Raw genomic sequence first — 576716 nt, 5'->3', positions numbered from 1 at the left:
GTCTAATCAAGGTCTGCAAGATATTAACAGGAAAAGGCAGGGTGAATGATGATTAACTATTTCCACTGTTGGCAATTCTAGTACTAGGTGGTACAATCTGAGCTTGACCATTCAGGACAGATATTGGGAAGAATGTCTATGCACAAAGGATGGCTGATAGTTCGAACTTTCTTCCACATATTGTCATTGATGCTAGATCATTGTTAGTTTTAAATCTGAGAGTGCATTTTTTGGTAAGCAAAGGTATTCAAGGATATAGGCCAAAGGCAGATTTATGGATTAATGCCACAGATCAGCCATGATCTCATTAAATGGTGAACAGGCTGAAGGGGCTGAATGGCCTACTTTTGTACTTGTGTTCCTAGATCCTACTGGCCCCAAATGCAGCCCTATGTCCCAGCCCACCCTCCTGTGCAATCTCCCCACCATATATTTTTCTGGACTAACTTCCTATTTCTAAACTCACTAGCGTGTAGATGAGAATGCAGATACTTTTGCAAGGTTTTTGGTTGCTCATTGGATGTGGGTGCCACTGGCTGAGCAGCATTTATTGCCTCTCCCTAGTTAACATTGGAAATGGTGATTTTTTTTTTTGGCCATCTTGAACAGAGATCCAGGTCGGAGGTGTTCATGTTGGGTGATCCTGACCTATTACAAGAAATCTAGGTACGATCTTTGCAAAGCAATCAGAGATGTCAAGAGACAATACTAGGTTGAGCTAGAGTCCCTGACTAACCACACGAACACACATCCATTGTGGCAAGGCGTATATGACATAACGGGCTACAAAGCTAGGTCAAATAGAATCATTGTCACCAGTGCTTCCCTCCTTGATAAGCTTATTGCTTTCTGTGATCGTTTTGAACAGAAGGTCAGTAAAACTGTGTCACCGGCTCTGACGGCCTTCGATACACCTGTAACCACAGTTACCCCCACAGATGTCAGATTGGCCTTTTTGACAGTGAACCCATGGAAAGCGACTGACCTGAATGGAGTCCCCTGCCTGTGCACTCAGATCCTGCATGGACCAGCTGGCAGGAATATTTGCAGACTCTTTAACATCTCCTTACTCCAATCTGAGGTTCCTACCTGCTTCGAGAAGCTCACTGTCAGCCTGGTGCCGAAGACAAATCGGGCAACAGGCCTTAATGACTACCACCCAATGGCGCCGTCATCCATCATAATGAAATATTTCCAGAAGTTAGAAATGGCACTCATCAACCCCAGCCTCTCAGATTGCCTTGATCCACTGCAATACGCCTACCATCTCAACAGTTCCATGGCAGGCACCATCTGCCTGGCCCTACGGTCATCCCTGGAAAGCCTGGATAACAAGGACAGCCATGTCAGATTCCTACTTTGTGACTTTAGCTCTGCCTTCACCACCATAGTTCCGATCAAACACTCCTCCAGACTCCGAGACCTAGGGCTCTGCTCCCATTCTGCAACTGGATCCTTGACTTCCTGACCTACAGACCTCAATCAATAAGGATAGGCTACAACACCTCCATGATAATCTTCAACACCAGTGCCCCGCAAATCTGCGTACTCAGCCCCGAACTATACTCCTTGTGCACTCATGACTTTGTGGCCAAATTCAGCCCTGACTCCATTTTCAAGTTTGATGATGACACCGTAGTGAATTGGATTCCAGACGATGACGAGACAAAAGTATAGGCAAGAGAGCGATAGCTTAGTGACATGGTGTAAAGACAGCAATCTCTCCCTCAATGTCATCAAAATGAAGGAACTGGCAGTCAACTTGAAGAAGCGAAGTGGAGGATATGCCCCTGTCTGTCTCAATGGTGCTGAGGTAGAGGTGGTCAAGAGCTTCAAGTTCCTAGGAGTATATTAAACTAACAATCTGTCCTGGTGCATCTATGTCGATGCTACGAACAAGAAAGCACACCAATGCTTCTGCTTCCTGAGAAGGCTAAGGAAATTCAGCATGCCCACAATGACACTGAGCTGAGTTTATAGATGCACCATAGAACATATCCTATCTGGGTGCATCACAACTTGGTATGGCAACAAAAAGAGACGTTGCTGGAAGCTCAACAGGTCTGGCAGCATCTGTGAAGAAAAAAGTCCGAGTTAACTAAACCAAAAATGTTAACTGATTTTTTTTTTCTTCAAAGATGCTGCCAGATCTGCTGAGCTTCCAGCAACTTCTGTTTTTATTCCTGATTTACAGCCCCCATAGTTCTTTTGGTTTTTATTTGGTATGGCAACTGCTGTGCCCAAAACTACAAGAAATTAAAGTTCTGAATGCATTCCAGTTTATCATGCAAACCAACCTTCCTACCATTGATTCTGTCTATACTTCTGATTACCTTGGGAAAACAGCCAAAATAATCAAAGACCCCTCCCCTCTCCGTGGTTGTACAGTCTTCTGTTGGGCAGAAGGTAGAGAAGTTTGAAAACGCGTATCAACAGATTGAAGAATAACTCCTTCCTTGCTGTTAACAGACTTTTGCACAGACCTTTTAATGTACTAAAGTTAATCCTTGCACCTTCTCTGTAGCTATAACACTATATTCTGCTTTCTATTCTATGACCCCGTTGTATTTTCAATAAGATATGATTTTCCGGGATAGCGCAAAAACCAATACTTTTCACTATCTCAGTAAATGTGACAATTATTAATCAAATAAATTAACATGAACCAATTTCTTTCTAAGTTCAATTCTGGTCTCCCTGGTAGAAGACAGATGTTGTTATATTTGAAAGGGTTCAGAAAAAAATTACAAGGACGTTGGTGAGTTTGGAGAGTTTGAGCTGTAGGGAGAGGCTGAATAGGCTGGAGTGTTTTTTAATTAAGCCTTGGAGGCTGAGGAATGACCCTTTCGGAGGTTTATAAAATCATGAGGGCCATGGATAGGCTGAATAGCCAGGGTATGAGAGTCTAAAACTAGAGGGCATAGGTTTAAGGTGAGTGGGGAAAGATTTAAAACAGACCTGAGGGGTAACTTTTTCATGCAGAGGATGGTACATGTATGGAATGAGCTGCTAGAGAAGCTGGCGGAGTTGGGTACAATTATAACACATTTAAAAGATATCTGGATGGGTATATGAATAGGAAGGGTTTAAGAGGGATATGGGCCAAATGCTGGCAAATGGGATTAGATCAGTTTAGGGTATCTGATGTCAATGAGTTGTATCAAAGCATCTGTTTCAGTGATGTATAACTCTGTGACTCTATAAATACTTTACTTCTGCATGACTCTTTCTCTTGATGTTATTATGATCTTGTGGTCCCAATTGCTATGGGGTAATTCCCAGTTGATGTTTATGCAGGACAAGTTAGATCCCCAATAGGAACCCAGCTGGATCGATTATGTTTGTGTTGTTATTGTTACTGAGGTGATCTTTTGCTGAAACATAAGCACACAATTTTGTTTCAACAATAAAACACAAGTTTATTTGCATCAGAAATCTCAATCAAGAAAAAAAAGGCACTGTACTGTTAGCAGAGATTTAAAGATTTTTTAAGTGCTTGGCTGAAATAACCCAAACACAGTTTACAAATTGAACCGAAACAACACCTAGATATCAGAGTCAGTACCCTGGTACAGTTTACAACGACTGTTACAATTCTAACAACATCTACTGCGGTATCTTTGGCAAGACCCAGTGCAACTCACTTTTTAAGGGAGAAAGACTTCCTTTTATTAATACTTTGGGTGTAAAGTAATTAAAATTTAAACTCATCTGGCACTATAGATAATGTCGTCTTTATTTTTATTATTATTGTCAATATTAATATTATTCTCCTGATTTAGCTTCCTTCGAGGACTGTATCGTCCATGATGCAGCTTTAATTCCTTTTCTTTTGAAAATAAACTTATAACAGGACTTCTTTTGCACCGATTGTATTCTAGCATTCTGATCTAGGATTAATAATAATTTATGATTACATTTCTTTAGCTCTATTTCTTCCGAATGCCACTTGGCACATGCTTCTCTTGCTCTTGAATGACTTCCCAACAGATGAAAATAAAAGTCTGTGAAGTTGTCCCTCTAAGTACTCTGGTAGTGCTTTAGGAACTCTAATAACTTCCTCTAGCATGAATTGATTTTTTTTGTTTTTACATATAATCTCTTAATTTCATCACATTATGAAGAAATTATTTTTTTTAAGAGAACACTCATGAAGTTGATTTTACCATATTTTGTATCAATTCAAAAGGATCTTTCTACTCTGAGCTTGTCTTTGCTTGGGCAATCGTTACTAAGTTAACATTTCTTGTCTTAAATGACAGAAACATAAATTACAATATATAAATTAATAACTATCTCTGTCACAAAGTATTATAAAGGTTATGACACTGATCAAGGCTAGAGGTCATGACTTCACATATTATTGTGATAAGTTTAAAATTGAATAATTTTATTTTTGGATGGAAAAACTTTGAGAGGACTGTAGTTCTTATTCCCTTTGGAATGATTGAGATTGAGTGGATGACAGGTTGACCAAAGAAGGAAGAGAATGGGAAAGGAGGGTTGTCACGAGGCCATATGCATCCGAAATCAACAAGGAGTAATTCTCTCAACATAGCTAAGAACTGCATATTGAAATCAAACAGAACTAGATCCTCAAACCAGTTTGAGGTTGGTACCTTCTTGTTGTTTTAGAGGTGACTGTTGTCATGATTGACAAGGATATTGCACTGGAAGTCAAACCTCACTATTCCTGAATTCAACACAAACATGGAAAGGTTGAATCAAACTGTTCAATGCTCTTAATTTACTTGATGGAAGTCCAGTTTAAAATAAAATACTCACCAAGTTTCTGTACTTGATAAGAAAATAACATGTTATTGAGAGCAAGTTTGTCATTATTCATTGATAGTTATGAAATATGAGTTGCAGACTTATCAGTCTACAACTTAAACTCTATTCCTTTTAAAAGTCCCCTATTCACAAACAGGCGGATTAATCCAGACAAGCTTGGATATTAAGAGTGGAAAAAGGGAAGCATAGTTTGGTAGCACCAGTGTAGTTCACGGAATTTGATGAATTGCTTTTTTTTCTTTCAATTCCTTCTTATAGTTCTTTACTGTTGACACAAAGTTGTCTGCACACTGCCTTCTTTTGTTCACTAGTTGAGAATTTGTGCATTCTTATTATTTATAGTTTTATTCTTCCTTCAAAAAGAGATTTGCAGAAAAGGGTGCATGGAAGACAGCTGACTGTTACTGCAAACTTTCTAGTACCTCTGTATGAGAGTGTGTGTGTGTGTGTGTGTGTGTGTGAGAGAGAGAGAGACAACGAAACTTTTTTTTCTAATGCTTTCTCTTTGTAGGTTAAGTAGTTCTCTGCTGCACTGGCTCCAACAAGCCATGATTACCAAAGCAGCAGCTATTCAGAACGTTATCATTAGGCTGTTCTATCTTAGTTCAGGACCCATTGGCTAGGTTGTGTCTGCTTCTGCTGTCATTGTTCAAAGAAAACATGACAATGTGTATAACTTTGTGTGCTCCAGTAATCGTGATTTTTAAAACTGCTGCACCTTTTTGCACAGTTGCCTTGGTTTAAAGCCGTGGGTCCCTTTATTTAGTCTGCAGCCTAAACATAAAGGAGATAAAGAAATGTGGTTTTTACACTGTGGCCGTGAATTTTTTTGGTTTTGTTGCCTCCTGAATTCCTCCAGGTTAGACCAGATAGCATCTCTAACATCTTGTGGTTTTCTGACAGCATTACAAATGAGGGAAGTGATAGACTCCCTGCGTGCCAGGATATCCAGAACTAACAAACGTGTGAAAAAATTACTCTACTTCTGCCAATTAGTTAATATTTCTGACTTCTGGTCACTGACCAACCTGCTAAATGAAATTATTTCTCCTACTTGCTTTATCAAAGCTCCTCAATTTTGAATAATAAAATGTGAGGCTAGATGAACACAGCAGGCCTAGCAGCATCTCAGGAGCACAAAAGCTGACGTTTCGGGCCTTGACCCTTCATCAGAGGGCCGAAACGTCAGCTTTTGTGCTCCTGAGATGCTGCTGGGCCTGCTGTGTTCATCCAGCCTCACATTTTATTATCTTGGATTCTCCAGCATCTGCAGTTCCCATTATCACTGATTCAATTTTGAATATATTTGTTTGGTTTCCCCCTTAACCTTAATAGGAAGAATAGACCCCCAGCTTTGGGACTCTCTAATCCTTGGTATTATCCTGGAAGAATTTGTCTGTATGCTGTCCAATGTGCTTGCTGACGTGGTATGCAGATTGTACATAATATTTCAGCTGAAACACGAACAGTTATTTTCAAAGTTTTAACGAGACTTCCTTAACTTGGCATTCTAAGCCAAGTATTCTTTATGCCTGTTCAGTGCTGGTAATGATTTGTGAATATGCTCCCTCAGTACACTATACATTACACCAACTCAAAAAAAAATCCAAGGTCCCTTCATGTTGTTTCTCCCAAAGTGTGTCACAGTGAAATTGCATTTATCATAAATCCATCCTCTTAAAATCTACTGCTATGCTGTTCATGGTTTGCTAATTTGTTGAACTTTATATCACCAACCATCTTTGAAATTCCATTCCCTTTTCTGAAATCCGCGTCAGTCTACGTACAACAGGAATAGCAGCAGCTCTGATAAGGCTGGGGGACTGAGTTGCATACTTTCCTGGAGTCAAGAAAATATATTCACTATTACTGTTGCATTCTATCCCTTAGCTAATTCTGTACTCAAATCGCTCCCATCTCTTTTCTGCCATGTTAATGTTGTGATGTGAGATTTATATCTTTTGTTTTGGAGCTTGCATTTCAAGCTAATGGCATAAGGATGTTGGTCTATTTTTGTGAAGGTCATCCTTTCAGGAACCATGATTTTTAAACCAGTACTTGTCCCAGAGAGCAGGTAACTGCAAGGATCCCTGGAGTGTTAATGAAACTTTGTTTATATAATGGGGGATTTTTAGCAGGAGAGAGAAAACAGCAAACCATTAGCTATAGGGGAGTGTAGGATGACAGTTTTTTTTTAAAGTTTTGCTTTGGAAGCTTTTGGGTTTAGTTCGAAGGAGAAATGACTGTGGTCAGATAGAAGTATATTCTCACATTGTAAAGGTGTTTGTTTCAAACAGTTAAGATGCTCTCTGACAAAGGGTCTAGGCCCGAAACGTCAGCTTTTGTGCTTCTGAGATGCTGCTTGGCCTGCTGTGTTCATCCAGCTCCACACTTTGTTATCTTAGTTAAGAGAAGAAGTTACTTCAGGGAAACAGTTTAGTCAGTGAAACTTCCAGACAGGAGTTTTGTTTGGACTCTGCAGATCATAAAAAGCCTAAGAGAGTCCCATCTGTCAGAGGATTTGGGAGTCCTTGTGCATAGATCATAAAAAGCTAGGCTACAAACTCAGCAGGTAATAGGAACGGGGATGGAATGTAAAAATAGGTAAGTTTTGTTACAATTGTACAAGGTGATAATCAAATCACAGCCAGATTACAGTGAATAGGTTTGTTCCCTTATTGAAGGAAAGAAATACCAGCATAAGAGACAAGCCAGAGAAGGTTTACTAGATTGACTTCGGATATGGAGGGAATTTTCTCAGGAGGAGAGGTTGAGTATGTTGGACTCGTACACACTGGTCTTCAGAAGAATGAGAGGCAACCATATTGAAACATGCAAGATTGACGGGGCTTGACAGGATAGGCGTGGAGAGGTTTTCTATTGTGAAAGAATCTAAGGACGGAGCACATAATCTCACAGGGATTGCCCAGTTGGTACAAGGATAAGGAGGAATTTCTTGCCTTGAAGTTTAATGAATTTGTGGAAATCTTTACTGGAGAGGGTGTAAAGGCTGCATGGTTAAGTATCTTCAAGTTTGAGAGAGATTTTTAGTCACATAAGAATATCGAGGATTATGGGGAAAACAAAAAACCAGATTTCTGGTACCTGCCTTATCCAATTGTGACATCATCTGGAATCATAACACTATTTTTAAGTATGTACTTTGCAGTATTTTCTTTTAGATCTAATAATAGTCCTTATGTGCGCACATGTCTACTGAATAGGTTTTTACATCTTCTGTCTCTGGAACTTTTGTGTAATGGCTTTAAAAACAAAATCCACAGCATATCATATAAGCAAAATCCTATGAAAGTTGGAATTCTGAGATAAAAACTAAATATGCTGGATATACCGACAAGAGTCCTATTAGTCTCAGTATCAATACTTCTTTCTCCACAGATGCTGCCAGACTTGCTGAGCATTTCCTAAACATTCCTGCATAGAGAACTGGTGAACTAAATTATGTGAACTAGAGTGCAGATTTTGTTTTTAAAAATAACTTTAATGTAGATAAGCCAGGTTACTTTCTAAAATGTGGGACTGGTAATATTCTGTTGCAATATTTATTATTTCAGAAACTGTCTTAGGATGGCAGGGACCAAGATCTCGTTCAGCTGAGCAATTGAAGAATGGAAATGTATGCGCTTCACCTTCAGTGCCTTCAAATAATGTGAACATTGTGTGGTCTGCAACGCCTAGTCAGGCCACACAAGGATTTCAGCAGCCCTCTGAGGTATGTGAATTAGGAAATTTACATTTTCAGTCCAAATATTTAACTAAAGATCACCTTACTTTTGGACAATTGAGAGAGTTTATCTTCACAGTTTCTTATTTAGTAACTTAATCTAGATGAAGGATGCACAATAGCATAGAGTTGCTGAACGGCCTGTTCTATGTTGTAACTTTTGCATAACTGAATATTGTCTTTTGCATTGAGATGATGTGGAATAACTTCTTTGAGCAGGCTACTAAAACTAAACTCTGTGCAATTGAATAATAACTGGAACTCGAAGAGTTCATTCATTGTCAGGACAACTCCAAACACTTTAAGAACAGATTTGTGTAAAGGTTATAGTAGCTTAAGGCCCTGTTATGTAAATCTCATTCATATTATTTGTAAAAGGTAATCATGTAAGTTGATCACCAGTAGATTTTTCCAAAGAAATTTGCTGTTATGCCAAATTGGCTCTTTCTGTTGATGCTATCTTGTATGAACATACAAATAAGGAATAATCTTTCATCCTCTTGGTAACCAAGAATCTATCTCTGCCCCAAAAATACTTAAAGATTCTGCATGCACTGTGTTTTGAAGGGAATTCCAAAAATTCATAGCTAAGATATTTTTCTGACCTCTTTCTTAAATGGGTGGCCCCTTATTTTTAAACTATGACCCCTAATTCTAGATTGTTTCCTCTTGTATGCCATTCTTATGACATCAAACTGATCAAGCCCCCTCAGGATTAATTAAGTCACCTCTGATTCTTCTTAACTCCAGAGCATGCATGTCTAGCCTTTTGTCAGATGGCATTCTGCTCAATCCAGGTATTGGTCCAATAAACTTTCTCTCTGAAGTTCTACATTGCTTAACATCCTTCCTTAAGTATGATGAGCAGTACTATATACAGTATTCCAGATGTGGTCCTAACAATTCCCTGTATATCTAAGCATGACCTCCCTACTCTTAGATTCAGTTACCTTCGCAATAAAACAGAACATTGTTAGCTTTCCTGACTACATTGCTGTACCTGCGTTATAACCTTCAGCGGTTCATACATTCGGACACCCAGATTTCTGTGTCTCTAAAGTTGCACAACCTCTCACCACTTGGATAAAGAACTTTTTAAAAAGCACATTACGGCAAAATGAACAACTTCACACTGAATTTTCCCACATCATACTCCTTTTGCCAGATCTTTTCCCACTCAACCTGTCTATATTCCTTTGTAGGCCCTTTGCAGTTTTAATCTGCGATTTGAGAGAGAGAAAGGAGAATCGGAAGTGTGTGTTGCAGTTGAACAAAGGGAACAATGGAGCTATGAGGGAGGAGCTGGCCAAAGTTCAATGGTTCAGTACCCTATCAGGGATGGCAGTGGAACAACAGTGGCAGATATTTCTGGATATAATGCAGAACATGCAGGATCAGTTCATTCCAAAGAGGAAGAAAGATCCTACGGGGAGGCAGGGGTGGCCATGGCTGATGAGGGAAGTTAAAGACTGTATAAAGATAAAAAAGAAGTATAACATAGCAAAGATGAACGGGAAGCCGGTGGACTGGGAAACCTTTAAAGAGCAACAGAGAATAACTAAAAAGACAATACGTGGAGAAAAAATGAGGTACGAAGGCAAACTGGCCAAAAATAGAAAGGAGGATAGTAAAAGCTTTTTTAGGTATGTGAAAAGAAAAAAAAAAATGGTTAAGACTAAAATTGGGCCCTTGAAGACAGAAATGGGTGAATTTATTATGGGGAACAAGGAAATGGCAGAAGAGTTGAATAGGTACTTTGAATCTGTTTTAACTAGGGAAGACACAAGCAGTCTCCCAGATATATAATAGTGGCTGAAGTACCTAGGGTAATGGATGAACTGACGGGAGTTTATATTAGGCAGGAAGTGGTATTGGATAGATTGTTAGGTCTGAAGGCTGATAAGTCCCCGGGACTTGATGGTCTGTATCCCAGGGTACTTAAGGAGGTGGCTCTAGAAATCGTGGACGCATTGCTAATTATTTTCCAATGTTCTATAGATTCAGGATCAGTTCCTGTGGATTGGAGGGTGGCTAATGTTGTCCCACTTTTCAGGAAAGGAGGGAGAGAAAACAGGGAATTATAGACCAGTTAGCCTGACGTCAGTGGTGGGAAAGCTGCTGGAGTCAATTATAAAAGATGAAATTACGAATCATTTGGATAGCAGTAACAGGATGAGTCAGAGTCAGCAAGGATTTATGAAGGGGAAATCGTGCTTGACTAATCTTCTGGAATTTTTTGAGGATGTAACTATGAAGATAGACAAGGGAGAGCCAGTGGATGTAGTGTACCTGGACTTTCAGAAAGCCTTTGATAAAGTCCCACATAGGAGATTCGTGAGCAAAATTAGGGCACATGGTATTGGGGGCAAAATACTGGCTTGGACTGAAAATTGGCTGGCTGACAGGAAGCAAAGAGTAGTGACAAACGGGTCCCTTTCAGAATGGCAGGCGGTGACCAGTGGGGTTCCACAACGTTCGGTGCTGGGAGCGCAGCTATTTACAATATACATTAATGATATAGATGAAGGCATTAAACGCAATATTAGCAAATTTGCTGATGACAAAGTGGGGTGGCAGGGTGAAATGTGAAGAAGATGTTATGAGAATACAGGGTGACTTGGACAGGCTAGGTGAGTGGACGGATGCATGGCAGATGCAGTTTAATGTGGATAAAATTGTGGTTATCCACTTTGGCAAGAACCGGAAGGCAGATTACTATCTGACTGGAGTCAAGTTAGGTAAAGGGGAAGTACAACGAGATCTGGGTGTTCTTGTACATCAGTCAATGAAAGCAAGCATGCAGGTCTCGCAGGCAGTGAAGAAAGCTAATGGCATGCTGGCCTTCATAACAAGAGGAATTGAGTATTGGAGCAAAGAGGTCCTTCTGCAGCTGTACAGGGCGCTGGTGAGACCGCACCTGGAGTATTGTGTGCAGTTTTGGTCTCCAAATTTGAGGAAGGACATTCTTGCTATTAAGGGAATGCAGCGTAGGTTCACGAGGTCAATTCCCGGAATGGTGGGACTATCATATGTTGAAAGATTGGAGCAACTGGGCTTGTATTCACTTGAGTTGAGAAGGATGAGAGGGGATCTGATTGAGATGTACAAGATAATTAAAGGATTGGACACTCTCTGGAGGCATGAAGCATGTTTCCGCTGATGGGTGAGTCCAGAATCAGAGGACACAGTTTAAAAATAAGGGGCAGGCCATTTAGAACAGAGTTGAGGAAAAACCTCTTCACCCAGAGAATGGTGGATATATGGAATGCTCTGCCCCAGAAGGCAGTGGAGGCCAACTCTCTGGATGCTTTCAAGAAAGAGATAGACAGAGGTCTTAAAGATAGTGGAATCAAGGGTTATGGGGATAAGGCAGGAACAGGATACTGATTGTGGATGATCAGCCATGATCATAATGAATGGTGGTGCTGGCTCGAAGGACCGAATGGCCGCCACCTGCACCTATTGTCTATTGTCTTATATCCTTTTCATAACTCACTTCCCTATCTATCTTTGTTTCAATTATAAATTTAACCACCATGCTTTCAGTCTCTTGGGGAAACATTCAGAAGTGGGGTTGAAATCATATTCTGGGACATTAATCTGCTGGCAAGTTTATTGGGTTTCGGAAGGCTCAAAGCCTCTAGGTGGCTATCCCAATGGGTTTCTGCCCACCTCAACCTGTCCTTGTTTGTTAGCGAGTACATCTTGCATTATTGGCCTATTGGTTAGGGCTACAAAATTACTTGGGTATCTTTCGTAAAGGCGTCTTGCTCAACTTAACCTGCCTGCAATGTTATAGTTGGACAAGTGAGGCCAAGACCGGCCTACCTGCCTTACCCCAATCAATGTCCTCATGCGGTCATGTAATGACTATGTAGGAGTTATTTCCTGCCTGGTCACACCATCTGGAAGGCCAAGTAGCAATTGTGGATGCATTGAGTTACTGGCAGATAGATCAGTGTACTGCTACTGGAAGAGTCTATTCTGGTTTTAATTTTCTGGATCCACTTCCAGTCACGGCTGACAATATCTGACTGGATACAGAAAGATCTGGTCCTGGCAAAACTGAAACAGTTGGTGGTGATGGAGGAAACCAAAGGCCTGTTGCAACCAGATTTGAAAGCTTTTTGTACATGGAGAGACTGGATCACAGTAGAGTATGGTATATTATTATGGGGGGCAAGAGTGATTATCCCAAGCAATGTTCACCACCAGATACTAGCTGAACTCCATGAGAGTCATCCAGTGGTTTCCCAAATTAAGTTGCAACGTCTGGTGGCCGACACTGTATGTAGACTTAGGTACATTGGTGGGCCAGTGCCCAGAGTTCCACCAAGGACAAAAATTACCACCAGCAGCTCCCCCACATTAGTGGGAATGACTGGATAAACCCCAAACTCGGTTACACGTTGACTGTGCGGGTCCTTTCATGTCCTCCATGTCATTGGTCATTGTGGACCTCTACTGAATGTGGCTGGACATGCAAAGAGCTCATTTATCAAACACTGGGAGGATGATTGAAAAACTGCAAATATCTTTTGCAATACACAGATTGCTGGTAGTTTTGGTTACAGATAACAGGCCATCATTTGCCATCAGGGAATTTGAGTATTTCCTTAAGTTGAACGATATTCATCATAAGGACAGCTCCATACCATCCGTCGTCAAAATGGGTAGAAAGAATATTCCAAACTTTGAAGGCAGCCTTAAAGAAACAGCTTGCAGCTTCACTAGACACCAGACTGTCCCGGTTCCTGTTTGATTATAGGACCACTCGTCGTGCAACTACGAGGATAACTTCAGCAGAATTATTAATGGGGAGAAGATTCACTGGATTAAATTTGATCTTCCCAGACCTGGAGAGGGCGTGGGGGCTGAAACAGCATCAAGAATGTTAGTGTTCAACACAAGAATCTGATAGGCAAGAGTGGGGGCAAAGTTTGATGTAGGAACCATGGGAATCACACTGCATGGATAAGAGGCATGGTCAACATGAGGTCCAGTCCAATGACATACAAAGTTTGTGTTGATGCAGCAGTCCTGAATGTGCCGAGCTCCTAACAGCTTTTCTGACTGTTCCGGAACCCATGCGTTTTCGCTATCCGTCAATCAAGTCACCTCTGAATCCTGAGATGGACCTGATAGATATTGCTGCCTCAACATTGTCTCTGCCTCAACACCATTGCTGCTTGAAGAAGAGAATGAATTTCTTCTGAGATGCACAAGAGGCGAGTTATTGTGTGTTATATGCTGTCAGTATCAGAGCAGCGTTAGAGGAGTTTGACCATGCCCCAGCTGTAGCTACAAAAGACTTGGAGGGACTGTAACAAGGTCAGATAGGTGGACCTCATAGATTGAGTTCCATGATTGTTTTTGATTTATTGTAGTCACACATACCTTAGTATTGTGAAAAGCTTTGTTTTATTTTCAAGCAGTATTGGCAGATCATAGCAAACAAGGATGTATAGATCATAGGGCGCTTAGACAGAGCGAGACATACAAGGCTGCACAGGAGGTGTGCAAGGCAAGATCAACATTATCTGACGTTAAGTCCATTCAGCAGTCTAATAATGGCAGGGAAGAAGCTGCCCTGTGTGTGTGTGTGTGTGTGTGTGTGTGTGTGTGTGTGTGTGTGTGTGTGTGTGTGTGTGTTCGTTCAAGCTTCTATATTTTCTGCTTGACTGAAGAGGTGGGAGAGTTCTTTGTCGGCAAACTTTCTACAACAATGAGAAGTGTAAATGGAGTTTAAGGACGGAAGGTTGGCTTCTGTGATGTGCACACAACTTTGTGTAGTTTCTTATGTTCCTGTGCAGAGCATTTACTGTCGTAGGTCATAATGTACCTGGATAGAATGCTTTCTACGGGTCACCTGAAAAAGTTGGTGAGGGTCCTTTATGGATGTGCTGAATTTCCTAAGCCACCTGAGGAAGAAGAGGAGCTGTTTGCCTTCTTGACCATTGTGTCTACGTGGGAGGTCCAGGACAGATTGTCAGTTATCATTACTTCTAGAAACTTGACACACTTGACCCTCTCCATTCAGCTTAGTTAATGTAGATGGAGACATATCCTCCTTTCTTGATGTTAGTGATAATTTCTTTTGTTTTGCTGATGTTGAGAGATCAGATTAGATTCCCTACAGTGTGGAAACAGGCCCTTTGGCGCAACAAGTCCACACCGCTCTTGAAGCATCCCACCCAGACCCAGCCCCCTATAACCCACACACCCCTGAACACTATGGGGTTTAGCATGGCCAATCCACCTAGCCTGCACATCTTTGGACTGTGGGAGGAAACCGGAGCACCCGGAGGAAACCCACGCAGACAAGGAGAATGTGCAAACTCCGCACAGACAGTCGCCCAAGGCTGGAATCGAACCCAGGTCCCTGGCGTTGTGAGGCTGCAGTGCTAACCACTGAGCCACCGTGCTGCATGACACCAAAGCCCTGAATCTCCTTGGTCTTCTGAATAATTGTTGCTTGATACCCATTTAATCATGGTGGTAATGTCAGCAAACTTGTAGATGGTGTTCTTTTGGAATTTGGCTATACAGTTGTGGGTGTACAGGGAATACAGTAGCATGCTGAAAACGCATCCTTGTGGGGTGCCAGTGTTAAGGATTATCATGGAGGAGGTGTTGTCTGTCTTCACTGTGGTTTCAGGGGTTAGGAAGCTGAGGATCCAGTTGCGAAGGGCAAAGCTCAGACCTGTGTCTCAGAGTTTTGAGATTGGACCAGATTAACAGATCCAATCAGTGAGAGCCTTGGCTGACAGGACGGCCCTGTCAGACGTCCTGTTCATTCCGAGCTGGCGGTGAGGGAGCTGGATCAGTGCCAATGATTCCCCTTGAGTAAATAAGGGGTGACTTGATGACTGGATACTGGCCTGTCTGGAGTTATTACAGACAGCATGATGATCGAGATGGGATTTGAGAAAATGTTTAGGGCATTCATGTGCTTTCAAGAACCTTTGAAGCGACACCGTGGGTCTCCTATTGTCTTCTGGCTCCAGCTTGTTCGCTCTATAGAATGTCTGTGTGAAATGTGTTCATCTTGCATCCTGCGGGTGTGCCTGAGCCAATGAAGTTATCTTTGTTAGAATACTAGCATACTTTGGAGATTTACCTCGAACATTGGAGCATGAATATTTTTTCCAACTTTTTGATGATTTGAAGGCATTGTAGATATAAAAGATGAAAATTGGCCTTCTTTCTTGCTCGTAAATCATCTCTCTTTCACAACTGTATACCAAGTTGTTGCAGCACTTCACCTGCACTTCAGAATCTAGTCTGCTGCATTCGTCACTCACAATGCGGTCTCCTGTACATTGGGGAAACAAAGCATAGACTTGGCGACCATTTCGCAGAACATCTACATTCTGCTCACAAAAAAGACCCTGAACCACCTGTTGCTTGCCACTTAAATGCACCACCCTGCTCCCTGGCCAACATCTGTCTCTGGCTTGCTGCAGTGTTCCAGTGAAGCCGAATGCAAACTGGAGGAACAACACCTCATTTTTCACTTGGGGACCCTACAGCTCTCCGGACTCAGTATCAAGTTTAATAATTTTAGGCTGTAAACTCTCCCCAGTTCCCTACCCAACGCACCAGGCCTTGTTACCTCTCAGCCTGCCATTACACACCCACTGTTGTTAGTGACTAACAATCCTCATTAACAACTAATTTCCCTCCCAGCCTGAAGGTTAGCAACTCCTTTGTCTGTCCAACTGTCTTTCTCTCTCTTTGGGCCCTATCCTATCGTTTACTTCTTACCCCAACCACCTCCCCATTTTCTGCAGATAAACTGTTGTTTTCCCCGCCACCATCAGCTCTGAGGAAGGGTCACTGGACCTGAAACGTTAACTCTGTTCTTTCCTTCACAGGTGCTGCCAGACCTGCTGGGCTTTTCCAGCAACTTTGTTTTTATTCTTGATTTACAGCGTCTGCAGTTCTTTCAGTTTTTATGTTCTCGGGACTGAGGTTTGAATCTTGCCATGATAGATGGTGAAATTTGAATCCAATAAAAAAAAATCTGGAATTGAGATTCTAATGCTGGCCATGAAACTATTATTGATTGTCAGGAAAAACCTATTTGGTTCATCCAAATGGTGGAAGGAAGTTGCCATCCTAACATGGTGTGGCCAATTATATGACTGGTGTCTGGGTAATAAATGCTGGCCTAGCCAGTGACAACCATATGAATGAATAAAGTGAAATGAAATCTGTTTAGTTTACGTAAATATTCAACTTAGCATTTTAATTTAAATAAGCACAGTTTTGATTTTGAGGGATTGTTTCTGTGAGATTTGCTTAAGCCTCTCTACTGTTGGAAGTAGAATTTAAAAGCTTTAACATTGAACTTAATGATAACGAGCCATATAATAGCAAGTTTAATCTAATTATGCTAATAACAGCCTCATAGAAGGAAATGAACCACTTGATAAATTGGCATCACATTTGCAGGTGGTAAACCACTGTGTTTTATTGGCCATGAAGCAAAGGCTCTTTTAAACAGAAGAGGATAATTTGACTTAAATTGACATTACACTAGTATTTTCATGGTATTTCGAAAGATGTACTGCTAAACTAGAAAACAATAAAAAAAGTGGCATAATTAAAATTATTGCCATGGACGTGTGATTCAGGGGAAAAGAAAACTTGAGTTAAGGTGCAGCAGATCTGAATTATGACAAAATTCTGGAGGAACTCAGCAGGCCTGGAGCTAGAGAAACAGACTTAACATTAATATCCAACGCAACTCTTGTACAGATCTTTCTTAGTTAGCACACACTCCTCCTGAGTCAGAAAGTCAAATTCAATTCCCTGGTGACTCCAGTTGAATTTCTGGTGATTGATAATCCCCAGGATGATAGTGGGGTAAGGGGGTCGGCGGGGGAGGTGTTCAGCGATGCCAACGCCAATGAATGTCAAGGGACTGTGGTTAGATTGTCTCTTAATGGAGATGGCCATTGCTTGGCATTTGTGTAGCACAAATGTTACTTGCCCCTTGTCAGCCCAAGACTGGATATTGTCCAGATCTTGTTGCATTTGAACATGAGCTACCGCAGTATCTGAGGAGTCGTAAATGGTGCTGAACATTGTGCAATCGTTGGTGAACATCTCCATTTTTTACCTTATGATGGAGGGTACGTTATTGATGAAGGAGCTGAAGATGGTCGGGTGCAGGACACTAACTGAGATGAGTAGAAATTTCTTCCGTGTTGAGAGTTTGTGGAATTCCTTGTCAGAGAGGTGTGAGGGCAGAGTCCTTAGTTGTATTTAAGTCTCAAATAAATTCTTAATCAGTAGCGTAATCAAGGCTTGCAGGAAAGTGTGTATGAAGAATATCCGATCAGACATGATCCCATTTGAAGAGTGGAGCAGGCTCAAGAAGCAGAATATCCTACACCTTTCCTTATTTCTTTCGGTGTATGGATGTATTAATTTCAGCATCAAAAGTCAGATTGGGTTATCACCATAGTCCCACATTAACAGCATTTGCTAACTTCTTCCATTGGAGTGTTATTTTTTTGAAATTGATGATGAAGATGTAACAATATCACCCAATAACTCTGATTTCCATGACTTTGTAGTAGGGTGAACAACTTAAAGGTATTGGTCAGAAAATCTGCCTTTTTTGCTGCCGAGATCCTGTGAGCAACTAGCATGGCATCATCAATGTATTAGAGTTTTCTGATCAAGACGTTGTACTTTTATACGGTTGCTTTTACAAGAACAGATTGATGACCTTACTGTCTAACCTGGTACGTAGGTAAAATGTCTAGTTACAGAGAATACGATAGTCTAGAGCATGGAGAAGAAAATACTAGAGTGGGCTCTTGAATACAGCCCTGTTTCATTCTATTATTTACCTTGAAACTGTCCGAGGTGGTGCTGTCAAACAATCTGACCTTTTTTTTACTACTGGCATTGACCTCCAAGGTCTATGTAGGGTAGCAACTTCTGGTAGCAGAACGCATTTATTGGCTTCCCAGTGGTGGCCTCGCAGCTTAGAGGGAACATTGCTGTCAAACTATACAGTACAGTTCATCGTATCATGAAAGGAATGGATGAAACTTAAGGGTCTGTTTTCTCAAGAACCTTGTTGTATCACTGTTGTGTTGAATGCTTTCATGTGAAATACCAAAAACTTGGTTTGTGCTGTTGCCTACACTCCTTTTGTACCTTGCATAGACGCAACCTTGTGCTAATGTGATCTGTATGTTAGTGGAATCTTTTAATTATGACTTTACCAAAGATGTTTCTGTGCTTAAGCAATTTGTCTCGAATTGAAACTTTATTGGGTGCCTCCTGCAGTGCCACAATGATGCCACCCGAAGGTTGCGGAAACAGCAACTCATATTCTGCTTGGGAACCCTGCAGACCAATAGTACACTCTGATGAAGGGTCTTGGCCCGAAACGTCAGCTTTTGTGCTCCTGAGATGCTGCTGGGCCTGCTGCGTTCATCCAGCTTCACACTTTATTATTTATCTATTTATTGGGTGCCTTTCTGCTTACTTGAGAATCAATGGTGCTTTAGAGGTCAGTTGAAATGAGTTTGCTATTGAATTTAATCGGGAAATGCCAGGAAAATATAATGTGCAGACTTAGAGGTATCTGTCATACAAGAATATGTACAGCTGTTCAATGCAGTGATTACATTGTTTATTTCTGCTACTGAGTATTTCACCATCAGTTGATTTCAAAGGGCAAGTTTGATAATGGTTGGACCAAGCGTCCTTTTGTTTCTGTTAGAACAGAGTTTGGATTTCTTAACGTAAGATGATCCAGCCCTTATTTCCCTGATTACCATGACTAATTTCATGTCATGCGATATGCTGGTTTGTAGGGTTTGTTTTGATATCGTGCAGGTGTTGATATTGCCTCAATGACACATTTCATCTCAAAGAGTCATGCAGCATAGAAACAGACATTTTTGGCCCATTAGGTCCGTGCTGGCCAATAAACACCAAATTGCACAATTCTCATTTAACTTCACTTGGTTGATTAATTACTATGCCCTGCACTCTGAAATGCTCATTTCGATGCTTTTTAAACATTGTGAGTGTACCTGCTTCCACCACCCCCTCAGGCAGCATGTTCTATCAACCTCTGGGTGGAAAAAAATTTCTTGGATCTCCACTAAATTACTTGGACCTTACCTTAAAGTTATGCACTCAGATCTTCGACACATCTGCCATGGATAAAAGATTCTCGTGATCTACTCTCTATGCCTTTGATAATTTTCTATACTTCAATTATATACCCCGTCAGTCTCTCCAGTTTCTCCTCGGAACTGAGACTTTTCATTCCAGGCAACATCCTGGTGAATCCCCTCTGCGCCGTCTTCAGTACAGTCATGCTCTTCTGGTATTGTGGTGACCAGGACTACACACTGTGGTCTAACTAATGTTTTATAAAGTTGTAACAAGACTTGCTTGCTCCTGTGTTCTGTGCAGTGGCTAATGAAGGCAGAAATTCTGTATGTTACAATCAGTGAAGCACACCAAACCACCAAAATCTGTCAACTGCAAATTGCCACACCTTCCCAAAAGCCATTTCTTCTTCTTTCAAAGGACGAGGGCACCGCTGGCTAGGCCAACATGTACTGCCCATCCCAGAGGGAAGGTAAGCATCGCAGCTGTTGGTCTGAATCACATGCCATCCTGACTTGTTGTGGACGTCATTTTCCTTCCGTAAGGGACGTTAGTGAACCAGGTGGGTTTTTCCAACAACTGACAATGGTTTCATTGTCGTCATTAGAATTTTAATGCCAGTTTTTGTTTTTGAATTCAAAATTCCACCATGTGCCCTGGCAGGATTTGAACCGGTATCCACAGAATTTTATTTGTGTCTCTGGATGAAGAGTCCAGCCATAATACCACAAGGCCATCTCCTCCCCAATGTTTCTTGATATCTGTAAAACTGTGGCACTGAGGGATATTGGGTGCACCCCTGCAGGAAATCTAGATCCAAATTCCATACAGGACCCCATCACAAAATGCATGTGGCTAGCTAGATGGTATAATACCACAACCCTGGCAATAAGGTAATGTTAAGGTGGTGTGTAAAAGAAAACCCATCAGAGTTTAAATCAACCAACTGAAAGGCAAATTTGGGAAGCTGAACCAGCTTTCATTTGTATTGCATGTCGTGAAAAGTCTGGGCAAATACATTCTAAAAGCTAGAATCCACACATGGTTGATTCCAGTAGTCCAGCATATGTACAGATCTTAGCATTGTCTCAATTCATGAAATTCCTACTACCTCTACTATTGAAGGAATAGACTGCATATGGCACAAATAAATGACTCCATGAACTGCAAGGGTCTTGTTTATTCATTTATGGAACATCAATGTTGCTGGTTGGCCTGTATTTGTTGTCTGTCCCTAGTTGCTCTTGAGGAGGTGGCGGCGAGCTGCCTTCTTGAACCTGCTGCGGTTCATGTGCTATAGGTAGACCCACAATGCCATAGTGAGGGAATTCCATGATTTTGACACAGCTATAGTGAAGAAATAGTGATATATTTCCAAGTCAGTGAGTGCCTTGAAGGTGAACGTGCAGTTTGTGGTGTTCTCATGTATCTGCTGCTCTTGTCCTTCTAGGTGGGAATAGTTGTGTTGGGAAGGTGTTGTCTAAGGATGCTTGATGAATTTCTGCTGCACATCTTGTAGATATTACATATTTTGCTCCTAGGTGTCAGTGATGGAGGGCGTGGATGTACACATGGTGCCACTTGAGCAGGCTGCTTTGTCCTTGATGGTGTCAAGCACCTGGAGTGTTGGAGCTGCACTCATTCCAAGGAAGTGAGGAATGTTTCATTACAAAACTGCCTTATGCCTTGTAGATTGAAGACAGCCTCTGGGAGGTCTGGAGGTGAGATGCTCGGCATTGTATTCCTAGCCTGTGATCTGCTCTGTTTATATGGTGAGTCCACCTCAGTTTCTGGTCAGTGGTAAACCAGGATGTTGGTAATGAGGGACTCGGTGATGGTAGTACCATTGAATTTCAAAGGGTGGTAGTTGTATTGTCTCTTATTGGAGATGACCACTGCCTGGCATTTGTGTGGCTCAAATATTATGTGCCACTTGTCAGCCAAAGTTTGGATATTTGTTCAGATCTTGTTGCATTTGAAAATAGACTGCTTCAGAATGTGAGGAGTTGTAAATGGTGCTGAACATTGTACAATCATCAGTGAACATACCCAATTCTGACCTTTATGATGGAGGGAAGCAGCTGAAGATGGTTGGGCTGAGGATATTACACTGAGGTACTCCTGCAGGGATGTCCTGGAGCTGAGATAACTAACCTCTGACGGCCATCTTCCCATGTGGCAAGTATGAAGCCAACTAGTAGAGAGTTTCCTACTGATTCTGATTCCTAGTGATTTGCTGCAGATCCTTGATACCTCTGTCAAATGTGGCCTTGATGTCAAGGGCTGTCACTCTCAACTGATCTCCAGATTTTAATGCATTTGTTTTTGTGTGAGCCAGGGCTGTATTGAAGTCCAGGGCTGAGTGGCCCTAGCAGTACCCAGATGAGATGAGAGTGAGCAGGTTGTTGCTAAGCAGGTGTTGCTTACTAGCTCTGTTGATGACATCTTCCATCACTCAACTGATAGAGAGTAGACTGAGGGGGCTGTAATTGGCCAGTTGGATTTGTTGCTTTTTGTGTACACGACATACCTGGGCAATTTTTACACATTGGTGAGATGCCTGTTTTGTAATTATACTAGAACAGCGTGGCTAGGGGAGCAGCAAGTTATGGGGTGCAAGTCTAGAGGTCTCTTGCTGGAATATTATCAGGGCCCATGGCCTTTACTTATCCAGTGCCTTCAACTGCTTTTTGATAGCACATGGAATGAATTGATCTGACTGAAGACTTGCATCTCTGCTGGGGACCACTAGAGGAAATAGATGGATTAACCAGTTTGCACTTCTGCCTGAAGCATGCTACTTCAGTCTAACCTTTTTTAGTGATATTTTGGTCTCTTCCATCATTCAGAATCGGGATATTTCTGGTGCTGCTTCCTCCAATGAGTAGTTTAATTGTCCAGCATTATTCAGGACTGCAGAGCTTAGATCCATTTTGTTGGTTATGAGATCGCTTAGCTCTGTTTTTTGTTGCTTATCCTCTTTTGGAATGCAAATATTCCTGTTTGGTAGTTTCACAGTTTTAAAAATTTTATTCATTCATAAATAGCCCAGCATTTATTGCCCATCCCCAGTTGTTGAGACTGCTGTTAATAGTCAACTACATTGCTGTGAGTCTGGAGTCACATGTAGGTCAGACCAGGTAAGAATGGCAGATTTCCTTCGTTAAAGGACATTAGTGAACTGGATGGTGTTGGCTGACAATCAGCAATGGATTCATGGTTATCACCTAGACTTTTTAATACAGATTTTTAAAAAAAATTGAATTCAAATTCCACCATATGTTATAGTGAGATTTGAACCCGGGTCCCCAGGATATTATCTGGGTCTCTGGATTAACAGTCCAGTGATGACACCACTAGGCCGTTGTCTCTCCAGTTGACACTTTATTTTTAGGTGTGCCTGGATCTTCTCCTGGCATGACTTCCTGCGCTGTCCATTGAACCAGGGTTGATCCCCAGGATTGATGGTAATGATTGAGTGTGGGTATGCTGAGGTTGCAGATTGTGCTAGAATACAATTATGCTGCTGTTGATGGCCTACAGTGCCTCATGGATGTCCAGTCTTGAGCAACTAGATCTGTTTGAAGTCTGTCCCATTTAGCACGGTGATAATCCTACACAAAATGATGAAGGGTGTTCTCGATATTAAGACAGGACTTCGTCTCCACAAGGACTGTGCGATGGTTATTCTTCCCAAAACTACCATCTGCAGTAGGCAGATAGGTGAGACTGAGGTCAAGCATGTTTTCCCTCTTATTACTTCCCTCATCACTTGCTACAAACCCGGTCTAGCAGCTGTGTCCTTTAGGATCCGATCAACTTGATCAGTAGTGCTATTGCCGAGCCACTCTTGGTGGTAGGCATAGAAATCCCCCCACCCAGAGCACATTGTGCACCCTTGCCAAGGTCCATGCTTCCCCCAAGTGTTCAACATGGGGGAGTGCTGATTCATCAGCCATGGGAGGTTGGCACATGATAATTAGCAGGACGTTTCCTTGCCCATGTTGAACCTGAAACCATGAGACTTCGCAAGGTACAGAGTCAATTTTGACAACTCCCAGAGTAACTCCCTTCTGACTGTGTGCACTGTGCTGCCAACTCTGCTTACCCTGTCCTGTTGGTGAGGCAGGGCATATCCAAGGATTGTGATGTTAGTGACTGAGACATTTGTTTGTAAGTTATGATTCTGTGAATATGACCACCAGGCTGTTAGTTGACTGTCTGGAGATAGCTGTCCCAATTTTGACACTAGAATCATAGAATCCCTACATTGCAGAGAAAAGGCCATTCAGCCCATTGATTCTATAATGACCTTCTGAAGAACAATTCTCTACCTCTGCAACCCCACATGGTATTTTTACCATGGTCAATTCACCTAAATTGCACATCTTCATTCTGCGGAAGAAACCGGAACACCTGGATGAAACCCACACAGATATGGAGAGAATGTGCAACTCTACACAGGCAGACGCCCAAGGCGAACCAGGGTGCTAGTGCTTTGTGCCATATACCATCCTTGAATGCCATCAGATGTTAGTAAAGAGGACTTTACAGTGTTGGTAGGGCTGTTTCTGCTAGTCTTTTCTGGTGCCTAAACCAGTAGCAGGTAGTCCATCTGATTTCATTTCTTTGAGAGTTCATGAGATGCAAATGAGTGGCCTGCTAGGCCATTTCAGAGAGCATTCATGAGGAACCTTGTTGAATGCCTTGCTTAATTTCAATACAGCCAACTACATTGCTGTGGGTCTGGAATCACATGTAGGCCAGACCAGGTGAGAATGGCAGATTTCTTTCCGTGAAGCTTATTAATGAGCCAGATAGGTTTTTCTTGCAATCAATAATGGTAGATTTTTAATTCCAGGTTCTTTTTATTGATTCGAACTCTTCCATCTGCCATCATGACATTTGAACCCTAGTCCCAAAACATTAGCTGAGTTTTGGGATTAATAGCCTAGTGATAATGCAACTAGGCCGTTACCTCCCGTACGACTTTAAAGTAAAATAAAAGCCAGCCATTAGGATGATTACACACACTGACTAGATTATCCAAATCCCACAAAGACCAAAATATTCCTCTTGGTTTACAAGTTTGGAAGGACCAGCATGAAAAGGATGTACACGTTGAATGGTACGATTCTACAAAATACAGAGGATCAAAGGGACTTTAGCATGAATGCCCATTGGTCCCTGAAAGCAGCAGGATAAGTAAATAGGTGGTGAAGAAGGCAAATGGGATACGTGCAATTATTAGTCAAGACATTGAATAGAAGACTGAGGAGGTTATACTATAACATGAATTAGACCACAGTTGGATCACTGTGTATGGTTCTGAACATCACACTATAAGAAGCCATGATGTGGAGGTTCCAGTGTTGGACTGGAATGGACGAGGTCAGAAGTCAGACAGCACTAGGTTATAGTTCAGTAGGTTTAGTTGAAATCACAAGCTTTTGAAGCATTGCCACTTTGTCAGGGCATGTGAGAGAGAAGCATCCAGGCACATAATTTATAGGCAGAGAGATAAAAAGATCATACAAATGGCACGAGTGGAGTGTCAACAGACTGAATAATAGGTCTCTGCAGGTGATCAAGAGTGTCGGGCAGTGTGAGTTAAGTGTCAGTTGCTGAGTAACAAGCAAGGGGTTGACCTATAATCCGATTAAATGAGGCACAGAGATAATTACAAAACTTTAAAAATGAGTTGTGCTGGCTTCTGAGCAAAGCAGCTGCCAGATAAGTGGTACTACAACTCACACTTTTGTACAACAGGGAGGGTTGAGTGTAGGCAAGCAGTAATAATAGGGGATTCTATAGCCAGGAATACAAAGAGGCACGTTTCTGTGGCTGCAAGCGAGACTCCAAAATGGTGTAATGCCTCCCTGGTGCCAGGGCTGAGGATGCCTCTGAGTGGGCACAGGATGTTCCGAAGGGGTAGAGTGAGTAGCCAAAAGTTGTGGCCCTAACGATGCCCGGAGTTCATCTGTCTTACCTGTTAGGCCTCTTGCATTAAAATAAATGCAGTTTTAATTTATCAATCCTACCTCATTCTCCACTTTGTTCCCACCTGCCCTGTATGTTTAACATTCTCCTTTTCCCAACTGTACCAGTTTCAGACTGATCTCTTTCCTCACTGTCTCCTTGGGACCCTCAGCCCCAACTAATTTAAAATCCTCCTGAGCAGCTCTAGTAAATCTCCCTGGCCGTTTCCAATTCAAGTGAAATCTGTCATCCTTATTCAGGTTACGTATACCCTAGAAGACGATCCAATGATGCAAAAATGTGAATCCTTCTGCCCTGCAGCAGCTCCTCAGCCATTCATTCATCTGGGTCTATCCTCTTAGTCCTACCCTCACTAGCTCATGGCACTTGGAGTAATCCAGGTATTACTACCTTCAAGAACCTACTGCTTAAATTCCTGCCTAATTTTTTGTGCTCTCTCTTCTCAGAATCTAATTCTTTTCTGTTCCAGTGCCATTAATTCCAATGTGTACAACAACCTCCTGCTCTCTCTCCCCTTTGAGAATATTCTGTACCCTGTCCGAGATATTGTTGATCCTTTTTTTAGGGAGGCAACACACCATTCTGATGTCTTGCTGTTAAATTACCACAATATTAGGCAAGAACTGGGGAATGTAGATGAGGCAGGAATTGGCTGCAGCCATTTGAGGGTAAATTCACATCTACGTGGGAGTCTTCAAAAGGCCAGTTGATTAGCGTTCAGGACCAGTGTTCTTGGGAAAACAAAGCATAAGAACGGCAAGGAATTGAGAACCTTGGATTATGTGAAATTGAGAGCTTAGTCAAAAAGGAATATGTGGGATTTAGCAAATTGAAGATAGACAGCCCTCAAAGAATACAAAGACAGCAGGAATGAACTCAAACCAGGAATTAGGAAGTCCAAAAAGGGCTGAGAAATGTCTTTGGCACACAGAATTAGGGAGAATGCCTAAGGTGTTCTGTATATACAAGGAGGGAGAGGGTAGGTCCACTCAAGACCAAGGGAATTTATGCATGGAACTGGAGGAAGTCGTTGTGATCCTTATCAAATACATTGCACTGTTGCTCAAAGAGGAGGAGGACATGGTGGATATTGAGTGTCAAAAAGGGAATTTTTTGATATTGTGGGGCATGAAATATAAAGGAAGAGGAGTTATTGGGTGTTTCAAAAAGTAATTGAGGAAGAGAAGTCTCCAGCACCTGATAAGATCTATCCTAAAATGCTGAGGGAGGCAGGTGAGGAAATTGTGGGGGCTTTGTACAAATCCTTGTATCCTATATAGTCATATGAGGCCCTTGCCTTCATTGCTAAGAACTTTGAGTATAGAAATTGGAACGTCATGTTGAGCTTATACAGAACGTTGATGAGGCCTCTTCTGGACTTGTGTGTGCAGTTCTGCTCACCCTTTTATAGGTAGGACATTATTAAACTGGAGTGGGTTCAGAAAAAAATTTACCTGGGATTCGAGGGTTTGAGTTGTAAGGAGAGGTTGGATAGTCTGGGACTTGTTTAACTGGGGCATAGGAGGTTGAGGGGTGACCTTAGAACATAGAATATTACAGCACAGTACAGGCCCTTCGGCCCTCGATGTTGTGCCGACCTGTCATACCGATCTCAAGCCCGTCTGACCTACGCTATTCCATGTATGTCCATATGCTTATCTAATGACGACTTAAAGTACCTAAAGTTGGCGAATCTACTACCGTTGCAGGCAAAGCGTTCCATTCCCTTACTACTCTGAGTAAAGAAACTACCTCTGACATCTGTCCTATATCTTTCACCCCTCAATTTAAAGCTATGCCTCCTCGTGCTCGCTGTCACCATCCTAGGAAAAAGGCTCTCCCTATCCACCCTATCTAACCCTCTGATTATTTTATATGTTTCAATTAAGTCACCTCTCAACCTTCTTCTCTCTAATGAAAACAGCCTCAAGTTCCTCAGCCTTTCCTCGTAAGACCTTGCCTCCATACCAGACAACATCCTAGTAAATCTCCTCTGCACCCTTTCCAAAGCTTCCACATCCTTCTTATAATGCGGTGACCAGAACTGTACACAATACTCCAAATGCGGCCGCACCAGAGTTTTGTACAGCTTCACCATAACCTCTTGGTTCCGGAACTCGATCCTTCTATTAATAAAAGCTAAAACACTGTATGCCTTCTTAACAGCCCTGTCAACCTGGGTGGCAACTTTCAAGGATCTGTGTACGTGGACACTGAGATCTTTCTGCTCATCTACACTGCTCAGAATCTTACCATTAGCCCAGTACTTTGCCTTCTGGTTACTCCTACCAAAGTGCATCACCTCACACTCGTCTGCATTAAACTCCATTTGCCACCTCTCGGCCCAGCTCTGCAGCTTATCTTTGTCTCTCTGCAACCTACAGCATCCTTCGTCACTGTCCTCAACTCCACCGACCTTAGTGTCGTCTGCAAATTTACTAACCCATCCTTCTACGTCCTCATCCAGGTCATTGATAGAAATGACAAACAGCAGTGGACCCAACACCGACCCTTGCGGTACACCACTAGTAACTGGTCTCCAGGATGAACATTTCCCATCAACTACCACCCTCTGTCTTCTTTCAGCAAGCCAATTTCCGATCCAAACTGCTATATCTCCCACAATTCCATTCCTCCGCATTTTGTACAATAGCCTATTGTGGGGAACCTTATCGAATGCCTTGCTGAAATCCATATACACCACGTCAACCGGTTTACTCTCATCTACCTGTTTGGTCACCTTCTCAAAGAACTCAATAAGGTTTGTGAGGCACGACCTTTCCTTCACAAAACCATGCTGACTATCCCTAATCAATTTATTCTTTTTTAGATGATTATAAATCCTATCCCTTATAACCTTTTCCAACACTTTACCAACAACTGGGGTAAGGCTCAATGGTCTATAATTACCAGGGTTGTCTCTACTCCCCTTCTTGAACAGGGGAACCACATTTGCTATCCTCCAGTCATCTGGCACTATTCCTGTAGACAATGACTATTTAAAGTTCAATGCCAAAGGCTCGGCAATCTCCTCCCTGGCTTCCCAGAGGACCCGAGGATAAATCCCATCCAGCCCAGGGGACTTATTTATCTTCACCCTCTGTAGGATTTCTAATACCTCTTCCTTGTGAAACTCAATCCCACCTTGTCTAGTAGCCTGTATCTCAGTATTCTCCTCGAAAACATTGTCGTTTTCTAGAGCGAATACTGTTGAAAAATATTCATTTAGCGCTTCCCCTATCTCATCTGACTGCACACACAACTTACCACTACTACCCGTGATTGGGCCTAATCTTACTTTCGTCATTCTTTTATTCCTTAAATATCTATAGAAAGCCGTAGGGTTTACCCTGATCCTATCCACCATCAACTTCTCATGTCTCCTCCTGGCTCTTCTGAGCTCTCTCTTTAGGTCTTTCTTGGCTACCTCGTAGCCCTCAAGTGCCCTAACTGAGCCTTCACATCTCATCCTAACATAAGCCGCCTTCTTCCTCTTGACCAGAGATTCCATCTCCTTCGTAAACCACGGCTCCCACACTCTACAGCTTCCTCCCTGCCTGACAGATACATACTCATCTAGGACACACAGGAGCTTTTCCTTGAATAAGCTCCACAAGTTGTGAGAGCATGGAGTGCGTTGCCAGCGGCAGCTGTGGAAGCGGGGTCATTGGGGACATTTGAGAGACTGCTGGACATGCATATGGTCACAGAAATTTGAGGGTGCATACATGAGGATCAATGGTCGGCACAACATCGTGGGCTGAAGGGCCTGTTTCTGTGCTGTACTGTTCTATGTTCTAGTTATGTGAAGAATAAAGGGATGACCAGGGTAGGAATAGGGCCTGTCAAAGACAGAAGTGGGAAGTTGTGTGTGGACCATGTGGAGGTTGGAGAGGTGCTAAACGAATATTTCTCATCTGTTTTCACTCAGGAAAAGGCGAATGTTGTAGAGGAGAAGATTGTGTTACGGGCTACGAGAATTGAAAGGATTGAGGTTAATAAGGAGGAGGTGTTATCAATTCTAGAAGGTGTGAAGGTAGATAAATCCCCTGGGCCGGATGGGATTTTTCCGAGGATTCTCCGGGAAGCTAGGGAGAAGGTGGCGGAGCCTTTGGCCTTGATCTTTGAGTCCTCATTGTCGACAAGTTTAGTACCAGAGGACTGGAAGATTGCAAATATTGTGCCCTTGTTCAAGAAGGGCAGTAGAGATGACTCAGATAATTATAGAACATAGAACATAGAAAAGTACAGCACAGTACAGGCCCTTCGGCCCATGATGTTGTGCCGTGGAATAATCCTAATCCAAAAATAAAATAACCTAACCTACATTCCCCTCAATTCACTGCTGTCCGTGTGCATGTCCAGCAGTCGCTTGAATGTCACTAATGACTCCGCTTCCACGGCTGCTGCTGGCAAACTATTCCATGCGCTTACAACTCTCTGGGTGAAGCACCTCCCTCTGGCGTCTTCTCTAAACCTTCCTCCTAACACCGTAAAACTATGACCTGTCGTGGCAGTCAATCCTGCCCTGGGGAAAAAGTCTCTGGCTATCGACTCTGTCCGTGCCTCTCATTACCTTGTACACCTCGATCAGGTCACCTCTTCCTCATCTAATTATAATTAATGATAATTATGGACCAGCGAGCCTTACGTCTGTTGTAGGAAAAGTTTTGGAAAGGATTATAAGAGATAGGATTTATAATCAACTAGCGAGCAACAATTTGATTGAGATAGTCACCATGGATTCGTCAAGGGCAGACCATGTCTCTCAAATCTCATTGAGTATTTTGAGAAGGTGACCAAGCGTGTGAATGAGGGTAGGGCAGTTGATGTGGTGTACATGGACTTCAGTAAAGCCTTTGATAAGGATCCACATGGTAGGCTGTTGGAGAAAATACGGAGGCATGGGATTGAGGGAGATTTAGCAGTTTGGGTTAGAAACTGGCTTTCTGTAAGAAGGCAACGAGTGGTGGTTGATGGAAAATATTCAGCCTGGAGTCCGGTCACCAGTGGCGTGCCTCAAGGATCTGTTTTGGGACCACTGCTGTTTGTAATTTTTATAAATGACTTGGACACAGGCATAGGTGGATGGGTTAGTAAGTTTTCAGATGACACTAAAGTCAGTGGAGTGGTGGACAGTGTGGATGAATGTTGCAGGTTGCAGGGGGACTTGGATAAACCACAGAATTGTGCTGAAAGGTGGCAAATGGAGTTCAATGCGGATAAGTGTGAGGTGATTCACTTTGAGAAGAATACTAGGAAGGCAGAATACTGGGTCAGTGGAAAGATTCTTTGTAGTGTGGATGTGCAGAGGGACCTTGGTGTCCATGTACATAGATCCCTGAAAGTTGCCACCCAGGTTGATGGTGCTGTTAAGAGGCTTACGGTGTGTTAGGTTTTATTGGTAGAGGGACTGAGTTCCGGAGCTGTGATGTCATGATGCAACTGTACAAAGCGCTAGTGCGGCCTCATTTGGAATATTGTGTGCAGTTCTGGTCGCCCCATTACAGGAAGGATGTGGAAGCATTGGAAAAGGTGCAGAGGAGATTTACCAGGATGTTGCCCGGTCTGGATCGAAGATCTTATGAAGAAAGGTTGAGGGACTTGGGTCTGTTCTCATTGGAGAGAAGAAGGCTAAGAGGGGATTTAATAGACACATACAAAATGATCAGAGGATTAGATAGGGTGGACAGTGAGAGTCTTTTTCCTAGGACGATGACACCAGCTTGTACAAGGGGGCATAGCTACAAATTGAGGGGTGATAGATTTCAGACAGATGTCAGAAGCAGGTTCTTTACTCAGAGTGGTAAGGGCGTAGAACACCCTGCCTGCCAATGTAGTTAAGTCAGCCACATTAGGGGAATTTAAACAGTCCTTGGATAAGCATATGGATAATGATGGGATAGTGTAGCGGGGTGGGTTTAGATTAGTTCACAGGTCGGCGTAACATCGAGGGCCAAAGGGCCTGTTCTGCGCTGTATTGTTCTATGTTCTATTTCTAATGTGCCCATCCCCTGCAGTTTCTTTCCCCATCCTATGCTCCCTAAATCTTTCCTGATCTCATCGTAATTGCCTTTCCCCCAGCTACAACTCTTGCCCAGTGGTATACACCTATCCCTCCCATCACTAAAGTAAACATAACAGAATTGTGATCGCTATCACCAAAGTCCTCACCTACTTCCAAATCTTAACACCTGGCCAGGCTCATTACCAGTACCAAATCTAATGTGGCTTCGCCCCTTGGCCTATCTGCATATTGTGTCAGGAAGCCCTCCTGCACACACTGGACAAAAACTGACCCATGTACAGTACTTGAACTATAGTGTTCCCAGTCAATATTTGGAAAGTTGAAGTCCCCCATGACAACTACCCTGTCTCTCACTCCTATTGAGAATCATCTTTGCTATCCTTACCTCTACATCTCTGGAACTATTCGGAGGCCTATAGAAAACTCCCAACGGGGTGACCTCTCCTTTCCTGTTTCTAACCTCAGCCCATACTACCTCAGTTGACGAGTCCCCAAACATCCTTTCTGCAACTGTAATACTGTCCTTGACCAACAATGCCACACCTCCGCCCCTTTTACCATCTTCTCTGTTCTTACTGAACCATCTAAATCCTGGAACCTGCAACAACCATTCTTGTCCCTGCTCTATCCATGTCTCCGAAATGGCCACAACATCGAAGTCCCAGGTACTAACCCATGCTGAAAGTTCACCCACCTTATTCCAGACGCTCCTGGCATTGAAGTAGACGCACTTCAAACCAACTTCTTGCTTGCTGGTGCCATCTTGCTTCCCTGAAACTTTATTTCGGACCACCCTACTCTCAACCTTTTCGATAGCCGAACTACAATTTTGGTGCCCATCCCCCTGCTGAATTAGTTTAAACCCACCCGACCAGCCTTAGCAAATCCCCCCCACCCCGGATATCGCTACCCTTCTGGTTCAGGTGAAGACCATCTTGCTTGTAGAGATCCCACCCACCCCAGAAAGAACCCCAATTATCCAAGAATGCAAAACCCTCCCTCCTGCACCATCCCGGTAGCCACATGTTCAACTCCTCTCTCTCCCTATTCCTCGCCTCACTAGCACGTGGCACGGGCAACAAACCAGAGACGACAACTCTGTTCGTCCTAGCTCTCGGCTTCCATCCTAGCTCCCTGAATTTCTGCCTTAAATCCCCGTCTTTCTTCCTGCCTATGTCATTGGTGCCAATGCGGACCATGACTTGGGGCTGCTCCCTCTCCCCCTTAAGGATCCCAAAAACACGATCAGAGACATCACGCACCCTGGCACCTGGGAGGCAACACACCAACCATGAGAGTCTCTCGTCCCCACAGAACCTCCTATCTGTCCCCCTAACTATGGAGTACCCAATGACTAATGCTCTGCTCCTTTTCCCCCTTCCCTTCTGAGCAGCAGGGACAGACTCTGTGCCCCACTGCTTTCCCCTGGTAAGTACCCCCCCCCTCCCCCCCCCCCACAACAGTATCCAAAACGGTATACTTATGGTTGAGGGGAATGGCCAAAGGGGATCCCTGCACTGCCTGCCGGTTCCCTTTCCGTCTCCTGACTGTAACCCATCTGCCTTTTTCCTGTGCTTGAGGAGTGACTGCCTCCCTGTAACTCCTCTCCATAACCCCCTCTGCCTCCCGAATGATCCGAAGTTCATCCAGCTCCAGCTCCAGCTCCAGTTCCCTAACGCGGTATTCAAGGAGCTGGAGTTGGGTGCACTTCCCGCAGATGTAGTCAGCAGGGACACTAGTGGTGACCCTTACCTCCCACATTCTGCAGGAGGAACATTCAGCTGACCTGACCTCCGTTCCCATTATTCTAAATTTCCAAGACTTAAAAAATAAAGAATAAAAAATAAACTTGTTACCTTACCAATCAGGCGCACAGAACCTCTTTTTTTGTTTAGAGGAGGAGAATGGGTGGGAGGCACTATCCGGGTAGTGTTTCAGGTTACGCAACCACACAAATATATTACCTCACTCGCTCACCATTTCCGTGTCTGCTCCTGCTCAGCCTACCTCCGCCTATTCACGACTATTAGAGGCTGATAAAATCAGGAGGGGCATAAATGAGGTGAATAGAAAAGGTAGGAAAGTTCAAAACCAGGGTGAGAGGTGCAAAATTTAAAAAGGACATGGGGGTCAACATTTAGCAATCCTCTGCATATCAATGTGTGGAATAAACTGACGCGGGAAGTGGTGGCTGCAGGCTCAGTTACAACATTTTAAAAGACATTTGGATAAATACATGAATAGGAAAGGTTTGGAGGGATATGGGCCAAATGCCAGCAGGTAAGACTAGTTTAGTTTGGGGACGTGGTCAGCCTGGACTAGTTGAACCGAAAGATCTGTTTCTATGCTGTATGACTCTGACTGGAGAATAGTCAATGTTGTTCCTTTGTTTCAGAAGGACTACAGGGATAATCTGGGAAATTACAGGCTAGCGAGCCTTGCATTATTGGAGAAGATTCCAAGGTGCAGGATTTACTCACATTTGCAGAAAAATATGGACTTAATGAGAGGTGGCATGTTTTTGTATGGGGAGGATTGTGTCGCACAAAGTTGATTTGTCATTTCCTCAAAAAATGCAAAGATGATTAAAGGTAGGGTAATAGATGTTTATTTGGACTTTAGTAATGCCTTTGTCAATCATAGGCTGATGTAAAAGGTAAAGTCAGAACAGACCCGTGGCAAGCCGGTAAAATGGATGCAAAACCTGCTTAGTCATAGAAGACAAAGTGGAAGGGTGTTTTTCTGACTGGAGATCTGTGACCAGTGGTGTTCCACAGGGTTCAGTGCTGGGACACCTGTTCTTTTTAATATGTATGAAGATTTGGAGGAGAATTTAGGTGGCCTGATTAATAGCTCGGATGACACAAAAGATTGGAGAAGCTATGGATGGCGAGGATTGCCAGAGGATACAGCAGGATACACGTAGGCTGGAGACTTGGGCGGAAAAATGCCTGATGGTGTTTAATTCCAACAAATATGAGGTGATGTATTTTGGACAATCCAGTGCGGAAGCAAGCATACTGTAAATGATAGAACACTTAGTAGTATCAACATAAAGAGGCATCTAGGCATACAAGTCATAGTTCCCTGAAGGTAGTAACACAAGTGAATTAAGTGGTCAAGAAGGCATATTAGCATGCTTGACCTCATTGACCAGAACATAGGTATAAATATTAGCAAGTCATGTTGCAGTTTTATTGACTTTTACGTTTGGAATATTGTGTACAGTTCTAGTCTCCACACTACGAGACGGATGTAGAGGAGGCTTTGGAGAGGACACCGATGGTTTATCAGGATGTTGCTTGGTTTGGAGGGTATTGGGTATAAGGAGAACTGGGACTAACTTGGTTTGATTTTACTTGAACATAAAAAGATGGTGGCAACCTGACAGAAGTTCACAAAATTTTGAAGCCTGGATAGAATGGATGTTTGGAGTCTTTTTCCAGGGCAGAAATGGTCAGTTATTAGATGACATAATCTTAAGGTAAAAAGGATAAGTATAAAGGAGATAACAAGATGGAGAGCTGGATGAATACAGCAGGCCAGGCAGCATCAGAGGAGCAGGAAAGGTGACATTTCGGGTCTGGACCCTTCTTCAGAAAAAAGTAAATATAAAGGAGTTGAGAGGTACATTTTTTTTACACAGACTATAGTAAGTGCCTGGAATGCTCTGCCAAGGATTTGGTGGAGGCCGATACAATAGCAATGTTTAAGATGCTTCTTGACAGGTCTATGAATAAACAAGAAATAGAGGGATATCAATCTTATGGAGTAAAAGGGTTTTTAGTTTTGAAAGACATTGAGTGTTGGTGAAGTCTTGGTAGGCTGAAGAGCCTGTTCCTGCGCTGTACTGTTCTTTGTTCCTTGTTTAGGTTCATAGAAATTTCCAGATTGGAAGCTCCTACAAAAGTCTCAGGTTATGAGAACCGAAAGGAAGTCCAGTCTTCCAGAGCTGGCGAAAAATATATTGAGGCAGCAAAACTGCCAAGAGTCAGTTGAGTAAGCAATCTTATTTAAGGATATTGTTGAGGAAAGAGTTGAATCATTAGTTTTGCTATTTTCAGCAAAATCTTTCTAAATTTTTGTATTTGGTTATTTTTCTTTGGAAATTTATACAAACATATTACACATATCTGTCAAGCTAGGTTTAGCCTGGGATCTCATTTGTCCAGTATTCCAGTCAGCTGAGATCTGAACAGTATGGATCTTGTCACGGTACATGGTGTCTTGAATGTGGATGAAACAGGGTACCAGGAGGTTGCTTCCTGATATTTCAATGGAATGCCCTAAGATAATGTATAAAATGTAATTTGCAGCAGCAGCAGTCTCTTTCCTTTGTATTCTCTCATCCCATTTTGCAGCACCCTCCAACAGACACAGCCTCACTTCCTCTTTGGGCCCATCAGTCATTTACCTACACACTACTTGTTACACTTCCTGTTACAGTTTGTTTCTATCCTGCATTTGCTGTTGTTTCGGTGAACAGTGATAAGTGAGTGAGAAGATAAGTGGCTGCTGCGCTGGGATGGGAATGAAAAGCAGCTCCTCACTGCTTCTGTGACTTACGCATATGGGGAAGATTTTCCTATGATTGGTCATCTCTGTAAATGAATTTTGCAGGCTGTTTTGGGGAAAATTTACGTGCTGCCCCTATGTATTGCGAACAATTCCACGTTCCATTTTGATTTAAATTTCCTTCATTACTTTTAAATTCTATATACTAGAAATAAATCCCAGTGCTTTTCTGTGAGCATTTCTGCTTGCCAAAGACACTGCTAATGAACTTTTCACCTGTTACTTTAGAAGCTGTGGAACAAAGGAATCTTTGCTAATGTGTGCTTCATTTCTTCAACAAGGATAAGCACGTCGCCTAACATTATTCTGTGTTAAACTGCTTTTGTCACTTGGCTGCTCTGAATATTGTTTTGTTTTTACAATAGTTGAGGAATAACTTGCAAGATTGGTGAAGAATGTTGTAGGTTTAGAGTCAGGGTGATGGATCATGTTCATGTATTTATAGTATAATTAAAGCTTATGAAAGGAAGTATTTCATGTGGATGAATCTTAGCACTTTCAATCTGTCAAGTGTCTGTTTTAAGATAATAAAGTGTGAAGCTGGATGAACACAGCAGGCCAAGCAGCATCTCGGGAGCACAAAAGCTGACGTTTCGGGCCTAGACCCTTCATCAGAGAGCCTCTCTGATGAAGGGTCTAGGCCTGAAATGTCAGCTTTTGTGCTCCTGAGATGCTGCTTGGCCTGCTGTGTTCATCCAACTTCACACTTTATTATCTTGGATTCTCCAGCATCTGCAGTTCCCCTTATCTCTGATACAAGTGTCTTTTAGTTTTACCTTTTATAAACTGTAATTCCTGGTTATTTTCACCAGATGGTGCTGTACAAGAGCTCTTATTTGAACCTTGGAATATTCTTCAAGTTTGACAGCCTTGGAATTCCATGCCAAGTGTGACTTGCTCAAATAGGCAACCATCACACGTCGTAACCCAGTGAGCCCAAAGATGTTTGATGTTCATCCTGTAACAAAGTATTAGAATTGCACATTCTTGCTTTCATGTTTCAATGCTAATAAATGTGCTAAATGAACCTTCTTTGCTTATGTAAGAGGTAATTTATTCTAACCTCAGTGGTATAGGAATTCTATTGAATATTGTTTTGTTTTTACACGTTTTTTTATTTCGTATTTGTGGTTGCTGTCGATTTAATATTTGCTCAAGCTGAATTTTACTTGCTTCATAATCCTTGTTGAATACAGTCTGTGGTTTGTAGTGATATTTTTCAGTTGGTTGCTAATTTAGTAAAGTTGGAGGTTGTGTGAGATGTTTACTGTATCCAAAACAGAAATGATTGATTTATAATTGCTTGCTTAATATTAAATGATTGCACTGCTGCTTACTGAATGTATAGCAGATGAGTATCTTGGGCTGTGATTTACACTTCTAGTAAAGGAAACGCCAATCTCTATAGCAGAAGATTTCTTAACATTGTTTGAGATAGTAGGAACTGCAGATGCTGGAGAATCTGAGATAACAAGGTGTAGAGCTGGATGAACACTGCAGGCCGAGGAGTAGGAAGGCTGATGAAGGGTTTAGGCCCGAAATGTCAGCCTTCCTGCTCCTCTGATGCTGCTTGGCCTGCTGTGTTCATCCAGCTTTCCACCTTGTTATCTCTGATTTCTTAACGTGCCTGGTTTTTATTTATTGACGCAAGACCGATATTGTCAGCAAATTACATTGACCTATTTGCAAAGCTGCCACTCTGTTTTCAAAGCTGTGAATTTCCAATCAAGTACTAGAATTGATGAATAGTTCATTAAATATTTTGATTATTGCTTTCCATGATCTTCAATTTTGAGGTCTTGGGAAGGTGAATTAACTCTCACAACTTACAAATTTTGACATCAATGAATTAAATATTGAGTGTAGTTGCTACTTTGAATTCAATTTTAACCCACTCATGGTGAAAGCATTTTATAGTTTGGATAAATAAGATGGTTAGCTAGTTCTCGTTTTCCATTTCTACCATTGATTTTTCTTCAAATTTCAACCATACATGATGTGGCTTAATTTGGTAGCTCTGAGGGTGGCAAGGGAACAGAATGTATTCTGGGCATGGGGCATTGATGTCCATTGCAAGAGTGACTGGCTAGGACCACCGGGGACACAGCTAGCAGAGTTTAAAAGGGCATACCTGCTAGACTGAGTCTCTGGCAGATGCCAAGGGGATCAACAAGATGGAAAGCCTTACTTGACCGTATCCTCACCGATCTACCAGTTGCAGATGCATCTTTCCATTATAAGTCAGGAATATTTCCAAGTCAGGATGATGGCTGGCATGGAGAGGAGCTTGCAGGCAGTGGTGTTGCCATGTATCTGCTGCATTTGTTCTTCTAGATGGTAGTGGTCGTAAGTTTGAAAGATACTGATGAAGGAGTTTTAATGAATTTCAGCATTGTAAAGACTGTATATTTTTCTTTTTCTGTGTATTTAATTGTGAACTGAAACAGGCAAAGGACTCTTAAAATCCTAAAGATTGTGCAAGGGATTGCTGTACTTTTTAAAGGAAGTTACCAAAATTTATTTGAAGTGATTTTCATACTGCTGTTTTCCTCAACCAGTGGAGGGGCTGGTTGTTGACAGATTGGTGCTACAGGGTATTTACCAAATGAAGTTTGCCCTTAAACAAGCAGCTGTTTGGTTTGAGGGAGTAGTGACCAGTTAATGACAAAAGCCATCAGCCTGCTGACAGCAATGGAATTGGGCTTCTGGGTCACTGAACAGCTTTTGAGTATGAATGATACTGCCAGTGGCCTTTGGCCCTCCAAGAGGGTAAATGTTGTCTCTCTGCAGCAGACTGTACCTGAGACCTGAAAAAAGCCAGTCGTCATCTGCCATTGAAATAAGTCAGACTTCATAATTTCTGGGCCATTATGCTGTGCCTCCTGCAAGGAAGTGTAAAGTACCTGAACAAGAGAGGTTGAAGAACAGGAAGTCCTGAGAAACAAAATGATCGTCTCAGGCTTTTAGGAGTCACAAGGTGAGTTACTTGATGCAGGACTCCAGGCTGCTGTTGTCACCACAATATTTGTATGGCTAGTCCAATTTAGTTTCTGATAAATAGTATTGCCTAGAATGTTGATATTTGGGGATGGGGTTTCTTGACATCAACACCATTGAAAGTCAAGAGATGATGGTTAGATTCCCCTTTTTTGTCAGAGATGATCACTGCTTGACGCTTGTGTGGCCTGAATGTTATTTTGCAATTGTCAGCCCAAACCTTGACATTGTCCAGATCATAGGATCCCCAAAGTGTGGAAGAAGGTCATTCAGCCTATTGAGTCCATACCTATCTCTGAAGAACATCCCACCCCTGTAACCCTGCAATTCCCATGACTAATCCACCTTCCCTGGACCCCTGAACACTATGGCCAATCCACCTTACTTGCACATCTTTGGACTGAGGGAAGAAACTGGAGCACCTGGGTGTGTCCCACGCAGACATGGGCAGAATGTGCAAACTCCACACAGGCAGTTGCCTGAGGATGGAATTGAACCCAGGTCCCTGGTGCTGTGAGGCGGTAGTGCTAACCACTAAGCCACGATACCACCCTGAATCTTGTTGCATTTGGACTGCTTCAGTATCTGAGGTGACCCAAATAGTGCTGAAAGTTGTGCAATCATTAGTAAACATCCCCACTTCTGAATTTTTAAGATGGAGGGATGGTCATTACTGAAGTAGCTGAAGATAGTTGAGATTAAGACACTACGCTGAGGAACTTGGATTCTTGTAGTGTAGTCGTCATGTTGCCACTTCTGGACGATGACGCTTGTTCCAGAAGTGTCCAATAACATGTCTGAACCTGTTCATTTTAAAATATCTACCCTGAGGTACTCTTGCAGTAATGTAGTGGGACTGAGATGATTGACCTCCAACAACCACAACCGTCTTCCTTGTGCTATGTATGACTCCAATAAGCAGAGAGCTTTCCCCTGATCCCGTTGACACCAGCTGTGTTAAGAGTCTTTATATTTAATCAAATTTTACCTTTGTCAAGGGCAATCAGTCTCACCCTCATGTATGAAGGTTAGCTCTCTTGTCCATGTTTGGACTAAGACTCTAATGAGGTCAGGAGTTTAGTGGCTCTGGCAAAACCCAACTGAGCTTCAGTGAACACACTGTTGCTGAGTAAATGTTGCCTGATGGCACTTTCTATGATACGTTCATCACTTTCTGATGATTAAGAATAGTCTGTGGAATTTGTACTTAAGTTGTTTGAATTTGTCCTGCTATGTGCATATGGGGCACGTTGACAATTTTCCACATTGTCAGTGAGATAACTGAGCAGTGGCTGTATTAGAATGACTTGGCTAGGAGCGTGGCTAGTTCTGGAGCATTGATCCGAGTACTATTCCTGAAATGTTGTCAAGACCCATAATCTTTGCTGTATCCAGTGCCATCAACTGTCTCTTCACATCATGGAGTGAATCAAATTGGCTGAAGACTGATATGTGATGCCGAGAACCTCTGCAGGAGGGTTGAGATGAATCATCTGCTTGAAGGATATTCTCAATATGCAAGTAAGATTTTGTTCCCACAAGGTCGGTGAATGGGTCCACAATGCCTACATAGTTCCTGACCTAATTACAGTCTTGGTTAAAACAGGGACAAAAGAGCTAAGGCCCAGGACTGAGGTGAGAGAGATTTTAGGTTATAGTCCAACAGGTTTTTTGAAAATGTGAGCTTTCAGCACCTCAGTCCTCCTTCAGGTGTTAATAAGAGAGGTAGTATCAGACACAGAATTTGTAAGTAAAAGATCGTAGGGTGACACCACTGATCAGGATGTACTGAATGAACACACTTGCAGATCCTCTTGAATACATACATGCACACAGATACTCGCAGTCTCTTGCACGCTCTCTCTCACGCAGTCTCTCTCTTGCAGACGCAGACGCGCATGCACACACACACACACACAGACACACAAACAGACATGTTTGTGTTACACTGATTAGGCCTTTAGTTCTCTCAGGACAGTGACTTCAAAGGAATTTGGGGATTAAAACCTTAAAACTGATTAAAGATTTAACAGCATCCTAGATTGATTTAGTACATCCTGATCAGTAGTGTCACCCTTTGATCTTTTACTTATAAATTCTGTGTCTGATACTAGCTCTGTCACTTTTACATGAAAGGAGACTGAGGCTCTGTGTTTTCAAATAAACCAGTTGGACTGTCACTGAGTGTCGTGTGATTTCTGACTTTGTCCACCCCATTCCAACACCTGCACCACCACATGGTGAGAGAAATTGCCTTTTACAAGGCTGCTTTTGACAGAGTGCAGCATCAAGAGCCTGAGCAAAACCCCATTCACTGGAAGTCAGGGGAAAATTCTGTTGGTTGGAGTTGTGCCTGATAGTTGGAGGTTAATCATCAATGCTCAAGGGCACCACTGCATGTGTACCTTGGGATAGTTCCCCAGACCCGTCATCTTCAGCTGCTTCATCATACAGTTGGAAGTCAGGATGTTTGCTATTGACGTTCGCACAATATTCAGCACCTTTTGCAACTCCTCAGATACTGGTAGAGTGAGGGGGAAAATAGCTGGTATGGCAGTTAAATGGCTCCTGGGTGTCCACCACATTCAAGGCACGAGTCAGGGATACATTAGAATGTTCCCCACTTGGCTGGATAAATACAGCTCCAACAACAGCCAAGAAACTTGATACCATCCAGGATAAAGAAGTCCACTTAATTAGGGCCACAAACATTTACTCTGCACTGCACTACGGAAGTTCACCGAGCTCCTTAGCACGTTCCAAACTTATAATCACTGCCATCTATAAGGGCAAGGGCAGCTAATACATAGAAACGTTACTACCTACAAGTACCTCTGCTAAGCTGCTCATCATTCTGACTTGAAAATATTTTGCTATTCGTTCAGTGTTTTTGGATCAAAATCCTTGAACTGGCTTTCTGAAGACACTGGGTATACCCACACCAAATAGATGGCAACAGTTCAAGACTGCCACTTCTCAAGCAGCTAGGAATAGATGATAAGTGCTGGCTGAGCCAACAATGCTGACATCCCATAAGTGAATTTAAAACAAAAATTGGTGTTGAGTTAACATGCTTCTTGACTTCCTAAAGTCTCTGCACCATCTGCAAAGTATAAGTTTGGACTATGATGAAATACCCTGCATTAAGCTGAATGAGTGCAGCTCCAGCAACAATCAGCCCACTTAACTAGCACCTCATCCATCACCTTTTTGACATTTGCTTCCTCCAATAATGATGCACTGTAGCATTTACGAGAGTTACAAGAGGAGGGGAGGTTAAATGAAAGAAAATTCCTGGTATTCACTTTATAAGTAACTATTTATTTATTTAATCCTAACAGTCAACAAATTAAAAGAGCGACTAACTAACAAACTGAGCAATTCCCCAAGTCCTAACTATTCCCTAACTGAACAAAATTCTACTGGTATGATGTTCTAATAAACAAAGTCCCATTTACATAATCCAAGTAGTAAGAAGAAAAAATAAATTTAAAACTTACATTCTTTGTGGACTTTAGGAAACTGTCTTTCTGAATGCTGTGCCATCTCCACTGTCTCACCAGTCATAAATGCTTTTCATCCACTGATACCACTGTCAGGGATGTTTCCTCTGTAAAGACTCTTTGGTGAGAAGTGCCATGGTACATTTCATGGATAAGGTGGTGCTCTCTTAGAGAGCTTAGTGATTTCTTGTGAGGGTTACGTGTTTGTTTCTCAGATGGCTTTTTGCTCCACCCCACCACCCCACCTTGATTTTCAAAAGCCTTGTTCTTCTATACTTTGGATATCATACCAGTTTTCTTACAATAGCATTGATCCAAGGTTGTCAAATACAGTTGGCTTTGAATCGCTAAACACTTGGTTTAAATTAATTGACTGATTCCAGCTAGTTGCCAAAATATGCCTAAGGTTTCCAATCACACAGCCATTTTACATGTTTCCATTTTAGAACTGGTTATATATCTTCAGTGATATACAGACATTATTTTTTCTGTATGAATCTCTACACTTTAGAAAAGTACTTCATTTCTTAAAAGAACCACGCACTGTTCTCTCTTTTTTAACAAGCAAATTCTGGCTTTCTGGCTTCCTGCTTTCCAATTCATGATGTCTTTACATAACTTTAACACAAGAAACATTGCAGAAATTCATGCAGGCTCCTTTTACAGTGTTTTCCAAATCTGTGATCTCTGCCTTCTAGAAAGACAAAACTAGTAGATGTAAAAGGACGCTACCAACACCTCCAAGTTTCTCTCCCAGCCATATACCATTTCTTGGCTCTTTTGTTTAATTTTAGGTTGCGTATATTGCTATAGAACCCTCTCTCCATCATACTGATTGAAATCTTTGCCACCCTCCCATTTATTCTTTCTCAGAAGATACATGTCCTATCCTGGATGGTGAAGTTTTCACGGTTCATAGTTCCTTCCTGTACCAAAACGGTGTCACGTAAAAACAAATTAGCCTCTCGCACGTTTGTTTTTCAGCCACATGTTATTTCTCCAGATCCATCTTCTCTTATGCCTGTTTGTAGATAGCTCAGATAATAATCCCTCAGCTGCAAGCCACTCATTTTAAAGCTTAACTCCTGATTGTGAAGTCTCTACGAAACATGAGAGTAGGGATACATGTTTTTTTCCCCAACTGGCAGCCAAGGGTCGGTGCTTGGGCCCCAGCTATTCATGATATCTATGAACCACTTGGTTGAGGGAACCAAAACGGAATTTCTTAAAGTTTGCTGACAACACAAAACTGGGTGGGATTGAGAGTTGTAAGGAAGCTTCAAGATGATTTGGGTAACCCGAGTGCGTGAACACATTCATGGCTGATGCTGTGCAGTGTGGCTAAATGTGAAGTTATGCAATTCAGTCTGAAGAACAAAAAGTATTGCAAATCGGTGCTATATTGACAATGTTGATATACGAAGGGATCTGGGTGTTCTTCTACACCTGTCAGTAAAAGGTAAGTGAACAGATGCAGCAAGCAATTCGGAAGGCAAATGGTATGCTTTTACTGCAAGATGATTTGATTTTGGAAGTGGGGATATCTTGGTGCATTACACGAGGTCTCAGTGAGATCAGAACTGGTGAATTGCATGCAGTTTTGGTCTGTCTACCCCAGAAAGCACATATTTGCCTTAGTTAACCTGTGCTGCATTCCCTTTAATTTGATACAGGGGATGATAGGACTATCCTATGAGGAGCGATTGGTTCAGCTGGGCCTGTATTCATTAGGGCTTTCTTGGAGAAAATACTATAGACGTCTCATTCTCTGACCAGCATGCAACATGTAGCGTTGGCATATTTTCAGAAAGCAGATCACCTGCCTGTCCTCTTGAGATCCGAGGAACCTTGGGAATGTTGTCAGGGTGGGGGAGGGGGGAGGACAAATCTTCAATAATTTAAGTATTATAGCTCTAGGTAGCATGTTTATTTGAGAGGATTGAATAATTAAGTGACAGCTGTATTTTCTGAAATGTATTGACATTTTGAATAATTTCAGATAGACAGCAGTATAATTGTTATTTTCATGCAGATCGTTTTCTTGTCTGGAAAACCAGATTGGGATTACAAAGACAAGCAAAGTGACTTTATTGTTGAATAATGATGAAATAAATTACGACTGGGATTTTTGCAAATTCAGTGCCCATATGTGGCAGCACAGGCTATTTAAATTTGTGTTCAGAAGTAACACGTTAAACCTTGCTGTTTGAAAGTCATGCTTGAGAGGAATACAAAATGTCCTGTTTATAATTAAGGCTATAAGTCCTGATGTCATGTGGCTGAGTGAAAAGGATGGTTTCACATTTGATTGATTTCTAATCCACTGGAGTGATGGGTGGGTGTTGTAAGAAAGCCTTCAGACTGAGTAAATGCTGGTTGCTTCATGTGCCTGTTGTCAGCAAGCTCACAACAATATCATCTGCTTTTACATCAATGTCAAACTTTGATGCAAGATCACATTATTTGCAGTCGCACAGAGTGAGTTCATGTTTCATTTCTAAAATATGGCTGATGTGATTTCAAAACACTGAAATTGTGCTGTAGATTCTTACTTAAAAGCTTCTGTTTCTATTAACATTGCTTTGTGTACACAAAGGAAAATCTAGTACATAAAACGAGGGTAGGTGTGTGTATAAAACACTGGTTACATCAAAACTATCAAATGTTAGAAAAAATATTCTATCCTATCAAATCATCTGAATGATTTGTGTTATTTTCATCAGCATCAAAATTCTGAAGTCATAAATCCTGAGGATGAGATAACAGACAGTGAGGATAATATAGAGGAAGACTTGGGAGTCCTGGATGATCAGCGCAGCGTTATCCTACACCTCCTTTCTCAACTGAAACTTGGCATGGATCTTACTAGGGTATGTAATCAAATCAAACACTTAGTTGACTTAATCCAAAGCGTGTCATGTGCAATGAACGTGTTTTGGCTTCTTTGTATAGTGTTACATATTAAGCTAGCTGTTATGAGAAGTAGGAGTAAAACAATGGATGTTGTGGAGCATCTTCTAATCAAGTCTCCTGTGACAAGAATAAAAACCATTACAGAGCAGCTTTAAATGTTTCTCTTTGTTTCACCTAGTATTTACAGCATGAATTCACAGCCCATGTTATGATGAAGCTTCTGTTTCTGGTTCTATCACAGAATGTTTTTACGAATGGCAGTGAGTAGCACTGCTGTGGTGACCTGAACTACTGCTACGGCATATTGTGATTCTGTGTATTAGAATATTCTCATGTGATTCATTACAAACTGATGCTAATTTTAGTAGTTTATCGGTAACATAGTTGTTACAATTTATGGTAAATACTGCCATCTCTGGCAAAGTTAGCTAATTCTGTTTACTACAAATTCATGTTGCCTCAAGGCTTTTGAGGGAAATGAACCGAGATGTATAGGTGTGCTAGAGTTGTGAGCACGTTGATTTTATCTCGTTTTGATACATTTTCTCTTTTAAATTCAAATGATCACTTCACAAAATTAGTACCTCATCTGCAGCTTAGTAAATTTATTGCACTTTAAATGTCAGACTGTAATGTCTTTAATTTTGTTTTGCTTAGTTTGAAATGATCAAAAGATCTAAATCTAGAATAGAAATGTTGTGATGTGTTCCTTCCCACATTTGCTTTGGAGTAGCTTCAACTTTGGTTTGATTGTTGAAAAACATAGTTAGAAAATAGGGAGAGATAATGGGAATTGCAGATGCTGGACAATCCAAGATAATAAAATGTGAGGCTGGATGAACACAGCAGGCCAAGCAGCACCCCATCCCCCCCTCTGATGAAGGGTCTAGGCCCAAAACGTCAGCTCTTGTGCTCCTGAGATGCTGCTTGGCCTGCTGTGTTCATCCAGCCTCACATTTTATTAGCTTAGAAAATGGGGAGATGTTATGAAGATGACTGCACATGTATTTGTAACAGTAGTGTAAATGTTACTGTTTCTTAAATATCAGTAAGTAAGGCAAGTGCTTAAGTATGTGTTTTGCTTTTATTTGGAGTGGATGTTCAAGTATAATTAGCATTAAAGATGACTAACAGGAGCCATTTGTGCTTGCACAGAGGGCCTAGTTGATTTTGGTCTCCTGCACCTGGATGCTCAGTCCTATATGCCCCTACACAAGTACAAATGACCAGCTGTATCATCAAGAATGAGCTAAGATTCTAAGTTAGTGTTCACTATCAAACAAGAAACTTGGCATCTGAATGCCAAATAGATCAGCCTCAAATGTAGATCCAGACGTCATGGTCACCAAATAACATGCCTGCCATCCCCATCTCCAAATGTTTCTGCAAGCTGCGATAATGGAGTTGTCAATTAATCTTAGCAATTGGATTCCAAAATGTAATTTTGAAACAATCCATTTGCATTAGAATTATATAATAATAACTCCTGCGAGGTGCATATTGAACTCAAATTTCACATTCCAGACCAGTTAAAACCTTCGTGTTTCAAATATATGGGCAGCACCATCCTTGTTACAGGCAGCTCCCACTCTGTGACTCAGTCCTGCAGCACACTAATTTTGTATGTGTACTTAACTGCCTATTTTTCTGAAAGGGTGTTTTTTCCCAACCTTTACCCAAAGTTGTTATTAGCACTTTATACATTTCAGTAATATTCAGTCTCATGGATGCAGTTTGCAGAGGTTTGGCGTAATGATGGGGAAGTAATATTGAAAATCGACCAATATCCTTACTTTGAGAATAAGACGGGCCAAATCAAAAGTGCATCCATGTGGAGATGAAAAGTCTGCATCAAAAGGGAAAGAATAAACCAGGGATACTGGCTATAACATTTTGCTAGTTTTACTGTTAAGTTGGCCAGCTGCTTTTCTATGGCCTTGATACTTAAGATTTTTAGAGTTTTACAAGTCAAACAAGACTGTAATACTCACTGTTAAGAATATAGGTAGTTCCGCTATTACGCGTGTTTTGTTAACGCAAATTGACTGTAACACGATTGATGAATACTGGACACTGTTTGGATAACTTAAACTTTCTGCTATACAAGTCTAGCGATTTTTCTGTTGTAATTTCCTATAACATTTTCTATAGTGCAAGGTCACACAAGGACACAATTATCGTGTTATAGGAGAACGAGAATTGTGTTGAATATTATGGTTCCTTTTTGGTAACTAACAACCAATTATATATGTTGCTAAGTGTTGATGAAAGCACTTAGTTTCAGAAATGTTGTGTAAAGATAGCACAAGGCCAGAAAGAAGGTGCTGAGGGCCTTGGAGCACAGCGGATCCAGTCACAAAATTATCTGTCCTCTTAATTTGAAGCAACCCAAGTTTTCTAACTGATTTGAGAGGAGATGACTATAGCACTGAAGGTTTAGCAAAACATTTATAAGCAGGAATTTAGCAAAGTAAGGTTTTGCATCCAAATAATTTTAAGTTATGGTTTGTTTGAGCTTCCTATACACAGCATTAACTTGAGTAAATATGGTTACTGGTGCAATTCGTGTAAACACTGGAAGAAATATTTGAAAATGGCCCCTAAAAACATACCCAAAAGTTTAGTTTAATCCATTTTCTTTGTTTTAAAAGACCTATCTAATCAGTGGACAGAATTTCTACAAATAATCAAAGGGGTTATTTACAAATATCAGCACTATTACTTGTGGTGGACATCACTACTTTCTCAACAGCATCAGTCATGACACCAGGAACTTTCAAATTGTACAAATCAACCAAAACAAGACGAATCTGGTCTGATATCCAGACCAAAGTTTAGACCGTTTTCGAATCGGGTGACCCAAATGTGGATAAATCGTGGCTGCTGAGAATCCTGTCTCACTAGGATTAAGAAACTTACTGATTTCTCTCAGGAAATTGAGTTGTGATGTGGATTAGTTTGTAGTCCTCCTTCCTGTAGTACCTTGGTGTAATTGCCTCTGCTGATAATAAGGTTTCTTGATGAAATGAGGAAGGATTGTTAGTAGTAGTATGGTTTTATTATACCAAGAAACTGCTCATCTTGGTGTAATTTGTAATAGTTTTGAGTGAGCTGTTAGGACAAATACTTGTGGAAGTATTAAAATTCTCAATTAGTTATACAGAAATGGACATTCAAAATTGGGATTTCAAAAGTCTTATTTTCACCTGACAATTTTCTGACAAAATACTGATAGATGTTTAAAAAAAATGTTTGTTGTGTTTTGCTCACTGGTTACAACGGTTTTGCCTTTTTCGTAGTAGAATTATAGAACCTGACACAATGTGCTGAACACCGGTATTAAAAACAGTGCATAATGAAAGATTGATTTTCTGCTTTGACTTGAAATAATAATGAGACAAAAGCTAGACTCATGTTTTTATCAGATTGCTATTGTATTAGGGTCTTTTGTTAATATAAGAGAAAGATCAACGTGTCTGTACAGTACTTCACATGACCTCTGAATGCCCTAAATACTTTACAGTCAGTGAAGCACTTCGAAACATAGTTACTACTGTAACACAGCAAACCTAATTTGCGCACTGCAAAACTTCCACAAATGACAACATGCTGAAGATATTTCATTCAGTTCTTTTGAGTATGAAACAATAAGTTATTCAATTGTTCTTAAAATTTTCAAAGGATGTTGATATTCCTTGTGAACTGATAACAAACCAACTTAGATTGATTGTAGGCTGAACTGGTTTCTAAGGTCTAACTTGATAACTACTTTTGCACAATCTCATTGTAACAGCACAGGTGAAGTATTCTAGAACTCAAAACCTCCTGCACCTTGGCAGAAATTAGGATACAAATTCAGTGCTAAAAAGATGTCTTAGGTCAGTGGTGACAAACAATTTGTGATGTTTGCTATTGGGTTTTTCATGTTCTTATTGAAATTTCTTTCAGTGGTTCTTGGGGGATAAAGTATAAATAATATATTGGAATATTTTACAATGAATCAAGAAATGGTATATGCATTAAAATGAGAGTAGCAAAAGGTAATAAGTGTAAACTGTCCCCTTGATGGCTTTGTATGTGTAGAAGAGGGAAGGGGAAGAGAACATATTCAGAATATGCTCTTAACGATATTCCTTCTAATACAATAAAGAATTCAAAGCATGTCAAGTCTAGTACAGCTGTTCAAAACACATCTTTGCCAAAAAAACCCCATTGTTTACACATGACTTCCTGTTGTAGTAAGGTGTGCAGATTAAGTCACCGCTTTAAATAATAGGGCTTCAGAGATATGCCATTGTTTTTAGGGAAATCTCATAATTGACCACCTTGCAGGCATGTACAAGTTCAGCTACCAAAACCACTGACTGACTGACTGACTGACTGACTGACTCAGATGAACTTTAACATGGAGCTAAAAGATCACTTGACAACCTTTTTATTACAAAGATCACCAAGATTTTGTTACAGAGACTTTCAGCGGCCTGTCTAGCTCTTGCAGTAGGAATTTCCTTTATGCTTTTTCTGTTTCCTTTTATACCCAGGATCAAAATATGTGGAGAAAACCACAGGCATCTTAATGACTCGGTACTTGCCATGGAAAACTTGGTTCCTGGACATCTTATAGGAGCATCATTGAACCCTCATGATTTAAGGCTATGGACGGAAAGACAAATAGGCCTTAGTGCCCCTCAAAGCTTCTTGTTGATGAACTGGCTCTTAAGAAGGATCAGACTAATCAAATGAAATTTATTTTCTTCCAGTGGAAGAGACATTTCAGGAGTCTGTATTTGTGAAAGGCTCTGCAGATTAAAATTCAGTAACAATCAAATCTCTAAAGGAAACTGAATGCAGTTCATCAGTTTTTTTTATATACATATTATACAATATAATAGGTTTGCCATTTTAACCAATGATGCCACAAATCAATGTAAAGACTGAATGTACTAGATGGAAGTTGCCCATTACTCAAAATGGAAATCTGAATCAACCATTCAAAATTTCCATTTTAGAATCTATGAACAATAAGAAATGTGTTTGTTGTTGCAGGTGTGTGGATCTATTTGTGACAAACCCAGATTGAATTTAAAATAGGGAAAACCGTGATGCAATTCATGTTCACATTTTCACTAAGCGTGAACAGAAGAAAGAATATACCACTGAATTTTACTGGCTGGAGTGTAACAATACCGCTTCCCTTATATAGTAAGAGCTGTTTGCTACCTCATTACAAGACAGTGCACTGTTCTTAGTGTCAAACCATTCCCTGGAGAAAACTTAATCTCCAGATTCATAAAGGGTACTTGGTAGGTTAACAATTGAACAGATGTGACTAGAAGAATGTTGATAGTTCACGCTTAAACCATTGCCTGTTCGGTCAATACAGAAAGTGTATGTCTAAATGTTTTGGAAGCTGTTTCTTGGCATTCTGATTTGTATCTAATTGTTCAAGATGCCATGTTTTTCAGTGTATAGTAGCTGTGTTCCAGACTGGTTCCAGCATTTATTTGAATGAAATCTCACCTCCAGTTAATGCATACTGGTCTAAAATATATCCATGTAGAAGTCTAACAAATAGCACTGAATTTACAATTACCTAGTTGCAGACATTCTTTTGTCCAATGTTTTTCATTCTCCATATATAAAATTCCTTACCGTCCAGCTGTTTAATCCTCTTATCTGACTTTGAATCAACGTGGAATTTCATTAATTTTCAATGTATGTCACATTCTCTCATTGTTTCTGTTGCTTGTCTTGTAATTTTCAGTCAGAGGGTCATAAGTGGCTGTGAGCATTGCATTATATAAAACTGATGTGAGAAAGAGCATTTGAACAAGATGACTGTAGGTGGCACAATGTTCATAGAGATTGGTCCCCCCCCCCCCGCGCCAATGATTTTTCCCCACTTAGAGGTTGAAATGCTTCCAGAGAATTAGGGAAAGTGTACCTGTGGAAATTAATCTGTTCTTATCTATAGAATTGAGGGAGTGATTGCCAATTCACTTACTGTCATGTGTTGGACAATCGTGATCATTGGGCTTTATTAGTTTCTCTAAATTTTCTATCCTGTTGGATGGAAGCTGTTAAGCATCTCTGAAATTAGCTTGTAAATAGTTATTGATGGATGAGTGCTTTAAAGCTGCATGTTAAGTTTCAGTGGATGACAGAGAAATAAGTGACATTTCTGATCATCACAAATCATGTACAATATCATAGTGAGAGCACTTTGTACTTTATTATTGATGTGCTACACGTGAACCCAATAAATTTGCCAATGAAGAGATGATGGGTGTAACTGATTCACTGATTAAATACGTTATGATGTAAGGTCCTGCACTTGCATTTTTGGGAATGATCTTGTGGAAATTTTGTATGTAATATTTTAGAATTAATTGTTTCATTAACTTTATGTCAACGTTTTATCTCTGTGTGCTGCCTTGTTTGGAAATTGTTTTGTTAGTATTGTCCATCTCTGGTACAGCACCAAATGTCCATGTTTTTAATGTGCCATACTAAGGACATTGTGATTAACAGTAGTTGCATGACATATTTTTACTTCAGCTGCCAAGTGTGCATCTTTGTAGCCTTTATATTGTAAATGAAAACAATTTCAGAAATGGCATTATAGGATTTAGGGACCCTATTGCGGCACAGAGGTAAGGACCTTAAGTCTTGACTAAGGGGTCTGGGTTCCAATCTCACCTGATCTATAGGTGTGTAATAACATCTCAGAACAGGTTGATTTTCCTTCTTTTAAAAAAGGATTTATAACTCTGATTATATGAACTGGATACATTTTACAGTATAAATATAACACTGTGGCAGCAACATCTTTGTGCTATTTTAAGTGAAATAACTACACAGAGGCTGGTATCCCATCACCAAGTCACCCTTTATTTCCACGTGGAGAGTCCTTGACTCTGATCCAGTTTATTCAGAGCCGGCTCTGAGTGAACAGAACCTCTGATAGTCCTGTTTCTATCTGGCAGCCAGGGCTCCCTGATTGAGGCTGTTAATCCGATCCGATTAGGGAACTCGTAAGCAGCGAAGTCCATCTGGCTGACCTCATTGCAATCACTACAGTCTTCCTCCTTTTGAGTCTGAACACCATAGGCTGGTTCTTGTTTTGCAGCTCCAGCCGAGGCGTTTTAGCACCTGGTCAGGTTCTCCCAACGCTGCCTCTGAGATGGGCAACATGTAACACACAGTTGCTCACCTCTTGCATCTGAAGCATCTCAGAAGAAATTCAGTTCCCTTTTCATGTGGCAAAGGCATTGAGGGGGTGATGTCCACCATTCCATCTTGGATCCCGAGGTATCTTCAGTGCTTGATGGAGAGCAAGAACGTATGGAAGGGCAATCAAGGAACTGGGCATATTTTGTTTCCAGACCATTTGCAAGTTTGCAGATTTCATATGTGCTTGTTCAGGACCATCACGCCTACCCAAACTTTGTACATCTTTAGACCTGATCTCATGTCGACCATGCCTCTTGCCTGAATAGGGTCATTCCAATGGTTCCTGCATCAAGCTTCGACCCTGAAGTAAACTGTGTCTCTCGCTGAGCGGAGCCTGGTGTCTGGCATTGGTATGCTGCTTAAAACCACCACCCAGGTCAGGGAAGATCAGATTTAATTTGGTGCGGACTCTTCTCCCCATTAGCAACTCTGCTGGAGGCTATCTTTCCTGTTGCATGACGGGTGGAACTATAATCAAATAGAAACTGGGACAGAATGGTATCTAGTGAAGCTGTAGGCTGTTTCTTTAAGCCTGCCTTCAAAATTGAGGCATCTCTTTTTGCCAAGCCATTTGATGATTGGTATAGAGCTATCCTTATGTGACGAATACCATATGACTTTAGGAAATACTGAAATTCCCTGCTGGCAAACGATGACCTGTTATCTGTGTATTGCAAAAAAGTGCACACATATGGATATCCACAATGACCAAGAATGTTGATCTCATGAAAGGACCCACGTAATCAACATGAAACCGAGTCTGGGAGGAGCTGCTGGTGGTAATTTAGTCCTTGTTGGCACTCTGGGCGCTGCCACATTGATGCAGCTATGACAGCATCCAGTCCTGGCCACCAGACATAACTTGTTGCCAGCATCTTCATTTTGGAAACCCATGGATGACCCTGGTGAAGTTCAGCCAGTTTCTGGCAGCGATCTTTGCTTGGTACAATCACTCTTGTTCCCCATAATAATATGTCATCTTCTACTATGATCTGGTCCCTCCATGCCCACAAAGGTTTCTGTCCTGGTTGTGATGGCCTTATTGTTTCCTCAATCACCACCAGTTGTTTCAGTTTTGCCAGGACCAGATCTTTGTGTTTGCAATCTGTGACTGAAAGTGTGTCCAGAAAATTTAAAACCATTACGTACTCTTCCAGCGCCACTACCACAAGTGGTGTTATTGGGAGGCAGCTCAATTTATGAGTATATGCCACTTGGTTTCCCGGATGATTTTCTAACTTGTAACAGTAGCCACGTAGTATTAGAACCCACTGTGGAAATCAGCCTGAAGCTATGGGCTCTTTTAAATAGACCTAGCAAGGGAAAGCTTGTCCTCTTTTAAGTAGACCTACTAGGGATTTGTGGTCTGTTATTATTACAAAGTTACATCTGTTCAGGTATTGGTGGAACTCCGACTCCAAATATGACCGCCAAGTCTTGGACGTGTACGCTATTGGGTATTTGTCTCCACTCGGCCACTGTCAGCTAATATTTCCCAGTGCCATACAGGAAGCAATCGCATGTCCATACCAGATCTTCATAGAGGTTTGTAGAATCCCTACAGTGTGGAAACAGGACCTTCGGCCCAAGAAGTCCACACGGAACCTTGGAGCATCCCATCCATATCCATCCCCCTGTAACCCACCTAATCTACACATCCCTGAACACTATGGGCAATTTAACATGGCCAATTTACCTAACCTCCACACTTTTGGACTGTCAGAAAACCGGAGCACCTGGAGGAATAACCGACACGGGGAGGATGTGCAAACATTCACAGTCGCCTCAGCATGGAATCGAATCCAGATTGCTAGTGCTGTGAGGCAGCAGTGCTAACCACTGAGCCACCATGCTGCCCATTTGGGATCAAACTGTGCCAGTACCTTTATGTGATAGTAGCTGTTTCTTCCCTTTCCTGAAACTTACGGCTTAGCTATGCTACCATTTCCAAGGCTGATTTTTTTTTAAAAAAGTGTTGATACAAAGCTGCCAGGATGGAGGCCAGGTTAAAATTCTGTAGTAGTTCACCAGCCCAAGCAAAGGCTTAAGCTCTAGTACAGATGTGGGATATGAGGCACCTTTGAATACCCTCACTTTATCTTCCTCTGGGTGTAATCCTGTTTTGTTAACACTGTAACCCAAGCCAGACACTTGCAGTGCCCCCTGGAATGCATGATTTTCCCTTATAAGGCATATGCCCTGCTGGGGTGAATTGTCTAAGGACTACATCCACGTTTTCTTGAGTGCTGTTTATTGGTTTTCCTTGTCATTAGCATGTTCTGGATAAATGGTGGCCTAGGATGAACCTTATAAAATGTGCCCCGTCATCCAGTGAAAAATTTCACCAGTCAGCGATACCACAAATGGCAGTCTCATATATAGGTACAAATTCTTTAATGTATATTAATTTTAGCCTACTGCTGGGAATCCACATTTAGCTGCAATTGCAAGTACACATGGCTCAAGCCCAGTTTCTTGAAGGACAGCCCCCCTACCAGATCTGCATTTACATCCTCTGAGTGTTCGGGTATTTATCTAGCTATGAAAAACTGTTTATTACTTGTTCGAAATCCCCACGAAAGTGAACTGACCTGTTGGACTTCACAATTGGCACAACAGGTGCTGCCCATTCCACAAACTGGACTGGTTTGATGGTACAGAGATAGTAGGAACCTTTGCTTTTCAGCCTTCTGATTTCTGCTTCTACCGTTGCCTACCAGGCAAACGGTACTGGTCCACCTTACGGAATCGTGGAATTGTTGCCTGGTCAACATGCAAGGTAGCCTTGATTTCCTTTGATAATCGCTAGACCTTCCTGAAAACTCCCTTGGAATTTAATTAGGATTCCACTTAGGCAACTATTTTCTCATTGAAAAATATTGAGCCAACTTAGGTGAATCTTTCTCAACTAATTTGGCCCCACCAAGCTTGGGCCCAAGCCTCTTACAACAATCTGTGATAACTGAACTAGTTGCTTCTCATTATAGACAGGAACCAAAGCTGTGCCCTTAACCTGTAAAGGTTCCCTGATATAGGATCTTAGTCTAGCCAAGTTCTTGCACAAATTCAGGGTTGGAATTCAGAGCAAAGTTTGTTAAAGACTTGTTCTACAATCACTGAAATGACTGTGCTGGTATTAACCTCCATTAAAACTGGGTGACCATTTAACCAAACATGTAATTGGGTTCTGATTTGGATGTTGCCACACAATTTAACTGTTCCAAGCTAGATGTAGCTGGACTTTCTAAGATGTTTTCTCTTGGATACCACCCCATGAGTTCCCTTACTCAAATTAGGTATAGAGGGACTCTCTTTAGCAGTCTTGTGTTTGCATACTAGTGGCAACTACAATGGCTTGCTGGTGAATCCTGAAAAAAAATTAACTTTTGCTGAGGCTTGGCTTTGTTTTGTGTTTTTCTGTTGGCTAATCTAGAGTGCCTCTGTTCAGGATATGGCCTGAGTGAGGCCAATCAATTGCCTTCATTCAAGTGATGTTCTCCAAGCTCAGTTGGACTGATGAAGGTGTCCACTTCCATCAAAATACCCTGCAACATACATGTTCCACTTGCCACATTTTCCAATGATATTGCCAGTTGTGCCTGTTCGTAGTCCAGTTGAACTTTTACCTACGGGGTACTTTTGCATGATTACATCATTAATCCCACTTGTTGCCACTAAAATAACTCGAGGCCGGTATCTTGTCACTTAGTCACACTTTATTTACACGTGGAGAGTCCTTGACACTGATCCAGTTTCCTCAGAGTGAACAGAAACTCTGATACTGTTTTCATTTACATTCGAAACACACCGCCGGATGTCAGATTCAGTAAGTGCGCACACATTCTGCAAACACTGCTATTTATATCTGTCAGCCAGGGCTACCTGATTGGGGGCTTTTAATCTGGTCCAATCAGGGAATTCCTATTTGAGGTCCACCTGGCTGAACTTGGTTACGATCGCTGCAGTAAGTGTGTCATTTCTGATCAGTGAGAATCCTAACTGATTTCCCCTCCCTAATTTGGGCAGATCAACCAATTGTAACTGTCATCACCTGTTGAGATAGCTAATTCCACACAGATCAATAATGCGCTCACAAAATAACTGTAATGTTTTCATGTAATGTCCATGTCAGCTAGTTTTACACAATTAGACTCACAGGTTAGCAATTAGGAACTGCAAACTGCCTGATTTCTGCTGTCTAACCACCACTCGAGGCATTGAGACCTGTCTTGACTTCCTGTTTGAGATCAGCTAACTTAATAAACTGGAGACTGAACTATAATCTATCAAGTCTGTATAGTTCACTACAGAGTTATAAAGGGAACACACTTTTCTTTAAAAACTTCTTACAGTTTTACTGGACAATAGAATTTATTCATCATTGTTCACCCATAACCTTATTAGGTATAGTTTATTCTAGATTTTTTAGAAAAAGTGCCAACTAATAATGATCACACTTTATTTTTGGATGTACATTAAAGCAAAATTGTGCAAGTCTAGATTATGTAGGTTACAAAGTGCTAAACACTTTCCAGATGAGCTATTCTCTTCAGCCTGCAAATTACGTAGGAATACTATTGCAGGTTTTTTAAAAAAGATACCAGAAAACATTTTTCGTATATATAAAGCAGCAGCCTACATTTCATTGCACATACCAAACACAGGAAGTGTCTCTTCTGCTAATTCTTTCCTTTACCTAATTTAATTTCTTTTACTACTTGATCTTTCTATTTACTACAAAAACAAAAGTTACAATTGTTTCTTGGATGGTGGATGCATTTCATTGTCTTTTCTGATTTTTTGATCTGTGTGGCATTAGCTGGTCTCAACAGGCAATGATGGGTGCAGTTGGCTTGAAGTTGGGTCTGTTGTCCTTGGAGATCTGGTAGAAGTTTTAAAAATCATGTGGTTGGATAAGCTGCGTGGGGAGAAACTGTTCCCACTTGTACAACTAAGGTACAGATTTAAAGTGATTTGCCAGAGATGCAAGTCCGATGTAAGAAAATCCTTTTTCACACTGATTCAAATCTGGATTGCACATCCTAGAAATATGTTGGCAGTTTCAATTGAAATATTCAACAGGGCCTTGGCTGATGATTTGAATAGAAACAATGTGCAATGGTATGGGGGAAAAGGCAGGAAGTCATGCAGTAATTTGGAGAGCCCGTGTAGATATAGAAGCACAAGATAGGAGCAGGAAGATGCTAATCAGCCCTTCAGACCTGTTCCACCATTCTTCACGATCATGGCTGATTGCCCAACTCAATAGCCTAACCTCGCTTTCTCCCCATAACCTTTGATCCCATTCGCTCCAAGTGCTGTATCTATCCGCTTCTTGAATGCATTCAATGTTTTGGCATCAATTACTTCCTGTAGTAATGAATTCCACAGGCTCACCACTCTTTAGGTGAAGAAATGTCTCCTCATCTCCATCCTAAATCGTCTACCCCCAATCCTCATACTGTGACCCCCTGGTTCTGGACGCACCCACCATCGGGAACATCCTCCCTGCATCTCCACTGTCCAGTCTTGTCAGAATTTTATAAATCTGAGATTCTACCCCCACCCACCCCTGAACTCCAGCGAAAACAATTCCAACCTGCTTAATCTCTCCTCATACATTACACCTGCCATCCCAGGAATCCGCCTGATAAACCTTTGCATTTCTTCAAGAGCAAGAGCGTCCTTCCTCAGAAATGGAGACTAAAACTGCACTCAATATTTTAGGTGTTACCTCATCAAGGGCCTGTATAACTGCAACACCACATCTTTGGCCCTGGACCGAATGGCTTCATTCTGCATCATAAAGTGTCTTTGATTCTGTCATTCTTCATCTGTATTCAGAATTGCTGTGAATTGCATCAGCTTGGAAGAGGTGCTATAACTCCTGCAATACTACAGAACCATTTCTCAAAGTGCCTTTCAAGATAAAGGAATCACGAGAAGTGTACCTAACAACAGAGTTGCAAGCATTTGTTAAGTATCATATATTAAAATGAGAGAAATCTCACTGAATGGAGAGAAAATGCATGCAGGGAAGAGACAAAGGGCAACATTAAAACAAAGCTTTTCAATGGGAAAGTGTGATGAGTGACCATAATATGTATTTTGTAGTTGTACTAAATGTTCTAGACTTGGAAATTCAGGAATAATTTTCTAAAAGCACTCATGACATCAATTCGATCTTGAAAATTGCGATATTGGTTTGAAAGAGTTGCTGGAACTCAAGAAGAATAGGCAGTTGTAATACCATGTAGGAAAAGGTAAAATAAAATGTTCTAAATAATAAAGTAAATACATCTCGTGTGGAAGAGTCATAAGTATAATGGAAGTATTTTAGCATACAGATGCATGTGTAAAGGTAGATAAGGCTATAAAAAGAATCTTTGATTTTGTATCTAGAAGTATGAAAAAAGTAATGATATTGAACACATTTTTTAATTCAAAGTCAGTTTGAATGTTTTATGCTGTTTTCAACACTCCACTTTAGGAACGTTTTTTTTAAAAAAAACCGAATGTGCAGTTTCGAGTGTTGCTAGAGGTAACGCGTTACAATTGTGGAGTGATTTAGGTAGTGCTTTTTGAACTTGAACTGATTAGATTAAGAGGTGGCCGCATATTTATAGTAGGGTAAACAGTGATTTGTATTGGTCAGTAACAAAACAGAAGGACACAAATTTAAGAAAATCACAAGCAAAACCAAGGTTGGGGTGAATTGTGTGTCACAAATGGTTAAAGCAAATTTTATTAAAAAAATTTCAAAGGAGTGGGTATAGGAAGTAATAGACATGTGGGATTACCCTTGATAACTGTGTTGGCTAATGCCACCACAGGCTTTATAGTCCAAATGGCCTGTTTCTGTGTTAACATTGTCGTTTTAATAATTGTAAAGCATACAATGTATACCAGCAATTATTGAATAATAGTGAATGTTTTCATGTTTCATGACACAAGCTTCTCAAATGTTTGCCCAAATGTTCAATTTGCCAGTGCCCTTTCCACTATAAAACCACTTATTCCATTTAGGTATATTTTCCCATGATTCCTTTATTTAAAATTCAAGTAGCTTATTTTTGGTTTTCCCCAGCATAGCAAATTACTATATTCTTTCGCAAATGAAGTCTTCATAGAGTTGCAAGATTTTGAAACATATGGTGAAATTTAATCTTCTTAATAACTTTTATTTACAGATCTCAAAAACAGTTTTTAATGGTAGCCAAAGGCACACTTTTTCAGTACTTGCACCAGAAATTCCCTTTATTTCACATCTTGATGGATTTAATTTAACTTTAACTCCCAGACTGGAAAATCTGATGAGTTCCTCCTGGAGCAATTGTATACCTTATTTTAAACACACTCTGCTTTGAATGATCTCTTCAGCGTGCACCCAAACTCATCCAGTCTGGGTGGTCATTAACTCCTTACTCAAATAAACTTGTGTTAACAAATCCAACTTACTACTTTGTTTTCTCAGGAGCAATTTTATGCACAATCTTCTGCAGAACATTCCAACAGTGAGGGTAAGACTGCAAAAGTCTTTCTTTTAAGCGATGGGTGTTTCTCTAAGGAACAAAAGACCAAGCCCATAAATTTCTGCTCGAACCATGGCACAATTGTTAACCTTGATAGATTATAAATCCTTCGGTAAACAAAATAAATTTAGCGCTCTCAAACTCCTCTTCCATAGCCTCGTTGATTTTTAGAAGCACTCAAGTCAGTTATTAATTTGTTCAGATGCATAGAAAACCCATATGTTTTTAACACAATTCAAGTGTAACACAAAATTATATCAAAATTATACATCAATCTAAACCACATAATACATCAGTTGCTTTCATCCAGCTCTACACCTTGTTATCCCAGTTCTCCAGCATCTGCAGTTCCTACTATCTCTGATATGCTTTTTTTCTCCTGTTCTGTTACCCTGATGTCCTTTTATGTAAGGTATTATTTGGTCTGGTTAGCATGCAAAACAATGCTTTTCATTGTATCTTGGTACATTGGGGAGGCGATGGCCTAGTGGTATTATCGCTAGACTGTTAATCCCAAAGACCCAGATAATGTTCTGGGAACCTGGGTTTGAATCCTGCCATGGCAAAAGGTGGAATTTGAATTGAATAAATATCTGAAATTAAGAGTCTAATGATGGCCATGAAAACTATTGTCAATTGCTGGAAAAACCCAACTGGCTCACTAATGTCCTTTTTAGGGAAGGAAACTGCCACCCTGACCTGGCCTACATGTGACTCCAGACCCACTGCAATGATAATAGTAAATGTGACAATAATAGTAAATCAAATTCCTGGCTGCAATCTCAAATAAATATGAGCACCATGCAGTGGCCTTTGTTCCTTTTGACAATGCAAATCCTAGGTTCAAAAATATCTTGTCAAGATCATTTGTGACCATGCATGCCATTTAGAATTTCCTACATTTTTAAAATAAGCATATGCCTGTAGCATTGAACGATTTGGAGTTGTATGTAATGCAATATTTTGGATACTGAACATTGTAATAATCATTTGCAGATTGAACTGAACGTAATAAAGCCTGTTTGATTCTCCTTCATTCCTCAAATGACAGGTTGGTTTGTGAAAATTATTTTCAGTTTGGCAAAAAGTGCAACCAGTGATTGTGGACTAGGGAAGAGTTGTTAGTAATCTTTGTTTTCCTTTTGCCATGTTGCACTTAGAGTTTTGGGAGCTGTATTTTTGAATAAAAACATGTCCAACGTGCACTTTATTTCCTTCCTGTTGATGTCTTTGGTTAATGCCTGCTCATTTGACAAGCTGAATACTTACCTGCCATCTACTATTGCATTGCTCAGTGTGCCCGAGACTTGTTTTACAATGTCAATGAAGCTGACATTGAAGATTGTATGATTTGCCCAAGATGGAATAAAGGGGAAAGAAATCCTAACGGAAGATAAGGAAGTCGAACAGGAATTGAAACCTGTAAAGACATGATCTGAAAACAATAAAAACAAATGAAAGAGTTGCTAAAGCAAAACCAACAGCAATGAAACAGAAAATTTGAATGGTTAAAATAAATTTACACTTTCTCACTTTTTTTACTCCTTTTTCACTTTTGTTTTCTCTTCCTAAAGGTGATGCATGCTGCATGAGTAGTGATTATCATTTTGCCTTTAAAGACAAACATTAGATTGCGTTTTAACAAAAACAAAGGTCAACAGGATTATTCATGATATTGTATTGCAATCACTCTTTACTGTAATTCTCTCAATGTTTTTTGTGTTGATGGCTGTTGCTGCTGTTTGTGTACTTTGCGTACTGCTGTGATGGTTGTTTTACTGTCTCCTTAATTCATTTCACTTTCTATGTTTACTCCCATTGCCATCTACCTGGCAGGTTCACCTTGCTTCATGCTTCCATCTTTAGCATCTCCTTTGACTTACATAACTTCACTCTTGTAACATCTTTTAAGCCCAAATCATGTTCCTTACCTTCTCGTTCATTACAGTAGGGAGGTGTATGATAGGTGAGCAGTATTGCATACAGTTTAGTAGTTTGTGTTTAAATTCATAATTTTGGTTGCAATTTACAAATCTGTGTGTTTGATATATTAAATCACACTGATTTGTCACTGCATATAATTTGAACTTAGGTATGTCAATTTTGGGTGGCACGGTGGCTTAGTGGTTAGCACAGCTATCTCACAGCACCAGGGACCCAACTTCAAATCTGCTGTCAGGCGACTGTCTGTGGAATTTTCACATTTTCTCTGTCTCCATGAGTTCCCTGGGTGGTCCGGTTTCCTTTCACAGTCCAAAGATGTGCAGGCTAGATGGATGGGCTGCACTAAATTGCCCATAGTGCCCAGAGATGTGTAGACTAGGTGGGTTAGCTGTGGAAAATGCTGTGTTACATAGAATAGGATAAGCTGGTGGTTCTGGGTGGGATACTCGTTGGAGTGTTAAGGATAGTTCGCATGTGGGACAAACGTCCTGAGGAAGTCATCAATGGTGGCACAGTTACAATGCATGAATACATTAATAGCAAAGGTTTGGAGGGATACTGTCTGGAGGGGGTAGATGGGTCTAATTTAGTTTGAGATTATGTTCGGCATGAACTGGTTAGTCTGAAGGGTCTGTTTTCATGCTGAATGACTCTGGTTAGGAAGCAAGAGATCGTGACCTGTAAGTGCACAGGTCCCCAAAGGTAACAGTGGTTGTAAAAACAGCATTTGAAATGGTCTCCTTTACTGAGAGGTAGAGAATATGAAAGTTGGGATATGATGAAAGTGTAAGACACTGATAAGGCAACAACTGGAATATTGTGCACTGCTTTGGTCACATTACAGGAAGAGCGTAATTACTCCAGAGAGAGCACACAAGATTTATTAAATTGTTCCCAGGGCTGGAAAATTGTAGCTACAAGGAGAGATTGGAGAGGTTGGGTCGTTTTCCGTGGAAGACAGAAGGCTGAGGGGTGACGTGATTGAGGTGTACAAAATTGTAAGGAGTAGAAATAGAGTAGACAGGGGAACCCTTGATGAAGGGTTCAAAAACCAAGCATCATAGATTCAAGCTAAGTTGCAGTAGGTTTATTGGGCAGGAAAACCCTAGTGAACAATACAAAAATGCAACATTGCCTAATACATTTTTGAGCGGTAAAGAAGTAACATGATGTCTGTTTGCTATTTAACTGAATTGGTGTCTGTATTGGAAGAATTTCATACATATGGCCATAAATCAGAAGTTTGCAGACAAAGAAAACACTGCATGTTATTATAATGGAGTTTAAAAATACGAAAAAAACTATAATACACAATTAAAATAGTGTTGATTTATTATCCTCAAGTATAATTTTGAAGATAACAGATTACAAATGACAGCGTTGTTACAGATTTAGAATCTCTTTTGAAGAAATAAAAATAATTGAATCCAATAGGAAACTGAAGAAGAATAATTAAGGCTCCCCGAAAGATTTAATGTCAAGTTGGGTAAAAAGAATGCTAGATTGGATATTTGGAGAAAAAGAACAGATGAAAATTACTTCCAGATTAACCAGTGAAACTGAGCAAGTTGAAACAAGTTGATAGTATTGCATTTAATGGGTCTTTTAGTGGATGATATAAATCACCGAAAAATAAATGAAAGCACATATATTTAATGTTTTCTTTAAAAAATTGATAATGAGTGTAGACTTAATAGAAGAGTTCAGTTTCTAGAAGAATACATGGATAATTTCATTAACAACCTCTACAGATTAGTGGAAAACTATGATTATGCAGCTTTGAAATGTCAATTCATAACAGATTTTTAAAAAGCAGGTGGAAATACTAAAGAGCCATTGCCAGGTTTTTTTGAGTTCAAGGAAGATTTAACCTGTGAATAAGCTTCTCAATCATGCTATTACTAGAAAGCAAGAGTTACAGACATAAAAGCAATGAACCAATTGCAAGATTCAGCAAGAATGACACCACCTATAAAGGTTCCCAAAAGATAAGATACTTCTATGGAAGGATAAATGTGGGCTAACTGCCCTGAGCCCCTCAATGGAATCTTAGGCCATTGGAGGAGACAAAAGCTGGGATGGGGGTGACTTTTTGAATAGTGAGAGCACTTTGTGATTTTGTGTTAATTTCTGGTTTTGTCTGAAGATAGCAAAACACCAATAGCGCAAAGCCTCCCTCCAACCCCCGCACCCCACCAGCAGTGGATCCAGGCCACACAATGTGATTTCCTTCGACCACTTAACCCCAAAAGGAATGACTCTGTTCTTACCTGAGATCTCAATGGAAACAGGCATTGTTGTTTGCTCCTCATAGTTATACTTGGGTTCAGCTAGTTACTGTTGATTTATTGCATGAAATCAAGAGATATAATTATCTTCTTATGCAATACAAGTTCCCCTTCTTATCGAGACTCTCTACCTGTTTATCCCCAATCACTGATTTAATTAGCATCCTTAATTAAAGGGTTAAGTAGATGATTAGATTCATCTTTAAAAAGAAATGGTCACAGTAAGAAGCACCAAGTACAGACCAATAGCCCAATATGATATGATTCAGGCTGACATTTCAGTGGAGTACTGAGGGCATTGCCATTCATCCAGTACAGTGTATGCATTTAGATAGGTTTGAATCTATGGCACTATTTGAAAGAAGATAATTAGAGTTCATCAGGGTCTGGCCAAATATTTTCACTGAACTGACATTACTAATCAGGTCAGGTCAGACCTGAAATGTTAACTCTGTTCCTTTCTTAATAGATATCATGAGACCAATTATTTCCACATTTTCTGTTTTTATCATTGGTCAAGCTCAAGGATTCAGAGTTTTAAAGCCAGCTGTAATAAATAATTAGCTTAAAGATAGAAAATGTCTGAGTTCTGGTAACCTTTTCTTGACCAGGTAACTATGGACATTGGTGTTGAGTTAGTGCTAGGACCACTACTTTTTTTAATGGGCATGTGCAGGGTTATGACTGATAAGGTGGTAAAGAAAAACTGTTTCCATTTGCTGATCGCTTAAGGATTAGGTGACACAAATTTGAGGTTTTCGTCAACAGATGTTGAGGACGAACTTTTATATGCAGTTAGTGGTAATGAGTGACTTGAAATGTGCTGCTGAAAATGCTGGTGGAAGCAAACACTACAAATTATTTCTAAAGAAAATTAGATGGCCATTTGTAAAGCGAATAAACTATAGGGATAGAGTGAGGGAATGGAACACCTCAATTGCTCTAAAGAAAGCCAGCATAGATTTGTTGGGTCAGTAATCACTTCATGGCATAATGAATTTTTGACATTCTACACGTTTGTAGAGATTACCTCAGTTGATAACAGTCTAATATTATGGACCAAACCAAACCCCCTTAAAATATATTCAGAAGGTAGTCTAGACACTAACCTTCTATTGTAAAGGTAAGTATAAGGTGCTGCGTTCCACGTGCAATCTGACTGATCAAACTGGCAGATTTGAAGCAACAGACAGTTTATTCACATACTATAAAAAGAACAAAAACAAAATTGCTGGACAAGCTCAGCAGATCTGGCAACATTCGTGGAGGAGAAAACATAGTTAATGTTTCTGGTCCGGTGATCCTTCCTCAGAGGGGAAGGGACCCATCTGAAGAAGGTTCACCGGACCCGAAACATTAACTCTGTTTTCTCCTTCACAGATGCTGCCAGACCATCTGAGCTTTGCCAGCAACTTTGTTTTTATTCCTGATTTACAGCATCTGCAGTTCTTTTGGTTTCTATAAAAAGACAACACTGGAATAACAACTCTATTGGAAAACATAGTAGAATAATCTATTATTCTGTTATTAAACATAACTGTTCCAAACTAGTAACATGCCTTTTGCCAAGGGTGTGTTTATGGTAAGTTCAGAAAAATAGATTACCTTCACAGGGAATTCTCCAGTCTGCTAGGATTAAAAAAAAAAATCAAGAGAAAATTTGTCTGTGTGTAAGAATTTCAAGAAGTACATGAACACATACTTGCACATATTTAGAGCAGGGAGAGATATACTGCAGCTTCCACCTGCTTTAAGACCTAACAACAACCACTGAAAATGAAAAATTAAACATCTTGGTTCTGTCAGAGTTTTACCCTACCTATTCATTCTGCTATTTTTCCAACTACAAAAAAAACCCCAAAGTCTCGAGCTGTTTACTTTATTGGCTATAAATCGACAGCTGTGCATTTCTGTTTTGAAACCTGTTTTCAAAAAAAGAGAATGAAGTATATCTCTTAAAGCCATAATATGGTCACACCTCCCCCACCTAACAAAAAAAGAACTATTTTTAAAAACCATTAGTCTTATGCTATTAGTACACTACAAAATATATACATTATATTGACTCCAAGCATGCAAACATTCAATATTACAGTCTATTTCAGTTTGTTTTTCGCACAATCGTATGCCTCCATCTTCCTCCTTCAAAATTGCAACAACACAGGCAATTATGTTCTCCCACCCTGCCATATATAATTTTCAGATTGAATGGCTACAATAATAAGCTCTATCTAACAGTCCAGAATTTTTATCCTCAGATTTTTTCCAAAAACTTTAAAGGGTTATGATCCGTATTTACTGTTGTCTGAGACAGATTACTGGCAATATAAATGTTGAAATGTTGTGACACCAACACCAAGGTCAATGTCATCTTTTTTAATTGTGGAATATTTCTGTTGTTGATGATTATTTAATTTTCTGGCAAAATACCGAATAGATCTTTATACCTTCTCATCTTCTTGCAAGAGTATTGCACTGACACACACACCGTTCACATCAATAGCCATTTCGAATGGCTTTGCATGTTTGTGTAGCTAACACTGGCGCCATGGTTAGCACAGCTTTCAGGCTGTCAAATGTCTTCTGACATTCCTCTGTCCACTGAAATTTTCTGCCCTCCTTCAACAAGTCAGTCAGTGGAGCAACCACGTTGGTAAAATTGAGTTCAAACTTCCAATAAGAAACACTCGGACCCAGGAAGCATAGTATTTCCTTCTTCATCAATGATAATGGAAGCCCCCCCAATAATAATTGTTTTCACATGCCGTAGGGCCATCTTTTAATGTCCAATGACATGGTGCAGGGGTGGGACTTGGAGTTTTGCAAACACACTCTTAGCCAGGTTTATCACCAAGTCTGCCTCTTGAAGTTGATCGAACAATTACAATAGATACCACACGTATTCCTTCTGTGTGTGACTAAAAATCACCAGCTCGTTGATGTACAACAGAAAATTGGGTAACCCTGAAATGACTTTATTGATTAGTCTTTGAAATGTGGCTGGCATATTTTTCAAACCAAATGGCATGACTTTAAACTGGTACAGTCCATTTAGTGTTATGAAAGCAGAAATTTCCTTCACTGTTTTGGATAAAAATACCTGCTAATATCCCCTAAGTAAGTCCAACTTTGAAATACAAGTTCTTTGTCCACCTTCTCCATGCAGTTTTCCAGCTATTGAATAGGATATGAATTAGATTTTGTAACTGCATTGACCTGACAATAGTCCATGCATAATCATTGGGTAGCATCTGGTTTTGGTATCAATACTATGGGCGAGCGCCCTTCACTGCAACTCATTTTATATATTGTGTTTGAGCGTGTGTTCAATCTCTTTTTGCATTTATATCAACTTTAGAGGGTTAAGTCGATAAGGATGTTGCTTAATTGGAACAGTATTTCATGTATTTACATCATGTGCAATTAGATTAGTAGTTCCAGCTTATTCCCACATACCGCCCCATTTGATTGTACTAATTCTTCCAGGTCATTTCGATCTTCCTGTGGAAGGTAACCCAGTAAATTATCCCAATTTATAGCAACTTTCTCATTGTTCAGTTAATTTCAAGAATGTCCAATTCAGAATCATCTGAACTTGGTTCTTCACTTTTTGTTGTAACCAGTGACACAATCTCATTTTGCTTTTTTTTTCCCTTCCGAAATACCTTTTAAGCATATTCATACGATGTACTCTGAGATTACTTGCTATCCGGCATTCTTATTAAATAGTTCACCACACCCAATTTACTTTTGATTTGATAAGGCCCACTAAGCCTTGCCTTTAAAGGTTCATCTACCACTGGAAGTAACTAACACTTTATCTCCACTAGCAAAATTGTAACTTTTTGATTTCCTGTCTGCTTCCTGTTTCATTACATGATGTGCTACTTTCAAACGCTGTATAGCCAACTCACTCACTCTATTTAATCTTTCCCTAAAATTTGACACACAGTCCAAATATGTGGTCTTTGATCTCTGACTCACCAATTTCTCCTTAATAATTTCAGTGGATCCCTCACCTCATGGCCAAAAACTAATTCAGATTGACTGAATTTAGTTGGCTCATTAGGTGCATCCTAACTGCAAAAACTACAAGTGGAATTCCTTTATCCCAGCCCTCTGGATAGTCTTGACTGTCAGCCCTCAACATGGTCTTTAAAGTTTGATGACACCATTCTAATGCTTCTTGTGATCCTGTGTGGTATGCAGTGGATATGATTGTTTTACTCCTAAGCTATTGATAATTTCTGTGAATAATATTGATATAAAATTTGACCTTTGACCTGAATGTGTAACAGTGGGTAGTGCATATCTAGTAAAGAATTTGAGTAGCTCTTCTATAATTCTTTTAGCTGTGATGCTAAGTAATGGAATGGCCTCTGGAAATCTAGTAGACATATCCATTCTGGTCAACAAAGACTGTTTCCCACTTTTTGTTTTAGGTAGGGATCCTAAGCAATCATTAAGATCCTTGTAAAAGTTTCCTCAAATGCAGAAATGGGTATAAAGGGTGCTGGTTTTATCACTGCCTGAGGTTTTCCAAATACCTGACATGTATGACGTGTCCAGCAAAATTCATCCTTATGTAGTCAGGTCAATAAAAATGTTTTTGTATTTTGGCTTGAGTTTTCCTTACTTCCAAATGACCACCTAATGGTAATTAGAACAAAGAATAATGTAGCATGGGAACAGACCCTTCAGCCCTCCAAGTCCCTGCCGCCCTTCTATACTAAAACTGTCTTCACTTACAGAATCCATATTGTTGTGTTCCCTCCCTGTTCATGTATTCATCCAAGTACTTGTTGAATGCTGCTATTCATATGGTACCTACAACACTTACTTTCTACAACCCACCAGTAATACAGCTTGATGAACTCCTGTCCATTTTTCATCTGCCTGTGTGTGTTATGGACTCCATTTCTTCATCAAGCTGTCATTTTCAAGATAATAACATTCTAGGACTCGCTTAGATTCTTCTTCTGTATATGATGTTTGATACGGCTGCTTTAATATTTCATCTTTCCATAGAAATTTCTGTGAGCTAAAAATATCTACCTTGTCCTCCCATCCGTTCTCATTTTGTCTCAATCATTTGATCAAGTATAGTCTCAGATAATTGAACTTCAACTTCCTTATCTTTATTCTTTTATTTTTTCCTCCTGCTTCAGTCTATGGCTTTGTGACCTTGTTACCACCCAGTCAGGAAAAATCCCAGCATATACTTCCTGTAACACCTCAGTTGCCTGATATTCCACTGGCTTTTTGACCATGGTTGACATCACTCCCATCTGTGATCCAGCTATGTCATTATCATGGATAAAAAATATATTTCCGGAACTGAGAATTTTTCTATTATTTCCATCACTTTTCACCGGGCTCCCTAGCCTTACTTTGTATAATGGAGTGCTGTTCTTCTCACCATGAATTCCAATGCTCCTACTGAATTACATGTCTCCTTAGCTCTCACCATCAGAGATTAACTTGCTCCCATATCTCTTAGAATCTTAACTTCTTTACCAGCTTCTGCTGGCATATGTGAGTAAACCTTACCCTGACAGGTAAATTCTTTAAAGAGATCTGGAGCTTTCTTTTCAATGAACTGCTGATTAGGTTGTATATTCTGGTGCAGTATTTTAGCCTCTTTTGTTCATTCCTTTATCATTTCAACTAAATTCACTGGCTTATCTTGTTTTTCCAACATCTGTCTTCCCAGTGTTTTTTCTAAACCACCAACACTGAGACTTTATATGGCCTACTTTATTGCAGTGAAAAACAGCTGACCTTTTTTACTTCTCTTTCCCCTTCGTAGGTTTCCCTTTTACCCTGTGGTAAACTGTCTTTACTATCTTCAAAGAGATCTCCTTTTCCCTTACTACCTGAGGATTTCTCTTTCCAATTCCTCACCCCACAATCATCTACTATTTCTACTGCTAATCTTGCAGTCTTTTATCTCTGCTCTTCCACATATGTTCTCACTATTTCAGGAAGTGAATTTTTGGACTCCTTCAAAAGAATCATCTCCCTTAGACGGTCATGTATTTGACATACTTTCAATGCTCTTATCCACCTATCAAAATTACTTTGATCCTTTTAAACTGTACATATGTTTGACTAGGTTCCCTCCTTAGATTCCTGAAATATTGTGTGTAGGATTCTGGTACGAGCTCAAATGCACTTAAGATGGCTTTTGTCAACTCACCAGATACCACCTCTGATAGTAATACAAATACCTCACTAGCTCTATATACCAACTTTGTTTGGATCAACAATATCCACATGGTCACTGGCCATTTTATTTGTCTAGCTACTTTCTCAAAGGAAATGAAAAAGGCTCCTACATCCTCCTCATTGAATTTGGGCAATGTTGGACATATTTAAAGACTAAGCCTTTGGCTACAATGGGATTGCTCTCCATTATTGTCCTCACCACTACTACTATTTTCTACCTAACACACTGCCCTTTTAAGTAGACCTTGAGTTTTTAGTTCCAATATTTAAAGTTCAAAAACTCATTCACGCTCCCTTTCTTCTCTCTCTTTCGGCCTTTCTTCTGCTGGGGCCTTCCTTTCCTTTACTTTTTCCTCTGTTTTCATCACAATTCAAACTTCCATTCCCTTTTCATATTTGAGCCACTTCAATTTTAATTGAATTTTAGCCATTTCCAAACCTTCCGATAGCATTCCTGGCAATTATAAATGCTGTGCGATTGCCACAATTATTTCCCCCTGCCTCACAGACACAGGCAACTCAAACTGCAGCTTGTTTGCTGATTCTGAAAGCTTTGCCTTGCTCACTTTCTGTAAAACGCCCTAAGTGAGTTCTTCCATTGTCAGAAAACTTAGTGACTGAAAGAGCCATTATTATATATTCACTTGGTTTGGCAGCATTTGAAAAGAGAGGAACAGAATTCAAGTTTTAAGTTGATGATGTATATCCAGCATCAATTAAGTTCGCCCTGCATTGAATCATTAGAGCTGCTGCGTATTTCTAGCTGCTTCTGCTTTAATTTCTGATTTCCAGTATTTGTTGTGTTTTTCTTTTGTGTGACTATAAAATTATCTGATTATTATCATATTATTGCTTATTGGACCCTGCTCTTTGTTAATTGGCTGTTGCCCTTCTTACATTCCAAAATGCACTTCAAAAGTGCTCTATTCGCTCTAAAATTCTTTGGGAGGCAGAGGCCATGAAAGATGCTTTATCATTGTAAAGTTTAATTTATTTCTAATGAAATAAAGTACAAAAACAATATATTTAGAAGTAAAAATTAAGCTTTTTCTAAAATTAAATTCAGTATAATATTGTACATTGAGCATTATTTGATGAACTTCTGATTGCCTGGGTCAAAAATCACATAACACCAGGTTATAGTCCAACAGGTTTATTTGAAATCACTAGCCTTTTTAGCTCTGCTCCTTCCTCAGGTGCAGTGTGGTGGAAGAAGAGGTCTACCAGTATATCATGACAGTGGTGGAGAGAGTGAATGTTTGTGGACATCGTGACAGTCAAGTTGATTGCTTTGTCCTGGATGATGTCAAGCTTATTCAGTGTTGTTGGAGCTACACTTAGCCAGACAAGTGGAGAGTATCCCATCACACTCCTTTCTTGTGCTTTGGCTTTGAGAGTCAGGAGATGAGTTACTCACTGCAGGATTTCTAACATCTGATCTACTATTGTAGTCACAGTATTTATGTGGCTACTCCAGTTCAATTTCTGGTCATTGGTAACGCTGGTTGTCGATGGTGGGGATTCTGTGATGGATAATGCCATCTTCTTTTGTGTTGAGTATGATTGCAACCAACGGGGAGCTTTCTCCCTGAGTTCTATTGACTCTAGTTTGCTGGGCTCCTTGATACCATACTTGGTCAAATGCAACTTTGATGTTAAGGATAATTCTCTTATCACCCTTTGGAGGTCAGCTCTTTTGTCCATGTGTGAACCATAACTATAATGAGGCCGTCTGGCCCTGGGAGAGCCCAAACTGACCATCAGTCAGCAGGGACTTAGCACCCTCCTTGAGTTTACTGATTTTTTGCTACAAATGCTGAACTCTTATTCCACCTCCCTTGCGCTTGCTGTAGTTGAATTTGACATAATCCTTATAATCCCATGAATTTGCATTCATTGGAAGTAATTGACTTACATAATGGTTATTAGATTGCTGTAAGGTACTTTACCATGCTGCATAGGCAAAGAATAGTCTTGGTGGTGATAACATAGTGGAGAATTAATTAGGCCATGAAGTAGATTGTTAATTTTTAGGATTGTCAGAAAGAAATGATACAAATCAATGTTTATTCTCCCAACAGCAGCCTGTGTTCTTTCTTAGGCCAGATGATACTGAACTAAACCCAATAGAGTTGCTTCATAACAGTTGGCAACAAAAATACACAAACATAAAAATATTTTTTGGGGAAGGCCCTGGATCACTAAGTTTATATGTGAAAATTTGGTGGAAACATCAAGAATCAAAGTCAGGTCGCAGATAGCGAGGACTGCAGGTCCAGAAGTTAGAGTCGATAAAATGTGGAGCTGGAGGATCATAGCAGATCAGACAGCATCAAAGAAGCGGGAAAATCGATGGTCCTGCTCTTCTGATGCTGTCTGACTAAAGGTAAGGTCGTTGGCAGAAGGAGTAATGACAATGTGAGAAAAATATTCTTTTACACGGTTGGTAGTTAGAATCTAGAATGCACTGCAAGAGAGTTTGATGGGGGCAGATTCAGTTGAGGCACTCAAAAAGAACTTAGTGTTTTTCTGGAAGGGAAGACCATGAATGGTTCTAGTAGAAGTTGAGGGTGTGGTACTATGTGAATTGTTCAGTCAGAAAGCCAGTACAGACTCAATGGATCAGAGGATCTCCTTCTGTGCTGGAACAATTTCTCTGATTCTCTGATGAGTAAATTTATTATATTTTGACCTCTGACATCTTGCACAACAAAGTTGAGTTCTGAGCTGTACAGTAGTAATCTGCAATCACAGAAGCTTAGCATTAATAAAGGAAAATCATGATTACAGACAGTAATACTATTACCAGGTAAAACTGGAAAAATTGCCTCAGAGCTATCTGAATCCTCCAGATTGCATATTATTTTGTACATCACTATGATCCAGATTCTTCTGTTTTCATTTAACCGGTGATATATTCCACACAAGCTTGTTGTGAGCTTCTCAATAGAACTATCTATTGTTTCATTCGCCCTACTTCCAGAATAAATCTGTATTTTATCTACACTTTTAGCATCATTATTTTATAAGCTATATTCAAGATGTCATAAAGGTTTCTCACATTATCTTTTGTGAGCAGTGTAAAAAGAACTAAATTATCTTCTTTATTCATTCTTAAAACAGGTGGTGCTTCCAACATTTATTTTAGAGAAAAGATCATTGCTGGAAATGTATGCAAATTTCATGGCCCATGCAGACATTTTTGTGTCAATCACAGCAGGATTAACACCTGAACAGCGGATTATCAGCTTTGTGGAATATTACCTGACTGCTTTCCATGAGGGCCGAAAGGGAGCAGTTGCAAAGAAACCTTATAATCCAATAATTGGAGAAACTTTTCATTGCTCTTGGGATGTGCCAAAAACTAATGTAAAATCCAGTAGACCCAATGTCATTTCAACATTTGGCAAGGATCAGCCCAAACTCGAGCAAGCATTAGAGTCTAGCAAGGACCCAACAGAATGCTACAAAGTGAGATTTACAGCAGAACAAGTTTCCCATCATCCACCGGTTTCTGGTTTTTACTGTGAATGCGAGGAGAGGAAAATTTGTGTGAATGCACATGTGTGGACCAAGAGCAAGTTTATGGGCATGTCCATAGGGGTCACCATGGTGGGGGAAGGTAAGAACAGTTTGCAAGTTCATAATTTTTAACATTTCAGGGGTGGAATTATTGGACTAAATATGTTCTCAATGTCGGTATTTTGATGCTCTGACTCAAGCTGTCTGCATGAGTATTGGGATAATTGATTTTAGAATATGTACACTTCCCTTTCTGTTTTTATGATGGATTTTGTGATGTCTGGATTTCTATATGGGGGTGATAAATCATTAGCCTATGTAAATCAATTAATTTAATACATACTCCATATGTTTTCCAGCAGCCCAAAAAGGGAAACTGGAGCTGCTGCCTTTTACAACACTGTATGACGGTCCTGAGGAGCAGAGATGTTCCCCATTCTTCAAAGGGGCTGTCATCCTTTCCCTGCCACTCATTTCACTTACTGCTTCCTCCCCAAACCCCAATATCTCACTCCAGCCCTATCCCCTCCTGACTGCTGAGGCATATTTTTCCCACCTGTCTCCAAATTCCATTGTGTCTAATTAATTTTATTGTGTGGATGAATCTCTTTCTACACTTTAGTTGAGAAGAGAAAGTGTGCTTTCTGGCACAGTCGCAGAGTCCAATTTATCTATTAGGTATTTATCCTGCAACCCTCTGCCGCGCTTCTCTGGCTTACGTCAGAGCATTCTGTTGTTGCAGGATCATACAGTTTAGGGAACCAATTTCATCTAATTGTTATTTTACACACCTGACGTGGTGAAGACTTTCTCAGTATTCTCAATGCTAGTCTACTTTTCAATGGTGTAAATTACAACCTCACATGGAAGTCTCAAGCGCGATATGGCAGCATCAAGTTCTGTGAAGAGATGTCTGCTGCTCCGTGCATCACGTGACAAAGTAAACTCAGAACCTTTTTATGTAATTTGATGTATGCTCCTAGATTGATCCAGGTGTTGTACAGGAATTTTGAAAGCAATCTGGAGAGGTTTCTACCTTTTTTAGCATGTTCTAAATATGCCTGGCAACAAGGTTTACCTCAGAACTTTTCTGCCTGTCTGATAAGTTAATTTCTATTGATTAATCTTTGTCATGGTTAACTGCAATTACTGACAATGATTTGCCCTCCTAGTTTGCTGCATAATCTTCTTCAGATCTCGTGCCAGGATTCTGCTGTTACCACTTAAGGTGTGGTTATTTCCTCTATAACACCTGGATAAAAATAGTCCAGTTCAATCAGAGAGAGTTAACTAAAGTCAACCTAAAACTTTAGAAAACACAATGTAGAATAAAATCTATACACAATCACAAGCTAATTGCTAGACATTGAAATCTGATAGCTATTATTTTTGCTAGTGCAAGTAAATCCTTGTCTCTTATCAATAAGTACAATGTCAGTGCATACATTTTGAACAATATTTGGGGTGGCACGGTGGTTAGCACTGCAGCCTCACAGTGCCAGGGACCCGGGTTCAATTCCACCCTCGGATGAGTGCGTGGTGTTTGCACATTCTCTCCATTTCTGCGTGGGTTTCCTCCGGGTGCTCCGGTTTCCTCCCACAGTCTAAAAACGTGCAGGTTAAGTGGATTGGCCATGGAAATTGCCCATAGCATTGAGGATTATAGTTTAGATGTGTTATAGTGAGATGGATCTGGGTGGGTTGCTCTGAAGTTGGTGTGGACTTGTTGGGCTGAACGGCCTGTTTCCAGACTGTAGGGATTGTATGATTCTATAAAATCATATGTACGGCTTATCTGGCATTATTTTAGAGTGTGCTGGCATATATAAAGTAATGAGCTTTTGATACTTTCAATTTTTTTGTTATTGTTAATTTAACTTGTAGATTAGTTCTGGTAGTTTGTTTTTAAGTGTAGAAAAAATATGCCAACATCGACTTCAGAGTACAAATTACTCTCTGTGTTCTTTTTGGGATATTTTTCTCCTGTTGCTTATAGGAGGTCACTGTAGTAATCTTTTGCCACCATTTGTGACAGGAACAATAAAAATCAGAGCTAAAATGCAACATAAACCATGATACTTTCTCCAAGAATGTCTCAATTGACTAAATGTTGACATTGAATAGTAGAGTTGCATTTTCACATTAGTCTTTTTATAAAGATCGGTGGAAAAAATACTTAAACTATGAAATATATCATCAACCATAATAAAATTTTTTACACACTGCAGTTGTGAAGAGTTGCTACACGTTACTTCCAGAAATAAATTAATAATTTGGGCTTGAGCTCAACACACTTTACATTGTCTGAATGCAAATTTTCATTTTTAGTTGATGTTTCCCTACACTTCTTAATAACCTACCAATTGCTATGTATTCCCTTGCTTTGCTAGCCTTCCCAAAATGCATTTTCTCACACTTGCCCAGATTAAATGCCAATTGATGCATCTGTCTACCAGACTATTCCATTGATAGCTTCTTGCAGTCTGCTGCTTTCCCCTTTATTGTCAACCGTATCAGTTTTCTTATTATCTGTGTACTTCTTGATTATCCGCTCAACTTTCAAGTGCAAATTATTGCTATATATATTGGAAAAAGTAAGAAAGCTGGCAATGAGCTATATCAAACCTGTTGGAAACAACCTTCTGGTCACAAAAACATCCTTCAACCATTATCCTTTTCACATCACTCAGCCAGTTTTGGATTTATTCTGCCACTTTTCCTTGGATGTCATGAACTTTTAATAGTTTATCAAAAAGGACCTTTACAACATAACTCACCAAAATCTTACATGGACTACGTCAAATGTGTTACCTCTCTCAACCCTGATTCAAGTCAACTCAGTCAAACTGAAACTTCCCTTAACAAATCTATCCGATCCTGCCACCCATTTGGTTAATCCAGGTTAATGGCTTTCTGATGGATGAGGTGTGTAGTCCATCAGAAAATGTTTTCCAACGATTTGACCACTGCCATGCTTATGTTGACAAGTCTCTAGCGAATAAGTCTATTCCTTTTCCCCTTTTTAAACAAAATGTCAATTATGGCGGGCCATTGGCATCTCACTTGAAATCAGACTGGGTTGAAAATAATGGCCAACACTCGTTTTACTTAAAATCTTGGGAGACATTTGAACTGAATGTGGTAATTTGTCAATCTTAAAAGGTTTGTCTGGAGCTTACATTGGAACCAAACAGTGAGTGTCAAGGCTAGATGAAGGACTATCAGATATGTTTCAAGTAAAAAGTATGACAAGGCTGTGTACAATTGCCAAAATTATTCAAACTGCACACAGGAACAGAATTCAAAACATTAGCTATACTTGCATGGGTAAAAATTGGCACAAGAACGGAGCAAACACGTAGACAGACAACACAGCACTGCATGTAAAATCATAAGAGGCCTTTCAAAGTATCGTAGATTAAGTAAAATCAAGAACCTTAGAATATGTATTGACTTTGAACAGCAAAAAGACAAAAACGTGATAGTTAGAAAGAAGGCATCAGAAGGAAGTATCAGAGATAATGGGAAGTGCAGATGCTGGAGAATCCAAGATAACGAAGTGTGAAGCTGGATGAACACAGCAGGCCAAGCAGCACCTCAGGAGCACATAAGCTGATGTTTCGGGCCTAGACCCTTCATCAGAGAGGGGGATGGGGAGAGGGTTCCGGAATAAGTAGGGAGAGAGGGGGAGGCAGACCGAAGATGGAGAGAAAAGAAGATAGGTGGAGAGGAGAGTATAGGTGGGGAGGTAGGGAGGGGATAGGTTAGTCCAGGGAAGACGGACAGTTCAAGGAGGTGGGATGAGGTTAGTAGGTAGGAAATGGAGGTGCGGCTTGAGGTGGGAGGAAGGGATGGGTGAGAGGAAGAACAGGTTAGGGAGGCGGAGACAGGCTGGGATGGTTTTGGGATGCAGTAGGGGGAGGGGATGAGCTGGGCTGGTGTGTGATGCAATGGGAGGAGGGGTCGAACTGGGTTGGTTTTGGGATGCGGTGGGGGAAGGGGAGATTTTGAGCTTGTGAAGTCCACATTGATACCATTGGGCTGCAGGGTTCCCAAGCGGAATATGAGTTGCTGTTCCTGCAACCTTCAAGTGGCATCATTGTGGCACTGCAGGAGGCCTATGATGGACATGTCGTCTAAAGAATGGGAGGGAGAGTTAAAGTGGTTTGCGACTGGGAGGTGCAGTTGTTTATTGCGAACCGAGCGGAGGTGTTCCGCAAAGCGGTCCCCAAGCCTCTGCTTGGTTTCCCCAATGTAGAGGAAGCCACACTGGGTACAATGGATACAATATACCACATTGGCAGATGTGCAGGTGAACATCTGCTTAATGTGGAAAGTCATCTTGGGGCCTGGGATGGGGGTGAGGGAGGAGGTGTGGGGGCAAGTGTAGCATTTCCTGCGGTTGCAGGGGAAGGTGCCAGGTGTGGTGGGGTTGGAGGGCAGTGTGGAGCGAACAAGGGAGTCACGGAGAGAGTGGTCCCTCCAGAAGGCAGACAAGGGTGGGAATGGAAAAATGTCTTGGGTGGTGGGGTTGGATTGTAGATGGCGGAAGTGTCGGAGGATGATGCGTTGTATCAGGAGGTTGGTGGGGTGGTGTGTGAGAACGAGGGGGATCCTCTTGGGGCGGTTGTGGCAGGGGCGGGGTGTGAGGGATGTGTTGTGGGAAATGCAGGAGACGCAGTCAAAGGCGTTCTCGACCACTGCGGGGGTAAAGTTGCGGTCCTTGAAGAACTGGGACATCTGGGATGTGCAGGAGTGGAATGCCTCATCGTGGGAGCAGATGCGGCAGAGGTGGAGGAATTGGGAATAGGGGATGGAATTTTTGCAGGAGGGTGGGTGGGAGGAGGTGTATTCTAGGTAGCTGTGGGAGTCGGTGGGCTTGAAATGGACATCAGTTACAAGCTGGTTACCCGAGATGGAGACTGAAAGGTCCAGGAAGGTGAGGGATGTGTTGGAGATGGCCCAGGTGAACTTGAGGTTGGGGTGGAAGGTGTTGGTGAAGTGGGTGAACTGTTCGAGCTCCTCTTGGGAGCAAGAGGCAGCGCTGATACAGTCATCAATGTAACGGAGGAAGAGGTGGGGTTTGGGGCCTGTGTAGGTGCGGAAGAGGGACTGTTCCACATTACCTACAAAGAGGCAGGCATAGCTTGGGCCCATGCGGGTACCCGTGGCCACCCCTTTGTCTGTAGGACGTGGGAGGAATCGAAAGAGAAGTTGTTGAGGGTAAGGACGAGTTTGGCTGGGCAGATGAGGGGTGTCGGTGGAGGGGGACTGGTCGGGCCTGCGGGACAGGAAGAATCGGAGGGCCTTTAGGCCATCTGCATGAGGAATACAGGTGTATAGCGACTGGATGTCCATGGTGAAAATGAGGGGTTGGTGTCCAGGGAATTGGAAGTTCTGGAGGAGGTGGAGGGCGTGGGTGGTGTCACGAACGTAGGTAGGAGGTTCCAGGACCAAAGGGGAGAAAATGGAGCCCAGATAGGTGGAGATGAGTTCGATGGGGCAGGAACAGGCTGAGACAATGGGTCGACCAGGGCAGGCAGGTTTGTGGATTTTGGGAAGGAGATAGAAATGGGCCGTGCGGGGTTGGCGAACAATGAGGTTGGAGGCTGTAGGTGGGAGGTCCCCTGAGGTGATGAGGTCATGGATAGTACTGGAGATGATGGTTTGGTGCTCGGGGGTGGGGTCATGATCGAGAGGGCGGTAGGAGGTGGTGTCGGAGAGTTGGCGTTTGGCCTCAGCAATGTAGAGGTCAGTGCGCCATACTACCACTGCGCCACCCTTGTCTGCGGATTTGATGGTGAGGTTGGAGTTGAAGCGGAGGGCAGCCCGTTCTGCAGGGGAGAGGTAGGAGTGGGTGAGAGTGGTGGAGAGGTTGAGGCAGTTAATGTCCCGACGGCAGTTGGAGATGAAGAGGTCGAGGGAGGGTAGGAGGCCTGGGGGTGGTGTCCAGGAGGAGGACTTGTGTTGGAGGCGGGTGAAGGGGTCAGTGGAGGAAGGGTTCGGCTCCCGGTTAAAGAAGTAAGTGTGGAGGCGAAGGCGGCAGAAAAACTGCTCGATGCCCAAAACATGACTGGTATTCGTTGATGTGTGGTTTTAGAGGGACAAAGGTGAGCCCCTTGCTTAGGACTGACTGTTCGTCCTCAGTCTGTGGGAGGTCTGGGGGGATGGTGAAGATTTGGCAGGGCTCAGTGTGGCTGTCTTCTCTGGGGTTGCTGGCTGTGGAGGTTGTGGGCGGAGCGATGAGGTCGTCCGCTGTGGGTGGGGTTCCGTTGGCGTCGGCTGTGGGTGGGGTTCCGTCGGCTGTGGGCGGAGTAGAGTAGGCAGCAGCAGCAGTGGTGAGGGTGATGTGTGTGGTGTTGATTCTGGAAGTGGAGGCGGTGACTGCAGCAGCAGTTGCGTTCGTGGTCCCGGAAGTGGTGTGCTCAGCAGTGGCGGATGTGACGTCGTTGTTGGGATCACCAGCCTCTCCCATTCTTGAGACAACATGTCCATCGTGGGCCTCCTGCAGTGCCACAATGATGCCACTTGAAGGTTGCAGGAACAGCAACTCATATTCCGCTTGGGAACCCTGCAGCCCAATGGTATCAATGTGGACTTCACAAGCTTCAAAATCTCCCCTTCCCCCACCGCATCCCAAAACCAGCCCAGTTCGACCCCCCCCCCCATTGCATCACACACCAGCCCAGCTCGCCCCCTCCCCCCACTGCATCCCAAAACCAGCCCAGCCTGTCTCCGCCTCCCTAACCTGTTCTTCCTCTCACCCATCCCTTCCTCCCACCTTAAGCCGCACCTCCATTTCCTACCTACTAATCTCATCCCACCTCCTTGAACTGTCCGTCTTCCCTGGACTAACCTATCCCCTCCCTACCTCCCCACCTATACTCTCCTCTCCACCTATCTTCTTTTCTCTCCATCTTCGGTCTGCCTCCCCCTCTCTCCCTATTTATTCCGGAACCCTCACCCCAACCCCCTCTCTGATGAAGGGTCTAGGCCCGAAATGTCAGCTTTTGTGCTGCTGAGATGCTGCTTGGCCTGCTGTGTTCATCCAGCTTCACACTTTGTTAAATTAGAAGGAAGTAGATTGCAGGTTGAAATGGGTCATCAGTGCTGATCGTACAATTGTACTATTGATGATATTAGGGCATGGTCAGGAGATGAGAGAAGCTTGTAGGATGGGCAACACTGTAATCATTGGGGAATAGAATTGAAAAGACTTGAATGTCGGCACGGTCTGGGTAATCCAATTGAGCAATAACGCTGTGGAGAACATGTTTCTGGAGTATCTTAGGGATGGTTTTTTAGAAAGCCATGTTGAAGAGCTGACTAGAGGACAAGCTGTTTTGGATTAAATATTATTTAATGCAAAAGCTGATTTAATAATATTATTCTAAAAGAACCTTGAGGGATGAGTGGCAACAACATGTTTGAAAGTAAGGTTATTCAATCTGAAGCAAAGATATTCAATTTGAATAAGGGAAATTATGAAAGTATGAAGCAAAAGTTGATTGGCCTGGATTGGGAAGATGCATTAATAAGCGTAACTTTAGAGAGAGCCATTATGTAACCTATAATATGTAAATATTCGTTCAAGATACAAAACCTCAAAAAAAAAAGTCATCCCTAGCTATCAAAGAAAGGTAAGGACTTGGAAGATTAAAAGGGAAGGTTTATAGATTAACCAAAAAATGATACCAAGTCTGAGGATTTGGGAAGCTTTTAGAATGCAGAAAAAGGGACACCAAAACGCGAAATATAGGCTGAAGAAACTTCTACAGATATGTAGAAAGAAAACATTAGGCTAAGCCAACATCACCCCCGCCCCCCCCCCCCCCCCCCCCCCCGCATCTCTATATTGGTATTCATCTTCCATGATTCCAAAGATTTGTGAAATGATTCATGCACATTGGTGGTCTGCTAATTTCAGTCCACTATTTAAGAAAGGAGCAAATGGAAAAGCAGGGAACTGCAGAGCTCAAATTGGTCCTATTACACATTATTATTCTAATCATTTGCATTTTCTCACTAATATTTCTGATTTCTGTCATCGGAACACTTAAGTGATGATGGGTGTGGAAAACAATTCTACCAACCTGGTGTAGTCATAGATTTCCATTCTGTTGACCTAATGAAACAAGCCAGTTCTACCAACATAGAGCCTGCAGAGATTAACTCTTGTGTTTTGTGTTCTGCCAGTGAGAAGCCAATGAAATCCTACTCCTGTCAGCCTTACATCAGTGATAGGGAAATGCTAGAATGTATCATAAAGGATATGGTAAATGGACACTTGGGTAAAAATGATATGATTGGGCATAGCACATGTCATAGAATGTTAGCCTTTATTGCAAACCGATTTGTGTATAGGAGTAATGTAGCCTTGCTTCAGTCAAATAAGAGCTTGGTTCAACCATCCTGGATAACGTATGCGTTTTGGTCTCCTTATCTCAGGAAATACATTATTGCCAGAGAGGAAGTGCAGTGAAAGTTCACATGAGGCATGCTTTTCCATTTGCTCCGTTTTTACATAGTGGACTGAAATTAGCAAGCTTTTAAAGTGCAGGAATCATTTCACAATCTTTGGAATTATGGAATATGACTACCAATGGTAGGATTGTCATTTGAAGAAAGATTGGGAAAATTAGACTCTGTAATTTCAAAGAACATTTCAATACTTAAAGGGATAGAGAGGACATATGCAGGTGAGATGTTTTGCTGGTTGGGAGTCTAGAACCAGTGCCAGGAGGAACAGACTTAAAAATTAGGGGGATGCCATTTAGGACCAGGGTAAGAAGGTGTTTTTTACTCAGAAGGTTGTGAATCTTTGGAATTCTCTACCCCAGAAGACCATTGAAACTCAGTTTTTGAGAATAATTAAAGTCAGGATTGATAAATTTTTGAGTATCGATGTTATAAAGAGTTATTGGGACATTATGGATAAAAGACATTGAAGTGTTCAATCAATCATGATTATATTACATGGCAGAGCAGGCTGGACGGACTGAATGGCTCACTGCTATTCCTAAATGGACAGCAGCAGAAACAGGAGTCATCCTAGCCGTAGTTGGATGACAGAAGTTACAGATATGCTGCAGTGGATGTGTAGGGATGGCCTAGGACAGACAAATGATATACCATGACAGTAGATCCCCTGGCAGGACTGACTGCAAAAGAAACAGCAGCAGCAGAAGTTCATAAACTCAGCTACAGTTTATAACAGTGATAGAACATAGAACATAGAACATAGAACATAGAACATAGAACATAGAACATAGAACATAGAACATAGAACATAGAACAGTACAGCACAGAACAGGCCCTTCAGCCCACAATGTTGTGCCGACCATTGATCCTCATGTATGCACCCTCAAATTTCTGTGACCATATACATGTCCAGCAGTCTCTTAAATGACCCCAATGACCTTGCTTCCACAACTGCTGCTGGCAACGCATTCCATGCTCCCACAACTCTCTGCGTAAAGAACCTGCCTCTGACATCCCCTCTATACTTTCCTCCAAACAGCTTAAAACTATGACCCCTCGTGCTAGCCATTTCTGCCCTGGGAAATAGTCTCTGGCTATCAACTCTATCTATGCCTCTCATTATCTTGTATACCTCAATTAGGTCCCCTCTCCTCCTCCTTTTCTCCAATGAAAAGAGACCGAGCTCAGTCAACCTCTCTTCATAAGATAAGCCCTCCAGTCCAGGCAGCATCCTGGTAAACCTCCTCTGAACCCTCTCCAAAGCATCCACATCTTTCCTATAATAGGGCGCCCAGAACTGGATGCAGTATTCCAAGTGCGGTCTAACCAAAGTTTTATAGAGCTGCAACAAGATCTCACGACTCTTAAACTCAATCCCCCTGTTAATGAAAGCCAAAACACCATATGCTTTCTTAACAACCCTGTCCACTTGGGTGGCCATTTTAAGGGATCTATGTATCTGCACACCAAGATCCCTCTGTTCCTCCACGCTGCAAAGAATCGTATCCTTAATCCTGTACTCAGCTTTCAAATTCGACCTTCCAAAATGCATCACCTCGCATTTATCCAGGTTGAACTCCATCTGCCACCTCTCAGCCCATCTCTGCATCCTGTCAATGTCCCGCTGCAGCCTACAACAGCCCTCTACACTGTCAACGACACCTCCGACCTTTGTGTCGTCTGCAAACTTGCTGACCCATCCTTCAATTCCCTCGTCCAAGTCATTAATAAAAATTACAAACAGTAGAGGCCCAAGGACAGAGCCGTGTGGAACTCCACTCACCACTGACTTCCAGGCAGAATATTTTCCTTCTACTACCACTCGCTGTCTTCTGTTGGCCAGCCAATTCTGTATCCAAGCAGCTAAGTTCCCCTGTATCCCATTCCTCCTGACCTTCTGAATGAGCCTACCATGGGGAACCTTATCAAATGCCTTACTGAAGTCCATATACACCACATCCACAGCTCGACCCTCATCAACTTTTCTAGTCACATCCTCAAAAAACTCAATAAGGTTTGTAAGGCATGACCTACCCCTCACAAAGCCCTCACAAATGTAATGCAGAGGTGTTATTTTTAAAAGTACAGCCCACATTCAGTAAAGCCTGCATGTTTTTTCAATCTGTATTTTTTGTAAAATATGGAGAAAAAATTGCAATGCAGGTTAATATGGTGCATAAAATGCTTAATCTGTATATCTTGACTCTTCAGTTTTCTTTCTGGAAAATGACTGTCTGTTGTTCACTTGAACAATACGTGCCTGGTAACCAAATTATGTAACATTACCATTTTCATGGTTCCCATCTTTTCCAGGTGTACTTTTCCTTGGTGAGCATGATGAGGAGTATGTTTTTACATTGCCAAGTGCCTATGCACGTTCAATATTGACAGTCCCTTGGGTAGAACTTGGGGGTAAAGTCAGTATTAACTGTGCCAAGTCTGGTTACTCTGCTGCTGTCACATTCCATACAAAGCCTTTCTATGGAGGAAAAGTCCACAGGTAATTTACGAATGCTTAGTACATATGAATAGTAGTGTGAAATCAATGTTTGGCTGAATTAGAAAAACTCTTTGTAAATCACAAATTCTCTTGCCTGTTGCAATCAGTGTAAACCACAAGGGGCAATTGAGCATTTCGGATGATTCAGAATTCCTCATAACACAGTTTCTTCTCCACTTCCAGTAATGTGCAAATTTAGATTTTATAGAGTGGAGTTTGATTTTTGCATAGTGAATCTAAAACAGGTCACCATAAATCTATCGAAGTTGATAAAAAATTAAAATCAAAGAGATGTAAATTAGTCTGCCACGTTGCTTTCGCCATTTTATACCATTTCTTGAAATCTGTCCGATCTGTTTTTAGCCAACTGGCTAAAAAAAATCAGGATGAAGGACTATGTTTTGTTTTGTCAAGCATTTTATGATGCTGGATCACAGTTTCCTGTCTAGTGACTTCCAAAGTCAGCTGAACAGTTTGTGAAACTAAGGTGAAGCAGAAGGGAAGAAGTGACTATGCTGCTCAGGTAAGAAATAAAAAAAAGGTGATGGATCAGGCGAATTAAAATTACTTTGGAATGGGATGCATTGGTTGAAAAAATATAAATACTTTGGCTACTTCAGATTGAGCTTAAATACTTCAATTTTAAAACAAAAATGAACCAAATGCTCCCAACGTTTATTTGCTAATTCCTCCATGAAGGCAGCTGCCCACTCGGTGGTTGCAGCCTAGCAATTACAAACAGTTTTCCAGCTGAGGTTTTAAGAAGTGCCTCATGCAAGTTCTGTAACCACCTTTCTCTTGCCCCTACTAATAAAACCTAGAATACGGAGTTTCTTTAGTCTTGCATGGACGTGGGTGTCCATGGCAAAACCACCATTTTTTTGCCTATCCTTTATTTTCCTTGAACTGATTGGCTGTCCGGGCCATTTCTGGGCAGTTTAAGTCAGCCACATTACAGTGGGTCTAGAGTCACTTGTATCAGAGCAGGTAAGGATGTGCAATTTCCTTTCCCAAAAAAGTGAGGCAGATATTTTTATGACAATCGATGGTGGATTCTAAACTAACCTTCAGATCCAGATTTTATTTTAATTCCATTCAAATTTCACCATCTACCATGCTGGGATATGAGCCCATGTCCCAGATGTTCACTTGGGGCTCTGGATTGCCAGCCCATTGATAATGTTGCTACACCATTGCCTTTCTTGCTGTATTTAATAGCTGCTGTCTCTACCTGTCCTGTTACTTATAATGACTTGAGCCTTTTATATTCCCAGATCTTTTCTCCTGTAGAGCCCAAGGCATAGTTCCCATTATGTTACACTGCCTCACAATGTTCTTTCTACCAAATTGAGGCACATCAGACATGTCTATATTGAACTTCATCTGCCACCCATCTGTCCACTCCGCAAAATTGTCAATACGTTTTTGAAGCTCTACGTCGGCCACCTAATACTATACAATGCTCTAATGATTTGCATTATCCACAAAATTTGAAATGTACTCTGTATATCAAGTGGAGAATCATAGAATCCCTACAGTGCAGAAAGAGTCTGCACCAAGCCTACAAACAGCTTCCCACCCAAATCACTCTCCCTTAACACGACCACATGTAACCCCACATTTACCATTGGCTAATCCACTTAACCTGTACATCTTTGGATTGTGGGAGGAAATCAGAGCAGCCGGCAGAACTCCAGGTCCCTGGCATTGTGTGGCAGTAGTGCTAACCACTGTGCCACCATGTTAGCCTAAAATGTTTAGATTATCAAAATATATTGGGAAAAGCAAGATTCTCGATACCCAGGGGATCTCCACTGCAACCTTTCTTCCAGCACAAATCATGGAATTACAGAAGTGTGAGGACACAAAGAGGCCATTCAGTGCATCAAGTGTATACTAGTCTTTGAATGAGCATTATGATTTAGTGCTAATTTCCTTTTCTCTATATTCTTACACATTGTCTATTTGAATAAAAACAAAGCTGTCTTAAATGCCTTAATTGAACTTGCCTCTCCCTCAGTTTTAGGCACTGTATTCCAGATCCAAACCACTACTTGTGTGAAAGAAAAATTCTTGCCTTGCGTTTGCTTCTTTTGCAAAACGCATTAAATCTGCCTTTCTGTTACCTCTTCAAAACATTCCAATCAGTACCCTTCAGAAATCAGTGCTGGTTCTTCCTAATCAACTTACCTATTTCCATGTGACTTACTAACTCTATCCAGAATAATGGTTAGTGTAATCTGTAACCCTGATTTGGAATGTTTTAATTTCTCCTTTATTCTGACTCCACCTGTTTAATGATTATTTTGTATTTTAGCACTATTTGTGTCTCCCAGTATTTTGTGCACTGTGGTATTCCTGTCTGATTTTCTGCCCTGGTTCCCTTGCACTTAGCTGAAATTTGTCCCAACGGCATTCACCACATGCCATGGGGATAAAATCAGTCAGATGCAACCAGTCATAGAGTCATACAGATCAACCACATAAATAAAGCCCTCCTGCGCCCTCCAAAAACAACGACCTAATTATTCTAATTCCATTTTTCCAGCAATTGGCCCATAGCCTTGTATACCTTAGCATTGCAAGTAAACATCTAAATACTACTAAATTTTATAAGGATTGGTGCATCTACCACACTTACAGGCAGTTTGTTTAGATTCCCACCGCTCTCTGGGTCAAAGATTTTCACTGTACCTCTTCTAATCCTTCTGTCCTTTAAATCTATGCCCTTAGTCATTGATTCTTCCATTAAGGGGAAAGGTTTGTTTCTGTCTACCCAATCGATGTTGCTCATAATTTTATATATCTCAGTTTTGTATCCTCTCAATCACGTCTGCTCTCAGAACAATTCCAGCCCAGTGTGTCTGGCTCTCGCTCACTGGCTCTCTTGCTTGCTCTTGTGCTTCCCATGCTGTGTCCTGCTCCATAACTGAAACTCCAACATAAACTTGGTAGATTACCTCTGCATCGTCTCCAGTGCAATCACATCTGTACTTTAATGAGGATTCCAGAACTGCACACAATACACCAGCTATAGCCTAACTAACATTTTGTATCGCTCCATCATTAATTCTGCTCTTCAACTGTATTTCTTGACTATTTCTAGACATTTAAGTCTAAATCATTTATACAAGCCACAAACAGAGAAGACTGTGTAACAAAATACACATGACACTTGACAATAAATAAACATAGATAAATGTAAGTATATTAAACCACGGAGAAAGACGTGAAGACTTGGGAACTTGGGGAGGTCAGTGGCGACATCTTGGGGATAACCCATATCACAGTGGGGGTGGTGTTGGACAGATTAGAATGTATGAAGGTGAATAAATCTCCTGGTCCTGACCAGATATATCCAAGAATCCTGCAAGAGACTAGAGAAGAAATTGTAGGGGCCCTGGCTGATCTATTTGCATCATGGTTAGCCACAGGTGAGGTCCTGGAAGACTGGAGGGTAGCGAATGTTGTACCCTTATTCAAGAAGGGCTCAAAGAAAGATCTGGGAGCTTTGGACGAGTAAGCCTAACATCTGTGGTGGATAAGTTAGAAGATTCTGAAGGATATGATATACATGCATTTGGAAAGATAGGGATTGATTTGAAATAATCAGCATGGCTTTGTGTGTGGGAGATCATGTCTCACAAATTTGTCAGAGTTCTTTGATGAAGTGACCGGGAAGGTTGATGAGGGCAGGGCGGTAGACCGAATCTGTATGGATTTCACTAAGGCCTTTGATAAAGTTCCACATGGTAGGCTGCTCCGGAAGGTTAGATCGCATGGAATCCAGGGAGAGCTGGCAAATTGGATACACACTTGGCTTGATGGTAGGAAGCAGAGGGTGATGGTAGAGGGATGCTTGTTGAACTGGAGGCCAGTGACTAGTGGTGTGCCTCAGGGGTTGGTGCTGGATCTGTTTCTTTTTATTATCTATATTAATGATTTGGATGAGAATGTACAAGGCATGATTAGTAAGGTTGCAGATGACACTAAAATAGGCAATTATCATGGTCATGGAGGGAGGTTGCCAGAAGTTGCAGCAGGATCTTGATCTGTTGGGGAAAATAGAAATATAGAAGCTAGGAACAGAAAGAGGCCATTCGGCCCCTTGACCCTGCTCTGCCATTTATCATGATCATGGCTGATTGTCCAACTCAATAGCCTAATCCTGCTTTCTCCCCATAACCTTTGATCCCATTCGGCCCAAGTGCTATATCTAGATGACTCTTGAATACATTCATGTTTTGGCTACTTCCTGTGGTAATGAATTCCACAGGCACACCACTCCATCTTAAATTGTCTATCCGGAATCCTCAGACTCTGACCCCTGGCTCTGGACACGCCCACCATCGGATTCAGTCTCCCGGCATCTTTCCTGTCTATTCATGTTAGAATTTCATAAGTCTCTGTGAGATACACCACATTCATCTGAACTCCAGCGAAAACAATCCTAGCCTAGTCAATCTCTCCTCATATGTCAGCCCCACTATCCCTGGAATCAGCCTGGTAAACCTTCGCTACACTCCCTTGAGAACAAGAGCATCCTTCCTCGGAAAAGGAGACCAAAACTGCACACAACATTCCAGGTGTGGCCTCACCAAGGCTCTGTATAACTGTAACAACACATCCTTGCTCCTGTACTCAAAACCTCTTGCAATGAAGGCCAACATACTATTTGCCTTCTAAACCGCCTGCTGTACCTACATGCTTACCTTCAGCGACGGGCACACAAGGATACCTTGGTCCCACTGCACATTCCCCCCCCCTCCCTATTTAGGTACCATTCAGGTAGTAATTTGCTTCCTTGTTCTTGCTTCCAAAGTGAATAACCTCACAGTTATCCAAATTATACTGCAGATGCTGGAGAATCCAAGATAACAAAGTGTGGGGCTGGATGAACACAGCAGGCCAAGCAGCGTTTTAGGAGCACAAAAGCTGACGTTTTGGGCCTAAACCCTTCATCAGACAAGGGGGCTGGGGAGAGGATTCTGAAATAAATAGGGAGAGAAGGGGAGGCGGACTGAAGATGGATAGAGGAGAAGATAGGTGGAGAGGAGAGTATGGGTGGGGAGGTAGGGAGGGTATAGGTCAGTCCGGCGAGGACGGACAGGTGAACGTGGCGGGATGAGGTTAGTAGGTAGGAAATGGAGGTGCGGCTTGAGGTGGGAGGAGGGGATAGGTGAGAGGAAGAACAGGTTAGGGAGGTGGGGACGAGCTGGGCTGGTTTTGGGATGCAGTTGGGGGAGGGGAGATTTTGAAGCTGGTGAAGTCTACATTGATACCATTGGGCTGCAGGGTTCCCAAGCGGAATATGAGTTGCCATTCCTGCACCCTACGGGTGGCATTGTTATGGCACTGCAGGAGGCCCAGGATGGACATGTCATCTAAGGAATGGGAGGGGGAGTTGAAATGGTTCGCGATTGGGAGATGCAGTTGTTTACTGCAAACTGAGCATAGGTGTTCTGCAAAGCGGTCCCCAAGCCTCTGCATGGTTTCCCCAATGTAGAGGAAGCCACACCGTATACATCGGATGCAGTATACCACATGAGCGGATGCGCAGGTGAACATCTGCTTGATGTGGAAAATCATCTTGAGGCCTGGGATGGGGTTGAGGGAGGAGGTGTGGCAGCAGGTGTAGCACTTCCTGCAGTTGCAGGGAAAAGTGCCGGGTGTGGTGGGGTTGGAGGGGAATGTGGAATGGAGTGGTCTCTCCAGAAGGCAGACAAGGGTGGGGTTGGAAAAATGTCTTCAGAGGTGGAGTCGGATTGTAGATGGCGGAAGTGTCGGAGGATGATGCGTTGTATCCGGAAGTTGGTAGGGTGGTATGTGAGGACTAGTGGGATTCTTTTTTGGTGGTTATTGCGGGGGCGGGTTGTGAGGGATGAGGTGTGGGAAATGCGGGAGACACGGTCGAGGGCGTTCTCGACCACTGCAGGGTGTGGGAAGTTGCGGCCCTTGAAGAACGAGGACATCTGGGATGTGCGGGAGTGGAATGCCTCATCCTGGGACCAGATGCGGCGGAGTTGAAGGAATTGGGAATAGGGGATGGAATTTTTGCAGGAAGGTGGGTGTATTCCAGGTAGCTGTGGGAGTCGGTGTGCTTGAAATGGACATTGGTTTGTGGGTGGTTGCCTGAGATGGAGACAGAGGGGGCCAGGAAGGTAAGGGATGTGTTGGAGATGGTCCAGGTGAACTTGAGGTTGGGGTGGAAGGTGTTGGTGAAATGGATGAACTATTCGAGTTCCTCTTGGGAGCATGAGGCGGCGCCAATACCGTCATCAAGCTGTCAACGTCATGCTGAAGGTTCTCTGCATCCTCATCACAGTTCACTCTCCCACCCAACTTGATATCAAATGCAAACATTGAGATGTTACATTTTGTTTCCTCATCCAAATCCAAATCCTTAATGTAGATTGTGAATAGTTGGGGTCCTAGCACAGATCCATGTGGCTCCCCACTATTTACTGCTTGCCAATTTGAAAAGGACCCATTTAATTCCTAGTCTTCGTTTCCTCTCTGCCATCACAATACACTTCCCCCAAACCCATGCGCTTTAATCTTGCACAATAATCTCTTGCGTGGGACTTTGTCAAATGTTTTCTGAAAGTCCAAATGTGTCACATCGACTGGGGAAGTGGGCCGAGAAATGGCAGATGGAGTTTAATGTAGATAAATGGGAGGTGTTGCATTTTGGAAAATCAAATCAAGATAGGAATTTGGTGAATGGTAGGGCCTTAAGTAGTGTAGCAAACAGAGGGATCTTTGAGTTCAGGTACATGGTTCTCTGAAAGGGGAGTCAGAGGTAGACAGGGCAGTGAAAAAAGTCTTGGCACACTGGCCTTCATCAGTTAGAGCATTGACAATACAAGATGGGAAGTACTGTTGCAATTGTACAGAATGTTAGTGAGGCTGCACTTGGAGTATTGTGTTCAGTTTTGGTCACCTTGCTATAGGAAGGATGTTAAAATGGAAAGAGTGCACAAGAAATTTACAAGGATGTTGCCAGGACTTGATGGACTGAGTTATAGGGAGAGGTTGGACAGGCTAGGGCTTTTTTCTTTCGAGTGTAGGAGACTGAGGGAGGATCTTATAGAAGTGTATAAGATTATGAGAGGCATGGATAAGGTGAATGCACTCAAGTCTTTTTCCCAGGGTTGGGGAATCGAGGACTAGAGGGCATCAGTTTAAGGTAAGAGGGGAAAGAATAAATGGGAATCTGAAGGGCAACTTTTTTACACAGAGGGTAGTACACATTTGGAATGAACTGCCAATGGAGATGGTTGAGGCAGGTACGTTAACAACATTCAAAAGCCAGGCCAACGAGCCTGTCTCCTTGCTCCTTGGTTCTCTGTGACTCTAAATAGATAAATATACAAATAAGTTTCTTCCTAGCTCCTTGATTGCATGATCACTTCCCCCTTCATATCTACGTTGTTTAAACAAAATGAACCATGACCTCTGAGATAACAAGGTGTAGAACTGGATGAACACAGCAGGCCAAGCAGCATCAGAGGAGCAGGAAAGCTGACGTTTCGGGCCTAGCCCCTTCTTCATTTTCATTTCTGAAGAAAGGTCTCAGCCCAAAATGTCAGCTTTCCTGCTCCTCTGATGCTGCTTGGCGTGCTGTGTCATCCAGCTCTACACCTTGTTATCTCAGATTCTCCAGATCTGCAGTTCCTACAATCTCTGAACCATGATCTCTGGCTGATCATCCTTCTCCAGAAGAATGTCTTGCATCAGTGAAGCAACATATCATCCAAGAAATGCACCGGGGTGGCACAGCGGCTCAGTGGTTAGCTCAGCTGCCTCACAGCGCCAGGGACCTGGGTTTGATTCCACCCTTGGCTGACTGTCCATGTGGAGTTTGCATATTCTCCCCATGTCTGTGTGAGTTTTTTCCGGGTACTCCGGCTTCATTCTGCAGTACAAAGATCTGCATGTTATGTGGATTGGCCATAGCAAACCAGATGGATTATCTGTGGGAAATGCAGTGTTACGTGGATAGGATAGGGGTCTAGGTCTGGGTGGGATGCTCTTCAGAGGGTCAGTCTGGACTCGATGGGCCAAATGGCCTGATTCCATCCTGCAGGGATTCTCATTCTATGATTCTATCTATGAATACAGAAATGCCTGTCCTTTTCCTTGTCTAATGAATCCCTTTCTTGACTGCTGTTCCACTCTACTTGTTTTCTTCCTATAGCAGTGAGCTACCCTCAGTAATATGGGATTGGCTTTTGTTGCACTCTTGTAAAAATCCATTGTCATCAACAGTATCTGGCACGAAAAGCTGAGAGCCAGAGAAGTTGTTTCAGGAGCCATCTACACTACCTGCCTTGTTCTATTGGACTGCTCAATAGTCACCTATTCTCTATCTCCCTGAATATCTCTGTCTGCAGTGTGACCAGCTCCCTGAGCACACTATCCGCATAGTGTTATGCCTTGCAGATGCACCATAGTGATTCCAGCTCCCCTTGAACCCGAAACACAAGAAGCATCCATGACTCCCTTTGTATCACAGGATGGGTATTCCGTATGGCGAAGTCACCTTGCTATACCGTAAGCTTACTCATGAACTATTTACCACAGGCTGAAGATTAAATCATTTAAATGCCCCTCAGAAGTCTCCCGTCAGGACACTAGAGAGGTGCCTGCGCCCTTCATCTGCACCCTGTCTATGACCCTCAACCCTGTGGAAGTGTGAGCCTAGTTAGCTGAGTCTGCGTCTGGGCAGGATGCTTTCAGCATGTCTTTGTCTTCTGGCCACATACGCCTCTGGAGTCATCTGCCCAAATTTTTAAGGCCACTGGGCTTCACTATAGTGCAGTCCTGCTCCACTCCAGTTACGGCCCCTGTGAGGAGAAGGGTAAATTAAACCTTACCTAGTACATATCGCTTGTGTGATTGTTATTTTAGCTGCATCTACAAGAAAGAAAGTAGACTGGCTTGCCATCCTTCGCGCCAGGTGTTGTTGTAATGGCATCTGAAGGATATTGTAGCACCTATTTTTGTAGCACCTATTCTTTCATAAGACTTTGTCATTATTGAGTGAGGGAGCATCAAATGTTTGGGAAGATTCCCTCAGTTTGGAAAGTTAACTTTTATTAAACATGAGAAAAAGTTTTTTAAAAAAGTGCACCTGTTAACTGCATATACAATTAGGATAAAACAGTGGATGCTTGCCACTGCAGTAGCAGCTCATTTACAATCAGTGAGTGATGAGTTCATTCAACTCAGTTTGATTAAAAGTGCTTGGCAGAGAATCATGTCAATTATGGATTTTAATGGCCAACAATTTTCCATTGCAGTATGTTAAAGACCTTCTGAAGAATGTGCTCACTTTATATTGTTAAATGCTGAAGCTCTCACAGATCTTCAGTGTCCCATCATGTAGCCTCATTGTGACCTCCACTGTCTAGAGCAAAGCATGCAATGACTAAGCAGCGCATTCTGCCAATGCTTCCTGACTGATAACAATCCCCCTAGACTTGACTCTTGGATATTTTGAGACGTGGTCATTTGACCATTCTCCACTTTGACTTCCATGTTAGAAATTTTCACTGTCTAGTTACACCCCATGACCTTAGGAAAGTAGCAACCTGCACATAAATGAGGAAGATTAGGGAATGAGAAGTTAATGCCGCTAAGTAGATGGCTTTCTGCTCATTAATGAGATTCTCATCTAGCTATTGAAATGTGTAGAAAATCAGACTTTCTTAATGTTCATAATCTCAATTCTCTATTCTTGCTGTACTTTCCCAGCAGGTTTATCGCTGACAAGTCATTTAAGGGCTGGGAATATTTAGCTCAAATTTCCAGTTAAAGTGAGAGCAAATTATTGCAGATGCTGGAATTTGTACTGAAAACAAATGCTGGAGATTGTGCCATAAAAATTGGGCTGTTGGCTTGCATTACAAAATTATATGGATGTCTGCTTTTGTGTTTGACCCCTTAGAACACAGAACATAGAACATAGAAACGTACAGCACAGTACAGGCCCTTCAGCCCACGATGTTGTGCCGTGGAATCTTCCTAATCTAAAAATAAAATAACCTAACCTACATTCCCCTCAATTCACTGCTGTCCATGTGCATATCCAGCAGTCGCTTAAATGTCACTAATGACTCCGCTTCCACGACTACCACTGGTAAACTATTCCGTGCGCTCACAACTCTCTGGGTGAAGAACCTCCCTCTGACATCTCCTCTATACCTTCCTCCTAACACCTTAAAACTATGAGCCCTCGTGGCAGTCAATCCTGCCCTGGGGAAAAGTCTCTGGCTATCGACTCTATCCATGCCTCTCATTACCTTGTACACCTCGATCAGGTCACCTCTCTTCCTCCTTCTCTCCAGAGAGAAAAGTCCGAACTCAGTCAGCCTCTCCTCGTAAGACAAGCCCTCCAGTCCAGACAGCATCCTGGTAAACTTCCTTTGCACCCTCTCCAAAGCCTCCACATCTTTCCTATAATAGGGTGACCAGAACTGGACACAATATTCCAAGTATGGTCTCACCAGGGTTTTGTAGAGCTGCAGCATAACCTCGCGGCTCCTAAACTCGATCCCCCTGTTAATGAAAGCTAAAACACCATATGCTTTCTTAACAAGCTTATCCACCTGGGTGGCAACTTTGAGCGTGCTATGCACTTGAACACCAAGATCCCGCTGTTCCTCCACACTGCCGAGAATCCTGCCTTTAATCCTATATTCAACATTTAAGTTCGACCTTCCAAAATGCATCACTTCGCATTTATCCAGGTTGAACTCTATCTGCCATTTCTCAGCCCAGCTCTGCATTCTGTCACTGTCTCGCTGAAGCCTGCAATAGCCCTCGATACTATCAACGGCACCTCCAACCTTTGTGTCATCAGCAAACATACTAACCCACCCCTCGACCTCCTCATCCAAGTTATTTATAAAAACTACAAAGAGCAGAGGCCCAAAAACAGAGCCCTGCGGGACACCATTCAGCACTGACCTCCAGGCAGAATACTTACCATCTACAACCACTCTCTGACTCCTGTCAGCCAACCAATTCTGAATCCAGACAGCCCAATCATCCTGTATCCCATACCTCCTGACTTTATGAATGAGCCTGCCGTGGGGAACCTTATCAAATACCTTGCTGAAGTCCACGTACACCACATCCACTGCTCGACCCTCGTCACGCTGTCTTGTGACTTCCTCAAAGAACTCAATAAGATTTGTAAGGCATAACCTGCCTCTCTCAAAGCCATGCTGACTCCCTTTAATCATGCTATGCTTTTCCCAATAGTCATAAATCCTATCCCTCAGAATTCTTTCCAAAACCTTGCTGACCACAGACGTAAGACTGACTGGTCTGTAATTTCCTGGGATTTCCCTATTCCCTTTCTTGAAAAGAGGAACAACATTTGCCTCCCTGCAATCTTCTGGTACGACTCCCGTGGAGAGTGAGGAAGCAAAGATCTTCGCCAGCGGCTTAGCAACCTCCTTTCTCGCTTCCCAGAGCAACCTAGGATAAATCTGGTCTGGCCCTGGGGACTTATCAATCTTAACGTTTGCCAAAATTTCCAGCACATCATCTTCCTCAATCTTGATCTGTTCAAGCCTGTTTTCCTGCTCCTCAAAGTTCTCATTCACAACCAGGTCCCTTTCCTTAGTGAAAACCGAAGCAAAAAAACTCATTTAGGGCTTCTCCTATCTGCTCAGACACCACACACAAGTTCCGTACGCTATCCCTGATCGGCCCTACCTTCTCCCTGATCATTCTCTTATTCCTCACGTATGAGTAAAATGCCTTGGGTTCTCCCTAATCCTTCCTGCCAAGCCTTCTTCGTTCCCCCTCCTGGCCCTCCTCAGTCCACTTTTGAGCTCCTTCCGAGCAAGCCTGTAATACTCTAAAGCTGTGCTTCAGGATCTAAAATTCAGCATTATGAATCAGCATTTCAGTTGAGGGTTAGTTTATTTCCCAGAGTTCTAACATAGCAGTGGCATTTGGTCTTAAGTGAAGAATGAAGGGGAAAGAATATGTTAGAGTTATGAGAATTTACATAGCGTTTTCAATGTAATGAAGCACCCTAGGGCACAGAATTGGAGCATAATAAAGCAAATTTGACATCTAGCCAAATTATGATATGGCCAATAGCTTGGTGAAAGAGATGTTTTGAGGAGCGTTTTAAATGTTCAGTATAGAAATGAAGCAGAGGCAAAAGAATTCCAGAATATTGAACCTAAATAGTTGAAGGCATTTCGACTCTTGAAGAGGCTGAAGAAGTGGGACTGCATTAGAATCAAGAATTTGCAGAACATATAGTTCCCACAGGATTCTGGGGCTCTTAGAGTTCACAGACGTAGCTGGGAGAAGCTCTGAAGGGTCTAAACACAAGGATGATAAGGATATTTAACTATTTGGTTAAACAGATCTATTTCAGTGTTTTTCTTTCTCAATTGATTCCTATTTTTTGCTTGCAGAGTTACAGCTGAAGTGAAGCATAACCCAACAAACACAATTGTATGCAAGGCACAGGGAGAATGGAATGGAACTCTTGAATTCACATACAGTAATGGAGAAACAAAAGTAATTGATACAACCAAACTGCCAATAATAAGAAAGAAAATACGCCCCATCAAAAAACAAGGGTTGTTCGAATCCAGGTGAGTAGAACCTGAACTTTTATAAATTCACGAATCTCTCGAATCACATTTTGTTTTCAGGTGCCAGGACCTATGGAACAGAAGTTTTGCGTATTTGAACTGCAAATTTTTAGTTTTCAAATTTGAGAACTATCTTTTCTTGGACAGTTATATTTCTTATCAAATCTGTTGTTTATCCCTAAATCCTTTAATCCATAAGTAATTATAAATATTATTTGCTATCTTTTTAAAGATCAGGATGTCAGTATGGGATGTGAAACATTTTCCATTTCACCCATCCAATAGCAACTGTAAGAGCTCCTCAGACTGTTCATATCACAGCCAAATTCATAGCAAAGATTGCTTGATTCTGCTACAACCTGAAAAAAGGTGCCTTCAAGACATAACTTGTTTGGCACTTTATCTCCCATATTGGGATAAATTAATTTGTGTCAGTTTTTTGCAATAGGCCCATGCTGGCCAATTCAAATCATTTCGCATTGAGGATCCTCCTATTGAACAGATGGATAGATACTAGTCCATCAGAATAGTTGTAGTTGAACCTCAAAGTGAAAAATTGTTACAAAAAAGGAAATTGTTGGCTAAATTCAGCAGGTCAGACAGTATTTGTGAAGAGAAAGCAGAGTTAATGTTTCAGGCCCAGTGACCGTCCTTTGAGAAAATTGTTGACTAGTCCTCTGTAATGCCTAATACTTCATTTGAGTTTTCATTAACTTTCAGTGTTGTGCCTGAAGTGGGAAATGTAGTGGTGGTTGACAGTGCAGTTAGTATACAGGGCAGGAATTTTCCTAGAGGCTGCTGAATATTGTGAATGGGCACAAGCTCTCACTGTGTGGTAAACGCTTAGTAACTGATTTTTCCCCAGAGCAGCCAAATAACAGTCAGAGGGTGAGCTTACTGTCCAATTAATGACAATTGTTGGCCTCTCAAAGTGGAGTGCCAATCACATCCTATTCAGCAAAAAAGTAATAGCGGGATGTCTTTGTGAGTAAAATGAATGAGCCCCTTTTCCAACGTTGTTAAAGTAAAATACAGACTCAGAACTGAGCCAACTGGGAGAGTCGAGAGGGGCACTCCATGGGCCCTACTCCACACCGGCAGGCATCAACCTTTAAACCTGCTGAAAGGGCTGGTTTCTTGGTCTGCCAAAAACAGGCAACCTCCAGGCAGTTAACTGTTCCCTGCTGCCTCCCAAAACCTGAAAATAGACTTGGTTTCCAACAATTGAGTGTAAGTAGCAATTCATCTAACTCTGCTTCTGTCCCACTTCTGTTCACAGTTCTGGGGATGTTTACTTCCTTCCTATTTTGTCATAGATGTAATCGGGTACTCTCATGATGCCTTTGTGTTTATAACCTCAAGAGCTAGGGTTACTTTTGCTCAAAAATGCTCATCGTTGTAGATAACAGCCCTGGTAATGATACTGATAAATTACTTTATTTGTTTGTAATGAATCTTGATTTTACAGAAGAAGAATGCTGTTATAGTCATACAGCACAGAAACAGATGCTTCAGGCCAACTCGCCCATTCCAACCAAGTTTCCCAAACTAAACTAGCCCCACTTGCCTGCATTTGGCCCCTATCCCTATAAACCTTTCCTATTCAAGTATGTATCCAAAAGTATTTTAAATTTTGTAACTGTACCTGCATCACTACTTCCTCTGGCAGATCACTTCACACACGAACCATCCACTCTGTGGAAAAAGTTGCCCCTCAGGTCCCTTTTAATTCTTTTTCCATTCCCTCGTCTTGAATTCCCCCACACAAGGAAAAAGACCTTTGCTATTCACCTTAACTATGCCCCTCATGATTTTATAAACCTCTAAAAGGTCACCCCTCAATCTCTCACACTCCAGTGATTAAGTCCCAGTCTATCCAGTCTACCCTTATAAATCAAACCCTCCACTGCTGGCGACACCCTGGTAAATCTTTTCTGAACCTTCTCCGGTTTAATGATATCCTTTCAATAGCAGGGCAACCTGTACACAGTACTCCAAAAATGGCCTCGCCAATGTCCTGCACATCCTCAACATGATATCCCAACTCCTGTACTCAGTAGTCCAAGCAATAATTGGTCTGTCTGCCTGTGATGCAACTTTCAAAGAACTGTGTACCTGAACCTCGAGGTCTCCTTGTTCAACAACACTACCTAGGGACAAACAATTAACTGCATAAGTCCTACCTTTGTTTGTTTTACCAAAATGCAATATCTTGCATTTATCCAAATTAAACTCCATCTTCCACTCCTAAAGACAATGGCCCAACTGATCAAGATCCCTTTGTAATTTTAGATTACCTTCTTTGCCATTCACCATACCACCAATTTTGGTACCATCCACAAACTTTATAACCATGCTTCCTAAATTCCCATCCAAATAGTTTATAAAAATTACAAACAAAAGTGGATCCCTGCGGAACACTGCTGGTCACGGAGCTTCCAGTCTGAAAAACAACCCTCCACCATCACAAGACAATAAAATGTGAGGCTGGATGAACACAGTGGGCCCAGCAGCATCCCAGGAGCACAAAAGCTGACGTTTCGCGCCTAGACCCTTCATCAGAGAGGGGGATGGGGTGAGGGTTCTGGAATAAATAGGGAGAGAGGGGGAGGTGGACTGAAGGTGGAGAGGAGAGTATAGGTGGGGAGGTAGGGAGGGGATAGGTCAGTCCAGGGAAGACGGACAGGTCAAGGAGGTGGGATGAGGTTAGTAGGTAGGAGATGGAGGTGCGGCTTGGGGTGGGAGGAAGGGATGGGTGAGAGGAAGAACAGGTTAGGGATGCAGAGACAGGTTGGACTGGTTTTGGGATGCAGTGGGTGGAGGGGAAGAGCTGGGCTGGTTGTGTGGTGCGGTGGGGGGAGGGCACGAACTGGGCTGGTTTTGGGATGCAGTGGGGGAAGGGGAGATTTTGAAGCTGGTGAAGTCCTCCACCATCACGCCCTGTCTCCTGCCATCAAGCCAATTGGCAATCTCTCCCTGAACCCTATGTGATCTGACTTTACTAATTAGTCTACCAGGCGGAACCTTGTCAAAGGCTTTACTAAAATCCATGTGGACAATGCCTACTGCTCTGCCCTCATCAATCTTTAAAATCTTCATCATCCTTAAAAACTCAATCAAGTTTGTGAGACACTATTTCCCACGCACTAGTTAGTCCATGCCTCTCCAAATGCATGTAAATCTTATCTCTCAGAATCCCCTCCAATAGCTTACCCACCACTGACTTCAGACTTGGCAGTCTGTAGTTCTCAGGCTTCCCCTTACAGCCTTTGTTAAATAAAGGCACAACAGTAGCCACCCTCCAGTCCTCCAGCACCTCACCTGTGGCTGTAGATGATATAAATATCTCTTTTATGGCCCTGCAATTTCTTTCCTAACTTCCCACAAGGTCCTGGGATATGCTTAATTAGGTCCTGGAGATTTAATCACCTTTATGTTTTGTAAGACTTCCAGCACTTCCTCTTTTGTAGTATGGACTGTTTGCAAGACATTGATATTTATTACCCTGAATTTCCTACCCTCCAATTCTTTTTACACATTAAAAGCTGATGCAGAATACTTGTTTAGTATCTCTCCTTTCCTCTCTGATTCCACATATAGATGACCTAGTTGATCTTTAAGGAGCCCATTTCTCTTCCTAGTTGCTGTTCTTTCAGACTGTATTGAATTAATCTATAAAAATTGTGGGCAGTAAATTTGCTGTAGCTATTCTTTGTGTAATAATTTGGAATCTTTTGAAAGGTCCAAATTCCTGATTGAATGTATATATCCCTTTGTAGGTGTCTTTGGGAACAGGTTACCAATGCACTACAAGCTGGAAATATTAGTGCAGCGACTGAGAACAAGCGCATTCTGGAGGAGCGGCAGAGGGCTGAGGAAAGACAACGAGCATCATCAAACACTCTTTGGACGCCAAAGTATTTCCTAAAAGAGGTAATTGTGGCAGTTTAAAAGTCAATAGACAATATATAGTCATTCAATAGCCCTGAATATTCTGCATAACCTCACAATAGATTATATGAATTTCAATATTTGTTTAATAGCTACACTGGTTCTATGCAATGGACCTTCAGCAATTTTGTATGAGTGTATGTTTTCCTATTTGGTTTTGCCATTCTTCTGGCTTTTTGAAATGGGATTTATGGAGGATCTTAAGGGAGCAGAGTGAAGTGGACAGGTCTAGTAAAAGAATTCTGATGCTTGATATCTAAAACACCAGAAAGCACAACTGGTAATGCTGAAGCCAAGGGGTGGGGAATGCAGGAGATGCCAGGTATAGAGAAGTGCTGAACTCTCAGAATGTTGTAAGAGTACAGAGATAGGCAGGAGTGACGCCATTCTGTCATTTTAACATAGTTATGGCTGAATAGCTACTTTTGAGAATGCAACAAAACCTAAACTGATGATGTATTAGTTGTTAGAATAAATTCAAACTAGTTCAGTCGCTTGTTTGTTTGCTATGTTAATAACTTATCATCATCAAGTTTCACATGTTTCATTCCATTCAATTCGATCTTACCATTCTTTTGTCATTGACTGTCAAAAGTTTTTTGAGAAATTGATATGCCTTATACTCACCCAATCTTATCCTTCTAAAGTTATTACATTGACAGACTTCAGAAGGACCACAATAACATTTCGCAGCAAAATTAAAAATGTGAGTGGTGCACTTAACTTATTTCTGCCCACAGTATTTGAAGAACAAATCACTTAACATAAATTCTTTTAAAAATTGCAAATATATGCAGGTTGTGAAGGATTAACTCTTTATGAAATGAAACATTTGACAGTGTTGCTTGCTGGCTAGGCTATAGTATAGTATTTTCATAAAATTAGTATTTCTAAAGTTACTGTGGTCGGTTTGCTCACTGAGCTGGTTCGTTAGTTTGCAGACGTTTCATTACCCTGCTGGGTAACGTCATCAGATGAAGTGTAGCATTTTCCCACTTATTAGTTAAACTGTAGGGTCTGTTGGAATAGATTCACCTCATTTCTGGTTATTCTATGCAGTGGTGAGTATATCGGGTATAATTCTACGTGTTTGTTGATGGCCTTCTTGGTGGAGAACCAGGTGTCTAGAAAGTCCCATGCTTGTCTCTGTTTGGTTTGACCCAGGATCCTGACATTGTCCCAATTGAATTGGTCGTTCTCCTGGTCTTTGTGTATGGAGATGAGTGCGTATTGGTCGTGTCTTTTTATTACTAGTTGGTGTTCATGTATTCTTGTAGCCAGTTTCCTTCCTGTCTGTCCAATGTAATGTTTGTTGCAGCCCTTGCTTGAAATTGTGTATGTTACGTTGGCTCTGTCCATAGTTGGTAAAGGGCCTTGGTTCTTGTTAGCAGTTGACATAGGGTTAATGTAGGCTTGAGTTCTACTTTGATGCTCAGTGGCCAGAATTACAACGAAGACTAAAGAAACTCGTCAACAGCTCAACACACTCAATGCACTCAGCCCAGGACCTCCTCAAAACCCTCAGAAGTAAGTTTAGACAAGGACGAGCCCACATTGTCCTTTGACATTACCGCCCTATTCACATCGATGGACATGCCACTAGCAACACTACTGAAAGAACCAGACCCAACTAACATCATCTTCCACAGTCGACATGCTGACGTTACTGGACCTATACCTCACGATCCATGTTACCTTTAGTTGCCAGATCTACGAACAAATCAACGGGATACCTATGGGGTCACCCATCTCTGGACTAATAGCAGAAGCAGCGATACAGAGACTTGAAAGCTTAGCCTTCCGCAGATCCAACCTAAACCATGGATCCAATATGTGGACAACACTTTCTTCATCACGAAACAGACAAAACTAGAAGAAAAGCACCAACTTATAAACAACATTTTCACTGACGTCTAATTCACCAGAGAAGATAAGAACAAACACTTCCCATTTCTGGACGTAATGGTAGAACACAGGCCCAATGGCGAATTTCTGACTGAAGTATAGAGAAAGATCACACACGTGGATCAAATGCTAAATTTCAACAGTAACCACCCCAACACCCACAAATGGAGGCCCTGGGCATCGGAGCAGCACACAAACCTACATCAGTCCTAAGTCAACTGCTAACAAGAACCAAATACCCCTTACCTACAATGGATAGAACCAATGTAATATACAAGATTCCATGCAAGGACTGCGACAAACCTTAGATTGGACAGACAGGAAGGAAACTGGCTACGAGAATACATGAACACAAACTAGTAACAAAAGGACATGACCAATACTCACTTGTCTCCATTCACACGGATAAGGAGAACCACCAGTTCGATTGGAAAAATTTCTGGATCCCAGGATAAGCAAACCAAAAACAAGCATGGGAATTTCTAGAGGCCTGGTTCTCCATCGAGAAGGCCATGAATAAACACATAGAATTATACCCTATATACACCCCACTACAAAGAAAAATGGAAATGAGGTAGTCACCTCCAATGGACCCCAGAGTTTAAATAACAAGTGAGAAAACACAACATTACTTCCCGATTACTTCTATGGTGGGCACATTATTATAGTGGATTCTGAGACATACTATTTATTTTTATTTGGAAAAGCACAGTTTGATTGCAAATAGCATAGGTTTATGAGGGACAGGTCATGCCTCACAAGCCTTATTAAAGTCTTTGAAGATGTGATAAAACACATTGATGAAGGCAGAGCATTGGAAGTGGTGTATATGGATTTTAGCTAGGCATTTGATAAGGATCCCCATGGTAGGCTCATTCAGAAAGAAAGGAGGCATAGGATTCAGGGAAGTTTGATTGTGTGGGTATAAAACTGACTTTCCAATAGAAGACAGAAGGTGGTAGTAGATGGAAAGTATTCAGCCTGGAGCTCTGTGACCAATGGTGTTCCGCAGTGATCTGTTCTGGGACCTCTGCTCTTTGTGATCTTTATAAATGACTTAGATGAGACAGTGGAAGGGTGGGTTAGTAAGTTTGCCGATGACACAAAGCTTGGTGGAATTGTGGATAGCATGGAGGGCTGTTGTAGGTTGCAGTGGGACATTGACAGGATGCAGAGTTGGGCAACGAAGAGGCAGATGGATTTCAACCCAGAAAAGTGTGAAGTGGTTCATTTTGGAAGGTTGAGTTTGAATGCAGAATTCAGGGCTCATGGCAGGATTCGTGGCAGTGTGGAGGAACAGAGGGATCTTACGGTCCACGTCCGTACATCCCTCAAAGTTGATACCCAAGTTGATAGGGTTGTCAAGAAAGTGTATGGTGTGTTGGCTTTCATTGGCAGGGGAATTGAGTTTAAGAGCCATGAGGTTATGCTGCAGCTCTATTAAATTCTGGTTAGACCACACTTGGAATATTGTGTTCAGTTCTGGTCACTTCATTATAGGATGTGGAAGCTTTAAAGAGGGTGCAGAGGAGATTTACCAGGATGCTGCCTGGACTGGAGTGCAGGCCTTATGAGGGAAGGTTGAGGGAGCTAGAGCCTTTTTCACTGGAGTGAAGAAGGATGAGAACCGATTTGATAGAGGTGTACAAGATGATGAGAGGCATAGATAGAGTGGATAGCCAGAGACTTTTTTCCAGGGTGGAAATGGCTATCATGAGGGGGCATAATTTTAAGGCAATTGGAGGAATGTATAGAGGAGATGTCAGAGGTAGGTTCTTTACATAGAGTGATGGGCGTGCGGAATGCGCTGCCAGCAGTGGTAGTGGAGTCACATACTTCAGAGACTTTTAAGCAACTCTTTGGACAGGCACATGGCTGATGGTACAATGTAGGATATGCAGGGTAGTTTGATATTAGTAGTATAATAGATCGGCACAACATCATGGGCCAAAGAGTCTGTACTGTGCTGTATTGTTCTATGTTCTGTGTTCTTAACAACATTTCCTCAGAGGCTGCACTGGTGATGTTACTCACCAGGGTAATGAAACATCCGCAAACTAATGAACCAGCTCGGTGAGTGAACCAACCACAGCATCTATAATCCGAGCTACAAATCTACTCAAGAACCCTAGATTTCTAAAGTTAGGATGTCCTTGCATTGAGATGACAAGTAATTCCCAGTCCAGTCTCAATATCATTAAGGCACCTGAAGTTCTATGAATGTAAGATATGTTTATTTGGATGAATGGTGGACATTGATATTAAAATTTGTAAAAACAGGCAAATAAATGGTCAACAAAGGCTTATGTAAAACATTTCTATATTTTCCATGGATTGTTCCTTTAGCTCCTTCCACCCTAAAGTTGATAAATAACATTTTTCTTCACATCATTTGTCAACCATTTGTGGAAAACAATATTCTCAATTGCTTTGTTGCACTCATAATAAGCATAATAATCATAATAAACTGATTCAAGTGTATTTTAGCTGTATTCTTGAAACAGTCGGTTGATCAGTGCTCTTTTTGTAAAACATTCCAGAGCTTGTGATTTAGCTAAAGTGCACAGCATCTTTTTAAATGGCCCAGATCTTCTGGCCTGTAGATAGCCAGAGATCAGAAATACTCTGAAAAATACATGTTGGTTCCTGTTGAACATCCGTACACAGTGTATACAGTAACTGACCAGCAAGTTGAAACTTCGGAAGTTTCCTAGTGCCTGGAACCTTCCAACTCGAATTAGAATTGGAGACTTCAGATTCAGGTTCTGATTCACTTACTTCAGTAGTTAGGCAGGAAACGTTAGAGAGAATGCCCAACCTCTAAATGCTGACCTGGACCAAATTCTTTTCAGGACCCAATCCAGCCTTCTCATGCCACTTACTGGACTAAACCTGAACATCTTCCCCACCTGGGACATAGCCTGCCTAAACCTAACACCCAAACCAACTTTCTGCGACCTGACCTGGCCTCCTATCCTTCCCTATTCTCAATGTGATTCGTAATTCATTATATAATCTCTCTTAGCTTGCATGGTTTTAAGTTCACTGACAATTGCAATTTTTTTTGCTGTTGCTTATAAGTGTTGTCTTTCCTCATTTTGCCATTGAATTAACTAACTTTTTGATTCTGTACTAGGGAGATGGTTGGGTGTACCATAGTCCCCTCTGGAAGACACAGTGCTGACAGACTGACAAATCCAGCTTAACCTCTGCCACTACCTCAGATTTCCTCTGATTCGGCTCTTGTCATCTGCAAAAGGTTCTGAGGTGATGTTGATGTGGCAAAAAAAGGTTAAAAAATGACAATGCTGTGTAAAGCAAATGAACTTTTTTTGAACAAGACATATATTGTGTATTAAGTTAAAATAGTTGCAGGTTCACCAAAACAAATTTATTCAGGCACTGACCTGTACACATGTGGCATCTGCATGTGAGAGATTGAAATGTCAATGATGGAGAAATTTTATTTTACTGTTTCAAGATTTTATATTTTTCACTTGCAAAGACTTGTTTTTCACTTATATTAAGAAATGTGCCATTGGTGTAGTTACTTTAGGCTGTATGTGTGAACCAAAAGATATAATTCATTGTCAATGTGTTTTAATGTGATTATTGAGCATGCCATTACACACATTTTAGCATACAGTACTATAATGCACATTGGCCCTTTTTTAAGACTATGATGCACTTCATCATGTGCACTAATAAGTCCATAAAACTGAGTCTCTGTTTAAGTTATCATAAACAAATAGCAGTTTGAAACACGCGCATCTGCTAAGAAACACAGCCAGCCATATCTGGTATTCACAAGGTTGTGAAATGTGGCTGAACTTTATAGTTTCCACAAACTAAGCAGAAGAGGCCATTTAGTTTCCATGTGCAATCAATAAAACTTCTGTAAATTGAAAATAATTTGAAAAAGTTATTTTAATGCTTTTAATACACCTCCTGCTCCCCCTCTTGTTCAGAATAATAGATACAATTAGGAGAGTTGAGCTGGCTAAGGATTTTAAAAGTGCCCTTGTCTCAAACACAATAGTAAACTGTAATGTTACAAATTTTTTTTAATTTATAATTTGAAGCTCATAAGAACTGGCTGACTTAGGTGGATATAAAAATATTCCATGTATATGATAGAGTTCTCTTTTTGTCTTTGCATCTATTTGTGATTCTTTATTCATATATAAATTCATTTTTAGGCACTCTTCCAATTCTGCATACCTCTGCACCAACAAGTTACCTTGATATTACCAAAAGCAATGGCATCTCTTTGGTGTCACTCCTTCCTTGCAATTAATAGAAAGCATACAACTGTATTGTGTATGTCAACACAAATCTGTATCTTGACCTGCATTTAGCTCCATAGCACCCACTTTAAAATATGATGCCTTGAAAACCATCCACTAAAAATGTGGAAGTTTCATTTCAGAACAAGCATTCAGGCATGTTTGACTTTGGACTGTCCACTTGAAACTTGTACTTTTTGAACAGAAGTCATTTTGGATTTCTTAGATGCTGGAAACAATTTCAGTTTGACTTTGAGCTCTAATAGTATTATAATACAATGTGACAGTTAATTCTGGGGGAAAGCAGCATACTAGAAATATCCTTTTACAGAGACAGGGGGCCAAAGTGAATATTGGGATGATGCTGATGTTCATAAGAATAGGCTAATATAATTAATTAAATAAATGTTGCTAGCCATTTCATTGCTGCGCTTCAAAATGCTACAGTGCAGATTTCATAGAGTCATACAGCACGGAAACCGACTCTTCGGTCCAACACGTCCATGCCGATCAGGTATCCCAAACTTACCTAGTCCCATTTACCTGCATTTGTTCCATATCCCTCTAAATTTTCCCTAGCCATGTACCTGTCCAAATGTATTTTAAATGTCATAGATGTACCTGCCTCTACCACTTCCTCTAGCAGCTCATTCTGTACATGCCCTATCCTCTCACCTTAATCCTATGCCTTCTAATTTTGGACTCTCCTACCCTTGGAAAAAGACCTTGGCTATTCACCTTATCTAAGATCAACCAGTCAAATAGTCTGTTCTAAATTTTATGCTCCACGCACAATTCTTCTCATTCTTCCTCATCTAACTCTATAACTGTAGCCCTCTATTCCCTCCTTCATTTCTATTCTTATATTCTTATTCTTGTAAGACTTTTTAAAAAATCTTTCTTCATTTTAAATGTATTCCTTTATTCCGCAGTCTCTGTCTATCAAAGCAAATTCTTTTTGTCAGAAGTCTCTAGGCAAAGAAGTTCTCCTAAACTTCCTATTTGATGTCTTGCTGACTATCTTGTATTGATGGCTTCTATTTTGCTCTTCCACTCAAACAGAAACAATTTCTATGTCTATCCTGTTAAAACTGTTGAACCCTTAAAGATCTCTATCGAGTCACCCTTCAGGCTTTTCTTCTTAAGATTAAACAGTCTCTGATATTTTAATATCATCCTTGTAAATAATTTTTGCCCCCTCTCCAGCACATCTTTATTCTTTTCAGTGTATGGCAACCAGAACTATACAAAGTACTTTAAAACTGATCTAACTGAATTTTGCTACAAGTTTAGCACAACATCTCTATTTTTCAATCCAATTTTCAACTTTTCAATTCTGTTAGATATAAGTAAAGGCAAAGGAGTAAGAAGATGTAATTTTGCTGACTCTGGTTTCTTAAAACTAAACAGGTTGGAGATTACAAAAGTATCCATGTCTCTTCCCATTTATGTATGTGAACTTTAATCATGATTATTTTGAAATTGTCACTTTATATGTAGCATTTATCATTTTTGGATAAAAGTTGTTTTCTTCTGTGGTGTGAATTTTGAAAGGGTGTTTGTAATAGATCGCAACCAAATTAAAATTACAGAAAGTGCAGTTGGCCTCAAAATTCAAATTTTTGTGGAGAACAGAATTAGGCTTGATATGGAGGTGCTGGTGTTGGACTGGTATGCACAAAGTCAGAAGTCACACAACACCAGGTTATAGATTAATAGGTTTATTTGTAATTTCAAATAAACCTGTTGGACTGTAACATGGTGTTGTGTGACTTCAGAATTAGATTTGACTGTGAATACCAGTTCCCATATTTGAAAGACTTTCAGATGGTCATGAATATATTGGAGGGCTGCTGCTTTTTGTAGTACTGCACCATGCCATGTTTCAATAACTCACGGAGGGGGAGGGTTTGTAAAATCGGGTAAAATTATGTAATTATCAACTACTCCATGATTCTTTGTTCTTAAGCGAACGTTCTATGCAACAGTATTGTGAGGAGTTATTTGGCATGAACAGTTCAACATGATGTAATTTTCCAAAACGTAAAGGTGAAGTAATGCCATCTGCTTGGTGCTGATATCATGTACTTGACAGAATCACAGTTCAGAAAATTGTAATTTTGAGTAAAAAGTAGTATATTTGCAATAACTCCCTGTGACAGAGGACCAAAAAAGAATTACAAGTGGTAGCGTGTCACAACAACTGACCTTTGCTTCTTCAAGCAGAAAATCTATTTCAATTTAGTGACTCCTGAAATTGTATGAAAGAAGATATTCAACCATGCTATGCTAATGGGCATGGAGTCTCAATTAAGGATGGGTATATAGAAGCAGTGGATCAGGGTGTATGGAGCAGTGTTGTAGCTCCACCTCTGACTTGCACATCCGTTGTAGCAAAACTCCAGATTGACTTTGCACAATTGAGTAAGGATATGTCTGGCCTCAAGTGTGATGACTTCGAAAGTGAAGTAGTTAGTCAACAAACCAGAGAGGCATAGCAAACTCTTGCTGATAATGTATATTTGATTTATCATGATGATAGCACAGCAGTGTCTAACCTAGCTGATATCCAGATTTGAAGATGAATTGTCATTCTTGAAATCACTTCAACCATACAGCAGTATTGTATTATGGCTTGAAACATTTTTCAGAGACCAAAATGACACTTATTTATAAAAATAGAGGCCTTAAGTGAGAAATATTTTGTGCAATTTAAAGTCAGCAATTAATCATCCTTGTATATTCAACCTATCGTAGTAAATATATATTTACAATCATATGCCCATTCACTCTGCTGATTAAAAATTAACAGATTCTGCGTAATGCTATGCTTGTCTGGTCCCTTCTAGTGTGGAAGTAGGCCATTCAGCCCATAAAGTCCACACCAGCCCTCCAAAGGACATTCCAGACTCACCCTATCCCTGTAGCCATGCATTTCCCCATGGTTAATCGAACTAGCTTGCACATCCTGAAGACAATGGACAATTTAGCATGGCCAGTCCACCTAACCTACACATTTTTGGGACTGTCGGCACAAACCAGAATACCTGGAGGAAACCCATGCAAACACATGGAGAACGTGCAAACTCCACAAAGACAGTTATCAGAGGGTGGAACCCTAACCTGGGACCTTGGTGCTGTGAGGCACAGTGCTAACCATTAAGACACCGTGCTGCCTATATTCTACTTCAGCGTAGAATTGCTACATGGCTCATGTTTGGTATTATCCCTTTGCATGCTAACTGATTTCTAATTGTAAACAATTTTCTTAATCGTGGGAAGGCTATAGGGCGGGTGAAAACAACAGTTCTAAGTATATGTCAAAGGCTAAGTGCTTAACAGGTTTGGCCATAGTCTGAAGGTAGGCCATCTAGCTGCTCGCTCAGCTGAAAATGGATTACCAATTGTGGAGTTGGAGGGGAAAGCAAGGAAATGTTCAGAGTTAGCATATTTTTAACAAAGGAATTAAATTTAATTTGTTAATGCATTTAAAGAAAGATTAAAGGAATAACTAAACCTAATTCATTTACAGTTTTGAAGCAAATGTCTGAGGCTTTGTTTGACCCGTGGGACTTGGCCCTGAAAGTTTCTCATATTGGATTCTGTAGCTTGTGTGTGCTGTTTTTCTCACCAACTCACTTTCATCAATGGTTGCATTACTTTACCTGAGGGTATGGAGTCAAGTAAATTAATCCAGCTCAGTTGCAAAACTGCTTTTTTTTTGATTGATAATTCCACTTGCTGATCTCTAATTAAATGTAAACAAAATGTTAATGTTTATTTGCTGTCTTGCTACCACTGGCATTGTACCATTAATTGTCATGCGGTAGAAACAGCCACAGATTCACTTGAGGTAGGTGCCAGAGAATTATTTTACCCCAGTGCAATTTCTAAATTCTTAGAATTCAGTCAAGATAAGGAAAGCCAATGAACAATGGCTTTCACATCTCAAGCCTCCTCTACAAGATTTGTTCAAAATGTGCAACAGGAAATATTTTTGCATAAAGTAGGACGTTGGAGAGGATTAATTTTTTTACTTTACTTTTTAATTTTCACCCAATCAGTTGCGCCAATTATTCCTCAATATTCATATTCATATGCAACCAAGAACTAGTAACTCACACTGTTTGCACCTGCAACATTTAGACTTAATTGAAAACTTGCTTATTTCACTAATTTACCTGTGAATGGTCTATTCAGCTAATGCTGGAGTACCAGTTCCTGGAGAAGAAACAATCAACTGCTTCTAACTATATCTAACTTTAAACAGGTTCCTAAACAGTGATTAATTACAATGTCAGTCAACCTTTGCTATTCTGTACTTTGGTCTCAAACTTAATGACTATGAGTTTGTGCTGTTCATGTAAAACACTACACAGTTGGAACATTTTTTTCTTCCAAAAAGAAATCAGTGCTGTGTCATGTAACCTCACTACACCATTCACATCAGGAAGCGAAACGGAGGTGAATAGTGTTTGCAATACATTAAGTCAGGTTAAGTAGTAAACTGTGCTGAGTGAAATAAATATGCATAAGCTTTTAGTATTGTATGATACGTCATTTAGAAGAACTATAAACTTTTAATAATGGTTACTTAGTGAACACTAATGAATGGGAAATTTAATAAATTGAATGCAATGTGCAATCGTAAAAATACATCTGGTTATCCCAACCGTAAGTTCACCTGGACCATCTCCTATACCTCTCTCTCCTTCCTGGACACCTCTGTTTCCATCTCTGGCAACCACCTAGAAACAGATATCTATTTCAAGCCTCCCGACTCCCACAACTACCTAGAATACACCTCCTCTCACCCACCTTCCTGCAAAAATGCCATCCCCTATTCCCAATTCCTTTACCTCCACTGCACCTGCTCCCAAGATGAGGCATTCCACTCCTGGACATTCCAGATGTCCTCGTTTTTCAAGGACTACAACTTCCCCTCCACAGTGATCAAAATCACCCTTGACCGCATCTCTCTCATTTCCCACAACTCATCACTCATACCCCTTACCGACAATAACAGCAAAAACAGAATCTCCCTCATCCTCATGCACCACCTCATCAACCTCTGGATCCAACGCATCATCCTCTGACACTTGCGCCACCTGCAATGTGACCCCGCTACCAAGGAGATTTTTCCCTCCTCACTCTTATCTGCCTTCCAGAGGGACCGCTCTCTCCGTGACTCCCTTGTCTGCTCAACACTCCCCACCAGCCCCACCATCCCCGGCACTTTTCCCTGCCACCACAGGAAGTGCTACACCTGCCCCCACACCTCCCTCCTCACCCCCAACCCAGGCCCCAAGCAAACCTACCACATCAAACAGATGTTCACCTTCACATCAGCTAATGTGGTATACTGTATCCACTGTTACCGATGTGGCCTGCTCCACATCGGGGGACCATGCGGAGGCTTGGAGACTGCTTTGTGGAACACCTACGCTCGGTTTGCGACAAACGACTGCACCTCCCAGTTGCGAACCACTTCAGCTCCCCCTCCCACTCCTTGGACGGCATGTCCACCCTGGGCCTCCTGCAGTGCCACGACGATGCCACCCAAAGATTGCAGGAACAGCAACTCATATTCCGCTCGGAAACCCTGCACCCCAGTGGTATCAATGTGACTTCACATGCTTCAAAATCTCCCGTCCCCGACCGCATTCCAAAACCGGCCCAGCTCGTCCCCGCCTCCCTAATGTGTCCTTCCACCTACCCCTCTCCCAACTCAACTCCCACCCCCACCCCACTTCCTACCTACCAGTCTCATCCCCACCTCCTTGACCTATCTGTCTTCCTTTGACTGATCAACCCCCATCCTAACTCCCCACCTTCACTCAGTTTACTGACTCCATCCCGCTTCCTTGACCTGTCCGTCTCCTCTTCACCTGTATGCTCGTTTACCCATCTTCCATCCACCTGCCCGCCTTTCTATTTTTTTCAGTCTCCTCTTTCCCTTCCCCATTTCTGAAGAACGGTTCAGAGCTAAAACGTCAGCTTTCCTGCTCCTCTGATGCTGTTTGGCTCGTTGTGTTCATCCAGCTCTACACCTTGTTATCTCAGATTCTCCAGCATCAGCAGTTCCTACTATGTCTGCTTAATACCCAGCAGATTAGAATGTCTGAATTGGAATTTTAATTTATGATTTAGAACTTCTGGATCTACTTAATTTAGTGTTAATATTTGTGATAGCATTGAAAATTAGATTTCAGGAACTCTGAATGAAAATCAGACAGCAAACTATTGGAACAGGAGAGTCCAAGTGACTGTACCTATAATTTTGAACTATCACAATACTGTAGCAGTAAAAATGTTTTGAAATTTACATATACCTGGCTGATATAAACGATGTTTTCTACCTTTGAAAGTTGCTTAATAGTATGACAGATAGAATGATAGAGTTGTCCATTTTCTTGTAGCGTGCATCAGGGATCACTTTCAGCTAGCCTATCAAATTACTAAAAAGAGTTTGATATATTAAATTTGCAAATCACATAAAAACATTTAGTTGTTTCATGTTCATTTGTTTGAGGAATATTTAGATTTGTGCAAATAATTTGATTCTATTGGCAAACCATCAGGAACCAAACTTTAAGTTTGTCTTAAGGTATCATTTTCTTTCCATTATCTTGTATATGGTAATTTCACGTAATAGTCTTAAAATTATGCTCCTAGTTACATTGCTCATTATATTGGAATTACTTTGAGTTCTCACTTTAGCTCTCGGACAGAAACTGTGTGTTTAGAATTTTCAGCCTAGATGATAATGATCTTTTTCACTCATTTGTATATTTGTCTACATTTTTAGTCTCAATGAGTATTAGCTGAGGGCAAAATAGTGGAGGGTTTAGCATCAAATGTAAGTTTTTTATTTCTCCATGAATGGACATTCAGTAAGCGTGTTGCAACTATGAGAGATTGTATTGCCAAGACAGTGTTACATGGACTTGCTGATGAAGAGTCATCTAGACTCGAAGCATTAGCTCACTGTCTCCCCAAGGATGATGCTTGACCCGCTGTGATCTCTAGCATTTGTTGTTTTCAGTACAGATTCCAGCATCTGCAGTAATTTGCTCCTGCTGATCCCTTTGTGTTTATTTTTTGTTAAAGGATATGAAACAGAAGAATATCTAGGAGTAAAAGGGTAATTAAAATATTACAACTAAACTCGAAGGGTGTTATAATGATAGTTAAGTAAAATAAACATCTTTAATTTTACAAATTAACTGTGCTGTCTTGTTGCAAATCTGTCTTGAGTACACCCACCAACCAAGCAGCAAATTTGTAATATGCTGTATTCAAATTAAACTCTTCTGTGAAAGTTACTTCATTGACCATTGATTGATCTTTTTGTAATTGAACTGTTTTATTAATGAGTGAAACACATGGGAACAGTTTACTGTCCCCTACAATACGACCCTGGATTAATCTAGTAGATTTGAGTTCATCAAAGTATAAAACATAATTCCAATAAGTAGAAACAAGAGTATCATTGTTCTGCCATTCATCAGTTATGTATATTAATTTTGCAATAAATATTGTTTTTTTTCCAAATGAGTACAATACTGGAAGTCTGCTATTTATATTTTAAAGGGGCAGTATGACTTGTTTGTATGTAAATACAAAGCCCTGAGGCATTAACTGTTTGGAAAGCAAAGTCTTAATACAATCTACCATTGATTGAAACCTATTTATTGTACAAGAAACCATGTGAGGTTTGTATTAATGCCTTATTTAATGGAACTTCCAAGCATTTGAACAGTTCAGAAATTCAGTGGCACCTGTTGGAACTTTTCTACATGAAGCGCTGCTATTTCATGAAAGATGGGAACGCAGATATGACTGACTTGACTCTGTCAGTTTAAAAAGTAATTTGTGTGGACATTTCTACAGAATGAGATTAAGTACAGAAATGGAAGTTGAAGTATAAACAGTGTCCTTGACTAAATGTTAAATTGCATAACATTGCATAATTTTTAATCATTTGTTATCAATGTCTGAGCTCATTCTAACATTGTTGCCTGTTTAAATCAATCTTCATGAGCTTTCATTATGGTGTGTTGCAAGTTGTATTGCAAAATGTTTTCTTTCATAGCTAACCAGGCTGATGTTTAGTTTCTATTTTCTAGAATGTTTTAAACACTAACACAATGTTTTTTTCCTTAGCATTTGTAAGTTCATAATTAATTTCACAAAGGCTATTTTTCATGATACCTGTCGAATGGCTTTAACTAAACTAAATTCTTTCGAATGTAGGCATGTAATAAGGTTAACCTGTGCAGCTTCCAATTCCCTAATTACTGTCAACCAAACTAGTAAATGTGCTTTGAACCTATGCAACACTCTTTTTGTTATATAACAAAGTAAATTACAATGGCGTGAAGATGATTTATAATACTGTTTTTGATTTAGTAATAAATATGACTTGGCAGTCACACTTTATCTTTTATTGAGTTTCTGTTGTCATTTATCCAGGTTTTAAATATCTTTCCTCTTGCCCATGGACCAACCTTTACTTAATTTTCTCTCCAGCTCTCCGTGTTTATAAAGATGTCCTACACCTTCCTATAAAAAAAACACAAACAAGAAGGTTTTTTGGGGAGCATAAATGTTCAATTTTCAGACCAGCCAACTCCATGCTTTATGCCATAAAATCTAAGGAAGTGTTTACAATTAAATTTACTGTTCAAATTAACTATTTCATGTATCTCTTGCCAACACACTTGAATAGGAAAATTGATGTTATTGATGCCACTAGAATGTGCGCACACTGCACCGGAATCGATAGTCTACCTATTGCAGAGCTGGGGATATTACATTCATTGTTGCTGACTTCACCCTTGGCTCCCCATTGGCCATGCCACATCCTCATCTATTTATCACAAGTAAATTTCATGAGCTACCCTTTGTTGTTTTGCAGTGATGTAGTGCCGGGGCATGGTATTTGTGTGTGTGTGTGTATGTTTGTGTGTGGTCATTATGCCATCTATTGGTGGTGTTTGCAATAAACACAGCCTTAACAGTAATAAAGTCACCATAGGACTACTGTCATATTCAAGAGAGACAATTGATGGTGGTTTAACCTGAGGGTCACCAGGTTGAGAAGTAGAGTCCTTCATGATAATCTCAACTGGTGCAGGAATTGAACCCACGATATTTATGTCACTGTGTTGCAAACCAGCTATCCAGTCAAATGAGGTAACCTTTAATGTGTAATCAAGTCTAAATTTTAAAATGCCAAACAACAAAATTCTCAATGTCCAAAAGTTTACATTTTAAATCCAGTCATTTGTGCTGTTTCACAAATGTTAATATTGAAATGTCGTTATTATGCACCAGGCTCCATTTAAGGTTCAATAGAGAGAAGTTGCTTAGTACTGTGACAAAATTGTGTTGAGCAATCGTGAATTGGAAGGCAGGAAACTTGAACTTTATTTTGTAACAAATGATAAAGGAAGATAGCGTGTAGTCCCTTTAAGAGATGAAGTACTTTTCAAAGCTTGGAGATTTATACAAGAAAAAAAGTGTCTGCATGAAGCTAAAGATATACAGCCAGTTCTAAAATGGAAACACTTAGCAATCGACTGTGTGATTGAAAAACTTTAGGCTTGTTTTGATGTTTTGGCAATGAGTTGGAATTAGCCAATTAATTTAAACCAAGCACTTAGTGATTGGAAGTCAATTGTATTTGAATTGATGGTTTTGACAACCCGTGACCAATGCTGTTGTAAGAGAATTGTTATGTCATCCAACATATATAAGGGTTTTTGAAAAGCAGGGTGGGGTGGGGAGGAAGCTGTCATCTGAGAAATAAGCACCTACCTCTTGCAAGAAATTGTTAAGCTCGCTAAGAAAGCCGCATCTTATCCGTAAAAGGTACTGCAGCAGTTCTAGCCAAGAGTTTTCACGGAGAAAACATCTCTAACAGCAGGATCAGTGGAAGAAAGGTGTTTATGACTTAAGAGTGGTATAAGAAGCCATTTATAGCTAGAGACACAATGGAGAAGGCAATGCATTCTGGAAGACTCATTCTGTGTGGACTTTGAGAAACTAGGTTTTAACTTATTTTTTCTTACTTCTTGGGTCACATGTGGTACTTGTGTTTATTGGAAAAGCATACCAGTAGAATTTTGTTTGGTTAAGAAATAGGAGTTTGGGGAGTGGAGGGGGGAACAGTTTGTTTTGTTATTAGTTCTACTAATTTGTTCACTGTTGGGATTAAATAAATAATTTGTTAATAGCTGTTTATAAAGTAACAGTTGAATAAATTACCTGAGGTGAGATGAGCTTCTCTGGGTGTTTTGGGTTTAATTAATAGAAGGGGAACTCTACTCCTGCGTCACAGACAGGGGGCTTGTGTTTCAATTTTAATTATCAGGGGGGTTTGTCCTCCCCTTCCTAACATGCACTGGGTCTATGCTTATTTTGATGTGAATTTTGATTACACATTTAGTTTGTATTAGGAGTCTTCTCTGTGAAAATTAATTGTGTTTTTTATATGTTTATTATCTGTCCCTAATTGTCCAGAGAACAGTTAAGGAACAACCACAATACTGTGGGTCTGGAGCCATGTGTAGGAGAGACTATGTAAGGACAGCAGTTTCCTTCCCTAAAGGACATTAGTGAACCAGATGAGGTTTTCCAACAATCAACAAGGGATTTGAGGTCATCAATAGACTCTTAATTCCAGATGTTTTTTGAGTTCAAATTCCATCACCTGCTGTGGCAGGATTCAACCCAGGTTCCCTGAACATTACCTGGATGTCTGGATTAACAGTCCAGTGATAATGCCATTAGGCCATCACCTCTCCATTACGCATTCAAGCCAACTTGATGTCGGATAGCCAAGTGAACAGCATACTAAAAGCAACAAATAAATTGATGTTTATTCTCAGAGCTGTAATCATTTTAGACTGTCTGGATAGAAGTTTTTTTTGGGGGCTGAATGGTATCTCATCCCCTGAATGGCAGGAGGTCCTTGTTACTTCTGTGTAAAGACCTGATGCAGTCGAGTTTTCTTTTGGCCTGCCTGTCCAGAACTGCTAACCAATCTGATGGCTGCCTGCAATACTGTATACAAGTTCTAGGATCCCAAGATATCCCAAATGACAGGTGAGTTAAGGTAGAATGTGAACACTGGAAAGAGAGGGTGGGAGACAAAGGAATGGAGTTTGTTTTCAATATCCAACACTGTACCAAATGCACTACACAGTATCTGATAGTGAGGGGTCCATACCCAGTAGCCTGCTGACAAACCCTACTGATGACTTACCCACCCACCATAACATGGAGAACAGATTGGCAGTGGGTTAGGACATAACTGGAATGGCTTTATTTTACAACCCCCTTACCTTCACCAGCAGGTGTGTGGGGAAGGGGGAATCACAAAATTAATGCCAGATTGTTTGTTTGTATAGTTCCTAAGATTTCACTCCTAGGTTACCTATATCCAGGAGTTTAGTCTTTCTTTGAGAGTCTGGTAAAATATTGGAGGATTTGAAATCCTGTTTAAAGCAGACATTAAAGCTATTGAAATGAAAGATTGTTGATGCTGAGCCAGAACACTGGAAACCAAAAGCAGAATAATTATATACTGCATTCATACAGACTTATGGATTAGACATTGAATCCCTGTAGTGTAGAAGATGTCTGCTGTCCCCTCAAATCTGTACACTATTAACAAGACTATGGATGATCTGACTGAGGCATCAATTCTAAAACCTTTTGACTGTCTTGTCAATTAAGAACCAATTTAACTCAGCCTAAAAGTACTTAATTACCCAACCAGCACTCCCACTGAGGAAGAGAATTCTATACACTAACAACGGTATGAGAGAAAAAAATTCTCCTTATTTCTGTCTTAAATGTGGGATCCTTTAAACTGTGCCATCCACTACTCATCCTTCCCTTAAGCTGAAATGTTCTCTCAGCATCTTGTATTAATTCTCATTCTTCCAAACTACACTGAATACTGACCCAACCTATCCAATGTTTCTTCTTAAGATTTTGTCTCCGCAATCAGCCAATTGGACCTTCTCTGAACTGCTTCTAGTGTAATTGTTGCTTTTAAAGGAGACCAAGGTGTTGGGTCTAGGCCCAAAACGTCAGCTTTTGTGCTCCTGAGATGCTGCTGGGCCTGCTGTGTTCATCCAGCTTCTCATTTTATTATCTTGGATTCTCCAGCATCTGCAGTTCCCATTATCACTGTTGCACACTGTTGCTGTTTTTGTCTCATCACTGTGTAGGACAACTGCAGTAAAATGTTCATAGCAAAACACTTCTTGCAATAGATGGCAACATTCCATTTGTCTTCCTAATCGCTTACTATTTGGAAAAGTGGATTTTAAAGTGGGCAGAACCATGTTTAATTTTTTAAATTTTTATTTGTAGTCACGTATTGTGTATATTAAAAAGAAATGACAGGGTTTCAGTTTCATTGTAGACAGTGTGTCGAGATGTGCATTTTTAATGAATGTTTACAGCCTTGGATCAGAGCTAAACAGCTCAGTGCATTAAAAACAACGATAGAATAGAGCAAATAAAATATTAATCAAACAAAAATAGATCAGCCTTGATTTTATTAACTAGCAGCGTAGTTTTGTGTGGCTGCCTTCTGCTCCCTGTTCAAATGTTCATAAAAAGGTGTTTCACATTGGAAATGGGTGTTCAAACTATAAGAAGTAGTATGAGTGGAGTGTGTTCTGTCAGTACCAATGAGGGAGGAAGAGATGGCTCGTGACACTGAAGAAAATTTCATCAGTTGGTGCTCACAAAAATCAGACTACTTGAGATTCTGATAATTTACTCTTCTGATTAGGGGGTAAATCAATAAAGTAACAGTGACTTTTTATGACTAAAATGTATTTCCAGTCATTAAAGATGTAGGAAGGGAAAACGGAGCATCGAACAACTGGAGAATAAATTAAAAATTAGAAACTGAGAATTTAACTCTCGCATATACATTTGTGGATTATGGGTGTTAGCATTTATTATGTTTATTTATTATGTTAATAATAATAACATAATATAATAACATTTATTATGTTAACCTGTGCCTAGCTGCCCTTGAGACCGGAGTGATGAGCTGTTTTCTAGGATTGCTGCATTCCACATGCTGTGGGCTGACCCACAGAGCCATTAAGGAGGGAATTCTGGGATTTTGATTAAGTCAGGATGGCAAGCTGCTTGGAGGGGAAATGACAGGTGGTGGTGTTCCCACTGTTCTCAGATTAGATATATGAAGGTGCTTAAAGATAATATGAACTGTTATACTATCTTCCAGAAAAATGACTTACAAAAACCAATGCAGACTCCTAAATTGATTTGTACAAATAGGCTAGGAGAAACATCTTTGACTATATGTATCAACATGGGGTATGTGTTTCCCTTAAAACAACATTCTTACAGATACAACCAGACAGTTTAGCCCTAGTGAGGGAAGAAAATCACATTCACAACAGATGATTATAGTACTGAACTGAGTCATAGCAGTAGTCATAGCTAAATCCAGACTCATCACAACGATTGACATATATAATGTGGCTGCACAAACCGCTTCATATCAGATTCCATGATAGGGGAAACTGTATTGGGAAGATTGGCCAACATTGTTCATTACAGAATTTTATTGGTTAATAGAATATTGGCAATTCTGTTGACTGATACCGCTAAAGAAATATCAGCTTTTATAGCCATGGACGGACCTCATCAATGTAAAACCAGAGCATTTGAAAGGTAGTTGGCGTAATTTTCATTCCAATGATTAACCAACAATATCAGTGATCGATGATGCAACCGGAGGGTGTACATTGATTATCTGGTTGCATTCTGCTAAACCCGAGCAAAAAAAAACTTAGAAACATGGAGCAAGAGTAGGCAAATCAGCTCTTTCAGCCTGCTGTGCCATATGATTGTGCATGATCTTCTGTCTAAATGCCAAATTTCTGCTTTCTCCCTATGTCCCTGATGTCTTTTAAATCTAAAAATATATCTCTTTCTTGAATATATTCAGTTACTTGGCCCCCAAGCCTTTTGACAGAGAATTTTCTACCCTATGAGTGAAGACTTTGTTTCCTCCTAATGGTCTCTGGTTCTAAATTCCAAAATCAGGGAAGACATACTCCCTGCATTTAATCTATCCAGCCCTAGTAGAATTTTATACATTTTTAATCTGATCCCCTTTCATCCTTCTAAGTTGTGTGAATACTAGCCCAGTCGAACCAAACGCTCCTCAAAAGTCAGTCCTGCCATCCATGGCATAAGCCTAGTGAATCTATGCTGTGCTCACCGTAAGGTAAGCCTATCCTTTCTTACACAGGGAGTCTAAAACTGCACGCAATATTCCATCTCTGGTTCTACCGAGGCCAAGTATAACTGTAGTAAGACATCTCTACTTCTGAACTCATCCTCTTGCAATGAAAGCTAGTATATCATTTGCCTTTCTAATTGCTTTCTGCATCTGCCTGTCTACATATATTGATAGGTGCACAAGGACGCCCAGATCCCTTTGTACATTCACCATTTTCAATATATCAATGTTTAATGAATACTTTTCCTTTCATCACACCAAAAGGCATAACTTCGCATTTAGCCACAATGGTTTGCATCTGCCATGTGTTTATCCATACACTCAGATTTTCTAAATCACCTTGAAGCCTTGCATTCCCCTCACATCCTCCAACCCATTTTGTGTCAAAAAACTGACTTTGAAATTTTGCATTTGATTCCTCATCCAGGTCATTTGTTTGCATCATCAATAGCAATGTTTTGCCATCTGGAAAGATTCTCCCTATTTGCCAAAGCAGCAAAAGCTGCTATTTTCTATAACGTACATATAGTGCAGGGGCTGCTAACTTAACACCTAAAACATTGGAACAGAAACAAGCCCATAAGATCTGATAATCCTCAATACCACTTTCCTGCCTCTTCCCCATAACCTTTGATTTCCTCCTTTTATACTACATTCCCCTGTAATAAAAATCAACATTTCATTTGCCTTCCCTATTTCTTGCTGAACTTGGATTCTAGCTTTTCGTGATTTATGAACAAGGACTCCTAAATCCTTCTGATCTGTAGCTTTCTGCAATATTTCTCTATTTAAATAATGTTCAGCTCCTCAATTCTTCCTGTCAAAGTGCGTAACTTCAAATTTCCCATGTTATATTCCAAATGCCAATTTTTTGCCGATTTGATTACCCCATCTATGTCTACCCACAGACACTTTGTGTCATCCTAACTGTTTGCCTTCCCACCTGTTTTGTCATCTGCAAACTTTCCTCACCCAAGTCATTAATATTTATACATAGTAAATAATTTTGAGCCCAAACTGATCCTTATGGCATACCACTAGTTTCAGATTGCCATCCTGAAAATATCTTCTATTTACCTTGGACCTTAAAACATTTTATAGAAGTAAGAATGATTAAGCTCCGTTCCTTCAATGTTGTAGTTGTGGTCAGACAGACGCCCCCTGCCATTAGACATTTCAACTTGGAGAAGATTCTGACCTTCAACCATATCTGTGCACCTCATAATTTTATAAACTTCTATCACGTCTCCCCTCAGCCTCCATCACTCAAGAGAAAACAACCTGAGATTTTTCTAGCCTCCCCTTGCAGCTCTTACTTTCTGATCCAGGCAGCATCCTGGTAAGCCTCTGCTGCATCCATCCTGTAATGCGGCGATCAGAATTGAACACAAAAAACTTAAGTGTTGCTGAACCAAAGACTTCTAATGCTGCAACTTGACATCCTAACTCTTGTACTCAGTTCTCTGACAAATAAAGGCAAGTATGCCATATGCCTTCTTTACTACCCTGTCTATTTGCCTGGTCACTTTCAGGGAGCTATGGGCTTGAACCCTAAGAGCTGTCTGTACATCAATGCTGTTCAGGGTCCTGCAGTTAACTGTATACTTTACATTAACGAGGGGTGCACGGTGGCTCAGTGGTTAGCACTGCTGCCTCATAGTGCAAAGGGCCTGAGTTCAATAGCCCCTTGGGCAACTGTCTGTGCGGAGTTTGCACATTCTCCTTGTCTGTGTGGGTTTCCTCTCCCACAGTCCAAAGATGTGCAGGCTAGGTGGATTGGCCATGCTAAACCCAACACCACTTCTTTCTTGATCTCAAAATGTTTTAGCATATTAACATGCTTCACACAAATCTCCTTATCCTCTATATCCTCCTCCTAGTTGAATACCAAAGCAAAGTACTCATTTAGGATCTCACTCACATCCTCTGCGTCTAAGCACTATTTCTCTCCTTTATCCTTGAGTGGTTCCACCATCTCCCTACTCATTCTTTTGTTTTTAATGTATATAATGCCTGGGATTCGCTTTAATCCAACCTGCCCAGGTCATTTTGTGGCCCCTTTCTGCTCTCCTAATTTCCTGCCTGAATATTTTGCTGCTTTCTTTATATTCTAATTTTAGCTGCCTGAACCTTACCTCTGCTTCTTTTCTCCTTCTGACTAAATTCACAAACTCCCTCATTATCCAAGAGCCCCTTACCTTGCCATCCTTGTCCTTCCTCCTTACTGGAATCTGCTGGTCCTGAACTCTGATCAGCAGGTCTTTAAACAACTTCTACATGTCAAACACAAACTAAATTGCTAGAAAACCTGGGCAGAAGGAAAAAACAGAGTTGATGTTTCGGGTCTGGTGACCCTTCCTCAGAACTATTTTTGGTCCTGATTTATAGCATCCGCAGTTCTTTCAGTTTTTATTTCCTACACGTCAAATGTGGACTTACCTGATAACAGTTCCTCCCAATTAACAATCCCTAGCTCCTGCCTAATACTGATGTAACTTGCCCTTCCCCCAACTTACTACCTTCCTGCAAGTTCCTTATTCATAGCTATCTTAAAACTTAAGGAGTCGTGATCATTGTTTCCAAAATGTTCTCCCAAAGAAATGTCAGTCTAATACGGCCCTTCCTCCAGTTAGACCATCCACAAACTTTGGCAAGAAATTCTCATGGATGTACTATCCCGTCTAAGCCTCTTGCTGTGAGGGAGTCCTGGTCAATATTGAAGAAGTCAACATCACCCATTATGACAAGCCTGTTGTTATGGCATTTTTCCATAATCTGCCTACATGTTTGTTCTTCAATATCTATGTGGTCATTAGCTGTCCAACTGCACCCCCCACCCCATATCCACAGTATAGTCCTAGCAGAGTGATTGCACCCATCTTATTTTTGAGCTGTACCCATATTACCTCAGTGGATGAACGATTGACAAACGAGGAGTTCCAAACCTCAGTATACAGAAAAGCAACCCATACAGATCAAATCCTCAACTTCCACAGCAACCACCCAATGTCCACAAGCAAAGCTGCATTAGGAGATTATGTAAACAGGCCAGGACACACTGCAACACTCCAGATTACACCAGGAAGAGGAAGAACACTTATGCAAGATCTTCGCTTTAAATGGATATCCCCACAACTTCATCCACAGATGCCTACAAAACAGACAACCACAGGAGGACAGTACGACCGAACACACTGACCACACTTCCCTACATCAGGAACATATCAGAACTGACAACAAGACTCCTAAGACCACAAGGAATCATGGTGGCCCACAACCACACAGCAACTCTATGACAAACACTTACAAGGATTAATGACCCCATTCCCAAATCATGGAGAACGAATGTGGTTTACAAAATACCATGCAATGACTGCCACAAACATTACATTGGACAGACAGTGAGGAAACTAGCCATCAGAATACACGAACACCAACTAGCAGCAAAACAGCACGATGAACTCTCCCTAATATCTGTATACTCAGACAGTGAAGGCCATCAGTTTAACTGGGACAAAGTATTCATAGTAGCCCAAGCCAAACATAGATACGCACAGGAATTCCTAGAGGCATGGTTCTGCACGCATACTTCGATCAACAAACATATAGAATTGGACCCCATATATAAACCCATACAGATCAAAACCAGAAATGACAGGACCCACCATAACGGATCGGACGGTATAAATTCCAAGTGGAATAGAATAACATCGCTTCACCAGAGGCTGCTCTGATAACATCACCTCCCATGGTGACAAAATGCCTGAACAAAAACAAGCCAGCTTGGTGAGCAAGTCAACAACTTCATCCACAACCTTGGCTACAGACCTTTGTCAAAACTTTAAATCATAGTCCCATGTATTGAGCCAGGCTTTAAGCTCATCTGCCTTACCTATAACACTCTTGCACTGAAATAAACACATTTCCGCCCATTAGTACCATTGTGTTCATTTACTTGTCTCTGCCCGTCCTTCCTTTCGACTTACTGGTTCTTAGACTGGTTCTAGAGATATACAAGATGATCAGAGGATTGGATGGGGTGATTAGTGAGAGCCTTTTTCCTCAGGTAGTGAAGGCTAGCACGAGGGGACATAGCTTTAAATTGAGGGGTGCTCGATATAGGACAGATGTCAGAGGTAGGTAGTTTACTGAGAGAGTAGTAAGGGCTTGGAGTGCCCTGCCTGCAACAGTAGTAGACTCACCAACTTTAAGGGCATTTAAATGGTCATTGGATAAACAGATGGATAATAATGGAATAGTGTAGGTTAGATGGGTTTCAGTTTGGTTTCACAGGTCGGTGCAACATCGAGGGCCGAAGGGCCTGTACTGTGCTGTAATGTTCTATGTTCTATGTTCTACATCTACCTTCCCCTCAATCCTTCCACTTGCTGACTTGCTGCTCTGGTTCCCAGGCCTCTATAACACTATTTAAACCCTCCGAATTTAGCCTTTAAGTTCAAGGGCATTTATTTCCAGAGGGCATGGACATAGATTCTGGGTAATTCAACATGGAAGATGGGAAAATATTATAGTTGTAAAAGCTGTTCCTTCTTTTGAGGGATTTTCAGTGTTGGAGCTGATTTCCACCCATTCTAGGAGCTGCAATTACTGTTTTATAAGCTGTTGCTTAGTTTGGAACTGCAAGGGGGAAACAATCAGTACAAGGCACTTTAAAAAGGAGGAAGAGAGATAAAGGCAGTGACAATATGGGCAGTGATTCAAACTGTAAACTAAACCTGCACAGTTGACCAACACAGTTGCAACCTGCACAGCTGCTGCCTTTGCTGTCTGGTTTCAAATATCTCTGGGCATTGGAGTTGATTCTAAGAAAAATAAATAAAAAGTGCAATTCATAGCGAACCTTGGAAAAACCTGTGTGTGGGAGCTCACAGCAGGGGAGCAAATGTAACCTTACTGTTTTTCTTTTGTAAATCCACAATAGTGAGTAGAGATTTTTATTATATGTTGTTATTGAGATCTATCTCTTGATCAAACTTTAAAAAATATAAAAACACAGGTACTAAGCTAGTCTGGAGCAAAGTTATTAGAGCAGCAAGACTGTGCTATTTTCTGGGTCTGTAGATTGTTAAGGTGCAAAGATGGCCTTTGGTAGAGTGATAATAGAGTTACTAATAACTCGAAGGAAGTGTGTTTCATTGCGAGTCCTATTAGATTGCATGGATCGTTTGGAGCAGCAGAAAGAGGCAATCAGTAACTTACAGGAGCTGGAAGCTATGATGGATGGTAGTTGCAAGGAGGGAGATAAACTGAAGATACAGTCAGTTAACAAAGTGTGCAGCTGGATGAACACAGCAGGCCAAGCAGCATCCCAGGAGCACAAAAGCTGACGTTTCGGGCCTAGACCCTTCATCAGAGAGCACTCTGATGAAGGGTCTAGGCCTGAAACATCAGCTTTTGTGCTCCTGGGATGCTGCTTGGCCTGCTGTGTTCATCCAGCTTCACACTTTGTTAACTTGGATTCTCCAGCATCTGCAGTTCCCATTATTTCTGATACAGTCAGTTAAATGGGTTACCTCCAGGAAAAGTAGGAGAGGGAGGCAGGTCGTGCAGGAGTCTCCTGTGGCCATTCCCATCTCAAACAAATATGCTGTTTTGGGAAATATAGCATTGACAGCTAGGTTTCTGGTACTGAGACTGTGTCTAATGTAGCGAGGGTACACCAGGTTCCAAGCAATCAATTGTAATAGGGGACTTTCGAGTTAGAGGCACAGACAGACGTTTCTGTGGCCAACAGCTAGAAATCAGAATGGTAGATTGCCTCTCTGGAGCCAGGATCAAAGATATCTCAGAGACTGTGCAGTATATTCTCAAAGAGGAGAGAATTTAGGAAGTTAGGCAGTAATCTGAAATGTATGTCCTAGAGGGTAGTAATATTGGGATTACCCCCACTGCCATGAGCTAGTAAGGGCAGGAATAGGAGGATGGAGCAGACGAATGTGTGGTTGAGAAGGTGGTGCAGGGGAGAATGATTCACATTTTTGGATGGTAAGGAAAAGCCAGGGAACTACAGACCGGTGAGACTGACATCGATGGTAGGCAAATTGTTGGAGGGAATCCTGAGGGATAGGATTTACATGTATTTGGAAAGGCAAGGACTGACTAGGGATAGTCAACATGGCTTAGTGAGACATGATTTTCCATGCACTAACTTGATTGAGCTTTTTGAAAATGGAACAAAGAGGATTGATGGGGGCAGAAGAGTGGGCATGATCTATATGAGCTTATCTAAATCAACAAAGCTTTGACAAGCTTCCTCATGGTAAACTGGTCAGCTAGTCTAGGTCATATGGAATACAGGGAGAACTAGCTATTTGGATACAGAACTGGCTTCAAGGTAGAAGATAGATGGTCATGGTAGACGGTTGCTTTTCATGCTGGAGGCCTGTGACCAGCAGTGTGCCACAAGGATCAGTGCTGAGACCACTGCTTTTTGTCATTTACATACATGATTTGGATATTAACATAGGAGGTATGGTCAGAAAGTTTGCAGATGATGCCAAAATTGAACACATAGTGGACAGTGAAGAAGGCTTCCTCAGAGTATAATGGGACCTTGATCAGATGGGTCAATGGGCTGAGGAGCGGAAGGTGAAATTTTACTTAGATAAATATGAGGTGATGTAGTTTGAATCAGGGCAAGGCTTGTACACTTAATGGTAACTTCCTGGGGAGTGTTGCTGAACAAAGAGACCTTGGAGTTCAGGTTCATATTTCCTTGAAAGTGTAGTCGCAGGTAGACAGGATAGTGAAGAAGGCATTTGGTATGCTTGCCTTTTTTGGTCAGTGCGTTGACCATAGGAGTTAGGAGGTCATGCTGCGGCTGTACAGGACTTTGGTTAGGTCACTGTTGGATGTCATTTTCAGTTCTGGTCTCCCGGCTATAGGAAGAATGTTGTGAAACTTGAAAGGGTTCAGAAAAGATTTACCAGGATGTTGCCAGGGTTGGAGGGTTTGAGCTATAGGGAGAGGATGAATAGGCTGGTGCTATTTTCCCTGGACCGTTCAGAGGCTGAGGGATGACCTTGCAGAGGTTTATAAAATCACAAGGAGCATGGTAAGGGTAAATAGACAAAGTCTTTCCCTGCTATGGGGGAAGGGGGGGGGGGTCCAAAACTAGAGGGCATAGGTTTAAGGTGAGAGGGGAAAGATTTTAAAAGGTCCTAAGGGGCAACTTTTTCACGCAGAGGGTGGGCGTGTATGGAATGAACTGCCAGAGAAAATGGTGCAGGCCGGTACAATTACAACATTTAAGGGGCATCTGGATGGACATATGAAGTGTTTAGAGGGATATGGGCCAAATGATGGCAAATGGGATTATATTTATTTAGGATATCTGGCTGGCATGGATGCATTGGACCGAAGGGTCTGTTTCCGTGCTGTATATCTCTGACTCCATGACTGTATGTATGTTCAGGGATCTGCCCAGAGATGGGTGTACCCTCCTTGGCTTGATCTTCCATGGAGATGAGGGTGGCAGGAAGTGTAAAAGTCAAAGATCTGGTTGCCTGTTCAGACTTTTCTGAGAGGGGCCATCAGGTGGAGGGGACTGTTTGCAGTTCTTCCCCAGGCTTGGTGCCTGCAGGCCCTCCCCTAACTCCATGTGAGAAAGGAGATTCTGGAATTAAGTCAAGGTCCCTCATCTCCCTATCACCTTGCTGCTGATGCTGATCATAAGACCATAAGACATAGGAGTGGAAGTAAGGCCATTCGGCCCATCAAGTCCACTCTGCCATTTAAATCATGGCTGATGGGCATTTCAACACCACTTCCCTGCACTCTCCCCGTAACCCTTGATTCCTTCTGAGATCAAGAATTTGTCGATCTCTGCCTTGAAGGCATCCAACGTCCCGGCCTCCACTGCACTCTGCGGCAATGAATTCCACAAACCCACCACTCTCTGGCTGAAGAAATGTCTCCTCATTTCAGTTTTAAATTTACCCCCTCTAATTTTAAGGCTGTGCCCACGGGTCCTAGTCTCCCCGCCTAACGGAAACAACTTCCTAGCGTCCACCCCTTCTAAACCATACATTATCTTGTAAGTTTCTATTAGATCTCCCCTCAACCTTCTAAACTCTAATGAGTACAATCCCAGGATCCTTAGCCATTCATCATACGTTAAACCTACCATTCCACGGATCATCCGTGTGAATCTCCGCAGGACACGCTCCAGGGCTACTATGTCCTTCCTGAGGTGTGGGGCCCAAAAATGGACACAGTATTCTAAATGGGGCCTAACTAGAGCCTTATAAAGCCTCAGAAGCACATCGCTGCTTTTATATTCCAACCCTCTTGAGATAAACGACAACATTACATTTGCTTTCTTAATTACGGACTCTACCTGCAAGTTAACCTTTAGAGAATCCTGGACCAACACTCCCAGATCCCTTTGCACTTCCGATTTGCGAATTTTCTCACCGTTTAGAAAATAGTCCATGCCTGTATTCTTTTTTCCAAAGTGCAAAACCTCACATTGAATTTCATCAGCCATTTCCTGGACCACTCTCCTAAACTGTCTAAATCTTCCTGCAGCTTCCCCACCTCTTCAGTACTACCTGCCTGTCCACCTATCTTCATATCATCGGCAAACTTCGCCAGAATGCCCCCAGTCCCTTCATCCAGATCACTAGTGAACGGTGGCATACAGATGTGTGTATGTCCAGCAGACTCCGAAACTGCTTACTCTGGATGTCCATTGCAGCTCCACTAACACATGCCTGAGATAACAGGGTCTGACTGCATTGCTGCAGTCCCACAGCCTGTGCCAAGTTGCCCATTGTCCCCAGCAAACCTGTCTGGTCTTTAGCTGTCTTTTCAATGACAGCAACCTGTACTGTTTCTTCCTCAACAAGCTGCAGACATGCGCACCAGCAGCTTCTCCCTATTCCAATCTAGACAAAGTACCCACTGAGGCATAGGTATCTGAGCTGATTGGGGTGGGGGGGAGACAGCCTTTGCCATTGTATCCTTAGAAGTACCTGTGGCTTCTTCCTCTGAGATGGTGGTGGGAAATGTAGAGTATTGCCCTTTAACTGCAGATATTGTGGTAATACCACTCACATCTGTATAAAGACTAAAGAGACAATGCCATGAACAAGCAGCAGAGGTTTAGGCCTGGCAACAGTACAAACTGGGGCAATGAGAAATTAGCACAGCAGCCGCAATATCCCTTACTTGGTTACTAAGGCATAGATGTTTCTGCATCTCCACAGGGTGCATCTCAGTGATTGCTGGTGAGATTGGAGATCCCCTCCCTCAGAAGTGAGGAGCATACTGGCAGGCATCCTATTATCTGTCCTGCCATTTTTGGACTCTATATGGGCCCTCTGGTCTTGCAATGCAGGTGAGAGGCATTGAGTCAGTTGAAAAGTGCGTGGCTTAGCTGTAAGTGCCGATGCAGGTGGGGAGAACTGGTGAGGTGTGCCAAATGAACAAGGGTGCAGAGGCCATACATGGTTTTGATGTGGGTGAGACCAAGTGAGGAAAGATGTTGCATGCAATAGCAGAATGAGCCTTGAAGCAGGGTGCTGCGGAAGAGAGAGTACATATACGTGAGGTAGCAGAGATAAAATAGTGGCACTTATCCTGGCAGAGTAAAGAAGGTCATTGACCTTCTTGCAGCATTACTGGGCATTTTTCCAGAATTTGGAAACCAAACTGATCCATGTGGCAACCTCAAACAAGGTTGGACGGTATGGTGTCATGCTGGTCCTGAGGAAGTAGACAGGCCTCTTTTGCATCACTCCATCTACCAGGGCCTCCAGGTTCCTGCCCACAAAACAATGGTACTAGCTTCCCCTTATCTGCCACGTACAACGCAAATGTCATGGCCTGTGCAGAGTAGCTCCAGACTATTGGAACTTAATTGGGTGCATGAAGTGGTGTGAGCACCAAGAATCCAGGGATTTCCTGACAGTGGTGAGTACTTCTGCCTGTGGTAGGTGGAAGAATTGAGCTAGCATCAGATGATCACGATATCATGGGACCTGGTATGTAGATGAGGAGGAATGTTTATGATGATTCCCTCAGAAAACGCACTAGGGCTCAAGGAGTATGGACTATTTGGGCCGATTAACCAGCACCCATACCTCAGATTGAATTTTATGCAACATTCATATTTGATAATTTGGTAAACCTGAGTTTGAAGGACCATAGATAGCCAGAATATTTCATTTTAAGATGTCAATAAAATAATGTTGGAAGCTTTTTCAGTCTTTCTAGTGGTTTTTGATGCAACTGAAACACTTGGGTTATTTCAAAGTCAATTTCATTCTTCAGGGTCTGGAATTACATTTGGGCCAAACAAAAGATCTCCTTCCTGAAAGGACAATTATCGTAAAGTAAAACTAGTGTAGTTGATGAATTGACAATGGTGAACATTAGAATGGGTTTTTAAGTTCAGATTTTTATTGAATTCAAATCTCACAATTTCGCAAGGTGGGGTTCGAACCCATGTATCTCAGAACATTGGTGTGTCTCTGGATTAGTCCAGCGACATATCGTTATGTTTTACCTCTCCTAACGTGCTTCAATTTCCAGCAACAATAGATCACAAATAAACAATGGCTCAACATCTACATTATCTATGTGAACCAGCATTTGGCCATATTTACCTCCTAGATAACAAACCAGAGATCAGTAACTGTAAGAAAATTTGAACACTATCGCTCTTTAATTGCATTTGTTACAATAGCAAAGGTAACGAAAAGAACGTGGCACAAATTGATTTATGTTCTGATCCATGTTTTCAAATTTGTCGAGTTTAGCCCATCCAGTCTCTAATCTCCTCCAGCAATCTGCTGCAACCCTCATTGATTCCCATGTTCCTTTATTCCGCCTTACTTAACCATTGGTGGCTGTATGTGCAACTGTCCAGACTACAAGGTCTCAAAACCTCCTCCCTATACTTTCTTCTCCTTATTCTCTCTTTAACTAAGCTTGTAGTCATTTGTCCTTATATCTCTATGGCGTTAAATTGTTTGATACGCACTACTGTGAAGGATTATAAAAAGCTTTACCATGTTAAAGGCACTTTATAGAAAATGCAGATTATTGTATCAGAATCGCATTGTGGCTCAGTTTATTCGGGTTTGCACAAATGTTCAAACTTAGCCCTTCAAAACATGCTCTTTTTATTCAGAAAAAATAGCTGTGGTGACAGTTTTAAAAACTACAGAGTCATTTATTCTTTCATGCTGATGGGTATTGCCTGTTAATTGTCTCAAAACGTGAGTGGCTTGCTACACCATTGCAGAGGGCATTTATGAATCAACCACATCACAGAGTCTGAATAACCTGAAGGCCTGACAAGGTAAGGATGGCAGAATTCCTTCCCTCCAGGTCAAGATTGATTTTCACAGTAATCTATGCCTGTATCATGGTACCATTATAGAGAATACATTTATATTCTGGATTTAATCAATCCAGCTACCACTGTGACATGTGATTCGAATGGCTGGTTCTCATGGAATTACTAATCCAATGCCACCTCATGACCAACAGACGCACTTATCGTTTTGTACGAAAAAAAACTGACTAATGATCCAGCATAACAAGACAAGTCATTCCAATATTGAGTATTAGGGGAAAGGAGGAACAATTTTAAGGTACAATTTTAAGGTACAATATTGTCACAATTCGGAGTAAATCCTTTTTCAAACTTCGACAAAACACTGATTAACATAGCTATCCATACTTAAAAGAAAAACTCATGTTAAAATTGGAGAAAAGAATTTCAAAAAGACATAAACAAACTTCAATTTAACATTTATTTTGGCTACAGTTGAACAGATCTATACTGAAAACTGTAAGCAATAATGTAAAAATGACTTTTCTGTGCCCAATCCTTCCATCAAGTAATATACGCAGTCATAATTTGTGTTTACTTTGGATCACAGAGACTAGTAGTCACTATAAGTACGAAATAATGCAAAAACAAGGGTAGGAAAAGTAGCCCTCTCACCCCTCAATCAAAAAATTGAAAGAAAAACCACAATCCAGAAGCAGCAATAAGGCATATACTGCACAGTTTAATTTACAAATGTTTCCAAAATACGGTACATAGTATTCTTTAATTTTTTTTTACACCAATAGTTTCTGCAGCAAGTTTTTACTTTGCATTGAAAAGAGCTGCATACATATAAAATTGCAATGTTAATTCTTGCAGAAAGAAAGGGGAACATCAACTAACTTCAAGAGCATGAATCATCTGAGAGTCTTCATTATTCACTGGTCATCTCAGTAAAGGAACTTTTCAAATAGTTGTATCAAGACTGGGATTTATCTACAGGAAGAAAACAATGAAAAAAGGGGGCAATACCAATGAAAAGATTTGTCTACCTCAGATTTTTCAAATAGTGCATTGATTCTTACAGAATTGTTCACAATTTTTTTTTAAAAAAAGAAACTTGCGTAACCAAATTTTTGCAACCCTATGTATGAAATGAGAAGCTTTTACTCATTAAGAAACTTATTGTTCTTTAAAAGGCAAGTATATGGAGAAAGCACAAGTAAGAAATGGGAAGGTACATACTGGAATTAAAATGAACACATCTGTAGCTAGATGAAAATCCTCATATTTTAGATAGCATAAAAGCACATGTGTAACTGCCAACATTCTGCAGACCAAAATGTTGGTCCCCTTGGCTCTCTTATTTGATCATAAATCCCTGACCACCCTAAATCAAACAGAAATCTTCTAACTCTGACTATTTTCAAGTGAAAGGAAATAAAAAAAAAAATCAAGGAAGGAGGATATTGGCAGACCCTCCAGTCGCCTTCCCACATTTTACTCCAACAAACAGTAATAAGTGTGTTAGGAATAGGTTGTGCACATAGAGCTAGAGACAAACCAACCTGTTCAAATTCTGTGCTTTATGCTCAATTTACCTCATCGTTCATTAGCCGCCTGCATCTGAAAATCAACCACATTCCAGCTAAAGTAAACAGTGAATCATTCATTATTGCCACTTTCAAATGATTTGGCAGTACACATGTGCTGGCAATAATAAACAGTAGGGTTCTTTGGTGCAGTTAGCCCACTTTCTTTTTTTAAAAAAAAAATTAAATGAAGGATAATATGTACTAATAAGAATTCTGCTGCTACCCCTGGACAGCAGCTGTCTGCCTTGCCAACACAATCAAATATGGCTCTAAAAACAGGTGTCAATAAACAACCAATAGATTTACGGGGCTCAGACACTGTCTGAATCTCTTGAGCAATGCATGCAACCCTGTGCTGCAGCAGAATCCGACTGTAGGTAAAAGGCAAAGATGGGTTGTCATAAGGACAACTGCATGTTGTCAGGGCTTGCCGATGCTTTAGTTTGTCTTCCTGTTGGTGGATCGCTTGCCTTTCTTCAGCGTCAGTTTGTTCTTCACATACCCACGCTTTCTTTTAGCGGTCTAGGACATAAAGATGGACAGTATTACAAATTTGCAGCTCCAATGTTCTGACACAGTACTGTTGATATTCAACACTAATTAACACGTTCATTGGAAAACGAAGGCCTTCTTTACATCACTTCCGTCAGCAAGAGGATAAGGAAAGGGACAATGGAAGATTTACAGAAGGGTTCGGAATTTCTCCACTACTGGCTAGTTTTTCCCTAAGTGTCAGCAAAATGAACGAATTCATTGCTAAAGCATTTTCTGAAACATTGAAAAGTCAAAGAGACAGAGGTCCTCAACCATTAAAATACGTGGTTATGCTTGGGTACGGTTAACCCTTAGCACAAAAAAAAGTGGATGAAAATTATACGCTCAATGCTTTTAAAAAATTCTGGCTTCCTTTTACTTGACTTGCTCACAAACCAAACAATGGTCAGCCACACTAATTTAGCACAAGGTTGGCAGATCAAAGCAAGCCTTTATTATGTACAGTCTTCTGTCCTTAAGGAGCTACTATCCTACCTTTTTTGATAAATACTTCTGTTTGGGCACTATGTTAGTTACTCTTATTTTATGGTCAAGTTTCTCTCTGTTGTCCAACTTTTTCACTTTGTAAATCCTCACTAGCCAGTGCTCCGAGGTGAAGGCTTCTTCCAAATGTTTGAACTTGATATCTTTGTTTCCAATTTCAGCGTTTCTGGTGCGATCGAATCCTGGTGGTGTTCTGAAATCCAGCTGCAAAATGAGCATTCAAGATTCAAGTCTACTTTCCACATCAGCAAACTGTTTATCAGTTGATAGTTAGAGACAGATTCAATTTGCTCAGACTCAAACTTCTCCACCCTCAAGTATGACCCCATGTCAAATCTTCCCTTATTGTCTGCAATTCTTAAACCAAAGGCTACTCACCTCCTTCCCACCTCTCTCCAGTCTTTTTTCAAGATCCTTCATTCTGATTTCTCTCCTAGTCATAGTACGCTCTGTGGTTGCAATTGTTCTTTCTGACTCTCCATAGTCTTTAAATGGTCAACCGTGTTATGCTCAATTATCACTTTTGATTCAACTCCATTATGCTGTGCTCCTCCTGGGTCCCCCAATACATGTATCAATGTAGCAAGCATGGCTCGTACACTGAATTCACTTCTTGTGCACATAGCAAATCCAACGTAAACCTCGCCCTATATTTGGCCCCTTTCTGATTTTTTTTATTATGAGTACTGGGTCTACATTTATTGCTCTACCCTAACTGACTTTCAGAAGTCAGTGGTGAGCTGCCTTCTTGAACTGCTGCAGTTGATTTCATGTAGATGTAACCCATAATACTGTTAGGGAGGCCGTTTTAATTTATTCACTTACCCATACTGAATCAACAGCAATATATTTCCAAGATAGGATGATGTGTGGCCTGGAGGGGAACTTGCAGATGGTAGTGTTCCCATGTATCTGCTGCTTGTCCTTTGAAACACATGCAGTGAATCAAATCTACTAAAGCCTGGCATCTTTGATTTCTGAGACCTCTTGTGAATGCTTAATTGCATCATCGGCTTGGCACCTCTGGGTGAAGACTTATGAATCAGTTTTTCTTTTACACTCTGTGCTGAGCTCTCCTATCTTTCAGGATGGAGATATTTATGGAGCATCTTCCTCCTCCAGTGAATAGTTCACTTGTCCTCCACAATTCATGACAGGATGTGGCAGGACTGTAGAACTTAGATCTGATTCGTTGGTTACGGAATTTCTTAATACTGCTGCTTACGTGGCTCTGTTTTGTACCTTTACCAGGCTGACACCTCATTATCAAGTATGACTTCCTGCACGCTTCACTGAAACAGGGTTGATCTCAGGCTTGATAGTAATGATAGAAAGGGCAATACTATGAGGTTGTAAATTGTTTTGAGTGGCTGATTTTGCTGTTGCTGATAGCCCAAAACACAGTGAGTTGGCTAGCAGAGTGGTAGTGCCGTACAACACAGCAGATGATTTTCTCAATGTACAGACAGAACTTTGTCTCCAAGAGGACTGTGCTGTCATGAACAGATGTATTTGTGGCAGGCAGATTGATGGAGATGGGGTCAAGTATATTTTTCTCTCTTGCTGGTTCTTTCAGTGCCTACTGCAGACCCAGTCTAGCATTTATGTCCTTTAGAACTTGGTCACTAATGGTGCTGCTGAGCCACTTGTGAGGACTGACACTGAAGTCCCCTACTCAGGGTACGTGCCATCTTCAGTGCTTCCTCCAACATGGAGGAGCACTGACTCATCAGCCAGCAAGGGTGGAGGGGACATGGACCTCAGCAGGTTTCTTTGCCTACATTGGGCTTGATGCCGAGAGACTTCACGAGGTCCAGAGTCATGTTGAGCTCTCCCAGGGCAACTCCAATCTGGTAATGATCAGGACTTTTATACATTTTTGTGGAGAGATAAATACTGGGCATGTCAGCTTGGAAAACATCGCTGCTCTTCTTTCAAAGTGTCAGGGCATCTCGTATATCCATTTAAGAGACCTTGACTTAACAACTCAACCAAGAGATGGCATCCCTGACAATGCAGCACCCTTTCAGTCCAGCACTCGAACATCAGCTATGACTTTGCTGCTCAAGTTCTAGAATTGGGCTTGAAATCAGAACTTTTGACTCAGACTTCAGAGTGTTACCAACTAACACTGAATGATCAACATTACCAAGTTACCAGACTAAATGCCCCATTTTTACTTTAAAAGTGTCATGTCATTTTTTTTGCCAACCTGAACAAGCAAACATTCAGAGCTTCAGTTTCACGCCAGCCTGGATTATATGTTTTAAGTTTCTTTAAGGAGACAACCTTCAAATTGGTGCCTCAGAGGCAAGAGTGCTAACAAGCTGAACGGGCACAAAGTGAGGGAACGGTACATGCCACAGGGAAAGAAATGACTAAAAAGGATCATCGCTAAGAGATTAGCATAAACAGTATTTTTGTGTTGTAGCCATTACACAATTAAAATTTGAATCATCACATCATCTTTTGCAAATATTGGGTGGTACAATACAGTAGACCTTCACTTCAGAGATCACTGTTCAAATCAGCACAGCAGGATTCATGGAAGTCTGCTCCGTTGGCAGACTTATAAAAATTTCTACATGGTATGTGCTTTCATTGACCTAGACTATTTTCTCAATGGCAAAAAGTCAAACAATACAGTTGACAGGCTGGCACAGTGACAGCTATACTGAGGCCACAGGATGGCCAATGAGACCTCTCAAACAATAGGGTATGATCCTTTGAGATAGAAAACAGACATCAATGGGACAAAACAGAAAAACTACATTTTGCAACTCACTGCTCATTATTTGGTTTAAAAGTGTATGATACTGATACTGTCACTTTGAAGCAATGTTCCATGCTTTGGCAACTTTACCTCTCAACTAGAAGGGCACCAGATAATGCATGCAAGACCTCCGAAGAAACAGAGCTGATCCTTACTATTATGAAACTTAGAAAACTTCAGGTCATCAGGTGAGTTTCAGGGGATTAGTTCTTGTATGCCAAGAGGTAAAGAGGGGTCTTTTACACTAGGTAATGGCGAATACATTCAAGAGGATGAATATTTCTCTTAAGTCAATGCAATGTATTAAGATTAATAAGTAATGATAACTAATTATGTACACTAACCTGCATCTCTCCAAATCTGTAGTAAGACATCTTGTACATGAGACAGTTTAGTAAAGTTGGAGAGCCAGCCTTGCTCACAAGGAATTCTCCTTGCGGCGTGAAGTAATCACTTTCCTAGAATTTGCACAAAAAAAAATTTAGTTAGCACAGGCAGTACAAATACAATGTTAAAATCCGTGAATAAACACCTGATAAGTCTATAATAAAAATGCATCAACTTACTCGGATGTCCTTTGGATGCTCGCCTTCTGCTATCCTGACCATCCAAAGGAACTTGTTGATATCATCACCAGAATATCCAATCACACCACCAAAGATGATAAGCACATAGTCCACATCTAGACTTCGCATTATCTGGTAGGCTGCGCTCTCATTTGAAGACATTGCTTTTCCGACCTGAAAGTTACATACAATCAAAATTACAGGACTACCTTGAAAAAACAATGCACAACTAAACATTAAATCAAACAAACCAAAAGGTAAAGGTCCAAATCTTCCAAGGAGCAGCACTCAACAGCTGCTTTAGAAGATGCGGAAAAATTCTCCACCGATGACCTTCCCTGCGGTGTTGGGGCACTCTTTTAGTGTCACAAACTGCTGTATTCCGTTAAGTGTTCATTGATGAACACTGACAAGCATCAATGCATTTAAAAGCTCTGCAGTGTATTAATCAATGGGCAAATGGGCAGCTAGATAGTGGGGGGCAACAGGGGAGTGGTCAGATGAGAGGTTGGTCAGTGGGATCAGTTGGGGGAAGTGTCAAGAGTTGGTGTCGTTGGGGGTGGGTGTGCGATTTGGAGTGAAGGGAGTTGGATGGTAAGCTGTGTTGTTACTCAAACATCAGTTTAGGATTTAATAAACATATTCAGCTTAATTATCTAGATAAAGAGGTGAAAACTCTTAGGTTAAAGTCATGGTTTTTTCAGAGGATCCCAGGGAACAGGAGAATATCTGAGGAGAACTCTGAGGAGAACAGGAGAACTCTTAAGGGATTATCATATCTGGGCTTCAGTAGGTGCCAATAGAGATCGCTGGTCATACGTCTGGTATCCGACTATTTAGGAGACCAAAAGATGTAGACCAACATTTGAATTTTCAGTTTATGTCACTTACATCTCATCTCCACAATGAATGATACTGTTTACTCCACCTCTAGTAATTCTAATCTGCAATTCATTTCTAAGCAATGAGAAAGAGAAGCCCAATGACGCTCTGTCCTGTTTAAGTGACAGCATAAGGAACGGAAGATTGCTATGATGTAGTAAGTGTAACATTATCCACCTTGATAACATTTTTTTTCTCTTTTAAAACATAAGGATCCATGTATTGAATCATAGAAAGTGAACTCATAGATGAAGCATGCATCTTAGTAACTAATTGCTACGTCAGATTTCAACGCAGGACTAACGACTTTGGACTAACAGTGAGAATATCTTCCTTTATGCCAGAAGTTAGTGGGAATAATTTGGCTTCCTTACCCAACAATATGTAACAAAGATTTTATAGATTAATTCCTGGATGGCAGGCCTGTCTGATGCAGAAATGTGAGTAGAAAGGGTCTATATTAACTGCACTTTAATAGAATGAGAGGTGATCCAATTAAAATGTAGGACAAAGCGTGCCTGAAAAGTAAATGCTAAGAGGTTATTTGCACTGCTGAAAGAACCTAGAACTAAAGGTCACGGTCTCAGAATCTTGGGTTCAAGTTGGCCACTTCATTTGGAGGTTTGCAAGTCTTCAGAATGTGGTACTCCTGAGGGCTATGGAAGTTCAATTCTTGAGTTTATTCAAAACTGGAAATCAATAGACACTTGGGATTTAAGGCATAGTAAGATTCCGTGGAAAGGTAGGGTTATAGTAGTTTAACCATGATCTTATCAAATTGTGGAGAATACTGGAGGAGCCAGATAGTCTAATTCTGTTCCTGTTTTCTATTTTATGACATATGAATATAGAAGCATGAAGCGCTCATTTAGCCTATCAAGTTTGCTCTTCAACTCAATCAGATTATGGTCCATCTCATTATGTCCACAACTCTATTTATCTACTCTACTGCATGTTAGTCAAGACCTAGCTACATCTGCTTTAAAGATATTCAATGCTCCTGCCTCCACCTCTTTCTGGTGAGCAGAGATTTACTGACTCAGTAAGCTCAGAAGACTTTTGCTCATCTCCATCATAAATGGGAATCTCCTAGTTCTAATCTCTCCAACAAAAGGACAATCCTTTCAGCATCGAATATGCTATGTATCCTCAATATATTACCTGTTTCAATAAATCACCTTACATGTTTCTACTCTGATGGTACAGACCCAACTTGTTCTACATTTTCTCATAGGATAACCCTTGCATCCCAGTATGAAGTTGCGTGTACGTTCCCCAAACTATTTCAAATGCAATGATGTTCTTTCTTAAATAAAGAAATCAAAGCTGGACTCTAATACTCTACATCTATTAGTCTCGAAAACCTTATACAACGGTAGCAGGACGTTTTTATATTCTATTTTCCATGGAATAAATGACAACATTCCATTTGCCTTCCTAATGATTTGCTGTACCTGCATGCTAACTTTTTACAATGTTTGTACCAAACACGCAGATTCCTTTGTATTGCAGAGTTCTGCAATCTCTTCCCGTTTAAGTGATATGTAACTTCTTTATTCATCTTGCCAAAATGGATAAATTCACAAGTTTCCACACTATATTCCATCCTCCAAAATTTTGCCCATTCATTTAAACCAACTTTGTAGACTGCTATCCCCTTTACAACATAATTTCCTACCTTTGCATCATCTGCAAATTTAGCAACCTTAGAGTTAGTCCTGTCATCCAAGTGATTAAAATTGATTGTAAATAATCAAAGCCTTAAAAGTAAACTCATTGATCTACTAAACACATCATCTGTTCATCTATGCCTTTATATTTCACGCTAACTAATCATTGCTCAATCCACTCAATCAAACTACTCCTTACACCAAACTATCATCTTGTAAGAAAACTGAAACCACAGCTTAATACCAAAGAACAATCTTCAAATTCTGATTAGTCGTGGGGATGGTGCCAGATGAATTGAGGATTCCAATGTTAACACCCCTGTTTGAAAGTGGAGAGAGGATAAAGCTGACAATTACAAGATAGTCAATCTCATAGTGGTGGGGAAATGTTTAGGAATAACATGGGACAGTCATAGGTGGGCTATACATGAAAGCCAGCACAGACTTCTGAAGGCAAAGTTATGATTGACATATGTCATTTAAGTTCTTTGATGAAAGAACAGGGTTAATATTATATGTATGGACTTTTGAAAGGCATTTGATTAATATACATAATAAACTGGTTAGCACAGTTGATGAGAATGGGATGAAAGGGGCAGCAGTTACATGAAACTGGATGAGGAACTAAAGTAGACAGTTATCATATTTGTTTTTCCAGAGGACAAGGAGTCTAACACTAATATTCACCAGCATCAGTAATGGGTCCACTGCTCTTTTCACTTAAGTCTGGGCCTTGGCCATAAATCTAAAAATCTGAAAAGGGCATGAAACTTGGAAATGTAACAAGGAAAACAGTAACAGACTGCACGTTGATAGAGACTGGTGACATAGACAAACAGCAAGGTAGATTTTACACGGTGCTCACCTTTCAATATTTTTCCCCACCTTTAGACTACATTCAGCTTCAAAAAACAGGACAGGTTTTCTAATATTAAAGCAGAAGTGCTGACACCAGGTTGTACATGAGGCACCACAATTTGACGAAGCAGTTATTTCAGATAATTCTCGTTCACCTAACTGCTTAAAGCCTTTACAGTAACACTATCAACACAAAATAAGAACGAAAGCCCCAAGGGCTTGGGAGATGAAACTGTGTCTCTGGTCTGCTTTGCAAAATTGGTTACCAGCTGATTAATAGGAGATATACCTCTATTTTTAAATTGCAACACAGAATCAAACTGTCATGGTTCAGCTTGCTTACCAGTGCAATATGGCTGTTGTTCCATGTATTATTATCTACCAGAGTTGTCCGATTAGCCATTCCAGCAATCTGATAACCATAATCCCACCAAGACATCACTCGAACATGATCGTCTGTATTTTGTCGCAACCAATAGTATGCTTCACGGAAATCATCAAGGATATTACGCGTCCTTTTTTTTAGAAAAAGGGAGTTAAAATGGTTAAAATCAAATTTACTTCATTTTGGTCTTTCATGTGACAAGGACTTCACTGGCAAGGTCAGCATTTGTAGGCCTTCTCTAACTGTCCTGGAGAAAGTGGTGATGAATCATTTTCTTGAACTGCTGCAAGCCATGAGGGACAGGTACACTCTCAGTGCTATTATGAAGATAAGCATTTGTTGCCTGACCCTAGTTGTCAAATAGCAACCTTGATGCTGTTAGACTGAAGTAACAGGTTGGCCAGACCAGGTAAGGATGTCAGATTTCCTAAAGGACATTTACGAACCAGTTTTTTTAAAGGCAATTCACAGTGGTCACATGGTCAGCTTTATTTATTCATTTTAAAAACAAAAATCAAATACAAATTTCACAATCTGAAACAGCAGGATTTGAAATCATATCTGTGGGGTTCTGGATTACTAGTCTATTAAGATAACTACAGTACTGCATCCACCCATTTTTTAGCCCTGTCTTTTCACTGATGTGCTGGACTCCCCCATTGTTGAGGATCAGAATATTCATGGAGCCTCTATGTTGTTGGTTGATTAATTGTCCAATGATATTCATAAATGAGGAGGGGCTGCAGAAATTTAATTTGGTCTGAATTAGATTTGAAGTGTGGATACAGAAAATCTCTCAAAATGGTCAAGGGTGTCAACTATTCAACACCTTGCAGCTTCTTTTTTTACATTACTCTATAGTAAAAAGGGTTTGACTAACAGTTCACTAGAGACCTGAACGATAGAAGATGCATAGTAGAAGACGGATTAGCAAATGTCTTAAATTTCGAAAAATCCCATTTTACATTGGATTGGCTGCAAAACATCAATGTGGATTGTTTGATGATAGGTTGTTGCCCTGGAATGTCAGTTCTTTTTCTCTCCACACAATGCTGCCTAACCAGTTGAGTATTTCCTTCAATATCTGTTTATATCTCAGATTATCTTTTTTAACCACACATTTCATCATTTGTTACTTCATCTTCCTACATGAAGGCTAAAAAGGCATGTTAAAAATAAATTAAAAATTAAAATAAATTGACTTCAGGAAATACCAAAAATCACTTCTGGATCAATTTTAGAACAATTACATGATTATTAATGATTGATTGCTATTAGTCAGCAATTCTGTAATGACCATATCACTTGATTACAAGGATAGTAGAAGGCAAATTAAATGGACTTGATCTTTCTTCATCAAGAAAATCCTGCATCCCAATTTCACTTCGATTGTAAAAACATCAGAACCAACAAAAGTTACTTACAACCTTCTGACCTTTCAAATAAATAGCTTTGGTAAATCATTCCAAGTGGTGCACAAAGTCAAGCTAAAGAAGTGCTTTTCCTATCCTGTTCAGCTTGTACAGTCAAGCAAAGTATTGTTGCTATGCAAATATTATGGCAGATCAAAGATCTGTTTAATAGTTTCAGCTCAATTAATTTGTTCACCGATGCAAGGCAAGACACTGCCAGGATCAAGATCAGGTACAGTACAGGCCACAAGAAGCAAAGATAATCCTCCTCTACTCTATCAATAGCTCACCTACTATAATGTGAATTCATTGTTTTTGAATTTACAACATGACTGATAATAGCAATACTGCAACCTCTTCTCGCTTTCTCAGTCTTGATCTCAATCTTAAAGAGCAGCACTGGTGATAAAGCAACCTCAAAAAAAAAATCAGTCATGGACAACTAAAGGCCAGTAACATTGTCACTGCTAAAGAAACAGGACAATAGTTAAACAGTAGGACTCAGGTTTTCAAAGTCTCTCTACCCAAGGGACTCTTAATATCCTAACCATAGCTGCCCTCACCCTCTAGACACACCATGCCCTTTGTAAATTCATTATCTACATTTGTGACAGTATTTAATCAGCTATTTTTCAGGGTAATAGGTAATAAAACTCACTGTCACTCAAGAAAACTTTTGAATTAGCTTTCTTTCATTTTTGATCAGGTTAATTACGTTTAATTGAAGTGTAACAGCTGTATGTTAAAGAAAGGGGATTTTTTAAAAAGCTAGCCATGACGCCCTCCTCATTTGCTTATACACAACTGTACAAATTGATGTGGGATAGAATGTGGACAACTGAGCTTTGGATCAGCTAAAGTTTATAATGCAGAGAAGTGGAGTCAAATCTTGAGCATTCTAGGGCATACTTAAGAATTTCAGCTGGAATGAGGCAATGTTATATGCAAAAGGTGAGGAGTTTGTTTGGAAAGAGATACAGGGTTGGAAGATTAACTCAGGTCGAATAGAGTAACTGAGGTTGTAGACACACTTATTCAACCAGAGAAAGTGGCCAGGAAGAGAGATGGAATCTTGGCAGTTTTCCAGGACAGAGGAATGTAGGGAGTTTGGTTTTTAAAAAGATTGTGATGGCAGTCATTAGAAAAGGAGTAACAGGAGAGGGAGCCAAGGAATAACAGGAGAAGGAGCCATTTACACCATCAGCTTTCATGAGGGCCAAGCAAGAAAACTGGAAAAAAGTTAGGATAGAAATACTGGTGACACATAGTTGTAATTTCTTTCTGCCAGGAAATATAAATAGGTCACGAAACCAATTACACTGGATATATTAAACAGGTCCAAGCTAATACATGTTAGACATAACTAATTCTTCCTACCTTGACTACCAAAGTTGCAATTGGCCTACTAAACACCTCACATGAGAAGTCAATAAGAATATTGGGAGAGTGATCGCCTGCAGATGTCACAAACACTGATCAAGAGAAATTCAACACCTGGTTCAGTCTCCAATGATATTAAGATATTCAAATTTTGGATTCATACATTTTTGAATGGTAAAGTTCAAAGCCAATTTGAAAAAAATGCCATTTGTCCTCATGCAGAAAGTAACGTAGACTCTACAGTTTCTGCAAGTTTTATGTCATCAAAAAGGAGAAGCAGTATGAATCAATGGGAGATACCCAAACCTTCAGATTTCATATGTCTGAAGTTCTCAGTGGGATATAACCAACTCTAAAAAGGGACAGAGATTGTTTCCAAGTTTTATTTTGAGGAGACTGAATAGTGGTAAATTTATCTACATTAACAATGCCACAAAGAGATTAATTTAAAATTCCAGTCGAAACCCACTTTTGACATATACTTCAGATATCTATTTCACTTTTGAAAATCTAGAAAATAATTGCTTTATAATACAGGACTTAAACACTTCAAAAAGGGAAACTAATTTATACATTATAAGAAGCATGCTCTCATGCTATATAAACTAGCCCCCCTGCTTCTTGTGTCCTGGTCCTGATGAGCACAAGATGAATAAAGTTGACTTCATCTCTTTTCAACATTTTTAAAATGCAGGACAAAAGTTTCAGTGATCATTTCAGGAAATCCAAAAATGGTTCCAAAATAATATGTAAAAGAATATATTTCTCATGGTATAAACTAAATATGATAAATTAAATATTACCATTACACCCTCATTAAAAATGTCACAAGTAAATAATTACAGTAAAGTCACATTATCCTAAGTGACAAAAGATAGATAAGAAGGGGAGACATACCCATCATGGTTGTAAGATGCCAGGACCACACTTGGGCTAGAGTATGCGTTGCTCGTCACCCAGGTGCAGTGTACAGCAAACATCATCAGTAACATTAGCATCAGCATCGTAACAATACTCTTGATATTTGGACCAAGTCCCTCTTCAGTGTTTTCTTGTTCAGACACATGCTTTCTCACCTTGCCAGCCTACGGCAATCAATGAATAATTAGAATAGAGTTTAGACAAACATAGGAGTAAGATACCTTGCACAACATTGCCATATCCCAAGACAAAGGAACTCTCACGTTGGAGTTACCATTTCACCTTGTTGTTTTGGGTACCCAGTGGGAGAAAAAGCCTTAGTCAAGACTTGCACTTTGTACAGTAACTGCTATTTACTAATAGCATTTGAGAGAGGGGACAGATTTTTAAGTGGCCTAACGGGCAACTTTTTCATTCACAGGTTGGTCCATGGACTGAGCTGCCAGAGGAAATGGTGGAGGCTTGTACAATTACAATATTTAAAGGGAATTTGGAAACGTTTGTGAATAGGAAGGATTTAGAGGGATATGCTGGCAAACAGGACTAGTTAGACGAGTTAGACCGAAGGGTCCATTTCCATGCTGCACATCTTTATGACTCTATGATGAAAAAGCCCAGAATACAGATAGAAGAATGGGGGGCCTGAGAGATACTTTGCAGAAGGAAACAACAAACTTGGCAACTGGACTAAGCAGGCTTGAACTTGCAAGACCAAGTAGGTAAGCATATAAATTGTTGAGAAAGCCTCATACAGATCGTAAAAGTGAGACTAAGTTTTAGTGAGTGGAGAAGCCAGCCCAAAAAACAAGCAGAAATAATAAATCCACCAGCCATGCACCAGCAACTTTTGACTCATCTTTTGGTGGAGAAAACTCAACTGGTGTTGGGCTCAAATGTGTCCATGTCCTTTACCTTGTCATAGAGATTTCCAGAATTCCTTTTGTCATCCTCATCACTGCTGTCCTCAACAGGTGGACTTTCCCTCTGTGTGTCATCACCGAGATAGTGTTCAAATACATTGGAGAATGCAATGGCAGACAGCATGCAGACAACTGGGGTGAGAGTCAGCATCAGACGCACCATAACTCCAGCAAAGTAAACAGCACTGATTGCATAAAGGGCAACTGTGGAGAGTATAGTTCAGGTATTAGCTTACATTCTAATTTAGTCTTGTGTAAAGTTATGAAATAAAAACCCCATTTTTCCCCACCAGAGTTTGCGTTCTGAAAACCAACCATCCTGGCAACCAACATGTTCTGTATTTGCAACATTTATTTAAAATATAATAGATGCAATGGTTGGATGCTTTCTGACAAGTTGCAGTGAATATCCATACAGTACCAAGCATACTTCAGCAGTTTACTAAATATACACATTTATATTCAAAGCCTTGGCAATAACATTTTTTAAAACTAATTTTAATAACTCAAAAGTCAAAATAGGATCTATAGAAATGTAATAGATGGTGTTCTTAATTATAGTTCTACAAAAACTAGATTGTGATGTCCACTTCATCTCATTCAATAAATCCATCAGCAGTTTTCATGGTGTTTTTAAAAAAAAACAAACAGCGGGGAATTCTAACAATGCATTTAATTTCATGCCCTTCGCTTCTCCTGCATCTGAAGACAGGAGGAAAGATGTGCTCTGTTCACCAGAAAGCAGTACATCATAACCAAACCTGACAGCATGTACTTCTGATTAGTAAAATACAACATTTTCAGATTTCTAGCTTGCAATAACATTTTCTTGTCATTAGCTGGATGACAAATTTTAATCAAATTGAAGTATTTCAGAAAAATAAATCATTTAAGTCTTCCTTGTTTGTGTACGTACTGGGGCATAACACTGTTCATCAACCAATAATGAGACAGCTCAAATCTGCAATACAGAAATTCAAATTCTCAATTTGCAGGTGCTTGAGCACTTGTATTATTGCAAATTCATTCCATTTTATGGAAAGTGAGTAATAGTTCAGTAATGGAGATGATTACAGCTGGCAATTTAAATTTATATAAATGGTCATGTTGCTCACTAAGCTTTGACGGAGATTTATTTCACCACATGGCCACATATGGATTCACACTGATATTCACGGCTTCACCTTCAAATTAAATTTTAACATTATGTGCCAAAATCCCATTCACACAGAATATTACTAAATTAGACGGCACCATTGTAAAATGTTCAGTTCTCTTTGTGAATCAGTGAAGAAAAAGAAGTTTAAGAATGATAAAATGAGACAAGTGCTCAACATTCTTTTTGCTGACTATTTATATTATCCTATTTTACTACCTGCCCTTTGACTACTCATTACCTGATATCAAGACGATAATCTGCAGTCAAATACACTACCAGCATTGTTCTTGCTCAACTACTTCTAAGTATGGAAGTTGTGCAATGTTTCTTTCACACACAAACCAGCCCTGCAATTAAAAGCCATCTTCCACTGAGCTGTGACTGAATTCAGACTATCAATATAGATATCTGAGCTTGTAATCTTTCTGAATAGTTGCCCAGGCGACTGCCACAATGAGCCTAGTGACTATATAAGAAATAAAGAACATCATGCTGGCTCTCTAATTACTCACGTCCAACACATTAGTAGAAAATTGTATTTCTTACATTAATTCCAGTTGTGGTATCACTGAATAGGCAAATCCCTAATTGTCCCTAAGAGTCAACAATACTGATATGGGTCTGAGTCATACGTAGGACAGACTGGGTAAGGACTGAAGTTTCCTTCCCTAAAGTGCTTTAGCTTTTCCCAACAATTGGTAATGGTTTTGTGGTCATTACTCTTAAATTCATACTTTTTAATGAATTCAAATTCCATTATCTGCCACTGTAGGCTTTGAACCCAATACTTGGGCCCCTGAATTAACAGCCTAGCAATAATACCACTAGCTCATCAACTTTCCTGATGTGAAGCTTCTTTTAATTAAGTCTTTGCTTGCACATTCTCTCAAAACTAAGTATTTTTCACAATTACAATTCTTGAAAACAATTATTTTTAAACTTAATTGTAATTCCACAGTTAGAAAACTTAATTATTTAAAGTGCAAGTTCTACTTTGTAACATTTTCAATACTTCAACATTTAATCTAAAAATGGACAATGTTTCTTACCAAATACTCGTTCATCATTAATGTTTTTGATGCAGAACCACAGGCCGGCTGGGAAAGTACAGACCAGTATGTGAAGGTCAAAAAAGAAGGAAACCCATGTTGTCGGCTGATGTTCGGATACAGAAGCAATGATGGGAATATGAATTTTTGCGTACCTACAGAAAAATAACAAAGGTTAATTTATATATTTTCCATCTTAACAACATAAAAACTTAACAGGATCATAAAAAGTCAATACACACAAACGCAAGCAGGGTACCAATAAGGTGTATTAGTAGTCTAAGTGTCAAAGTGTCCATAAAAGTGTTTGAGTCCACCTGCAAACCACACCAAATACGTCAGCTGGCAGGCTGGGGCAATGTAGGCACAGATTAGTACTGTGTTAGATATTTGTACTCAGCTCCTTTCCTGACCCCTAGTTTCCGCACTTAGGTTGACATAATCTCATTGGCTTCCCAAGCCGAGAAATTTACCAGAGTTGGCAAGAAGATAGATAGCGCAGCAGGTATTGATGCTTCTGTGAAATCGACAGGTTGGAAAGCCACTGAATACTGAAATAATACATTTGTTCCCTTGCTTAGGTGAATGGCTTTTGTTTTCAGACTTGTTCTAAGAATGCACTTCATTGTTTTACAATGGATTTCAATCATTTTTGATGCCATTTCTGCTATCTTGCATTTTACTGTTATATCAGTACTTCTTGTCAGCTTTCAATACAAGATGAGTCAGTTTTTGCAGCTTCACTTTGTACTTCTGAACAGGATCAGGAAAATGGAAACAGCAACATCAACAGCAGCAGTCTTCTCCTCAGCCACAGGACAGAAGAGATGAGGTCCAACTCCAGTTTTAAGGAGGCAATACTTCCAGCACAGGGGTTCCAGAAGAGAATCAGTTCTCAACATGACAGTATGTCAAGAGGCTCAGGCTTCAAAACAGGTCATTGCCAGAATCTGCATCTTCCTACAATAAGATCCCTTTCCCAATGGACTTGGTGGTCATCCATTGACATTGTCATCAAGGTCACCGACTGCCATGAATTTCTTTGCTTTCAGTTCCTTCCATGGATTTGTTGGTGACATTTGCAGGATTTTACCATTTGGTACTGACAAGTGAATTTCCCAGGTGACTGTGCAATGTTCTCCAGATCAATACACACATTCACTTTGCCATTTTAGGGGCTCAATCAGAACTGGAAAATTCTTGGCTCTGCAATCTCAGAATCACAGCAACAAGTTCAGGGAGTCAGTGATTGTACATGAGACAATTGAGATGCCTTCAGATTAACCAGTCAAGAGATTCTGCTTCAACATTCATCTACATGACTATTTGAAGGACTACATGCACCACTGGAAAATATTCCACACACTGCCATGAAGCCTTCATTCAGTACCTGTCACATCTCTCATAGGTCTTTTCACTTTGAGTTAGCAAATGGCTCATTGGAGACAAGGGCTAACCTCTAAATACACGGATCCACTGCAGGGCTTTTTGTGAAGGAAAGGTATATATAGAACCACGTAGGTATGAGAAGTTAATAATTCAGTAAACCACTGGGGGAGGGGTAAGGGGTTACAAAGTGACGAAAATGCAATTTAGTTGCCTGAAAAGAGAAGGGGGACCTTTTAGTATGCATTAACAGCAAAACTGTTCAATAGTGCTGTTTTTATACCTTGCACAACAGAGCATGGCACAGAGGACGGAAGCTGCAGGAAAATAAGGTGAGAGCTGCTTTACATCCTGAAAGATATTGACTTGACCCAAGACTTTAGAGCTTAAGACTAACAGTATTCCAAAAATACTAAAGGGAAATCTAATTGGACCAAAGATTGATAAGTTTCCTAGAATTGATGGATTGCATCCTGGGAAATTAAAACAAAGTAGCTGCAGAAACAACTGGTACTAGTCTTTCAAGAATCTTTAGTCTAGAAAAGTTCCAGATGACTGGAAAACTGTCAACGTAACACACTTATTCAAAAAGAGATACAAGACAGAAAGGTACTGCACACAGCTACTTTATGAGATAAGAAACCATAGTGTTGATGGTAGCATATTAACATAGTCAATCAGTCTGGTCTGATCTAACTAATAGAGAGAATCAGGATTTTGGGAGGTGTTTTTGGGATCGTAACCTGTAATAAGTGGAGTGTGACAGGGATCAATGCTGGGTCCACAATTATTTACAATATATAACCAGTTACTTGGATTACAGAAGTGAATGTACTATTGCCAAGTTTGCAGATGATACAAAAACAGATGGGAGGGCAAGTGTGAGGATGACATAAGGAGGTCTACAGACAGGTTAAGTGAGCGGGAAAAACACTTCGCAGATGGAATATAATAAACAGAAAAAGTCAGGTGATGCACTTAGGCAGGAAGAAGAGGAGTTGAATACAGTTGAAATGAATAAAGATTACAGAAAGCTGCATTGATGCAGCGGTGCTGGTATTGGACTAGGGTGGGACAAGGTCAAAAATTACACAACACCAGGTTATAGTCCAAGAGATCTTCAAATAAATCTGTTGGGCTACAACTTGGTGTCACGTGAAAACTGCAGCACAGAAGAATTCTGGCATTCTCTTACATGAATCTCAAGTTGCTTATGTAAAGATGAAGCGTGAAGGCTTGGTTAAGATGCTTGAGAATTACAAGTTAGTCAGGAAGGCCTAAATAAAGAGAGAGCTAAGAGGAGCTAGGAGGGGACATGAGAAGTCTTTGGCAGGTAGGATCAAGGTAAACCCTAAAGCCTTCTATAGGTATGTCAGGAACAAAAAAAATGACTGGAGTAAGATTTGGGCCAGTCAAGGACAGTAGTGGGAAGTTGAGCGTGGAGTCCGAAGAGATAGGAGAGGCGCTAAATGAATTTTTTTTTTTGTCAGTATTCACACAGGAAAAAGACAATGTTGTCGAGGAGAATACTGAGATACAGGCTATTAGACTAGATGGGATTGAGGTTCACAAGAAGGTGATGTTAGCAATTCTGTAAGGTGTGAAAATAGGTAAGTCCCTTAGGCTGGATGAAATGTATCGTAGGATTCTCTGGGAAGCTAGGGAGGAGATTGCAGAGCCTTTGGCTTTGATCTTTGTGTCGTTATTATGTTCAGGAATAGTGCCAGAAGACTTGAGGATAGCAAATGTTGTCCCCTTGTTCAAGAAGGGGAGGGGGGACAATCCTAGTAATTATAAACCAGTCAGCCTTACTTCGGTTGTGGGTAAAGTGTTGGAAAGGATTATAAGAGATAGAATTTATAATCATCCAGAAAGGAATAATTTGATTAGGGATAGTCAACACAGTTTTGAGAAGGGTAGGTCGTACTCACAAATCTTTGAGTTCTTTGAGAAGGTGAGCAAACAGGTGGATGAGGGTAAAGCGGTTGATGTTGATGTGGTATATATGGATTTTAATAAAGCGTTTGATAAGGTTCCCCGCAGTAGGTTATTGCATAAAATAGAGAGTCACGGGATTAGATTATAATTTTCCAACTATTTTGCTATTGCTTCCTTAATAATTGATTCCAATATTTTTCCATCAATTACGCTAATCCATTTTTTGTCTCCCTCCCATTTTGAATAGGGGTATCATACTGGCAGTTTTCCAATCCTCTGGTAACTCTCTAGAATCCAAGGATTTTTGGAAAATTACAACCAATGCATCCACAATCTCTGTAGCTCCTTCTTAGGATCCTAGGATGCAAGCCATCAGGACCAGGGGACCTATCTGCCTTTGGCCTCCACTGCAACAGACAGATGACAATGACTGAAGAGCCACCCTAGTTCACTGGAATTCTGCATTCTTTTCCTGCAAGAGGAAATAAAGAGAAGCAGGGGTGTGAGAAATGGATTGTGCAGCAAGAATGAAATGACAAATTCTAGACATTGACTGCAAGGAATGGATGTGATATGGCAATAAGATGTCGGTAAGTCATTTGGATGGGGAAGTAAACGGGTGCTAACAGAACAGGTGAGAGCAGTATGACTAGTGTTGCAAGGTCTGTTGGTCTGAGCTCTGTGCAGGTGAATACCAGAGAACTGGCATGTCACTTTTCCTGCCCTTGTCAAGTTACTGACATTCTTGTAGCAACGCATGCTGCTGCAAGGTACCATATTCAAATACTCGCTTTATCTGCTACATTCTCTTTATTTGAGAGGTTGTTTATTCCTTTCCTGCTGTGGGAAATACCATCTGTGGTCCTCACAGTTTGAAGCACAACCCCTACTGAATCATAGAATTTGCTGGTGGCTACCAACCTCATGCTTTCATTCTTCTGGTTGGTGAACCTTCATTTATAATTTCCTGAAACAAAACCATTGAATCCTTTGAGGGTCCCTTTGAATGATTTAATTGACAGGCAAAGTTCATCAACACATCTGCATTCTGACTGGTTGTGAAACCTGAAAACAGGTGTTAACACTGTGGTTGAACAGCTATGGTAAAGACCACTCCAGTGACATTCAAGTTGCTGATTTGCTGACTGCTTCCCTTACTGCAAGCAGACAGTTTCATTAAAATTCTACACAGATTTCCAATCCTGTTGTTAGAGGACAATGAGAAAATGAGAATTCAGTCCTTGTCAGATGGATTTATCAAAGTTTCCTATTAACCACAATAAAACAAATATCAATATTATTTCTAAGTGGTGGCATTGCCAGTTCTTATGCTAAATAAAAGAATAAGTGCATGCCTGCATGCACAACTGGCTAAGTGTCCCACATATAGGGAGGGATGCAGCCCTTAGTGGTTAGTTTAGTTTGTCAACAAAATCCACATAGGAACCATCTGTATTAATATTCCAGGAAGATGAATAGAAGTTAAAAGGTTATTCAGTGGCACTGTAATATTTTACAGTTTTTAAAGAGAAAACATGTATTGCTACAAACTCAACAGCACTGTAAGAATTATCGACCTGTTGTCAGTGGAACACAACTCAAAGGAATCTATCCTTCATGAGATTTTGACTATTTGAGCAATAATGCTAGATTTGTTCAATTAAATCAGCTTTTGCTACTTGCAAATTTCAGTGCAGTAATCATGATAAACACCAAATCTCAATCTCCTGAAGAATCTGACAAAATTTAAAAAAAAACACCAAACTAATTGATATCTTGCATGGCTACTATTGAACTGCAACAGTGTCAGAGGTACATTTGGATACAGATGGGCCAAAATTGAATAGTTTATAAATGAAAACTATTACAATAATCTCTCTCTCAACCCAGCCCATCACATCATCCCCTCAAAGAATGATCACACATACACAGGTCTTGACATCCTTACCCTGTATCCCAGAGTGAATAAAATCTCCCACTCCACGGGGCAATATAGCCTGGAACAAAAGAAGTTGCAACATTTGCAATAATGTTTCCTCATTTGATAAATTATTTTAAATTCAAACTGAAGACATGCGTGTAACCGGACAGGTATAAATTCATTATAAATTTTAAAAGGAGGTATTACCATTACAAAATGAACTTTTAGTTCTGTAACACAACAAATCACCAAGAAAAACTGCAACTCCAACCATTAACCATTATCTAACCAAAGGAATAAAAAAAGGCCGCACAAGGGATTCCCAGCAGTAGGTTTCCACACAAGGAAAAACAAGCATTGAATAATCTAAGGTAATTCTTCATTTACAAAAAATTTACCTGACAGACTCCAGTCCATACCAGGAAAAATTTTCTGATCAAAAACAGAAGTTCCAGGAAAAGGTCAGCAGGTCTGGCAGCATCTGCGAAGGGAAAATCAAAGTTAACGTTTCGGGTCCGGAGACCTTTCCTTAGACCAGACCCAAAATGTTAACTCTGATTTTCTCTTCACAGATGCTGCCAGACCTGCTGAGTTTTTCCAGCTTCTGTTTTTGTTCCTGATTTACAGCATTCACTGTTCTCTTAAATAAAAACCAAAAATTTTTGAACCTACTTCTCGATTCTCAATTTTTTGAAACTGGACGATATTCATCCATGTCTCCACCTCTGCTATTCAACTCTTCATTTTAAATTCTCATGCACAGAAGGAAACATCTCCTGTAATGTTTCGTCAAGAACTTTTAATGTCAGTGCCAACTAAAACTCTGTCATCATGTCTTGTAGTTTCAGTTTCAAGACTCAGTCCAGGGAAACAGGAGAGCTCAAGGCTGATACCTCTGTGTAGTACTAAGGGAGAGTTTGCTGTCTGTCTTTCATGAGACATTAACACAGGCCCCAGCTCAGTTGGATGTAAAAGATTCCAAATGCACTCTGTGGAAGCAGCAGCAGCATCTCTGGTGACCTAGCCGACGTTCATTCCTCATTCAACATAAATGCAAATTATCTGGTCATTACCACATCGCTGTGTGGGGGAAGTTAACTGTTTGTAAGCGGGCTGTCAAATTTCCTATATTAAAACATTACTTCAAGAAGTACTTAATTGGCCTTTAAATGGTCAAGACATTCAGCAGTTGCGACATGCTCCATGGTTCTAGCCAACTTGCTTCAAAAATTAATTGAAGTGGTTTCTTTTCCACAATATCTATACCATCATATTTGTGTACACCTCTCATCAGGCATCCTCTATCTAAGCTTTGCTGCTCCAAGGAAAACAACTTCTTCATTTTCCTATCTTTCATCATAGCTTAGATACCCAATCCAGGCTATATCCCAGTAAACCTCCTCTACACATTCTGTCGTACATCAAGCCTTCCTATAACTATGGTACTAGAGCTACAAACAATACTTCAGTTGTGACCAAACCAGGAATTTATACTGTTCCAGTGTAACATCCCTGTTCTTGTATTCTATGTTTCAGCTGATAAAGTCAAGTATTCCACATGCCATCTCATCAACCTTATTTACCTGCCCTGCTACCTTCAGTAATGTGATAATATCCAGATAAAAGTTTCTTTGGTTCCAAAGCTTTCCAAGGTCCTACCATTCATTGATTAGGAGGACTAACAAGGGAACAGATAAAGTGTATTGCCTCCTATTTTTCCTGACAGAATTACATTTGCCAATGCTCTGCCCAACAGACCTGTCAACATCCCCCTAAAAGGTTTGCTGCTACCCTTCTCCTTATTTACAACCTTAACTTTTGTGTCATCCACAAACTTCTTGACCTTACAAGGTGCACTTCAATCTACATCACAGAAATATTGAATATAGGAGGAGCAGGCCATTTAGCCCTTCAAGCCTGTTCTGCCATTCCATATGATGATACTGATTTATCCAACTTAGTATCCTGTTCCTGCTTTCTCCCTCTATCCTTTGCTTTTTTCAGCCACAAGAAATATATCTGCCTCCTTCTTAAGCGCATTTTCTGAGGCAGATATGTACAAGGCAAATAGCAAGGGCCCTAGAACTAAGTCCTTCGGAACCCAAGTGAAAACAGATTGAGGCATAGGAATGTCTCTCAGTCATCACCCTATTTCCTGCCTTTCAGCCTATTTTGGATCAGTTTTTCATGAAGAAACTTATCAAAAGCCTTGCTAAAATCCATGTAGACCATACCAAATGCATTACCTTCAGCCAGACTTCTGGTCCACAACCTACCCTCTACAAATCCATGCTGACAATACCCAATTAATCCGTATTTCTTCAAGTACCAATATATTTTGTCCCTTTGACTTTTTTCAAATAACCTCTGCACCAAGATTACTGACTAGTCTGTAATTTCCAGTCAATTCCTTCCTCCAATTTTTAATAATGAGGCAATCTAACATCTCTCCAGTTCTCTGGATCCTCAACTGTGGACAGAGGGGATTTGAAAATTACTGCCAGGACCCCCATAAACCCCTGGTCTCTATGAACTATCTGGGATACATCCACTTACTTTTACTGCAACTATTTCTGTTGCAGCACATATCTCTGAAGTCCATGTGCAGTAGTGGCTTCTAGAATCAAAAGTCAATGCACTGGCATGCCACTCGGTATGCGCAGGAACTCCAAGTGGCTGCATATTGCACAGCTTAGAGAAAAAGTTGCCTTTCGGTACGGCCTGCAGATTTAACCACTTTTTAGGCTGCTAAATCCGATAATACTTTCTTCCTCTTTATGTATTAATTTCTTTCAATGTTTCATGCTCAAACACCCTGATATCTATACTCATGTTATTCTTTTCTATTATGAAGACTAATGCAAAATATTCATGGCCTCAGCTCACATCTTCTGTGTCCACACACTGATGGCTTCCATGGTCCCCTATCTTTCCCTAGTTATTTTTAGGGTTTTTAAAATATATAAAAGTTTTGGGGTTTTCCTTTATTCTGCCTGCCAATGCTTCTCCTTTGATTTCTCAATTTCCTTCAAGTTCACCCATGCCCTTTTCATGCTTCCCATAGCATTCTGACATATGAGCCAGAGACATTGATCCAGAGACATTGATCCATGACAGCCAGAGCTCTCTAAACTTTATGGGAACACAGTTGTTCTGTACTCTCACTATTTCCTCTTTAAATGCCTCCCACTGCTCTGACATAATTCTAACTGAAAATAGCTAATCCTAGGCCATTTGGACTAAAAGCATCTTAGTAAAATTAGCCTTTCTCCAGGTTAGAGATAACAAGGTGTACAGCTGGATGAACACAGCAGACCAAGCAACATCAGAGGTGCAGGAAAGCAGGATTTCGGGCCTATATCCTTCTTCAGAAGTGGGGGAGGGGAAGGGGGTTCTGATATAAATAGGGAGAGAGGGGGAGGCAGATAGAAGATGAAAACAGGAGAAGATAGGTGGAGAGGAGTCAGACAGGTCAAAGAGGTGGGGATGGAGCCAGTAAAGGTGAGTGAGTGTAGGTGGGGAGTTAGGGAAGGGATAGGTCAGTTCAGGAAGGATGGACAGGTTAAGGGGGCAGGATAGGCGAATAGGTAGGAGATGGAGGTGGGACTGAGGTGGGAGGAGGCAATAGGTGGAAGGACAGGGTAGGGAGGTGGGAACAAGCTGGGCTGGTTTTGGGATGCAGTATGGAGAGGGGAGACTTTGAAGCTTGTGAAGTCCACATTAATACCATTGGGCTGCAGGGTTCCCAAGCGAAATATGAGGTGCTGCTCCTGCAACCTTCCGGTGGCATCGTTGTGGCACTGCAGGAGGCCTAGGACATGTTGTCTGAGGAATGGGAAGGGGAGCTGAAATGGTTTGTGACTGGGAGGTGAAATTGTTTAGTGTGAACCGAGGGTAGATGTTCTACAAAGGGGTCCCCAAGCCTCTGCCTGGTTTCCCCGATGTAGAGGTGGCTACAACGGGAACAGCGGATACAGTATACCACATTAGCAGGTGTGCAGGTGAACATCTGCTCGATGTGGAAAGTCTTCTTGGGGCCTGGGATGGGGGTGAGGTGCAGGGGCAGGTGTAGCTCTTCCTGCGGTTGCAGTGAAAAGTGCCAGGTGTGGTGGAGCTGGAGGGGAGTGTGGAGCGGACAAGGGAGTCACGGAGATCGTGGTCCCTCTGAAAGGCAGATAAGGGTGGGGAGGGAAAATGTTTTTGGTGGTGGGGTCGGACTGCAGATGGTGGAAGTGTCGGAGGGTGATGCGTCGGATCCAGAGGTTGGTGGGGTGGTACATGAAGACGAGTGGGATCATGTTTTGGTTGTTATTGCGGGGAGGGGGTGTGAGGGATGAGTTGCGGGAAATGCGGGAGACACGGTCAAAGGTGTTCTCGACCACTTTTGGGGTGGGGGGGGGGGGAACGTTGCAATTCTTCAAAAATGAGGACATCTGAGATGTTTGGGACTGGAATGCCTCATCCTGGGAGCAGATGCAGCGGAGGCGAAGGAACTGGGAATGGGAGATGGCATTTTTGCAGGAAGGTGAGTGGGAGGAGGCGTATTCCAGGTAGCTGTGGGAGTCAGTGGGTTTGAAATGGATATTGGTTTCCAGGTGATTGCCAGAGATTGAAACAGAGAGGTCCAGGAAGGAGAGAGAGAAGTATCAGAGATGATCCAGGTGAACTTAAGGCTGGGGTGGAAGGTGTTGGTGAAGTGGATGCACTGTTCAAGCTCCTCGTGGGAGCATGAGGCGGTGCCGATACAGTCATCAACGCAACAGAGGAGGAGGTGGGGTTTAGGGCCAGTGGAGCTACCAAAGAGGGATTGTTCCACGTAACCTACAAAGAGGCAGGCATAGCTTTGTCTATAGGAAGTGGGAGGAATTCAAAGAGAAGTTGTTGAGGGTGAGGATGAGTTTGGCTAAGCGGTGTCAGTGGAGGGGTCTGGTTGGGCCTGCGGGATAGGAAGAAGCAGAGGGCCTTTAGGCCATCTGCATGGGGAGTGCAGGTGTATAGGGACTGGACGTCCATGGTAAAGATGAGGTGTTGGGGACCATGGAGTTGGACGTTTTGGAGGTGCAGGAGTGCGTGAGTGGTGTCACAGATGTAGGTAGGGAGTTCCTGGACCAAGGAGAAAATGGAGTTGAGATAAGTAGAGATAAGTTTGACGGGACTGGAGCAGGCAGAGACAATGGGTTGGCCAGGTCAGTCAGGTTTGTGGATTTTGGGAAGGAGATAGAAGGTAGTGCGGGGTTGGGGAATGATGAGGTTGGAGGGTGTGGGTGGGAGGTTACCTGAGATGAGATTGTGGATGGTTTGGGAGATGATGGCTTGGTGGTCGGGAGTGAGTCATGATCAAGGGGCTGGTAGGAGGTGGTGTCACGGAGTTGGCTCCTGGCCTCAGCGATGTAGAGGTCAGTGCACCATTCTACAAGTATGCCTCCGATTACTTGAGAAAAATAAATTTCTCAAGTATTACACACTCAGGATTTCCTCATAACATCTGTTCTGAGGAAGGGTCACCGGACCCAAAACATTAACACTGTTTTCTCCTTCACAGATGCTGCCAGATACACTGAGCTATTCCAGCAACTTAGTTTTTGTTTCCTCATAACTTACTTGGTCCCCTTCTTCTATCCGGCAGTCATTCATTCCCTCTTCCTGCTCTTCCTTAAACTTAAACTGTGGGGTGATTGCATCTTGGAAAGCACTATCCATGAACTCTCCGCCTCATATATGCCTGTACAGCCGGCAGCTGTCAGTCAAACTCCAAAACCTGGAGCTGTGACTCTAGTCAGAAGCACTTCCTAAACACTTGGTCATCCAAACTGCCAGGAGTATCTCAGATTACGCACTAGTGCAGATATTGGGCCTGATTTTCCTACACAGACCTTACTGAATAGAATATGCTTTTATTTTACCCTCATTTCTACTTAAGTATAGACTAGAAAAATGGCACTTGTTGATATGTTGAGTCCTACTCAGGTCTCCCACCATTTCATACATGTCTCTACAAGGATCCTCACTTTGCCCATTCCTGAGTGATGCCTGTTATCTGTCACAGGGTCCTCACCACCCCCAATGCTTCCTGTTCTCTCAGGTAATGGGAAGTTTTTCTTTGTATACCTGCTCTAAACTGGTCATAATGTCACTTCCCTCCATCAAATTTTCTTTCAATCCCTTTGGCTGCACAGAGAACAATCCCAGTTATTCCAACCTAATCTTGTAAAATCTCATCCCTGGAACCACTCAGGTATCTCTCCTCTCAGCCCCTTAAGAATTTCCACATATTTTCTATGCTGTAATGACCACAGCTGGACACAATATTTTAGTTGAAGGGAAACCAAATTTTCATAATCGGTTCAGCAAAACTTCCCTGCTTTTTTATTCATTATCTCTTTTGAGAAGCCCAAGGACTCATTTGTTTTGCTGACCTTTATGTCCTGCTAAGATCTATGCATATGCACTGAAGTTCCTCGGTTCGTGCAGTCTTTTCACAATTGCATCATAAAGTCCATATTGGCTTTCCCCAAATTCTGCCACATTGTATCTCATCACTTGTCATCTGCTACTGGTCTAGCCTAAATCCCATTGCAGGCAAATCTTTCCTGTGAATATCGTTTGACACTCCAAGGCAGGTATCATTCAACATGTTTTGAAATTGTACTCAACACCCCAAAAATCAAATAATTTATATATGGCAGTGATCCTACCTCTGACTTTCAGAGAACACATTCTCTACCACCATCAAATTCAATTCAAACTGAATCCAATTGCACACAGCCCCTAATATTCAATAAAGAACAATTATGTTATCTAACTTTATATGTCATACCTTATAAATACTTCCTTAAAATTAAGGGAGACAACATCCACTGCATTCCCTTAAAACTGATTAATACTTGATGCTGCTTCAAAACAAAATTAAAGCAGCTTAGTCAAGCACAATCTGCACGTCACAAAACTGTGCTAACTTTTCTTAATTAACTCAAACCTCTCCAAATGCTTCTTTTAGTTCACTGATTAAGCATTCCAAGACCTTGGCCTTCAATTATGTCAGCCGAACTGGTCTGCCATCCGAGACTGTCCTTGCGTTCTGTTTTGAATAAGGGTGCAACACTGGCCATCTCCAATCCTCTGGCAACTCTCATATCTGGGCATGCTCAACAAATTAAAGTAAACCCTTCCTCTCTATCTCCACCCATTTCCATTATCAACCTTGTATGCAACCTTTCTGAATTAGATGACTGATCTAACTTCACCATAGTCAGCTGTCCCACTCCCCACCCCACTTTTAATTTTCACACTTTCCATTATCTCCAATATTTCTGTTTCTACTGACACTGTCAACCTCATGATGCATTCTGGCCTTGCTCAGTATCTCTTAGTGTATATCATTCTCTTTGCCATTAATAGGTCACACTCCACTATTTGGTTCCTGCCTGCTTACAAGTTGGCAGCAGATTTTGGGTCCCTTTTACACATTAAAAGGTCTTTAAAATTTAAGTTACCAGACTGCCTACAACAGCCATGAAACTGGATCTGAAAATTCAGCAAAAGGGACAGAGTTCATTTTGCAAAAAATATTTATTTATAATATCTCACTTTGGACAATGTGGAAGATTCTAATAAATGCAATGACATACCAGAAAATTAAACATGAACTACAATCTGAATTCTTGTCATGAAAATTATGTCTTTCTCTGGTCTGTTTCTGCAATCATAACTTTTTTTGGGGGGGGGGGGAGAGGAGAAACAAGAACGATAAAATGACACTTTGTATGCAGACTCACCAGTGTAAGTTAAATAAATAACACTCAGAAATACAACTCCAGCAGCAAGAGACACCCCCAAGAAAAAGAGTGTCTGGAACTCCTGCTTCGTCAGCCTGTCTCTCAGATACTGTAAGAAGGCATAAGCTTGCATCAGGGCAAATACACCTGAATGCAGAGGAAGAGAAGTTAAAATGATTTGTATTCCTCAATTAACAAGTATACATTATCAAACTTTTAAAAAACAGGTCATTTGTCCAATATTTAGGTTAATCTAATCAAAAATATCCGAGATTTCCCTTTAAAAATTCTTGGCTAGCTGAAGCCACAAAACACTCTTGCAATTCACAAAGTCGTCAGGATACAAAGTTTCAGAGTGGGTACAGGATAATCGCCCCTCATCTTAGACAGTGAAAATTTAAGAGTCACATGGCAATAGAATTCTTTGGCAAAAGTGAGCGTGGAAGAGAGTATAACCGGAGTGGGTAGAGTCTTTGGATTACGTTGGTTGCTTTCTCGATTCAGCGGGAAGTATAGATGAAGTCAATGGATTGGAGACTGGTTTGCGTAAAGGACTGGGCTGCGGTCACAATTCTCCAAAATTTCTTTCGGTTGTGGGAACTGCAGGTGCCAAACCATGCTGTGATACATCCAGGTAGAATGTTTTCTATGGCGCATCTATAAAAATTTTTAAGAGTCTTTATGGACATGCCAAATTTCCTTAGCCCCTTGGAGGAAGTGCTGCTGTGCTTTCTTAATAGTAGTGTCAACATGGGTGGGCCGGATCATGATTGTTGGTGATTGTCGCTACCTGGAACTTGACGCTCTGAACCATCTCCATATCAACACTGCTGGTGCAGACAGGGGCATGCTCTGCACTTCACTTCCTGAAATCAATGACCAGCTCCTTGATTTTGCTTACGCTTCTGGAGAGATTGTTGTCTTAACGATCTGCCTTTGAACACTATCTCCTTTCTTTACTTCGTTTTATTGTTGTTTGAGATTTGACCTACAAGGACGGTGGCATCAACAAGCTTGTAAATTGAGTTGGTGCAAAATTAGGCTAGTCATGTGTATATACGGAGTATAGTAGGGGGCTGAGTGTGCAGCCTTGCGGGGCACTGGTATTGAGGATTATTATGGAGGTGGTGCTGTCGCCTTTCCTTACTGACTGCAGTCTGTTGGTCAGGAAATCGAGAATCCAGTCACTGTTCTCTGCTCTGAGACATAAGGTCCCCAAAGTTTGAAGATGAGTTTGTTTAGAATTGTGTCGAAGGCAGAGCTGTAGTCAACAAGTAGGAGCCTGAAATAGGTATCCTTGTTGTCCAGGTGTTGCAGGGGTGAGTGTCGGGCCAGGGAAATGGTGTCTGCCATGGACCTGTTGAAGCAGTAGGTGAATTCTAAGGGATCGAGGCAACCTGGAAGGCTGGAGTTGATGTGAGCCATATTTAACCTCTTAAAGAACCTCAATGATAGAATGCTGCCCAGTGGCTCTGCTGTCATTGAGGCATGCTGCAAGACTTCTTTTTGGCACTGGGATAATGGTCTTCTTGAAGCAGGTGGGGACTTCAGGTCGTGGTAAGGAGAGGTTGAAGATGTCTGCAAATACACCCAACAGCTGGACTGCAGAGGATGAATGCATGGCTGGAGACTCCAACTAGGCCAGTTACTTTCTGTGGGTTCACTCTTCAGGCTGAACTAACGTTTATTGTGCTGGCCAAGGGTTTAAGTGCATCCAAGGCTGATTGCACAGGTGATATCACCACACTGCCCTTCAGTTCAAGACGAGCATAGAACACTGAGCTAATCAGGTAGGGATGTACTACTGCCCATGATTCTGTTCTACTCTGCTTTGTAGCCCAATGTGTCATGTAAGCCATACCAAGAATGACAGGTGTCCACATGGTTAGTCTGGGTCTCAAGCTTAATTTGGTATTGCCTTATGCCCTCCCTGATAACCTTCCAAAGGCTGTAGCTGGATTTTCTGTATAGGTCATGGCTGCACAACTTGAATGCCTCAGACCTGGACTTCACTAGGGCGGCACTGTGGCTCAGTGGTTAGCACTGCAGCCTCAAGGAGCCAGGGACCCGGGTTCGATTCCAGCGTCTGGTAACTGTCTGTGCGGAGTTTGCACATTCTCCCTGTGTCTGCATGGGTTTCCTCCGGGTGCTCCGGTTTCTTCCCACAGTCCAAAGATGTGCAGGCTAGGTGGATTGGCCATGCTAAATTGCCCATAGTGTTCAGGGGTGTGTGGGTTATAGGAGGGTGGGTCTGGGTGGGATGCTCCAAGGGGTGGTGTGGACTTGTTGGGCCGAAGGACCTGTTTCCACACTGTAGGGAATCTAAGTATGGTGTCAATCTCCCAGCTCATCCATGGCTTCTGGTTAGGGAACGTTTGGATTAACTTCTTTGGCACAGTCAATAATGGGCTTATAAATGAAGTCTGTATTAGTAGTGGCACACTCATTTAGTTTGGTCACTGAATTTTTTGAGGATGTTTGGGCCTCTGGGGGACAGGAGACATGTTGGTGGGATTTTGGTAGCACATTCTTGAAGTTGGCCTGGTTGAAGTCACTGGCTATGATGAGCAAGGCTTCAGGCTTGAAGACAATTTCCAGCGTTGTACACTTTGCTAAGAGCATTCTTCACTTCTGCATGAGGTTGTAGACTGCTCTCAGGATAATGGAGGGGAATTCACACAGCAGGTAGTTTGGACAGAATTACCGTTAAATATTCTAGGTTCAGGGAGCAGTGACATGTCAGGGTTGCCATACCTGGACGCCAGGTGTTGTTGTTTAGGAGACAGACCCCGTGACCCCTTGCATTGCTCGAGGATACCGAGTGGTTCATTTGGTGAGCTGAAAAGCCGTCAGGTTGTAAGGCACAGTCAGATGTAGCAAGGATGAACCAGGTCATTGTGAAATAGAGGACACCGCAGTCCCTCAATTCTCTTTGGAAGATGAGTCCATCTTTAAGTTCATCTATTTTATTCTCAATGGCTTGAACATTTGCCAGGAGTATGCGGCAGTGGCACGGGAGGGGGGCTCGAAACCTGTGAGTTTGAGTCTCATCTGAACTCCAGCTCATCCACGTTTCCAGGTTAATGGCTGATCCCGGATGAGTGAAGTCAGCTTCTCCCAGGGAAGAATCAGTGTGCCTATGGGGTCCTGAGCACCAGTTGTGGCCTTGAACGCTCTGGGGCAACTTGTGGTCTGTCTGGTTGATCTTGGCTATCGGTGAATGAGGTCAGCTACTCCAGAAAGTGAGTGAGTGCATCTGATGGGTCCTGAGCATCAGTCGGATCCTTGAGTGCTCTAGTGGGTCTTACAATTGGTCTGGTTGGGGCACTTCGATGTTGGATCACTGCAGTGTCAGGTTTTGTTCCTGTAGCAGTCAGGGCTCTGTTCTGGGTTTCCCTGAGGTCAGGCTGCCAGGAGGCCTTCAATCTCTCTGAGTTTGCAGTAGGCAACAACATAACAGATGGAGTTCAGTGTAGGCAGTTTTAGTTATTCAGTTTGGTGTAAGAGGAGACAGGCAGAATAATTTTTATAAAGGTGTGGTGGTCAAAAGAGACTCGTGTGTGCTCATACAAGAAACACAATGTCATGAATCTGTAAGATAAGTGGCATGTTGTCTTTATTTGCTGGGGATGCGAGTACAAGAATGAGGAAGTCCTGTTACAGGACATAGTATTAGTCCTTGCTGTATTGAACTAGTTCCAGTTTGCTAACTTAAGAATAGCTACAACAAAATAGTCTTGCACATATCAATTTTCAACTGTACCACTGCAGTCAAACATTACAGGGTTGCGGTGAGACCATACTGGAGTACTGTGCAATTTAGGTTTCTATTTAAAGGAACGATAGACCTGCATTGGAGATAATGCACTGAAAGTTCATTAGATAGGTCCCTTCAATGAGAAGGCTGCCCTATTATGAGAGTTTGAGTAAATTGGACCTAATTCCCCAGAGTTTAGAAGAAAGAAAGAGAGGTGATATGATTGGAGTATAAAATATTGTGAAGGGGCTTGACAGGGTACACACAGGAGGTTTTCTCCACTGGTTGAGAATCTAGAACACAAAGTGTATACAGTCAGAGGAAAAGGGGCAATCATTTTGGACTGCGATAAAAGGAGAATTTTTTCTACTCAAGAAATTATGAATCTTTAGAATTCTCTACCTCTTGTTCAAGCGCACATCTACATTTCTCGGAGTATCAACGCTGCTTATAAAAAAAAATGCTGCTTTTATATTCTTATGATCAAAGTGAATACCCGCACCTCCCCCAGGTGGATTTGGTCAACTACATCGAAGGCTGTAGAAAAGCAAATAAATATGATGTGCGGACAAAAAGTGCTGTTCAGGATCAATTTCAGGTATGACTGTACTGAATGACACAACAGGCTCGACAGTCATATGATTTACTTCTGCTCATGTTTTATGAGCAAGCGTATCTTAAATAATTATCTGTCCTGAAAGAAGTTGGAGACTCTGTTTTAGATTAAAACCTTGTGATCCTTTCAGATCCACTCAAAATCTGACTTGTTGTGCCTATTATGCATCACCAGGGTGAAACACCAAATAGCCAGAGATTACAGCAATACCTAAACAATTTAATATAATTTTCACAGTACAGTACATTAACAGTCTCAAAATCACTTCAGGCTGCCTAGAAGCTGTGTCAGAACTAATGGTGAATTCTTTGCTTAGTTCTGACTCCACCACAAAAGCACATTCATGATGCTAATTTAAAAAAAAGCACGCTTGACATCATGAGACTGGGTATACAATGTTCCTTTCTTATACCAACTGCTTTTCTGAAGAAACACAAATGAATATTGACTACTGGAAGAAACAAATCAAGTGAGCTGGTGAATAATGATTCCTGAATTAATAAAACTTCTAACAGTCATCTATCAGACTTGTACAACTTACACTCAGGATAGCAGAATCCGGAGTTGAAGCCACTCACCTGCTGCTGCCATGTGTTCACTGGTTCGAATTGGTTGAAACCCCACAAACGGTACTTGCATTGATAATATTAAGCCCACGATGTAGAAGGTGCTGTAAGCTGTATTAAAAATAAACTATCATTGCTCTAAATTTAACAAAGCCAAAACATGCTTCCAATCGGATACATTTTATGAACAAGGTTATGTATTCAAATTCCAGAAAATCCTCCAAAATAGTGGCATACACAGACTAGCGTCACTAAAATAAAAGCTGAAATTAAAAAATAAGACATACGTTTAGCTTCTGTAACAAAGAGATTTTTGGAGATGATGGATATGGTGAGAGATATTTTGGAGGAGTTTGAGTGGGGAAAAAATACTTTTGTTTCAAGATTTGTGGAATCTTTCTATGGAAAGTTGTTTTTTTAAGTCAATGAAAAACACATCAGAACTTATTTTTTTCCCCCCCAAGTGCACTTCTGGAAAACCACGTAACTTTAGCTATTGCTCGTACTCACTTCTTCGAAACTACATGCCTTGGTTTCATGGCTGTCTTGTTTGGATGTTGTTTCATTGATTAAAAGGTAATCTCTGCAGAAAGAAGCCTTTTTACCCCCTTTACTTGGTGCAAGTGTGTTTTAGGTTGTTTAGAAGGGGGCATATTTATGTTCTCATATTGCAAACTGTGAAGTTAACTATATTAGCATCTTCATTGAATAGGTTTTATTTTATAATGAAGCAATAATTGTGCTTCTTTAAGGAACCTGGTTCATGGCTATTATCAACTCCAAATCCAACATAGAAATCATATTAGGAACAATTTTAAAATCAAAACATATTGCGGAAAGCAATTTAATTTATGTTGTGATCTGTGGAGTGGTAGAACTAGTGAAAGACTATGTACTCCTACATCGCAGCTGTAGCACTTCCCAGACATATTTTACATGTAAATTTAAAATATCATGGTATCATGTTGTAGGAAACATTTTGTTTTAAACAAGTATGAAGACATATGGTTGTTAGGATTATAACTAGTCTTTCTCAATTTAGCTGCAAATGATTTTTTAAAAATTCAGACAATGACACAAAACACTTTGTACAGAAATTACAGCCATCTTTCTTGTGATAAATAGAAGATATATTGCTATATTTATTCTGGTACCATCCTTCCCATCAGATATTTGAAAGGCAGGAATTCTTGGATGCTATTTCGAACTATTCTTTTTATATAGTTGTGCGGGTGATCCATCTTCATTAAAAGAAAACAGAAGATTGATTCAGTCAGCTGCAAACTGTTTTAAATGTGTTAATGTTGACAGATCAAGGTCAATTAAAAAGCAGAGTCTTTGTTTTTCATGCTGTTGAAATGTTACAGATTTCATTAGCAAATTCAATTTGCGATCAAAGACATCAAACAGAGGCTCGCTTTGGGCTTCTCAGTTGGATGCAGGAAATCATACTGCACTGAAAATGCAGATGAGCCTCTTGACATTCTGATGTTTAAACAAATACCACCAAAATGGTACCCAATGGTTTACTTTACTGCTCTTTGCAGGAACTTTCTGTATATAAAATGCTTTTTGTTGTCAGTCTACAATTGCAGCTGCTCATCAGAGCAACCATATTGGCTATAAAGCAATTTTAACACATCATGAGAGGTGACATCACGGCTCAGTGGTTAGCATTGCTGCCTCACTACATCAGGGACCCTGGTTCGATTCCACCCTTGACTATCTGTGTGGAGTTTGTACATTTTCCCCATGTCTGCATGGGTTTCCTCCAGGTGCTCCAGTATCCACCCACACTTCAATGATTTGCAGGTTGTGTGTTGGCCATGCTAAATTGTCCATGACGTGCAGGCTAAGTGGATTAGCCATGGGAAATTCAGGGCAATGGGGCCGGGTTGGGGGTGCTCTTCAGAAGGTGAACGTGAATTTGAACTTGATCAGCGAAATAGCCTGTTTCCAGATTGTATCATATGATTCTCTGATAAGTACATGAGAGGAAAGATACAAGTACAGCTTAATTCCTTTTTCCATTATTATACTGTGAAATGTCACTATTGTTATTTTAATAAAACAAAAGAACTGCAGACACTTGAGATCTGAAGCAAGTGAAAACAGAAACTGCTGGAGAAACTCAGCAGACTGCCAGCATCTGTGAAGTGAATACACAATTAATGTTTGATGTGGCAAAATATGGGGACATCATGAATTAGTTTAAGTTGCAAGTGCTATTGACATGAGACCATGCTTAAAGGTAATCATATCTGTAGATTTTTTGAATACTATTACAGTAAAATCATGACATGTTGAATTGCATGGTGCCCACCCACAAACTCAAGAAAGCCATAAAAATGGCTTTGCTATCAGATTTTCTGACAAGCAAAAAGTTAGAACACTAATGCAGTTGATGCTGGAAAAAGTCTTTATTTTTGAATTTGCTCAGACTTACAATGTTAGTTAGTTCACTTTGACTGCAAAACTGTGCGCAGAGATTATGCATAAAGTGGGATCAGAACTGTCACACTTCATGTTTCCTGAAATAAAGGAATAGGGAACAATAGAAAAACACTGGCCAATGTATACTGGATAATACTAAGTGCTTCAGGAACATGACATGACATGAAGCAGGTTGGTGATGCTACAAGACAATTTTGCGACAACAAAACTTTAGTTCAAGGAGAAACAAGTGAAATGCCCTGAACATTCTCAAACGTAATCACATTAGATAGAAGCTCTGGAGAATTGGGCTTGTTTTCAAAAAAATTAACACGCTGAAAGATTGCACCAACAGGAGTTCCAGGTTTTGAATCTTTGTTTCATGTGTAATTCACTGCACCTTCCAATAAATTAAGTCTATTTCTAGATCAAACAGGCTCTTATGAGGCCAACTGTGGTCCCCTTCAGGGAAATTAGTTCATTTCCTCTATCTTTAAAAGAAAATAATTCCATTACTTTAGTTTGTACGACAGTTTATTGAAAGCTGGTTGAAGGCCCAGGTCTGAGCCCTGTACCATTTCTGTATTCCAAAGGATTTCCCAGGCCCTTCATAGAACAGACATGGCCAGCTCTGGATTTCATATAATGCAAAAACAAAATGAAAGTGGCTTCGAACAGTACGGATTATCTGACATGCAAAAAAGGATATTAAATTGTTACCACTGTCATTACACAATGAAAGAATGATATACTGCCCCATGGGAGAAAACAAAATACCAATTCCTCCATTCTGATTATTTCTTATTCTACGTTACCTGTGGAGGTAATGCTTGAAAAAGTTAAGTGGAGGAAAATGAAATTGGCAGGCGTCAGGGAGCTAACTATCCACTTTGCAAGCAATAAACCATAGGATTAAAAAGTATAAATGGTTCATGCAGGGAGTGCCCAAAGCATTCCATAAATGTAACAAGACACTCTACAGATGGCAGCATGCAGGTTAAGTGTCATATGCCTTGAGTTCTTAAATTTAGCATTCCTGCAAGAAGCAATCAAACTGTGTGTGGATTAGCTTTAAATATGTTTTAATATTAATATTTTAAGCCAAAATTTTGTATCAGTCTTTAGGATGGAGAACACTATAAACATCGCGAAGATATCACATAAGCAAAATGCTAAAGGAAAAGAAGATCTTGTCACAGCCTCTATCACAAGATAGAATTATTTATCAAATTAATGGGACAGGAGGCAGATGAGTCACCATGATCTGATAGTCGAATCCAAGGGTTTTAAAAGGAAGTGGCTCAGAAATGGTGGAGGCAATTGTTAGAAATGTTCCAGAACACTCAGGGTTCCAACAGATTGCAATCCTGCCAAGAAGGGAGACATAAAGCAGGAAACTATAGGCCAGTCAACCTAACCTCTTTTGGTGGGATAAAGTTAGAGTGCATTATTAATGAAAAAGTAGCAGGAAATTTAGAAAAGCTTAACAATCAAACAATCAACATCACTCTGTGAAAGGTAAATCATATTTGACAAATTTCCGAGAGTTCGAGGGTACAAACAAGCAGAGTTGATAAAGAAGAACTAGCAGATGCAGTGCATATGGGATTAATGGATTTTTTCAGGTCACTAAGTTTCAAATGGTGGACAGTCATATGGCCTTAATTATTTCAATTTACATTGATGATTTAGAGAAGGGACAAAGTGTAATATATGCAAATTTGCTGTTAATACGAAAATAGGTAGGATGGCATCTGTGGTGAGGACAAAGAATCTGCAAGGGGATATACATCAGTTGATCAAGCAAGCAGAAACTTGGCAGATAGAATTTAAGTGTGAGGTCTTGGTTGGAAAAATCAAAAGGCAGACTATTATTTAAATGTCTGAGATTGTCTACCTCAGAAAATTGGGGAGGCTAGATCAAGAAGTATTTAAAGAGGTAGGAGACAGATTTTTGAAATACTGAAATGTCCAGTGGCACTGAGCAGGGGCTGAGTCCTGTGGTAGAATAGCCATGATCTTGTACAATGGAGGTGCATGCTTGAGGGGCAGAATAGCCTACTTTTGCTCCAGTTTCTTGTCATGTTCTTAAGGAACTACTCAAATACTTTCTAATTGTACCAAGGAAGTTCTATGACAAAGAAAATACAGTCATCTGGCTCATCTTTTAACCTCATCAGGCATTGGGCAGAGGATCTTGATGAAAATATGCCAATGTTATATTTTATGTAAAAAAGGTCCTTATTTTAAAAAATTAAAAACAACACAATTAGACCATAGGGCAATAGTTTCAAGGAGATCAAAGGCTGAAATGTTTGTACAAAATGTGGGAAGTTTAGAGCCCCAATGAGCTTCAATCTTTGTTTATTTTAAACAGTCTGCACCAAATGTGGTGCAGTATTATGCCATATGGCACAGGCATTTTATTTGACAAATTTGTTTACACTTCAGTAAGAATATGTATCAGCTCAAAATGAAGTGTGTGTTGTAATTAACTGAAGTGATTCTTAAGTTTGGCTCAAAGCAGATGAGAAAAATAGCAATCATCCATAGAATTCCTACAGTGTGGAAACAGGCCCTTCGGCCCAACAAGTCCACACTGACCCCCCAGAGCATCCCACCCAGACCCATTCGTCAAACGCACCTCATCTAGAACTCCCTGAACAGTATGGGCAATTTAGCACGGCCAATCCACCTAGCCTGCACACCTTTAGACTGTGGGAGGAAACCCACACAGATACAGGGAAAACATGCAAACTCCACACAGACAGTCACCCAAGGGGGAACCAAACCCAGGCCCCTGGCGCCATGAGGCAGCATGCTACCCTCAATTACATGTTAATATCAAGGTAGAGGTCATTTGAAAGAAGTGGCAAGTACAGAAAATTTGTAGTTTCAACTCAGCTTTTATAAAACTCCATTTTCTATTACTATTGCATGGTATCATTTGGCAAAATAATCACTTGCCAAGGAATAAATTACTGGTCTTGTTTGCCAAAGCCGACTTATCATATGAGTTCTTGTTCATTAGATTTGAATCATTTTTGGGAACCCTCGAGGCTTAAATCATGACACAAATCACTTGCCACTGTACTCAAGACATGCATTCTCTGCTCAAACTGCAGATTTATGTCAACCTCTCAATATTTTTGTCTGCAACTCCTGTCTTACTATCCACTGTTGTAATAAGCTGTTTTCACTTAATTCCAGGTTGAAATACTCACTACAGCCAATCTCATATGTAAATATCATTTGAATTGTTATCCAGTTACTTTATTAATTTTACATGGCATTTATTTTTGGACCCACTTTGAACTCATTGCTACATGGGAATTTAAAAATTAATGAAACGTTCCTTTTATAAAAACGTGAGATTTCCTAACTAGTGCACCATCCGAATGTTATGCATGCATACAATGTCAATGTTTGCAATGCCATCTTCAGGCCAATCAGAGTAAAAGCAATTCCTTCCAGAAACAAATGTTAAAATGTCAATTAATGAACTAAATGTTAAAAGTGTTCACTAATGAGTAGACAGTTGGGTTGGAGGCAAATGAGCACAATGTGCCTGTGTTAATTCTGTGTAAAAGCAACTGAACCGGTCACACTCTCCCACCTCTGGAAGCTTTGCAATTATTTTCGCTTTAGATAATTATGCAATACCTTTTTGAAATCTGTGATTGAATCTACTTCCACCATACTGTAAGGCAGTGGATTCGAGATCCTAACTTGTTGCATAGAGCAGGTTTTTTTCATGCTGATTTGATTGTTTTGCCATTGCCTGCTACTTCTATTTATTATGCATCTTAAAATCGGTGGTCAGGTTCTTGCCCTTTTACGAACAGGAGCAGTTTCTCAACATTTACTCTGCCTCATGATTTTGAGTATTTCCATCAAATCTCCTGTCAATCTCTCTTCCAAGGAGAACAGTCTCAGCTAAGCCTAGCCATTTTACTCTTGCAGCTGAAATTCCTCAACCCTGTAATCATTCTTGTAAATCTTTTACGAATTCTCTCAACTTTCTACATCAGTCTTAAAGATACAGTCCAGAACTGGATGCAATGTGAATTGCTGGCTTGGCCTCATCCAGTAAAGGTTCACAAACCACCCATCCTCCTTCCTTCATACTCTATGCCACTATTTATAAAGTTTGGGATCTTGTATGGCTTATAAACCATCTTCTTGTTTGGAAACACAATATCCTAGGGATATTAGTTGGACACGCATATTGTCACTCAGTCTGAAAATTTCCAATGATTATTCAGGAAATAGACTGCTGTGGGGGTACCAGTATTTGACTAGTCTTTGCCAGATTAGATTCCCTACAGTGTGGAAACAGGCCCTTCGGCTCAACAAGTCCACACCGCCCCTTGCAGCATCCCACCCAGACCCATCCCTCTATAACCCACACACACCCCTGAACACTACGGGCAATTTAGCATGGCCACGTTGTTTACTTCACGGAAAAGGAGCCATGTGAGCAAGGGAAATACTACAAATCAAAGCCAAATCATAAAGCCAAAATCGCTGAGATAGAGTGACAATGAAAATTATATATAAAGCATTAGGACAGTTTTTAGTACTGTATGTAACAACATGTTGGCAAAATTAAGCATAAAATATTTATTGAAATGTCAAAATAAATTTTATAAAATGAAAACAGCAGCTATTTCGCCACATGCACAACACTGACCATTTAACCACCCATCTATATATTTGAATGTTTGCTTGTAGCAGAAATCCATGTAATATGCAATCATATCCATCACACATCTGGTATAATTCCATCTAATTAGCTCAACAGCACATTCACATAAAAAGCTATGAAGCATGAATAATGCTAACTAGCTAAGATACTAAATTCAGTAGTAAACAGACCAAGAAGAATCTTCAGAAGTGTCTCTAATAAACAGCACTTAACTGCCATTGCAATGAGGGCGAGTGGTAGGTGGCTTTGAATTTTGTCTGTTAGGGTGTGGGGATTTAGGCAGGTGTGAACGCGCCCATCTTGCAGGACAGAACGGAGCTTCAAGAGACTAGTGTGCACAGCATTGCTGGATCAAGGAAGCAGCCTGTAAGTAATTTCCATCTCTGAACTCACCAGTGTTCCCCTTCCCATCCCTCATGTAGCATCACCAACATCTTGCCGCAAAGTTACCATTATTTTATTTCCTCAGGGTTGGCCACCCTGATTTACTGAGTACCAGAAGGCTTTGTGTCATTGTAAAAGAAATTCTAAACGCTGTAAAAAGATTTGCCTGCATTTTATGATTTGATGAACAATTTCTTCAAGCTTTTGTTTTCTGATGAGAGTTTTTCCTTCAAAACAGCTGTTTGCCAATTTGTCATGAATCTGTAAACAATGCAGTAAAGGGAACTAGCAGGCAGCACTTGGCAATGGTTATTTCCTACTGATACAAGTTTTGCTGGTGTATCTGTCAGAATCTATGTTAAGGCAGATATTGTGTGAGCAACATTGAACAAATTACGTAAGTTAATAAAATTAACACCTAAAGAATTCATGTCAGTTGTAATTTTCAAGAGGTCAATTTCATTTTAGCTTGAAGCGTACAGTTATTTGCTTGGAATGAGACAACACGGCTAGGTATTATACTGCAGTTTCAATGCCCTTGAAAATGCCACAAGAAATCAAGTGTGGCTGTTGAGAATTGGGGAACCGCCTAAACTAGTGATAACTCAGCATTCCATATTTGGTATTTCTTGCATAACATGCTGCCTCATCTAACTGTTACGCTAGTAACTAGCCTTTTGCAAACATAAACACATCTCTATAATGAAAACAGTGAAATAGTCATAAGAATTGTCAAGGTTCTGGCTCACATCAAAGATTTATCAGGCACCATCCTACCCTATTATGAATGTAGTGTACTGGAAATAGAAGGGCTTTTTGGTTCCAGAATGAGTGAAAACTAACATTCCTTTGGCGGTGGGTAAATGGGTCAACAGTCATCTGATTCAGAAGTAGCTGTTCCATGGCTGTTGGCCGAGAGAGGTTAGACAAGTGACTGGCATTGCATTTATGGCCAGCCACCAGAGACCATCACAAAAGGATGCAAGACTAGTGGGAGTGCTCTGGGCCTACTCCTCCATTCTACAGATCAGCTCCAGGAGTGAACAAACATTCTCATCTGTCACGAGTCATATATTTCCTTCCTTTGCCTAATCAAGTAATGTACTACATCAAAACCACTGCTTCTCAATAAACCAGCAGAAAATTACAAAAAATTGTTGGCTGCCTCTATTAGGTAACTGTGATTATGAACAACCTAAAATTAAAATGGCCAACAAAGCATAATTATTAAGTATACAATTCATCTAACAGTCTAAGGCCTAACCAGAGGTATAAGTACACAAAAATGTGTTTTTTGGAACAGAACAATCATGGTGAGTGTACTGACCTATATAGATCCTTCTGCTGAACCTCTGCATCAGTAGCAATACAAACACATGCAGTGGAATAAGGTTGATAATAAACACGTAACCACCCCATGCAGACACCTGAAAATCAATGTGCAAAAATAATTAAACCTAAACTTCAAGTTAGATACAAGTAAAACTACAGTGCATGAAAAAAATTATTCCCATGACCTACAAGACCAGTACTGAAGCTATGAAGATTTCACATTAGATTAACCAAGAATAACATATAGCTGTCCCAGTTCATTTAATTATTTCATCACTGGCTTAGTGCTTGAAGTATTTATCTTGCAGGTTTGGGGAACGAGTTCTGTCATTTCTCAAACTGAGCAGTAGACAGAACTCTGAAGTTCAGCAAAAATTCTTAGATGTGAGTAATAAATGGCTAACTCTCATCCTTCTGTGTCATATCATTTGATGGAATATGTAAATAATACCATTCAAGCTGGACATAAAACGGAGGTCAGTTAGCTTAGTCGATTGAACAGTAGGTTTTGAATGCAGGATGATGCCAACAGGACAGGTTTCTTGCTGGAGTGGCGATGGAGATTTTCATTTCACATTCTAAAATGTGGATGCAATTTAATTTATTAATGCGTTCAGAAAGACTGCCACCACCTCATTAAATGGAGTAGTCTAATGAGTCACTATTCAATGTCCTTCCTTGGTTGTGCTATCTTGAAGGAAGATTGAACAAAAATGAACCTTCTAAATTTTGAAATATATTTACATAACAAGAGACAAATAAAAAGTCAATTATATCAAATTTGCTCTTTCTTGGTTAATATTTATAAAAATTTATAATTGTATGTGTGAACTGTTTTGATTGGTCAGTTTTGGGATGTTTCTGATTTTTTTAAAAATTGGGCAGTGCCTAGTGCACATGCAGTAAATAGAGATTTCAAGCATGTTGCGCACATGCAGCTACCAACAGTTGGTGGTAAAGCAAGATGGGAGCAGTGGTTTTGAGGAGAATGTAAAAAGCTTAAGCCAAGGAGAGACTAACAACAATACCTGAGCTAGAGACCGTATTGGTGAGGGATCAGATTGATGGAAGGAAGGTGATGAAATTATGGATTTTAAGTTGGCAAAATGGAACGGACAGTCCTACCCAGTAGTATAATTCTAACAGACATGCCTCTACATAAAAGAAAAGTCTCAAGGAAGTTGTAAGTATAATGTTACTACCAAACTTGAATCCTAAGCAATGATCGTTAGTTGGAAATCTGTTTTCTTTGATGACAAATGTTGAAATTATTTGATAGATTTCAAGGAAATAGAGCATTAATTTCTCAAATAATACTGAGGTTATCAGATATAAATTTGCCTTTTCAATGCAGAAGAAAATAGTTCCTCATTAGATGTTTAATACGGGTACAAACAATCACAAGATCAGACTCTACACAAAATTGGTATTTATTACCTGTGTTCTATTTTACATGCAGTTTATGTGGCTTTTTGCAGAGCAAACGTTTAAAAGGATAACAAGAAATGTTGAACTTAAAGAAGTACTGTTGCAACAAAGATACAAATCTGACCACAAACTTTTTGTAGGTCTCCACTAGTTGAAACATAGTTTTGGCCTTACTGAGTGCAATCAGTAAACGACACTTGGAAAGGAAAAGATTAAAATCTAAGGAATGCTTACAAAGTATAACATTATTAGGTGCATTCCTTAGTTCTCCATGAGATTTTGTTTAGATATCTATGCGTAATACAGGTAGCTGAGGGAGATATCCAGGTCAATGTGTCCACAGAGAGAAAGGAATGTGTCTTCAGTAATTACCAAAGTTGCTACATTTGCACACAATAATAGTGTATTTTGGGCAAGGGTGTTTATATCTGATTATGAAAATCACCTTTCAGGTCCAATAATTAGGTTTGACTAAGCATACCATAAAATGAAAATACTTAAGGGGCAGGGCACAAACTAGAATGTATTTGGTAAATGCTGGTGAGTCTGGGATTCACAGAAATTCGAAGTACAACAACACAATCAAGTTGCTGCATCACCCCTTGAATCCTTGCAGATTAAACTTTGTTTTTAATAAAGATAAGAAGTGCTCTGGGGAAAGGGAAAAGCAGAATGCAGACTGAATACTAGAAAGATTCATTCACTTAAACAATCAAAGTGTAACATATTGTATTGTTTTTAGCTTTGATAAAATTCTATGGAACTGAACTGAGTTCACTGTGTCTCACCATATAGAAGTAGGACAAGCAGCAACATATTGTCCAGAAAACTGAGCCAGTTTTTACAGATTTGACCTGTTGTGAAAAATGCACAAGATACAATTAAGAACATCAATTTGAAGTTAAATCTATCATAGATCTTCTCCAACACCTGCAATAAAATTGCTCCACTTTTCAATATTAGAAGGCAATACATACTAGATGCATTTTAAATTTGGGTCAAAGCTTGGCTTTGAAGGATTCAAGCATACAAACCCATTTAATCCAGAATTTATACAAAAAAGTTGCATTATTTATATTATTGAGATGTACATCAGTGGATAATGGTCAGATAGTGTCCAGAAAGAAAAAGACTACTACTATTTTTGCTGTTGAATAGTTATCCTGTTATAAGGTTCTGCAATGACATTATCCTTCTATGAAGGATGTTGCACTTCTGTTTGATATGGAGTGGGGGTGGGGCAGGGACCACTGGAGGAGGGAGAGGAGCACAACAATTGCTTCAAAATTACAATGAAAATGTAAGCTTTCATAGCTGAGTACAAAATACGGGTAACAGGATGTTCTGATTCTGCAATGTGAGGTATACAAGGATGGAACATTAAAGTAGCTCATTTTTAATATTAAAATAAGTCACTGTGTAAGCTCACCATGAAATATATTTATTTAATCATCTAAAGGCAGTAGAATCAGATAGGCAGTACAGCGCTAAAACAGGGCATTCACTTGAAAAGAAAAGTTTTCAAGTTGAAGATCAACACTGACTCAACTTCATAAAAAATGCAGGTCCTGTGCAAATGTAGTATTTAGACGTTCTTACATATCAGCTTTTGTCTCAAAGCTAAAAATAACTTTCATATTGGGGGCAACTGCTTGATGATGCCTTGCCCCCCTCTTAAATATTCATGTTCACAACAGACTCCTCTCCTTCAATGTTAAGAATTGAATTTCAGTGCTTCCTCCAAATCATGTCATATGCAAATTGCAAATTAGTTTGACTTTGCAAAAACCCAAATGTAAAACGTCCCGAAGAATATCTTCCTTTAACTAGCCAGTAAGGAGAAAGCATCAGCTGATCCCTGCAATTGATCTGTTTCATGCGCAGTAAAGGCAGATCATATATACAAAGATGATAGGGTGATTGAACAAAGTGAGGAAAACAAAGTTACTCCTGCAAAGAAGGTGCACAAAAAGCAAGATCAACATTAGATTTGAAATTCGAGATCCATTCAGAAGTCTAACAACAGCAGGGAAGAAGTTGCTTTTGAACCCGTGGCCACACATATTTGAGCTTGTGTATCTTATGCCTAAAAGAGGAGATTATAACCGGGGGGGTCTTTGATGATGCTGGCCGGCATTCCGAGGCAGCGAGAAGTGTAGGTGGAGTCAAGGTTGGCTTGCATGATAGGCTGGGCTGTGTTCACAACTCTGTAGTTTCTCAGTCCTGGGAACAGCATTGCCACACCAAGCCATGATGCATTCAGACAGAATGCTGTGATACACCTATAAAAATTGGTGAGAGTCCCTGCATGCCGAATTTCCTTGGACTCCTGAAGATGATAATGAGTTGTTATGCCTTTTTGGCCATCACATCAACTTGCATGGTCCAGGACAGATTGTTGGTGATTGTCACTCCAAAAAACTGGACTCTCAACCATCTCCACCTCAGCTCCATTCATGTAGATAGGGATGTGCCCACCTCCTTGCGTCCTAAAATCAATGATCAGGTCTTCAGTTTTGCTGACACTGATGGAGAAATTGTTATCTTTACACCATCCAAGCACACACACTCTTTCCTGTATTCGGTCTCATCATTGTTTGATATCCGGCCTACATCAGTGGCGTCATCAATGATCTTGTAAATAGAGTTAAATTTGGCCACACAGTCACGAGTGTAAGGGGTATTTTCAATCCCATGCAAGTTATTTTAAAAACAAATCAGGCAAGGCTATCTGAAAAAGTGTAAAGTTTCAACTAATAAAATAGCTAAAAGGTAAGGAAATTGCAAAACATATCAAAGAGATAACAAATTTAATTGTACAAATTTACTTTCTTCAAAAGAGGACAGTAAAACTGCTGTAACAATTATTAATGTGCACATGATGAGGCAAAGTGCTATTTAGAGCACCAAGTTTTGGATTTCCAAGGAAGGACGGAAACTGAGGAGTGATATAATGGCTCAGACAAATCTTCCTCAGAAAACAAAAAGTGAATGTGGTGACAGAACATTAATGACAGCAACAAATAACCTCTCGCCATAAAGTGGCATTAGACATTAAAATCCGAATCACTAGCACTTCTGCCACAGCTCATGGCTCCTATCCACAAACCTGCAAGAATGCTCCTTCAGAGACAGTAGCAACTACAGATGCTGGAGAATCTGGAGATAACAAGGTGTAGAGCTAGATGAACACAGCAGACCAAGCAGCATCAGAGGAGCAGGAAAGCTGGTGTTTCGGGCCTAGATCGTGCTTCAGAAAGGGGGAGGGGAAAAGGGGGAGGCAGATAGAAGATGGATAGAGGTGAAGATAGGTGGAGAGGAGACAGATAGATTAAAGAGGCGTGGATGGAGCTAGTAAAGCTGAGTGTAGGTGGGGAGTTAGGGAGGGGATAGGTCAGTCCAGGGAGGATGGGCAGGTCAAGGGGGTGGGATGCGGCGTGAGGTGGGAGGTGGGAGGAGAGGATAGGTGGGAGAAGGATAGGTTAGGGAGGCAGGGACAAGCTGGGCTGGTTTTGGGATGCAGTAGGGGGAAGGGAGATTTTGAAGCTTGTGAAGTCCACATTGATACCATTGGGCCGCAGGGTTCCCAAGCAGAATATGAGGTGCTGTTCCTGCAACCTTCAGGTGGCATCGTTGTGGCACTGCAGGAGGCCCAGGATGGATATGTTGCCAGAGGAATGGGAGGGAGAGTTAAAAAGGTTCACGACAGGGAGGTGCAGTTGTAGCTTTCATGATAACAAGGATCTGATTTGATATGCGCCATGTTTTATGACTATTGTACCCTTCATGAGGGTTTTTGGCCAGACATCCATAAAATTTCTGTATCAGATACTGCAGCCAAAAGATATGCCCGCATGTCACAACAACGTCAAGTCTAAACAGTATACCTTGAAACACTGTCCTGATAAAGAACTTTTCTAGACTTATCTTCCACCCTCCCACACCCCCACCTCATGGGGATCCTAAAGACCTCTATTAACATGCCCCATTACCCCCACCTCCAAAACACAAAATCAACAGTGAAGCCCTAAGACAGATAGCTCTTACGTATTTGAAAGCCTTCAATTAGGAAGCATCCTCAACGCCTCGAAGTGGAACACAATTCTTTACGGCAACTGTGACATGAAGCTCAAAACAAAATACAACATTCAGACGTAGCTCTCTCCAGCTGTTATCAATCCAGCATTTTTCTTTTGCTTTCTTGCAACAATGAACAGCTCTAAATGCCTGCTAACCAAAACCCCTAGATGCTTTTCCTGCTTAGCTGTATTATCATCTTTCAAAGTGTACACAACATTCTCCCTTCCTCAGATTTAAATGCATGACTTAGCTCTTTTCCTGAATTCCATTTGTACGGACTATCAAGGAAAAATTTTTAGTGATTCCCTGATTTGTCTTTTTGCAATTTACTTAATAACTGACTTCATTCTTGAGGTGCTCCCCACTTCAGAGGGGCAATAATGCAGATGGATGCACAGTACTCAAACAGAAAAAATACCAGAAGTGTAAGTGGACAGTGCAAGACGGGGCCCAACAACTACAGCTCACTAGTGACACAGTTTGAGCATGGAATGTGCAATCAGATAGCAAAAGAAATTAACAAAGCTCGAGGAGGAAAAGGAAATTTGTTCTAACATAACTGATGCAATTGCCATTTCTTTTTTGACATTCCTGAACAACAGCTATAATCCACTTTTAAAAAAAGGAAAATTTGGGAATCTCTCATTTTAAAGAAATACAATTTATACCTTTAACAGATCTACCAATGCAAATTTGTGAATCAATCTGACCGAAATGGCTCTTCCTTGAGCAGAGAGACTCTGGAAGACAAGATGAAATCCTGCATTTACTGATTCAATGAAACAGTCAGCCTATGCAGAACATCAATCACCTAAAGTTGATGCATATTACAGAATGAAGACTGGTCGTGACAGAACAGTCATTAATTTTGTAATGAATGTCAGATGACAACTTAGAAACTGCAGCTCAAATACTCGGTAATTGCTGAAGAATTCCAAGATCAGATATTTGTATTAGTCTTAATCGGATTCCAGAGACGTTTAATTGGGAGTGGCAAATGTTTTGTACAATGTCCACTACAATTAGGTTCTTCACTGGAATACTGCACAAGGCGTATAACACTGGGTGAAGTCCTGCAGGATTCATCATTGGTATTGTTGTTGATGAGTGTTAAGTTGTGACTTGAGAAGCATCCAAATGTTAATAACACTAAACCAATCTCTACATAGTCTACTTTCCTCCCTCCACTTTCTGGCAATACTACCAGTGTAGTTATATAATTTATTATCAGATATTGTTTCATGGTTTATATCCATGAAGTTCACAAGCAATTCATTTTTATTCAACTTTCTGTCTATACCATTGACACAGAAAAACTTCTTGTAGTAGTCTGATACAACAGAGTGGCTTGTTAGGCCATTTCAAAACGGCAGTTCAGAATTAACCAAAATGCTATGAGCCATAAGTAGATCAAACCAGGCAGGAGCGATAGATTTCCTTCCCTGAAGGAAGAGTGATAAATAGTGAGGAGTTTTTTTTTAAAAATTGAGAATTGTGCAAGGATTTTATAGAATTACTGAAGCATTGTGGTGCATAAGTTCATTGCGACTGCTTTGTCTCTCCAAATAAATGTCATGACCTCGTGCCACTTTCTGGCCTATTTCTCATACGCTTGCACGCTGGATAATTTAAATAGAAACAAGGTCCCTTTGAATTCCTCTATGGAACACCACACTTACAGGCAGTGCGTTCCAAACCTAAACAACCATGAAAAGTTTTTTCACACATCACATTTGCTTCTTTGAAAATCACAATACCTACACAAACTCATTCTTGATCTTTTCTCCCCATATACTCTTTCCAGTCTTCACATAATTTTGAAAACTTCTATCAGATCTCCTCTTAGCCTTCTTCTGTCTAAGAACAGTCTTAACATTGCCCATCTAACTCTGTGGGTGAAGTTTCTCAACCCTGGAACCAAATTTGCAAATCTCTTCTGCACTCCAATGCATTCCATTTTCTTGCAATGTGGCTTATCAGAACCTGTATACAATACTACAGCTGAGGTCTAACCAATGTCATACCAGTTCATTATCATGTCCTTATTCTTGCCCTTTATGTCCACATGATGAAAACCTAGGATACTGTATGCTTTATAAACTGTGTCTCTGCCTGTCTTGACACCCTCAATCTGCGCACTTATCTGTATGCAGGTCCCTCTGCTCCTGCACCATCTTTAGAATCACACCCATTTATACAATCTATCCATGGTCTTCTTACCAAACGTATCACCTCTCAATACTTTGACAAATGCAAAAGGGTAGCAGTAAATATTACACAACTTGACTGGCAATACTGTTTATGGGCTCAACATGTTTCACCTTGACAAAATGGGATTTCGTTTAGTTCTTGGATTCTGTTACTGCTGTAATTGCCAGTGATCCTACCTACTATTACTTGACACGAATGACATACTGCTGTCCTCGGAGGGCTGCCTGAAGTGTTAAACTGGTCTTTGAACCCATCTCGTGACAGCATGTTCATTTTGCAAGCCTTCAAAAATCAGGATCTGGTTGCCACTCTGTTTCTTGTGCACAGACTCCTTAGGGTTCACAGGAGGAATGAATAGTCATTAAGATAGTTGTCCAGCAGTACCTCAAATTTGGCACATCTTTTGAAAACTCAAGTAGCCAGATTTTCCACATTCATTCTAAGTTGATTTGTGATCCAAATGGGGTTAGGCGCTTGCAATGATTGTCGAAATGGACAAAAATCTGAAAACTGTTAATACTTGAAATTTAGGGATAACAAAGTGTAGAGATGGATGAACACAGCAGGCCAAGCAGCATCTTAGGAGCACAAAAGCTGACGTTTTGAGCCTAGATGCTTCATCAGAAAAGGGGAAGGGGGAGAAGGTTCTGAAATAAATAGACAGAGAGGGGGAGGCGGATTGAAGATGGACAGAGGAGACGATAGGTGGAGAGGAGACAGACAAGTTAAAGGAGGCAGGGATGGAGGCAGTAAAGGTGAGTGTACGTGGGGAGGTAGGGAGGGGATAGGTTAGTCCGGGGAGGATGGACAGGCCAAGGGGGCAGGATGAAGTTAGTAGGAAGGAAATGGGGGTGCGGCTTGACGTGGGAGGAGGGGATAGGTGAGAGGAAGAACAGGTTAGGAAGGCAGGGACGAGCTGGGCTGGTTTTGGGATGCAGTCGGGGGGGGGGGGGGGGGGGGGCAGATTTTGAAGCTTGTGAAATCCACATTGATACCATTGGGCTGCAGGGTTCCCAAGCAGAATATGAGTTGCTGTTCCTGCAACCTTTGGGAATCATTGTGGCACTGCAGGAGGCCCAGGATGGACATGTTGTCTAAGGAATGGGAGCGGGGAGTTGAAATGGTTCGCGACTAGGAGGTGCAGTTGATTATTGTGAACCGAGTGTAGGTGTTTTGCAAAGCGGTCCCCACGCATTTAGCCAGTTTTGCTGTAGTACTTATTTTCACTCAATGCCGCTTTACCAGGATTGCAATTTAAAAAATTAAATCCTGGGCATTACACTTATGATACAAAAAAAGTGCAGAAGTTTGTTAGCTATTTCTGAAATATATCATTTACATTTAAGTGACAGAGTTCACTTCTCTCAAGAGTGCTTATATCGTCAAGAATCAGAAATGGTCTTAACTACATTCAGCATTTGCAGCTATAAACGTCAAAACCAAAACTTAACTATAAGTGTTTAGAATTAAACAAAATTACTAGAATAGCCTTGACCACCCATTACAGTAACAAAAACTTAATCAAACTGATTTAACGTCATCTTACAAATGTTATAACTTCGGAAGCAATGCCTTTTTCACACTAATTTATAATTTAATTTGGTACCAAGGAACATTTATTCAAACCCGAGTGTCAACATTTCAACAGCTTGTTGAAATTTAAATTCCACTTACCAGCTCCCCAACAGTAACCACCACCCATCTCCCATCCTACAAAACACAGGTATGATTAATTTTCTACGAAAACCATTCTGAATTTCAGTTACATTTATATGGATGACTTACCCACAGGTAGTATGTAAATTGTAATGCAAAAATAGCTATTCCTTCATTATCGAATGAGCCTGCCACTGATCGTGATATATAGCCTGGTACAATAGCGATGAAACAAGCAGCAAGTAGTCCTGCCCCTTGATTCCACAGCTCCTTAGTGAGAAGAAACGTTGATATTGATGTAAGACCACTGAACACTGGAGCAAGAAAGACACAGACATCCCGGATGTGGACTGTTATATGAAGCGTATTCAAAATCCAGTGTATACAGCCTGCTGTAACCATCAAGCCAGGATACACCTGCATGAGAAGAAAAAATAAACGTTAATTACATGGAAATACTTTAACTAAATCTCTCTTACCTATGGATTTGTTTTTACTTTCAAACATTTAAAAGCAAACTATGTAATTTAAAAATATGTTTGACAGCACAGTTCCTAAAGACATTATGAAACTGAATCCGTAACGAGTACACAAACACAATAAAACATCCCAAGATGCTTCACGGGAGCAATCAGACAGAATGACAGTCAAATGAGGTAATCTGACATTTGACCAAAAGCTTGGTCAATGAGTTTGATTGAAGAAATAAATAGGAGGAGGAGAAATAAAAAAGGTCAGAGTGGCGAGGTTTGGCAACAAATTCCAATGCTTCAATAGCTAGTTAAACAATTGGCAATAGCATGGCATAGGAAATTGGATGGAATGAATATATTTGTGGAGTTACTCGAATCAAAGGAAATTTAAAACTACTCACTTTGAAATACTACACAACTTGGGGTATAGCCATTGTTGAAAATGGTACTGACCTCAAATTACAGATCACAATCCACACTAGATCAAAGGTTTTTTGGAGTTGTGAGCATAGAGATTCCTACTTGGGAGCTAAACCTGTGCTCTGTCGCCCTATTCAGCAGCTAGAACTACTTTCATGGGTCAGACAAAAATCTGGAAACAGTAAAATGGGTTCACAGTGGGGAAAAGGTGTGGGAAACACCTGAGTTTTAGTAAGCTTAGCGCACTTCTACACAAAACACTATCTTCTTCCGCCATCTCATGACCTATGACCTTGAAACAGACAGACTGTGGCAAACACTCAACATATGCCTCAAGGAGTAACTTCAAAATTCCATCCACCATTTGAGAAACATTCACAACCAAGTTATTATCCACTTTCTGCATGCTGTTAATTTCCAACACTGCATGCACTAGAAGTACAGCCTCCAGTATGTCAGTCAGATCAAGCTGATAAACCTGTTGTCAGATTTGGAATTAACATAAAAGGAACAGTCTTGCGAATACATGCTAGGCTCCATTTTTGTGTCTTCCAAAGACTTCAAATCTTTTCTGACATACCACTTCCCTTAACAATTTACTCAAACACATTCCTTCTGTAATCACATTTTAGAACACTTAAGTATGTATTTTTAAAAGAAACCGCTGAAAGAAGAAGAATCTTATCAAAACTTTTCATCTTGCACTCAGCAAGACAATCAGAAAGCTTTAAAAAAACTTCAAACAAAAACTAAAATTAAACACGAAGGCTACATAATGGATTTTTAAAATCATTGTTTTAAAAAAAATCCTCATTCTGAACAAAGATAACTGGACTTGAAATGTTCCCTCTTCATAGGTGCTGCTAGGACTGAGTTTCTCCAACACTGTTTTGGTTGGGTTAAAAAATTTACTCTGATTTGCATATTATAATAGTCAACAATAAATATCCGAGGAGGATGTACCAAATTAGGCAGTTCAAACTCTGTTTGAGCAGTAAGCACACCAAACGTTTGAAGTTAAGTTACAAAACTGCAAGAGTTTCTACATGTATTAAACTTGAAAATGCCATTTTGAAAATACTCAAATAGTAGACACACGGATACAAGCATGATGCAAACTGAACACAGCACATGCATCACAGTCACAGGACAAAGGTGACGTTACTATCTTCTGAAGAGATGCAGAGGTTTTTAAACTGAGTCACCGTTGTTATTTTGAGTTGGAATCAGCTGACAATCCACTAGAAAGCAATCATCACTGGACTGTCTGCATTCACTTGTTCAACAGCTAGCAATAGAACAGTAGCAGAGGTCTGAAAGAAGTTGCTTCATAATTTATGTGTTTGATGAATGAAGAAACTACTATTTAAAATTTACTAAAACTCACTTATTATGTTCTTAAAAGTTAGGTTTTCGTTATTGAAGTTGTGTGATTCAGAATGCCATTATGTAAGTGAGGATGCATTCATATGCCCAAGATATACTTTGGTAGCGAGTTTTAGTGACCCATTATCACTAGTATCCTTACATACAGATGAGGAAGGACCCCACTTTGATTGGGGCAACACATCAATCCTAGGACAAGCCAAACAGAGCCACGCACGAGAATTCCTAGCAGCATGGCATTCCAACCAGAACTCCATCAACAAACACACTGGCTCCCAATCAATCTACCAACCTCTGAGAAAAAGAACAGGAAATGACATCACCAACCCAAGGAAACCTAAACACATAAATAGAAAGCGGGACATAACACCAGCGCCTCACTGATGTTACCTAGAACGGTGACGAAACGTCTGAAAACGAACCTTCCAGCTCAGCGAGCAAACTTACATCCATATACTTTGGTGCGCAGTACTCACTCTATATTGAGTGTTCATTGTGTGTGAAGGCACTGTTCAAGATTCAATTAACCACATATATGAAAATACTGATATGTCTGAATGTTGATATGTCTGAATGTACAGCCATAATAGCCAGCAATTACTGCCTTAGTACCAAGATTTACAACAAGCAATATGATAAAAAATGGCCATTCCTTATAACCAATTTCCAATACCAGCTGTTGCTTCTAACACTGGCCTGCATACAACATGTGATTTGATAGCAAATGACAGCCATAAATGCTCAGTACCAAAGAAAATATAGCACAGAAATTGGTCATTGTAGCATGACTGTTCATGTTTCTTTTGATTCTCAACTCACCCTTTCTCTAACTCATCCGTAGAGTCCTGTATTTCCTCTGTCTTCCATGCTTATCCCTAAAATGCATTATAGGCATGCCTCAACTTAAAGTAGTAGCACACTGCTGATCTCTTCCTGACTTAGATTTGTTGAAAAACATCTTATATTAATGGTCTCTGGTTTAATGCTCCCCAAACTCTACTTTTTTTAAGTTTAAAGATCTCCAATAAGTCACCTCACATCCTTCCTCAAACATAAATAACTTATCAAAGCCTCTATCACAAACACAGAAGAAACTCCACAGCCCAGCAGCATCTGCGGAGAGAAACAAAGTGAACACCAAGTGCGATAGGAGTCTTCCTTTGGAAGAAGTCACACTGGACTCAAAATGTTAACTCTTCCATTCCGCAGATCCTGCCAAACCTACTGAGTTTTTTCAGCAGTTTGTGTTTGTTTCAGATTTCCAGAAGCTGCAGTATTCTGCTTTTACTTGCAAGATTCTAATAATGTGGCTACATGAACTGTAAAGGGAGTCTGGCCTAAACAAGGTAGAGTGCATTTTTAAACAGAACTTTATTCATATTTTCAACTGTCTAGGAATATACCTAACTGACTGTTTGTTTTGCTTTTCTAATGGCTTTATTAATTTGCAATATTATTTTGTGATCTGCAGATGTGTACTCCCAAATCCCTTTGTTCATACAGCTCATATATTCCAAATAATGTGACCTTATTTTTCTTACCAAAATGTAATATCTCATTTATCAGCTAATTAAATTAAACTTGCAGAGTAGGGTTACAAATTTAGTTGTTGCATTTTTAAGAGCCTGGTTAGAGAGTTACTACTGGCCTACATCTTCAGATCAAGTTTTAGTATTGTTCTGTGTTAGAACAAAAAAAAGGTAGAACAAGTTTGGATGCTTGAAACAGAAGTCTTTGTACATTTAATAGCACTATGACACTTGGTTTACAGGATTCCCTCAGAATTACACTTGGTCTCAAAAGTAACCTTGTAAAGAAGGTGGCATAACAGTACGTGTGCAATTGAAAAGTACAATGCTGAGACCTCGTGGTTCTTGATATATCCAGACTAGGACTGAAAATTGTTGACTTACTCGGGGGATGAAGGTAAACAAAACTCAAGATTTTCTCCCCCAGTGAAATTCTTCTGTGTGAAATTGCTTAAAACGTTTAAGAAAAAAATACAATGTTTTCACTGGGTAACCATCCAGTCATGACTCCTTTGTTATTTGGTTTCCTCAATTAGTGTTTGTATTGTAAACAGCACAGTTGAAACATTACAATACTTAGAGCTATTCTAAATCCAAGTGTCTTTAGGTAACCATGATATACAGTGGGACAACTGAATACCAAACATGATATTTTTAGTCTCATAAGATCAATGACCTCTGGAATCGCTTTCAGGTCAGTGTGACGAATTCCCTTGTTTGGCAAGTGCTCTTCCAGGAGACACCCATTGTTGATTTTAACTGCACCTAATGACGCTATAACACTCAAAGAGCACTTACTGCACATGTTCAGGAGGAGCTAGTACTGGCTAAACAGAAACTTCTAATTCCTGACCCAGGGATTCTTACGGCAGTGATAACGTTTCTACCTCTGGGCCAGGAGGCATGGTGTAAAGTTCCACCTGGTCTAGAGGTGTGGGGGAACATTGCATTTCACTAATCAGCCTATTCAAAATGCTTAGTTGTTGGGCCCTTGTGGTACAGTGATGGTATTCCTAATTCTGAACCAGGAGGGCCAGTCCTACCTGCTCCAGAGATGTGTTGTAACATCTCTAATATCTGACTCTGCTTTGATGAGATCACTGCCTCCAATGTACATGTGCAAATCAACTTTGCAATTGGTGTCAGGAGAGTCAGTGGGCTTTGAAAGGAATGAGACTGGCTCATGATTTTAGCTTGAAGAAAACAGACAGTTAAGGAATTTCTGGTGAAACAATTTATTTTAAGAAAGTTTAAATTCTTTGAACAAGAACAATCTGTTAAGTTCATGATTAAAACTTCATTAATGGAATGTGGGCACCAGCTAGATGGACCAGCATTTATTACTCATCCCTAGTTCCCTTTCTGAACTTTGCGGTCCATTTAGTATGTGTAACCTTAACAATACTGTTAGAAAGAGTTCCAGGAATTTGACCCAGCAACACTAAAGGAACAAATGGCTTGAAAGCAATTATAGGTGATGGTGCTCCTATGTATCTGCTTTTCTTGTTCTTCCAAATGGTACTGGGTTTGGTAGGTGCTGTCTTGGGAGACTTAGCAGTTACAGCAGTATGCTGAAAATCACTACATGCAAACAGTGCAAGATAGCAGTTTAAAAATATAATTTGAAGCCAGACAATCTCAACTAGGTCTTTAATCAGGAGCCTTTGCCTCCACCTAAAGTTTAGAAATTTCAAACTTAAAAAAAGGTAGAGTTACCTCCAGCATTTTTTTTTAAATTGTCAATTTCTGGAAGCCATTTACAAACCTAAATAGATGCTCAATCTTTGCATACCAGTTTAAAAAAATGCTGCACTGCACCATAGACTAAAATCTCAGCAGCAAGCAGACATTCCCACTTAGATCTGTTTCTACTTCACAGGAAATCAGATTGACAGATTTTGACATTTAGCTGAACTTTCAAATTAAGTTATGTACTTTGCATTATTTTCACACTGATAATAAGACAGAATTGCAACTGAGCTGCATAACCCCATATGGCAAACATGTCTTTTCTTCTAATTAGCAGAGGATGAAGACAAGTCTTAGAAAAAAGCAATATTGTTTGATGTCTGTGGTTTGGTATGTTATTATTCTAGTTTTATTCTATTAGTTTTCTAATTATATTGTGTTCTTGCTGCATATATGATTATTTCCTCTACTAGATACCGATAAACTTCAATCTTTTCTTTCTGAAATGGTGATCAATTTCCTACCTAATTTCTCCAAATTCACTTCCTGTATTTTCAGGCTGCCTGTTCACTTCCTCGTCCTTATTCGAATAAGCTTCCCCTTTTTATAAAAAGGCTGCATTCACTTTTTAAACATCAGTAGGTTACTTACAATTACCTGTTATAAGAACTTGTTTCCTGACTTGTGTTTAACTATTATATTCAATTCTGTTCAATCAGCCGTCCGAAATTCCACATGTTCATTCTCTGGCCTAGCATACTTTATTCAATACTAGACAAGGAGCTAAACCTGATCTTTTCTTGGGAAATAAGGCAGGGCAAGTGACTGACATGTCAGTGGGGGAGTACTGTAGGATCAGTGATCATAATTCTATTAGTTTTAAAATAGTTATGAAAAAAAGAAACAACTGATCTGAAAGTTAAAGGTTAAATTGGAGTTAGGCCAATTTTGACATTATTAGGCAAGAATCTTCAAAAGTTGATTGAGAGAGGCTATTTGCAGGTAAAGAAAAGGAAGGAAAGAAAGAGAGAGGCCTTCAAATAGGAGATAACAAGAGTCCATAGGCAGAATGTTCCTCTTAGGTGTGAACGGCAAGGCCAATAAGTGTAGGGAATGTTGGACGACAACAGAAATTGAGACTATGGTCAATAAAAAGGAGGCATATGGCAGGTAGACATAGCAGGGATCAAGTGAATCCCAGGAGTAAAAGTGCAGTAGGAGGATACTTTAGTGGGAAATCAGGAAGGCAATAAAGGGGACATGAGATTTTTTGGCACATAGAGTTAAAGAGAATTCAAAGAGATTCTACAAATACATTACAGGGAAAAAGTAACTAGGGAAAGAATAAGGGCCCTTAAAGATCAACAAGGCATCACAGATGGACAAGATACTAAACAAGTATTTTCCTTCAAGATTTACCGTGGTGAAGGATACAGAAGCTGGAGAACTTGGGGGGAGAAAAATGAGAGCTTGAAATGTGGCCATATTACAGAACAGGTGATGCTGGAGGTCTTAAAATGCATAAAAGGTAGATATTTCCCCAGGACCTAATCAGGCGCAACTTGACGTCAGTGATGGCTAAGTTGTTGGAATTCTGCGGGACAGGATTTACATAAATTTGGAAAGGTAAGGACTGATTAGGGAGAGTCAACATGGCTTTGTGTAGGGGAAATCATGTCTCTCTAACTTGACTGTTTTTTTTGGAGATGTGACAAAAGAAAATTGATGAAGGCAGAATGGTAAATGTTGTCTATGTACTTCAACAAAGCATTCAACAATGACAGACTGGTTAGCAAGGTTAGATCATGAGGAATCCAGGGGGAGGTAGCCAATAGGATACAAAATTGCCTTGAAGGTAGTGGGCAGTGGGTTGTTTCTCGGACTAGAGGCCTGCGACCAGTGATATGTTGCAAGGATTTTGGTACTGAGCCCACGGTCTTTCATCATTTTTATAAATGATTCAGATGGGAATATAACAGGCATGGTTAGTAAGTTTACAGATGGCAAGCAAAATTAGTGGTGTAGTAGACGGTGAAAGTTATCGCAGAGTATAACAAGACCTTGATCAGATGGGTCCATTGGCCGAGGAGTGGCAAATGTGAGATGTTGCATTTTGTAAGGCAAACCAGGGCAGGATTTATACAGTTAATGGTATGGCCCTGGGGAGAGTTGCTGAACACAAATGGACCAAAATTAGAGGTTATAGGTTTAAGAGGAAGTGGTGGAAGCAGGTACAATTATAACATTTAAAAGGCACTTGGATGGGTACATGAATAGGAAGGGTTGAGGGATATGCACCTAATGCTGACAAATGGGATTAGATCAGTTTTAAACATCTGTTTGGCATGAGCATTTTGGACCGAAGGATCTGTTTCTATGCTGCATGACTCTTTGACGTGAAAAGTTCCTTCTTGCAATATGGGCATTGCTGACAAGGTTGACATCTTTTGTCACCATAACTGCTCTCTAAGTCCAGCAGTGAAGAGTCAAGCACGATCACATGCTTCTGATTACATCAGCCAAACTAGTCAAGATCATATTTCATTCTGTAAAAAGGTACAGGCAAAATAAAACTACTTTGTGGCCTCTCCTATAGAAACCAGCATGTTTTATCCCTCAGATTTTTTTTAGGCTAAATTCAGTCTTGGTCACCTTGCAATTGAAAATCAGAAGCTCTGAATCACCAGTCCAATGTGAAGGGCTTTGACATTATGTATTGATTATTCAATGGAGATGCAGACTGACTGCATAAGAAAACCTATTATTTCACACAAATCAAGAATGATTATTTTTCAAGTGGTCACAAACCAGAAGTGACAGGAAACCACAAAACTCCTTTGCCTAAATAGACAGATAAGATGTGTATTTCACAACTTTCTTCCTTGAAGTTTCTGAACAACTTAAAACTATGTGCTATGAGAAAAATAAAAATAGTTTAAGAGGCGAGTTGTCTGGGTAGACATGACAAATTAAATTTCACATAAAAGCAACACTGTTGTTCCTACTTGCCCACAGCCCCGCTATTTCCTTTATCTCAGATTCTACTTTGAAAGACAACTGAAGTCTCCATCTGCCAACCACTCAATTATGTATTGTGAACAGTTTGCTTCAGAATAAAACATTTTCCCTTATGTTGCCACTAATTGCCCACAGCGCACATGGGCCAAATTGCCCAGTGTCCAGGGATGTGTAGGGTAGGCGGGTTAGCCATGGGAATGCAGGGTTACAGGGATTGGATAGAGGGGGATGTGCCTGACTGGGATGCTTTTCGGAGTTTCGGTGTAAACTCGATGGGTCGAATGGTCTACTTCCACATTGTAGGGATTTCAGTGATTCTTTCGCCATTCATCTTTTATTAGTATTCTGTAGTTGCAACCCTGCCGCAACAGATACTGAATTTCCAGCCCCTGGAAGTACTGTTGCAAAAAAAACTTCTTCCACACATTCTCTAACACCTTCACTTCCTCATGAAGGAAGTATCAGTTGAGGCCCAGTGTTTAGTAAAAGTTCAATATTTGTATTTGATGCCTCTATTTATAAAAGGTCAGGATCCATTTCACCATGCCTTATTATTATTTTCTCAATCTGCCATGCCACATTCCATAACTTATCCAGCGTGCATATTAGATCAATGTTCCTGTACCCTTTTTTGATTATACATTTTAGATCATAATATCTTTGCTCATTCTTCCTAACAAAATATATCCCTTTCCAAGTCAGCTTCATCTGCTAATTGTCTGTCCATTCCACCAGCCTATGCGCAAATCCTCGGGATGTTTATCCTTGCTCTCCACACAGCTAATAATTCCAAGTTGTCCCATCTGAAAATTTTAAAAATGTGCCCTCTGCAAAGCCTATGGTTAATAGTATATACATCATGAAAAGCAGCAGTCCAGGTATCATTCCCTACGGAACCCTGCAATACCTGGGACAGATAGGAATGTGGTGTTAAGTACACAATCAGGTCCGTCATGATTTTATTAAGCAACAGACCCAATGGGCTGAATGTCCTACTCCTGCATCTTGTTTAAAATCATATGTTTGCTATGTTTAGCCAACTCTATCAATTTTCCTACCGTACCTTCTATTCCAAGAGCGTAAACTGGAATAACAAAGGGAATTATTTTGATTAATATGGTTGAAAGTGTTGCACTTCCAAAAAGGCTTTTGACAAAGTCCACCACTTTGAACCATATTAAAATAATTCCCTTTGTTATTCCATCAAAAAATCAAATTAAACATGATTTTCCCTTTCATTTATACTGGCCTTCCTTCATTAATCCACACTTGTTCAATACACTGGAGTTTTGTCCCAGATTTTTCTAAAAGCTTTTTCAGAGGTTAAACTAGCTGCCCTGTAGTTACTAGGTTTATCACATTGTTCTCTGAACAAGGTTGCAATGACTACAATTCTCCAGTCTTTTGTACCCACTCCTGCACCCAAGAATAGATGATCATGACCAATGTATCTGCAATTTTGTCTCCTAAAAACTGTAAATGCGTGCAAAACCATCCCAGTGACTTGGTAGTAAACTTAAGCAGAGCTAAGCAAGTCCTTCCTATACTTCCCCTTCATTAATTTTTAGCCCACTGAACTACCTCTTCACTCACTAGCTTCAGCAATATCTTCCTTGGTAAAAATTAAACACAATTGTATGCATGCAGTTTCTCAGCCATGTCTTCGCCTTCACAGATAGATATCCTTTTTGGATCCTAGATCAGCCTATCCCCCCAGGAGGTAATTATTTTCCACAAGTTTCACTTTCATTTTCCTACTTTTCAGCCTGGTTCTTACTTTATTACCTGCCATTTGTAATCCTTATTTGTTTCATACTACTTTCTCACTCTTCCTCCACCAGCCAAGAAGCTCCAGCCTGACCCTTCCCACTTTATAAGAATGTACACTCACCCTCTACTTAAACCACCTCCTCTTTAAAGGAAGCCCATTGTTCCATTACAGCTTTGCCTGCCAATCTTTGATTTCTATTTATCAGAGTCAACTCTGTTCTCAGCTCACTGAAAGTGACCCTGCTCCAATTATCTGTCCTTACAATTTAGCCAGTGAAGAAACCAATGGGCATAAAACTTTACTTGTATATCTCAGTCTTTAACAGCCATGTAAATATTTTTAGGGGGTAGTTATTATTAGAAATCTGGCAGCAAATTCATGGAGCAAATCTTACAAATTGCAACAAGATAACGATCAGTGAATTTGTTTTTATTGATTTTAGTTGCAATATAACTTTTAGTCATGACAAAGAGGAGAACTCACATGCTCATCTTTGCATTGTGCAGCAATCTTTTTACTTTTGTCCAAGTGGACAGATGGAGCCTTGATTTAACATCTCATCTGAAAGACAGCACTTCAGGCATTTCAGCACTATAGTGGATTGTCAGCTTACATTAAGTGCTCAAGTCTCGAGTGGGGGGCTTGAACACAATCTAGACTTAGAGGTAACTAGTAGCATTGAGCCACAGGCAACATAGCTCTGCAGCTCCGTTTCTAGGCAGGGTAAGTATCATGGTACTTCAATGATAATGGGAACTGCAGATGCTGGAAATTCCAAGATAATAAAATGTGAGGCTGGATGAACACAGCAGGCCAAGCAGCATCTCAGGAGCACAAAAGCTGACGTTTCGGGCCTAGACCCTTCATCAGAGACGGGGATGGGGGGAGGGAACTGGAATAAATAGGGAGAGAGGGGGAGGCAGACCGAAGATGGAGAGTAAAGAAGATAGGTGGAGAGGGTGTAGGTGGGGAGGTAGGGAGGGGATAGGTCAGTCCAGGGAAGACGGACAGGTCAAGGAGGTGAGATGAGGTTAGTAGGTAGCTGGGGGCAAGGAGGTGGGATGAGGTTAGTAGGTAGCTACCTACTAACCTCATCCCACCTCCTTGACCTGTCCGTCTTCCCTGGACTGACCTATCCCCTCCCTACCTCCCCACCTACACCCTCTCCACCTATCTTCTTTACTCTCCATCTTCGGTCCGCCTCCCCCTCTCTCCCTATTTATTCCAGTTCCCTCCCCCCATCCCCCTCTCTGATGAAGGGTCTAGGCCCGAAACGTCAGCTTTTGTGCTCCTGAGATGCTGCTTGGCCTGCTGTGTTCATCCAGCCACACATTTTATTATCATGGTACTTCAATGCTCAGTTTAGAATGGGAAATCATTAAAAATAGTTCCTCCATACATGACAAATAGTGACAATGTTTTTACATGAGTACATCTCCCGTGGGACTTTCAATCACAAACAAACCATGCAACCTATAGTCCAATTTTAACAAGGTGTGTGATAATTTTTGTTTCTTCACCTAATAGAGTAAATCAGTTTCATGTGAGCAAAACCTGAGTAAACAAGAACAGGAAATGACATCCAAGCACACGGTAGGAGGTTGATAGAGTGGATATGGATAACCGGGGTTTTAAGTAATGAGAAGGCAAGAACATGGGTCTATGTTATTCAATGCTCCCCATGTAGCAGCCTAAGCTTTTCTTTCCCCTGTATTGGTAATACAACTAAAGTTGTCTTCACCTCATAACTTGACTGCTATTCTCCAAGTGTTTCTCCTTCTTGGCTAAGATTGTATCTTCCACTGTGGTTGGTCAGTTATCTTACATGATTATCCTTCTAAAATGTAAAGTCTTTGTAGCCTAAACGAGCATTTTTAAGCAACATACACAATGCTAATTCAATATGGTACAATTGAATCTATGGTAGATTGAATTTACAAATGGTAAAATTTCACTCACAGAATTATCAAAAAGTCATTCTATAGATGTATAACATCTGCAGTGATCATTTAATAATAAACAATTTAGCAGCAAAGCAACTTATTTATTGAAATATGCCCTACTCTGACCAGTGTTTTTCGACTAAAATAGCATATTTACCAACTCACTCCAAAGACAAACTTTTTCAGAAGTTTATACTGTTGTGCAATAGCTATAAATGCCAGTACAGCCTAACATTTGGATGAGACTGCTTTATTAACAAAAGTAAAATGGTAAACAAAGACAAAATTGAAATACGGATGTTTTACTGATTATCAACAGGGAATGGGTTTGGAGTTGGAAATCTGTTTTCAATTTTTAATCAGTTCATATAGACTAAATCTGGGCCATTTAATTACATATTATTGCAGAGTCCTGGGTGCAAAATGGAGCTTTATTCCACAAATACCAATAGTAGCCTGACTTTTCCCTCTAAAATTCCATCTGCTTCTGGATCTAGTTCTCTAAAATTATTGTGAGCAAATAGTGAACACAGTGCCAAACCCTCTAGAAGCTGTGAATAAGCAACTTAAACATTCTTAAAGCTCAATGGAATATAAAAACATAACAGAAGTAAAACACAAAAAAAAATTGAAGGCCAGAGAAAGCAGGTAGGAAGTAGTGAAATCACGTGGGAAGGAACGAAAGAAAGCAGAAGTGTGAAGAAAACATGGACACATTGGAAAATTTTGTCAATTGATTTGACATACAATCAACAAGATGATTTAAATCACAGTCTTGGTTGCCTTCAATGCTTCCCTCCGATTCTCAGTGCTGTTTGCCAGGTAAGGATGTAGTGTCTTATCTCGTCCCACCCTTGTCCCTTCTTCTGGAGTCTCTCTCCGTGTACTGTATCCAAGCGTCAACTACTGTCGCTGTCCATGTGCATGGACTGGCTGTGCTCTGATCTTCAACCAAAACCTGTGCGAACAGAGACCCCGATTCTGATTCACTCTGACTGGACTGCACCCCTCGATTAACTATGCATCGTATGCACTTGCCCGAACTAAGAGCTTGATGGGTTTATTCTTGTATCATTCTATTTCTCCACATATTAATTGATTACATTTTGGCAGACCTAAATCAAACATTTGAGAACACCAGAGGTAGAACAAAGCATCACAGAGCTGAGGGAGCTTTCAAAATATGGCCTGTATTACCGAAACTCCCTCCCTAACAGCATAGCAGGTCAACTTAAAGCACGTGGACTGCGATGGTTCAGGGCAGCAATTCATTACCACCTTCAAGGACAGCGTAGGCTTGGTAATAAGTGGTAGCAAAGCCAACAATATCTGCATCCCATGAGTGAATAAGATAAAAAGGATTGCTGCAATAAATTCTACCAAATTTTCTCAAGAATTTTGTGAAGCCAAAGTTCTCAAACACGAAAATGAAAACCCTAAATGTTATTCCACTGTCAACTGTTACTGTCTTGAAATGCCATGTTTGGCAGCAAATAACTTTCACGGAAAACAACAAATTTAAAATACAACACATTTATTTTTGGGCTGTCTTCTTTCCTCCCCATGTTTTATTTAGTGTTAAGTCAAACAACATCTAAAATTTTATTTTGGCAATAGCCAAATGAAGAAGTGGAAGCAGAATCAGTGATGTCCACAATAGGTTAATGAAAAAAATTCACTCAGAATCTTTGCTATTATCTAATCCACCATCTTACTGAGATAACACAGCAATAAGAACACACTACAGTGTAGCACAAGGGAAAATCAACAGACGACCTTTTCAGTTGATGCTCTTCCTTGCATTCTTTACATAGGGGTTAGAAGCACAGCTTTCACTCCATTAGGACCTCCATTTACTACCAGAGGTTTTGTCTGTTATTGCAAAACTAACATTAAAAAAACCTTCCCATTCTACTTTTCTATCTTTGTTCAGATTTTATAAATAACTGTAACAAATACTAACAAAATTTCATAGTGGTAAAAATTTTAACATTGGAGTTTCTGTTGTTGGGTTCAATGTCATTTGCGCTCTTTCGCTAATCAAATTAGTTGCTTGACCTGCATTCTCTACTTGTAATTTTGGTTTCTAATAGTTCAGAAACTTGGAAAATATTGAGTTAGTCTTATTACTACATGAAATGAATCAAAATACTCCAACTTGGAAAAAATTCTTACGGATATACTTAGAACAGGACTTAGAAAAAAATTTAACATGATTGCTAAAAATGAAAGAAAAATCAACTCAACTCCTCAATCACTATTGCTTCTGAAACCGAACGCCTTAAGATTTGAGTTTTCACATCTTCACTAATTGTTCCTAACCGGTCATTTGATAAAAACATCCCTGCTGTTAGGCTGCCAGTGCATTCTTCACGTTGACCACCTCCCATCTGTCTCAGTACCACAGTGGCTGATGCGCCTCAAAATCATTAACTTTTGGCCTCTGGTCTTGATACCCACTGTGTCTGGCCTATAACTGCTGCTAAGATACTCTTCACTGAAAACTTGTTAAATACCATCAGAAATTCATTTAAATATGTTGATAAAAAATACCTCAAAGCACATCTTCAGCTGCTACATCCCTTTTACAAATCATTTTTAAATGTTTGCATTCTTACCGTTCCTCCGACAATTCTTCCCAGAGGATACCACGCTCGTTCATCAAACCAGTTTAGAAAATCATAGAACCCATGGGATGCTAGATAATGTGTAGAGCGGTAGTTAAACCTGTAAAACATAGAAAGCCCAAAGTTAATAAATGATTATTTATATGAATTAATGATTCAACAATTCCCCATCATGAGTCCATGCCACAGCTCTGAAATGCATAAACTAAGCTGGGGAATGCAAGCAGATGCAACTCCAAATCCTGCAAATACCTAGGTTAGTGGTGAAGATTCTGTATGATTGCCAATGACACTACAGCACAAAAACTTCTCTATATCTATATTAAATCACATCGAATGCTCTAAGCATGATTCAACCTTCAAATCATGGTATGTGGCATTAACAATGAAATTAAATAAAACATGGTTTTTCTACAGCTAAACCCTTGTGTATCAAGTAATGTTGTCACTATTAAAAACTTATTTTCCCCATTTCACCCACACACAGCTTAAATCCCAACTTCATATCTCTGAAATTCTCTGGAATTAACAGTTGGTCAACATGAAATAGCGTCATACGCGAAATTTTTGAATACAGAAAAGGTCACTCCTCCCAACTATAGTACCAATTCTCCATCTATGTCAAAAAGTCATATTAATCAAAGTGATCAGAAAACTTGGATGAGGGCAGAACAAGATGACCTATGCTGTGGAAGGCATAAATATGAAACTTGAGTGATCAAACATTAAATTTTTATATATCCCATCTCTATACGTGCTACAAATTGTGCCAACGTAGCACCAATTAGAGATGAAAATGCAAATATCTAAACACAGTAAAACAGGTGCAGTTGACATCGACAGAGACCAGGTGTTATCGAATCTCACACAAACAGACTTCTGCTCCACTTAGAGGTTGTAATTAAACTGATGCATTTTCATACTAACTTGTTTTTCTAGTAGCAGGCATAGTTGCTAAGTTACTAATGGTCCTTCCCTTGCACATTTGTGCACTCTCGAGATTGAGTGGCAAAACAGGGAGCTTCAATCAGATGGAGCCCAAACTATCAGAAGGATAAACATTCCAATTTTGACAGTCCTTACTCGCAACCAAACGGGATGGTGAGGGGAACATAGAACATTACAGCACAGTACAGGCCCTTCGGCCCTCGATATTGTGCTGACCTGCCATACCAATCTGAAGCCCATCTAACTTACACTATTCTATGTACGTCCATATGCTTGCCCAATGATGACTTAAATGTACTTAAAGTTGGTGAATCTACTACCATTGCAGGCAAAGCGTTCCATACCCTTACTATGCTGAGTAAAGAAACTACCTCTGACATCTGTCCTATATCTTTCACCCCTCAATTTAAAGCTACGCCCCCTCATGCTCGCCGTCACCATCCTAGGAAAAAGGCTCTCCCTATCTAACCCTCTGATTATCTTATATGTCTCAATTAAGTCACCTCTCAACCTCGTTCTCTCTAACAAAAACAGCCTCAAGTCCCTCAGCCTTTCCTCTTAAGACCTTCCTTCCATACCAGGCAACATCCTAGTAAATCTCCTCTGCACCCTTTCCAAAGCTTCCACATACTTCTTATAATGCGGTGACCAGAACTGTACGCAATACTCCAAGTCCACACATGGACTTTTGAAAGTAACCAAATGTAGTTTCATGTATGTACTTTTTCAGGAATATGCATGCTTAGCATGCACAATAGTTTCAGGATGCATTAACTAAATGACAAAAACAAAGTATGTGCTACAAATAAGGCTGAATTAGGTCACTTGAATGCCAATTCTTAAAGTGAATTCTTAATCAGATACAACACTGCATTTAATGCTACTCAGCTACAAAGGAACTTGCTGTAATTGTGACAATGTTCACGAAAACGGTCAAGATCAATTGCAGAAACCACAGAAAGGATTCATGCTGTCTGCCAATAGGGACAGCACTGCAACAGTTCTCAACTGCCTCCTCCAAACTGTTGACGAATTCCTCCTAGAATCACAACATGGCTCCATCTATCAAGGAGAATAATGGACATGATCTCAAAAAAAGTCCAGTAAAAAACTACAGAGAGCAATAACCTCTATTACGTGGCTTTCTTTGACCTCACAAAGGCGTCTGACTCTTGCAACTAAGAAGGATTCTGCAGCCTCCTCACAAATACAGTTGCTTGCAGAAATTTATCACTATCCTCTACCTGCTTTGTTACAACATGCAAGCCACAGCTCTCGTTAAAAGGTCCACCATGGCCCTGTTACTAAAAGAAATTATGCACCTGAAACAACGTTTTTCTCCATCTTCCTCTGATGCAAGATTTCACCTCATATCCATGAAACTTCCTAATGGACTGGGGTGAAGTTTTCAAAAACAAACAGCAAGAACCTACTTAACCTATGTCATCCCCAGTTAGGACACAGGGTGAGGTGAATTGCTGTTGTAGAGCTGCAGATTATGCACGTGCATGTTGAGTAGCCTCTTTTGAAACCACTGTTGATTCATTCAGTGGGGGGGAGGGAGGAGTGCAGTGGACTATAGGCTATATGTTTGGAAAACAAAGTTCTGCACACGCCCGTTTCTTTTAAAATTGACACATGGGATGTGGGTGTCGTTGGCTGGGCCAGCATTAATTGCTAGCTGTTCCGGATGGTTGCGAGCTGCCTATTTGAACTGCTGCAATCCATTGGTGTAGGTACACCCACAATATTGTTATCCTGGAGGGCATTCCAGGATTTTAAACCGCAACACTGAAGGAATGGTAATATATTTCTAAGTCTGTGGCAGCCTGTTCTAAGATGGTGAGTGGCTTGGACGGAACTTGCAGGTGGTGATGTTCCCATGTGTTTGCTACCCTTGTCCTTCTAAGATGGTTGTGGTCATGGGTTTGGAAGGTGTGCCTTAATGAATTTCTGCAGTACATCTTGCTGATGGTACACACTTCTGCTACTAAATGTTGGTAGTGTAAGGAGTAGATTTTTTTTGTGGATGCGGTGCCAATCCAGTGTGCTGCTTTGTCCTGGATGGAGCAGTGCACTCATCCAGGTAAATCAGGTACAGTGTTACTTGCTAGCTGTGATCTGAACTCCTAGCTTCTGATCCTGTCTTGTAACAGCAGTATTTACGTGGCTATTCCAGTACTGTTTCTTTTTGATGGTAACCCTAAAAATTTTGATAGCTGGGGATATTCCCAATGAATTGGGATTATCCCCAGGCCTATGGCATACTTGTTTTTGTTGGAAGGGGCACTGATTTATAAGGACAGGCAAGCTATGCTGCAGCTTTATAGAACTTTAATTAGACCACACTTGGAATATTGCGTACAGGTCACCATACTACCAGAAAGATGTGGATGCCTGGAGAGGGTACAGAAAAGGTTTATTAGGATGTTGCCTGGTAGGGGGGATTTTGGCTTTGAAGTAACATTGAATGGACTGGGTTTCGTTTTCATTGGAACAGAGGACACTGAGGAGCCACCTAAGATAAGATACTGGAAGATTGCTCCCACTGATGAGGAATCTAAACATTGCCTTCGAAGCGCCAGCGCAGACTATAACTGCGTGATAAAAACAGCACTTGATCCCAAAGACTTGAAAGACCCAGCACCAAATACCTCAAACCCTTAAGAGATTTCATTTATGATGCCTCCACAAAACTGTGAAAATCCAATGGGAGGATAGATATTTCAATGCCTGTAACACCTCTCAGGCCAACATCTCCAGTATCGAGGCACTGGTTGTGATCAATCAGGATGGGCCACGTTTGAAAAAGGCTCTCAAAGCAAGCTTTGGTCATTGCAAGCAGTTATCAGGAGAGCCGATGAAATGCTTCAAGACATCCTTAAGCCCTTCTTGAAAGAATGTAGCATCTGCATCAACTTGTGGGAATCTCCTTCCCAAGATGGAGAAGCATCAACAGTACAAGCTACTTTGGACATCTCTGACTGGCCCTGGAAACATCTACCATCCTTACCCAATTTGGCCTAGATACACTGCAATGTATGTTTGACTTTTAACTAACCTCTGAAATGTCTCAGCAAGTTATTCAGTCAGGGGCAATCTGTGATGAACAACAAATGCTGACCTTGCCAGCAGAGCCTATATTCCATGAAAGAAAAAAAATAAGTTAAAACAGCCAACTTCCTTGAAATCTGTCCATTTATTCCTTGATGGTCAGATGCAAACCTACCTTTTCAACTAAGGAGAAAAGTAGCTCCCTATTAGACATTTCATATGATATGACTAGAAACAAAAAGGTTCAGATGTCGAGTAATATTAGAATATCTTGCTGCTGTGTAAAACTAATTCTGTATCAGATTATTATAAGTGCAAAAACACATTCCTGGAAGCTTACTGTATTATATTTCATAATGGCGTACAGCATATTGAGTTATTTTTAACATTAAAGGTGTCATACAACTAAATTTTAGGTTGCATACTTGTAGTAACGATTATTTCCGTGATTGTCAATTTGGGCTTCATAGTGAGATTAGTTATTTTCCATTTTTATGTAAAGTGGTTAATCCTACTTTTTTAAACCCTTTTGTTGGTGACTTTGCAGTTACCTGAAAAATACCTGTGTCAATCTGGTATTAGTAATTCAATGCAGATTTTAAAACTAATGCCATTGGTATAGACAACACCAACCAGAGACTAGCCTGAACAATATGCAGAATGCAAAAATAACAAACGCGGCTTGGCTATATTTGCAGAATTGATATTCAAAGAAAACCAAACTTGCAAAACATTTCTGCAAAAATACTAAATCAATGTATGGTAAAGTTTAAAATGCCAGGTCTGGACCAGTCCTCCAAACAGCAACCCACCAGATTCCTGTAACCCCATGGCTATTCCACCTAGCCTGCACATTACTGGACATGAGAGCAATTTAGCAATGCCAATTCACCTAAGCTAAGCAACTGTAGACCGTGGGGGGGAAAAAAACCAGTGCACCTTGAGGAAACCCACACAAACATTGGGAGAATGTAAAAAACACCACGCAGACAGTCACCCCAGGCTGGAATCAAACCCAGGTCCCTGAAACTGGTAGCAGCGCTAACCATTGAGTGTTGCTGAGGTGAACATAAAACTTCCACTTACATTAATTAGTAGAGTTGTCCCGGTTTCTTGTGCAATACGTAACAACAAGTCAACATGACAAAACAAGAATCCGTGAATTATAGCATTACTACTTAAAGAAGTTTGGTGAGAGGAAATTCAGGCCTACATTTCCTCTCTAACAGCTGTGGCTATACTTCAAAGTGCATTTGCTTCCGAATATTTTTGGATATCCAATGGTCATGAAAGGCACAGTAATAACTCAAGTCTTCCTATTCCTTTACTTGGTGCTCATGCTTACCACTGTTAATGGCTGTTTTCCTTTGCCATTCTTCTGTTTTACAAAATGTGGCCTTCACTCTATTTTCTTCAATCATGTCCTAATTTCTAATCTCCTTCCTCTCTCAATGCATCCTCACCTCCTAGCCACGTTTCCCACTATTCAGAAACTCCATATGCAATTATTTTTAGTTTAACTTAGATCCTGCACAAGAGCCTGATCAAAGTCATAAATAACTGATTTCAGTGCAATATGTCTTATCACCTTCTCCATCTTGCTTAGTCAAGTAATGATAATCCATATTCTTGCCGTTACTGTAACTCCATAAGAATCTTCTTCCAAAGCAGCTATCTAGCAATAAAGCTTCATGGCCCAGCCGTAACACCTGAAATCCCATGGATCCTCCATCCCTTCTCTGATTTACCCTGAAATGACAATTGTTGGTGTAGGGTAAAGTTCAATTTGTATGCTGTCAATACTTACCTCAAATTCTCTCCTTCCCTCAACTCTGTCACATGTAACTAGTTATATGCCTTCCTAACTAAGTTTTCAAAACGACTTTCAACAAAAGATAATGGCAAAGGAAGTTCAAATACCACATACCAGCCAGTCTTTATTTCCTATTTAAGCCAAATAAAGTCAAGCATAAGGCCTGGCTGATCGTGCTTATGCTAAAGTGGTTATCTCTGGATGGCAATTTTTGAAAACTTTCTTTCCCATTACCTAAAATCCATAACTTACAACTTCACTCCTTCCTATCATGTTGAATACCAAACCCAAATCAACACTTGTACTGATTTCCCACCTCTCTCCCATTACACTATTTAAAATCCACAAACTCATCAGCAACTTTCCATTTGGTTCAACTCTGCCCATGCTTTTTTTTTGGGGGTGGGGAGGGGGGGCATGGGTGATGGCCTAGTGGTATTATTGCTGGACTGTTAACTCAAAAGACCCAGGCAATGTTCTGGGGACTTGGGTTCAAATCTCACTTTGATAGTTGGTGGAATTTGAATTCAATTAATATCTGGAATTAAGAATCTAATAATGACTGTGAATGCATTGTCAATTGTGAAGAAAATGCCATCTGGTTTAGTAATGTTCTTTAGGGAAGGAAACTACCATCATTAACTGGTCTGGCCTACATGTGACTCCAGGCCCACAATGTGGTTAACTCCTAACTGCCAACTCCTAGTGACCTAGCCAGAGATGTCCTTAATCCATGAACGAATAAAAGGGAAGAAAAAACTCTCCACCAGAACAACAGCCCTTTGCACTACTATAGAGAGAGCTTGAATCCTGATACCAGAGTTCCAGTATTGTGTATTGCAAACCGTGTATCTCATTTCCTTCCTCTTTCAAAATCCTTCTTTAAAACTATTTTTGTTTTAAAATTAAATTTTTTGGCTTTCCCCCCCCCCACCCACAACTATGGCTTGGTATCCTTTTTTCATATAAAGGTATCTTGGAAACTTTTGCGATGATTTAGAATACATCAATCATTTGATAAGAGTGCTGCAAACAAATTCTGCATGAAATTTCAAAAGAGAACTGAACATGCATTTTATAGAAAATTACACAATTTGAAAGGCTTTGAAAAGCAAAATAGGAAGCATAAATAAATGAATTATATCAAAACAGCCAAAGGGGCAAAGGGCTAAGCTGGTTCCTTTCTGCTTGAGATTCTTTGGTTCTATTAATATTTTGGCAATCCAGATACAATAAAACAAATATTGGATAAAGGATGAAAGAAAACTTTATTAAATCAGCCTCATGCAATTTCAATTTTGCAAGACTTTATGCAATTTAAAATAATCAGGAAACGTCAAATCAGACATTACTATGACACCAGAAACAAGAACTTTAAACTCAGTGCCTAATCTTCTACTGTAACAACATGCTAACCAACATATACAAGACAATTAAGTACAACTGGTTCAACCATTTTTAGGTGCCTGAAAGAGACAATTAGTTAATAAATTGTTCAAAGTTCTAGCAAAAACACTGGAACATCTTGAAGCAAAGTCTGCAGTGCTAATAATTTTTTAAAAATACTTCAAAGTTTATGAAATGTGAACCATATCAATTATTTAGGAAGGAGTTTAACCCTTCACTTTGGACTCAAGGGTATTAACAATAAAAATGCTGTTAGCTATAATGTAGGTCATGAAAAGATGTTAAAATGAAAACAATGCACCTTATTTTCTAAAATGCTTGCTGAGAAACCAAATGCTTGTATGGCAGAATCCAAAATAACAGCACTGGTAATATTTAAGTAATATTCCAAAAAACTATCAATTTTGTATAAGGCACTACAATAAGAAGCACATTAAACATGGATTCTCAATACTGGCAGAAGATGGTAGCTGCTTAACAAGAGCTCTTTATAAAATTACAACCTCGAAGACTACAAATTGCCCCTTAACTTCCAATTTACATAGCACCAACGTTCCACATGATGAAAAAGGGAATAGGAAGGGATAAAGTGGAAACTTGACAGGAAGGAAAACCCAAGAGATGAATGCATGCAACCAGGATTAAGAAAAAACATCTGCACGTGAGAACGTACGAGGAAGAAAAAAGAGAAAGCAGACATGTACAAAGACAAAAAAATCTGGAGGCTCACTGATAATGTTACCTAGAATGGTGACGAAACATCTGAAAATGAACCTTCCAGCTCAGCGAGCAAACTCACATCCAGAACCTGAGCAAACTCACATCCAGAACCTCAACCTGAGCTACAAATCTTTTCAAAACTCGCCAAGACAAAAAAAAGTTAAGGGTTGTGGGGGGGGGGGGGGGGGGGGAGAGGAGGTGGAAGAGTTAGATGGAAAGAGAGAGAAGGGACAGACACACACACACAAACAAACAAAAAGACTACACACCAGATCCAGAACACCAGATCTCTCAAGCAAAAAGAGTACTGAGTGTATAACTCCAGCATGCTGTGTTAACGCAACATAATTACAATTCCAAACGCCTGCCCCAATGCTTTTCCTTTCTTGATGCTCTAGCCACAAAGCTTAAAGAAAATAAATTTTTCATTAGGAGCTTCAAACCAATCTAGATCCAAAAATCTGCTCAGAAAACTGTGCTTGCATCCTGACAGCTGTGACAAATTTTACTGCAGCAACTGAGATAATCCACAACACAGTACATAATTTTGTTCTATCATAGAATTCCTATGGTACGGAAGCAGGCCATTCAGTTGATCGAGTCCTCATTGACTGTCTGACAAGCATCCCACAGAGAAACTCCCTCCCACCCCCCCCACCCCAAACCACTCTATTTCTGTAATCCTGTACTTCCCATGACTAATCCATATACCCTGCACATCCCCTGGACATTTTGGGCAATCTACCTAACCTGAACATCTTTGGACTGTGGGAGGAAACCAGAGCACCTGGAGGAAACCCATACAGACACAAACAGAATGTGCAAACTCCACAAAGATAGTCAGCCAAGGCTGGAATCAAACCCAGGAAACTAGCGCTGTGAGGCAGCAGTGCTAACCACTGAGCCACCATGGCTCTCCTCCTGATGACAATGAAGCCTAAAATTAAAATCACAAGATTCAGATCAGCGAAAAGTAAGAGTCTTCCCTGCCACACTCTCTGTAACAAGCTTCACTGAAGTCCATTTTGAGCCACTGGGACTCAAATATTTCCACCCAACAGAGCAACAAGCATCAATTTTGAACATCACTTCCCTCACAATGGATGTCAGTTTGTGCGAACTTTAACATCCAGTGTTATTAGTAAGGCACCTAAGTGAAGACACCTATTGTCCCACATTCATTAAAACTGGAAGTGGGCAGGTTTGACAATTTTAATATTCTATCTGACCCCAAACCTATTCAGGGAATAGTATGTCCAATTCTGTTTATCTCACTGTAGAAAGGATATGAAACACTAAAGAGAGTTTAGAAAAAGTTTAAAAGAATGGCTCCAGGAGAAGAGGGATTTTAGTTATGAGACTAGATTGTAGAAGCTGAGGTTGTTTCCTTACAGAAAAAGGGAAAGGTGAAAGTAAATCTTCCACAAATTTTCAAATCCATGGAGGCATCCAATTGTGGATACAGTGAAATTGTTTCCATTGGCATAAGAGTCTAGAGGAGGAAAATTCAAATTTTAAAAGGTGACTGTCAAAAGATACAATGGTAATTTTTCTTGTTACATGGTGAGTGGCTTAGATCTGAAAAACAGTGCCTGACAGATTTTGCCTGTGCTGGAATGTACCTATTCTTTACCTGAAGCATAACCTCCTTAAACATTAGTATTCAGTTACAGATTTTGCCACCAGTACCATTTGTCCCTGGTTACATCCTTCTCATTCTACTTCATCCTCCTTCTAATTTAGTTGTTCTGCTTTAAACTGCTCCTCGTTTGTTTGCATTTCTAATCAAAACTTTTTGATAATAACAATCACCCTTGCTCCAGTGTTCTTCACACCAGGTTTTTTTTGTCATGTTGCTTCCACCAGTTATCTTAAATCTTCCTGCCTGGTTTACAATTCTTCTGCCAATGAAAACAATCAAAACAATTTTGCATTATTGCAATAAAATTTGGGATGTGTGTCTCATGCTGAGATACAGAGTAATTTCAGAATTGGTGCTGGAACTAAAAAGAATGAAAAAGGAGAGGAAGGTATAGTGATATCAAAAAATGCTTTGGCCTGAAGTCATATAGCTTCCCTGTAATGACTGCGACTTTATTCTACTGTCTAAATCCAAACTCCTACATTCTTTATTAAAGAATTTGTGATAGCCTAGTGAAAGACAACTATAATATGGTGCTTAATTATTTTATTAAATATCTAGTATGCAGTGTTAACAGAAAAGCCATGTTCAGCTGGATTTCTTTACCCTGTCACTTCCCATTCTTTCCATTACAAACCTTAGCTCAAAATTCATGTTTTACTTATGTGCAATGCATGGAACCAAGGTTACTCCTATTACAGCAAACATGCGCAGTGACTGATTGGGTTAAAAATCATTTTCCGTTCTAAGTCAATGCTTTGTTGTGCAAAATGAATTAGTCATATTACTGTTCTTAATATTCTAAACCAAATTTAAATGAAAACAAAAACAAAAACCGCCCAATACTAAAGCAGCCACTACCCAGTGAGGACAGATGTTTTACTAGATCCTTTCTGGATGACACAACACAAGTACAGCGCCACACGTTTGCTGTTTTCACACAAGGTACATCTTGCCATCTCATTTAAAAACAACTGCAGCAGAAAAGTGGAAACTCACCTTATGATTTCCTGATCTTAAGTGCATTGTAAACATTTAAAAATAATCACTATGTTACTTAATATTAACATAACTAGCTGCACAAAACGCAATGTTAACTAGGGTGAAGGATGGTTATTTTAATTTTAAAAGCTACTAAGAGGCATGTTACCTACTGCAAGAGAGAATATGTGCAAAAACTGACTGTTTCCTCATGACATAATATATACCCAGAGTAGAGAATTCAAAATGGAAATTAAAGTCTTGGCTGTCATTTGAAAACAAAACCAAATGTTTACTTAAATTTCCTCACTTAGCTCATTACAGCATTGCTCCAAACCTAGGAAAAAAACTGAATTCCAGAGATGAATTGAGAGGAATTTCTCTTGGCATTAAAGTCCTCTGAACTGGTCTGAGCCTGTATAAAACGAAAGATGCTGAAGGGCCAATCATCTCAGTCCCAGGATGGCTCAGAAGCTCCCTAGCACCAGGCTAACATTTCCTTTAAGCAGCACACATGCAGAAATATACCCTAGCAGAAAATCAGGATGCACACAACTAGGATTCCCTTCAGGAAGTATGCACCTAGCAATCTTAAGAGGGACTATGCAACAAATGAGCCGTGCGCAAAGGAAAATGAGAGGGAACATTGTGTTAGACCATTAGCTGAAGTACTAAAGAACAGTCAGTGCTCTGCATCAAAAGCAGAAAATCCAAGAACAACTCAATCCTTTAATTGAACATTTTGTCACAGTTAAGTCTATAAACTAAAGCAACAAGTGCCGAAAACCTCATGGCAAAGGTAAAAGGATTAAATGAGAAGCATACCCGAATGGAATAACTGGTTGTTGTGAAACTCTAACAGAATATCCATTTGGGCTTTTACCATAACCAACAGTTTTAGTAATACTAACAGTGTGGACCTCAAGTGGAATAAGAGTATAAACATGTAACAGCAGAAAAGATCCCATTAGGAAATCAAGTGACAGTCATTCAGAAAACTTGCTACTGAATTATCATGAAAGATATTTACTAAAAATTTGATGAAACATTGCTAAACAATTGTGTTGATCTGATGAATAAAAATATTCTTGAATTTATGTTAATGAGGTTGCTCAAACAACACAATTAGCAAATTGGCAATATATGAGTCAATAGCTTAACATTAATCAGATAGTCATAAGTTTAAATTCAAAAAGTAAATAAAAAGGTTTTAATAGACATTAAAGAAAAAAATTACATGTTAAATCAAGGCAGAAACTGAGCAACAATCTTATCGAAATTCATTTTTCCTGACCAGAAATGTCTGAGACTCAGATACTACAGAGATGCAGCAGTTTTTATTTTGATCACTCTGCTTTACATTCAGATGATTTTCCGTTGAATTTGCACATCAATATACTTGGCATAAACATCTAAAATAATAAATAACTGATAGAAAATGCTGACTGTAACTAAGCCTGTTGAATTCCTTTAAAATTTTCCATGAAACTAATCTCAAGGAGTCTAACCATTAGCAATCAGACATATTGAAACCAGGTTAAAATTTCCCAACTATTTTGCCTTTTTTCAAATAAATGCAAGTCAAAGCTTGTGGTATTGCTTAACTGGAGTGAGCAAATGTAATCTAGTTTCCTTTACAAGGCTTCACTGGAATAAAAACTGAAGAACTGGGGGATCAGGACTGAGGAACAAAGTATAGTTAGTGACAAGTTGCTTCATTATAAATGTGAACTAAAAAAAAAGATAGAAAAGGCTTGTTGACAAGGCTTCAGATTTATCATTTATTATAGGGAAGATTGTGCTGATATCAATGGCATATTTCGTTTCAACTGACATGGAACTGCTCGAGTCCAACATAGAAGAATCAATAAAAGATGGACAATAAAGAAAGAGAGAGAGTGTGTTTCTTACCATGAGAACCATGACAACGAACTGGCAGTTCAACCTTACATGCTAAATCTTCCCAACAATGCTGTCTCCTGGCAATACAGGTAAAACCTGAATTTGTTAACTCCAGAAGGTCATGAAGTATTTTCTTTTAACATTTCAGAATGGTACCACTCATTGTTTAAAACAGTTAATTATTCCTTATAACTGGGAAAGTATCTTCTTCTGCCAGGAAATTGTCAGGTTCCTTTTGACTTCCCTGTATTCAGCATGGTCCAAATTTTCTGATCAGCTTTACAACAAACTGACGCTGATTACAGGAACATAAAAAGGTTGAGAGGCAACCTTACAGAAGTTTATAAAATAATGAAGGGTACAGGTTGAGTTACTGGTAGGCATCTTTTCCCTAGAATGGAGGATTTCAAGACCAGGGGCATATTAAGGTGAAAGGAAAGACATTAAAACAGACATAGGGGGTAAATTCGTCTTTGTTTTACACAGAGGGTGGCTCACACGTGGAATGAACTTCCTAAAGAACTGATGGATGTAGATACAGTAACAAAATTTAAAAAGACATCTGGATAAGTACATGAATAGGAAAGGTTTGGAGGAATATGGGCCCACAGCAGGCAGGTGGGCTGGTTTAGTTTGGGATTATGTTTGGCACAGGCTTGTTGGATCAAAGGGTTTGTCCCATGCTGTATGACTGTAACACTCAAAAAGATTTGTGTAAAGGCAAACTCCAAGTCTTCACTGAAAGCAATACCCAAGGTACTGCAACTACGGTTATGTGAAATCAGTTCTGTTAGTCAGAATACTGCATCAACATACAAAGTAATGGTCTTCCTGAGCTCATCTTTTCATAACAATCAAGGCACATAATTTCAAAGAAAAGAGAGAAAACATTTTAGGACATTCTGAAAGCCTCACTGCAAAGGGGTCAAACTGACATTGGTATATGGGGGGAAACTTTCAACAAAACGTGTTGGAGAACCAAACAGCTGTTGCATCAGGCCTGGTCTGTTAAGTCTTCAAACAGAAGACAAATTACAAAACACAGCAGTCAGAATCTCGTTTTGAAGGAGTAGTGATGACATTAAATCTAGCTTGATGTGCAACAATACTCCATGTCACTACTGTTGTTTTAATTTGTTTTCCTCATGATGAACATCTTTGCTAGAGAGTTTATCATTTTCATTGCTGGTCTTGTTTGCACCAGTTCGTTAAAATTGCAGTTGGAACAATAACTAAGCCTTCTGTAAAAACTATCAGGTTTCTGCTCAAAGAGTAAGATATAGCAGTAACCCAATCGTCAGGAAGTGATGATTCCAATCTTACTTTCCCTAATGCGGTAAAACTGGTGAAAAAGGAAAATGACCAGAACAACATTAGTAAAATCTAAACACATGTACATGTACTTCAACCATGCATTGCTTTTAAAATAGTCAAACAGCATCTCCTGCCTTTAAAATGATTAACATTTTACAATTAATTAGTCAAATTGTTAAGAAAGACACTTGGTCAACAGTGAAACTATTATTTTCAGAAGGTTTGAACTGCAATCCAATTTGCTCAGAAAAATGACTGCACACAATTTTCTTTTTGTAGAATGAGGAGGGAGTTGCAAAAGAGAATGACAAAACAAAAATCAGCTCGCACAAATGGAACTCCAAAATATTTAATTGTGATCCTGAGGTGGGTCAAGATACTATATAAATGCTAATGTTATAAAAAATTGCAAAATGAAGTTAGCTTCCCCATCACCTGATTAATGGAAAGAAAAAATATTAAATCAGTGTACAGAAGTATTTGTTACCTGGCAGAGAACATGAAGCCTAGAAAATAAATATCTAGTCAATGATGCGTACCATGATCAGGAAACCATCCTGACCAATTTCACACTGGCAAACACAAGATACTTATTATTTCTACTGCAAGCATATGTATTTGTTACAATGATTGATCAATAAGTTGCACACACACATATGGCACAAAGTAGATTTGCACCATAGATCTCTTTTGTATAAAGAGTGTACATAGTAATTGTCTGCTTAACTAAATGTATTAAAAACTCCATTAAATTAAAATGTTGAACTATCAAACAACAAATACACATTTGATCACACTATTTAGTTCTGCATATTTCTGTATGATAGCTTTTTCTTAAAAAAAGCGACAGTAACAGGATCCAAAATAAAACAATTTTGAACTCCACGTATTATATGAGATGTTCCTTATGCAAGAATTGAACCACACACTTTCTATAGGGCAAGAGAGAGCCATTACTGTTTAGTTCACAGTGACAGAGGAAATCTCTTTTTGAGTTTTGAAATATGATCCTTTTGTGCAAGTCTACCATTGTAGCAGCACTGGTTCTAGATTCTAAACTGGAAACCAACTGGGCTAGTACTGGCCAAACCATTATCTTAAAGGGTGTCCACTGAGGGATGGCTAAATTGATACGCAAACTAAAGTGGAACATAAATATTACTACATACAAGTTCCATTAAAAAGACAATCCAAGTACATATAAATGGAAAAATGAATGTATGTTAGACAATTTTACACAGTAAATCTTCCACGTTAAGTGGGTTAAGATCAACCCTTTAGTTACAACAGTTGAATAGTGGATGAGCAATTTTTAAGTTTCAGTGGGACAAATCAATAATACATATTCAGCATTTATTTGAAAGTATACCTATAATGAGCTCTACACAAAATTTTACTGGTAAGGCAAAACACCTTAACCGAAAAGAAAGACTTCAAACAAATAAAGTGGAATGAATAATTTAAAACGCAAGTACGAACTGTATTTCTTAAAAGAATGATTTACCTGACAATTTTATGAAGTGTGAAAATTACGAGAAACAAGTGACAAGGAGTCCTAAGGCACAATTCAGTGAAAGAACTGCAATGGCATTACCAGGAAAAAAAAGCCAGTGTGTTAATAGCACCAGAAAAGAGACTGATTTATGGTTGGTCTAAGTATTCTTTTTCATAAGCGTCCTATTTACTTACACTCATGCTACATGATATTCATCTGGCCACCTTTCAATATCCCTATATTCTTCCGCATCAAAGGTTTAGTTACTTGCTACATCACTGCAGTAGTTCACCAAGCATGCACAATTCTGCAGTAGAAAATTCTTAAGATTCTCGCTGGGGGAGGGGGGTGCCAAACCTCAGGTTAATTTTTCCAAAAGCACAGGTTCAAACACCACATGGAAGATGGCCCTACACCCAATATCTGAGCAACACAAGTCAACTAGGGGCCCCACAGACAAATCACAACCAAGAAATGACGTCCTGCGGCTTCACACTTGAAAGCAGTCATCAACATTTTGGGTGTTCCAAGTTCTGGAGACTTACTTGCAGTGTGACCAGCAGTGGAGTGGCAGCATTAACTACAAAGTGAAGCAATAGTGATGAGCATGAACCTGGATCATCTAAAAGAAGTTGTAAAATGAAGTTCTGTTCATAATCGTTAAAGGTAAGTCCATTTGGATTATTATGTTACCAAAGTATATCAATAAGTTTAAAAAAAAAGGGGTATTTAGAATGACACCAAACCAGATGCACAGTAAATTCAAGGATACTTTTCCCTTGAACAACTTGCTTTGGACAAAAAGTCAACACGCTAAAGCCTGTTTTCAAACCTCAATAGTTTTTTCCCTAAACCCTCAACAAAAGGCAAGGTCTTCATGAAGCATCACTTCACATTTGAACATCAGATATCACACACAGATGGCGGAGTAATTAAAAGAAGCAATGACTGTAGACGCTGACTCTTTAGCAGCAAACTAAAGCATGTGACCTGCTGTGTCCACAGTAGCAAGACAGGTGCAATCATTCTGCAGACAATTTTCAGAAACTATTACAGCACCTGAGGGACTGTGAATGCTTCTCACTACAGTATGATGAAACCATTCACATGACTGATGCAGTCAGCTTACTGGTTATGTCCTTCAAAACCATACATGTATAAACAATGTTCTCACCCCATTGCCCTTTAAAGACAGAGCAAAGATGAAGATGTCTACAAATTCAGAAGTACATGTGAGAAAAGCATTCCAATCAAGAAACTGGTTTTCATCACAACAGATAGTGTACCAGCCAGAGTCAGACAGCATAGAAACTGACCCTTTGATCCAATCTGTCTGTGCCAATTAGACATACCAATCTGACCTAGTTTCCGAGGAAGGTCACCAGACCCGAAAAGTTAACTGTTTTCTCCTCCAGAGATGCTGCCAGACCTGCTGAGCTTTTCCAGCAACTTTGTTTGTGTTCCCGATTTACAGCATCTGCAATTCTTTTGGTTTTTATTACGTGCAGCCCTCGGTTTCTTGGTTTGGCAACATTCCCCAGGGCACTAACATTAACTGTATAAGTTCTGCCATCGTTTGCTTACTAAAATGCAACACCTCACATTTATCTAAATTAAACTCCATCTACCACTCCTCAGCCCTTTGGCCCATCTGATCAAGGTCATATTGTACTCAGATTATCTTTTTCATTGTCCACTACACCATCTATTTTGGTTTCATCTGTAAACCTACAAACCATGCCTCCTATATTAACATCCAATTCACTTACATAAATTGACAAAAAAACAGCACTAATCCTTGTGGCACACCAGTGGTTACAGGCCTACTGTCCAAAAAGCAACCCTCTACACCATCCCCTGTCCCCTACTTTCAAGCCAATTTTGTATTCAATTGGCTAACTCCCCCTGAATCCAATGTGATCTAGCCTGGCAGAACCTTGTTGAACACTTTGCTGAAACGCTACAGACAATACTTACCACTCTACCTGCAATCTTGTCACCTCTTCCAAAAAAGACTTAATTGAGGTAGCGGTTAGCACTGCTACTCATAGCACCAGGAACAGGGTTTGATTCCAACCCTGAACAATTGTCTGTGTGGAGCTTGTACATTCTCCCGATGTCTCAGTGGGTTTCCTCCATGTGCTCCAGTTTCCTCCCATGGTCTAAAGATATGCAAGTTAGATGGATTGGCCATGCTAAATTGCTCATAGTGTTCCAGGATGTCTAGGTTAGGTGTATTATCCACAGGAAAGGCAGGGTTACCGGGATAGGGTAAGGAATGGGACTGGGTGGGATGCTCTTTGGCGCATCGGAGTGGACTTGTTGGGGCGAATAGCCTGTTTTCACGTTGAGGGGATTCTATGATAAGATTTCCAATGCACAAAGGTTATGTTGACCATCCATAATCAGCTCTCGCCTTTCCTAATGCATGTACATCCTGTCCCTCAAAATCCCCTCCAATAACTTGCCCACCACTGATGTAAAGCTCAATCGGTCTACAGTTCCCTCGTTAATATAATGACACCACATTAATCGAACGTCAGGTCTTCGTGCACCTCACCCGTGGCAGTCGACAACACAACTATCTCCACAAAAACCCAGCAAATCTCTTCCCTACCACCTCCTCTTCTGTAACATAACTTTCCGTAACATCACTACTTATTTCCCCAAGTACCCTAGCTTCCATGTCCTTCTCCACAGTAAATACTGATGCGAAATATTCATTTAATATCTCACCCATCTCCTATCCTTCCACATGTAGACCAGTCATACTTGGCACAAATGCAGGAAATTTTTGCTTACTGCAGATATTTTCCTGATTTTCCTTTTTTTGTCAATTACCACTGTATAATTCATCAGAAAGCATTAGTGAATAGAGTTATAGATTTTTGCCATGTACTAATAGCTGTCATAAAGTGCAAACGCTGTCTGAGTAATGGCCTTTCAGAATTGCTTGTTAAAATCCTGACTTGACAATCTCAATGTTGTCTATGGTGAAATAATCCTCCATGCTTATGGGAGATGAGCAAGCTGGGAGAAAGTCCTGCACAAGATTTTTAGGCCTGATGATGGAAATCACCACTTTTCCTAAAGAAAGGAATTAAATATGCAGTAAACTGTCAGACAACATACAGTTACTAAACTTCAAGGTCCTTTCAGAATAACACAAAAGCTGAAAGAGCCAACATGTCAGAAAAGCTGATTACTTTGTATCTGTTTTCACTGAGGATACCAGGAATCTCTCAGAATTGGAGATCCAAGTGAATGAGGAACTGGAGGAAATTAGAATTGGTAAGAAAATTGTACTGGAAAAATTCAAGGGACTGAAAGTTGATAAATCCCCAGGATCTGATGGCCTATATCTCAGAGTTGAAGGATGTTGGTATACAGATAGTCAATATATTGACTCTCTTTCAAAATTGTATAGATTCTAGAATGAGTGCTGTGAACTAGAAGGTCGCAAACGTCGCCTATTAGAACCATAGGAGCAACTCAGCCCATCAAGTCTGCTCCAGCTGTCAATGGGATCACGGCTAATTTGATCGTCCTCAACTCCATATTCCTGTCTTTTCTCCACAACTCTGGATTACCTTACCTGATGAAAAATCTGTTCATCTCAGACTTGAATATATTTAACAACCCAGCCTCTACTATTCTCTGTGGTGAGTAATTCCACAGATTTACTATCCTCAGAAGCAATGGAGTTGATAGAGATAATTACTATGCAAAATGATATTGAGCCAAAAGTCAAATGAAGGCATGGCGAATTTTAGGGACTCAAACACAGAAAAGTACCTATTTTATCATCCTGTGCACTTTAAAGAGAAAGCTTACTTTGACTCTATGCAATTCAGGAAAGCATAGCTTCAAAAGGTAAAATTAGGAAATCCAAGAATTGCATCTATTTCTCAGATACCCATTTGATGAATGGTATATTTGTAGCAGCCTCAATCTTTGATTTGATTTATTATTGTTACATGTAATTAGGTACAGTGACAAGTTATGTTTGGCATGCAGTACAGGCAGATCATACTACACAAAAATCATAGGATGATAGAACAGAGCAAGGAATACAAAGTTACAGCTATAAGGATAGTGAATAAAAAGCAAAATCAACACTAGATTCAAAATCTGAGCAGTCCATTCAGAAGACTAACAACAGCAGGGAAGACGCTGCTCTTGAACGTATTGGTATGCATGCTTCAGTTTATCTTCTGTCTGATGGTAGAGGTTTAAAGAGATTATAACCAGGTTGGGAGGGGTCTGATGTTGGTTGCCTTTCTGGGGCAACAAGAAATGTAAATTGAATCAACGGATGGATGGTTGGCTTGCATGATGGACTGGGATGTGTTCATAACTCTTTGCAGTTTCTTGTCGTCCTGGGCAGAGCAGCTGCTGTACCAAGCCATGATGCATTCAGATAGAATACTTTCTATAATGCATCTATAGAAATTGGTGCAGGTCCTTATGGACACACCAAATTTTCTTAGCATCCTAGAGGAAGGTGACACATTGTTATGCTTCTTGACCGTCACATCAACGTGGGTAGTGCAGGACAGATTAGTGGTGATCGTGACTCCTAGGAACGTGATGCTGCCAATCATTTCTACCTCAGGTCCACTGATGCAGATAGGGGAATGCCCTCATCCTTCCTGTCTGAAGTCAATGGTCGGCTGTTTAGTTTTGCTGATGTTAAGGTAGAGATTGTTATCTTTGCACCAGGCCACCAATCACACTCTCTCTCTCTTTCCTGTTTTCTGTGTTGTCATTGTTTGATATCTGGCCTACGTAGGTGGTGTTGTCAGTGAACATATAACTAGAGTTTGAATGAAATTTGGCCACACAGTCATGAGTGTACAGGGAGTTCAGTAAGGGGCTGAGAACAGCCGTGCGGGGCACAGTGTCGAGGACGAGGTACAGACGGAATATAATGTGAGAAAATGTGAAGTTGTTCACTTTGGCAGGAATTGAAAAAAATCAGTATTACTTAAAGGAAGAGCAACTTCAGAATTCCAAGGTGCAAAGGAATCTATGTGGGTAGTGCATGAATCTCAAAGACACATAATGTCATTAGGAAAGCTAACTTTTGAGAGGCAAATTGACAAGGATATTGTCTCAGTCATACAGGGCACTGGTGAGACCACTTGAATACAGTGTACAATTCTGGTCTCTTTAAATAAAGATGTAAGTGAGTTGGAGTAAGTTCAGGTGTGGTTTATAGATTGATACTTGGAACAAGCGGGTCATCTTAAAAAAGACTGAATAATCTGGGCTGCTTTCCCACTGGAGTTGAGAAGAGTGATAAAGGATTTGATTGAAGGTCATAACATGTGAAAAGGATGTTTACTTATGTGGCGGGGTCAGAACTGAGGACACAAAATTAGGGTTCACCCTTTTAGGACTGAGATGAGGGAGTCTCCTTAGAACCCTTGCGCCATCACCAACCCAGCCCAACCAAACCCCGACATTTTAACTCTCAGAAGACAGTGGAGACAGAGCTATTGAATATGCTTAACAGGTGAATGGATTTGTTAGGCAAGAGAATCAAACACTTAAGCATTAACATTACGGGCACAAGGAATTCAGAAAAGTCTGAATATAAACAAATTAGCTATGAACAATTTGCATGGTGCAGCAGGCTTGAAGACTGAGTGACCTACTTCTGCTCCTAATTCATACGGCTGCATATAAGAGGAAGACCTTCTGTTCTGAGATTGTACCCATCTTCTAGATTTAAAAGACATTCCACCCAGCACCTAGACAGTCAAGTTCTTTAAGAATTCATGCTAGTATATTTCCCCGAATCCCACATAATAGATTTTGGGTAACAGTCTCTTCCGTGGTCCCCCTGCAAATCAAAATTCACTACTTTCGCTGGTTACTCCATTATATATCCTACTCGTTACAATCCCAAACACAAAGGAACAGAGTTGTCAAGTACAATTAATTTCCTTTCATAAATCCTCTTGGCTTCTGCCCAACTATAAGACCGAATTCCGAAAGCAAGTTGTTGTTACATTTTAAAAATACACTCTAGACATTTACCTCCTACTAATGTCAGGGTCAGTCACCTCATTTCATTTTTCTCTTGGAATCCGTCCTTTTTTGTCGTTAATAGCAGGGTTACACTTGCTACCCTTCTGATCCACAAGAAAGGTACTGGAATCTAGGGAATTCTGATCAAAACTGATGCATCTATCTGTAGTCTTCTCAATATAAGCCTTACAGTATAGATTATCAGGTCCAAGGGTAGTGTCTGTTTTTAATCTGATTAGTAAAGCAAAAATGCTGGAGAAATAAAGTTTCTTCTCAGTTCCTCATTCTTGTTGGACCCTTGGTCTCCTACTTACTATTCATACGTTTTTTACTGCATCTATCATCCTAGAAGATGATAAAGTATTGTTTAATATCTGTTAGTTCCTTATTCCCAATAATAATTTGGAATGTTTCTGCCTGTGGATTCATTTTGACTCAACTCTTCTTTTGTACCTAGAAGCTTTTACAAACATTTTACACATTAACCTTTGCTGAATTCTAAAATCCTCACAATCCTTGGGTTTATTTATGTTTGACATTACAACCCCTTACTTTAAGTTAATTATCTTGAACTACCAATCAGACATTGTTGGACCACTTTTTTCGAAGGGTATTCAGTTGTTAACTGAACTATACTTGTTGCAAATTACGGACAATTCCTTTTCTGATCTTTCGGTCTCATGAACAATTACAGAATCCTCACAGTGTGAAAACAGGCCATTCGGCCCAACAAGTCCACACTGCCCCTCCGAAGAGCATCCCACCCAGAGCCTTTCCCTAAGGCAAACCCACTCAAACTAAACACCCCCTGGCATTATGGGAAATTTAACATCACCAATCCACCTACCCTGCACATCTTTGGACTGTGGGTGGAAACCCAAGCAGACACAGAAAACATGCAAACTTCACACAGACAGTCGCCTGAGGCTGAAATCGAACCTGGGTCATTGGCCCTGCGAGGCAGCAGTGCTAACCATTGAGCCACCATGCCGCGCCTTGCTGTAATTTTTATTTCTATTGTAACTGTCAAAGGTGTAACATATGTTTCAAACTTTGTTGGCCATTTTATCAAAAAACATTAGAACCAGTGATCATTTAGAATCCTGTATTCACCTTTTATGGGTCCACATGGGGTTAAAAAAACACAACAGGAGAACGTGCATAGTAATAATGACCTTCTTATCAGGTCATTGTGTTCCGATAAAAATCTGATCTGTAGTCCCCATTATGTAGCATTCATGCTTATAATATTGATACACGTTTGGATGCATCCTTTGGATTTCAGTGTGAAGCATTAATCAATCCTCAGGATAGTACAGAATTATCAAACACTGATGTACTTTATCCCCCCAACCACAAGCTCTACTGGTCATCAGTATTTGGCTTTTTGGATGTTTCAAATTACAGCAAGTTATATGGACAGCACCAGAACACACACAATGGACCAATTTCTTTCTCAAATGTTAAACTTCCAAGTATACAACTGGAAAATAATTTACTGTCAACGATACAAAAAATATGAATAGCAAACCTCACGACAATTTTGAAGTCAGGAAGACAATAAATATTAACTTATCATTAATGGTTTTACAAGTTAGATATGATCCAACCAACTACAAAATCAATCTTAATCTGTTTTTTCAAATTTAAAATCAAATTTACCAAAGATCTCTTAAATATGTTTAACAGAATTGAAACAACAAATGACCTTTAATATTTCACAAGCAGTTTTCCTTAAAAATTAACCGACCTGCAAATTATTTCAAACGATCCACAAGCAGGGACAGGGATAATGCTCTTTCTCTTTTAAATCTACATAACTAGGTAATCAAGACCCATTTCACTAAAAAAAGAACATTGTAGAAGTTCAACAGTTAAAACTGCCATTTTTCACTAGAATTTTCTCTCCAGTTTGGTGTATAGTCAATGTTCGTCAAACATCTGCCTGAACATAGCTGAAATATGCTCATCTAATTAGAAAGCTTGAGTGAAAATTTTATCACATCAGTTAGTGCATTAGAACTACCCACAACATGGTTTCACAACTGGAGGCTTGTATTAAATAGAGTTAAAAATCCAGCCCAATCCTTTCCAGATACTGCTTGCCTCTCTACACTATTTTCTTCTTTGATCAAACAATAACAAAACTTGCTTATAATTTCCTGAACTCCTCTCTATTTTCCTACTTCTCAGCTCAACATTTTGTTCTTTGTCTAATTTTGTCTACGTTCCCAATCAGGCCCACGGCTTCATTACCTGATTTATTCCCATTTTCATTCATTCACTTAGAGACTTTCCTGGTTCTTTGTCTCAGGGGCACTCCAAGCTCCTAGTCTCCTTTTCACAGCTTTACCCTATGTATGCTGTTCCTTGAAGCCTCCTGCTCTGTCCATGCGTAAACCCCTGTTCCAGCATTTCATCATAATCTAACCTTCTGGTCTCACCCTCTTACTCTCCTCAAGTACCATTTTTGTATGCTTTCTGTGCCCATAACGTATCTCTGACAACTCTCCTGTTCCCATTTATCTGCCAAAAAGGCCTCTTTTACATCCCCAGCTCTGCATATCTCTGTTCCCTTGTTACCATACTGCCCAAACCTTCTGTGCTGCTTTCAGCTCCTGGAAATCTCCATCATCTGGTCTTCACGGTCCCTCCATCCTGTCTGCACTCTTCACATTGCACAACACAAGCTTCACAAGTCCTTGGAATCCTAGGATTCCCAAAATCCTTACAAAAGCCACTTATCTTCATTTCTCCACTCCTCATTCACGTGCTGTAAAATCACCCAATGCTTCACCCTCCTCCTAAATCCCATGTCCCCAGTTAACTCTCTAGATTTCCACATTTCATCCTTCTCACTAGCTCTGAATGCCCCCAGAATCTAGATTTCCCTTTGCTCCAATTGACTGTTCTGAACACTCGATAGCCCTCACCTTCTCCAGAACTCTAATATCCTCCTCTGTAGCCAACTTCAGATATTTTAATTCTACTTTCTGAACAATCAAAAATCAGCTTCTCTTTCTCTCTCCTCACCTCGGCCAAAAACTTAGCTCCTCAAATATTCAGCAATATCCCCTCATGTTCCCCTTGCCCATCCCAAAATCCTACACTCCTGTCTCACTTTTATTTTCCCATTGCCCAATCTCTGACCTCCAGATCATCCTCCCTTGCACTTAGCTTTCTAATCTTCAAGTCACTCTCTGCTGCTCCCTAAGCTCTCATCTCTCCAAGACCCTCTTGCACACCAAGTCCAACCACCTCTTTCCTAGTCCACCCCCAACTCCTGCCACCTTGATGTCTGCATGCACTGCGCTCCCTCATCCATGCCAGCTCCCATCATCTCAGTGCATTTCCTTCTGCTCTCATTCAACACTCCCACTTTCCAAGTCCTCTAATCCCCAACTTTCTCAACCTCCATATCAGTCCACCCTCACCGCCCGTGCTCTCTCTACCCACCCAGATGATCCTGCCTTCTCTTACCCTCGCACATCACATTCACCCACGAACTTCCCCCCCTGCCTCCCGCTCCCCTGCTCCCCCACCCACCCCAAAACTCCCCTTTTCCTCCAAGTACTCCCCCCTCCAGCAGGTCCTCCCACACCCATGTCCCATTTCTCCCTGCCACATCCCTCCTTTTCCCCTCCACGTACAGCGTTCCCCCTTTTCCCTCCACCTTCATCCCTCTGCTTCCTTTTCTCTCTTCCCACGTCACGTTCCATACCCCCACCCCCCGGCAGCCCAAAATCCCTCTGTCCACACACACACACACACACACCCTCGGGCTTTACACTAAAGCTCTGCGGCAGCACACGCGTGTTACTCACCACGGATCAAACTCATGAATGATGCTCTCAAAACGAATGACGGCGAATAATCTGGAGCTGAATCCAGCCAACCAGGCCAGGAAGAGGACAGTGAAGGACAGGAGAGATTGCCAGCCGGCTGGGTGAGACACCAGGCTCCTCACCTCCACAGCAGAACGCTCCGCCATTTTACAACAGTTGGACGGAAGAAGCGGGGGGGGGGGGGGGGGGGAGGGCTGAGGAAAAACTAAACCGCGTCGGGGCTTTGAAAATATTTTGTGGGTATTACTGCAAATAGTAACTGGTGAACGGGGGCGGGGGGGGGAGAAGGGGTTAGGACCGGGCCAAGGATTGGGGAAGGGGGAAGGGGTTGAAAGCTCCGGGTCTCAGTCCCGCATTAACATCACTCACACTGCAGCGGCGCTCGGTCTGGGGCCGCTTGTGTCTGACCAATCTCCTTCCCCCCCCCACCTTCTCCACCGGTCAGGTAGGAACCGATCGGTTCTCAGGGAACCAACGGCAAATTATGGAGTGGGGGAAGACAAAAAACGGTGGCAACCACGCCGAGCGGAAAAGGCGGAACACAATTGAAAGAAACCTCCGGCGGATCCCATCAACTTCCTCTCCTCTGGGCGGCGGTTGGCTGGTCGCAAAGTGGCGACCAATCCGAGGGAGGCTTGCGCCGTCGTTCTGGGGAGAGGGTGGGCGAACACGCCGGTGGAGCCTTTGATCCAATCAGCGGAGGCGTATCGGCGACGGCGTGGAGACTGGTGATTGGAGCTGGCGATGGGGGAGGTTAATCTTTGACGAGGGTTGTGGAGGCTGGTGAGCTGGATCGGTCGAGGTAAAGCAGTGTGTGGATATTGCGTGCGTCAGATAGTGGGGTGGTTTCTGTCGTTCGCCCACTGGTTGCCCAGGCTGGTAAACATCAGAGCAGCCCGCCCCCAATCCTTTCACTTTTAACCAACTAGATGGTGGTTTTCGATGTAAATGATCATTGGTAATAGCAGTTGTCTGTTCACCATCACCACCCCGCACCCCCAAGAATTTATATAAGCTTCTAATTTGATCTACATTTGGAGATAGAGATAAGGGGAACTGCAGATGCTGGAGAATCCGACATAATAAAGTGTGAAGCTGGATGAACACAGCAGGCCAAGCAGCATCTCAGGAGCACAAAAGCTGACGTTTCAGAAGGGTCTAGGCCCGAAACGTCAGCTTTTGCGCTCCTGAGATGCTGCTTGGCCTGCTGTGTTCATCCAGCTTCACACTTTATTATCTTACATTTGGAGAGAGTTCAGTTTTGGGTTAAATAACGCAACGTATTATAAACTGGGCTATTTCAATTTCGGATAAAATGTCTTCAGGTTTTTGATTGAGTTTCTTTCCTTTAGATTACTAACATCCCCTCGTCGACAATTTTTAGTCACTTTGGCATTCTAAGTTTCTTCCTGTTTAATTCTTAAGCGTCACCCCCTTTTCTGCCATTGTTCTTTTTATTTCTGGCTATCGTGCTTGTATCTCTGTTTCTGGCATATTTTTGCTCAAACCTCTTTATTATAGATGTCTTCAATTATAATGCATCTCTGGAGCAGATGAAACTTGAATTTAGGTTATACCAAATCAGGACTCATGCTACCTTCTATAAAAAATATGAAAATAAATTACTCAGAAGACTACAGCCCGTCCCCAAGGCGGCTTGTTATACTTTGGGATGTTCTCCCCCCAAAATGTAAACCTGTTATATCCAATGTAACCTGTAGGATTGATTTTATCACCTCAAATAAAGTTATACCATCTCCTAGCACAGAAGTGCTGGTCCTGTTTGGCAGCATAAACAATTTAAATCTTTCATTGAAACAGAAGTCAACCTGGCTCTTTTATAAGTCCAGAGATGGGTCAGTTAATATTTATCTAATAGACGCCACCTCTGATCTTGTTGAATATACTTTTCAAGTGTAATGATCTTAAGCTTGTCTCATTTCCATTTATATTAGATACATATCAGTTTCTTAAATTTTTTTTCTTAAATGTTTTTATTTATCTTAATTAAGTACTTTCTCAAACTAAAAGTTCTAATCTAATTTGAGACATTTTAGCAGTAGATACAATTGAATGGCTCGTTGAACAATTTCAGAGAGCAGTTTAGAATCAAATCATAGCGGTCTTGCTGGGTAAGGATGGTATTTTTTCTTCAAAGGGCATTAGTGATCTAGATGGGTTTTTACAACAATGGTTTTACAGCCATCATTAGATTTCTAATTCAAGATTTTTATTGAATTCAAACACTACCATCATCCATACTGGGCTTAGGATCTGGGTCCCTAAAGCACTAACTAGGTCATCACCTGCCTTTAAATGCAGCAACAACTGGATAATATCCAGACCATCACCATTATTCAGTAGCAACAGTGTGTACCATTTGCAGGATGCACTGAAGAAATTCACCAAGACTCCTGACATGACACCTTCCAAACCAACAACCACTACCATCTAGAGGTCAAGCGCAGCTGATACGTGGGAACACCACCACCAGAATTTTCTACTCCAAAGCACGCAGCATCTTGACTTAGAAGTGGAAAGCTGCTTCTTCAGCATTGCTAAATCAAAATCTTTGAATACCTTTCGAAATTGCATGTGGGTACACATACGCGAAATGGACTGCAGCAATTGAAGAAGGCCTCATTATTGCCTATATAAGGCAATTAGATGACCAATAAATGCTGGCCCAGTCAATAATATCCACATCCAATGGATTTTTTTTACAAGTTACAAATATGCCTTCAATGATGCAATACAGTATGGAGAATGTTGCATTTTTAGAATTGTTGTGAGCCTGAGGTCTTTGCTTCTGTAGATAGATATTATAATGCTCCTTATGCTGTGCTGAAGAGCAGTGTCTTAACCAGCATTGCTTTTCTCATAGCTACTCAGTTGTGATGTCATCTTTCCACAACAACATGATGGGTCACGCCAACAATGATGGTAAAATTTATACCCTTTTAAGGTCCACTTTGAGCCAAATATTCTGACCACAGACACACTTGAGTATTTCCTCTTGACTACTATATGCCTGCAGCTCATCTATGGAAGGTGCCTACTAACATATCAGATCTGGCAGATAACCATTTAGGATTGTATGCCTGAGATGTGAGATACAAAGATACTAAGACTTCAACTGAGAGTTGCTTTATGCTGTTAATGCCACACTAGCATTTCATTTTGAGAGAAAAACTTCCAACAGCAAATAGATTTGCTCACACTTGTAAAGAGCTTTGTTTGCCCATCAGAACTGGGGAGATAAATATCTCAGTCCAGGATGTTGACACATCACAATGTGTTAGCATTCACATTGGAGCTTGTTGGTAGCTTCACTTATCCAGTCTCCACAATCATTTGTCGCTCTGCACCTTGTTATCTCAGATTACCTGATCATTTATTTTGTGTTTCCCAAATCTTACTATGTGCAAATGTTCTCCACATTTATCTACCTAAGAATTGGTAATTCATGAGTAATGCAAATTTGATTCAGTATCCTGAGAGAAGATATAGTTCAAGTTCTTTTTCTCACTGAATCTAATTTATATCCTGCTCTCTGATTTGTGTCTCAGTCACTTCATTTTTGTGTTCTACCATGTTCATTTTCTGATTTATTGAAATTTTGTCTTAATTTACCTTTTTTTCATGCTCCAGGTACATAGAAAGTTGATAGACTACATTCAGGGGTGAGAAGTGGATACAAAGGTTATGTGTTTGGGAGAGTGATTACATGCCCTGCTGAAACACGACAGAGATGAGAGCAGTGGATTTGGGCCATGAAGGGAACAAATTAGATTAGATGTGATTCAAGGCAGCTGAGACCTGAACTTACAGCTGTGGATTTATTAATAAATAAGATTGATTCTGTACGTTTTACTGTTGCACATATTAATACACATTGCTAATGATCTCAGCTTTAAATAGAATCAAGCTGTACTTGAGCAGCTGTGTAAAAATTTGATGATCTAGTCATCATGAGATTTTGAAAAAAAAAAATTCCTGTTATGCACCATACTTCAGTTGATGCATTGCGATCAGCTTGGCTGTCTTTGGTTTGCAATGTCTTGGATCTCCAGCCTGTGCCTTGTACCTATGTTGTTTTTTAACATTTGGCACCAGCAGTGGCAACATTTGCTGCTCCTCATGGACTGAAAGAGTGAATGACGCTAAGCATATATGATAGAAATGAAGTTATGAAAAGAAAGCTGTGTGTTCATTGAGTGTGCAATACCAACCCTTCGATATATTTCTTTCCCGCATCATAGTTAATTTCCATTGGTTTGACAAGCTATAATGATCAAATGTTATATGTATGTTGATGGTGGGACGAAGAACTCAAAATTGCGAATATAAGAATGAAGAAATTGTGGTTATATAACACCTTTCACAATCTTGCGATGTTTCAGATCAAGTAGCAGTCAGTGAAGTACTTTTGAAATCAGATACTGTTGTATGAGTTGGTAAATATGATACCCAACAAGGTAAATGACCAGATACTATGTTGTTAATGGTACTGGCTTAGAGTCAAATGTTGAACTGGACCCTGACTAAACTACCTACTCATTGTTGAATAATACCGTGAGATCTTTTATCTTCTTTGGAGAAAATAGGCTTTCGGGTTAAAGTCCTTTGTTTGAAAGATAGATCCTGAACAATATATACCTTTTTGAGTGGCTCTAACTTGGCTCATTCAGTGAGAACATTGTTGACAGCCAAGGCTGACACAGAAGGCTATTGTCCAAATGTCATTTTCTCATTGAAGGTTCCCAAAGGCCTCATAGGAAGCCACCAAAATACAAATATAGATTAAGTGAATGAGCAAGTATGTACAAATTGAGTACAATGTGGGAAAATGTCAAGTTGACAATTTTGGAACAAAAATATTAAAATGATGAGAGATTGCAGAGTTCTGAGATGCACAGGGATCTGGATTGCCTGGTGCATATTACTATGCATGTACTGGAACCAAGTGGGAAAGTTAATAGAATGTTATTGCTTATCATGAAGGGCCATTCATCCCAGAGTAGGGAGATTATACTTCACTTATGCAAGACACTAGTGAGGTGAGACTATATGTGGTGTGTTGTGCATAGTATTGGTCACCTTACTCAAAAAAGAGAGATGCAGATGCATCGGAAGCAGTTCAGAGAAGGTTTCAGACTAATACTTGGAATGAGTAAATTACGTTGAGGGAAATTGAACAAGATAGGCTGTATCCACTGGTCTTTTGAAGAGAAAGAGGTAACTTGATTAAACAAGGAAGATCCTAAGGGGTCTTGACAGTGTGAAAATGGAGAAGATTTTATTTCTGAGCATCATGAGTCTTTGAAACATTCTTTCTGAAAAATAGGAGTCTTTTTGAATATTTTCAAGGCTGAGGTAGATAGATTCTTGTTAAGAAAGAGGGTTAGAGGTTATTAGAAGTGGGAAGGAATGTAAATTTGAAGTTACAATAAGATCAGGCATGATTTTATTAAATGGTGAGACAGGCTGATTGGGCTGAATGCTGTATCCCTACTCCTTACTTACATGCATTCCTAAGATGGGGCACAAGACCAGTGTAGTGCAGGATAATATTGAAAGCTGGGTTACGCTGATCTTGACAGTTGATACATGACTCACAGTCTCTAATAATAATTGGAAAACATTGTTATTAACAAAAGAGCAGGTTTTTTAAAAAAGAAATGAACAGTTTTTAACTTCTATGAGCAAAGTCAGGAGCATGTAATGTGGACAGTGCAAATTTTTAAGGGGAATCCTAGAAAGTGGAAACTTCATTATAGACTGGGCGTACAGTGACATCCTTACTGAATTACAACTGTTCAAACATTCTGTAGTTATTTTACAGATCTAGTGTGGACAATCCGGAGATAAAGTACTGTAAAAGTCTGGTTTGCTATTTGGCAAGGAGGGACTTTAATTCATCTGTGGATTAGTTAATTCACTAAAGCTCAAGAGGAAATTTAGAATGTCATGGAAGACTAGCTGAAGGTTGGAATAAACTTCAGCATTAATGGACTCCATCTCGTGTCATATAGACTGCAACACCAAGAGTGTATTACTAATTTGTTGAAAGATGCTGCAGCAAAGGCATGTGTGACTTTCCTGTCAGAGAGGCTCATTGGTGTAGCAGTGATAACTAAATCAGTTGAAATCTTTAGAAAAGGACATGCCATTGATAAATTGTTTGAGGATGGTTGAGAATGAGAAGCCATAATGACGGATGAATAACAATCACATGTTTTCAGTGCAGTCTAAATTATGCGATGATCAGCAAAGTACACTAAACTAACAAAGTGTGTAACAGCAGTGGTTTGATGCAGCTTGATATCTCAAAGCATTTGGCATCAAGGGCATTGGGCTAGTACGTACAGGAAATCTGGTTCCAAAGGCCAGATCAGACCCCTGAACTAAACACAGGGTGATTAATAAGTGCATCATCAGAACACTGGCAGCGAGGAAGCTGAAGGAGATTCACAAATCTAAATACATCAATTAGTTCAGAGTCAGAGAGAAAAGACAGATTTCAGATGATGACCAAATTAAGCTTTTTTTTAACATCACACACCATGTCATTGAGATAAGGCGAGCTGAAGTTTTTACTATTATTTATACAATGTGTTCTAAAAGGTCAAGACATCATTCACTAAAAGCTAAAATCGCCACAGGAACTAGCACCAGCGTATTACCACTACTCATCCTGAAAGACATATTGTTCAGCAAGTGGTGCTTCATGGACAGTTTCATTGATATTAACGGAAAGAATCACACTGCAGTGCTCAACTTAGTTTCCTGAAATTTTCTACCTAGCAAATGCCAATGGTGTAGTAGTGGCAGGACTACCAGTATGCACTGGTTTCAGCATAGTCAAAAATCATTGATATTGAATCCATATCCACTGTGGTGAACAAACTGCACGTAATATAATGATTTTGAAATGAAATATAAGCCAGACCAAAATCATTACATCTGACATACTGATCAGTTTACCCAGCTAACAGAAAGGCTAAGCAATTGTTTTTGATTTACATTCTGCTTGGGACCACAAATTTGAAGATGTTCTGAGCGTTAATCTGTTAGACTTTGGGCAGAACCAGTGTGAACATTTACAATCAGCAAATGCCAAAGATAAGCAACTGCAAAAGTTGCAAAATATCCTGACAGTATACAAGAAGAACTTGAGAAGATCCATCCATTTTGGCCATACAGAGATGAACTTGGTTTATCACAACAAGTCACTGTCAAGGACAAACAAGTCCTAATACCAAAAGCATTAGAACAAGATATCATATTATGGATCAAAGCAAACCCCCTCAAAATATATTAAGATAATAATCATGATGCTAACTTGTTCTTATTTTAAAGTCAAATGCCAGGAGTTGCGTTCAAGATGCATTTTGATGGAGTCAAACACTCCTTATTCATAAGCTATAGCTAAATACAACAAAAGAAAGAAGAAATTTGAATAACTTAATTCCATTCAAAAACTTTGTAGTATAATTTATTATTTAACTATTAAACAGTAACTGCCCTAATATAGTAATGTCCCATAAACATACTCTTGGCAAAGGCAAATTCAGTAAAATGTCTCACATGCAATTTTAGCAGGAGGAAGAGAACCCCCCCCCCTTCTTAGCTGCAATAGAGAGGTGGGGGAATAAAATAGATTCAAGATCCTGGCTCTGGAGGAGTTTGACTGCACCCATTCAGGCTGCTTCTATTGTTCCAACATTAAAAATTAACTCCAAGGCCTCACAAGCTGTTTACTTCATTGGATTCAAATAGACAGCTTTTCACCTCTGTCTTTCAACCTTTTGGAATAAAAAAAGGACAAAATACATTTCTTGAAGCCATAGTGTCATCACGATGATATGTGCATTACACTGGGGATAAATAGGTATTGAAGGCACAAGATGGCTAGCATGTGAATGTGTGTGTACTGGACAGAGATTAATCAGAATAATTAAGACTTGTGATTGCTAAATGTAACAATTCCAGCATCAGAGGGAATCTCTACATTTACACAATGTTCTACCAATGTCTTAGTTGAAAGTAACAATAAATGTATTCACAGTGCATGGGGAAGATACATTCTTAGAACGGATTACTTCCCTAAATTTCCCTTTGTTTGATAGCAATAGGAGTGTGATCATTGCTGACATGATGAGAGCTACTTTCAGTGTCTGACTGCAGACCACAGTACACTGGTAAACTTTCAAGATTGTACCAAATGGGAAGTAACCAATATAGAATCCCTACTGTATGGAAGCAGGACGTTTGGCCCATTAAGTCCACATCGAGCTTCCAAAGAGCACCCCACCCAGACCTACCCCACGTACTTTATCCCTGTATTTTCCACAGCAAAAATCACCTAACCCACAGATTGGGATATTTTAGCGTGACCAATCCACCTATCCTGCACATCTTTGGAATGCGGGAGGAAACTGGAGCACCCAGAGAAAACCCGTACAGACATGGAGAATGTGCAAACTCCACACAGACAATTGCCTAGGGATGGAATTGAATCTGGGCCCCTGTTGCTGTAAGGTAGCAATGCTAACTGCTGAGCCACCATGCTGCCCTTGTTTATATGGTCTAGCAGAACCGAGTGTAGGCATTATCAAATAAATTATCTTGAAGTGTTTAGCAACAAAGCAAAATGGTTGTATCGCATTGCATGCAATACCACTGGAGAAGGTGTTATCATTACCAGCACAACTTGTGCTTTGAAGACAATTATGAATGTTCTTGCCCAGTAACCAATTTTCTAACCATTCTGAGACCCAGGACATTCTTCAAAGACAGAAAGAGAAAATAAGAGAATGCAAGCGATACATGACAGGCAAATAGAAAAAGAACTACCAAAACTCTGCAATGAGCAGTAAATAGGAAGTGAAATGTTTAGATACCAGCAAAAGATGTCAAGAACACCCAACCAGTCCAGATGATCATGATGCTACATTGTGAAGGAAAAGAGGCCCGATGAAACAAATGTACACCACACCATCATACACAAACAAAGTGAGGAAGAATATTCTGACCAAAATTGCATTACAAAGTTTTTTTTTCTTACATGACTTTCTCTTAGCCAGAACCTAAAATTGTGAGCCCTAAGTCAATATGCAATCAAAAAATAGACTAGTTTTCATTTTTCCTGTAGTTTCTTAACGTGTCGTAATCTTTGCAGATAGCAAAAACCTGAAGATGCTGGAGTCAGAGTCAATACTGTGTGGAGCTGGAGGAACACAGCAAGTCAGGCAGCATCAGAGGAGCAGGAAAGTTGAGTTTTTGGGCCAAGACCCTGAATCATGACTAGGGATGGGCATGGAAGCTGGGAAATAACTAGAGGGAGGAGGGGTGCATCTGGTGGAAGGTAGGGTGGGATGGTGATTTTAGCATGTGGTCAAAGAGCTTCAGGTGGAGGAGATTACCAGTGGGTTATGGTGGGAGAGAGATCCACTGACATCTTTCTGGAGGGAGGAGGACGACTTCAAAGTGGGCATCCTTAGAAGAGACTGCACGGTAGGGCTTTCAGTCTCATCATAATCTTGGTCATCTCTACAAATCTCTCCTTTAATCTGCTTTGCTGGAAGGAGAACAATACTAGCTTTTCCAAACCACCTTTGTAGCTAAAATTCTCCATTCACAGAACTGTTCCAGTAAATCTCTGCACTCTTTGAAGAACCCTTTCTGAAGTTTGCATCCATGAACTGGACACAGTACTCTAAGTTACAGAGTCATACAGCATGGAAACAGACCCTTCTGTCCAACTCATTCATGCCAAGCAGACATCCTAATCTGATTTAGCACCATTTGCCAGCATTTGACCCACATCCCTTTAAACACTTCTTATCCTATACCCATCCAGATACCTTTCAAATGTTGTAATTGTATCCATCTTCATTTCTAGCAGCTCATTCCATACATACACCACACTCTGCATGAAAAAGTTACCCTCAGGACTTCTTTTAAATCTTTCCTGTCCCCACCTTAAACTTATGCCTTCTAGTTTTGGACTTCCCCATCCTAGGAAAAAGACCTTGGTTATTCACCCTATCCATGCCCCTCATGATTTTATAAGCCTCTATAAGGTCACCCCTCAGTCTCTGGCACTTCAGGGCAAAAGGTCCCAGCCTATTTAGCCTCTCCCTAGAACTCAAGCCCTCCAGTCCTGGCAAAGTCCTTATAAAATCTTTTCTGCACCCTCTTGAGTTTAATAACTTACCTACAGAAGTTCTTTGAGAAGGTGATCAGACAGGTAGATGAGGGTAAAGCGGCTGATGTGGTGTACATGGATTTCAGTAAAGCGATTGATAACGAGTTTTGAGAAGATTTGTAGCTCAGGTTGAGGTTCTTGATGTGAGTTTGCTCGCTGAGCTGGAAGGTCAGTTTTCAGACGTTTCATCACCTTTTTATTTGAAAAAATATACTTTATTCATAAGATGTACAAAAAAAACATATTTATACACCTACCCAGTCATGCAAGCCACTCTGGGTTACCCAGGGGGTACGTACACCAACTAAAGGGAAACAAAAAAGAAGAAAAACAAAGCAAAGAAAATACCCTGGCAGTCGTCACCCCGCACAGTCCCCGTTGGCCCCCTGACCAGTTGGGGAAGGCACCAGCTAGGCCCAGTTACCAGATAGGGCCCTTTTTTCCATTCTGGACGAGGGGTTTCATACGGTGGTCTTTCCCCACCGCGCCTTGGCGGCGGCTGCCCCAAGCGTTAGCACGTCCCTCAGCACATAGTCCTGGACCTTGGAGTGCGCCAGTCTGCAACACTCGATCGGGGTCAGTTCTTTCAGCTGGCAGACCAGCAAGTTGTGGGCAGACCAAAGAGCGTCTTTCACCGCATTGATGGTCCTCCAGGCGCAGTTGATGTTGGTCTCGATGTGGGTCCCGGGAAATAGCACGGAGTCCCGCGTCACGGAGCTGCTCGGGATGAACCTCGACAAATACCACTGCATCCCCTTCCAGACCTCCTGCGCATAGGCACACTCCAGAAGGAGGTGATCAACAGTCTCGTCCCCTCCGCAGCCGCCTCGAGGGCAGCGTGCGGTGGTGCAGAGATTCCGGGCATGCATAAAGGATCTCACTGGCAGAGCCCCTCTCACCGCCAGCCAAGCAATATCCTTGTGCTTGTTTGAAAGTTCTGGCGATGAGGCATTCTGCCAAACGACTTTGGCAGTCTACGTGGGGAACCACACGACGGGATCCACCCTCCTTTTCCTGAAGGGTCTCGAGGATACTACGTGCTGACCACTGCCTGACGGCCTTGTGGTCAAAGGTGTTTCCTTTCAAAAATTTCTCCACGAAGGACAGGTGGTACCGGACGGTCCAACTACTTGAAGCGTTCCGTGGCAACGAGGCCAGGCCCATCCTTTGCAACACCGGGGACAGGTAGAACCTCAGTAAGTAGTGACACTTGGTGTTTGCGTACTAAGGATCTACGCACAGCTTGATGCAGCCGCACACAAAGGTAGCCATCAGGGCGAGGGTGGCGTTCGGTACGCCCTTTCCCCCATTTTCCAGGTCTTTGTACATGGTGTCCCTGTGGACCCGGTCCATCCTCGACCCCCAAATGAAGTGGAAGATGGCCCGGGTGACCGCTGTGGCGCAGGCCCAGGGAATAGGCCAGGCCCGCGCCACATACAACAGTACCGAAAGCCCCTCGCACCTGACAACCAGGTTCTTACCCGCGATGGAGAGGGACCGGAGCGTCCACCTGCCCAGTGTCTGCTTCAGTTTGGTGATACGGTCCTCCCAAGTCTTAGTGCACACCCCAGCTCCACCGAACCAAACACCCAGCACCTTCAGGTAGTCTGTACTGACGGCGAAGGGGATGAAGGAGCGGTCGTCCCAGTTCCCGAAGAACATGACCTCGCTCTTACCCCTATTGACTTTGGCACCCAAGGCCAGTTCAAACTGGCCGCAGATGTCCAACAGCCTACTCACCGACCGACGATCGGTACAGAAGACGGCGATGTTGTCCATGTACAGGGAGGTCTTGACCTGAAGGCCTCTGCTGCCTGGGATAGTCACGCCCTTCAGGCTCACGTCCTTCCTGATGGATGCGGCGAAGGGCTCCACACATCACACAAACAAGGCAGGAGAGAGCGCGCATCCCTGCCTGACTCCAGATCTGACGGGAAAACTGTCCGATTCCCACCCGTTGATCGAGACTGCGCTAACAATGTTGGTGTAGAGCAGCCGGATCCAATTGCGGATGCCCTCCCCGAACCCCAATTTGGAGAGGACGTCCCTCATGTAAGCATGAGAGACCCTGTCGAAGGCCTTCTCCTGGTCCAGGCTGACGAGGCACGCGTTCACCCACCTGTCCTGCACATAGGCGATTGTATCCCTGATGAGTGCGAGGCTCTCAGCGATCTTCCTGCCCGGCACAGCACAGGTTTGGTCAGGGTGAATCACCGACTCCAGGACAGACCTGACCCGGTTGGCTATGACCTTGGCCAGGATTTTGTAGTCCACATTAAATAGTGAAATGGGACGCCAATTCTTAATTTCTTCCCTCTCCCCCTTCCTCTTGTAAATGATGCCCTTCCTCATGGACTTGCACATTTCCCCTGCCCGAAGCGCACTATCGTACACCTCCAGCAGGTCCTGGCCGACCAGGTCCCACAGAGCGGAATACAGCTCGACCGGTAAGCCATCGCTCCCGGGAGTCTTATTCCTCTCCAAGGACTTGAGGGGTCTGGTCAGCTCATCCAGGGATATCGGCCGGTCCAGCCACTCCCTCGTGCCATCGTCTAAGACCTCTGTGATAGACGACGGAACAACTCGGAGGCCGTGCTGTCTGTGGGCTTCGTGTCGTACAGTCCGGCATAGAAAAATCTGCTGATCCTCAAAATGTCGGGCCGAGACGATGTCACCGAGCTGTCGTCCTCTTTCAGCCGGCTAAGCACAGAGTTCTCTTTGTGCACCTTCTGAAAGAAGAAATGCGAGCACGTCTCATCTTGCTCCACGGAGTGGACCCTAGACCGGAAGATTATCCTGGAGGCCTCCGCGGCGAAGAGCGAGGCTTGCTGGCCCCTCACCTCACGGAGGTCCTCCGTGACATCGACTCCCATCAACTGCAGAAGGAGCAGGTTCTGCACCCTTTTCTGGAGTTGTGACAGCTTTCCCCACCTCTCTCTCGCCTTCCGAACACCCTTGAGGACAAAGAACCTCTTGAAGTTCTCCTTCACCGTCTCTCACCAGTTGCCCGGAGACTCAAAGAGGGGTTTCATGGTTCTCCAACCGGCGTACTCCCTCTTAAGCTCCTCGACGTTCTCTGGGGTCAACAGAGTCGTGTTGAGCTTCCACGTCCCCTTGCCGGCCGGCTGGTCATCCTGTAAGTGACAGTCGGCCAGCAGGAGGCAGTGGTCAGAGAAGAACACCGGCTCGACGCCAGTGGACCTGACCGAGAGCGCCCGTGACACAAACAAGAAGTCTATCCTTGAGCGAATAGACCCGTCTGGCCGCGACCAGGTGTACCTCCGCTGCACTCCATCTGCAGGGGTGCTGAAGACGTCGAGCAGCTTGGTGTCCTTCACCGTGCCCATCAGGAATCTGGACGTGACGTCCAGTTGACTCCCCCCACCCGCTGTCCCCACGCCGGATCGTCCATCTGCATCGATGATGCAGTTGAAGTCTCTGCCTAGGATGACCGGCCTGGACGTAGCCAGCAGGGGTGGAAGCTGCTGCAGGACGGCCAACCGCTCACTCCGTACCGCTGGGGCATACACGTTGATCAGCCTCAGGGGAGCGTTCCTGTAGGTGACGTCAGCCACTAGGAGGCAGCCCCCCACCACCTCCTGAACTTAAGAGATGGTGAAGTTGCGCCCCCACAGCAGAATAGCCAGGCCCGAGGACCGACAGTCGTCACCCCCCGACCAGATTGAAGGCCCACAGATCCAGGCGCCGGACCATTTCCCATACCGGCTGAGGTGCGGTATCCCACACTCCTGCAGAAACAGGAGGTCCGCCTTGACGGTGGTCAGGTAGGCCAACGTGGACTCACATCTCATGGTGGACTTGACGCTGTGCACATTAATGCTCGCAACTCGTACCCCCATTGTGGGCAGTGACCGCAGTACCCTCCCCAAGTCCAAGGTCCAGCCCCTCCATCTGTCCCTTCATGCCCATTGCCTGGGCTAACTGCTGGACGCTCTCCAGGCTCAGGAAACCATCCGTGCTGCCTTCCGGGTGGTATCCCCCTGTCGGGAGTATGGAGGCAGGAGAGTCCGGCTCTGGGTCAGGCTGGGGATGCACTGTTTCCTCCTTCCCGCCAGGAAGTTCCGGGGGGCCCTCCAGGGCCACAGCGGCATGTGACTGGGTGTCGGAGGGAGCCTCAGGATGCCTCCCGTCACCTGGAAGCGTGGTGCTGCTTTCCTTCTCCCTTGAGATCTTTAGTTTCTGCTTTGGGCGGGCCCCTTCCGAATCTCCCTCGTCAGAGGAGCTCTTATAGCCCCCCTGTAGCTGCCTCTTCCCGCCTGATGGTTGCGGTTCCTGGGCCCGCCGACGCGCCTTCCTCCTCACTTTCCGGTGTCCACTCCCCTGGGTCGCCTGTCACCACCTACATCGACTCCGGGTTGTCGGGGGTGAGCGGAGCCTGGAGGGGCACTTTGCTGGCCTTGGGCCCATCCTGCAGGGCTGGGCCCTCCTGCATGACCTGGCCCTCCTGCACATTAGTGGGGTCCTTGCGGGGCCCTGGTGCCTTCCTCTCCTCCTGGGGGGCTGGCCCCGCATTGCCCCTGCTGGCGACCTGGGTGTGGGTGGTCCCCCGCTGCGGGCATGCCCTATAGAGTTGGCTCGCTTCCCCGCAAATGTTGCAGCTTTTATCTTGTGGGCAATCCTTTGCAAGGTATCCCTCCTCCCTGCAGTTCCTGCAGATGGTGGCTTTGCAGTCGGCCACCATGTGACCTGACCTACCACAGGCATGGCAGACTTTAGGTTGCCCTGCATAGGTCAGGTAGCCCTTGCTCCCGCCGATCGCGAAGCTGGACGGTGGGTGTACAACGTTCCCGTCCGCGCCCATCCTCAGCGTCACCTTGACCTGCCTCTTACTGGTCCAGATGCCAAAGGGGTCCATGATGTTGGTTAGGTCCCCTTCCACCTTCACGTACCTTCCAACGAAGGTCAGGACATCAACTGCTGGCACATGCGGGTTGTACATGTGTACAGTCACCATACGGCTCCTCTGCGCTGGCATCACAAACAGCGGGACAGCGGTCAATACAGAGAGGGGGCCCTCACCTCCTTTCTCCTTGAAAACCTCCAGGAAGTGCTCGCAAAGCTTGGCACTCCTGAAGGTAACATCGTAAAAACCTCCTCCGGGGAATCCTGCAGGCAGTAAATGTCCACAGCAGCGAACCACAACAGTCCAACAGGACCCTCTTCACAAAGAAGGTGCGGTCCACAGGTGCACCTTCATCCACCTTCTTCATGGAAACACAGATGGTGTTCCGGACCCCCTGACCTGGGGCACGAGCACTTGCCGCAGCCATCGTTGCAGGTTGGCCGCTCCCCTGAACCAGCGTTAGGCCGAAGCCAGCATTAAGATCCACCTCCAACACAGCGCTCTCCTCCTCTCGGTCCACAAAAGAGTGGGTCTTTATTTTGTTCCGGATGTAAGCTGGTTCACTGAGCTGGAAGATTTGTTCCCAGATGTTTCATCACCATTCTAGGTAACATCAACAGTGAGCCTCTGATGAAGTGCTGGTGTTATGTCCCGCTTTCTATTTATCTGTTTAGGTTGCCTTGGGTTGGTGATGTCATTTCCTGCATTGGTGATATCATTTCCTGTTCTTTTTCTCAGAGGATGGTAGATTGGCTCCAACTCAATGTGTTTGTTGATGGAGTTCCGGTTGGAATGCCATGCTTCTAGGAATTCTCGTGCGTGTCTCTGTTTGGCTTGTCCTAGGATGGATGTGTTGTCCCAATCAAAGTGGTGTCCTTCCTCATCTGTATGTAAGGATACTAGTGATAGTGGGTCGTGTCGTTTTGTGGCTAGTTGATGTTCATGTATCCTGGTGGCTACCTTTCTGCCTGTTTGTCCAATGTAGTGTTTGTCACAGTTCTTGCAAGAACTGTGACAAATAGAAAGCGGGACATAACACCAGCGCTTCATCGGAGGCTCACTGATGATGTTACCTAGAATGGTGATGAAACGTCTGAAAACTAACCTTCCAGCTCAGCGAGCAAACTCACATCCAGCGTTTGATAAGATTCCCCATGGTAGGCTATTGCAGAAAATACGGAGGATTGGAATTGAGGGTGATTTAGTGGTTTGGAGCAGAAATTTGCTAGCTGTAAGAAGACAGAGGGTGGTGGTTGATGGGAAATGTTCATCCTGGAGTTCGGTTACTCATGGTGTACAGCAAGGATCTGTTTTGGGGCCACTGCTGTTTGTCATTTTTATAAATGACCTGGATGAGGGCGTAGAAGGATGGGTTAGTAAATTTGCAGATGACACTAAAGTGGATGCAGTTGTGGATAGTGTGGAAGGATGTTGTAGGTTACAGAGGGACATAGATAATCTGCAGAACTGGGCTGAGAGGTGGCAAAAGGAGATTAATGCGCAAAAGTGTGGGTTCTTTACTTTGGAAGGAGTGACAGGAATACAGAGTATTGGGCTAATGGCAAGATTCTTGGTAGTGTGGATGAGCAGAGAGAGCTCAATGTCCATGTGCATAGATCCCTGAAAGTTGCCACCCAGATTGATAGGGTTGTTAAGAAGGCGTAAGGTGTGTTAGGTTTTATTGTTGGAGGGATTGAGTTTCGGAGCCATGAGGTCATGTTGCAGCTGTACAAAACTCTGGTGTGGCTGCACTTGGAGTATTGCGTACAGTTCTGGTCACCGCATTATAGGAAGGATGTGGAAACATTGGAAAGGGTGCAGAGGAGATTTACCAGGATGTTGCCTGGTATGGAGGGAAGGTCTTATGAGGAAAGGCGGAGAGACTTGAGGCTATTTTCGTTAGAGAGAAGAAGGTTAAGAGGTGACTTAATAGAGACATACAAGTTGATCAAAGGTTAGAGAGGGTGGAAAGCGAAAGCCCTTTTCCTTGGATGGTGATGGCTAGCACGAGGGGACATAGCTTTAAATTGAAAGGTGATAGATATAGGACAGATGTCAGAGGTAGGCTGTTTACTCAGAGAGTAGTAAGGGCGTGGAATGCCCTGCCTGCAACAGTAGTAGACTCGCCAAGTTTAAGGGCATTTAAATAGTCATTGGATAAATATATGGATGATAATGGAATAGTGTAGGTTAGATGGGCTTCAGATTGGTTTCACAGGTCGGCGCAGCATCGAGGGCCGTAGGGCTTGCACTGTGCTGTAATGTTCTATGTTCTGTGTTCTAGGTGACTAGAATAGTATGCAGTACTCTAAAAGTGGCCTTGCCAGTGTCCTGTATATCCACAACATGATGTCCCAACTCGTAAACTCAATGTGCTGAGCAACGCTAAACTCCTCCTTCACCACTCTGTCTACCTGCGTCTCCATGTTCAAGGAATTATGAACCTGCACTGCTAGAGCCCTTTGTTCAGCTGCACTTTCCAATCCTCTCCCATTAACTATATAAATCCTACTCTGATTTGCCTTACTAAAATGCAACACCTCACATTTATTTAAATTAAAGTTCATCTGCCACTTGGCCCATTGACCTAGTTGTATTGCAACATTTGCATGACAGTCTATGTTAATAGTTCATTAGCAATATGAAGCATGTATTAAAAAGAAACAATCAAGTATAGGCTTTCTCTATTAAAATATTGTGTTGTTAGGCACAATTGCAGCAAGATCGCAGCCACAACAAAGATTAGTTTGGTCAGTCAACCATAAATTTATCCTTGTCTATACGATTTACCTAGTTACTCAGTATATGCTTGCTGAGTCATTTCTCAGGTCAGTCATTTCAATTTTCATTTTTTTTCCAAGATGATCTTGGGTAGAAATTTACCATTTTTAGCTAGAATGTTTGGTTCATGCTATTCATGGAGCCTGTGCAGAGGATCCCAACTGCCATAGCTTGAAAGGGCTTTACTTATCCAGTCTTTCTCTCTTCACCTTAGTTATGTGACATGCTCTTTGACAAGCAGCTCATGGAATTGTGGATCAGGAGAATTGGAAGTACTCACCACTGCCAGAACCTTGACATGCTGCCATATTTAAAGCCCAGCTGCACAGAACTGCAGACACAGCAGTGTAAGAACAGGATTATTACTTGGAGCCTAGAAAGCCAATCTTGTGCCTTGGCTTGCAGTAAGGAATCTAGAGGTGCAGGAGGACAGGATGGTGCAGGGAAGCACTGCCCTCTATCCAACTGTCATACTCAGGCAGCCTCAAGACATTTCTTTCTGTGTCCAGATGGCTGTCTGTTTCAGTGATGTGTCCCGGGTTAAAAAGTAATACACAGCTGTGCAAGAAGAGGACGAGTGATCTTTGGTATTATGCAAGACTACGTGTCACTGTTTTTTCTGCTACTTCTCACTTACAGGACCATCACTCAGTCTAACTCAGTAAATTGCACATCACGCTAAGGGTCATGAACTGCAACAATCACTACTTTGGCATTAGGTCTACTCAATGTCTATTAGCCATTTACTCCTCCTAAATTACTAGCATTTTCTGATCACTCATGGAGATACATCACCACCTCTCCTGCTCCCGTATTGCTACTAATTGCTTTTCCTTTCACTTCCATCTTACTCAGTCCCTCCCATTTTCTCTTTGCTGGAAAACATTGATACAAAACCAGTTTAGTGGCCCAGGACCAACCTTTGAGATTTGGGGGATTTGGTGTACATTAGGCTCCTTGTTCCTTACAAAGAATATATACTTGATTGGCTGGGAGAGAGCACAACCATTTGTGGGGATGGGGTGACCTCACAGCTAACCAATCCAGTAAGTTTTGTTAAGCTGTCCTGTGGCATTCTCCCATTTTCTTTACAGTTAGAGCTGTAGTAGTGTCTTTTAATTTTTTTCTGATTTTTTAACTGAACTGAAATGAGACCAAAGAAAATTGTTTAAAATCCTTGGGTGGCTGGTCTAGCGAAGAAAGGCTGAGAAGCAATGTTCTTTTCTGCAAAAGAACCATCTCCAAAGATCCTGCAAACTGGGACAACTCAACTGTTTTCCCAGTTTGTTCTCCATCCATAACACTTTACATTTTTTGAAACAATTGAACGCATCATCCAATATGAGAGAACAGCTCATAGACACAGAAAATGTAGTGTGAAAAGGACTTCTATGTGTTAAAGTAGTTTTCTGAGAAGGTAAAACAGCAGTAGACTTTGTAGAACAGTGTGGAGCTGGAGGAACACAACAGGCCAGGCAGCACCAGAGGAGCAGGAAAGTTGACGTTTTGGGTCAGGACCCTTGACACCAAACGTCAACTTTCCTGCTCCTCTGGTGCTGCCTGGTCTGCTGTGTTATTCCAGCTTCACACTGTGTTATCTCTGACTCCAGCATTTGCAGTTCTTACTGTCTCTGAGTGCACTTTTTATCGTTGTTTATTGGGAAATGCTGCAGTCAGTCCACATGTAGGTAATATTACACATAGAATTGATTAAGTTTTAGAAAAGGAAACACTTCCTTTTCCTGGTAAACGTTAGTCGTAAATTGGTAAACTGGTTATCAGTCTTAGTTACATGGACATCAATTCAAGATTTGTGCCTGAGCTACATGTCAGTTGGGTTAGCGATAAGATAGTTAGATTGTTCAATGTATGACTGAAAGTGATGTAAAAGGTAAGGGCTGCTGGCATCTGTACAGGAGAAAGACGGAGCAACTTGTTTGGTACTTGATCCACTTAAACTGGACAGTGATTCATTTTCTGGCAAATCAAATTACTAAGTTAGTAGACCAGACTTAAAACTAATAAGTTAGGGATGGGAACTCACAAAAGGCTACTGTCAAGAGCAGTAGGGGAAATGTTGAAGGTGTAGATCTGAGGATTGTTTGAAAGTGACAGGGCAATGTGGCTAAGATTACATCAGGGATATTTAGAAGACTTCAGGAGTAATTAGACAAAAGACAGAATTAAAGGATTGACTGCAGCATTTTCCAATAAATAACTATAAATACATGGAGTGTTTGCAACAGATTAGTTGAGTTAATAGCACAAGTTGAAGTTAATCCATTGTTGCAATGGAAGTATGAATGCACAGTGGCCAGAAAATATTTCAAAACATTTTTATCGTAAATTTCAGAAGTGTCAGAACCACATACTAGGTGTGTCTTGAGTTGTCCATCCACTCAGAATTTGTACAGATTTCTTTTAGGTTGAATGATCCAATTTACAAATAGCCAGCAGGACATCTTTATTCTTTAGACGTGATAAAAAGGTTAGTTTACCACACAACTGTTGCTGAAAGTTATTTAAGTACAATGTGACAAGGCAATTAGCATGGAAATTATTTTTCTGAGGTGAAAGGGTTCAAAACTTGAGGTTTTGATGTTACAGAGAGTTGTAGGCTTCCAAAATAATTCCCAAGGTTTTGTATGTAGCAATATAATCTTCATATTTTGACAGAAAAAATGGCAGGGGAAAGCTTGGAACTCTAGGCCAATTAGTGTAATACAGCAAACATTTTAATAACTGGTACTTAAATGACCAGTAGTGTGTTGGTTGATCAAATATTCCAATTGATCAACAGATTCACATATCAATGTAAAAACACACACTAAATAATAGAAAGGTATTACACACTGTTATACTTTATTTACAGCATAAATCACTTAAATAATAATGCAACTTTGCCTTAAATAAAACATACCGTCAGAGAGCTTTCTCACTGACACCCCAGAACTGTCTACTTGGATTTGGTGGAGATCACAATAATACAGTACATTTATGGTATTTGAGGTGATTAATTATTGCTAGTTTGTCCAGAGTGCCACCTCATAAGGTGTTGGTTAAAACAAAGTTTGCTGTGTCAATAATGGGCAAAATGATTAATCATATGATTTTTGTCAACACATTTATGAAAGAGAAATTGTGTTTGACAAATTTGTTGGGTCTTTGGATGACATTTGTCATAAAATAGATTAAGGGTGTAATGTATTTGGATTTTCAAAATGCACTCAATAAAGGTCCCACATGAAGGTTATTACACAAGATTAGGACAGGTAAAATTATTGGTGATATACTAGCATAGATTCAGATTCAATTAATGAAAAGAAAACAACGTAGGAATAAATGGGGTAACACAGTGTGAAGCTGGAGGAACACAGAAAACCAGGCAGCATCAGAGGAGCAGGAAAGTTGACATTTCGGGTCAGGACCCTTTGTCAGATACCCTGATCCAAAACGTCAACTTTCCCGCTCCTCTGATGCTGCCTGGCCTGCTGTATTCCTCCAACTCCACACTGTTATCTCTGACTCCGGCATCTGCAGTTCTTGTTATCTCATAGAATAAATGGGACATCTTTGGATGGTTTGTAACAAGCAGGGCACCAAAGCAATCTATTCAACCTTTAGTTACTTACAGTTTATTCTATTGACTTAGATGGAGTGCCCTCATCTAACTGACTTATTATGTGGAAAATTAAGCAGTGGGGAGGTTATGTTGAGGAATATAAAAAGGTGGTGAGAGGCAAGACAAGATGGAATACTTCATGGTAATGTGTGAAGCTCTCCATTCTTGAGGGGAAAAAAAACTAAGAATATTTTAAAATAGGTTCATATTAAGCAGAGGCCAGGTGTGTTTTACATATAAATCACAGAAAATAGGTAAACAATTACAGATGAAAATTCTAGGATACTTCTGTTACAAAGGAACTGGAGTATAATAGTAAACAAGTTGTGCTGTAATTATATAGGTCCTTGTGAGATTTCAAGAAATTTCTAACACAGGGTCACAATCTCAGAAAAAGAAATTGGTTGTTTAGAAGTGAGATGAGACATTTCTTTACTTAAACAGTTGTGAATCTTTGAAAATTGTCTACTGAAGACAGCTGGAGATAGACAGGGTATATGCAGTTGAGGCAGAAGAACAACCAGGAAAAAAAGAGTATTATGAACAGTTGCTTTTAGCTTATTACAGATGATGCAGGCTTAAGGGCTCCTGAAGTCACAACATGTGGCAGACTTCATTGGAACACAGACACAGAAAGGCATGGTAATAACTTTTACAAAGCAATGATGGGATAGGTATGCATATCTAAACCAAAAAGAAAATGATGTAATTCTGTAAATCTAATGCACAAAAGGAAAAGACTCAAAAACACTCAAAAAGCAAAGTACTGCAGATGCTGGAAATCAGATATAAAAACAAATTGCTGGAGAAGGTCAGCAGGTCTGGGAGGATCTTTTGAGAGAGAGACAGTTAATATTTTGAGTCTGGTATGATTTTACTTGTGTTCCAAAGAAGCATTAAATCAGGCACAAAATTGTTTTTCTGTCACTTTCTTTCCATCATTGGAAACACTCACCTGGTTAGGCAGCATCAGTCAATAGGGAAATTGTTAATATTTCAAGTTGATGATCTGTCTTTGGAACTACAAGTTAGAGATTTAACAGTTTACGCTAGCATGCCACACAACAGGCTTGTCAGCAAAGTACATGAATTAATGGACGTTGGTGGTATGGATTCAAAGTTGGCTGGATGACAGGAAACAGTTTTGTTTTAGACTTGAAGAATATATGCAATGGCGCTCCCAAGGGTCAGCTCTGGGATCAGTGCTTTTCTTGATGTATATTAAAGATTTGGATTTGGGTGTGCAAGGCACGATATCTAAACTTGCAGGTGACACAAATCTTTGGAATATAGTTGACAGTAAGGAGGATAGTGAAAGACTTCAAGCAGGCACAGGTTGGTGGAATGGTTGGACACATGGCAGATGAATTTCACCACAAACCACCAATGTGAAGTGACACATATTCATAGGAAGAACAAAGATGAGCAATACAAACTAAAGGTTGTAGGAACAGAGATCTGGGATCTACATGTATGTTATTGAAAGTGGCAGGACAGATTGAGAAAGTGGTTACAAAGCTATACAGGATCGTGAACTTTATATGTAGAAGCATAGAGCATAATGACAAAGAAGCGCTTCTGAAACTTTGTAAAAATTTTCTTGGTTTCAGCTGGAGTGTTGTATCCAATTCTGGGCGTTCCAAGTCAGGAAATATGTGAAGCCTTTAAACAAGATGCAGGCAATGTGCTTTATACTTTAGGTTGCTGTTTGTGAGTTAATGAATGTGCAGTGTTTAATGTTATTGAAGGAGTTTTGTAAATGTTTTGGAATTATGTGAATAGTGCCTATAATAAATGCATTACTTTGAGTTTGTTGAAAAGCTTGGTGAAAGTCTGTTTTGTTCTAGTTCATTGTAATGAAAAATGAACAGATCATTTTTGATGATTGAATAAGACATTTGCACATTTGAATTGGATTAATTTTCAATGCACTCCACCTACAAGAGTCGTAGTGCTTAGAAAAAGAACATAAATAACAGAGGACAGAGCTGTATGCAGCAGCAAGTGGAAGTTTGGAGGGCTCTCAATTAAATATGAACCAAAGCTCAGAGGAGTGTGCAAGGTGCCTACGTTACACCCAAAAGTTGGTAACTGAATTAAGTCATCTCCTAAGATCTAGACTGCAGAAGCATGCCGAGACAAGAGTGGTACTGTCAACAGCTATCAGGATCATTTCTATCCCAGTAACCATAGCAGGCAATATTAATGACACCTCAGTTTTCCATCTATCAAAGAAGTGATAGATACCCTGTGCAGAGGAGAAGGGACTTACCAGTGTCGACTGACCAGAGAGGAAGAGGAGGAGGATAGAGCCTTTGATTTTACAGGCTAGTGGTATTCCCAATGGTGCAATCAACTGCAAACACATGGCTCTGCGGCTCCACATTACAACGAAAATGTTCTGTAACCACTGGTTACCAGCCTCACATAATGGAGTGGTTTGTAAAAATAACCAGAAGATCTTCATGGTCAGTGCACAATATTCTGGTAGCAGCCATGATGAGTTAACGCTACATCATTCAGCCATACCATTATCATTGACTCACCATATAAAAACAGAGACAGGCTGCTGCGTGGTGAGGAATGTGGTTTGTATACCTGGATTCCTTCTTCCAGGGAAGCAAGGGTGAGGGAAGTGGTGTTGAAAAAAGGGACCATAGTCACACTATCTGCAGTTTGCAATTTATATCAGTGACAAGGTAAAGCTGAGATAGGAATGTAAGCTGGGGTATAGGCAGGAATATATTGCTGTACCGAATATTATCGGCAATGCGATGCAGTAACCTAAGTGACAACCAGCCTCTTGATATGGAGCAGAGACCTCGAGGAATTTAGACATGCCTTTCTATTCTGTGCTGTTCCCTGCATTTGTGAGCCACCTTGTACAACAAGAGTGAAGAATAATATCAGTGAATGTATTTAGATAATGTTCATGAGTAATTGTGGATATATAGAAGCAAAAAGAGGTACTTTTGCAGTACACTGGCAGTATTGTTGATTGTGTGAAGGTGAGGTGGAAGCAGATTTTCTCAATATTAGGCATGAGCTTAGTTTGCAGATGCTGGTGGTTGAGATGCATTGTGCAATGTGAAGGGTGGCTTGTGGGATAGGGATATATCCTTTTTAAGATGCATTTATTTATCCCGACTTCCTATACACCAGATGAACTTTATCAGCCACAGCAGCTAAGGTAAGAGAGGAAAATAGTGATATGGAAAATGAGACTCAGAGAACAGCAGGAAAGGGTGAGAGAAAAGAAACCTAGGAATACACCAACAAGACTATATGTTGTAAACATGATAAACACAAAACTGTATTTGAATATGCATAGCATTTATAACAAAGAACATAAATTGATAACACACATTAAAAGTAAATAAATATTATCTATTACTTGTTACAGAAACAGGGCTGCTGGATGACAAGGATTGCATTCTGAATATTGGGGGGTGTATGAATTTTGTGTAGAATGGGAAGCCAGGTAAAGGTGACAAGGTAGCACTGTTAATCAAGAATGGTATTTGTCCAATATTTAGAGATGACCTTTGTTTAGGAGTTGAGGAATAAAAGGGAAAATGAGTCACTAGTGGGAGTGGCCGACAAGCCTTAGCAGGAACCACAATGTAAGACAAAATATACAAGAAGAAATAGAGTGCTTGTGATGAAGGGTTGACAGTAATCATGAGTGACTTTATATATAATGTAGAAAAAAAAGGTTGAGAATAGCACCTAAAATAGGAGATCATAGAATGCTTTCAAGATAGTTGTTAGAACAGTGCATTTTGAAAGTGTCCAAAGAGCAAGTTATACTACACTTGATATTGTGTATCTTGACAGGAATGATTAATGACCTCCATTTTAAGACACCCCTGGGTACCAGCAACCACAATATTATTGAATTTTACATTTAGTTTGAAAGGAAAATGATTGGGCCTAAGATCAGTATTTTAAAGCAAAGTAGGACAAATATATAGGCATAAGAGCTGAGCTAGATGAGGTGAACCAGTATACTAGGCTTGATAGATCAGTAGTGACACAGTGACATTTATTTAGGGGGCTGTTTCAGAATGCTAAGTCTTTCTAAATCTGCTAAGTCTATAGTATTTCTTACTATAAAATAAAATTCTAAAGCAAGAATGACCATCCATAGTTAACTATAGATTTAGGGAAATATAAAACTTGAGAAAAATCATTACTGTGCAAGGATATGTGGCTGGTTAGATGATTGATTATAATATAAAGAATAACAGAGAATGACCAAAATCAATCTGGAGGAAACATTTAGACTATGAAGGAAAGTGAGCAAGGAATGCAAAAAATTATAGAAAGGTTTCTACTGGTATTTGAATAAGGAAAAGAGTAAATAAAGTGAGTGTTGATCCTCTAAAGAATGAAATGGGAGTTAAAAGGAGATACAAAATATTCGTGGATGAAATGAGCAAATACTTTCCTTTTATCTCCAATAGAGAGGATACAAATAACATTCCAGTAACTGTTTTAAATCAGGAAGTGGAAGGATGTGGGAACTTAGTGAAATTACAATCCTAAGGGAAATGGTACTTAGCAAACTGATGGAGTTGTGGGCTGACAAAACCCAAATGGGTTTCAGTCGTACAATCTTAAATGAAGTTGCTAGTGAATTAATAGATTCACTATTTATTTGCCATGCCTTGACTCTCTTCATCTAAGCTAGTGACATAAATTTTAAATTTTAAAATGTTGGCACCCCAACTGTGACCCTTTTGGGACTTTCCTCATCACACCCTGTCAATCAGAAAAAGATCCATTTACCTATCCTCTATATTTAGTCAGTCAATTTTCTAGTCATGTCAATATATTACCTCACAAACCAAGAGTTTTTTGCTTTCTAGAAATTAAAATACATCACTTCTACAAGGTTTCCCTTTATCCACAATACATGCTATTCCTTTAAAGGACTCCAAGTAATTGATTAAACATGGTTTCCCTTTGACAAAAATAGACTAATTCTTCCTCATTACCTTGAGGTTTTCTAACTGCCTAACTATAATCACAGTAATGATCAATTCTAACACTTTTCCCACAACATATGTCAAATTAGTCAAGTATACTTTCCTGTTTTGTACTTTTCTTCTTGAATAGAATAGTTATATTTGCTACTTTTCAGTTCAATGGAACCTTTCCCAAATCTAGTACATTTTGGAAATTGAACGCCAGTATAAAATTTCATAGAATCCCTTCAGTGTGGAAACAGGCCCTTTGATCTAACAAGTCCCCACTGACCCTCAGAGCATCCCACCCAGACCCATCCCTACAACCTACCTAATCTACACATCCCTGCACACCATAGGAAATTAACATGACCAATCGACCTAACTTGCATATCTTTGGACTGTGAGAGGAAGCCTGAACACCTGGAGGAAACCTAAGCAGATGCTGTGGAGTCTGCACAGTCACCTTGAGGTGAAATTGAACCTGGGTCCCTGGTGCTGTGAGGCAGCATTGCTAACCACTGAGCCACTGTGCCAGCCCATATTCTTTATCACAAGACATAACCCTCTCAAGACATGAATGAGGTGAACTTTGTTCTTCCAGAATATTGTGCAATTTTAGAACACTCAGCCTGCAAAGGCAGTGGAGGTGGGACTTTTGAACATTTGTAAGACAGTGGGGCTTAGTTTTTTGCTAGGTAGGGAAAGAAAAGAATTAAGGCACGTGGGCTTGTGTTTTGAATTCCAGATTCCTATCAGTCAGGATCTTATTGAATGGCAGACCAGTCTCATGGGGTGGAATGTTCTGCTAAAATAAAATATATGCAGATATTGGAGAGCTGAGACACAAACAGAGCTGTTAGAGAAACTCAGCAGGCCTGGCAGCATCTGTAGAGAGAAAAACACATCAATGTTTCAAGTCCAGTCATCCTTAGTCAGAACTGAAAGCAGCTGGGAAATGGTAGTATTCATGCTTAATGACTGGTGGGAGTGGGAGGTCTCAGATAAATGGATGGAAGTGAAACCCAGAGAGAGAAGGTAAAAAAAGGAAGCGGACAAAGGGATTGCTGATAGTAAGCCAGGGAAGAATAAATGCTGGATGGGTGATAAGGGAACTTTGAATAGTTAAAAACAGATAGACTGTGCTGGGAACAATTGTACAGAACAGGAGCAGGGGTGTGGGGGTAGGTAAAGATCATGGAGGAACGTGTTCATGCTCTGAAATTATTAAATTCCATGTTCAGTCCTGAGGACTGTAAGATGCGAAGATGGAAGGTAAGATGTTCCTTTATCTTGCATTGAGCTTTGCTGGAGCACTTAGCAAATGTAAGACACAAATGTTGGCATGAGAGCACAGTGTTGAAGTGGTAGGCAACTGGAAGTTCGGCGTCATTTTTACAGATAGAGAAAAAACAAAACTATCTCTAACAACTTGTCTCAAACATGTCTCTCCTCTTTCTCATGTTTTGTACATTCTGGTGTCGTCAGATCAGGCTGTGGAAAGTGACCTCCATTGTCATAGGGCCTCATTCCTTTTTGAGGCTGCCTCCTGGCCCCGCACTGGGAAAATGTGGCAAATTCTTTCTCCCACCATACTAAGGTTTCTACCTCTGCTCACACAATTTCTGGGAGCCTTCTCTCTGGCTTCATTTTGCTGTTCTTTATCTTCAACCTAATCTTATGTGTCAACGTGAAAACATGTACTTGCACATTTTTGTTTAAAAACCTAATAATCATTGTCTGTGTCTGATGTATTTTGTCATGTTTACAATAAGAGCAAAGCTGTTTGGACTGAGGTTTTTCTATGTTGACAGATAGGACGTATTTTATCGATCACAGAAACAATGTAATGAATTGCTTTTTGTTCGCAGTCTTCTGGGAAATAATATCTAGCCTATTAACATCTTACTCATGTTTTGTCCTCCTGCTTTTAATTTAAAAAGAAACACTTATGCTGTGATTACATTGGAGGGGGTACAGAGAAGATTCACCATAATGTTGTTTAGCTATGAAGAAATGCTGGATAAGTTGGGGTTCTTTGGAACAGAGAAGGTGGGGGCAGGCTGACCTGAAAGAGGCATATAAGATTATGGGGGGCATGGACAGGGCTAGCAGAAAGCAGCTGTTCCCCAAAGGGTCAATAACAGGGGATCATAAATTTAAGGTGAAAGACAGGAGATTTGGAGAGGATTTGAGGAAAGTAAAATCACCCTGAAGGTGGTGGTGGTGGCGGGGGTCTGGGGGAGGGGTTTCTGGAATGCACTGCCTGGGAGGGCAATTGAAGCAAGTAATCTCACGGCCTTTAAAATGCACTTGGATGAGCACCTGAAGTGTCATAACATTCAAGGCTGTGGACTTAGAGCTGAAAAGTAGGACGAGTGTAGATTTGGCAGTACAGTCTTTATGGGGTGATAGGTCTTTTCTGCACTGTATGATTCTATTTCTCTTCAAAAGCTATCATTTGGGTGTAACTTTACCAAATCATTTGTGGAGAAATGGTGGAAAGCCATGAAATATGACAACTGTATAGAAGAATGCTTGAAGTATGGCTTTCAAATTTAGCATGTTATGTGAAAAAGCTTTCTCATCATCTGAGATAGCAGGAACTGCAGATGCTGGAGAATCTGAGATAACAAGGTGTAGAGCTGGATGAACACAGCAGGCCAAGCAGCATCAGAGGAGCAGGAAGGCTGCCGTTTCAAGCCTAGACCCTTACCCGAAATGTCAGCCTTCCAGCTCCTCCTGATGCTGCTTGTCCTCCTGTGTTCATCCAGCTCTACACGTTGTTATCTCAGTTTCTCATCATCTGCACCTGTTTTAGGAATAAAATGGTTAGACAGAATTTTATTTAATACTTCTAAATGAATTCTTACAAATTTTGTAGATACTTAACGAGGGCGTATTTCATTCCTTGCTGGAGAGCATTTCCATGGTTATTGGTTATTCCACTATGCTATTCCTCATGTTCATATGTAATCCTCATCAGTGGCAGTAAACAAATGAACCATTCAAGTTTCAATCTATATACAGAAATAAATGAGTGATAAATAGCATACATTAAAAAATTAGACACATTTCTATAAACACCTTTAACTTTCAGACGCTTATTACGTATCATTGTGTGTGTATGTACATGTGCATTTTTCATAGCATTACCATTTATCTCTGGTCATTAAAGGTTTCCAAGGTTAAGGGTGGTTAATCTTGAACCAAATCTAATCAGTAATTCACCTGAGGCATAACAAAGATTTAAGATTTACCTATGACTTTGTTACCTCCTGTTTTTGACTATTCCAAAGATTAACTGGTCAATCTCCATCAACCATGCCTCATTAACTTGAGTTTATTAAAAATTCTGCTGCTCGTAGCCTAACTTGCGCCAATCCCACTGAGTTGGCAACCCTCTATTCACCATCCTATAGTGACTCCCAGGGATAGTAATACGTCAGATTTGAAATTCCCATCTTTGTTTTCAAACTCCTGCATGGCCTCATCCCCCTATCTCTGTATTCTTCTCTGAAGCTGCAAACCTTTGTGATCTCTGCACTACGATTTGAGACAGGAAGGCGTTCTGTTAGTTCAGTTGGCTAACAGCTGTTTTGTTATGCAGAGTGATGCCAATAGCACAGATTCCATTCCTGCACTTGCGAGGGTCAGCATGAAGGTTCTGTCTTATTAACTGCTTTCCCTCGTCGGAAATGTGGTGACCTTAGGTTAATCTCGCCACCAGTCATCTCTGTCTAATGAGAATGGAGCCCTTTAGTGATTATATCTTTTAAAAGACAACCCAATTTTATCAGCCCCAAAAATCTCATTTCTGTGAACAAACAGTGTTTCACTCAACCTTTTTTTTCAGCCAAAACTTATGACACTGAAATTAGCTTCAATTTTTCACTCCACTAATAAATGTCTTACTTATAACTGGCTGCAAAGGACCAAACTGGCAGTACAGGATGCGCTGCAAAGGTGTGTGTATGTTTAGGGTATGCACATGCCCACAGCAAAGGTGGTGACCACTTGTGATGGTGACTCACTTTTGTACTCCATATGCAAGTTAACTGTTAGGTTCTTTTAGGGCAGTAGTAGTGGCCAGGGTTCAAATCCACATGCTCCAAGAATTTGTAATAATAGCAATAAAAACAGTTCAGTTAAGTCAACCTGTGTTTTTGGAGAGATTGTTTGAGGTGTCAACAAATTATACACAACTATTTATGCTACCTACTTTAAATCATTACTGTACCTGCAGTTATGGAATTCCCTCTTTAGATCTCTTTGTCTTACGACCTCTCTCTCCTCCTCTGAGAAACTTCTTAAAACAGTACTTTGAATTATTTTCTAATATGACTCTACTTGACACTTGAAAATTAATGTAACCCCAGACGCCGACAGCAGTATAATAACATTCAGTATATAACTGTTAAAGTTAACAAATAAATATTAAAGCTTAACATCTAAATAGAAAAACCTGTGGTAAATATCCCATGCGCTCATGGCCAGTTGCTGTTGGTTGCCCTCTCTACATCTGTCTCTGCTGTCACTCCAGGAAGCTATGGTGGAAAACCCCTGGTTTATACATAGAAACAATTGCATTTTAGCATGCCTGCTCAGAGCCACATAAACCAAAGTATTCAGCATTGGGAGTTCAATTTGAGATTGATCACTTTCCGCTGCCGGGACAATATGAGGGGCGGCAAAGCAACATGATTAAATTTCTTATTACCGATTGGGTTTCCCATAAACTACTGCCTTAAATTCTACTTCAATGATTAAGCTTTTAGTCAATTGTCTGATTACCTCCATACGTGGCTTGGTATCAAATTTTGTTTGATAATACTCCTGTGAAAATCTTTATGACATTTTATTATATTAAAGATGCAATGGAAATGCAAGCTTTTGTTTTTATTCAAAGAACAAAGAATAAAGAAAATTACAGCACAGGAACAGGCCCTTCGGCCCTCCAAGCCTGTGCCGATCGAGATCCTCTGTCTAACCTGTTGTCTATTTTCTAAGGGTCTGTGCCCATTTGCTCCCTGCCCATCCATGTACCTGTCCAAATATATCTTAAAAGACGCTAACGTGTCTGTGTCTACCACCTCTGCTGGCAACACGTTCCAGGCACCCACTACCCTCTGTGTAAAGAACTTTCCACGCACATTCATTGTTCATTTCTGCTTCAAACAAAGAATATGTTAGCATTAACCATATTTGAAATCCCATTACCTCTTCTGACATGTTTCTTTTCATTCCAAGCATTTGTTTTGTAGTTGCAGCTAGACTTCAGTTTCCATAAGCATTCTTCTTATAACCATGTGGGCTGCTATTTAACAATCGACCTGTAAATGTGTATTGTTCCATGGGATGCCAACCATGTTAATCTGTCACTTCAACAGACAGAAAAATAATGTTATCTAGCTGACTTGTGCAAGCTGAAAATGTTAGCTTGGATTTATTTACAGTTTTAGGAGCAGACAATCTCAAAAGCACAGTACTTGAAAACAACAAAACACACCATTACTGCAACAAGTTGTAAGATTTTTGGTGATTCCTGAAAATAATCAGTAATAGATGAAACCAGATCTGGTTTGCCCAGCACCTGTTCTTTTACATAGAACTATGGACTAATGCAAGGTATGATTTATATGTGGAGTTTCTTTCAGACCTCAGCTATTTCCTTCAAGGATGTAAAGTCCATGTAGACAACATCCACTGCCTTACTCTCATGAATCATTTTTATCACTTTCTCAAAACAAACCAAGCTGTGAGACAAGACCTCCACTGTATAAAGCCATGCTGACTATCCCTAATAAATCCATTCTTCTTTAAATGCAAATAAATCCTGTAAGGCTCACTGGTATATAATTTCTTGGATTATGCCTGTAGCCCTTCTTGAACAAAAGAAAAACACTGGCTATTCTCAAGTCTTCTGAGACCTCTCATGTGGCTAAAGAGGATACCAAGATCTTGGTCAAGGTAATATCCTCCTTCAATATCATGGGATAGTTCCCATGAGACCCTGGGGACTTATCTACCTTAATGTTTTTCAAGATACCCAACAGTACGTCCTCGTTCTTAATATTGATGTACCCTACAGTATCAACATACCCTTTCTAAACAGTATATCTGTTAAAGAAGGGAATGACCACAGGATTCTCTTGCACTACCTGCACACCCTTCCTAGACTTCATAATGGTCACCCAACTCTTTTGTCTCTGTGGTCCTTATTAGTGGTGTGATCAACTCGCTAAATGTGCTAACCATGATGTGCTCAACCTCATGGATGTTCCGTGGTGAGATCATTCACAGCTACAGTCCCTCCATGACGCAAATCAGGAGCTGCAGCTGAACACACTTCCCACATTTGAGGATTAGATAGGGTGGACAGTGAGAGTCTTTTTCCTAGGATGATGATGTCGGCTTGTACAAGGGGGCATGGCTGCAAATTGAGCGTTGATAGATTTAAGACAGATGTCAAAGGCAGGTTCTCTACTCAGAGAGTGGTAAGGGCGTGGAATGCCCTGCCTGCCAATGTAGTTAACTCAGCCACATTAGGGGCATTTAAACAGCCCTTGGATAAGCATATGGATGATGGTGGGATAGTGTAGTGGGATGTGCTTAGATTAGTTTACAGGTCGGTGCAACATTGAGGGCTGAAGGGCCTGTTCTGCGCATGTAATGTTCCGTATATAGTCACCATGGAGACTGGACATGTCCCTGATTTCCCACATATTGCGGAAGGAGCATTCCACGGGTCTGAGTGCTGCCATGTTGAAGCTTATCAACTGGAGACAATAAAATTACACAACTTTATTCACACTACTCACCAAAATCAAATTTCTCACTCTTGTTCTTTATTTTTAGAAAACTACCATGACAAAATTATGTACTTTTATAAAACTGAAAGAACTGCAGATGCTGTAAAACAGAAACAAAAAACAGAAGTTGCTAGAAAAGCTCAGCAGGTCTGGCAGCATCTATGAAGAGAAATCAGAGTTAATGTTTTGGGTCCAGTGACCCTTTCTCAGAACTTAGTTTTTGTTAAATACTTTATACTCTGTTTCCCTCTGGATATGACTCAGTAAGTTAGTTCCTGAGCAGCTGAGGCTACGTCACTTTTTGAGTCGTGACATCACCACTGGAACTCTGCTTCTAGACTCAGCTCGTGCCGCTTCTGCTCTGACTGATGCTGAAGATATTTATCTGCTAACTCCTGTTAATGTCCACCCCTTGGTTCACTTGGCTGTGCTGTGCTCCTGCAGCTGCTCTGACTGACCCCATTCTTCAAGTATTTATCTGGTAGTTCCTGCTGCTGTTCACTCTGAAATTCACTCTTTCTCAATGTGGAAGTGTCAAATATCAGCAGGCATAGGTTGAAGATGAGAGTGGGAACTGTGCAAGGAAACGGTTAGTCCTCAGTAAAGGAGTCACCTTTATCCCCCTCCACCCGAACATCAACGAATACTGCTTATGCCTGGATGTTGAATAGTTTTTTCCGTTGCCTCCCCTCTGCGCTTTCTTCTTTAATCACGAGTCTAATCCTCTGTCTCCTGACCCCTTCTCCTGCCTCCAACACACTGCATCCTCCCGGATACCACCCCAAGGCGGCCTATCCTCCCTCGACTGCTTCATCTCCAACTGATGTCAAGACATCATTGCCTCAACCTCTCCACCCCTCTCACCCACTCCGACCTCTCCCCACAGAATGTGCAACCCTCCGCTCCAACCCCAACCTCGCTATAAAACCCGTGGACAAGGGAGGCACAGTTGTAGTATGGCGCACTGACTTCTATATTGCTGAGGCCTGGTGCCAGCTCTCTGACGCCTCCCGCTACCAGCCCCTTGATCTTGACCCCACCCCCGACCATCAAAACATCATCTCCCAGACCATCCACAACCTCATCACCTTGGTTGAACTCCCACCTACAGCCTCTAACCTCATCGTTCCCCAACCCTGCACCACCCATTTCTATCTCCTTCCCAAAATCCACAAACCTCACTGCCCTGGTTGACCCATTGTCTCTGCCTGCTCCTGCCCCACCAAACTTATCTCCACTTATCTCGACTCCATTTTCACCCCCCTGGTCCAGGAACCCCCCACCTACTTATGTGGCACCACCCATGCCCTCCACTTCCTCCAAAACTTCTGATACCCTGGTCCTCAATATCTCATCTTCAACATGGACGTCCAGTCCCTACCCACTTCACTAACAGCTTCCACCCTAACCTTAAGTTGACCTGGACCATCTCTCATACCTATCTCCTTCCTGGACCTCTTGGTTTCCATCTCTGGCAACCACCTGGAAGCCAATATCAATTTCAAGCCTACCGACTCCAATAGCTACCTAGAATACACCTCCTCTCACCCACTTTCCTGGAAGAATGTCATCCTCTATTCCCAATTCCTTCGCCTATGTCGCATTTGCTCCCAAAATGAGGCATTCCATTCCTGGACATTCCAGATGCCCTTGTTTTTCAAGGACTGCAATTTCCCCTCCACAGTGGTGGAAAACACCCTCAACCGCATCTCTTGAGTTTCCATAACTCATCCCTCACAGCCCGTCCCCACAATAAAGACAGAACCCCCCTTGTCCCTAAGTACCACGCACAACGTCTGGATTCAATGCATCATCTTCCGCCACCTGCAATCTGACCCCACTGCCAAGGACATTTTTCCCTCCACACCCTTATCTGCCTTCCAGAGGGATCAGTCTGTGACTTCCTTGTCTGATCCACACTCCCCACTAGACCCACCACCTCTGGCACTTTTCCCTGCAACCACAGGAAGTGCTATACCTGCCCCAACACCTCCCCACTCATTCCCACCCCAGGCCCCAAGAAAACCTTCCACATTAAACAGATGCACATCTGCTAATGTGGTATACTGTATCCATTGTTCCCGATGTGGCTACCTCTACTTTGGAGAAACCAAGTGGAGGCTCGGAGATCGCTTTGTGGAACACCAATGCTTGGTTCATGGCAAACGACCGCACCTTTCAATTGCGAACCTCTTCAACTCCTCCTCCCTCTCCTCGGACAGCATATCCACCCTGGGCCTCCTCAGGAGTAGCACCTCATAGTTCACTTGGGAACCCTGCAGCCTAATGGTATCAATGTGGACTTCACAAGCTCAAACTCTTCCGACCCACAACCTCATCCCAAAACCAGCCCAGCTCATCCCTACCTCCTTGACCTATCTGTCTTTTCTCCCACTATCCACTCCTCCCACCTCACTGGCCAACCCCCATCCACCTTCTACCTACCAGCCTCAACCCCGCCTCCTTGACCTGCCTGCCTTTCCTTGACTGATCAACCCCCAATCCAACTCCCCACCTACTCTCACCTTTACTGGCTCCATCTGCACCTCCTTTACCTGTCCGCCTCTCTCCACCTATCTGCTCCTTTATCCACCTTCCATCATTGTCTCCCCACCCCACTCTATTTATTTCAGAGTCTCCTTCCTATCCCCCATTTCTGAAGAAGGATCCAGACCCAAAACGTCAGCTTTCCTGCTCCTTTGATACTGCTTGGCCTGCCTTGTTCATCCAGCTCCACACCTTGTTATCTCAGATTCTCCAGCATCGACAGTTCCTGCTATCTGACTGTGCAAGGAAAGTTTTTTTTCCACACAGAGTGTTGTAGATGCCTGGAACATGGTGCAAAGGGAAATAGTGTAAGTAGATTTGATGGCAAAATTTAACATGACACATGACCAGGCAAAGAATAGTTCAAGGCCATGTGCAAGCAGATAGGAATAGTTTAAAATAGCATCATTGTTGACACAGGCATGCTGTACTGAGGGGCCTGTTCCTGTGCTGTACTATTCTATCATGTTAATAAACTGAATTTAACAGACCCTAAATTCTGTGAGTTGAGGTGTTATAAGTTGGCAAGTCATTGCTTTCTTCATGTATTTCTCCTTGTTGAGTTTTATCCAAATACTGAATTACCTTAGAGGTTCAGACAGAATAAAATCATTCACATTATTTCCTGTAAATCTGCATAAATTAACATTTCAAAAGTTTTTTTCTAGCCAAAGAAAGCTTGAATATATTGCTCCTAAATATCACTTTCATTGTTCTCTCTCAGATGAACTATTTGTGAAATTTCTGTTCCTTGAGTAACAAGGGAGAATAGATCAGTCAAGCAGCACCACAGAGAGTCGGGCCATCTCAGGGCTAACTACAAAACTGGATTATTAAATTTAGGTGCACGGCTTGGTGCTCTGATGCATCTTTGCAAAGGAGTTTCTAATGGGGCCAATTTACTTGAAAATCGGTTCAATAAAATATATATTGAGTTTCAAGGCAGGCTGAAGTACTGCACAGTGTCAGTCATTTCAGAATGCCGAATTACATGATTAATCTAATCTAATCCACCTTCAAGTGTGTCATTGGTAATGTGGTTCTCCTGTTCTGCTTGTAGGACTCCAACTAACAAAATCTATTGTCATGGTTGTGGTACAATGAGATTCATGTAAGTTATGATGATGTAATTGATGACAGGATTCGTCAATCAGACCGTCCTAGTCCACAATAATCCTGTGAAGAGATATTACACTACATAGTTTTAGATACCACTCTAGAGTTTGATAACCTGCCATGTATTGACCTAAGCAAAGAAATATTACAATACATAAGGATGCTGAATTTAATATTGAGGAATGGAGCAAGCAGCCTCAGTGATCATAGGCTGAAATGTTTTTTGATAGAGGATCAAGAGTCCCATCACGGCCCATGTCAACTTCTCACGTGTAACTATATAGCGGAAGTGGCAGAAATTCTTGCTGCTGCCAGGATTTTGCAGTGTCCATGCTGACTCCACAGTACTTCACACATTGCAAGTCAGCAACTGAGTTTTATACTCAGCTGCTGCATCTTGCAATCAAGTAAAAAGAGAAGCATTTCTCTGACAGACATCTAGAGGTCCTGGTGAACTGGGTGATCACCAGAAGGAGATAGTTCGTTCCTGCAGACTGCTTTAGAAGGCCATGCCATCAGACCCAGCCAACCTAGATGGAGATAGCTGGGTCAGTGCCGTCACCATGATGAAAATAAATGTCCAGTAATGCCTAGAAGAATGTTAATGATTTGCCTTGCTCTATAGGTTAGATGCCATGGTTTCTCTTTGCTACTTCACACTTGCAGACCACGAGCTACACACTCTACCTATGCCATTGCAGACACCTCTCACTAAGACTCATTGACTACAACTATCTCCTTGACTATTCTGAAGAGTGACTACCACATCTGTGAAATGCAAGCCTGAGAAACTGGCAGTGTTTAGGTTATGGCTGAAGATATAATAAAGGGCAATGAAAGCAACTGAGGCTGGCAACACATAATTTAGTTCTGAAGAGCCTATAAAGTGAAAAGCAATGTTGTCAGACAGGACTCTGAGTCAGCACAACGTGAATAAAAAGCATTAAGAAAACAAGTTAAGCATAAAAGGAATTTTATTTAGTTGCACAAGATGCATGTATGCCCCTGCGATCAAAGCAACCTCACAGAAGCACATAGGCTTAATTATCCATCAGCTCCAAAGTAAAATTCTTAAGGGCTGAAGTAGTGTGTGACCTGTTCCAAAAGAGGCTATGATGATGTGGTGAGGATGGTCGTATGGTAGTGCACTATTGGTAAAGGACCCTGGATGCAGGGAAAGGGTAGTGAGTGTGCAGTTAGATCAAAATCCACAGAAGCAAACAGTGAGGTTTGACATTAAGTAACTATTCTGATTTTCAAGCCAGGAATTGGCTCCATCTAGTTTCTTGGGAAGGGAGGAGAGAATGGGAGCTGTGTAGAAATGAGACGTGGTTAGCAAATAATGAGCTGTAAATGAAAGGCAATAATGTCACCTGCAAGATTCAGAACTTGCTGCTGAAATCTTAAAGGGAAGTTGGAATTTTCTTTGTTGATGTTGAGAATCTGACCTTTTTATTCTCACCATTTTTACCCCAACTGTCTCACCATTGCTCATGCCAATCAAAGTTTAGGAGTATCCTGCGCAGTATATGACAGAGGCCCACAGTCTGAAATATTCTAGACCAGTATTTCTGTGTGCAAGTAGCAGTATAAGTTTAAAACACAGCATAAATCAATGGCATGTTACACTAACCTACCTTCTGCCATCCCTACAGACTCATTGTAGCCTCTTTACAACCATTTTACAACATCTGGCATCCAAATACACTTAGGTCAACCACACTTCCTGCTGCTCTACAGTTTGATATCAAGAAGAGATCTTTGCATCTTTTTAACTTGATCAAATGGCCTAACTAATGACACTGTCTTTTCTAGTTGTCATTTTTTAAAGAGTTAATTTTTTCTACTTTTAAACAACCTCTGCCTTAGAGCTTGCATGTGGAATTTTAAATATTTTTTATTATAGAATTCCTACAGAATCCCTTTGGCCCAACAAATCCACACTATCCCTCAGAGGATCCCTCCCAGATCCATCCCTCGTAACCCACCTAATCTATACACCCCTGAACACTGTGGGCAATTTAGCATGGTCAATCCACCTAGCCTGCACATCTTTTGAACTGTGGGCAGAGACCGGAGCAGCGGGAGAAAACCCGTGCAGATGTGGGAGAATGTGCAAACTCCACACAGACAATCACCCGAAGATGGAATTTAACATGGGTCCCTGGTGTAATGAGCCACCACGCTGCCCGCTATAAGATATAAAGTAATGTAAAATAGAATATAAAGCTACAATGCATGTCAGCTTGGTCACTAGAATGACAGAACAGTCAGGCCTACACCAAACAGCCTGTATTATGCATTCCTTATTGGATCCTCATGAGGATGAAGATCTTTAGTGCAGGAGGTTTAGCTGGATGTAGTTCATCCTTATGTAGGCCAAGTAAGATGTAATTTATATTGTCTATCATTTAAACGCTGCAGGCTGAATCCTCAATGGCTTTTTTGGTTGATCATTTTATTTTATATACTTTTACTTTTGTGTTTTCCAATTTTTCACAGAGGCAATTCTTTGGGAAATAGTCAAATGACCCTTTTTTGGTCATGTTTACTTAGGTGAGCATTGGGAATAACATAACATCCGTATCTTCATGCAAATCGTTCTTCCTTTATTTTTATTCTCTTTTCCTTAAATAGAAGGAGTTTACAATATGGATTTCCATTTGTGAAACTCCCTCCAGCTAGAAGCTGTGTAGCTTATACTACATTTGCTGTCATCACAAATCATTAGGGTGTTAGAATTTCAAACTTCATCTTTGACAGTATATAGTAGGTCACAAAAATATTCTGTTTGGATAGATTTCCATTCTTATAACAAACTGGCAGGGATTTCTTGATTTTGCAACCAAACAAAAAAAAATTAGATACAACACTGCTGTGGTTACAGTGCATGAATTTGCAGGTTAAAGTTCTATTGTTCAAATCTCACCATAGAAAATTATTGAAATTGAATATATACACCAACCAGACTAGGAACTATATTGCCATTTCCTTCACTGTTTCCTTTCCTGTTGGGTGAAAAACATACTTCCTAATAGCACTATAGGTATCGTATACATTCACGTACAATTTATGTTTCTAAGATTGAATTTTTAGTCGAGAACTGGACTTCAATTTTTACTTGGTTAAAATCCACCATCCCTTATCACCTTACTATTGTAGATATAACCTGTTGAAGACCATTCCCAATAACCCAGTGCATAAAAACAGCACAAAAGCAACAGAATGTTTGCACACAGACATAAGGAACTGAACCACCACTTTCAATTGTGTGCCTTTCTATGATTCTACTATATTGTCATAGAGTCATATAGCATAGAAACAGGCCCTTTGGCCCACCATATCTATGCTGACAAATAAACACCAAACTACACTAATCCTATCTACCAGCACTTGAAACATAGCCTACTGTGCCCTGGCATTTTAAGTGCTTGTCCAGATGCTTCTAAGTGTGGTGAGAACACCTACCACCATCTCCCACCTCTACCATCCTCTTAGGCAGTGCATTCCATATTTCCACCACTCTCTGGATGGAACAAATTTTCCTTAAATCCCCTCTAAACTTACGCCTCTCCTTAAATTTATGCCATCTGGACTTAGCTAAGTCTGCCGTGAGGAAAAGATTCTCATCATCCACCCTCTCTATGCCTCTCATAATTTTGCATATCTCCTCTGTAGATCCCCCTCAGTCTCCTATGTTCCAAGGAAAACGATCATAGCTGATCCTGTCTCTTCTTGCAACAGACTCTCCGTCCCAGGTAACATCATTGTGAATGTCCTCTGCATCCTCCCCAGTGCAATCACATCCTTCCAATAGTATGGCAACCAGAACTGCACAAAGTATTCCATTATGGCCAACCAATGTTTTACATAGTTGCAACCAGTGTTCCATGCTCCAATATTCAACATCTTGATTAATTAAAACAAATAATACGTATGCCTTCTCCTGTGCTGACACCTTCAGGGATCTATAAATTTGTACAGCATGGCTCCTTTGCTCCCCAGTACTTCCTAGGGACTTACTATTCATTTTGTAAATCTTTTCCTTACTGGGCCTCCCAAAATGCAAAGACTCATATTTATCAGGATTAAATTTTGTCTGCCATTGCTTGCTCAATTTACCAATTGATCAATATCAGACTGTAGCCTGAGACCATCCCCCTCACTATCAGCAATGCCATCAATTTTCACACCAACTGCAAAATTACTAATTGTACCTTCTACATTCACATCAAAGTCCCTAATATGCATAACAGGCAGTGAGAGTTCCAGCACCAATCCTGTGGTACACCAGTGGTGACAGGTTCCCAATCACAAAAATATCCTTCCACTATCTGAAAAAGGGTCCCAACCCGAAACGTCAAACTTTCCTGCTCCTCTGATGCTGCTTGGCCTGCTGTGTTTATCCAGCTTCACACCGTGTTATCTTCCACTATCACTGTATACCTCCTATGTGCAGGCCAATTTTGGGTCCAGTTTGCCAATTTATTTTGGACCCCATGGGCTTTTACCTTCTGGACTCGCCTTCCATGTGGGAGCTTGTCAAAGTCCTGACTGAAGTCCACATGAACCACATCAACTGCATTACCCTCAATATATTCTTTTCAAAGATCTCAATTAAATTAGTCACGCAGAACCTCCCTCCAACAAATCCATGCTGACTATCCTGAGGAATCTATGCCTTTCCTAGTGTTGATTAATCCTGGTATAATTGTATTTGAGTTAAATCTTACAATTAAAGTGAAATTGAACATTCTAAATCTTACAGCAATTTTAATCTAGGTGGCGACAGAGTGGTAAATGAAGAGACTTCAGATGTTTTGGTGAAAAGTTGGGGGGTTGTGGTTGACAGTTATAAGAGATTGACCACAACTTAATTCACTGTAAACCTACACCACAGCAGCTCATGAGATGGTGAGCCATCATGTTGTCAAGGGTAGTTAGGAATGGACAATAAACAGTGTCAGAGTGATGTTCACATTCCATTTGGAATTTTTTAAGAAATGTGAAAAGTAATGTAAAAAGTACCTGTGAGATGAATGGGAAAGTGCAGAAAGAAAGTGAAATCAAAAGGGAACTTTTTCCAAGTTCTATAAAACTAAAAGGGGGCATAAGTGAAGTAACTATGAAATGTTTATTGTATGGTGCTCGAGACATCAAAAAGGCAACTCTAATAGAAAACCAGTGTATGTTAATCAATGAGCTCAAAGATAGAGTAATTGTTTTGGAGATCAGAGTACAACTTGTAAAGGTTATACATGAGGGATTTTTGACAGCAGTTGGATACTATTTAGTCAAGTATGCCCAGTTAGCATTAAACCTTAAGATTGTATATTGCTATAGGGGAGGCGATGGCCTAGTGGTATTTTTGCTGGACTATTCATCCAGAGACCCAGGTAACACTCTGGGACTGGTTCAAATCCCACTGTGGCAGATGGTGGAATTTGAATTCAATAAATATCTGGAATTAAGAATCTAATGATGACTATCAATCCATTGTGGATTGTTGGAAAAACCCATTTTTTTTTCAATAATGTCCTTTAAGGAAGGAAACTGCCATCCGTACCTGGTGTGGCCCACATGTGCCTCCAGAACCACGTCAATGTGGTTGACTCTTAACTGGTCCCTGGGAAATTAGCAGTGGACATTAAATGCTGTCTCGCCAGTGATGCCCTCATCCTGTGAATGAATAAAAGAGAAAAAAAGCTACAATCCCCAATCACAAGTAACTTTGGAGCTCTGTAGAAATAAGTGTTGAAAAGAGTGAAAGTATGGATTGAGGTTAGCAAAAGAAACATGAATGGCAGTAAGGCTGCTGAAAATTTTTTTTAGAGTGCAGATACTAGGCACTGACTATTATTAATGAAGAAACCAAGTTTTGGACACCACACAAGGATGAGAGAGTCCTTGAGAGAGTGCAGATCGTTGGTTCCAAGGATGTGGGCATTTAGCTATGGGGCTATATTAGAGAAGCTGTGGTGGTCTCCTTGGATTAAAGGAGATTTAGGAAAAATCAGATAGAGTTGTACACTTATGATTGGTTTAGATAAAGTACTCAAAGAAAAATGTAGATAAGGTAGACATAGAAAATCAATCAGTTTGGTGGGTAGGGGAAATGGAGGTGAACAAGTTTGAAAGAAAATTAGATCCATAAGGGAAATAAACCTGCAGGGCTGTAAGGATGAGGAATGAGACGGACTGGAATGTTCTAATAAAAAGCTACCATGAATTAGATAGGCTGTATGACTTCCTTCTGTGTTGTGATATCTCTAAGGAAAGCAGTTAGAATGCTTGAGAAGCCAGCTTTGACTGAAGCGTCAGCTTTCCTGCTCCTAAGATGCTGATTGGCCTGCTGTGTTCATCCAGCTCCACACCTTGTTATCTCGGATTCTCCAGTATCAGCAGTTCCTATTATCTCTGATACAATTGTAACCCCACTGTGAAGCCTCTCCTAAGGATGCCTAACCTGAAGAAGTTACCCTCCTCCCTTCGGACCAACCTCAGGGAATCTCTCTCCTACTGCAACTCCCTTATATCCATCTTTGATCCGCCGCCCCCTCTCTCCCTATTTATTTCAGAACCCTCTTCCCCTCCCCCATTTCTGATGAAGGGTCTAGGCCTGAAACGTCAGCTTTCCTGTTCCTAAGATGCTGCTTGGCCTGCTGTGTTCTTCATCCAGCTCCACACCTTGTTATCTCTTGACTCAGACTCAGTTTGCATCTCCAATATTGTAGACATCAGAGATTTTATGCATGCATGTTACAAGAGTTATTTATCTATAGTTTAATAAGCTACAGTTCAGCATTACAGAACTACCACTACAAAAGCAAAATAGTACAGATACTAGAAATCTGCAATAAAACCAGAACACTCTGGAAGTACTTAAAGTACTTTGCTGGTCACAGAGCATGTGTGAAGAGATAAGCAAAATTAATCTTTTAGGGATAATGGGAACTGCAGATGCTGGAGAATCCGAGACAACAAAGCTGGATGAACACAGCAGGCCAAGCAGCATCTCAGGAGCACAAAAGCTGATGTTTCAGGCTTTTGTGGTCCTAAGATGCTGCTTGGCCTGCTGTGTTCATCTAGCTCCACACTTTATTAATGCTTTAGGGAAATATCCTTTCACCCAACTTCATTGATACTACTAATGAAAAGTTTTTAAACAAGTGTAGAGCCAGAGAAATTAAAAAAAAAACAAAATGGAAAGACCTCTCAGGGCAGGACTAATTAAATGACAAGTTAAACAAAATGAAGTTACATTGAAAGCCTTGAGCATGCATAATCATGAGATTTTGGTTGCTTTTGTAAAGTTAAAATCAAGTCTAATAACTGTATCTTTCTCCATTTATTGTGTTTAATCTACTGAATGTTTATAGAAGTTTTTGCATTAGAATCATGATTGCTAAGCTGCTTCTTGACCCCAGCCCATAAGGTTAACCATGAGAAGCATTTGCTGATGTACTCATAAATAGCCCAGAAATGTACACAGAATTGAAACATTAGCACCCCCTGGAGGACCACAAACTTCTACATGCTCCAAAGCATGTCTTGAACCCCTATTTCCACATGAGCTAACTTTTTTCTTGGCTCAACCTGTAAAGATACTGTTTTATTGGCCCCAACTCTGCTATATCCGCATCATGCCTAGCTAATGTAGTATCAGAGATAATGGGAACTGCAGATGCTGGAGATTCCAAGATAATAAAATGTGAGGCTGGATGAACACAGCAGGCCAAGCAGCATCTCAGGAGCACAAAAGCTGACGTTTCGGGCCTAGACCCTTCATCAGAGAGGGGGATGGGGGGAGGGAACTGGAATAAATAGGGAGAGAGGGGGAGGCGGACCGAAGATGGAGAGTAAAGAAGATAGGTGGAGAGGGTGTAGGTGGGGAGGTAGGGAGGGGATAGGTCAGTCCAGGGAAGACGGACAGGTCAAGGAGGTGGGATGAGGTTAGTAGGTAGCTGGGGGTGCGGCTTGGGGTGGGAGGAAGGGATGGGTGAGAGGAAGAACCGGTTAGGGAGGCAGAGACAGGTTGGACTGGTTTTGGGATGCAGTGGGTGGGGGGGGAAGAGCTGGGCTGGTTGTGTGGTGCAGTGGGGGGAGGGGATGAACTGGGCTAATGTAGTAGTTCAGTGGAACTCTACAGCTTACTTTGTACTTTCCTCAGTAGTCTTACTAGATCTTCCCATTTTCCTTTCTGTAAATGAGAACAGAGTGGTTGTGTGTTAGCTGGTTGATTTGTAGGAGCTTTGCGGTGAGAACTGTTTGTCTCTCCTTATACGTGCCTCATTCTTAATATCTCTGCCACCTTCCACTACACTTGCCACCAGACATAATTGTTCTTCTCTTCCCTATGACGATACCTTTTCAGCATGTTTATGTGACATAATGACGTATGACAAGAAACTGGATCACTTAAGACTATATTCACGACAGTTTAGAAGAATTAGAGGGGATAAAGTTCTAATAGGACTACATTGGGTAAATAAAAGATACATTTTCCTGAAGCCCAGGGGCTCCAGAATCAGGGATTACAGTCTTAAGGGTAATGAGTAGATTATTTAGGACTGAGATGAGGAAAAGTTTCTTCACCAAGAGAGTTGTGAACTTGTGGAATTCTTTTTCACAGGAGTTGGTTAAGGCCAAAATGTTGAATATTTTCAAGAAGAAATTAAATATAAATCAAAGGTTATGGAGAGAAAGGGGGAGCAGGCTACTGAGTTGGATGAACAGTCATGATCATATTACAGTCTTAAGGGTAATGAATAGATGATTTAGGACTGTTTTTGGCAAATAATTGGCTTTCTAGCACACAAAGGATGAGGCAGTATGGAGAGGGGGTTGGAACACTTCTAACAGCATCAGCATTGAGCGCTTTCAATATAGATATACAAAATTTAAAGTGGACAGAGATTTTTGCATTCAAAAATAATATGGATATACTTTTCATTCAATGGGTGTTAGCAAAAGTGGATGTGTAGCTAACGAACACTGATGATAGATGGCATATTAGAAATACCTTTCAGTTGATGATGTGTATTATACTGGTTGTCAGAATGCTTTAAATGTACTATGATTATATAAATATCTGTCAGAAGTTAATTCTCTTTATTGAAAACAACATATGTTTAATGGATTTTAATAAAGCTCATACCCTCTGAATAAAAAAAACAACAAAAGAAGTAACCATGTAATCTATTTTCATGGTAGTGATGCTCCTGCTGCTTGTTGCTACATCTGCAAGGTGATCTGCTTTCACAGAATGCTACTCTTGTCCTGCGTTATCCTTACAAATGTATTTTAGCCCATCTGCAACCGCCCTGACATCTGTTATTCAACTAATCCTAGATTGATTTCTTTCCTGATGCTCCATTTCACCCACTGGAAGAGAGGCAATATTAACTGAAAACTAAATAATGGTTGGGATAAGGGATCTTCTTTGAATACTATTCAATTTTAGTAATGCCTTATCTGAAAGAAAGAACTTCCAAAACGGATTGCACTATTAATTTGGATTATATGATCAAGTTCCTGAAGTAGGGCATTTATCTTCAATCCTCGGACTCAGAGGCAATTGCAGTACCTAAACGAGTGGAAAGAAATATTCTGATAGTAGTGTTCGAGTATAAAAATTAAAGCAGTTTAAACGTACAGATTCCAAGTGTCTTTCAATTTTGCCAGAATATTTGTCATTTTATTACTGTTACTACTTCCTGGAATTAGTTTCCAGCAGCAACTGGAATGAAAATCACTCAATAAAGTACTCTATCCTAATATTTAACATATTCATATACCCTTTTAGCCATGTACGCAGTATGACACAAGGACAGGGCAGAGGTTTTGTACTTTACATGACCTCATTTGCTTCAAACCTCTCTACTCCGTACTTAAAGATTTGTCAGCAGCGCAGTGGAATATTCACAACCCATCTTGATGGGTGCAGCTGCAATAAGGCCATGCAGCTTGATATTATTCATAATCAAGAATCTGTTTGATCTGTACACTTGTCACTTAACTCAATATCCCCTGAACCATAAATATACCATTATTTATAGTATAATTTTAAGGATGAAATGCAATAACTCCAATGTTATTTCAACAGCACTTTCATTTCCTACAACCTGTATTGCCAAGAAAGAGAAAAATATAAATTTTGCGGGGATGTCTTGTTGATAGTATGCTGATTTGTACATGTAATTTGTTCACTGTTGCCGGGAGGAGTATACAGTAATTTACTACTTAACAGCATTGTAGTAGTGCTATCACTACAATAAGGAGGCTCATCATCACTTTAGGAAAATTTTGGAGGGAAATGGTGGTTCAGTGATACTTGCTTGCAGGAGGCACAAGGTGACTGGTTCACACTTATAAAGTATTTGCCTCAATGGTTAAAATTCACAGCTTGCAGCAACTATGAGGAGAAATAAAGTGGCTTTCATCAGGTTTAAGGTATTCTTACTTAAGAGAAAAGGACAGGTCCTTTCTTTCCTGGGGTCTGAGGGTTTCTAACAAAACATTAACAGCCTCAAGCTGTTCAGCTACCTGAGAGTTGATTGCATATTTGTTGGCAGGCAGAAGTTGTTGTCATCAACAACTCATAGACCAATCATCACTCCATAGACCAATCTGTTAATTGTTGTGAGCCAAATCCTATTTTGTATACACCTTGGCACCAGTGCATCTGTAGTAATTTCCCACCCCTCTTGAACAAGCAGCAGTGTAAAAATAGCACTAGCAATGACTGCTAGGTTACTTGTCGTTGGAAAGTGCAGAAATCCTTTCAACAATCCTTGGTTTATAAAAACATCTTTTTTTATTTCTGTCTCTAGTCAAAAATACAGTAAAAGAAAAGGACAGTATTTACACAGATCACAGATAAAACAGTATGTGAGAGGCAAGCAATTGGACTGACTCTCATCTTGGAGCTATAAGTGATTTTCATAGCCAAACTCAGGAAGGAAGAATCCAAAAGATCAATTCTTTGATTAGGGATAGTCAACATGGTTTTGTGAAGGGTAGGTCATGCCTCACAAACCTTACTGAGTTCTTTGAGAAGGTGACCAAACAGGTGGATGAGGGTAAAGTGTTTGATGTGGTGTATATGGATTTCAGTAAAGCATTTGATAAAGCTCCCCATGGTAGGCTATCGCAGAAAACACGGATGCATGGGATTGAGGGTGATTTAGCAACTTGGATCAGAAATTGGCTAGCTGTAAGAAAACAGAGGGTGGTGGTTGATGGGAAATGTTCATCCTGGAGTTCAGTTACTCGTGGTGTACCGCAAGGATCTGTTTTGGGGCCACTGCTGTTTGTCATTTTTATAAATGACCTGGATGAGGGCGTAGAAGGATGGGTTAGTAAATTTGCAGATGACACTAAAGTGAGTGGAGTTGTGGACAGTGCGGAAGTATGTTGCAGGTTACAGAGGGACATAGATAATCTGCAGAGCTGGGCTGAGAGGTGGTAAATGGAGTTTAATGCAGAAAAGTGTGGGTTATTCACTTTGGAAGGAGAAACAGGAATGCAGAGTATTGGGCTATTGGTAAGATTCATGGTCGTGTGGATGAGCAGAGAGATCTCAGTGTCCATGTGCATAGATCCCTGAAAGTTGCCACCCAGGTTGATAGGGTTGTTAAGAAGGCATGTAAGGTGTGTTAGGTTTTATTGTTGGAGGGATTGAGTTTCGGAGCCATGAGGTCATGTTGCAGCTGTCCAAAACTCTGCTGTGGCTGCACTTGTAGTAATGCATACAGTTCTGGTCACTGCATTATAGTAAGGATGTGGAAGCATTGGAAAGGGTGCAGAGGAGATTTACCAGGATGTTGCCTGTTATGGAGGGAAGGTCTTATGAGGAAAGGCTGAGGGACTTGAGGCTGTTTTTTCGTTAGAGAGAAGAAGGTTAAGAGATGACTTAATAGAGACATACAAGGTGATCAGAGGATTAGATAGGGTGGACAGCGAGAGCCCTTTTCCTTGGATGGTGATGGCTAACACGAGGGGACATAGCTTTAAATTGAAGGGTGATAGATATAGGACAGATGTCAGAGGTAGATTCTTTACTCAGAGAGTAGTAAGGGCGTGGAATGCCCTGCCTGCAACAGTAGTAGACTCACCAACTTTAAGGGCATTTAAATGGTCATTGGATAAACATATGGATGATAATGGAATAGTGTAGGTTAGATGGGCTTCAGATTGGTTTCACAGGCCAGCACAACATCAAGGGCCGAAGGGCCTGTACTGCACTGTAACGTTCTATGTGCTATGCCCTAAGTGCCCAGTATGAGTTTACTGTACTGAGTTTCTAGTATCTGTATGAATACCATAGTGTAGGGGTTTTGTGGATGTCTACCATGTATGCTCTATTAGAAAGTTTAGTAATTTAGGCCTAAGCAAGGAAAATAACCAATTACAATAGCCCTGTTACAACACCCAATTAATATGATCTAGCAATGTCAATACATTATCTATGCTTAATTGAAATAAATAATGGCTTCCTCTCCTTTTATTCATTCATTACTGCCCCCAGCACCTATTCTGAAATTGATTCCTTTTCTTAAGAGATTGAACACATCTCTTTTGTTTGCTCTGATGCCAAATTGTTTAGATTATACCTCTGTCCTAGATCAATGGGATCAATGTGATTGGCAAAGGAAATGAAAGCAGCATAAGAAAACTGTGTTAGGCAGCATGTAGTTCAAATCTGGAATGCAATGCCTGAAAAGGTTCTGGCAGACTCAACTGGATCTTTCAAAAGAGAATTGGATAAACATCTGAAAATATTAAATCTGCAGGACCACAGGAAATAGGCAGGGAATTGGATCTTTCTTTGTTAGAAGTCTTGATGGGCTGAATGTCTTCTCGTTGAGCTGTAACTGTTTTATGATTGTATGATGATCTGTCAGCAACTGAGCCTTGCATCACGGCCAAACTGATGACTTAATGGATCCAGCGGAGAAAACAGTGAAATATTTCCTTTCAATTAAGCCTGGAAACCTTGTAAGTAAATTTATGGGGAACATTTAAAGAAGTGTGTGCAAAGTAGTGAACATTGGTAATGGCTTAAAGAAATAAAACTGAGAAAATGGGATTGAGATTTATAAGAACACACACAAAATACAGAAGGATAAAAGTTTTTTTAATAACCAAATACCAAATCACCCACATTAATTTTTATTTTAATTAATTTTATTAATAAACTACAAGCACTGCCCATCAGGGCAAGTGAATTTTCTTTTTCTTTTGTATAACGACTGCCAAATCTCATGTTTCTCAATCTAAATTAACACATTACAGGCTTTGCCAGCAGGGGCACTGCAACAGTCACAAAATAAGAGGATGGTTATTTAACTTGTTAAAAACTAAACCACCACCGGATTATCCATGTCACTCGTTAAATTGATTAATTACAAGCACTGCCCACTAGGGGCAAGTGGATAGTTATTCGCTTACACCCTTAAACACCAGCAGCTGTTTAATGTTTTTCTCCAGTTAAAGCTTAACATGTCCAGTTAACTGTAATCCACTGTACAGTAGAATAACAGTATGCAGGTGCAAGGTGAGAAATCCTTGGAACACCAGATATATGTCACTGATTGAACATTGAGTTCATTAGTCTTTGAATCTAATGAGTTAAATTTTCCTGAGAGAAGCTCCCAATAATGGATTCATATATCAAGTGATAGTTTGTAAATCCCAATGGATAACTGACATGTTAAATCATGCATACTAAAATTACAATATACTGGAAATGGGATGAAATTCAGCTGGTGGAACATTTCCTGTTGAAAGGACACTTACTCTGAATAGTACTGTACTGTATACTAAAGGTTATTAAATTCATTATTACTGTTATTAGTGAATCACAAAAATTTATAGCATGGCAGGAGGATATTTGGCTCATCGTGGCCATGCTGACCAGCAAATAACCATTCAGCCTAATCCAACTTCCTCACTTTTGATCTAAAGCCTGGCAGTTTATGGCACTTGAAGTGCACTTCCAAGCACTTTTCTAATATGAGGGTTTGTTCCTTAAACATCCTTTCAGACAGAGAGTTCCAAATCCTTGCCACCTTCTTGGTGAATATGTGTCCTTTCAGCTGTTACCTATGTCTAGCTGGTACTCTAAACTTCAACTAGCAAATAGTGCACAGTGACCCCGAAACATGAGTAAATTAGGAGACTATTTGACATTATGCAGGGGAATCATTTTACACCTGCCCTTTCCTCAGTTTTATTCTGAAACCCACAGTGATAGGTGTTGGCTGGTCTGTGCTTCCCAACTTGCAGAAAATTAATACTGAACAAAATTATAGGTTTTGATAAAACAGATAGATGTAACACATCTCATTGTCTGGGGAAGGACAGATTAAATCGCTTCTTGTTAAGATGGCCAATTTAGACAACGTGAAATCCTTCTACATTTGTGCATTCTCTAAACATGTAACTTGCTCAGACAGAAAGTATAGACACTTCCATTATGTAGCACATAATCACATCATGTGGGCATCCTAAAATCCACTGAATTACTTTTGAAATATGATCAATGTTACATAGGTCAAGGATGGAAAAACATTGTTTGCCTTCAGATAATATTAAGGATCTTCTGAAGTGTGGCTGAAATCCATGATCTGCATAAGCAGAAGCAAGAATACTGCGAATGAAGCCAAACGGACTGGTATCGTCCTCACAGTTTGTTGCACTTCCAAATTTGATGTTATCAAAGAATTGTGAAATTTTGCTTTGAAGCCTCCAAGTTGTTTATATATATTATATAGTGCATTGCTCTGCATCCTTGGGGAACACCATATCTGCCATCTCTCAGTTTGAAAACTAATCATTTACCTAGCTGACATTATCTGATGAGGATTCTGAGTAGGCTTGACAAAGTAGATGCTGAGATGACTTCCTCCTTTGTGGGGGTATCTCGAACTAGGGGGCAGAATTTCAAAATAAGGAGCTTTCCATTTAAGATTGGGCTGAGGAAATAATTCTTCCCTACCCCAGACTGCAAAGGCTTATTGAATGTATGCAAGGCCAAATTAGTTTTGAGAAATTGAAAACTTCAGAACTTTAATAACTGTTCACAGATTGAAAGAATCAGCAATACTGTGCCTGGAATAAGCTACTAAGGGTTGGGTACGAACTTTTACAGGAATTGAAAGCATTTAGCCGTATTTGGGAGAAGGCGGAGTCAATGCTACATAAATAAAACTGTTTTAACAACTATTTGATAGATGGCTGCCTTATGCCACCAGGACAAATAACTGCACTGCAGAAGAATTTAAGAAGTTAATTGCAGGTAAGCTGTGTCTTCAAACAGACAGTCAAAGTCAAATGTAACAAGGAACCGGGAAGTTAGTTTTGATAAGAAGGCAAGGTGCAGATTTGATACATCCAGATGAATAGTCAATATTATGAATGAAAGAATCTAAAGGATCATCAACAATGCCACACCATAATCATGAAGGATGAAAAAATGAATAAAGTTCAACTCCAGGATTCTCATGAGCAGAATTCTAGACAACAACACTGCACAATGATGGCACCCTTGACATCTGGAGACAGACACCATAAGTTGGAGTCAGACCTAAGTTCCTCCATTCTTCAGGTAATAGGCAAGTTGAGTTGTGAGGCTTACTTGAGTAGTCTTATTTTAGTTGCTAAATTCAATATAGTTTAAATAATTGCTTCAGTATTTGATTATCTTTAAGATTTCTTAATAAGTGGCTGAATTAAAGGTAGCTTGTGGTAATTTACCCACGACAGATTCTTGATTTGCATGGCAGTCAAGGGTTATGAGGTAGGTTGGGGTACTGGTGGGAATGAAGCAGAAAAATGGAGTTAAAAGCAAAATCAGATTAGCCATCGTCTTACTGAATGGAGGAGCAGGTTTGAGAGGCCAAATAAACCTACTCCTGATCCTACTTCTTATGTCCTTGTGATATTCAGTTTTGTCATGTAGTTTTTGATACAGTACTTTGAAAAACACTTCTTTGGACAGCACCTACATTCCCTTCAACAACATATGCCATTAAAACATTCAATTAGATTAGTAAAGCACCATTCCCTTTTTATAAGCTCTTATTAGGTTTCTTAATTAATTCAAAGCTTTCAAATGTCTGTTGGTTCTATTCTCTTCATATTATTTCTAAAACTTTAAACATGCTTAATGTTAAACGAGCTTTCCTGTACTTACTAAGAATGTCCTTACACCCTGTTTTTTGAATAATATTGTCACATTTATAGTCTGCCAAACTCAGGCAAACAACTCTATCAAAGCAAGTTTGGAAGATTATGGCAAGCCCTTTTGCAATCTCCAACAAAATCTCACGGTCATCATACTTCATAAAATGCGATGCTGATTGTACTAAAATGCTTATTTCAGTGAGGTAAGCACTTTGGAACACCAAGATCTCACAGTCAAAAACCTTCTTAAAATCTGATGCTGATTGTACGAAAAAGTTTATTTCAGTGAGATAAGCACATTGAAAGATCAAATTCTCTCAGTCAATAAACTGCTTAAAATCTGATACTGATTGTACTCAAATGCTCATTTCAGTGAGATAAGCACATTGTAATGTCAAATCCAGGAGTGTTGTTACGTGAACATTGATACAGTGCAGGGAGAAGTTCAGTGATGTCAAGTGAGTCATCAATATCAAAAATTCATCTTTGCCATATCCCACCAACTGAACTACCAACCTCTTCCACTGTTCAACTCGTCCGCATCACTCCGCAACAATCATTGTCAATCAGCATTCAACACTCATATTCATATAATTTACCTTGCCCTCATAGGTACATCCAACAGCTCACACATCCGGAAGCTGTACAATAACACAGCCGCATTCCCTGAGCATATTGAACAACATTTATCTCTTGCAGGAAAATAGCTTATAACAAAAGGTAGCATTTTTTAACCAGAATCAATCGAAGGCACCATGGGAAATAATATTGCTGCAGTTATCACAAATGGCAAAGTTGAAACAATGGTTGATGAGGCTATTGACATACTTATTATCTCATTTTACCTCTTTCTCATTTAAAAGCTGAATTGACTGTGCTGTTACAAAGTACTTCACTACCACAGCCCTGTCCTTTTTCTGTTCTCATTTCAGATATCCATGAACTGGAGTTTATGCTGGTAATTTAAGATGTGACAGAAGATAATGATGGTGAAGTGATCTGGTTATTTACCTATTCGGTGATAACAAGTGCTGTTCCCTCATAATGGCAAGATTGCATAACATGCTACTACAAACTCTGACACCCACTTTGTCGACAACTGTAGGAATTCTCAACAGCTATCCAAGTAGCCAAAATATTGCTTGTGAAACTCAGTGGTTGATGATAATGTTCACTGGGGCAGCATAGTACAATTGTATGCTTTCTCTGTATATTTGCCTGGATTCCAAATGCAGCCATGAGCTATAACATGTGGATAGCATCATGTAGTCACTTTGACTTGCCATGGATATTCAAGTACACGTAACAGAGAAAACTGCATGCATTGATGAATTGTGAGCTGCAAGATCTGCTTATTGTTGCATAGCAGCTGCGTGCTGAGGAAGTTGAATGCCATTCAGTTCAGGTGAATGTCAAAGTTGAAATGAGCCACACCCAAGCAAACAATACAGTCAATGGCACCTTGTACTGTGCCTGTGATCTAAGCAAATCTCTCTCCAGAGAAACTCTGAGATAAAGCTGTCTCTGTGCGGAAAGCTTCAGTGGTTGCCATTATGGACTGTAACTTTGGAATGATATCCCTAGCAGCAGCCTGGAAGGAGTCAGATGCAAAAAACTTTAAGATCCATTGCCATCTTCCCAGATTTGATTTGCTTCAAAGTTTCAAATGCTGGCCACAGCAATTGACAGCTTTTAGTCACAGTCTCCATAATAAGTCGAAGACACCCCATGTTCAAGTAATAACGTTGCTCCTCAAAGACCCTTTGCAGGCATGGCATCATGTTGAGATCTCTTCCCTCTTTCTTCCTTTTTTAGCAACTTATCTTGTTGATCATTGCTTCGTTTAATCATCATCCTAATCATATTCAATTTTCAGAGGGATTCTTTTATTTCAACCATGTCTGAAAGCAGCTGGTTCTGGCTCAAGTCTTGAAAACACCAGAAATGTACATGATCAGAAGGAAGAACACACCCTTTAGACTATCACAATTTTAGTTAAGTACAAGAACACTCTAAAATTGCATCAAATTACATCAACACGAGAAGAAACAATCTTGCAATAATCTGTAAGTATTTCATCACCTGTTTAAGTAACTTTGGTGAGCAGGATGTCTTTCATGCTACTTAACTTGGTGTTTGGATGCGTAAGTGAAAGTGCATTTCCCCATCTCAGAATCAAATACGAAGTTCTTCATTATCTCAAAGTCCTGTAATTTCATCATAAATCGTTGAATCCCTTCAGTGTGAAAACAGGCCCTTCAGCCCACTAAGTCCACACGGATTCTAAGAGCATCCCACCCAGATCCATCCCCCGTAACCCACCTAATCTACACATCCCTGAACACGATGGGCAATTTAGTATGGCCAATCCATCTAACCTGCATATAAGAACATAAGAACTAGGAGCAAGAGTAGGCCATCTGGCCCCTCGAGCCTGCCCTGCCATTCAATGAGATCATGGCTGATCTTTTTGAGCCACAGCTCCACTTACCCGCTCGCTCACCATAACACTTAATTCCTTTACTGTTCAAAAATTTATCTAGCCTTGCCTTAAAAAACATTTACGAGGTAGCTGCAACTGCTTCACTGGGCAGGGAATTCCACAGATTCACAACCTTTTGGGTTAAGAAGTTCCTCCTGACCTCAGTCCTACATCTGCTTCCCTTTATTTTGAGGCTATGCTTCCCTGTCCTAGTTTCACCTGCTAGTGGAAACAACCTCCCTGTGTCCACCTTGTATATTCCCTTCATAATCTTATATGTTTCTATAAGATCTCCCCTCATTCTTCTAAATTCCAACGAGTATAATACTAACCTTGGACATCTTTGGATTGTGGGAGGAAACTGGAGCACCCGGAGGAAACCCACGCAGTCATGGGGAGAACGTGCAAACTCCACACAGGCAGTCGCCTGAGGGTGGAATCAAACCTAGCTTCCTCGCACTATGAGGCAACCATGCTAACCACTGAGCCAGCCAGGAGTCAACCCTAGAATCTTCTGATTTCCTATCACTGTCAGATATTCCGTTTTTCTCTGTAATGCTCAATGTCATGTCACTTAGCCAGCATACGTGAACTTACTCTCTTCTTTTCCCATTCTTTTCAGCATTTATAGGGTTCAACATTTGTCCTTCACCTAAAGGGAAAGAAACCTCTCACCTACATCAACCCTGTTCTTATACATCCCACAAAATTTTAGTGAGTGTGTGAACAGTATTTTCAACTCATTTCAAAAAGTGTATTATTTAGGAGGAAAAGGGGGCTTTGTTCTGATGGTTCGCCAAGCTTTTAACCACTAGGAATTTCCTCCTGTCATATTTAGGTCTGTGTAGATTAATTGATAGGAAGTAATTATTGTGATTAATCAAGATTTCTATAATCATTATATCATGTGACTTATCAGGAAAGAAGAAGAAACGGTTAGATGGACCATGGTCTTTTTTCATTGAAATAAGAATGTGAGAACAGCTTCAAAGTCAAAAATGACACTGCACACAGAAGGTCACCTGTTGAGCTTTTTTTAATCAGTGAGTGCAATTTAGAAAATAACAAACATACGTGAGCTGTTTTCTCCACTTTAGAAATGCCTGAAGTTTCTACATAATTTAGTAGGAAATTTATTGATAATGTAGAGGATCTAAACATTTATTAAACTATCCACTCAAGGATTAAACTTTAATAAATTAATGATGATGCAGGTGGAAGTGATGAGTGTTTCCACCTTCTGTGGTGATGGCATGCTGCCATATGAAGACAGTCTGACATTATATGAAATAAGGAGTTCAAGGACTAACATTTCTCAATTAACTTCAGTGAAAAGACATTGTTCTCCTTTAAGAGTCACAAGCATTACTCAGTTTACACCTGCAGATCAGTGATCTGTGTCCTTTGTCCATGATTATGTATAACTGTTCCGTGTGATGCAGAACATAAGATTACTTGCTATTTGAATTTTTGTTTGTGCTATCTTCATAGACAAATTCATTGTTTCAAATATTACTAGGATGAGTAACTGCAATAAGATGCAGTTCATTTTCCGTTTCTCATCTTATGTATCATTCAAATCTGTCCTCGACTAACATCTCTGATTCAACAATACAACATGAGTCTATGAGTCAGAAAATTACGGATTCAAGTTTGACTTCAGAAATTTGAGCAAACCTTCTAACTCTAAATAAATGTTATTCTGTTGGAGGTGTCATTTTTTTGTGGGAGTTGTTAAATCATAGCCATCTTTGGTGATATCCAAAATTCCAAGGAAGAACAGGTTGGTGTTTGAGGTACTTCTGGCATTTGAGTCAATAATTATCCCCCCCGAACGACATCACTAAAAAGTATTGCATGCTATGAAGACCCTTAGGGTTGCAAATAATAAGGACAATACACAAGCATATGTGATGTAACACATGCTATAAACATCCACTGAAAGCATCCTTTGCACTGAAAGTGCAAGTCAATTATCACAATCACTGGCAACTGATAACACTATATTATGTTAGAACCCTCGCTGATCTTTTAATATTTTTATTTTTATTCTTTTATCAATTTTGGTTTGGAGATGAAGATGCCAGGCAGGTGAATTTTGTGAAACAGCTTGTGGTAAGAGGGAATGAACAGATTAAACAAGCTATGTTTGTTAGAAAGGCCAGGGCTGGAGGTTAGTTATAAACTGAGTCTCAATCAAATGGGTTCCGACAGATACAACAACCCTGGGTATAGCATTGTGTTTAAACAGATAGCAAATTGGGGCTACTAAAACAAAGTAGCTGGAAAAGCTCAGCAGGTCTGGCAGCATCTGTGGAGGAGAAGACAAAGTTAATGTTTCGGGTCAGGTGACCCTTCCTCAGAACCAGAGAGTAGAAAGCTGAATTAGAAGTATTAAAACCTTTACCCGAATGAACAGGGAAATAATGGTTCCAGAAAAACAACCAGGCAGTCCACATCTATGCCTGTGAAACCATGCATCGTGAAAGGCATTTAAGTAATCTGGCCAGTTTTGTCATTTTCATTTATTTTTCCCTTGTGTCTGCCTCTGTTTTTTGAGTGAATGGGGGCTGAGAGCTAATGTTTTGTGTTTAAAGCATAGACATTAATGAGTATATCTTGTTTAATTTCTTTTCTCTGCTAAAGTTATTGTGTATTTAATAAATATGGAAGTGTTTTGTTTGAGATACAAAACAGTGTCTGGAATTAATTATCCACAAAGTTTGGGACTGGTTACTCAGAAAGTCTAGCTAGGAACTACTGGAGCAACTATTGGGGTTTATTGATGTTTTAATTTTACTGTATTGTGAATCATGTATTGTGAAAGGTAGAAAGCTTGATACAGTTTAGCTGTCTATCTCTGTGTTGTAACAACTGTCACTTTACAGGTCAATGATCCAGCTGTGACCTTTTTAAAAATTTGCAAAGCCAAATGCAGATTAAGCAGCAGAAAGGACGTCTTTGATCGTCTCTATTTGATTTCTCACACATTTCTTAATCTTTTCCCTTCCTTCTGGACAGTTCCACCTGACCTTATATCCCACCAGCCTATTTATTAAACTGATCATCCTCTGCTATTTCCACCAACACCATTGCGGTGCCACCAGCAAACACACCTCCCTTTCAGTATTATATAGGGACTATTCCATTTCCTCTCTACTCTTCAATCACCTCAATATTCCCTCCACTTCTAGCATCAACTTGATATGTACAGGTAGGTGATGCAGCACCTGTTTTCTCTTATTTCCTACCTCTCCACTCCAGGTCCCTAAATTAACCTGTCAGGTGAAGCAGCAATGTTCACATCCTTCTTTCAATTAAATTTATTATATTCACTGTTCATGATGTAGTCTCCTACATACTGCAATCACTTTGCAGAAATCTTCTGTAAATTTTTGAAGTCTTAGCTCATACATTTCCATTGCATCTGCACACGGCCAGAACATTACCCAGACAGTTACTACCATACTACAGCATTCGGATCTTAAACCCAGTTTTAAATTGAATAACTGACACAATGTTAGTTAAGATAGCATCCGTCACAACTCATTGGGGCGGTGTGCTGAAACCAAGACCCACTAATCTCATCACAAAAGATAAAGATTTTAAAATAAATATGCAACATTCCCCAATTTATCCGATTTCAAACCCAGCTTGATAGAAAGTTTGGTGCAGGCTTTTATAATTAACAAGGACCGCAATTTACCACAAGTAATCAAACTCTAGCTATAGGTATGCAGGTATAAACCATTAGCATATGACACTACGAATGAAAACTTTAATCTGTCTGTAAACCTCCCCTTATATTCGCAGACAGATGGGCATACAGACAGAGTCAACAGAATCAATACATTTATACAGCACAGAAAAGGCACCGACAATAACTACAACTACTCTAATTCCAACTTCCTGCACTTGTCCCATTTCCTTGAATGTAATGATATTTCAAGGGCTTGTCCGAATAATTTTTAAAGGTTGTAACGTTACCAGCTTCCACTACTTTCCCAGGCATGCATTCCAGATTTCCACCACCCACTGAGTGAAAAAGTTTTTTTCACAAACCCCCTCTGAATCTTCTGCCCCTTACCTTAAAATATTCACCCTTGTGATTGAGCCTTCAACCGAGGGGAACAGCTGCTCCATATTCACTCTGTCCATACCCCTCATAATCTTATACACCTCCATCATGTCCCTTATCAGCTTTCCATGCCCTGACGACAATAGTGCAAGCCTATCTAGTCTCTCCTTATAGGTCAATTGCTCCATCCCAGGTAACACTCTGGTAAACTTCCCGTGTACTATGTAAAGTGCTATCACATCCTTCATGTAGTGAGGTGACCAGCACTCCAGCTGTGGCCAAACCAATGCTCTGTGAAATTCCAACATTACTTCATTGCTGTTATATTCTGTGCCATGACTGATGAAAGCAAGTGTGTCAGCCGCCTTCTTAACTGTCCTATTTATGTGCTGTGCTGACTTCAGGGATCTGTGAATAATTCCCCTAAGAATGCTTTGATGCTCTGAGCTACTCGGTGTCCTGCCATTCATTAAATACTCTGTCATCTTGGTTCTGCTTTCAAAGTGCATCACCTCACACTTATCAGGGTTAAATACTGTCTGCCACAGCTCTGCCCATCTGACCAACACATCCATATCTTCCTGTAACCTACCACTATCTTCTTCACTCTTAACCACTCTACCAATCTTGTCACCTGCAAACATTACCCGTACAATTTTGTTTATTTCATTTATGTATTTATTGAACAGTAAGGGTCCTTGTGGTACACTGTTGGTTATCAGCCTTCAGTTGATCAAAACCGCCTTTTACCACTAACCTTTGTATCCTATTACTAAGCCAGTTTCTGATCCATCTTGCCAAGTCTCCCTCAATTCCATGTGCTTTAACCTTCTCAGTCAGTCTCTCATGTTGGACCTTGTCAAAAGCTTTGCTAAAATCCATTTCAACTACGTCAACTGAACTTCTCTATTCTACACAATTAATGCCATTTTCAAAAAATTCTAACAAATTCATTAGGTGTGACCTCCCTCTGACAAAGCCATGTTGACAATTCCTAATTAATTCATGCATTTCCAACTGGAAATTAATTCTCTCCATCAGAATTTTCTCCGATACTTTCCCTACCACTGACGTGAGACTCACCAGTCTATAATTTCCTGGCTCATCTCTACCACCTTTTTTGAAAAGGAGAAACCACATTAGCCATTCTCCAGTTCTCCGGAGCCTCCCCTGTGGCCAGAGAGGAATTAAAGCATTTGTTTCAGAGCCCCTGCAATTTCCTGCCTCACCTCCCACAGGAGCCTGGGATGTAATTCATTTTATCCAGGGGATTCGTCTACTTTTAAGCCCATCAGATCCTCTAATACCTCCATATTTGATGGACAATATGAAGACACACCCTTTAGTCAAACTCGTCCATGCCAAGCAGATACCTTAAATAAATCTATTTCCATTTGCCAGCATTTGGCCCTCTAAGCCCTTCTTGTTCATATACCATCCAGATGCCTTTTAAATGTTATAACTGTACCAGCATCTATCACTTTCTCTGGCGGCTCATTCCTCTGTGTGAAAAAGTTGCCCCTTAGGTCCCTTTTATATCTTTCCACTCTCACCTTAAACCAATGCCCTCTAGTTTTGGACTCCCCAAATCCAGAGAAAAGACCTTGAGTATTTACTCTATCCATGTCCCTCATGATTTTATAAACCTCTACAAGATCACCTGTGAGCCTCCAATGCTCCAGGAAAAGTAACTCCAGCTTATTTAGCATCTCCTCACAGCTCAAACCCTCCAACCCTGGCAACATCCTTGTCAATCTTTTCTGAACCCTTTCAAGTTTCAAAACATCCTTCTTGTAGCAGGGAGAACAGAATTGCATGCAGTATTCTAAAAGTGGCCTTACCAATGTCCTGTACGGCTGCAACATGACATCGCAACTCCTACACACAATGCACTCACCAATAAAGCACGCATACCAAATGCCTTCTTCACTACCCTATTGACCTGGGACTCCACTTTCAATGATTTGTGAACCTGCACTCCAAGGACTCATTGTTCAGCAACACTGCCCAGGACCTTACTATTATGTGTGTAAGTCCTGCCCTGATTTTCCTTTCCAAAATGCAGCACCTCACATTTATCTAAATTAAACTCTCTCCGCCACTCCTTGGCTCATTGATCCATTTGACCAAGATCCCGTTGTACTTTGAAGTAACCTACTTGACTGTCCACTACACCTCCTATCTTGTCATCTGCAAACTGACTAACCATACCTCCTATGTTCACATCCAGATCATTTATATAAATGATGAAAATCAGTGGATCCAGCACTGATCCTTCTGGCACTGCTGGTCACAGGTCTTTAGTCTGAAAAGCAATCCTCCACCACCATCATTGTCTCCTACCTTTGAGTCAGATCTGTAATCAAATGGCTAGTTTTCCCTGTATTCCATGTGATCTAACCTTAGTAATCAGTCTACCACAAGGAACCTTATTGAATGCCTTATTGAAGTCCATATAGATCAGATTTACCGCTCTGCCCTCATCAATTCGCTTGTTACTTCTTCAAAAAACTGAATTAAGTTGAGACATGATTTCCCATGCACAAAGCCATGTTGACCATTCCTAATCAATCCTTGCCTTTCTAAATGCACGTAAATCCTGTCCATAAGGATTCCCTCTAACAACTTGCCCACCACCAATGTCAGGCTCACCAGCCTACAGTTCCCTGGCTTTTCCTTACCATCTTTTTTAAATAGTGGCATCATGTTAGTCAACCTCCTGTCTTCTGGCACCTCATCTTTGGCTATCAATGATACAGATATCTCACCAAGAGGCCCTACAATCACTTTCCTAGTTTCCCATAGAGTTCTAGGACATACCTGATCAGTTCCTGGGGATTTATCCACCTTTATGTGTTTTAAGCACAGTTAATCTCAAAAGATTCTTTCTTCGTTATATGTTCGAGAATGAGTCGCCCCTTGACTGGTGGGATGGCAACATTTTGTGTCTGGATCAGTTGGTCACTGCCTAGCTTCTTTTTGCACATACTTGACATATTTGGTTTCCCTTGATCTTCTTGCTGTTTCTTGGAACCCCTCGAAAACCTTCTGCTATATCAAGGATGTTGAATTCACAACATGTATGCAGGATCAAAGGTGAGAAATATTGATTGCGAATCATATGTACAATTGAAAATTTCTTACGCTTCTTGTGTTGCAGAGTTCTCTGTAGAATACCTTTAGTCTTGAGAGTTAAACCACATGAGCCATGTAACTTCAGCTCTGTAGCTTGTAACCTTTTTGTTTTTTAAGCCATTGTATTCAATCTGATAAGACTGAGATAGTTGCTTCTGTATCAAGCTTAAAATTAATGAGACATTTGTTGACAGAAACAAGTTCTGTGAGAACTTGTCAAGTTATTTGGAGCCCCAGTTTCTCCTAGGAAAGTACCAGATATCTTTTCTAATTTGTAAACTTCCCTTTTTAATTCATTCAGAAGATGTGGCCATTCGTGGCTTTTTGTCCACTCCTAAATGCCCTTGAGAAGGTACTGGAGAGCTGACTCCATGACCTGTTGCCACCCATGTGGTATGGATACACTAACAATGCTGTTGGGGGAGGAATGTAGGATTTTGTCCCAATTCAGGATGTCGTGTTGCTTGGAGGTGAAACATAGAAGGTAGGAGCAGAAGGATGCCATTTGGCTTTTCGACCCTGCTCCACCATTCATCACAATCATGGCTGATTGTCCAACTCAGTAGCCTAAACCTAATCTCCCTATAACCTTTGATCACATTCACCCAAAGTGCCATACCTAGCTGCCTCTTGAATACATTCAAAGTTTTTGCATCAACTACTTCTTGTCGTAATAAATTCAACAGGTTTGCCACTTTTTAGGTGAAGAAATGTCTCCTCATCTCCGTCCTAAATGGTCTACCCCAAATCCTCAGACAGTGGCACCTGGTTCTGGATACACCCACCATCAAGAATATCCCCCTTGCCTCCACCCTGTCTAGTCCCGTTAGAATTTCATAAGTCTCTATGAGATCCTTCCTCATTTGTCTGAACTCCAGCAAAAGCAATCCTAAACTAGTTAATCTCTCCTCATACATTCGTCCCACTATCCCCATTATCATCCTGGTAAACCTTCACTGCACTTCCCGAAAGCAAAAGCATTCTTCCTCAGAAAGAAAGCCCAAAACTGCACATAATTTACAGATGATGTTTCCATTGGCACAGCAACAGATCATAACACTGGATTACTCACAGATATATTGAATTTATAATTATAATGTCTATTTTTTTCAAAAGAAAGACATACAAGTCAAAAGATGGCTAGGGATGTAAATTCATTGGTTGTCTAAAATCCCTATATAGATTACACTAAGTTCCAAAAGAAAATAAGCAACATTGCACTTGAAGAGTGTAAAGGGAATTTTAGACATCAACACTTCAAAGGGAGAGATGCCTTTAAACAACTGAATTGTTAATCTCATTTGAGATGTGTACAGACTGTAGCCATGATGATGTAGAAAAAAGGCAGTTTTACTCTTCTAAGCACATACAAGAAAGGGTTTGAGAGATAGATGCAATCTCTGTCTCTGTGCTGGAGGGCTGGCTTTTTTTTCAAGCGCTATTGTGCTAAATTGTGCTGTGAAGGGACACAACTGAAAGCTTCCACTGGGTGCCTCCAAGGGTGCATGTAAACGAAATAAAATCCTGACTATCTATGTTGGAACCACAGGAGATGGACGAGATACTAAATGAATATTTTGCATTAGTATTTACCATGGAGAAGGACATGGAAACTAGGGAACTTAGGGAAATAAATAAAGGCTGGAGGTTGTCTAATGTGGTGCCATTATTTAAACAAGGCGGTAAGGAAAAGCCATGGAACTATAGACCAGTGAGTCTAATGTTAATGGTGAATAAGTTGTTGGGCGGGATCCTGAGGGACAGGATTCACATGCACTTGGAAAGGCAAGTACTGATTAGGGATAGTCAACATAGCTTTGTCTATGAGAAATAATGTCTTACTAACTTGACTGAGTTTTTTGAAGAGGTGATAAAAACAACGAATGTAGGCAGAGTTGTGGACGCTTTTATGGATTTCAGCAAGGCGTTTGACAAGGTTCTGCATAGTAGACTTGGTAGTAAGGCTTGATCTCATGGAACTGAGAGGAAGCTAGCCAATTGGTTTCAAAATTGGGTTGAAGTTAGGAGACAATGGGTGGTTGTAGAGGGCTGTTTTTTGGACTGGAGGCCTATGACCAAAGGAGTGCCACGAGGATCGATGCTGTTTTTCGTAATTGTATATAAATTATTTAGAAGTTACTATTGGAGGCATGGTTAGTAAGTTCGCAGATGTCACCAAAATGGTGGTGTAGTGGATGCTGAAGAAGATTATCTCAGAGTACAACAGGATCTTGGTCAGATGGGCAAACAGGCTGAGGAGTGGAAGACGGAGTTTAGTTTAGATAAATTGAAGTGTTGGCTTTTGGTAAGGGAAACTAGGGCAGGACTTATTCACTTAATTGTAAGACGAGTGTTGCTGACCAAAGAGATCTAAAGGTATAGCTACATACTTCTTGCAAGTAGAGCTGCAGGTAGGCAGACTGGTCGAACAAGCTGTTTGGGACACTTGCTTTCATTGGTTAGTGTATTGAGTTGGGATGTGTTGTGGCTTTACAGGACATTGTTGAGGCCAATTTTAGAACCCTGTGTACAATTCTGGTCACCCCTCTATAGGAAGGATGTTGTTAAACTTGAGAGGGTGAAGAAAAGATTTACAAGGATGTTGCTAAAACTGGGGGCTGAATAGGCTGGGGCTTTTTTCACTAGGCCATTGGAGGCTGAAGCATGACTTTATAGAGGTTTATAAAATTGTGAGCGGCATGGATAGGGTGATTAGCCAAGGCCTTTTCCTAAGGTGGGGGTGTCCAGAATTAGATCACATCGGTTTAGGGTGAGGTGGGAAAGATTTAAAAAGAATCTGAGGGTAACCTTTTCACACGAGGGGTCGTATGTATTTAGAATGAGCTGCCAGAAGAAGTGGTGGAGGTGCATACAATTACAACATATAAAGACATTTGGATGGGGATATGAATAAGGTTTGGAGGGATATGGGCCAAATGCTGGCAAATGGATTTAGGTGAGATTGGGAATGTCTGGTTGGTATCAACAGGTCTGTTTCTGTGCTGCATGACTCTATGACTCTCTCTGCTTACTGAAAACATGTCATTAGCAATGCTACTGTTGAAGAAAACCAGACAAACTTCTTTCTAACTGCAGAATCAAGTACCTCCAACCAAACACACAATTGCTGAAATCAGCACTGTCAAAATCATTGATGACTGTAACATTTCACAAAGCGTTCAGCACAGAAAAGCCAAAAATTGATTTTCTTATTTAAATTTTTTTGCTTTTTAGACTCTTACTTCTAACCTGTGTATATTTGTGCTCCTGAGATGCTGCTTGGCCTGCTGTGTTCATCCAGCCTCACATTTTATTATCTTATATTTGTGATTTAATGCCTTTTGCATTTTAGTAGCTAATAAACTAACTATACCATTAATTCAAGAAATTCTGTTTAAATTTGTACCTTCAAAAACACAAATATGCTTAGGCTGGATAAAATGATCCACAAGGGAAGGGATTAATTTCAAATTAATTTTATCATGCGCAACACAGGTAGGGGTTAAGAGGAGCCAGTTCATCCCTCCTTACCTGGGAGCAAAACAATTTGAGGATATCTCACCTGAAATTCTAACAAATTTCAGACCCATGCTTGACAACTAGCTATTACACCATATATCTGCTTTCCTTGAACTTCTGGGCTGGAGAAATTGTGAGTTTAGGAGATGCTGTCTAAGCTGACTTTATGAGTTGATGTAGATTTGTCGATACCATTGTGCGTCAATGGTGGAGGAAGTGAAGATTGAAGATGTTAGGTGGTTAACAGTCAAGCAGAAATTACTGGAAAAACTCAGCAGATCTGGCAGCATCTTTGGAGAGAAAGCAGAGTTAACATTTCAGGTCCAGTGACACTTCTTCAGAACTGATTGTAGCTAAGAAAAGGTCAAGGGGATGAGGAGTGGGTGGGTGCAGAGTAAACACTGGGTGGAGATGAAGCCCAGAGAGAGGGAACACAGGTTGAGCAAGCAAAGGAATGGCTAAAGGTCAGCCTGAGGGAATCAATAACTGCTAATGGGCAATTTCCACTTGGAGGCTCTGCAGCCTTCAGGTGTCAATGCCAAATTCAATAATTTTGTGTTCTAAGCACCTTCTCCCATATCCTTATCTAGCCCCCACACACCAGGCTTTGTCATCACATCAGCTGAGAGGTGCTTTATAAATAACAACCATGCTATATAATACCTCCCCAATAGATGGCACACCTGTTGTAAGTTTGCTATCAAAGATTTTTTTGTGTAATCTTTTCAGTAAATCATTTGTTTCCACACAAGGAAGATAGTCATCTCACTGAGACTTTCAGATGATTTTTGCTCTCATAGGTTATGCTTAACTATGCTATTCTTTTCACTTGAAATTTTTAGTGAAACTGTTTTGTGACAAATAAGTTGATGTGTTACGAACAGATTTTAATGTATTAAAATTAAAATTGGTAATTTTACTTGTAGACAGTGATTGTGATCCAGCAGCTTGCCCAATTGGATAAATAGCCAATTCATATTGTTAATAAGCTCATTGTTATCTTTTCAAGGATCATTTTCAAATTTTGGAGGGACAGGTTTGCTGTGCAGCATGCAGGTTCTCCAAGGATTGAGATTCATTTGCTTACAGGAGCAACAGCAGGGTCCAGTTATGAATTAGGTGGCCTCATAAAGAGAGATTAGCTCGGTGGTCATTCAGACATTATATATACTGACACCAATGAGCATGCAAATGTTGCAGAGTGAGTGATGCATTAAAAATTGAAGGGGTTGTAATATGCCAGGGATTATTGGTTCCACAAAGAACGGGGAGTGGAGTCCAGAAATTATAGTGAGTGCATTGACTATAAGCAAGAACGTAGAGATAACACTCTCAGTATTGGATAAATTTCTATTTATCTCTCAGAGCTTCAAGACACCCCAAAGCACTTTACAACTAATGAAGTACTTTGAATAATGTTCTGTAGTGTAGGAAATGGCTTTCATGCTTTTCATTTTGCCAGATTAAAAAAGATATAAGAACACAGATCTGTAGCTGCTATTTATGGATGGTGAAATGTCAGACTGGAAATGTGCAGAGAAAATACATGCTACACTCAGACAAGGAATACAAAAGTATCATATTTACTTCTCTATGTATGCCCGCTTAAATGCTGAAATGTATTAATTCACACATTTGTCCTTGTCTGCACAGAATCTGCCCTCAATGCCCAGCTTTCTCCAGCCACTACAATGGAAAGGGTGGGGCCCCTTCTGGACCCAGAAAGCTGGTGCCGTGCCCATGTCGGCCTCCCATTCCCCGACTGTCCATCAGTGCCTGTTCTCCCCTGCTCCCCATTTCACCTATTCCCACTTCCCAGATCTGCTTCCTTGTTAAGATATTAAAGTGCCTGATAAAATGGCCACCGGTGCATGTGCAGATGTGACTATGATGTCTGCTGGTCATGATGTTGTGATTGTGTGCACCAAAATAAACAGAATGGTGTTCAGCATAAACGTTGCTTTTTTTTAACTGATGCTATGTAGACAGCTAATTTAGGTTCACTTGAAGAAATTCTGTCAACAATGGTGACTTTTGGGAGTGCTTATATAATTCCCTAGCCCAAATTTAAAAGAAAACAATAAGTTTATCATTTTAGGCTGTCAATAGCCAGTCATTAAAGAAATTAAAATTTGCAATTCCGGAAGTAAAGATGATAAAAAAAAACAGCAAAGCCATACCATTCTTGGGTGTGAGGGAAATGAGGGATACAATCTAGTTCCTATCCCTTGTCATTTATGTCACTAATTCTGAGTTTATTCCTACTCCACAACCCTCTCTCACACACAGGAAGCATGATTGGGGCATTCCTGAGTAATCCTAGAATTCCCATTTTACTGGGCTGCTGCCTGAAATAGTCATTTTCTGCTTGTGTGTTTTTTGTTTTTTTTTCTTAATCAGGATTTGGTGTGGCCTTATTTTGAACATTTCTGGATTTTTGAACTATGTGCACTCAGCACCAACATCATTACGCCCTGCATCAGTAGAAAATTGATTAAATGCAGTGACCTCTGCAGGATTTTTCAGTTATCATAAACCACTCTTCCTTTTTTTTATTTTGTGTTTTTCCATCCCTAGTGCACAATGACTGCACTTTAGTTGTGCTATCCAGATCAGAAGAACCTTTTAGACTGAATGACAATGTGTGGAGGGAAGAATGAGAGATAACAAGGTGTAGAGCGGGATGAACACAGCAGGCCAAGCAACATCATAGGAGCAGGAAGGCTGACATTTCGGTCCTAGACCCTTCATCTTCTAGGCCTGAAATATCAGCTTTTCTGCTCCTATGATGCCGCTTGGCCTCCTGTGTTCATCTAGCTCTGCACCTTATTATCTCAGATTCTCCAGCATCTGCAGTTCCTATTAGCTCTTGTAGAGGGGAGAATGTTTGGTGGGCATGAGGAAACAGGGGAAACACAAAAGATAGCAAGAGGATCTAAAAGCACTACAGAGTTTTCAGGAAAAGGTGGGAAAAATGAAGTGGAAAGATGCGCAATCTTAAGGAGGAAGCTGGCGTTGTAGAAAACAAAAGAGCATCAAATAACAATAGAGAGAAGGAGAAAATAAGAAAATCGGGTTCCAGGAGAATGTTGGATGTGGGCAGTGATGTACTTTTTTTATTCACTCATGGGATGTGGGCATCACTGGCTGGCCCGCATTTATTGCCTGTCCCAAGTTGTCATTGGGAAGGTAGTAGTGAGCTGCCTTCATGAACTGCTGCAGTCCATGTGCTGTTGGTAGACATGCCATGCCGTTAAGGAGGGAATTCCAGAATATTGACCCTGCAACAGAGAAGGAACAGTGAGATATTTCCAAATCAGGATGATGAGTGGTTTGAAGGGGAAGTTGGTGTTCCCATGTATCTACTGCCCTTGTTCTTCTAGAATGGATTGGTCATGTTTTTGGAAGGTGCTGTATAAACATCTTTGGTAACTTTCTGCAGTTCATCTTCTAGATAGTACACACTGTTGCTATTAATGTTGATGGAGGGAGTGAATGATTGTCGATGTGCCAAGCCAGCAGTCTCCTGGATGGTGTCAAGTGTCTTGAGTATTGCTGGAGCTGCACTCATCTGGGCAAATGGGGAATATTCCATCACACTTCAGGCTTATGACCAATAGATAGTGGACAGGCTTTGAGAAGTCAGGAAGTGATTTATTTACAGCAGAATTCCTAGCCTCTGACCTGCTGTTGTAGTCATTGTATTTATATGGTGAGTCCAGCTGAGTTTCTGCTCAATGATAACTCCAATGGTGTTGACAGTGGGGGATTCAGTGATCATAATGCTGAAGTCATGTCACAGGGCGGTGGTCAGAGCGTCTGTCATTGCTCAGTACCTGGCATTTTTATGGCGCAAATGTTACTTGCCGCATATCACCCCGATCCTGGATGTCCAGATCTTGTTACTGTTGAACATGGGCAGTTTCAGTGTCTGAGGAATCATGAATTTGGAGCTGAACATTGTGCGATTATTGGCGAACATTCCCACATTTGACCTTATGATTGGGGTGGAAGATCATTGATGAAGCAGTTGAAGTTGGTTGGGCTTAGGGCACCACCCTGAAGAACTCTTACAGAGATGTCCTGGAGTCCATCCCTTTTAGCGCAGTGATTGTACTACGGAACACAATGGAGGGTATTCTCAATGTGAAGGCAGGACTTAATCTCCACAAGGACTGTGCTGTGGTCTCTTTTACCGGTAAAGATGAGATCAAGTATGTTTTCTTGCTGGTTCCCTTGCCACGTGCTGCAGACCCAGTCTAGATTAGAATAGATTCCTTACAGTGTGGAAACAGGCCCTTCAGCCCAACAAGTCCACACTGTGCCTTGGAGCATCCCACCCGGAGCCATCCCCCTATAACCCACCCACCCCTGAACACTATGGGCAATTTAGCATGGCCGATCCACCTAGCCTGCACATCTTTGGGCTGTGGGAGGAAACCGGAGCATCCAGAGGAAACCCACGCAGACACGGAGACAATGTGCAAACTCCGCACGGACAGTTACCCGAGGCTGGAATCGAACCCGGCTCCCTGGCTCTGTGAGGTTGCAGTGCTAAACGCCAAGCCACCGTGCCACCCTATCGGTTTTGTCCTTCAGGACCCAACCAGCTAAATCAGTAGTGCTACTGCCAAGTCACTCTTGGTGGTGAACATTGAATTACCACATTCAGAATACATTCAGTGCCTTTGCTGCCATCAATGCTTTCTCCAAACGTGGTTCAACATGGAGTAGTACTGATTCATCCACCGAGAAAGGGTGTTCTCAGCAGGAGGTTTCCTTGCCTGTGTTTGACCTGATTGCCGTGAGACTTCATGAGGTCTGGAGTCAATGTTAAAGACTCCCAGGACAACTTCCACTTGACCAAATACCTTTGATGGAGGGAAGATCATTGTTGAAGCAGGCTAGCCCTATGATGCTACCCTGAGGATCTCCTGTAGAAATGTTTGGAGCAGAGATGACACCCTTCAATAACCATAACCATCTTCCTATGTGACATCTTCCTATGCAACCAGTGGAAAATTATCCTTTTGATTCCCACTCCAGTTTTGCAAGCTACTGCTATTTTTGCTGGATCTGTCCTGCCGGTAGGATAGGACATATCCAGGGATGGTGATGATGGTGTCTGGGACATTGTCTGAAAGCTACGACTCTGTAAATATGACTATGTCAGGCTGTTTCTTGATTAGTCTGTGAGACACCTCTCCTAATTTTGGCACTGGCCTCCAAATGTTAATATGAAGGACTTTGCAAGGCTGTTTTTGCCATTGCTATTTTGGAGGGCAGTTGACAGTCAACCACACTAAGACGGGTCTGGTGTCAGATGTAGGCTAGACCAGATGATGATGACAGATATTAGTGAATCAGATCAGCAGTGGTTTCATAGACATCAGTAGATTTTAAACTCCAACTATTTATTGAATTAAAATTCAACATTTGCTGTGGTGGAATTCAAACCCAGGTTCCCAGAACATTAGTTGAGTTTCTGGATTAATAGTTTAGGTAATATCCCTAGGCCATTGCCTCCCTGGTTGGGATCACTGATGGCTGGCATAACAAGCACCTTAAAGGATTTGAAAGTGAGCATGGGGTTCTTAAAATCAATTATGTTTAGTTTTGATTTCAGGATGGGGCCTCGCTGGCAATTCTGACTTCATTGCCACCTCTAACAAGGAGAAAGTCATAAACTCAGTGCTGGTCAAGTTCCAAATGTAGAGTAGTGAGTTCAGATATTTGCCCTGCGGCAGTAAATCTATTCCACTGTAATAAGAGAACAAATCTGCTTCATCGGTTAATTGGAAGAAGTTTTGAAATATAACTTAAGATTCGTTAAAATGAACCACCCAATGTCAAATGCATTCTTTTTAAATTGCAACTGCATGCTATTTTCACTCTCACATCGCCCAGCCTTGTGGGCACACTAGGATTATCCACAGAAAGCCATTGAGGGCTGAATTATTCTCCTTTAAAGAAGCACATCCATATCTCCTGGTGATTACACAGGAGTGACTCAAATTAATTTTACACAAGACTGGTTTAAAAATAAAATTGATATGAATGTGGATACTGGCAATCTGAAACAAAAACAGGAAGTGATTGAGAAACTCAGCAGATCTGGCTGCATCTGTAGAGAGAAAAACAGAGTTAATGTTTTGAGCCCAGTGACTCAAAACTGATAGAATATTGGAAAATGTGGTATTTATGTGGATCACAAGGTGTAGTGGGTTGGGGGGTGGAGGAAGAGTGAGTGGATAAGTGAAGACAGAGCCTAGACAGAGCGGCAGGAAAAGATGTAAGTCGTCAAAGAGGCTGTTGGTTGTAAGCCAGGGAAGAAGAAAAACCAGACAGGTGATGATGGGAACTATGAGTAAGTAAAAATAGGTTGGCTGTGCTGAAAGAAACCATTTTATGACGAGGCCTTGGTGTGGAGGTGGGTAAAAAGCATGGAAAGAGGTGTTCGGGCTTTAAAATTATTGAACTTGATATTGAGTCCTGATGGCTGCTAGGTACCCAACTGATGATGAGATACTGTTCCACCAGATTGTGCTGAGCCTCGCTGGAGCACTGCAGTAAGCCTGAGACTGAACTGTTTGTCAGAGAACACACTGGTATGTTGAAGTGGCAGACAACTGGGAACTTGGGTGATTTTTACTGGCAGAATACAGATGTCCCATAAAGCAGTCAGACAGTGCGGTGGGGTGGGGTGGGGGTGGTGGTGGTGTGGGGAAGGCAGAAAATGCATTTGCAGAGATGGGGCAAGGATGTTGGTCATGTAATCAAGCAGAAGTCAGAACTGACAGTGTTGATGGCATGCTGTGTTCCCTGCCAATACTTTCCATTCTCTAGATACAGTGCTATTAGAAAATGGCTTAAACGTCGGCTTTAGTTTGTCACATGAACGGACATTGAAGGAACAAATACATGAAGCAGCTCATTGCAAACATTGAATTTTTAATTCGCTGCCCATATGCATGCAGAGAGAAGATGCTTATGCTTCACAGGCTGGTCAAAGGCAATTTGCACCATGCCAATTGTGCTTTCAAACTGAACATTGAACAATGTTGTTGAAGTTAGTGGCAATATTGTAAAAATAAACAACGCTTGCTGAAGGGAAACTGTTATTCATGCAACTTTGTTAAACTCACGTGACTGGTGATGAAGCAATGGCCTGTGGTGAATGCACTGAGAAGTTGAATGGTTGATATGAATGTGGAACAGAACAGATTTTGGAGCATAGTAGGTATGCCCTCTTGATATAATGTGTTGACCACTCAACCCACACTGCACCTTTACCAGTTTGGTGCGCACACTGAGGCTGAAGTTGGAAATGAATGAATAGTGGAGACATGTCCCTCATTATCAGAGTGCAGCAGGCCTCACTCTATGGAGAAATGATCTCAACCGTCTGTAGGGCACATCACCACTGATTCTTCTGAGGTCTAGGAACCACTTTCATTCCTTCTGACCCTAACTGCATTCAGTTAATGGTGGGAGTTTAGTCACTGTAGCTGCCTTAAAATGAAGGTGAAAGCAGGAGCAGGAAATCAGGGGCCAATAATAAGCCAAGGAGCAGCGCAGGTCGCAACGGAATGCAAGGAGCACTCAGCTCAGAACAGAGGTCACAGTGACAGGGACCTCATGATTTGAGAGATCTGCAGGCCATCCAGAGCCTTTCAACTGTGACCATTTCTCAGAGATGAGTGAGGCTCTGTATATTCTTGGATGCTGTGATGGTTGGAATTCCAGATAGTGGAATGGGTCCTGAGGGCTGGGAACTTGGGTAAGAGGGAGGGAAGCCATTCTCTCCCACTGGCCGTGAAGGTGACAGCTGCTCTGAACTTCTGTGCAACTCACTTATTCCAGGGAACAACGGTTGATCTGTGTGGAATCTGTCAGCCATGCATCCACAAATACCCCAGGATAGTGACTGATGCTACTTGTACAAATCATAGGTTCAGGATATTCGTGATGTTCATCACGCAACCCCCTGACTGATGCAGAACACAGAGATAATGCTGCCCACGCCTCAACCAGGGTTGTGGGGGAATAGGGGACTACTGAAAATGTGGTTCTACTGCTCGGACTGGACGGGGGACTGGGTGTCTCCAGTATAATTGAACGGAGTGCATTGCATCATTCTGGCGTGTGAGCTCTGCATAATTGGTACAACAAATGAGGCACTTTGCTGGGTGCTGAGGAACTGGAGGAGCAGGATGGATCGTTTAAGACCATTTAATTTGGTATTTAAAGCATCTGTGTCTAAATGCTAGTGATTAAGAATTTTCAACAGTAAGAACATAAGAAACAGGAACAGGAATAGGCCATCTGGCCCATTAAGCCTGCTCTGCCATTCAATAAGATCATAGCTGACCTTTTTGTGGACTCATCTCTACTTACCTGCCCGGTCACCATAACTCTAACCCCTGTCCTGTTCAAAAACCTAACTACCTTTGCTTTAAAAGCACTTAACAAGTTAGCCTCACCTGCTTCAGTAGGCAGGGACTTCCACAGATTCACAACCCTTTGGGTGAAGAAGGTGCTTCTCAACTCAATATTAAATTTCCTCCCCCTTATTTTGGGAATATGCCTCCTAGGCCTTGTTTCAACTGCTAGTGGAAACAACTTCCCTGCTTCTGTCTTATCTATTCTCTTCAAAATTTTATATGTTTCTATAAAATCCCCTTTCATTCTTCTAAATTCCAATGGGCGTAGTCCCAGGCTACACAATCTGTCATCGTAAGCAAACTCTCTCAATTCCAGAATCAACCTAGTGAACCTCCTTCGCACAATCTATAGAGCTAGTACATCCTTTCTCAAGTAAGGAGACCAAAACTGTGCACGGCACTCCAGGTGTGGCCTCACCGGCACCCTATACAGCTTTAGCATAATGTACCTAATTTCTGTCAGAGAATATTATTGAGTGAAGTAATCCATAGAGGGAGAGAAGAAGTAGAACTTTGAAAACAAATTGAAATGTTGGATGCATATTATCACATCATGTGATATGACACTCAGTAGGCTAACAATCATATAGGGTCTTTGGAATTGTACGTTATTGTACATGGTGACAAGGAGCTGAAGGGGGGTCCATCACCTCAGGAAGAGGGCGTATTCAGCATGAGACAGCAATCACAGAATTGATTAAAGCATCCCACCAGCAGCAATCATAAAGATTAAAGTACAACAAGAAAAAGCAGATTCCATTCAATTAAGTAACCAGTGGACAGTTGAAGCACTCACAATAGACCCCAAGCATCAAATAGCAGTAGTGGTGGCCATTGATTTGGAGGAAATAAACATGGTCCATTTATACAGGGATTCGGACGAGAAAGAAAAAGTAAATGGGAAGAAAAGGGAGTGGTTAAAGATGCTAATGGCATTTGCTGAAGCGAGGAAAGTATGGTGGCACTAGCTGCATTCATATAACCTCAAAATATACCACAGAAATGCCACTGGTTTTGGTAAGGAATGGGAAGATATTTAGCAAAACATGTTAGCAATGCAATGTGCCCAAAGCAGTTGAGGCCAAAAGCTAAATGTTTTCCCTTCAAATGGGAAGGCCAATCACATCAGTTCCAACCAAAGGTGCCAAGGGAGTTTCATAGGAACCCTCCTCCTGAGTTGTTTATTGTTTGGCCATTATTGATCAATTCACAAAGTGAATGGATGCCTGGAATTGGTCTTCTATCAGAGAGTAATGAATGGCTGAAATTCTCTGTCCCATAGAGTTATAGAGCCTAGATCTCTGAAAATGTTTAAAGACAAGTTGCAAGTGTTGGAATGTTTTACATAAAGGTTGGAGGTATCTGTAACCTAGAGGGTTGGTTTTACACTTCACAGTCATTAGCATAGCTCTCCTTTGTGTATGCATGAAAATAAGTGATAGTTTGACCTGATAGACTCATATGGCTGTGCACCACGGCGAGAGACTCTTCATTCCAACTCATCAATGCTGACCAAATATCCTAAATTAATATAGCCCAGCATTTAGCCCATATCCCTCTTAACCCTTCCTATTCACCCCCCAGCCTCTAGCGAAAATAGTCCCAGCCTATTCAACCGCTCCTTTTAGCTCAACCCCCACCCCCCCAACCATGGCAACATCCTTGTGAATCATTTCTAAAACCTTGCAAGTTTTACAACATCTTTCATATGACAGGGAAACCAGAATTGAAGGCACTATTCCAGAAGTGGCATAACCAATGTTCTGTGCAGTCACAACATGACATCCCAACTCCTACATCAATGTGCTGACCAAGGAACAAAGTGTAACCTTCTTCACTATCCTATCTATCCATGACTGCTTTCAAGGGAAAATGAGCCTGTACTTCAATGACTCTTTGTTCAGCAACACACCCCAGGACCTTGCCATTAAGTGTACAAGTGCAGCTCTGATTAGCCTTTCCAAAATGTAGCACTTTGCAATTATCAAGATTAACTCCAGCTGCCACTCCTCAGCCCATTGGCCCATCCTATCAAGGACCTGTTGCACTCTGAGGTAACCTTCTTGGCTATCCACTACACCACCAATTTTGGTGTCAACTGCAAGTCCTGTGTCAAGTTATTAAGTTGCATGACAACACGTGTTTAAAGCAGGTTTATAAGAGCAAGCTGGGAGGGCACTTGTGGACCCCTACCCCTAGATCCAGGACACCCAGATTTATGTCCCACTCTGCCTTCGTGTATGTCATAGCAGGTTCAAGCAGGCTGATTAAAATAACTATACAAAAGAGCTCCCAGTAGTGCTCATAACTCTAATGGTTAACAAAGTTAAGAGAAACCTAAACTGCTGCTCACTCTCACTTGTTTTGCACAACTGCAGTGAATAAAGATTTTATTTTTCTAATTCATTCAGTGTGCGGGTGTCACTGGTCAGGCCAGCATTTATTACTAATTACATGAAGTGTCAAACACATTGTTTTGGGTCTGGAGTCACATGCAGGCCAGACCAGATAAGACTAGTAGTTTCCTTCTTTAAAGTACATTAGTGAACCAGATGGGTTTTCACTGACAATCAACAATGGTTTCATGGTCATCATTAGGCTCCTAATTCCAGATGTCTATTGAATTCAAATTCCACCATCTGCCATCGTGTTGTTCAAACCCACATTCCCAGAACAATACCAGTGTTGCTGGATTAATAGTCTAGCAATAATACCACTAGGCCATCACCGCCCCATGAAGATCTCCACTTCTGTATTATACAGCGACATCATTCTTTTGTACATTGCATGATCTTACACTGCTGATGAATGACAAATGCCTGGTAAACTGATACACAGTTGAGTGCTCACTTTTATTACTGAGTTTTGAGGCATTGGCATCCTGTGGAGCCAGCACGATATCATACAAAGGGTGTCTTTACATGTTTGGAATCTGTACGTAACTGCACTGCTCAAGGTACATCATAAATTAACGTAATTGATGCAATTGTGGATTAGTGTAGATTGGTCAGTGCAGACCTGAGGGACCAAAAGGCCTCTACTGTACTGTATGACTATATGGCACCCTCTAACAAGATTATGGGGGAGGAGAAGAGCCACATTGTTGGGTAGCTCTTTAAAAGTGCACTATTACAGCTGTGCCCTTATAGTTGGTGTCTTTTGAGTTATTACACAGAATTCATAGCAGAAAAATAGGGCCATTCAGCTCAACAGACCTAGCACAGAGTTTATCTTTATCTGCAGCTCCCCCCTACCCCCACATCCAGTCCTAAAGAAGAGTAATACCCAAAATGTTGACTGCTCTTTTCCTCCAGATGCTGCCAGGCCTGCTGTGTTTAGAACAAAGAACAAAGAGCAATACAGCACAGAAGTAGGCCCTTCAGCCCTCCAATCCTGTGCCAACACATTTTGCCCTTCCATATGAAAACTGTCTTCACATAGAGGATCCGTATCCCTCTAGCCCCTTCATGTGATCATCCAAGTGCTTCTTGAATGCTGCATACAGTTGGAATGACAAAACTCCTTGCACATTTTTCATTATCAAAGAGCCAAAATAGGTTTATCAAGATAGGCCCTTATGGATATTTCTAAAACTTTTTTTTGCAAAAAAGGGTGACTTAAAGTTGTGCAGTGTTCTTTGAGCATCTTGCTTGTCTACCTAGCATGGAGTTTGTTGCTCATTATCCTTCACTCACTTCACTCATCTATGAACATATTCCTCAATTTCATTCTCCCCCAAGTACATATCACTCTCTTAGACCACTTTTGACCTGGAAGGCACATGTTTAGATGGAACTGAGAAACAAAAGGATTTCAGAGTACAATAACAACAGTGTCTGAAGGTTGTGCCACAGATTAGGCCATAAAACTGTAACCCAAGTATTAAGCTTTATTTCTAGTGGGACAGAATTGAAAAGTACAGCACTTATGCTGAAATTACCCCACAAAGGCCGGTATCCCATCACCAAGTCACATTTTATTTACATTGCAGGTACGTAACTTTGGCTCAGCTGGTTCAGAGCTGGCTCCTAAGAGTGAACAGAGCCCTGACACTCCAATTTATGTCTGTCAGCCAGGGCTCCCTGATTTGACCAGATTAACAGCTCTAATTCATATTCTATGAAGTCCAGCTGGCTGACCTCATTCTAATCACTACATATAACAAACGAATCAAGCTTTACTTAGACTGCACTTGCATATAAGGACACTGGAGATGATGCAAAGAAGATTTACATGGATGATGCTGGAAATGCGTGGATGAACATCTGAGAAAATAATTGTTAGGCTGGGTCACCAGCTCTTCTGTAGAAAAATGAACATAGAACAGTATAGCACAGTACAAGCCTTTCAGCTCACAATGTGTACTGGCCTATTATCCTACTCTAAGATCAAACTAACCTGCATACCCTTCATTTTACTATCATCCATGTGCCTATCCAAGAGTCGCTTAAATGTCCGTAATGTATCTGACTCTACTACAACTGCTGGCAGTGCATTCCACGCACCAACCACTGTCTGTGTAAAGAACCTACCTCTGACATCTGTCCTATACCTTCCGTCAATCACCTTAAAATTATGCCCCCTTGTGATAGCTATTTCTGCTCTGGGAAAAAGTCTCTGGCTATCCACTCTATCTATGCCTCTCATCATGTACACCTCTATCAAATCACCTCTCACTCTTCTTCACTCCAATGAGAAAATCCCTAGCTCCCTTAACCTCTCCTCATAAGACCTGCCCTCCAGTCCAGGTAGCATCCTGGTAAATCTCCTATGCACCCTCTCTAAAGATTCCACATCTTTCTTATAATGAGGCGGCCAGAACTGAACACAATATTCCACGTGTGGTCTAACCAGGGTTTTATAGAGCTGCAGCTTAACCTCGTGACTTTTAATCTCTGTCCCCCTGCTAATGAAAGCCAACACACCATGCGCCTTCATAACAACCCTATCAAATTTGAGGGATCTATGGACGTGGACCCCGAGATCCCACCGTTCCTCCACACTGCCTAGAATCCTGCCATTAACCATAGAATCATAGAATCTTGACAGTGTGGAAGTAGGCCCTTCAGCCCAACATGTCCACGCCGACTCTCAGAGCATCCCACCCATACTCATTCCCTTATAACGCATCTAATCTACACATCCCTGAGCAGTACGGGCAATTTAGCATGTCCAATCCGCCTAACCTGCTCCTCTTTGGACTGTGGGAGGAAAGTGGAGTACCCGGAGGAAACCCACGCAGACACGGGGAGAATGTGCAAACTCCATACAGACAGTCACCCCAGGGCGGAATTGAACCCGGGTCTCTGGCACCATGAGGCAGCAGTGCTAACCACTGAGCCTCCCAAATATATTCTGCATTCAAATTCAACCTTCCAAAATGAACCACTTCACACTTTTCCCTGTTGAATTCCAAATTCCACTCCTTTACCCAGCTCTGCAACCTGTCACTATCCCGTTGCACACTATCCACAATTCCACCAACCTTTGTGTCATCAGCAAACTTACTAACCCACCCTTCCATTTCCTCATCCAGGTCATTTATAAAGATCACAAAGAGCAGAGGTCCCAGAACAGATCCCTGCAGAACTTCCCTGGTCACCGAGCTCCAGGCTGAATACTTTCCACCTACTACCACATTCAGTCTTCTATTGGACAGCCAATTCTGTATCCGGACAGCAAAATTTCCCTGAATCCCATGCCTCCTTACTTTCTGAATGAGCCTACCATGGGGAACCTTATCAAATGCCTTGCTAAAATCCATGTACACCACAGCCGCTGCTCTGCCTTCATTGGTTTGTTTTGTCACATCCTCAAAGAATTCAATAAAGCTTGTGAGGCATGACCCACCCCTCACAAAGTCATGCTGACTATCTGTAATCAAACTATGCTTTTCCAAATAATCATAAATATTGTCTCTCAGAATCTTCTCCAATAATTTGCCACCACAGAAGTAAGACTGACTAGTCTATAATTCCCGGGGTTATCCCTATTCCCTTTCTTGAACAAGGGAATAACATTTTTCACCCTCCAATCATCTGGTACTACTCTAGTGGACAGTAAGGATGCAAAGATCATTGCCAAAGGTGCAGCAATCTCTTCCTTCATGTCCCATTCCAACCTTGGGTATATCCCATCTGGCCCAGGGGACTTATCTACCCTCATGTTTTTCAAAATTTTTAGCACATCCTCCTTCCTACATGAATCTGTTTGAGCATAGCAGCTTGTTTCATGCTGTGCTCACAACCGACAAGTCCCTCTCCCTAGTGAATACTGAAGCAAAGTATTCATTACGGACATCCACTACCTCCTCCAGCTCCAGGACAAGGTCCCTCCACTATCCCTGATCAGCCCTACCCTCAGTCTGACTGTGCTCTTGTTCCTCATAGAAGTATAGAATGCCTTGGGATTTTCCTTAATCCTGCCCACTAAAGATTTTTCATGCCCCCTTCTAGCTCTCCTAAATCCATTCTTCAGTTCCTTCCTGACTACCTTGTAACCCTCTAGAGTCCTGTCTGATCCTTGCTTCCTCAACCTTGAGCAAGCTTCCTTCTTCCTCTTGACTAGATGTTTCACATGTCTTGTAATTCCAAGGTTGCTTCACCTTACCATCCCTTCCTCGCCTCAGTGGGACCATTCTATCCAGCACTTACAGCAAGTACTCCCTAAACAACCTCCACACTTCTGTCGTGCATTTTCCTGAGAACATCTGATCCCAAATGGTGCTCTGTAGTTCTTGCCTAATAGCATTGTAATTCCTCCTCCCCCAATTAAATACGTTTTCATACCATCTGCACCTCTCCCTCTCCGTGACTATAGTAAAGTCAGGGAGTTGTGATTGCTACCACCGAAACGTTCTCCCACCGAAAGATCTGACACCTGCCCTGGTTCTTTGCCAAGCACCAAATCCAATATGGCCTCCCCTCTAGTCGGTTTATCTACATATTGTGTCAGGAATCCTTCCTGGACACATCTGGCAAAATGTGCTCCATCCAAACTGTTTGCATTTAGGACGTTCCAGTCTATATTAGGGAAGTTGAAGTCACCCATGACAACAACCCCATTACTTCTGCACCTTTCCAAAATCTGCCTCCCAATTTGTTCCTCAGTGTCTCAGTTGCTATTGGGGTGTTTATAGAAAGCTCCCAATAAAGTGACTGCTCCTTTCCTGTTTCTGACTTCCACCCATACTAACTCAATAGACAAACTCTCCTTGGTGACCTCCCTTTCTGCAGCTGTGATACTATTCCTGATTAGCAATGCCACTCCCTCACCTCTTTTAACCCCCTGCCTATTTCTTTCGAAACATCTAAACCCGGAACATTCAGCAATCATTCCTGTCCGTGATATCCAAGACTCTGTAATGGCCACAACATCGTAGCTCCAAATACTGACCCATGCTGTAAGTTCATCACCCTTTTTCCTGACACTTCTTGTGTTAAAATCGGCACACTTCAACCCGTCACACTGACTGCAACTTGCCCTGTCAGCTGTCTATCTTTCCCCACAGACTCCCTGCATGTTGTAGCTGCCTGTACATCAGCTACCCCATCCTCAGATTCGTAGCTCTGGTTCTCAATGCCCTGCCAAACTAGTATAAATGCTCCCAAAGAGCTCTAGCAAACCTCCCACCCAGGATATTAGTGCCCCTCCAGTTCAGGTGCAACCCATCCTTCTTGTACAGGTCCCACCATCCCATGTATGCTGAGGCATGGTCTAATTGTGGGTTTTAAAATCCTGATATACTTTGATAGAGTGCAGACACAGATAATTGTTCTCTTCTGGAGAAGAACATAACCAGAAATCAGCAATTTAAGATAGTCATGAAGAACTCCGATATGGAATTGGAAAGAAAACTCTTTACCCAAAGTGTGGTAGGAATTTAGAACTTACTCTCACAGGGAATAGTTGAATCAAATAGTTTTCTGAGCATTTGAGGAGAAGCTACACAAGCCTATAATGGAGGCCTGCAAAGGCAAGCAGTAGAGGGTAATAAAGATACATTTAGATGAGTAAAGGTGGGGGGAAGCATGAACGACCATAAACACTGATATGGACCAGTTAGGTGAAATGGCCTGTTTGGAACCATAAATCATAATGTAGTCTTATGAAAGAGTCCTGTACTTTAGCTGTCTGCCATTCATGACTAGAAATACGAGGGATGCCTCAATATTCAGTTGATCTGCATCTATAAGAGCAGAATGCACTTTTTCCTGACAGTGTCCACAATTCATTTAGTCTGTGGCCTCACTTGAAAAAGATGCTAGCTTGTCTAATGGAAATGGTAGGCATACCCTGAAGACCTCGTGCACTAACTACAGTCAAGAGCCGAGGGAATGTATAATGTGAGTTGTGAGAGTAGTGTTGTTTCTAAGGCAGTAAATCCATTTGAGATGTCAGCTGAAACTGGGTACTGCGTTCCAAAAGTTAGAATACACTATACAGTCAAACTTCACTGTTTAAGCTTTACAAAACCAAAATTATATTGGGGCAAAATAAAACAGTACGGTCTGGTTGAAAATTTAACAGGAAAATTGTGGTTCCAACAAACAGTACAATCCCTCGGGACATATGGTCCCTAGTCTATGCTGCATCAAAGAAGGCAGAAGCTAGTGGTGAATGGTTGCTTGTCAGAATGGAGGAAAGTCTACAGTAATGTTCTCTGGAAGTTGGGTTAGAATTACTGTTTTTTTTAACATTAATAAATTGAACTGAGGGATGTACAGTATTATTTCCAAAGCTTTCAGATAATATACAATGTGGAAATATAGAAAACAATGTAGACAAGCGGATATTTCTTATTATTCCTACTACAGTTCCCAAACTTTTGATTGTTTTAATCCAAATATTATTCTGTACATATTAATCCAAAAGGGGAACATCACATACAGTCAAGCAATTGGAAAAACCCCAGCATGAGCCCTTGTTTTGCAGACAGCAAAAGGGAACATAAACGAAGCCTATAAAGGTTGACTGACATTTACCTCCACGATGCAGGTCAAATTCCAAAATGATGACCAACAACCAATCCATATTGTCCACTGTTGATAGCTCTCACTGATTGGAAGCAGGAGTCACTGAGGTGCTGTTTGGCTTGTACCATCCAGCGCAGCAGATCTCTGTCATGCACAAGGAAAACTTCCTCTTCCCCAACGTCCCTGTTCCCCCAGTTCCTCAGCATCCAGCATGTTGTCTTATTTGCTGTTCTGCTTGTTCAAAGCTCACATGCCAGGATGATGTCGTACACTTTGTCAGACTATACTGGAGGGACACACCTCAGACGAGCCCAAGCAGCAGAGCTACAGTTTCAGCAGCTCCCTATTCCCCCACAACCCTGGCCAAAGCATGGCAGCATAATCTCTGTGTTCTGTGACAGTCCGAGGATTGGGTGGTGGTGTCATGAACCATGTTTGCAGTAACCAGCCTTGTATCCTTGTAAACTGCCCCGGACCCTCAAACACATTGGCACATGAGATTGCTCAAAGATGTAGGCGTTGTGGCAGCTACTCGGCTATTGGGCACGCATTGCCAGGAAGTGGTAACAGTGATCATCAATCACCTGATCAATCACTGTATGGAACCCACTCGTGATGAATTCCACTGTGTTGTGACACGACCCTCAAAATATCACATGTGTACAATGAATGGCACCCTGCATTTGAGGGAAGTCAACTATATACCCAAATCCTACTTCCCAGAGTGCAGTACTGACCTCATCCGGTGTGATTTGCACAGATAGCACGTCATTATCCTGATGCATTTGTGGATGCACAGCTGACTGATTCCACACAGTCACCCCATGTTCAATGGAATGAGTCAGTTGCTAGGAAGTTCAGATCAGCTGAACAGATCCCCACTTCTGCAGCCCTCAGGTCTCACTCCAGTATCCAGATTACTTCCATTTCAGCATCCCAGAACATACAGAGCCTCGGTCTTCTAAAGGAAATGGACTCAGCCGAAAGGATGTCTTGCAGATGTCCCACATTGTGAGGGTCCCTGTGGCTGTGACCTCAGTTCTGAGCTGAGTGCACCTTGTCTTCTGTTGTGACCTGTGCTGCTCCTGGGCTTTCTATCAGCCCTTGGTTCCCCTGCATCTGCTTCATTTTCTTGGTAAGGCAGCAACAGTGACTAAACTCGCACCAGTGACTGTGCACAAGACTCCTGGTGGAAATGATAGGCATTGGCGATCGAAGGAATGAAAGAGGTTCATTGATCTCAGAAGAATCAGTGGTGATGTAGTTTGCAAATGAGGGCTGAGATCATTTCTCCACACAGTGAAGCCTGCTGCACTCTGATAATGAGGGACATGTCTCCAACTTCAGCCTCAGTTTGTGCACCAAATTGGTGAAGGTGCAGTGCCTCCCCCTCTCTCCCTATTTATTTCAGAACCCTCTGCCCAACCCCCTCTCTGAGGAAGGGTCTAGGCCCGAAATGTCACCTTTTGTTCTCCTAAGATGCTGCTTGGCCTGCTGTGTTCATCCAGCTTCACACTTTGTTATCTAGGATTTTAAAGCCCTCTATTTGGTCACAACTCTGTAAAAGAGCTGGAGACCCAGCCGACAATTATTTCCTAACGTGTACGTCCATGCTATTCTGGTTTCATCCTTGTCAATTTTCTTTGCATCATCTCTAGTGTCTCTATATCCTTTTTAATATGGCAACAAGAACTCCATGATGCATTCTAAATGTAGTCCAAGTAAGACTCGATTCATAAAGTGTGAGGCTGGATGAACACAGCAGGCCAAGCAGCATCTCAGGAGCACAAAAGCTGACGTTCCAGGCCTAGAACCTTCATCAGAGATGCTGCTTGGCCTGCTGTGTTCATCCAGCTTCACACTTTATTATCTTGGATTCTCCAGCATCTGCAGTTCCCAAGACTCGATTAAAGTTTAGTTTAACTGCCACAGTCTTCAATTATGTCCCTGTACAAATAAAGCTTAATTTTTGGATTGATTTTTTTATGGGCAAATCTATGGTGCAACTTTCAGTGATTGTTGCATTTGTACTCTAAGATAGTTTAATTTTTCAATGTTACAATAACTAGGTTTCTGTCCTTTCATGTATATAGACACAGTGTACCTATATAGTTATTTTCTGCTAGGTTTCCCACTATTTCCTACATATAGGTTGTGTGTGGTTGTATGGTTGTACTTTTCCACCAGGCTTCCTATTTTTTTTCTCATATATTGTCAGTGTTGGTGTTTTCAGTACTTTTAAACAAGCTTTAGTTTTCTTGTGCTTATACACAATGTTTGTGAAAGTTGGTGTGCACTGGTACTTTTCAGTTAGGTTTAAACTTCTTTTTATTCAGACACTGTATGTGTATGTGTCAGTACATTCCACTAGTTTCCTGTCTTTTCCTATAAATACACACACTATGTGTGTGTGTGCGTGTAGGTCAATACTTTTCCAAATGGCTTCTATATTTTCCTGATTATGGATAATGTATGTGTTTCAGTACATTTCTACTAAGTTTCAATAACTTCCTTGTATACTGACTTGTATACGTCAATACATTTCCACTAGGTTTATAATTTTCTTGTATATAGATACAGTCCGTATGTGTGTGTGTGTGCGTGCGTGCGCACGCACATCAGACTTTTTCCAGTAGGTTTCAATGCTTCTATGTTCTAGTATCATTTCACTGTGCTTCTGCAGTTTCGTGTTTATAATAGATATGTACTTGAGCATATTTTCATTTGTTTCATATTTTCCTGTTTCATATTGATGTGCATCTATATTGATACATGTGCTGGAGAGATATATTGATGCATCTATATTGATACATGTGCTGTAGAATAATGTAATTCAGAAAAAAGTCATTGAACCTAACTTGTCCCCACGAGCCTTCTTTGAAACAGCCGACAAATTAGTCTTCCTTTCCTACCTTTCTAACATTTCTCTATTGCCTTCTCAATTCTCCCTTCGACTATTCATCCAAATTCTTATTGAATCTGCTTCAAACATGCTTTCATAAATGTATTCCAGATCATAACAACTGGCTGGGTATAAAAAGATCACATGCCTCTTAACTGGGGCATCATATCCACAATATAAATGGAATTTCATAAAGATGATGTTGCATAGAAGCTGAAAGGATTAAGAATCCTCAAATCTTATTGGAATATCTGTAAAAAAGGGTCAAGAAGTGGTCATTCAGCTCCTTGTAACTGTTGTTGCTTCGTGTCAAATCTTCCAAATCTTTGCTTCATATCCTGTGGTACAAAAACCTAACAATCACAATCTTACATATATAAATTATTGAATTAATTTGGCACTTTTCCACTAGATTCTATGTTTTTGCATGTAGATATGTCTCAGTACTTTTTTCAGAATTTTAATGTCGAATTGTATAGTTACGATATTTATATGATTTCACGTGTATATTTATTTTAAGAAGACATAAGTATTGCTTGGATAAAGTATATTATGTCCAGACATAGATAGACGTTAATACTGTCTCAGCTTTAATATATATTTGACTCGAGTATGATAACTATGGGTATGTTCCAGGACTGTGCAAGTAGACTCGTTCAGATGAATATTTGTTTTATGTATATGTTTATTTTTAAATATTTCTGTACTAATCTTAGTTCTTTCCCATCAGCTTTTTATATCCATTTGTTTTATATGGTCAGAAGGTACCCAGTACTTTTCCATGGGGTTTATATATACTTATTCATATTTATGTGCAACATATGCGGATCAGTGTCTAGGCATTGGTATTTTTCCATTGGGTTTATATATATATTTACATGTAATGTATACAGGCCTGTGTCTCGCATTCAGTATCTTTCCATTGGGTTTACATTGTGTTGTAGATTCACATGTGCAGCTTTCAGTACTTTTCCACTGAGCTTACAAGCTGCACTTCCCATTCTGACGTCAAGGCTGCTGTCAGCTTCTAGCAGGCGATTGCTTTGTCTCCACGCCCATCTCCTGATGCTTTTCTATCTCATTCCCCTCTCCCGATCAGTTATTTTGTTTTGTAACCGATCAAGTGACACGGACAAGACGGAGACCACAACCCTCCAAAAGCAGCGATGGGAGACGCAAGCCGCAAAGCAGAGACAATGGATATCCTGGGACATACTTGTTCCAATGCGGGTAATGCTCACTTGCGATACTGCAGCCTCTGTGTATGTGTGTGTGTGTTACAGGTGTCAGTGCAACACCATGCAGGTTCAAAGGGACTCCGTTCCTTCCTTTTGCACCGTTTAGGCGTTTTAATGCGCAACGATCCAAGTTGCTGGTTTCTCACTGGCGATGTGCACTAATCCGACATTTGGATGAAACAAAAAGTGAGAGTTCTGACCAGAACCGCTTTTGAATTCATTCCTAATGTGATTTTTCGTCCCGTTAACAAGTTTGAAATCAACCTCAGAAATGAACACAATAATTTTCGCCTTCGCAAAGAACAAGTGATTTTTAAAAAGATGCGTTTGAATTCAGCCGCACGAACTGGTTGGATCGCAGGGTAAGTGATCCATTCAGGTTGACGGGCGGCAGGAGGAGCAGTGTCCAGATTCCTTAAGCTTCAGCGCATCTTCCCCTCTCTGAGCTCGGCTGATGCAGCATTAGAAGGCACTCCGGCCATTTGACCCACTCCCCTGGCTCTGCTTCCCACATTGTGAGCTTTTCCTTACCACTCACGGTGCTCTTTGACACCCACTGCCATTTCAGTGATGAGGGGAGACGGAGTGTGGCAGGGAGTCTATTAACATACCAGAGGGGCCCGGAAACCTTTTCCCTCCACCATGCCCCTGGTTCTCACCTTCAGCCAACTCTCCTCCCCCCTCCAGCTGGTGGAGATCAGCCAAATGGGATAAAATTCCACTGCGACCACCATAGAGCAATTTCGAATGGCCAGAAGGGTCGCTATTTCTATGGAAACCTGAGATGCAATCGGCTGGCAAATTGCTGCATGGAATTATTGTTTTGTTGCTGTGACCTTGCTTCAATCGGATTTATCTCCAAGGCGTCTTCCTTTTTTTCTAATATCCTATTACACTAATCCTGGTCGGGCTTCCTTAAGAGGATATAGCATTTTAATTCCTTTTCGCAAACTCCTTAAAGAGAAACATAAAGAAAATGACCACTATATGTGTGTGTCTGTGTGTGTCTATTGGTTTGCGTTGTTTGGTTTCTCATCTCTAGCTTTACTTCACAGTCCAGATCTGATGTTCTCCCATTTCACAGCAGGAGGCGTTTCTTGCCTGTAAACTCCGCCCCTCATCTCGCACCACCCATCACCAAAATATAACAACTTGACTTTGCAGCTCTATTAGATTTGAGAATATTATTGCGGCAGTATATGAAATTAAATGATACAATGCAGCAAGGTCATTCAGGTGCTTTGAACCGTTAGATCGTCGGAAATTACAGAAAAATAGACGGATCAAGTCAGAACGATTTAGTTTTTGGGATATCCCTGTAGTTGTACGTTATTAACTAATCTTTGCTGCCACTCGTGTTGCAAATGTTGATTGTGCAGAACTGCAATCGGTTTGTAGACTTGTAGCGCGAGGATATGATTCGATTGAATGCTTTTATCGCAAATATTAACATTGTTAGAAGAACGCTATCCTGCTGTTTAAAAGAATCGCCTTCTGTGGAATTCTGAAGAGCAATGTCACAAGCTGACAGCGCAGGAAGGGGATATTCAGTCTGTTGTGCTTGTGTGGGCAAAGTATTTTGAATTCCCGCTCTTTACCCATAGCCCTGCAGTTCTTGTCATTGTCAGGCGGATAGCCAATTACCTCCTGAAAACTGTTAGTGAATCTGCTTCCACCACCTTTTCAAACAAGAATACAACACTAAAAGCAAAGATTCTAAGCTTTTTCACAAGTATCGTCTTATAATTAAAAGGGAACAGTTTGTGTGGGATATTGGGCTTTGAAAAATAGTGTGCTAAGGATAGGAACAGTGGGAACGGTGTCAGTTTGAGGCATTCATTCCGATTAGCCCTTCTTGGAGCCACTGTAACCAATGGTTTGTGCTAATTAATAATATTAGACAAAGGACATCATTTCATTTTAAATATATTTGACAACCCATTTTTGGATTGAGAGAACTGGAGAACAATTCCATTTGTATCACAGTGCCAGTATGCAGAACTGACACATTGCTGTGATGGCAGTCTTACAGCATTAAATGACTCACCTCAGTGATGTCAGACAATGGGTGATTGTTGGTGGATTGACTTGGTGGTAGGTTTTTTTGCTGTTGGTGCTGGGTTTGCTGTTGAATTTCTGCAGTTAGTGTGTTCATCAAGTTTGCATTGTAATGGTTGTTAAATGACAAGCAAAATAAAATGTTGCAAAAGCATATTTAAGTAAAAGATAATAAAATGTGAGGCTGGATGAACACAGCAGGCCAAGCAGCATCTCAGGAGCACAAAAGCTGACGTTTCAGGCCTAGACCCTTCATCAGAGAGGGGGATGGGGAGAGGGAGCTTCCTACAGACTAAGGGGGTGGCCATGGGCACCCGCATGGGCCCCAGCTATGCCTGCCTCTTTGTAGGTTACGTGGAACAGTCCCTCTTCCGCACCTACACAGGCCCCAAACCCCACCTCTTCCTCCAGTACATTGATGACTGTATCGGCGCCGCCTCTTGCTCCCCAGAGGAGCTCGAATAGTTCATCCACTTCACCAACACCTTCCACCCCAACCTTCAGTTCACCTGGGCCATCTCCAGCACATCCCTCACCTTCCTGGACCTCTCAGTCTCCATCTCAGGCAACCAGCTTGTAACTGATGTCCATTTCAAGCCCACCGACTCCCACAGCTACCTAGAATACACCTCCTCCCACCCACCCTCCTGCAAAAATTCCATCCCCTATTCCCAATTCCTCTGCCTCCGCCGCATCTGCTCCCACGATAAGACATTCCACTCCCGCACATCCCAGATGTCCAAGTTCTTTAAGGACCGCAACTTTCCCCCCACAGTGATCGAGAACGCCCTTGACCGCGTCTCCCGTATTTCCCACAACACATCCCTCACACCCCGCCCCCGCCACAACCGCCCTAAAAGGATCGCCCTCGTTCTCACACTCCACCCTACCAACCTCCGGATACAACGCATCATCCTCCGACACTTCCGCCATTTACAATCCGACCCCACCACCCAAGGCATTTTTCCATCCCCTCCCCTGTCTGCTTTCCGGAGAGACCACTCTCTCCGTGACTCCCTTGTTAGCTCCACACTGCCCTCCAACCCCACCACACCCGGCACCTTCCCCTGCAACCGCAGGAAATGCTACACTTGTCCCCACACCTCCTCCCTCGCCCCTATCGCAGGCCCAAAGATGACATTCCACATTAAGCAGAGGTTCACCTGCACATCTGCCAATGTGGTATACTGTATCCACTGTACCCGGTGCGGCTTCCTCTACATTGGGGAAACCAAGCGGAGGCTTGGGGACTGCTTTGCAGAACACCTCCGCTCAGTTCGCAACAAACAACTGCACCTCCCAGTCGCAAACCATTTCCACTCCCCCTCCCATTCTCTTGATGACATGTCCATCATGGGCCTCCTGCACTGCCACAATGATGCCACCCGAAGGTTGCAGGAACAGCAGCTCATATTCCGCCTGGGAACCCTGCAGCCATATGGTATCAATGTGGACTTCACCAGTTTCAAAATCTCCCCTTCCCCTACTGCATCCCTAAACCAGCCGAGTTCGTCCCCTCCCCCACTGCACCACACAACCAGCCCAGCTCTTCCCCCCCACCCACTGCATCCCAAAACCAGTCCAACCTGTCTCTGCCTCCCTAACCGGTTCTTCCTCTCACCCATCCCTTCCTCCCACACCAAGCCGCACCCCCAGCTACCTACTAACCTCATCCCACCTCCTTGACCTGTCCGTCTTCCCTGGACTGACCTATCCCCTCCCTACCTCCCCACCTATACTCTCTCCACCTATCTTCTTTACTCTCCATCTTCGGTCCGCCTCCCCCTCTCTCCCTATTTATTCCAGCTCCCTCTCCCCATCCCCCTCTCTGATGAAGGGTCTAGGCCCGAAACGTCAGCTTTTGTGCTCCTGAGATGCTGCTTGGCCTGCTGTGTTCATCCAGCCTCACATTTTATTATCTTGGAATTCTCCAGCATCTGCAGTTCCCATTATCTTTAAGTAAAAGATGTTTACATTTTGGTAAAAATGATAGAATGATATTGAAGTGCCAGGAAAGAACATGAATTAAAGCAAGTGTCTACAAAAAAAGACATTGTAACAAAGGAAGGAAGTATAATGTGAGAAAATATGAAGTTGTTCATTTTGAAAGGAAGAACAAGAGAACAGAGTATTATCTAAATGGAAATAAATTGTATAAAACCGCAACACAAAGGGATTTGAGAATACCTGTGCATGAAACACAGCAAATGCAGAGGTGTGGCAGGTGGTCAGGAAAGCTAATGGAATGTTGGCTGTTAGTTTAGTTGAACTACAAGAGTAGTGAAATCTTACTGCAACTGTGCAAGATGCTGGTGAGACCATATTGGAAAACTGTGAATTCTAGTTCCCTTATTTAAGGAAAGATATTACTTCATTGGAGGCAATTCAGAGAACGCTGACTAAGATGATCCCTGATTTGGAAAGATCGTGTTTTGAGCACCACACTGTAGGGATTCCACCTATCTATCAAAGGCTAAACTGATTGGGATTCTATTCATTGGAACTAGAAGAATGAGAAGTTATCTCATTGAAACATATAGCATTCTTAAGGGGCTTGACAAGGTAAATACTGAGAGGATGTTCCCATTCATGAGAGAGTGCAGGACCAGAAGGCATTGTCTCAGAATAAAGGGGAGCCAAATTAAGACTGAGATGAGGATAACATTCTTCTGTCAGAGCATTCAGAGCCTTTGGAACTCCTTGTCATAGAGAGCTCTGGAGGCAGAGTTGTTGTATACATTTAAGGCTGATATAGATTTTTGGTCTGTCGGGCAATCAAGGATTACAGGGAATGTGCTGGAAATTGGCAATAAGGAATGTGTTGGATCAGTCATGAATGGTGATGGAGATTTGAGGGGCAGAATGCCAACTCCTGTTCCATATGGTGTTGTAGTCTTAACAGACTGATGTCCTTGTTGAACACGTCAACCTCTGCAACTATCCCCTGACTTCTCAATTACCGCTTGATTTCCCGGCTATCCACTGAACCCCCTGATCAGACCCAACTAACTTCCAATACCCGATCCCAACTACCCTGAACTCCTTGACTATCCCCCACCATTTGAATATTTCCTGCACCTTTCACCACCAGACCAAATACAAACAACCCTCACCATCTGACTACCCTATGACTCTCAACATTCTGAATGGCCCCAGACCTTATTATCCTGAACGTCTGATTATTCCCTGATATCCAACTACATCCCTGAACCTCAATTGCCTCCCACAACATTCCTGATTACAGGCCTGACCCCTGAATTCCCCTTGATATGTGGATTACCCTGACCCATGGATTACTCTGACCCCTGAATAACATCTGACACCTTGACTACCCTTGGCTTCTGTCTACCAAAAAACATCCCCACCCAACTATTCATTCACCTCCTTTGAACCTCCTGACTATCTAATCCTGACCAGCGTTGACTACTACCATACCACCTGACTACCCTCCTTTCAATCACTTGACTACCTACCATTGCCCAAATACCAACCTGACCTGACTACACTTCACTACCAGGCTAAAACTCCCACCTCAACAAGAGCTCATCCCAGACCTATCAAATCATCCCCAAGACCCCTAGTTGCAATCCAATGCGACCTGACCAAACACGCAATCTCTCACCTGCTTAGACAATTTAACACTCTTATCTATTGCGGATCTTTCACAAAATGAGGCTTCATCTTCACTTCCTCCAGGAATGTCTGACAAATCCTCTGCCACCATCCCCCAACCTGTAATTTTATTATGAGGAATTTATTAACCAGTAATCTGTCATAGACTCATGGAGTCATACAACATGGAAACAGACCCTTGGGTTCAGCCAGTCCATGCCAAACATAATCCCAAACTAAACTAGTCCCACATGCCTACTCCTGTTCCATATCCCTTCAAACCTTTCCTATTCATGCACCCTCTCTCATTCCTTGTCACCTTTCCTGACCCTTGCTTACTTTTATGGCTACTGCCCCATCAAGTTCTTTTTTGACCATTTCTTATACGAAAGGCCTGTCTTCAGTCCTGATTAATTTAAGTTGTTCTTCTTGATTCACTCCAACACTCCCACATTTTACTGCCCCCCCCGAAGAGCTTCGAAAATCTTTCGGTTCCCAGTCTTTCTAAAACCTCTCCAGTCTCTTTGGACTGTCCATATCTGTTTGGGTGAGATTGGGATTTTACCTGTTATTACAATGCCCCTGAAAAGTTTGTGCAAGTTAACTTGGCACCTCTGTACTCTTCTTCTTGTGCTTTTCCATCAGCATGTTGGAATGTAACTTATTTTCAGAATGAAAATCTTTTATTTCATTAACAAGCAAGGTTTACAAGCACTTGGTGTTTCAGACAATGTTGGTTTTCACTCTGGCTGTTTCTAAGAGTGTTTACCATTCCTTCTTCCACATGATAGCTATCCTGGTCACAGTCATGTCCGAACAGACACTAACTTCAAACATTGGTTTTGCAGCTTAAGTATCTGAGCAATTTCAAAACCAGCAATTCTCCTATACATGTCTTGTCTCCCAACACGAGAAGTTCTTGAGTGGTTTCCCATTTGACTTACATCTGGATTCTATCTTTTTACAATTCTGGAAGGTGTTACTTTCTCTGCCTGGCTTTCCCTTTCTCTTTAGCATGCCTTGGAAAATTTATTTCATTCAGATCTCTGTCTCATCTGTGAGTATCCTGGCCCCAGCTTCTCTGAATCCATGGGTCTTTGTGTTAACTTACAGTCATCAGCCAGAATGGCTGCCTATCCAGCCCCTAGCAAGAACTGCAGATGCTAGACTCATAGTCAATATGGTACTTTGATCTGAAATATTGACTATCCTGCTCCTCTGATGCTGCCTGACCTCTGTGTTACTCCTGCCACACTCTGTTTGTTTACATATATTGAGTTGGAAATGGTAATGATTTTATGAACTCTTGAAAAGAATTACCTTACAAAGGTTTATGTAGGTGGCTTCGATTTTAAGCGTTCACACCCACTGTCAAAATTGAGCTGCTTAAGCCATTCAGTTACTAGGTATGACCAGTCTAATGACTCCTGCTGAAGGTAACAATGAATAAGTTAGTTTTTGATGAAATCTTTTTGAAGTTGGTTACCATGGTGATTAGTTATTGAACAAAATCTTGTGGGTTTGCCTGTGTTTTTTGACATAAGAACACAATTTTATTACATAAAAAAAGAAACAAAGCTGTGTATAAAGTTCAGAAATATCTTAATGTAAACTGCAATGCAAAGTTTCAACCTGTTTCCCAACAATAACCTTTTACAAGTATTCAATCCCAGGGAAACAACACTCATATCTCAACTCCTTAATTTCTTTCTTAACTGACTCTTTCCAGTTCTCCTTCTTGGACTATTGAGACTGTTTTATGACTTGTTCCCCATCCTATTAACCGTTGACCTATTTTGTCTGGCTGTTGTAAACTCAGCAGTATAAACATTTCATCAATTAGCCATGTGAACATCCTGCTAAGTACTAAATCGAAACACACAATTTCTTAGAAATTATGTATTTAAGTCACATTTCCAAATGGCTTTCTGACTTCTTAAAAATAGTTGCCTTCACTGAACTAAAACCAAAATTAATCTATCTCTAGTTTAGAAATCCAAATTCTGGACTGATAATACTTTATTACACAATTTTATCACACTGGTCAGGCGATTTCGTGAGGCTAGGTTTTATGTTGTTGAACCTAAGACTACAATTGCTTAGTTGATGCCTTATGTCCTTGACAGTGTCAACATTTGTAGAATCTCAAGTTCTTAGTGCAATGGATGTTGATCTGATTTTCTCACAGGTGCTAGATTGTAGGATGTTGAGAAGGAAATAGGGAGGGACAGAGAATGAATCTTTAAGTCCTTGCTATTATCAATTCATGCTCTTTCTCTCTTCTGGTCTGCCAGGCAGCTACTGTCATATGGCTCATTTGTGCATTCCAAAAATTACATATTTCATTGCTTTTCCGAGTTGTACGTTTGCATGCAGCTTTCATTTCTGATATGTGTGACTTATCATACACGAGTAAATTAAAGCAACAATTGTTAGTTTCTTGACTACTGTCACAGTGGACTGTCTTGCATATCCTTAGATAATATGCCAAGTTCAGTTAAGATGATCTGTTTATTCCCACATTGGTTCCTGAATTTGCCTCAATCTGTGGTTAGGTAATCGCTGTGTCATTTTAGGTCCATATTTCATCCTTTTCAAAATCTTTTTCATCTGTGAAGGTTGTGGATATTAAAACCAGATAATGCAAGTTGAAAATTGATTGCCCATATTCTACCGTTATGGTATCAGTTTACAGCCATATTGAACATTAAAATATCACAAACTGGTATAGAAAACAACAACCGAGCATTATGGAATGCTGGCCTTTACATCAAGGAGAATAGCATACAATAGTGTGAAACACTCATTAGACCATTCCTAGATTGCTGTGAGATGTTCTGGGCACCACATCCTCAGAAGGATATCAGACTTCTTTCAAGAATATTTTCTTGTGATGTATTCATTGTTTTTCTTTTCCTTTATGATTTTATGCCTGTTTTTCAGATCAGTTTGAAAAACTGATTTCTGATTCATTGTTGTAATTAAATGCCTCATTCCTAAAGCATGGCATTACTATGCAATAAGTTATTGGTGCTTTTCAAACAACATTAGTCAATCATTGGACATTGATTAGTGAGTACTAATTTTTAAATCTGCTGCAACAGATGTACAAATCTAGCTTTTCTTTCTTTTAGTGGACAATTAACTGGAGTACCTAATAAAATTTTAATGATTAAATAAAAAAGATAAAACAGGATCAGAAAGATCATTCATTCTTCTGCCTCAGAACATGGATACTTTGAATTATGGGTTGTTCCACACTTAAACTGAATACAATTTTCAACACATTTTTAATGTAACAATTGGGCAAGACATTAGTTACAACAATATCAATAGCAACAGGCAGTAGACGGAAAGTTGGAATACCGATTTGATCCGTCTTGCCTAATGGAATTCCTAATCCTGGCCATGCTCCTTGGGAAGTAGACAGACCATGGAATTTGCTCACTCTCTGTGTAATCTCACTCCTCTAGCAGGGGCCACTGAATAGCGATTAGGAACATGCATCATCCAGGGATGGTGAAGCCAACTGGTAATATCCTCACCTCAAGTTAATGTCACAAAAGCAAATCCACAGAATAAAACTGGGGTGTTTCTGGTCCCTACTTCTATGCCTAATGGTGGATTTCCATACCAAAAAATTAGAAGTTTCCAGACGATACTGTGAGGTTTGTGGCAGTGCTATCATATGGCTTGGATTTCCATGAATTTGCATAATATGATAATAATTGAAACAAATAACTCAATTAAAAAGTAACTCTTCCATAGATGCAAACAAACAAGATGCAATTACTAGCTTTGTGGAAAGAAGATGGAAAATTCTGGAAGTGCATAACGGAGCCAGCAGCTGTAAACAAAGCAAGATTGGTGTAGTATCAAAACTGCATTCAAAATGTTAAACCTACCTCTTCAGTTCAGATGCCTACTGTCCTATTGTGCAATTTCTGTCTTTATAATATGAACTTGTCTTGTTCACTTGGGTTTTTACAGCTGGTTTTGGGTGTAAGATTGCTAGGTATTTCCCAGTCTTCATTGATTTCATCAGCATTTTCTGTTTTAGGTCCAATCCGTATCTTCAGTCCAAATCTACAGATAATCAAATAACCCTGGCCTATTGTAGTGTAATTTCACACTTTGAGAAAATCAACGAGCTAGTTATGCAGCATGTTCTTATTAAGAGGAATATTATGATGAGTCAGTGCAAAAACCAATTCTTTTGTTGGTATCAAAGGTTTTTGTATCGGATTGTGCTGAGCACGATAGTCCAATGACTCAGTGTCATTTGTACAGATCTGCACAATGACTGGTTTCAGTCACTTCCTGTTTCACAGCCATGATGAACTGAAAAGCACTGGAATTGAAATAGTGCTTGTACACTACAGAACCCTACTGAAAAGTCACTTGCACTGTATTAGAGTGAATAGGCAGAATATTCCGAGACCATGAGTAAAAGTTGGTAAAATAGGGTGACATTGGCAAACGTAGGATTCTTGAATTTGAGAATATAGGTATGGTTCTTCAATCAATTTTGAATGGTGAGATGAGAATCTCACTAATGAGTGGCAAGAGATCTATTTGTATCCATTTCTCTACTATTTCTTAGGGTATGTTCATATTTCCATTCATTAACATGTCATTATTACCTAATCTTACCTTGCTGAGGTACAATTTTCCATCCTCCTACTTTCTGGTTAGAAACCAGAAGATGACAATTCCCAGCATGAAACTTGGAGTAGGTATCTGGTGACTCCAGCTTGCTGTTTGCTCCTCTGGACCTCCACCTTGGACAGCAGTCACCAGTATCTTAGATTACCGTCCATGAACAGTGATCACACATACTCCCGGTCCATGGACAATGACTTCCATTGGAGACACATGCCAACCTCAGTTCCCCTTCATGGCTTATCTCTGATCCACTTACAGTCCTGCACTAAACTACTGCATTTTGGATCACAGTGGCACCTTTCATTGGAATGCTGCTACAGAGGGACAGGCACCAAACAGGATGCATCTCAGCCTCCTTGCTTGCTGTTTTGCACTCACTCACTTTGGATGCTCATGGGATCTCTGCCTTGCCTTGCTGCTTTGCGCTTTACTTCCTTAGCCAGATTTTAAATGCTTAAAGTACGTCTGCCTTGCCTTGCTGTTTCGTGCAGACACAAGACATACATATGTTAACAGTCAATGGATTATATTATGTGCTCAAGTTGTACTCCTTAATTACAGTTTGGAGAAACAGTTTGTGAACATTTAGCATGGACTTGTGGACAAAATGATTTTGTTCTGTCACATCTAGTTTCCTATAATGGCTCACTTTAGAATGCTTAATAAACTAAAGGCCTTGTTTATTTATGGACAGCTGTAATGTCCCTTTGTTTTCATGTTGATCTGCCAGTCAGTTAATTCCATTCCCAATTTTGCACTGAAACTCATAATGAATTGTAAAATAATATCTTACATTCAATAGGATGCTCAAAAGAAACTCAAAAGGTTGCTAAGTCAGAACAGAAACCTGTTTTTGACAAGATCTCAATTTCCATACTTTAACAAAGAATGGGGAACTTTCCCTTTAATTTTGTCTTCTTTATTACCATCGGCCCAGATCCCTTAACCCCAAGTCTATATTGCAGACTATGATGTTTGGCAAAATGTAACATTATGCATGTGGCATATCACTGAACAATTGTCCTAGCTGCAAACAATGAGAAGGGAGGACTTTCGACTCCAGTGAAGAGTGTTGTTATGTTCCACCACTGCTGACATCATTTGGCAGCTCACCCACTGAAACCCGGCTCCTGAGCATGACATTGTATTAGGGGCTGTCCTAAATGATTCCAAATGGGACATTTACCCAATTCAGGAGGAAATCACAGCTCCAGAGAGCTGCTGACTGAGCTATTTAGAATACAGCCCTGTGGTCCAATCAACACTGAAATTGAGTAGTAGCCATGTGCTGAGTTGAAACTCATTTCCCTCTGCCATGTATCTAGTGGAGTGCTCACGAGGATACAGGTGGTTTTCAACCTTGGAGAATTTTAAAATGCTCTGGATGAGAAATACCCTGGATAGCTCATCAGAAGAGGAAGATCATCATCATCCAAGGCAGGAGGATGAAGATGAGGCATCATCGCCACACATGTCACATACAGGTGTTCTATTCTGGCAAAGGTTCACCCAATGTGATACATTATACATAAAGCACTGCAATCTGCTCCATCCATCAGCCCAATCCACTGCACAGCCCTCATTTATTAAACACAACTTCTATCACACAGTTGATTATTGCACAATGACTGTTTTGTGGAAGTTCCAAAGTAGAGTCATTAGGGTCTCAAAACATTAAACTCTGTTTTGCCGTCCGCATATGCTGCCAGATATGCAGTCATCATCCAGTTCTGTCTGTTTTCAACAGAATTCATCAAAAAAAATGAAAACACAGACAACTGCACCTCCCAGTGACAAACCATTTCCACTCCCCCTCCCATTCTTTAGACAACATGTCCATCCTGGGCCTCCTGCAGTGTCACAACGATGCCACCCGAAGGTTGCAGGAACAGCAACTCATATTCCGCTTGGGAACTCTGCAGCCCAATGGTATCAATGTGGACTTCACCAGCTTCAAAATCTCCCCTTCTCCCCACTGCATCCCAAAACCAGCCCAGCTTGTCCCTACCTCCCTAACCTGTTCTTCCACTCACCTATCCCCTCCTCCTACCTCAAGCTGCACCCCCATTTCCTACCTACTAATCTCATCCCGCCCCCTTGACTTCTCCGTCCTCCCCGGACTGACCTATCTCCTCCCTACCTACCCATTTATGTTTACCTTTACTGGCTCCATCCCCGCCTCTTTGACTTATCTTCTCCTCTATCCATCTCTGATCTGCCTCCCCCTCTCTCCCTATTTATTTCAGAGCCCCTTTCCCCTCCCTCATTTTTGATGACGGGTCAAGGCCCAAAACGTCAACCTTCCTGCTCCACTGATGCTACTTGGCCTGCTGTGTTCGCCCAGCTCTACACTTTGTTGTCCAGGATGGCAATGATGAGCAAGATGTGGAAGTGTTATTAATCGTTACATTTCATGTTGAATTATTTTAAAAAAGGAATGTTTTGCTAAACACTCATTGTTTCAGTTTGTCACCTATTTTGAAAAGGATTAAGATGTATCTTAATCTTAGTGCACCACAGTCTTTCCAAGGGCTCTCGCTTGTGAATACCTGCGCATCTCTTTTCTTTCTGTTAATGCTATGGAATAAATACCATCTTTTCTGAGCGAATTAGTTGTTTACAATGCTTTGTGCAAGAAAAATTCCATTTCAATTGTACGAAAATAAAGTTTAATTTATCTCTACTTCTATTGCTCAAATCTTTCCTTGTAAATAATTAAAGGCAGAAATCTACAGTGCTTTCTCTGCTTGAGCATTGTCTTAATCTTTCATAGATGTCATCACTGACTGCATTTCTCACCAATTATAGTAAAAGGGGATGATGGTACAGTGGCTCAGTGGTTAGCACTACTGCCTCACAACACCAGGGACCTGGGTTTGATTCCATCCTTGTGGCTGTGTGGAGTTTTCCCATTCTCCCAGTGTCTGTGTGGGTTTCCTCTGGGTGCTCTCCTTACCTCCCGCCGTCCAGTATTTTGGGGTTAGGTGGATTGGCCATGCAAAATTGCCCATAGTGTCTAGGGATGTGTAGGCTGGGTGGATTAACCAAAGGAAATGCGAGGTTACAGGGATGGAATGGGTCTGGGTGTGATGCTCTTTGTGGACATTCAGTGTGGGCTCGATGGGCCAAGTGATCAGCTTCCATACTGTAGAGATTCTATGAATATTTTCTTCCTCTAAAACCTAGGAGTTGCAGCCTTGTATTTTTACTATGTCATTCTTTGTTCTTCTAAAAATATTTCTGCATATTATAGCATTTATCTCAGTGAGGCTCTTCCCCTTCTCCCTAAAGGGTTTGTAGATTTCACTGCTGATTAATTTGTTAATCTATTAAGCGTTATGCTTTGTTAGTATAGGCTTGCTGAATCTCAGTGTATAATTTATGTTGCATGCTCAGCATTTTACCTTGAAAGGTTATCCACTTGTCCTCTATTGAACCTTAGTAGTTGAAAACTACTTTTTAATGAATTTATTGAATCATTCCCTTCTTTCTTTGAAGTTAGTTCTTTTACATGACACGCTGGCTCAAGCCCCGACTTCTCACAATGCCCAATCATGTTTAAGCTAGTGTCTGTCATTCATTCGATAGTGAGTATTCTCCAAGGTCAATGTGATTCACATTTTCTGAGAGTGAAATCCAATTTGGGTGATGGTACACTAATTGTCCATTGAAACCAACGGATGATAGGTAAATCAGGTGAGTGTATAATTGACAGCTAACCTACAACTGTCTTCTTTGTTTCTCTGTGCAAGTTGAATTTTACCATGTTGTTTTGATGTAACAAGCCTTTCCTATGTTCTGTTCTTTGAAAATAATCATTTTTATTGTGAAAACAACCTTTGTTATTTTAACTTATGAATACAAAGCTGGAATATTTGATATTTATAACATTACAATGATTTGCAGGTAGATGGTTTCATTTTTCTGAGAGGGAGGCTGCATTGGGCTGAGCTCTGGGTCTGACTGTATTGAATTTCAAGTGTAGTGGAATCTCATGCCAAGTTGGATTACACAGTGCTTTGTGTTCAGCTAAGCACAGTAATATCAATATCAATGCAGTAGTGGACTAATGACAGCAGTTGCAATCTCTGTTAGCTCAACAGTTACTTAGAAAAATGAAATTGAGGAGCAGGAGTAGGCGCTTGGCCTTTTGAGCCTACTCCACCAATCAGTATGATCATGGTTGATGCTCCATTTTAGTACCATATTCTTGCTTTCTCCCCATTATCTCTTAGTGCTTTTAAAATCTGAAACAAATCTATCTCTTTCTTGAATATGTTTAGTTATTTGGTCTTCTGTCATGGAGAAATTCACATGTTTGTTATCCTTTGAGCGAGGAAATTTGTCTCCATTCCCAGTTCTAAATGGTGTACTCCATAACCTGAGACAGCATCCCCTGAGTCTAGACTCTCTAATCAGGGAAAACATCCTTCGATGCATCTGGTCTGGCCAGATCTGTTACAATTTTATACATTGTAAACAGATCCCTTCTCATCCTTCAGAATTCTAGTGAATGCAAGCCCCCTTCGAACCAATTTCTTCTCATAGGACGCTCCTTCATCCTCAGTACTAGCCTAGTGAAACTCTGCTGCATTCTCCCTATGGAACATATACCCCTTCTCCAGGTGTGTCTCACCAAGGTCCTGTATAACTGCAGTAAGACATCCCTATTCTGAATATCAAATCCTCTTGCAATTAAGGCCAATATACCATTTGTTTCAATTGTCATCAATATAATTAATTGTTCTTATTCACTTAAAACATAATGTGGATTCTGTTCTGGCTTGGAAAGAAGAAGAAGGATAAAAGAATGTTTTAACTTATTATGTTGATGCAACCTGAAATGCATTGCTTGAAGGAGTGACCAAAGATGATTCAGTTGTAACTTACAAAAGGAAAGTGAATGTAGTTATTTTAGAAATATTTTCAAGGGAGTAAAACTAATTTGAACAGCTCTTTTGAAGAACTGACACAGGCATGATGGCTGGAATGGTTTCCTTCAAGGTTGTATCATTTGTTGAAGAGGTCTACTGCGGAAAGACTGCCAACATCATCAAAGACCATTCCCACCCTGGCAAAACTCTCTTCCAACCTCTTCTGTCAGGCAGAAGATACAGAAGCTTAAACACATGTACCAACAGGTTCAAGAACAGCTTCTTTCCTGCTGTTAGACTGCTGAATGGAGCTCTCTAATTTCAAATCTAATGTTATATTTTCGTTGTGCACCTCCTGTGCAGCCATAACCTTGTGTGTCTCACTCTGTCTAAACACCCTATGATCTGTATGATATGATCTGCCTGTACTGCATGCAAAACAAAAATTTTGCTGTACTTATGTACATGTGACAACAATAAATCCAATCAAATCAAATGTGTTCTTCTGTTATCAACTTTATACATTATGATTGCACGTGTTAGATTTTATCACATCTGGTCCATGAGCATGTTTAAAGGATATGTTTTGTACAATGGCTAATACAGAATTAGAGAATATTGGACACACCCAGGCGTCCTAACCCCTCACTCAATCTAATCATCCAATTTCCTGCTGTGTGAATAATGTTCTCTTGGGTGTCATTCTAATTAACATCTTTAGGAGAGGAGAAGAATGGGATGAGTGGGTGTGTACAAAATTGCAGCAAGTATGGCCCTTGAGTATAAATTTTTACATAGCCCTTCAATCATCATTTGTCACCCGTTCTAAGAATGTCATTTGTTTTCAATCTTTGCTGAACAATGTAGAACCAGAATTTGGTGATTTTGCTTTAAAAACAATGAAAATTCTTAAAATCTTCACAGTGAGTAATGGTAAAATTAGTTATCTTGCATGTATAAAATGAGTCATTGATAAACTGAGGCTCACCCTGCCACTCCCTCTTTGTGATATTCTCAAGTTATTAGGCTCAAAATGCCCCCATTTATTGTTTAGGTAAATTTCATCTCCAAAATATCAAAGCCGGAATTAAAAAAATCCTTTTCGGGTCATGGAATTAGGCTGTTCACTGTAAAACTCATTTCATGAAATGAATCTTAATTGTCAGGAATCATTACCGTAAGTAGGCTAAACCTGAATTGAAACTTCAAAGAGCTGGAAGCACATTTAATTCAAGTCATTTCCCAAAATGTGCTTAACTTACATTAGTGTTCAGTTTATGATCTTGCTGTTTTGATGGTTCTAACACCAATGCAATATATCTAATTATGTTAGATACTTAATTGTGTCTGCATTTGTGTAGCTGTCACTTGGCGGCTTTGTGTGGCAGTCTCCCAGCTCTACCTAGCTCGGTCAAACCCAGCAGTCACTCGGCTGCCTGGTGTCGCTGTCTTTCGGCCAGGCACGGCCTCAGCATGGGCCTCTGATCTCAAGGTGCTTCCAGAGAGGTCTCCCAGCTTCAGGAGCCTCAAGGTGAAGCCTGGCATGGTCTAGAGGCCAGATGATGATTGGGACTGGGTTGGAAGCACTGTTATTCTGAATTTCTTATTTTCTAATCATTCTTATAATCTGCAATTATGGACTTTTTAAAACTTTTTCTACTTTTATTTCCACTAAGAATTTGTATTGAAGAATCTGTACCTAGGTACGTTTGTACATAAGCTGGCACGTAAGTGACAACTTGTAAACCTTTCACTATACTCATGTGACTGCATGAGACGGTAAAGCTAATTAAATTCAGTTCACCTCAGTGTTCAAGTATTGTGTGCTTGAAATGAGAACAATTTGTTTTTGTGAGCCCACTGTATGCTTCAGTCGCTCCACAGCTTTATTTCTTTTCTCAACCTGTATTCAAGTTCATGGTTTATGTTGCTACCTGGTAAGATCTCAGCGAGTCTAATTTCTGACTGGACAAAAATTTATCATCTACCATACCCAATGATTCTACCTCTGTTATTTTTCTTAAAATCTTCTTTCTTTAAAGTTATTTTTAATTTGCCTTTTCTCTTGGTTTTACCATTTCTTTTGTATTTGTCTTTCACCCTTATTAATGCAGATGCTGTCATTGCTTCTTGATACCAGTGACCTCACTTGTAAAGCATTCAATAAAAAAATAAGCAAAGCTTCTATTTTGAAATGGATCACTATCTGTTTTTGTATACAAAGCCATGCTAATAATCCTTTTGAAACAAATTATCTAATGCAATGAGGGACAACAAATTACCTCTGATTGAATCCACACTGCTTTACCTGGCTGATCAAGATGAAAAAGAAGGGTATGAAACGTGATGTTTAAACCTCATTGCACAGATGAAGATTTTTATGTGTCACAGGTACATATGAAAATTACATCAATGATTTTTAAAGCTACTTGAGTCACTAGGTTTGTACAATCAATGTAATGGATATTCCAGCTGTCCTTCATTTGAACTCTATTCTCTTTTGCTTAGAGTTGGGTTACACACACACACACACACACACACACACACACACACACACACACACACACACACACATTCAAATCAGTGAATCCCTATAGTGCGGAAGCAAGCCAGTTGGCCCATCGAGTCCACACTGACTCTTCTAAGAGCATCCTCCCAGAGCCACCTCCCTACCTTATCCCTGTAATGCCCATGACTAATCCCCCTAGTCTGCACATCCCTTGATGGTATGGGTAATTTAGCACTTCCAGTCCACCTAACCTGCACATCTTTGGACTCTGGGAGGAAACTGGAGCATGTGGAGGAATCCCATGCAAACATAGGAGCAGACAAACAGAAGCCAGGAAGAACAGAGCAGGGCAGGTAGCATCTGGAGGAAAGGAGCAGTTAATGTTTTGACTGTAACCCTTTTTCGGACACAGGAGAATGTGCAAGCTCTGCACAGACAGTAGCCTGAGGCTGGATTCGATCCTGGGTCCCTGGCACTGTGAGGCAGCAGTGCTAACCACTGAGCCACAAAGCTGCCCCGATCTTATATCAAAATGTGATAGTCATATTATATTTGATATAGATTATATTGAACTAATGTAATATTTCTTATATAATCTTCCGGTGACATTTTTTCTACTTTTGCTCTATTGTTGTAGTGTGATAGATGTTGGGAAAATTTTAGTTGGGAACCAATCAGATTTCAGACTTGTTAGATTGGAATTTAAATTATGTAAGTCTCTACTGGAGTGTAGGATGCTGTGGGAGATATTGGTATGAGGGTGGGAAATCTAAAAAGCATTTCTGCCATATGCTGTGGAATTATTAACTGTACAGCAAGCACATTGAACAATTTTCTACCCAAACCCCACTTTTTAAAAAATAAATTCTTTCTTGATAGATGCATTATCATCACATGCACCCTTTGAGACTGCTTGCAAAACACAGAAACAGAATGTAATACTGTGCCTGAATTAAAGGGCTATGACAAAGTTCTAATTATAAGTGGGATATTGAACAATGTTTTCTGCTGGGAACAGTCTGTTAATTGAAATTCCATCCATTGTGTTTATGTGAGCTCTTCCTAACTAATTCCTTACTAGTTTTCCTCATGTTTAAAACTGTTCCCTTCCACTGTTCATAATAAAATCAACCATGTAAGACACATTTTAGATCTAGTTCTTAGCTCAGATGCATTGTAAGTTCAATTATTTAAACTCATTAAAGTATAAAATTTGTACTTAACATATAAGTTGTAGTCTTGAGTTAAGGATGTGTGTTCATTAATCAGCACTTGGTGAAATTTCTGAGAGGATGGAACAAAAGCCTAATTTTGCCAGAGAGAGAGGCAGGGCAGACTGTCACCTGATTCAGTCCCTCATACCATGTTCATGATTATAATTAACTGTAAAACTGTAGTACAAAAACAAAGTTGCTGGAAAAGCTCTGCAGATCTGGCAGCATCTGTGAAGGAAAAAACAGAGTTAACGTTTTGGATCCAGTGACCCTTCCTCAGAACTCTTCCAGACATGCCACTCGGTTTTTTTCCTTCACAGATGTTGCCAGACCAGCTGAGCTTTTCCAGCAACTTTGTTTTTGTTCCTGATTTACAGCATCTGCAGTTCTTTCGGTTTTTATTTTGTGATTGGAATGAAGATCTTACTGACTTTGCAGTCTTTGATTGGAGTTGTTAACCTGGGCTAATCAGGCAGCCCTGGCTGGTAGATATAAACAGGAGATGCAGAAAGTCTTCTCATTCTAGGTACTGACACTGAGCTGGCTGGTCAGAGCCCATGTTACTGTGAACATGTAAGTAAAGGGTGATTTGGTAATGGGATACTAGCCTTGGAGGTAATTATTTCAAAAGAGTTCCATTGAATTCTTCTATTGATTTACTCTATGTAGCAGATTAGAATCTGGAGGCAGAAAGCAAATCAGAAGGTGGAAAGAGGAAGATGAATAATAAGTCAGAATCATAGCAGTTTCAAAGGAGTAGAAACCAGGAAAGGTGCCCCAGCTTTCATTTTGTCCAATAAGATCATGTGAGAGTAAAACTTTTCTCTCGTCAAAGTGAATTTTTTTGGTATGTCTGTTCTATAGAGTAGCCTTGTAATATTAACTGTACTAGCCAGTTATTCATTGTTCAATTTTGGGGAATGAAATGTAGAACAGGAGGATTCTATTGATAACACTTTTGAATTTTACATTTGAATGATATTCAGGGTGCATGGTCACTTCTATGATTCAATTGTATTGCTGTCTGCTTGGACACCAAAACTATCTTGTTATTTTTCAATGTAGATGAGTTAACCAATGACCACTACCTTAAAAAAGGTGCGATCCTGGTGGATGGTGTGGTCTTGAATGGGCCTCTTTTGGATGCAAAAGCAGGAGAGAAGTTTGTTGAGGAGGCATTCCCAATCATTATGGAAGATGCCATAAAGAAGGCAACTGATGTCAATGAAAAGGTACAAACGCAAAGTAATAATCAGTCATGTGATATATTGAAACACTTTAGCAAATGCAAGTCTTCAGCATTTGAGCTACAATTTTATGGGATTTGTCACAAAGACTGTCATTTTCCATTGATGAAATGTCACTACCCAGGTAGTGATACATGTATGCATTTTAAAAAAAATCTTTAAACCAAATTGAGCTTGAATGAATTTGTTATCCCTTGGATTTCACATCTTGCTCTAGTAATTTTCTATTGTTATTTGCCAGATTTGGTATTCTGTTGTCTCACTCTTGAGATGTGGATGAAAAGAGTTTCTCCACATCTTTCCTTCAATCAATTTTAATCATAGCTTGATGATTTCTTATTGGATTTTATGATAATCAGCTTGTTGCATTGAATATATAAGTGAAAAAGGCACTCAGTGTGTCTCTGCCATTATGTGATAGCGTTATTACTGTAATACAGCTCTTCCTTGAGGCTTTTCCCTGCACTATAACTACAAAGCTTAATAAAAGTGTTTCAATTGTTTCTAACTCAGGAGGCTTTAGGCCATCCACATGCAACAACTTGCTGTGAAAACTCTGTCCTTTCTTTCCACAGCTGTGTCAAATTCTGTTGTAACAGCTGAGATCATCCATAACATTCTGAAATAATCAACAACATTCTAACTAAAACAGCTCACAGAATTCTAAAAACAATCAATTTGCACCAACTACTAATGTTAAACCAACATTCTGAGTTTTGCATTTCCCAGGTCCTCCAACTGTAAAATGAGGAACTCTTGTTATGATCAAAATAATTCTAAAAATGCCTACGTTTTCTTCCTTAACTGTAACTAATAATGCATATATTGTTTAATGAGGATAGCATGACTTTAAAATGGCATATTTCATCAAAGTGCTTTTTGAAAGGAAAGTGATCAGTAATGCTTTAAATTACCAGATTTTCATTTCACAATTAAGCCAGAAGAATTCTCTCAGACTTGTCACTTGACATTTTCCTGTGTTTACATTGTCCCTAATTTTGTATGTACTTTAAGGTGTGTGAATGGCAGCCTCCAGAAGAGCTGATGAAACTTCTTGACCTGGAACTGAGGGACACAGGAGAATCTCATCATCAGCTGCTACAACGCTGTCGGGATGTTATCAAGTATAGTGTGAAAACAGGTAGGATAATACTCAGTGTGGCAACTTCATATTTAAAGCCCCACATTAGGCCAGAGAAATGTATCCTTTCTCAGTATGGATGGAATGAGGTAGATTGTGCCATTTAGTTGAAGGGCTGTCCTTCAGTCAGTCACTGAAGTTGCATTTGGGTTTACAAATCTTCCAGTCTTTTTTCCTGACATGTATTAATCTCCAGGTCCATATAATATAATAATGAGATTTGCGTGGCTGTTTTTACAGCAAGACAATGTTTGACCTAACCTAGTATCAAGAAGCCATATTAAAATTAAAGTCAGTGGGCTCCTGGGGAAAATGCCCCACTGTTTGGAGTAACACTCAGCACAGAGGAAGATACTTGTAGTTGGAGGCTAATGATCATGATCATAGGACATTGCTAAGGTAGTACTCTAGCATAGAGAAGCTTCATTAATAATCTTCCCTCCATCAAAAGATTGCAAGCAGAGACTTTCGCAGACATTTACACTGTGCTCAGCATCATTCACAGTTATTCAAATACAGAAATTAGGCAAGCAAGAAATTGGACAGAATATAAAACAATAACAAAAGGGTTTAGAGGGATATAGGCCAAATGTAGGCAAATGGGACTAGGTTAATTTAGGATATCTGGTTGGCATGAACGAGCTGGAATGAATGTTTTGTTTCTGTACATCTCTATGTCCATATGCAGCAACGTTAGGGCAATATTCAAGCTTGGGCCAATAAGTGCCAGGTAACATTTGCACCATACTAGTGCCAAGCAATGATCATCACGAACAAGAGTGGAGAATCTAACTATTGTCTTCCTATGTCTCTTATTGATGACGAGAAACTTGACTGGACCAGCCATATAAATGCTCTAAATACAACAACTGGTTGGATACAAGGAGTTATGAGGCATGTTAACTCATTTCCTGACTCCCTATAGCCTTTGCACCATTTGGACTGTGATGGAATACTCTCCATCTACCTGAATATGTGCAAGTGCACACTCAAGATGCTTGACATCATCCGGGAAGAGTAGCTGCTTGAATGGTGTTCCAGCCACCACCATAAACATTTACTCCCTCCACCACCGTGCAGTGGCAACAATGCGTACCGTCAACAAAATGCACTGCAGCAACTCCCAAGGCTCCTTTGACAGTACCTTCTAACAGTTAGTGGTTTGAGTCTGGAATGTACTAGCTGGAAGTATGTTGAAGACAGAATTAATTGAGGCATTCAAGAGGGCACTGTTTCTTTTAAAACCATCTTCTAATGTGCAAGGGTATGGGGAAAGGCAAATGGCCCTAAGTCATAATGCTCATTGGAGAACTGGTGCAGTCAATGTGGGCGAAATGGCCTCCTTCTGACCTCCTTCCCTAATTCTATGAAAAATGCGAGTGGAAGATACATGGCAACACCATCACCTTGCAAATCACACCATTCTGACTTGGACTTATATCACTATTCCTTCACTGGGCCAAAAACCAACAACACTTTTCCTGACAGCACAAAATAGACTGCACCAGTTCAAGAAAACAGCTCACGACCAACTTCACAACAAAATCCCCAACTATGCACACATCCCATGAAAAAAAATTGAGAAATGTGGTAGAAAAGTTACAGGGCCATTTTACAAAAGAGTTTATAAAAGTGAATGTAATAATGAATTAATAATAAAGATTTCAGTTAATGTCTGATCAGACTTGGCAAGTCTAGGGTCTTCACAACAGACCATTCAAGCGGGCTTTAGGAATTTTAAAACAAGAAAATGCTTCTTGAAATAGTTCTTGAAATAGACTTGAAAGTCATTGACAAACTAAAATCATCGGTGACATTTCCCTCTGCCGATTGGACCTGTTAATTACTGCATTTCTTATTTATTTACAGAGAAAATTTAGTCTTTGATGCTGAATTAACAGATTACACTGGCATCAATACAGGGAAAGAACAAATCAGCCAGGATGCAGATGGAACAACACCTCATCTTCCGCTTAGGGACTTTACAGCCTCTAGGACTCAGCATTGAGTTCGACAACTTCAGAGTATGACCTTTGCGCTCCATTTTTCTTATATTCCCCAACCTTTGCTGGCCTTGTCTTGTTTGTATCTTGTGGCTATTTCTCTCATTTTCTCTTTTCCACAACTAATGTTTACATCTGTTTTTTAAAAAAGCTCACCACCAACTGTGGATACAGTGAATCAGGAACAAAAGCAGAAGTTGCTGGAGAAGCACAGCAGGTCTGGCAGCATCTGTGAAGAAAAATCAGAGCTAGTGTTTTGGGTCCAGTGACTGCCTTGGCTTTTGCTGTGGGCACTCCCACAATCTGTTCCACTTGTTCCTTCTCCCTCTGTATGACACAAAATCACCATTTTCAGCTCTTTTCAGTTCTGGAGAAGAGTCAGACTGGACCCAAATTGCTAACTATGTTCCCCTCCCCAGAGATACTGCGAGTTCTGCTTGGATTTTCTAGTATTTTGTGTTTCCATGAGGGATAAAATATGATTGTGCCTGGTTATTGAAGGCTTGACACTGTCTTTATCAAAAAAAATGTAATCAATGCTGCTAAAACCTGATTTTAAGAATAGCGCAAACATTTACTGCAGAAAGTACATTCTGGGGATGGAAAACACTTCAACAGTGAAGCTGCAATTTCAGTAATGATCTTCCAGTCTTTCTCCAGCTGCTACTGAGTTGCTTAGTCAGTGTAAATATTACAAGGTTTGTTCAGTTGGGGATTTGGAGGAATTGGTTAAAGACAAGTGACAAAATCCTGAAACACTAATGAGGCCCTAGGTGGCCTAGTAACTGTAACTGGGAAACATCGTCAGATGTTTTGTTCCCAAATGTAGAAAGATTGATTTAAACATTAATTCAGGATTCAAGATTCAAGACAAGCATGAAGCAATTACAGTTTACATTTAGGAAAAGAATCTGAAAATTATTGGAACCACATAGATTAGAGGATATGTGGAACTACTGGAATACAGTAAAACTTTGAGATTGGCATAAGCACACTGTTTTAATGTTAAAACATTTTAATACTGTGCCCTAATAGAAGCTGTTTTGTATTCCTAATGCCCCTTCTGCTGTTTTCACTGGTCAGGGATCATTGACAGTATACTAAGAACAGCTGAAAAGTATAGCCTATCTCAGCATTACCTGTGGTGCAGTGGTGGTGTCCCTACCGCTGGACTGAGAGGCCCAGGTTCAAGTCCCACCTGCTCCAGAAGTGTGTTAATAACTGATTAGAAAACTAGGTTAATTAAAAAAAAATTAATAGTCTCTAAGGGCTCTCTTGTGGCACAGTGGTAATGTCTCTTACCCTTAGAACTGAAGGCTTGGGTTCAAACTCCACCTGCTCCAGAGGGGTGTAATAGCTAACACCTCTGAACAGATTGCTTAGAAAATACCTTAACTGCCTCTAATGGATGACAAAGGGTGGTCAAGGCTGATAGAGTGCAAGACAAGGTACAAGTGGGCACATTGAGTACCTCTCCTCAATGTATAGGGATATCATATTATGTTGCTGCATGCACATTCCCTTAACGAGCAAAAATGTTGGGAGAGTTTCTCTCAATTTGGCAGACATGTTTTCATCACCAGCTGAAAACTGGGAATCTTTGGGTCAGTCTCTTCTATATGTGAATAATCCACCAGAGATGTTGATGAACACAAATCTAATGTAAAAATGAAATTACATAAATGTGCTACACTTCTGTGCCTGACCATTCAAGCAAAGCATCATTGGATCATAGTGCTGCTGAAGGCCATTCAGCCATCTGTACACATTCTGGCTATTATGACAAAGTTTCTCATTGATCACATTTTTCTTTTCTGTCCCTATAGAATTTGAGTTGATGTGTTTTGTGGTCAATATTTTGGCTTTTGTAAACCCTTAAGAGCTAAATTAGTATTGAGATTACAAGTGCAAACAATGAGTAAGTTACTCATTAGGAAACAAAATCTGTTCCTTTTGTACTGACCTGAATTTCAAAAATTATTTTAAATTAGTATTAATATCTAAGTACAAAAACAGAAGTTGCTGGAAAAACTCAACATGTCTGATAGCATCTGTGGAGAGAAATCAGAGTTAACATTTTGGGTCTGGTGACCCTCAGAACTTGACTAGGACATCAATCAGAACAGTGGAAGGAAGACTATGTCATGTAGAAATATAGAAATATATATCATTAATTTTGCAGGAAGGAGGATTATTTGACCCATTATGCATACACCTTGGTTTTTATTTCACATCCAAGTAGGCTTCCTTTCGTGTTCCACATTTCTTAGCCGTTCTTTTTCTTTCAGGAGAATTGGTGATTTCCCCTCCCCGGGGTTACAGAGGAATATAGTTGCAGGCTAGCGGTGATTTTGTTCAACAGATACTACTGTCTTATTATAAGGACAAGTCTGTTTGCATATCTGTGAGAAAACCTTGCTTAACACCAGCTTTATTATACCCTTGGGTACCAGTTCTCCTGCTGAATAAGAAAAAGAAAAATGGGAGCAATGCAGTAGTGTTGCTAGCTCACCGACCTTCGCATCAAAGGCTTTTACTTGTTTCACATACTGAGAGGTTAGAAGAAGGGTAGGAAAATCAGAGGGGTCACCTCACCCCTCTGGGCAGAAGTCATCCTACTGTTTACTTCTGGGATGTAGAGTACAGCAGCCCAAAAGGATTACTCCTATTTTCCTGGTCAGTTTATTTGAAGGCCTGAGGATCCACAGACAAGGGTAAAAATAAAACACCTGACCAAAAGATGATGCCAATGAACTGCGGGCCTTGAAAGCATGTTATGCCATGCTCTTTTGTAGCAATGTTATATAACTGGGTTAGGACCTCAATCAGAACAGTGGACAGAAAACTCTCATGCAGAAATACTGAAATATTTATCACAAAGACATGACAAAAGCTGCAAGGAAGGTGATTTGACCTTTTATGCATGCACCAAAAATAAGCTTAATCCCTCTCCCCAGCTCTTTTTAGCCATTGTAATTATATGGCACATTAAAGGCATATTGGAGTAGTTTGTAAATGTATGAATTTCTATCTGTCTTCCTTCCTTTCGACAGGGAGCTCCACGTCCCCAAGAGCTCTGAGTGAGAGAACTCCCACATGAATCCTTCCTTTTTTATTAAACCCTAGATCTATGTCTCCTGGTTATGAACCCTGGAACCAAATTGAATAGGGCATACCTTTCTACTCTATCTATATACCTTATAATGTTATGCACTTTAACTGGGTCTCCCCTCAGCTTCCTCCATTTCAAAGAAAACAACCCATGCTTATCCAATCTTTGCTCAAGGAACATCTTGGATAAATTTCCTCGGTGCTCGTACCAGTGAAATCCAGTAGTTCCTATAGTATGGTTAACAGAATACACATAGTACTCTACCTGTCGCCTAATCAGTATTTTAACCAATTCCAGCATAATCTCCCAGCTCTCATAGTCAGTGCATCAGCTGATATAGGCAACAGTCCCAGTTTCATATTATTTGTGGGTAATAAATGCTTGTTTTACTATGTGTTGATATTTTGTACATTTACTCCTGTGAATTATTTCCCCAGTTTCCAGAACTGTTATTTTTCCCTAGGCTGCAGTTTGAAAGAACCCAATGTGATAATGAGCAAATAGAGCCATGGAGTAAGAGATGTACAGCACGGAGACTGACCCTTTGGTCCAACTCGTCGAAGCTGACCAGATATCCTAAGTTAATCTAGTCCCATTTGCCAGCATGGGCCCACATCCCTCTAAACTCTTCCTATTCATATACCCATCCAGATGCTTTTTAAAATGTTCTAATTGTACCCGCTTCCACCACTTCCTCTGGCAGATCATTCCATACATGCACCACCCTCTGTGTGGAAACCCCTCTTGGGTCCCTTTTAAATCTTATCCCTCTCACCTTAAACCTATAGAGTCTAGCTTTTGACTCCCTTACACAGGGAAAAGGACTTTGACTAATCAACCTATGCATGCTCTTCATGATTTTATAAACCTCTACAAGGTCATTCCTCAGCTTTCCATGCTCCAGGGAAAATAGCCCCAGCCTATTTAGCCTGTCTGTATAGCTCGAACCCTCCAACCTTGGCAACGTCTTTGTAAATCTTTTAGGCACCTTTTCATGTTTAACCACATTTTTCCGTATCAGGGAAACCAGAATTGCACACAGTATTCCAAAATTGGCCTAACCAATGTCCTGTACAGCTGCAACATGACCTCCCAACTCTTACACTCCATGCACTGACCAATACAGGTAAACACTTTTCCAATTTTGAATTAACAAATTATCTTTAAGTCAATCCAGGCACTTTGTTGGGGCTAACTTGTTCACATTGTCTAGTGAGTTCACTGCAATCCATCCTTTTTTTGCAGTAAAGCCAATGTATGATTGACAGAGGAAAGGAAATGGGACTACCACTTTACACATTACAAACCTCTTTTTCCAGAAAGGTCTATTTGTACAGCCTGTTTGTAAAGTCCATTTAAGAACTCCCAATTGACTTCAGTGCTGTTGAGCAAGCATGAAATCCAATCCACAAAATCCAGCTCTTGTTCAACATCCTTGAACCCTGTCATGAGATGAAGACAGGCTTAGCTGGCACAGTTCTATAGTGAAGTTGCTGGCTAGCACTCGTGGGACTCAACACATCAAGGAAAATGACTTGGGAAAACAATGAAGAGTTACCATCCCATTTATCAGGAGAAGAAGGTAGAAAATTTGAGAATGGGAGGAAAAGCCATGGAAGCACTTGCACCAACAATGCATACTGCTGCTGAGTACAAACACGGAAAGCAAGCAGATTTAGTAGTGCTTTGCAGCAATTACCATCAATAATTCCCACACGCTCATGTACTGTACTCACATTACGCATGAGATGTGACAGCAACATCTGTTGTCCTGGGAACGAGTGGCATTTTATTATCCTCTTACCAATATTTACTGAAGAAATGAAGCGATAAAAATAGACCCAACCTTGCAACCCATCACCATTCATTTACACATCCAAATCCAGTTATACTTAATTTGGTTCTGGCCTTTGTCTGTGCTAATTTAACATATTTGTTTCTACTTACTAAATTTACTTGTTAATTTGAAACCATGCCCCCTAGTTCTCAGAGGTCAGCTTAATCTTTAGTTAAAGTTCTTCAGTCCTGTTAACAGTCACCGATGTTCCTAGACTGAAAAGCCTAAGTCACTTATATCTTTCCTCACAGCACAAGGCAGGATTGAGTATGTGATCATTTAAGAAGACGTTTTGCCACTGCATTCTAAATAATAATCTGGGTTGGGCAATAAATGCTGGTCCTGTCCAACAATGTTCCCACCCCATGAAATTTAAAACAAAACTACTTTTGCACTTTTGATGCAGAATAATAGACTTTTATTAGGTCTGGTTTTATTTTGTTCTGAGTGCATGTTATAATTTTGGGTTCATAAAACAGTGAAACATCACAAATCATATTGTTAGGGAAGGTATTACTGAGTAAAAAGCAAGCTGGAATGAAAACTATCAGTTGTGAATTTCCAACAAAAGTATACATCAAAACAGGGCAATCTGCAATAGGTGCTTATAAAAGGAAAATATAAGAACAGCCAAAATACTTAGAATGTTTTTAAAGCTTTTTGGATATCATCTTAAATGCTCACTGGCTGAAAAACTTAGCTGTGAAAATGACAATTGTGATACTGAAGATGTGAAAAATTACAAACTTTGCAAGAAACTGATCAAACGTATGAGCTATAGAATGCTATTTGTGTAAACTATCCTTAATGTGTTTTATTTTATCAGAGAATTGTACCTCTCTGAGAAGTCTCAGGCTTAAATTTGGACTTTCCCAACAGCTACTCTGAGATAATTGGCAATAAAAACAGATCCTAACACAAACTGTAGACATTTAGATATAAATCTGGATAATTAAATACTTTCAGTAAGCCCACTTGTATGCACAAAATAGTATTGACCGAAGTATCTGAAAATCATTTTTGCAATGTTTTGTGCTTGTAATTTTCTTTAGGAATCCTAAGTGTCTGTGTTCATAATTCAGCTCTTTTTGCCAGTGACAATATTGGAGGCACTGTAATGAAACTAGCTTGCTTTTCTTTCTGTTGTTATGGCACAGTATGCTGTCAAGAGGAAGCAATCTCAAGAGAGCTCAGAGCTGGTTCTTCTTTGCTTTTAAGATACAATGTTGGAATGTCTATATTTAAAGTAACCTGCTCTTCTTCTGACCATCATCAACAGCAAAAAGGGGAAAGAATCATTAAATCCGAACCCATGAACAATATTGTTTGCTTTGTTTTGTTTTTGCAGGCCATCCAAGATTCTATAACCAGCTATATGCTGGGATGGATCATTATTCTCTTGTAGCCCGCTTTGTCACAGAGGCCCTCAATCCAAGCATGTGAGTAGTTTTTGGAATGCTTCTATTGCGTAGTTCTGTTCTTGCACAGTCGATTATCGTGAATATGCTCCTTTTTTACTTAGTTTTCATTTTTCTTTTCTGTTTGGTTTCCCCAAAGTACCCCAGCAAGAACAAGAATGTAGGGCAATTCCTATCTGGTCATCTTCTATTTCCACTTATGTTGACAGCTGGGCTAGTCATATAGTGTTAAGCATTCTATTGAATTATCTTTTCCTTGGTCCAGAGATTGTTTGGACATTCAGATATCTTCTATCAAACATTGTCACAGGTCTAGGGAGTTTTTTTTGCTATTTCTGAGTATTTTTAAGTATATGGATCCACTGGAAACAATATTAACCTACTGTGCAGGGTGAGAAACTGACCACACCCAGTAGGTCACTGGTTTTAAACCCTACCCGATATTCCGTATTGGCTACAATGGGGCGTAAAATTGGTCAGAATGTAGAACCAACATTGCGGCCTGTCCCGTGAATTTCTCAACAAACAGGATAGGTAAAAATTGCACCTATTCCTCATGATTTTTACCCACAACTGAGGTAAAAATGGCATCCAGCAAGTCAAATAGAATGATGGAACAATGTAGGATCTTAAAGAGATGTTGTTAGATGATTGGAGACGGTGCATAAAGTTCCAACATAAAACTCACTATGAGTACAAAATGTAATACTTGTTGATATGTAACAAGTGTAATGCTCAGCCGTTCAGTGCTACCTTTAATACTTCATACTTTTTGCAATCTCAACGTAAGTGTGACAGATGTGTGATTCTTACATAGATGTTTAGAATTCCTGGAGCCAATGTTATAGACTGGTGTGTACACTATATCCTCTGCCTGGATTAGCAAATATATTTTTGTCTGCTGGCTGGAATGCTTCCCAAAATATCAACAGTATTGCAGGGGTTTCCAGTTCCACTTGAATACATTAACTAGCAACTAATAATAGCAAAGTTTGTCCTTGTGCACAGTCAGCATTTCAAATACACTCCTTCATTCAAACCATAGAGCGCTTGTTGAATGATAAACCAGCGGGGAAGACCTTTGGCACGATCTCTTAGGTCATAGAGTCCCTGCAGTGTGAAACAGACCCTTCAGCCCAACAAGTCCACACCAACCCTCACAGCATCCCACCCAGACCCATCCCCCTATAGTCTACACATCCCTGAACACTGTGGGCAATTTAGCATAGCCAATTCACCTAACCTGCACACCTTTGGACTGTGGGGGAAACCGCAGCACCTAGAGGAAACCCACGCAGACACGAGGAGAATGTGAAAACTGCACACAGACACTCGCCCAAGGGTGGAATCGAACCCGGGTTCCTGGCACTGTGAGGCAGCAGTGCTAACCACTGAGCTACAGTGCCATCCCGTAGGTTAGTAAACCTGTGGCTATAGGAGCAAGTCAGAGGCTTGGAATTCAGCAGTGAATAATTTACCCCGAACTCCCCAATGCCTGTCCACCATCTACAAGGCACATGCCAGGAATGTGATGGTGCAATCTCTACTTATCTGGGTGACTGTGGACTCACAACACATGACAAGCTTGACATAATGTATGACAGAGTAGCCCACTTGATTGGTACACCATCCGCCATCTTAAATATTCACTCTTTTCTTTTACAAATGCACAGTTGCAACAGTGGATATTGTCTACAGAACTAATTGCGTCAACTCATCAACCATCCTTTAACTGCAACCTGTAGACTTGCAATTGCTATCATTTAGTAGGATAACGGACAATGGATGCATGGGAACGTTGGCATCTACAAGTTACTCTACAAGTCTCACACCATTCTGACTTGGAGCTATATCATTGTTCCTTCACTGTGTCACTGGGTCAAAATCCTGGAATTCCATTTCTAGCAGCACTGTGGGTGTCCTTACACTCCAAGTAGTTCAAGCAAGTAGCACACAGCCATCTTTCTTGAGAACAAGCAACAATGCTGGCTTAGCCAGCTATGCCCATATCTTGTCAATGAATACGAAAACAGAAATGCTGAGTGTTCAAAGACATAGAAATATAATTTTTGTTCAGGACTAACACATATCTCAAAGGAAATTGAGTTGAAATTTAAGGATGCATGGTTTTAGTGTGAAGTTGTAAAAAAGTATAATGCATCCTGTGTGGCAAAAACATGATTCCCTACCGTACTTCATTAAACATCTTCAGCTATAAGGAGTACCATCCAAGTTTTCCAAGCTGATACCTCTGGTCTAACAATTGTTGCTTAACTTACGCAATGCAGATCACAGAAAGAAGAAGCTTGATCGAAGCTGATTGGTTCTGAACTTCCATTTCCAATGGTTAGCAGTCATTGCAAAAAACATTATCGGCCTTCTATAGGTTTCCCAAATGTCTCAATTGGAGGAAACTCCATGAGTACATCAATATTTATCATTATAGTGATTGTTTTTAAAAGATGGGTACTGTAAACACCTCTCTGATGAAGGGTCTAGGCCCGAAACGTCAGCTTTTGTGCTCCTGAGATGCTGCTTGGCCTGCTGTGTTCATCCAGCCTCACATTTTATTATACTGTAAACATGTGATTGGACTTAACAATATTCTGAACACTTTTCCAATGTCAATGGCATCCAGACAATCAACACTCAGCTACCACCTGACAATCTGGAATGTGAAGTGCTGTGTTATTGTCTGGCAAAGAGTGTATTATCTCCATGAAAAATAACCCTTGGACAATAGAATTGCAAATTACACGCTTTCAAGAAGGTATATTGAGAGGAAAGTTTAGTGATGTGAGCTGAACACAGATAAATGGGAAACGAAAGAACTGCACATGCTGTTAATCGGGAACAAAAACAAAAGTTGCGAGGAAAGCTTAGGAGGTCTGGCAGCATCTTTAAGAAAAAAAATAAGAGTTAATGTTTCAGGTCCAGTGACCCTTCTTCAGAACTGATGTTTGCTGGAAAACTTTGGTTTATATTGCAGAAAATAGCGAGGGGGTGGTGTAGGGCATAAACGATAGGATAAAGGATAGAGCCTGAAAAGAGAGGAGCAGTTGGATCGACAAAGGAGTTGATAATGATCAGGCTGGGAGGGTGAATAGCTGTTAATGGGAATTGTTAGTGACTAACAATAGGTAATGTGCAATGGCAGGCTATGCGATAGTAAGACCTGGTGTTTGGGTTAGGGGGCTAGGACATGGGGGAGTCTTGGCCTGAAAATTATTCAACTCAGCTTATTGAGTCCAAAGGGCTGCAGGGTCCCCAAGCAGAAAATGAGGCTTTGTTCTTCCAGTTGCATTGAACTTCGCTGGAACGCTACAGCAAGCCAGAGACAGAGATGTTGGCCAGGGAGCAGAGTGGTGTGTTAAAATGGCAGGCAACTGAAAGCTCGTGGTTTTGTTTTGTGAGCAGAACATAGATGTTCTGCGAAGCAGTCACCCGGTCTGCACTTTGTTTCCCCAGTGTGGAGGAGACCACATTGTAAGCAGTGAACACAGTAGACTAGATTCTGGGAAGTACAGGTAAAGTGTTGCACCTGGTCTGACCTATCTCCCACACTTCCGCCCTCATCCCCTCTCTTCCCTCCTGCAACAGCGGTAAGGTTCCCCTTGTCCTGCCTTACCATCCCACCAGCATCCATGTCTGGAAGAACATCACATGCCATTTCCTCCACCTCCAGCGAGATGCCACCACCAGACACATATTCCCCTCCCCTCCCTTTTCCACCTTCTGAAGGGACTGTTCCCTCTGGGACACACTGGTCCACTCTTCCTTCACTACCAATACCACCCCACGTAGCACCTTCCCCTGCAATTGGTGAAGGTGCAACACCTGCCCAGTACCTCCTCCCTCCCCAGTATCCAAGGGCTCAAATGTACCTTCCAGGTGAAACAACACTTCACATGCACTTGCCAGAATCTCATCTATTGCATTCGCTGTTCACAACGTGGACTCCTCTACATTAGGGAAATGAAACATAGACTGGGTGACCGTTTTGCAGGACATCCATGTTCTCTGCTCACAAAAAAAATCCTTGAGCTTCCAGTTGCCTGCCATTTTAACACCCTGTTCCCTAGTTAACATGCCTGTCAATGACTTATTGCAGTGTTCCAGCGAAGCTCAGTGCAAGCTAGAAGAACAACACCTTGTTCTCTATTTGGGGGCCCTGCAGCCCTCTGGACTCAATATCAAGTTCAATAATTTTAGAGCCTAAATTCTCCCTTGTGCTAGACCTCTACACCACACAGCAGACCTTGTTGTCAAATAGCCAGCCAATATACTGTACCTATTTTTAGGCACTGACAGTTCCCATTAACAGCTATTTGCCCTCCTAGCCAGATCATTATCAACTCCTTTATCTATCCAACTGCTCTTCTCTCTCTTTGAGCTCTACCCTATAGTTTCCTCCCTATCCCCTCCCCGTCCCTATTTTCTGCAATGTTAACTGATATTTTCCCAGCTACCATCAATTCTAAGGAAGGGTCACTGGACCTGAAACGTTAACTCGGATTTTGTTTTCTTCATAGATGCTGCCAGACCTGCTAAGCTTTGCCAGCAACTTCAGCTTTTGTTGCAGGTAAATGGGACAAGTTCAGTTTAGGTGACCTGGTCAGCATGGATGAGTTGGGCCAAATGGCCTGTTTCCAAGCTATGTGACTCTATTAGTGACCTTCTGCTTTACCATTCAGGTGGGCCATTTACAGTTGGCTGTCTGCAATGCCACCCTTTGTCATGATGGTAAATACTTGTCCTCTTCTGGTAGATTTGGTCACATGACTTCCATAATTTGGAACCCAACTGACATTTCAACTATACAGTTTCAACATAGTTAACAGATCAGCATTGCTCCATTATATATTTGATGACAAAATAAAAGGCCCTGACTCTAAGCTACGAAGAAAAATCCTTTCGCCTGTGAAATAAACAGCCACCAACTTGTATTTGTTCGCTATGCAAGTAAAAACCACTTCTGTCAAAACAGCAGGACAGAAGTGACATTTCAGAAAAGCCTTCTCAGAAGACTTTCAAGGGGAAATTTTAAGAGGACAAATTTCCCACAACTCCTCAACTCCTGGCTAGCAAATGTACTCATGCCCCAGAAGGAATTCCAATTCGCCAGCTACAAGTTTGGACTTTTGAATTCTAACTTGAAAGCAAGGACTGTATTTTATATTTAAGGAATTAATAATTGAATAAATTGTTTATTTGTTTTGGTTCTATAACTTCTTTAAATGGAGATTATAGTGTGCTAATATTGTGAGATTTCCCCCCACATCTAAGAGAGCATGAAATACACAATATTTCCGGTTTAACTTTACTGTAGTTAAGGTCCACCATGTGTCTAGGCTCGTGAGCAGAAAACTCAGGGAAATGTACTCTTCTTAAATGTTCTTAAAAACGGAGCAAGAAAATATATATCAATCTACTCACAGACATTTATGGACAATAGGGGGAGCAATTAACTTTAAAACCTGTAAACTGTAACATCAGGCCATCTGCCAGACATCTGTAAAGGAGGAAGACATCAAATCTAACTCTGCACTAGTGGATGTTTTGTCTTAAATTGAACAGGGCTGGGAAACATTGGGCCTAGAATTTTACGTAACAAGCAAATAATATTATGATCCCTGGAGTTCAATGCAATATGAAAGACAAACTCATTCCCTCTAAAAAGCCATTGGTAAATTTAGTTCAGTGAACAATCACTTTGTTATTGGTTAAGCATAGAACATTACAGCACGGTACAGGCCCTTCAGCCTTCGATGTGGTTGAAGTAAAACTTTATGTAAACATTGTTTTTAGAGCTGGCTTCATCTTATATGACATAAAACCAGAAAGTACTGGAAATAGCAGGTCGGGCAGTATCTGATGGCAGAATCAAACCAGTTATGTTTCAGGTCTGTGACTTTTCATCAGAGCTTAGTTGGGTGAAAAATTCCCACATGGAGATGATTGTAGTCCTGATCGTGGGAACTAATTCTTTTGTAGTATTCTTCTACAGATATATATACATGGATATTAAAAGTCACACTTATTCCATCCTCATATCCATTTTTCACCAGGGTAGTAGCCAGATAAAGACCAGATTTACACTTGCCTGATCTTAATTATCAGTTGTGACAGAAGCTACAGAAATTAGTTGAAGCCAATTCATCTGGATACGGTACAATATGGCAGTTAGTATTGACATTATGTTTATTAATGAGTCAGCGATAGAATCCTATTGCAGGTGGCTTTTTTTCTCTGGCCTTGCTTCTTGCTATTGTACGTGAGTAGTATCCAGTCTGACTCCATTGGGTTTATATTTGCTGATGACATGCTGTCTCACATTGCATTGCACTTGATTGGCGACAAATTGCTGTGACCTATTGTGAAAGATGCTGTGGAAATGAAAGCTTCTCCTTTCTTTTACTGTCCTAGTTTATCTCACTGTTTATTTTCTTCACAATAGCTACACTTATGAGGTTGCACCGGTCTTTGTTCTCATGGAGGAAGTAGTTTTAAAGAAGATGAGGGAGCTTATAGGCTGGACAGAGGGAGATGGTATCTTCAGCCCTGGTAAGAAACAAATCATTCCAGTATTTCAACTTGACTGAAATAAGTACCCTGCCATTAATCTTTCCAAGGCATGTGATCACTGCCTGCTGTGATTATTTTGATTTGCAGCCTCTAAAGTGGATGACAACTTCAGTTGTCCTCTCTGATGAAGGGTCTAGGCCCGAAACGTCAGCTTTTGTGCTCCTGAGATGCTGCTTGGCCTGCTGCGTTCATCCAGCCTCACATTTTATTATCTTGGATTCTCCAGCATCTGCAGTTCCCATTATCTCTGACAACTTCAGTTGTGCTTTTTATTTATTACACATGCATAGAAGGCTGATGTTCAGTTCATTGTGGCTGTGCTGGCTTTTTGCATGAGGTTTTGCGTTGAAATTTCAAGTATTCAAGTTTTGTTTTATTCATTCATGGGAAGAAGGTGTTGTTGGCTAGGCCAGCATTTGTTGGCCATCCCTAAATACCCAGCAGGCAGTCTGAGTCAACCACTGTGGATCTGGAGTCACAAATGGGAAAAACCAGGTAACCATAAGACCATGAGGCCATAAGACATAGGAGTGGAAGTAAGGCCATTCGGCCCATCAAGTCCACTCCGCCATTTAAATCATGGCTGATGGGCATTTCAACTCCACTTCCCTGCACTCTCCCCGATTTGTCGATCTCTGCCTTGAAGGCATCCAACGTCCCGGCCTCCACTGCACTCCGTGGCAATGAATTCCACAAGCCCACCACTCTTTGGCTGAAGATATGTCGTCTCATTTCAATTTTAAATTTATCCCCTCTAATTTTAAGGCTGTGCCCATGGGTCCTAGTCCCCCCGCCTAACGGAAACAACTTCCTAGCGTCCACCCCTTCAAAACCATACGTTATCTTGTAAATTTCTATTAGATCTCCCCTCAACCTTCTAAACTCTAATGAGTACAATCCCAGGATCCTTAGCCGTTCATCATACGTTAAACCTACCATTCCACGGATCATCCGTGTGAATCTCCGCAGGACACGCTCCAGGGCTACTATGTCCTTCCTGAGGTGTGGGGCCCAAAATTGGACACAGTATTCTAAATGGGGCCTAACTAGAGCTTTATAAAGCCTCAGAAGCACATCGCTGCTTTTATATTCCAACCCTCTTGAGATAAACCATAGCAGTTTCCTTCCCTAAAGGTTTTTACAACAATTCACAGTAGTTTTGTGGTCATCATTAGACTTTTATTCCCAAAATTTTTTTAAAAATTCAGATTCCACCATCTGCTGCAGCCGGATTTGAACGCTGGGTTCCCGGATTAATAGTCTAGTGATAGGTTCTTGGCTTGGCTTTTGAGCTGGCTGGTTGTAATTCAGACGTTTTATTACCATGCTAGATAACATCATCAGTGCATCCTCCGATTAAGCAATGTTGTTCTACTCCGCTTAGTATTTATATGATCTGGTCTGTAGAGGTGTTTTGTGTCATTTTCAGTTCTTTTTTACAAGGGTTTGTATTTGGAGTTTAATCCCACATGTTTATCAATTGCATTGTGGGTGGTGAACTAAGCCTCTAGGAATTCCCAAGTGCGTGTGTACGGTTGGCCTGAGCTGCGATGGTCATGTCATTCCAGTTAAATTGAAGGGCTTCGTTGTCCGAATATACTGAAATGAGGGAAAGTTTGTTGTGTTGTTTTGCTGCTAGCTAGTGTTTGTGTATATTGATAGCTAGTTTCTTTCCTGTCTGACTGATGTAGTGTTTTTGGCAGTCCTTGCATGGTATTTTGTGCACAATGTCGGTCCTACATGTCATGGATATGGGGTCTTTGTTCAGAGATAATGGGAACTGCAGATGCTGGAGATTCCAAGATAATAAAATGTGAGGCTGGATGAACACAGCAGGCCAAGCAGCATCTCAGGAGCACAAAAGCTGACGTTTCGGGCCTAGACCCTTCATCAGAGAGGGGGATGGGGGGAGGGAACTGGAATAAATAGGGAGAGAGGGGGAGGCGGACCGAAGATGGAGAGTAAAGAAGATAGGTGGAGAGGGTGTAGGTGGGGAGGTAGGGAGGGGATAGGTCAGTCCAGGGAAGACGGACAGGTCAAGGAGGTGGGATGAGGTTAGTAGGTAGCTGGGGGTGCGGCTTGGGGTGGGAGGAAGGGATGGGTGAGAGGAAGAACCGGTTAGGGAGGCAGAGACAGGTTGGACTGGTTTTGGGATGCAGTGGGTGGGGGGGAAGAGCTGGGCTGGTTGTGTGGTGCAGTGGGGGGAGGGGATGAACTGGGCTGGTTTAGGGATGCAGTGGGGGAAGGGGAGATTTTGAAACTGGTGAAGTCCACATTGATACCATATGGCTGCAGGGTTCCCAGGCGGAATATGAGTTGCTGTTCCTGCAACCTTCGGGTGGCATCATTGTGGCAGTGCAGGAGGCCCATGATGGACATGTCATCAAGAGAATGGGAGGGGGAGTGGAAATGGTTTGCGACTGGGAGGTGCAGTTGTTTGTTGCGAACTGAGCGGAGGTGTTCTGCAAAGCGGTCCCCAAGCCTCCGCTTGGTTTCCCCAATGTAGAGGAAGCCGCACCGGGTACAGTGGATGCAGTATACCACATTGGCAGATGTGCAGGTGAACCTCTGCTTAATGTGGAATGTCATCTTGGGGCCTGGGATGGGGGTGAGGGAGGAGGTGTGGGGACAAGTGTAGCATTTCCTGCGGTTGCAGGGGAAGGTGCCGGGTGTGGTGGGGTTGGAGGGCAGTGTGGAGCGAACAAGGGAGTCACGGAGAGAGTGGTCTCTCCGGAAAGCAGACAGGGGAGGGGATGGAAAAATGTCTTGGGTGGTGGAGTCGGATTGTAAATGGCGGAAGTGTCGGAGGATAATGCGTTGTATCCGGAGGTTGGTAGGGTGGTGTGTGAGAACGAGGGGGATCCTCTTGGGGCGGTTGTGGCGGGGGCGGGGTGTGAGGGATGTGTCGCGGGAAATGCGGGAGACGCGGTCAAGGGCGTTCTCAATCACCGTGGGGGGAAAGTTGCGGTCCTTAAAGAACTTGGACATCTGGGATGTGCGGGAGTGGAATGTCTTATCGTGGGAGCAGATGTGGCGGAGGCAGAGGAATTGGGAATAGGGGATGGAATTTTTGCAGGAGGGTGGGTGGGAGGAGGTGTATTCTAGGTAGCTGTGGGAGTCGGTGGGCTTGAAATGGACATCAGTTCCAAGCTGGTTCACCAACACCTTCCACCCCAACCTTCAGTTCACCTGGGCCATCTCCAGCACATCCCTCACCTTCCTGGACCTCTCAGTCTCCATCTCAGGCAACCAGCTTGGAACTGATGTCCATTTCAAGCCCACCGACTCCCACAGCTACCTAGAATACACCTCCTCCCACCCACCCTCCTGCAAAAATTCCATCCCCTATTCCCAATTCCTCCGCCTCCGCCACATCTGCTCCCACGATAAGACATTCCACTCCCGCACATCCCAGATGTCCAAGTTCTTTAAGGACCGCAACTTTCCCCCCACGGTGATTGAGAACGCCCTTGACCGCGTCTCCCGCATTTCCCGCGACACATCCCTCACACCCCGCCCCCGCCACAACCGCCCCAAGAGGATCCCCCTCGTTCTCACACACCACCCTACCAACCTCCGGATACAACGCATTATCCTCCGACACTTCCGCCATTTACAATCCGACCCCACCACCCAAGACATTTTTCCATCCCCTCCCCTGTCTGCTTTCCGGAGAGACCACTCTCTCCGTGACTCCCTTGTTCGCTCCACACTGCCCTCCAACCCCACCACACCCGGCACCTTCCCCTGCAACCGCAGGAAATGCTACACTTGTCCCCACACCTCCTCCCTCACCCCCATCCCAGGCCCCAAGATGACATTCCACATTAAGCAGAGGTTCACCTGCACATCTGCCAATGTGGTATACTGCATCCACTGTACCCGGTGCGGCTTCCTCTACATTGGGGAAACCAAGCGGAGGCTTGGGGACCGCTTTGCAGAACACCTCCGCTCAGTTCGCAACAAACAACTGCACCTCCCAGTCGCAAACCATTTCCACTCCCCCTCCCATTCTCTTGATGACATGTCCATCATGGGCCTCCTGCACTGCCACAATGATGCCACCCGAAGATTGCAGGAACAGCAACTCATATTCCGCCTGGGAACCCTGCAGCCATATGGTATCAATGTGGACTTCACCAGTTTCAAAATCTCCCCTTCCCCCACTGCATCCCTAAACCAGCCCAGTTCATCCCCTCCCCCCACTGTACCACACAACCAGCCCAGCTCTTCCCCCCCACCCACTGCATCCCAAAACCAGTCCAACCTGTCTCTGCCTCCCTAACCGGTTCTTCCTCTCACCCATCCCTTCCTCCCACCCCAAGCCGCACCCCCAGCTACCTACTAACCTCATCCCACCTCCTTGACCTGTCCGTCTTCCCTGGACTGACCTATCCCCTCCCTACCTCCCCACCTACACCCTCTCCACCTATCTTCTTTACTCTCCATCTTCGGTCCGCCTCCCCCTCTCTCCCTATTTATTCCAGTTCCCTCCCCCCATCCCCCTCTCTGATGAAGGGTCTAGGCCCGAAACGTCAGCTTTTGTGCTCCTGAGATGCTGCTTGGCCTGCTGTGTTCATCCAGCCTCACATTTTATTATCTTGGGGTCTTTGTTCCTTGTTTTATCGTAGTGTGGCTGTGGGTTTGTGTGCTATCCTGATTCGTGGTTTTTGTAGGAGTCTCATTGTCAGTTCCGATACGTTCTTGATGTGTGGTAGTATGGCCAGTGTATTAAGGTGTGTGTGTCCTCCTGGTGCTGTCTATCTAGCACGCATCTGTGGATGAAGTTGTTGGCTATCATTGATAGCGAAGATCTTGTACAGATCTTGTACAGATGCTCTTCCTCCTTCTTGTGAAGTTCTGGTGTGTTACAGTGGGTTGCGGCTGGTTTGAATAGTGTCTCAACAAAGCTTAGTTTGTGGCCATTGGGGTGATTGCAGTGGAAATGGTCAGTAGGGTTGCCTTCCTGCATCTGTGGTTTGGAATTTCCACATTTGTCATTTGTTCTACCCTGACGTCTAGGAACAGAAGGTGATTGTTGTTTTCCTCTTCTCTTCTGAAGGGTTTGAGTGAAGATTTGTAGCTTGAGTTCTGGTTGTCAATGTTGGTAAGTTCACTAAGCTGGGAGGTTCAATCTTGTGAATTTGATCCCGGTGAATATGATGAAGTGGTCACTTCTGTCTCTTCTGACTTAGTACATTTAATGATGACAAATGTGTCATCCACATATCGTAGTCACAGTTCTGGCTGTATGTGGGGGTGGGGGGGTGGGGGGAGGGTTGTGCGTTCCAATCTTTGCTTGACTGCCTCTGCAGTAAGACTTGAAATGGGTGACCCCATAGGTGTGCCACTAATCTGTTTGTATACTTGACCATTAAAGGTAAAGAGTGTGGTTAGGCATAGGTCCAGTAGTCTGCATATATTGTCCTCGCTGATGGAGCTGTCGGTTGGCATTACTGTTTCCCCCAGTAACGTGGCCAGTGTTTCTTTGGCCAGTTACATTACATCAGCCAGACAGGAGGAAACTAACCATCAGGATACATGAATGTCAGCTAGCAGCAAAACAACATGATGAACTTTCCCTCACTTCAATACACTTGGACAATGAAGGCCATCAATTTAATTGGGATGAAGTGACCATCGCAGATCAAGCCAACCATTGACATACACGGGAATTCCTGTCGGCCTGGTTCTCCACCCATAATGCAACCAATAAATGTGTGGAATTAGACCCCATGTACAAACCCTTGTGAAAAAGAACCAGAAATGACACAAAACTCCTCAACAGATTGGATCATACAAATACCAAGCTGAGTAGAACAACATTGCTTCATCGGAGGCTGCACTGATTATGTTACCTAGCATGGTGATGAAACGTCTGAACTATAACCAACCTCATGCACAACCCGAGCTACAAATCTTCGCAGGAACCTGAAGTCTAGTGATAATACTGTCAGGCCATTGTCTCTCCTTGAAGTCAGTGTAAAAGTTCTTGAAACTGTTGAGCAAGTACTTAAGTTGGGAGGCCATAGGAGGGAGGGTTGGAAGGAAAATTTAGCTGAGTAGTTGAGATGGAAATATTGTACCAAATAACAATTTAATTATTTTTAATCAATCTGTTTGGACATGTCATGATGCACCTCTAGGATACGTTGGACTCAAACCCAAGCTGTCTGGTCAGGAGCAAATAATTGCAGATGCTGGAATCTGTACTGAAAACAAAAGTTGTTGGAGCAAGCCCTCTCTCCACGGATGCTGCCTGACTTGCTGTAATCTCCAGCACTTTTGTTTTCTGTCTGGTCAGGATGTAGGGGTCACTACTACTGTACCATATAACCCCTTATTTAGAACATAGTGGTTTGGAGGAGTCCTATCTTATTAGATGTAAAACACGCAGATTTGTAAGTTGAGTATAAAAGTATAAAATTGTAAAGATATTGCTTATTAAGTGAATAGTCAGAATCATGGCAAATTGATTTCAGTGTAGGTAAACATGAAGCCATCCACTTTGGACTTAAATGTGATAGAACAGGGTAATCTCTGAATTATACAATTAGGTATGAATCACAAGAGAGCATGAAGAAAACAAATCTTAGCCAACATTTTGTATCAAATCATCCTCAATTGAAAATGATATCAGGATTTACATCATGTAGAGCTGGATGAACACAGCAGGACAAGCAGCATCAGAGGAGCAGGAAAGCTGACGTTTTGGGTCAAGACCCTTCTCCAGCATTGGCAGTTCCTCCTACCCAGGACTTATATCAGCTGTGAATCTAAAGACAACATCAATGGCAATTAGCCTTAAATTGATCTCAGTTTGTCTATTATCTCCTGATGTATTTGTGGCATTAGAAAACCAGGTTCAAAACTAAATGCTGAATCTGTTTGTCAAGTGCAGCACAGTTGATTAAAATCTTCTTTACCTAAATAACCTTGATCGGCCCATGTATGAGAATTTGTTCCAGAACTTCAAATAGATCACTTTATTGACTGTAATCTAATGAGGAATTTGACTTTATCTTCTGCCATGTTTTCAGTCTGCGTGCTGTTGTGCTGTGGTTAACCATCTTCGTACTCCGAACTATCACTTGGATTTTTGTCTGCAAGTTAGGTGTGCGGGTTCAAGATGATTCTTGGCTCCACGAACTTGACTTTGAGAGATGGCTGTCTGGGCATATGACTTTTGGCTTAAGAATGGTGTGTTAGAAGTCAGGGTGGGCGACCCAGTAAGTAGTGAGGTTGATGCCAGGTATGGGAGGTGACTGGGTGGAAGGCCTGCCTGAAGGCTCCAGCCCTGTCCAAATTTTAGAAAGAATGAAACATAAGACAACAGCCAAACTTCAAAACTACACACTCAACACATGTTAACCATACCAATCCATGCCAACCCGTGCAATTCCATGCCCTATACCTAACACATAACCCTTCATAGCCTCCATGTCAATCTGTGCCTATGTACCCATCCCATACTCTTCATTGCTAACCCATGCACTTGTATTCAAACCACCCCCCCAATTGCACTCATACCCTCCATGCCAATCTATATCCTTGTACTCAACACCATGACCCCTTATAGTTCCTATACCAACAGGGTCAACTTGTTCTGATGCATATCCTCCATCACCCTTTGCCCTCACACTCACCATGCACGTTCATCCAATATCTATCATGGAGCCAATCTGAGATAAAAGAAGGTAAAGCTTTTAGTATCTACTGCGCAGCCCAGTTTTATATATATATTTTTTAAATTGTCATTGACAAAAACCAATTAACTATGTTGAAATCTGTGCAAATACTTTTTTTATTTCTTTATTCTTTAGTGCAATGTGGATGTTGCCAGCAACACCAGCATTTTTGCCTATCCCAATTGCCTTTCAACTGAGTGGCTTGCTAGGCCACCTTAGTGGGTAGGTAAAAAGTACCACAATTCTGTGGGTCTGGAGTCACATTTAGATCCAACCAGGTAAAAATGGCAGATTTTCTTTGGGGCACTTAGATAACTTGACAATTTCCTTGTTCCACAGATCTAATCTGCCTTTTATATATGTGCATGTCCACTCTTAAATTATTAGTGAGAAATTATTAGAGTCCCTAAAGTGCAGAAAGAGGCCATTCAGCCCGTCAAGACTACACCGACCCTCCAAAGAGCATCTCAACCAGACTCATCCTATTCCCTTAACCCCCATGTAGGGTTTTTACCATTGACTAATCCACCAAACCTGCACATTCCTGGACATTACAGAGGACAATTTTTATTTTGGTCAATCCATCTAACCTGCCTATCTTTTGGTGTGGGAGGAAACCCACACATACACAGCAAGAACTGCAAACTCCACTCAAGCCCATGAAGCTGGTATCAAACCCAGGTCCGTGGCACTGATTGGCAGCAGGCTAAGAAGGGAAGGGTATAGTGGGTCAGATCCTTAGAGTGAAGAGTCCGTGTTGGTCCCAGACAAGATAAAGATCCAGAAGTGAGTGTTTAAGCTGAGGACACTGAAGTTCAAGTGAATGGAAATTCCCAGGAAGCAGCTAGTTACAGTATAGCAATTGAATCTCAAGTGATTTAAACCTATTGAGGTGTTAGGTACAGAATTGCTGGTGAGTATTATATGAGTGATAATGGGAACTGCAGATGCTGGAGAATCCAAGATAATAAAATGTGAGGCTGGATGAACACAGCAGGCCAAGCAGCATCTCAGGAGCACAAAAGCTGACGTTTCGGGCCAAGACCCTTCATCAGAGAGGGGGATGGGGTGAGGGTTCTGGAATAAATAGGGAGAGAGGGGGAGGCGGACCGAAGATGGAGAGAAAAGAAGATAGGTGGAGAGAGTATAGGTGGCGAGGTAGGGAGGGGATAGGTCAGTCCAGGGAAGACGGACAGGTCAAGGAGGTGGGATGAGGTTAGTAGGTAGATGGGGGTGCGGCTTGGTGTGGGAGGAAGGGATGGGTGAGAGGAAGAACAGGTTAGGGAGGCAGAGACAGGTTGGACTGGTTTTGGGATGAGCTGGGCTGGTTGTGTGGTGCAGTGGTGGGAGGGGACGAACTGGGCTGGTTTAGGGATGTGGTGGGGGAAGGGGAGATTTTGAAACTGGTGAAGTCCACATTGATACCATATGGCTGCAGGGTTCCCAGGTGGAATATGAGTTGCTGTTCCTGCAACCTTCGGGTGGCATCGTTGTGGCACTGCAGGAGGCCCATGATGGACATGTCAATGTCCTACCTCCCCACCTATACTCTCTCCACCTATCTTCTTTTCTCTCCATCTTCGGTCCGCCTCCCCCTCTCTCCCTATTTATTCCAGAACCCTCACCCCATCCCTCTCTCTGATGAAGGGTCTAGGCCCGAAACGTCAGCTTTTGTGCTCCTGAGATGCTGCTTGGCCTGCTGTGTTCATCCAGCCTCACATTTTATTATCTAGTATTATATGAGTAATGTTTTGGATATTATACCTGAAGTGGTGTTTTGCGAACTGCACTATCAAAGCATTTTTGTTTCTCTTCAATTTATAAAGGAATGTTTTGGCCTTAATGGTATTATATTTTCACTGTGTGAAACAGTGATTGAAGGAGATAGGTCAGTACCATCTTCCTTAGGACAATGGGCAATTAGTGCTGGTTTAGCCATCAACTCTCAATCCCATGAATGAATGAATTGTTTTAAAAAATTCAGTCTGTAGGTAAAGAGTGTCACTTATATATGAAGAGTTGTAACAGTGACGATCAATTGTTAGTTCAGTTGGCTGCACAGCTGGAGTGTATTGCTGAATGATGCCAATGCCTGTACCGGCTGCAATTGTATCCTGTATCTATGTCTTGCCACACAATTTATGTAAAGTTATTTTTACGATATATCATTTTCCAGTCAAATAACGATTTTTCATGATCTTCATCCTAAACAGGAGGCTCAGTTTCTAACATGTATGCTGTAAATCTAGCCCGGTACAAGTGCTGTCCAGAGCTAAAGGAGAATGGGCTTTCAGGTTCGCCCCCTTTGGCAATGTTCACATCTGAGGAGGTAGGTTGTACAGATTAGAATCCATTTAAATTGCTTGTATTAAGAGGCCTGATGGATAATGTTGGCATTAGCATTCTAGGAACATTGGAGTCACTTACTTCTGTTATGAAAAAGAACTACATGGAGAATGAGTTAAGTTGTTTGCCAGGTGGGGTGAGGTGGGGGTTGGGGTGATAGGGGAGGGGGAGCTGGAAACCATGGAGCCATAGAGGTCCACAGCAAAGAAAAGAGCCCTTTGGCACATCAAGTCTGCGCAGTCAAAGGCAGCCACCTAACTATTCTAACCCTGTTTTCTAGCACTTGATGTATAGCCTCGTATGCCATGGCATCATAAGTGTACATCTAAAATGTTATGAGGCCTTCTGTCTCTACCATTCTCACAGGTAGTGAATTTCAGATTATCACTAGAGAATCTTTCCTTACGTCCCCTCTAAACCTTCTGCCACTTACCGTAAATCTATGTCCCATGTTCGTTGAACCCACTGTCAAAGGGAAGTTTATTCCTGTCTACCCTATTTATGTCTCTCGTAATGTTATGCATCTCAATCATGTCCCCCCAGTTGTTTGTCCTTGAAGGAAAACCACCCCAGTCTATCAAATCTCTCTTAACAACTAAAACTCTCCAACTCAGGCAACTTACTGGTAAACCTTCTCTGTGCCCTCTTCAATGCAATCACCTATAATGTGGATTCCAGACCTGCACCCCATATTAACTGTGGCCTAACCAACTTTTTATACAGTTTCAGTATAACCTCCCTGCTCTTAAATTCTATGGCTTGGATTATAAAGGCAAGTATCTTATATGCCTCTTTAACCACTTTAATGACCTGTCCTGCATCCTTAGTGGACGGTTAGAGATGCACATCAGTGTCTCTCTGATCCTCAGGATCCTACCATTCATATCTATTCACTTGCCTTGTTTGTCCTGCCCAAGTGCATCACCTCGCGTTTATCGAGACTGAATTCCATTTTCCATTGATCAGCCTATCTGATAAGCCCAGCTATATCCTCTGCTATGCTAAGTCTATCCTCCTCACTAATTACCAATTTCCATATCATCTGTGAACATACAGATCAATCCTCCCATATGCAAGTCTAAATCACTTACATCACAAACACCAAGGCTCCCTGCAGAACCCTTCTAGACACAGGTTTCCTTATACTCTGCCAATTCTAGATCCAACTTGCCAAATTTTCTTAGTTCCCATTGACTCGTACCTTCAATATCAGTCTTCCATGTAGGATGTTATCAAAAACATTGCTGAAGTCTCAAGTAGACCGTGTAAAGTATATTGCCCTCATCTACAAATGTAGTAATCGCTTTTAAAAATTTGCGCTCTTCTTAATAAAAACACATTGACAATCCCTTCGTCTCCAAATGCAGATTTTTGCACTTGATAGTTTCTGCACCACTGAGGTTAAACTGACTATCCTGTAGTTTCCAGGTTTATCTCTTCTTGGCTGTCCTCCACTCCTCTGGAACCTCACCTTGGCTAGAGAGGAATTGAAAGTTATTGCTAACACTGGTGCTATTTCCTCCCTTGCCTCGCTCAACAGCCTGGGTTGTATTACATGTGGTCATAAATATTTTAGCCCTGCCAGACCGCTCAGAACCTCCTCTCTGTCTATGTCAATTTCTTTAAGTATATTGTCATCTTTCTCCCTATAACAACATTGTCTCGGTTGTCAGTCAACACCAAGACAAAGTATTCATTTAGAACCCTATTTACACCCTTTGGTTCCACACACAAATTACCATTATGATTGTTAATAGGCCCTACTCTTTCCCTAATTATCTGTCCTGTAGGGCCCCCTACATACTGGCTTAAAGAAAACTCTCCTGGATGCACTTTAAGAATTCCGCTTCCTCTAAACCTTTCACACTATGATTAACATTGGGTAAGTTGGAATCCCCTACTGCATTATCTGCTGTTGTATTTCTCCTGGTGCATTTGGGGACCGACATTCCCAGCAGTCTGATTGCTCCATTTTGATCTTCAAGTTCTACCCATATGGCTTCACTTGAGGAGCCTTCTAAGATCTCGTCTCTCCTTTCTGCTGTAATTGATTTCCTGATCAATATCACAACACCCCCTCCTCTATTACCTCTTTCCCTTGTCTCACCTGAAGACCCTATATCCTGGAATATTGAACTGCAATCCCCTCTTAATCAGGTTTCAGTGATAACAATTACAGGATACCCGGATGTTGTAATTTGAACCCTCAACCCATCTATCTTTAGACTTCTTGCGTTAAGATAAGTACCATCCAATGTTGCCAAACATCCTCGTGCTCTCACTGTCCTATACTTGACACCCTCATTGACTCCCTTGTTCTTTTTAAATTTTGGCTGTTCATCTCCCACTGCTGAAACTTCTGTCAACACACTTCCTGCCAATTTAGTTTAAACTGTCCCTGTAACACTAGCAAACCTTCCTGCAATGGTATTGGTCTCTTCTCGCTACAAACTACCACCCCCAAAAACGGTACAATGTCTAAGAAATCTAAAGATCTTCCCTGTGCACCATCTCTCCAGCCATACATTCTTCTGGACTGACCACCTATATCTATGCGGTCCAGCATGTGGCGCCAGAAGTAACCCAGAGATTACTACCTTTTGGGTCCTGCTCCTTAATCTAGTTCCTAGCTCCATAAATTCTCCTTCAGGACCTATACCCTTTTTCTACCAGTGTGATTGGTGCAAATACATACCACAGTCTCTGCCCCCTCTCTGGCCTCTTCCTTCAGAATACCATCCAGCCTTTCCATGGCATTCCTTACTCCACCACCAAGAGATGCAACATGCAATTCTGGAATGTGTTTTGTGGCTTCAGAATTGCTATCTGTACCCCTTACAATTGAACCTCCTACCATTCTTGCCCTGCTGTTCTTCTTCCTCCTCTCTTGTGCAGCAGACAATGCCATGGTGAAGTTAGCTACCATTTCATTCCCCTACACAGTTATTTCCCCCAGCAGTATCCAAAATGGTATTTCTGTTGGAAAGGGGTTGGCCTCAGGGGATAATTTAACTACCTGCCTGGTGATCACCCATGCTCTTGCTGCCTGGTGAGTCTTTACCTGTGGTGTGACCACCTCACTAAATGTGCTGCCCTCGACACTCTCAACATCACGGATGTTTCACAGTGGAATCACGTGCAGCAGTTCCAGCTGTGAAATGCAGTGCGGCAGTAATTGCAGCTAGATACACGGTACTTCATTTGCATGGGCGCACCAGGACGTACTGAAGCTTCCATAATTTCCCACATATTACAGGAGGAACACATCAAGGGTATGAGCTCAGTCTAAACTTCTTTTGAGGCCCTTACATGTGCCCTTTTTAAACAATGTTATTTTTGCTCATGTAAGAATATTAGTGACTTACTTGCTAATGCTAACTCCACTTTCCTAATTTGTATTACTTAGTTATATTGACTCTGACTTTCACATATTCCTGTTGTTTCTTAGTTAATCACCTCTTCCAAAAAAGTACATTTTTTGGAATCATGAGCCAATCGAACCAAGGTGAATCTGAACTAGCAACATTGGAACATTAGGAACAGAAATAGCCTGTTTGGTGTCCCAGCCTGTTTCACCATTTGATTGGATCATGACTAATCCTAAACTCTGTTTATCTGTTTTTAGCTCTATTTTATTTGATACCCTTAACAAAAATCTTATTGATCTCAGTTGAAAACTTCCAAGCACAGGGGAAAAAAGGAGACAGAATCAATATGGAAGTGCTTTTGTGCATGACAACATCACAGGAAATTACTTAGTCTTCTTCATGAATGAACAGGCATATACAAATGCTGAGATAACCTTGCCATTCAGTGAAAGAGTCAGGCACTCGTGTATTAAGAATGCGGGACAAAAGTATATTTTTATTAAGAAACAAATGCAAAGGACTATGGCCCTAGATGTATTTAACTTATAAACAGATAAACTTACAGCCTGGAAGGAGGTCATTCAGCCCATTATGTCTGCATTGGTTCTCTCTAAGAGTTGGCCTCATTCTATTTGCATTTTTATATTCATCTATTTAAATATTTCTTCTATAAATAATTAGCAACTTTTCTTTTAAAATCTATAATGGACTGTGCATCCACCATTATTTCTGGTAACACATTCTATCTCCTAACAGGTCATTGTAAAAGAGAAACAAACTTCCTAATCTGCCCCTCCATCTAAATTTGGGCCCACTCCTTAACCAACTGATGGAAGTAGATTTAGTTCCCAATTTGCCATATGAAAAACTTGATAATTCTGAACATTCATATGGGGCCTTCTGAAAACCTTTGTGATTAAAAGGAAGCTAGATTTTCCAGTCACTTCTCATAAATAAAATCTGCCACTCCTTATATCATCTTAAGTGAATTTCTTCTATACTATTTCCATATCCTTGATGCCACCGAGATTGCAAAGAGGAATTTGGAGGACAAGATTAATCAAGAAGTACTTAAGATTTAATTGCCTGAAGTTTATGGGAGGTTAGGAAGACTGAGGGAGATAAGGAGCTCCACAGTTCTGAGATGGTTGAAAAGAATTTAAGGGAAACAGACTGAGAGCTTTTCCATAACCTAGTTATTATTCTTACCCCTGCATCCAACTTCTACTCCACCTGCTATGCAAAACAAAACCTAGCTTGATTCTTGAACGCATTGTTACTCTATGTACAGTGCCATTCCTGGTTGTGTATTTGTAATTCACAAACCTATTCTTATGGAATCCACAATAAGGAAAAGGGGACATTATAAACTACATATGCTTACACCCACTACATTTTCTTCAGATTGCCAGCATTTTTAAAGAAAATGGTGTGGAAATATTATTTCACTTTTTCAGTTCTGGCTCTTAAAAATTGAACCATGAAGCAATATGATGTAGCCTACGTTGATCAAAATGATTTAAGCTGTCTTTGCTTTTCATAGAGTCACTACTCTGTGAAAAAAGCTGCTGCCTTCCTTGGAATTGGCATTCGAAATGTCTACATGGTGAAAGCTGACAAAAGGTAAGAAAAACTACTGTATGAGTGGAATGGAATGGTTGAGCTAATTACAGTTAATGACGCCTGGCATTCTTGGTCCATCCTTGTCATTAAGGCCAGTAAATGCAAATAGGTTTCCTAGTTAAACATGGTAACTCAGCAATATATTCCATCATATGAAAAATTTTCATCATTTGTTTGCTTCTTGTTTAGAGTTAAAACAGGAATTAGCAGATGGAAGATGACCAAGTTACACTTTTGTTTTGTTTGGGATGTAGATTGACGCAGGATGTTCTATCCTGTTTATTCATATTATTTTTTGTAACAGTTTGATAGAACTGAGTGGCTTGCTAGGCCATTTCAGAGAGCACTTAAGAGTCAAGCACATACCTGTGGGCACAAGTAACATGTAGGATAAACCGAGTAAGGATAGCAGATGTTCTTCATTGAAGAACAACGTTGAATCAGCTGGGCTTTTGCAATAATCTCATTTCATGGCTATCATTATTAATATTAGTTCACTCACCAATGAATGATTTAGTTTGGCAAAACAATAAGGGAATTGTTAATTACCTGTGGCAATCAATGGCGTTGTCATCTCTATCTCTAGATTATCAGTCTGGAAATGTCTCACACAGAAGGGGAAGAAAGCCCCCACTGAAGAGAGCTGGGGACAATAGACCCAAAGACCTTTGACATAGTACAGTTAACATATGCTTTTACCAAAAGAATGAATGTATACTTAGCCCAGGCATAGCCATTTTCAGCTGTCAGCCATGGCTCAGTGGAACCAGTCTTCATTCTGTGTCAGAAGTCAACGTGTTCAAATACCACTCCATCCTGCATAGTCCAATTTGATATTCCCAATGTAATAATGAAAATGCTATGACTTTAACAGAAGGCATGCACTGGTAATCAAGCTCCATGACTGCACAAGTGCAAATGTTTTGTTTAATCACCAAAGTAGCCTGTTTCCCTTTTTTGTCCTTCTATCCATAAAAAACCCAATAGGTAAACTGGTAAATAACTATGTCCCAAGTCCAAGCGCACACATTCGCAAAACAGACAATATAACACTGCTATGAAAAGCTAATGTGGTTTAAATAAAATGAAAAGGAGGAAACAACACAGTGGGCCAAGAGTCCAAGCTCAAAGGATAAAATGGACAAACTTCTCATTGTCCAGCTGATTTTCTGGGTTTCAAATGCTGACAATCTTAGAATCAAAGAAATTTCAAATGTGGAATATCAGTTGGAAATTCTGACATTTGACTTTATCAGGCTATCACAAGATCTCAGCTAAGAGAGAGAAATCTTTGCGGTTGCTTCCTACCTCAGTGCTTTCTGTTGACTTTTCAGAAGGGATGGTATTTGGATGTCTCTCTTCACCTGACCCAATTAGCTATGCTGAAACAACAGCAACTTCAGTGCAGAGGCTGTTACTATGCAGCCTTTAGCATAAGGACCTCCTCAAACAATTTGTCCAGCAATTCAAGCAATAAAGCCAATCTCTTATCTCTGCTAAAAGCTTTGCTTGCCATCTCCCCATAAAGTCATTTGACTAATTGTAGGTGTACACATTTTTTAACTTTTGACTTTTTGGATTTAATAAGTCAGATGGTAAATCTTCTGCAACTCAGAAATGGTGCAAATGGTTCATTCAGTGTTATTTTTAAGGAATATCTATTTCAAACAGATGTTAAACCTGTTTCCTCTTTTATGTGGATATAAATCCTGTCACAGTATCTCAAACAAGGGCTGGTAGTTCCAGGACATTAGCTTTTAAGAAATATCACTAATACAATTGATTCAGTCATCATCTCATTGCTGGTTGTGTTACTTTGCTATGCTCAAATTGGCTGCCACACTCCCTTTTTATTATAACAGAACAAAAGGTTACTGAAGTTACATAATTTAGAACACTTGAAAAGAGATTGTCAATAGTGAACAATTGAGTTGCTGCCTTTGATATTGAGTTCAGCTGCTGTCTTGGTTGCTGACCTAATTATTTTCATGACAGTGTTTTAACGCATTTTGAGTAAAAATGTTGAAACTTATTTTGTTACATGATTGTCATTTGCAAACATTATTGAGCAACTCCTCCCACCCAATCTAAAGAAAAGTCTGAAATTAAGACAACAGATATCGCAATCCTGCTTGCTTGCTTGATTTTCAGCAGCAGTGGACTTTGATCACATGATGATTTATGACGGATTTTGGAATATATTTGACTTTTTTTATATAAGAACAAAAATAAAGTAAATGTCATATGTATTGTAGGTTTGATTATTCTAGTCAATCTAGAAAAATATAAAATAGAATGGTTTAATAGTTGTGTTTAGTCCCTATGGTTTATTATCCTATTCCTACGGCTGCTAGCTATTTTTACATCTATTCAATATTGATGTGCATCAGGTACAAATGATTTCATGTGCACTAAGTTATTTCTGGCGAGACTGTTGTCTGACATAAACAGCAGCTGCAGTGCTCCTTACTGGGCCTTTGTTTATGCCTCTTAGCGCAGGTGTGCAGCTCTTAGAGTCAGTCACATGAGAAATGAAAGCCACTTTTATCTCCATTCTGTATTCAACCACAACCATTTCTGACCAACAATTTGTACAAGTTGAGTGCATTCACAGGTGCATAAAAGCTATAGCTAAGCAAAAAAAAAAGACTTTTCTTAACAGTTGTGGTTGAAATTTTATTTGACCTGTACAAAAAGGTATCAGAAGATGAAAGCAGTCTCCTCCTCCTTTTCAAAACAAATTATCTTCCTGCATTATTGGTCTTTGCCAATTTTAAACACAAAGTACTTGCAAGTAAGCCACCCATGAATTGAAAGAGCAATATATTTTGTAGAAAGAGCTCGGATTGATATTTATTGAGGTTGAATTAAGAGCTCATTTGTATGATAAATAAATCCAACCCCTTAAGGTAACACTGCTGCACAATTAAACCTCTTCTTATCTCCTACATGTTTACAAATAAAAGCAAAATGCACACCCAATCTCCATATTACTTTTCTTCTTCTGTTATGTGGAGAATTTTTTTTTTAATCTTAGTGTTCTAGTACATTTTGTAGCAAAGTGAGGACCTCTTGCTATGTTAACTCATTCAAATTCCAAAACAAAATCAAAACGGCAACAATCAAGTAGAAGTGATTATTTGTACATAAGACTTTTACTTTTACCATTTTCCTAGTTGCTTGGTTTTGTTGCTAGACTTGGAGATAATTTAGAAACCTCTCCGTGTTTTATGTGGCAGAGGCTTCTTAATGGGGATATAGCAGCATAGGAAAATGCCAATATTTTTGTAAAGCAACATCTCATTTTTAATTTGAGAAGAAGTCTTTAGGAGGAGCTGCATATAAGGGTAAATACTTTTTTAGTTGACTTGTACTTAACAAGGAATCCATTCACGTGCATATACTGACTCATATATGCCATGCCTGAGATCAAGAGACTGCTTGTGATCTCTGAACCTTTCTGAAGAATGGTCCAGTCCCGAAATGTCAGCTTTCCTGCTCCTCTGATGCTGCCTGGCCTGCTGTGTTCATCCAGCTCTACACCTTATAATCTCAAACTCCGTGCTAAAATGGGTCACTGCTTCCCACTGTGCCCTGTACACATTTTCTGGTTGGCCCAGTTTCTCTGGTAATGACGATCTATGGTGGTCCATTTTCAGTGAGTGTGACAGCCTATGTTTGGTCCATTTTCACACCTGGCACTCTCTGGAGCTTGAAAGGACTCAGCACCAACTGGTCGACTTCTTAATGAGAGATACTAGGAACTGCAGATGCTGGAGGATCCGAGTTAACAAGTTGTAAAGCTGGATGAACACAGGCGGCCAAGCAGCATCTTAGGAGCAGGAAAGCTGACATTTCGGGATGAAGGGTTTAGGCCCGAAACGTCAGCTTTCCTGCTCCTAAGATGCTGCTTGGCCTGTGAACTTCTTTATGAACCCGTTTGTGCAAACCTGGGGGCTCTGTTCGAGTGTATATGCAGGTGCACTTCCTGTTTTTTTACCAACTAGTGTGTTTAATAACTGGGAGGAGGACTGTGGGGCCATTCTACCCACCTGTCTCTACTTTCACCAACCCCTACACATTCTTTGTTTCAGGGCTCTTGTGGCACAGTGGTAGTGTCCCTTCCTTGGGTTCACATCCCATCTGCTCCAGTGGTGTATCTGAGCAGGTTGATTTGACAATATTGGTTATTCTTTGTTTTTGTTTTTCCAGAGGAAAGGTGATTCCAGAAGAGCTGGAGAAAGAAATCCAAACAGCCAAGAAAGAAGTGAGTTACATAATGATCTAACAGAAATTGAGCCATTGCTTGTAAGCAATATTTCTAAATATTTCTTTTGGAATAGAAGGTTCGAACACCTGGACAATTTAAAGATTATGAAGTAGGGATTCATTATTCCTATATTAGGTCATTGCAGGCATGAAGGAAAATTAAAATAAAATACAGCATTTACATTGTACTAAGGCTGTGGTTTGCATCTAGCTGAAGAAATTCTTTGTATGATCTGTCTCTCCATGACGCATCCTTTCCCCAAGGTCACCCTTTTCCAAGGACAGTCTGTATGACTCCACTGATCATCCTGTTCAGTGTCCTCCTTCTCTGTTGCCAGTTGCTGTTGGATTACTATGAGCTATTTTGATCCCTAATTTAATGAAACATATAATTTAATTGGAGGCAGTTCAGAGAAGGTTCACTAGAATGATCCCTCGTGTGGAAGGATTGTCTTAAGAACAAAAGCTAAACAGGTTGGGACACTACTCACTGGAGTTTAGAAGAATGAAAGGTGGTCTTCAAGAAAAATGGAGAATTCTTAAGAGGTTTGACAGGGTAAGTGCTGTGAGGATGTTTCCTCTCATGGGAGGGCACCAGAGGGCATAGTCTCAGCATAAGAGGACACTGATTTAAGACTGAGATGAGGAGGAATTTCTTCTCTCAGCATTGTGAATCTTTGAACTTCTTGCTACAGAGCTGTGGGGGCAGAGTACTTGTGTATATTTAAGGCTGAGACAGATTCTTGATCGGCAGGGGAATCAAGAGTTATGAGGAAAGGGCAGGAAAGTCGATGCGAGAAATGTTGGATCAGCCATGATCCTGTTGAATGGTGGAGCAGGTTTCGGGAGTGTTGAATGGTCTACTGCAGTTCCTAATCCTTATGGTCTTAGCATGTTATGATGCCAGCACAGTTGTTCCAGCAGCCCTGCTCAGTGCCATTCCCTTACCTTAAGGGGATAAATAGCCTAATCCTGGTCATTTGCACCTATTATGATCATGAAACATCAATGAAAAGGATCAACTGGGATCTTACTCTTTAGGATTGATCAATGCAGAAGAATGAAAAGGGAAAGATTGCAGGCTTTTTGGGAAAGTGCAGGTAAATATTGGACAGGTCTATCAAAGAGCCTAGCATCAGTGAGATGGACCAAATGGCCTCCTCCTGTACTGTAAGCATCTATGATACATCACTCAACTGGAGTTCAATTCACAGATATCTGTTTACTCATATCAATTCCAGTTTTTATCTTTTATTTTCAAATGGTTGAACATTTAAATTCCTACATTTAATGTCCCCCCAAGTCACAGGAATATGACAGGCAATGCTTTTGCCAATCAGTGTCCTCTTGCTAATGAATCAGTACTGTCCCAGTATAAATGTTGGTTTTTCTCTTTAATTGATATTCATATGAACTGTCCTGATAAGTACTAAATATAAAACTTCAACAAAATTTGCCTTTTTTTCCCAGCAATACTCAAATGCTCTACTACCAGATGACTGTAGTTGGTTATATTGTGATTCACCTCAATGCTGTTCCCTTTTTGGGATTGCGCTGCGTGAACAATCATTGCTGCACTTGTCTGTACATGAAGGATCAATGCAGTTCAAATTAAATTCATTATATCAGATGTGTTTCTGAGGCATTTTGAAGAAATTTTGCACCTGAAGTTCTGCAAGCGTTCTCCAATACTTCCCAACATAGTGCTTATGGGGAGCAGTGATATCCCTAGAGAAATAAGGGGCTCTTGTGTAACATGGTAACATTTGATTTTTGCTTGTCTACTTCCAGAGTCATGGTGGTAAAGCAATGGTGAACCTAGATGGAATTTACTGGCCATTCTAAAGCACCATGTAAATGCAAGGCTTTCTTTTTTCTTTGGGTTATCACAGATCACATGTTGAATGAATGTGTTTTTTCTCTTTGCGGTCACTCCACAGGGGGCTTTGCCTTTTATAGTCGTTGCCACCGCAGGAACCACAGTTTTGGGAGCATTTGACCCCCTAAATGAAATTGCAGACATTTGTGAAGCACATGGGGTCTGGTTCCACGTTGATGTGAGTGTCCAGTGCATTTGTACTGACAGTTAGGAGATCGACAAACATATGTATGTTGTTTTTTTTGTAAGGATGATACAGATGTGTCATTTCTCCTTTTGTTACTTGTACGGCTGTTAACATTTCAACTTAAATAACAAGAGGTATTGGGGAAAGAAAGAAGGAGAAGCTTTTTTATGTGAGGTAAATTTCATATGAGAAGGAGCATTGGATTTGTGTAGATGTTATTGGAGTATTTATTTTTTAGTTTGGAAGTATGAAAAAGAAATTAATGTTTTTCAGCCAACTGGAGAGAATAGGCTTTGCGGACCAGCTCTTCCCCAATCTGTGTCTGCCTATGAAATTGGACTTGACCTTATTCAATTCCTACAGAATGAATTTACAAAGAATTGTAATATCAGCTGCTTTCAGCTATGTACATTTTTCTACTGTTTGAAAACCTTACCAGCGTAGAAAATACAAAGTCTTATGGCCCACAAAGTAAACTTGGAAAATCGGTTGCAGAGTCACGGTGGTTGCAGTGAAAATGTCTGGAAAATCCATCGTAAAGGTCACTAGCAACAGATATGTCTTCAAAGTGTTAAAATCTTCAATGATAGACATCTATTTTAGTAGCACTTCAGTTATTAAGAATATAGGAGTTGCTGAGCAGTTTTTAAGATTATAATATATATGTACTCAGAACTCATAGAAATACAGATTTATGGTAGTGAGTGCAAGGTTGTAACTTTTCAATCTGTCTGTACCTTCATTACCATTGACTATGTTATAATGTGCTGTGTATCATTGGTCTTCTCCAGGCATCATGGGGTGGTGGTGCATTGATATCCAGAAAACATCGTTCTCTCCTGAATGGTATCCACAGGTAAATGCAACTTGAACATTCAGGCAGTACTAAAATTTACGCTGAAGCACTCTAATAGATGAGTTGCATGAGTTATTGAAAACTTCAGCTTGTAATGACCCCTTCCTGGTGGAATCCCCCCCCCAACCCCGAAAACCACCTCATCCCCTCTCAGTCTTGAGCATGCATGCACACATCAGTTTCAGCAGTAATTCTATGATGTTAACTACTTTTGAGCTTTTGGAATTGAGGTGACTGAAAATAATAAAATCATTTTGGCCCTCTTTGCCCTGCTAAAACCCAACATGCTTACATGTTGAGCGGCACGGCGGCTCAGTGGTTAGCACTACTGCCTCACAGGGTCAAAGACCTGGGCTTGATTCCACCCTTGGTTGACTGTCTGTTTGGAGTTCGCAAATTCTGCCTATGTCTACATGAAATTCCGCTGCATGCTCTGGTTTCCCTCTACAGTCCCAAAATGTGTAGGTTAGGTGGATTGGCCATGGGAAATGCAGGATTATGAGGGTAGGATAGGGGGTGGGATGCTGCTTGAAGGGTTGATGTGGACTCGATGGGTCTGCCACGCTATAGACATTTGATTCTATTCTACATAAGGTATTGGAAATGCCATGCGCTTTGTATATATACTTACTATGTGTTCAATTTCAATATGTTGCAGAGTATTAGAAATGTTTGAAGATGGATTTTCATAACCTACCTCTGAGTTTGACTTCTTTCTGCTTCACTTCTACATTTGAGATGATTTTGTGTGTGGAATGGGCACGAAGGTGTAGGCTATTGTCAGGAGAATCAAACATTGTTACAGGTCACTGGATCAACTCCAGGGATGAGAGGTTTCCTAAAAGTAGAGAGAGTAGAATGAGCCTACGCTCTCTGAAATTTACCAGAATGCAAGGGGATCTTGTTGAAACATGTTATACTTTGAAGTCTTATTAGGGTACATGCTGAAAGATTGTTCCTACTGGCTGGAGCGTTGAGGAGGAGGGATCTTCCTCTCAAATTAAGTGATTGCCCATTTAAGGGTGAGGCCAGAAGTGGATTGTGAATGTTTAGTGGGATAGTAGGAACTGCCGATGCTGGAGAATCTGAGATGACATGGTGTGAAGCTGGATGAACACAGAAGGGTCTTCAGAAGGGTCCTGAACTGAAATGTCAAACTTTTCTGCTCCTTTGATGCTGCTTGGCCTGCTGTGTTCATCCAGCTTTCCACCATGTTATCTGTGAATGTTTAGTGTTCTTTAACTTAGAGGGGAATGTGCATTCACAGTTTTTGAGGCTATTTAAGATTGAGACCAATTGATTTTTGAACAAGAAAATAATCAAGAAATGAGGGCAGAGCAAGAAAGGAGTTTGATGGAATATCCCCGACAATGTCAGTGAACAGCTAACCAGATTCAAGGATCTAATATTCCTTGACTATTTTTTCTCATGTGCAGGTGAGTTCTTTAAATCCCATGTTGTTGCACACAAAATGCTCACAGCATTACTTAAAGGCCAACTCGTTTGTGATCTGTGTGGGAAACTGCTGGGTGGCTATGAGCTTATTACTGTTTTCCTCATTCATTCAATACACAGAGTGTGGGTGTCATTGGCTGGATCACCATTTATTGTTTATACCCTTTAGAAGGTTTTGGTGAGCTGTCTTCATGAATTGCTGCAGTCCATATATTGTAGATACACCATTAGGGAGGGCCATTGCAGAATTTTAACTTGGTGATACTGAAAGAACAGCAATATATTTCCAAGTCAGGATGGTGAGTGACATGGAGGGGAACTTGCAGCTGGTGATCTTCCCATGTTTCTGCTGCCTTTGCTCTTCTAGGTGGTAGTGGTTGTAGGTTTGGAACGTGCTGTCTGAGGATTGTCTTGATAAATTTCTACAGTACATTTGGAAGTGTCGGTCGTGGAGGGACTGAATTGCACCATATTTGCAAGCATTCAGGCTAACTGCTTTGTCCTGGATAGCATCAATGTTTGAGTGTTGTTGGAGCTGTGCTTGTCTAGGCAAGTGGGGAATATTCCATCACACTCCTGACTTGTGTCTTTGAAATGGTTGACAGGCTTTCAGTAGTCAGGTAGTGAATTACTCTCCACAGGACTCCTAGCCCGTGACCAGCTCTTGTAGCCACAATACACGTGACTAATTCAATTCAGTTTGCAGTTAGTGGTATACCCTAGGATGTTGACTTGGGGGATTCGGTGATGGTGATACCTTTAAATGTTAAGGGGCAATGGTTAGATTTTCCTTTGTTGGAGATGGTCACTGCTGCCACTCGTGTGGTATGAATATTACTTGCCACATGTCAGGCCAAGCCTGGACATTGACCGTTTTGCATCTGAACATGGATACTTCAGTATATGAGTCACTGCAAATGGTGCTGAACACTGTGCAATTTCAGAATTCAGTATCGCCATATGATTTTATGATGGTAGGGAAGATCAGTGATGAAGAACCTGAAGATGGTTGGGCCCAGGACCTGGGCTCTCATGGTATGATGGTAGTGCCCCTACCTCTGAACAAGGAGGCCTGTGTTCAAGTTCTACTTGGTCCAGAAGGTGTGTCATAACATCTCCAAACAGGTTGATTAGAACCTATCTACTCTTGAGGAACTACTGTAGAGATGTCCTGGAACTGAGATGCCTGATCTCCATCCACAACAACTATCTTCTTTGGTATGTCTCCAATCAATGGAGAGTTTTCTTCTGATTCCTATTGACTGTAGTTTTGCTTGAGCTCTTTGATGCCACACTGAGTCAACTTGGTATCAAGAGCAGTCATTTTGACCTCACCTTTGGAATTCAGCTCTTTTGTCTTTTTGGACCAAGGCTACAATGAGGTCAGGAGCCGAGTGGCCCTGGTAGACCCAAACTGGGCGTCAGTGAGCAGGTTAGTGCTAATCTGGTCAAGAGTAGATTGATGGCGTGTTAATTAGTCAAGTTGGATTCGTCTAGTTTTTTGTGTTCAGGATGTACCTGGGCAATTTTACACATTGTCAAGTAGATGCCAATGTCGTAGTTGTACTGAAACAGCTTGGCTGGGGGAGTGGCAAGTTCTAGAACTATTGTTCTTTTAGATTCTCCTAATTTAACCGTCTTCCCTGGCACATCCTTCACTGAAACCTTCTCCCTCTGGTGGAAATCATGAATCTCAAAGGGGATTAAATATTTATCTGAAGAGAAAAAAATTGTCGGTCCAAGGGATAAAAGGCATGGGTGCATGATTGGCTGAATACATCAGTGGTTCAGTGGTTCGGTTCATGGTACTTTCTGTGATTTTACTTTGTGTTCAACCACAGTCTCTGTAGTAGGCCTTAGTGAACTTAAGACCTACTTGTTTATTTCCTCTCATCTCTGCTCATTTCATTGACATACCCTCATGTCTCAATGTTATGTTTCACAGCAACTGTGCCACGTATACATGAATGGTAGCCTGCAGACCTTTTGTGTTATCTACTATTGACAAAACCCTCTTCAAATAAATCTTTTAAATCTTTATTTTCTTCACAGTGTCCTGACAACACTGTTTAATAATGAGGTAGCTCCTCCATCTCTTTACAGTGGTTCTGGCACTCTCTAATCTTGGCAGAGTAAGAGCGATGTTTTGATTGGTTCACTTGTTTGAATGGTTTGCTTAGTTTATGTTTCTCCTTCAGAGCTGATTCGGTGGCCTGGAATCCTCACAAGATGCTGATGGCCGGTATCCAGTGCTGTGCTTTCCTTTTGAAGGACAACACTGTGAGTATTCATTGCCACTTCCAGTCAATCAGACTTTGAGGCTCATAGTAAGGACTTGCAATTCAGTCTAGCCCAAAGGAAATTTTAATAAACTGACACACTCCTCTGCTTGTTGAATCCTTTGGATTAAAGGTTTTGTTTTGCCTAGGACACGTACTGGGATTTGTGACACTGTTCTTATTCAATTTCACATACTTGTGTGGTGACCATTTTAAGCATTTGGTTGCTGGGACCCACAAAATGTCAGCATTCAGGGTATTCCCACTGGAACTAATCAAGTATGCACTGTATACATGAAGCCAGACTACAGAAAACAACATTGATTTGTTGCGCACTGGGCCTGGCCTTGTAACAGCCAGTTCCCTGCAATTCTACATTGGTAGAATCGTCTGTTCATGGTTTAATTCCCAAGTGTGGAGAATATTTACAGACAGATTCTGGAAATTGGACAAGTTACTGATTGCATTTAAACATTCAACAAATCACAGAACCTAATCTGGATCAAAGTCTTGGATTCTCCTGCTTCAACTACTCACTAGTTTTGGAAATCCTGGCACTTTATAACTCCAGATTTGCTGACTGTGCATGCCCATGTCAGCTGCACACAAGTTCCATCAGGCTTCAACAAATCAAAACCATAGAATAGACCTCATGTAAATATAGGTCACCTCTTGTGCAAGAAGGGAAAATATCAAATTCCTGCTCCTGGTTCAGGTTTTCAATACTTCATGCTACAGTTGCAGTGTTGCTTGGTTATTCTGTCCAACTGCACCCCCAGCCCCCCAACTCTGTTCAGAGTCCACTGATACTTAGTGCTTGTGCTTATGCAATGAAGAATAGCTATATAGTATAAAATAAATTTAATAGCAACTTAATACCCTGCCTTACTGACCATATTACTGATGGCTCGCTGCTTATATTACAAAGCCTTGCATTTAGTTGATGTCAATTAAGTTCAACTGGATGGTTGAACTTTTTTTGTAATGAAAGGAAAGATTACATATATAATTCAAAACAGGAAGGTGGACAGAATTAACTCAGAATATATACATATTATCTAGATTTAAATTGTGATGTTATTCCTATAGACATTCACCTTTTTATTTGCTACTAGCTGAATGAAATTTTAATTATTAAACCCAAAGCAAACTTAACTAAGTAGTGAGGAGAATGAATTTAGCTAGGCTTCTTTATCATCTTCTTAAACAATAAGTTGTCATTTTAACAAATCGTTTTAATCACTTTGTTCATCTTCAACCGGTGTCGGCTTTAGATAGCTTGTACAGCCATCTTTGTACAGTGAATGTCATGAATTCAGTAAGAATTACTGAGCCACAGCTGATTACTTATAACAATGGGAAAGAAAGGACTGTTTCTGTCAGGAAGAATAGGAGGAGCTGAACATTATCTAAATGGGGAAAGACTACAGAAGAGGCAGCATGGAAGGATTGGTGGTTCATTGTCCAGGAATCAGAAAAAGCTAGCATCCATGTTCGGTAGGTAACAGGAAAGGCAAATGGAACATTGGCTTTTATTTCAAAGGAAATGGAGTATAAAAATAAAGTTATAAAACTCAATAGACCATAGCTGGAATACTTTGATCAGTTTTATTCATGGAAACATATATTGGCATTGGAAGTGGATCTGAAGATTATCAGATTAACCATGATCTCTTGAGTGATGAAACAGACTTGATGGGCTGAATAACCCACTTTTGCTTCGGTATCTGATTGTCTTATGGTTTTCCATGATCAAGCTTCAATTCGTAGGAATGAAGTGGACAAAAATACCAATGTAACAAGCACCTAATTCATTAAGTAACATTAACTAATTAACGGAAGTGCAATTTATGTACATCAGTTCTATTAAATGAGGCATATTCATCTTGAAAAGCCAGACCAGTTTTCCACTTTCTTAACCCTTTAGCTACCTTAAACAATTATGATACAGAGCTTGAGAGATGTAGAGGGAAGCCCTGCTTATTCTCAGCAACACTTCCTTAACTGCAATCTCAGAGGAACAACCCCAGATGCCCATGTGTAACACAATCATTTCCACACCAGTAATCATCATTCTTTGTTATTTCTTATCATTTGAGAGCAGGTTTATGTTTTGAATTTAACACCAAATAGGATTTTCTACTCATTCTTCTGAAAAGCCTCAGCAGCCACTCAGTCTTTGGTTAGACTGTAGTTTTTGGTGAGTACATTACCTGGAAGTGGTTGTCACTTCACAGAGCTTTCTCACCTTCAAACTTAGGTATTGGAACTAATTTGTGGTCAGTTTCAGTAGCAAGTAAACTCCTCCACCAGTTGAATATTATCATTTACATTTTGTCACAATGCTATAAAGCTTGCACTTTAAGAATTGAATACTACATTTTAAAAGTAATCATCAAGAAACCATCTAAATCAGGACAATGATTCTAAATGGGATGGATGTTGAATTGCTGGAATGGAATAATAGAAGTGTCTGCAGGTGTTATCAACATGTCTTCACTGATTAACCTGTCATTGTAAATAAGAGTAGAGTTAAAAGTTAAGATGCTCGAAGAATAACTCAGCATCACAACACATTTCTGTTGTGTATCACACTTAACCCTAATTGCTAATTTACTAGAACTATTATTCTATAGATTTTCAAGCCACTTGCCCTTGAAAGACAATAAGAGCCAACTCTCTTTGGAAGGATGAAAGGGCTGTCATTATAATTAATTTATATCATCAGTTAGGTTCTTATTCACTGTGAATTGGGTAGTACGGAACCAATACTATTTTCCGTTGAATGGGCTGAGGCATTGCGTTCAAGTTTTCGTTCATTAAGCTGTGGTATCTTTTTAACATTCACCATAATGGAAATTCTGTAGGATTACTGGGAAGAATATCTATCACAGATGGACGTAATTTCTTCCCTGCGATGATAGCCCAAAGAGAGTAACAACTTCACCAATTAATTCAGGCCAAATTGTTATTCATTTCAGCTCCTTTCTGACACCAGAGTAATTTGATAGTTTTTAAAATTGCCCCGGATCCAGTATTATTTAGATTCAGTGTTCTAATTGCCTATTGGTCTCCATGAACTAGCCTGTGCTAATCAACAGAGGACCATAGTGTTATTCTCAAAACTAAAGAATCCAGAAGGGTGCCACAAAAATATTGCTTTGGGATTAAACAAAAATTCAGTCAAATTGCTGTTCACATTTACAGCCAGTTAGTAAATGGTTAGGCTTAGCATGCTGTTTATAATTTAGTCTCATGTCTGCATTACGACCATTCAATAGTATTCTGAAACCTCTTTAAATAGTTGCTTCAGAGCGACAAAACTGCTATGATGAAAATCATGAGTAAATTGGGCACTTCTTGATTTCTTTTTTAAAAGACAGCTTTTGATTTTGAGGACTATCTTTTGGCTTTCAGGCATTTTTTTTGGCATTCTCACCCTGTCCTTTTATTTGGTGATATAGTTAGTTTGTAACTTTATCTTCTGTGGCTCTGTGGAAATTTTTCTTTTAGGGTTTACATCTTTAGAGAGATAAAGTAACACAATTACAAGATACTGTGTATATTTTTAAATCTTGTAACATAGAATGTCTAAATAAGATGTTCTTGTTAATTATTATAAATATGTTTTCTCATACTTAATTTGCAAAATGTAAATTCTAAATAATTACCACAAAGTAACTTATTAGGAATGAGTCTCACATTTTCAGCTCCTTTTAAAAATGAATTACAATCAAATTTCACTCTGTGGCAATGTTTTGATTTTTGCCCCACCCATTTCAAGTTTTTTTTTCCTTTAGTACTTGTGTTTAAAGTGAATGCTGACAAATATGGCAGGATACTGACTTCCAAAACTCCCAAAACCAAAACTCCAGGAACAGGCAAATTTTCTCCAATCTAATACATCTCCTTGCATAATAATCATTTCTTTAATGAGATATAGATTGGAACACCTTACTGCACAAGCACCCAAGTGACATTAAAGGCATGTGCCACTTTTTAGATATGGTTTACTCACTAACTGTACCTTCCATGAGTACAGTGAAAAGTGTACACAGTTGCCATTCTCCAGCACCATCTTGATTACAAACCAGAACTTAATAAAAACGAAGGTAAGAAGATGCCCAGATCTTAGTCTAAAGTCTTATCTATTGTTGAATTATCAACATTCAGTGGGAAGGAATAGCAAAATTGTTCTAACAATGAAAGTATCACTTTCTAAAGCCCTCAACTTGAAATAATTCAAATATATCTGAAACAGAGAACATAGAACTGTACAGCACAGGATTGGGCCCTTCGACCACAATGTTGTGCCTAACATGATGCCAAATTAAACTAATCCCTTCAGTTTGCCTTTGGTCCATATCCGTCCATTGCTTGCATATTCATGTGCTTATCTAAAAAGTGTTCTTAAATGCCCCGAACATATCTTCTGCACCACCAGCCCTTCAGTGCTACCACCCTCTATTAAAAAAAATGCCCCTCACATCTCCTCTGAACTTTCTCCCTCTCACCTTGAACGTATCCTCCTTAGTGTTAGACATTTGAACTTTGAAGGGGAAAGGGATTGACCCTCAACTCTATCTATGTATCTCATAATTTTATGGACTTCTATCAAGTCTCCCTCAGCCTCCACCTCTCCAGAGAAAGCAAGTCGCGATTTTCTAGTCTCTCATTTTGCCTCAAAGCCTCTAATCCAGGCAGCATTCTGGTAAACCTCCTTGTTTGATATTATATACCAAATTTAATATTTCAATGTTATTATGTCTAAACTAGACTCAGAGCCACCAGTAAACACTGACTCAACAATCAACCATTATTCTGATGTAATTCCATGACATTTTGCTGGCAGAATAGCAGATAGATGATCATTAGGCTTGATTCAGCCCAACCTCAATTTGACCAGGTGGTCTTTTGAGGGAATATCCTTTATCTATCCCTTATTTATGCAATAGAGGAAAGCATTTCAAAGCTCAAACAGAGGCAAAGGAGATCTTGGGCATCTCTTCATCCTGACTTTGACTTCTGCAGTTGGAAATTTCACTTGTGCTCTATGTAACTGAACACTTGCAGGTTACAGGACCATCTTGTGAAATTTGGGGAGAAGTTGTGGCAATGGTAAAGATGGGGTATACCTTGGAACATTCATCAAGTCATATTGTCCCACAGATGTCTGGGTTCTCTACATCTTTTGGGGATAGTTAGAAAAGTACCCAATTTTCTCATTGACACCGAGAGAAATTATGGCGACTGTATTTGCAACTTTTAGCTAATAGTCCGTCAGAAGTTTTCACTAAATATCTATACATGGAGCTTGCATAAATTAATATAATACAATACATTAAGTGATGTTATTGAAAAGATCACTCATGATAAATAAATTTGTTTGAAAAATTCTTTCCAGACTTACATGTGTAGTTTGCTTTCATCTATTAGTTTCTTGAGTCCTGCACCGTTTTCTCACATGGTTGATAGATTTTGATTCATCAGAAGACCTGCAGTCTGCATTATTTCAGATTTCTCCTCCATCTTCTCGTGAGCAAGTACCCAGCTGCTATACTATACTTCGCTGTTTGTCATGATGAATCAGAAATTAGACAGATGGGCCAATTTTTTTAGAAAGTGGCAGTTATTATAAAACAGAGGTAGTTCTTTTATATTATAAAAGATTTTAACAGGTTGGTGGTAATCAAAAATAGGAATGTAGTTTTTACCTTTGCATTTTGCAATAGTCATTGAAAGTACAGAAACAGATAAAGGTACGCTGGCTGTCTAAACATTTTAGAAAATTATGACACAGAACCAAATTACCTGTGTCAGTTCTTTGGGGCAGCTAAAAATTAGTCCCTGATCTCATTTACTCTTTTCCCATGAGCCTACAGTCTTTGTCCACTTTGATTATCTATTTGACTGTCCACATTTTGCTGCAAAAAATCTTTTTCTTTATTCATTCATAGTAATAATCGGCTTTTATTATGACAACTCCCATTACAATCAGAGGCTGAATTAAGACAAGTTCTCCAATGACTTTATATAACACGCACAAGAAAATTCATCGGTACGATTGAAGTCAACATCACCATCATTAATTCACCAAGCAGTCTGTTGCTTGAAGTATTCACCAGCACCCTCCATTTGATGTTGAAAACCTTCCAAAAGGTCCTATTTCCAAATGCAGATGTAGTCGTGCTCCACAGCTGGTCAAAACCAACAGTCATCATGAGTGTTTGTAGATCAAGGTATCGCTGTTACTTGAAAACCAGGTTTAATTTGTATGGCTACCCCACCATTTCTCCACCTCTTCACCCTATGTCTGCGCTTGTTGCTGCTGCTACTTCCCCCTGTTCGCATCCTCAGTCCCAGCCTCTCCACCCAAAGCCTGAGCCAGGTCCCGGGCGCAACTTGGGCACTGCAGCCTCTGGCTTCAGATGAATGTCGCTGACTGAGGCCTCCAGCTACTTATTACTAATTCTTGCAATAATCCTTATTGCTATTTTGAAGACAGGATCAAAATTGTTTTCTTTCAACTGGGTTTGGAATCGACATGGTGACAGCAGTGGAACCAGCCTTAATAACTGTTTCGACTTCTCCAATCATAGATTCTTTCTGCTTCTTCATTCATAGACTCTATCTCTTGAGCAACACAATAGCCAGAGAGGGAACTTATGGTTGGAGGGGTTTCGACAATAAGCATGGAAGAGATAGAGTCTGTGATTGCAGGAGCAGTTCTTATCATGCTCACTGTATGGGTGAGTGGTAACTAGAGTGATTTTCTCCCCTCTGTTGCCCAACCATTGATCTTACAAGGGCTTTTGAGAACCTTCCTAAATTTGAGTGAACTGAGAGTTGTTCTAAATAAGAGGAATCTTTGCTTCTGAATGGGACTAGGTGGCGCAGACAGAGTCAAATAGGGACCATGTTTAAGAATACATATTGTTTTCATCAAATTTTGATATATCAAACTGGCTGGTCTCCTATGGTGTTATACATTGGGAATCAATATGAAATTTGGTCTTCATTGTGATACAGGATAGAGAGATGTCCTTCAGTCCTTTATTTAAATTATATTTAGAGTTTTTCATGTACACAATGATATTCAACATTGCCTATATGAGCTTGTTATGCAGTCGGGAACGCTGTACTGGTGGTACAGTGGCACAAAGCTAGATCTTGAAACCTTGACACAGGCATTTACCATTATAAATGTTGACAAAGTAATTTATAATGACACACACATACAAATATATTTCTTCTATTTTGCCATTAACTCTTCTGGTTTATAAAATGATCGATGTTGCCCAGTTACCACTGTCAACAACAGTTAGTGGCCCAGTACAAAGAGGACAAGAGTCATGTGTGAATCAACTAACCGCTAACTTCATTAGTTTAGTTAAAACAGACATACAATTCACACTGTTTGGTTAAGAAAAGGTTAACAGCTGGCTTGCAATTCATACAAGGCCAAAATCCAAGCACGCATCCTCTAAGTGTCCATGACACTCCCGGAACAGTCAACAAAAATAAAGGCTAATACTTGGGAACAGAACCTCATGTTGGCCAGGTGATTTCTCCCAGGTCGTGGGGTTGTCTCCACACTTCCAAGCATGGCGTATTTAAATTTGCGAACGTTGCTGTCTGGCGTTTTCGTTGCTGGCATGCTGAAATCCTTCATTTTTATCCTTTTTCTTCCTGAACTGTAGTCCCTTGTCCTTGTTGGTTCTTAGCTCATCTGACGAGCCGGTGCTTTTCCACTATAAGCTCACTCCAAGGACACCTTTAGGATTACCCCATTACTTTCCTCCAAATAAGGATTTGCACCTTATGTCCTCCCTCGGAACTGACCTGTGGTTGGCGCTCGGATAAGTTCAGTTCACAAGCTTGTTGGCTTCATATATGTGCGGACCCCGGTCACATCTGTTATATCAATGTCTTTATTCTGATGATCTGCTTTGTAATCATCACTTTGAGACCTATCAATCCTGAGAAATAAAGTACTCCTGGTTTCCTTATCTTTTGCCCATTGTTTGCCAAGTAGTGTAACTAAAGCTTCACTTCAGAGTTGAATGCCTACCTTGAGGTTTTCCCCAGTATCCATATCTCTCTGACTGACACGTTCATATGGTTTCAGTAGGTACTCTCTTGGATGAAATTGAAAATGGAATTGCGATTGCTCCATTTAATTTCCCAAAGGAACTTTACACCCAGAACCAGGAAGAATCTTTCATCCTATTGGATTTTATTTGAGCTTTATTTTTATTTAATTCTTTCATGGGATGTGGGCTTCACTGGCAAGGCCAGTATTTGCTTCACATCCCTATTTGCTCTTGGATTGAGTGGCTTGCTAGGCCATTTCAGATGTAGTTGAGAATGAATCAAATTAATGTTGATCTGGAGTCACGTGGGCCAAACCAGGTAAAAATGGCAGATTTCCCTTTGTGAAGAAATTTAACAACAGTTGGTGATTTTGTGGCACCATTACTGAGACTAGCTTTGTGTTGAGAATCAGGAAAGCAACTAAAATCTCTTGCACTAGTGAAAAGATTTGAGTATTTACAAGAGTGTTCAGATTTTCAATAATTACATCAGTATTTCATATATTTATTCATCTCTGACTTCTCCTTTCAGGGCTTAATTGACAGATGCCACTGTGGTCAGGCTGGGTATCTCTTCCAACAGGATAAGTTCTACAACATTGATTATGATAAAGGTGACAAGTCGATCCAGTGCAGCCGGAGGGCTGATGCTTTCAAATTCTGGTTGACATGGAAAGCTGTTGGATCAAGTGGACTGGAGGAGAGAGTCAATCGGGCTTTTGCATCTGCCAGGTAAGACACTAATCAGGAGTAGCTGATTACCTACAAAGTGACGTGTTTGACTGAAAGTGAACAACATTGCTGATTCTGCTAATGCAGGAAGAACACCTGTACATATTTTCCTCTACTCTTTCCTCTATTGGCCCATGGTGTCGGTGGCAGCTTAGTTTAGGTTAGGGTGTAGGGTGTTTTGGGGTGACGGGTACATAAACTGAGTCCAATATAATCTGATTGTGCACTCGTCATTACGCTGAGTGTGTCCATGGAACCTAGTCATAAATAAATTAACTAAAGTTTAGGTTTATTAAAATACCTAAAAATGTTTTCAGTGTCATCTTAGAATTATTCAATGCAGGAGGTCAGTTAGCTCATCATGTCTTTTACTGCTCTTTCAAAGAGCTATATACTTAGTTGAACTTCCCTGATCTTCCTCAATACCTGAAAGTCTGTTACTTTTCAAGTATTTAACCAATTCCCTTTCGAAAGTCATTATTGAATCTTCTACCTCCCTTCATGCAGTTCACTCAAGACAAGGCTTTATAGAAATTCTCAACTAGAATACAGTGGAAATCTAGCGACTGATGACAACCACAAGCCGTTTGTTTTTTTGTCGATCTGTTTAATGGTTAGTTTCTAGGAGTTGGTGTTACATTCAAACCACCAATCTTTTTCTACACATTTCGAAAACCTAACTTATTAAGTGGCTTTCCAATTATAATCGAGAGATGAAGCATTTTTAGGTAAATGTTCCATGTAATTTGCACATTTATTTCGCTTAGAATTTACAATGCACAATAGGCCTAATCTCTCATAACTTCTCGAAAGAAACATTATCGATGAATTGGTGCCTAGGATACTTTGCAATTACAGAGTGATTTGGGTGAATATGTGGATGAGGCAGCTCCGAACCTTTGAAAAGTTGATTTTTCAGAAAAGTAAGTAAATAGTTAATTGCAATCAGAGTAACTTCCAGTAAAAATGAGCTAAACTGTTGGACATGAAACAGTCAACTGATCCTTTCACCCTGTCCCATGTACTTGAGATACCGATGCACCATGATAGAGAGACTTCCTACTCAACTAGAATCTTACAATCTTTTGTGAGAAAATCAGATGAATACCCAAGCCAATTAGATGAACAATATTGCTTATTCCTGAGATAGTAGGAACTGCAGATGCTTGATAATCTGAGATAACAAGGTGTGGAGCTGGATGAACACAGCAGGCCAAGCAGTATCAGAGGAGCAGGAAAGCTGACAATTCGGGCCTAGACCCTTCTTCAGAAAATACATCACTTCATTCAGGATCATGCATCTGTTCTATCTATCACTCTGGTAACTGCTGATGTGAAAAAATTATTCAGTATTTCTACCAACTGTTGTTGCCCGTGGTATAATCCAGTCTATCCCCGATTGGTTGTATTTCCATTACAATTTGACTGATAGTGTTAAATCATGGTTGTGAATCTGATTCAGTGAAAATGACAGTAGGACATACACTTGACAAGTAATAGCTGTGAGCTGTGAAAGAACTTGCAGTTCAGAGACCAACAGGTACAACTCCTTGATTTCATTAGAATTGATAAGGCCTTGAGACCAGTTGAAGGAGCTCATCGTTTGATTTCAAGTGGTGTAAGTAAGGTATCTGTATCACATTGGCATGGGAACGATAGTAACACAGCGGTACCTACTTCACCTTAGAACTGAGGAAAACTGTGGACTCAAACCTCCCCACTGACCTTCAGAATCTCATACACAAAAGGGCGGCATGGTGGCTCAGTGGTTGGCACAGCTGCCTTACAGTATGAGGGACCAGGGTTTGATTTCAGTTTTGGGTGACTGTCTATGTGGAGTTTACACATTCTCCCTGTGTCTATATTGATTTCCTCCGGGTACTCTGGTTTTCTCCCACAGCCCAAAGATGTCTGCGTTAGGTAAATTGGCCACTGTAAATTGCCCTGTAGTGTCTGGGGTGGGAAATGCAGGGTTAGAGAAGGGGGTGAGTCTGGGTGGAATGCTCTTTGGAGGGTTAGTGTGGACTCGATGGGCCGAATGGCCTGCTTCTGCATTGTAAGGATTCTGTGTTCTATGTTTAGTTCATTGTGGTGTTGAGTGAGTGTTGCACTGTTGGAATGCTGTCCTTTGAATAAATTACTGAACTAAGTTACCTGCCCTCTATGGTACATCTAAAAGATTACAATGCTCTATTTCAGAGAAGAAAAGGGAGATCTCCTTGGGGTTTTGTCTTGACCAACACCTAAATAGTCTAAAGAACAGATAATAAATTTGTGCGATCCATGCTGTGCACACATTGTATCTAGAGGACAGCAACTGCTATGTTTGAAAATGAACTTAGTAATGTCCTGAAGCTGTGAATGAGTTATATAACTGTTGTTTCTTTCTATCTTAGTAACAGGCTAGGTTCTGTCACAGCTGGCCGTTGTAATATGTGACAAATAGACGCCTTTCTCCTGGTTCGGACTTGGTTTGGCAGATCATTGCTGCAGTAGTAAATTTCTTACTGCTGTTCTAGTAGCTGCAAGTTTGTTCATGTTGTATCCAGGACAATTTAAAAGGAACCTGCATGACTCTGTTCCACAGAGTCTTGATACAGATGTAAATTATTTGCTTTATTGACTCATAGAATGTGGGTGGCTAGACCAGCATTTAATGTGCATCCCTATTGCCCTGAGAAAGGTGGTAGTGAGGTGCAGCATTGAAGTATTGCAGTCCAATGAACGTAGGGACACAGTGTTGTTAGGATGAAATTTCTAGGATCTTGAACTAGAAATGGTGAAGGAACAGCAATTATAATTCCAATTCAGGATGTGTCTCACCAACTTGGATAAGAGCAGACAGACTGCCTAGACTTCTTGTAAAGTCTTGCCTAGTGAATTCGTTATGATTCATTGATTATTCTAATCACAGGCAGAATTAGATTGTCCTTTTTCAAGCTGACTGCAATGGACCCTTTAAGGCAGTTTCTGAGATGGCAAATTTTTGATGATTATAATTTAACATCCTGCAGCAAAGCAGCATTTGATTCTAATTGCAGGTATTTGGCTGATGAAATTAAGAAGAAGAAAGAATTCCGACTGCTTATGGAGGTAAGCATTTTTTGCAAATCTTCTTCAGTCCCTGTAAGATGATTAGTTTGTCCCTATGTTCATGAAGTAATCCAATTATAAATTCTAACCCCTTCAGCAGAGACAATAACCACAAAACTGATGCTAGGATTACTGAAGAGTTTATTCACTGAGTTTTCTTTTAGCATCGCCAGCTTGAGGGCAAATAGGAGTGGCTAATGACTCCTGACCGTATCAGCCCCACTCATCTCACAAAATAATTGGACAATGTAAATTCTTAGGTAACAATCAGCAAAGGCTGTAACTCATACTCAGAACTGGGTACACAGTTCAGACCATCGAATAGTCTGGGAAGTCCATCTAATTGATTCTTCTTCCTGTTGCCTCTCCACCTGGTAAAACAGGGTGTCATTCTTTGCTGTGCAGATTTTTAAGGTTCTCTTTTCCTGTTTTTGACTCTTCTAAAAGAAACCCCTCTGTCAATTTAATATTTTTGTTGTAGTGTCCAAAGTCATGACCTTAGATTTACACGGTATGTGTAACAGAGTGCACTGTGAGAATCCCTGTGGAGTGTCACCCAGGATTGGAACCATAATCTGACCTACCAGAAATGTATGACAATACTTAGTAGGCCATTCAGCCTACTGAGTCCACACTGACCCTCAGAGCACCCCACCCAGAGCCATGCCCCTACCTTATCCCTGTAACGCTGCATTCCACAAGGCTAACCCATCTAACCTGCACATTCCTGGACACTGAGCAATTTAGCACGGCTTAAGTGGCACTTCTTTGGTATGTAGGAAGAAACCAGAGCATCTAGAGGAAACCCTTGCAGCCAGGAGAATGTGAAAACCTCACACAGACAGTCACCTGAGGGTGGAATCCAACCCAGTTCCTGGCACTGTGAGGCAGCAGCACTAACCACTGAGCCACCGTGCTGCCCTATGATAAATGATAGTGTGATAATATAATATATAAAGAAGGAAAGACATCATTATTGAAACGATAAAAAAGCACTTCATGTATATCAGAAGAAGAAACGCAGCTTCATTATTAACACGAAGGTAAACCCAAACTGAGCTGTCTGTGATAACGTAACTCAGAATTAGTCTGTCCATGACAAGTCTCTAAAATGATAACACAATGTTTGACATATGCATCACCGAAGTCTCCAAATAATTTTATAGCGTTGGACCTCTGGTCGGTCTCTCTGCAGTGGTTAACAGTTCACCACTTAACACAGCAGTGAACATGGGAAGCAATATGCCTTTAAACTAAATTTCTGGTTCCATTCCAGCCTTTCTATGCTTCCATTCTCAAAGCAAATGTCTGAACAAAACATGAACCTTATCTCTCTCAGATGTGGCAAAACCTACATAGTTCACAGAACACAGGCTGGTGCGAATCCTGGTTGATGTCTCTCACACTGTCCATCAATTCAACTCTTTCTCATTGATCACCCATGTAAGGCTATTCATTGTCCCATCGTCTTAATCAAGAGTCATCAAGGTCAATACAGTATGGACACTTGCTCTTTTTAAACAATTGATAAGCAACTTTGGCAAAAGACATCCAAAGAGAAAATGCTCTTCAGTGAGAACAACAGGTGGGGTAGACCTTCCAGGCTACAAGCCCAAAATCTACATTTAGAAATATTGCTATTGCTTATAGATTGTTTTGTTTCTTTAAGTAAAGGTTTCATAGGTTTAAATCAATGTTTATAAAGTAGCTAATCTGTGGAATAAAACAAAGAGCTGTGGATGCTGAAGATCTGAAACAAGAAACAGAACTCAGCTGGCCTGGCAGCATCTGTGGAAAGAAAACAGAGTTAACATTTTGAGTCTGGTGACCCTCTATCAGAGCTGATTGCAGCTAGGAAATTTATGCTGAAGACAAGGTTGGATGGAAATTGGGAGGAGTTAGGGTCCTGCAGTAAAGAGTCCTCTGGGACTCAATATAGAGTTCAATAATATCCCACCAACACCTCAGACCTTCCCCTTACTGAGGACGAATGGTCATTCCTCAGTAAAGGGCTCACCTTTGTCGCCCTCCACCCACACATCAACGAATACAACTCACGCTTGGACGTTGAACAGTTTTTCCGCCGCGTCCGCCTCCGCGCTAACTTCTTTAATCATGAGCCTAACCCTCCCTCTACTGAACCCTTCTCCTGCCTCCAACACACCCCCTCCTCCTGGACACCACCCTAAGGCCTCCTACCCGCCCTTGAACTCTTCATCTCCAACTGCCGTTATGACATCACTCGCCTTAACCTTTCCAACCCTCTAAACGACTCCAACCTCTCCCCCACCAAATGTGCAGCCCTCCGCTCCAATCCCAACCTCACCATAAAACCCACGCACAAGGGAGGCACAGTTGTAGTTTGGCGCACTGACCTCTACATCGCCAAGGCCAGGTGCCAACACTCTGACACCTCCTCCTACTGCCACTTTGATCATGATCCCATCCCCGACCACCAAAGCATCATCTCCCAAACCATCCACAACCTCATCACATCAGGTGATCTTCCACCCACAGCCTCCAAACTCATTGTTCCCCAATCCTGCACTGCCTGCTTCTATCTCCTTCCCAAAATCCACAAACCTGACTGCCCTGGTTGACCCATTGTCTCCACCTGCTCCAGCCCCACTGCACTTATCTCCACCTATTTCGACTCCATTTTCTCCCCCTTGGTCCAGGAAATCCCTACCTACGTCCATGACACCCTCCATGCCCTCCACTCCTCCAGAGCTTCCAGTTCCCCGTTCCCCAACACCTCATTTTCACCATGGGCGTCCAGTCCCTATATACCTGCATTCCCCATGCAGATGGCCTAAAGGCCCTCTGCTTCTTCGTGTCCCGCAGGCCCAACCAGTTCCCCTCCACTGACACCCTCATCCTCTTAGCCAAACTAAGTTTGTTGTCGAGGGTGTCGAGTTTGTCACCCTTGACAACTAAAGCATTTCTGAAGAAGGGTCTAGGCCCGAAATGTCAGCTTTCCTGCTCCTCTGATGCTGCTTGACCTGCTGTGTTCATCCAGCTCTACACCGTGTTATTATAGAGTCCAATAACTTCAGAGCCACATTCCAATCTGATTTTTTTTTACCCACCCCACACTCAGTTGTCTTATGAAATTCCTCTGCCCTGGCTTGTCCACCTTCCACAGGGATCCTTCCTCTGGGACACCCTCGTGCACTGTTCCTTCACGAACCAACCCCCCCAGCCCCACGGTCCCTTCCCCTGCAACTGGCAAAGGTGCAACACCTGCCCATTTACCTCCTCCCTTCCCAGTACCCAAGGGCCCAAACATACCTTCCAGGTGAAGCAACACTACACCTGCATTTCCTAGGATCTAGTCTACTGCATTTGCTGCTCACAATGTGCTTTCCTCTGCATAGGGGAAATGAAACATAGGCTGGGTGACCGCTTTGCAGAACATCTACGTTCTGCTCACAGAAAAGACCCTGAACTACCTGTTACCTGCCACTTTCACACATCACCCTGTTCCCTGGCCAACATCTCTGTCTCTGGCTTGCTGCGGTGTTCCAGCAAAGCTCAACACAAGTTGGAAGAACACCACTTCATTTTCTCATTGTTACCCTGCAGCCCTCTGAACTCAATATCGAGTTCAATAATTTTAGGGCCTAAACTCTCCCATGTCCCAGCCCCCTACCCCACAAACCAGGCCTTGTAATCACATAGCCTGCCATTACACACTACATTGTTGTTAGTCACAAATAGTCCCCATTTACCACTATTCATCCTCCCAGCCTGATCGTTATCAACTCCTTGTCTGCCCAGAGATAATGGGAACTGCAGATGCTGGAGAATCCGAGATAACAAAGTGTGGAGCTGGATGAACGCAGCAGGCCAAGCAGCATCTTAGGAGCCTGAAGCCCGAAACATCAGCTTTCCTGCTCCTGAGATGCTGCTTGGTCTGCTGTGTTCATCCAGCTTCACACTTTGTTATCTCCTTAGTTCGCCCAACTGTTCTTCTCTCCCTTTAGGCTCTATCCTATCATTTACTCGCTACCCCAACCCCGTCCCTATTTTCTTCATATAAACTGACACTTTCTTAGCCACTGTCAGTTCTGAGGAAGGGTCACCGGTCCAAAAATGTTAACTTTGATTTTTTTCTTCACAGATGCTGCCAGACCTGCTGAGCTTTTCCAGCAACTTTGTTTTTGTTCCTGTTATGATATGGGTTGCTTTCAGTACAGCCAACCTATTTTCAACCACTCTCGAGCTTATTATCACATGCTTTCACACATATCACCCATTCTGTACTGTCCTCAGTACTCATTATCACATTTACAGCTTCTCTTCTTGCTGGACTGTTATCCACAATCCCGTCATTTACCCATCCCTTTCTTATCTTTCTCTGGGTTCCATCTCCACCTATCCACTCTCCTTCTTGACCCCTCCTTTCCCTCACCTCATCTTCAACATAAATGCCACTTTTCCACAACCACTGTCTATTCTGATGAAGAGTCAGCAGACTCAAAATGCCAGGTCTGTTTTCTTCCTTTAGATGCTGCTAGACCTGCTGAGTATTGGCAGCAATTTCTGTCACTGTTGGAATTCTGTACATTAAGGTTTACTTACAGATGAAAAATTAAACAGAAATGAGATACATAAAGATAGAATCAATGATTTCTGGTTGTAAGCCTACAATAGAAATAGATCATTCAGCCCACACAGTCCTTGCCTGCATTTATGTGTTATTCTAGCCTCCTTTCATGCTTTCTCATAGTGGTTATTAATTATGCCACACTGCACCAGGACCTGAGTTTGATTCCACCCTCGGGCAACTGTCCGTGTGAAGTTTGCACATTCTCCCCCTGTCTGCATGGGTTTCCTCCCACAGTCTAAAGATGTACAGGTTAGGTGGATTGGCCATGGGAAATTCAGGGTTATAGGGAAAGGGCGGGATGGTGGGTCTGAGTAGGGTGCTCTTCAGAGGGTCAGTGTGGACTCAAAGGGGTGAATGGTCTGCTTCCACAATGTAGGGATTCTATATGCACAAACTTCCCTTGTCTCTTTGTTCATGTGCTTACTCAGTATAGCTGTAGTTAAAGAGAAGCTAATTTTCTCAACTGCCGCTTTTGTCAATACTTCAGAAACTAGGACATAGATGTGATCAACATTGGGAAACGGTCAAATGGGGGTATTAAAAGAACATAGAACGTAGAACAGTACAGCACAGCACAGCACAGTACAGTACAGGCCCTTCAGCCCACGATGTTGTGCCGACCTATTATCCTACTAAATTACGTTAAAGAAAATCGTGTTTTCATTTCAATATTTTTTGTTTATTAGTCACCAAAAAATTAGTTAGGAATAAAAGCTGACTTTCTGGAATAGGAATATCCACCAAAATCTCTAGGAATATGCCCAAACAAAATACCAACACAAGATTAAATGTCTGTAATACAGGATGCCCCATTTTCCTTCCACTGACTGTATAATGGGCAGTGAACCCAATCTTGTCCATTTTGTACTGTTGTCGACCAAAGTTAAAGCAGCCTCTGAAAAGGCCAAAGAAATATCTTTACCCCTTCAACTATTGCAGAAATGCACCTTACTCTGAAATTTCAAAGCTGAATGCCTTTCTTTCAAGAAGGTTCTGAAACCAGAAGTATTATGTGCCCAATTATGACTGGATTTATTGTGACATGAAATAATAATTCTGTACACACCTTCTTGTATTCCTAGCCGGAGTACACAAATGTCTGCTTTTGGTACATACCACCCAGCCTTAGGGATGTGCCCGAAGATCAGGATTTCTGGAAGAAGCTTCACATGGTGAGTACCTATGTACTGAAAGGTGTCTGTAGTACTTAGTGATACTTAAAGCTGATTTTATATATTTTCAAACATATCATCTGAGGTTGCAACACCACTTGAGACTGAATGGTTAAGGAGCTGGTGCTATGAGTGTAATTGATTAGCAGAGCTGATGTTTGGTTCGCTTGGACAAAGAGCAATATGTATTTTAAATCAGATAAGAACCTGATGAATTGACTGCATGTACCATTGTCACAGTGTGATGATAATTGAGAATGTAACTTTCAGTAAAGGGCTGCGTCTTTCCATAGGGAGAATCAGGATAATATACTGGGGCAAGTTTGACATTTGGTCATTGTGTGAATCAGATTAGCTTCCTGCTATACCTGGTTTTGTTTTTCAATTCAATTAATGTGGATGGGAGTCATTGAGGTGTACAGCATAGAAACAGACCCTTCGGTTCAACTCATCCATGCCAACCAGATATTCTAAATGAGTCTAGTCCCATATGCCAGCATTTGGCCCATATCCCGCTTCAACCTTCTCATTCATATACCCATCCTGATGCTTTTTTAAAAGTGAAAATTCAAGATATATGATGTGTACTGAGCCAATATAACCTGCTTTACACAATCACTCAAAATCAGAAGTACCTGTATTCTTTTGAGTGCTTTCTATGATTGATTGATTGTTTGTTTTTCCTCTAATGGGAGTTTAACTACTCAGATGTTCCCAATTTGTTGTCTACTCCCATCACTGTAGCCAGTAGTGATCAAAGATGAAAGCAGCTATACTTGGGTTAATGTTAGCATGCCCCACCTTCCAGGATTGCACTCCAGCCTCGAGGTTATGAGCAATTCTGGTGAAAAAAAATCATAAAATTGTATTACTTTTGTTGTTAATCTTTTGGAACACTTGCTTCTTGAACTATTTGAGACAGTGGAGGGAAAGGTCTGACTGACTGGGTGGAATGGTTGGAGATAGGTTGCCATTAATATAGCCTCCAGCCAGAGCTGATGGTGAGATAAGATGCTGAGTTGGCTACAGCTGCCAATGTAATCAATAAAACAGCATGATGCAGCCAGCCAGCTGGAATTTAACCAGCCTTCCAGTGATGGGCACATGGGTGACCATGCAATGGCATGTGAAGATGGTAGTTGGTGGGCTGGGTAGACAGAGCAGTGGTGTGGAGAGAGAATGGGATGGACTGCTCATCACCTACCTGCCACCATATTAGCAGCATGGAGGATTGATGGTTTTCTGATCCAGAGGCTAATTGAGTCACTGAAGAATATCTTCCCACTTCAGCTGGCATTTTACTAGTGGAGAATAGGTTTTCTGCTCTGCATGGCACCTGCCTGCTACACCCTTAAGGCCTACAGGTAGGCGCAGACTGGGCACTCTCCTAATCTGGTATTCTCTGCAGAGATAATAGGAACTGCAGATGCTGGAGAATCCGAGATAAGAAAGTGTAGAGCTGGATGAACACAGCAGGCCAAGCTCTGTCTGCAGATGGTTCTGTTGGCAGCAATGACTGTGATTCCTGGACTGGAAGGATTGATGCATGAAGAGAGACTGGATGGGTTAGGACTATATTTACTGGAGTTCAGAATAATGAGGGGGGAATCTCATAGAATCCCTACAGTGTGGAAACAGGCCCTTCAGCCCAACAAGTCCATGCCGACCCTCAGGCCATCCTACCCACCTAATCTACACATCCCTGAACATAATGGACAATTTAGCATGGCCAATCCACTTAGCCTCCACATCTTTGGACTGTGAGCGGAAACCAGAGCACCTGGAGGAAATCCACGCACATGTGGGGAGAATGTGCAAACTCCACGCAGACAGTCGCCCGAGAGTGGAATCAAACCCACGTCCCTGGCACTGTGACGCAACAGTGCTAACCACTGAGCCACCGTGCTGTTCTCTTGGAAACCCAGAAAATTCTAACATGACTAGTCAGGAAGAATGTTCCTGATGATGGAGTGAGTTCAGAACCAGGGGTGACAGTCTAAGAATACTTAGATTGAGAGCAGGAGAAACATTTTCACTAAGCTATGGCCTAGTGGGAAATACTCTGCCACAGAAAATGGGAAAAGCCAAAACATTGAATGCTTTCAAGAAGGATTTAGACATAATTCTTAGGGCTAAAGGGCTCAAAGAAAGTAGGAACAGAGTACCAAGTTGGATGATCAGATTTGATCATGTTGAATGATGGAGCAGGCTCAAAGGGCTGAATGGCCTATTGCTTCTCCTATTTTCAATGTTTCTATTCCTATGCAGCTGCTTCACCCCTTCCCCCATGAACAGTCATTCTCCAACTGGCACCCCGTTTCCAATGGCTGCCTGACCTGCCTGGTCACACCAGACCCCAATCTCCGTGTGGTGAAGATGTGGTCCATTGCTGCATCTTCTCAGCTGGGTGCAGGTCCAGCATTGGCCTGTAGTGACAGAGCTAGGACTGCTCAGCTACTGGACCTTAATTGACTGGCAGCTTTTGGAGGTGAGCCCTTCCATTAGAGGGGCATCAGCTAGTTGCTGGATGGGACAGCAATGTACACAAAGGTGTCATAAATGGCTGAGGTGGTTTAACTCACTTCCCCACCCTGCTGACTTTCTATCTGGTGGCGCGAGGCTCAAGTTGCCTTGAAAAAAATTCAAGGCCTGATGTGCACATCCTATGTGGCAGGATTTGTCACTGTCTGTGTCACATGAGCTATTACCCTCACTTTCGTGGATAAAGAAAATTGAGTTAGGGTCCAAGTTGCGAATAAATATATGTAAATGATAAAAACTGTGGACCATGTCGGTACAGAGAGATCTAGGTATCCTGGTGCACGAACCACATGAAGTCAAGCACATTCACCAAGTGATTAGGAAGGCAAATGAAATATTATAGTTTATTGCAAGGAGAATGGAATATTAAATATACAAGTTGGAAAGCTTTCCTGCAGTTGCCTTGGGTATTGTTGAGACCACATTTGGAGTTGTGTACTGTTTTGGCCTCTTTATTTAGAAAACAAAATGCAGAAGTTTGAGAAGCAATTTGGAGAAAGTTCACTCTACATATTCCTGGAATGAAGGGATTACTTTATGAAAAAAGAGTGAACAGTTTGGGAGCCTTTTTCCTTTAAAATTTAGAAGAAAGTGTGACCTCCTTGAAACATATAAGATCTTGAAGGGACTGGATGACATGCAAATCAGGATGATGTTTCTTCTTGTTGAGGATATTAAAATTAGTTGAAATAATTTAAGATTAAGCTGTTTACATTTCATCAGGAGAAATGTTTTACCTGACCAGTTAGTGTGGAACTGCCTTCCCAAGAGGATGGGGAGGCTGGGTCTTTAAAGTTATTCAAGGCTTTGTTAAGATAAGGGAGTCGAGGGTTATGGGATGCAGACAGGAAAGATTTGACACCATCACCAACTTAGCCATGATCTTATAGAAAAGTGGTGTAGCTTGATGGGCCAAATAGCCCACACTTGCTCCTCAGTAGAACACTAGAACATAGAAAAGTACAGCACAGTACAGGCCCTTCGGCCCACGATGTTGTGCCGTGGAATAATCCTAATCCAAAAATAAAATAACCTAACCTACATTCCCCTCAATTCACTGCTGTCCATGTGCATGTCCAGCAGTCGCTTAAATGTCACTAATGACTCCGCTTCCACGACTACCACTGGCAAACTATTCCATGCGCTCACAACTCTCTGGGTGAAGAACCTCCCTCTGACGTCTCCTCTATACCTTCCTCCTATCACCTTAAAACTATGAGCCCTCGTGGCAGTCAATCCTGCCCTGGGGAAAAGACTCTGGCTATTGACTCTATCCATGCCTCTCATTACCTTGTACACCTCGATCAGGTCACCTCTCTTCCTCCTTCTCTCCAGAGAGAAAAGTCCGAGCTCAGTCAACCTCACCTCATAAGACAAGCCCTCCAGTTCAGGCAGCATCCTGGTAAACTTCCTTTGCACCCTCTCCAAAGCCTCCACATCTTTCCTATAATAGGGCGACCAGAACTGGACACAATATTCCAAGTGTGGTCTCACCAGGGTTTTGTAGAGCTGCAGCATAACCTCGCAGCTCTTAAACTCGATCCCCCTGTTAATGAAAGCCAAAGCACCATATGCTTTCTTAACAACCTTATCCACCTGGGTGGCAAATTTGAGGGAGCTATGCACTTGAACACCAAGATCCCGCTGTTCCTCCACACTGCTGAGAATCCTGCCGTTAATCCTATATTCAACATTTAAGTTCGACCTTCCAAAATGCATCACCTCGTATTTATCCAGGTTGAACTCCATCAGCCATTTCTCAGCCCAGCTTTGCATACTGTCAATGTCTCGCTGAAGCCTGCAATAGCCCTCGATACTATCAACGGCACCTCCAACCTTTGTGTCGTCAGCAAACATATTAACCCACCCCCAACCTCCTCATCCAAGTCATTTATAAAAACCTACAAAGAGCAGAGGCCCAAGAACAGAGCCCTGCGGGACATCACTCAGCACTGACCTCCAGGCAGAATACTTACCATCTACAACCACTCTCTGCCTCCTGTCAGCCAACCAATTCTGAATCCAGACGGCCAAATCACCCTGTATCCTATACCTCCTGACTTTATGAATGAGTCTGCCGTGGGGAACCTTATCAAATGCCTTGCTGAAGTCCATGTACACCACATCCACTGTTCGACCCTCGTCAACCTGTCTCGAGACCTCCTCAAAGAACTCAATAAGATTTGTGAGGCATGACCTGCCCTTCACAAAGCCATGCCGGCTCCCTTTAATCACGCTATGTTTTTCCAAATAGTCATAAATTCTATCCCTCAGAATTCCTTCCAAAACCTTGCTGACCACAGACATAAGACTGACTGGTCTGAAATTTCCAGGGATTTCCCTATTCCCTTTCTTGACAAGAGGAACAACAATTGCCTCCCTCCAATCTTCCGGTACGACTCCCGTGGAGAGTGAGGAAGCAAAGATCTTCGCCAGCGGCTTAGTAACCTCCTTTCTCGCTTCCCGGAGCAACCAAGGATAAATCTGGATAATAAAATGTGAGGCTGGATGAACACAGCAGGCCCAGCAGCATCTCATGAGCACAAAAGCTGACGTTTCGGGCCTAGACCCTTCATCCGATGACCCTTCATCAGATGAAGGGTCTAGGCCCAAAACGTCAGCTTTTGTGCTCCTGAGATGCTTGCTGGGCCTGCTGTGTTCATCCAGCCTCACATTTTATTATCTTGGATTCTCCAGCATCTGCAGTTCCCATTATCGAGGATAAATCTGGTCTGGCCCTGGGGACTTATTAATTTTAATGTTCGCTAAAATTTCCAGCACATCAACTTCCTCAATCTCGATCAGTTCAAGCCTGTTTTCCTGCTCCTGAAAGTTCTCATTCACAACAAGGTCCCTTTCCTTAGTGAAGACCAAAGCAAAAAACTCATTTAGGGCTTCCCCTATCTGCTCAGACACCACGCACAAGTTCCCTACGCTATCCCTGATCAGCCCTACCTTCTCCCTGATCATTCTCTTATTCCTCACAGATGAGTAAAATGCCTTCAGGTTCTCCCTAATCCTTCCTGCCAAGCCTTTCTCGTGCCCCCTTCTGGCCTGTCTTCCTAAGTGTCCTAGATAAAATAAATTGAGGCCAGGAAATCCATAGTTCTATTACATTTATAAAGACATGCAGAACTTATAACAAATTCAGTGCTAGGCTTGCTGTGACCTTTACTGCAAGTCTGTTTTAGCGCATGTTGATCTCCCCAGCCTTTTAGCACTTTGCATTTTTATAGATTAGACCCTGGAGAATGACCAATGATCTTTAAATGTCATTTTCAATTTACTTTTCCTCCTGTCATATATTTGAACTAGACCTGATGTCAAGTCCACCTCAACTGATAGAATTAGATCTGCTGGTAGCCATCAGCTTTTGGATCCTCTGATGCTAATATTACTGTAGATGCAGGTTATCGTGACGCACAGTGGTGTCGCTTGATGGAGTACTGTATGTTTGCCTTCAGCTGCACTCCACTAATTGAATTTATGGCACGGTAACTAATGGATTTTTTTAACCAGGTTCAGCAAACCCATATTTAATAAATAGAACTGATGAACTACAGCAAATGAATTGTTCTCCTTTTGTGTTCCTCTGGTTCTCTCATTAACTGCAGAGTAAATGTGTCTTTCCATGATTTACGTGTCATTTTCAGTGTTTACTTCCATCGCTCATTGGCTGTTAACTAACTTTACTTCTGGCTGTCGCTGAAAAGTCCTCTCCTTCTGAAGCATTCAGTTTACCTTGGGTCATTTGGTCACACTTTTGCCAGATTTAGAAGTTTAGGGGCTTAAGGCAGACTCTGACCAAAATGCCCCTTTGGCACAAAATGACCGGTAGTTAGACAACTTGCTATGAAACATTGGCAGTGAGCTGCCAAGCCAAGTGCGAGCCTGCCCACAGCCATAAAGTGCAGCACGCACGCAATTATAGCCCATTGCTGAGAAAAAGTAAATCAATCCTCCTGCGATGGTGGCTTAAGGAAACACAAACAGAAATTGGGAGGCTGATAGGAAGATTGAGAACATCTCAGAATATTTAATAGGATTGGAGAACTTCTCTTATATGTCCTCAGTCACCTTTTTTTTAGCTTTCAGTAGGTTTACAGATGTATAATGAAGATAGCTGCTGTCTTCACCTTCTAAATGAAGATCATATTGATCATCTGGTGCAATCCTGTTTTATGACAGGCAAACCTACACCAGCAGATGGTGCTAATTGACCTCCTTTGGCGCAAAATTGAATGATATTGCCATGCGTAGCTCTTCAGCTTTTCAACAAATGTTTTTGCTAAATTTTGTTGAGACAGAGAGGGCGAGGCAAAAAAAGCCATGATTGTAACATTTGTCACAGCAATGTCAAGCAAGGGAGATGCAGTAACGCTTTTTAAATTTTTGTGTTCCGTAACTACATTACAATTTCTATTACCTACATCTGAAAGCACACCGATTCCATTATTCCACCACCCTATACTCTAACCTATACTGGCACCCAAGTTAGCAGTTTCTGAATTCGAAACTTCTCTTCCTTGGTTTCAGTTCCCTCCTTGGTCTTGCTCCTACCTTTCTCTGCAAACTCCCCCAGTTCCGCAAACCTCCAAGATATTTATTTACACAAGTCTAGGATGGCTCTTCAATGCTTCCCTGACTTTTATCACACTGCTATGAGCTGCTTTCACAGGTGGCTAGGGCTAAGATCTAGAATTACCTTCCCATACCCCTCCATCTTCATATCCCTCTCTACTGCATTTAGACACTCCTTGAAACCTACCTAAATGACCAAGCTATTGATCATCTCCCCACAGATGTGGCTCAGTCTCACATTTTACCTAGAACAGAATCCCTACAGTGTGGAAACGGGCTATTTAGCCCATTGACTCCACATCAACCATCCGAAGAGCATCCCTTCCAGACCCACACCCCTACCCTATCCCTGTAACCTTGCATTTCCCAAGGCTAATCCACCTAGCCTGCACACCATATGTAATTTAGCATGGATAGTCCACCTAATCTGCACATTTCCTGTGGGAGGAAACCAGAGTGCTCGGAGAAAACCCACACTGACGCAGGGAGAATGTGCAAACTCCACACCCTTGACCAAGGGTGGAATCAAGCACTGGTGCTGTGAGGCAGCAGTGCTAACCACTGAGCCACCATGCTGCCCTACTTGATAATATTCTTGTGAAGTGCCTTAGGACTCTCTCTTATGTTGAGGGTGCTGTATAAATGCAAGTTAAATGTTAATGTACGCTGCATTGTTATGTTAAAATATTTGCCAAACACTTTGTGAGTCAGGACACTGCTCCTTTTTAAATTGGAAAAAATATTGATTAGTGGTAATTCATAAATAAATGACTTTAACAATGATTTTTGGAAGAATCAGAGTGGGTCAAGAGTTAGTAGATAGTTGGTTGAATTCAATCAAACATTTTCTTGTAATCCTATATTGCAACGATGACTTTAATGTAAAGAGTAATTTGAGCTGTGAAGTGTGTTGGAAGTGATGAGGAACATAAAAGCAAACTGTAAGAGCTTTTGTAAGCTTGTTAAAAAGATGATTCGCACAGAAAATGCAGGCCCCTTACAGTATGAAACTGGCGAATTGGTAATAGAGAACTATGACTGTATAACAAGGAAATAACACAGCAATTAAACAATTACTTTACTTCTGTAATCACAAAAGAAGACACAAATAATTTTCCAGATATGCTAGGGAAGCAAGGATCTGTTAAGAAGGAGGAATTGAAGGAAATATTATTAGTAAAAAGAGTGCCAAAGAAATTAATGGAGCTGAAAACTGATCCACAGCTTAGTGCACTAAAAGAGCTGGCTGTGGAAATAGTAGACGTGTGGTTCTCATCTTTCAAAATTCAGTAGATTCTCAAGTAGATCTGAAGACGACAAATGTAACACCACTACTTTAAAAAAAAAGTGGGAAGGTAGTAACAGGGAATTACAGACTGATAAACCTAACAGCGGTAGTAGTAAAATGCTGGAGGCTATTATAAAGGATGTGATAACAGAGACATGTTGTGTAATGCCATTGGTATTTTCTAAGTCAACATGGATATATGAAACGGAAATCATGATTGACAAACATTCTGGAGTTTGAGCATTTAACTAGTTGAACAGATTGCAGAAAACCAGTGGGTGTAGTGCATTTGAATTTCCAGAAAGTTTTTTTTTAATTCCAAATAGGAGATTAGTGAACAGTTTAAAAAAATGGAGTTAGTACATTTGCAAGAATTGAGAATTGGAAACAGCAGGAATAAATGATTTGTTTTTGGAGTGAATGTGTTTATGATGGGGCATGCTGAATAAGTGTTTGGTCCCCCAGTATTCGCAATAAAAATCAATGATTTACATGAGGGAATCAAATGTAATGTTTGCAGATGATACAAAACCAAATGGGGTTGTGAGTAGTGAAAAGGATGTAAAAAGGCTTCAGGACAATTTAAACAAGTTGAGTAGGTGGGCATGGCAGATGTAGTATGAACCTGATAAGCATGACAGTGTCCACTAAGGAAGGCAAACCAGATTGGCAGAGCGTTATTTAAATGTGATAGATTAGGAAATATTGATGTACAAAGGGACTTGGGTTTTCTTGAACACTGGTTGCTGAAAGTAAGCATGCAGGTGCAGCAAGCAGTCAGGAAGACAAATGATATGTTGGCTGCCATTGCGAGAGGGTTTGAGCAAGGAGGTAGAAAATCTTGCTGCAGCTTTACAGGGCGTTGGTGAGACCATACCTTAGGTTTTGCATGCTGTTTTGGTATCCTTATCTGACATATACTTTCCATAGAGAGTGGTTTGGAGGTTCACGAGATTGATTCTTGGGCTCGCAGGTTTGTTGTCTGAGGAAAGATTTGGTCAACTGGGCCAATATTCATTGGAGTTCAGAAGAATGAGAGGGGATCTCATTGAACCATAGAAAATTATGTATAGATTCAGGGATGATGTTTCCCCTGGCAAAGGTGTCCAAAACTCAGGAAACGTGATATGCCATTTTGAAATGAGTTGAGAAGAAATTTCTTTACCCAGAGGGTGGTGAACCGGTAGAATACTCTATATAGCTGCAGAGGTCAAGTCACTGAATATATTTGAGAGAGATAGATTACTAGTGGCTAAAGATGACAAGCGAACACATGGCATTGAGATAGAGGATCAGCTGTGATCATGTGGAACGGTAGAGTGGGCTCAATGGGCCAAAGACCCTACTGCTGCTCCTATTATCTGATCCTATTATCAGGTACATCCTGAGCTAGTTTTGGAGCTAAATAAATGGATTACCATAGGAACTGCTGATGCTGGAGAATCTGAGACAACAAGATGTAGAGCTGGCTGAACACAGCAGGCCAAGCAATGTCACAGGGTGGCATGGTGGCTCAGTGGTTAGCACTGCTGCCTCACAGTGCCAGGGACCTGGGTTCGATTCCAGCCTCGGGCAGTTGTCTGTGTGGAATTTGCACATTCTCCCCGTGTCTGCATGGGTTTCCTCCCACAGTCCAAAGATGTTCAGGCTAGGTGGATTGGCCATGCTAAATTGGCTGTAGTGTTCAGGGGCGTGTGGATTATAGGGGGAAGAGTCTGGGTGGGATGCTCCAAGGGTTGGTGTGGACTTGTTGGGCCAAAGGGCTTGTTTCCACACTATAGGGAATCTAATCTAATTTAATCAGTGGAGCAGGAAAGCTGACATTTTGGGTTTAGACATGGCAGTTAATTAGTTCTTTTGCCATTAACTTGGGAAAGTGTAGGAAACTTAGACTTGTGTTTACTGTGCATCCATTCTAGACCTCCTGTCACAAAGTTGATTGGGTAGAATTGGGCAAATGTGGGAAGGGGGAGGGGTTAAACAAATCCTCTGAGAAAGCAAACTCATGCTTTACAATGATTTCCCAAAGTGCTTTTCATCTGTTCCACTGAAATAGGCAAGTGCCAATTTGAGTTAATAACAGTCTTTTCTCATAAAGCTTAATAAGGATTTAGCAATAAAAAAAGGTTACTGAAGGTTCAATGTCCAGTAATTAACTTGAATTTTACAACCCCATACTTAGGACTTGAAAGGCATTTTATATCCTCAGGAATGTGGTGTTTAAGTAAGAGTCAGCAGCAGGACACGGTAAAATATATTTGTGTTAACAAAGTGTGAAGCTGGATGAACACAGCAGGTCAAGCAGCATCTCAGGAGCACAAAAGCTGACGTTTCGGGCCTAGACCCTTCATCAGAGGTGTGTACCCAGTTGCAGGTAGTGTACTGTACTTGCCACATGTATGTATATCTGTAACAGCACACACGAGAAACAGGATTGCACCCTTGGGCGACTGTCTGCGTGGAATTTGCTTATTCTCCCCATGTCTGCCTGGCTTACCTCTGGTTTCCTTGCACAGTCTAAAGATGTGTACGTCTGGGCGGGATGCTTTTTGAGAAGTTGGTGTAGACTTGATGGGCTGAATGGCCAGCTTCCACACTGTTAGGGATTCTATGATTCTGTCATTCTATTGCGAAAAAAATAATTAGGCCTGCAGATATTTTACATCTTTTCTGTCCCTGTAATGAAGAGCATGCCTCTTTTAGAGTTTGAGAGAAAAGACTTAATTTTGGGGGCTGCTTTAAAGTGCATTATTTAAAATGGCAGCAGATTTTGCAGTAAATGCTGATAAATATGAAGAGTCTCTAATTAACAACTGAAAATATAACATTTACTTGAAAAGGCAATTGTTTATTTCTTAACTTTTTTTGAAAATTATCCAGATAGTTAATAGAGTGTGTTCTCAATGGTGTTTCCTGGCCAGAAATAAAGAAATTGTGTTATATGCCACCTTTTATAATCTCAGGACAAATCGTACAGCCAATGGAATACTTTTGAAGCTTTGCTACTATTATAAAATAAGAACTAGGAAGTTGGTTCGTGCCTAGTAAAAAATTATGTTTTGTTAAGTGAATAATTTATTTTTAGGAATTTACAGGCTGGCACTGCTGCCCAGTTCAATTCCAGCTTTGGGTGACTGTCTGTGTAGTTTGCACATTCTTCCTTTGTCTGTGTGGGTTTTCCTCCGGGTGCTCCGGTTTCCTCCCACAGTCCAAAGATGTTCTGATTAAGTAGATTAGCCATGTTAAATTGCCTGTTGTTTCCAGGGATTTGCAGGCAAGGTGGATTAGCCGTAGGAACTGCAGGGTAAAATGGATAGGATAGGGGTGTGGGTCTGGGTGGGATCACTGTGGGCTCAGTGGGCTGAATGGCCTGCCTCCTTACTGTAGGGATTCTATGAATAAAGCTAGGCTATTTAGCTCCTTAAATATATGGTAATATTCAGTGTGTTCATGGCTGAATTTGGCTAATTCTATGTGTCCCATATCCTTTAATGTTTGTTCTTTGAAGGATAAATATTGACAAAGAGTTCAGAAAAATTTCTCCTTTTTAACTTCCTTCACTTAACACCATAGCTTCACCTCAGCGGGTTGATGGTCCCTTTGTTTCATCTAAAACCAGCAGTTCTAGTAGTGTAGCTCTCACCCTGAATACTCAACACTTCAAATTCGGAGGTGCAAATACTCTCAGCTGCACCAAAACTAAAACTGCTTTTATGTATGTATATAGTTAACTCGTGAGAAGGAATCCTGAGATATGGTGCAGTGCCACTTTTCAAAGAAGCTTGACTTTTTCTGTCAGGTAGAAATCCTGAGGTGTATTTGGCCAACAGGAAGAATGCCCTTTATTACTGGGTTAAAATCCTAGAATTCAACGCCCCCCACGCAGCATCAGTGGAGTACCAAATGCACTGCAACAGTTTAAAGAAGGTAGCTCACCATCATCTTCTCAAGGCAAGTAGGGATAAAGGCTGAATGCTGGCCCAGCCAGAGACTCCCACAGTGTGAATAAAGGAGAAGCAGATTGACCACTAATTAGCCCCATTGCTTATCCATTGTTCATTCAGTTTCTTTCCCTATCCGCAAATATCGTAAATGAAGGGGATGTGCTGTCAGTCCCATCATTCAGGAAGTCCCAGGAGCTGCAATGATTGTCATCAATTCTTATTTCCAACAAATTACAGCACCAAACTCAGAATTTAATTACAAAAGACACCCTCAGCAAATTCTGAGCCAACTTTTATTACCTCCTTCTGTTAGTATTTAAAAGCAAATGCATTTATATATCAGCAATGTGTACATTGTATGTACTTTCAAACTTCAAAGACTGACCAAACAAAATACTGCTCAGCAGCAGGAAAACAGCCACAGTTTTTCATTTTAAAAAAAGCGCCAAGGAAGTGCAGATGTTGGAAATCAGAAATAAAAACAGAAATTGCTGGAGAAATTCAGCAGGTTTGGCATCATCTCAGGAGAGAAACCAGAGATAACATTTTGGATCCAGAGATCTCTCTTCAATATTGATTCTACAGGGGCCTCCAGAATGTCCACCACCTTCCTCAACTGAGGATTCCCCACAACTTTGGTTGACAGGGCCTTTAGTTACGTCCAACTCATCTCCTGCACTTTGGCCCTCAAGCTGTTCTCTTCTCTCCGACAATGGCAATAGGATCCCCTAGTCCAGCACAGTTATTCATCAAGTTTATAGTGTCTGACAGATCTATGATACATGCAGATACTTGCATACATATGATAACCGGCACATAGCGCAAACCTTAGCACGTTATTTAGTTGTGGGAACTGTTCCATTCTCCCTTGAGGTTGTTGGCATAGAAACAGCAGAGACATCAGCAGTGCAGATTTTAGCAACTCTCACTTGTATCCAAATTTCTTCACGTGAATGGAATCTGACTTTATTCCACAGAATGTTACACAGCATTCTTAGTTGGTGAACTGTTTTTTTTAAAATGTCTGTTTATTGATATTCATTGTGTACATCTGTTTCAAGGCTTTAAATCAGAAATAACCTTAACTTCCATTTGACAGTTTTATGTTGGTACTATTCACTTCTGGTGGGTCCCCATTATAAGTAATAAGTAACCTCTAGCTATATTATTTGTCATGTAGATTGGAACCTGTTATTAAGACTTAGTATTAGACTTTGCAGACTCTTAATTTGATAGGCCTCAGGCTTTCTCGTGTTTAATCCCAGTACTCTGAATTACTGTCTGCTTCTGTGGAGCTGTGATAGGCCTAGATATTGAGAAATTCATCCATTAACTCTTGACAACATGATTGGCATATAATATTCTTGATGGTCAGGGAAGTTGAGTTAGTTGATACCTGATACACCTGACCCCGGATGTGGGCCCTGATTTTCAATCCTGGGTTGGGTGTGAAGGGTTGGGAGAAATCCCGCCTCCACAAATTTGACCTTTTATGAAAGCTGTGTACATTTCCAACTTTCAGTCGCATGCATGGCAGGATGAATTGTAAGTTGAGCAGGGCAACATTGAAACTACTTAAGAGGGTGCCGTGTGCCTACCGTGGGGCTCCAGTACTGTGTTCAAACTTTAAAACCTCTGATTTATGATTGTACATTTTGACTCTTGCTGAGACATTTTGCCAGGATCTTTCTTTCTTTTTCTACATATTCTAGGACCATATCTGCAGGGGTATCTCACCACCTAAAGCGATTCCCATGGGCTATCCAAAAGAAATGCTCTGAGAACAGGTTTACCCTAATCTCCATATCCCTGTTTCCAGAAACCAGGGCTTCCAAGATCAGATTTGAGTAAAAGCAATTGATCGTTTAAATAGCATGCTGCCTCCAAGAGCCATGTGTACACAAACTATGGACTGTGCCTATGAAAATCAGCGCCAGATCTGGGGCATGGATCTTGCAATTGCTAATGTCTTTTGGCAATTTTGCCAAGGCAGAGATGCTGTTCATTGTGGCGACAACTGGAGCTTCAGTCTCAAAAAGAGAAAATCATGGCTCAAGTTAATTCTGAGAGACATCGTATTTGGGTTAAAAATAAACATAATTTACTGCTATTTAACATACACCTTAACAGAGTCCTATTTACTGGCAAAACATAAATATTATAAAGTCTGTTGGTACACATCAGACCAATACTCGTTTATTAAAACTCAAACTGACCCAGTTTTGAGGAGTCATATTTAAATTTTGTTTTAAGTGAAGAATCCTGGAAGAATTTCTAAACAGAAAAATAAACATTTGTTTCACTGATTTTGTTACCTGACAGCTAAGATATCTTGACCTTAAGGGTAAAGTCCACGAAGCAATTATAGCACCTGCTATTATTATTTAACTCTTTGGGATATTGTAACATTGGTAACTCAAATCAGCCCAGATATGACATTAATACGGTACCAGTGGTGGATGTTATTGCAAGCTTCCGAACATATTCTGGAACTAGTCTAATTCTAGGCTTCATGTTGTATCCTTGTGGAAATCTCAATTTTTGACAGGACTTTAAAAAGCAGTGTGTTAAGACAGTCAAATGCAACATGCGGTGTGTTGACAATACAGTGTCACCTTTTACATGATAAAAGGACCAATTAGTAATTATGCTGAAGTAGTCCAGGGTATTTTATACATGGTGAGTATTTAGTCAGTTTATGAGCTATGCATTGGGAATTCCAAGTTAACTTGGAATGTTGCACATTTGCAGTTTTAAAATATCAGGAATGGATAAAAGTGCAATGCAAATCACTGGAAATGTTTAAGCATATTAAGTTTACTATTACCAAAGCAGTACACTATAAATGGAGAATCCTGCAATTCACTTTCAATCTTGCTTTGTACCATTTCTGTTATAATTCCATTGCACAGTGTTTGCTCAATAATTTCCGTGTACAGCAAATCAAATCCCACCCATGTGCTCTGTTCCAGATGGCCACACTACACACAGTTAATTAGATTCCATCCATTTTCACCTCCTGATATCAAGACCATGTACAGTTAACTAAATTCTACCTATATATTTTGCTGTCCATGTACCTACTGGAGACATCACTGCAGAGTCAATGAGACTATCATTTACACTCAAAGCTGCACAGTGGTGTCATCTAGTTTAAATAACCGATGCAATATTAGTATGCAACATAAATAGCAAGATGTTAATGCTTCACAATGCATGCAAGTAGCTTAGCATATAGCATAAGACTGCAGAACAAATTCTAGATCAGTCATGTGATGGAAAGAAATTGGAGCCTCGATCATCACTGTTACACTCCATGTTATAACATTCTTTTTTTATTCATTCACAGGATGAGGGCATTGCTGGCTAGGCAGCATTTATTGCCCATTCCTATTGCCTAAAGGGTCGTTATGAGTCGACCACATTGCTATGGGTCAGGAGTCACATGTAGGCCAGACAAAGTGAGGATGGCAATTTCTGTCCCTAAAGGATATTAATGAATCAGATGGGTTTTCCCCCCCAAAAAAATTTGGCAGTGGGTTCATTGTCATCATTGGACTCTTAATTCCAGATATTTTATTGAATTCAAATTCCACCATCTGCTGTAGTGGGATTTGAACCCAGGTCCCCAGAACATTATCTGGCTCACTGGATTAACAGTCCAGGATTAATACCACTAGGCCATTGCCAATGCTGTCATGGCAACTCAGATTCTTTGGAAGGCTGGTTGACCGGACACTCAGTAAAAACTGAATGAACTGCAGAGGCTGTAAATCAGGACCAAAAACAAAGTTGCTAGAAAAGTTCAGCAGGTCTGGCAGCATCTCTGAAGGAAAAAAACAGAGTTAGCATTTCAGGTCTGGTGACCCTTCCTCAGAACTGGATCAAATTAGTGCAGGGTTTAAGCTGAGTTCTGGCTGGGTGGATTCAGGAGCGATAGGTTGCCCTCTCTTTGGTGGAGGTTGCAGTGCTGCAAGTTAGACCTGCCTCTGGACAGAGAACTCAAGAAGAAGCATAAGCCCAATATATTACTATTTAAACTTCTAACAGCACAGTAACATTACTTCAGAACCTGAATACTCCTGGGGAAAACAGTATGCTAATCTTTTGATTTGATTCATTTTCCTGTGCTCATTCAGCAATTGTGAAGAAGTGTAACAGCTGGGAAAAAGGTTAGCACAAACTATTGATAGAATTTCTGCTTTGGATAAGCAGCAAATAATCAATAATAAATCTAGTAAGAAAATCAAAGGAAAGTTTTTTTTACCCAGAGAGTGATTAGAGTGTGGAACTCGATGCCAAAAGGACTTGTTGAGGATACATTTCAAGAGAAATTAGATACATGTATGAAGGAGAAAGGAATTGAGGAAATGCTGATAGTATGAGATGAAATAATTTTGGAGAAGACTTCCCTTGAGCATGATAGAGTTGGAATAACTGGCCAATTTTGGTGCTGCAGATTCTATCTAATATGATGGAAAGTCTGTTCCTAATATTTAGTGCATTCCTGTATTTTCACTCAAATCCAAAGGTACAACTTGAGGTTAAAGGTACTTTTTGTATCCCAGGAGTGCCGATCCCTTGTGTTCATATATCTTGAGATTGCTTGGCAAAGAATCCAAAAAGGAAGGGTGGAATGCTTTCTCATTTCCAAAAAAAGGTGAAAAAGTAGAAAGACGTCAAATTTATTTGTCTGCCATACTTATTGAACTTATTTTCTTTTAATGTTGCAGGTTGCACCAGTAATCAAGGAAAGGATGATGAAGAAAGGCAGTATGATGGTGGGTTACCAACCTCATCGTGACAAAGTCAACTTCTTCCGTCAAATCATCATTAGTCCCCTGGTCAGCCGTGAGGATATGGACTTCATTCTCAATGAAATTGACAGCCTGGGGAAGGATTTATAATTTGGATTTAAAGAGTAGATGATAAGCTATGTTTACAGTTACATTATTTTACCTGAAACAATTTGAAGTTATTCAGAGTTTAGCTTAGAAAACTGAGCAAAATTGACTTGTATTCATTTTAGCATGAGCAAGATTAACTTTGTAGTAGATTTCACCCTTCAGTACCTGTAAACTTGCTTGTTTTGCAGAGCAATTGAGGCTTAGTAGAATCTGACAGAAAATGGTTCTGACCTATACTTGTATTCAGTTGTTGTTATTTAATGTTATCATATAAATGTCCATGCAGACACATTGGTGTACATCTTTGGAACCTATATGTGCCTGAATTTCAAAAGAAAATCAGAGTACCCATGAATTTACCGACAATTTACTAAATTCTCTCCTTTTTGTTACTGGAGCCATATGTCCAAAAACAGGAATATTGATTCATGGAAAAAGAATGAGGCCTCAATTACAAAGCTTAATATCAAAATACTTATTCTATTGCCCTATTGACACTTTAATTCTGACCAATAGGTTAAGCTTCAATTTAAAATGGTGCTTACCTTTTGTTTGCTAATCTATATGCCTTTAAAATGAAATTCCCATCCCACCTCTGTGGTTTGGCAATGGAATAAATGTAATTGTGGGCCCAAGAAAGAACAGTCAATTAAGAAACAGTCTTCCCAGTGCTGGAAATTTTCTAGGTGATGGCAGAGTCAGGAGGGTGCTGGTAAGCAGGTCTTAAGGTACTTGGGAGAACCAAACCAAAACATGCTTTACCTTACTTGATGACAAAACCCAGGCCACAAGGCCAAGGGCCATGATGCAGGAGTAGGAAGCTCCAAATCAGCAAAGGATGTCACCAATATTACTGGCATGAGGGAGAAAACAAGCTATTCTTTTTGTTAGAGTATTAGATTATAATTGAGAAAAGTAAATATTGTTGCTGAGTATTGTGTATTGTGTTGTCAGTTACAAGAACAACTATAAGCTTGTCAAATTGTGTTCCTTATTGAAGACTGGGCGACTAGTGTTTGCCAACTGTGCAATACTAAATAGGTGCAGCTTTGTGTAGTAGTCATGACACATGGTATATTGGCACTGCATTGATAGTAACAGTGAGGTGATTGTTACATTAAGCAACAGCCAGGTCACTTCAGTAGTTTCTCAAAATTATTACTGCAGTTTAGTAGATATTTTAGAGAAACAATTTTCCTTGCACTTATACATTTTAGGGAATTGCAAAAATATCTCTTAAAGGGACACTTTCTCAGAGTGTGACTTCAGCCATCTAAATGCCTACTCAAGATTCGAGTATAGTACTTCTGACTGTTGTGAACTGCATGCTTTTACATAGAATTTTTATTTGAAAACTTTCTAAAGTAACTTTTTACTAGAACGATTGCTCCAGATGAACAGCACTGCTATTAGATTATGCTGAGTCTTATTAGTGAAATGCATTGTCTGTAATAAGGTATTATTATATTGTGGTGACCCACATTTGCCATAAAACGAAAGAGCACCTTTTAAAATGGCAATTTTATCAGTGTAATAGTGCTTTTGATTGGCCCATTGGTAGGCAATACACTACTTTGATCTGTTTAGATGATAACAGAGATGTGAGCTTAAAATATTTTGCATTTAATTGTAAAGGTTAGGATAGCGATGGGCAAGGAGAAAACTTAAGAAATGTCCTCAATAATTTTATTCTTAGAGCTGGCTTCTATTTCTGGATGAAGTTTAAAGTTCTTTCCAGGGTGTATTAGAAAAGACAAAATCTTGCATTGAGGTTTTCTTTTTCATTACTTTTTTTAAATGAGGTTTTTGGTTTATTTAAACAGCACTTACTGTTTTTTGTGGAATTTGTTCTATTTATTGCTATGTTTTCTGTGAAGGATTTTTTTTTAAAAAAGAGAGATTTTATGGAGTGTTACATTGTTGACTGAACTGTAGCCTGTATTGGAGGTATGTTTACATGTCAGTGGAAAGGGGAAGGGGAAAAGATTTGTGGCGAGTTACTGACAATGAACAAACAAATATAAAAAAAATTGAAGATGTATTTACTTGCAGTCTGGTAATTTAAGTGACAGTTTACCCATGCATGAAATGTGTGTGTCTATGTCTTTCTATGTATAGTGTATTAAATACACCTCACCATTATTTATGAAATCAGTTCGTGAGAACATTGTTATAAGGCCAATGATTTGTTCTCAGAAGTTATTCAATTTCATGTTTTTATAATGGGCTTTACGTGAAATTTTCAGTGTTCTGTAGAAGTGGAATTATAAGGTTAGAGTGTATATGTGATACTTAAACATATGCATGCGTGCATACACACAGGGTGCAAATGTAAAATTACATTATTGAATATAAATTGTCAGATGGTGTTTAACTATAATGGAAAGACAAAATTCCATTTAAAATGTGAGGGTGGAATCAAAAATGTGATGTTTTTCAGGCTTGTTAACAGGAAAATGGAAGGGAATGAATCACAATGGTGAGGTTTCTCTTATACCTGTAAACTGTTCACTTTGTATAATTTCTTTTACCAAAAATAAAGCAGCTGAACCACTGACAAGTGAAATTTGGAGGCGAAATGCCTATATTGTTTGTCTCTAGAGTTTCAGGCAACTGATACAAGGTTAAATGATTTCAAACTTTTAGTGGAAAAAGGTGCATATCATAAAGTTGGGCCATGGAAATTCACCTCAAATTTAGAGGTTAGTCACTAAATGAGAACTTTCTTTATCTTGCAAATATTCAACAATTCAAGTGTCTTTAACTGAGGGAATATTAGTATTTCTTGAATAGAAAGACAGTTCAAACTTCTAAAGATATCTTAATAAATCTGGTGAGTCAGTCTGTTTCAAATGACACTACTGTATTTATTGGATCCGAAAGGTAACATGACGTAAAGGTACCAGTGCCGGACTGGGGTGGACAAGGTCAGCAGGCACACAACACCACGTTACAGTCAAACAGGTTCATTTGAACTAACAAGCTTTTTGAGTCACTTCACCCAATGAAGAGGCAGCACAACGAAAGCTTGCAATTTCAAATAAACCCATTGGACTATAACCTGGTGTTGTATGACTTTTGACCTTATTGGATCTTGATCATGTCGTCAAAAGTCATCAAATTTCAATTTTCTATTCAGATTTTCTCAAAGTACTAAACCCTATTCCAACTTTCCTATTATATCTCTCTGGACAATAGTAGTTCGAGATGATTTACGCTGAAGACTTTATTCCCTCAAATTCTTTTTAATCATCTCACCAAAAAAAAATCCCAGTTTTAACAGTGACAGGTGTTTTTGTTGGGGAACCTATTGAGATTATAATAGGGCGAGATATTAATATCTGGTCATATATTGATTTTCATGGTCCATTGCTTTTATTCTGACCTCTACCAGCTAATAGTGATACTGTTTTCATCAGGTTATTTTGTTATAATTTATTGATGGGCATGTTGAATTGTTTTTGTTGTTCTGTTGAGGAAATGTAAAACTGACTAGTCAAATGGCACACCAAGATTTATTGGTAATAAAATATCTCCCTGCCTATCCATGTGATGGGGACAGGAGGGAAAATAAAGCCCATTAGTAAACTGCCAGGTAGAATTTGTTTCTTGACTGAACTTACTGATAAATCAAGACATCCAGCAAGAGGACTTCTGTTGATCGTTGTAATAACTTCACAGCTTGACTTTGCCAGATAACTTGTAAAACACAACAATTTAATAAAACTGAAACACTTATTTACAGAACAAATTACACGGTCTTTACATTCCCAGCTCTCCAATTCAACTGTAGGGCAAGTTCCCATGCACCTAGTGCAAATTGCCTCACTCCATTTCCGATTGAACTAGGTCACATGAATCCTTGTCTCTTAATGGGGCCAACGACTACAGCTGCATATGGCTAGAATTTTAAAAGCATGTTCAACAACCATATTCATGATACTAACCCAAACAAAACACAGGAAATCTTCCTCCTTGATGATGGTAAAGGAACATTTAGCAAAGATTGGATTACATCAGAGACCATCCTAAAAATCAAATCTGTGATTGGTCAGCTCCATCTAGGATGATTTTGAATTGTCTTGGTAATTCAAGAGCATTAGACATTAAATTGCTGCAAGAAACATCCCAGCAGAAACATCTAAATTTAAAAATATTGTTTTTAAAATGTTCTTTAAACACTTAGCCATAAAAATATTGAACATAAAAGAAAAGGCTTTTTGAATGAGTCAAAAATGTTTCAATCAGGTCACAGAGAATCTATCCACTTTCTGACTGGATGTGAAGTAAGTGCATTATGAAAGTGGGCAACCAATGGCAGCAATGTCAGAGCAGAACAGTTGGAGGTAGCAGGTCACCTCTTGGTTTGCGTCCAATCACGTTTGCCAATCTTAGATCCTTATCTGGCTTTGCCAATTTGCAATAAATTTCTTGTCCTTCAGTTAAGTGTTGAAATACACCTTTATTGTAACAAACAAAACTGTAAAGTCATTAATTGAGAATAAAACAAATCTGAGATTTGAATTTTACTGAATGAATGAGGTCACCTGATTTCCTTTCTCTAAAACTCCAAGCGTGTATTGTGTAGTTTGCAGCTCTCATACTGGATGTCATTGCAGAAGTTGGCTTTAGACAAACACTCTATCAGAAAGTAAAACAGGTTATTAAGTGATTGACATGTGTGTTATAGTACTATTTAACTCCTCATTACATTGTGAATGATATACGTGTTTATGTCTAATGGGCTGGACTCCACTGAACTACCCTGAATGTCTAAAATGTCTGCCTATATTCAGTGGCGTTTCAGCATTATTTTACAACAAGTGGCATTGTAGGTGTTTTGGACCATTTAACCTAAAGTAGAATAAAAATATCAAAATGTAACCAGTAGGGTTTTTTAAAAATACCTAATTTATAGGGCTGAATGTACTTGAATGAGACTTGAAGTGATAACTTATGTTTCAACATATAAAAGTCAGACTTCTATATTTAATGCAGTGAAATGAAAAAAAGTTCACTTGATAGAACATAGAACAATACAGCGCAGAACAGGCCTTTCGGCCCTCGATGTTGCGCCTACCTGTGAACTAATCTAAGCACATCCCCCTACACTATCCCATCATCATTCATCTGTTTATTCAAGGACTGTTTAAATGACCCTGATGTGGCTGGGTTAACTACATTGGCAGGCAGGGCGTTCCACGCCCTTACCACTCTGAGTAAAGAACCTGCCTCTGACATCTATCTTAAATCTATCATCCCTCACTTTGTAGCTATGCCCCCTTGTACAAGCTGAAGTCATCATCCTCGGAAAAAGGCTGTCACTGTCCACCCTATCTAATCCTCTGATCTTCTGTTTATGCAGCAAAATCATGATATTTTGTTTTATTTGCTATTGGAGAGAGGCTTATTAATTTTGAGTCAGGCAGTAGATCTCCTATAATAGTTCCTCCTTTTGTGTCTGCAGGGGCAGTTCGAGTTCACCCTAAAATGCTGCTGTATCCTCATTCATAGGATAACTCTTGGTGATGTTATCTGCAAACATGGGATCACCTGCCTGGGTATGTCAATGGTATCCAACTTTATCCTTCCTACTAAACTTTGATTCTATTACTAGGTGCTATCATTGTCATATGAGTCATCGAATATTACAGCATGGAAAGAGACCCCTCAGTCCATCATACCTGTGCCAGTCATCAAGCACCTATCTGTTCTAAACTTATTTCTAAGGACTTGGTCCATAGCTCTGTGTGCTATAGTGTTCCAATAATTAATTTCAGTACTTCTTAAATGTTGTAATGATTCCTATCTCTGCCATTCTTTTAGGCACTGGTCTTCAGGTACCTACTATGGTCTGTATGAAAAAAAACTCTCCTTAAATCCCCTCTGAACCTTCTGCCCCCTTACCATAAATCTACAGCCCTGGTCATTGACTTCTCTACTAGGTGGCACTGTTTATTTCTATTGGCCCTATTATGCATCTCAATCTTGTAAGCCTCAATCAGGTGTCCCCTCAGATTTCTTTATTCTAAGAAAAACAGCTCTAGCCTATCTAGTCTTGCTTCAGAGCAGCAACCTGGTGAATATCCTTTCAGTACAGTCACATTCTTCCTTTTGCCTGGCAATCAGATTGGCATACAGTGCTTCAGCTGTGATCCAATACTGCTCTATTGCACTCCAACTCTCACACCAGTTCTTCTGTTCCTTGACTAATAAGGACAGGTATCCCATAAATCATACTAACTATCCTACCTATCTGACTTATTGCCTTCAAGGATCTGTATAACATGTACACCAAGATCTTGCTGATCCCGAATACTACCCAGGATGCTATGATTCTTCATGTACTCTACGTTGTTAGTCCTCTCATGAATGCATCACTTTTTACACTTTTCATTTGATATTGTTCTGCCTATCTGACCAGCCTATCTATATCTCCCTGTTGTCTAAAGCTTTTCTCCTTGCTGTTTATCACATCACCCATTTGGTTGTTATCAGTGAATTTACTGATGAAACCTTCAATAATCATGCCTAAACCATTAAACACTCTACAAACAGTGAGGGACCCAGCACCTACATCTGCAGCATGCTACTGGACACAGATTTCCAGTTGCCAAAACAAACTTCAGCCAATACCCTCTGTTAGCGAGTTTTGAGAAGATTTGTAGCTCAGGTTGAGGTTCTGTATGTGAGTTTGCTCGCTGAGCTGGCAGGTTAATTTTCAGACGTTTCGTCACCATTCTAGGTAACATCATCAGTGAGCCTCCGACGAAGCGCTGGTGTTATGTCCCGCTTTCTATTTATCTGGTTAGGTTTCCTTGGGTTGGTGATGTCATTTCCTGTTCTTTTTCTCAGAGGATGGTAGATTGGCTCCAAATCAATGTGTTTGTTGATGGAGTTCCTGTTGGAATGCCATGCTTCTAGGAATTCTCGTGCATGTCTCTGTTTGGCTTGTCCCAGGATAGCTGTGTTGTCCCAATCAAAGTGGTGTACCGTCTGTCTCCTGCTCCTGCAATTTGCTTTGGAGCAGTTGCCTTCTTGAACAATCTCCCATGCAATACCTAGTCAAAAGCCTTACTGACATCCATGTAGGTCACATCAACTGCATTACCCTCATCCACACACCTCGTCAATTTCACAAAAATAACTCCATCAAATTTAGTTTGAAATGACTTCCACTGCTCCAGCTCCCACTTTTTCTACCAGTGGGTGTTCCTGGTTCACGTTTGTCAGATTTTGTCTTAGTGTACGAAAATGAATACTCCCCAGTTTGGAACCTTTATTTTCAGTCTAATTTTGTTAGATTTTTATGATCGTTATGAAAAAGGACAATGTTATGGTCACTATGACCAAAATGCTCCCCCGCTAACACTTGCATCTCTTGCTCGGCTTTGTGTCCAAAATTAGGCCCAGCACTACCTTCTTATTCAAGATTTTCTATGTATTGGCTTTAAAAAGCTCTCCCTTGCACAATTCAAGAATTCTGCCCCCTCTCAGCCTCTCACACCTTGTCGCAGTTAATATCAGGGAAGTTGAAAGTCCCTATTATTACTCTGGTTTTGTTACACTTCATTGAATTTTGCCTATATCTCTGCTCTCCCCTTCAGCCATTCAGTGATATCCTAGCCTTCCACTGTGCTAGACTCATGTATGTGACCCACTAAAACACCCAAACTGTATCCCTCACTATTGAGCCTCTTACCATTATTGCTCTTGCTCTCCTCCTCCCCACCCTTTTGTATTTGTATGCTGGCTGCGCTCCCCAGAGGAACCATCACACTGTCTTCCAACAAATACAAAATGTTTTTAATGACATGTGCTATAGAGTTTTCCTGACAACCTGCCTGTCTTCCTTCTTCTGACTGGAGGTCACCCGTTCTTTCCCTGATTTCACCTCCTTAAACTGTGGAGTGTCTATAACTAAAAACGTGCTGTTCATACAAGTGTCTGCCATGTGGATGCAAGTTGGTCTCCAGGTTATGATGAGCCAGAATTGCTTGTGACCTAGAAAAGGAAATGATGAGCAGTGTTTTTCACTCCATTGTCAGAAGCTGTAAACTGCGTTCCCAATGCAAAAGAAAATTGAAAAAAAAACAGAAGTTGCTGGAAAAGCTCAGCTGGTCTGGCAGCATCTGTGAAGAAAAATCAAAGTGAATGTTTTGGATTCAGTGACCCTTCCTCAGAACTCTCAAAAATCCCAAAAGCAACCCCTGGTGGTCCATCACCAACCCTGTGTTCTTGTACTTCAGGAATATTACTAAACTCTTGTCCTTACCTCATCTCAATAATTAAAATCCAACCTACGTATTTTATTTCAATCCCGAGCTGTCTGGACTCCTTTATTCCACCTTACTCTCTAAACTCCCAGTCGCCCCGAATGCTATCGTCCACTTCCTACTCCATACAAAGCACCATTTGTCCCTTCCTTGCATCCCCCGATTTCCCAGTTTTTGTTCTTTATTTCAAATTTGTCCTGATTTTGTATGATGCATAAACTCACCTACTGGGTGACAAGTAAATTTATTCACTCTAAAGTAGAGAATAACTGAAATAACTAGTTAGCTAACTGGACTGAACACACGTAAGATACATGATAATAATCAATACTAGTGGTACAGGAGGAGTGTAGCTATTTTCTATTCAATCTGTTTGGAGATGTTATTACACAACTTTGAGTAGATGGGTCTTGATCCTGGGCCTTCTAATTCAGAGGTAGAGACACTACGACTGCTCTCACATCCTACCTAGGAGCAACATATATTGGAGTCCTTTTCTTTGGGTTTCTAGCTGTTTACTCATAAATAAGGACCCAATATACAAATTGGTTCAAAATTATTTTGCCTCATAGTAGTTTAAAGATCATTTGTACTTGCAGCAATCTGAAGCCATTATGGGGATGGGCTTAAAAAATAGATTTCAGTACGGCCAAATGGAACTTAGACATACTTGGACATGAAACACATCTATAATCAATTGGCAAAAGAGGAAAATGAAGGGATTTGAGATCAACATTATTAAATTTCACAAGGTGTAGATTTGATTGAGAATATTAAATAGGGCATATTTATAACATTTGATCACAATTTTGAACAGATTCCATAAAACCTATATCACTGATTGACACAATAATACATTGCATGCAGTATAAGGTGGGCATCCATCAAAAGGATGTCAATGCATTGAAGAAATTTGAGGACAATCCTAAAATCTCAAGTGTCTCCTTACTGCGATGGTTTCTCAAACTTGCACACTGACCTGATAAATCTATGCTGTATGCTTTTTGTGGGTTTAATTTCTTTCTATGGATGAGTGACCAAACTGCACACTGATTACTGTGCCTTAACTATATCAATCTTACAGAAAGTCTATCGTAATTGGTAATGAAAGATGAACCTATCTCTGTCATTGTGAAGGACATGAGATTCTTGGGGTGTTCTCTTCCTTTTTGATATAATGAATATGCTTCCCAAAGGTAAAGCACAGAAAATCCATTCCCACAATAGCTAGTCAAAAATCTACTAATTAGGCTATGCAACTAGGCAGAAATTTACAGAGGTGCGCATGGCTCTCCTCTTCCCTCGAAAGGAGAGTCAGTGAGCAGCCTGATAGACTTAGAACAAGCCTGTTCCAGTAACAGTACATTGTGGATAGGCTAAAATAGTGGGTAGTGGGACTTCCATTCATTACTGAGTTGCCTCTCTTGCTAAAAGCTCACCTGTTGGGGACACAGAATATCCAGCCTATTGTCTCCATTAAGAGCAGGGGCTAAATATCAGCATAGGAATAGCTAGATCAAAAGAGAGACCAAGACTCATCTAATTTATCTTCTTCTGTCACAGTAGTTGCATAATACAATAATACTATTACTTATGGATTTTTATGATTAATCTTCATTTAATGGTCAAATGTGAAAGATCCCAGTGCTCAAGAGCTTTGCAAACCATAAATCCAAAGTCACTGGTTGATTCTAATGATGCTATGATTACCACACCATATCTATACTTATACATATTGCATTCCAATGCTAGATTTAAGAAAATTCATGCAATTGGCATGAATGAATATTAACTACTTCCCCAGTGACAATAAGCATCTTTAGAAAGAATTGAAAAGTACTTGACACAAAAGAGGAATTTAGAACTCTTTATTTATACAATGAGATGCAAATAATGTGTAATAATTTCTTTTTAATATATACAATACTCTCTTTACATTGCAAAGATAATTATTTCTATATGTGTGTGCATTTACACACGTACATATATGATTGGATATTGCTTTAAACAGAGTAATATACATTTGTTAATCATTCAGATAATTTTTAAAAATTTCCCTGCTGTGCACCAATATACATTCATTCCTATTTAATAGTCTGAAGTCCCGAGGCATTGAGTTTGTAACAACTTGTTATACAATGGCTTGTGTGTATTAAAACATCCAAACACCACGTGAGGTTTTATTTGTAAATAAATGCAACAAAATGGGATTTTATTCTAAATAGAATTCCTAGTTAAGAGTTAGCCTATTTCTTTTTTTTTTGGATGGTCTAAGGTTGATGGGACCAAGCTATTTGGTAAAGAGTTTCCTACTAGCCTGTGCACAAGACTGAAGCTCAAACGTGGAAGAATGCCAATGCTGTTAGATTAATGAAGCTGCTTGGTCAAAGTAATTGTCAATGCATGCATTCTGAAATAAAAACAATTAAAATGATTGTGCATATTTGTTTACCCCACCCGTTATGAGGTGATTGGATTGTTAAGGATTAGATTCAAGCAATATTGGTACCAATGGAAACTGATACAGCAACCTATCTGGACAACCTTAGACTTTTAAAAAATTGTACACTATGGTAGATAATGAATGGAGAATGTGCTACAAGCAACAGGTCACCAATGACTTGTCCTGAGATGGCCTGGAAGTCCCTTTATCATTTCAAAATAAAAGCTTTTGAAAGAACCATCAGACACATTAATCCTATGAAAAATATCACCTCACAATTTTAGCATAAATGTCAACGATTTGCATTAAAACAATAATGTAGGCACTTAATATAAGTTGAGCACTCCAGCATTTACAAAAAGATATAAAAATGATTATATATATTGACAATTTCATAAAAAATACATTCAAGCAGCTTATAGTCCTGAACCTTGATTAATCTCCAAGCCCTGCAAAACCAATATATGGGAGCCAGTTTATATAGTCAGTTTTATGTGTGTGCAGCTTAAATTTTGCAATCTCTTAAAAAAAAATCACAGTCTGCCGTGAAGAACTCTCAGTATACTATTTCACTTCCAAGCAATATTTGCATGCTAATAGGATGCACAATTCTCTGCATAATGGGTTAGGCAACCATGTTTCACTAAATATTTTTGGATCCATGGAACAAAGAAGTAGGTATTCTCAGCCCTGCAATCCTGATACGTAATTCTACTTGGCTTGCTTGAATCTTAATTTACCTATCTTCATTCCGTTTTCCTATCATTCAAAAGATGTAAATTTTAATTTTGTTAGCTTTTGAAAAATAAAGACAATTTATGATTTCTACTGCCCTTTGTGCGACAAAGTGCTTCCTGAATGGCTAGTGTCAGAGATAATGGGAACTGTTCATGCTGGAAAAATCCGAGATAACAAAGTGTGGAGCTGGATGAACACAGCAGGCCAAGCAGCATCTTAGGAGCACAAACGCTGACGTTTCGGGCCTAGCCCTTGACTTTTGAGAGGGAATTGGTTAAATACTTGAAAAGTAACAGATTTTCAAGGTATTGAGGAAGATCAGGGAAGTTCAACTAATTATATAGCTCTTTGAAAGAGCAGTAAAAGACATGAGCTAACTGACCTCCTGCATTGAATAATTCTAAGATGATGATGAAAGCATTTTTAGGTATTTTAATAAGCCAATAAGATCTAAATGTTAGCTAATTTATTTATGACTAAGTTCCATGGACACACTCAGTATAATGACATCTGCACAATTAGATTAAATTAGATTATATTAATGGGAACTGCAAATGCTGGAGAAGCTCTCTGATGAAGGGTCTAGGCCCGAAACGTCAGCTTTTGTGCTCCTAAGATGCTGCTTGGCCTGCTGTGTTCATCCAGCTACACACTTTGTTATCCTGAATGGCTAGCACTAATTTTCATCTTGTGCCCACTTGTTTGAGACCCCTAGCCAGAGGAAATAGTTTCTCTCTATCTCTCCACTCAAATCTTTCAATTACTCTAAACGCCTCAAGTTGATTCACAGAATTATCTACATTCGAGTGAATAATCAGACTAGTCTATGTACCCCATCTTCAGAATTTAAACTTTTCAGCATGGGTTTCATTCCTAACCCTAATCTACGATGTAGTATTTGCTACCATTTGGTAAGATCTGAGAATGTCATTCCTATTGCTGATTTGGTGTTAAAAGTATTACAGTGTTTTCCTTTGTGCCTCAACAATGTCTGCAATGTGCCAATTACTGATTGAGGAGAAACTGCAAGAGATAATTATTTTGGGGGGCAGACCAAGCTACTATTGAAGCTATTTGGTTTCAAAAATAAAACCGCCCCATCTTTGGAGAAATCATATCGCTTCCTTGAAACTCATGCATTATTAGTGGAAGCAGCTTACTCATTTCAAACAGCCTTTTGTAATTAGAGTCAGACATCCTCAAAATACCAAACACAAATCAGAACCAATGTTACCATCCTGGTTCTGCATGCTCACCTCACACTTTCACAGATTGATTCCATTGTTTAGTCTGACAGAACTGCTCTAAATGTGAGACTTGGGCCATGCAACAGTTATTTTTATACAAGCTAAAAAAATGTCTGCAGTCTCAAAAAGATTACAATCAATATGACAAATCATGATGCAAACTACATTCTATCATACCATGGATCAGGCCAAACTGACTTTTATACAGATTGGAAAAAAATTTAGATGAACCATTGCACCCTTCAGGCCCTTCTTCAGAAATTCTCATTCCACATCCAAAATGCTACATTGACTACTGTGCTGGGCAGTCAGTAGGGTTCTCACCAGATCAGACCTAAAGACAAAGCCTGTGCATATCAGAATATATGATATTAACACAATTGTTAGCCTTCTTATTTGCACTAGCCCAAAGTTAACTCCTCCCCACCACATCCACAGAAGGGTCTGATGGAGCTCCATGCTCCCAGCAGTAGCCCTGACACCCCAATTAATATTTCACCTGTGAGCCACCCACAAATTTGGGGTGAATTGGGCACTAAAAGGCGAGGCTCTCAGATTGTTTATAAATATGCATCCAAATGTCCTGAAAAATGAAGAAGATGTCATCCTAATTTGGTCTGGTCCCATATATACCTCCCATTACACTAATGAGACTGATGCTTAACTGCCCTCTGAAGTAACACTATTCCATTGAATCAACGTAAACTAGTCAGAGCACTGATGATTTTATTGGGCAGGCTGATGATGATGATGGGTATTTCAGACAAAGTATTAAGCCTAACATTTCCCTCTTGCCAATGATGGCTTCAGACTTAAGATCAGTCGTTCCACTAACTAAATGTGTTAAGATGTGAGAACCACAGATCCCCAAATGCATTTCTGTCATCACTATGATCATGTGAATGATAATTCTCCTGTCCCTTCTGTAAATCAATTATCCCTAGTCCACTATCAGGCCAGCAAATCAACAGAACCCACTTCTTAATCAAAATGAATACATTTGGGTTAACTTCGCACTGGTAACGTTTTACTAACAGTGTCCACTTCAATCAAACACCAGGGATTAATATCCATCTTTGACATGTTGGACCTCGACTAGACTCCTTCATCTTTGATCCCTGCTTAGTGCTGGAACTGTCCAATTTTTGCTTTCACTCTTGAGTAGCCCACAGTGTTTTGTTCTTAATTCACAACGGCAGAAGAATGTTCTTTAGGGCATGCAAGTGAATTTGTTCCTATAGTATACCAAACAAATAAATAAATTAACGAGAAAGCAAATTTGAGGAGTGGGGGGAGAAAAAGGGGCAAATGTTGAATTTCCAAGCGCTTGTCGCTGTATACAATTCCCTAATGTCATGAAAGAGGCACATTTATCCATGTGAATACCATTCTCTGGATATGGAACAGAAACATTGAAAATTCCTCGAGGTATACACTTCTAAGCCAATAAAGTGCAAGGATAAGCAATACATGATGGAATCTTTGGTTTCCTGAGAAGTTGCTGGTCAGAGTTTTGCAATCCTATGACAAAACAAGATACTCCAGCCTTCTTTTCAATTCCTAGAATTTCACACCTTTCATGTCGAATGGTCCACCCTTTGTTAAGTAACATGAGAGTTTCTTTTGAAGGGGTGACGTGAATGTTCTATCAAACAGCCCCCACCTGACCACAAGCTCTCCCTCTTTGTCCTTTTGTTGTCCACCAGCTATCCTTTACACCACAGTGACCGCACTCAGGTTCTGTTTGGTCTCACTGACAGAGCAATCTTCTGAAATTTTTTCCTCGGAGCAGCTCCGACCAGACAGCTTGTCAATCTGCTCCAGGTCATTGAAGCGTTCGACTACACACTGTGCGGTCAGCCGTGCTTCTGGATCGTGATCCCAGCATTCCACAATTATTTCACATAAATGCTGTATAAGCTGGAAGACAGAGGGAGAAACGTGAATTTTGGCTAAATATACACAGGCTCCAAAAAACAGAAAGGCACTTGTTGATGCACCCTCAACCAATGGTTACTTGCTTCAAACTAGGAATTCAATCTTGTTTCCAGTGGTACATTTAATATGGCTGTAAGCTGTTGGGCAAGATAGATTGTTACAAATGATGCAGCATGGCTGACTTGAGGATATAATCCCATGGCAATGTCAGCTGTACCTTACGTGAAGTGATGCATGTACAAGTACAATGCATTAGTCATTGTGGGAAGTTCAGAGCAGTGACTGAATTGGCCTCAGTGGTGTTGAAGAAAATGGGAGGTTGAACCTTAGCAGGAATTGCTAATTGCCATTTTCGTTAGCTTTCATGGAGGGTTTCTCTTCGAAAGGCTTCAAGTATTTCCCCACACTATTTTCCCAAACATGTCTCATTAACTATATATGTACCTCCTCTTGTCTGATGCGAGTCTGATTCTCCCACTCAGCCTGGGCAGAAGTGAAAACAGGAGCACCTGGGATTGCTGGTACTAGTGCCATTTTTAAAAGGCCACTGTGTGCCCGGTTGAGTGCGGGCATTCTGAAGCTGCTGTGCAACACATTTTGAGGCGTTTGCCTAGACATTGCAGATAAGGAGAAAACTGTGCTCTGCTTTGCAGCTGTGGACCTAGAGGTTCTGCTGGAAGTGGTGCTGCAGAGGAAAGCTGTTCTCATTTCCCAGGACCAGCAGAAGTGGCCACCTACTGCTCCGTCCAGTCAAAAGCCCAGCAATGCTGCGAGAAAGTCAATGACCTGTTCCCTCCACCAAGGGAGCTACCACCTTCTCCTCTCTGCTATCTCAAACTCATTTTATTCTGTTAATCCCAAAATGCTCATATTACCATTCTCGCTTAATCATGCAGTATCTTCCCACTCTCACTCTCATCCACTTACTCCCAAGGACTACTCACTGTGCATGGCCTGTGTATTGCCTATTCACTCACTTGGGGACATCTCACCCACCTTCTCTCCATCTGCACTAACAATAACAGTTGTGCCAGCCACATCTACCTCGCTCAGTCCCTCCCCTTTTCTCATCCCAATGGAAAGCAGTCCAAAGCTCGGAAAGAAGGAGCTGAGACTGTTGCTGGGTGCCTAACATTCATCTCCTTGCTTTCAAGAGAAGGGGATCCAGATCATGACTGTCTGAGTGGCCAATTGATTATGTCCAAGCCCGTGCACTGATATTAGATGACGCCTTGGGCTTGAATGTCATCTCTGTGACGACTGAGGACTATTCCCTTTAGACTTTGAGACTTGGCCAGTTGGTGAAACACATGTAGCATACTTGCCGTGTATATAGCTGGCCTGTAGTGCAGGTGTGAGATTGACATCACATGGTGGCCTACACCAATGTGCCCACCCCTTTGACTGATGGCTATTGGCAAGCAGGTCAAGCTGCCTGGGAATGCACTAAATGGCAATTCAAGATATAAGTACTATGAGAGCATGCTATATGTGGCTGAGGGGGTGAAGTGCATCAAGGCAAAGCTGGAATACAGTGAGCATTAAAGCAGGCACAAAATGAGTCAGCACCAGGATCCTTGAAATGCACTATAACCTTCTTCACTGTCCACTATGCTACCAATTTTGGTGTCACCCACAAACTTACTAAAGATGCTTTCTATAATCTCATTGAAGGGTTAGGGTTAATGAGCAATAATCCTTGCAAATCAGCCTCTTGCTGCTTGCTGATGAGGCTGTCATTCAACCTCACGTTGCAAAGGTCCTTGCTGGACATCTCAGCCAATTGCCCCAAATTTCTCACCATGGCACATGCCATTCAGGACTTGGAGGAGGGTTGGGCAGTGGTGCTACTGGTGAGGTAGGGTGAGTCGGAAAAGCTCCTTCACAAAAAAATATTTTGACTGCCAACCCTTTTGTTTCTCCCCTCCATTGACCACTTCTCAACATTTGAAACTGTGGTTGTACTTGCTGCTAATAGGGGGCCAGTTTTCATCTCACTATTGCCTCTGACACTCAAAAATAATAGCATGCGCTGAAAATAAACAGCTGTGTCTTTGTACGTTTGCAAGTACCAACCATGTGGAATGATATTTAAGAGGGATTCTCAGCTGCTCTCAAGTAACACTGCTTGTACTTTCGCAGGCACATTTCCTTCAGCAGATTGAGTTTATTGTCCATCTCAAACAACACTAATGTTGCTGTAGATATCCAGAATTTCTTCTCACTGAGATACATAGAGAATTTTTTAAAAAATACCCCCGCTAAGCTGACACAGCCAACTGTTAGGAAACTGTTAGAGCAGACAATTTCCTGCCACTAATCAATAAGTTGCTATAAAGGACTACACAAATGGGCTACTACATAGCATGTTACTATAACAGCTGTAGTTCAAAAAGTACTCTATTGGTTCTAAGGCATATTGGAAGGTGTAAAGGAGACTCCATGAGACTAGAATTTATGCACAGAGGCTGTAGGTGAATGTGTCCTTGGAATCCATCAAAATGCCTGCAAAAATTCAATCACTGAAGTGAAGCAAAGGATGTCGAATGGCCTACCACTGCTGTCTACCTTCTTGTGCTCTTTGTAATTGTCAGGCATTATAATTATTAAAAAAAATGTGTGGGTGTCAGTATCAAGGCTGAGGGGGAAATCCTGGCCTCGTGGCCCAGAGCACAGTATGATGAAATCCCTTTGTTCTATCCATTTGTGCACAATAACCCATAAATCTGAATATTGTAAGCTTCAGCAAACTTGGTGTTCCAACATCAAGTTACACTGCTGTTTGATACATTCTGACCCAACTAGGAAAAGGGATGGGGCCTTGTTGAGAGGTTCACAATAGATCACTCAAAACAGCTCAAAAGGTCAAAGTCAGTTGGAGAGAAAGAGCCAGAAGTAGGCTCCTCACAGAAAGGTGTTGCTCTTAAATGAATAATGTTGAGAAGGACACTAGCTGTGCATTCAGGCTCAGGAAGAAGTCCAATTACTCTAGTTAGGACTCTGCACAACTCTTTCCATTCAATAGGTCCAGCTAAATGTTAAAGCTCAGGAAAGTTGTAGAAACTCTAAAAGGGCTGAGAAGAAGCCTACAAACAATCGATACTTCAGTGAACCTGAGACTGGGCATTGAAAACTCCGCAAGCTACATTCATTGGCTTACAATGTACAAATGAAGAGAAGGCCAGCTGCCGAATGATGTAACGTTATTTACTGATAGCAATAATAGCTCAAGTACCTGGTGGTTAAGCCAGCTGTTCGGGATCTCAGGTCTTCCCCGATCTCGCAGGACAACATCCTTCATGCTTTCTACACAGGGATGCTCCCGGACTTTGGAACCAAAGGCTGGCTCATAGTCTTTCACTTCTGTGGAGAAAAATTGCAATGATAAGTTAGGGCAAACTATTTTCTCAGGTGGGCGAATCAACAAACATCTGCTGTCAGATCAACAAAATCAACATGACTCTAAAATTAAGCCTTGGCCATGATGCAACAGAATCAGGAAAGAGTGGGTGCAATTTGGAAATCTCTCTCCCCGCAAAACATTCAGACACTGGGCTGCAGACGATTGGAGCCTCTAGGTCAGAATTTGATAAATTTCTACTGGGTAATAACATTAAAATATGGAGCAAAAGGCAGGACATTGAAGCTGAGGAGCAGGTCAGCCATGGTCTTTTAGATTCCCTACAGTGTGGAAACAGGCCCTTCGGCCCAACAATTCCACACCGCCCCTTGAAGCATCCCACCCAGACCCATTCCCCTATAACCCACACACCCCTGAATACTATGGGCAATTTAGCATGGCCAATCCACCTAACCTGCACATCTTTGGACTGTGGGAGGAAACCGGAGCACCCAGAGGAAACCCACACAGACACAGGGAGAATGTGCAAACTCCACACAGACAGTTGCCTGAGGCGGGAATCGAACCTGGGTCCCTGGCGCTGTGAGGCTGCAGTGCTAACCACTGAGCCACCATGCCACCCAATGACTGAGAAAGATGGCTGACTCTTGTTCTGAACACTCCTATACTTTCAGTTGAAATGAGGCTCATTGAATCATGGTTTTGTTACACGCAGGTGTCTTATTGAAATAGTTTCCCCTCTGGCAATTGCAATCATTATGTAACATTATAAATGTTTTCTTTATAAAACAATTTCCAGTTGCAGTAAAAATTTTGCTCATGTTAAAACATCCCACAAAGTTTATGATACCATTGCAATTGGTAAAATGCAAATTTTCTCTCCATGTTTCTGTAATACTCTCATCCCAAATGAATACATTGGAAATGTTTATCCGGTTTTGAAACATAACTCCCGGTATCTTGGCAGTCACATTCAACACAAGTACAATATTGGATAACATGAGAAACAGAAATATCCTTAAGACTCCATACAATTTAGGACAGGGTTTGGAGTGCCAGGGGAGGGAGGTAAACAGCAATAGAACTTATTCGTGAAGCTGCTGTTAGCTATTCTAATGCTAAGTAGCAAGAACTACAGGAGATTAATACTTGGTATTACTAAGAGCAGGACGTCAATGTTGGAGAATGAGAAGCATTCTAATTTGTGACTGTCAGCACTGACATGGAATCCAGGGAAAGAAGCTCTTCCTCTTCATTTTCTCGCAGTAGCATCTTCAGTGAAATAAAAAGGTCACTGAACTACTGCTTGTTAATGGCAGCCTTTTGTCCCGTAAGATTATGGCTTGTGCTCTGAAGATCAGGTGAACTTGTGTTAAGCATCACTGATACCCACTCTGTCATGACAGTCTCAGTGATATACAAAGGACGGAGAAGGACTCACTGGGCATGGTTTTCTGAGTTGTGTTCCTCATCAGCTGAGATTTTCCCAAACCCTTCCAAACAGTCAGCCAGCAGACAGCATGAGTGTCAGTGCCCCTCTCCTGAGAATCTCAGCTGTCAGTGTCAACATCCACCATCTCCACATCCTGCCTGCAGGGGGTGTGCTTGCAGAGGTACAGATGTCCAGGAAGTCATCCATCATCTATCCAATGAACATGGCCAAGTCAGCACAGATCTCATTGGCTTCATAATGAGTTACAGTGCACTTCACAATCTGAGTTGGTACCCTTTCCTGCCAAGAGACGTCAACGTTAACAGATTGATGGTGGAAACTGTTCAGCCTTTTCTCCTGCCTCCTGCATGTTGTCTAAGTCTCATGACTGTCCAGGAATGTACTGGGGTTGTACGCTTGGTAGCCTCGCAGTTTGGCATTCTCAGTTCTGTTGCTGTTATTCCAAAACCTCTTAATCAGCTTGGACAGCACATCAGTTGCAGCTTTTGCAATGCATGTGTGAGCTACGACAGGGCAACATCAGACCCTTTGAGATCCACACTGCAGTCAAACAGAAGCTTACGACATGATTGTATTTACAGAGCAGTGTGAGAAGGCAGGCTACGGTACACCTCAGCTGTAACAAGATTGAACCCTGCACTATTGCTGTTATTCTGAAGTTCATGGTAGCTATTTATCCAACTAATTGGTCCCATGAAGCTCCCCTACCCACCCACAATATCTCCAGTCAGATCACAGTAAAATACCTTAACTTGCATTTCTTCTGTAGAATCATACAATATAAAACAAGGCCATTTAGCCCATTACGCCTGTGACTGCTCTTTGAAAGAGCTATTTCATTAGGTGCACTACCCCTTATTTTACCCTACAATCCTGCATATAGTTTCGTTTCAAGTATGTATTCAATTCTGGGCCATGTTTAGAGGTAGGCTATCAATTTACCACAAGCTTGTGCAGTTTTATCAGCTGCTTTAGTTGTTTGGATTTGTAATTGCAGGAAGTTGAGTGAGACTGCTCAAACCTTCAGTAAGAAACATATCTCATTAGTTGAGGCTGAATTGTAACCAAATTCTCACAATTGGGCGGTGCACCAACAAGTTACATAACTCAGTTCCTCTGGGCAGGCAGTCGCCAGGAGTTTGTCCTTTTGCAACTCCAGAATTTTATTAGCATGTTATCTTTTCATTAATCATCCATTTCACAGCAGATGACAGAGGAGGTGGATGTGGAACACAGGCCTCCCATTCAGAGTCTCAGGTCCATGGCTGGCACAGTGGCTCAGTGGTTAGCACTGCAGCCTCACAGCGCCAGGGACCCAGGTTCGATTCCAGCCTCGGGCAGCTGTCTGTGCGGAGTTTGCACATTCTCCCCGTGTCTGCGTGGGTTCCCTCTGGGTGCTCCGGTTTCCTCCCACAGTCCAAAGATGAGCAGGCTAGGTGGATTGGCCATGTTAAATTCCTTGTAGTGTTCAGGGGCGTGTGGGTCATAGGGTGATGGGTCTGGGTAGGATACTCCATAGGGTGGTGTGGAATTGTTGGGCCGTAGGGCCTGTTTCCACACTGTAGGGAATCTAATCTAATCTAATCCACTGTATTAGTCAGTGATAGTTGGATGTGTACAGTTTAGCTGTGACCTGGTATCAGGGGGGAAAAAAAAAATCACACAGTATTGTGCAGTATTTGTTGAGGCTTCAAACATTCCAGAAGTACAGGAGCTTGGCTGATAATGAAAGAGTTAACAGAATGTAATAAAAACAAAGTGATGGTTTACCATGTCCAGCTGGGTTGAAAAATCAAGTCATGTGCATTGAATTGTGCTAAAATCTACAGGTTACAGTTCAACCTCACGCATGTGTAGCTCAAAGCTCTCTTCTTTTCTGTGGGTGAGGAGATAGGGGCTAGATCTACCCTCTCCGTTTACTAATAGCTGCCTTGTCTCCTGATCAAAACTAGGCGTGCAGTTTTTTTAATTCCCTGAACTTTGCTGTCGTACAAATCTTGTTTTCTACAACACGATACTAAGCCAAATAACTGAGCAAGTGAAGTTCTGGCTGTTTTGCTGCTGGCTTGCTCTTCAGTGAGAAACAGATTGGTTGAACAGCTCCTGCATCTGGAGAACATCTGTTTTAGAGTGGAGAGACAGCAATCTTCATAAGGAGGAGACTTTATATGTTTTAATTTTGCCACAAAAATGCTTATCTGTAAGGAGCAGATTATCCTACCATGGTTTTAGGAATATTCTAAAGAGCTAAATCAAGCTGCATTTTGGAATAGCAGCTATGAGTTTTGTTCCATCTGGCTTCCCTTGGTGACATGATGAAGATGGTAACACTGCTGGACAAAGATTTACAGATGCTTTTCTGGAATAGTTGTATGCAAATTGCAGGTATAATCGCTTGTTCCAGTAACACTAGCTAAGCTGGTAAGTAAATGAAGCTATTTGAACTACTGCAGCACAAGGAGGTCTAGGTGTCCAGCCCCAGTTTGAAGCAATATGCTTAGCCATACAGTTATTGACATGCAGCATTTGCAGCTCCTGAAATTCTTGGTTAAGCAACCTACAATGTGGCATGTGATCCTCTTCAAACCTCTGCTGCCTATATTCTAATCCACAGAGGATTCTGTTCAACTGTCACCCCCCTGCACACCAGCTTATCGTGTCTCCCAACTCTCTAAAACTTTGAGTTTAAAATCTCATCCTTGTTTTCAAGTCACTCGATGGCCTCGCTTCTCCCATTTGCAGAAGTCTCCCAAGGCCTACAGACTTCAAGAACCTGTGTTTCTTAAACTTTGAACTCCAAGACGTTGTCTACTCCCTTTGCTCCATTATTGATCGCTGTCCCTTCAGCCAAAAGCTCCAGAATCCTTTTTCTCGTCCTTGAAGATATCCATCAAAACCTACTTCTTCCACCTTGCTTTGTTCAGAGATCTTAAATTTTTTGGGGGGTTTTTGGCTTACTGTCTATTTTTCTCCTATATTGCTGTCTAGTGGAACATTTTGGGATCTTTCATTGTCTTAATTATACAAAGTCTTCGATGTCTAATGATATTACTTGGACAATGGAGAGTCTAGGCTGTAAAATGAAGATCTACTTCATCCATTTGAATGCTCAGCATTGTTTTGGATATTGCAACTCTCTTAAAGTGTGGTTGCCTCGCTGCAACTTGTACAAGACGCTATACAGAAATACCCAAAAGAGGTCTATTTGGTAACATTTTGAATCTTTTAAAATTGGAAATACAATGACTTGGTCCCCATGGATTGTTCAGCAATTGATTAGATTGCACAACTCCTGCAGCTGAAGTCATGAATGTTTTCATTTCCTCTTCAAAGTCTGTCATCAGTGTTCTCCTGTCTTAATTTCAGTAAAAGTCTCAAAGCCTCAGCAATCCTTCACAAAAGCTGGAGAAGACAAACTTATGCCTGGACCAGACTCACGCAATAGGAACAGAGGAACAGGAAGGAGCAGGACTTTCACCCCTTTCAGTCTGTTTTAACATTCAACATTTTAACAGTTAGAGGACGATCTATTTGTATCTAAACGAGTCTATCACCGTCTGCTGGTCTGCCTGTGTTGCATTGCGTGAAGGAGAAAGTTTTAGGTTTTCTCTGCAGCTTGGTATACCACCAGCAGGTGAAAGATTCTAGTTTTCAATTTCCTTGTACACTTCAGTTTTGCGTTCATTGGACTGAGACATGTCAGTAGTGAAAACAGATTTTACATCCCTGACAGCAATCTGCCCAGGTCCGGTACATGATGAATCAGGAAAACAATATCGCTCACACTAGTCCAAAAATGTTTTTTAAATCTAACTCAGGTATAGTGTATTCAAATATTCTAATATTGACCATCTGTATTTCTCATATGCTACTATCCTTACATTTACTTAGCAGTTCAATACAAATGTGTGTCAAGTTCCCAGCACTACAAATGGTACCACCAATGCCCAGAGGAGATCAGGCTAAATTGGTGTTCTTTGCTTGGGTTGGATTTGAACCAATGCTCCAGAAGGGAATGGGCAAAATTACAATAGAAAGTGAAAAAAAAAGTGTGAATGTTTTGAAATCAATGGAACTAGAGTTTCAGGCCAATTTGTCAATTGGAAAATGATAACTCTGAAGTTTTAATCAATAGAAAAGCAGGTAATATCGAGGGAGGGGGAGAAAGGACAAAAGGTGAAATATCTCTTTCACCCTCCCCTTCTCCACATCTGCACTTATTCAAAACCTGTTACATTTCCAAATTCTTTCAGCTCTGGGGGATAGTTCTTAGCCTCAAACACTAAGCTTATTGCTCAATTCATTGATGCCGCAGATGAAGTGAATATTGAGAGTTTTTTGTTTAATCTTTTATTTCAGGTCCAAAGCCCACTGAGACGTATGATTATCATCAGTACTTTGAGCCATTCCACTGTTAAGACATCTTGAATTTATTTTCTTTGCGCATTTGCAATAAGTGGAAAAAACATCACCAAATTTTAGAAACTGGGCATCATAGCCTAGGTAATTAACAGCAGTAGGTGTAGAAAAAAAAGACCATTTTCAATAAAAGTCAACCACATAGACAAAAATGTGTCCTTCTAACTATGAGCCAGAAGGTTCAGTTCAAATCCCACCTGTTCCAGAGATGAGTCATTACTTGTCTAAACAAGTTAATTTTAATACAAGGTTACAACTATCAGTTTGCTCCGGAAGAGCTCAAGAGTATCAACAAAAGGAGTTTGCATTTCAAGTTTTAATTTTGAGAAGGCAGGCACACAGGAATGGATTAAAATAGTTCTAACTTTCTTGTTATCAGTACAGCTTGCCTGATAACTCACAACAGTTCTGTCAGCAATGAGAGGAAACAATGACTGCATCTTCCATTTAACACAGTTAAAGTTTGCCAAGTATTTTGCAGGCGTGTTAATGAACATCACTTGAGGGGCAATTTTTGAAGGGAGTTTTAGTAGAGGCGGGAGGCCAGGGACATATGGGGAAGGTGTTCAAGAGTTAGAAATCCAGGCAGTTGAAGGTGTAGCCACCAATGGGGGAGCAATCAAAGTCAAGGATGCACAAGGGGCAAGACTTGGAGGAGCTTGTTGATCTGGGGAGAGACACTTGTCTTAAAGTCCACCAGTCAGCGTTTATTCCGGAGGGGATCCAATAGCAGAAAGATGCACATTAAAGTCGGTGGAATGGTGGACAGTGTGGAAGAATGTTGCAGGTTGCAGGGAGACTTGGATAAACTGCAGAATTGGGCCGAAAGGTGGCAAATGGAGTTTCACATGGATAAACGTGAGGTGATTCACTTTGGGAGGAATAATAGGAAGGCAGAATACCAGGTCAATGGAAAGATTCTTGGTAGTGTGGATGTGCAGAGGGATCTTGGTGTCCATGTACATAGATCCCTGAAAGTTGTCACCCAGGTTGATAGTGCTGTTAAGAAGGGTTATGGTGTGTTAGGTTTTATTGGCAGAGAGATTGAGTTCTGGAGCCGTGATGTCATGCTGCAATTGTACAAAATGCTCGTGCGGCCTCACTTGGAATATTGTGTATATTTCTTGTCGCCCCATTAAAGGAAGGATGTGGAAGCATTGGAAAAGATGCAGAGGAGATTTACCAGGATGTTGCCTGGTCTGGAGCGCAGGCCATATGAAGAAAGGCTGAGGAACTTGGGTCTGTTCTCATTGGAGAGAAGGAGGCTAAGAGGGGATTTAATACAGACATACAAGATGATCAGAGGATTAGATAGGGTGGGCAGTGAGAGTCTTTTTCCGAGGATGATGACTTCAGCTTGTATGAGGGGGCATAGCTACAAATTGAGGGGTGATAGATTTAAGACAGATGTCAGAGGCAGGTTCTTTACTCAGAGAGTGGTAAGGGCGTGGAACGACCTGCCTGCCAATGTAGTTAACTCAGCCACATTAGGGGCATTTAAACAGTCCTTGGATATGCATATGGGTAATAATGGGATAGTGTAGGGGGAGGGGCTTAGATTAGTTCACAGGTCGGCGAAACATTGAGGGCCGAAGGGCCTGTTCTGCGCTGTATTGTTCTATGCCTCCCTTTCCTTCTTCCCTTGAGTTGGAGTATCAGAAGCAAGGGTGGGGTTTGTCTTTCATAGCCTACACCAAGTGGCCCTCTTGCCTCTGATTGGCACAAGACTGAGATAATTGAGGGTCTTCCCTCAAACCCTATTCCCCAGGACAACCTGGCCTGATTATTTCTCCTTCTTGTCACCTCCAGGGAGGGGAAAGTTCCTTCCAAGGATTTAGTCAGTTTTGATTGCAGGATACCAGCTATGAAGTGGGTCAATTTTTTAAATTAAAGGCAGAGTAGCAATAATAGGGAATTTTAGCTTTCACTCATATTGGAACAAAGAGAACAGCACATGTCAGAATAGTGGTAAATTTTTAAATGTGTCCAGGCTAGTTCCCTGTAACCAAAATGTCTTAAAACTAACAAACAGACGGTCCATGAGATTTGGTAATGAGGATTAGTTAATCATTAATAATGTGCAAACATTTATGAAAAAAAAATTAAATGAATGTGTTCAACATTGTATTTGAAAGGGAGAATCGCAAAACTAGGATTTTAAATATAGTAAAGGTTGAGTTCAATGAGATGGGATAGATACTGATCACATTAAACTGGAAAAATTCTGTTAATGAATAAAACAACAAAATATCAGTAGGAGATATTCAAAAAAGCAATGAAAACACAAACAACTGCATCTCCCAGTCGCGAACCATTTTAACTCCCCCTCCCATTCTTTAGACAACATGTCCATCCTGGGCCTCCTGCAGTGCCACAATGATGCCACCCAAAGGTTGCAGGAACAGCAACTCATATTCCGCTTGGGAACCCTGCAGCCCAATGGTATCAATGTGGACTTCACCAGCTTCAAAATCTCCCCTTCCCCCACCGCATCCCAAAACCAGCCCAGTTCTTCCCCTCCCCCCACTGCATCACACAACCAGCCCAGCCTGTCCCCGCCTCCCTAACCTGTTCTTCCTCTCACCCATCCCTTCTTCCCACCTCAAGCTGCACCTCCATTTCCTACCTACTACCTCATCCCGCCTCCTCAACCTGTCCGTCTTCCCTGGACTGACTACTCCCCTGTCCACCTATCTTCTTTTCTCTCCATCTTCGGTCCGCCTCCCCCTTTCTCCCTATTTATTCCAGAACCCTCTCCCATCCCCCTCTCTGAAGGAGGGTCTAGGCCCGAAACGTCAGCTTTTGTGCTCCTGAGATGCTGCTTTGCCTGCTGTGTTCATCCAGCTCCACACTTTGCTATCTTGGATTCTCCAGCATCTGCAGTTTCCATTATCACTGATCCATCTACCACTCGTCAGCTCATTGGCCCAACTGATCAAGAAGCCTTTGTAATCTTGGATAATCTTCACGCTCCACTATGCCTCCAATTTTCATGTCATCTGCAAACATACTAACCATGCACACGAAATTCTCATCCAAATTGTTTATATAACTGACGAACATCAGCGGACCCAACACTGATCCCTGCGAAACACTGCTGGTCACAGGCCTCCTATCTGAAACAACAACAACCTTTTACTACCACCCTCTGTCTTCTACCTTCAATCCAATTTTTTACCTAACTGGCAAGCTCTCGCTCAATTCCATGCGCTCTAAGTTTACTAACCAGTCTATCATATGGAACCTTGCTAAAAGCTTTACTGAAGTCCATGTAGTTACAACATCCACGTCCATCTATCTTTTGGTTGTCCTCAAAAAACTTAATTCTTTCCTTTATTCATTCATGGGATGAGGGTGTCACTGGCCAGGCAGCATTTATTGCCCATCCCTAATTGCCCAGTGGATGGTTCAGAGTCACCCACATTTCTTTGGGTCTGGAGTCACATGTAGGCCAGACCAAGTAAGGATGGCATTTTCCTTCCTCAAAGGACATTAGTGAACCAGATGGGTTTTTCCCAATAATTGACAATGGATTCATGGTCATCATTAGATTCTTACTTACAAGTACTTATTGAATTCAAATTCAACCATAATTTGTGGTGGGATTTGAACCTGGAACCTCAGAATGCCATCTGGATTAACAGTCCCGTGATAATACCAGTACACCATTTCCTCCCCATAAATAGTTTGAGAGACATGATTTTCCATACACAAAGTCATGTTGCCTATCCCTAATCAGTCCTTGCCTCTTCAAATGCATGTAATTCCTGTCTCTCAGAATCTCTTCCAACAACTTACCTATCAATGATATCAGACGCACCATTGTAGCTATCCTATTACAATCATCCAAAATGTTCTCTTCATCTGGGAGTGATCTCCTTAAATTGGAAAATTGTAGGTGTCACTTCACATTTATGAAAATTGATAGAGGGAATTGGGAGGCTTAGACCAGAGGCCCAGCATCAATTATCAGGATGTTACAAGAGTGCATAATTAAGGATTAAGTCGCTGAACTCCTTAAGAATTTTCATCTATTCAGAGAACCTTCATGGATCTATTACCCTGTAGCACATAACTCGCAAACCTGATTGAACATTTTGACAAGTGACTAAAGTATTTGACAGGAAAAAGCATAGGGATGTTAGTTATGTAAACTTTCAGAAGGCATTTTAGAATGTTGCTCATGAAGAGGTTTTTGGCTAAAGTTGGCACTCATGGAACAAGAGGACATTCATTGGCCTGGTTTCTAAGCTGGCTGAAGGATCGCAGTTTCAGCAGAAATCACAAACAGGTACTCTAATCGACAGTTTGTGAGTCATGGCAATCCACAAGGATCTGTGTGGTGCCTCAGTTCATCACTGCAATTCTCAATGACGATTTAGATAATGAAAGGCCATATATCTGAATCTGTTGATGACATAAAAATACATGCTAATGTAAACAGTGTAGGAGGAAGCATAACTTTACAAAGAGATATTGCTAGGTTAAATTAAGAAGCTAAACTGTGATGCAAGAATTCCAGTGGAGACAAATCTGCAGCTATCCACTTTTGGACCTAAGCTGGATAGAACAAGGCACTTTCAAAATGGTGAGAAGCTGAAAACAGTGGAGCTCCAAGGAAACTTGGGGGCCCAGGGCACTAATGAAATACGAGCATTTATATTATAGAATACAAATGGCGAAAAAGTCATGTCTGAGAAACACAGATTTCTGGCTAGACCACTGCTAGAATATCGAGGGCATTTCTGGACATAACACCTAAAGTAGCATTTCCTGGCCCTGGCTGCATGGATTGACTGGAATGATAGCTAAAGGGCAAGGATTAAGCTACGTGGGGAGCACAAACCAACTAAGGTTTATTCCCTGAAGGTTTAGAATGTTGAGGTGACTTGAGAGAAGTCCAACAAATTACAGGGAATAGATAGGGTGGTGAAAGAAATAAACTGTTTCCACTGGCTGAGGAATCAAAGATCGGTGGACAAAATCTAACAAATGAGTCTGATCTTTCAAGAATAAAATTCCTTTCTGTAAATGGCAACTGGTGCTAGATCAATTGTTAACTTGAAAATTGGGATCAGCAGGGTTCTTGTTAACGAAAGGGTATTATGGGATTCAAGGCAAAGGCGAGTGAATGGGGTAATGTCACAGAGCAATCATGATCTCACAAAATGTCTGAATAGGCTCTGCAGGCTAAATGACCCATTCCTGTTATTGTGTAATAGAAGTAAGGAACAACAAGTTTGAGAGTTTTTAAACTGAGGCATTACCAGTCCAAGAGTCAAAGTAAAACTAAAAGAATTTTGTAAAAAAATGTATACCAAAAGCTGTAGATGTTCAGGCATAAAGCTACACGGCTAATTATTCTGCCACATCATTCCTTGTCTCAGTGTCAGTTCTGCCGTGTTAATTATTGGCACAAGTGCCAACAGTTAGTTTGAAAAGAAAGTTTGTGCCAGAATCAGTTAGCAAACAATTGCACTGCCTCACGTTCAAAAGAATTGGCATTTGAGAAGCATAAAGAACCAAAGAGAGCAATCATAGAGACCCAAGTCTCAACACGTTTCAGTTTGCACTCATTTGTAATTGGAGATCAGCCGATGTGAGCAGGGCTGGATCAGGGAAAAAAGCCACAGCAGGAAAGGAAGTTTAATTGTCTTAGAGCCAGAGTGACAGGAAACAACCATTTTGTGTTATGTTTCCATTACTGATGGGAGCTAACCCCTTGAGGTGCATCAACTTAGATTCAGTTTTAATAGCATTTAACCCAGCTTTATATTCGGAACAGACTGGAATGTTCCACCTCGCCTTGAGGTCCTACGCAGGCTTCATCTAAACTAAAGTGCAATCCAATTGGAGATGCTGGAACGTGAGCCCAGCATATGTTTTGTTAGCTGATAACTACTCAGCAATGTGATTATAATGGAAATATTTGTTTTTAAAAGGAAAAACGTCCTCAGGCAGATTAAGTCAATAAAGACTGCATAACAGGAACAAATGGATTAAGAGGAGATTTTAAATCTTGGGAGATGGGTAGTCATTTAGAGGTTTCTAACATTCTGTGTTGGAATAAAGAACAACACAACTGGGTACGAGGCAGAGCACCCTCTGTCCCATGATAGATCTTCACTGAAGAGCTTTGTAGAACAGTGACTTCAGCCCTCGATCTCTGAAATGTCACAAGGTCAATTTACAGGACACGGCAAGCTGTGCAGCGTGACAATTGGTTTTCAGATTGTCTTCAGGAGCTAAATGCTTTATTTCTGAATTTCATCACTCAGCAGCAGGTTTCTTTCATTTGCAATGTGCTATTTTTGAAAAATTAGGTAAAGTTTGTCACCAGTACAGCATATAGAATTACACTGAATTTGCACTACAGAAAATCAGCCTTTGGTCTCTGACAGTATTCATTTTCCACTAGTGTCTCGTCTCATGCTGTGTCATATAATTCTTTTAACATATCCTATTCCTACCTCTGTACAATTACGTAGATTTCTCTGAAATGTGTTGAGTTTTTTTGGCCTTGAGTGGCGATGGCCTAGAAGTATTATCGCTGTACTTTTAATCCAGAGACCTAGGTAACATTCTGGGGACCCGGGTTTGAATCCCACCGTGGCAGGTGGTGGAATTTGAATTCAATAAATGTCTGGAGTTAAGAATCTAATGATGACCATCAATCCATTGTTGATTGTCAGGAAATACCCATCTGGTTCTCTAATGTTCTTTGGGAAGGAAACTGCCATCCTCACCTGTTCTGGCCAACATGTAACTCCAGACCCTTAGCAATGTGGTTGACTCTGAACTGCCCACTGGGTAATTAGGGATGGGTAATAAATGCTGCCTGACCAGTGACGCCCTCATCCTGTGAACAAATAAAAGCAGTCCTTGTGGTATAAGATCCACATTCAAACAGCTCTTGCACAACAAAGTTTCTCTTGATAATGCAGGGCAATTGGAAACTTAAAAACAATTCTGTTTCTGCTCAACATTGCAACACATTCTACAACAGACAGAACTCAATGAAAACAGAAAGTTTTGGATGCAGATCGCATTTAGAGTTTAGGAAACAAAGATAAGTTAAGGGTTTGCTGAATCTAACTGATTCTCACTGAAGTTGCTCTCTTTCCTGGTCACAACTAAGCTGCCTGTTCAGTTCCAACCTTCCCTGTTTTGCTGTATCACGTGTAAGGCTTCATTTAGTGAAAGCTGAAGGAACCATATTTCCTGGTGGTTGCATTAGAACGCCAATCTTCACAAAAATGTGACAATGGCAAAATTTGAAATTTAGGTGAATAAAATTACTGAGCCTATAATACTGAATATTTTTAATATATACAGGATGACGCATGTACACAGGCTGGACAACTGCAGATTACAGTTGTACAAGTGAAAAATAGGTAGTTGCTGCAAAACTAAAATGGTAGCGATAATGTCAGGTAGGATGCATAGACAGAGATATTTATTGCAGACTGATGATCCTTCATTAGCACCAGCCATAACTCGAAGGTGTGACGGACAGGAAAAGTGATTTGGGTGATTGGAGGAAAGAATTGCAATAAAGACTTGAAGAGAAGGTCTGTGATAAGGTGGAAAGTAAGCAAGATTAAATGGCAAAAGAAATGATTCGGTAATGCACAAGGAGTAGGATCCCACAGATGCTATCTGACCTACTGAATATTTCCAGCACCACAACTGCAGAATACATCAAAGATGCCAATGAAGATGTCTTTTAGAAATTTGTTATGGTTATTTTTCATCTTCTTTGGTGACCATTTGCTATCTTTAGCTGATAACTATATCACATCTTTGATGGCATCTCCACAACCTGTAACCATCATTATCTAGAAATGTAAGGACAGCAGACTTATGGAAACACCATTACCTTCAAGCTCTCATCCCAGTCACACAATGTTTCAACACTAGGTCAGAATCCATAAACTAACTAACAACATTGTGGGAGCCACACGGAATACAGGGGTTCTAAGAGGCCCAGCATGGGCAACTAGGAATGGGCAGTAAATGCTGGCCTTGCTACAAATTCTTATTTCTCAAACCCAAATTTACAAAAACATAGAGTGATTGAGAAGAGAACAAAGTTTCACTTTTCGCACGCTACTTTTTGAAAAGCAAGCTTCCATTCTCTGTCGAATAGCTGAGTGAGCATCAACAAGTGGGTTATACTTCTGGGAGCTGGAGCATGGAGTTCTCAGCACTCCTGAACCATGCACCTGCTGGTATATGTCAGTATTCAGTATCACTAATCTCTGGATGAATCCTTGTGTGTCCTAGAAACAGGATAAACAGTTATAGCCATTCTCATTAATACGATTTCTTCAACCAATTGCACAGCCAGGCCAGCTAAGCGATTCCAGTATTTTCAGTTTTTAATCACAATAATTGGTGTATTGTCCTGCATCTCTCTAAGTTAATGAATTCCCTTGCTACTCCTTTCCAAAACTATGTGTTGTAGAGCAAATTGAAACACTTATCCACAGAAAGGCAGGACAAAGGCTTCAATTCTTGGTTGCATTATTCTCATGAGAAACTGAGGAAGGTGGCCTCAAATATCTAATCACAATGAGTTACCACGGACCCGTAACGACAGACCACAAATTGACTTTAGTTGTGCCAACTGACACACAGTACGTTTAGAGAGGGTAGTGCTGAAGATTGGAACATACCATAATTCAGATACATGGTGCTATGATCATGGGCTCCCAGGTCAAGTACAGTATAGGAATAAGTGGAATAAATCTATTACTCCTCCTAAATAGCACATCAGCTCCAAACACTGTCGAAAAGGCATTATTTCCCACATTGCCAAATTGCTTTCTCAAGTGAAACTGTCAATTCAATGTCAAAGTCAAATTAGAAACATTTAAGAAAGCTTAAAAAAAGTAGTGTTTAACTATCGCTGAATTGCAACTGCTTTGAATCTGCTCAAATTTATGTGACATGGACTGCTCACAGCTTTCAGATAGAAGAGGCTTTTCTGTCTGACTCTTGTTGGATTCAGATCTGTTATATTTGTTTTCAATGCACCACCCAACACTGCACTCTCTCGAAGCTGGGTTAATTTTAACTCATAGGATTGTCAGTTCTTAGGCACTTTTACACCAACAGATGACATGTTCTTGTCTGTTGGTTCTCAAACTATTGAGTCACAGTGTACAGGAAATTTCAATAGGTCTAAGAAATTATGAAGTGGTCAGAGCACATCGAAAGTGCCAATATCTGAGTTTACCTATTATAAAGGCAATTGGATCTTAATACAAAGGAGTGCAGCCCAGTATGACTTAGTTGAAGATTAAAAGGAAGAGCTTGTCATAGGTTCCTCATCCCCGACATCAACAGCAAACAGGATATTAGCTACATAGACGTTGAATGTTTGATCTCACTCTAAGCAGCAACACAATTTTGGATAAATGGTAGAAAAGCAATTCATCAAAAGACCTTCAAATCCAGGTGAATGAGAACTTATCTATCCTCTGAAAATAAATTTGTGTAGAGTGTTTCATGACCCCACAGTATCACAAAGCACTTCAGGAGCAAGGCAGTATTTCTGAAATAGAATGACTTATTTAATGTCAGAAATCTGGCAGCCAATAGATGTGTAGGAAGATGCCACATAGACAATGGACATTCAACCTACTTTTTTGTGATACTGTAGCGATAGAATAAATAAAGAGAATCTGTTTTGAATGATGGAAGGGTTAGTCACTAGAGGCCACAAATGTAAGAAGACTGGCAAATGAGCCTGAAGCAACATGAGAAAAAATATTTTACACAAATGGTTAAGATTTGGAACTATTAAGGTAGTTGACAGGTTCAGCAGTCTTCACCAAATGGAAGTCAGATTAATAATCAGTAGGGATATTGGGACAGAGCAGGCAGTGATATTAACTGGATTATTACCATAAACAGTTGGCACATAATCAACCAAATGGCCTTATACTGTATTGTATCATTCTATGTCTGTAGTTTCATAAATATTAACCAACAATTCTTTCTTTGTCTTTTAAACTGTACAGAGGTACTTCCTCTAACCAGCTGTGGAGGCAGGTAGACTTTGTTTTACCATGGAATCCGATGGTGTGGAAGCAGGCCATTTGACCCATTGAGTCCACACTGACCCTTTGAAGAGCATCCCACCCAGACCCACCCTTTACCCTAGGCACTATGGGAAATTCAGTATTGCCAATCCACCTAACCTACACATCTTTGGACTGTGGGAGGAAACTGGAGCATCTGGAGGAAACCCACACAGACACAGGGACAATGTGCAAACCCCGCACAGACAGTTACCCGAGGCTGGAATCGAACCCAGGTCCCTGGTGCTGTGAGGCTGCAGTGCTAACCACTGAGCCACTGTTCCCAAATCAGCAATAAGAGTGCTAACAACTGGGCATTAATCTATTCTCTTCTTTGTAATGAAACTTCCAGATGCTGTACATCAATCAAACTAAATCTGAAGTTTACTGTTAAAACAAAATGACATCCTGTAGTAGTTTAAAAACATAAAATAATTTTAATGCCACTCACCACCAATGGCTGTACATCGTGATGTAATCTCCCATAGAACTAGTGCCATTGAGTAAACATCGGTTTGTTTAAATGCCTCAATATCCTCCAAGTTAATTCGTGACTCCAGCACCTCGGGAGCCATATACCTGGCTGTACCAACCTACAAAGCACAGAGAAAAGGATAAAACCCATCGGATATTGGACTGTACAACAAATTGCATCTGACATTACTTACAATGTAACACAAGACAATTTGTGTGATTCAGGCCAAGATCCAGAACTTATAAAGCACCTTTAATGTAATAAAATCTCAAGGCAGCTGAATGAATTATGTCAATCTCAGTAACAAAGAACTCCATATTTTGTTTGCAATTCTAAAAAAAAGCCAATTGTTTATCACCAACTTCATTACATTTCTTTCTTGCTGGTTTCCTTCCTCTGGGCAGTGAAACTATAAGGCAGCTAGGTATTTCAATAGGCACTTATTGAGAAGCCTATGTTACACCAGTCACCACAAGCTGATGTTTGAAGCATTTCATCATGACTCTCTCATTTCCCACTCTTATTTTGGGTGTGGGTCTAATTGAGAGGGTGGTCCAGGAGTGTTTGATGCTTGCAGTCCTGCAATGTTAGGAGTATGCAGTTTAAAGAAACAACCTGCCAGTTCTCAAAGTTAATCAAGAGCAAGAGCATCTCTCCCCCACCTCTCTCTCTCCCCCGCCATCTCTCTACTCCCCATCTCTCTACGCCCCCATCTCTCTACCCCCCCATCTCTCTCCACGCCCCCGCCACAGAGCTTTGATAAAAGGATGATCTATGACAATTCTACAAGGTTTGAAATTTGTGTCACAGATATACAGGTTAAGTTTGCATTTAGCATGCTTGCCTTCGTTGTTTAGACCTTTGAATGTAGGAGTTGGGATGACATGTCGAGGTTATACAGGACGTTGGTGAGGCCTTTTCTGGGGTACTGTGTCCAGTTCTGGTCTCCTTGTTATAGGAAGGATATTAAACTGGGGAGGTTTCAGATGCTGCTGGGAATGAGGGGTTTGAGATACGATGATAGACTGGAAAGGCTGAGACATTTTTCACTGGAGTGTAGGAGATTGAAGGGTGACCTTATTGGTTTATAAAATCATGAGGGGCACAGCTAAGGTGCATGACAAGCGTCTTTTCCCTAGCGTGTGTGAGTTCAAAACTAGGTGGCATATTTTTAAGGTGAAAGGAGAAAGATTGTAAAAGGGCGTGAGGGGCAACTTTTTTTAAATGCAGAGAGTGGTTCATGTGAGGAATGAACTTTCAGAGAAAGTGATGGATGCAGGTACAGTTATAACATTTTAAAGACATTTGGGCAAGTTCATAAATAGGAAAGATTTGGAGCGATATGGGCCAAACGAGGACTAGTTTAGTTTGGAAAGGTGGTCGTTATGGCCTAGTTGGACCGAAGGATCCATTTCCATGCTGTATGACTCTAAGACAATAGATCAGAGGCTTTGTTCAATCAGTCTATGAGTTCAGCTCAAATGAACTTCAGAGTGAGTTGATTAGCGATCCTTTGATCCAGGAGGGAGACACCAGCTAGGTTCTGAAAGTGGCTGTTCAGTATTTAGCAGTGTGGCTGTGCTCAGATTGAAAAGACAAAATCTGTGAGGATTTTCAACATGGGTGGATGCTTTGTCTAGCTTGTGATTGAGACAAAATCACCAACAAGAAAAAAAAATGTCCACACTCCTGGTGTTTAAGGTTACTGGTCAAATCTCAAGAGCTGACAATCATTTTGGACTGGTTCTGGGAAGAATTGAATTAATGCTTAATGTACAGTATAAAATATACTAGTTCCTGTGAAAAGGGTTTTCAGTTATGTTAAAAGTAAAAGCTGGAAATTCTGTTGGAAGTATAGGTCGCCCATAAAAATAGCGCTTGGTGAATATTACAGCAAAAGTCTTAAAACATGAACTTGCATACTGTCAACCTTTCAGCTCTCAACCAGAACTTCAAGTTTCTTTTTTTTAAAAGATGTTATCAGTCTCCAGGGGAATCAAAGCATTAGCAGAGTTTAGAGTTGTGAAATCAGCTTTGTCGTTACAAGCATGCCTGCAAATACTACAATACAATGGTCATTTCATAGCATACTATTTTTATGTCAATCAGTTTCCAACTTAAAAGTAAAGCGTAGCATATCCTGGAATGGTAAGACACATTTATACATCATTCATTTTGATTCAATCCCTGGCATCATTATTGAATCCAAAACAAAAACCTTACTTTTACCCTAATGCTACAATAGGTTTCCTGATTACATGCCCGTGTTTTGTAATTCCAGTAATATTGCAGCATGTTGTTAAATCCAATGTAACTATAAAATCATTTCATCCAATACACTAATGCAGTTGATGAAAAAATTAAATCACGGGGACATCACAAGTGTCCATGCAGGTCCATTTGAGGCAGCGAATGTGGCATAATTGGACATGAATCCAAATCAGAATCTGTGAACCAATCTCCTGGTTGAGATGTGAAACAGAGGCCACATCTGCCCTCTCAGCTGGACTTGAATAATACCCGCGGCATCATTTCGAGGAGCTGGAGTGCTCTCTTTGGGGTCCTGGCCAAAAAAGTTCCCTTAAAAATTATTATTTAAAACAAGGAATATGTTAATAATTATTTCATGGCTGTTTGCTGGACTTGTCGGGAAATTAGCTACCTATTTAAAAACAGCGACAATACTTCAAAAGTGCTTAACTGGTTATAAAGTATTTTGGGATGTTCGGGAGTTGTTAAAGGCACTACAGAAACAAGTTATCTCTTTCACACAGACATGCACAGAAATATTATGCTTATTAAAATTGGTCCTACCACACAGCCCTGCAACAAACTTTGTTGTTTTGGCTTCACACTAACGCTAAACTCGTGGAATGTAAAGCGGGTTTGAATTTGAAGCAAAGTAGAAACTGTTACCTTCACAGAGCCTCACTCTGATTTATTCTGGTATCAGGGTAAACCCTACCTCCATTGGCATTGTAATTGGAAAATTGATGCAAAGTGAAACTGCTTGGCATTAATACTTCAGTCACTTGCTGAAACACCCTCAATTGATTATTCATAGCAATACCACAAGTCTTATCCAGAATGGAGACGAGTGAGCAATTTCCTTTTGTCACTGGAATAGATTTGATCCATGTAATTTGTAGTGCATAGCTCCTTTTCTCCTTTTACTGGGAGGCTTTTCTGTAGATTCTGTCAAAAATTCTGTTTGCTCTTGTATGTAGAGATGCTTTTCTAAACAGGCTCTGTTGACTAAATAGATTGTGTGTGCTGTTAAGTCCTACTCTGCCTCTAAGTGTTAGGCTGACAGAGTAGTGTTGATTGCTACTTCACCTTCAGTTAGACTCAAACACTCTGCGTTTGTTTCCATGGTCATTTTAGTCCCTGCAAGGTATCTGTCACTTATAACACAATTCCTCATTTTGAACCAGACCATACTTTAGCATTTACTGCTGTAGGATGCTTTGGGTCAACAAGAGATTACGATAAAGCGCGACAGTAACTTCAGCCTTGCAGCAGTGATGATACTGCGAACCTCTGATTCTCCAACTACTTCAGCTCCAGTTTCACCAGGGGCAGTGGCTAAGACTTCAGCCAGGCTCCTGAGGAAGAGGAACCAGGAGCTCAGCTAATGATAAGTCTGGGACAAACACAAGAGTGCTGCAGAAACCCAGCAAGTCTGGCAGGATCTGTGGACAGTGCAAACGATTTAACATTTTGAGCCTGACTTGACTCTTCTTTAGTCCACATACTTAGGTAAAGTTGGGATCTCACCATGGTCAGACCTGCAGGGTCCAGTGAGGATTAACAGATGAGGTGTTAGTAGGTGGGCAGAAACCTCCAAGGAGTGGAAATACCTTAGTGGACCCTGCGATGACACGATCCCTCTCCACCTCAGTAAAGCCTACATATTGATGGCGTCATTTCCCAAGCTTGGGTTATGGTTGCAGAAGCTTCTCCCGGTGGCTCCTAAACTAGAGTGGGAGGGTGATGCACACCTCAGATCAAAACAAAAGGGGTGAAGTTGACCATAAACCCACTTCAAAGGAATTGGCTTCTCTTCCTGCATCGGGCTGCTCATCTCCAGAGGACCTGGTCACAACGAGGGCTCAGGAGAAGCAGTGAGTGGGTACCAGAAAGCAGGAGGTATGGCAAAAACAAGGAGCAGGGGGAGGGCGGGTCAAGAATTGGGTGAGGGTCAGCATCAAGAGTGAGTCAGGGAGTAGGGGAGGCAGCAAGTTGGAGGATTGGTGAGAGGAGGTGAGTCAAAGAGCAGGATGTGTATTGTGCAGGATTGGCAACAAATGGGAGATACTACAAGTATTGAATTGCCATATTTCTTTTAGGTTTGTTTAAATAGTTAATTTCTTACATCGGTAAATGAAACCACAGTGGAAAGTATTTCAATCCAAAGGGCATGAAGCTTGATCTTTATTTCTAATATGGAAAGTCACAATTTTCAGGAACACAACTACAATATTAAGTGAGGAGTTCCCATATAATTAAATAACAGTAGCACGCCCTGTGGGTGTCATGGCATATTTTGTGGCATTACTTCATGATTCAGTTGTTTATTCAATTAAGCGTCAAAGTAAGTGTGATGGGGCAACAGGGCTAGACTGATCTTTTCTCACACACCCACAAACAGTTCCAGTTTATTTTTACTGTTACATTCTTCTGACAGATTTATTGTTAGCTGTGCTGCCAGAGACCCACAAATAGTTGAAGCAATTAGTTTGCAGTGATATTCTCACACAGATTTTATCATGTACTAAAAAAAAGTTGCTTTATAATTTTACACAAATAACTATTAATTGTATTCACATAGCAACTTGAAAAGGTAGCAAAATATCACAGGATGGCTCAATAAACTGACATTGAGCTACATGAGATATTAGAGATGTTCAAATGCTCATGGAAAAAGCTACACTTTCAAATCGTTAAATAAAAAAGCACATTAATTGGTCGTGCAGAGCATCAGAGGGACCGTAGTACTCTGTCCATTGATCTTCTAAGGCAGCAGGAGATAGGTAAGGTGGTTAAGAAGGCCTATGGGATACTTGGGGTGAACCTTTTTTTGAGGTGACCAAATCACCCTGAACATCATCTTTTAACCGCTCTCATTTTCCTCAGGTCAGAGGGGTGGCCGCACGCCCACACACGGACACCATCTATGCCTGTCTCTTCATGGAGTACGTGAAACATAGCCCAAGCTATGCCTGCCTCTTTGTAGGTTAAGTGGAACAGTCCCTCTTCCGCACCTACACAGGCCCCAAACCCCACCTCTTCCTCCGTTACATTGATGACTGTATCGGCGCTGCCTCTTGCTCCCAAGAGGAGCTCGAACAGTTCATCCACTTCACTAACACCTTCCACCCCAACCTCAAGTTCACCTGGGCCATGTCCAACACATCCCTCACCTTCCTGGACCTCTCAGTCTCCATCTCAGGCAACCAGCTAGTAACTGATGTCCATTTCAAGCCCACCGACTCCCACAGCTACCTAGAATACACCTCCTCCCACCCACCCTCCTGCAAAAATTCCATCCCCTGTTCCTAATTCCTCTGCCTCCGTCGCATCTGCTCCCAGGATGAGGCATTCTACTCCCACACATCCCAGATGTCCACGTACTTCAAGGACCGCAACTGTCCCCCCGCAGTGGTCGAGAACGCCCTTGACCGCGTCTCCCACATTTCCCGCAACACATCCCTCACACCCCGCCCCCGCCACAACCGCCCCAAGAGGATCCCACTCGTTCTCACATACAATCCCACCAACCTCCGGATACAACGCATCATCCTCTGACACTTCCGCCTTGTACAATCCGACCCTACCACCCAGGACATATTTCCATCCCCACCCTTGTACGCCTTCCGGACAGACCACTCTCTCCGTGACTCCCTTGTCCGCTCCACACTCTCCTCCAACCCCACCACACCCGGCACCTTCTCCTGCCACCGCAGGAAGTGCTACACTTTCCCCCACACCTCCTCCCTCACCCCATCCCAGGCCCCAAAATGACTTTCCATGTTAAGCAGATGTTCACCTGCACATCTGCCAATGTGGTATACTGTATCCATTGTACCTGGTGTGGCGTCCTCTACATTGGGGAAACCAAGTGGAGGCTTAGTGACCGCTTTGCAGAACACCTCCGCTCGGTTCGCAATAAACAACTGCACCTCCCAGTCACGAACCATTTTAACACTCCCTCCCGTTCCCAGACGACATGTCTATCATGGGCCTCCTGCAGTGCCACAATGATGCCACCCGAAGGTTGCAGGAACAGCAACTCATATTCCGCTTGGGAACCCTGCAGCCCAATGGTATCAATGTGGACTTCACCAGCTTCAAAATCTCCCCTCCCCCCACTGCATCACAAAACCAGCCCAACCCATCCCCTCCCCCCACTGCATCACAAAACCAGCCCAACCCGTCCCCTCCCCCCACTGCATCACAAAACCAGACCGGCCTATCTCTGCCTCCTTAACCTGTTCTTCCTCTCACCTCAAGCCACACCTCCATCTCCTACCTACTAACCTTACCCCACCTCCTTGACCTGTCCGTCTTCCCTGGACTGACGTATCCCCTCCCTACCTCCCCACCTATACTCTCCCCTCCACCTATCTTCTTTTCTCTCCATCTTCGGTCCGCCTCCCCCCTCTCCCTATTTATTCCAGAACCCTCACCCCATCCCCCTCTCTGATGAAGGGTCTAGGCCCGAAACGTCAGCTTTTGTGCTCCTGAGATGCTGCTTGGCCTGCTGTGTTCATCCAGCTCCACACTTGTTATCTTGAAATATTCCTTGTTTTTGTTCTATTCTGGCCCCCACCCACATCTCTCTCTCTGATACATCGATGATAATAATTGGTGGTGCTTCCCTCTCTCGTCTGGAATTGGAAAAGTTTGCTGATTTTGCTTCCAATTTCCACCCTGGCCTCACTTTCGCCTGGTCCATCTCTGACTCCTCCCTTCCCATCCTCAACATCTGTTTCCATTTTGAGGGATAAACTCGCCACTAATATCCATTATAACCCACCGACTCCCACAACAGCCTGGACATACATTTCGCGCCCTGCCTTCTGTAAAGACTCCATTCTATTTTCTCAGTTTCTCCATTTCTGTCGCATACATTCCAAAGAGGTCAACTTTGACTAGGGAATCTATGAAATGTCCAACTTTTTCCTCAATTGAGGATTCCCGAGCAGTGAGGTTGAAAGAATTCTCAACCTGACCTAAACCATCTCCTGCACTTCTGCCCTCAGCTCCTCTTCCCTCCTGCAACAGCGATAGGGTGCCCCTTGTCCTCACCTACCATCCCACTAGCATCCACATCCAGAAGATCATCAGCTGCTGTTTCCGCCACCTCTAGCGAGATGCCACCACTAGACACTTATTCCCTTCCCCTCCCTTGTCCGCCTTCTGCAGGGACCGTTCCCTCCAGGACAACTTGGTGCACACTTCCTTCACTCCCAACACCACTCCCAACGGCACATTCCCCTGTAACCGGCGAAGGTGCAACACCTGCCCATTTACCCCTGCCCTCCCCACTATCCAAGGGCCCAAACATACCTTCCAGGCGAAGCAACACTACACCTGCACTTCCCAGAATCTAGTCTACTGCATTTGCTGCTCACAATGTGGTCTCCTCTATACTGGGGAAACAAAACATAGACTGGGTGACTATTTCACAGAGCATCTACATTCTGCTCTCAAAAAAAACCCTGAACTACCTGTTGCATGCCACTTTAACAGATCACCCTGTTCCCTGGCCAACATCTTTCTCTCAGGTTTGCTGTGGCGATCCAGCGAAGCTCAGAGCAAGCTGGAAGAACAGCACCTCATTTTCTGCTTGGGGACCCTGCAGCCCTCCAGACTCAATATCAAGTTCAATAATTTTAGGGCCTGAACCCTCCCATGTCCTAGCCCCCGCCGGCCTACCCCACACACCAGACCTTGTTATCACATGGTCTTCTATTACACAGTACCTATTATTAGCCAAGAACAGCTATTCACCCTCCTACGCAGATTGTTATCCACTCTTTTGTCTGTCCAGCTGCTCATCTCTCTCTTTCGCTCTATCCCTTTCGTTTACTCCTTACCCCCTTCCCCCACTGACATTTCCCTAGCTATCATCGGTTCTGACAAACGGTCACAGGACTCGAAATGTTAACTCTGATTTGTCTTCACAGATGCAGCCAGATCTGTTGAGCTTTTCCAGCAACTTCTGTTTTTGTATATGGGATATTTGCCTTTTGTTAGTTAAGTCAAGAATACAAGGGCAAGCAGATATAATGGAGCTGATGTATTGTTAGTTAGGCTACAGCTGGAGTGCTTTGCACAGTTCTGGTCACCACACTGTGGAAAGGATGTGACTGCACTAGAGAGGGTGCAGAGGAGATTCTCCAGCGTGATGTATGGGCTAGAGTGATTCAGCCATAAAGAGAGACTAGATAGGTTGTGTTGCTTTTCTTTGAGCAGAGACGGCTGAGTGGGGATTTGATGAAGTGCATAAAGTTCTGAGGGGCAAAGAAAGGGCAGATGGGGAGAAGCATTTCCCCTTAGTAGAGGGGGCAACAACAGAGGGGGGCATGTTTAGGTTAAGGAGCAGGGAGTTTAGAGGCAATTAGATGAAAACATTTTTCACCCAGAGGATTCTGTACATCTGGAGCTCAACGCCCAATAAGGAATAGAGGGGGAACCCTTCAGCTATTAAAGAAGTAGAACTTAGGTAAGTACTTGAAATGTTGTTGGATACAAGGCTTTGGGCCAAGTGCTGGAAAATGGAATAAGAATAGATAACTGCTTCACACCTGGCACAGACATGATGGGTTGCAGACCCTTTTCCATGCTGTAAAAAACTGGGTCCCTGTGTCCATGACATTCAATATTTATAGTTGCATTTGGAAATAAGAGACAGACAGGGCATCCACCTTCCTGATCTCTATTCCAGGAAAGAGTCAATGTGCAATCTCTACCTGGCAACTTGAGGTAGGCTGGGCACTTTTCTCCTGAATGTGCTGAAGGTCATCATTTTCATATGTACACAATCCTCTGGGTGAAAAAAATGTTTTCTTCAAATTGCCTCTAAACTCCCTGCTCCTTAGCCTAAAAATGAGCCCTTCTGTTATTGCCCCCTCTAGTAAGGGGAAATGTTTCTCCCTATCTGCCTTTTCTATGTCCCTCAGAACTTTTATAAAATGGAGAAGTGTCCACTTCATGGTAGAAGAATAAAACTTCTCAATAATTTGTCTGACTGGTACAGTTAGCCATTTCACACTGCTACTTTACAGCCGCAACCTAACTGGCATTCCAGTCTAACAGGATGCTGCCATCAAACTACAGGCAATGGCCACATATACCCCACATCCACAGGCATTGGCAGCCAACATGTGCCAGCCTCTAACATTCATCAGGAATGTTTCTGCACTTTGATGCTGTCAATGCAATGTAGTAGTAACAACATGCTGTGCTCAGGGGCTCACAGCCACCTCACTGCACCAGATTCATCTCTGGGCTCTTCATTTGCCATCATAGTGCTCACTCACTCTGAGCTGATCTGGACGCTCACAGCATCCCTGCCTTACTTTCTCCCCTCAGACATTCCAGGCTCACAGTGCTGCTGTCCTGTAGTGCTTTGAATTTAAACACAAACTTGGGGGATAACTGCACCCTGGTGCGTTCCTCACAAACTGGGCAGTGAAAGTTCACTTGCCTTGCAATCCTTGCCGTTTCTCATCGAGGATAATTTTTTGCTCCCTTTGAAATTTGATATCCTTGCATTAGTCCTGATGAGTGCAAGGTGAAAAGCTACGGCTGCATGCATCCTTTCTCCACAGTGGTTAAATTGCTTTGACAGGGTAGGTACAGAAGCCTATTTCCTCAGGAAAAGAATAGGAAAACAAAGTCTTTAACTAAGAGCCGTGCTATTTAAAGTGGAGTGAATTTACTCACAAAATGCATTGGAAATGAAAAATAAAAAACTCTAACTTCTAATGGCTGTGGGTACTGGAGCAATCAGAATGAACAGTTTAGGTTTTGGTTAGATAAGACCAACAGGTAACATGGGACAAACTGAGGTGAGATGGAGGTGAGGTGTAGTTCATTCACCGGCCAACTGAATGCTCAGTGCGGTATCGAAAAAAACATTGCTTCAGACAATAGAAAAGCTGGGCCTGTTCTGCTCAGAGCAGAACAGGTTAAGGGGAGATTTGACAGAATATTAACAAACTTTCAGTTTTGAACACAAGTAGATAAGAAGAAACTGTTTTCACTGGAGAGAGGGCTGGGGATTGGAGGACACATTGGAAACAAACCCTTCGGTTCAACTCATCCATGCCGACCAAATATCCTAAACTGAACTAGTCCCATTGTTATGTCTGTATTCATTCACGGGAGGACGGCATCACTGGCCAGACCAGCATTTATTGCCCATCCTTGACTGCCAACAGGGCAGTTAAGAATCAACCACATTGCTGTGGGTCTGGAGTCACATTTAAGGCAGACCAGGTAAGGATGGCAGTTTCCTTCCCCAAAGGACATTGGTGAACCAGGTGGGTTTTTCCTGACAACTGGCAAATGGATTCAAGGTCATCATTAGACTTCAATTCCAGATTTTTACTGAATTCCACCACTGCTGTGGTGGGATTCGAACCTGGGTCCCCAGAATGTTATCTGGGTCTCTGGATTAACAGTCCAGTGATAATACCACTAATCCTTTGCTGCCCCAGCATTTGGCCCATATCCTTCCAAATCCTTCCCATTTGTGTACCCATCCAGATGACTTTTAAATGTTGTAATTGTACCGGCCTTCACCACTTCCTCTGGCTGGTCATTCCACACACGCACCACCCTGAGGATGAAAAAGTTGCCTTTTAGGTCCCTTTTAAATCTTTCCCCTCTCACTTTAAACCTATGCCCTCTAGTTGTGAACTCCCCTACCCTGGAAAGAAGACTTTGGCTGTTCACCCTATCCATGCCCCTCATGATTTTATAAATCACTATAAAATGTCACCCCTCAGCCAACACTCTAGGGTCAACGCTCTAGGGAAAAGTGCCCCAGCCTCTCACTGAAGTTCAAACTGTCCAAGCCCAGCAACATCTAAGTCTTTTCTGAACCCTTTCAAGTTTAACATCATCTTTTCTGAAGGCAGGGAGACCAGAATTGAATGCTGTATTCCAAAAGTGGTCTAACCAGTGTCCCACAAAGCTGCAACATGATATGAATACTGCTCTAAAAGGTGATAAAAGTTGCATCTGATTCTATTTCCGAAGGTAACTGGATACATATGAAGGTAAAACGGCAAAGTTGCTATGGTCCCAGAGGGCTGCTGTCTCATCAGAGAGAGAGAGAGAGAGAGAGAGAGAGAGAGAGAACAGAGAGAGAGAGAGAGACAACTGGTGGTGGTTTAATCTGACTCACCACGCCTCAGATGACGGGAGAGTTTGAGAAGGAGAGTCCTTTGTGGTAATCTCAGTCAATGCAGGAATGAATCCGTGCTGGAAAAATTGCATCTCTCTGCTTCGCAAACTAGCCGTTCAGCCAATTGAACAAACCAACACCCTACACTCCCCACTGCCCTCCCCCCCCCACAAACACCCAAAAAACACCAGAAAAGAGAAAAAGACATCACACAAAGGTTTGCAGAATCAGCAGCAGAGTGTATAAGCCTTTCAAAAACCTCACACAGGCACATGAATGACTTTGTTCTGCCCTCTATGATTCCACAACCTCTTTAATGCAACCTTGATTACTGAATTAAGAAAAAGGAAGACTATAATTAAAAATTGTGCTTATCAAACAAACTCTTAAAGAGCCTCAGAGAAGCTGTTTGGAAGACCTTCTGCTTATTAATTTTTGGGTGGATGGTACAATTTTGAACTCATCAGGAGCTTAACCAGAATAATACCAGAGACTCACTGCGCTGAGGGCCAGCGTGGAATTGCTCTGTTGGCTGAGTGTCCTTTTGCTCTCATTTGTCAAACGATTACAGAAACATTAGTTAGGTATCAAATAACATTGCCGAAGTGAAGAAGTCAGTTTATTAGAAATTGCAATTTAAGAGTTTGGACTTCCACGAGGCATTTGTCAAAAAGGTCACTTAATAGGCTTGTTAAAATTAGAACCCGTACAATGACAGGGATTATGACAGTACCTGAGATTAAAGATATCAGTTATCCAGAGAGATTGGAGGATTTGAGGTTGTTTTCCTTATTAGAAAGGGAAGTTTGAGATTGTGAACAGTTTTGATAGAGCAAAGAGGCAAAACAATTTCCACTAGAAGTTTCCTGACTAGAGGATACAGTTTTTAAGATGATAGGCAAAAGACAGAGGGTTTTTGTTAATGTTCTTTCATGAATTGGAATGCACTGCTTGAATGGGTGGTGGAAACAAGTTCAGATGGTCGCTTTATGAGAGGGAATCAGATAAATATTTGAGGGGAAAATATTAAAGTGATTGATGGGGAAGAAACAGGAAAACCGGACCAGATCTACCAAAGAGCCAGCAGAAGCGTGATTGGTTTAATGGCCTCCTCCTGTTCTGCATCATTTTAGGATCTTACCAATAGTCATTGCCACATTGCTTTAGAGATGCTACTTACTGTGATGTTATATTGATAATGTGTTTTTGAGTCATGTTGTTAATTCTGTTCCTTTCCTGAAGAATCTGGAGATATCCTTTTAAAACATGACCTATTGAGTAACACATTGAGGAGGGATTAGAAGTTCGCCTTGGATTGCTCCACAATGGTTACACAGCCCTGATCAGGCATCCTACTTCAAGATCACCCTTCAATGCTGCAATGTGAAACTTCTCTCTTTATCTTGGCTTCTCATTGATTGAGGGATGTGACGGGATTGTTTCAGGATGTGTTCAGGAGGAGCACTGAGTCACCTACTAAGAATACTTCTAAAACCAAAAAAAAAGAAAGAATGAGTGCTACCTCACTGGGTTCGTCCATGTGTTTTGAGGATAGGCAGGTTTTACTCTCAAGGTATTACAGGCTGTGACAAAAACAGAAGTTGCTGGAAAAGCTCAGCAGGTCTGGCAGCATTTGTTAAGAAAACAAATCAGTTTTTGGGTCCTGTGACCCTTCCTCAAAACTGGCTATTAGAGGTTGTGTTTCTCTTGAAGGTAGCACAGGAGCCATTAAAATGGTGGATTATGTGCTTAGGTGAACTTCTGTGTCACGTGGTATAGTATTATTTGTAGGCTTAAGCAAGTGGCAGTCTCTGGAGCACAGTGAAGATGGGAGGATATGGCAAGATAAGTGCTTCTCTAGAAAAGGGAATGGCTCAAAAAATCAGGAGTGGCCAAGGGCCTGAATCCACCAATGTTGAGACTTATTATTAAAATCGTATGGTACTATTTCAGAGCTGAAATTGCAAATGGGACAGCAAAGGAAGAGGCCATTCACCTCAGATCTCTGAAAAAAGCCCCAAACTATTTAATCTCCACACCCATCCCTCATTGCCCTGAAAAGTGGCCTTTCCAATTATACATCCAGTCCCCTTTTGAAAGTTAACATTAAATCTGACTCTACCAACCTTTAAGGCATCACATTCCAGATCATAACAATTCGCTGCTTAAAATTAAATTGTCTCATCTATCATGTGATTCTTTTTCTGATTAGATTATACCTGTGTTCCCTGGTTACTGATCCTCCTGCCAGTGGAAATAAGTCCGGCTATTTACTTTATTAAAGCACTACACAATTTTCTAAACCTCTGTTGAATCTGTCCTTAACCTTTCTTGCTCAAAGGACAACAGTCTCAGCTTAGAGTTGTACAGGACAGAAACAGACCCTTCCATTCAACTCGTCCATGCTACTTCTGGAATTTTTGTGTAACTGAAGCTCCTCATCCTTGATACAATTCTAGAAAATATATATTCATAGATAAGGAATCCCTGGGAACTTTATTTTGTTTCATTTCTCTCAATATTTTTCCAACACTCAACTAAAAACCCAAGTGTAGTGTTGTCAATCTGTAATTGTCTGATTGGATGTGCTTTATCTAATGGTTTGGTAATAGTTTCATGCTTAGATGGAACAAACATTAGAATGAAGTTACAATGACATAGCCCCAATACTCCAACATCTTCTCCATGTGTACCTTCTGTACTTCTCCTGTGATATAGATCAGACTCGATACTATCGAAAGAAAACAACTCTTTGGAAGGTCTATTTTCATCTGCACTCAACAAAACATTGCATTTTTATGGCACCTCAAATGTAGTGAAGTCTCCCAAGGTAATGTCACAGGGATGTTATCAAACATAATGTGACACCGAACTATATGTGTAGTGGGGATAGGTGAACAAGTACACAACCAGAGAGATGTATTTTAATGAAATATTTAAGTGGAAGCAGCAGATATAATGGGACAGCATGATTAAAAGGAAGTATTTCCATAACTGGAGGCAACCTGTGTCATTTGTTCCCTACCTGAACAGTTGAAAACTGGCACTCACCTGCCCACTGTTGGCTAAATCATCGACAGAGAGAGATGATTCCAACCTCAAGGATAATCCAAAGTCACAGAGACAACATGTCAGGTCATTTTTCACCAGAATGTTGGAGCTTTTTAGGTCCCTGTGAGCAATGGGCATCTTTGGCCTGCCACAAGGTGTGTATTCACTATGTAAGTGTGCAATTCCTCTGGCCAGTGATCCTCCCAGTAGGCACAGGTCCTCCCAGTTCACAACGTGCCTCATAAGGTAGTCTTGCAGGTTGCCCTGGGGGTGGTAGGCCGTGATCAGCCAATACTGCTTGCCCATTTCAGTCTCCCGCTCCTCCGCTGTCAGAAACTGCAACACATTTTCATGTTTCAGGTTGACATCGGAGAAAATCTCCTTCTCGTTCTTCCAGGACATGTACTCGTCAAAGTGGAAAATCTTTGCCGCCACAGTCTCGAACTGCTCCGAGGTGCTCTGCCTCAGCTTGGCCTTGTAGACCTCAGCAAAACGCCCCTTGCCCACCACAGTGTCAAGCTCCAGGGGCAGCAGCTCAGTGTTGTGATTGATGTTGTTGGCGCAGGTGGAGCTGATGTCAGACTGGTCATCATCAAGGTGCATGGCACTGCCCTCACTACGGTCATTGGGAGGTCGACGCCGGCGACCTGGCTTCCTGACCTTCTGCTCCTTTGCCCACTCTTTGTTCAGCTTCCTCCGCCTCTGGACCCGGTACCAATAGTAAGCAAGGATCACCACGGCAGCCAGACCAAGCAATGGGAGAAGAGTGACAAGGAGAACCTCCAATATCACCCGCCAGTCAGTCAACATATTACCTAAAGGAGGGAGACAATATCAGAGCTGTATCAAAGTACATCAACACACACCAGTCAGACACAGCTAACAAACTAAATACTTCAGCTACAGGAATGGTGAGTTTAAAAATCATTCGGTTCTTCTTAAACCCACCTTTAAAAGCACAACCAAGAAACAAAACAATGACTGCGTATCCATCCTTCATTTATCTATGCCGCCTAATCTGAGTAGCGTCAGCATATGTCACGGTAAGGCTCAGCAGATTGGTGGAGCTTTTCGAGTTGCTGCATGCATTAGGGATTTCTAGCCCTATTGTACATGTTGAATACTCCTAGGACCTCCCACAGGAAGTGGTAGATGCAGATACAGCTTTAACATTTAAAAGACATTTGGCTAGGTCCAGAATCGGAAACATTTAGAGGGGTATGGGCCCAATGCTGGTAAGTGGGACTAGTTTAGTTTGGGAAACTTGGTCAGCATGGGCAAGTTGGAGCGAAGGGTCTGTTTCTGTGCTGCACAATTCTGTCTTACAATGGAGCAGGCAAAGAGATTCATTTCATTTTTAGGTTGACTTTGATTACCCACAGACTGGACAGGTACTCTTACCGTATCTTCTTTTTCAAATATTTGACTAATTTTAAAAGGAAGTGTTAACTGGATGCACAGTTTTTAGCTGGTGTCTGAACCTTTTCATCTGTATGGACTCCTCGCTTACATGCATTTCTTTGGACCACTGTCCATTCTCAGCTGCGACTCAGTGGTGGAATTCCAACCTCAGAAACAGTTAGTTATGGGTTTAAATTACACCTTGGAGACTTCAGCACATAATCCAGGCTGATATCCTAGTGCATTACTTAGGGACAGCTGTATTGCCACAGGTTTGTTCCTTTGGAGGAGATGATAAAATGAGACTGTCTGTCCCCCTGGGTGATCCTCTGGCATGAATTTGAAAAAGAAGGGAGTTTTCCCCATCAATCAATGGGGCAGCTCAGTGGGTAGCACTGCTGCCTCAAAGTGCCAGGGACCCGGGTTCGATTTGAGCCTTAGGTGACTGTCTGAGTGGAGTTTGCACATTTTCCCTGTGTCTGCATGGGTTTCCTCCTGGTGCTCAGGTTTCCTCCCACAGTCCAAAGATATGCAGATTAGGGGGACTTGCCATGCTACATTGCCCATAGTGTTAAGGAATGTGTGGGATATGTGGGTTAGACATAGGGTAGGGTTTAGAGTGTTGATGTGGGCTGAATGGCCTGCTTCCACACTGTAGGTATTCTATGAACTAAAAGTAATTAAAACACATAATATCCAGTCATGTATTCGACTGCTGTCTGCAGTACCTTTAAGTATCCAATTGATTGCCATGTTACAACAGAGATTACACTTCAAAAATGCTCTATGGTCTGTAAGAGCTTTGGGAACATCTTTGAGGTATGAAATGAAGGAAGGATCTTTATTTAACAGTATGCAAACAGAAGTCACTGCAATTTCAAGAAACTCTCGTAGTTCCGTGTGCTTTCCCTCCCGCACATCAAAGCCGCTCATAATTGGAACCAAATCTCACCTCATACAATATTAACTGTGACCATCTTCAGAGGGATTAAAAAGGAAGCACATACATAAAACATGGAAATATGATCCGGAAGGGAATTTCATCATCACATACCCAGGGTTCTGCCACAGGACTATGAGACTCATCTTTTGAAAGCTGAGATACATGAATGGAGCTCATCACAATTTGCAGATATTTACGGAGTAATTTGTAGAAGGAGACAGTCACTGAGCATACCTTTAAAGTCACAACCTTATTGGAACAGAATTCTCACTTTCCCCAACGCCTAAAATTATTTCTCCCTTTCCACTCAATTCACAATTTGCCAGTGAGCCATTAAATTTGTCCTGTTAAAGTTTAGCATTGAAGCTTTAGGGATTAACATGGATGAATTCTGACAACAGGTTTACCACTAGTGTGGAAAATAACTCCGAGTTAGTAACTGCTGGCAAAAATCCCACCCTGTGCTGCATGAAGGAATCAGGCCTAATGTGTTATATCTTTCGGATTAGGTGGTGTTCAACTCACTTACTGTGGCCAAACATCTCATAACACCACCCCCTCCAAAAGCAAAAAAAAATAGAGAGGCTTAAAACATGACAACTGATTAAGCCCCAGGATAAGACTGAAAACTCTCCTTTGCACATATTGCTCACGGTCTCATCATGTGACCTCCCATTTCCAACTATGCTGTATATTCACATAGTATTTCTAGCTTCAATTTCTCTAACATCTTTATAATTAATACACAAACCTATTCAAAAGTAAATGGAGTAAAACGCACAATATTTCCTGGGTTCTTTACAGCGATGTCTAGGAGATTAATACTTAATTCATAGATGGGGCAGTCTTGTAGTTTTGACTACATTGACCAGGGAATAAACTTCTTGAAAGAAAAGATGAAACATATCCCAACAACTAATCCACAATATGAAGGGTAGGATTGGAATAGGCATCCAGATTTCTAATTTTTTTTCAGGTCATGTTCAAACTGCAAGCCCTTACAGTGAAAGCATACAAAAAAAAAAGGCAACTTGCAACTATTCAGCTACTTTAATTTAGCGAAACATCACAAGACTTCGAAAATGTATAATTAGACAAAATTTGACGTCAAGTCAATGAAGGCATGACAGATGACCAAAAGCTTGGCTAAAGAGATAGGCCTTGAGGACAATTTCAAGGACGGGAGGAGGGTGATGAGTTGGGGAAGTTTAGGAAGAGGATTTTAGAACTCAGGTTCAGGACTTCTGATGGCACAGCCACTATTTTGGAGAAAACAATAGAAGAGGCCAGAATTAGCAGAATGCAGAGTAACTGAAGAGTTGAAGAGCCAGAGATTGTACAGACATAGAAACCCTGAAAAGGAATATGAACACAAAAACAAGCATTTTATAACGGAGGTGCCGGGGTGTGGGGGCGGGGTGGGGGTGGGTGGTGGGGCTTTGGGACCAATGTAGGTCAGCCAATGTTTGTGTGATGGGTGAATTGAATATGGTGTGAATCAGGATTTAGGCAGCAGGGTTTTGTAAAGGTATCAAATTGAATGACAATGTTTGAGGAGCTGCTGGGCATGTAAGTTTTGGATCAGCTTAACCTTGAGGGTTAGGAATGGCATTCAAGCACCAAGTATCCAATCCTGGCTGGATTCAGTGACCTGCTGAAGGAATAAACGTGGTTTCGCAACAAACCATTGGTCCAACCAAGATCCACCAGTGAAATTCCTTGTTGAGCTTGGCAGATCTCATTAGTTCCTTGATGTGCAAAACAGTGACACAGCAACCTGCCACAATTTTAAATAGAGATAACAAAGTGTGGAGCTGGCTGAACACAGCAGGCCAAGCAGCATCTTAGGAGCACAAAAGCTGATGAAGGGTGTAGGCCCGAAACGTCAGCTTTTGTGCTCCTGAGATGCTGCTTGGCCTGCTGTGTTCATCCAGCTCCACACTTTGTTATCTTGGATTCTCCAGCATCTGCAGTTCCCATTATCTCTGATACAATTTTAAACAGACGCGGTAAGGCTTTGTTTTTTTCTGTCCTTCTGAATGCAGAAGGTAGTGACTTAAAACTGAGGACAGGCATCATGACACTTCTCTCCCAGAGGTTTGAAAAGGATATATTCCTTGTGCAATGCTGCTTGATGGTGGGAGCTCTTGTAGGCCAGTGCTCACTGGAAGAACTAAAGGATTGACAGAGTTTTGGTAGCACCTTCAATAGGATGGCACAGTGGTTAGCAATGCTGCCTTACAGTGCTAGGATTTGACTATGGTGACTATCTGGGGTGGAGTTTGCACATTCTCCCCTTGTCTGCGTGAGTTTCCTTTGGGTGCAGGTTAGATGGATTGGCCGTGAAAAATTGTACAGCCTAGGCGCATTAACTGTACTAAGATGTGGAGTTGTGGAGATAGAGTGGGATGCTCTGAGGGTTGGTGCAGACTCGATAGGTCAAATGGCACTGTAGGAATTCTATGATACAAAAATTTCTGCATGTTCCTAAACATCATACAATCAAAGAAGTACTTTTTGAAGTGTCGTCACAGCACAACTGTCAATCACAAGGCTGTTAACTTATTCATCATAAGATCTCACAAACAGCATGATAACAAAAAGATAACTTGTTTCCTAGTAATGTTGGCTGTTGAATAAATATTGGCTAAGAGATCAGGGGCACCTCGCCTGGTCTTTTTCAAAATAGTGTCAAGGTTTGTTTTATATCCACCTGAGAGCCAGATCAGGCCTAATTTCATATCTGAAGAAATGGCATCTCAAATACTCAGCCTCAGCAAGACACTCGAATGATAGCTGACAACATGTGCTCCGGTCTCAAAGAATGGGCTTGAACCCATAACCTTTTGACTCAGAGGTGACAGCAATGCCAGTAAGCCACAAGAAGGCTGTGCAACTCTCTGTCTGAGAGTTGGCCTGAAATAACCTCGGAACTCAACTGAGCCTGTCCATTAATGCTTCAATGTTTGACTACAATAGACACATAACATAAAATTGTATATCAGCAGTTGTATAAATAGTGTTCAGCTCTCTCAAAAAATGCAGATTTATTGCCTGAAGGCTTTGTTTCAGAAGGCTTAATTGACTGTCATTCTACTCTGTGCTTTAAAAAGGCTTTCGGTTTTATCACAGGGTCCTGTTGACAGCAAACATTTTTAGCCAGCTCCTGACTGTCATCTTGTCATTCGCTCCACTCAATTTCGAGAAGAGGGGGAATGTATCTTGTAAATACGTTCCTGCACTGAGCTGAGAAGTTCATCTAGAGCAGTTTGGAGTTTCAAGGATCATTTTGTTTCTGTCAGACATTCAGAAAGTCTGTAAAAAAAATTACAGTTGTTTCTTGGGGAAACCAGGGAAAGTGTCCCAACTTGACAGGCCCCAGGAGAGGGTGAGGGAAGAAGGGGAAAGAGGGAGACATGGGGGGGGGGGAAATAGGGGGAAGGAAGAAGTGGTGGGAGAAAAGGAGAAGAATGGGGGAAGAGTGGAAGGAGAGGGACAAAAGAGTGGAGCGAAGGAAGGGGAGGGCAGGAAGGAGAGAGAGATGGAAAGGGAAACAGGTGGGAGCAGGGGTGAGGAACAAAGGAGATGGGGTAAGATGGGTGAGAGGAGAAGAGGAAATGGGAAGAAGTGATAGTAAGTGGGGTGGGTTGGGGGGAGAAGATGTTAATCGTATATGAAGAGAAAAGGACTAAGGAAGAACCGAGAAAATGAGGTAATGAGAGAGAAAAACAGAGAGTGGGTGCTGAATTGTTTTTAAAAAATCCATAATATCATAACAAAATGAAACTATTGAAAGCCAGTCTTTTTTTGAGGTGGGCCTGACAGGCTTCATCTCCAGCCTTTTAAAATCTGTGATCAGTGTGGTCAGCGAACTCAGCCGCAAATGGCTATGCTACTGTGGAGGAGAAAAAGATTTGTAATTAGACTTGGTCAGGTCAGACTTGGGAACTATAGTCAACAAATCAGGATTGTCCTTGGATGTTTATGCAAAACATCTCAAGAAAGAACCAAATTTTGAGCAGTTCGACTTGGATGTCAGTCAGTTTGCAATAAATGAGTGCAAGCAGTATCTGCTTGTAAACATGTCTTGGGGAGTACAGGCTTTGATGTGCTAGTAAATTTAAACACAGACAGGAAACCACATGTCTGAGATCAGACACACAATTCACTTCCAACCAGCGATACAGTACATGACACAGAGGCAGACAGGCAATCTGTTTTCAGTTAATATATAGAGAGAGAAAGGACAGCTGGATTCTTCAACTGCTGTTTAAATAGTGATTTCAATATTTTTTTTTGAAGCTGTTACAAAGGAATCCAGCTCTTAATGAGTTAAGTTTGCACAAGGCAGGCTCCTCTGCACTGGTGGTTTACACGTAACAGAAGGGCTTCAGAAAGATTCAAACATCAAAGGGTCTTCCATGCCCTTTTGTAATCTCCATTGTCTGATTTGTCCTGCTGCTCCTTCAGCAACCAATCGTGGATGAGAAGTTTCCTTCTGTAAAATATTAGGAAGGTTGCAGCCGTTACCTTTGCTCCCAGCCCATGAGCATTGTTCTTTAGTCATCAACTCTAACCCTCTGCATAGCAAAACTCAGTGCTGAGCCATGCTATTTGTAACCACGATAATAAAATGTGAGGCTGGATGAACACAGCAGGCCAAGCAGCATCTCAGGAGCACAAAAGCTGACGTTTCGGGCCTAGACCCTTCATCAGAGAGCATTCTCCAGCATCTGCAGTTCCCATTATCTCTGTTACTATTTGTAACCACGTTGTCTCATTTGAATTGAAGCTGTGCTTCCAATTCCCTGTCTTCCCAGTGAGGCATACTGCTTCCATCTCTCACATTGCCTATCTCTGTATCAGCTTAACCATCACTGGTCATTCACACTGTTATTGCCTTGAGACTAGATTATTAAAATCTCCTCTTATCCAGCCTCCCATTTTGGAAATTAAAATCCATTCAAAGCTTTCCTGCCTGGACTCTAACTTATGTAGCCATTCATCCTGCTTGAGCTTGCAGACTCCTAATCTTGAAATACCTCAAATTTAAAATGTCTATCCTCTCATTTTCAAATTCTTCAACAGCTGCACCCTTCATCATTTGTTACCTCCTCCAGCCCGACAACCATTTTAGATTTCAGAACTTCTTCAATTCCTTGCATACCTCTTGCATATCCCTGATTTTTTTCACCTTACATTGATGACTGTGCCTTCAGCCACCTAGACTCTGGAGTAGCCTTCCAGAACCTCTGTCTCTTTGTCCCCTCCCTTCCATTTAAGATGCTTCTTAATACACGTCTCATAGAACATAGAACATAGAACATAGAACATAGAACAGTACAGCACAGAACAGGCCCTTCAGCCCACAATGTTGTGCCGACCATTGATCCTCATGTATGCACCCTCAAATTTCTGTGACCATATACATGTCCAGCAGTCTCTTAAATGACCCCAATGACCTTGCTTCCACAACTGCTGCTGGCAACGCATTCCATGCTCTCACAACTCTCTGCGTAAAGAACCTGCCTCTGACATCCCCTCTATACTTTCCACCAACCAGCTTAAAACTATGACCCCTCGTGCTAGCCATTTCTGCCCTGGGAAATAGTCTCTGGCTATCAACTCTATCTATGCCTCTCATTATCTTGTATACCTCAATTAGGTCCCCTCTCCTCCTCCTTTTCTCCAATGAAAAGAGACCGAGCTCAGTCAACCTCTCTTCATAAGATAAGCCCTCCAGTCCAGGCAGCATCCTGGTAAACCTCCTCTGAACCCTCTCCAAAGCATCCACATCTTTCCTATAATAGGGCGCCCAGAACTGGACGCAGTATTCCAAGTGCGGTCTAACCAAAGTTTTATAGAGCTGCAACAAGATCTCACGACTCTTAAACTCAATCCCCCTGTTAATGAAAGCCAAAACACCATATGCTTTCTTAACAACCCTGTCCACTTGGGTGGCCATTTTAAGGGATCTATGTATCTGCACACCAAGATCCCTCTGTTCCTCCACGCTGCCAAGAATCCTATCCTTAATCCTGTACTCAGCTTTCAAATTCGACCTTCCAAAATGCATCACCTCGCATTTATCCAGGTTGAACTCCATCTGCCACCTCTCAGCCCATCTCTGCATCCTGTCAATGTCCCGCTGCAGCCTACAACAGCCCTCTACACTGTCAACGACACCTCCGACCTTTGTGTCGTCTGCAAACTTGCTGACCCATCCTTCAATTCCCTCGTCCAAGTCATTAATAAAAATTACAAACAGTAGAGGCCCAAGGACAGAGCCCTGTGGAACCCTACTCACCACTGACTTCCAGGCAGAATATTTTCCTTCTACTACCACTCGCTGTCTTCTGTTGGCCAGCCAATTCTGTATCCAAGCAGCTAAGTTCCCCTGTATCCCATTCCTCCTGACCTTCTGAATGAGCCTACCATGGGGAACCTTATCAAATGCCTTACTGAAGTCCATACTTTGATCACATTTCTGATCATTGCCTTCCATAACTCAAAGCCAAATTGTGTTTGAAAACTTGGTCCAGAAAACTATTCCAACTATTATGTTGGAAGGTGACGTATTAATGCAGATTGTTTTTGTTAGTAAGTTACTCCAGTTTGAAACACTTTTGCTCCAACATATCCTTTCAAATGAAAAGTCATTGATTGGAGAGTAAGTTTCCAGCAATGGGAATTCCCAAGACAGCCTCTCCTAGACTGGTTTTAGATGAGCCACATGGCAAATAAGATTAGCTGAATTAATCACCAATTACATGAAAAGTACAGTAACTTGGGCAACTGAATTAAGAGCAAGCAGAATCATACTCAAATCATTAACATTGGACGTACATGGAATAGTGTAGGTTAGATGGGCTTCAGATCGGTATGACAGGTCGGCACAACATCGAGGGCCGAAGGGCCTGTACTGTGCTGTAATGTTCTATTACAAGCACTCAAAAGATTAAAACAAAAGATAGGTTTAAAAGTAGTGAAATAATTGGCTTAACTTCTTATATCTAATTCTAATTATACACCTTTTCTGAAGCTGAATATTATAATTGGGTGCTCATCACTGTGAATTTATCTTCAAAAGACAATAAAACATTAATAGAAAATTAATTAAACATCTTTAAGCTGCAATAATTGTGAAGGAGAATAAGAGGACAATATGCGCTATGAAACTTAGCAATATCTCGGTGCACCTGAGGACTGCTTAATATCTGTGATTGGGGAAATCTTGGATTTTTAGAACTCTTCATGATCCACAAGTCATTTTTGAACTTGTCACAGTATCTTTACACACATCCTTTGCAGAGTAACGTGATAGAGTGGAAGGTTTCTCAGATTAATTCATTCAACTGATTCCTGGGATGAAGAAGTCACCTTGTGAGGAAATGTTAAGCAGGTTGGGCCTATTCCAGTTCAGAAGAATGAGAGGAGATGTTATTGAAACATACAGGAATCCAAGGAGACTTGACAGGGTGGATGCTGAGGGAATCTAGAATTAGGGACACAGTTTAATAATTAGGGGTCTCCCATCTGTGAATTTGATGAGGCTTTTTTCCCCCACTGTTCAAAAGGTTATTACGCTGTGGACATCTGTTGCCTAGACAACAGTGGAGGCTGTGTCAATCAATTTATTCAAGGCTGAGTTCACTAGACTGTCGATCGACAAAGGATGAAGGTCAGGCGAGGGGAAAAAGTAGTCTAGAGGCCACAATCAGATCAGCCAATGGTCTTACCCAAAGGTAGAGCAGGCTTGAAAACCATGCGACTTCTCCTGCTCTTTTGGTTCTTTCTCAGCTCTGATTAAAATGTCAGACAGGCTAAAAGTATGCGCACACGCACAGATTTATCATAATGAGGCACTAGTTTCAGCTTCAACTTCAACTTACCAACATCATCAGTAAATATCAGATTTTTGTTGCATTCTTCATTCACTGAACATGAGCAGATGTAGAACACAGAGCCAGGAACTTTCTTTTCTTTCATCTTGCATGCCGTATTATTGTAATCATCTAGCAGGTGTCCATACAGAGGAATGGCTGGATTATGGCACAGTGTTTCAATAGTTACATTAGCATCTTGCTGTCTCCTAAAGATGAAGATAAAGCAGGGTAACTTAAAATAATAAAAATGTGTAAAAGTAGAAAAGGAAGCTTTGAAAATTAAGAATGAAGCATACCAGTCCAGGCAAAAGACACAATACAACCCCTAATCCAGGTCTCACATATCAAAAGGAAATAAAACCCCATGAGCTCTACAGACCTCTACTTTTTCCTCCTTACATGTGCGAAATGATAAACGGATTTGATTTGTAGAAAACATTTTCTCTGTTGAAAGTATTGAAAACTAAGGGGCACAATCTTAAATTTAGAATTATGCACTAACAAGAGGAAAAGCTAGAAGTGTTTTGTGATGCAATGAAAGGATAATGGAAAACTAGAACACTTTTCCTTAAAAGCCTGGGGAAACTCGTGACCAAGTGAAATTTTTCTACCTCAAAAACAATACATTTTTCTTTGGTAAGGGTACCAAGTGACATGGAACAATAGGTGGGGCAAAGAGGTAGAGATCTGTGAGAGAATTCCACTTGACCACTATATTTCTTGTGTGTAACAAGTGTATCCTGATCTTACTCTCAATTTGATGTCTCTAACATTAAGATTGTGCTCCCTGGTTCTGGGCTTCCCATTAGGAAATGACCTCTTTGCATCTACCTTGCAACATCCTGTTATGATTTTAAAATTATCAGTCACATGTTCCTTTAACCTTGTGAATGCAAAGCAAAATAAACTTATGGGAAACTGAAACCATCAATTTAATGTAACTGTAGATTAATGAACCACCAGTATACTGTACAATGGTGGCATCTAATGATGTAATGACAATGTCAGTCTCACAGGATATGTAGAGTCAACAGGGATGCAGAGGAAGTTGTATTAAAATGCACATAAATGAGTTATTTTAGGAAGTACCATGGACCAAGAAGCAGTAATTTTGGAAACTAAATAGTAGTAAACATCAAATATGCAACAAAACGCTCCACAGGGCTTGTGAATCACATGGCAAAATCTCTTTACTTTGTGTATATTATCTGCCTTTATTCTCTATATAACTGGGGTTACTTAATGAGTAAATTAACACTAATTAATAAAGAAATCAATGGGCCTTCAATTCTGGTCTGTCTTGCGTCTTGCTTCAGCCTAAATATATGACATTGGATGAGTTGGAGAGGTCAATTAATACTCACTACCGTCAACTAACAATGATCCCAAATGAAAAGAAAGGGCTTCAATTTGTATAATACCTTCAATAACCTTAGGACATTCCAAATGATTTTGAAATAAATTAAGCTGGAAAGATGGCAGTCAGTCACTGTGTGCACCGTAAGCTCTGATCGATAACAATGCGGTAACTGACTCAACTATCTATTTAAGGCTCTGGTTGAGCAGTAAATAATGGCCAGGATGCTGGGAAGATGCCCTTGTTTTTCCTCAAATATTACTGAAATCTTCTATGTGCCTCTGAACATGAGCAAATATTTTAAAAATTGTTTGCGATGGAACTACTAATGCGCTGAAATCAAAATAAATTGGCAAGAGAAGGGAGTCCTTACCAGATAGAGACACACACTTCTTCCTCATTCTCACAGATGGAGTTAATGCTGCAGTTAACAGTGCAGACACCACTGTTGGTGCAATTGGTGGGTTCGATATCACAGAACCGGCAAAGATTATTCGGCCCCCATTGGTTTGGAATTATGAATCGTTTTACTGGTATCAGAAAGAAAAGAAGACAAGGCGTTAGTGTTTTATAAATCAATATGCATGGGCTTACATTCTCAATGAAGAACAAAAGTACACAACTTTTGCAAAAGCAATCTTTGCAGCTGTTAAGCTTGACTCCAGTATCTGGCAAGGGATAAAAAAAAACAGCAAGCTCACAAAAATGATGACGTCACAAGTATTTCATGTGCACTGTGTTTTCGGACGTGCTAAGAGTTTTTCAATGCCGGTCAGGGTTTCTATGATTTTGAAACATATTTGTGATCAGAAAGTCAGCCAAAGAAAAGGATGGATGGAATGAATATATTCCATTGGTTTTAAATTTATTTTCCTGTTCCCAGTGATCCCCACCCCCCAAAATCCTTCCTGGAATCGGCCTTTTACAAGTATTTAGATACATCTGATTATAGTCCATCTCTAAATGGCACCTATTCTCCTGTACAGGCATCACAGTAACTTTCCAACCTTTGCCCCCACCTCAACTTCATTCTGTCCTCACAAAATCCATACCCACTTGCATTATCCAGATAATGGTCAGGAAATGGTTACTGCCTGATCATTTTCACATTTCTTCAGCTCAGAAATGATCAGAATGATTCTTAGTATCTCTTGAGATCTTGCAGTTAAAGATTAGGAAGCTCATTCAACTTAAAGAATTCTGTATGAAGGCCAGTCCCTCAGTTATTTTTAACCTCCATTCCTCCACCACCACGCTACTGTATATTTTATTTTCAGGATGCTATGCAGTTACTCAGCAGAGTTTCAATGACTGCACTCAGAAAACTCATATCCTAGAAGACCAAGGGTGGAAGATGCATTGGAATATCACCATTATCATGAACACCTTCACGGGCAACATCATTCTAACTTGGAAAGATGTCAGTTGCTCATTGCAGTTATGTTAAAATCTTGGAGCTTCATTCCTTATAGCATCACCATGGATTACAACCATTCAACAGGGCAGTTCATCAGCAACTTCTGAAGAGGAACTAATGATGACCAATGAATGCTGCTGTTATCAGCAATGCCAAAATCCAGAGAATGAATGTTTGAAAAAGCAATCAAACTGGAACCTTTCCACATGTATAGCTCAGTATTGTGCAGTACATCAACCTACTCTGTAACTGGTGAATTGTGAAGGATTTTTTTTTCTACCTTGGGATTTATGGTTCACAAATAACACTGTTGCAGACTTCCCTTGGAGTATTAATTTCTTTTAAAAAATGATTCTTTGCCTACAGACCAGGCTGTTATTTGAGGGTTTAGGTGCTATGATCTACTGCCTACAACAGAAATCAGTTTGAGGCTGTCAGGTGTTCCCTAGATTGCCTTGAAGCCCAACCAAAAATTCCAACCCTACAGACAGAAATAAAGTAATTGCATTTAGAATGTGTTTATTATTCTTTAGAGCCATAGAGCTATACAGCATGAAAACAGACCCTTTGGTCCAACACATCCATGCCGACCACATATCCTAAATTAATCGAGTCCATTTGGCCCATATCCCTCTAAACACTCCCTACTCATATACCCATCCAGATGCCTTTTAAATGTTCAAATAACAGCCTCCACCACCTCCTCTGGCAGCATGTTCCATTTATGCACTGCCTTCTATGAAAAAGTTGCCCCTTAAGTCCTTTTAAATCTAGCCACTCTCACCTTAAGTCTACGCTGTCTAGTTTTGGACTCCCTTACCCGGAGGAAAACATCTTGACTATTCATTCTATTCATGCCCCTCATGATTTTATAAATGTCTATAAGGTCACCCCATTGCCTCTGACTCTCCAGGGAAAATATTCAGCCTCTCCCTAGAGCTCAAACCCTCCAAACCTGGTATCATGCTTATAAATCTTTTTTGAACACTTTCAAGCTTCACAACCTCTTTCCCATAGCAAGGAGACCAGAACTGAACGCAGTATTCTAAAAGTGTCCTAACCAATGTCCTGTACAGCCACAACATGATTACGCAATTCTACACAGTCCTTAGATCATACACTGTGTTTCAAAAGCCAAATAGCACATACCACGTTCCTCTAAATAAATGATCTGAATGAGTATCCTTGGCTATAAATCCCTCAGGTTATATGTGTGAGAGGTGGCCTTTTACTATTAGGCCTCAGGCCCAGTAAGCGGATAAGCTCAAACAATGAAAACATTTCGGCGCTCCCAGGTAATTGAGGAAAGCAAGGAGGATGATAGGCGAGCTGGAGGGCTAAAGAGCATCACTCCTGCTACCCTAAAAAAAGGTCTACATTCAAGTCAATATATTTCAAACACAACTAAATGGCAGAGCATTGCTTTTGAGGTTTGTTTTAGACCACCTGCATATGGAATTTGTTTTGTCAAATGCAGTCAGAGCTGAATGTCTCCAAGGTAAACTAACATTACTGTAGTATTCTCTTACATCACATGTGAAGAACCCTTCACTTGTTTAAGGCATGGAAACTGCATACAATTTTCCTTTTTGACTGTACTAATATAACTAGCCATTCAGTCCTGGCTGGATGACATTTTCCTTCCTGGCCTCAGGGAGGTCAGCTTAGGCTACCCATCAATACCTGAAATATGGTTGTGGTGCCATCAAATCTTCAGGCCACCATGCCCATATTAGCAAAGTATTCACAATGATACTATACGATATATATGATATCAAATGTTGACCGCTATTCAAATCACCTCAATCCAGCAGCAATTTTGAGTGAGTAGTCACTGCTCTACCTAAAGTTTTTGGGGTAACATTTATAATTAAAGGCAATGACTGAATTCCATACTTTCACAATTGTGGGGATTGCAAAACAGAAATACAATTTTATCCAATTTTATCTATTTTAAAAATAGAATCAGACACGGTCTTAGAAGGATTATTTAAACACATTTCTGCCAATCTGCACAACCACATGAACTGTACCACATTAGGCAGGACATGTCCTGTCACTGGGTCTGAAGTTCAACTAGTCATAAATATTTATTGCACATTGCTAATGAAGACAATACAACCCGGTTCCTAGATCTGTTTACAAGTAAAGTTTTCCCAAAAGCAAAAGAGAGCGAGAGTAGATTAAAATGCATGGCACATCCCACCTTATCAACAATGACCAAATATTTAATGGAAGGAGTGTGACAAAATCTAATTTAAAATTTTATATCACACAGACACACATACCTTTACTGGAAACTTACAGACACAATGTGCAGAAATACCTCCGTAAAAATCATTAATTTGCCTTAAAAGCGAAAGTGCACCAGCATGATTCATTTAATAATCTGAGCGACGCGCTGGTGCAAGAACTCAAGAACTTAGCTCTCATGCATGGTGCACCAGTAATGGGCCTTGGTTACTACTGAGCAGCCCTTTTCATGACCTTGAAAAAGTATTTGGATTTATAATTAATTTTGGTAAAGTATAACTAAAATATAGCTGAAAAGCAAGCCTGAAGACCTGTTCCCAGAACACTTGAGTAAAGCTGACAAGGTTATGTAGCATAGGGCCCAGTCATGGCAAAATAATTCTACTGTCCAAGCTTTCCAATTTCCTGATGAACTGAACCACTGTTTAAAGTTTAATCATTCTATGAATACATAAAATACATAGCTGCATATCTCCACTGCTATTGTGCATCAGAAGGTAACAAATCCTGAGTGACACACTTGATAATTCTTCTCCTTCCCCCAGCCTGGGGTCCAGCAGTATTTGACTGAAGGTATTCAGTCCATTGTCAATCCCTATTGGTCCATATTCAGCTTCCATTATGCAATTCAGAAGAGATTTTATGAGATTAATAGCAATAACTTTGTTGCCAGAGTGACCTTTAGAATGGTCAGCTGATTAGCCTGTGTGGCCAGCCCGATCAGCAGACTGTGCGGACTGTCTGAACTCTGGGAGGAAGTAAGTTACTTGATGGCGATGATTAACCAGCCCTGGTCCTGCTAACTTGCTAAACATGCAAGGTCTTTGCAATTCAAAAGCTATGTCAAGAATGACTCAGTTTTGATTTTTTTTCCATCATTTGCATCTCTGATATTGTAATACTTCATTTGAAATTGTTCATGGGATGTTGGCATTGCTGGTTAGGCCAGCACTAGCCAGTACTTATTGTCCATCTCTGCCCAGTGCGTAGTTAAATGTCAGCCCCATGTCAGCCACATGTAGGCCAAACTGGATAAGGATGGCAGATTTCCTTCCCTAAAAGCACATTAGTGAACAAGGTAAGTTTTACAACAATCAAAATCAAGGTTAGGCTAGCTTTTTATTCCTAATTTTTAAAAATTAAATTCAAATTTTCACCACTGGCTATAGTAGGATTTGAACCAATGTTCACAGAACATTTATTGTGGCTCTGAATTACTCGTCTAGCTCGATTACAACTGGGTTGTCTCCCTTTCCCCAAAACATGATCTTGCTTCAAAGAAAACCTGGTGCTAAATTGACACATCAGTCTGAAGAGGAGTTATAAATTGCGAGAGTTGTTGAACTGTAAGTGTTACACTGCCAGGTTTAAATTATGGAAATTTCCCATTTCAAAATCCGATTTGAGTTGAAGTTGGAATTTTCAACCATACATTTTCTGATAGATAGCAAACCTTAGTAACAATACAATTCATTTGCAACACCCCAATAGTGATAACACAGATAACAAGAATATGCAAGAAAAAAAACAGAAAATAAAATTAATTTATATTTTTATAACACCTTTCATGACTGTGGAATTTGCCACCCAATGCCCACCTCTCATGGTTGTTCATAGCCCATATGCCCCAGTCATCCACATGAAACTTTATAGTCCCTCTGCCAATTCAGTGCCAACTTAATCCATACTGGCCACCCTTTGCTCTTCCCTCTCAATCCCAACTCACCTACTGACCAACACATGCATTAATTAGGAAGTGCCATGACAGAAAATATAAAAGTTAACAGCCTATTCGTTATATCGCTATTGAAAAACACATTTTCATTGATGCAAAATAAACATGTACAAGGTGATGAGAGGCATAGATAGAGTGGATAGTCAGAGACTTTTCCCCAGGGCAGAATGATTATTACGAGGGGGCACAATTTTAAGGTGATTGGAGGAAAGTAAAGGGGAGATATCAGAGGTAGATTCTTCACACAGAGAGTGGTGGGCGTGTGGAATGTGCTGCTGGCAGTGGTAGTGGAGTCAGATACTTTAAGAGACTTTTAACAGACTCTTGGATAGGCACATGGAGGATTGTAAAATGTAGGGTATACAGTGTAGATTGATCTTAGTAAGATAATAGGACAGCACAACATCGTGGGCTGAAGGGCCTGTACTGTGCTGTACTGTTAAACAAAGATTTCTCCAATGCCAGCAAACATCTTCCTCAAGTACTTAAAAATATTATGAATTTAAACATTTCCATTCAACATGCAGATGGAGTTATTCATTTATAGGCACTGTGTTGTGAAAATGATTGTTTGGGAAATCAGTCAAGCAGCAAAAATCCTATAAAGATTTAATACAACCAGACACACTCAAACACCCTACAGGCTTTTACTTTTTGAAAAACAAACTTAACATTGGTTTTTTTGGGATCATTTCTTGATAACTATGTAAATCCCAGCAGGTTTGTACACAATTATACCAATGAGGTGCCTTCCCATATTGCCAAAGGGTGCCCTACTGCTCTCAGAGGATTCCTTACGCCCAAAAGTGTCCTGGGACCAGATGCAAAGGGATACCATATCCACCCAAAAAGGGGAGAACTATAAAATTCCTGCAGCATTCGTACCATCTCAAGCTCACACACCACTCATACCCTCTCCATGCCAACCCATTCAACCTATTGCCTCTGCACACCCTCCATGGCCTACCATATCCCTACACCAACTGAGTCCTTATTTCCACTCAGCAACCTGTTTCATCTTCACTTACCAATCCCATTGGCCATTCTGGATAAGAACAGCTCTAGCAATACTCAAGGAGCTCAAAAAACCATACAAGTCAAAACAGCTCGCTCAATTGGCATCACATCTAGCCACTTCAACATTCATTCCAATCAGACCTAATGCAGATTATAGAAGCAGGATGCTCTGCAACTATTCATCAAGGTTCCTTCAATAGCAAACCATAACCACCTTGAAAGACAAGTGTTGTTGGAGCTGCACTTAACCACAAAGATGTATACCACTTAGCACACTGCCACCTGCGAGCTCCCCTCCAAGAAGCGTACCATCCTGATGTGGAAATATGTCACCATCTTTCCGTATCACTGAGACAAAATTCTGGAACTACCTCCCTAACAGCGCTGTGGCTGCTCTACAGTCCTTTTAAATGGTTTGGATGGTGTTGTCTAAGGATTTTTAGTGAATTTCTGCAGTGCATCTTGTAGATAGTACACACTGCTGCTACGAGCAATGGTGGTTGAGGGAATGGATGTGGTGCCAATCAAGTGGGCTGCTTTATCCTGGACAGTGTCAAGCTTCTGGAATGTTGTTGGAGCTTCACTCATCCAGGCAAGTGAGGAATATTTGATCACATTCCTCTCTTGTATCTTGCAGATGGTGGACAGGCTTTGGGGAGTCAGGATGTGATTAAGTTGCCAGTGTATTCCTAGCTTCTGACCTGCTCTTGTAGCCATTGAGCTTATGTGGCAAGCCCCGTTGAGTTTGTGGAAAACGGTAACCCCAAGGATGTTTACAGCGAGGAATTCAGTGATGGTAGTAATATTGAATGTCAAGGGGCAATGATTAGATTGTCTCATATTAGAGATGGTCATTGTCTAGCATTTGTGTGACATGAATGTTGTCAGCCCAAGCCTGTATGCTGTCCAGGGCATTGGCTTGGACTGGGGAGTTGGTCCTGTGCTTTTGGATAAATTCTGGCATGTATACCAGAGTGGAGACGCTTTCTGAAGAAGGGTCTAGGCCTGAAACGTCAGCTTTCCTGCTCCTCTGATGCTGCCTGGCCTGCTGTGTTCATCCAGCTGTACACCTTGTTATATCTGGAGATACTTTGTTGAAAATTGGTGCTCTTGAAAAGTGAAGCCCGAGCCGATTTCCCAGGTGGATATTAAAAATCCCATGACTCTTTTACAAAGAAAAACTGGAGTCTTGCTCAATATCTATCTCTCTAACAACATCACAAAAAAAGGGATAACCTTGTCATTATCCAATTCCTGTTTAGAAGAACTCACTGCTTGCAAATTAGATGTCACATAGCCTACATCACAAATGTGACTACGCATCAAAAGTACATTGAGATGTCTGGTGGTTGTAAAAGTCACCATATTAACGCAAGTCTTTTTTTGTGCCACACAGTACTGAATATCCCTCTTTCCCAATATTGTGGGAGGCAAAAAAAATTAAAAACTCAGACCAATTGGAGGGGGTAACATTCTAGAGAATTGTTTATTGTCCCACTTATGGTCGTCAAAACCAATCAGGGAGACCACTCTAATTCTGACTAACATGAACATGTAACTGCCTTTTATTGATGGAGGAGTTGAAGCGTTCTCTCTTTTAAAAGATACAGATGGCCTGTTCAATGTTTGTGTCTCAATCAGGTTGCTAATATGGAAGTGATAGCTTTTTCCCTGTTACAGATCACCTCTAGCAGAAGTGAGCACAAAAGGACTCTACCGACCGCAAGCTTTGTTCATTGTTCAACATTTTCCTTGAAACTTGTGCATGTGGGGGTGGGAGGGAGGGTTGGGCAGTGGGATAAATAACCTATGTATAGCCTGCCTTTTCAGTCCCTCGGAAATCAGGCAGTGCTGGCTCTCCATGGAGCCCAGCAAACAAGTCAATTCTGTTTTGCTTACATTCTTCGTGCTGCTCAAAAGATTATGCAGCTGTCTCCTGTTTGAACAGAGTCAGCGATCAGCAAACAAGCCAGCACAAGTCCCTGAGGGGAGTGGAGAGCTCCAATGGCCTGCTTCAAGCGGCTAAATATAAATCCTAAGGTGGAAACAACGGCCTGACTGTGTGCCATGTGACACTATCTTCAGATGTAGAGCTCGCCTTTTTTAAGTTCTTGCTGAGATGTCAGCAAACTAAAAATACAAAAGTCAAGAAGGAAGTTTTGGGGCTAAAGAAAAGAATTTCAACCAGCTCTTTGGAGAGGTCTCAGTTTCAAATGAGATTTTCAGTGAAATCGCCCAGTAGCTGTTAAAAATCAACAATGGTTTCTGCAATTTTTAATTAAACAATATTTATTCGGTATTGCTGCGTACTTTGTTTGGTTTGTCAGAACTGAAGTCTCCCTCTGTAGGAATACTGTAAATGCAGACTGAATCCCATTTCCTTTCCCTGGAGTCAAAATCCACTGGTGGGACAAATGTCCCAAAAACTATACACTCTCCCAATGAAAAAGACAGCAGGGAAAAACCAAACAGAGATCAAGGTTTTATGGCTAATGTGTCATGAGAGACCACTGTCATCATTTAACTTTGTGCAGAGCTCAAGGGCTCTCACCTCTTGGAAATTAAACCATCACAAGAGCACATTTCGAGAAGTCAACAGTGACTCAATTAGTAGCAGTCTTGCCTTCGAGAGCCAAAAACAATTCAGCGTGTTGACCACGCCAATGAACACAGATGACACAATGCTGGCCCATCGGAAGCACCATCTCTTAAGACGAGACATTAAATGGAATCCTCACCCATCTTCTCAAGTGAATATGGTATAATTTCAACAGAGAAGTTGGGAATCCTCCACAGCCGGTTGTATCGATTGCCTCAACCAATATTACTGAAGGACTCTGGGCTTCTGAACACATTTAATGCCCAATTCAAGCCTCATCCTGCCACCACTGGCACCCACCAGTGGGTGGGCCAGTCGCTAAGTAAGCTCTGTTATGGTTGCATCTTTGCTCCTCTGAGGGTTCAACATTGAAGGGCGCTTTGTGTCTGATTCAGTTTGAAGACAACTTCCCTACACTTGCCACCTACCCCCCTCACTCCCACTTCCATGACCCTCATCCTGCCCTGACTCCTCCATGGTCTAAATGGGTCATTTTCTGATTGGCTAAATGATGCGCCACACATAACAGTGCTGGGGCATCGACGTTTTATAATTTACATACATCACTTGGATGAACAATCCTAAGACATTGCAGCTAAATCTGCTGTTATCACAAAGATAGGTAGGAAAATAGACTTAGAGTTAGGACAGGATATAAAAGGGGGCTGTGAAAAGATAAGGAGAAGGTATATAAGTGGGGTAGGATCTGGAAAATGGATTATAACAGAGAAAACTGTGAAATTGCCTATTTTGGCACAAAGAATAAAGAAAGTACATAATTATCTAAATGTTGAGAGATTGCAGACATTCAAAGCAGAGGGATCAGGATATAATCGTGCATGAAACTCACAATCTTAGTATGCAAGTACAGCAAGTAATTGGGAAAGCTAATACAACATTACTGTTTGTTGCGAAGGGAATCAAACACAAAAATAGGGAATTTACGCTTCTCTTAGGGCATTGGCAAGAACATATCAGGATGCTGTGAACAGTACAGATCTCCTTATTTAACAAATTGTGTAAATAATTTGGAAGCAGCTCTCAGAAAGTTTACTCAATTAATAGCTGGAATAGGTCGGTTGTATTTTATGAGGAAGAATTGAACAGACCTGGCTAGTATTCACTCGAGTTTAGTGAAGTAAGAGGCAATGTCATTGAAACATACAAAGTCCCTAAGAAGACCTGACAGGCTGCATGTAGGAAGGATATTTTCTCTATGGGAGATTCTACAACTTGGAGAATATTGTTTAAAAATAAGGGCTCCGTCATTTAAAATAGAGATTAAGCAAATTTCTTTTTTTCCCGGAACGTTGAGAGTTTTGGAACATTATCTTTGTCAAAATGAGACCTGTGAATTTCTTTAAGGCAGAAGTAGATAGTCTTGATAAGCAAGTGGGGGAAAGGTTATCAGGAACTGTGCAGTAATCAGATCAGTCATGATGTCATTGAATGGCAGAGCAAGCTCCAGGGGCTGGGTGGCCTACTTTTGCTCTTGATTCATAAGTATCTTCGCATGTGCTTTGGTGATTCCAGGCCCTCGCCCGAGTGCCCTACTGGAACTGCCACCATTCCTGCTGGCACTGGCTACAATGGGTAGCTGCCAACCCAAATTAGCCACCACCTGTTGGCCATGCACACCCAGCACTGGCCATCAAAGTGCCTGACCGACACTTATACAGCAAATCTTTCCCAAAAGGAGGGTGATGCTGCTTTCTCACCAGTTTTCCAGGCAGCAGGGGAATCCCCTTCACCTGTATTAAATTCCTGACACAGTGCGAAAAACAGTCACTCGGTAGGGCTTATCTAACATAGGCAAATAAAAATACTGAAGGAGCAGGAATAGACTGGATGTTTGCTGAGTTTGTTCTACCATTAAATATGATCATAGTTAATCTTCAATTCAATTTTCCCACCTGCTTCATATATTCCTCAGCTCACAAAGACAAAAATCTGTCCACCTCAACACTAAATATGTTCAATGATGGTGCATCCACAAAGCGTTGTCAGTAAATTCTCAAAGCTGCAGGATTGCTGAATGGTTGTCCAGCACAGAAGCAGCAGCAGTCAGAAGTTCAGGGATGTGGAAGCGAGGGAGAAAGAGGAACAGAGACAATGGTCATCTTCATTTTAAGGCACACTATCTGCAACTTTTACGAAGTTTTCTGTTTACAAAATGGTCTAAGCAGCTGGGCCAACATTACAAAGGGGCCTCCAGCCTACCTAGAGCACTGGCTCCTTCCACAACCAACCCCACTACCACAAGCAATCCCGTTTTCTGACAGCAAGAGAAATTCCTGATGTCCTGGAGGGCCTGGAGACTACTGCAAAAATTCCAATCCACTAGAACATGTCAGTATGCCACTAACGTAGCTTCTGTTGCTGATCCCACATCAAGAAAAGCGGCCTGAGGATGGGAACAAACCAGTGTGAGAACTTTCATGTTCATTTCCAGAAGAAGGCGAAAGTCCTGCCTCAAAATTTCAAAAGCACTTAAGAAGCCTGTAAAAAGTTTTAATATATGCTACATACATCTAATATTTTTCTTTTCACATATTTTAGGGAGAAGATCAAGGCCTCAAGTTAAAAATAAATATCTGGTTTTGGCCAACTATTTGTTATAAATTATAGTTTTAACAGAATAGAAAGCAATGCTGAACATGCTATTTTATCACAGGATTGTCTAATGAGTGATTATTCTGTAGTTACAATTTCTGGTAGCAGCTTGAAATTAAGAGCTCACATATTACTATAGTATATTAATTTTAATAAAGCTTCTGTGCCTGCTCTCACTTCCTGTTGAGTTCTTTCATTATATAAATTACTGTGTCTAGATTTTTAATGGGTGTTGCCTTCAATAACCCACTACCTTGTAATTTCACCCTCCTGCCAGTTGTGGCACTGCAGCTTAATAACATGGTACAGCTACAGTTGGTTCTGCTATAACGCGTGCTCTATCGATGCGAATTGGCTGTAACATGACTGCTGAATAGGGGGATGCTATTTCTATCACGCGAACTTCTGTTGGTTATAACATGATTCTGTCGGTGTGCAGAGGAGCATGCATCGACATCGACAGGTAGATTGGCCAGAGACTGCCCGTTCTGTCCATAGATGTGCAGGCTAAGTGGGTTAGCTATGGGGAGTGCAGGGTGACAGGGATAAGGGTGGGAGTTGGGTATGGATGGGGTGTACTTTGAAGAGTCGGTGGGGACCCAATGGGTCAAATGACCTACTTCCATGCTGTAGGGTTCAATGATTCACACATGAATGACAGAATTTTAATAATAAAAGCCATCATAAAATCACCTGAAATACAACAAATGTAGAGCAATAAATGCTAACCTTATCAGCAATGCCTACATTCTGAGAGGTGAATATAAAAAACAAATGCCCACAAATAGACCCAAGAGGTCATGAGTTGACAAAGGCAGCCACCAAATGCACTAGGTCATGACAAATATCTTGCTTGCCAATTCTAAGAATCTATTGAGACTGCGACAGTTAACCATCTGGCATAAGATAGGAAGGAAGCCTTATGGTAGACAGATAAAAATTAACATTGCTCAATATACCACAAACATGAAGCAACGATAAGATAGCAGCAGCTACTAGACATATTAAGCACTGTAAAAGAGATTTCAGATTAATTAATAATTTGCATCTCTTTTATATACCACATTTCTCCACACAAACACTGTCAGTTATGGCTTTGACAAAGGAAGTGAATCTCACTCAAAGTAAGTATTTAACAGTAGAATTAACTTAAACATCATTTCATGTGGTGAAACAACATTCTCATGAACATTCTCTCCCCTCCATCTCTGTAGCTGCTTCTGTGTGTTGAGGACGCTTCGCTGTTGTTTGAGATAACACAATGTGGAACCGGAAGAACACAGCAGATCAGGCAGCATCAGAGGAGCAGGAAAGTTGACGTTTTGGGTCAGTACCCTTCTTCAGAAATGGGAGAGGGGGACGGGAGCTCGACTGTTGTCTGACCTTGTATAATCTTTTGGCTTCTTTTGCATTGCTAGGCTGGTTTGCTAATTTTAAAATTGTTAATTTATTAAATGTATCAAAAGTGTCTTTTCATTAAGCTATGCAAACTGGATGAAGGAGCAAAAAATTCCTTTCACTGCTCCAGAAAATAAAAGGGAAATCAAGCAAATTTTCAAAACACAAAATAAAACTAGTACCACTGCCTTTCAGCACCTTCATCTAACACGTACTAATTTCCGAAGAGTTAATAAAACACTGATGTAGAGTTTTTCAATCCTCTAACATTGTTTCAAAGAAATAAAAAGGTTAGATTTGCATAGATGTGTCTTCTCAAAATTAAAACTTTGCAGAATATTAACTCCAGGAATTCTAGTCTTATCTTGCTGACACATGACCGTACAATTCTCATTTTACCATCAATTTTTTTTAAAACGTCCCCTCCTTTTTCTGATCTTCCATCTTCTCTTTGAGAGCTCCAATCCGACGGATGGTACAACATACAGAATCCTGTTATTATTCAACTCAGAGCCTTGTTAGCACTGGCCAGTAGGCTAGTTGAATGCAGTGGGAATCATGGCAGAGAACTAGCCAGTCTTCTCTAAACATCCACACATGAAATTGGGTCCAAAAGTCAATCTGATATGTCACTCCCTATGCCACTGCAACTACATCATTTGAGGTCAGCTTATAACAAGTTATGATGATCTAGAATTCGAGGTGATGAAATCACATTTAATAGCAAAAGAGTTTCCCATTCAGGATGTCACTGAGTGCTAAGTGAAGAACCATTTGTTCCATCGAGATGTGGAACAGGCAGTCTGTTCACAACAGCGCAAGAATTAGGAGCAGGAGTTGGCCTCTGATGTCTCAACTCCATTTTCCTTCCCCTGCTTTCCAAAAACCTTGACTCCCGTGCTGATAGGAAATCTCTCTAACTTGGAATAGGTTCATCGATTCAAGCTCAACCTGTCTCTGAGGAAGAGAAATCACAGATTAACCACCCTCTGAGAGGTTCTCATCTCAGCCTCATTAACGATCTGGATGAAGGAATTGAGGAAATTATTGCTGAGTTTGCAAATGACACAAAGATAGGTGGATGGGTAGGTAGTGTTGAGGAAGCGGGGGGGCTGCAGAAGGACTTGGTCAGGCCATGAGAGTGGGCGAAGAAGTGGCTGATGGAATAGAGTGTGGGAAAGTGTGAGGTTATGCACTTTAGAAGAAAGAAGCGGTGTACATCATATTTCTGCCACCCAGGTGGATAGAGTTGTTAAGAAGGCATATGGTGTGTTAGCTTTCATTAATAGAGGGGCTGAGTTCAAGAGCCGGGAAGTTATGCTCCAGCTAGACAAAACCCTGGTTCGTCCACATCTGGAGTTATGTCCAGTTCTGGTTGCCTCATTACAGGAAAGATGTGGAAGCATTGGCAAAGACGCAAAGGAGATTTAGCAGGATGTTGCCTGGAATAGAGGGAAGGTCTTATGAGGAAAGGTTGAGAGAACTAGGGCTTTTCTCTTTAGAGTGACGAAGGACGAAAGGTCACTTGCCAGAGGTGTACAAAATGATCAGAGGTATAGGTGGAGTGGGCAGCCAGAAGATGGAGGTATTATTACAAGGAGGCATAGTTTTAAAGTGAGTGGAGGTAGATATAGGTGAGACATAAGAGGTAGGTTCTTTACTCAGAGAGTGGTAGGGCCATGGAATGCATTGCCAGAGATGGTAGTGGAGTCAGCTCATTAGGGGCATTTAAGTGGCTATTAGATGGGCATATGGATGATAGTATTAGGTAGGGGTGGAGGTTAGATGGACCTTAGGTTTAGGGTAAAAGTTCATCACAAGATCATGGGCCGAAGGCCCTGTACTGTGCTGTACTGTTCTAAGTTGAATGAATACTTGATTATAAAGATCTTGCAATGCTGTCAAGAAAGGGTGGGATTTTGGGTTGCTCTTTCAAAGAGATTTAATATTGAAATTCTGGAGCTTTTAGTCCAGATGACTGAAAGTATGACCATTAGTAACAGGACAAAGGATGTGGGCAAATTTTCAAGAGGTTAGACTTAGAGGAAGATAGATATCTTGATGGATCTTAGGACTAGAGTTGGACACAGAAATAGGGAGAGATGAGACTGTGGGGGAGCCAGAAGACACAGAATTTTAAAAATGTGGCATTGGTAGATTGGAATCCAATGTTGGTCAGTGAGACGTGATGAGTGAGAGAGGTATGATGTAAATTAAAATATCAGCACCAAAGTTTTGGATAAACTTAAATTCATGCTAAAAGGAAACAGTTGATAACCAGGGGTACACACAAATCAAGACTGGAAGTAATAAAGCATGAATGAAAGTTTCATTTATAATCATTTTTAATCGGCATGACTACCCATAAGATCAATCTATGCAAATAAGAAGCATAAAAAAAAGCCAGCAAAAATAGGCACATCCAGTAAAACAATTTATTTGCTATCATAATTTATTATTTTAAATTGGTGGCATTTCATAATCTCAATTCCTCACTGAGGAGATTCTTATGTTTCTGTAGAAGCAGAAAGCTATGAAAAATAAATAAGTGCTCAGAACCAGAAAAAGGAGAACAAATTTAAGAATTTTAAACTTTGACTTGAATTTGATGTCACCACAGCACTGCATTTTTTGCCTATTACTAACATTTCGAAGTATAATGATAATATTAGGAAATATAAATGAACTTAGATAAACCTTTAGAAAAACATAGTCCGAATAAAGGGTCAATGGATATGAAACCTTAACTGTTTGTCTCTCTACAGATGTTGCCAGACTTGCTGAGTTTCTCAAGTATACTTTCTCTTTTTGTTTCAGATTTCCAGCATCCATAGTTCTTTGTTTTTACTTTAGGATATCACTATTAAATTGTTAACTTCCTGAACATATTGAAAGTCCAATAGTAAATTATGCAGCATCAAAAATTTGCCTTCACTTTTACTTTTGATTTGCTCACAGACTTACTAACTATAATGGTATCAATATCTAAAAGGATTCAAATTCTGGCATTTACGAAACCTCACACAAATCAATGAGCTCCCTTTTGATTTCTCTTCCTCAGCTTTGCTCTAATTCACAGTCCATTTGTATTAAACTAAATATTTAATGGGTATTTGATGATTGTGAGCCAGCACAGTCCTTAACCAAGCTTGTCTCAGGAATCATTCTAGGTAGCCATCAAGCAGACACGTACCAGTTATCCTACACGCTGTTCCTTCCTAGGGGATAAATAAGTGGCAGTAAGCTACTCAATATTTTGGTTTTTTTCCGTCATCATACCTCATCACATTTTACCTGTCTTTTGGTGCATTGATAGCCATCTCACCTGCAAATCTGAAGGTTTTCGGTTTGTAACCCACACCAGAGCAATCTGCATCCGATCTAAGCTGGCAATCCAATGCAGTCGCAGAGTGCAGCATTCCTATCAAAGGTGCTATCTTTACAATGAGATTTTACAATGAATCTCATCTACTCTCTCAAGTGCACGCCTGAATTCCAAAGCACTACCCTGAATAAGAGCAGCGTAGTACTCTGCAGAGTACTGGACTGGATTCCTTTGCCCAAAAGCCTCGGGATCAACTGGTGTTTGGATTAAGGGTATTTTTGGTTTTTGGATACACGTGCCGTATTAATTCAGTTCGAGTCTGTTCTGGCCTCCAAACTCAGGATACCTAGAGGTCCATTCAGGACCGCTTTCAAAAGATTTTTAGTTTGTAGGTCTTTTGGTTTTCGGACATGTGGGCAAAGGATACCTGACCTGTATTCATTCCTTGAACAACATCACTAAGCTGATTCTATGGTGATTTTCAGCTTTTGCCAACTTACTGCTTACAAATTGGCTGCTATGTTCCCTTCATTACATCATATTTCCAGAGTAATTAATTGGCTGTTAAGCATTCTTAACTCTTGAATTGCACTTTGTAAACAAAAGTCTTTTGTTTTCAAAATCTATCAATCTTAGTTCTGAAAATCTGAGGGTAAATCAGACAGGTTGGTCATCAGAACAGTTAAGTACCACTGGGAGCAGCTTACTTATCTTCAAAACAATCAATGTTGAAAGGCTGCTCTTATCATGTATAAGGAACATGTGGATGCATTCAATGTTGCAACAGTTTTAAAGAATTCAGTTAATAGTAGAAATCCCCACTGGGAGAAAAGGATTCACCAAAAGATTCTGTGCCCTGAAGGAATACAAGTATTCAGCATGATGACAGACACAGATTATTTGAAGTTTTATCTCCTGTTGGGTTGCTCTAGTTTGCAACATATGGAGAGAAGGAAAGAATTTGCAGCTATGACATCCTAGAAGATTTTACAATCAAAGATGTACTTTTTGAACTATAGTCACTGTTGTAACGTTGAAGATGCAGCAGCCAGCTCCTACCACCCTTTATTCATTCATGGGATTCATAGGCAACATTTATTGCCCGTCCCTAATTGCCCAGAAGGCAGTTAAGAGTCAACCACATTGCTGTGGGTGTGGAGTCACATGTAGGCCAGACCTGACAAGGATGGCAGTTACCTTCCCTTAAGACATTAGTGAACCAGATAGGTTTTTCCAACAATTGACAATGGATTCACGGTCAACATTAGACTCTTAGTTCCAGATATTTATTGAGTTCAAATTCCATCATTTGCCATGACGGGATTTGAACCCAAGTCCCTTGAACATTGTCTCCGTCTCCGGATTAACAGTCCAACAATAATGCCACTAGGCCAATGCCTCCCTATAATGAATGCGTTAATTATTAAATAATGAGAGATTGCAGTGCTCTGAGCTGCAGGGGCATCTGAGTGCCCTGGTGCACGAGCCATATAAAGTTAGTATGTAAGTACAGCAAGTAGTTAGGAAAGCCAACAGAATACAATTATTTATTAGGAAGGAATTGAATGTGAAAGTAGGAAGGTTATGCTTCAGGTATACAGTGCATTGGTGAGACCACATCCGAAGTATGGTATACAGTATTGGCCTGCTTATTTAGGGAATGATGTAACCATATTGGAAGCAGTTCAAACAGGTTTATTAGACTAATATCTAGCAATATGCCTTGTGAGGAAAGACTGGTCTTGCTGGGCCTATATCCACTGGTGTACTTGAGTTCAGTAAGAGGCAACTTGACCAAAGCATACAATAGAAGATGTCTTCACAGAGTGAGTGTTGAAAGAATGATTCTTCTGTGAGGAAAATCTAGAACTTCAGGGTCGCTGTTTAAAAATAAGGACCACCTATTTAAGGTAGAGACGAGGAGAACTTATTTTTTTCCTCTCTGGTGCTAATTCTTTGGACCTCGCTTTCTCAAAAAAAAGATGAAGATGTAGGGTATTTGAATATTTTGAACCATGGGTGGGTAGTTTCTTGGTAAGTGAATGGGTGAAAGGTCATCAGGAATGGGTAGTAAATGGAGCTGAGGTTACAATCAGATCAGCCTTGATCATATAAAATACTGGAGCCTGCTCAAGGGGCAAAATAGCCTATTTCAGCTCCTAACTTGGATGTGCATATAATCTGTTGATTGTGATGTTGGCTCAGGGATAAATATTGGCCAAGACACCAAGCTCCTCAGGAAATCATTGAATTAGTGGTGTAGGATGTTTTGTGTTTAACCAGGTGGGCAGTCAGATTAATATCTCACCTGGCACATTGTGTCAATGCTGACAGTGTGACACTCCATTAGGATTGCACTGAAGCAGCAGCCCAGATTCTATGCTCAAGTCTCTATCCAAAATCTGCTGACTCAGAGACACGGGTGTGTTAGACTTAGAGACAAGGTTTGGGCTTTTTACAGTTGGATTGAGATTGGCAGACAAGATTGAGGGCTTTATAGAGAGGCAATATCTTCTGCTTTACAGAGATAACACTTCAGAATGGGATATCAAATTGCAGAGTCTCAACTGCAGAAGCATGTAAACATGGAGAAATATATTCAAAAATAAATTAGACCAATACATATATGGATTGGAACTGTTAAAAAACATACACAATCTACTAATTCCGTTTATGTAATTGTGAAATATTTGCAAAGTAATGGATGATCTGCTCTGTAGTGGAAACTTTACTAAAATATAACTCATTAATATGTTAGGGCAGCTCAGCTGGTTTACATTCAAAACATGTTCATTGTTTATAACTGCGTAAGCAGTGTTAACAACCGAGATCTTTTATACTGGGGAATATTACAGCTATGATTCAAAACCCACTATTACCACCTCAATGTATTGAAGGCTCCTCAATCCAAGCATTAACAGGACAAGGCTCAACTTAAAAAAAAGGGGAAAGGCTTTTCCAGTGTTTGCACTAATGGGCTAATAAAGAGAACGATCAGGAGGGAGACCGTGAACAAAAAAAGGACAGAAATTGCTAGAAAAATTCAACAGGTCTGGCAGCATCTGTGGAGAGAAATCAGAGTTAACATTTCGGGTCCAGTGACCTTTCTTTAGAACGCTGAAGATTTTCCTGCCGAGCTTTTCTAAAAATTTCTGTTTTCGTTTCTGACTTCCAGCATCCACAGTCCTTTTGTTTATTTTTTCAATTTAGGGAGGTCGTGAGGCTTTTTCAAAACAAAATATAACTTTACAGTATTTGTAAAAGAAAGGTATGGAAAATAGATATTCCTGAAGTTGAAAGTTGTTCTCATCTTCCATGTGTCTCACAACTACATTGTACTAATTTTCAAAATATTTAGCCCAAATAATTAAGGGCTTGACAAAGCACAACAAGGTTTTCAGGTCAGTTTTTATGACACTGAGTTAAACTGCAAAAAGTGAGTAGGATATGAGTAGGGCAGGGTACGTCTTTACACTGGCACGCTCCAGACTGCATCAAATGTCATATATCTAATTTACAGAACAGAACCAGCCTATTTGGCAAGAGTTGCATTAGCAATTGTCGATTGAGGACAAGTTCGGCCAGGACACTGCAGCCAACTCCCTTGTTGTTCATCAAAAACAGCGCTTGTAATCTTTCATACCCATTCAAAAGGGTAGACGGCATCACTGTTAAACATCTTGTCCAAAATTTGTCACTAGACCACTGGGCTGCAGTTTTTATGTTTAATACTGCAGAGTGGTGTTTAGAACTGGGTGGCAGTGTTCCCCAAAGCCTTCAGCTCACTGGGTTTGCATTGTAAAACCGGTGACATGGTGACATTGGTTTAAATATCATCTTAAGATGTGAACAGATAACCAACAGCACTGCATGTGCAATAAAATCATTACATACCTGATGCATTAAGATGCTACTGATAGTATATCATTGCCATCCACAGTGACTATCAGGTGACCTGCAAAACATGTTACTACATGTACAATTTTATGCATCAGCTGCGCTAAATGTACCCCTAAACACAAGTTTATTTTCATGATGAGTAATTTTTTTAAACTGTTGCACCAGTGAATCTTGAATGCAGCTAATGCAATTTGCACCAGAAAAATATAAGTGTTCGTGAGCCTCTTGCATTGTCCATTGACTACTAAGATGTTTGGAAAATGGAGGGGATATGTATGGGCTTGGCTGGAATACACAGCAAGTAACTCCATTTAGATTTGTAGGGTTCTTGTGATGCAGTGGTAAGGGTCCTTACCTCTGAACAATGAGACCTGGGTTCAAGTCCCATCTGCTCCATAACTATAACATAACATATCTGAACAGGTTAATTAGACAAAGTATTACATGTAAGTTTAGATTCCCAATGGCCTTCCCAAGAAACTACGAGTGGGTCAAATTAAATAGCTGTACATTTTACAGTCAACCATTGTGTAACATTTCATTATCTGTATTTACAAGGATATTGCTTGTTCCAACTTGTTGGTGACAGCTGTACCAGGCTGACTAAACTAAGTGTTAACTTAAAAAGCAGGTAGTGTAAAACGAACACCAAAAGAATCCAGACTTTTTCCACTAAAAGCAAAATGTAAATGTAGTGGTTATGGCACTGGGTTAGTAATTCAAAGGCTAATAACGCAGAGCTCTTGAGTTCATATCTCACCATAGCAATTGTCGAACTTAAGTCGCGTTTTACAAATACATCTGCAAATAAATCCCTAAAATGGGTTGAAGTGACCATAAAGGCTCTGCTGAAGGGTCAATGACTGAAACATTAACTCTGTTTCTCTCCACAGATGCTGCTTGACCTGCTGGTCACTTTCCCACTTTACAGTGTTTTATAGATGAAGCTTCCAGATTATTGTAAACCTTGGTTGATTCGCTACCATTCTTTGGGGGACAAAAAATATCTGCTAAGCTTCTGGCTTATATGTGACTCCTGCCCCCATAACAACATGGCTGACTCTTAACTGCCTTCAGAAGTAGCTGTGCAAGCCACATTTATGTAATGTCATCTTAGGGCCAGGCCAGCGACACTCACATCCAGAGATATTTCAAAGTAACTTGTAAATTCCCTAAATCTAAACTCTGGTGTTTCTTTCATATATTTGTCTTAAGAAGACACTGCTGTTTTGTTAAGGATGTGTTCCTGCTATGTGTAAAACTGCTTCAAAACAACGATGACAACACAAATTTATGTAGTAACAATCAGATCATCGACATCCCCAGGTATTTCACATGAAATTTGACACAGAGTCACATAACAAATTATTGGAATAGGTGGCCAAAAGCCAGGTCAAAGAGGTAGGTTTTCAAGGACAGTGTTAAAAAGCAGGACAGAGGAGAAGAGGAATGGAATCCGAGAATCTACAGCCTAGAGAGCTGCACGCACCGATGGTGCAGCAATGAAAACTGGGAATGCACAAGAATCCAGACTTTTCTAATTTCTAAATTGCAGGAACACTTCTTTCCATCTTGTGGCCATCTGACTGCGGGTGAACCAAGAGCCTGAAGCCTGGGCATGAGGGAAGAGAATTTGAGTCTACCAGCTTTAGAGTCTGCTGTGCTGAGTTGCTGGGTCTCCTTTCAGGAATGGAGAAAAAGAAACGAGAAGTCTTTATTTTAACCAATGACACAGAAGGGAGATCAGAAGAAAGGAGGAAATAACACAAGGACATCATTAATGTCACGAGGTGGATGCTTAGATGCTACTAAAGGGAGAAGAAAATTGTTTGCAAGATCTTGAAGGTCTATTGCAGTCAATTCTGGTTGCCACATTACGGGATGGATGTGGAGGCTTTGGAAAGGGTGCAGAAAAAGTTTACCAGGAAATTGTATGGATTAAAGGATAGAAGCTATGAGAAGAGGCTAGAAACACGAGGGTTGTTTTCTCTAGAGTGGCAGAGGTTGGGGGGAGATTTGAGAGAAGTCTATAAAATTATGAGATACACAGATAGATAGGATTAACAGAACAATATTTTTTCCCCAAAGTTGAAATGTCTAATACTGGGCCGCATGCATTTAAGGTGAGATGGGAAAAAGTTCAAAGGAGATGTGAGGGCTAAGTTTTTTTTACACAGAGCATGGAAGGTGTCTGGAACATACTATCGCAGTGATGGTGGAGGCAGACACAATAGGGGTGTTTAAAGGCCTTTTAGATAAGCACATGGCTGTGCAAGGAACGGACCAAGGGCAAGCAGAAGGGATTAGTTTAATTTGGCATCATGTTTGGCGAAAGGGCCCATTCCTGTGCTGCAATGATCTATATCTGTGTGCACTGCAATGCCACATAATTAACTAACTTAATTAAGTAACCCCACTCCTTCAATGGACTAGCCTCAATCTAGGGGAGGAAGTGCCGCTCCTCTAAACAGGATGAAGTCAGAGAAGAAGAAAAAAACAAAATTGCTTCTCCATGGAAGGAAGGTGGTGTCCCTGTGTTCCTTTTGGGATGAGGATCCTATCAATTCATTACAGTTACAACCGGATTGAGCACCCTAGAGGGTGCGATCATTGCGCTGGAGGCATTTGGGAACAGCTTATTATCCCCAGCATCCTATTTGATCCAGTTGGGACCACAGTGATAAAGCTTCATATGTATGTTACCAAAATACTGAAAAAAGCTCATCGACTTCGTCTGGTACAAATGGCTGCACTCTGCTGAGATGTTGCCCTGCCTAGGAAGAGCAGTCAAGCACTGCCAGGTCTCTGTATCATGACTTTCTGCCTTCAGACCCTGCAGAGATTTCACTACATCAGAAATCCCATGCAACTGTAGGATAAGCCAATTCAGATTCCCAGGCCGCCTGTAGTTTCTGTGGATTTGAGGATTCCATGTTTCACATTAATATAGGATGTGAGAGATTGAAGCCCCTTTTTAATTATTCGAAGGGGCTGCTCTTCAATCTTTTTTATTTGAATTTGATATGTCTCTTATTAATTATTTTTGTCACAGCGTTTCTTTAAGAACAATTTGGTAATTTTCTTATTTATTTTACTGTTGATTGCTCAAAAATACAAATTGGGGCTTTCACAGTGCAGAGTAATGTCCGTGCCTGTGAGCCAGGAGGCCTGGGTTCATGTTCTACCTGCTCCAGAGATGTGTCACAACATCTCTGAACAGTTTGATTAGGAAATATCTACAAATAGGAGCTGTTTGAGTAGGGGCAATGCAGTCATGTGTCATGCTGTATTCTATAAGCAAAGCTATCGTTGAGAGAAGGACTGGGGTCTACTTTCATCATTGACCTTCTGGCCTGGAATCAATTTAACATCTGGGAGGGATGTGTGGCTGGAAGAAATTACAGAGGGAAGCACATTTGAAAACAAGGAAGAAAATATTTAAATTGAGGCATTGATGGCTAAGAACCAACGTTGGTCAGCCATCAGCTTGCTGAGCAGGACTTAGTGCAACTTAGGACATGGGCAGAACAGTTTCCAATGAGTCTCACGTTTATTGTAGACACATAAAAAACTTGAGTTTAATTCAGGGGAACCTTGGTCTGTGAGACAGTTATAGATACACGGGCCATATACCTATATATAGATAAATATCTTCTCTCAATTCACCCAAATGCACCTAAAATACACTGGGATTGTGCTAATAGCGTGCAGCTTTAGTTTAAGTAACATTCAGTTCTCTCAGCACAAATACCCCATTAAAATAGACTGGGATTGTAATTTTGATTGCAGAAAAAAAATTTCTCCATTTTTTAAAAAAGAAAAAAATGTTACCACACCCCTGTGCTCCCCCAAATTCCCTACCATTCAAGTGGCTTTTTCATTACATGTATTTTACTGTTAGATGAGTGATATGCATGTCTTTCCACTAATGTGTCGAACAGGTGAAAATGTTTTGCAAATAGCACAGAATGCATAACTGGAAGTGTTATGCTGTAAATATCTTTCCAACCAAATACTTTGATCAACATGGTCACTGCATTGTTCTCATACAATGCAGACTCTGTGAATCTGGCAGGATGATAGAAAGGCTATAATCCATTCTTTCTGCAGATAAATTAACTTCTATGAAGCTCTTTCTCTTCGGAAATCATATGTTTCTGTTATTTAGGTCAGGCCTACAGAAATGTTTATAAAATTTTTGGTTTGCTATCTGTTATTAATAGAGGCATCCCTTCGCTTTTCCCTGTTACAATTTCAACCTTAAGCTAACTATAAACCCAGGCACTAGAGGAATGTAAACTCTTACATCAGCTTCAATGACATATTCTAGCAATCTGTCTTGCCCTAACATATTTCCACTCTAAAATCAGTCACTCTCAGAGAACAGAACCCACTTTTGATAGCTGCTTTCCAAAGGGCATTGCACATATATACAGACCATCTCAAAAGATAAGTTTTCCCAGCAAGACATCAGTAAGCAAACTCAATCCACTTTTGTAAATAAGTTTCCCCCCGGATCACAGCTCACTTCAGTAAATCAATCACTTCCAAATGAACAGTGACCTTCTACATGTCAGCCACTCCCAATTTGTAAACCTATATTCAGAACAGTGATAACAAAAACAGCCCACCTTTTCCACAAAGCCAACAAATAGCTCAGTTGGACAAAAGTGCGAATAATCATAATCCAGTTTCACAATAGTTCCAAATGGAGCCTAACTCTGGTACAGATCCAATAAATACAGCCCATCCTCTCAGTCATGCCAAATAAACAGTCCACTTCCATAACAGCAGCAAAAAGAAAAATACATCCACTTCACATTAGAGCCAAATATATCCCAATTTCCCAAACTGGAAACAAGCACTGCCCATCTTGACCATAACGCTAACAAATGCAGCTATATTACATTAATGCTGAACACAGTCGTTATTGACAATCATGCCAACAAACAGCCCACCTTGACAACCATGCCAACACAGCCCACTTTTGCAATAGTTCCAATGTACACAGTCCCCTTCACAAAAAAATACAGTACCCCTTCACAATAAAGGCAATACACTCTGGGCTTCTGTTTCCCACCTTCCCTGTGCCCAGTCTCCCTCCACTGACAGCTGGTGGATACTTCCAGCACTGGCACGACAGACAATCTAAGAGTGCAGACAGAAACGGGTTCCCCCCTCCACCCTCAGATGTCCGAGTTGAAGGCGTGCGGAGTGAGCTAGCTCAGCACATGCCTGCCTCCTCCTGTGCCCCAGCTCGTTTTGAAACCGCTTCAAGTGGCTGGGCTTTTAGAGCGCTGCTATCCGGGGCTGTGCTCGGCCAAACTTACCGGAAGCCTGGAGGAAGTCTGAAAAACCTGAGGCTGCAAATAAGGTGAAGACCCAGAAAGAATCCATTAGTCCCATAGTTTAAAGATCCCGTCTGAGAGCGGCCGGAGGGAATGTGAAGTGAAGAAAACAAGGATGTGAAAAAGTTTTTTGGGGAAGGCTTGTCGTTGTTACAACTTTTGAGCTCTCGCTCTCTCTCTCTCTCTCTGCCTGAAAGTCAAAATGCGCCTATGAGTCATTGGTTTATGTACTTAAGGGGAAACAGGAAACTTCAAATTCAGAAGGAGGGCTGGGCTATCATTGAAAGGGCGAAAGCCAATCGTTGCTTGCTTTACATCTCTAGTTGGGGCAATATGCAATTTCTAACGCCCAAAGAGTGACAAAACAGCCTACACAACACAAAAAAATGTGCAGCTCTGCACACGGGAGGCTCAAATTTTTTGATCTCACCAGAGAAGGAGCTGCTTTCTAACATGTGCCTGATCGGGAAGTTTGAGGGACGTGGCTGTTTTCTAGCCTTCATCACCCGGCGTACATTTTTTGAGCATATTATTTTGTGCCTTCTCTCTCTCTGCTTCCGGAAGAGTAATGCTTGAACAGGGTGAACGTGGAGTGCAGGAAGAGGCACGGGAAATGCGGCAAACGATGTCCTTCTGCAGTGCTGATCCTCCCCAACCTTCTCTCTGAAAAGACAGGGAGACTCCACCAGTGGCTGGCGTAGGATTCTTGGGAAAGGAGCAGGAGTGGGCCATTCACACAGATCAGGATGGAGCTGTAGCTCAGTTTACCCGGCTGGCTGTTTCCTGGGGTGGGCATGGGACGCTCGACAGCATGCGTGTGGGCGGGGCTGGCTTTACCAAGCACCCATGCCCATTTGGAATGCCAGCTGTAGTACCCAGATTCAGTTGGCATTGTGCCCTACAATGAACCTAAGGGCTGGGAATGGTGCTGACATTTTGGGGAGTGGGGAAGATGACCAAAGGCAGGCTCAAAAATGTGTGTGATGTTGTTGTGAAAGAAGCCTATTCTTGTCAGCAGTTTTGAATGGAGACTGGATTTGTTGGTGCTGTGCAAAATGGAGATTGCATTTGTTGGCACTTTAGTAAAGTTGGGTTGTGCTTATTGGCCCTCCATTGAAGGAGGCGTGTGTTTGTTGGCACTACAGTGATTGTAGGCTATGATATTTGAATGAGTGACTTGTGGAAGGTTACTCTGTCTGTTGGAAGAGAATTATTTATTGAAGTGAGCTGTGCTCCAAGAGAAAACCTATTCACAGAAGCAGGCAGTGTTTACTTGTGATGTCTTGTTGGGGAAACTTGTTATAATTGTATAGAAGTGCAAAACTTGGCAATGCTAAAAAGAGTCATTGGGAAACATCCTACTGGGACCTAATGGTGAAAAATATGATAGAATTGAGTGAGAAGTCTGCTGAGGCCTACCTCCATATTGAGGGGAACTCGCAGCGACTTTAAAGCAAGTTCTGGGTGTCTTAGGAGCAGTAAATTGCCTTTAATATAGATTATTACTTGGTAATGACCTTGTTCACTGCATATTAATGTGTAGCTTCTCATTCTACCACCTGCTGCAAAATAAGTAGATGCTGAAAATGTTTTACATGGAGCTCAGAGCCAGTATCTGATGACTTCAGCTCACCAATGTGTGTGTGTGTGTGTGTGTGTGTGTGTGTGAAGAACCTCCATGTTCCTCATCACCCAACAGCATCTTAGGGCATGATCCATAGCCAACAGCTGCATGTGCTCCTTGTCCACCAACATTGGCATTCAATAATTTCCAACCGCTCAGGATTCTTATGGGACCGATGTGATCCACTTGATGCTTAAAAAAGTACAAGTACTTTGCATGCGACAACAGCAGGTAGCTTTTGAAGGCTTCCACAAGGACACTTTGTGACGCAGAGACAAGCACCCATTCCCATGGATTGGATCAGGCTGCATCTCAGGGCTGCTCGCTTGCTCCCTTAGTATTCACTCACTTAATGCCTACCTGGTTGTACACAACGTCCCTGCTTTTCCTTGCCTTGCCTTGCCTTTTGATGTTAATTAGTGGAGTCACACAACTAGAGATCAGTCAGTTCTGTTGACTGGACGGCTGATTTGTGACACAGAGTAATACCGACAGTGTAGGTTCAATTCTCACAACGGCTGAGGTCACCATGAAGGACTCTCCTTCTCAATGTCATCCTTTATTTGAAGCGCTGGTAACCCTCAGCTTAAACCACATCCAGTCATCTCTGTCTCTCTAATGAGCCAGCAGGACTATGGCAACTTTAACATTTTACCTTACAATTAGACAGCTAGCCTTGTTTGACAACAGTACTCAGTCAAGGGGGCTTCATGTGTTGCTCAAATATTTGACTATATCTTCTGCCATTGTAATTGGAAGGAGACTAGGTACTTTGTATTGTCAAAAGTGGCAGCTTTAGGTACATCCATGAATCTGTGCAATATGCACTAAGTTATGATTTGATCAGGGTAACCATTAATGTGAAAGAGAGTTTTGATATCTCCTATATCAGCGTGAAGCCTACAACATGAACAAATAGTGTCCTGTTCACAAGGTTACTAATAAGGCTGATCTTGTAGAGTGTGGAACTGGAGAAATCCTAACACTTATGTTGACTGAGGAATGTATCCTTACAGTAGATAATAATGTAAAACCATTGGCAGATCTGTCAACTATCACATTGAGTAAAAGTTCTCACTGTACGATTAAGATCTATAGCTTTATTATCTCCAGACTTGGTTGAAGATTCCGTATTCCATACTTAGTTCGACAAGAGCTACCTTGCTAACAGGGAGAATGTATAATTTCACATAAAGAAGTTGTTGCATCCAATTCTTAACATTGTTGAGTCATGGGTGGCTCCAGTAGAATAAACCAATTGATTTGTTCTCTGTCACTTCTGTGAAAACCATGCTGATTCTTCTCAGTAAAGGCACCAGCCCTGACCTCTCCCACACTATCTTCAAAGAATTTTATATTTGATATCAGTGGTATTTTCCTTAATATTCTTCCCCATTCTCCCTGAAAGTTCACATAAAGATGTAAAATGTCATCTTGTGATTGATCACCTCCACCCTTGGTGTACCTTCCTCCCTTTCCTTCTCAAGAAATATCCTCCTGCGGTCCTAGAGATAGAATTCAAAGATTCATAGTGTATTAAGTCAACTAAAATGTCTTCTGCAGCTGGTGAATAGGGAATATTCAAAGCCACACAAGCTTCTTAAGAAAGACAATAGTGATTAGGTGATGACAAAGTACTGGAGATCTTTCCCATTATATTGTAATACCCTGTACACTGAATGGATTATCTCCTGTTCCCAATAAGTTACATGGATGATGGCTTGGTTGTGGCCCATTTATGTGATAGGAGCTAGGGAAGTGTTATGGTTTACCCTGTTGTACTATGCATTTCTATTTGGATGTCATGGTAGCCTGGCAATGATTGGTTGCCCTAGTTACTACTATGCATGTTTTGTTGAGTGTGCTAATCCAGACAAATAGTTTTTCATTTTCCCACAATTATCAGCATTGGATAGAATCCTCAGTAAAGGTGTCATGGACCTTGATGTGGAGATATTAAGGACTGCACATACTGGAAGCCAGAGTCAATAAATGTGGAGGTGGAAAAGACCAGCAGGTCAGACAGCATCTGAGAAGCAGGAAAGTCAATGTTTCAGGCTGAAACTTTTCATTAGGACTGGAGAGGGGAAGAAACGCGCAGACATAAATGGGGAAGGGGAGATTTGCTGTGAGAAGGGTAGGTGGGATGGTGATAGCTGGATGCAGGTGGGGATAATTATGATTGATCAGTGGGAAGGGTGGATCAGATAGGTGCATAGGAAGATGGACAGGTGAGGGATGGTCAGAGAGATGAGGAGGAGGGGGAGGGCTGGATATGGGATGAGGTTGTGGGGGGGTGGGGGTACAGGGAGTTTGAAGCTGAAGTAGATATAAAGCCATTGGACTATAAGATCCCAAGGTGAAATATCCAGTGAAGCCCATCTTAAGACTAGTGGGCTTAACTCCATCTCCCTCTCCCCTGGCAACCTTGTGGTTGCCATCTGTTTCAATTCCCCTCCCACCCCACTGGCAACATGTCCATCTTTGGCCTCCTCCACTGTCAGAGTGAGGCCAAAAGTAAACTGGAGGAACAGCACCTGATATTTCGTCTTGGAGGCTTACAGCCCAATGGCCTGAATATTGACTTCACCTGTTTCAAAATCCCTCCATCCTGGTCTTATCCCATGCCTAGCCCTCTCCCTCCTCCTCACCTCCCTGATCTGACTTCATCCAATCTGTCCATCTTTCTACCCACCTATCCACTCCACCCTTTCCACTGACTAATCACTATAACTCCCTACCTGCATCCACCTATTACCACCGTACACACCCTTCCCCCACTCCCAGCCCCCTCCCTCTCTTTACATCTCAGCTCCCTTCCCCCTCCCCAGTCCTGATGAGAGGTTTTGGCCCAAACCGTTGACTTTCCTGTTCCTCGAATGCTGTCTGACCTCCGGTGCTTTTCCAGCTCCACATTTATTTGACTCTAGACTTTGACATCATGTACAAACATAATGTTTGGGTATTTTTGACAAATGAGGGATGGAAACCATACAAGTGCAAACATATGAACTTTTACTGGTTTTTACAGAGATGTGGTTTAGCAGGACTCCATTAGAGCTTCCCTCCATCAGATCTCAGTTATTTGTGCTCCAACATACTCTGAAATCTCCGATGATGCAAACAAGCTGTTTGCATAAGAGCTCTTAACCCTTTAGGTTACTTTGATCAGTACTGATTCAGTTGATCTCAGCTAGGAGATAAACTGCAATGAGACTTTTCATGTTAATGCTCCTGATCTTAGAAGGGCTGACATGAGGAAAGGATGCATAGATAAAGGAGTGAAATCAGATTCCATGCGAGTATATCCCAAAAAAAATTGTCTCTCGGATGGAAGGGGATGGTGACAAAATTTCAGAAAAGAAAAACAACACTATTCTGATAAACCAGTATTTAAGCAAGAGGAATTGGTCGCCTTACAGTCCAGTAAAAGAATCAAAAACCAAAAAATTTAAAGAAGCATGGTCTGACATGCTGAATTTCCCTTAATGCACTGCATCCACACAACCTGTTACAACAAACCCAGGAGAAGGAAAATGCATTTAACACAATAACTAATCAGTACAACAGCACACTGTTGAAATATTTCTTGAACTATTGTTTCACAGAATGGCACCAGCAAAGAGGAGAACCTTTGGCCCATTTGTAAGAACAATTTAGCCTATGTCACTCTCCTGCTGTATCCCTGAGATCCAGCATTTTGTTTTCCTCTTCAGGAATATTCTTTTGAATACCAGGAATAATTCTGCCTCCATCAGTTTCTGAGGCTGTGCATTCTAAACCTTAATGACTCACCGTGTAAAAGAACTTTTTCTCAGGCCATCATTTGTTCTTTCGCTGATTACCTTAAATTGATTTGCTTTAGTTCTCAATGTCATCACCAAATTGGAAAAGCATGTCTGAAGAGACGCCTTATGGTTTAGAACATTTTCATTTAAATAAATCTCTTAACCTTGCTATCTCTCTCAGGAGAACAACCTTTACTTTTCCATCAAAAGAGAGAAACAATTTTGATTCATACAACAACTTTTACATCCTTAGGATATCTTAAAGTAATCTTAAAGCTAATTAAATATTGTTGAAGTGTACTCACAATTGTAATGAAATTTGCACAAACAGAAATGTAACGATGGCCATGGGTGTTTGAAGGAGGATAAATATTTGCTCTTCACATTCAATTACTGCAAAGTTCTAAGGCCAGCTGGGAGGACTGATGGGATCTTGGTTCACAACTGAACTGAAAGATGATACCTTAAACAATGCAGCATTCCTTCAGTACTGGACTGAAGTATCCACTTAGAATGTTTTCATGTTTTGAGAGGACCACAAACGCATACCTTCTGACTTAAAGGTGAGAATGCTATCACTGAACCAAGGCTGAGTGCTTAACAGCACATTTTCTGAATGTTATTCATCAATTTCTAATACCTTCTGGGGCGTTGTTACCAGGATGGATAGATATTGTATGATCTTACTTCATGATCCTCGAAGATCAGGATACATTTTTGTGAACTTTTCCTCAGGCAACTTAGTGGATTGACACAAATGTAGGAGAGGTGAAATTGTAATTGTGAAGAAGTGGGCTCACATTCTATGTTTTTCTGTGCTCTTAAGTAAGTTAGAAGGGTTTTATTTACTTTGTTGTTCATGTTAAGGATTATAAAGTCACCACAGACAGAGAATTTAGATCAGCTTAGCTCAGCTTGTAGCATTCTCGCTTCTAAGAGCATTTCTAAGCAGACTGAGAGAATTGCTGTATTGTTGCAGAACAGTACAGTGTTACAGGAAAAGAAAGGAGGGAATTGAAACTGGCCAGGTTACTTTTACTAAGAGTAATGGTATGTATAGGGTAGACTGACAGGCCTACTACTATGGTGTAACCATTCTACATTCCATGTTAAAATAAAAGAACTGTGGATGCTGAAGATCTGAAACAAAAATCCAAAATTGCTGGAGAAACTCAAATGTGTCTGACAGCATCTGTGGAGTGAAAACAGAGTTAACAATTTGAGTCCAGTGACAGCAGACTTATTAGTTGCTAAAGTCTCCATATTACAACCTTCAAAAGAAATGAAAATCTTGTTTCTTGTCATGCTTTTTGTAACCACTGAATGTTTCAAAACTCGTTATAGGATTCAAACGTAGTCATCATTGTAATATAAGAAACACAGCAACCAATTTGCACTTTGCAAAGGGCAATGTGACAATGGCCAGATTTTTCAGAAAGTGTCGCTTAAGGATAAATATTAGGCAAGACGCCAGGAAATCTTCCCTGTCTTTCTTGCATACACTTGAATATTGAAGGCACATGAAATTCAGCCTCTGCAATGGTGCTGTGCTTACTCAGTACTCCACTGGGGTATCTATCTTGATTTTTGAACTTGTGCCCTATAATTGGATCTGCATCCAAAATTTTGTGACTCAAAGGTTAAAGTGCTACTTACTGAGCCATGGTTGACACACACACCAGTTCACGAGTGCTTTAATCCTATAAACATTTGTGATCTCAAAAGGTCATGAGATACAACTGGAAGTTTATCTTCAGAGGAACAGGAAGGCTGACGTTTCGGGCCTAGACCCTTCTTCAGTTTCTGACCTTCTTCAGTGCTGGACTTCAAGTTTGGAAGGGTACAGAGGAAACTATTGTGATGCCAGGTTACAGGCTTTGTGTAAATCTCAGGCAGGATAATCCACGAGGATCCAGGAAACAGAGAGCAGCTAGAGACTGAAAGTCTCTCTGTTTCACTGTGGTACAATATGGGTTGAGGCTGGCACTTAAAAAGACCAAATTCATTAGGAGTTTAATGAAGCTGGAAGATTTACCTCGCCAGCACTAGCGATAGGACCTCCAGTGATATTATCATCATTCTGGGATTAGAAGTTACTCAACTAAGAAAAGTTAAAATCAGATCTAGACCTTCAGGATCTAAGAATTCATTTGGATTTTTTTCCTCTATTGATTTTAAGAGAATTGAATGTCTACTGAAAGAATAATGTAACATATACCTGTGAAATCTTCTTCATTGTTAAAGTAAATGAAGAATGGTATTCCATTGTGTGGTTTAAAATATACATTCCTGAAAAATATAATGCTTAGTTAATAGAGCGTTTAGTCCTTTGATACAGTAAATGTCTTTAAAATGTTAGATCTTGTTCAGTGATCCTTTCAGCCATTAACTGGAAATTCAAAAATATTTTTTCAAATTTATTCATCTCAATGGAGATTGTAATAACTTGGATAATACATTTCTGTTATGTTACTACAAGTTAAAATAAATAGCAGAGAAACTGGAAAACACTGCAAGTGGCTTGCCAGTTAAAATATGTTTACCAAAAAAGTCTAGGAAATATAAATCCTGTCTTCTCTACCTGCTGTGGGCTGTGTGACCAACATCTGGTTTTACTCTATTACGAACACATGCTTTTGTCATGATATCATAGCTTAAAGTTTCTTATTGCAAATTGTAGGCAGTGCTGAAAGCTAGGAAATTTGCATAGTTCCTCTTCACAAACTCAGGTATGGACCCTTTTAGATAATTCCACCTATAGGCCTATTTGGACATCCAGTCTGAATGTCTCCTGGTTGTTTAATTTCAAACATACTTTAAACTCCTTCCTCAATAATGCCAACATGAGTTGCATACTGTTTACTTAAGAGGCTATCCACTGACTTCTTAAATAGGCACTTTAGGTAGTGTTAGCTTGATGTCTGCAATAATTCAAACTACTATAAAATTAGTTGGACCAGTATGCCAATGGGGTTAAATTGGACAGCTTCCAAAAATGGGCATGGGGTTTCTGGTGTGCAATAATTCTGTGCCTGTTTAGTGAGCATCCTGCTCATTCCCGTAATTGCAGTGTTTCCTGTGCTGTTGGTACCTGCATACTTCATCAAGGGACTCAGAATTGGGAGAGGTGAGCAGGAGATTAAAGTAGTCTGCACATCCTGAAGCCATCCTGCCCCTGTTAAAGACAAGTTTGCTTTAGGACAGGAGAACACATTTGGAGTTCTTGAATAAGTTATGCTGATGTAGAAAGTTCTAATAATTGCATCGGTTTGAGGGCATTGTAAGGTTCTCAGCTGTTGCTTTAGAAGCCTCAGTGGAGGAAATACAAGAAGAGAAGCAAAGTATTGCATCCACAGGCAGCTGGTAGGTCATCTCAACAGATCATCAGAAGGCAGTGGGACTGTGGGAAGATAACTAGGAGGTTAGCACTAGGAGCCAAGATCTTAGCACCTGGATACAGTGTTGCAAAAAGACCATCAAGATCAGTGAATTAATCATCAGATACCACAATCCAGCAGCTGCAGGGACTATCAGAGTGATAGCATGAGGTTCTGTGGCATCAGTTGAAAAACATGCAAAGGGGACACATGACCTAAAAAGAAAGAAAATGTATAAATCAAGCCCGTGACCCAAGTCCAACTGACTGGCCGTTGAATCAAGGATTGCCACAGTTAACAAAGATATCATCACCAAAAATGATTTGTTAGAATATCACCTCATTTCCCCTTTTGGTTTGGAATTTGGTCCACAAATTTTGTTCCCCCCTTGCCTTTAGTTTTTACCTGCAATCATTCGAAAAAGACTCTTTGCCTCATCCAGCTGTATGAGTGAATGTGTATTCCCCCCACAGCTGACGAATCAGTACTCCACTGTGTTGAATACCTATTGACAAAAGCACCGAGGGTGGCGATGGCACCATGAGCCCAACCTTTTACTGAATTCAAAATTCCTGCCCTGATGGCATTTAAACTCATATCCACAGAACATTAGTCTGGGACTTTTAGATTACTCGACCAGTGATATGACCACTGTGCCACCACCTCCTTCTAGAATTGGTTATCCAGCTCCTGTTTTTTATGTTCCTATGTACCTAATATTCAAGATGCAGTTCACCCTCTATTATACATGCTGGTTAGGCCAGCATTTACTGTCCATCCCAAATTGTCCAGAGGGCAGTTAAGACTCAATCACATTGCAAGTCACATATAGGACAGATCAGATAAGGATGGTAGTTTTCCTTCACTTAAGGACATAAGTGAATTGAAAGGATTTTATGACAGCCAATGCTTATTCAATTGCCATTGGTCTGATTTTTAAAAATTCATATTTCGCCACATGCCATGGTATGAATCAAATCTGTATGCTTTGGACATTACCCTGTTAGGGGTTGGAGGCTTAGAAGATTTTGTAAAGATTTTGCAAAAAGAAAGAAAATGCATAAATCAGGCCCAAGACCCAAGTCCAACTGACCATCTGTTCATGTGAGGATTGTCACAGCTAACAAAAACATAATCACTAAAAACAAAAGACAATTTGTTAGAATATCACCCCATTTCCCCTTATGGTTTGGAATTTGAGCCACAAACATTGTTCCCCTCTTGCCTTTAGTTTTTACATGCAATCATTCTAAAAAGACTTTTTGTCTCACACAACTCTGCGTGTGAATGTGCGTGTGTTTGCACTTAAAGATGGTACAGTTTAAGATTTCATTCATAATTATTGATTTTTGCTGCATGTTGGAGGATACGTTTGTCATAATAAATACATTTCTGTTCATTGGTGAAATGTGATGTGAGTTTCTTACATTTTAGACAGTGGCCTCAATAACAGTCTGAGTGATTAAATTAGTTATAATTCACATTTACAAGTACTCATGGAATGGTAGGGCTTGACTGTTAGAACTATTCCCATGAGCATTGTGAAATACCTGCATTGTGACGTTGTACTTTGAAGTATGGCCTTGTAGAACAGGAGATGCTTAAAGTTGTTGTCAAATCTGTCTGTGATTTCCCTGGAAGAAAATCAGAAGCCTTCCACAAAACTTGCTAGCACTGCATACCACTGCATAGAAATAATAAGTCAGCCTTAAGCACGAAGAGGAAACGGACTCAGAGAATGCGGTAGAGTGGTTATTTTTGCTCATATGCCACGTGACATGCTTTGATGAGTAGATTAGATTAGGATTGTATACTTTGTGTTGACTTTTGTTTTTGCATTGTGTCTAAGTGGATGCTGTTATTGACATGAGTAGGAGTAAGTAAGGTTTATGAATGATTTGTAGTTGCATTCATTGGTCCCACAGTAAGTTGAGCCAATCGTGGACAGTCAGCAAGAAAGTGATTGTCTAGCTTACCACTTTCATTTATCCCTCCTCACTTACTCATAACAGAAGGTATGGCTTCCTTAATGTCCTTCCCTCTTCCAACGATTGACCATGCTCTGCTTTTTTCTGTATTTCAACGGAAGTAGCTATGACTGCACCCAACACTGGGAGCAGCTGATTTCTATAGAAGCATCAAGTTAAAATCCCTTGGCACCTGCCACACTACTCACTGGAGATATTTTTAAAAACAAACTGTTCAGACAGGTTGTAATATGCCACTGGGTCAGGTGGGACTTGAAAGCAAACCTTCTGACCACTATTGTAGACTTTAGTAAATGTAAAGAATTATGTAGAACATACACAATGCTGCATCATCAGAGCGACAGTCAGCAGAAATCAGTTGGCAATTAACCAGAAGGTCTTGCATGATTTTGTTAAATGGTACTGATAGAGGAATGGGGTCCTTTCCTGTTGCTGAGTGCTCAGCTGTATGAGTGTTGGAATGTTGAACTCTAAAATGGCAACACTGTAGCTAAAGCAGTGTTACATGTTGACTGACATCATGATCTGCCTACTCTGCAGACTTCCATCACTTGCTACACTTGTCAAATACCCTCACTGTTATGACATTCAGTCTGACTCCCAGTTGAAGTTATTGTGTCCCATAGCTGCTATCATGAACTATGAACAGTACCGCCAAAAATGGATGTTGTACTCCCCCGTCCTCCTCTGTCTCCCTGCACTACTCTCTCTCTTACCCCACCCCAGCCCTCCCCTTCAACACTCATAGGCACAAGGTCAAACAGTACTCAGCAAAGCCCCTTCAGGGAAGGAGACCCTAACCTCAGGACTGAGGGGGCAATAAAAAGTTTAACGAGAAAGATAATCAGTTATTGTGGCCTCGCGGACAGAAAGATAAGTTACTACAGTCTGAAGCATACTTTACACAAACCCAAGTCCAGGTGTTCAAATACAGTGACCTTATCTTTGCAAAGTCGGTGGATTTTGTTTTACCGGAACTGTGAACAGTCTTATGTTTTTAAGGATGCTCTAAGATTTTCAGCTTTGTTGTGTTTCATTTTAAGATTTCGAAAGTAAATGTGCTGAATGCACTGACTTCCTGCATAATGTAAAGGGATTCCGTATCAGGAAAGTGGAAATTGCCTGGGAAGTTGAATATCAAATAGGTGCTAACCCTAAAATCTGAAACCCTCTGAGAAAGTTCCCAGTTCTGAGTTAGAGTTGGGGACTTGGATAGTTTTGACTTCTTTGCCTGAATAGGTAGTATTTAACCTGCCCTAACTCCAGATTATGAAACTGAATTTTGACTTATCATTGATGCCCACCCCCAGCTCAGATACCTGACTCCGGCCCCCTACCCAATCCCTGACTGTTTCCTCCATGTCAGTCCTGACAGACTGCACTGACCCCTAACACCAATCTGGCTATTCATGGAACCCCTGAAACCTGATAATTTTCCTGGATCCAAAGCAAATTCCTGGCCTCCCCAGCCCTTATAGACAGGGCAGCATCCCCTAATTCCGCACCTCTGACTGTACACCAATGAGGTGGCACATCACTGACCCAACCTTGTCTGATTTCCTCATCCCCCCCCACCACAACTCCCTACTTCTCTGACCCCTTCCCTTTGACTAGACCCATCCCAAACAACAGTACTCAACTCACCCTCCCCAACCTGACTCCCTAATCCACTCTGAGCCCTCATCCACTTCCAGCCGCCCTCACTCACCTGCCCCCCTACTTCTTCCTTCCACCTGCCAGCCCAACCCTTATCCACACCTGACTGTCTTGCCAACATGGTACCCTACTAAAACTCACCTTCTACCCTGCACTTCTGTCCATCTGTCATCCTCCCACATCTAACAACTTGGCATCTTATCACCCCACCAACCTGGTACCCTAAACCCTTGCCCACCTAACATCCTACCCTTCACTTACCTAGCGCATTTACTTTCAGTAGCTGACAAAATGCTCTTCGGACTTTAAACATGAAGTATAACACTCACTGATGTAAGAAGAGCATTGTGATTTCAGTGCCAATACATTCCACCACAGCTGTGTGGACTCTTCTCTGCTGCTTAAAGAAGGATCATGACACAGAAATCAACAGGAGGACTCTAATGGTAGGTGGGGGGCTTTCAGTCTGATGTGGGTAAGAAATAAGGTTTTCAATCTAGATCAGAAGATTGGCCAATGTATTTTCTGTGTCAGAGATAATGGGAACTGCAGATGCTGGAGAATCCAAAACAACAAAATGTGAGGCTGGATGAACACAGCAGGTCAAGCAGCATCTCAGGAGCACAAAAGCTGACGTTTCGGGCCTAGACCCTTCATCAGGGAGCTGATGAAGGGTCTAGGCTTGAAACATCAGCTTTTGTGCTCCTGAGATGCTGCTTGGCCTGCTGTGTTCATCCAGCCTCACATTTTGTTGTCTTGTATTTTCTGTGTGACATTTTATTCAGCTCTCTAACACTGTGTTAAAACCATTATGCTTTAAAAGAAGTCTAAGAGTTCAGTAATATGCCTAGGGGCTATTCATTCACAAAAGAGTGCCTGTGAAAATGACAAGTGGGATAGTTCATGAAGATTGGGAAGATGATCAAAGAACTAGAAGTGAATATAGATGGGTTAAAGAAGTGCAAGTCTCCAGCGGGGAGCCTTGCCAAGCCAGGATCTGAGACTATTGAGGTCATGAGACATAATGTAGAAAGCAGGTAAGGGATGTTTGAGTGATTCTGCTCAGTAGGGAGGGCGTGGGTCTGGCTTCCTTAGAAACGTGCACGTGTATATACCCCTCTGTAAGATAACAAAGTGTGGAGCTGGATGAACACAAGCAGCATCTCAGGAGCACAAGAGCTGACATTTCAGGCCTAGACTCTTCATCAGAGACCCTCTGTAGCTTATTTTTGTGTTTTTTGCATTGTCTACAAACTTGGTTATAGTACATTCACTTTCATTATCCCAAACTCCGTGGCACTCCACTAGTAACAGTTGCTGTCTGAAACTGCACTCTCATCCCAACTTTCTGTCTTCTGTTAGCCAGTTACCTATCTGCGGCTTTGGCTCTTATCTTATTACATAGCCTAATGCGTGATACCTTATCAAATGTCTTTTGAAGCCCATATACATTGATATCTACTACTTTGCCTTTACCTATTCTATGTGCTTTTTGATAGCAATTGTATTTATTTCTCTCCTCCTTTTGCCCCTTGATTGTTTAGCGATGTTGGAATGCTACTAGTGTTTTCCAATGTGAAAACAAATGCAAACTATCTATTCAACTCCTCTGCCATTTCCTGCTTCCCTATTATCATTCTCTAGCCTCATTTTCTAAGGGGCCTGTATTCACTCTGGCTTCTCTCTTCTCTTTTATTTATTCAAAGAAATTCTTGCTGCCTGTCTTGATATTACTTGCAAGTTAACCTCAAGTTTATTTTCTCCTTCTGTTATTTTTTTGTCATCATTTGTTGGTTTTTTAAATTTTCCCATTCCTCTGGCTTACCACTAATGTTTGTCACATTTTATGTGTTTTCTTTCGGTTATAATGCTATCCTTAATATCCTTGGTTAACCATGGTTGGCGTATCCCCTTCATCATTCAATAGATGCTCAAGTTTTTTTTATGGGATCTCAGGCCATGAATGGTTTATACAGCCTGTTCTCCAATTCTCCTTAAATGTGAAAAGTTACTAGTTTGTAGTGAATTTCACCATTTTAAGGTGCAGCTCCACAGCTTTTACATTCCATTTTCTGCACAACTATTGCAGAGACAGGGCAATGGGAAAGGCAGAGAGCTCCCCATGGATTTGTTCCAGGGTGTATTAAAGTAGCAATCTATACATCCTTGTGGAGGTGGTCACTCTGGATGCTTGCCTCTTTTCCACAGTCTTTTCTTCCCCTTAGAAGGAGCTAGTATATGTGAGACCCACTGTAACTCAAAAGCACTGCAGAGAGAAGAAGGGATAATGGACATTGATACTAATGGTTCTACAATCATAAATGAGATTTTTTTTGGTGTGGTTTAGTGCTTTGAACCTCCTAAGAAAGGAAAAGTTTCATTATTCATTTGTTGGCAGTGACCTTCTTTAGAAAATGTAAATTGATTGCAAAATAAAACCCATTGCCCTAAATTCCTCCTTCAAAATGAGTCACATTTTAAGAACTCTCTAGTTTAAAGATTCAGTTGCAAAGCAGGCTTGGACAGGAAGCATGCATTACCATTGAAGCAAGTGAATTCATTTCAGTCTTTCATGGTGTTATGTTTTTGGTGGAAGACAGGCATATACCCTTTTAGGCAAGACCATCTGAGGTTGCCTCTGGGACATGGTCATATGCTTTCCAGTGCTTGGGTGAAGAACAGTTTAGTTCATTAAGGCTTTGGAGATGGGAAGGAAGTCTGGGTGAGAGGCCATAAGTTGAAACCTACAGGAGTACGTCCAACTAGTGCTGTCAACCTTACTTCCAGTGTCCATTATGCATTATGAGGCAATCTGAATTTCAAGATGAATCTGCAATCATGAAATATATCCTAGACATTTTTCAAGTGGTTGGGATAGCTTTCCGTGGTTATAACAATCAGGAAAGAGAGATCACTTGGGAATAAGGCCCAGTTCGAGTGAATATATAGTTCAAGAATTTGGAGATAATGTGGGAATTTGGTGCAAAGGGGAAGAAATGCGTTTCACTTGCTTTTTTGGCTTATAGCTTGTAAGGTTTTCTCAAACAGGATAAATTGCAGCTCAGCACAAAAGAAAGTGATATCACAAGAAAACTGTAAATGCGTTGGGTAGTAATAGCTGGTAAATTGACTATTTATTACAGATTGCTTTCAGATTGAAAGTAAATAGGAGAGACATTTACAGATTACAAACTGAAAGTCTGTAGGAAATTTAAAATTTCAAAAAAAAGAAGCAAGTAAACAAAATAGAGATTCAGGGCCAGGCAATGTGTATTGTATATCCACGATGTGGGAGCTGGATGACTCCGCAATGGCTCATACAGACCATATCTGTAGCAAGTGTTCGTTGCTTGAGGAACTCTGGCTCAGAGTTGATGAGCTGAAGTCTGAACTTTCAACACAACGACATATCAAGGAGGGAGAGTGTTACCTGTTTCAGAAGGCAGTCATAACCTGTTAGCTTAACTACCTCAAATTTCGGCAGTGGCCAGGGACAGGAGGGTGTGACTATGAGCGAGACAGGTAGAGAGATCTAGGAGGTGGTGCTGAAGGACCCTTGCCCCTTGAGCTTGTCTAACAGGTTTGAGATTTTTGCTCCCTGTGCGGATGAGAGTGGGGCCTGGAGGAAGAATGAGCAAATGAACCAAATCACAGTGTCATAGGAAACCATTCAAGAAAGGGGAGAAAAGAGAAGTGTCATTGCAATCAGGGATAGTAAGACAGGGTTCTCTATGGCCAGGATCGAGAGTTTTTGTGGACATGTCAAATTTCTTTAGTCTCTTGAGAAGGTAGAGATGTTATTGTGTTTTCTTGACTGTCACATCAACGTAGATGTACCAGGACAGATTATTGGTGATCATCACTCCCAGGAACTTGATCTTCTGTAGCATCTCCACCTCAGCAGTATTGATGCAGACAGCGGCGTGTCAGAGTGGATGTGGAGATGCTTCCACAAATATGAGAGACGAGGACCTGAGGGCACAGCCTCAGGCTGAAGGAATAATTCTTTAGAATTGAGATGAGGAAGAATTTCTTCAGCCTGAGGGTGGTTAATCTGTGGAACCCATTCCTGCAGAGGGCTGTGGTGGCCATGTTGTTGAGTATATTTGAGATAGAAAATACTTAAGACAATGAATTCTACATACATGACAATCTACTATGAAGAACTTGTCATACTGTGGCTATAATAAGGGGTCAAGCTTTCCAGGGATAATGGGACCTGCAGATGCTGGAGAATCCAAGATAACAAAGTGTGGAGCTGGATAAACACAGCAGGCCAAGCAGCACCCTAAGAGCACAAAAGCTAATGTTTCAGGCCTAGCCATTTCATCAAAAAACCTTTTCTGATGAGGCGCCCAGGTCCAAAACATCAGCTTTTGTGCTCCTAGGATGCTGCTTGGCCTGCTGTGTTAATCCAGCCCCACACTTTGTTATCTCAAGTTTCCCTGGGTTAGTTTTGGTCAAGTGCTTTTGGATATTGTACTACATCAAAGAAGCTATATAAATGCTAGTTATTATTATTGCTGTCTCAATCAAACTGTCTTTAATATTCTTTCCTTTACAATGCAGTATAGGTGGTAGCAGATTGTACCATGCAAACAAATGAACAGAGAAAGTCAATTTAATCCAAAGAGAGGACAAGTAAAACGTATCCTAATTTGAGGTACAGGTACTTAGAGGTTTGCAGTTGTTCGTTTTGATGATCAGAAAATTGGGGCTTATCAAATTGGGTACACTGACCTTTGACTTCTGCAGCTGCTAAATAAAGCTCTGTATGTGAAAGGAGCTTTGCCTCACAAAAGTACCCTTTGTTTTAGTGAAAGTCGTCCGACTCATTACTGTGGTGCAGTTCAGAAGCTTATTTGTGTAACAGTTACTCATTTAATTTCACCCTCTGTCCTAATACAATTATTAGTAAAGGAGTATTGGGTTTGACATGCCCTCTTGTTCATTCATTGTTTTATGGTACAGTCTGTTACCATCTATGATGTAATGTACGAGACAATTGCAATATATTAAGGATAGTTTGGTTGAGACAACAGTCATCACAATTTACATGTTTATAGCATCTTTATTGTACTGCATTATCTCAAGTCATTTCACGAGAGTCAAATCTTCAACAGAAGTATTTTACCAGGTCATCAGAAATGTATGAGTTTCCTTCTCAACCGGCCCCCTCTCCTGAGGTGTGTGGCCCTCAGGTTAAAATCTCTTTAATGAGAGAGGAGCCCTATGATCTTTTAAGACTATGTGACTTGAGTTGATACAAGTGAGTGGGCAGCTATGTCAGAAGAGTGACTAAGTGATCAGCCTTACTGCCACCGGGCAATTGAGGAAAAAAAACATCATCAGGTTTTTCCTTTCATATGCAGTTGGCTGCAACATGTGACTGACAAGTCAGGATGTGCACTGGGGATATTCTCAGCGAAAGGGGCTCGGTGTCATTTGACATGTCACTAATTTTGCAGAACAATCAGACACATAATACCAGGGAGAGGAGATGCACATGGAAGGAATTCCTCATAGCAGGATCACCGCAGCAAAAGAAACGAGGGTGAAGTAAGGAACAACTTTTTCAATCAGCAAGTAGTTAGTGTAAGGAATGCACTGCCTGGAAGTGTGGTGGAGGTTCAATTGAAGCGATCAAGAGGGCATTGGATGACTGTTTGGATAAAAATAATGTGCGAGGGTATGGGGAGAAAGTAAGGCCATGATGCTCATTTATGGAGCCTGTGTAGACATGATGGGCTGGATTCACCATTTTGCAATTCTATGAAATTACTGACAAGGAGAGAGTATGATTGGTGGCAGATGGCATCATTGGATTGGCCAGGACTAAGGGGGAAGGGGCATCCATTCTTCTAGTGGCAAAAAGACACAGAGGATGGATATATTGTAATGTGAAGCATTCACACTAGTGATTGTTTATATTCTACGCAACAGCTTCAAGAATCAGGCCACAGCCAAGCAAAAGCCAGGAAACTCCACCCCTGGAAAAAGCATGGCACTGCCTCAGACAATGCCTTATTATCCACCACCATCAGCAGCGTTACATCCATAAGGCCCCCACAGGGGCATGCAGCAAAATGGGATATATTCTGTAGTGACCCACTGCCATGTCTCAAACACTGCTTTATAAATGCAGCTGGCTATTCTCAGTGGCCACAGGGGAGCTGCTGATGATACGTTATACTTTAGGAAACCAAGTGCTGGTACCAAATGTGGCTGACCTGGCTGCCTGGCTGTCTTCCTCAATGGTGAAGTAGACAACATCATTGACATTAATTATCCCTTTTCTTCCCTGATGTGTAGCAGCCTGTGAGGTGTCACATTGATCGAGAGTCATGTTTTGACCTCCTGCTGACACCGAAACTGAGTGTTGCTGTAGCCTTGAGGCCGACTGGCATGTATTTCTCATCAAAACCACCAACACGAAATAACCTTCCTCCCACTTCCATCAAGCTTGCATTCAGGGAAGCTGCATTTGACTCGAGACCCAGAAGTATTGGCTAAGTGTCAGTTATGCAAGTTGTTTGCGGGTTTTTCACCCATTGAGAATTCTCACTGTATGTTACCAAACCTCTTACCTCATTATCTATTGATCCTACTCTTATAGCATCTTGATTCTAGCCCCATCTTATCATGGCCTTTCCTGGAACAGCTCACCAGGTGACAGGTATCTCTGAAAAGACTGACATCTTGGGTATCATGCCATCTTTACAAGGTTGCTGTGCATTCAATCTGGTGTTGCGCCTCACCAACAACACATTTGGCACAACAGCCACAAAGCCACATTATTCACAGCATATAGCCAATATGGCTGACTCTCCCTCACATATTCATTAGGCCACCTAGTCATTGCTTAACCATCAGGCCATACGGTTTACCTTTCCTAAGCTATATCCCATTTAAACACCCTCTCCAAGTCAGTGCTACTCTGTACCCAGTGCACATCGGAGACCCAAAACTTGTCATCGTCCAATAGGGGAACATCAAATCTGAGCAACCTGTCGGACAATTCCAAATATGCGCTTTTATTCACAGACATTGAAAATGAACAGAAATATAAAAGAATAGAGTGTACAGTTAACCCCACAATGCAGACAAAATGCTGGCATCATAACCAATTACTATTTTACATCCTCTATCTTGAAAGATTGCTCACATTCTGCCAGTTTCTCAGAATCAAGGAAACCACCTTGTTTCCTGCTCTGAATGTGCAAAGCATGATACACCACGATGATGGGGCCTCTCTGTCCAGACTATACTGGCTGACATCTCCAGACCAGTCTAGGCCGTGATACTGTATCTTCTGCACTCCCCTCGTCTGTTCCAACACAGCCCTGTTTGCAGCACCAACTCAGCGAAGGCACCATGTGGCTGGATGACCTTTACATTACAGCCAAAAGGTAACAGTGTCTGTTACACTCCAACCCTTTCCTATCCCTGGCTAATGTCAACCATTCAACTTCTAATTAATTCAGTCACAGAGGGAATGGTCCCTCCGGAAAGGAGATAAGGGTGGGGAGGGAAAAAATGTCTTTGGTGGTGGGGTCGGATTGCAGATCGCAGAAGTGATTCCCTTGTCTTCTCCACACTCCCCACCAGCCCCACCACACCCAGCTTTTTTCCCTGTACCCGCAGGAAGTGCTACACCTGCCCCTACACCTCCCCCATCCCAGGCCCCAAGAAAAACTTCCACATCAAGCAGATGTTCACCTGCACATTTGCTAATGTGGTATACTTTATCCGCTGTTCCATTGTGGCGTCTTCTACATCAGGGAAACCAAGCAGAAGCCTGGGGACTGCTTTGTGGAACACCTATGCTCGGTTCGCACGAAACAACTGCACCTCCCAATTACAAACCATTTCAACACCCCTTCCCATTCCTTAGACTACATGTCCACCCCGGGCCTCCTGCAGTGCCACAACAATGCCACCCGAAGGTTGTAGGAACAGCACCTCATATTTCACTTGGGTACGCTGCAGCCCAATGGTATCAATGTGGACTTCACCAGCTTCAAAATCTCCCCTCCCCCAACCGCATCCTAAAACCAGCCAAGCTTGTTCCCACCTCCCTAACCTGTCCTTCCTCCCGCCTATCCACTCATCCCATCTCAAACCCCACCCCCCTTTCCTACCCACTAGCCTCATCCGCCCCCTTGACCTGTCCATCCTCCCTGGACTGACCTATCTCCTTCCTAACTCCCCAGCTACACTCACTTTTACTGGCTCCATCCCCGTTCTTTGACTTGCCTGTCTCCTCTCCACCTATCTTCTCCTCTATCCATCTTCTATCTGCCTCCCCCTCTCTCCCCATTTATTTCAGAACCCCCTTCCCCTCCCCCATTTCTGAAGAAGGGCCTAGGCCCGAATCATCAGCTTTCCTGCTCCTCTGATGCTACTTGGCCTGCTGTGTTCATCAACTCTACACCTCGTTACACCATTGTCTTTGTTTGCAGGGTTTGTTTGTTCTTATGTAGATCAGAATATTGCTTCCTAGCCTTCCTATTTCCAGATCTGGTTTGCAATAGGCGCAGGGTGGCTATTTCACTTATAAGTGGCCCCTGACTCATCAGTTAAAGTCACAGAAACTGCTGAAGGAAGGATAAACTGGTTTCCTTCAAGCTCAACATGGCTTTTTCTGCAGAGTGAGGGGAAAGTAAGTTCCTGGTCAGGCTCTGATCTGACGACTTCTTTCTATCTTGATCACAACCCCTGGTTGGCTCAGCTGCATGGCAACCATAGTTGTTGGCAGGCAGAAGTGCTTGATCATTGATTATTAGTCATTAATCTACAAATCAATCGGTGTCTTGTTGCCAACCAAAGCTCCATGTCAGTTCCAGTTCATCTGCAAACAAAACTGTAATTATTGCTTGAAAAAACAGCTGTGTAAATGAGTGTTAAGATTACAAAACTAAAAAGGTGCATATTTACATGGTGTGTTAATTGAATAGAGACAGATTACAGAACTCTGCATTACAGAAAAATCTATGTAAATAGGTCATAAGAAGTTGTCATGAAGGTACAGCGATAATAAAATGTGAGGCTGGATGAACACAGCAGGCCAAGCAGCATCTCAGGAGCACAAAAGCTGACGTTTCGGGGCGAAGTTTATTGCATGGGGAATGGAATAGAAAAGTAGGAAAGTTTTACAGCAGCTGTATAAAGCATGGTAAGACAACATCTGGGCTACTTTGTGTAGTTCTGGTCTCCTTATTTAAAAAAATAGAAGCAGTTGACAGAAGATTCATTTAACTTATTCTTAAGATGAAGAGGTTACCTTCTGGGGAAATATTGAACAGTTTAGGTCTTTATCCATTGGAGTTTAGGATGGGAGATGATCTTATTGAAACATATTGGATCCTAAAGGGGCTTGATAGCATGAATACCGGAAAAATATTTCAGTTTTGGAGGGGGGTGACTAGAACCACGGAAAACTATAATAATCAGAGATAATGTGAACTGCAGATGCTGGAGAATCCCAGATAACAAAATGTGAAGCTGGATGAACACAGCAGGCCAAGCAGCATCTCAGAAGCACAAAGGCTGACATTTCGGGCCTAGACCCTTCATCAGAGAGGGGGATGGGGAGAGGGTTCTGGAATAAATAGGGAGAGAGGGGGAGGCAGGCCGAAGATGGAGAGCAAAGAAGATAGGTGGAGAGGAGAGTATGGGTGGGGAGGTAGGGAGGGGATAGGTCAGTCCAGGGAGGTCAGACAGGTCAAGGAGGCGGGATGAGGTTAGTAGGTAGGAAATGGAGGTGCGGCTTGAGGTGGGTGGAGTGGATAGGTGAGAGGAAGAACAGGTTAGGGAGGCGGGACAAGGTGGGCTGGTTTTGGGATGCAGTGGGGGGAGGGGTCGAGCTGCGCTGGTTTTGGGATGCGGTGGGGGAAGGGGAGATTTTGAAGCTTGTGAAGTCCACATTGATACCATTGGGCTGCAGGGCTCCCAAGCGGAATATGAGTTGCTGTTCCTGCAACCTTCGGGTGGCATCATTGTGGCACTGCAGGAGGCCCATGAAGGACATGTCATCGAAGGAATGGGAGAGGGAGTTAAAATAGTTTGCAACTGGGAGGTGCAGTTGTTTATTGCGAACCGAGCTGAGGTGTTCTGCAAAGTGGCCCCCAAGCCTTCACTTGGTTTGCCAGTGTAGAGGAAGCCACACCGGGTACAGTGGATACAGTATACCACATTGGCAGATGTGCAGGTGAACATCTGCTTAATATGGAAAGTCATCTTGGGGCCTAGGATGGGGGTGAGGCAGGAGGTGTGGGGGCAAGTGTAGCATTTCTTGTGGTTGCAGGGGAAGGTGCCGGGTGTGGTGGGGTTGGAGGGGAGTGTGGAGTGGACGAGGGAGTCACGGAGAGAGTGGTCTGTCCAGAAGGCAGACAAGGGTGGGGATGGAAAAATGTCTTGGGTAGTGAGGTTGGATTGTAGATGGAAGTGTCGGAGGATGATGCGTTGTATCCAGAGTTTGGTGGGGTGGTAAGTGAGAATGAGGGGGATCCTCTTAAGGCGGTTGTAGCGGGGGCGGGGTGTGAGGGATGTGTTGTGGGAAATGCGGGAGATGCGGTCAAGAGCGTTCTCGACCACTGCGGGGGGAAAGTTGCGGTCCTTGAAGAATGTGGACATCTGGGATGTGCGGGAGTGGAATGCCTCATCATGGGAGCAGATGCGGCGGAGGCGGAGGAATTGGGAATAGGGGATGGAATTTTTGCAGGAGGGTGGGTGGGAGGAGGTGTATTCTAGGTAGCTGTGGGAGTCAGTGGGCTTGACATGGACATCAGTTTCTAGTTGGTTCCCTGAGATGGAGACTGAGAGGCCCAGGAAGGTGAGGGATGTGTTGGAGATGGCCCAGGTGAACTTGAGGTTAGGTTGGAAGGTGTTGGTGAAGTGGATGAACTGTTCGAGCTCCTCTTGGGAGCAAGAGGCGGCGCCGATACAGCCATCAATGTAATGGAGGAGGAGGTGGCGTTTGGGGCCTGTGTAGGTGCGGAAGAAGAACTGTTCCACGTAACCTACAAAGAGGCAGGCATAGCTTGGACCCATGCGGGTACCCATGGCCACCCCCTTCGTCTGTAGGAAGTGGGAGGAATCAGAAGAGATTTTGTTGAGGGTGAGGACAAGTTCGGCTAGGCTATAAGGGTATCGGTGGAGGGTGACTGATCAGGCCTGCAGGACAGGAACTTCCAGCTTCACACTTTGTTATCTTGGAAACTATAATAATAATCATTTCTTCCTTTTAAGACAGAGGGGAAGTGATTTTATTTCTCTCTCTCTCTCTCTCTCTCTCTCTCTCACTTTCTCTCCCTCCCTCTCTCTCTCTCAGGATTGTTTATATTTGAGATTCTGTTTCCCAGGAAACTGTAGAGGCTGGGCCATTGAATTCATTCAAGGAGCATTTTTGAAAGACAATGCAATCGAGAGGTTATGGGGAAAAACAGGTAATTGCAGCTGAGGTCACAAAGCCCAGCCATAATCTAATTGATTGGTAAAGTAGGCTTGAAGGACTAATTGAGCTACTCTTCTTCCAAAGTCTTATGTTCCTATGCTGACATCCCATCCAATTCGATTCACTCTGTGTGATATTAAAAAAAATCAGCTCAAGGCGCTGAAACCGCTAAGGCTTTGTGCCCTGACAAATTTCCAGCAATTGAACTGAGGAAAATGCACGATAACAAAGTGTGGAGCTGGATGAACACAGCAGGCCAAGCAGCATCTCAGGAGCACAAAAGCTGACATTTCGGGCCTAGACCCTTCATCAGAGAGGGGGATGGGGAGAGGGTTCTGGGATAAATAGGGAGAGAGGGGGAGGCGGATTGAAGGTGGATAGAGGAGAAGATAGGTGGAGAGGAGACAGACAAGTTAAAGGGGCGGGGATGGAGCCTGTAGAGGTGCGTATAGGTGGGGAGGTAGGGAGGGGATAGGTCAATCCGGGGAGACAGACAGATAAAGGGGGTGGGATGAGGTTAGGAGGTAGGAAATGGAAGTGCGCCTTGAGGTGGGAGGAAGGGATAGGTGAGAGGAAGAACAGGTTCGGGAGGCCGGGACAAGCTGGGCTGGTTTTGGGATGCAGTGGGGGGAGGGGGAGAGTTTGAAGCTTGTGAAATCCACATTGATACCATTGGGCTGCAGGGTTCCCAAACGGAATATGAGTTGCTGTTCCTGCAACCTTTGGGTGGCATCATTGTGGCACTGTAGGAGGCCCATGATGGACATGTTGTCTAAGGAATGGGAGGGGGAGTTGAAATGGTTGGCGACTAGGAGGTGCAATAGTGCTCCTAAGATGCTGCTTGGCCTGCTGAGTTCATCCAGCTCTACACTTTGTTATCACGGATTCTCCAGCATCTGCAGTTCCCAATATCCCTGAGGAAAATGCTATGTTCCCAGTCAAGCTGTCGCAGATTGCAATGCTAGCATTTACCTAATAATGTGGAAAAATGCTCAGGCAAGCCCAGTACATGAAAAAATGTGGAGGGAAAATCTAACATGGCCAATTGCCACCCCAGTAGTCTATTCTTGATCATCAGGAAAGTGATGGAAAGTTCCACTCGAAGTGCTATCAAACAGCACTTGCTCAGAAATAACCTGCTTACAGTCATTCAGTCTGACCACATTACAGCCTTGGTTCAAACAGAAACAAAAGACCTGATTCCAGAGGTAACATGAAAGTGACAGCACTTCACCGCACGCCCACTGTTTATCGAGTGCAGCATCAGGGAGCCCTGGCAAAGCTGGAATCAAAGGGAACCTGGGTAAAACTCGTTGCTGGTTGCAGCTGTACCTAGCAGAAAAGAATATGGTTGTGGGTTTGGGATGTTAGTCAACTCAGCTCTCGGACAGCTTTGCGAGAGTTCGTCAGCTGTCCTGGGCCCAACCATCTTCAGCTGCTTTATTAAAAAGTGAGGATGTTTTCAGCACCATTCACAACTCTTCAGATGTTGAAGGAGCCTGCGTTCAACTGCAACAACATCTGTAATATATCTAGGCTTCAGTTGACATGTGATAAGTGACATTGACAGCAAACAAATGCCAAGCAATCATCATTTCCAACAAAGAAAATCTAGCTATCACCCCTTGACACTTATACCCCACTATCAATCTGGGGGTTCGTTATTGATCAGAAACTAAACTGGAATATCCAAATAAACACTGGCTATAAGAGTAGGTGAAAGATTAGTTGTCCTAGAGTGAGTAACTCATCTCCTGAATCACCAAAGCCTATTTTCAAGACAAATCAAGAATATGATGGAATATTCCCTACTTACTTGGATGTGTGCAGCTCCAATAAAACTCAAGAAGCTTGACAGGACCAAGCAGCCCACTTGATTGGCACCACATCCACAAATATTAATACTGTTCACCTAAATCTAAAACTCTAGTAGCTGATTAATGCATTTATCTATCAAATGCTACATTGAACTCAATCATGTAATGATGACTATTTGATAAATGTTCATGTACAATTAAGTTACAAATTAAATCTGGCTCAATACTCATTACTGAATCCAATATTATTTGACTCCTTGTTACACCCAGGAAATTTTGCCATTGGAAACTATCCTGGACACACTCCAGAAATTCACAACCTTTCTGACAGATGTTTGTCTGCCTCTCCCAATCTATATTAAAGTTAAAATTCCCCATTAATACTTTGCTACACTGTTGTTTGATTTCTTCATTTATAAAACCTAGTACTTCAGAGTTGTTACCAGGTACTGCCAGGTTCCTCAGTTTCACCCTAAGGTCTCCACTGAATGCTTTACCCTCATTATAGCTTCCCATACCATTGAAGCAATGTTGTATCTAATCAGTAAGACTACCTCACAGCCTCTGCCATTTTCCCTGTCCACCCTGTAAACCTTCATTACCTGGTATATTTAGTTCCAAAAAGTGACTATTCTGCAACCATGTCTCAGTAATGGCAATCATAATCTCCAATTTAACTTTATGTCTGCAGCTTATTTAAAATATTCCTTACACTGTATGCATTTGTGCATAGAATTCTCATTTGGGCCAAACACTATAACCTGTCCCTCAGCACTGATGCTCCATTCAACTGTTTATTAAACTTCTCTTTCACTTTAGCCAAGATACTTCTTATAGTCTAACCATTCCTTGTTGCACCTGAAGTAAGATTCCTGACTGTTTCTTTACTCCCTGGCACGTTACTTGATTTTGAAAATGTACTGACTTTCCCCAAGACCACACCTCCACCCCATTTACTAGTTCAATGTCCTTGAGAGCACCCGATTTAGCCTTTCTGTGAGGATATTAGTTCTAGGTTGGTTCAGGTGGAGTCTATCCCAACAATACAGTTTCTTTCTGTGCCAGTCCGGATGCCAGTGCCCTACGAAATGGAACTCCTCTTTCTCGCACCATTCCTTTAGCTATGCATTCACTTCCATAACTTTCTTACCTCTCTCTCAATTTGCACAAGATACTAATATTCCAGGGATTATAACCCTTGAAATCTTGTTCATTGATTTTGTTCTTCGTCATTGATATTCCCCAAACTGGATCTCTTGCCTATGAATTACAAGTAGAATTAGTCTTTATGGTCACATATATTCAGTGAGTACAGTGAAAAGTTTATCTATCACCACTTACAGCGTCTGCATAGCCACAAAGGTACCTAGGTACAGCTTCTTTAGTTACAAGATCTTAGACAATGGAGGATAAAATGCCCAGAATTGTGGAAATGAAAGTTTGGAACAACAGACCACACTGGCACCTTGCTTCCAGTCTGCACCGGGCCCTGCCTCCAGTCCGCAGTGGGCCCTGCCTGCGGTCCACACTGAGCCCTGCCTCCAGTCCGCAGTGGTCCCTGGCTAGTGTCCACACTGGGCCCTGCCTGCAGTCCGCACTGGGCCCTGCCTGCAGTCCACACTGGGCCCTGGCTCCAATCCACACTGGGCTCTGCCTGCAGTCCATACTGGGCCCTGCCTGCAGTCCACACTGGGCCCTGCCTGCAGTCTGCACTGGGCCCTGCCTGCAGTCCATACTGGGCCCTGGCTCCAATCCGCACTGGGCCCTGCCTCCAGGCCGCACTGGGCCCTGGCTCCAATCCACACTGGGCTCTACCTGCAGTCCACACTGTGTCCTGGCTCCAGTCCGCAGCAGGCCCTGGATCCAGTCCGCAGTGGGCTCTGGCTCCAGCCCACAGTGGGCACTGGCACCAGTCTGCAGTGGACCCTGGCTCCAGTCCGCAGTGGGCAATGGCTCCAGTCCGCAGTGGGCCCTGGCTCCATTCCACACTGGACCCTGGCTCCAGTCCGCACAGGGCCCTGGCGCCAGTCCGCAGTGGGCCCTGCATCCAGTCCGCAGTGGGCCCTGGATCCGGTCTGCAATGGGCCCTGGATCTGGTCCGCACTGGGCTCTGGCTCTAGTCTGCAGTGGGCCCTGGCTCCAGTCTACAGTGGGCCCTGGCTCCAGTCCACACTGGGCCCTGGCTCTAGTCTGCAGTGGGCTTTGGCTCCAGTCTGCAGTGGGTTCTGGCTCCAGTCCGCAGTGGGCCCTGGCTCCAGTCTGCATTGGACCCTGGCTCCAGTCCGCAGTGGGCCCTTGCTCCAGTCCACAGTGGGCCCTGGCTCCAGTCCTCACCGGGCCCTGGATCCAGTTCGCAGTGGGCTCTGGATCCAGTCCGCAGTGGGCTCTGGATCCAGTCCGCAGTGGGCCCTGGCTCCAGTCTGCAGTGGGCAATGGCTCCAGTCCGCAGTGGGCCCTGGCTCCAGTCCGCAGTGGGTCCTGGCTCCAGTCCGCAGTGGGCCCTGGCTCCAGTCCGCACTGGGCCCTGGCTCCAGTCCGCACTGGGCCCTGCATCCAGTCTGCAGTGGGCCCTGGATCTAGTCCGCATTGGGCTCTGGCTCTAGTCTGCAGTAGGCCCTGGCTCAAGTCTGCAGTGGGCTCTGGCTCCAGTCCTCAGTGGGCCCTGGCTCCAGTCCACACCGGGCCCTGGCTCCAGTCCGCAGTGGGTCCTGGTTCCAGTCCGCAGTGGGTCCTGGTTCCAGTCCGCACCGGACCCTGGCTCCAGTCCGCAGTGGGCACTGCATCCAGTCCGCAGTGGGCCCTGGATCTAGTCCGCAGTGGGCTCTGGCTCTAGTCTGCAGTGGGCCCTGGCTCAAGTCTGCAGTGGGCCCTGGCTCAAGTCTGCAGTGGGCTCTGGCTCCAGTCCGCAGTGGGTCATGTCTCCAGCCCGCACTGGACTCTGGCTCTAGTCTGCAGTGGGCGCTGGCTCCAGTCTGCAGTGGGCTCTGGCTCCAGTCCGCAGTGGGCCCTGCTCCACACCACAGTGGGCCCTGGCTCCTGTCCGCAGTGGGCCCTGGCTGCAGTCCGCAGTGGGCCCTGGCTCCAGATGGCAGTGGGCCCTGGCTCCAGTCCACAGTGGGCCCTGGCTCCAGTCCGCAGGGGATCCTGACTCCAGTCTGCAGTGGGCCCTGGCTCCAGTCCACAGTGGGCCCTGGCTCCTGTCCGCAGTGGGCCCTCACTCCAGACGGCAGTGGGCCCTGGCTCCAGTCCACACCGGGCCCTGGCTCCAGTCCGCAGTGGGCTCTGGCTCCAGTCCGCAGTGGGCCCTGGCTCCAGTCCGCACTGGGCCCTGGCTCCAGTCTGCAGTGGGCTGTGGCTCCAATCCTCATCGGGCGCTGGCTCCAGTCTGCAGTGGGCCCTGGATCCAGTCCGCAGTAGGCTGTGGCTCTAATCTGCGGTGGGCCCTGGCTCCAGTCCACAGTGGGCCCTGGCTCTAGTACGCAGTGGGCCCTGGCTCAAGTCCGCAGTGGGCCCTCACTCCAGACGGCAGTGGGCCCTGGCTCCAGTCCACACCGTGCCCTGGCTCCAGTTTGCAGTGGGCCCTGGCTCCAGTCCTCACCGGGCCCTGGCTCCAGTCCGCACCGGGTCCTGGCTCCAGTCTGCAATGGGGCCTAGATCCAGTTGGCAATGGGCCCTGGCTCCAGTCCACACCAGGCCCTGGCTCTAGTCTGCAGTGGGCTCTGGCTCCAGTCTGCAGTGGGCCCTAGCTCCAGTCCGCACTGGACCCTGGCTCCAGTCTGCAGTGGGCTCTGGCTCCAATCCTCACCGGGCCCTGGCTCCAGTCCGCAGTGGGCCCTGGATCCAGTCTGCAATAGGCTCTGGCTCTACTCTGCAGTGGGCCCTGGCTCCAGTCCGCATCAGGCCCTGGCTCCAGTCCGCACCGGGCCCTGCCTCCAGTCCGCAGTGGGGCCTGGCTCCAGTCCACACTGGACCCTGGCTCCAGTCCGCACCGGGCCCTGCCTCCAGTCCGCAGTGGGCTCTGGCTCCAGTCTGCAGTGGGCCCTGGCTCCAGTCTGCAGTGGGCTCTGGCTCTAGTCCGCAGTGGGCCCTGGATCGAGTCCGCCGTGGGCCCTGGATTGAGTCCGCAGTGGGCCCTGGCTCCAGACCGTGCCAGGCTTCACCTTGAGGATCATGAGGCTGTGAGATTGCTTCAGAGTGCATGCTGAGCCAAGAGGATGACACACTGGGAGGTCACTAAAATAGGCTGGGGTGCCACTACAGCAGGCCAACAGGTCACCATGCCATGCCAGGAGGCCACTACGAGAGGCCGCAGTGCCAGGCTTGGAGTTTGCCACACCGCGCTGGGAGGCTGCTACGGGAGATCCCTGCACCATGTCGGGGCTCGCCAGAGGCTAGGAATTGTTGGAGGCCGGGAGAGAAGATGAGATGGAAAAAACGCTAAGATTTAAAAGAGAAGTAAAGAAGAAGAAGAACAGATGGTGCCGAGAATCTCCAACTGGAGTGCCCTATTCTGCTGCCATCTGGACATTGTTGGCTCTAACATGGATCACAAGAACTGAAACCTCCCCTCCTACTCCAATATCCTTGCAAGCTGGTTCACAATGTCTCTCATTTTGACAACAAAGGGCAACACACCATGTGGGACTCCCAATCCTATTTATAAAGGATGCTATCTGATGCTATATAAGACGATGAACTGTGGATGCTGGAATTCTGAAACAACAACAGCAACTGCTGGTAAAGCACAGCAAGTCTGGCAGCACCTGTGGAAAGAAAGCATAGTTCACATCTTGAATACAGCGACTCTTCAGCAGAGCTCCTCTCTGCACCTGTACTCATGCGATCCCTGATATCCCTAATTTTGCTGGGTCAAAATCCTTCGATGATCTATAGATTATCTAATAATCTATGTTGTAAATTGCAGATTCACTAATGCATGGAGCCACGCACATCAGCGATCTGCAGCAGCTAACTAACAATAATCACAGTTCTTGGCCTATTTATATAGTACAAACTCACAGACATCAAGAAATTAGAACATTAATGGTAATGGATGGAATGCTATCTATTTCTCTGGTATTCAAACTACTGGCGTGAAGTCCCAACATATCAAGTAGTCAGCTTTCAATAGTAACGCCCAGAACCCACTGTTTTGCTTTCTGAATCCACTAAATACTGTTGTTGATTGGTAATTTATAATCCTACAAAATGATTAACAAAAACCTGGTAACATTATAATTAGCATCTCTAAATGCTAATGAAAGGTGAGACAGATCTTCACTCCGGAATTAGAAAACAAAACAAACAAAATGGCTTTAGTATATAACTAGTGATTTGCATCCAGAGACAAACAGTGTTCTGTAACCTGTTACTTGGTTTGGTAGAAGTTGAGTCTGAATCAAAAGATTGTCAGTTTCAGTCCCACTCGAGGGACTTCAGCATAAATTCCAGGCTGACAACTCCATGCAGTACGCAGAGTGTGCTGTGGTGTTGGAGGTCCTGTCTTTGAGACAAGCCATTTGCTTGCAATAGAAAAGCAGGAGAGTTTTCTCTGATGATTGAAGCTTGATCTTGTCAATGATTTGATCTTGTCAATGTTCCTGGGAGCCAGCTGCTTTTATGACAATGATTTCACTTCCGAGATCACTTCATTGGCTTTATAAACTTTGAGTTGAACTGAATTTGTGAAAAGTTCTAAATAAATACAACCCCTCCCTTTATTTCCTCTGTCTGCTCCCCAGGACATTTCTCTGGCCCTTCTGCTGTGCTTTCCCAGTACATATGGTAGCTTTCTGTCCCTGCACTGATCCAGTTTCTTCAGTGGATTGTCTTTTTTTTTGTGGGTGAAAGTTGGTTTTTGAATATGTTTTCCCAACATTTATGTCAACCATCAGATAACTCTTCTTCCATTCTGCTGGTAATAGGCCACTGCCAACTGGAACACAGTAGGATAACTGTATGATTGGAATGGAGGAACTGATAAAAACGTTCTAAAATCATTGCTAGTTTAAACTCGGTTCTATATGATAAAGTCAGTTTGAGTTTAATATCTTGTATTTTTAACTCTTATCTATTTGTCTTTGAACATCTGACTAATCATTGAAGGATTTTCAGATCTGCTTTATGTAAAGGCAAAGTCAACCTCTGTTAAAGCTTATGTTTAATTCTTGACAAGACGGAAGGGGAATGCCAAGCATGTGTAATGTATCCTCATCCAATTCACACACTTCCTAGTGGGGATCTCTAGGTTACCTGTTGAAACTCTTGCTGCTTTAATCCCTTCTTACACTAGTGACTGGTCATACGTTCAAAAGTCTGTGGTGGCACAGTGGCTCAGTGGTTAACATTGCTGCCTCAGAACACCAAGGACCCAGGTTCGATTCCACCCTTGGATGACTGACGACTGTCTGTGTGGAGTTTGCATATTCTCCCCGTGTCTGCATGGTTTGCTCTGGTTTCCTCCCACAGTGCAAAGATGTGCAGGCTAGGTTGATTGGCCATGCTAAATTGCTGATAGGGTTCAGGGGTGTGTAGATAGGTGGGTTGTAGGGGGATGGGTCTGGATGGGATCCCCTGAGGGTCAGTGTGGACTTGGTGGGCTGAAGGGCCTGTTTCCACACTGTAGGGGTTCTATGAAGTCTTCAAAAATCTTATCCTAATGAAAAAGTCAAGACATTGTCTGGTGCCTGCCTCAGAGCCAAAATCTCAGGTGCCAATTCTCATTCCAAGACCTAATGGCCACTGAGAGCACATTTTAATGTCATCAGGCAGGTTGTTTGTCAATCTGTAAATCCTTCTAAAATGTCTATGACTTGTCATTAAAAAGCAGCAGGGTCTCCTGATCAGCCAGAACCATGTATTTACTGCAGTGTAGTGACCTCCCCATGCCAAAAGACTCTACTTGCAGGCTCTTGCCACCAGTTATAGTCTTGGCATACGTCCTCCTGATTTGAGGAACTAGCAGAAAAATAATGAGAACTAAACAACAAATTATTTGCTTTCATATCGCTCCTTTGGATATCCCACAATACTTATTCTAAATATAGCCAACACTGCAGCCAATTCACATGTGATAAGGCCCTGCAAACAGAAATGGGATAATGACCTGCACACCTTTATTGGTAAAGTTGGTTGAGGGATAAATATAGTCAATATCAATCTATGGATTGCTCTTCTTCCAACTACTGCTATGCAGAAGGAATCTTTGACATCCATCTGAGAGGACAGACAGGGTCTTAGTTTTAATCATTCATCCAATAGACATTTCAATAGGCCCCTAATCCGTTTTTAAATGTAAAATTAAGTATCCTTGAGCGTATCCAAAAATTTTGGGTGGCTCCTTTAACTAACAGGCAATCTTTGGGTTTCATCCATGTTCTCCGAATGCTCCTATTGTCAGTATAGAATGTCACCAACAAACATCTACAGAACAGACAGTCACTGTGACTTAATCCAGCATTACAGACGTGGACAATAGCTGCATTGATTTGGCATTACACTTACTTGTGTCCTGAAGTCAACCAGCAGTTTGACCACTCCCCCACTTAAATGGCTCCCACTGTGGTTACCATTTAAAGTGGAGATATTGGGCAAGAATTGACATTTAATTCAGTAGAGATTGATGATCATTATTTTGACTGTGATAACACAGTTGGAATGTGAATTGAAATGGAAATTAGAGGTTAAATATGCTTAGAGCTAAACAGTCCTGGGTTATTTGACCAGATCCACCACAGATACCTCTACACACCGAGTCTCAGGGGTGATGATTCCACACCATGGCAGCATTCCTGTACCTTCTGAAATGACTATTTCACTTCCTCAGTCTGTGAACCTAAACAGTGAGGATCCATGAAATATTGAAAAATAGTACAAGTCACAGGACACTCATACATTTTGACTGCAATTTAATTCCATTTTCACACTTTATTTCAAATCCCTCCACAGCCTTGCTCCTTCCCATCTTTGTAATCGCCTCCAACTTCACAATTCCCGTGAAAATTGTACACTCCTTTAATTCTGGCCCCCCCGTGCATTCTTGATTTTAATCGTTGTACTTTTGGTAGATGTGTCTGTAGTTTCCCATGGTCTAAGGTCAGTAATTCTCTCCCTACAACTCACTGCTTCTCACTTCTTCTCTTGAGGCACACTTTTAACTCCTTTGACCAAGCTTTCATCTCATCTAATATCTGTATGTGGCTTACTGTCATACTTTGTTCAAAAATGCAGCACCTTGCAAAGTTTATCTTGTCAAAGGTGGTAGCTAAGATAATAAAATGTGAGGCTGGATGAACACAGCAGGCCCAGCAGCATCTCAGGAGTTTGTTGTGTGAGCATTCTGTAAAACAAGCAATATCAGTTCACCTGTGGTATCAGTCATAGCTCAGCAGGTAGGGTGTTCACCTCAGAAGCTTGTTTAAGTGCAAATGTTTGAACATAAAAATCTAGGCTGACACTTGACTGTGGTACAAAGATGGTACTACGCTATGAGAGGTGCTATCTTTAGGCTGAGACATTTAGCAAGGCAAGGCATTAAACACATGCCTGCTCTCTCAGGCAGATGTTAAAGACTAATTGATCCAGCTAACTTGCCCCACACTCAGAATGGCTTAAATATCATATCTAACACTTTCTGCCTCTTTTCAGCTGTACTATCTCCTGGATGAGTGGAAAAGAATATTTCTTTCTTCTGCCATTTCTCAGCCACACCTATCTGCTTGTTATAAAAGAAATATGCACATAGTTAGTCACTCTGAAACAACTGCTCAGCTAAATGCTACAGTGTGGAGTTTGAACATTCTTCCCATGTCTGCTTTGGTCTCCTCTGGGTGCTCCGGTTTCCTCCCCAGCCCAAAGACATGCAGATTAGGTGGATTGGCCATGCTAAATTACCCACAGTGTCCAGGGAGATGCAGGTTAAGTGGAGTAGCAATGGGAAATGAGACAGCACAGTGTGGAGGTGGAGGAACACAGCAGGCCAGGCAGCATCAGGGGAGCAGGAAAGCTGACGTTTCAGGTCAGGACCCTTCTTCAGAAATGGAGGAGGGGGAAGGGGGCTCAGAAATAAATAGAGAGGAGAGGTGGGGCTGAGAAAGGTAAGTAAGATGGTGACAGGTAGGGAGTGGTGGGGATTGGTCAGTGAGGTGGGAGGAGCGGATAGGTGGGTGAGAAGTTGGACAGGCTGTGTCGGGTCAAGGAGGGTAGGAGTGTGGGTCTGGGTGGGATGCTCTTTGGAAAGTCTGTGTGGACTTGAGGGTTCGAATGGCCTGCTTCCATGTGATAGGAATTCTATTATTCTAAACCACGCACTTGCAATCTCATTGTACAGTTCAAATTTGCAATGCAATGTTATTGTTTTTGCACCTTGCAGTTTATTCTCTAAGGGATGACATCTTTCTACTGCTAAACTGTGGTAAACACTGTTTTGCAGCTTTTCGATTCGCGAGCTTCAAGGCTAAGTTATAAAGGAGAGGTGTTTATGAACAATGTACAATGTACATCTGTGAAATGCAGTATGTGTTAGTATTTAAAGATGTGACATCTGAAACAAAGATGTGTGGTGGACAGGACACTGAAGTCTCGTTGTGTCTGCATGGAGCAGAGGGAGTGGAAATAGTGACAAAGAAAGTGGGGGAGTTTTATATCGGGGGTAGAAACGATGGCTTTGGCCTACTTGAAGTTTGTTTTTTCCTGTCATGTTGCCAGTTCACTTGAAGTGTGAGGATATTCACTTAAATTTTAGCTTCTAAAAGGTGACAGCAATATAACTGAGATCAACAATTGTACCTAACCATGTCAGATTTCTGCTTCCCATGAATCCAGTTTATGATAATTTAGTAGATTCTCTCACCAAGCTCAGCCCACCCTAATCTTTGGTCAGGCCCCATTTCAATGAAACAATTCATTGGTTGCTGATCAGCAAACCCTTGAGACTCACTCTTTAAATTAATGAACGTTGCCAAGTCAAATCACACAAATAAAGCAATGATGCTCATTGTGAAAGCTTCAACAAAGTAGAAAGGCAGTGGGCTGAAGAAGCATTTTATAAATACCACTTCAGTTACACATTTGAGAGTCTAACAAAGAACCAACATAGTCGCACAATTTGCTTAACAAAACCTAACCACAATTCACTGTGTGGGTGGGTAAAACCTCAAACTAATACATTCCTCATCACTTAACTCACAATATGTTCCAATGTGGTCATCTTTTGTTATGCCAAAGGAAGAGATTTATAATGAGTTTAATGTACTTTTGTTTAAAATGATTATCTGTATATCTATCTATCTATCTATCTATCTATCTATCTATCTATCTATCTATCTATCCAAGTTATATTACCACATATAACAACAAACAGAAATTAATATACAACAAATGGATCACTGCCATATTTTGTTGAAGCTACTTTTATAATGCTTGCTTTGACATCAAGATTTATTGATTCAATGGGTAGGCTACTTTAATGAACTTTTTAAAAAGATGAACACTAATGAAGAAATGGAGGACTTCACCTGGACATGTACATCCAAAATAACAATTGCGGATCTCGATTTAACATTGTTTGGTAGTGCCTAATATGTTTAAATGTTTATTGGGCAGGATCTGAGGCTTGTGGATATGGCAGGTGGTAGGACCAGGTGTGATATCCAGAAGAACGCCATTCGGGTCCGCTAAGATGTTCCCAGAATCACAAAAACACAGGACTGACACACCTCTCATCAACTAAGGGTCAATTTTGGGGGTTTTCATGGAGCGTTTCTCTCTGTGAGCTCTTGTAAATTTTCTCACACCGTTCTCCCATCTATTAGCTATGTACACATTTGTGTTTGGTGCCACAGTTGCCCTATTTTCTGCTCATTTATGGCAGAAGTATTTGCCATGGCGGGACCTATCAGGATCTCTGGCATAGCACCAATTTTAAAACCTAGCCATGCACCTGGTTAAGCATGGAGCTGCCTATCGTAGGGCATGTAGTGGGAGGCAAATGAAAAAAGAAAAGTTTCAGAGAGCATATGGGTGGCATGGCCGACTCTTCATCACAAATACAAGTGCGCTTTGTTAAATATCTGGTGTAGCATTTTCTTTTTGTTCAATGTGCAAGCATCTCTTACTGAAAACATTCACTTTTATTCAGCAACAATAATAGCAAAAACAAACAGATAAATGATGCAAAGATAATAAAATGTGAGGCTGGATGAACACAGCAGGCCAAGCAGCATCTCAGGAGCACAAAAGCTGACGTTTCGGGCCTAGACCCTTCATCAGAGAGGGGGATGGGGAGAGGGAGCTGGAATAAATAGGGAGAGAGGGGGAGGCGGACCGAAGATGGAGAGTAAAGAAGATAGGTGGAGAGAGTATAGGTGGGGAGGTAGGGAGGGGATAGGTCAGTCCAGTGAAGACGGACAGGTCAAGGGGGTGGGATGAGGTTAGTAGGTAGCTGGGGGTGCGGCTTGGTGTGGGAGGAAGGGATGGGTGAGAGGAAGAACCGGTTAGGGAGGCAGAGACAGGTTGGACTGGTTTTGGGATGCAGTGTTTGGGGGGGAAGAGCTGGGCTGGTTGTGTGGTGCAGTGGGGGGAGGGGGCGAACTGGGCTGGTTTAGGGATGCAGTAGGGGAAGGGGAGATTTTGAAACTGGTGAAGTCCACATTGATACCATATGGCTGCAGGGTTCCCAGGCGGAATATGAGTTGCTGTTCCTGCAACCTTCGGGTGGCATCATTGTGGCAGTGCAGGAGGCCCATGATGGACATGTCATCTAGAGAATGGGAGGGGGAGTGGAAATGGTTTGCGACTGGGAGGTGCAGTTGTTTGTTGCGAACTGAGCGGAGGTGTTCTGCAAAGCGGTCTCCAAGCCTCCGCTTGGTTTCCCCAATGTAGAGGAAGCCGCACCGGATACAATGTATACTGCATCCACTGTGCCCGGTGCGGCTTCCTCTACATTGGGGAAACCAAGCGGAGGCTTGGGGACCGCTTTGCAGAACACCTCCGCTCAGTTCGCAACAAACAACTGCACCTTCCAGTCGCAAACCATTTCCACTCCCCCTCCCATTCTCTAGATGACATGTCCATCATGGGCCTCCTGCACTGCCACAATGATGCCACCCGAAGGTTGCAGGAACAGCAACTCATATTCCGCCTGGGAACCCTGCAGCCCAATGGTATCAATGTGGACTTCACCAGTTTCAAATTCTCCCCTTCCCCTACTGCATCCCTAAACCAGCCTAGTTCGTCCCCTCCCCCCACTGCACCACACAACCAGCCCAGCTCTTCCCCCCCCACCCACTGCATCCCAAAACCAGTCCAACCTGTCTCTGCCTCCCTAACCGGTTCTTCCTCTCACCCATCCCTTCCTCCCACACCAAGCCGCACCCCCAGCTACCTACTAACCTCATCCCACCCCCTTGACCTGTCCGTCTTCCCTGGACTGACCTATCCCCTCCCTACCTCCCCACCTATACTCTCTCCACCTATCTTCTTTACTCTCCATCTTTGGTCCGCCTCCCCCTCTCTCCCTATTTATTCCAGCTCCCTCTCCCCATCCCCCTCTCTGATGAAGGGTCTAGGCTCGAAACATCAGCTTTTGTGCTCCTGAGATGCTGCTTGGCCTGCTGTGTTCATCCAGCCTCACATTTTATTATCTTGGAATTCTCCAGCATCTGCAGTTCCCATTATCTCAGATAAATGATGCATGTGGTTCTGAGAACAAACAAGGCTTGCTTCCCTTTTGATCAACACTAAATGTATAATAACTGAGTGATCACTGCACGCAGCTTAGATCGATTGGAACCAAGTGTCAATTTGGTCCTGTCAGGCTGGTTGTGCCTGACATGACAGTGCCATATGATCCCCATGCTCAATGTCCTCATCTTCCTCCTCAGAAGACTGCTGCTGTTCTTCCAGCTATTCAGAGTCCATCACATTCCTCCACATTTGCTTTCTCCATTTGTGCAGGGCATGGCATGCTAGGATCATGCAGCACCTTCTGTGTGGGATTTAATGCAAGCATCCTCCCTGACCAAGTCAAGCATTGGGACCTCATTCTGAGCAGGGCCCTGGTAGAAGAATGGGCGACACTGGATCTATCTTTGGCCTGAATGGATTGAGTAATGGAATCATCTGCCATAATTGCAGAGGATGGTCCATGTCTTCCAGTAACCATCCTTGTATGGTACCCGGATCTTGAAACTACACATGAAATTGGAAGCTCTCAAGGATATAACCACCATGGCAACTCTCAGGGTACCTGGATTCTGTGTTACTGATGCTAACACATGACTTGTATGGAATGGAATCCTTTTGTTATCATCCAATGCTCTCAACATCACATGTGTACAGTTTGTAGAGCCTTGAACCCAGGAGAAACCAGCTACGTTGGCCGGGCCGCAGCACTGACATTGTCACAGAGAAATAAGATGTAACTATGTGATCTTGCACAAATTGCATCATTAATAGCCTAGAGACATTTGCAGGTCAGAGATTGTGAGATCATATACAAGTTTCCATTGGAACCATAGAAGCAGCCAGTTGGTTGAAGGTTCAGTACAGCTGCCACAATGATGACCATTGAGATAAGGTTGCTACCATCTCATCAGGTGGCAGGCTCTGCTCCAGCAGTTGGCGTCATTTGGCGACAGTGTCCCAGGACTTACTCAATCTGCAGCAACACTACACCTTAGTCATCTGGAGGAAATGGCATCGAGGACAATCTCGAACCTGCTGTCCATTCTGAGGAGATCTTGACCTGTTTGCCAGCCTTTGGATGTTGCTGTTGGTCCTGGGCTTGCTGGAGTATCTGTTCCTCTCAATTTCTCTTCACCTTCATTGTACCACAGTGACAGTGAAATTAACTTCTGCTGTGGCTAACTCCAAGGGCCATGGTTCCAATGAAACTGTGTGGGGAATATCAGAAGCAGAACAGCTCTCAAGTCACGTGAGTAGTCAGCGTTCTTATCACACCCAAATGAAAGTTTAACACAGACCTCAATACAGTGCACTGTGGAGGACTCTGACAAGGAGAACCATGTCATGTACCTGTATGACCTTAGAAAACAGGAACACTGCACCGGCCGTGTTGTGCAAATATCTTCGGAGTCTGGAAATGCTGTAGGATTACTGACACCTTGTCCTCCCATCCCAACTTCACATCACCCAGAAAGGCAGCCTTGTACATAAGGAGCATGTTGGTGAAAATTTACAGTTCAAGATGTACGGAAATCAGCCCCATGCCTTTCAGCAGCCTCAGAAAATCTGGATTGTCTTTGTGAATACTGGCTTGCAATTGCCACTTCTAAAACCTCTGGTTATTTCTGCCTCACAGAGATGGCTATGGTCAATCTGTAATGACATGGCCAAGATTGCTTGAGACCTGGATTTGTGTACAGATAGTTGTTCTTCACATGCAGGGTACTTTGAATACAACTGTCTTCATTGTGCACTGTGAAAGAGCCTAATTAATGAAAAACCTCATATTGCTCACAAGTAGAGACAACAAATGTAAAAGGATGGACTTACTCTGCATACTTCATGTGCTGTCACAGCTTTTCTATTATGTGTTCATGATTTATTTGAGTATGGAAGCTCATGCTTGCTCATGGATGGAGCTCAGCCTGGCTGTTAAGGTTTCCCTCCTATAACTCCACATTCCTCTTCCTTGAGCTCCCTCTTTAGACCATCAATTGGAGCTTCTGCATATCGCCACACAGGTCTTTGGATTACATCTTCATTTTGTAAAATTACCCCCTGCGTCCCAGCCCTACAACTTGGTCATGCCAACCATCTTTCTTCCATTGCATTTTCGTGTCCTCCACTTACATGTTGAATTTCCCCTTCACACATCCCAGTTCTGATGAAGTCACTGGACTTGAAATGTTAACTCTGTTTTCTTTTTCCACAGATGTTGGTAGACCAGCTGAGTTTTGCAAGCAATTTCTGTTTTTATTTCCGATCGCCAGGATCCACAGTTCTTTGTTTTATTATAGGTGGAAGCATAACATTCAAAGTAAATTGCTGAACTGGAAGATTAAGTGAGTGGGTGAAAGCTTGCCAGTTGAATTACGACACAGGTAAGTTTGTGAACATTCATTTTGACCAAATAAGGATGAATCTAAGTATTGTGTACATGGTGAAAAGCCAAAATTGTAGCTGCCCAGAGAAGTTTATGGATACATGTGCAGTCCACACAGTTCACTTAAATGTAGTAAGCAGGTACAAAAAAAAGGAATGTAAAAAGCCTATTTAAAAGATGACATTTATAATTAGAGGTCAGCATTCCAATGAGGTTTTGCTACATTTATATAAATGTCTAGTTCGGCCAGGTCTTGAATACTGTGCACAGTTCCAAGCCCACATCACCATCAGGATATATTGGGCTTGGGAGGAATGCAGTGTAGAATTACCAGAATGTTTGCAATGTTCCAAGGATTCGATTTGGACAAGAAATCACACAAACTAACCTTTCCTTCCCTGGAATATAGGATGTGAAAGGGTGATTTGATTGAGGTTTTTAGTATGTTGAACGGAATCGATATGGGCAGGGAAGATTTTTTTTTCCCTGTGAAGGAGTGTAGGTCCAGGAGACATACCCTTAAAATTAGAGCCATACTGTTCCAAAAGGAGGTTAGGATATTTTTCTTTGCACAATATATGGTAGAAGTGCCAAACTCATAAAAAAATTCAATTCCAATTTAATGACACAAATTGATTATTACTGGAGAAGGATATAAAAGGACATGGTGTCAAAGTGGGTGACTGGAGTTAAGTTATAAATTAGCCATGAACTAATTGACGGACAGGTTTCAAGGTATGAACCACTTCAAAAAATGCTTTATGATTGTAAAATGTTTACAGACATCCTGAGACTGCCAACTGAGCAAACAAATGCATGTTCATTCTTCCTCTAGCTTAATGACAATCCAAATTGAGCAGAATAAAACCTCAAGAGAACACCAGGCTTTAAGGGGCTCACTGGGAAAGAATATTGTTAGTACCCCGTACAATGCATTTATATGTGCAAGTTTCACATTGATTTAAAGTAGGACTTTATGTGAGTCTGAAGTGTCACTTTACTGGCACTGGTAATCTTACATTATCTGAGCATGAATCCAGTGCATAATCCATTCTAGGCAATGGAGTATTGCAGGATCAATGTTTTTAAACCCACTAACCTTAATGTAAGTAGAGAGACAGATTCTCCTGCTGTTGAAAGACTCTTTGTTACCTTCCTTTTTTTGTGGCTTCCTTTTGTCCTTGTACCACCCCCACCTTGTTAAAAGAAACAGTTACGTTACGAGCATTCTCCACTCCTTAAGGAAAGACATCAACCTAAAAAAATCTTAGGTTTGTTTAGTACATCCTCATCAGTAGTATGAACCTTTGATCTTTTACTTACAAATTCTGTGTCTGATACGACCTCTCTCACTAAAACCTGAAGAAGGACTTGTGTTTTCAAATAAACCTGTTGGACAATAACTTGCTGTTGTGTGATTTCTGACTTAAAACATTAATGACATTTTTTTCTCCACAGATGTTGCCCGAAATGCTGACTATTTGTAACATCTTCTGTTTTTAAATCTGGTTTCCAAAGCCCATGGCATTCCGCTTTTCGATTTGTGCTTTAATATGACAATGAACAAAAATAAAAGTTGCTGGAAATGCTCAGTAGGCCTGGCAGCATCTGTGAAGTAAAATCGGAGTTAACGTTTTGGGTCCAGTGGCCCTTATGAGGAAGGGTCCTGAGCTTTTCCAGCAACTTCTGTTTTTGTTTCTGATTTACAGCATCTGCAGTTCTTTTCATTTTTAATATGACAGTGAATACCAACAACCATTCCAAAGGTTTATCACAAAATCACGAAGCCTTCATGCAAACACTTACTGTCATGTCCTTTGCACGAACAGTTCTTGCTAATGGTAGAGGTATCTGTGGGCAGATCATCTCAGTGCGAGAAAGCCTCCACATATTGTGCATTTTTGATTGTTATGAAACAACAAACCTTTTATTACCAATCTTACAGTGTGAATTTCAAACTGAAACATATTTCATATGCATTCCTGGCCAATGCCTCAACAGTGCCATACTTGACAAGACAAATTTGAAGATTCAAGATGGCTGTTTCTTATTCAACATTTCAATAGCAATATCATTTTGAGGTCGAATTATATTTTTTCAAAATATGTTTAACTTTTAATAATTACTGTAACTGAAACTAACCAGGATTTAATCAAACAGAATTTTAATATTAAATAATGTTCTTATTTGATTTTCAATATTATAGTTTTTATTGCTTTGTATATTATTTGCTTGCATAGAATTATTTTTGTTTATCAAAGCCTTGGCTGTTGATTTGCAATATTCACTGTCTAGTTGATCATTTAAAACAGAGGGGCCTGCTAATAAGAACATAGACAAGGTGTGAGTCCATATGATGTCAACCAGTCTGAGTTAGAGCAAATCAAGTGGAAAAGCCAACAATGTTTTGCTCGTTTGAGAAGAGTGACACATGGATGATTAATGTAGGGAAGGGTGACCAAGGGAATAATAATGCAGAAAAGGGTCACCTTAGGAGGAATCTCCAGGGAAAAGCAACAAACAGTGCACTAATGCAGAAAGGAGTCACTTTAAGCAGAGTAACTCAAGGAAGAATAACCCATGGTTTGAAACCCTGGGAAGAAAAGCACAGGAATAGCAATGTGGGAAAGATTCACTTCAGGGAGTTAAAAGTATTCCAAGGGAAAAAAAAATCATAAGGAAACGATTATCAGGGGAATTGTCACTCAAGATGCTCCAAGAACTGTGAATAAGAATGTAGAGAAGGGGTAAGTACTTCAGGAAGAAGTGAACAATTGTAGTCTTCTTAACACAAAGATTACTAGAGATTAGGGAAGTCTATTGGCCCATGTTATTCAAATAAATATACACTCTCAAAATAGCATTAGTTGTCTCTTGAGTCAATCCAGAGTGTTTGCTTTCACTACCTTCTCAGGAAGTCACTCCAATCATTGATCCCATTTTGTGCACAAAGACTTGCTTCGTAGCATCCATCTGAAATTTCCTTCTACCAGTTTATTCTTGTAAAAGTTCAAGCCCTATCCAAGGGATAAATGGCCAAGGGAGTTGCATTCATTACGTAGCTAAACAGATTAAGAATCAATGTGGCAATCCTTCCAACAAATGCCAGTGAGATAAGAAATTCCTGGTTAGATATGTATCAGAAAATGGTACGCCATCACTATCAATACCTCTGCGTTCTAACATGTATGTAGCCATGTAGAGTGTCACCACCACTTGGATTCCCTAAAACAATAGACAATAGACAATAGGTGCTGGAGTAGGCCATTCGGCCCTTTGAGCCAGCACCACCATTCATTATGATCATGGCTGATCATCCACAATCAGTTTCCTGTTCCTGCATTATCCCCATAACCCTTGATTCCACTATCTTTAAGAGCTCTATCCATCTCTTTCTTGAAAGTATCCAGCGAGTTGGCCTCCACTGCCTTCTGGGGCAGAGTATTCCATATATCCACCACTCTCTGGGTGAAGAAGTTTTTCCTCAACTCTGTTCTGAATAGCCTACCCCTTCCAGTGAACTGGAACACATCACCGTCACTTGTGACTTCTTATATACCAGATGTGGTTTCACTCAAATTAGTGCTAGGACTTTACGCTTTATATTCTAGTGGTGACAGTGGTAAGCTATTTGCTTATATGCCTCCTCTCAAGGTTGACTCTCAACTGCCCTCTGAAATGGCCTAGCGAGCCACTCAGTTGTATCAACTGGTACAAAGTCTCAACAAAGAAATGAAACCAGACAGAGCACATGTCATTGACATAGGCACTGGAAATGTCTGCAGTAAAAACAACTCTATTGACCCTGCGAAGTCCTCCTTACTAACATCTGGGAGCTAGTGCCAAAATTGGGAGAGTTATATCACAGGCTACTCAAGCAACAGCCTGACATAGTCATACTTTTGGATAATGTTCCAGACACCATTATCACCATTCCTGAATATTTTCAATCCCACTGGGAGGACAGAGCCACAGAAGCGCCAGCAGTGGGGTATTCAGTCAGGAGGGAGCTGCCTTGAGAATGCTAACATTGACTCCAGATCTCATGAAATCTTATGGCTTCAGGTTAAACAAGGCCAAGGAAATCACTTGCTGAAACCATCCTCCCTCAACTAATGAATCTGTCTTCCTGAGCATCGAGCAACATTTGGAGGAAGCACTGAGGGTGCCAAGGATACAAAGTATACACTAGGTGTAGGATTTCAATATTCTCCAGCGAGAGTGGCTGAGCAGCAGCAGTACTCATCGGTTTGGTTGGGCCCTAAAAGACATAGCAGTTGGATTGGGTCTGCAGCATGTGGTGAGGGAACCAACAAGAGGTTAAAAAAAAACAGAGAAGCCACCCCAACTAATGCCCCATCAGTTCGCTCCTGATCATCAGTAAAGAGATGGAAGGTGTCAGTAACAGTGCTATCAAGCCCCACCTGCTCAGCAATAACCTGCTCAGTGATGCCCGTTTTGAGTTCTGCCAGAGCCACTCAGCTCCTGATCTCATCACAGCCTTGGTTCAAACATAGACGAAAGAGCTGAATTCCAGAGGGGAGGTGAGAGTGACAGCCCTTGACATCAAGGACACATTTGACAGAGCTTGGCAGCAAGACCCCTCACAAATTTGGGATCAATAGGTATCAGAGGGCAAACTCTCCGCAGGTTGGTTTAATTCTGGCACGTAGAAAGATGGTTGTGGTTGATAGAAGTCAGTTACCTCATCTCCAGGATGTCTTTGCAGGGGTTCCTCAGGGTAGTATCCAAGGCATAATCTTCAACTGCTCATCAATATCCTTCCCTCCATCATAAGGTCAGAAGTCCACAATGTTCAGTACCATTCATGACTCCTTAGGTACTGAAGCAGTCCATGTTCAAAAATAACAAGATCTGAACAGCATCCAGTCTTGGGCTGATAACTGGCAAGTAACATTCATGACACATAAATGCCAGGCAATAACCATCTCCATTAAGAGACAGTCTAGCCATTGCCCTTTAACGTTCATTAATGTTACCATCACTGAATCTCCCACTTTCAACATCATGTCATTAACATTAAGCAGAAACTCATCTGGTCTTGCCTTATAAATAGAGTGGCTGCAAAAGCGGGTCCGAGGCTAGAAATGCTGTGGAAATTAACTCACCTCCTGGCTCCCCAAAGCCTGTCCATCATCTACTAGGCATAAATCAGGGGTGTGATTGAGTGCTCTCCACTTCCTTAGATGGCTGCAGCTCCAACAACACTCAAGAAATTTGACACTATCAAGAACATAAGAACTAGGAGCAGGAGTAGGCCATTTGGCCCTTCGAGCCTGCTCCGCCATTCAATAAAATCATAGCTGATCTTTTCATGGACTCAGATCCACTTGTCCGCATTCTCACTATATCCCTTAACTCCATTATTGTTCAAAAAAATCTACCTTAACTTTAAAAACGTTTGCTGAAGTAGCGTCAATTACTTCACTGGGCAAGGAATTCCATAGATTAACAACCCTCTCAGTGAAGAAGTTCCTTCTCAATTCAGTCCTAAATCTGCTCCCTCTAATCTTGAGGCTATGCCCTCTTGTCTGAGCTTCACCTGCCAGTGGGAACATTCTCTCTACTTCTATCTTATCTATTCCCTTCATAATTTTATATGTTTCTATAAGATGCCCCCCCTAATCTTCTGAATTCCAATGAATATAATCCCAATCTACTCAGTCTCTCCTCATAAACCAAACCCCACAACTCCAGAGTCGACCCAGTGAACCTCCTGTGCACCCCCTCCAGTGCCCGTGCATCCTTCCTCAAGTAAGGAGACCAAAACTGCACACAGTACTCCAGGTGTGGCCTCATCAGCACCTTGTACAGCTGCAACATAACCTCTCTGCTTTTAAACTCAATCCCTTTCGCAATGAAGGACAAAATTCCATTTGCTTTCCCAATTACTTGTTGTACCTGCAGACCTACCTTCTGCGATTCATGGACAATGACACCCAGGTGCCTCTGCATAGCAGCATGCTGCAACTTTTTACCATTCAAGTAATAATCCCTTTTACTATTACTCCTACCAAAATGTATGGCTTCACATTTATTTACATTGTATACCATCTGCCAGGCCTTGCCCACTCACTCAATGTACCTATGTTCCTCTGCAAAGTTTCACAGTCCTCTGCACACTTTGGCCTGCCACTCATCTTAGTGTCATCTGCAAACTTTGACACCCTATATGTGATCCCCAACTCCAAATCATCTATATAAAGTGTAAATAATTGCGGTTCCAATGCCGATCCCTGAGGCACACCATTAGTCACTGATTGCCAGCCAGAATAGCTCTCATTTATCCCCACTCTTTGCTTCCTGTTAGTCAACCAATTTTCTATCCATGGTAATACTTTACCCCTATTGCCATGCATCCTATGCAGCAGCCTCTTGTGCATCACTTTGTCGAAGGCCTTTCGGAAATCTAGGCACATCACATCCACTGGGTCCCCATTGTCCACCTGGCTGGTAATGTCTTCATAGAATTCCAAAGGATTTGTCAAGCATGACCTGCCCTTCATGAACCCATGCTGCGTTTGCCCAATGGGACAATTTCTATCGAGATGCCTTGCTATTTCTTCTTTGATAATAGACTCAAGCATCTTCCCCACTACAAAGGTTAAGCTAACTGGTCTATAATTCCCCATCTTTTGTCTACCCCCCTTTTTAAACAGTGGCATCATATTTGCTGTTTTCCAATCCACTGGCTCTGCCCCAGAGTCTAGCGAATTTTGGAAAATTACCGCCAGTGCACCTACTATTTCTCTGGCCAATTCTTTTAGTACCCTGGGATGCATTCCATCAGGGCCAGGAGACTTATCAATCCTTAGCTCCATTAGCTTGCCCAACACTACCTTTTCCATAATAATGATTGTTTCCAGGTCCTCACCCACCTTCGTCTCTTTGTCAATTACTAACATGTTATTAGTGTCCTCCACTGTGAAGACCGATACAAAATACCTGTTCAATGCCTCGGCCATTTCATCATATCCCATAACTAAATTCCCGTTCTCATCCTCTGAAAGGCTAATGTTTAATTTAGCCACTCTTTTTTTAGTTTTATATATTTATAGAAACTTTTGCTATCTGTCTTTATATTCTGTGCTAATTTTTTTCTCATGTTTTATCTTATTTTTCTTTATAGCTCTTTTTGTGGCTTTCTGTTGACCTTCAAAGTTTTCCCAATCTTCTAGTTTCATGCTGTTTTTGGCCACTTTGTATGCCTTCTCTTTCAATTTGATAGACTCCATCATTTCCTCAGACACCCATGGCAGATTACCCCTTTTCTCACAGTCCTTCCTTTTCATTGGAATATACTTTCGCTGAGCACTTTGAAAAATCAAGGACAAAGCAGCCCACTTGATTGCACTACATCCACAAACATCAACTCCCTACACCACTGACAATCAGTAGCAGCAGTGTGTATGATCTACAAGATGCACTGCTGAAATTCACCTAAGATTCTTAGATATCACCTTCCAAATCCACTACCATTTCCATCTAGAAGGACAGGGCAGCAGATTTATGGGAACACCACCATCTGCAAGTTCCCTTCCAAGCCACTCACCATCCTGACTTGGAAATATATCATTCCTTCACTATCACTGGGTCAAAATCCTGGAATTCCCTCCCTAAAGACATTGTCAGTCTACAGCACATAGACTGCAGAGATACATGAAAGGAGCTCACCACCATCTTATCAAAGGGAACTACGGATGGGTGATACTGTTAGCCCAGCCAGTGACATGCATGTCCCATGAGAGAATAAAGAAAGGGATGTGGTGACTTTGCTAACAACAGGTAATGTGTAGCCACCAGGTCAGGAAGCAGATCTTCTTCCATGGGATGCCATCACCTGATTTCACAGCCTGAGCTTCCTGAAATTTGGACATGCTAAGGAACTGGAGCCTCTACCTATAGATCCAATTTTTGTGTCGCACGTCCTTTGGCCTCTACCTTTCCAATGGTCCCTCCACATTGGATCCCTGTGTACTGATCACCTCTCTCCTAGTTGCCTCTACACTGGCTCTGCTTTCCACTGGCCTCTTCTCTGCTAGAGCCCTCTCTCCTGGTTCTTCCTCTGTCATTCCATTCTCTGGTCCTCGTTCTCTCCTTGCTGGTCATCTGTCCAGTGGTTTCTGCTGGTGTTCCTATTTTGCTGCTCCCTTTGGGCTGGACATCTCTTCCATGTAGCTATAGGAGCTTGTGAATGAAATTTCTGTTGTTTCGGCCCTCAACTAAGGCAATGCATATTTTACCCATCCTTATGTGACAGATCAAATCTCCAAAGCGTAGTAAGGAACCTCTCAGCAGAAGTAATGTGAACGAATACTTTGCTACAAGCCAGAAAGAAAGTAACTTTGTGTACTGAGTATGTATTGGGGTATTTCCCTGAGGTTGACTTAATTGCCACTACCCAAATGCCTGGCTTTCACTGATGAGTTGCCAGAAGCCTGAGAAACACAGGGACCCAAACCCATTGATTTTCTCCTTAGAACTGCTCCAAAATGTGTTCCCAGGGATTAAAATGCAGTCCATACTTCTGGTAGTGACTTTTAATCAAATGTGGATCATTTTCTCTGAAATGTAATTTATAATATTACCATACAATAGTCAAGCACAATTTATACCTGGGTGTGGAGATCATTCTGCAGGAGGTATTGACAGTAAGTAATTGATTCTGGAATAAGGTCCTTCTTTTTTGCATGAAATTCATGTGATTGGAGCCAGAACTCAGTGAACATTACAACATTCAGGATACAGACAAACCCAAGGGTCTGCTACGTTTAAGCCTCACTGCTATTTGCTACATCTGGTTCTGCCACACAATAGGGGTGGGGCTTGTTGTGAGGTTTTCCATGGTCACTCAAAACAGTTCAGAGGTCACTGAAGCTCAGCTTCAGGGTCACAGTTAGTCGAGGAGGAAGAGAGATAAAGATGAAGGCAGGCTCCACACAGAAATAATCCATGCTGCTGAGAAGGTGACTTTGGGTCATTGGCTCCTGTATAAGATGGGCCAAAGGGCTAAATGTTAATGACGATAATTGACAGCTGCATGACCTTAAATGAGTCCTATGAACATTCCTTTGTGGACCGAAGACAGCACCAGCAGGTTGTTTTATTTTTCGGTAGCTGCGTTTTCTGAATTAGACAGAAGTGTTGTCTGCTGTATCTGTTTTCTTTGTGCTGGCTGTATAAGCGAAAGAGAGTTTTATTCCAAGTTACTGGACTTCATGTCAGACTGGGATTGTGAATGGTGCGAGGAGCAACCTCAGCCTCCAGGCCAGCCGTCAGTCGAGGGGTCCCCGACGGGCAGAGGGTTGTGAGGCTTATTGTATTTTTTCCTCTTGTTTTCGTTCTTTTTAGTTACTTAATAAATGTCCCTTTTTTCATCTTTTATTATTATTCAATAAATGTTCATATTAAGCAAATTTCTGTTGTTCAGCCTTCTCTTAACTACATTTAACTGAAAACGAAAAGAACCACTTGGATACACTCTGTGATCCAAGACATTTTTGGCAATGAGGATGGGATTTGGAAATGTGTAAGAGAAGGGAAAAGCGATCTGATGCTCTGGAGATCTTTTGTATTCCAGGCTGGAATGAGGCAGACTTTGGATTTGGGTCTGTAGCTAATATGTTAGCACAATTAGGACCCTGAAAGGATGGGGGACAGGTATTACTGGAAAAAGAGAGAACTTGAGGCCAGGTTTCTGTGCTGTGCAAGTGCACTGAACCTTGGAGAAGTGTTAACTCTTTGTGGTCCAGTTTGAATGCACCTTTCTATGTTGCTAAATGTTGTCCTGTACATTTCGTCTTTCTGTTCCCTGGGCCTCAAGATTTGGGGATACTGTGAAGTTTTAGTTTACATTTTGGGAATGTCTGGTGATTGGAAAGTGTGTTGTGTGCCAGTATCAGTGTGGGACATGTGTGACTAATATAATGTACTTTTAAGAGACTGTCAGTGATTGAGTAAAGCAAAAACATCTGCAAAATGTTGATTCAAAAATTTGGTTTGCAAAGCTTGGTAGAACTTTACCTTTTGGAATTGGTCCTATGTTGTGTTTGGACCTGTGTAGATTTTAATCCTAGAAACTACTATGTTCAAAATTTCATTTTCTGGCCAGAGTGAACTTCTAAATACTGTTTGAATGCGCAAGTGAATATTTAATTCCTGATGATAAGATTGACTCATTGTTAATATCGAAGTGACAGGGACATTGGAATGTTGAAAATGCAACTCCCCGTGTGCAAAGAGTTTCAGAAAGGCAAATTTAACAATGGGGTGGGGCTTTCCTTCCTTCATGGAGGAGAAGAGATGGATGGCATAATTATGTGCAGGAATTTACACCCCGTCCCCTTTTTGAATCTGTAGTAAATTAATACGAATTAACCCATTCTGCTTGATGTGGAGTGGATGGAACACTTTTTTAGAAATTGGAGGTACTGAAAGCTGACCCCATTTGCAGGATTTCAATTTTGCAACACAGTGATGCATGCAGGACCCTCGATCCATTAGCAGCACATTTCAGTGTTGGACAAGTACTATGGAAATATTAATTGTCGTGAGTGTCAGGAATCTCGAAACCAATGAGCCTGAGTACGCTTAAGCATATCATGACAAAAACTATGTTGACTCACACGCCTTGGTATTCTAAAACTTCTAAATGGAGTAGTCGAAAATTTAAAGGGATTCTGGGAAATGATAAAGCACATGCTTACAGTCTCAATGGTTTCAATGCATGAAAATGATTAGTAACTTTAAGGAAGTAAACAGAATATTGAATTTAGACAAATTTACATAGATATGTGTCAAATATGTGGAATGAGTTATCAAGTAACTTTTGAAAAAGTAGGTCATCTTAGAAAAAGAACAAGCAAAATATGTTGTGTCTGAATGAAACAGAAATGTTTGACTTCTGTTTTAAAATATTATAAGATTATGTTCTATGGACTACAAATCTCTACAGATCTTTGGAATTAGATACGGTGGTAGTAGTTAAGTTGCAAAATTGGATGAGACGAAGTAAGTGAGGGTGGAGACTGGTGACAGAAGACGAAAAATGAATTACAATGCTGGGTTGAAGCAGCAATTCAAGCTAAAATGGTAGAGTAGTGAAACTGAGGTTAAAATGAGAGCACAAAACTGGTAGCTTTCTCCTGGTGATGTTTGTGTCCTTGTCTTTCCTTTCAAAATAATTGATTTGGTGATCAAGCCACTACCCAAGGCATCAGGACTGGACATGGAGAGGGAAGTAAAACTTCATAGATCATTTGGGAGTCAAGAATTCATGACATGGTCTTGAGAGATCGCTGCACATGTGCAAAAGTGCAAAATATTACCTTGGAGGAAACAAACATGAGGCAGCAAAAAGAAAGTGCACTGAAGAACGAGTCTCAGACATGTACACCTACTTGATGAAAGGATTAGAGTAGCTTGGAAGAACACAAAAACATAATTTAAACAATAAGACACTGACACAAAATCCATAGAGAAGTTGACTTTAAAACAACAAAAGTAGTATTAGTGAAAGGGACATAAAAAGTATTACAATCAAACTAAAAAATGTGATTAGTTATTATGTCAAAAATGCCTGAGAAATGAACAAATATTGATTCTGGAGGAATAATGGTGAACTGAGTGAAAGGGCCCATTGGATGACATACAAAAACCCCATCTTGAGCATTTGCATGATGCATGCACTCCAGTCTATAAACCAATAGGTGACATTGTAATGTGTTAGGACAGTAGTGTACGTGAACAAAAGCAGAGCTAAGACTCAGGTGGTATAGGAGTCTGTGGTAAGGGAACCCTGGGAAAAATAAAAGGAGGGAAGCATAAGTTGAAGGCATACCTAAAGAACATTAGAGCTGAGTTGTTTAGTAAAGCCTGATGAATGTTAGAGCTATATTGTTTGATACCGTGTATATTGTTAACTCAAAAGGGGGTACCTGCATTTGGAGGTTGTTGCCACTCAACGATACAAAAATTCATTAAATTGGCAAGAAGAAAAAGATAATGGAGTAGTATCCTCAAGACTGATACAGATGAAGAGAGCTGGAGAAATTTTGAGTTCCTATATGATGTTATTTTACTGTCATTGAGTGAATTAATCTGTGGATAGGGAACTGGAAGATTTTAAAAATCACACACACAAATAAAGAAACCTGAATCTGAAATATACTGAATTTTAGAGAAAATTATGTAAATAGATTAACTGAAAAAAAATGTAGATGATATTCTGGTCACTTCAGTCAGGTGGCATGAATCACTGGTTCCATCACATGCATGACCGTACATTAGGGGTGGGATATAAATATTAAAGGGTTGGTCCCAAATGCTACTGCAGTCATTAATTTGATGATGCACCCTATTGTTGTATTCTTTGTATTGATGCTAGATATTTTCATTGTAGTTTTAATCTTTTAGTATAGGTTACATATTCTTATTATACGTTCTTGCATGGCAGTCACTGATTTGCATCTGCACCTGTCATTGTAACATCCCCTGTCAAATATCATCAGAGGTGGAATGTATAGGATGGGCTGAAGGGCTAAAAGTTAATGATGATATTCAACAGCATGACCTTGAATGAGTCCGGTGAACATTCCTTTATGGGCTGAAGACAGCACCAATAGCTTGTTTTTTCAACAGCTGTGTTTCCTGTATTAGACAGTAGTTTTGTCTGCTGTATCTGTTTTCTTTGTGCTGGCTGTATAAGAGAAAGAGAGTTTCATTTCAAGTTGCTGGACTTTACCTTGGACTGGGATTGCGAACAGTGCCAGGAACAACCTTAGCCTCCAGGCCAGCTGTCAATCGAGGGGTCCCTGACGGGCAGAAAGACGTGAAGCTTACTGGATTTTTTCCTCTCTTTTTCATTCTTTTTATTTACGTAATAAATGCCCCTTTCTTTTTTCATCTTTTATCATTATTCAATAAATGTTCATATTTAAGCAAATTGTAGTTGTCGAGCCTTCTCTTAACTACATTTAATGGAAACCAAAAAGAACCATTTGGATACACTCTGTGATCCAAGACAGCTCAGTACAGCCAGAACTCAGGAAGAAATTCTAGGAGTTAGTAGGTGCAGCTTAATATTGATGTGAGGGCTGAGGAAAAGTTCTGGAAGCTATGGGAGCTGGTGAAACCGTGTGACATTACAGTTATGAGTTAGAGTAATAAAAATCCACAAGCAGTAACTGAGCATGATTATAGTTCAGGAAAATAATTCAGGAGTGGTACAAGCTTGGTGAAGCTAGCTGTCTTTGAAAAAGCTAAAGTTATGCCTTTAGAACAGTGTCCAGAAAGCTCATGAAATTAGCCCCAGGAAAGGAAAGAGATCCACTAGAATGCAAACAGTTGTTGAAGAAGTTCATGATGGAATGTGTGTTGAGGGTGCTTCAAGGCTAGATCATCAACAATAAAGAATTGGAATCCCTAACAAAATTCTAATGAGACTTGGTGGCCCACAGTGTTACTAACACAAAATGGGAATTCCTGAGAAATCTGCCTCGATAGCGTTTGCAATTTGATGCATTCTGCTGAGTATCTGGCGATAATTTATCTGTTATCTATATTTGCCTCATCAGAATTTGGAGTTGTTAGAATGTCAGTCATGGCTACATTTGCACAATTTTAACCATCTGTTTATCAAAAACCCCTACATGTTGGTTCAAGTAGACTTTATAGATCTGGGTGTTCTATGCTGACTGGTAGAATTGTTGCTAGTACTAAATGAGACACAGTCTAAACCCAGATTATTGACCATATCAGCAATGTGGTTAAATTTAAAATTTGTTATGGCAAGTGGAGAGGGGAGGAAAGAAAGAAATTGATACAGCCCTCCAACCTCAGTCCTAACAATTCACACAGATCTGAGTTACATGGAACTTGGCTGCTTGTAGCAACTTGTTTTGGGATAGCTCCTCTGGTGGTAGGTGGGGAGAGATGTTCAAGTTCTACTCATGTTCATAATATTTAGTATTGGTCAAATTATATTACGGCTCCGAACCTTTGATCCTTGATTATTTTTAATTTTCTTTTGCTAAGTTGGCACCTCTATTTTTTCCCCTAAGAAAGACCTTGGCATTCTCCCATAATGCCACTGGCAAGTTATCAGGTGCCTGAGTGGATTCTGCGAAGATATGTAACTGGCATCCAATTTTGAGAAGGAAACTTGGATCTTTTCAAGTAGAGAGACGCGTAACTTTTCAGGAATGTGTAATGATGCCATTAGCAACAAATGGCACATTTTCAGTGCTTCATTTAAAAATAACTTGGCCCAACCTAGCCAAACAGAATTGTTGCAATGATAGAACAATTTTGAACTGGAACTGCCTACATAGATGTCAAAATAATAATTCCAAAAGGATATATGGCAGTAATGAACTTCAAGCTCTATCTTAGGGACTTGGACCAAGGCAAATAATCCTCTGTTATACACTAATGCCATATTCTTAATGACTAAACTCTTTCATTCTATTCTATAAATATATTTGCCTCTAAGATCGAGCTAACAAGGATGGTACACATATGAGAGGGAAAGGAGGAGTGAGAATTATCTCTTTGGAGGTCCATTTCATTACTGTCAGTAAACAACATGCTTTATAATTCATTTGATGCGTTGTTAGGATTTGAGATGCATATGAGATTCTTAGGGGACTTCTTGGGATAGATATGGAAAGAAGATTTTGAGATTATTGAAACTGTATTTTCTGATTTATAAAATTCTGCAATGTGCCTTTCAAGTTTACGTTGGCTTCAATACAATAGGGGCGGCATGGTGGCTCAGTGGTTAGCACTACAGCCTCACAGCGCCAGGGACCCGGGTTCGATTCCAGTCTCGGGCGACTGTCTGTGTGGAGTTTGCACATTCTTTGGGTGCTCTGGTTTCCTCCGGGTTCTCCAGTTTCCTCCCACAGTCCAAAGATGTTCAGGTTAGGTGGATTGGCCTTGCTAAATTGCCCATAGTGTTCATGGGTGTGTGGGTTATAGGGGAATGGGTCTGGGTGGGATGCTTCAAGGGGCGGTGTGGACTTGTTGGGCTGCAGGGCCTGTTTCCACACTGTAGGGAATCTAATCTCATCAATATTGAATCTAAGCACGTCCCAGTTATTTCCTGGAAATCTGCAACTCAAAATAAAATGTCAAAGCTAGGACAATTAAAAACTGCATAGCTATGTAAAAGATAGCTGGACAGGGATAGGGAAGCAATTAGTTTGATAGAGTTATGATACACATCAGCAGGTTCAAGGGGCTGAATGGCTTAATTCAGTCCTAGTGTATTATCAGTAACAAAAACAGTGGAAATATTCATCAGGTCAGGCAGCATCTGTGGAGAAAAACAGTTAATGTTTCAAGTAAATACACTTTCATCGGAGCTGAAGAAAGATGGAAATATAAGAGGTTTTATGTCAGTAGAAGGGGTAAAAGGAGTCAAAAGAGCAATCAGAAAAACCTGTGAAAGGGAGAAGACCATTTTTGTTTTCTTTCAGATTTCCAGTATTCACAATATTTTGCTTTTGTATTTCTGTTTCTATGTTCTCATTTTGTATTCTGAAACTTCATTCACCTTAAATGCAGCTGAAAAGGCAACATTTGTGGCCTATATTATAGAATCATAGAATTCTTTCAGTGTGAAAGCAGGCCATTTAGCCCATTGAGTCCACACTACCCTTCTGATCTTGTATCCAGCCAGTCCCATCTCCTGTGGTCTTTGTCTCCAGCTGGACAAGGTTGTAAGCTCTGTTGTTCCATACTGCGAACTCAGACTGGGATGATACTCAAGTTTATTTACACTTCTTAAGTGAGATAATCCGGGATGCAGGAACAGCATCTCATATTTCGCTTGGGAACCCTACAGCCCAAGGGTATCAATGTGGACTTCACAAGCCAAAACCAGCCCAGTTAGTCCCCGCCTCCCTAACCTGTCCTTCCTCCCACCCATCCCCTTCTCCCATCTCAAGCCCCGCCCTCATCTCCTACCCACTAACCTCATCCTGCCTCCTTGACCTGTCCGTCCTCCCTGGACCGACCTATCCCGTCCCTAATTCCCCACCTACATTCGCCTTCACTGGCTCTAACCCTGCCTCTTTGACCTGTCCGTCCTCCCTGGACCGACCTATCCCGTCCCTAACTCCCCACCTACATTCGCCTTCACTGGCTCTAACCCTGCCTCTTTGACCTGTCTGTCTCCTCTCACCCTATCCTCTCCTTTATCCATCTTCTACCTGCCTCCCCCTCACTCTCTATTTATTTCAGAATCCCCTTCCTCTCCCCCATTTCTAAAGAAAGCAACTTTCCTGCTCCTCTGATGCTGCTTGGCTGCTGTGTTCATCAGCTTCACACTTTGCTTTCGCTGTATCTTGATTATCCTGCTTTAATCCTCGATACACTTGCCTAATAATAAAAAAAATCTGTTTTAAGGATTTCAACTAAATTAGCCTCAACAGTTCTCTTTGGAAGGAAGGGCATAGAGTTCCAGATCTCGACTTATCTTTGTGTGAGGAAGTGTTTCTTGGCTTGATCTCAAGACCTTCTAACTGGGACTTCTCTACTTTTCAAACCTTATTTATTTATCACTTTTCCTTGCAAGTGCAGTGTCTGCTACAGTAGTGAAACCCCATGAAATAAGGAGAGGTGTCTTCACACTCCCATCATCCTTGTAATCCAAGACACCCTCATAGCTCACAATCAATCTCACCCACCCATCCTAACTGGGCTTACATTCTCGGGGAGTGGGATTGGGGCATGCTGTGGGGACTAGCGTGAGGCATTAGAGATGAGGTTAAGAATTATCATATTTATCTTGATGGTTGATTCACATACAGAACAGGCATCGCCTGTGTATAGCAATGAGAAAGGTGAAAATACTAATTTAAAATGGCTTCAGAGACATAAGTCCCAGATTCACAACATGAGAGGTGAATCAAGGCCATTACGTGTTCAACCTGTTTCAATCAGACTGTCAATGCATCGTTCCCTCTGGGAATACAAAAAGAAAAATTCTTGTGGAGAAGCTTGAGAGAAAAATCCTGGAGTCATTGAAAAAAATTGTACTTTTAATTCAAATGCTTCTGTATGTTAAATACTAAACAATATTGGATATGCAACCAAAAAATAATGTTTGACTGAAGACTCCAGAAAAGTCTTAAGTCACTGCTGTTTTTTACATGCCATCATTATCTAGTGATTTATTATCTGTCCTACAGTAACGCTGTTTTTAAAGGGTTTATAGATTATACCGTACCAGCATTTTCTTCCCCTTGTTATTTCTTACTTCCAGCCATATGAATTCTACATCATGCGAACCAAGATCATTTCTTATTTCATCTTGTACTTACAAAGCTGACCCACTATCCTTCAGTTCCTGATGTTATGGACTAGACCAAACCCCCTCAAAATATTAAGAAGCAAGTCTAGACCTTAACTTTTTATTCTTTTAAAGGTAAGTGTAAGGTGTTGCATTTCATTTGCAATTCGTAGATAATGAGTTGGATCTCATTGTCAAAGGATATGTAATACTCTTGAGAAAATGGCATCAAGTCACTCATGCTGAAACAGCTTTGGAATCTTGCCATGACAGATCAACAGTCAATTGTGCAATAATCAACACAAAATGGCTGCTGACTAATGTAAAGTGGGAGGTGTACGTTATTGTTTATTTCCTCAAGGGTGGAGTAAATTTGAGGCCATTTAGGCGTAATTGCAGTAATCATGCCTGCAAGGATTGACTAATGCTACCTTCTGGCATCAATTTGTACTTTATTGGCAGGTCATTCATTTCCCAAGATTACAGATCAAAAACTATGGCCTCAGGTGATCATGGGCATTGCCTCCTTGTTGTATCAGCGAAACAGGTGTCATGAGAATACGTGTGCTCCTGAGATGCTGCTTGGCCTGCTGTGTTCATCCAGCATGGCTCGCATGATGTAGAATTCATATGGCTGGAAGTAAGAAATAACAAGTGTATCTTGGATTCTCCAGCACCTGCAGTTCCCATTATCACTTAAAAGCAATGTTTGAAGTTATCATTTGCCAGTCATGTTTTATGGTAAGTACCTCCAAGACCCTTATAAAGGTATGATCATTATCTCCTTGGAAGCTTCCATACGCCAACTGCACAAGGACTTAAAATGGTGCTTTATTTTTCTGAATGTGAGGGTTCAGGAGCTCCTTCAGAAAAATTGGATTAATTTTCTGAAATGCCCACAGATTATATCTTCACGCAGCTCACATGCAGAATGTTGTTGCTAGAGGCATCATGGACATGGTGCACCTCTGAAGTCAATGTAGAAAGACACAGCGATTACAACTTCATCAGTAAGGATAACAATCTTCAGTGGTTCCAGGGAGAGATTGAGCAAGTGAAGAATCCCCAAAAATGTAGTGTCATGTGTTGAGATCGTAGATCTACAGACACTGCTGTCAATTTCTTCAACTGTCTGAAAGGCAGTGCAGGCATCCATTAAGTATATCTCACCTCCTCATTGCTGAACTTTTCATCTGTTGGAGGAGGACTTGCTGTCGGAAGGGGCCCCTGGAAATCCCGTCACCTTGCCATTGAAGTCACAGCTTCCCTGCATTTTTATGACAGTGGCTGGTTTTATGGAGCAATTGGAAGCGTGGGTGTCATCTCACAACCCTCAACACCCATCAGCACATCTGAGATACCACTGATATCATTGTCTTAAAGGTGCAGCGCTTTATATTCTTTCCCCCAACATTGAGAGTCAAGCAGATTGGGCACTTGGATTGTCCACCACTACCACCTTTCTCCTGGGAGTGCTGGGCACTTTCGATTCCAATTGCAGTGCTTTGAGAATGTCCTCTCATAATCTGCAGAGTTCCTCAACAGAAAAGCCTTTTCCATGAATATTCAAATTGTACAGAACCATTGATGCCAAGTTCTGGAGGTTTGTCCCAGAATCCTGGGACCTGCCATAGCTCTTCCATATTTCAGAACTCACAGATTCCTGCATCTGTCCAAGGTCCTTGGACTATGCAGAAGTGATTACTGAGAATCAAGAAGATCTTCTGCACAACTGGCCTATGACCTCTTTACCGTAACGGATACACTGTTGCACTACGAAGATGTAGCATTGGTCACATTGTGTCCAAGACCATAGTGGAGCAGACAGCAGGTCTCCTTAAGATGAGTAAATGATATCTGGGCCACTACAACAAAACATTGCAGCTGCGCTCAGAAAGGGATGGCTGCATTATTCTGACAGGCTGTACAATTCACAACTGAAGCCAACAAAGTAGGGAATGTACTTTATGCAGATGAAATAACACTATGATCGCAATCTTCTGAGGATGAAGAGGGAGGATCGGGACATTGACATGACAGCCATCCAACAGAGATATGCATCATTGAGACCAAATGGCCAGCGAGAATTTCATTGAAAACTACTTCCAGGAAGAATAATTTGGGCTTGGACTAGTTTTAGTTGCTTAACAATTCTGTGGCTGATCTGGAATGCAACCCCTGCTTCGTGCAAAGGAAAAATGGACCTTGTTACTTCTTTAGTACTTGTGTGTTTGCATTGCAAAATAAATGTCTCATTATCCATTTGTTCGTATGCTTGATATCTTTTGCTAATTCCACTCTAAAGTAGCTACACATTAACACCCTACAGACCGTTAGGATCAAAGCAGCAGTCAGTGAGACAGTGCACTAACATCACATGGTGCTGAGATTATGTAGCCCTTAAAGCATCCAGCAGGATACCATATCAGAGTCATGTAGTGAGGTTCTTCTTGACTGTCATCAGATTGACAGGAATTCTGAGGAATCGCCTTTAGACTCTTTCATTATCAGTAACATTTTCATGTTTCAGCGAATGTATAGGCTAATAAACTCAGCTGAAATGCTTGAACATTCTCTAGAATAGCATTCAACTTAGTGCTAGAACGATAGCTTTAGGATCGAGGTTAGCAGATTTAAAACAGAGATGGGGAGAAATTACTCCTCTCAAAGTGTTATGAATCTGGAATTTATTACCGCAGAATGCGGTGGATGCTGAAGCATTGAGTTAAATTTAAGGAGGAGACAAACGGAGTTTAAATTAGTGATGGGTTGAAGGGTTTTGGAGAGCGGGTAGGAAAGCAGAGTTAAGACCGAGATGAGATCAGCCATGATTGTATTAAATGGTGGAGCAGAGTCCAGGGGCTGAATTGCCTGTTTCTTCTCTGCGTTCTTACCATCTTACATTCTTAACATATGAGAAACAGTATGTTGTGCAGCTTCTGAAGGCAGACCTCTGCACTCTGAAGAAGAGGGGATGTGTGAACTGCCCTTCTCAAAATTTCCCAGCCTTAAATTGCAGTGCACTCCCTTGAAAAGTTGGTAAATAGAATGAAAGTTTCCCTCCAGAAATGTGTGGAATCATTACTGATCCTACCCTATCACTCAATAATGTGGGTGTGAGTGTGGAATGGTGGGTATAGGCCAGACCCTTGCACATTCCCCGCACATTGTATTTAACCTCAGTGTTGTCCACATTATAGAGTAATGATTGGCTGTGGTCGTCAGGACCATTCTTCAAGAATCCCCAGCAACAGAAGGTATCTGCAACCTAGGCGTAGTTACTTGTGAGAGATAAGCAGTGACTAGTGATTGCAACTTCTTTCATCCTTTGGATGTCCAATAAAGCTGCTGCTTCCTGACATGGGAGTGACTTAACGAGGACCAATAAAGAAAATGATACCGGAGCAGAATTTTTTATTAATCTGAGTGGAAATGTTTATTTACAATGATGTTTCACCCAGGCCACCTATATGCTCTTAGTAAGTGTATTACTTCCTCCCTTTGCACTGTGTCTAAGTGCACTTCCAATTAGGTGCTGTGATAAAGTGACCTTGCTCTGTGGTTGGCTCTTTTGTCTTGTAAGTCTCAGGTGGTCACCTCCTCATGCTTTTTGGGCCTAGAGGGATCAGGGCTGCTGATGGTCTCCTGCTCAGATGCAGGCTGGTTTCCCTGGTGTGTAGTGGTGAAGCTTGTCGGAATGTAGACAGGGGAGAAGTGGAAGGGCCAGGTGCCTCTGGAGTATCCTGGGAAGTTGCTTCTTGGGGGCTGTGGTTTGTGTTTTCCTGCTCCCCCTTTGTGAGTGTTGTGACACCTTGTTTTCCTGACAGGAAAAGGGATCTTTTGTGAGGTCAACGTTCCTAGATGCCGTCTCACCTTGCTATTGATGCTGGCAGTCTACGGCTTAAACATTGGAGTCTGGGTCCATACACATTTACAGCAGCCACTGGACTATCCCTTGGAGTTGAGTTTCCAAAGTCGACACCGATCTGTTCAGCGAGACAACCAAATGCGCATGTGCCGCCACAGCCAGCATGGTCCTGATGATATTGGTGGGAAGTTCTCTTCATTCCAGCCGCTAAGTGCCTTGCAAATCTGGCAGATAATCCTGGGCCTGTCTGTGCATTTTGACCAAGCCATTGATGACTGAGAGCAGTTATTCATCTTCTACCTGGGGCTGAGCAGGTGCCTCGCAGCACCAGAGGCCTGGAGTGTTTCCACCTGGACCAGTTGCTAGAAGCTATCAGAGACGTGTTCATCAAATGGTGCCCCAAGTCGAATTGAGATAAAGTAGCCACCAAGGTGGATGTTTCTGAGCTGGTGAAGGATACCGAGGGAAAGTCTTGGCAGTGCACCATCTGAGCATTCACTGACTTCCCCCTCAGAGCTGGAAGCGGAGCTCAGGTTCTCCAACACTACCCGCTTTGCTGATGTTCACTGGCTGCTGCCAGTGTCGGTCTGCCCTCTTCTTCACCCTACTTTCCACCGGCGTCTCCAGAAAGCTGGCCTGGAGGTAGCTGGCTTTTAGAACATAGAACATAGAGCATAGAACATTACAGCACAGTACAGGCCCTTTGGCCCTCAATGTTGTGCCGACCTGTGAAACCAATCTGAAGCCCATCTAACCTACATTATTCCATTATCATCCATTTGCTCTTGTTATCAGGGTCAAGCTCAAAAATCACGCAACATCAAGTTATAGTCCAGCAGGTTTATTTGAAAACACAAGCTTTCGTAGCTCAGCTCCATCCTCAGGTGTAGTGTGAGAGAGAGGGTATAAGAAGGTAACAACCCTAAAACTGGCCACCTCTTTCTGCTTAGAAGTTGTGAGCCATACACCCTCTCTTCACACAATGCCTAAGGAAGAAGTTGAGCTCAGAAAGCTTGCGGTTTCAAATAATCCTGTTGGATTATAACCTGGTGTCATGCGATTTTTGACCATGTCCACCCCAGTCCAACACAGGCATCTCCACAACAGGGTCAAGCCCTGTAGAGCAAGGGGCTGGCTTGCAGTGTTTGACGTGGTTTGACTTCTGCCTCTGCGGCCATACAATCCACTAGAAATTGTGCCCAATGGTTCAGTTGTATCAATAGTAAGGCAGAAAGCAGAAGATTGCATGAGAACATTTGTCCCAAGCCACAACACCATGAAATTTTCACACTTTAGCTTCCAGTAGGGAAATTGAACCTGTAGTCATTTATGGGATTTTAAATTTATGTTATTACAGCATGAGATAATGACCAAATCAAACTCCATCTAGCATGGCAGTTCAGAGCTTTCTCCTGCATTCACTCAGAGTCATTCTCACAATTTACCATTCTCTAAGATAGCCTGAGCCACAGGACACAGTGAGTAGAAGAATCAAAGTGACTGCTGATAGGAAATTTTGCAAGGAACCAGGACTAGCATTACCAACTCCAACATTCGTGGAGCTTCAGTCACACACGACCTTCTGCCTTGAGGGTTGGATAGGCTTCCTTCGCATGTCCAATATTTTGGTAAGATTGGGGTTCAAAAGGAGAGTTATATGTGCCCCAGTTTTGTTTCTGTTGAGGGCAAAGGTAGTTAAGGTAGCATTGTATTTGAACACTTTCAATCAAAACTTATTGTTGTTGTTTCAGGGAGCAGCATATGTAGGCCAGTGCCATAAAAACATATTCATTCTACTTAATAGAAGTCTTCAAAATTATGAAGGGATTTGTTAGCTCAGACAGAGAGGGAGAAATGATTGTCACTGGTATGGGGTGGCTAACCGAAGGACATAGATTTAATATAATTGTCTAAAGCCCCAAATGGGAGATGACTCCATAAAAGTGTAGCCCCCCAATAAAGAAGGATCGCTGCAGTGTTTTAGATTGTCTGTAATAAGAAACCCTTTTGTGAAATCAATGTTAAACCATTAGGAGGGAACGGTAAAGGTGGAACTGATGTTCTGTGTTTCACTCAGTTGAGAAGAGCATTGGGGCCTAGAGGCAGGATTTAAAACAAATAGGTATTGTCTGTGCACTATTAAATAAAGATCAAACTATAACAATAACTTGGAGCATTTCTAGAGTATGCCAGAACATTCCATACAGACTAGGAAGAACAAAAGAGAAGTACGGATTGATGTAAAATATGTTGCATTTTTCATCTTTGTTAAGGTTTAATTTTGGAGAATTCCTGAGAAATTTTATCGTCTTTTTACAAGTATTCAGTCATTACATTCAGCTGAGCTCTCTACCACATGTCTGTGACTGAGATTGGGTGGGTTGCTTTTGGAATCTATGCTTGTGGTGAGGTGTGGTGCCCATTCATCAGTGCTAATTGGAACTGCCTTCTTTATTTTTAGACATCCTAGGGTTTAGTTGTTGCTGGTAGGGCCATGGTTTGTTGTTCATCTTGCGCAGCTTAAAGGCTCAGTTGACCATGTGAGAGGGGCACTCATAAGTCAACCACATTTGTAACAGCCTCGCACATAGACTAGGTGGTATGGAACCATGATTTCAGCTTTCCTATCCTAGTGAAGATAAATTGGCAATTTGGGTTGTTGTAACAATCCAAAAGCTTTATGATTACTTTTCCTTAAACCAGCTATTTGCTTCAGCTGTTTATCAAAATCTAGTAAAACCCTGAGATTTCCACACTGTCTAGATTATTGCCTAGGCCACTGAATGACTAAACCAGTAAGAATCAAAGCCCTACTTGTGCCTGCCTTAAAGTAGGCAAGGAGGAAATTATTGACCTTGCTCATAAACTTTGAGTTCTGATAAAGAGTTTACACTTGTTAAGTGATTCCTTACAGATGCTGATTGCCCTGTACTTTCAGCATTTTCCATTTTTAATTCTAATACATGTTACTCACTCTCATGAAAATACCAAAAGCCCCTCAACATCGGACAATGGATTAATGTCAAGTAATTTTGTTACAGACTGAAGATTACAACAGTTGTGAACTCTCGAGTCATGGCTGGACAAAACTTCAAGCACCACTTGTTACAGAGAAATGTAATTCCCAGTCGGATGATTGAAATTGGGGACCAGCTTTCTGGTGTGCAGGAGTGGAGATGGGAGGGGAAGTTCTGGTGCATTTCAATAGCTGGCCCTCATTTTTATGTAGCCATTCAGAACAGTTTCAGCAGTGAATTATTCTTTCAATAATGCATTAAAGTGTTAAAATGGCTTCTCGCTGAGTAACCCAGGTCTCACAAACTCAGAGGGGTTCTGCCTGAGCTTGAGTCTGGAGGAAACAGCTCAATTGCCCATACTCAATATAGCAATGGGGTGTGGGGAGAAATGTCAATTTTTTATTTATTCATTAACAAGATGAAGACGCCATTGGCTAGGCAGTATTTATTGTCCATCCCTAATTGCCCAGAGGGCAGTTCAACGTCAACAACGTTGCTGTGGGTCTGGAGTTACATACAGACCAGACCAAATAAGGATGGCAGTTTCCTTCCCTAAAGGTCATTAATGAAACTGATGGGATTTTTTTTCTCCCCTCAACAATCAGCAATGGATTCATGGCCATCATTAGAGTCTTAATTCCAGGTATTTTACTGAATTCAAATTCCACTATCTGCCATGATAGGATTTGAAACTGTGCCCCCAGGATGTTTATCTGGGTCTCTGGATTAGCAATCCAGTGATAATACCACTAGGCCATTGCCTCCCCAGTGTAACTCTCAGAGAGGAACTCCTATTTAACTTAAACAAAGGGAGTTAAAATCTCCCAGCTCTCTTAATATTGCTTCCTTTAATAAGATGCCTGAGTGGATTTTTTTTCTCTTGTGCTCCTCACACTTCATAATCTAGATGCTTCTATGAGCTTAGCAGCCATTTCACTGCCAAAAAGGTTGAAAAGGAAAGAAAAACATATTATTCTCAAAATTTGTTCACTATCAGTTGATCAAGTGTAAAATCTCCCACATTGGCCCCACCACTACAGGATGGCAAAGTCAGTACGACAAAGAAAACTGTAAGTGTGTTTTTCTTGTGTTGCTTTTATAACTGACTGTTACTTCATAAAGTGACATAAACAACCACAACTGATCATAGCACACAAACATTAAAGTGAATTCAGGCTTGAACTGCACACGCTTCACACTATGACTTCAAAGTTTATTTCAGCTATTAATTACATGTGTAACAAATACTGTTCAGAGATAGTTCTCTGGTTAACCCTGTTCCTCTCAGTGAAGTGATCCTGCCTCCCTCTCTCCAACAGTAACAAATTTCAATCGTGCCTCACCTGAAACATCTGTACAGAATTTTCTCTGATAATTGTTGAGATGACCAGGAAGTTGCCTCAGTTAATACACCATATGGGATTGCTATTTGCTTCTCATACAAATGTCAACACTACCAGTCAGGCACAATTCAGTTTTGGTAATGATAATACAGTGTGGAGTTGGAGGAACACAGCAGGCCAGGCAGCATCAGAGGAGCAGAAAAGTTAACATTTCAGATTGGGGCTCTTCATAAAAATTTCTGAAGTTATCTCTGACTCCAGCATCAGCAGTTCTGACTATCTCTGAATCAGTTATGCTAATAGTTGGTTTGCAATGCAAAAAATACTTTTATAAGACCCTAAGCGACCCATAAGCTAGCTGTGGTGATCAGAACATACTGGCATAACGTCAAGTTGTTGATGCAGTCACACCTTCTTGAAGAAGAGCATGAAGTTGTAGATGGATTTGCAGCTAAATAACAGTCTGACAGGTCATGGCACGAATGACTCTTCTGTGGCCATAACCATCTTGCACCAGCTGGTAGAGTGGTTCATCCAAAGCAATTAATGAGTTTAATGAGCTCTCATAACTGCTACAATGAGCAGCAGTGGGGACAGTGGTACCTCGCTGATATGTGCAAGAAGCCAACTCCCAAAACCAAGAGCCGGAGATTTGATTTCCAATCTCTATAACTACATGTTGTAAGTTTCCAATCCTACACCTTTCCATTGGCAGGAATGTTCACATGGAAACATAGAAAACAGGAACAAGAATAGTTCATTCAGTATTTGCTGCCTGCTACATCATTCAAAAGATCATGCTAGTCATCCAATTCAGCACCCTGTCCCTGCTTTCTCCTTATACCTTTGACCCTTTTAGCCCTAAGAGCCATTGTTAACTCCTCAAAAGCATTCAATGTTTTGACCTCGGCACCTTACTGTGGTTGAAAATTCCACAGGCTCACCACTCACTAGGTGAGCCCTAAATGACCTACTCTTGTGTCCTTTTACTGTCACTCCTAGTCCTAGACTCCCTGATTATTGGGACCATTCTTCCTATCTGTTTTACCTTTCTAGTATTGTCAGAATTTTGTAGGTTTTTCTGAGACTCCCCCTCATTCTTCCAAATTTCAGCGAATAAACTAATTGATCCAACCTCTCTTCATAAGTCAGTACTGCCGTCCCGGGAATCTGACTGGTAAACCCTTGTTGCTCTCCCTCCACAGCCAGAACATCCTTCCTTAGATAAGGTGACCAAAACTGCACACAGTACTCCAGATGTGATCTCACCATGGCGCTGTACTCGAATAGAAGTAAAAGTAGAAGTAGAAGTAGAAAAACACCTGTAATTGAATCATTTCACTATGAAGGTCAACAAAACATTTGCCTGCTGCACCTGGGTGCTTGCTTGCAGCAATTGGAAGCATTAAACCAAAAAGCTTAGTCCTACCTAATATTAAAGTTGGCTTGATTTAATGAAAGCTGATGAATCTTGGTGAATGCTGTTGAGATACTCAGTAGCCTCCAGCACAGGAAGAAAGCTTTTCCTCTCCATAATTCATACATAGTAAACAAGCCTGGGAAGAAATAGTACACAGGGTGAATCGGTCTTGGCCTGCAGTCGACCACTGAACAATATGAGGATGTAAAAAAGATAATTAAAGATAGCAATCAATTCCTAAGGCAGGAAGACAATTGAGGGAAATCGCTGTAATGCAAAGTTCTCACCGATTCTGCAGAAGCGCAATGTGGGTTCCACTGGTGAATACAAGTGTTTTCTATATGATATTGTTCACTTCTTCTTCCGTCAGATTTGCTGTGCCCAAAGCCAGGTCCTTAGCCCATTGTCTACTGATGCTACTTCCTCCGTTGCTTTTCTTGGCAGATTTTCTCAGCAGAGGCTTGCTTTTGCCTTCCATTCGCTGCTCATGGTGAGAAAGTCCCACCTTTGCTGGAATGGGAGTTGAATTTCTGCTCTTGGTCACACACAAGCCGCTTATGAAGAGAGGCCCCCTGTTGTTTACTATACCTTTCACTCTTAAGTTTACCCTGAAATTAGAAAACACACCAGCGACAATTCTCTCAAGAAAAAACAAATAGTGTTTGTAGTCCTTGTTTCTTTGTCAATAAAGGGAATCAGCTGTAACAGGCATATGATTTCCCATTTAGGTTCCCGTCAGAACATTACTTTGAATAGTTTGCTTCACATTTTATTTACATCTTGGTGCTTTCACACAAGCAATTCTTTTAACTGTGGCTGATGCTGGAAGAAGCCCATAAAAGCTGCCAGGTTGCAATAATAATCCACTGAGTCCCCAGTAGAGGAGGTTACTGGTATCCACTGCTCCATTTTGACTGCTGGTAACTGCAGTCATTCACTGTGTGATTAACTAATACAGACCCTCAACAAGAAATGGGCAATAAATGCTACGATTGAGATGAAAAACACTTTAAATCACCACTAATGGCAGTCTGTTTCCACCTTGCTTTATCTGGAACAATCACCCTGCCGGTGCACAGAACACTATCCTTCTAGTCCATCACAGTCACAGTTGTTCCACACTCTTGCTTCTATGAGTTAGAAAGTGTTCTGTTTAATTCCCACTTCAAAGGCTTGATTGTGGAAACTACTAATCACAGAGTTTCTTCTTATTCTTGGGTAGCCGCCTGAAACCGAGGCTGACTTTCTTCCAACGTGTGTGGGTGGTGACCAAACAGTCCATTGCTGGATCCACACAGCCTACCGCAGGTGGGCTAGCTGGTATTTGAAGAGGCGGGTAAATGGGATGCTTGGGTTTTTGCACACTCTTTGCCACATTTTGCAATTGGCCACTGTCTGGGCCCATTGGTGATTCTCGAGGTGGTGACATCTTCAAGTGTTCTTCTCCCTCATGGCAACGGGCTACCAGGAGGACAGGGAAAACACTTCAAGGATGCCCTCAAAACCTCGCTGAAAAATGAAATATCCCTGGCCAACTCATGGGAATCCCAAAATCCCAGTATAGCGTCAATGACTAAGTTTTGCTAGGAGGTGCCATTCTTCAGGTATGACATTTTACCGAAAGTTCTCAATGCCCTTGCAGGTACTTTCAAAGATTCACAGCAGATTACAAAGAAGAGCAGGATCCTTACCCAATATTTAACCTTCAACCAACACACTGCCTCATTTGTCATCTATCACAATGTTGATTGTGAAGATCTTGGGTTGACTAGGCTTGTATTCACTGGAGTTCAGAAGAATGAGTTAGGATCTCATTGAAATGTATACTAAAAAGACAGGGCTGGACAGAGTGATGCAGTGATGATGTTTTCCTTTCTCTATAAGAAACTAGAAAAATTGGATCATAATTTCAGGATGCAGGGTAAGCTATTTGGAGATGGAGATAAAAACTTTTTTCACTCAGAGGATAATGAACCTATGGAATTCCCCACTACATAAGGCTGTGGAGGTCATGTCACTGAATTTACTTAATAAATAGATTTCTAGACACTAAAAAATGTCAAGTGAAGAAAGCGGGGAGTATGCAGTGTAGCTTTGAAGTAAAGTATCAACCATGACCAAATTGGATGGCAGAGTAGTCTCGATGGGCTGAATGGAAAACTCCCGCTTCTATTTTCTTAGTGCTTAGTCGATATGGGACTCCCTTTGTACTTCCCGACATTACAGATGAGATTCCTTATTAGAAGCAATTCATTGCTTTAAAAGTACATTAGGACATTTTGAGCTCAAGAACAGCTCTATATAAATACAAGCTCTCTCCCTCCTTCTTACAGGGATATATACACATCTCATGTACCAACAACACAGAATAAAGCACATGGGATCACAGTGAGCTCAAACTGTGATACTGAAAATATTATTTACAGAGTCCATCGATAGATAGGCGAGTAGAAGCATTGGCATCAAAAATGAGGAAAAACCCATTGTGTGAAGGGAGGAAGGGCCAGAGCATTAAATCAAGTGGTAAGCATTCACAATGCGACCTGTAAGATGTTTGTTGCCACGGTCACAGATAAAAGATAGAACCTGTTCTCAGTTGTTGCCAGTGACCCCAATGAAGTTTGCCAGACCTTTGCTGTATCATTTCATATCGACAGAATTACACAGGATATGCCACTTCAGCAATTTTCAGTTTCGTTTCAGTAGTTTTCTTCAGCCTTATTTGGCAGCTCTGTGGGTAGGCTAATCATTTTGAACAAAGAAAAGGCTGCTCCTTTGGTAGCTTGACCAGTTCATTCAGTGACCAACTAAGCCACATGAGCCAGTTCATCCACTTCACCAACACCTTCCACCCCAACCTTCAGTTCACCTGGGCCATCTCCAGCACATCCCTCACCTTCCTGGACCTCTCAGTCTCCATCTCAGGCAACCAGCTTGTCACTGATGTCCATTTCAAGCCCACCGACTCCCACAGCTACCTAGAATACACCTCCTCCCACCCACCCTCCTGCAAAAATTCCATCCCCTATTCCCAATTCCTCCGCCTCCGCCGCATCTGCTCCCACGATAAGACATTCCACTCCCGCACATCCCAGATGTCCAAGTTCTTTAAGGACCGCAACTTTCCCCCCACAGTGATCGAGAACGCCCTTGACCGCGTCTCCCTTATTTCCCGCAACACATCCCTCACACCCTGCCCCCGCCACAACCGCCCCTCGTTCTCACACACCACCCTACCAACCTCCGGATACAACGCATTATCCTCCGACACTTCCGCCATTTACAATCCGACCCCACCACCCAAGACATTTTTCCATCCCCTCCCCTGTCTGCTTTTCGGAGAGACCACTCTCTCCGTGACTCCCTTGTTCGCTCCACACTGCCCTCCAACCCCACCACACCCGGCACCTTCCCCTGCAACCGCAGGAAATGCTACACTTGTCCCCACACCTCCTCCCTCACCCCCATCCCAGGCCCCAAGATGACATTCCACATTAAGCAGAGGTTCACCTGCACATCTGCCAATGTGGTATACTGCATCCACTGTACCCGGTGCGGCTTCCTCTACATTGGGGAAACCAAGCGGAGGCTTGGGGACCGCTTTGCAGAACACCTCCGCTCAGTTCGCAACAAACAACTGCACCTCCCAGTCGCAAACCATTTCCACTCCCCCTCCCATTCTCTAGATGACATGTCCATCATGGGCCTCCTGCACTGCCACAATGATGCCACCCGAAGGTTGCAGGAACAGCAACTCATATTCCGCCTGGGAACCCTGCAGCCATATGGTATCAATGTGGACTTCACCAGTTTCAAAATCTCCCCTTCCCCTACTGCATCCCTAAACCAGCCCAGTTCGTCCCCTCCCCCCACTGCTCCACACAACCAGCCCAGCTCTTCCCCCCCACCCACTGCATCCCAAAACCAGTCCAACCTGTCTCTGCCTCCCTAACCGGTTCTTCCCCTCACCCATCCCTTCCTCCCACCCCAAGCCGCACCCCTAGCTACCTACTAACCTCATCCCACCTCCTTGACCTGTCCGTTTTCCCTGGACTGACCTATCCCCTCCCTACCTCCCCACCGACACTCTCTCCACCTATCTTCTTTACTCTCCATCTTCGGTCCGCCTCCCCCTCTCTCCCTATTTATTCCAGTTCCCTCTCCCCATCCCCCTCTCTGATGAAGGGTCTAGGCCCGAAACGTCAGCTTTTGTGCTCCTGAGATGCTGCTTGGCCTGCTGTGTTCATCCAGCCTCACATTTTATTATCTTTGAATTCTCCAGCATCTGCAGTTCCCATTATCTCTGAGCCAGGAATGTTCTGCTTGGAATTTTAGGGACTTAGGCCTGGATTTTGGCCTTAGGCCTGAATTTTCAATTTGTTAGGGTGGCTCAGGAGCTCTTTAACAATGGAGAGAGAGACACGATTCTGAAATTCCCAACCAATTCCCAGGAGACTGGATTTTCATCAGGGTTTTCTAAAGGCATGGGTGGGTCTGGGTTGTGAATTAACACTCTAGCCAGCTCTGTTGTGGAAATGGCTACGGTTTATTCCACTGAAATTTTCATTCATTTTTAGGCTAGATTTTTATGCAGTCATGGTCCACAGTACCTCAGAAGTATCCTCAATCATAATCTGAATGGGAGAAAAATGTAAAGGTTAAGCTCAAATGATGCTCTCACATTTTAAATAAAAGCTCCTTTCTACTACAGTGCATTGGAATGCCAAACATCCCCAGACTCTTAAAAGTTTCAATACTGTAACTGCAGGTACCAGCAACTTCTTAACCTTGCATAAGTAAACAATGTGAAATTGATAACCAAAGGTATGCAGCCAGAACAGCCAATCAATCAGGGACTCAAAATGTTCCACAGCTTGATGGATGGCTTGGCTCAAACTATCTTTACTCAAAGAGCTTTCAAGTCCTTGCAGTGTCGTTTATAACAGATGCCTTTATGTCCTGTCATTGAAAGGTTTTACTTAAACAGTGGAAAGTTTTCAAAGTATGACAGTTTCTTTTAAATGCATTCTCCTGTCATTGTAACATTCTTTGTTTATGTACGGTGTATAGTGGGCGAATGGGCATCAAAATGCTATGGCCTGACATGGGGTGAAAGGGCATACCTTAGTTGAGGGGCGTGACAATGGTTTCTTTTGGTGTAAGTTTGCAGGGGTGGCCTGGTTGATGCCTTGTTGGTGCTTTCTACCAAGGCAAGAGGGCTGAGCCAGGAATTTTCCCAACTCCTGCCATATACTTCAAAGATGGAAATCTGGACTTTGTCCCAGGTAAAGGTGAGGCCGTTTGTGGGTCAAAAGCTGGTATGGTGAAGGAGCTTGTTGAGGAGTTAATACATCAATGACCTTCCTGCCCTGGATACAGCTGAGTGAGCAGTTACTCGCTCCAGTCAGCACAAAGACCAAATCCTTCTTGAGTTTGCTCAGGGGTTCCTGAGAAGTGCTGCACTGAGGGATGATCTGGCATCAGGAAGAGGAGCATTGCAGAGTGCTAACCCCTGCTGTCTCAGCTGACCCCTCTATTTCTCCCCAGTTGCTGGCTCCAACCCTTCAATCACCCCTACCCCTCCATCGGCCATCTGGGATCATGTCATTTGCTATTGCTGGACCTATGAATGGGTGCATGACTTGAAGCAGCTACTGATAGTCATGGACAAAGTGTTCCACCACCTCCCCTGAGGCCCCTTGGTTCCTGCAAAGGTCTGTCTCTGGGCACTTAGAATGGCTGGCCCTTACCAGTCAAGGCCATTTGGAATAATGTCCTGCTGTCCAGCCATTGGACAAGAACTCTCACCAGGAGTAGGCTGAGAGTAGAGTTTTCCCATGGAAGGCATGGGAATGGGATATTGGGAACATTTCCTGCATTGCCACTGTGTAAGAATCCCATTGTGTCCCTGGATCGTTCTGTTGTTCCCAAGGCTGGGTTGACAATGAAGTTGGAAACGTCTGTTGCTGAGATGGGTAGCCAATTGAAGCAGTGCTACTCGGGGTGGCAATGCCAGAGAAGCCTGCCATCCAGCCTTGCTTCAGCTAAGGGAAGTGCCCCCAGCATGAGACTTGTGTTATCCTGCATGCTGTGACAAACAGTATGTTGGACCTGTAAGTTTTGAAGAGCAAGAGGAGATCTTATTGAAACATGTAAGATCCTGAGGGGCTGGGTGCTTACAGGCTCATGGGAACTATTAGAACAAGGGGATAGTTTAAAAATAAATTGTCAGCCATTTAAGATGGAGCTGAAGAGGAACTTTTCTTCTCAGAATGGTTATGAGTTTGTTGGGAACCCTCTGTTCCAGAGGTTGGATTGAATACTCTTAAGACAGAGGTAGATATATTCCTCACCAACAATGAATCAAATTTTGCTGGGAGAAAGTAGCAATGTTGAATTGAATCCACAATCAGAGCAGCCATGATTGCGTTGTAAAGTGGAGCAGGCTCAAGGGGCCGAATGGTCTACTCTTTTCCCAAATTTGTATGCTCCCATGAATCCACTCATTTTCTTGCTCTGCCTCTGGAGTAGTCCATTGCAGGTATCCTTATCCAACAATGATTGGTTCACCTTCACCTACACAAGGGAAACCACAACAATGGCAGCAGGATGCAATGTTTGTGCCAGGTTTAGGGGGGCCGAAGCCTTGGTTTATGAAGTGTGGGTGCAGTGAGATGAGCTCTTGCTGTTATCATCCCTCTCTTTTTCTCTCTCTATTCCCTCTTACAGCCCACCTGCACTGCCTTGCTAATTAGAAGTAGAAGAGTACTTGATTGCATCTTTCTTATGTGCAGAGGAATCTTGGGGTGCAAGTCCATAGATCCCTGAAAATGGTAAAACAAGTTAATAAAGTGGTATGGAAGATGAAAGGCATTCTTGCCTTCAGCATTTGGGACACTTTGAAGTATTGTGTGCAACCCTGGCTGCCACACTATAGGAAGAATGTGGAGGCTTTGGAGAGGGTGTGAACGAGAATTATCAGGATGTTGCTTAGATTGATGCGTATTAGCTATAAAGGAGAGTATGGACAAACTCGGATTGTTTTTACTGGAATGAGAGGCAACCAGATAGAAGTATATAAAATTATACGAGGCATGGATAAGATAACAAGTTGGAATGGAAATGTCTAATGCTAGGGGGCATAGGTTTAAGGTGAGAGGGATAAAGTTTAAAGGACAAACATGAGGCATGTTATTTTACAGAGGAAGATGTTGACAGGGGAGATGGAAGAAGCAGATGCAATAACAATGTTTAAGAGGAATTTAGACAGAAACATGGCCAGGAAAGGAATAGAGTGAAATGGACCATGTACTGGAGGTTGAAGTGTGACCTCTTAGAGGTTTATAAAATCATGATGGGCATAAATAAGGTGAATAACAAGAGTCTTCTCCCCAAGATGGGGGAGTTCAAAACTAGGGACCATATTTTTTAACGTGCAAAGAGAAAAGGACAGGGGGACAATATTTTTACACGGAGATTCATATGTGGAACAAACTGCCAGAGGAGGTGGCGGACACGGGTACAGTTACAACATTTAAAACACATTTATATAAGCACATGAACAGGCAAGTGTTGGAGTGATATGGGCCAAATACAGGCAAGTGGGACTCGTTTGGTTTGGGAATGTGGTCGACATGTACTAGTTGGACCAAAGGGTCCATTTCCATGCTGCTTGACTCTATGTCTCTGTTGCCCATCCACGACCGCCCTCAAGAAGGGGTGATGAGCTACCGATTTGAAACACTGCTGTGTGTGTGGTGTAGGTAATTAAAGAGACTTTAAGGATTTTGACCTGACATCAGTGGAGTGTTGACATTGTTCCAAGTTAGGGTGGTGTATGACTTGGAGACAAACTTACAGATTAAGGTGCTTCTTGCGTATATGATTCGTGTGTCCATTTAGATGTCACAAGCTTAGATAATGCTGTCAATTTGAATGTAGTTTTCAAACATCAAGGTGCCTTTTGTCTCCAGAAGGGTATTTTACTAGATGTGGCAATGTTTACATTATCCCTCAATGTAAATAAAAGTAGGTTTTGACATTGTGGCATAATGAAGATAAAGAATCTAAATGATATTATTACAGTTAACATTTGTAATATTACATTTGTTTAGGCACATCAGTGCCTCAGCTGAAATAAACCCTCAATTTACACAGAGCAGCATGCTTCCAGAGTATGTCATCTGTCAAGTGATCAGGGATAACTTGGATTCAGAGATCCTGTACCCTCATATCACGTGACATGATACGCAGTGATGATGCCACCAACATGTCTGTTAAAGGTATACTGACATACCGACTGATAGACAATTACACAGGAGTTGTTGGTGTTTCCCAGTTTGCCACCATGATCGTGGGGTGGCCATTATTGTGTGCCTGCATTTGCTTATTGACCTTCTGCAACTGACTCTTCATGAGGTTAGCCAGTCTTTCAGTGGAGACTGCCAGGTATTCAAATGCCTCGATTTGTGATGCCGAGTCCACTGATGTGTATGTACATGCAGTTGTGAAGGGTCCGTGAGTTATGTAATTGTGCTTCTTTGGAGTGCTGCTCTTCTGCTGTGGACTGTAATGAATCCTCCCTTGTCCCTTACTACATTTCTGGCAATGCCTTGGGAAAATGGAAGACATTTATTAGCACTGCACACAGATGATGGGGGGGATCAACACCAAATACTTTGTAGACTGTCAGATGTAATATTTTAGTGAAAACAGCTTGACAGATCAGTACCAAGGTGGTGTTTTATGGCCAGACCCGAAACGTTTACTCTTTTCTCCTTCACAGATGATGCCAGACCTGCTGAGCTTTTTCAGCAACTTTGTTTTTGTTCCTGGTGTTTTATGGTTTCACTTGGTGTCTGTGCCACTCTCATGTTTCCAACTGTAACAAGCCATACTGTTGCCACCCTGCCAACATTTAAGACATTCACTTCCATTGTGGTTAGTATTGCCAAAGATGACACTCCCTGCTCTATCTTTTGGGAACTATAGGCTTTCTCCAGGATACACGAACATCAACTAGCCACAAAAGGACATGACCCACTATCACTAGTATCCTTACATACAGATGAGGAAGGACACCACTTTGATTGGGACAACACATCCATCCTAGGACAAGCCAAACAGAGACACGCACGAGAATTCCTAGAAGCATGGCATTCCAACCAGAACTCCACCAACAAAAACATTGATTTGGAGCCCATCTACCACCCTCAGAAAAAGAACAGGAAATAACATCACCAACACAGGAAATGACATCACCAACCCAAGGAAACCTAAACACATAAATAGAAAGCGGGACGTAACACCAGCGCTTCACCGGAGGCTCACTGATGATGTTACCTAGAATGGTGATGAAACGTCTGAAAATGAACTTTCCACCTCAGCGAGCAAACTCACATCCAGAACCTCGACCTGAGCTACAAATCTTCTCAAAACTCGCTAGGCTTTCTCTTACAGCTGCAAGAAAGGAGAGAGTTTGGCCATTAAAGATACAGCTACACCACAGGAGAGTCACTGTGGGAAGGGAGGGTGCCAGGCTTAAAACACTGTTGACGTCATCCCAAACCCGAGATCGTATCACAGACCAACTAATGGAGTCGATGTTTGTCAGTATAGTTGCACGTTTGAACATTTTGATTGAAAATTGCAGTGGTGGCCTGTGACAGGAAATGAAAGTCGTATTTTGCAACATTTTCTGTGGCTAGTAGTCGCATGCTCACCTCAGGATTGTGCATTCAAGACCTAACTCAGCTTAACATTTTGATTGCTTGAAGAGTCTTTCAGATAAATCAAAACCTCAACTGCTCTCTTTCAGATAGGCGTAAAAGTTCCTACTTAAAGAGGAGTTGTGCCTCATGTCTTGGTCAATATTTATCCCTCAACTAACATTAAAACAGAACATCTATTCTTCATCTGATTATTGTTTGCTGTGCGCAAAGTAATAGTAACACTTTGTCCATCACAATCGCAATTGGACTTTGTCATAATCTTATTGGTTTTAAAGTGCACTTGAATGCCCTGAAATCACAAAAGGTGCGACATAATTTCAAGCCTTCTTTCGTTGTTATTGATTTGTGCATTAATATACTGCAAACATGGTTTTTTAAAAAAACTCCCATGTCATTTTGTCGTTTAATGACTGACATCAGAATAGAGCAGATATGTGAAACAAAGCCTAAGCCATATAATTCCTCAGCAATGTCTTTATGTGTTTACCAGGATTCAAGTACCTTGACTGACTGAATCTTTGTGATAGACCTTTCCCTGTCTACCATCGCTTTCTACTCTTATTATTAGTGCTCTCTCATCCACCCTTGGCGCAGGATGAATTCGACATTGATTTGTATCATATTAAAACCTTTGTCTTCCTTATCTTGCCTTCATTCCTGGCGCCAGCATGCCACTTTCATCAAGCAAGGATGAAAACCTTATATGAGATAACAAGGTGTAGAGCTGGATGAACACAGCAGGCCAAGCAGCATCAGAGGAGCAGGAAAGCTGACGTTTTGGGTCTGGACCCTTCTCTCCAAAAACTTTAAATGGTGTTTTAAGAGAAGATGACAAATTTAAGAGGTGTTTCCATTGATTAACCTGTTTCCACACAGGTTCATTTCTGATTAAAATACTAATCCTCTTAAAATCCTATCACAAAGTCACTCCACTCTTTCTCTGCAACCTCCTCCAGTGCATAAATGATCTGAGATCTCTGATGTTCTCCAGTTCCGACATGTGCATGTATACCCTAATTTTCTTCATCTGATTATTGGTAGCAGTGCTGATATGTTCACCTGTCTAAGGACTAAACTCTGGAATCCTTTTCATACCACTCCATTTAGAGAGTCATAGTCAGAGATATACAGCGCAGAAACAGACTCTTAGGTCCAACTCGTCCATGTCAACCAGATATCGTAAATAAATCTAGTTCCATTTGCCAGCATTTGGCCCACATCCCTCTATATCCTTCCCATTCATATACCCATCCAGATGCCTGTTAAATGCTCTAATTATACCTACTTCCATCACTTCCTCTGGCAGCTTGATCCATACACACGCCACCTTCTACGTGAAAAAAATTTCGCTTTGGTTCCTTTTAAATCTTTCCCCTTGAACCACTATCACCTTAAACCCCATGCCCTCTTGTTCTGGTAAAGACCTTGTCCATTTATC

General features: G+C 41.4%; 4 protein-coding genes across 10 annotated transcripts in view; 2 read left to right on the top strand and 2 right to left on the bottom strand.

Annotated features, from left to right (window-relative positions):
- Positions 1 to 116590, top strand: part of LOC125448769 (oxysterol-binding protein-related protein 10) — a 189164-nt gene extending 72574 nt beyond the window's left edge. Inside the window, exons 6-12 of the mRNA XM_048524291.2 lie at positions 8370 to 8527; positions 45517 to 45663; positions 74055 to 74553; positions 85248 to 85434; positions 97884 to 98066; positions 101846 to 101999; positions 107059 to 116590. Of these exons, the coding sequence (XP_048380248.1) occupies positions 8370 to 8527; positions 45517 to 45663; positions 74055 to 74553; positions 85248 to 85434; positions 97884 to 98066; positions 101846 to 101999; positions 107059 to 107106 (1376 nt within the window). The 3' untranslated portion in view covers positions 107107 to 116590. The remainder of the gene's footprint in view (positions 1 to 8369; positions 8528 to 45516; positions 45664 to 74054; positions 74554 to 85247; positions 85435 to 97883; positions 98067 to 101845; positions 102000 to 107058) is intronic.
- Positions 116591 to 134288: 17698 nt separating this feature from the next.
- stt3b (STT3 oligosaccharyltransferase complex catalytic subunit B) lies at positions 134289 to 227149 on the bottom strand. The gene is made up of 16 exons (XM_048555741.2): positions 226613 to 227149; positions 201468 to 201576; positions 186750 to 187037; positions 179462 to 179527; positions 177241 to 177340; positions 168401 to 168499; positions 163450 to 163596; positions 155702 to 155750; positions 150430 to 150584; positions 148214 to 148425; positions 147278 to 147465; positions 143547 to 143718; positions 139794 to 139967; positions 139572 to 139685; positions 136446 to 136658; positions 134289 to 135938 (listed from the first exon to the last, which is right to left on the bottom strand). Exons 1-16 carry the CDS (start codon positions 226777 to 226779, stop codon positions 135855 to 135857), a joined length of 2337 nt encoding a protein of 778 aa, XP_048411698.1. The 5' UTR covers positions 226780 to 227149; the 3' UTR covers positions 134289 to 135854.
- Positions 227150 to 227298: 149 nt separating this feature from the next.
- Positions 227299 to 416141, top strand: LOC125461786 (acidic amino acid decarboxylase GADL1-like). 5 transcript variants are annotated; one of them, XM_048550996.2, is made up of 15 exons: positions 227299 to 227435; positions 334517 to 334683; positions 335713 to 335839; positions 344140 to 344230; positions 350667 to 350773; positions 360696 to 360811; positions 365740 to 365819; positions 370032 to 370086; positions 372029 to 372145; positions 372946 to 373010; positions 376664 to 376745; positions 385370 to 385569; positions 388611 to 388662; positions 394357 to 394446; positions 411534 to 416139. In XM_048550996.2, exons 2-15 carry the CDS (start codon positions 334642 to 334644, stop codon positions 411705 to 411707), a joined length of 1398 nt encoding a protein of 465 aa, XP_048406953.2. In that variant the 5' UTR covers positions 227299 to 227435; positions 334517 to 334641; the 3' UTR covers positions 411708 to 416139. The 5 variants fall into 5 exon arrangements, with proteins under 5 accessions (XP_048406953.2, XP_059508932.1, XP_048406963.2 ...); XM_048550987.2 differs by lacking the exon at positions 227299 to 227435 and adding an exon at positions 314281 to 314511 and having other exon boundaries at positions 411534 to 416137; XM_059652949.1 differs by lacking the exons at positions 227299 to 227435; positions 372029 to 372145 and adding an exon at positions 314280 to 314511 and having other exon boundaries at positions 411534 to 416138.
- Positions 416142 to 421875: 5734 nt separating this feature from the next.
- On the bottom strand, positions 421876 to 498041 carry tgfbr2b (transforming growth factor beta receptor 2b). 3 transcript variants are annotated; one of them, XM_059652935.1, is made up of 8 exons: positions 497793 to 498041; positions 492457 to 492517; positions 472579 to 472735; positions 470855 to 471054; positions 460619 to 461433; positions 446122 to 446263; positions 429585 to 429712; positions 421876 to 426331 (listed from the first exon to the last, which is right to left on the bottom strand). In XM_059652935.1, the coding sequence occupies exons 4-8, from the start codon at positions 470949 to 470951 to the stop codon at positions 426125 to 426127; spliced, it is 1389 nt and encodes a 462-aa protein (XP_059508918.1). In that variant the 5' UTR covers positions 470952 to 471054; positions 472579 to 472735; positions 492457 to 492517; positions 497793 to 498041; the 3' UTR covers positions 421876 to 426124. The 3 variants fall into 3 exon arrangements, with proteins under 3 accessions (XP_059508918.1, XP_048411711.1, XP_059508922.1); XM_048555754.2 differs by lacking the exon at positions 492457 to 492517 and having other exon boundaries at positions 497793 to 498039; XM_059652939.1 differs by lacking the exons at positions 492457 to 492517; positions 497793 to 498041 and adding an exon at positions 475911 to 476033.
- Between the last annotated feature and the right edge of the window lie 78675 nt (positions 498042 to 576716).

Source organism: Stegostoma tigrinum, chromosome 2, assembly GCF_030684315.1.
Source record: "Stegostoma tigrinum isolate sSteTig4 chromosome 2, sSteTig4.hap1, whole genome shotgun sequence".
Lineage (NCBI taxonomy): Eukaryota > Metazoa > Chordata > Chondrichthyes > Orectolobiformes > Stegostomatidae > Stegostoma > Stegostoma tigrinum.
The sequence above is the reverse complement of the archived record's forward strand: the minus strand, read 5'-3'. Positions and strand labels throughout refer to the sequence as shown.

Bases quoted from the DNA above. Each gene is read 5' to 3' on its own strand.
- stt3b (XM_048555741.2), bottom strand. From the start codon at position 226,779: ATGGCGGAGCGTTCTGCTGTGGAGGTGAGGAGCCTGGTGTCTCACCCA. The intron at 163,597-168,400 runs GTGAGTGGCTTC...CTCTGCATTCAG, and splicing joins TGAACACATGGCAGCAGCAG to GTGTATTTGCCCTGATGCAA. The intron at 139,968-143,546 runs GTAAGCAAGCTG...TGTAACTTTCAG, and splicing joins ACAACAGCCATATTGCACTG to GTCGGAAAAGCAATGTCTTC.
- LOC125461786 (XM_048550987.2), top strand. From the start codon at position 314,448: ATGGGAGACGCAAGCCGCAAAGCAGAGACAATGGATATCCTGGGACAT. The intron at 388,663-394,356 runs GTAAGCATTTTT...TTGTATTCCTAG, and splicing joins AATTCCGACTGCTTATGGAG to CCGGAGTACACAAATGTCTG. The intron at 394,447-411,533 runs GTGAGTACCTAT...TTAATGTTGCAG, and splicing joins TCTGGAAGAAGCTTCACATG to GTTGCACCAGTAATCAAGGA.
- tgfbr2b (XM_048555754.2), bottom strand. From the start codon at position 497,868: ATGGGACTAATGGATTCTTTCTGGGTCTTCACCTTATTTGCAGCCTCA. The intron at 471,055-472,578 runs GTAAGGACTCCC...CTTCATCTTTAG, and splicing joins GAAGTGTGTGTCTCTATCTG to GAGACAGCAAGATGCTAATG. The intron at 429,713-446,121 runs GTGAGTGGCATT...TTTTCTCCACAG, and splicing joins ACGATGTACAGCCATTGGTG to AAGTGAAAGACTATGAGCCA.